The 564087-nt window shown below is 36.3% G+C and overlaps 1 protein-coding gene across 5 annotated transcripts; it reads right to left on the minus strand.

The window, feature by feature from the left end:
- Positions 1-982: 982 nt before the first annotated feature.
- PCLO (piccolo presynaptic cytomatrix protein) lies at positions 983-415157 on the minus strand. Of its 5 annotated transcripts, none has more exons than XM_047694735.1 (25): positions 414570-415157; positions 406767-408336; positions 385855-387258; positions 208520-209230; positions 192912-197994; positions 191008-192545; positions 144653-146840; positions 139234-139370; positions 132160-132250; positions 115005-115130; positions 90057-90165; positions 89447-89514; positions 88465-88679; positions 84052-84102; positions 80589-80713; positions 77940-77966; positions 70295-70388; positions 68850-68921; positions 66815-66995; positions 64929-65123; positions 48086-48227; positions 44003-44076; positions 8615-8749; positions 7846-7991; positions 983-5669 (listed from the first exon to the last, which is right to left on the minus strand). In XM_047694735.1, exons 1-25 carry the CDS (start codon positions 414827-414829, stop codon positions 5529-5531), a joined length of 14883 nt encoding a protein of 4960 aa, XP_047550691.1. In that variant the 5' UTR covers positions 414830-415157; the 3' UTR covers positions 983-5528. The 5 variants fall into 5 exon arrangements, with proteins under 5 accessions (XP_047550691.1, XP_047550690.1, XP_047550689.1 ...); XM_047694734.1 differs by having other exon boundaries at positions 88465-88676; positions 190534-192545; XM_047694733.1 differs by having other exon boundaries at positions 190534-192545.
- Positions 415158-564087: the final 148930 nt, after the last annotated feature.

Genomic DNA, 564087 nt, shown 5'->3' on the forward strand with positions numbered 1-564087 from the left:
ACCAACGCCAAAACACAAACAAAACATTTCAAATTTGTTTTCATCCTTGAGTTATCATGATAATAAAAAAGATTATTGGCCATTTTTGGAAGATGATATGGAACCATTTCTTATTTTGGAAAATGGTAAGTAAAGGAAAACTGTCCAACCTTTTCTGCCTTTATCCTAACTTTCCTATACAAACCACACTACCAGGTAATCAAATATTGGTTGAGGAGAAGTTTATCTTTTTAAAAGTATTCCAAGAAGAAATGATGACTGAATTAGAGTATCACCATTCTGTAACATTTAGTTAATTAATGGATCTATACTTGCCATTGAGCACCAGTAGCTGTAAACAGGACAAAATGAAAGACAGCCAGACATCATATACCTCCCTTGAACAAGAATCAGGTCAGATCTGTAGGGCAAAAGACCAAGTCACAGGCAATAAAAAGACAGAGGAATTTGTTAATTGCACTGTGAGTATGCAATCAGCAAAAACCCATTTTGGTAAAAAGACCAGGTTTCTTCAAAAAGTAAGATTCACTGAAAAACAAAGTGGGGAGGAGACTATGTAGATTAAAAGAAGCTTAGAAAACATTTTAAAAAGAAAACAGGAAAACCACGCAAGTATTTGTGTACTAAGCGGATGTCAGTGATAACCCAGGAAGTAATTATTATAAATAACAGGAAGGTGGTTGCATTTAGGGTTGGGAGGGTGTTGGGCAAGAGAGGGGTAAAATGGAGGTCTTATGAGATGACTGGCAAAGTTTAATTTCTTGAGCTGGGTGGTGGTAAGAGTGCCTGACATATAATAATTTATTAAGCTATACAGTTATTAATTCTGTTTTCTGTGCTGTGTTTAAAATTTATTTTTTAAACTGGGTGAATAAACATATTTGTGATGCAATTTTCAGAGAAGATGTTATGAAAAGTTCAATTTCTGGAATAAAGTATCAATTTATCAAGTGGGTAAACACAAGCAGTCAAAGTTGACATTTTCAATATTTATTAGGAAGGCTGAGGCAACAGCCTTTTTATACAGCACAGTCTGCATAAACTATCAAGATACATCTTGTATACAATCACAAAACTAAGACATATTTTTACATAGAGTAAAACTCAAGACAGATTTACAAGCATTTTTAATACAATTCTCATGTATTTCAATTCAATTTCTACAACCTTTAGCCCAAGACTTTGTATTTGTTTGTTAGCTTTTCCAGAGAGATTTGGGTAGAACAGAAAAGAACACATTAGCAAATCACCAACACGGCATGCAACATGTAGTTAGAAACAAGACATATTTCCAAGTACTTTATTTTTTATTTTGAAATCAATTTTATTAGATTTTTATTTTTTCAGACAAGGTTTTTTTTTTTTTTTCCATTAATATCAGATGTGTTTTTGTTAGGATATTAGCACACACATTAATCAGTAGTGGGAGCACCTGAGCACATCACCAACAAATATACAGACACAATCAAACGATAATCATAGTCACATGCTGAATGCCAAATGAAATTAATATTTCAACTTTGTCTATTTTACCAAATGTATAGTTATGTACAGGGTAACCACTTAAGAAAATGCTCTCGATCTACATATCAGATAAGGAATCATTTGATTAAATGATTTTGACTTAATGGGTACCTTTAATAATGACAACAACATGGAACATACAGAAAACATCAATGTGTCATATTTGATGAGAATATCTGTTTCACTCATTCATTTTTGTATTACATCGAAGGCAAGTAGTTATTAAAGAGACAGCTCATAATGATTCGTCGAGCTTTCTTTCACTTCCATGTCAAGCTCAAAAAGACGGAAACTCACTCTGTCACATGGAGAGTTATAAACATATATATATAGCTGTAGTTGGCTGCTTTTGGAATATTAGACATTATAGCAATGAAAATAAGCTTTTAAAAATATCATTAGTTATGATTTAAATAATAAAGTAAAAAAATACTATAAACATCTTTATGATATCTTAATGAAATGAAACATCAATCAAATAATTTCTAATAAATTGGGCACAATATAGTTTAGAATTTTATTTTACTTCACATGACCACCGACCTATTGTCACTACCACTATCAACACTACCGTCACAACCATTCCTAGTAAGTATCAATATCAGCTGGTTACCAGCTAGAATAGTCCCACAATATGACTATTTTAATGTGTGTGATCCACAAAACTAATTCCACTGATATGCTGAAAATGAGCACTTATTTGTATGATTAGTTACAATAGGGGCACATTAAGGAACAAAGACAATCACTGCTCCTTAGTCTTGGATACTGTTCTTTTCAACAGAAATGGTAAAGAAAGAGTTCAGAGTCACCAAAAATCTTCTTAACCTTAAGTAAAAACAGGGGGAAACACCAACTTCTCGTTTATACCATTACCTATGTCTGTAATGACCATTCTACAAATCCCTGTCTTTTGTAAAAATTCACTCTGTGCTTTTGCTTCTACAGCCAGAAGTTTCTTTAGGACCACGTTTTGAAACAAGAAGCAACTCCAGTTTCTGATGACTCAATGAAGTCGTGGGGAGAAATTAAGATGCTTTTTGAGATATAGGTGTTGGAATTGGACTGATCACATATTATTGAGAGATTACAAACTTTGTCATTGGTAGGATTAAGAAAAAAAACTGATTCCAAAAAAATAAAAGAAATGAAAAAGTGGAAAATTATGTGCTGTGATATATATACAAAAAAGTAAAAAAACACCAAGAGCCCTATTTGCAATTAAAAAAGAAACAGCTTTGTTGTAAGAAGGGTAATCGACATCATCCAGAAGAAATGCATTTGTTCGAGGATCAGTGTTGCATAGAATAATTCCTGTACAACTTAGGATTTTGGTCAGCTGCAAACTTGGCACACTGTGGCAGGATCTTATGCTCTCTGAAAGGGGATGCTGGTGCACAAAAATGAAGCCCTGTCATTAGCTCTCTTGATTGACCTGGCCCCGTCACTGGTTCCTCGGAACAAAGGGGCACCTAGAATGAAGAGACTTCTACCCTTTCAGGTCAAATAGCTACCAAGGGATGATCTGTGTTTGGGTGGCACCTCATTTGTGTTACTATAAAAGAAACTGCAACTAGAATGAAGTCAAACCTACTGGTCATACCTCTCATGCATACCTCTGGATGTGCATGGCTGCAGAAGAGGGTGTGTGGTGAGCCAGGGTTTCCTTTGAAGGGTGAATAGCAGAACTTTTTATGTCAGAAAGAGATCTTCCCGAATCTTTCCCTTCCCCAATGATGAGTGATATTACAAGCTCCCTAAAGTGCTCACTTCTGCTGGATATATCCATAGCAACCATCAGCAGATCTAGTTGTCTCTAAAAATAAAATCCTAGCAGTATCAAGTCTTCAGTGATCCCTTCGCTGCATGCTTGTTGTAGAGCTGTGTTAGTGGTAAATGACACTGCATTGTCAGGGAGGACAGGTTAAAAAAAAAAATAGAGGGAGGAAAAGGGACTGTTTTCTTCCTTGGATTGGGGAAGAGTGAATCTATACTTCTTTAGGAATGTAATAAAGATATATAGCCTGGAACTTATTAGAAATTGTTTTATTTTCAGTGTTTTACATTTAATCAATTCCTTTCAAATTTAAAGCATGTTTTTCTTTAAAAGTGAGAAAATTCCATATCCAACCAACGTATTTGGAGATGATTTCTTGAAATCCACTAAAATCTCACCTTTGAATGAAGCAGCAGCTTTCAAACTCAGAATGCTCTGAGAAGCAATTTATTTTAAGGTAGGATATGGGAATAGTATAAGATTGGTATTATTTGTTTCATTGATAATAACCCAATTTGCAAATCATTTTGATTTAATTTTCACCTTTTCTCAGGTTCAATTCAAGTTTGTATTTTAAAGAAAAACCATTAGTTTTGGACTGAACACACTTCTTTTATCCAAGTCAATGCTTACCATCAGTATGGAGGATGTTTTTGCATATGAAATTTGAAGAAATAAAGAGCTGCATAATATTATTCCTCACTTTATGTATAAAACTATATCTGAAAATGTGCTTTCTTTTTTTCCTTACAGTTCACTTGGTTTGATCATCCCAACATCCCATTAGGAAGGCCAGGAATAGGTATTTATTTTTATCCTACAAATAAGAAACTGGGAAAAAGTGACTTTAAGTGACATGTGCAAGGTGATACAGTCAGTGGCAGGACCAAAGCAGAAGCCAGGCTTTTCATCCCAGTCGAGTGCATTTCCTACAACTCCAATCTACTTCCTTTGTCTATACTATTGGTTGATGTAGAAGAGGATGCTGTGTTTTAATGACCTGGTCATTGGTCCCTTTATTCCATACTAATAAAATAGCTCAAGTTATATTTTAATCTCAATATAAATGTTGACTTTCACTTATTTTCCCAATATTGATGAACTTGATCACCACAATACAGTCACTAATGGAGAAAAATGGAGCTCTAGGAAGAACTTGAGTTTGGTGTCAGGGTTTTCATCATACAATCAGTGTGCTAAGGACCAAAAAAGCATCATGGAAGAGCAGGAAATGACACCAAGTTAATTAATCCATGTCACAGATTAATATGATTTGTGGAAGAATTTTCTCTTTCAATTTCAAAGAAAATATGTGGAATAACATTTATTTGCAATTCCACAAAGAAAAACTGTTCAGGCTTCCTGGAACATACCATTTTAATCTATGTTCTTTGGTACGTACGTTGAAAATGTATTGGCTTAATGGTCAGTTAAGGAGATTTTGATGTCTTCAACCAAGGTTCCAATATTTTTGTGGGGCAACATTCTGTGCGAGCCAATCATGGCCTTATTTCTAGATAAATGTAATTCCATTTCCACTTAGTATTATCTTCCCTCTACATCATTTTGAATTATACAAATGTGCTTTTACGACATGAATTCCAAGGTTGGTATTGTTCCCGCTTGTAACATTTAGACAGAGAAAAAAATCTAAAAGCCATAATTTCTCCATCTCCAGTACCCTTTCCCTCTGAACACAGCCACCTCACTTCTAGTCTTGAATGCATACTGTAGTTGTAGCCTACGTCAGAATCTAAAAACAGTAAGTCATCTGAGAAAATAAGATGAAGCAAGATCTTTAGACTCCTGAAAACTGAGATTTGTTACATCAGTTCTTTCCCTCCCACCGAGGTTCTTTTGCATAAATGATGAACTTTGTCTTGCATCAGGAACCATATTAATATTCGAGCAGCTGCCCGTAGCTATAGTTCAACTCTGCTCAAAGACTTGTGCCTTAAGTAATCAAAATAGCTCTCGCTCTTTCCTCTTTTTCTTGAAGCAATCCAAGGACTCAAATCTCTTTTTTGGGGGGGGTCTCCAATATGTGAACTTTTTGAGTTTTCTTTCTGTGTTCCACAACAAAATATTCACAAAGCTTTAAGGATGTGTTTGCCTGTGGCTCCTCTTCTCACGTTTAGCCCTAAAAACATTGTAGAATCGTATCCAACTCTAGTCTTGATTTGAAATTAGTTAGAGCAGTTTCTATACCCTGAGCAGACACATTTCTTCAATGGGTTTGAGTAGGACTGACCAAAAGTTTGTGCCAGTTGACTATTCTTTTTCTGAGATCCACTTTGTCAAGCCAGATACAGGCTTCGCCAATCAAGGTCTTTTTCATAAACTTCCCTCCATTAGAGAAAAGTAAAATCTAGAAAAAATAGCCAAAGTTATATATACTTGCATATATTTTTCAGTCTTTTTAAAGGACATTTGATCGTCAAACATAACACAAACAAGAAAGGGTGAGGGGAAGTAGCAGCTATATGTGTAAGAGAACTAATCCTCACGATGTCCTCAAAAGATGTGCAGAATATTAATTAATTCACACCAGCCTTTCCCAAAGGAAAAGACACAACCTGGAGGAGATGAGAATTTTAGATGACATGCATTAACAGCTAATTCTGACTACATTTATGCTTACATGAATTTGGAAATTAGGAAAGTTTCTCAAAAGAATTTTGCTAGGAACATTTTCTGCTAGTTTATGAAATATTAACTCTAATACAAAATTATTTGAGTGCTGAATAAATAAGAGCTCACGAGGGAGATAAAATGCAACATTAATTTTATTTAACATTCATTTATTGGTGATTTTACTATGGTATGCTCTTCCAAGATGATTTGTTGTATGTAGAACTTAACGTTAGCTGAACTGCCATAGGATCTCAGATTCAAGACATTTTTTTTTTCTCTTAAAGAGGAGTTGAAAGGAAGGTGGAGAGCATTAGTGGTGCTAACCACGAATCCTTCACAATTCTCTCTTGTTCTCTCTGTTTTCAGAATCTCTTTTAGAGAATTCATCTTCCTTTTTGGTTAAAACCTTACTTTTATGCTTCTGACTTCAAAATCTGCATTTCTAGTTATGACTATCTTTTCTGGCCTCTGGTTTTGGGATTTCAGATGACAAGATATGTTTTCACTTGGATCCTGCTTTCTCATCAAATGTATCACATTTCAAACAAATGTGTGATCTTTCTCCCTCGAGGTCCCCTCTCCAACTACTTAATCTCTGTGGATGACACAATTGTTCATACAGACTCCAAGGCATCCTTTACTTTTATTATTATTATTATTAATTATTATTATCTCTTTCCACTCTAATGTCTGTCAATTCTCTCAACACAGTTTTAGCTTGGTGATATTTATTATATTTGTCTTTAGTGTCGGCCCTTAAGTGCCAATATCATGATCTTCTTCTCCCTCTATTTTTTCATCTCTTTCCTCCTGCCTCCTTTTCCCTCTTTCATTCCTTGTCCCTACATCTACTGAGGACACACACTCTGTACCAGCCTTGTACGGGGCTGTAGAACAAAGAGCAATAGAAGCCATGCCTTGCCCTAGAGAAGAGGAAGGTGTATGGAAGCAGTGACAGGTAAGTATATAAATGATTGTGCAGCACGGATCAGGCTTGACAGCCCAATAGATTAAGCAAAATGTCATGTGAATAAGGTGTGATGAATCGGATCTGGGGTCCTCAGTAAAGGGCTGAGTTTACACTGAAAGATTGTGGACCAGTGGGATGAGTGGGGAGAGAAGGAGAATACTGAAGGGGAAGAAAAATAGGAGCAAAGCATTGGAGGCTTAACCTGATTTGCAAAGATTGTGGTGCGGCTGGAGCATAGAGTGTGTTGGGAAGTATACAAGGAGATGAGATTAAATCAGTACAATTAGAGCTCACCTTAGAGGAGTATGAATGAGGCAAGGTATTGGTGAGTCACTGAAGGGTTTTAATGGAACATGCTAGTCAGTGTTGTTATCTATCTTTCTATCTATCTGCCTACTGACTTTTAATTCAAGTATACTTCACATGCAGTGTTATATTAGTTTCAGGGGTACAACATCATGATTCGGCAGTTCTATACATTGCTCAGTGCCCATCACAATCAGTATACCCCCACCCCCTTCACCTATTTCATCCATCCCCCACACCTTCCTAGCCAGTGTTTTTAGAAGATACCTCTGCCAGCAGTGTGAAGGAATGAATTAAGAGGATAAGACACGGATGGCAAGGAGGGCGGGTATACTGCTAAAATGATCTGAGTAACAGAGATGAGGACTCAAAGAAGATTAGTGGCAGTGAGCATGGAAATGAATCTATATAAAATAAACTGAGTGGTCAGAATAGAGAAGACTTGGTAGCTAACTGGATGGGTGAGTGAGCTGTGGGATTCTAAAGGGCCCCCAGAAAGACACCTCTAAGAAGTCATTAACTTGTAAAATATCACAGACTGTAGGATCGGTAAACACATGTTAAATAACTGAATGGAAAACAAATCCTGTACGAACAAAAATTTTAAAATAGTAGCAGTATAATATAGAGTTACCTGAAGAGAATGTCCAGCAGGACTGAGGCTGAATCTAAAAGTTTCATTGAATGAAGGCTCTCTATCATGTCGGCATACTCTTGTTTTTTTCTTGATCACCTTTTTCTGGGTGGAGATGTTCATCACATATATTTTTACATATAAATCTGAAAATAAGAATTCAGATTGTGAAGTGTCCATGACTCATACAATTTTCTATTGAAAGAATTATAATTGTACACTGGGAGCTCTCCTATATTTTACACAAAGCCAGCAGATTGTGCTTGATTTGTTTCAGACAACATAAAGTGATTAAAAGATACACCAATTTTCTTAGCAATTCAGTTTTCCTGTTGCATGGTAAATACATAACTTTAAGTTTATGTGTTGAGAAATTTAGCCAAAAAAAGTAGTAAAATATCAACTTGTTCTGTAGAAGAGAAATTCTTTTTTTTTTTTTTAAAGATTTTATTTATTTGAGAGACAGAAGGAATGAGCAGTGGGGAAGCACAGAAGGAGAGGGAGAGTGAGAGCAAGAGAGAGAGAGAGAAGCAGACTCACTACTGAGCAGGGAGCCCGACAGAGGGCTCGATCCCAGGACCTGGAGATCCTGAGCCAGAGGCTTAACCAACTGAGCCATCCAGGTGCCCCAGAAATTATTATTTTTCCATTTTTCAGATATATTTGGTGTACAGCCCAAATTTTACTCTACATTATCCAGATTATTTAGGAAATATTCCTACAGAATTCCTAGATATATGACAGAGCTCATTATCATAAAATTAGATACCTGGTAAGTGATCGGGAGATTTAAATTTATAGGTGATATTTCTGCACTGGAGAATCTCAACTATTAGTTGTTCACCATCTGTCTTCATTTCCTTCTTCAATGCAATCTTGATTTCTCCCATTACCTGGGTTTTGACTGAAAGAATTTAATAAAAGTGTTAAGGAATATGAAATAGCTATTAAATGTTTAATTCAGTAATTCATTCATACATTCATTTATTGTTTATCAAGTTCTGAACACCTTACTGTATCCTGTGGATACACAAATGAATAAAATACAGTCTGAGCCCATAAGAGGTATAACATCTCTTGGGGAGACTGATGAATTACACATTTTCAGCAAAGTGTCTTAATATAATGACAGGCTAGTAAACAGGGAGGTATGGAAGAAATTTGAGTCAATACATAATATTTAACTGTAGATTATTAGGTGAAAAGAGGAAACAGAGGAGCCTACAAGAAGACAGATATCCATAAAAATAATATAATTTTAATATAATCTATAGAAAATCAGTCATGTGAAATACAGGAGTTATTTGCTAACAATTTCTCATTACCAGGTTTGCACAGGAACATTTGCTACCACAACTAAGTGTCATTATATGTTCTTTCTACTTCCTTTCTTTTCCTTTATAAAAGAAATAGCCAACAAGAATATAGTAATGAAATTGCGCAAGGGAAAATACCATGAGTGACTAAAATGAATCCAATGTATTTCTTTCAAGAGTTTATCTCGGCTCTTTGTATCACTGAAGAAGATATTCATGCCCAGTCATGTTCTTTAATGATTCACCCCTTCCTCTGTCAATTCATATATGCACCCACTTCTCCAATCACCAACAGTTATTTTATTTCCTATCCTATCCAGATAAGCACTCTGTTAGGAAAAATGATTGTAATGGTGAGCCAAGACACACATGCTTATCAGTTTTACAGCTTTTCCACCTAGCTGTGGGAAGAAAGACTTAATGATCGTTTTCATCAATAAATGTAAAATTAGAAAAAGCAGAAAGGTAATGAAATACAAGAGCATGGTTCCAAGAGAGGATGCAGAAGTATTGCTTGAGCTGAAATCAGAAGGATGAGAAAGAGTTAACTAGTTGAAATAGATTAAGAACATGCTGCAGAGAGGGAACGTGTGCTCACAGGAGGGAACATTATGGGACTGAGGAACTAAGTGCATGTTCATGTGTTTATAACATATTATTAATTGGTACCATTGGTACCATGTTAAGAATTTGGTTCTTATATTAGGACAGTAGGAACCTATTGAAGGTTTTTAAGTTTGGATATAGATCACTTGTTCTCAGACATCTTGGTTTCAGACTTCTTTTACACTCTTAAAAAAGTGCAGGGTCCTCAAAGAACAATTGTGTGCATTATAGCTATCAACATTAGAAATTTAATATTTTTAATTAAAATACAAAATTAGATATTCTAGAATATTTATTGATTCTACTAAAATTACAATAATATACTTATAAATAAATATTTTAATGAAAAATAACCATATTTTCCAAAACAAAAATATAGTGAGGAAAGCTGTTTCATATTTTTTTCAAATTTCATTAATGTTTTGCTTAATAAAGGAGAGCTGGATTCTCATATCTGTTTCTATATTAAATCCAATTCAATTTGTTGTTTTAGTTGAAATATATGAAGAAAGTCCAATCTCATACAAATAGTTGGAAAAGAAGAAGTATTTTAATGTACTCTTTAGATAATGTTAGATAACTAAAGTTTGACAAGTGCTAATTTGTGGAATCTGAAATCATATCAATGGACTTTTGAGCTGTTACTTTAAAATATACCAGTCTATACTGCATTTTCTTTTTATCTTGCATTTTGAGTGGCTCTTTTAGCTATGCCTGACTTGGTAATAACATACTGTTCATTTTGGAAAATACTGGTTCACTGAGTTAGGTAGGTTTTGTTGATACATTTCATAAAATATTTAAAGTACATGTATTAATATCACCACCAATATCATCAAAAAGGTCTTTGAATATTGAAAAGCCTCCAAGCTCAAGAAGGCAGATACAAGTTTTCCAAAGTTCTGTTTTTATTTAAAAGCTGAATTTTAGGGGCGCCTGGGTGGCTCAGTGGGTTAAGCCGCTACCTTCAGCTCAGGTCATGATCTCAGGGTCCTGGGATCAAGTCCCGCTTTGGGCTCTCTGCTCAGCAGGGAGCCTGCTTCCCTCTCTCTCTGCCTACTTGTAATCTCTCTCTGTCAAATAAATAAATAAAATCTTAAAAAAAAGAAGCTGAATTTTATCACTGAAAACTATCATCACTTGTTTTTCTTAAAGTGACAAACTCACTTTGTTAACTGTTGAGAATAAGTAGCATTTGTCTTTCAGTTATTCTTTTTATCAAAAATTATATTTCTTATTAAAAGGCTAGTTCAACTTGCAACCAAAAAGAAATACACAAACAGTTTTCCTCAAATCAACTATCTTAATTTGGTAGGCAGCAGAGCACTTCAGGTATATTTCACATTTCTTCACAGAGAATTAGAAAGACATGTACTTGAGGGTCTAGGTTTAATAATAGTATTTCAACTTCCTAATTAAGGATGGTATTTTTAAAAATATTTTATTTATTTATTTGACAGACAGAGATCACAACTAGGCAGAGAGGCAGGCAGAGAGAGAGGAAGGAAAGAAGCTCCCTGCTGAGCAGAGAACTTATGGCTCGATCCCTGGACCTGGGATCATGACCTGAGACGAAGGCAGAGGCTTTAACCCACTGAGGCACCCAGGCGCCCCAAGGATGGTCTTAAATGAAGCTGACATTTTCCTTGTGAGTGAGTGGTGGTTAAAAATAAATAAATGCAGTGACTGTTAATATAGTTTGGTGTCACTGCCTAGTTTTGTGCTAAGTCCCCAGCAGTTTATGGCATCATTGCTCTTGCATTATCAAGGTTAAGTTCACCACAGTGAAAAGGTAAATAATATCTTAGTATATTTAAAAAAATAATTTTGACCTCATTTATGCACATAAACAAAATATAGAATACAGACTATAGTTGAGTAATCTTTGAGAGGAAGGTAAAGTAACAAAAGCATTATATGCAAAATTGTAAGTATATTATATGGTTGTGATTTAATTCTTTTGAATGAATTTTGTCACATTTTGGGGACTTGTTGTTTTGATGAATTTCTTTACTGGATCAAGTGTTTGATTAAATTAATTTAACTTTTTATGCCTGGATGTACCCAGACATGCTGAGAAATAGCTATTAATACCAATAAGTAAGGTCCAAAAATACAGGAAACCATCCTCTACACTGGAACACAAATCTTCTGGATATAATCACATCATAACAGTTTAGCAACCAATGATTGTAGATACTTCACAGCAGTTAGATGTGAACTTTACTCTCAAGAAACTCAAGAAAAAAAATCGCAAGCCAAGGATTTTATATACAGTTCAACTGTCTTTCAAGTGTTAAGCCTATAGTTTTAAGCATAGAGGAACTCAGGAATTCTATACAAAAATTGATTCTCTGAGAAATACACCAGAGATTCATTTCATTAAGCCAAAGAGATAACTAGAGAAACTTTAGCACAAGGACTGATGGTGAGTATTTAACATATTTAACTGTAGAGCTAAGGCTAAAGCAGGAGGGAGGACACAGGTGGGTGGGAGAACAGCATTTGTTATGTATTCTGACAGTATTAAGAATAAAACTAAAAATAGATGGATGCAGAAAGGAGAGAAAGGGGAAAGTAGAGTGAGATTATTGATTTTTTTATAGGTAACAGGTACATAACAAAGGATGCAACTTCAAATTGGCAAACCAGATAGTAAATGGTGAAGAAAGAACAAGAATTTTAAGTGGTATATATAAATATATATATAAGTAAAAAGGAAATAATTCAAACAAAGATACACATCTTAATTACGGAATTCTTTTTCAAATTAAAGACACCAAATGGAAAAAGAAATATAATAAATACACACAATAATTATGAAACAAAACACAGAGTTCCTATCAAACGTATCGATCATATCCATAAACATGATTAGGTTTGGCTAGCCTATTTTAAAAAAGACTTTCAGACTGGCTCATAAAGCAACTTAACTCTATGATAAAATTTAGTTTTGGTTCAAATAGTGAAAAATACATCAACCAAAAGCATACCAGGTATATGGAAATGATAAGAGAGTAAGGGTTGAACTGTTATTATCACACAATTTAATTTAGAACACAATTCAGTAAATAAGACAAAAAGGGGCATTTGATCAAGCTAAGGATATTTATTAGGATAAATAATTCCTAATGAAGATACAACAATTATGAGATGTATGTATCACTTAAATAAGACTGAAACTACAACATGACGTATGAAAGTTGTAAGGAGATGAGTGAGAATAATAGTAAAAGACTTCTATACAACACTTACAAGACAGGCCATGTAGACCAAAAGAAGCAAAGACATAGAATATTGAGACATTATAGTCAGTAAAGCATATCTCATGTACATTTATTAAATACCACACCCTGATAATAGAGAATATATATTTTTTCTCAATTACATATGGAACATTCCCAAAATTGATCACATACTGAGTTACAAAGGAGATATCAGTAAGTTCTATAAAAGGAAGGTGTTACAAACATTGATCACATACAAAAAGCCTTCAATTGAATAATTCTTGGGTGAATGGCAAAAATACAATGAGAAAAGACAAGAGTTCTAAAAAAGAATGATAATGAAAATAACTCTGTGTCAGAGTCTATGAGAGTTAAAGTAATGTTGAGAGGAAAATGTCAACTTTAAGATTGGCAACCCTGGCTCATTGCTCAGAAGATCTGAGAGTTTTGGTAGAATCAGGAAAAATGTCCTAGGGTCCCCATTTCCTGGAGCTCTAAGGTGAGGTAAGTGAAAAACCCAAAGCAGAGACTATCTTCTCCTGGGAATAAGAGGTATCTTGGCTTGGTGGAGTGAATGCCAGCATTAAAAACCACATTTAATCAAATGCAAAAGGTAGAGCACAATCTCATCAGCCAGGCCAGCAAATTTGTATGTGAATCAGCACTCTGTCTTTCCTCCAAAGCCATACAGAAGTGGAAAGAACACCATCTCTCAAACCCACACCTGGGATGGAGGGGAAAAAGAGGATTCTAACTATACCGGTAAGGAAGGGGCCACAGAAAATTCACTCCCATTATTCTGAGCCAATAGAAGTTGTGGACAGAACTGAGGACATTAATGAGTGTGCAGGAATAAAAAAACAGCAGGACGGATCTTTTTTCTTGGAGAAATTCACTTTTATAGGTCATAATCCTCTTTCACAGCCCTTAAAACCCTACACGCTAAGCATGTGGTAATGTTGTTGTTTTCCACCGTCTCCTATGGGACAAAAGGTAGAATTAAGCTTGCTAATTACAGTGTTCAAATCATCACATTGCCTGTTTCTTTCTTGGAAGGTTAAATTCACGCTCTTCACAGTATGGTACTTGTGAAGTTCTTGATAATTTTCTCCTGTTGGAAGACTGTTCCAGCTTGCTTTTTAATGTTTCTATTAAAGGACGAAATGGACATGCCCGCTGAGATCACGTTAATTGTGAGTCATCGCTGTCCATCATGTCTGCCCTTTCACACGTTCAAAATGTCTTTGTCACCTGGAGCGGCAGCGTGATGGCAACAGAAACCTCCCATGCACTGTCGCCACAAGGGGGCAGCAGCTCCAGATCAATAATCAATCTTATTCTGGAGAAGACATTTGTCCTACAACAGGATGCATAACCACGATTTGAGACTAGAAAGAAGGGGGAAAATAGAAGAGGAAGGGATGAAGGGATGTTGGGAGCATAGTTCAAAAGTGAGATGACAAAAAGTGGGGTTACAGTGCTAAAATACAAATATTTGTACTTGTATTTGTATTTTAAGACTTTCAGTGAATTAGGAACATCATGGAAAAAAGTGGAATAAGATAGAAATCAATACTATTTACAGAGAGTGCTGAAAGGCTGAGGATACTATACAAAGGAAAACAGAGAAGAGAAGGTAGAAATAAGTGATAGATACGTGGAACTGAGAATATGAGGCAATATAATTGATGACTCAGAAAAAGGAAATTCAAGAGACTAGAAAATCACATTTACTTAAAATATAAAGGTATTTATCTGAAGTAACAGAAGAGTAAACCTGTAGATCAAAAGAGTATCCTGTATTCCTGGAAATATTGATTAGGTGATACACTGATATATCCCCATTTAATCTACTTCAAAAATATAGAAAACATTTTTAAAGGGACCATGGGAAGAAGTCCCCTGAATGAGTACATTGATAGACAAGAAAAAGTAGCTTTTCAACAATATTTAAAAGCCTGTGGCAGAGGAAATAGAGGTTATACTAATAAGAGAAAGGAAGGAAGGAAGGGAGAGAGGGAGGTTAGATGGAGGGAGAAGGGAAGGAGGAAGGAGAGAAGAGAGAAGGAAAAAAACTTAAAGATGAAATCAAAGAGGAATGTGAAAGAAAGTGGAAGTGTGCTGATTTCCTTTAAGCAGAGAGTTAATGAAATTTAAAATTGAAATATGGTACTGAAAATCATAATTGCTCAACTTCCTAATATTTTCAATTCTGCTTCTTAGACTTTGGGAGATCTTTTATAAATGAATAGGGTAAAATATTTATTGAAATTAAACTATTTCATTGTTTTCACCATGACCTATCTCCTTCATTAAATTAAAAAAAAACAGTATAATCATTTTTTGACAAAGACCATGAATAATTGAATTCTATTAAAATTGTTTGTGTCCTTCTATCTCTTTAGCTGAAGTGCTCCAACAAAGTATAACTGTCAAATTGACTTATTTTTATCTTGCACAGCTTTCTTCTTTCATACTCTCTGTGCTTTATTCTCCATTAAGATATGCAGTGCTCAAAAAAAAAAAAAAAAGATATGCAGTGCTCTTCTCACTTTTTTCCTCGGAAAAAAAAGTGTGTGTGTACACACACACACACACACACACACAGATTATCTTTGAAAAACATGTGTAAGTCATTTATACACATGCTCTATCTATACCTCCATCTGATTTATATTTTTAGAGAAGAGCGTTTTAAGAAAACATGACCATTAACAGAACACAATAATTCTTTCACAACAAGAAATTAGGTCACTATAACCTCCATTTTATAGGTATGAACACAGTGGCTTAGGTGTTTCAAGTAACTCGCCAAATGGCTAAGGGTTTCAGGCAGGACTTTAATCTACATCTTCTGATTTTAAGTCCAGCGCTCTATGCTCTTAAGAAAATGTTTTATTTTCTTATACAGTTTTTATACTTACTGTGATGAGCACTGAGTAATGTGTAGAATTGTTGAATCTTTGCAGTGTACACCCAAAACTAACATAACACTATGTTAACTCTACTTCTAAATAAATATATAAATAAACAAACACATGTATGAATAAAATAATGTTTTGGTTTTTGGAGAACAGAAATGCTCCACATCCAACATGGGGCTTGAACTCAGGACTCTGAGATCAAGAGTCACATGCTCTACCAACTGAACCAGCCAGGCACCCCATACTCTGGGTTATTAAAACCATAGCTAAGGGGCACCTGGGTGGCTCAGTGGGTTAAAGCCTCTGCCTTCCGCTCAGGTCATGATCCCAGGGTCTTGGGATCGAGCCCCACATCCGGCTTTCTGCTCAGCAGGGAGCCTGTTTCTCCCTCTCTGCCTACTTGTGATCTCTCTCTCTGTCAAATAAATAAATAAAATCTTTAAAAAAAATAAAACCATAGCTAGAAGTTATTGTCCACATGTATACATTACATCAATTACATGGGTTGTTTACATTAAACAAGAAAATGGCAACAATTAATTCCTGAAATATTCATAATTGTATGAGATCCTATGGAAACCGTTTGAACATACAAAATTATTTTAAAAAGCAACTATGGATTGACAAAATCTTTTTTTTTAACCTTATTGTATCTGAAATACTAGAGGGCACAATAGTGTAAATCGAGGTTTACTCTTTCTCAGAATTCTAAGAAATCTATTGCAACCTGAGCAGCTTTTGCCAACTTTTTTAGGCAAAAAGTTTCTTTAGAGGCATTTTTTAATTAACTGAAAGTGAATAAAATGTAAAAAAGAAAAGAAGGGAAAAGGGCGCTTTGTAAAAGGAAAGTTTGTGTAAGGGGAAAAAAAAGCATAGAATGAATAAAATTCTCATTGACAGTTTGGTTTCCTTGCAAATTTCCATTAATAAACAGTATGTACCAATGCCTCAGGTCACGGGTACTGGCTAGTGAAGTCTGAATTGGTGTTAGGTAGGATGCATATTTAGCCCTGAGAGTCTGTCACCTTGGAATTTGGTACTTAGCTCCTATCACCCCATTCCAAATCTAAGCAAAGTCTAAAGTGGAATTAACGTGGAGTTCAAAACCAGGAAATCTGGATGGCATGCTGGTCATTAAATAACTCTGTATTGTACTTCCTCATATTGTAAGGTGATGGCATATAATAAGGTCATTTGTGAACTATTTATAATATCTCAGCTTTATAGGATAATAAATTTGTGAACATTTTCTGATATTATCTAAATATGATTTAGTCCTGGCCCTTTACTAAACATCTTTTATTCTAAATTATATTTTCTGTTTACTCAGGATTTCTAAACCAAGCCATTACAGAAAGTCTTGTTAATGCCCTAACACCTGTTAACAGCCAAAATGGTGATGTATTTTCCCTCATGTATAATTGTACTTTCCTTCCTTTCAATTGTTTCTATTCTCAATTTCAAGTCTAAACAATGAATTTTTAAAATGCCAGCTTAATAAATGCATTGTTATATATATATATATATATAATTACAATATCTATCTATATCTATATATTTGTTAGCACAGGGTCTGAAATGCTAGTTACTCAATGAGCATTTATTCTTCTTCTGTCACAGCAATGATACAATGAAGGATCACTTCTAGAAGAAACAGACAGTTTACACTTCACAAGCAAATCTATACCCTTCGGTCAATTGCTCAATTTATTGAGAGTAAAATAACAAAACAAAACATCTCAAGATATTCATATAAGTCAATACTTTTAAAATAGAAATTTCTAAAAAAGAGTCCTTTTTCCACTTTGTTGAGCTTGTTAGAGAGAGGAAGCAAGCTCACTATAATTTGTTCTATTCACCACCCTTTCTCTGTCATTTCCAACCAGGTATATTAACCCCACCCTACAGTCCATAATAATTTTACCTTCCATGTTGAAATTACATCTCTCTCTTCCAAAAATTTGAGGCTGTACTTGGTAATTTGTGACTTAGTACTCAATAATTATCTGTAACTGGCACTTCTCTTTTCTTTACCCCACGTCTTGAAGTAGCAGGGAAAGCTACTAGATCTTTCCCTACCTCTGGTAACCTTATTTGCATTGAATGTTCTTTCCTGGCAAATCGTTGTTTCTCAAGCCATTGATAGGTTTTAAACTGAATTCTCAGAAACATGTCTTCTGAACAAAGGTTCTTACCTCTTACCTCATTCTATGTAGGATTAAATAGAAGGGGTAAAAAGCCACAGGTTTTGAAAATTTATCCTGGTAATTTAATGTTTGAAAAAGGAAGCAAAAATGGGACTAATTTATTTAATTTTATAGTGTATTATACTCAGTTCCTATTGCCTTCACTGTAAGATCTCATGAAGTTGACTCAACTCATCATCTTGCTCAGACAATGAAAATGACACCATGTAGCCGGCTCCATTGGTTGCCTGACAATTTTCCACCTCTATCTCACAGATGACTATAAACACTCAGTCTAGAACTTTCTACTAACACATACTATACTAAGGAATTAGAGAATTTCTGAGACAGGATTTGTAAAACACTTTGTGATCAGATGTAAATATGTAAATTTTTTTTTAAGATTTTTTTTTTAAATTTATTTATTTGACAGAGAGAGATCACAAGTAGACAGAGAGGCAGGCAGAGAGAGAGAGAGAGGGAAGCAGGCTCCCTGCTGAGCAGAGAGCCCAATGTGGGACTCGATCCCAGGACCCTGAGATCATGACCCGAGCCGAAGGCAGCGGCTTAACCCACTGAGCCACCCAGGCGTCCCTTTTTAAAGATTTTTTTTTTATTTGTAAATATGTAAATTTTTTTACAGTAAAATTCAATGGACTTGGTTTTCAAGAAAAGATGGTTCTTCAAACCAAACATATCTCCAGAAATACCATTTTCTACTCACAGTTTAAGTATACACTAATCCGTAATCAAGAGAACAATATTATAACACTCTGAATGATGAATACCAATTATATAATGCAAACTTCTGTCATAATATCTCATTTTTCCTCAAGCATGTGAAATAGAAATATTACTAACTTCACTTTCAAGAAAGGAGACTGTAAATTTTAGGTAGACTAATTTGCCAAAAATCACATAACTAGATTAGATGTTTCCAGCAAGACAGTCCAAGATTATTGCCAAAATGGTCATAATCCATTAAGTGATAGTGATTGTGTGCCAAAATTTTGTGCATACTTGTGAGCACACATGGGGAGAGGGGAAGGGACCTGGGGATTGAGGGGACTCAAGATATATGGGGAAGTTATCTTGGAAAGACACAGAACAGTCAAGAAAGGGAATAAATGCTTACTAATTTCCTATCCAAAGCCTTAATTTATGAACTAAACTTCTTATTTTTTATTAATTTTTTAATAAACATATAATGTATTTTTATCCCCAGGGGTACAGGTCTGTGAATCGCCAGGTTTACACACTTCACAGCACTCACCATAGCAGATACCCTCCCCAGTGTCCATAACCCCACCCCCCTCTCCTGACCCCCCTCCCACCAACAACCCTCAATTTGTTTTGTGAGATTAAGAGTCACTTATGGTTTGTCTCCCTCCCAATCCCATCTTGTTTCATTTATTCTTCTCCTACCCCCCTAACCCCTCATGTTGTATCTCCACCCCTCATATCAGGGAGATCAGGTGATAGTTGTCTTTCTCCGACTGACTTATTTCACTAAGCTTAATACCCTCTAGTTCCATCCACGTCGTCACAAATGGCAAGATTTCATTTCTTTTGATGGCTGCATAGTATTCCATTGTGTATATATACCACATCTTCTTTTTTAATTTTTTTTAAAGATTTTATTTTATTTTTATTTATTTATTTGACAGAGATCACAAATAGGCAGAGAGGCAGGCAGAGAGGGAGAGAGGGGGAAGCAGGCTCCCCGCCGAGCAGAGAGCCCAATGCGGGGCTCAATCCCAGGACCCTGAGATCATGACCCGAGCTGAAGGCAGAGGCTTTAAACCACTGAGCCACCCAGGCGCCCCTACCACATCTTCTTTATCCATTCATCTGTTGATGGACATCTAGGTTCTTTCCATAGTTTGGCTATTATAGACATTGCTGCTATAAACATTCAGGTGCACGTGCCCCTTCAGATCACTATGTTTGTATCTTTAGGGTAAATACCCAGTAGTGCAATTGCTGGGTCATAGGGTAGTTCTATTTTCAACTTTTTGAAGAACCTCCACGCTTATGAACTAAACTTCTTATTACATGTAGGGAGTTACAATTAATTTGAATGGCAGCAACAATGTATTTGATTTATTGAACAACTCTTGTGTTACTTTATGTAACAGTCTACAGTCTTTAATTGCAAGGACTGTGCCTTATTTACATCCTTGTCTTTTTAGCCCACAGAAAAGGCCTCTAGTCTCTATTAGACACTTAATGAATGAATTTATAAAATATCTCGCATCTTAACAGCAAACCTACAAGGTAAATATCATTTCCACACACATCTGAAGAAAGAGATTTCTTAGGTCTGACTCAATCTTCCCTCTAAAGTAGGCTGAGGCCACCAAATTGAGATATTTTAGGATTTTTTTCTCCTATAGTTTCACCCAAAATAAGTGCTTTTATGTCAGTGTATGAATTTCATTCTCTGTTTACATATATATCCAAGCCTCTATTATTCAAAGCTATGCGGTGATATCCTAATACATTTTCATGTCTCAGGGCTTAGTGGGAACTGAGGGAAGAGGCATTTTGTTATGTTTTCATTAATTTTTTTTCCATGGGAGATGAGTTCTGTAAGCTTTCATTAAGTCCTTTATTTGAAATAACCCAGATTCAAGGAGATATTTTATACAATAAGGCAAGCTTTCTGGCCTAATATGATTTAAGAGTTCTATGAAAGTAGGACAAGCCTGCACATTCTCTCTGTGTTCTGTTACATAAAGAAATTCTTTCTTTCTGAGACAAAGCCAGAAAGAACATAATTTTAGGAGGAAAAAATAGATTTTTTTTCTGATTGATCTTCAATGTTTTTGGCATTTTTTTTGTCCTTTTGGTACATCTTTCTTAGTATTCATTTCACTGTGACTGAAAATAACCAGAGCTCTTTTTAAAAAATGTTTAATTGAAATCTTCCTATTATCTTGTATGAGACCAAAAAAAAAAAAAAAAAAGAAAGAAATTTTGCTATTAGAAAAGAAAACCTGAAACTTAAATGGACATCACATTTAAAATGTTTGCAGTTTTAAAATTTCTTTCTAAAGTCTCACAAAAAGAAATCCCAGGAGGAGTGAAATAGGAGAGCTTGTCAATGGAGTAAGTAAGGTTGGTGAAGTTCTTTTTTAGAGGAGAGTCAAGTTCAAGAACACCAGCCTGACTTCCTGAGTCCACAAGACCTTGGCTAGACTCTCATCTACCTTGTAGATCAAAAAGATGAAGTTGCCTTGACCTTTGATCTAAAAGTAGGCATATTAAACCCCAGGAACAGTGGTGGACCTATGTATATTCTCCCAATACAGAGAAACATTAGCATCAAAGAGTAATGAATTTAGAAAATAAAACCAGATAATTGAATAATGGTAGGGAAGCCAGGAGCTCCTGTGAGGAAAAACAGTTTGTCTGTGTAAGAGTGTGAAACTACCAATTAACCACAGAACAACTTCCGACTTCTCACAGGAGTGGAAGGTGACCAGGAGGCCAAGTAACCTCTGAATAAACCTGTGACTAGCACCCAAGGTGTTAAAGGAGGGTCAATAGATTACGGCAATCAAATGTTTAGGTTGGCCCACCAAGTTATTTATGTCATCTCTCTCTTCTGTTCTTGAATCAGTCCTAACACCCTTAAAATGGAGTCATTTTGATTCTCCTTTTGGTTTTCACTGGCTCTTCAGTTTTTCACCTTTTTTTCTTTTTCCTACTAGTGGAACATATAGGAAGATCTTATAAAAGTCTTCCTTGATCTTTTTTTTTTCCCAGCTATCACTTTATCTCCTTTGTGGTTAATTGCGATGCGAGCGAAAAGAAGAAACCAGAATTCCACCTCGACTATTTATTCTCAACCCACTTTTGCTAGATTTTCTTTCATGTCTCTCCCCTCTTCATTAGTCTTACCCTGCTTTGCCCGGCGAAGAACCCCTGAACTCCATCACCTGGATTTCCTCATCCTATGCTTCCTCTGAGGTTTTAGCAGTGAGGAGTCAGCAGGCAGTGTGAGGGTAGGAGGATAGAGGCTGAGTAATTGATTGCTTTTGACCCATCCTCATTTGCTGGCTTGATTTGCAGAGACTGGTGCTTTGCTACAAAGGTTAGAGCTCCTGCCCAGAATCTCTTGTATCATGGTGGTCATTCTTGCTGGGCTCTGGTGACAGACTCCCTCCTCGAACCTCGTTCAGCTCAAGGGTAGGAGTGGCTCTTTCCTGTGGCCAGTCCTTCACTCTTTCACCGTGCCTTGGTGGGGTCCCTTAACCTCCCCCACTGTGCACACAGTCTTTTCATTAAACTCTTTTAACTACGCCATTTGAATGTGTCAGCTGCTTCCCTCTAGGGCCTCATGGCACGTCAGTTACTGCAGATTAAGTTAGACCATAATCCAGGGTTTTGTTGGGTTTTTGTTTTAAGGAGAAATTGTCTATCCATGAAATAGACCCATTGATTTGTTCACATATATTCCTGGGCTTCTGTCTATGTGTTGTATTCTCTGCCGCTGTTCCCTTCATCTCGCACAAATACCAAACTCTTTCTATCCTCATGTCCGAATACCTAGCTGGGTAACTTCACGCTTGCGTCAGTCAGGATGGATTAGGTTCTATTAAGTAAAAAACACCACAAAATAGCAGTGATTTGAAACTGAAAGTCACAACATCCTAGGCTGATGGGACAGTCACCAGTCTCCCTCTCTGCTGTCATTCCTGGAAGAGAAGATAAGTCCTCAAGTCTCATACCAGCAATTTAACGCTCAGTCCAGGAATGGTATACATCACATCCAACTGCCACTCATGGGCTAGAACAAGTCAAAGAACTCCTTGTGCCACAAGGGAGCCAAACGGTCTGGGAGTCAGAGAAATGGAGGTTATCAGTGAGTAACACTAATGAACGCCAAAGCATTCTTTGCCCCTCTTATTCAAAGTTGACTTGGATATTGGAGGTTCTCTGTTATTTTACATGAATGTTAAAATAAGTATATTGAGTTCCTCAAAAATACTCAGCTGGTAACTTTACTGAAACTCTATTAGATTTCTATTTTGTTGTTTCACTAAGAAACATGGAATGACTCTATGTTTAGCCAGAAGTTTTCTAATGCCCTTTAATAGAGTCTTCAAGTTGCTTTTATTTTTCTGCAGATATCTTAGTTATTTTCTAGTTAACTCCAAGATAAGAAATTACGGTATTATGAATGATGTTGTTGTATATTTATGTTTACTTACTGGTGATCCACAATAATTCTTATCAGTTCTAACATTTATCTGTTGATTCTGTCAGATTTTCTACATACATATGCATTCAAATTGAAATCAAATAATGTTTTTTTTCCCCTTTCAATTATTGTACCTCTTATTTTATTTTCTTCCCTTACGCATGAGTCAAGACCAATGCTATGTCAAATTTAGTAAAGGTACTGGACATCCTTGAGTCTGATCTTTGAAATCATGCACCAAGGGGCACCTGGGTGGCTCAGTCAGTTAAGTGTCTGAAGTTTGATTTCGGCTCAGGTCATGATCTTAGGGTCATGAAATTAAGCCCTGTGCTCAGCAGAGAGTCTGCTTGAGTTCTCTCTCTCCCTCTGCCCCTCCCCCCTTCTGGTGTGTGCTCACTCTCTCTCTCTCTCAAAAAAAAAAAAAAAAAGCCCCCAAATTACTCCTATTAGTAAATTGATTTAAAAGTATACATGTATATAATCTTCACAAAATTCAGGTTGGGCCTCACCTTTCCTAATTTGCTAGGAATTATCAAAAATAGGTGTATATAGTAACTCAAGTGATTTTTCTTCATCTATACTTTTATTATAACATTAATGAATATATAAAACTTATCTATCATTTTGTCATGAATATAGTTTTCCAATTCTACATTATTATAAACAAAGCTGAAATGAACATTTATATGAAACCCTTTACACATGGATAAAAAAGTTTGGTTAGGATATAGTACAATATTTAAGATATGTTGGAATTATAGGTTTAAAAGTATACAAATTTAGTTGTTATTGTCAAATTGGCCTCTACTTTTTTTTTTTTTTTAAAGATTTTGCTTATGTATTTGACAGAGAGACATAGCGAGAGAGGGAACAGAAGCAGGGGGAGCGGGAGAGGGAGAAGTAGGCTTCCTGCAGAGCAGGGAGCCCTATGCAGGGCTCAATCCCAGGACTCCAGGATCAAGACCTGAGCTGAAGGTAGAGGCTTAACCCACTGAGCCACCCAGGCACCCCTCTAAAATGTTTACACTAACATTTTATGTACTACTCTTCTATCAGCAGTACATAATTTCATTTTGTCACATTTCTGCAACTTCTGGGTTTTCTTAACGAGTTTTAGAAAAACAATAAATGTGTGTGTACACACATGCATACTGGATCCTGATATCCTTGCTTTATATGCACAGCAAATACCTGCTGTCCTATTGTTTTGTTTTGTTTATCGTGACATTTTCTTGAACCAAAGTTTATTTTAATTATAATATAGTCAAGTTCATTAGCCTCTTACACTATTGTTTTGGCTTTGTGTTTTTACAGTTCTTTTGTATTTTACCATTAATTAGGAAGATAGTCACTATTTACATCTGAAAGTTTGAAAGTATTACTTTTCATCTTAGACACTTAAACCATTCCCAGTTACCTATTTTTTACCTATTTATTGCTTTTTATAGTATAGGTAGGAGTAATTTTTTTTTCATGCTGGCAGCCAATTTTCTCTGAATTATTTATATGCAGTGCAATTTTTTTTGTAAATAAAGTTTCCATATACACAAGGACATTTTCTGGGCTATCTGTTTGGTTTTATTGGTCTACTAGATTATACTTCTCTATTACCATATTTTATGACTATAACTTTGTGAGTAATCTTCCTACTTTAGCGTTTTTATTCAAAATCTTTTTGGCGCTTACCTTTTTTATATGGATTTTAGGATCAGCTCTCAAAATTCCATAATAAGCTTTTGTTATTTACTTGAACTTTCCTGGTATTCACATATTAACTTGGGAACAAATGCAATATTTATGGTAATAATTTTTACATCATGCTCTCTATGCCTTTTCATTTGTGTCTTCTTTTATGAACTTCAACAGTATTTTGCATTTTTCTCATAAAGTGCTGAGTATTTTGTTAGATACTAGTTATTTCCTGGAATCTTAGGCTTTGTGCTGCTATTAGGAAAAGGCTCTCTCTTTTTATCCTGTTTCTGAAGTGGTCATTACAGGTGACATAGGAAGGCTATTGTTTTCTTCCTCGATTTTTCTATCAATTTTATCTGACTCTGTCACCATTTTGCCAACTTTATTTTGAGTAATAATGGCATGATACATGTCTTTTTATTTTTTTTCAACTTTTCTATGAGATTTTACTTTAATTATATTTTCTCTATATATAGCATGTAGCTAGAGATGTTTAATCTACTTGAATTAAATTCATCTTTTATGAGGTAATTTAAATACAGCAACAAGAATTAGAGGTGATTTGGAATTAGTTCTACTTTCTGCTTAATTTCTCTTTTTTTCCTCCTTTCCATTCTTTCCCTTCTGCATCCTTAAGAATTGTTTTTAGCTATAAGAAACAGGAAAACTTAGAATGATTAAACAAATAGAGATTTAGCTTTATAATATAACAAGAAATCCAGAGATAGACATAGGCTTGCCATTACAGTACTGAGTTTAGGAACTTGGGTTCTTTCTGTTTCCTATTCTGTTATTTTTAGTATTCATTTACATCCTTTTTGCTTAATAATTGCAAGATGCATGCTACATACCCAGACATCACATCCACCTTCCTGATACCATAATAAGGGTGATTGAGAAAGCAGTTTTTTTTTTTAAGATTTTATTTATTTATTTGACAGACAGATCACAAGTAGGCAGAGAGTCAGGCGGGGGGGGGGGGAAGCAGACTCCCCGCTGAGCAGAGAGCCCGATGTGGGGCTCGATCCCAGGACCCTGGAATCATGACCTGAGCTGAAGGCAGAGGCTTTAACCCACTGAGTCACCCAGGTGCCCTGGGAAAGCAGTTTTATATCACAAGTTTCTTGCAAAGATTAAATGAGCCCAGCATATTTAAGTTCTCAGTACGTTAATTTATTAACAATTCTAATGTACCATAATGGAATTGTTCCTTAACATCTAATTTTTGTAAGCCTTGTGTCATTCTGGACCCTAAGTCCAGACAGTGTAATATACCACATTTCTCTGGCAAGAAAGTCACATTAATAACTCCAGAGGGTGTTGTTTACAACTGAATTATGTTAACAGTGCCTCCTGGAATTGGGCTGTGCACATCCTACCTCTCTGTATATGGATGGCACTGACCTGAGGCTTTGCTAGTAAATGAAACACTCAAGATTATTCATATTTTTGATAAATACAAAACACAATTACTGTTAAAGTTAAAATTATTAAGTAGAGAATTTACTGACCTGTCTTAAAAGAACATGAAATGGAATATTTTATGGACTAATTATTATGTGTTTTGTGGACTAATTATTGTATTAAAACCCAGCTAGAGTTAGGTAGTTGCTGGGGGTTCATGAAAGGCTTTCTGCTAGAGTGACCAGGTCACACTAGATAGTGGCTGTCAAAGATGATCCTGAAGATGATGGTACCGTTGGTTCAGAGAGCACTTAGACCGGGAGGTTCTCAGGGTGGGATGGGATGAAAAACTACAACTGGGTAGTTGTTGAGATGGAAAAGAGGAAATAAAATAGAGGAGGTATAAAATATGGGAGGACGAGTTTGCCAGGTGAAGAGCAATGTTCTCTTCTATCCTCTTATAAAACTCAACTAAACTAAAAAATCTGACATAGTTTTCCCCACCAATAAATTTAAACTTAAAGTTTTGAATTTTCTTAAAACTTTGCTGTTGATTAGTGAGGCAGTATTCTTAATAAATTAAAAATTGTATTTTTAAAGTAACATAATATTGCATATTTCCATAACATACCTCCATGTTATCATGTCTGCCATGATAATAATTCAATCCAGATTAATCTTAGATAATATTTTGGCAGGGAAGGTAATTAGTCACTCCTTAATTGATAAAGATATGATTTTTAAAAAGCCATTTTTTCAACAACATGGTCATTCCATTCTCTTAATTTATAATATAATTAGTTTCAGGAACATTTCAGTAGAATATCTTATTTTGAATATATCTAAACATTTTATCAAGAAAAAAAATCTAGGAAGAAGAAATTTATTAGTTAATGAAACTTAGTTAAATGAGAGTTTCATATATCAAATCAAATGCTATAAAGATCTCAATCTGAGATTGCTAATTCCCATTTCCAAATTCACAAGAAGAACACATTCTGAAAACAGATCCTATTTCGGCTCTAAAACATCCAAAAACTGACGAGCAACAGTTCATATTAAATTTGCCCAGATAGCCTCACTGCTGACTATAAAAAAGCAAATTGTAATTGGCTGAGAAATATCACAGCAGTGTCAAAATCAAACTAACCTGCACGACTTGACCTACATTTTGACCCAGCCAATACATCATTAACTAAAAGGAAATGAACTCAAACTATCAGACTATCAAAAGTAACAAACACTTGAAGAAAAAGCTATCTGTCTTGAAAATAAATTGTTGGCAAATGGTTCTGATGTCCCTGGCCTCTTGCAGTAACTGAAATCATTTTAAAATACTTTTCGTACCAATTAAAATGGAAGCCGAACAGACGCCCCTGCTTACTCGACACAGAGACACAGAATATGAAATGGACCCAGACACCTCGGGATTGAAGACCGAGGACTGATTCAGGCCCTTCAACCAATATCCCTGTTTCTCTGGTTTAATGAAATATTAGTGACTGAGAAAAAAAATTTCAAAAGGTAAACACAATATCCTGGTTAATTTTAGAAGAGGGAGTATTTTGATAAATTCCATTTCTTCTACTTAAAAAAAAATAAAACAAAACAAAAAACCTTTGTGTTCCCAGAGAACTTTCTAAAATGCATTAATCGATATTTATGCACTTTCAAATATAGCATTCTGAATTTTTTATTTTCTTGTATAACATCAGAGACATATAAAATAAAAAGTACTGAACCAATCCCCTCACTGTTTTTAGGATACAGCCTGGAATTTTTTTTTATTAAAAAATCAAATCCGTCATCCGAATTTGTTTGCCAGTGATTTTCGCCCTTCACTTAGGCTGCCCTGCACACACGCTAACACAGTTGTCAATGTGTCAAGGGAGCTGAACCCTCAAGTTTTCCGAACGATAGAATCATAACCGTGAATGTGTACAAAGTTAAGAGAGCAAAATTTCAGTGTTCAACCTCATTCAAACTCCATTTTCCTCTTTTAATTCATCTTAAAAATGTTCTCTGAAGTGCATACCATATGGCCTTTTAAGACACAATTTGTTTCTTTAAAATTCTGTGAAGCACAGGTTCGCATTTTATCGTTTTCCCCACACTTCGTTTTATGTTATCACTTTTTGCCTGACCTCTGTTAACACGTTCAGTTTCTCCTTCTGAAATCATAATTTCTTCTTCTGAAATCTTCTACTGAAATCACTATGATTTCAGTACTCAACAACTGATCATTGACAGTGACCACAATCACATCATTTCATCTCTACTGTGCTAAAGCTGCTCTATTTGCATTTTGATTCCGAATCATTTTGAGAATGAACTCATTCCCATTTGTCTTGCCAGAGATCTCCCAGGGCTGCCTACCCCCCTTTCCTCCTACTGTTGTCCCTGCCTGCATCGAGTCCTTCTCACTTCTTACTTGGACTTTTGAATTGCCTCCTAACAGGTGCCCGACTACAGATGTGATCACTTATAACCCATCCTTCCTCGCACCAGACCCGATTGAGTCATTTTCCTCTTAAAAATCCATCTACAGGGGCGCCTGGGTGGCTCAGTGGGTTAAAGCCTCTGCCTTCGGCTCAGGTCATGATCCCAGGGTCCTGGGATCCAGCCCCGCATCCAGCTGTCTGCTCAGCGGGGAGCCTGCTTCCTCATCTCTCTCTGCCTACCTGTCTGCCTACTTGTGATCTCTGTCTGTCCAAAAAAAAAAAAAAAAAAATCCATCTACATATTCCAATTGCATATCTACGGCATAGAGTTTAAATTCCTCCTGACGGTGTCTGATATTTCATAAATTACCTGAACCATGATTACCTTTCAAGCCCTCTCTCCCTCCAGCCTAAACCTGCTGCCATCACACAAAAGCACCCGCAGGTTCACCAATAATACATATTCTTTCACCATCTGAAGGCTTTGAACATGAAACTTCCTCTTACTGGAAACCTTACCAGCCCTCCTCCAGTTATACTTCTTACTACTTTTATTTCAAGAACCATCTACAAAAGCATTCCCTGCCAGGAAGGTTTTCTTTAGCCAGTCTAAAGCAAAGTGCCTTAATATTCAATGTACGTTCCCTTCTATTATAACTCTTATCCTAATTGTTCATAACGTATCTGTCTTCCCCAGGGCACGGGTTCTTCCTGGGAGAGATTCATAATTAATCATCTTCTGCAGATCCAGCTGGGCTTTGTGAAAAACTCAACACAACCAATGCAGAATTACCATACTTTTAAGCAGACTCTGTAGTTTTTTTAATGTCTTTTTAAAAATTATTTTTATTAACAGATAATGTATTATTTGCCCTGGGGGTACAGGTCTGTGAATCATCAGGCTTATACATTTCACAGCACTCACCATAGCACGTACCCTCCCCAGTGTCCACACAGACTATGTAGTTTTTAATGGAAGCAATGCCATCACTCTGAGTTCAGTTTTAGGCTGGTAAACTCCAAACAAAGCTGTACATCAACATACATGATTAATGTCCCTTTTAGAGATGTTTGCATACAGCAGGCATGTTCAAAGAAGTCTAAGTTTTAAGACTATCTCAATATTTTTGTGTAAATATTAACTGAATGTGACAACTATATTTCTATGCTTGCTTTATACTTCAGACTCTCTGAATCTTGAGCTCTTGATTCAAAAAATACTTAACGAGTGGGTATTTTGTGCAAATCTCTGTGCTAGACACTGGAAATCATAAATATTCTATCTAATTGTGAGAGTTATAAGAATTGAGGCCACCAGTTTTTTAAAGATACCAGCAGAGTGCTTAGCAAGGAAATGGCAGTGTGTGATGTTGTGGTTCTTCTGGTTAAAGAGGTTGTGTTGATTTTTTTTTAAAAGATCAGGTAGAACACACACACACACACACACACACACACAGAGAGAGAATACAGAGATATAGAATGTATATATCTATATAGAACATAATAGATACAGAATATATATATATCTATATATATAGATAGAGATATATGGAGATATATATATGGATATATATATAGATATATCAGCAATCATGTCACAACCACATATGTAAGACAAAGCTCTGCTACAGCTTCTCAGTATTCCATAACACCAATGACAGTTTCTGGACTTCAGAAGGCAATGTAAATTACGGAATTCACAATGGTGTGCTATTTCGTGGGCAAGTAAGCATCTGCTTTCAAGAATAGTCTAAAATTGCATTGGCTTGGCGCAGGAAAATACTAAAGTGCAAAAGATGACTTAATAGACAGCAATTCTTTTTCAAAATAAAAGAATTAAGCAGGTGAATGCTTTTTTTCCTGTAATTTTTATCATTGCAAAGCAAATAGGATATATTGATTATTTGGAAAGAAGCAGTTTGTACTTTCCTCAGAGTATGTTATCTCAGGTCTGTGTTACTTCCTTATTTGTAAAATTGGTTCCTTCAGAGAAAGTGTTACTTGGTTGAGCAAGGACTTCTGTGAAACGTGCTGGTCTTTTTTCGGAGGGAGGATGGAAGTTAGTTCTCCTTTTTACTTAAATGTAAGAGGTTTTATTTTTTTCCCTATAGAATATTATGTAAATTTTCAAATGATTTTCTGGATAAAACAAATAAGAATGTTTCAATCAGAAGAAATAGCTAACAATCCAAATGGTAGAAAAACAAATTATTTTCAATGAATTCTAACATTTTCCAAAATTCTGAAATTTTTCTTGCTGAGCATTTATAAAATTCGTTTTAACTTTTGAGTGATGTGGAAAAAAATGTTAAAACATCTTGATTCCATAGCCTTTTCTCCCCCAGAGATTTTGTATTTTAGTTATCAAAGTCAGTTTCTGGGTGTTACATGCAAACAGTGTGTCATGGAACACTACATGAAAACTAATGATGTGCTGTGTGGTGACTAACATAACATAATAAAAAAAAAAAAGACAAAGTGAAAAAGCTTTGTCTATGTAACAGTAATGCCATCGGAATAACTTTGACGAATGAGTATATTAAAGAAAGCACTTAACGGCAATAACTATTACTAAAGAATTTTAAAAGAATGAATATTCATAATCATTAGGGTAATAGTAGGAAGATACTTACTGCAAATAATGGCACTTTTTTCTTGTACTCATTCATACCATTTGATCACTAGCTCTAATTTTTTATTCTCTCATATATCAAAAACTTGAATCATTGTACATTTTATGCCTTTTTACCCCAAAATCAATTCTCCCATGTCCCAATCCTTCATTTTTACCTATCCCTTGAAAAAATTGCCAAGAAAAACCTACTAGCAACTATTTTTCTGTTTTCTTTGGTTCTTTCTATATTAATTTCTTAAAATAATATTCTATTACCATTATAATTTATTGATGTTTTATTTTGGTGGATGAAGATTTAGTCTTATCCTTGCAACTTAGTTATGTTGCAATCTTGATTATACTTGGTTGATTATACTTGATAATAAACTTAATTATATTTGGTATTTACATTGACGTGACCAACATTGTTCACATCTGAGACCATTTAGGTACTACATGGAGTTCTTTACCTAAACTCTTTTTTGTTTTTCCTCAAATTATTAATTATTTTTATTTTACAGTTTGCTTAGCTTTCTGTATACCTACCCCTAATAGTTTGCAAAATATCCAAGAGTACTAAAACCCCATTCAAAACCATTTTTCAATTGGCCAGACACATCATGATTTCTATCAATTTCTCTTTTCCCGTCCGGCATGAACACCCCACTCATCCAGATAGGTAGCATAAGAAGTAAAATTTTTGAGAACTAGCCTTCCCCAAAATGATTTTACCTAACGCTTACAGTTGATGGATAGTTGGTGGATAGAATTTTTTTTTTAAGACTTTATTTATTTGTTTCACAGAGAGAGATCACAAGTAGGCAGAGAGGTAGGCAGAGGCAGAAGGGGGTGGGGGAAAGTAGGCTCTCTGCTGCTCGGGGAGTACAATGCTGGGCTCCATCCCAGTACTCTGGGATCATGACTTGACTTGCTGAAGGCAGAGGCTTAACCCATTGAGCCACCTAGGTGCCCTATGGATAGAATTTCAGTTACAATGCCTTCCACTTTGAATGTCCTAGGCATTATCCATTTTTCTCTATTCTTTTAAATGTCTATTTTGCTATTGGGAAATTATATGGATTCTTGTCCTTCTTCTGTTGCATAAAATGTATTTTAATTAATTAATTGTCTCTAGATGTATTTGGAATCTTTTTTATATCTCTGAACTATTATGATGTTGTTCCAGTTGTAAGTCTTTTTTCATTCCTTGTCTTTCCAATTTGGAGATTTACTTTCTTTGATTTGGGGGAGCAATGTGCTATTTTTTGAATAATATTTCTCTCCATTCTTACTATTTTCCATGGAATTACTATTAGTTAGAATTTGAACCTACTGGCTTTTTCATTTAATTTTCTTGTTCTAACAACTGTAAGTTAATTCATAATTTCCCTCCAGTGAAATGCCTGTTTCACTGAAACGTTATTTCATAACTTCTGATCATTTTTTCTCTTTAATTGAGAAAAATATGAGGGATCTTTAAGGAGATGTTTATTTAGGATAATGATCATTTGGTGATCACATATACATTTTTTAAACCCGATCATCAATTGTTTGTTGCTTTTGCTTTTTTCTCTTTTACCATTTAAGTTTTATTATTTTTTTCTGCAGGCAAAAATGTTATTATTTCTGTCATGGTTTATGGATTTCTTTTAATGCTTAGAAAGCTACCCTGCAAATGCCACCAAGGTTATACAAATAGTCTCCTAAATTTCTTCAAATAGTTTTATTATTTTTAACTTTATCTCCTTTATCCAACTTTAAATTACTACTGTATGGTACAACCCAGTAGACTAATGTTCTTTTCTTACAGAAGAAAATTATGACATGGCTATTTGAAAAAAAACTTTTTCTACTAAGTAAAAATGTCCAGTTAGTTTAAAATTTATAGTCATATTGTCAAATATACACTATGTTATTTAATTTGTGTACACATCTATTTTGCTAATACAATACTGTTTTGAGTACAGTGATTTAATGGAGATTTAAATGTCTGGTAATTAATTAAAAAATTGTTGGTAAACTACATAGTGCCTATAATGTAATTGATATTGATATTAGTTAATTGGTGATAGGCATCAACATAGACGAATACTTTCTTTTCTAATTATTGCAGACCATCTTATAAATTTAAAATAGTTTTTCATGAAGTAGCTTTGTAACTATAAATATTAAGATAAAAATGTTAGAAAGTATATCGGGCTAGTCAGATGACAGTAGATTACGTATCTGTAAATTTTAACCCAGACTATTTAATTAGTTGCTATGCGACTCTGAGTGAATGGTTTCATTGCTCTGAGTCTCTGTTTCCATAACTATAAAGTTGAAATCATTATCTCCTATCTATATCCCCGACTGTTTTGTGACAAACCAGATAATGTAAATGCTTTTAGAACAAAATAAATGCTAGATATCCATAATATATATACATCTGTGTTATTAATTCTACAGCTATGGTAAGAGAATTCTCTTGGCTTATATTCATTCAGTACCTTCTGCTACACTGTAATGTCCTTATCTTGATTTAAAAGCTGCTCTCTCATAAATAAATCAGAGCACTAACTCCCAAAACAAGTATTTCAGGGACTTCTAGGCAACAAAGACACTTTTTTAAAATATTAAAAATTTCCATTAGAGATATTAATTTCTGAAAGTATAAAATATTCTGGGCTTTAAGTTTGTCAATTGTTAGTTCTTTGATGTATACTAAGGCTAAGAATAGCCAAGGTATCTTCCAGAAATTTATCGAACATTTAGTGGTCCATCAACAACCTCCAGAGATGAATCTGGCTCAGAGTAAAGACCTAGAATGTTTTTTTACACTTCAATATTTGACTACTTTTTAGCACACACCTTCAATTTTACATTCCCAGTGAGTACTATGGTTCCAGAGATCAGCTGAACTGACTTTAAACCCAGGCAGTTTCAGGAAATATGATAAGTTCTAGGGAAGTAACCCTAGAGAGAAGGAAGGGATTCCTAAACAAGAGAGTACATCAGAATTATTTGGGGGAAGAAGAACAGCTTGAAATACTGTAATAACAGTATTGGAAACAAATGGGAAAATGTAGGGCCCTAAAAAAATCTTTTTCACTGGAAGGTTACAGACTGGAAAAAAAAAAAAGATCATTTTCGAGAACATGGGTTTAAAAGGCTTGGGAAGAATTAGGCCAGCAGTAATCACTTACAATGGAAACAATGATAACCAGCATTGACTATGAGGCAGCTACAGTGCCAGGCACATTACACTCCTTATTTCCATCACTGCAGCATACTGGTTAGGTAGGTACTACTGTTATTCTTATATTTGTAGATTAGGTACCAGAGACTTCAAGAGTTTCAATAACTTGTCCAATACCATGCATATAAAAATTAGCATGTCCAAATCGGCATATAAAAATATACCATGTCAATGGATAAGAAAATAGTATACGTATTGATGTCAATTAGCTCAAAATTAGAGTTTTCATTTAATTTCAATAAATATTTATGTGGAAATTCCTTTGCTTCTCAACAAAGAGAGATTTAGTTCTTTTTAAAAAAAATTTATTTATTTGACACAGAGAGAGAGAGAGATCACAAGTAGGCAGAGAGGCAGGCGGAGAGAGAGGGGGAAGGCAGGCTCCCTGCTGAGCAGAGAGCCCAATGAGGGGCTCGATCCCAGGACCCTGAGATCATGACCTGAACCTAAGGCAGAGGCTTAACCCACTGAGCCACCCAGGCACCCCTAAAGTTCTTTTTTAAAAATTAAAAAATACAAATACAAAATACAAAAACAGTCCAATTTTAAAAACTAAAAATAGAATTAGGATAATTGAATAGGTGTGGCAGATACAGACAGACAAATATGTCAATAAAATTTCAGAAAGCCCATTACCAGACATAAATACACTTGAAAATTTTGAATATGAGTGATGTGGCATTTCATATCAGTGAGGAAAAGAAAACTTATTCAACAAATGTTTCCATGAAAATTGATTTGCTGTTATCTCATGGCATGGAATAAAAGAAATTGACTTAGATAATTAGATATTACATTTCACACCACAAAAGAACTAGATAAAAATAGAAATCATTATGTACCTAATATCCTCAATTGGGTAGAGAATACTTAAGCAAATAATAAAAGATGAAATGATATACAGAATTAATTATAAATCTGACCCTGTGAATATTTGTATTTAAATTCATGAGCAAGAGCCAGGGATTGAAATTGCCATTTTTAGGGGCATCTGGGTGGTGTAGTCGGTTAAGCGTCTGACTCTTGGTTTCAGCTCAGGTCACGAGCTCAGGGTCATGTCTTGACTTTTCCCCCCGAAAGCACTAACATCCTTTGGCTTTTAATTTCTCTGCATATGGCCTGCAAGGGTGGTGGTGGGGAGGAGCCTAGCATAAACTGTTACTGAGATTTTTCTTTTTCTGGTGGATGGAGCTTAAGAGAGACAATGTTAGATATTCCCTAAATGTTACTAACTTATGATGGAATCTAGATCCAAAGTGAGACCTGAATCTTGAACTCTAGATTCATAGTCCAACTTCACAATATGTATTGTTCTACCTGGATTTCATGTTTATACAGTTACCCTTGAACAACATGGGTTTGAATTGCACAGGTCTGCTTACATGCGGATTTTTTTATAAATACAGTACAGCATCGTAAATTATTTTCCTAATGATTTTCTTAATATTTTCTTTTCTTCAACTTACTTTGTTTTAAGACTATGGTATATAATATACATAACATATAAAATACATGTTAATTGACTTTTTATGCTATCAGTAAGGCTTCCAGTCAATAGTAGGCTATGAGTTGTTAAGTTTGGGGGGAATAAAAGTTATACACAGATTTTCAACAGTGCAGGGAGTCCACAAGCCTAACCCCTGCATTGCTTAAGGGTCAACCATACTTCAATCCCAAAAAAGTCCAAAAAGATGATTTGAATGTAAAAGGAGATCTACCTTGTTCTTCCACAGAAAGAGTCAATATTGTGAGTTTGATACTGTCTAAATTCCTCATTAATGTTTATTTCCCATTGTTCACAGAAGCTTGAACTTCCCTATCCTATCCCTAACTTTGTACCAATTCCGAGTTTCTCTGCTCTCCTTTGGCACCCTTTATCCAGTTTCACTGAATTGCTTTCCCCCTCCACACGTCACATCCTTTCTTTCATTTGCATCTTTCCTCACCATGTTCCCTCAGCCTGGAATTTGCCTCTCTCATTGCTATCTATTTGGATCTGGTCCCTCTTTCAAAACAGTCACCACCGGTAACCTCTTCCACAGAATCGTGCCCCCCGACTCCCACAGATTTAGCAATGCTTTCCAATGTCTAAATCCTAAATCACATAATTTGCTCTTGAATTTATGAACAATTATCACAATTCTTCTTTGCATTATACTTATTAAAGGTAATAAAATATTTAACACCAGGAATGGCACAAGTCTCTAGCCACTGTGAATGTTTTGGGTCTACCCAATGAATGAGTATGCTTGCTTGCTCACTGCTTAATTATGAGATAGAACATCCTAGATCATAAGCCCTCTCAGATCAGCATTGTATTGAATTGATCTCTGTAGCATCCAGATTTTTAATACAATGTCTTGCACATAATAGATCTATTTAGTACTGATCAATTATAGATATATAAAAACAAAGTATATGTATTAGTAAAATTAGGGCAAGAAGCTCAGAAATAAGCAAACATATTCAATCCACTGAAAACAGTTTCATAACATAATGTACATATGGTTGTCATTTTTTTTTTTAAGATTTCAATTATTTATTTGACAGACAGATCACAAGTCAGCAGAGAGACAGGCAGAGAGAGAGGGGGAAGCAGTCTCCCTGCTGAGCAGAGAGCTCTATGCGGGGCTCGATCTGGTTGTCAATTATTAAGCACAATTTGTGTACGGTAAGTAATCAAATGATACAGAATAATCCACTAATCACATTTCCCTTGATCACATTCTGACCTCAAAATTGAGATAAAAATCAAATAACATATTTTCTTAATGATTTTAACAAAACATCCACAGTAAATATACTGTAAATAAATTTTGTCTATCGTCACCTTCAATAAAACTGAACTTAAATAAAGATAATTTTTTATTTAAAAATTAAGTCCCTGAGTAAGAGATGCAAGCTTCTAGTTATAAAATAAATAAGTCACAGCAACGAAAAGTATGGCATAAGGAATATAGTCACTAATAGTTAAATAATATTATTTGTTGACAGGCGGTGACTACACACCATGGTGAGCATGGAGTAATGTATAGAATTGTCAAATCATGATGATGTACACTTGAATCTGATACAACATGGAATGTAACTATACTTCAGTAATAAGATTGATTAATTAACTCCTTGAAAGATCCATTCTTGACATCATTAAAATGAACAGAATCAGAGAATTCCAGAATAATAAAAGAAGTGATATACAAAAGACAAAAAAAAAAGACATTTCATATTTCATCTGAAATTTCCTCAGTCTAATTAGAAAGAGAGGAAATAAATGTCTAGAGGATGAAATGAATTTTTCTTCAGGATCAAGATTATAACTATTATCTGAATCGGGGGAATTCTACATGGAGCTCAGAAGGACAAGGACTAAGTCACATTCCACACTGCAGCCCAGGGCTTATCCTAGTGCTGGTCACAACAGGTGCTCGATAAATATTTGCTGAGCAACCTGTGGGATGCCCTCTGAACAGTGATTATTATGTTCTAACTAGGGCCTCTCAGAGTGGTGTTTTATTTTTCCTCTTTGCTGGCTTAAGCAACCCAGTTGGTCATGGAAAGAGGGAAAATTAAATGAATATATATATATAAAAGAAAATAGAGAAAAGGTTTTTTAAAAGCTATTTAAAAAAATGTTTCTCAAAACCAGATAACAAGATAGAGACTTGAGGCCTGAGGCCTAGATTTTTATTGGTTTAATGTAGGAAGTCATTTCTGTTCTGCACTTGTCCCATGGACTTTGTAAAATGTGTTCATTCACCTTGAAAGCACTCATACTAATCACCGCTGGAGTTATGTAAAAAATATCTATGTATGTACAAATGACTTGAGATGCCAGTTAAAATAAGATTGTTGTGGTCATTATCGACTTTCATTAATTTCAACATAAACTGTTAAGCTTTTTCAACAACAGCAAAAAACCCCCACTTCCAGTAAGATGTTGAATCGAATCTTGTTCTCTGTCCTATCCCCTGACTCCAGCCTCCCTGGGTTAGCATTATTGGTGATTGGCTTTCACAGACTCAATTATCGGAAAGCATTTGTGGGTTGAGTTGAGCATATTTCTATAATGGCAGAGGTATATTCGTTCTGTCCCATTGAAAATGGAAATTGAGTGATTAAATTAAGACTTCTAAAGATACTTAGGAAAATAAATGATGTATTAGGGTGATTTGTTTTTGAAATACTTGCAGCTGGAAAATTAAACCTCATGCAAAGTGTGATTCTTAATGCCTGCTGCTAAAGCTTGTGAACCCCTGGTTTAGGAGAATAAACGGGTTAAGCCAGACACTATATGTAATGTCCACGGATGCCCACCAACAAACAGGAACACTATTAAATACAACGAATGAAAACAAGGTAGGAAAGGGCTCATCATCTATTAAGAGTGTCAGAGGGTTTTAGTGTAAATGGAGAAAACACTTGTCAGTTACAATTGGGAAGGCTAATTGATTTGGTCTAAATTTGTAAGAGGAGTGGTCTTGTATAGCTCTTCTGAAGAGTGCGTGATATTTCGTCAGTCTTGACTAGTGTCACTCTTGGATGGAATCCAAATGGCTCTCTTTTATATTCACTTGTATTTATTTTATTTGTTTGTTTGTTTTTAAAAGATTTTTATTTATTTATTTATTTATTTGAGAGAGCTAGGAAGAGCAAGAGCTGGAGGTGGGGTCAGGTGGGGTGGGGTGGGTGGCTGGGGAAGGACAAGCAGACTCCCTGCTGAGCAGGGAACCCCAAAGTGGGGCTCAATTCCCAGGCCCTGGGATCATGACCTGAGCTGAAGGCAGATGCTGAGCCAACTGAGCCAGCCAGGCACCCCTGTGTTCACTTTTAATTTAATAATAGCTACAATGTAAGGGATGTTAATCATGTGCCAAACACAGTGTTTATTTGCACTTTACATTGTGCGCTTATTTAAATTATGACAGTTCAACCAGTTATTAGCAGAGGCAGTCCACAGGAGTGCTACCATTTTTTACTACAATTTGGGTTGGAACTCCAGAAACTCTGATTGATCTCATATTCTGACACACAGAGCATGAGATTTATCAGCATGAGATTAAAATTTATGTCACTGTGATAGGGAAGATGCAACATTATTAGAGAAAATGACTAAGTGTAAAATGATTTTTTTAAAAAATCAGAATGTGGAATAAATAGATTTACTCAATAAATAGAACAAGGACACGACTAGCATTAAAAAAATTTCTATAACATGCTCCACATAAAATTTGAACCCCATAAAACATTACTTTTTGTATTCTGTATAGTTTAATTCTAAAACAACAATAAAAATGTTATAAAAACAAACTGTCCAAGGGTGATTACTTAAAAATCTATGATATACTCTTGATTTAAAGTATGCATATCTTTGTAGATCAGTTTTCCTTAGAGTGGACCAAGGTGTCCGTAAAACAAAGTACTTAAATGCGTAACACGAAAGACTCAAGGGGAAGTGGAACATTAAAAAAAACCTTAGTAGGGGGTGCCTGGGTGGCTCAGTTGGTTGCCTGGGTGCCTTCAGCTCAGGTCATGATCCTGGACTTCCAGGATCGAGTCCCGCATCGGGCTCCCAGCTCCTTGGGGGAGTCTGCTTCTCCCTCTGACCTTCTCCTCTCTCATGCTCTCTCTCACTCATTCTCTCTCAAATAAATAAATAAAATCTTAAAAAAAAAAAAAAACCTTAGTAGTTACTAAGAGACAACTTTTCTGGTACCCTGATGAAGAATTTAAAGGAGGAAAAAATCCAGTCAAGAAACTGAACATTATGAGTAAAACCAAACTGACTGAACTCTGTTTTGTTTGTTTTTCTCCCACAAATTGGCTACATATGTTGCCTGACAACAAAAGGAAGAGAAAGCAATCCTATGAATTGATCAGAACAAAATGTATATCACAAATATACCTGGATTACAGCACAAGAGCTGATTCTATATTTCTAAGGAGGCAAAGCAAAATCTTGTATATTAAATTGATCTTTTCTTTTTATTTGCTCATAGTAATTAAATTCCTGTATGATTTAATAATTTTCTCCCCACTCTCTATTCTTTTTTTTTTTTTTAGGAGTTATTTATTTTGAGAGAGAGAGAGAGCGCACACATGTACACATGCGGGGACAGAGGGAGAGAGAGAATCTCAAGCAGACTCCCCACTGAGTGCAGAACCTGACACAGGGCTCGATTTCACAACCCTGAGATCATGACCTGAGTAGAAATCAAGAGTCAGATGCTTAACTGACTAAGTCACCCAGGTGCCCTCTACGTATTCTTTTAAATTTAAAAATTATTTGTAAAGCTTAAATACTTACTGCAGATTTCTTCTTCATATTATTAGCAATCTCTCTCTCTCTCTCTTTTAAAATATTTTATTTATTTGGCAGAGAGAGAGAGATAGTGAGAGAGGAACACAAGTAGGGAGAGAGGGAGAGGGAGAAGCAGGCTTCCTGCTGAGCAGGGAGCCCGATGTGGGGCTCAATCCCAGGATCCTGGGATCATGACCTGAGCCTAAGGTAGACACTTAACCACAGAGCCACCCAGGTGCCCCTATTAGCAATCTCTTATATATCTCTTGCAGTTGGATATTTTCATGCCCAACTTCATATAGATAGTAAATTATAAATTTGCTTATTGTCCAAACTTCAGAAGTCACTCAGTCAAAAATAATCTGTCCAAAATATTGTTACTGAAAGGGCACATAACTATAAATGGTTCATATTACATTACGTATTCTATCTTATCCTCATCCTCAACCTCCAGCCCTCTGCTCAATAACTAATCTGAGATTAAATATTGATAAGAGTCAGTTCACTAAAATATAAACATATGGACTCAAAAGCTTAAATAAAATATAAAATAGCGTATGATTGCCTCATACTTGTAGGAGTAATGGGAAAGAAGAAAGAAGTATTAGGCTGAACAATTCTTATTCATTGACAGTTATTAACATTTATGCTAAGATAATTTCATCAATAAACTTTTTTCCTTTTTAATTTCTTTTTAAATTTAATTTTATTTTTTCAGTGTTCCAAGATATCAGTGAACATTAAAATTAAAATTAAGTAATCCTACTTTGAAAAGAGTGCACATGAATTGCCTCTCTAATTACCTGAATTCTAGAGTCATATAAAAATCAATGAACATTATTTTCATAAAATATTATATCATTTATTCATTCAATAAACAAACATTCTTCTTTTTTTAAACCAAAGACATGAAAAGCTTTATGTGGTCAAAGGAAATGATTTAAAAACCATGAGGGAAATGAAAAGAGAAAAGAATCAATGGAATATTGTACTGTGCTCTTGCTGCTTGAAAAGATCCAAGATGCACAGTTGATTCAATATTAACCAAAGTCCCTGACGAATGGCATATAGGAGTTCAACAAACATTCTAGAAGCAACACTTTGGGTAAAGCTTTCTGCCAAGTGCTGGGCAACCAGGATGAGTAAACCATAGCTCTAGGCTAAATGTTGTTCAACTTTATGGAGGAGACAGGCATAAAAACAGATACATTCAAATCAAAGAACAAAATATACAAATTATGGTTTAGACAGGAACAGATTTGGTTAGTGGTAGAAGAGCACAGGAGGAGAAGGACACAAAATCTGGAAGAGGGTGAATTAAGTCAGGACGTATGTAATCTGATTCTTCCATGGGATCTTCAGGCAAGATACTGCACTGGCCCTGCACCTCTGGGCCCTTGGGTGCATTCTCCGGCTTCCCCCTGCTCTCCTATCAGGGTAGCTGTCCCCTTGGCTGTTTCCCTGGCTCGCCTGTCAGTTGGCGTCCAGTGGGATTTGATCAGGCAGCACTGGCAGAGATTGGAGAAAGGGAAGAAGGAAGTAACCAGGATATTTCTCCCCATCCTCACCTATCTCCGGATGTATTTCTGGCATTTGCTGTTTCTCTTCCTTGTCCCCTGCTCCCTGCAATTCAGGCTTGCCCTGGTTTCAGCTCTCAGGATAGTCTCTTCCTTCTGCCACCTCACTAGGTCTGTTATTACACCGCCCGGTTTCTCAGGGAGACTATGAGTATGTAACCATTGCCAGCCATCAACTTCCCCTATTTTAAATATTCAGAGTGGTTTCCATTTTGTTGGTTGGATGCAAGTGCCTGGCAGACATGAACTATTGGAGGCTGAATTCCAGGGAGTCTGGAGGGTAAATTTGGACCTAATCAACATATAGATGAGAATTGCTGAGTTTATGTACTGAGTATATAAAATGATGGGTAGATTAACAGTGGAACCCTGGGGAAAACAGCAGCAGATAATACAATCTTTGAATGAATCTAAAGAAAAAGTTTTAGTAGAATCAGAAAAATGTGGTATCTAGTAATCCACAAGGAACCTAGCTGTCATTGGCATCCAACATTCGCCAGATGAGGTTTCTGAAGACAGATCAGGTCACCAGTTAGATAACAGGACCAGATTTGAAATCCAAATCTGGGTTTCCTATTTCTTCATCTTGTGTCTTTGTGATACCATGCCATTAATCATTCCTTTTCATAGCAGGTGATTTGGCATTCAGGTTACTTGCTCTTATCTTCTGTGATATTTGTACCTCCGTTTCTTCTTATGTAAAATCCAGTATATGGTATTATTGACCTTCATGGGTAATTTTAAGAATTAAATGAGATACTATATGAAAAGTACTTAGAATAGTATAAAGTAATTAAGAGAGTTGAAATTACTGAGAGGTTATGCAATCTAAGAAGGTTAATAGTGTTGTCAGATCTTATCACAATATTATGAAAGATAAGCTAGTCATTGTATACCTTACAGGTACTGAATATCTCCCAAAGTTCAAGATTTTCTTGCATTTTGTAATCAAATTGGGTTTTTACTTTAGAAGTTAGTCATTTTTTTCCTGTAAATTGATTTTTATGCCATTAGTTTCTACTGAGCTCCATACATTTAAGAATTTCCATTTTAAGTGAAGTTTCATGATTTATTTTCTATTTGTATGGTATTTTAACAAAATTTTTTTTTTAAATCTCAATGAGATTTCCCTGAGAGTCTTCTGAGTCTCCCCCCTGTCATCCTTCTCACTTTTCTTTCTCTTTTAAATTTTTAGTACCCCAAAGTATTTAAATGTTAAATGTAAATCAAGAAATTGGGAAATTTTTAAATGAAATTACAAGATAATTCTAATCTACTAGATAACATAGAGAATGGTGTCATTTTCCTAGTGTTGTTGCCATTAGCACTTAGAAATTTACATTTGTATTCAAAGAGAAACACATCAAACACTCATAGTGTAACATGTAGAGTTAACAAAAATCAGTATTATACATTTTAACTTACCCTCCGTGTCTGCTAGTCCCGCTCCTACCCCTGGCTGCTTTACAGGCTCTTGCCCATTCTGCCCCATCTTTCCTCTGTTTAAAAGAAAATAAAAGTTTACACATTTAGTTATGCTCTCTTAAATGCAAATGAGAAGACCAAGTTCCCAAAAAATAGAGTAACATTATATATTCAGACCTGCAATAAATTACTTGAATGGCCATAAATTGCTTTGTATCATGTGAATTTTAAAATAGGAGCTTGTTTTTTTTTCATACTTAGTCTGAATATAATACCTCAAAATTCAATGTCTTATTTGTTGACTCATTCATCAAAGATCAGACTATCATGAAATTTTCAAATTTTGTTTGAGAATTACGGTGTTGTTGTTTTTTTCATTTTTAACTTAAGAAGTGAGGAGAGTTTTTATGTCTTTATGTTTTGTTATGATGACTTTTATAGACCCTTTGTGAGAAGGGAAATGTTGAATTAAATAACTTAAAAGAATAATACTGTAATAACACAGATTTTTATTTCACTTAGTGAATTTCAGATCCCATCTGGTTTCAACTGTGTGTAGCATATTGGCTTTTGAAGTCAGACTTCCTGGTCTCTGCCTCTGGCTTCACTATTTCATGCTATGTGTCATCTAAGGCAAATCTACTCAATCTGGTGAATCTATTTCTCCTTTTGTAATATAAAGATAGTAACACTAGCTAGCTTTTGGGTAGGAGAAAATCACATGGAAAATTTATATACAGTACTTAACACAGTGTCTGAAACAACATAAAATTAAATAAATAGAAAATATTAATAGGTAAGTAAGAACATAATGGCTTTAGAATTCAACCAGAGTCTACTACTCCTTTAGTTTCAGCCTTGGACTTTCAAGAAGGGCAAATCAATGAAGAATTCATGATACTCTGAGCACTGTGTGTTCAGAATATTGATAATGTAACAGCCCAAACTCTTCTTATTTTTTCAATAAGAGAAAAAGCTACATGGCACAGAAAAGATTTTGGAGTTGCCTTTATACATACTTATATAAGATGTTTTAAAACGATGAAATAAAAACACCTAAGTTTTAAAAAGGGTGTTTGAACAAAAGAGTGCCTCGATACTATGCTTTCTTTTTTTTTCGATACTATACTTTCTAGATAATAATTCTAACACAGCAAGACTTGCTAACAATTAATTCTTACTTTCACAAAAATATTTGCTTTGCTGAATTTGCTGAGAATGTAATCGTATTTCTTTCTTAAGAATCCAATCACATCTCACTTGAAAATGGCTCTAAAGATTCTCTTACCATTCTATAGAGATGGTTCTGCACATAATGAAAGAGGAGTAGATATAAACTCAGAAATTATTTTATCTTAAAAGCCATTACATTTTTCCATTATGACAATTCTAGGTCAAAGGTTTAAACACAAATTCTTATCAAGTATGAAGGACACGCAAAAATGTTAGAAATCATGGATATACTTATATACATATAGACACAGTCTGCCTCTGAATATATGCCAAAAAAGTCCTGATTAAGCAATAAAAGAAACTTAAATCTGTATAATTGCTTCAATGAGATTCAATACAAGTGAATGGTAAATTTAAAAAAAGAATTCGCTCTGCTCTGTTCCAATCAGAGAGAAAAGCTTAACAACACAGTAGCAGTCTTACCGTGAGCAAGACACTATGACTAGCAGAGGGAACCAAACGTCCTGTTACTGAGTCAAACTCAAATGGAAAGGAGAAGCATTTTAGGAGTGTTCATCTAACACATGAGAGTACTAAAAAATTACTCTTCTATGTATGTCCAATTTTGACAAAATAATTAAAATTTTTAGTAATAGTAAAATTTGGGTAATTTTTTATTTGACCTTGAGTCCTAGCTTTTGAATTTTAATGGTATCTGGTATTCAGCTACAGTCTTTTTTCCCAATGAAAACTGATTCTAACGTTAGATGCACAGGTAAATGTGTACAAGAGGCATTTCTAAGATCTTACAGGTACTTCTGCAGCATCGTGAAGCTAAATGAAGTACGAAGGAAACATAAACATGACTGTGGGTTATATGAAGGATGTAATTTTTCTGAATTCCCAGGAAATAATCTTCAGCTCAGAACATGCGGACTACACATTTTATAACTTCTATTTGTTAATCAATCACCAATAGTTATTGAACTCTTATGTTAACTTAAGCAGTAATTGTGTTAGACACAAAAGGGTATATAAAAGAAATACCAAATATTGCTTTGGAAACAAGAATTTTCTTTATGCTCAAACAGCAAAACAATGGTGTGCCTGAGGCAGTTTTGAAAGGCTTTGAGGAAAATGGGAAAAACAAAATTGGAATGTGGTATGTATGTAAAAAAATAAATAATCTAATTCCACTTCAGATATTCAGATACTGAGGAAATAACATGCTTTTTCTCTGGAAGTTATAACTTTATCATCAGTGTTTAATTATTTGAAATGTATGGATAAATTGGAGGGATATTAAGCGATGTGTGGTTAAAAAAATTACAAACTCATATGATATTCACAGCCTAGTGAGAGATATGTAATGAATTTGCTGAAATTCTCTTCATACAGGATCATCAGAGAAAGAGGACTAATGAGATCAGACTCCTTTTAGAAGTAATGTCCAATAAAAAAGAACTGATTAAATATAAATAATATTGAATCCATAGCCCAAGTCTTACTGGGAAAAAAAAAAAAAGATGGGCAGGTGATCCAATAATGTAACAGTTGAAGTAGGAAAACTGTAACATGAAAATCATAAAATAAACACATTTTTCAGTGTACAAATCCCTTTCCCCCATTATTTTGCTTTTATAAACTGAGCCATTATCTAAATATTGGGACTACTCCGGACAATAGAAGGAAAGATTTATAAAAACCTTGACATTAAAACAAAGAGAACTAGAATTCCACTCCCAGAAATGGCTTCACTCAACATTGGAGAAAAGGAAGATCCTTTAACAAGTGCCTGGATCAGGGGTCTGCAAACTCCACAGGGAGCCAGATAGGAGATGGTTTGAATGGTCCTGAGCTCAGGTCTGCCTCTAGAGGGCAGAGGCGACATTAGGCAACACATCAGCGAATGGGTGTGCTTTCCCATAAAACTTTATTTATGGATGCTGAAATTTCAATTTCATAAATTTTTATGTGTCATAAAATGCGATTCTTCTGTTTCCCCCCTACCGCAAAACATTTAAAAATGTGAAGGCCATTTTTAGCTCACAGAACTTGCAAAGCTAGATTTGCCCTGATGGAGATGGTAGAGATGGGTGACCCAATGACGCTTTTCAAAACCTGGAAAACTTGTTCCCTGGGAGGAGAAGGAAAGGTTGGAAAGTCTAGATTTTGATACTGGAGCAGACATAACCTACATATGTCTCTTGGATGCCGCTAATTTTTGCCACCAACATGACTAAGCCCACTCTAACACATCCTAAACACAATCTGCTTCCGTTTTGCATTCGATCTGCAGTATCAATATCTTGAGGCTTAACATATTACAAATGATTTTTATTCCAAGACTATCTACTGGGGATCCCTATATTACTGGATATTTGTTCTAGAAAATATGGAAACGCTTCAAAATATTCCATTTTAATTGTGGAAAGATTACTGAAGAGTTTATATGAGGAGCCCAATGTGTTATCTATTTCAAAGATATATGATATGATATATGAGCTCTTTAAATTTTAAATCTCTCCCGATTCAAAGTAAATTAATCTAAGTTTATCTCAGACACCAATAATATTTGTGTTTGATCATTATGTGATTACTGCATCAATGGACTACTGTTGCTGAACTTAATGATTATTGTAGCAGTTTTCCTATTAAATGCAGATTGCACTGATGAAATAGTCCTGGAAGTGACCAGTGTCCATCCTTAGAATTGACTAAATTAATCCAGTCTTTCCTGAACAGTCTATTTTCTATGTAGGCATAAACAGTCGAAGTACATTGGGGACAATGAGTCAGAACTGGATAATTATCTCGTTATTTCCTGTTAAGTGTTAAGAAAAGCTTACTCATGATGCTGTTAACTTTGTAGTGGGGGAAAAAAAAAAAAAGAAAAAAACCCACACTTACATCCTTGGAATAGGAAATAGATTAGTCTCCCCTGCGGTGCTGCTGCTTCCTTCACTGTCCACGCTATACCCACTGCCAAAGCTGCTGCCCGAGGAGCCGGTGGACACGGAGCTTTCTGCAGGCCGGTGATTGGTAGGCTTTGCTGCATGGTGTGGGAAGAGTCAACACCACAGTCAATCAATGAAACTCTCCTCGATCTCCAAAGGCATCATTATACGTTTTCTTCATTGACATGGATAATGAAACAGCTCTAGCAAGAACTCCACATTTCTTAATCTGCCTTTCATTTTCTTTTCCTTAACCAGTAAGGTGCTGTGGTAACACTAAGTACTTGATTATTATTATTATTATTTTTTTTTTTTTTTGGACACAGAGGTAGAAAAAACAACAACAACAAAAAACCAAACAATTGTTTGAGTTAAGTAGTATGTAACCAGTCTATTACTATTGTAATTATTATTGGTTCTTTTTGTGGTTCCTTTGTACAGTCTCACAGTAAGGACAAATATGAATTTTGGCTCTTTCATGGAGAAAGGAGTTTAGAAAGACTTGGGTAGAGAGAAATAGTGGCATAAGGGAAAATTTCTTAATTATTTTCCATATTAACCAATAATGTGTTTTTCTCCTGAGTAGTGAAGATGCAAAATAGAACAGATGGTTTCAAGAAGTGACTGAAGAATTCTGTGCTTGTTTGTATGTATTTCTAACAACTCTTCCCAGCAGGTTTTTAAATTTGAAGACCTTTGTTTCCCCTTCGGCATTTCTTCATTTCTGATTGGGACTTGTTTCAATAATTCCTTATGTTGATTTTTTTTGGATAAAACAATCCATATTCCCATAGAAACATTATAATTCTGTGTTTTCTAATACAGTAGGAGTACAGTAAAATATTGTTAGTGGGGTTACAGATCGGAGGAGATGGGGGGGTCTTTCGATGCAGAAGATGGAAGAGAAAGCAAATATTTCCTCTTCTTTTTGTGGAGAGAAGCTTCTCTAGGCAAATTTTAAAAATTAGTATTATGTCTTCTGCCACATGGTCAGAATTTAAGAGTATGAGCTTCGTTCATACTGACAGGATTTAGAATCCTAGCTCGTTCTGGAGTAGATCGAAACAGTCTCAGCTTCTGTATTTGCAAATAATGGGTTCCGTTACGGAGACCTCCACTCATAACTGTGACCATGAGGAGTGAGATAAAGCAGGAGTTCACTTACTTTCTCTTCCTCATCTTGTGATTTTATTTGTCATACCTACAACCTTTTCTGCAGGGTTTTCCTGACAATCGCTGCTCCCTGGTGTCTTTGAGCATGCCTAGCCCCTGATAATGAATTTTCCTTGATTTTCTTTCCAATTCTAGACATGTTCTAGGATACAAAAATACTTCGAGTCTCTCTCTTCTATAAAATCACCTGTGTTCAATCAGGAGTTTCTTAAGCAGTTGGATAGATTCACACTGTGGGTGAATCATTGATAGTCATTTAATGATTCTAAGATATCTATACTTTCCCTCAAGAGATGTACACAAACAAAATGACTCTTAATCTGGTGGCATTTTAATAAAATCAATACATCCAAACGAAGGGGAAAATACAGACATTGTGAGGGAAACCATTGAGGACAGGAAATCCACCATCAGGGTAATCAGGATCAAGTCTTGCAAAGGTTTTGGCTTTTCCCCGATTCCCTACTTCTTTTAGGGACAACAGATTCTCTAAAGCCAACAGGAATTGTTACAATATCTATTGCAGTGATAGCAAGATTGCTTTCTCAGAATAGAGAAATAAGGAAGAAATGTCGGTCAATAACTTAACAGGTACCTATAAATTGGGACTAGCTATTTAGAAAAAGGCTTGAATATTGTTAAATAACGAGTCACTGATGAATTACCAGTAACCCATAGTAGATTTGAGGAGACAGAATGATAGTTATAATGTTTGATATTTTCTATGTAAAAGAAACCCAGATTGTGTATATAGTGTTAACTTAAGGACTTTTTAAAAGAATAACTTAAAAACTATAAAGGATATGGGATTATGATATAAATTATGAACATTAATAAAGTAAATCAAACTGTATGATCATAATGAATCAGATTAGTCAACTAGTTGTAAATAAAGGAAAGCTGCCACACTTTTTGATTGGCATTATATAATCCAATCAACACTATCGTTAATATTTTTCAAGATAATATTGAATGAAACACTTTAATGCCATCAACTGGAAAATCTCAATATACAATTTTCAAAAACAAGCTTTAATTAATATACACTAATTTTTAAATCAATTTACTTTTACTAGATTAAAACAATTTTCAGCTAAAAGCAATGTCACAATGCATCAAAATAGCTATTATAGCAGAGCCATCTTATTTAAATTTCAAAATACTCAATCTTTTTGTTGTGAACTTTGATTTTACCTGATGCAATTTCTAATTCTATTCTTCTCTTGGGAAATTTGAGATGTGTACAGAATATAAAACAATATAAAAAGAAGAAAGGAACAAGGCTAGAAATAAATTTAAGGAGAGTTTTTCATCTTGAGTAGGTGAATAGATATCTCATTTGGAAAGCCTGTACAAGTGCTATAGATTTAAAAGCAAACAAATAATAATTTATAAGAAATAGAAAAAGAAAGAAAACCAAATCTAGAGACCATACGCATATACTGGAATAAGTCTAAGTCTAACTTACATATTTAGAAAACAAAATTATGTGTAAGTCTGAGTCTAAAGAAACCTTGGGCAGTTAGAAGTTAGGTGAACAATTCACATTAATCAAGATATTGGGCATCATCTTCCCAAAACATCTGGTACTTGACTGATTTCCCCCCGACTAATCTGGTGTGGAAGTGTAGCGTACAGAGAGCCTGATGTCTGGTAGTTTCTAAAAGTGAATTCAATTAAAAATGTAGAAGAGAGGGGGCACCTGGGTGGCTTAGTGGGTTAAAGCCTCTGCCTTCGGCTCAGGTCATGATCCCAGGGTCCTGGGATCAAGCCCTGCATCGGGCTCTTTGCTCAGCGGGGAGCCTGCTTCCCCTCTTCTCTCTGTCTGCCTCTCTGCCTACTTGTGATCTCTATCAAATAAGTAAACAAAATCTTAAAAAAATGTAGAAGAGAACTTTGTTTTTTACTGGGCTATCTACATAGCATAAAATGCAATTAAACATACAGAAATGCAGAGGTTTTGATAAACTGGAACTAAAAACCCAAGTATTTTAATAGTTCTTTATCAGACAGTTGAAACCATGCATATATTTACTAATTTCTCTCTCTTGAAACAGCCTCCAAATAAGAACATATCAATTCTCTCACATTGAGCTAAACCTCCGTTATCTCCAACACATTAATGAATAAAGTGCTTTTACAACAGAACATCAGAGGCTAGATCTCAATGAAATTTCAAGACATCTCACGGTTTTGGTCACATTCTTTAGTTTGCCTAAGTCCTTAACCATCTGCTTTTTTCCAAATGTATCTCCGGTCATTCTCCTTTGTACCCTTTGCATGGAAGCCCACTTAGACCCCTCATGCTGGCTCCCTTTGGCTTGGCTTCCCCCCCCCCCCCCGCCCCGGAACTGAGCTGTAGCTGGGCCCGTTCTGATTTTGTTACGCCTTTCTCTGCCCCTGTCACTTTCTCATATCGGAACTCTACTTTTCTGCAGAGGCCCAGCTCAGATTGCACCTGCTTTGTGTATTTTCCTCCTCTTGCCCCTCAGAAGAGAACTCTTCTATATCTGTACTCTCCTAGCACAAGATTACAGGCCTGTTTCTGCAATGACCACTTTCTATTCTTGGCTCTGGTTGTCACATTCATGCTGCTGTTGGAAGCCGAGCCTGTGTTTTCGCCATGGTAGCCTTCTCAAAAGCTTATCCTGGAACTATGCTAAAGCAATATTTCATGAAATAATAATAAAATTAATAAGTCTTTCCTTTAACCACACAACTCAGACATCCAGATAATTTAGTAGATATTTTACTTTTTATCTGGCTGTGTGCATTATGCAAATCAGAAATCTCTCATTAACATCACCTGATGTAGGAGGGGTTTTTTTACTCCATGTTTTGCAAGGAAACTTGGGGGCAATGTGATTTCTTATTCTTTTGGTAGCTTTAAAAACAAAGATGCAACTTTAATCTGTCGTACTGTAGAGAAAAACATGATCATTCAACTAGATGTTTTCTTTTCCTAATCCCTTCAAAACCAGTTTAATTGAAAGGAATATTTAATGATAACACACTAAACATGGGAGTACATAGTTTTGTGAATTAAAAAATCATAACAGACCATGGATATTTTATATATACACTTAAATTGGAATGACAGTGAGATATAATATATATAGTCACACTCTAAGGTAGAAGAAGATGGTGTTCTTATAGACATCGGTATTTGTGGGGGTTCCAAATCTGGATATACAGGCAACTGGTGAACTCTGATTTATATTTAAATATAAATAATATTTAAAAGCAATATATTTTAAAATAGCATTTTAAAACATTAATACTAAATATGATTTCCCATAGTCTTATGATTCCAGATTAATAATTTAAAACTGTTCTAACTTTATTCTCTTTTAATCAGTTTCGGAGATCATGGACCTATTATGCTTGAATATATCATGTGCCTGTGTACTGCACATGAGAAGTGTTTCTTTTTTGAGGAATTGAGGCTTATTTAATAATAAAATGCATTTTGGAAGCCTACATTTTTGTGTCTACTTTCTTTTTTAATTCCTATTTGTACTAGCAAGTACCAACTAGGAGAAAGAATGTATCTCATTAATATATGATGGAAGAAGCCCACTCCCGTAGAGAGGGTTCCTTTACCCAGAGGAATAAATCCTGGAGTGTTAAATCATTTCCGTCCTCAATTATTGAGGGGGCATTCCAAGTAAATACATTTTACCTTCTGTGAGGCAATTCAATCTGTTTTAAATTATTTTTTGACCTCTTTATTTTCTTTAGATACAAGATGGTTAGACATAATTTTGTTTTATTACTCCACTGTGGCTAACCTTAATTAAACCTGGTAGTGTCTTTTTGACTGCACATCTGTTTTCAATTTGTTGGCTCTGTTGGTTTTCCCCCACTCAACCATACTTAAAAATGCAGAACTATCAATGTACCTACCACACGATGGCAGCACTGGGCCCATAGTCTGTGGAACAAAACAGACTTGACTTTCTATAATTGTGGAACCATGGAAATAAAAAGCTGGTAAGGACTCTAGAGATAGCCTGCTCCAGAACCATCATTTTGTCTATAGAAAAACTAAGCCCTGGAAAGATTAATTGATTTGTTCTGAGCCACACACTAATTAAGGGGAGAAAGAAAAGAATAACTAAAAAGTGCTAATTCACTTTTCTATTGCATCCAGTTGTTTCAAAGTAAGATTGTGAGGTCTCTGCCTACCTCAGAATTCCAGGCTTGGGATGCAGGACACAGCCTTGCTGCCTGTGATGTTCTGTCGCTGGTTTAAATCCTTGGAACAGCTCAAAGATATAGCCAAATATTTTAGGAATAATTTATAATGTTGATAGTCCACCCAAATTATTTGGTTGATATAGTATTAATATTATCTTCATAGATCAAAATTAAATCAGTCAATATTTTATTTCAATAGCTTAATAATGGAACTGAAGGAACTATTTTCAATATTATGTATTTATAGTGTGTGTGTGTATACACACACACACACACACACACACACACACACATTTTTTTTCTTTGCTAGCTTTAACTTACCTGGACATTACTTTGGTGACCTTTTCTACTTTCTCCCCATTGCCTATCTTTCACTCTATCTATTCTTATTGCTGTTGTTTCTCTGGTTGTTATTTTTACAAATGAGATTTTGCAGTTTTAACTCATTTGTTGATGGCTTTGAATGTGAACCTGAAAAGGTCACATTCTAAGGTCCATTGTTACCAGCATTATTTGGTAGGTTTTCCCTTGAATTAGGTCCAATCACATTTTTTTTAATGCTTCCTGTGACAGTTTAGTGGTATTAAAATGAAAAAGGACTTTAGAAATTTAACATTTTTAAAATATTACTTCAGAGTATTCATTGTCTGATTTGGAAAAATTCTAAAGAAACCAGCCCAAAACAAAAGGGCATGGGTAGTTTCAATACAGGTACTTGGAGGAGTTTCCACATACTTCTAAATTACAAGTTTTTACAAATGAAAGTATTGAAAACAGCTCATACTTCTATGTCATTTCTTTAAAATGGCACATTACTGGTGAATATATATATATATATATATATATATATATGTATATATATATATATATATATAAAATCTCACAAAGTTATAACAAACCTTGAGAAATGGAATGTGACAGTGTCTTTTTTTCCTTACAAAAATCAAAATATGTCCCATAAGATATTCCCTATTCACACAGTGGCTACTCTCAGAGAGGAGGGGGTGTGACACCTCTTATTTGCTACAACCCAGGAAAGGTAGTAAAGCTTAGTCATGCTCAGACTCTTCCTTCTCCATCCACATACACCCTAGGACTGAATCTCCAAGACGTTTTCAATACTCAATTCAATCTGTTTTTATCTAATGCTATCAGTAATCTGAGGTATTTCCCATACTCACTAATCATACATTTTCTAGTTTGTAGATAATGGGATTAATGATCACTTCCAGGAACAGAAATAATAATAGATAACTTTAGGATAAGAGGTGTTTGGAAGTGAGAGTAAAATTAAATAATAAGTGGAGAGGATTTTTTTCTTACATAAATGTATGTGATGACTCAGTATGCTACGGTTCTTATATTTTTGCTAGAATGCTGCCTTTAAAGTGCATCTCCCTTTTTTAAGGTTTTTGGTTCAGGACTAGTTTTCAAAGAAGTAAATTAAATATTTAAATATTTAATATTTAATTTAAATATACTAAGTAAACTCAAAGCAATGTTTTAATACTTAAAATATCTAAAATGAAATACGATTTAACTGGAAGCCAAAATTTTCTAGTAACTAATGGAAAAAAGCTCAATTAAGATATCATAAAGGAAAATTTTTAAAAATCATTTTATCTTTAATAGATTTAGACTATAATTCTTGCTGTGTTCAAAGAGATAGAGTTAACAAGGAATTTATTCAGTACCAAGTTTCGGTTTTGTGCTAAAATACGCTAACATAATTGTTACAACACAACAAAGATTTTATCTTTAAAAGATTAATAGGGAGAATCATATTTGGAAAAAAATGCAAGATTTGAATTAAGTTCTCAAGAGCAAGTCTTTCTTTTTCAATATTCATTTAATTCTACTTTGAACAATAAGTATTCTCTCGCAGTTTGCTTGCAAAACATGCAAGACTGAGTGGAAAGTAATTTAAAAATAATCAGTTTTAAAAAATGTTCTTACATAATCCTGAAATTGCTAACTTAGATCAAGGACATGTAGCTAATAAGGATGTTCTCCTTAAATGGAATCCAAATAGTTTCATTTATATAAACATTTTGCCCAAAGCAGACTGATTTATATGGGTAACATTTTAACAAACACTGTTATTGTTCATATCATTCAAATGTAGTTAGTGGCCACAGAGTAAAGAAGAGTTTGGACAATTATTTGCTCAATGTATGTCCCATTCTATGGTACCTTACCTCTCTAGTTAATCTCATGAATCTCTACTTTCTCTGAATAGATCATTTTCAAATACTTTCTCTCCTCCTGTAAGTGGTTATATCTCAGAGGACTGTAAAAGTTATTAGTGAGAACCAGAGCTAGGACAAATAAAAATATATATAATTATATTTCCAGATATTTCTCAACATGAGGATATTTGCATACAAATTTAAGATGATGACTATGTGTTTTTTCTTTTTCAATCTCAGTGGAGCAAAACTTAGACTTTTCCCATTCTTCCTAATTCTTCACTGGTATCTAATTGGTTATTCAATAAATATTACTAGATGGGAGATTTCCAGGGGTGGTTATTCTCGTCTGTTTTGTTCACTGCAGGGTCACTAACTCTTTTAAGAGGTTCTGGAACATAATATTCATTTAAAAATGCATATATTAATATGAATAAATGATAAGCAACTAATATATATAATTCAGATAGTATTGTCCACAAATGATAAATATTTTCAGAATTCCCTTTTAGCTTTAATTACTTAAAAGCACATTAAATTGTTACTTGAAAATTAAAAATCAAGAATTAGGCAAGAGGCTGAAAAATTGAATTTTTTCTCAATTTTGAATCAGAGTGATGATCTTCAGTTTCTCTTACACCAACAAAATTAATTTGAAATATATGAGACCGGTAATATAGATACTACAATAGAAGATAAAAGGAAACTATTTATAACTAGTTTTTCCAACAAGCCTTATTTTTAAGATAAGGATGCAAATAAAATTTATTCTATCTTTATAATAATCCCTCTCTGCTTTAGGTTGGAAGCAGCTTGATTAAAGCTGATTAAGCAATTTACCAGTCAAATTTTGAAAATAGTAATATATATGGAGATACATTCATCATTTGACCTAAATCAAGCCCAATAAAATAGTTTAAATATTAAATGAAAAATTGTCATTTGTCAATCTTAGTAATTATAAATTATCATTAGATGAGAAAGGAAAGAAGGGATTGTGGAGTACAATATAAGAGAAAAAAAAGTATAGAAAATTTAGAGACTAATATGACAATTAGATCCTGGAAGATACCTCCAGTTACCCACTGTCTTGGGCTACTGGAATGATTATGACTGTGCATTCATATAGATCAATGGCTCTTAAATATTTTGATCTCGACTGCTTTTACATTCTTAAAAAATATTGAATTCCCCAGAGAATTTTATTTTCTGTGAGTTCTATCAATATTTATCTTACTCAAAAGTAGAAAAATTTAGAATAACTAATAAACACGTATTCCATTAGCCTTCAAAGCAATGATGTCATAACATCTCATGTAAATGCAGGAAACCCTACTGTACATAAGAATGAGAGAGAAAAAGGCAAATAACACTTAATATTCTTGTATTTGACCTTGTAAACTCTGAAAGGGACCTTGGGACACACTTTGAGAATTACTGCTCTAGATCTACTTTAATAGAAATGAAGAATTAACTATGAAAATAGAAGAGCCCATTTAGCCTCAGCTATTTTGGACAGCCATCTTAAACCACTATAATGATGATTTTCTATTGTACCTTTCATTTTTTATTTTATGCTTGTCATGAAAAATATTCAGCTGTTAGGCTTTCTTAAAAAGATTTATTATTATTAATATTATTCTTATTAACCTCTCTAGTTTTGGAACTTGTTCCATCCAGAACTTCACAACTCTACAAAGTAAAAGGTCTGATTTAAAAATGATATGTATCAAAAAATTATGCCTGTCTAGTCTACTCTTGCTTTAGAAAACTACTTTATGGTTTGCCGAAACCCACGACAAATAATGACATTTGGCAGGCATAAAATAACACACGTTCTTCCAAAAAGGGGTTTTCCCTACATGAAGTTGTTAATTTGCTGGTATCTCAATTTTTGGATGATGCCAAAATAGTGATTCAATAGTTGTTTACTTTATGAAATGTCATCAGCAATGAGAATGCTCTTTAATAAAATAAAGCATGTAATAGATCCATACGGAAAGAAGTTTCAATTATGTGGTGTAAAAAAGTCCATTTTTTATATAGATTCCAAATTCATTTTATATAGTCAGGTAAGATTATAATGTGACCTATAGAACTTCAAATAATGTAGTTTTCGATCTGAAATATGTTTAGGAAGAAAAGTGGATTTTGTTCCTGTACTCTTTTGAGAACAAATATAGCAGAAATTTTAATCCACTGTTTTGCTTATAAGTTTAAAAAAAGGATCCCATGCTCCTGACTTTTATGAAGGTTTTTTTTTTTAAAAAAGATTTTATTTATTTATTTATTTGACAGATAGAGAGAGAGAGAGATCACAAGTAGGCAGAGAGGTAGGCAGAGAGAGAGGGGAAAGCAGTCTCTCCGCCGAGCAGAGAGTCTGATGTGGGGCTTGATCCCAGGACCCTGAGATCGTGATCTGAGCCGAAGGCAGAGGCTTAACCCACTGAGCCACCCAGGGGCCCCTCAAGCTTTTCTTCTTAAAAATTTATGTTTTTGTTTGATTTATAATATCAATATTTTGATTAGATGCTGTTTAAACTATTAATTTAATCAATTAATTTTTAGTCTTCAGTATCTCACAGAAATCTTGTTATCTTATAGCATCTTAAAATACATTGAGTTATAAAGCTATGATTGTCCACATTATTCCTATTCATATATCTTAAAAAAACCCAAGACCCCAATCAAAATTCTGCATTTCTGATATCATATGTTCCCATTTATTTTTTTATTTTTATTTTTTTTAATATGTTCCCACTTAAAATCAGCAAGTATTTTTTTTTTGGCTCCTCAACGATTAATTATATATTTATACATTCAACACAGTAATAAAATAAAAAGAAAAAAGAACATTTTCAGAGTCTGGCTCAGTACACATGAAAATTCCTTTCATCCTATCCCACCAAGCTCCCTTTCTCCCTGACCCTCTCCCTCCCCACTATCTTGCATAAGGCAGAATGGGTGAAGTATCATGGTCTTACATAATGTAGTACATGCAGATGAGAAGTGGGAAAAAAAAAATCAAGTAATTCATGGACAGTTAGATATCTGGACTTAGGCAAATCTGTTAAGTAGCCCAATGGTGCCTTGCCATTCCTCTGCCTCTCCTTCAGTAGTGTTTCCCCCCAGTTCCATGATCCCTCCTACCCAGGTGAACGCATTCCCAGCCCCGTGCTCATATTGAGTGCTCTGTCCAGGGTCCCACACTGTGTCCCCAACAGCCTTCTCATGCTCCAAGCTTCTCATTTATTTCCTCCACCAGCATTTACTTGCCTATCTCATTTCCCCAGGGTCCTACTCCCTGGTGGTAATTTGATAAAGTAACTTTTTTTGAAAATAATTTCTTCAAGCCCAAATAATTTGCATTTTAAAAATTAAGTTGAACTTGGTGAAAGCTATGTCATAAACAGCATTGAAGGGACTTTGGCATGTTAAAATTAGCTCATGTATTCACAGTCACATCCAATTATACAGGCCCATAGCCAGATCGTTTGACCAAGGTACGGCCCTATTGAGGTATGCCCAATGGTCTTGTTGGTCATGTCACGTGAAATGAATATATAAATCCCCAGTGTGAAGCAGACATGTGGATGGCTTGGTGCAGACCCACAGCTATTACTGGAAAAGAACAAAGTTCCCAAAGGTCGGTGGATTCACCTTTGTGGATAAACGTCCATAAACGAGACACAGTGTCACATGGTCAGAGCTATACATTTACTCTCTGTGACTTTGCATGGATGGCGGAGATATTCCTGGCAATAAATGACTAAAGAAAGATTTGAAAATGCATCATAATTCTAAGAAAATATGGAAACTCTTAAAAAAAACTTCAGAAGAGCATTTTGATCTTCACAGACAACAAAGAAAACCTTCACCACCAGAAAAAACAAGCAGAGAACTCTGAAAGCTGAAACTATCCCATTGGAGTCTCTGAGATTTTGCTGGATGTTTGCTCTTTTCAGATTATTACAGGTTAAATTTTGTTTTCATTTTCAACTACCCAAACTTTTATTTAAGTTTGTGTTTTTACATGAACACGCTGAAATGAGGAACGCAAATCTGTTTTTATTAACCTCTTACATACGTGACGGAAGACTTCAACTCCAAATGAACTCACTTTGACTTGTCTTCTGATTTCTCCTTTTGAACCCTGTCCTTCCCAGAAAGAGAGAACGCTAAATTCTTTCTGACCAAAAGTGACCATCTACTTCTGGTCAGAAGAGAATGGGACACAAATTAGCTATTGTCCTTTGTCGTCGACAGTACCCTCTACTCCCGAAGCCCACCCCACTTCCCAGCCCAGCCACCCCCTACCACTCGCCCAAGAGAGCAGCTCCCACAGCGTGATAGCTTAGTAAGAGTTCACCATGACAATCTGTGGATATGAAATGCTTCTGTGACAGGGGCTGAAAATGAGCCTTATTGAAAGCAGAGTTTCCAGCAGTGGTCTGTGGAAGTAGCTTCAGACTTTTCCTCCTACAACTTGTCCCCTCCAAAGAATGCTTAATCATAATTTCCTCACACAACTTACTCAATGATTCACCTGCTCGCCTATCCTCTCCAACCCGTTCCAATAGCTCTTAGCTCATTTCCCAGGGTGGAGGGACATTTCTCCTCAGCCTCTATTACTGTTCCTTATTTTAAAATTCATGTAAAATCTTAGTATCAAACAAGAATAAATCAGGAATTTCAAAATGCACTAAAATGTAAAATAGTGGTTGTCAACTAAGTTAATTTTTAAGGTTTAAAATATGCTTCAATTTCTTTCAGTTTGAATATGGTTTAAAAAAAAGAAAACAAACAACTATTTTTTAAACTCTCCTCTCTGGTTGCTGTCACCTTCTGAAATGGCAGAGCCTCTGTTCAGCCAAAACAACTGGCTTGGAAAAAAAAAAAAAAAACATTTCTAGGGATTTCTAAATACAAAAGGTTTTTTAGGCATTAGGATTATCTGGCACAATCTGTCTAATCTTTCTCTTCGGGGTTCCTAGAGGACAACTAAACCCCGGAGGGGAGGGAAAGTTCTTTCTGGCTCACTCCATAATTCTTGCTTAACCCATATTTTATGCCATTTCAGGCAGAAATCTGCTGAGAAGTTCACACACACACACACACACACACACACACACACACACACACACACAATTCGAAAGGCTCTTTAGGGACAATTTTGTCACCCTTGATAGAAATGACTACAGATGTACACACGGTCTCTACAGACTCTGCTTCCTGCCACACTGGGCTCATGCATGAGAGGGTTTTATTTCCTTGCTTTGTGGCAGCTTAATTTTCAGCCTTCAGAAAAAAGGATCATGTAGGGAGAGCAAGTCTAAACAGTATTCTGCCATCATTTCTAGCAACCTCTAATCATCTGTAAGAACTTAAGTGATAAATAACAAGTATGTAAATGACAACTGTTTTCACTGGACTCAGAAGAGTTTTGATTTCAGAGGAGCCAATGTTATTTAAGAAACAAAGGTGTAGGTCTAGGAACAAGGGTCGTGTTGCTGATTCTAGAAATTTCTGTGTATTCTCTCTGTCATCCCAGCCCGCTCTCTGATCACTCAGAAAACAACGATAAGAATATCTGCCATGAATACCTCCTCTACCATGTGTGGTAAAATGAGAAGATGGGTGACAGAACACTCAGTACAACGTGAAAGACCGTTCAAATGGAGGGCATTATCATCGGAATGCAAACGGGACTGTGTAAACTCCATCGTGAGGCTTGAAATGGAAGGCTTTGATCTAAACACTTAAAATTAATAAGAACACTTATTTATGCAGTTAGTGAACGGGACCTTGTTGGCTCTTCGTATGTTTACATCTCATACCAATTTTTCTACACTTTAAATGAATTCTACATCATTTTATATAAATTCAATCCTATAGCATGTTTACCCTTCATTGGCAAAATGCATGGTTGAATTACATTCTTGGTACATTTATGGCAGCAGGGAAATAAATATGTTTTAGAAAATGGCATTTTATCATCACTACCAAATTAAACAAGAAAGCAGGCTATGTTATCTTGATTATTTTGATAAAGAATGGCTTCAGGATTCAGTCACAGCACCTTAAATGGATGAGATTACTCATTACAGCGTTATGCAAGGAAAAGGAATTAAACATATTGTTCTACAAATTTTAAGAACCGCATCTAGAAAAAAAATCGGACAAAATATTATATAGTAATACCGAAATCATGATAATTTAAAATAGAGTGAGACAGGGAAGCATTTCACTACTGTGACATCATTATGGAATACTTGAAGTAAGAAAATGAGTAGCTGTAAGAAACCAACTGAACTCGATGGAAGAAAAGGTAAGAGGCGAGATTTTAAGTACTTTTGGAAAGTATCAGTAAGCTAATTACAAAAGGGAATCTGTGCACAGGGGATAATTACCCAGCTAATTCAGAAAACATCACTGTGCTTTAGGCCACATACATCTTTCACTTCTCCTAAATATCTGATTCATTGGGACAAGAACATATTAAAAATGGTAGTTTTTGGAGAATAAAGAGAAAGACAATAGGAAAGAATAAGGCTTGACTTTAATTTGCAGACAAGTAGAGAATCACAAAATCAAGCATTTTAGGGCTGGAAGGGACTTAAGGGGGCACTGCTATCCTATTTTTTTTAATAAACACTTTATTTTATAAATGTTTTTGAATTAATTTTGAAGATAATTTTATAATCACCTTCATTTGATTCCTGTTACTGGCGGTGATACTCTTTCTTGGGGAGTGTTGGGGTCTAGTTAGGGATGGATACAAACTTGCTTTCCTTTCTGAACACGGCTACAGAATCAAGTTTAGATACATCTCCAAAGCCAGGGCTCAGGGAATTTGTCCTCCTTTATCCAGGAACCTGAGAAGACTATGGAGTAGATCAGATGTGGGGGCCAGAAACAGCGGGAGTATTGCCTAGAGGAGCCCAACCCCATTACTTACTCACGTGTTTATGTACGCTTGGTGCTTTCATTTGGTAATGATTTTTCCATCTAGCTAATGATGTTTCAACATAAAACTTTGTTCCACTCCCCAAATGTTCTATCATTGGAGGTCTCACTAGTAACGGAACAGTAACTAGCAATACTCTATTGCAAGGAATCAAATGAGAAAGCAAAAACTGACACACTCATTTTAAGCTACATCATATAACAATGGCTCAGAACCCAGTAGTTTATGAATGAAATAAAGATACTTTATTTATTACACAGGCACTTGGATAGTCACATGCCCAACACATCTGATACACTTAACAACTATGGAAACATGAGTGGAAAATGTCTGTTTATAGGATCAAGAGAGAACTTTCACCATGTAAAGGTGAATTAGTGCATTAACAATTTTTCCCTTACTTTCCTCTAAGAATTTCCAAAATCCACTGAAGTTTCAAAAAGTTACACTTGAAATAAAATGCGACAAAAACTGATCTACATTCCAACTGGTATGCTAATTCGAATTTTGAGCAGTTTAAACTTTTATCACAATGCAACATATTTATAGTCATGCTTGAACAGATTAGGTTAGTAGCATGCATTCCATTCTGCAATATGAATATTGTTAATCTATTTCCCAACAGAAGTCAAAAGATGCCCAGTGCATAGAAAAATACAAATCACTGTAGTCAATATATTATGGGACTGATTTGGGGACTTACATGGTGATGATGAAAGTCCTGAAATGCCATGCCCACAAAAGCACATTAAAAAGGGGATAAACATATTTTATCAGACAATCTCTAAAAAATTAAAAGATGAGGGCTTTAAATGGGGGGATGTTCTTGGCTGTGTGCTTTGCATAGCGCCTTTCTGCTCACCTCCTTCTGGCTTGACTGGTCCATCAGACACCACCTTCCTGAGGGCTAGCTGGCTTTGGTCTTGGTTGCCATTGGCTGGTGGAGGCAGATTATCAGACTGAGTTCTTTGAATGGGGAGGACGCCTGCTATGCTGTGTCTGTGCTGCTTCCTGGCATGATTAGTCTGACCGCTTTTATGTGCTGCTGTGGCAGTGTGGGTGAAATGGAAACCCAGAGTATGTATCCTCAGATGGAACCAGCTTCAATGTTACTCATGCAAACAGAAGTGATCTTTTGCTCGATCCCAGGAAGTTGTGTTTTCAAAGGCCAAAATGACACCACATGCACAGCACTAGAGGGGTTAAAACTGGCTGTTTCTCAGGACATGAAGACTTGGGGAGACAGGGCTAACATCAATCTCTCTCCGAGATCTGGCTGATGCTGCTTGGAAGTGAAATGGCAGCTCCGTTTGTCAGATCTCTGCGCTCATTCGGTTTTTACATATCGACTAAGTTTTTGCAAACTCAACGAAAAAACAGCAATTAAGTTGGGTGAGTGGTTACTCTTTGATCAGCATCTTGACTGTGTAAGGATTTCCAATGGTTAGAGAAGGAAATAACCTAGAAATTCTCCGATATCGTATACAAAGTGTGATCCAAGAGAATGGACCCAACTGTGTTCCTGAATGAGGTGACATTGCCTCATCACATATGTCTATACATCTATTAATACTATGTACTTTTTGGAAAATATAAGACTTGATTTTCTTCACAGATGTGTTTCCCAAAAGACTAGAAAGTTTCCCGCATGGAAAGCTACAACATTTCACATGCATAATTCATTGAGGTTTTTAAGCTGGAAATGGCTTTCCCCCCTCTCGCTCAGCTCGAGAACTCGACTGTTGGTCGCATTACTCTTCTGCCCAACAATTTCTGAGTGTTTTCGGATGCGAGAATCTCATCTCTAATCAGCTCTAAATGCTTGTGTATGTGCTTTTTTTTTTTTTTCTCTTTTGGTGTAATGCCTGGAAAACTGGCAGTCACTTGTGCTTATAATTCCTGGATTCTCAAGGATATTTAAGTGCACACGAAAAGGACACACAACACTGCTTTGCCTGCAAACATCACAGACACAGCTACCAAATACTGTGAGCCAGGTTGGATGGATGGTGGAGACAGAGGGGAAACAGCCAGTTTTACTGCAGTCCACGTACATAAAGAAATGAAAAAAAAAAAAAAAAAGAAATCTAAGTAAGAAAGAGCGGATTGATGTCTTGGTACTGTTCTCACATGGACAGAGGGACAGAGGACGGAGGGAGCAGGGTCTGCCAAAACACGGAAAGCGAACAGGGAAGGACAGCAGGAGAGAGAGAGGCAACAGATGAACATGAAGCTGCCATGCTGAGGAATTTATTTGCGTCTTTTACTTGGTTGCAGGCGGAGCTGCTGCACCGCGGCTTCAGCAGCGGCTATGGCAGCCCCAGCATCTTCCAGGTGGCTCTGGGTGACGCTGGTTTTGCTCTGACTGCGCGACGGTCCGTGAGAGCGCAGGTGGCCTTCGGAGGAGGATTTCGAGCTACCGGGACTACTGTGGGATTTCTCAATGGTGGGAACCTGCATGTCTGGTTACAAGAGGGTGAGACGTGAGTTAACAGTGCTCCAGCGTTCCTCCTGTCAAGCTTGGTCTCACACAATTGGAAACTGTCTAAGATTTATGTTAATTCGGTTTCCTTTCGGGCTCATTTATGCAACTGCTCGCCACTCCGTAATGTGATTAAACATTCGGGAAACAGTTTTTGGGAGGAAAGTCAAAAGGATAATCATGGTGAGAAGAGATAAGTCTGAGAAGAGGACAGACATCTCACCAGCCTCATGGAAATGTGTTCTTTCAGTTTCTCCAAGCCACCGCTAATTCTAGGAGGGACCAGGCAAGAGACAAGAAGCTCACATGCCCACGGAGGAGTTTTCAGTGAAAACACGGGGAATTCCTGGATGAAGGGGCCTGAGTCACCAGGACACATAAACAGTGCAGACTGGAGAATCATGTCTCAGAGGATTTCAGAGAATGTCTATAGAGATCCCACATTTACTATGGCCGTCAGAGAGAGAGGTCTTTATGCTAATGATCTTCCAGAAAGTTAATCAGGGTAGAGTTGATCTGGCTAAGTGGAATCCATAAATGACCTATAAAGCTCATTCATAAGTCATCTGTAGCCCTCATGGTCAGTCCGTGGTTTGTCATATCAACTCAGTGGCCTACTGGACTTGGCCTCGTGGTTTTTCATCTCCAAGAACACTTGTACTTGTGACCCATTCCTTTCTAATGTACAAAGAACCACTTTTCAATTTGATGTACTTTCTGAGAAGAGGAGAGAAGGGAGCAATACTCAGGTCCGGTATAAAAATTTATACTTGACACTTAAAAATAGTTCAGTATGTCTAGGTAAGATACTACATGGTTATCTAGGTAAGATACTACGTACATACTACAGTATGTCTAGGCAAGACACTACATGACTACAAGGAGTCACTTGGTTGATGATGAAGGTTAAGGTTGTGTTGTAGGATCATTGGCAACGAACCTCTCGAAGGAAAAGCTCATTCACATGGGAATGCTGTGCAAACTGCCAAACCCAATGGATAACATTACCATTTCAAAAATAATGATAGTAGTTCAAAAAAAATCATAGAATTAGCTCAAGGCCAACATTTAGGAAAGGTATAATCAAATTTTGACATACCCATTGTTTCGGTGACATGGGGAAAATGATCTTGATATGGTAAGTAAAAACCAGGATGCAAAATTATATATGTTCATATATTACACATATATGATTAAGAATATACTTTTGAAAAAAATAGTAGTTTAAACAACGAGAAAACATATGCATAAATGGTAATGATGAGTATGTCTAGTCAATGGACTGTTGAGGATTTTTATTTTTCTTTATGAAATACCCCCAACATATTTTATAAAATCATATTATCATTCATTTTGACAGCTGGAAATAATCCAACAGCTCATATAGCCCAACCCCCTCTGTTGTACCGGTTGAAAACCAGAGTCAGAGAGGTGAAGATCACAGAGTCATAAACTTAATTATGTGCTGATCTGAGACTAAAGCCCATTTTTCCTGATTCCATATCCATTACTGTTTGTGTCCATTCCACTACTGTTTGTAGGATATTATATTACATACTTTCCAATAGAATCCAACACTGTAAAATATATTAAGTATACAAGCATTCATATTCAAGAAGTTACTGAGTGAACAAAGAGAAAAAAGCTTTTTCTACTTGAAATAACTCCTACCCTTGGATGGGTCAGGGAAGATACCATGGCTTCTGCTTTTGATGACAGATGGCTTTGGAGACTGCTGGCTGCTCTGACTGGAATGAGACTTGCCATGATCAATGCTTTCAGTCTGTTCTTTGAGAGAATACCATCTAGGAGTGTTATCGAGATGAGATGTGCTAGATAAATCAATCAATACCTGAAAAAAGGCAAGAGGTCAATGAAATTGATATAATTCATTCATTACTTGTTTCTGTGATCTGAAATTTACTCAAGGATATAAGCCAAAAGACATAGTATGACTTTGAGGATGACAAGGCTGTCTTCCTTATTTTTCTTTACCCATGACATTGGGAGCAAAGTCTTGTGCATATTAGATGCTTAAAAAATATTTGATTAGGGGCACCTGGGTGGTACAGTCAGTTGGGCATCAGACTCTTGATTTCGGCTCAGGTCATGATCTCAGGGTTGTGAGATCAGGCTCTGCACTGGGCTCTGCTCTGCTCTGCTCTCCTGCTGCCCTCCCCACTGTGAACTCTCTCTCTCTCTAAAATAATTTTTTTTTAAAAAAATGAACTTTTGATTAAACTGAACTATATAAAATCTTTGTTAATTAAATTATTTGGAGATGATGTAAAAAGGTAGAGTCTCAACTCAATCTTTGTGAATGAAAGTCCTCTTTTGTTAAATGAACACATTTAGTAATAAACTTGGATATCTTTTTTTTTAAAACTAGGATATCATTTTTAAAAATTTGCTTTTAGTTACTAGAGGGACAAAAGAAAAAATGGATTATTTGCAATTACTGACTCATTCCTTGTATTTTAAAACATACTTTAACTCATATTTGAAATAGAGATATGACTAACAATTTATGATGAGAACGTACTGTATCATGGTTTGACTGGCAGCATTTTTTTAATTCTTAGTAGTTCGTGAGTAATAACCCATTTCACAATTGCTGGCATTTTCGATTTGATGAGATATAAAAAAATGAGAACCAACACAATGGATATATGCTCTAGGTTCATGTCAACAATAAATTATAAGGACTACAATAAATCAGTTTTCTGAAATGGAACATTAAGTCAGATAGCGTATTGCATCCTAGAACTGTCCAAAGACTAGTACCAGGGGCCGTACCAGCAAGGGAGCCTACAAGTAAAGGTCAAATGGCCAAGTTTTGATAGGAAAGAAAAGTATGGCGTCTTGGAACCAAATAAGGTCACATGGCACATAGACTAAATAACTATTTTCCATTGTTTCTGGGAAGGGATATCCTATTGTTTGAGTGTTATTTTATTTTTGGAGATGATTTATTTTTTAACATTAATTCATAACTTCTGCTTTAAGTAAAGATTATTAAATATAGTATATTTTTTGAAATATGATAGATTAAAAAAAAGGCACAGGATCTGACCACTGTGCCAGATTTCATGATTAGGTTAGATTCCATGTGAACTTACATAAAATTGGTTTGTATTGTTTTCTCCTACTTCTAGTTCTGTCTCATAAAATATTTTGAGAGATTTTTCTTGGGATGCTTAAAAGAAATAAGAATGCAGAAAGTCACATCAAGCCATTGACAGCTGCAGTGAGGAAGAACAATAAAATACCTGAAAATCTATTTTAAAAATCTAGCTCATTTTATAGTAATCTGTCTCAAATTTGGATTCACAGCATGACTGCATATCTCCTATCAAAGCAATTAATAATTCATCTGAAAATTAATTATAAATTAATAATTCAATAAAATTTAATTTAATAAAATTAATAATAAATTTAATAAATTAATAAATTTCATTGATAATAAAATTAATAAAATTTAATAAAATTAGTAAATTAATAAAAGTACATCAAATGGCAGAGTGAAAACCATTATTCAAATTACTACTCATCCAGTCAAAGAATAAATCAGGAAATATATCCTACCCACAAAAGGGCTTTCACCAAAATGATAATCTAATAAACTTAAGAAATATGCTTGCATCAATAAACTTTAATTGGTGGCTTATAGTGAAAGCAAATAAAGAAAAGGAAACCAGACGCTCACCTCACCAAGAAAGTCATTGGAAGAAAATCTATCATAATCCCAGACTGTCACCTCCAGGGTTTTCTTCTTGAGCTACAGTTTAAATCAAAATGTTATTAACCCCACAAATTTTCATCACACTCTATTATAGAGTCATCTATTTTCACTTCCTTGAACTGTTTCCATTTGTGTAAAAAGACTTCAAACTTTATTTAAAATGTAGGTTTAGGGGCGCCTGAGTGGCTCAGTGGGTTAAGCCGCTGCCTTCGGCTCAGGTCATGATCTCAGGGTCCTGGGATCGAGTCCCGCATTGGGCTCTCTGCTTAGCAGGGAACCTGCTTCCCTCTCTCTCTCTCTCTCTGCCTGCCTCTCCGTCTACTTGTGATCTCTCTCTGTCAAATAAATAAATAAAATCTTAAAAAAAAATAAAATGTAGGTTTATATTGAATATTATGTAAAATGTCAATGATTTTAGAGTCCAACCTAGTATTTGTTCATAAGAGACCTCAAACTTTTACTAATTCCCTCTTTTCTAAAGCCCCCCTATTGATTTTTATTAAAAAGAAAAAGAGCAGAATCTGTAAATGCTCTTTAGATACATGGAATTTATAGGATGCAAAACTGTCTAGGTTATTTAGATAACATATTTAGATTGGAGTTTTTTTATTTTAGTAAAATGCCAGAAAATAAAGTAGCATTGTCTTATTTCTGTGGGTAAATTTAATTTATTTTAAATTCAAGAACCCAGATGACAATTTGTACCTTGCCTCAACTTCATAATCAAATTAGAAATCTTCCAGAGGACAAATCCTAAATCTCCTCGAAAATCCTTTCAGCTAGTCTTCTGTCTGTCTTCGTCTGTAAAGTTTAGCCCCACAATGCCTGATTCATAAGAGGCCTTGATTTAGAGAGAACATGAATTCTTAAACTGCTGTCTGGTGCAACAACACATTCAAATACGCTGAATATTTTCTTTGTATTATTTGTAAAAGTCAAAATACAGCCAGCTGTTATTCTTGTAATATATACACATCAGTTCATTATGTATACCATAAACTTATACAATGTATTATGTCAATGATCTCAGTAAAACTGGAAAGAAGTGAAAGTGATTGACCAAATTTTACAAAAAAATATATAGCTAGTTGGAAAACATTTTCAGCTAAAATTTGATAAATGTGTCCCAGTCTGTTGAAATATTTAAATTTTGCAATAATTGATGGAAAATGTTCCATTGGTCTTATTTCTTTATTTTTTGGCTGCTTTGTTGTAAGGCACACATTTACACTCATGGTAACTTTGCCCCGTACCTATTTCTTTTCACTTGGCTATGTTTATTATTTGTATTTTACACATTTCTTTTTGTTTGCGTGGCAAAATTGATAGATCACAATCTTGCAATAATTTCGTCATCGGTTTTCTTATACTAGCCTAAATATGTTATATAGAAAATAATCATTGCATACCTGTTCCATGGAGATACTTTTATAAATTACTGTTTGATTCCACTCAGGATTAAGACTTTTTTGAACATATTTAGTCCTCCTCTTGTACTCAGCACTGAATTAGAAGAAAAAAAAGAGTTATCTTGATTATTCACCTTAACTGATGCCTTCACAGCCAGCTGGAAGAGCATGCAGACATTTTAAGATGATATTTTGTTTTAAACATTATGCAATCATCCCATCATCTTCCTGTCTAAAACCTTTTTTTAAGTTGAATACAAAATGACAATTTAAAAATATGTTGGACGCCTTTAGTTTCATTTGTCCTAAAGTAGTTTTTAAAGAAAAGCTTTTAGGTGTTCTAACTATACCATCATTTTAGAACCTTTCTCTTTCCTGAATCCAGGAGACTGTTGCATGAACTATACGGTAACATCAATATCTTCTTCCCCATAAAATATAATTTGGTATCTCACTTTCCAATACTTTTACTTCTAATCGTGTCCGCAAAGCCAAATGGTCTTTTTTTTGTCTGTATAAAATTGTAATGATTGTTTTGACTGAGGAAAGGATGAGAAATGTTTGTTGCTACAGCTAAGATTCTATGAACATTTGTTACCTGGTACTTAAAGTATATTTTGACACTCTTAGTAAAGCAGGATATTTAGTTATAAAGTAATTACATATAAATTCTGGGTTTATGTCAATACCCTGGATAAATCATTACAAACCAGATCAAAATAGTTCCTCATTCCTTACAGCCTGGGGCATGTGAATTTTTCCTTGACTTTTCCATTCCGTCTGAGCAGCAGTTAGAAGCTTATATCCCAAACTTATTCTAGTTAGGACAAAGAGAACACCTATAGCTGACATCTACCAGATCATGGGGTTGGAATTACTGTTTGTTGTTTGCTATTAGCCACCGTTACCCACACAGATGAGGCCTTTATCCAATCCTCACTGCCTTTTCCCCAAATTTTCTGCATAGCCTTATAGCTTAGGTCCTAGATAATACTTTAGCTCCTGTGGGCAGCAGAGTCCTGAAAACCAACCTAGTCATCTGGAGTCCTTTCACGTGCTTTGATTTTACAAATTGTTTTTTCTAAAGGGACCGGATCCTGACCCTTGATTTGTTGTTCCTAACAAGGGGCCGACTGACTCTTGCTAGACCCTGGTCTCAAGCACAGCCACATCCTGGAATGCCTCCTCCTATTGCTTCCCAGGCACTAATTTACCCTATCCATTCTAGACAGAGCAACTGACAATCAAGCTCTAGTTCCCACTCACTTTTATCATGTCTCTCTTCTCTCTTTAGCTTTATTCTCTTTCTTATCAGCCACACACCAGGGCAGGAATTCCCAACATGGACTACATATTGGCATCACCCAGGAATCTGAGTTCCGAGGCTGCCAAGTAGGGTCCAGCACTGCACCCACATTTCCCTGCCCTGCACCTCCAAGGAGATCCTGATTTCATACGTCTGGGATGAGGCTTGAGTAGTAGAAATTTTAAAAATATCCCAGGTAAATCTAATGTGCAGATTGAGAACCAATGAACTTAAAACAGTTTCCAAGACCTCCTGTGTCAGCCATTGTGAAGTGAATTCAATTTAAGAAAAAAAGCATCATTCTAGTCACTTCTAACTAACTCATTTGTATGAAAATGAGAGCAGGATTTGACTATTTCTTCATTCAAGACAAATTGCAAACAATTTTAGGGAAATGCATATGCAAGGATTTAAAGAAACGGGAGTTCTCATAGACTGTAGACAGTATAAATTTGTACACAGTTTTTAGATGAATTTTAGATGAAACTGGTGAAGTTTATGGACCCAAATACCTAGAAAATTCTACTTTGACTTCTTCCACTTCCACTTTACAGAAATTTTCCCACCTGTGCACAAGGAATGTTTTTAAGAACATTCACCATAACATTGTTTCTAATAGCATATTAATAAGATATTATGTATTATGATATATTCTTTCAATGAAATAGTAAGCATCAGTTAAAGTGAATAAATATAAACGTTCATAAATTAAGATGGATAAATCTTGAAAAAAAGTTGAGCAAAAAATGTGCAGAAGGATAACTATCGTGAGTTATCATGATTTAAAATCAAAATCATGGGAAATAATACAGTAAACTATGAATACATGTATATAAAATAAATGCATATAAACATCATAAGACAGTTTGGCAATTATAGGTAATAAATTCTATTTAGTGGTTATCTCAAGTGGACAGGGGAATGGTTTCAGAAGGGCTTGGGGTACCTATAAAATATTTTTGATAAGAAAATGAAGACTATATAGCAAAATACTGAAATTTGATGGAACTAAATGGCAAGAACACAGGTATTTGTTATTTTCTATAATTTTCATTGATTTTGAAATATTATACAATATAAATTCAAAATAACTTTGGTAAGCTCTGTTCCTTTATATCTTATGTTTTTGATTTTTTTTTTTATAATGACATGGGAAGAATGGATGTGACCACTTTTAAGATAATAGCAAGCCTTGGTTACTATTTTAGAATTCATGGCTATTTCTCTAGGTAGGCATACCTGGAAGAAAAACACCTGACAATAGAAGTTTTAAGGTTTCTATTTGTTTTGGGCTTTGTTACTAAGGTAATGAGATCATGGGGAAGCATACGGATAAGGTTCATAATACCGGGGAATAGTAATAAATTATTTTTTTCCAATGCTGAAAAATTAAGTGCTTAACTTTTCAAAAAGATAGGAATTAATGTCAAATGCAAACTCAAGTATTTTCACCAAAATCCTAGATATGTCAGTATTTGTGAAAATAGTCTGTATTATTTAAATGTCTTCCAAAGAATTTATTATTCATCATCTTTTCTGAATCTATGAATAATTGTTGTTATAATTTTTCACCTGCATATTTTAGTCATTTTTTCACTTACACATTTAACAAAAGTTCTTAATTCATATATGAAAAGCAATTTATTAAGTAAGCACATTAAAATAAAAACAGCTAACATTCATTAAAAGCTTAGTTTTTCCCAGGCAGAGTTCTAAATGCTTCTTATGTGTTAACTCATTTAATCCTCATGGAAATTTTATGAGACAGGATTTAAAAAATGAAACTCAGTGAATTAAGGTATGTTGGAAAGCCTGCATAGTTATCAACTGGTAGGGCCATGATTCAAGCATAGGGCAACACTGATTGGGTGCTCTTAAATGTATGCTATATGAACTCAATTGATTAGGCTCACAAAATGTGAATAATCCATCAATTTCTTAATTTCAGGCTTAATAGCTGAAGTACCTAGTTTGTCTTCTTTACCATATAACCTAATGTTATTCACTTCAGTTTAAATATATATACTTCCTATATATGTAATATAAATTATATACAATATGTGTGTGTGTATATATACACATATCATAAAAATTAGGCCAGTGTTAGAGTTGTTCAGGCAAATTCTGAATAGTATATCCTAAGAGAGTGTTGTGAAATGAAGTATAATTACTTCATTTAGTTTAAGTATAATATTTATATATTTTTTATAATTTATATATATAAATTAATATTTATATACTATTAAGTATAATAAAATTAAGTATAATATTTATAGTAATTATAAATATTTATTCTTGCCCAGATCCACTCAGAAACAACCACAATTGGGGGGAATTTTATGTTATTAGTGAGTTTGATTCTTCAATTCTCTTTGGACTCAAGGTGTCTATTGCCTTTAGAATTAATGCAGGAACACACAATTTGTTGCCACTATTTCTGGTGGTGCTGTGTCAATGATAACGCAATCCTTTGCAGGGTTTTTTTTGGTCTTGAATGTTATGACTCAGAGATGGTCACACTAAGCCAGTCCTTTTTTTTTTTTTTTAAAGATTTTATTTATTTATTTGACAGAGAGAGATCACAAGTAGACGGAGAGGCAGGCAGAGAGGGAGAGAGAGGGAAGCAGGCACCCTGCTGAGCAGGGAGCCCGATGCGGGACTCGATCCCAGGACCCTGAGATCATGACCTGAGCCGAAGGCAGCAAGCCAGTCCTTTTAACCCTTGTTTTAGAACTGCCACGAACTGACCATCTTGAGCATTGATCTCAATGGGCTGTGTCTCAATGGGCTGTGTTTCTACTTTATACAATTGAAAACTGCTGGCACTTCTCATAGCCACATCAAAATCTGGACTGACAAGTTGAAGGTGACCAGGTAAGCAGTGGGATTCTTAAATGTGAGCCTGAATTAGGTTGGGAAAAAAGTAGAGCCCATTTTCCTCTCCTTTCTTTGTCTGGAAAACACATTATATTCCCTCATTGGAAGATTGCAATAATGATATTATATTAGGACAATTAGGCTATATCTAATAATCAAAGAAGTTTTTTAATGAGGGAAAATAAAAAGTCAATTAATCAAGATGGGTCATGGTGCTAATAAAAAAATTAACCTTCATCTTCTTGAAGTTTTGACTAACTTCTTTTCTCTTTCATTTTTAAAATTATTTACTAGTTACCTCCTCAGGAGTAGACATGCTTTTACAACAGGCAGAAAAAGATAGATGAAATTCAATTATTCTCCCCTATACCAGCAGAAAAGGAATTCTCTGAGTTTCTCTTTCTAATTTCAAAAAAAGTAAGAAAGATGAATGGAATATGATGGCTTCTTTGTATTTCTCTTTCACAGAATTATCTGAAATACTGAAGGTTTTCATTTCTTTTGTTTTACTTGGTTTTCCTTTATTGGAAATTACACGCACGCGCGCACACGCGCGCACACACACCCACACATGCACAATTTATTTTTAATTACTCCTCTAAGGATTTTCCTTTAATTTAGAAAGAAGCTCCAATCATATCCCATTTTATGAGCCATACTGTTCTGGGCAGCGTGTTTTTGGCACATCACTTGACTGTCTGTGCTCCCTGAAGTCAGAGCCTATGTGGCCATTTGTCAGTTCTATCTACCCTCAGCACTTCTCACAGTGTCTAGAACATTCTGTGCTAAAGAAATGTTCATTGGAAGAATCCTTAAAATATACTTCTATTTTTTTCCCTTGAAATCAATTGAAATGAAAAAAGCTTTGGCCTTTGAATTGTAAATGCATACAACACCTGTCCCTGCTTTATAGAGGTCCTGGAGGAAATAGTCGGATATGTTAACAAGGACGTTTAGAGAAAGTCCGGTCTGGAACTGAACTTCCAGCTATCATGATAATGAAAATCAGCTTCAATCAGAGCAAAATCCACTCATGGCAAAAGGCCTGTACTTTGTCAAACAGTATAATGAGAGAAAACGAGAATGAGATCCTTCAGATTTGCTCTTTTCCACTTCTTAGTTAGCCAGGGACAAGGACTGAGTTCATGCACTCTGGAGGCTCTCTTTCCTTGTTTCCCCTCCTCGCGGGGCTGACAACTGGGTTTTCAGAGCTTCTGAGTATAGTGCTCCGAGGATGGGAAGAGGGAATGAGAGGAGATGAGAAAATTGGACCAGTGAAATTCTTATTAGCAAACAGGAATTTATATATTTTTTTAATTTTAAGAATGACAAATGTATTATATTTTATGATTGAAGAAAACAAAGTTGTTTGGTTTCCTAACAGTATTGTTAAATAATTTTGTATAATTCTATAGCCCAACCATTCCATATCATGTTTTTGTGGGAATAACTGATCACGGGCGACTTGATGTAGCCGATCATAAAATAAGAATAATCCATCAACTTTCTTACTTGCAACTTTCTTAAGCTGAAGTATCTAGGTAGCCTTTCCTATAATCTACCCTACAATCTAAAGGTCTTCACCTCAATTTAAATATATATATGTGTGTGTGTGTATACATATATACACATATGTATATTTCCTGAATATAAATTATATCCATTTGTATATATACACATATCACAACAATTTTAGGTCAGTTTCAGAATTGCTTCCGGAAATTCTAGGGGTATAACCTAAGATAATTTAGGGGTATACCCTAAGTTATTATGTAACTGTACATAACACCGAGGATACTATTGAGTGCCATTTATTGAGAACCTATTATGTGTCAGACATTATGCTTATTACTTCTGGTTTATTACTTCTTCTATTTCATAAAAAACCTAAGGGAGTGTTATTATTATTCTTATTTAGCAGAAGAGGAGATCATTTTAGAGAAATCTCACAACTTCCAAGAGGCAGGGCTGAAATTCAAACCCAAGTTCTTTAGGACTTTATTCAGTGGCCTCCTGAGCCAAATTTCAGTGTCAGTACCTTGTTATTATTAGTTCTTCTTGCACTGACAGTTCTCAAAGAGATGATGGAAATGACTTCTAGTTGAAACACATGGTGAGAAAGTGCCTTCTAGATCTTTGAAATTGTAACCAGAACATCCCGGACTGTTTCAACCATTATCTACATTTACAAAATATGTTCTTTTCTAAATTAAAGACGGACAATCATTGTCATTCTGACAATTTCCCCCCAGTTTGTCTAAAGGATAGGAAGGTTCTGAATAAAGTGACTGATAATGTCTGCCCTAAAATGACACTATCTTTTTCAACCAAACTAATTTTGCACATCAGTCTGAGACCTATCTGGATGAGTGATCTGGGTGGTGTCCTGAGATGAGGGAAGTAGTCATAATAAGCAATCTATCACAGGATCCAATTTACCATGATTCTGTGTGCAAGGAAACACGAAGTTTCTGGCCACTAGAAAGAGTGCGGTGACTAATCCTATTCTTTACAATATTTAAATATCTATACCTTTCAAAATCAGAAACAATCTCTTTTGGGCACCAGCTCATCAGGATTAGTAAAGATGTCAGATTTTAATGTTGCAGACGAAACCAAATCGTGTACCATTAATATTCTGGGTGGGATTAAAATTCTCATCAGCCCATTGCTACAGATGGTGCTAGCTTCACCTCCCCAACTAAATAATACATTTAATATATAATGTAATGAGATGTGCAGAAGAATGTGCTTAGTTATGTATCTGAAAGCTACCCTTAGCTGACCATGTAATGATGTACCATGTTGTGAGCTCTATTAGAAGACAGTTTCCTACTACTGGCAAAGAGAGGAGGAAGTTCTCACATTGTTGCCAATGTGGGAGAGCAGGCCAATAATGGCGTCCTACTGCATGGAGCTGTCTTTGTGGTGCAGAAAGTATAAAGGCATGGAAATGTTTCGATATGAGGTCTAAGTAAGAGAAAAAGACTAGAGAACTATGGTATTTAGGATGACATTCATGCCCAGTACTGGACATCTGGAAGGTCAGTTAGTTTCTTGTGAAAAATGACTCTAGATTTTACTTTTATTTGTAATAGACGACCCAGAAGAACTTAAGCCATGGTTATCACATGAGAAGTAAAAAGAATCTTAGTGGACAAATTATATAGGAAAAACCAGTTACACCTAATTTCAGGGTGGTATTTCCTTATTCATATTTTTTTCCTGTTTTTAATATTTTCTACCTTTCAGTATTCTATGCCACATATCTGACAAACCTGTTCAGTAATGTTGTAATCAGAACAATTTGCTGGTGGCCTAATTCAATAGATACCAACATGTAAAAAGATGCAAATTACAGCCCAAACCAAATGGCAGGTGAATATACACAAATAGGCAAAAAAATAAAAATAAAAATAGACATTACAGCGTAGCTTGATACTGAAAGAGAACCAACTCTACCTTGCATTCTGGACAACCATGACTTGACTGCATTGATTCCGAGAGTGAGAGTGAAGGATACAACAGGCAAGTTGGAAAGACAGGAAGAAAAGAAGTTAGGAACAGAAATAAGGAAGAAAATACGAGAATAATAACTGGAGGAGCTACACCTTAACAACATGAGGCAGAAAAGAGTCTTGGAGCTGCGGTGAAAATAACAGCTCTAAGCCAAATAACAGCCAAATGCCTTGGCCACTGTAATCTGTAGGAGTAATTTAAGGAAAGGTTTTCAGACTGAATAAAGGTAGTTGATTAGCTCCCTGTGGGGCAAATCCCACCCAGCAGGCATGCTTTGTCTGACAAAATATGGGGGATGGCTTTAGGTGGGAAAAATCACTCTTTATTTCACTCTAGTTCCCTCCTTCCCTGTTACTCATTCCAGAATAACTGACATATTCCTGTTATCTGCCTGCCCTTTCAGGTTATTCAAGGATGTAATAGTCTAATTGAAAAAAATAGTCTAAGTAAATCTGTAATAAATAAAAGATAGGGACTCTCATAGAGTATAAAAGGTGATATTCTCCAGGATATTATTAGAGAAGACAGAAAGTAAAAGACACTGCTTTATTTTCATTCATTCATTAGCAGATGCTAATTAGGGATATACCCTTGGCAGTGATTTCTTCTTGTCCCATAATATTGTCATTAAATTAATATTAAATTAATTATTTATTTAATTATTAATTAAAAATTAATTAAATAACAGGGAAGATCTAATGACCCAATCAAAAGCAGAATGAAGTTATCAGTTTGTTGTCATTATACTCAAATTTAAAAAAGATAGCCAAATTGCAGTTGTAACTACTAAAGATTTAAATGAACATAAAATGAAAACTCCCCTTTCCTGTGCTCTATTGGTGATCCCTATATATTAGATTTAATGAATTAAAACTAGAATCACAAAACCAGCAATTCTAAATTTCTACATAAAAATCATTAGGATGAAATTAAAGGCTGTATCCTTAATTTGATATAACACCTGGAAATTTTCAAATTATTTTCTGAGTATATTTGACAGACAAAACTATTGGCTCTGCTTCCTTGGCTCTGTCACTATTGACAAGAAAAATTAATCTCAAAAGAAATGGTGATCTGCTGGTGGTAATGTAATTAGTCAACAAACAGCAGATTCAAAGGTAACAAATAACTCAGTTTTGACCCTGTTCAAACAAACCAGCTATAGTCCAAGAACATGCTTTGTATGATTTCAGTACTTTTACATTTTTTGAGGTTTGTTTTATGGCCCACAATATAGTTTTTCTTGGTGAATGTTTTTGGTGCGCTTGAAAAGAATACATTATTCTGCTATTAATGAGAAAATGTTCTATAAATATTAATTAGGTCTTCAAACCAAATAGGAAATTATTATGAGGCATCTGGGGAAACTAAGGAGTTATTTAAACATTTAAAAATTATAATGATTATATGTGGTATTTAAATGAGTTATCTTTTAGAAATACATAGTAAAATATTTGCAGAAAAAAGTTATGACTTGAGATCATTTTTTTAAATTTAGATTCAACTAGCCAACATATAGTGCATCATTAGTTTTTGATCTTTTAAAAATAATCTATATAGAGGGAGTATATGAGGGTAAAAATGAGACATGATTGGCTAGGAAGTAACAGCTGTTGAAGCTGAGTAATGAGTATGTGGTAGGTCACAACATTATTCTTTCTATTCACATGCAACAATTCAAAATTTCCAAGTAAAAAGTAATATTTAAATGTCAATCCTCAAGTTAAATGAAAAATGAATAAAAATAAAACCAGAGCCTTCAAATTACCAGTCCCAAATTCTTTTTATTATACCCCCAATTGTTGATTATTTATGGTTCCATCATGATAATTTGGCTACGATAAATTGTTCAGATAAGGTATAAGGATCTGTTGGGTCCAAATCACTGTTTTGAAGCCATCCTTGAGTACTGATTTATATACCAGAATATAGCAATTTGCATTTATCATGTGAAAATTAAACATCTCCAACGAGTACTTGCTTTATATGAACAGTTTGTATATCACATGAGATTCAGAGATATTTTTCATCTATTTACCAAATATTTTTACCATACTTTGTAAACATTTTTAAATATTCCACATTTCAAATATTACTCTTATTTTATAATTTTTAAAACAATGATTTGAAAATACACATATAAATAAGGAGACATCAATAAGTCAATTAATGAACGTGTAATGGGCTAGATAATGATATCCTATAAGATAAAACAGTAATTTATGAATTGCTGAACAGTAGTTTTGCAAATGAATTTGGGCAGGTAAAGCTAAATTCTCTAAATCCACCACAAATAATACCTTAAATGATTTCAGAGTCCATCTGATTGGTTATAGTGGTTTCTAGATTCAAAAGACGGACATGTGTCATCAAGACAGGATTTAGTATGATCAAGACTCTCCTGGAACACTTCAGGGCTTAACTGCAAATTTTTATTTCCACCTTATCTAATAATTGGAAATAAATGAATATGACATGTGAATAAAACTGAGGGAAAGATATTAAACTCTTTAAAACTGGAGACTAGAAACACTAACACTGGTTTTTAATCCATGCAATACAATCCTTAGAAGACACTGTGTCTTTACTCACCCTCTCCCAGGAAGAAGGTACACTTTCACGAAGGGGTCCGAGTAACCGTTGTTGTCTCGAGGGACAAGGTTTCTTGCTTGGAGAATATGGATTATGAGATTTCCAAGATCATAGTTGATTTGAAGCTTAAAGGGATATCAAAATATTCCATGAATATTTTTTTTTGTTTTAAGAAATCTAGAATATGTTATTTTTCAATAATATATCAGTACTTTTTTTTTAGTCTCATAAAGAGCCTCAACCTTCGTTTCCATTTTACTTGAAACTGAACAGACTAGTGTATGTCTAATTTAATTGAGAGCTCCCAGGCACATGCTAATTACTAGTAAATGTGAGGTTCATTCTTTCCATGGTTAAAGTTCCGGCCTGTCTAAAATTCATTTAGAAGAAAAATCATGCAGTGAATGGCTAGTTAACATTTGTAAACTAAATTTATACTCTTAGAAAAATGGTAAATGTTGTTAGCGTTCATGAATACAATTACCGGGATTTTGAAAATAAATCAATTGATGAATTTGTTAGAAAATGTCTCTTGCATTTTACCAAATAATTAGCAGTAGGTGGAATCATTATTTAAAAATAGAGTTGTTAGTCTGAAATGTAAGAATATTTAAGAACTTGTGGATTTTATTTCTTTGTATATTACGTTATATTACCAATAATTTTTTCTGTGCCTGCTTTTCTAATAGAGCAGAGTTTAAGACAGTAAGATCTTATTCTTTAATTTTAGATGCTTAAAAGGGAAGAAGAGGCCTTGCCTCCTAGATGTTTAATGGTATTACACAACTATCACTGAATAGGAAAAGATAAACAATTCAAAGAAATATTTGCAAAGCCTGCATAATTCAAGATAATGAAGTTAACTAATTTTTCTCCAGAACTTAAATATTCTCATGGCATCATTTTGAATAAGCCTTAATTTTGCCTGATGCTGCTTTTGTTTATCAAATAACAGAAAGAAATGGATCTATATTTCAGAAGAAAAAATCCATAAATAAAAATACTAATCTATTTTTTATAACCATAGGAAATAGGTATGTTGTGCTCATGTTGAGAATGGGTTTATGTAGAAAAGCCAAACTTTATTTAAAATCTGATAATTAAAATAATTCCTAATTTTACCACAACTTTTTTCTGGTTACATTTTTTCTGGCAGAAAAGGAATCTTCTGTTGTTTTTTTCAACACAGAAAAGCTCCCTTCGATGATCATGAAAGTAATGGGACATAGAAAACAAAGTGCCACAAAGGAAGACATTTTAAAAATGGGAATTTTTGGGGCACCTGGGTGGCTCAGTGGGTTAAAGCCTCTGCCTTTGGCTCAGGTCATGATCCCAGAGTCCTGGGATCAAGCCCCACATCGGGCTCTCTGCTCTGCGGGGAGCCTGCTTCCTCCTCTCTCTCTGCCTGCCTCTCTGACTCCTTGTGATCTCTGTCTGTCAAATAAAATCTTAAAAAAAAATAAAAAAATAAAAAAAAAAAAGGGAATTTTTGTACGGCAGTAACTGTGTCCTCTAATGGGGTATCAAAAAATGGAATTATTCTGCAATTAATTTCCCTGAGATTTAGACCAGCTTCCAATTGTTAAGGAGATGTTCTTCCCTATGTAGTCTTGGCCAGCCTTAATGTTCACTTTCATCTGGTGAGGCACCAAAGCCATTTCTTATTTAAATGAAAACTTGCAGGCTACCTAAGAAAGTGCTTTCCAGCACTGATCCTGCAGTGCCTTAGAAAATACTCAGCGTTGCTCAGTGTTACTTCTGAGACAGAATGAAACCGCCCCGGTCACCTTCCACCCTGAGCTACCCCAGAGCTGGCAGATTCATTTATTTGAGTGTCCACATAAGGATGCATTTGCAAAAAGGTTTTGCTACAAGGAAATAAATAAATAAGACATCGAATTCATGAGAAAATACTAAAAAATAAAAGAAAATGGCCTAAGAGTTAAGAAAGATTATTAGAGTAAATTTCCGCTATAGAATTAAATATTACTGCTCAAGGGAAAGGAAAATGAAAGATGAAAAAAACAACCCCAAGCCAAAAAGAAACAAAGCAAGTTAAAAAATAAAAAATGAGAGAGAAAAAAAAAAATCTAGGGATCAGCAAATCAGGAAATTTAGCATTTTCTTGGCTGCTGGTGAAACCAAGAAAGATTGGGTCTGGGTTTATTGAAAGGGGGAAGAAGCAGCAAGGCTGTAAGGTGTGCAATGTGGAAGGTTCCAGGTCTGGGCTGCTGGATCCTCCTGGGCGAGGTGCCCGCATTCTGTGCTTCTGCCCCTTCCACACTCATACTCCACTTCTGTTGATTAAAGCTTCCTTTCCATTTGTGTCCTCTCCTTTATAATATTTCCTGGATGCCACTGCTGTATGAAATCTTAATATAGATTCCCTTCAATTAGTCTCTCCTTTATTCCACAATATTTACTAGTGTCAGTCACCCTAGTGTCGTGGCTAACACCCCTCAGCTTGTGTTCAAGGTTCTTTTTCACTGAGTTTCAACAATCTACACAGGGACATTTCAGGGCCTCAAAGCTGACCCCTGCCTTTTGTTACTCTTCGGCAACAGGAGCTTTCCTTGAAGCATTTCTTCTTCCAGGAACACACTCCCCCTTTCTCAGGGCTTATCCTCAAAGTAGTTCAAGTCTGTTGTCCTTTGTGAAATCATTCAAGAAAACTTCCTCTAGACTGTGTAGGAGACACAGCTCTAAGACTTATTGTGCTTCCCCCCTTATCTGAAAGTTGCTATCTCCAAATTGATATTATTTTGCATTGTGTTACTTATTCCTACATGATTTTTCTTATCTATCCTGAATTACGTCTTGGTATCACCTAAAGCATAGTTTTTTAAAACATTTCTGACTACGATCCATGGTGAGAAATTGTTATGATACAATACACACACAGAAACACACATTGATAGATGTAAAAAAGAGTGATTTCTACTATTTTTCTTCTATTTTCCTGATCAAACCCCCCAAGTGGATTTTATGAATTACAAACTGGTTATGATCCCTGGTATGAAAAACTCTAATCTAGAAGAAATATTCAGCGATTATATAACAATTGTTGGTAGGAGGAAGAAAAGAGGATAGCACTGGACTCATGAAACTCAAAGAGGAATCTTCACATTCCCAGAAGAATCTGTCATGTTTGAAACACGTTCAACAAGTATAAACTGAGACAGAAAACATACTGATACTGTTAAGGCATCAGATACATATCAAATTATACAATTACATACCTATAATTACATTATAATTATAAACTATATATTTGTACTAAAATGCTATCCTATAAAATCGCATTTTTCCTTCATAGGTCTGTACTCAGGTGTGTATGTGTGATATATCATACATCTAAAACAGGAAAGGTCCTAACAGTGTTTACAATTTCAGCAGACCAGGGTAGGCAGAAAAAACAACCAATGAAGATGGCACAATGATGATTTTTAAAAAACTTCCTTACCTGAATTTCCCCTGTAATTGGATGAGAGACAACCTTCGTTGCATCAGTGGGCTGCAATGTTAAAAACATGTATTTTATTAATGGATACACCTTTCACAAAATTTACCATTTCAACTTCCTTCTGGAATTAATTTCTATTTGGTCAGAGCACCCCGCCTGCAAAATGCATTTCACCCATTTGGCTGCTTAGATCATGGGGTCTACTTCTCCTTCTCAATATGTATTTAATATTACAGATACAGAAATCTCTTTTTTCACTTTGCTCAGTCTGTTTTGAAGTTATAACTTTATATCTGTGGGACTGCATTTTCAATTACTTAATGAAATGAGTACTTTGGTTTAAAGTACTCAATTTAAGCATTTACAGGGTTTAAAGATCTATGGAGAAATGAAAAAGACACTGTTTTTAGAGGCCCTGGGTGGCTCAATCGTTAAGCGTCTGCCTTCAGCTCAGGTCATGATCCCGGGGTCCTGGGATCGAGCCCTGCATGAGGCTCCCAGTTCAGCAGGGAGTCTGCTTCTCCTCCCCCACGATTCCCCCTGCTTGTGTTACCTCTCTCTGTCAAATAAATATATAAAATCTTAAAAAAAAAAAAAAGGACCTTGTTTTTAGATAATGAGTGCCTGGGAGCACAGAGGGTAGAGAAGTCCATCCCTGTGCTCCTTCAGTGGGTGCTCAACCCCTGCCTGCTCCCTTCTAGAGTGAAGCACCCAGACAATGGCTTCTCTGTATTTCACATTACTTAATTAAAGTTCTATCCTCTTCTATATAAGTTCTCACTTCCTTAGTAAGTTCCTTATGTCAGTAAAGCTTTAAGAACAGTTAGGAATGTGATCTGGTAAGCTGGTTCCTAACGCTGAAGAAAATGACTGATGGCTGACTGCTGACTTGTTACATTTCAATGCAGTGTTTGTACAAATGGAGAGCTGATGTCCCTGACTCAGAGACAAACAGCTGCAGGTGGTAAAATAAAAGTTTTGAAGATAAAAATTCATGCTGAATTAGTTTAAGCAAAATAATCATTTAAAATAGTCATATACATAGCTTATATAATTTAAACATGTACTTAAATAATTTTGATTCATATTTTACTTATGACGAGTGAGAAGAAATCACTTGAGTATTAACAGATTAATAATTACTTAGGAATAATTGTTTAGAATGTTTACTAGATGGTATTCTAAGTATCCAAATGTATAATTATGCTAACTATATTCAAATATTTTAGTTTTAATGCATTCCATTTCAATGTTTTGTAATTTAATACCTAGTCTCATACCTTAATGAAAACACAAAGGAGTTAAAGTCACAATTCTATAAATTATCTGAAGAACATATGATATATGTGGACATATTATCTGACTGAGGGATATGCCAGTTTCAGACCATCACTCAATATTTCCCTGATTTCTCAATATAAATTCTTTAACATTGTAGGTTTGGAAAACAAATGAAAAAATGCATTGCCTTTTATGAATACCTCATGTTGATGGGTCAAGAAATATCACTAAATTTATCTATTCATTCATTCATTCATTCATTCAGAGAAAATATTTCAAGAAACTATGCCAGCTAAACGTTGGAGATAAATGCCCCAAGAAATGAATAGGTAACAATCTCTTTCTTCAAGTGTTACCATCTAGCGAGTATATATTTCAATTAAAAATGTACATTTAATATTATATACATATATATCCCAAAAGTGATTAGATTTGATTATTGTTATTACTGGTAAGAGCTAAGTAATCTCTATATCATCACTGAAGAGTAGAGTATAAGACCATAGTAATTTTAAATATTCCAGCAGTTACATTAAAAATGTAAGAATTAGCCAGTGAAATTAATTTTTAATAATGTATTTTATTTAACTCAATTTACTCAAAGTATTATAATTACACCATGAAATCTATATCAAAATTGTAATGAGATGATTTATATTCTTTTGTTCATAGTAAGTCTTGATAATTTGGCATTAATTTACATTTACAGTATATCTCAGTTCAGACTAGCCATATTTCAAGGGCTGGATTGTTACGTGTGACTATCATTATGGACAATACAATTCTACAAATTTTTATTCCAGCAAAAATACAGTAAAACCACACAGGCCACATTCCTGACATGGAAAACAATTACTGCATATCATAAAACATGTCAATTTCATTTCCTTGATGTTTGTCCTATTATACTTGTTTTCATCTTCTATTCACTGCCAAAACAGTTAACCTATCACAAAAAATCAAATTTTGCACCTCCGTAATAGTACAGAGACTCACAAGTGCCAATGATGCTTTAATTCACAACATTTATTTATTTTGTTCCTATACTGCATAAGCCCCTCTACCATGTGATTAAATAGCACAGAGAAAGTAAGAAAGGGGTTTTGGTTCTTAAGGAGCTTGCGGCCTAACTAGGAAGACTAGTAGCTACAATCAAGTTCCAAATTGTTGGGGAGCCTGGGTGGCTCAGTTGGTTCAGTGCCTGCCCTCAGCTCGGGTCATGATCCTGGGGTCCTGGGATCAGCATTGGGCTCCCTGCTCAGTAGGGAGCCTGCTCTTCCCTCTCCCCTCTGCTTGTGCTCTCTCTCTCACTGTCTTCCTATCCCTCAAATAAATAAATAAAATATTTTAAAAAAGCATACAAATTGTCTTAAGAGATGCATAAAGCATGGGGCACTTCAGAGGGAGGAAAAAAGGAAAAAGGCTACCTTCTGATTTTAAGGCAGGACTGGACTGTGGAGCGATTTCATGTACAAAGTCTTCCTGTTATTCTTACTTCATTTTTGCTCACGGCTTATCACTGACTCTTCATTTCCTGCAGACTGCAGTGTAAAAGCCAGGCAGGGCACCTAATATCCTCCAATTTACAACCATCTAGGCTTCTCCTTTATTTCTTATCCCTGTATTTTTTTGTACACAGACATTCTCAGCAGGCAATTTCTGTTTCTGAGATTTTTTTTTGCATGTCGCACTCTCTGCTGGGAATGTTGGTCCCTGTAACCCCATTACTGAATCAGTTCATTAGCTAAACACCAGCTTTCTCCATCTCACTCTTCAAGCCCTCACTGCATTTTTTAATGACATCCAACATTATATACCTTTGTTGTCTGTTTCTGAATAAAAGGGATTTGGGGGGACACCTGTTGTGTTTTTATACTTTGCAAAACAAACTTTGTTTTCTGAAGTCCAGCAGTCGGTTTACCCAAGCGTAGCCTGTCCCTCTCATATATCTTACCATGTAAACAGAAATCTTTATTCATGCTTAAATAAGAGAATACTTTTTCCAATATATTTATTGACCACAATGAGAATTTCCCTAGTAAGTATCAAATCTATGAAGAAAAAGCTACAAACTGTCTACATTTCATCTGCTTTTATAAGGTTAAAAAACTAATTCTATGTTTTCTTTTAATAGCTCAGTAGCTTGGAAATAATAGTGTCATAAACATTTATTTCAAATGAAGACTTGCAACAAGGGAAAATTTATTAATATAGAATTAGGGATAAAATTCAAAATGGCAATTTTATATTACTGGTTTTCCTTATTTCTTTTTTTAAGATTTTACTTATTTATTTGAAACAGAGAGAGAGACAGACAGACAGAGACAGCAGCAGAAGGAATATAAGCGGGGGGAGCAGGAGAGGGAGAAGAAGGCTTCCTGCTGAGCAGGGAGTCCAATGTGGGCTGGATCCTAGAACCCTGGGACCCTGACCTGAGCCACCCAGGTGCCCCTCTTTTTTTTTTTTTTAAAAAGATTTATCCATTTATTTAAGAGAGAGAGCGAGAGCGCATGTGTGTGAATGGCAGGGGAAAGGGCAGCAAGAGTCTCAGGTAGACTCCCATGGAGCGCAGAGACCAAGGTGGGGCTTGATCTCATGACCCTAAGTCCAGCACCTGAGCTGAAATCAAGAGCTGGACATTAACAGACTAAGCCACCCAGGCTCCCCAGTTAGTATGGCATTAGGTATAAAATTCAAAGAGGCAATTTTATATTACAGGTTTTCCTCATTTCTCATTGTCCTACATTCTTTATCTCTGTGTCCTTTATATTTTTTATTTAAATTACCAAATCCAGTGTAATATGTATCCTGTGTTCCCAAAAAGATGGAAGGCTAATGTGCCATATACAAAGGAGCTCAGATTTATGTAACAACTACAAGAAGCAGGAATTATGAAGCATCAGACACACTGTGCATATGCCTCATAATAATAACTGCTAAAATACTTAAAGAGATGTAGAAATACATCATTGTCACAACACTTTGATCAGTTATATACTAAGAAATGGAAATTTTCTTGTTTCACTCCAATGAGAAACCACAGGAAAAACACCTTAGAAAATGATACTGGAGTTCCTCTGTCCTCGTCTGAATAAAGAGCAAGAAAATAAGTAACTCAGAGTAACTTCTCACCTTGCTGCTACTATGTTTCTTTTTGCTCACGGAGGGGGACCCCGGTTGCCCGGGGCTGGGAACGGAACTGGATCCCGCTGATGTAGGGCCTGAATGAACGTGAGATCCTTTCTCCACGACGGATGACAGAACCAGCGGTGATTGTTGCAGGGAGACCTTCTGGAGCTCTGCTGCCAACTGCTTAGGATCAACCCCTGGGGATTTCGCTTTATCTACTACAACAAAACGGAGTGGCTATGTATCTCCCAGTTTCATCATTACTCAATACCACGGAGCTTATGCGAGTTCTAGATGACAAGGTAATTGACATGCACAGATGGATGAAAAGTTCTACAGGCCTGGGTCTGTTCTTTAGTGCAGACACCCAGACTCTGAGAATGCTGGCTGTAGCAGAGGAAATGGTCAGTAAATACTGGTTAAATGAAGAAAGAAGTGATATTTTTTCATGGAATAATGGATCTACATTTAGAAGACTCTAGTTGTCAGCTCAGAAAGAGTTAAATCTCATCAGGTCCTTATGAAATTACATGTTGATTTTGTTTTTCTTTATCATGAAAAGACAATCAAAAGGTTCAAGAATGAGTGTTCCATAGTCCAGTTATGCTAAAAAGAATCAAGTATTATCTAAAAATGCTATAAGATCCCAAATAAATGGCTCCATGGACTGCTCTGGCAGGATGAATTTATTTTTTAAGAATTAAAAATGTAAACTCACACAGCAAGAATTCTGTATGAATTTCTTTCATAGGTCAAACACGCAAGTATGTGTTCTTCTAGAAAGCTAAAAAACGTTGCTACAGTGCTTTTGATTCTGCTTATGATTATGTAGATAAATAGACATTGGTCTATAAGTATATTTTGCCCATACACTATCTATGCTTGTGTTTATATTTTCATCTACGGCTTCACCTGCTCCTACAACTGTCATTACACTTACATCTTCCCCTTTACCCCTGGTTGAAAGCAAATGACTTTCACCTACCAGCTTTTGGTGGCTCATGAAGTTCCAGGTGCTGGGGATTTTCAAAGTCTGAAAGCATATTGAGGTCCCTAAAAATTTAAAACAAAGAAATTAAGAAAGAAATTGAGGAAACCGGAGACAAAAGTCCCTTTTTTTCCAACTACCCTGATTTTTTTTTCAGTAGGTAAATGAGAAGTGGTCAATGATATAAAGCAATTTCCAAGCATGCTCGCCCTTCTAACCAAATATATATTTGCAATGCTGTTAAAAGTCAGCTGATAAAAATGATTATTTAAGGTGAAATCTTTATGGATTAAGTGTAAGTTCTTTTTGAAATACTATACATAGACATGAAATCTAAATGGGTTCAGGTTTTCCTTTAAATGAAGCATGTTTCAATAAAAGCACAAAAGGGGAGAACTATTGACATAATCAGACACAAAATTAGCTGAATTCTTTCTATGCTTTAGACTTTGATTCTGAACACAAGAAATCTATAAAACTTGTATTCACTTTATTTTCTAATTACTGTAAATCTTGCTGACTGGCAAAGGTTCCACCTTAACAATTTTAAATTAAAAGAGCCATGAATAGCCAAAAAATGGAAACAAAAAGATGGGGAAAAACTCACAGTCTTACACATATTTCTGCTTCCCCACTTTGCTGACTAATGATACTCTGCACTTCTTCATACGTTTTAGAAGTTAAAGGAATTCCATTCCACTCCAATACTTGCATCCCTAAAAAGACAAATGCAATTATAAAATAAAACATGTGTTGTATTTCTAGTTGGGGTCCATAGGGCATAGAAGACATTTAAAAACCAACTCAGCACACCATTTCAGAGAACACAGTTCAAAGTTCTCTGGAACATTAATACCACAACCGTACGTAGTTTGCTTTCATCACTCACCTGAACTCATCAAACATGTCTATTACAACATGCAAAATGTTGGTTTTGAAAGCCTATTAAGTATTACCAAACACATGCATTTTGTTTACACTGCTTTAATAAAGAAAATATTATTGAACATATATTACTTAGGCCAATTTTGTGTCAGAAAAAAAATACCATTACAAGCATCAGTATAATTTTCCCATGGGGAACAAGCATCTAGAAGAGTATAAACTTCCATATTCCATCATGGAATGGGAAAGGGGGAAGAAAGTCATTAATAGCTTGTTGTGAAGGTCCCCTTGAGAAACTGTTAATTGCTTCAACTTTGCTCAGATAAGACAGATTTCCATGGGGAATTTTTTCCTTTTTCTTCACTGCATGCAAGGCATCCCTGAGTAGAATTAGTAAGGCATGTTACAGAGAGGACAGCTTCATGGCGGGGCGGGGGGGGGAGCGGCAGTGGCTGGGGTGTGGCCTGTGTGGTAGGACAAGGCCCTGTGCTCAGAAAGGCCCATGCTTGGTTTAATGGTTCACTGTAACCATTTTGAAATTCTTAATAATGTTTCAACAAAGAACACTAAGTCTTTTTTTTTTCTTTTTTTGTGCTGGATAGCCTCAATTATGCTGCATTAATTAGAGGGCATTTCATGTTTCCTCTCTGTCTAGAAAGATAATTTTCACTAAAATGTAGCAACAATTTTTCAACATTTTAAATTTTGTTTCTTTGCTCCATTTCACATGAGCTGTCAAAATAATCTAGGAGTACATATTTGGCATGAATCATCTGGTCCTAATATGTATCTATGTGAAATGGATAGAAATTAGATGAAACTATTCAAGTTATAGTGCCCAAATATTTGTGAATGCTACTAGCTTTACCTAAGAAAATAAATGTATGCCCTAACTGAGTTATAATTGAAACAAAAAGAAACACTTGAACAACTGGGTTTTTAATGAGCTTCACAGATGCCTATGTGACATTCCCTCCTGCTCACCATTGGCTTCAGTGGAAAACTCTAAACATGGCATAACTGAAATTTTGAAAGTTTTAATGATTTTGATATACACTGGAAAGCATATTACTGGTTGCAGACAAGTATGGTAAATTCTTTTACTACAGTGAAATGGCAAAAAAAGTCCATAAAATATCCACAATAACACAAACAAAAATGGCTTTTCTAGAACTTACTCCAACAAAACTTTATCTTCAGATGGGCCTTAGGTTTAATTCAACAATCCCAGGCTGTTGTACATATAAAATGAGAAAATTACATAAGAGACAACGATGATATCACTAAAGAAAAATACAGCAGTACAAAAGGAAGAGCACACTGGAAAACACACTTTTTAAAGAAAAAGTCAGCATAAAGAGTATATTTATATACAGGTGATTTTGAATTGAAACAAATTATAGTGTTATAATTGCATTGTCACTTTTCGGCAAGAGCATATTCTATGAAAAGAAACAGCTGTATAATCTTCATGCTTCTTTTCTTGGATTAACTTGTTTATTTTTCACCTCTCAAAATAAAGGGGCAAATTTACAAAACATAATTATTTAATGAAATTAAAAAATGCTTCTAGTATTACAAAGGGAAAGCTATTTAAAATCTTTAATAAAATTGCTGAAAAAAAAACCCCACAACAAATAACTAGAATCTTGTGTAGAAATACACCTGAGGCCATAAACTACACCACCTGTTCTGTTCCATGATACACAGACCAAGCTTCTTTTCTCCTCATTCACTTTTCCACCAGAGTTTGTGCAGGACTGTGGTTCAAAAGATTTTGCCAGTACTTGGTTCCAATGGTGAGTATCAGATACTACAGGGAACGTGGTGACTTGCGACTAGTCCTTTAGTAACACCTTTCCTATCCACCGCCTCTCCAAATACCTAACAAATCCTACAAGAACCATACTAAAGAAACCAAGTGAATATAACCCATCACTCCTTATTAATTCATAAGAAGGTTCTAATAATTGTAAGAATTAAGTATGATATGATCTCAAATATAACATTCTTGAAAAATGTTAATTGCAAAATCCTATAAACTATTTTGAAATGCACATAAACATTTGTTGAACATGATCATGCTATATTGAGGTTCACTAAAGTAATATTTTATCATTTAATTGATTAAATGGAAGCAGAGTCAATCTGAAGATAACTGTACTCTGACTTTGTTTTAGAAATAATTCCTGGAATACAGTGTACACATGCATGTCTATATCTATTATTCAGCATTTACATTTTTTTATATTTAAATTCTATCAACATGTATGTTAATGAATTGTTCAACTTTGATAGTGGACAGGTGATGTTTCAATTATATCCCTATAAAGTACCTATACTAATGGCTTTTAATAGGAAAACTAAGACCATCTGAATTTTTATTCAATGTGCAACAACTGACGACAGGATTTGTTGCTTACAATCTTATACTTAACATGTTATCAAACACCAAAAAAGACAATAGTCAGGTAATGTTTGAATTAAAAAAATATCACTCAACATAAAACATTCTCAACTATGGGTTTTTATAACTTCTGGGATTCCTTAACTTTATATCTCCTAAAACTGGTAAATGCTATTCTTTATAATACACAATTTCATGTGTGTTATTTCTTTGTCTATATTTATTATTTACCCTTACATCACAAACATCTTATGGATTAAAATTAATGTGCTAACAGTTGAAATCTTAGGTATGTCCAAACACATATAAAATCTCATGACTTTTTTTTTTTATTGCACAACTATTTTTTCTGGACCTAGTAAGTGGCAGGCACTACACAATTAGTCACTTATGTGGTGATCACCACCTTGTGTCTAATATTGTATGCTGTCAAAAAAATTAATAAAAAATGATACTCTACTAGAAAAAAGCAGAAACATCCTGGCAGTTAGTAAAACTAAGATGACCCAGAGAGAAAGAATTTTAAAAGTGTTCAAAGTATATATAAAATGACCCAGACTCAGGGACGCCTGGGTGGCTCAGTTGGTTAAGCAGCTGCCTTCGGCTCAGGTCATGATCCCAGCGTCCTGGGATCGAGTCCCACATCGTGCTCCTTGTTCTGTGGGGAGCCTGCTTCTCCCTCTGCCTCTGCCTGCCACTCTGTCTGCCTGTGCTCGCTCTCTCTCTCTCTCTGAAAAATAAATAAAATCTTAAAAAAAAAAAAAGACCCAGACTCAATAATGATTAGAAAGTACAAGTTAAAGCAATAATGACATACTCCTTAGTTCTCATTGTATTGCAAAAAGTTTAAAAACCAGAAAATACCATGTGTTGACTGGGATGTAGGATCAGGGGACCCTGACTTCAAAGGAGATTAAACTTACTGGATGATGTTCAGATTTACCCAACTCTGTGATGTGAGAATACTATGACTATGTCACAGGAAAATAAAACAACCACTTGTCTACAATTTATAAACATGCAATTATTTTAATGGGAATGCAGATAAGTGCACCCCTCTGGAGGGCAATGTAGCAGAACATCATGAAAGTAAACCCATGTATACCGTATGACTCAGAAATCTTGCTGAGTGTCTATTTGTGGGCGGAGGCAGTATCAGGGGAAGTGGGACAATGAGAGTATAGTAAGTGTTCCAGATGGAAATACCTGGCAAGGGTGCAGAAAAAGACCATACCAGGTGTTAACCAAAAGGTGGATTCACCTTAAAACTATTTTCCAACTAAAACCAAGTGAGAAATAGGATCTGTCTACAGGATAAGGACATTTCATGTACATTAAAATGTTACTTGTACCCAGTACATTATGTATTTTCCAAAAAAAAAACAGAAATTACATAAATTATAAATAGTTGCTCATGAACAGAGGAAGGAAGTGGGAAAAGAAAATGAGTTGAAAGAAAATGAATGAGTTAATAAATGAACAAAAAAACAAACACGAAAACCAAACACACCTACACACACACACACACACACACACACACACACGAGGGAAACTACATGAACCAGTGAGGCTGGCATGCTATGGAATGAGAATCTAATGGCTTTGGGGTAATAGAACAGAACAAAACAAAACCCAAACTTAATTTAAAAAATAAATGTATATTATAAATTAATAATACTTTATGTTGTACTTTTCTCCATTGATATTATTAACCATGACTATAGATTAATTTCCTAAATCTGGACATTTGCTTTCAAAAGGCGTTTATAAATCAGCAGCAGCAGCAAAAACTCAGAATCTGAAATGGTCATTTGTCTTGGGTTTCTAAATTGTGAACAAACCTTGCAAGTGAGTTTCAGGGGTCCAATATATTGTCCACATCAGTTATACTAATTACTCATTCATTTTCAAGTGATGGAATGTTAATATAAGAGAAATACATAGATATATTTTATTCTATTATACAGTTTTTTTTTTTAGTATTTTAGAACTTTAACCAATTTATACATTAACATAAAGGAAGGAAAGGAAAAAAAAATGGCAGAAGAATGGAATATCAGGGAGGGAAAAAAGAATGGAGGAAGGGGGAGAGTAAGGGGAAAAAACAGTATTTGAATAGTGTCCTGTCTATTTACAGGACAAAGGAGACTCCCTCAGTCATGACAAGACATTAAAAACTCAGATGTATTTTCCCGAGAAAACTCATCTAGAAGCATAAAATCTTAAGGTTGTAAAGTATCTTCTTGAAGAGCTAATCTCATAATAATGTTGCCATTTTTGTCACTGTCGTTATGATTGACTCTTATTTTTACTCTTGGAATACATAGTTCTATCAAAACTTAGAGTCTTGGTACATAACGTATATAAACCTGGAGGGACTTTCACTGAAACAGTCTCTCTCTGTCTGCTTTTTCCCTCCTCACTCTCCACACTCTAGAGGTATCCATCCTTAGGGATTTGCAGGAGCCCCATTTCCCTGGTTCACCTAAATGAGTTGAATTTAAAATGACCTCACAGGGTACTTGAAGTAATAAGCACTGGGTGTTACATACAATTGATGAATCACAGAACTCTACTCCAGAAACTAATAGTATACTATAGGTTAATTAATTGAATTTAAATACAATTAAATTAAAAAAAATGATTTCACAACTTGAAGAGGCCATCAGAACAACTTCCATTAACAAGGACAATGATTCCAGAGATACACTGAAAGGAAGATAATCTGAATTTCCTTTTATTGAGAATGTAGTCTGAATTGCTTCAAAAGGGCTACAATAAAATGTTACATTCTAGTTTTTTAACCAATAGTCTAATAATACTTTCAAATGCAATGATGTGAATGTGTCTGATATTTAACATTAAAAAATTAAAATCTACCCTTCTTTTAATAAGGAATATATACGCTATTTTCAGAAAGACAAATACTTTTTCAGAAATGTGTTTTAAGATCCAAGGTACTGCTGATTGCTGATACTTTCTCTTCTCCATAATCATACTGTGTTCACATTTAGCTTGGGTATTTACTAGATGTTGTAACCTTCAGCAAACTGGCTAATTTGCCATCCTTGGCTTCCTCAAGGGGGAGGATATTGCTAGATCACTTTTTTAGTTTATTTCGACTCTACGAGGGGGAGAAGACTATGACTACGGCACAATGAAAAAACAACTGGTTGTTTATAATTTATGAAAATGCAATTTTTGAGTGGGAGCTTTATATGAAGATGTGAAAAAATAGTTTGGATTCTGAAATTTATACACTGTTTTTCATTATTTTTCCTTATCCACAAATTTACCTTACATATATACTAAGATGTTAAGCATAGGGATCATGTCATCTAATTTTCCTCTTCTGCATTCGCCACCTTCCCTCTCACTGCCCTCTGTGGTCATTGTTCAGGTTCTCGGGGCTGGTGTTGACGCCCCAGGGTCCCCAGGGAATACCCTATCTAGTTTATCTTCTCTGGCCATTGCCACATTTGTGTCTGGATTGGTTAACTCAGGGGCTGGAATACTCAATTTGTAGTCTGAATCAATATTTGGTTTAAACTTAGAAGCCGGGCTTGCCTGGGTGGCCCAGTTGGTTAAGTGACAAACTCTTGGTTTCAGCTCAGGTCATGTTCTCAGGGTTGTGAGATTGAGCCTTGCATCAGGCTCCACATTCAGTGTGGAGTCTGCTTGAGATTCTCTCCCTCTCTTTCTCCTACTCCCATTCCCTCTTTCTAAAGTAATAAAAAAAAAAAAAGAATCAGTGCTAGTGCCAAACTAAAAGCTGTTTTTAACCTAAAATACTAAAATTTTAACTCTATTATGTTATACATTTTTAAAAATGTGATAGATCACAATATCCTGACTTCATAGTATATTGATAATAGAATTAAACTCCTTAGAATATTTAATGTAAATTTTATAAATATACATTCTTCCAAATTTCAGTAGTATTAAACATATATATTTGTGTGTGTGTGTGTGTGTGTGTGTGCATATATATATATATATATATATATGAGATATGAGATTTGGGGTAACTTTCTACTTCTTTGCTTAAAACTATTGCATATTTTTATACTGAGTAAACAAGCCCAATATAAATGAAACAGATTGTTAAGGAAAAGTATATGCTATGATAATACCACCGATAAGAGTTCTTTGAGTAATGTTATACAGCTTATATAGATATATAACGTGGGACCTGAACACAGGACCCTGAGATCAAGACCTGAGCTGAGATCAAGAGTCAAACACTCAACTGAATGAGCCACCCAGGCACCCAATTTTTCGATAGCTCATAATTAAAGAAGTTGAATTCTGTATTTAAAACTGTCATTAATTTGGGATGGGGTCTGGAGTGATTCACTTCCCATATTTCTTCTTTCATTCACACTTTTTATAAAAACAAGCAAAGTAAGCAAAGTGTGGCGTGCATATATAAATTATATATAAATATAAATAACTGCAAAATAAAAAAAAATTCTCACAACATTGCAAATAGGAAAAAAAATTCCAAGAATTATCAAAGACAGCAGTTGAATAGTCTGGGCAGGCCCACTATTTTTTTCTAGGTTGAATACACTGAAATATTTAGAGTCAATGACTTCTATACTCACAGATCTAAAATAGGTTTAGTTCTAATCACAAAAAACAAAATTACAAAGAACATAGATTCACACATGTTTGCAGTATTAATGGTCAACAATAAAAAAGTCACTGAAAAAGAATTACATAAATAAAATGTGTTGTAAAAGCAGGTCACAACTATTTTATAGACTCATGTTACAAAGCAAGCAAGATCCTTGCAGACGCTCTAGTTTTCATTTCTTATAGAATACATTAGAAACATGAAACATGAGGTGACAGGACTTACAATAGCACACGGTTAGTTAATGGTAGTGCAGAAGTATGAACTTCATCTATCGCTCAGGCCAATGCTAGTTTCAGCAAATAGAAAATCTCATTCAGTTTATGCTAACTAAACCTACCTCATAGTGCATCTACATAGAAATGGTGCTCAAATATGTAAAACCTAGCACAAAGAACACATACATTTTTTATAATTCCATCTTAATTATAATAAAAAGATAATTAAAATGTATTTCTTATCTATATAACTATTTTTTCTTAAGATTTTATTTATTTGTCAGAGAGAGAGAGAGAGAGAGAGAGAGCACATGCAGGCATACAAGCAGGAGGAGCAGCAGGGAGATGGAGAAGCAGGCTCCCTGGCTTAGCAAGGACCCTGATGGGGGGACTTGATCCCAGAACCTGCTCTCATGATCTGAACTGAAGGCAGATGCTTAAACGACTGAGTCACCCAGGTAACTCTCTATACGACAATTTTATTTGAAGACTTGGACATGCAAAAAATGAAAAGATAGTTGAACAATCAGATAGTTTTTGTGGGTTGCACAATTTTTGGTGGATAAACAATGTCAATTAGGAATGAAAAAAATTGACTTTCTCATCTCTTATCTCCATTCCACTCCCAGAAAATAAGCAAATAGCACACTTGCACATGCACACTGATGGGAAATTATGCTGAACGCTGTTATAAGGGAAAATAATGTAGAAAGGATTACCCAATGTCACTAATTATCAAGGAGATTCAAATAAAAATCACACTTGTTAGAATGGCCATTATGCAATTTAAAAAAAACAACAATAAGACAGTAAGTGTTGGTAAAGAGAAGAAAAATCAGAATCTTGTACTTGGTTGGAATACAAAATGATGCAGCCATTATGAAAAACAGTATGATGTTTTCTAAACATTAAAAACACATTTACCAATTGATCTAGCAATCCCATTTCTGGGTATTTATCCAAAATAATTGAAATCAGGATCTCAAAGAGATAGTAGCAAGACCATGCTCATTATAGTTATATACACAATAGTCAAAACATTGAAATAACCTAAATGTCCATTGATAGATAAATGATAAATGAAACATGCTTTATACATACAGTAGAATACTGTTCAGCCTTTAAAAAGGAAAGAAAATCCTATATGAGACAAGATATGAAAATTGCAAATTCATGCTTTTTAAATAGAGTCAAGGTAAAAAGGGGTATATAATTAGCTGTGATTTGTGGTTCAACTTGAAGAAGATTGTCATGACAGGACTGTGTTTCTAATGTTTCTAATCACTATAAACTCTATAATAATCTAATACTATATATAGATCATAAACTCTATGATAATCTAATCACTATAAACTCTAAAATAATCTAATTCTACAGTCTAATATTTCCTGGAAAGATTGATATAGATGCTAACATCACTCTAGGCCACAGTTTATGGTTTTTTGAATTAGATATATTATTTGAAACAGATTAAAATAGGATGTAGCTGAATAAGACAAGAAAAAGGATATGGGTAGATTGGTAAAATGTTAATAATTCCAGGAAAATCATATAATATATGGAGCTATCCAATGATACATATGTGATGTTAACATCTCATCTGAAGTAGACTGGAGTTCATAAATTTATAAACTTTTAATTTCCCAATTCATTTTGTTAGAACAAAGTGGATGTTTTCATGTAACTTTGTAATTCAATGGTATTACCAGATCAATACCATTAAGTAGAGTGTCACCCACTAATCCTAAAGGCACTCATGAATATATAGATACATAGTTAATTGAATGGACATAGGAAGCAAGTCTACAGGATGCAACTGTCCATGAGAAATGCTTGCCTTAACTGTGGCCTCCTCTGCTTTAAGTATCTCTACTGAACCACTAAGGATTTTAACTTTAATTATGTTCTTAACTTTTTTAATATTCATATATTCTGTACTATTTTTTTTAATGTTATTTAAATGTATCCCACTACTCAGACAACAGATTTCAACCCAACATATTGTCACTTTATTCTAGGAAAAGGAGTTTTCTAATAAATATAGGAGTTATTTGGATCAGTGGCAATATCATCACCATCATCATCCTCTCCACTGAGAATTAACGTACATAAGGACAATATAAGGTCCAGTTCAAACATTAGTTGACAGAATGCACAAAACTTTGATTACTGAACTGTAACTTTAAATCATGTGCAAAATCAGATAAAAAGAAAATGGTATTTCAGAAAAGGAAAATTCTAAAAAGAAATCTCCCAAACAAAATTTAAAAGCAAAAGGTAAATGCAAATATACTTAGTCTACATAAGAAAACAGAATTTTTCTTTTGACATAGAAGTAGGGAGTTTTTATCCTGACCTAAGTACTCATCACTAGAAATATTATAACACATTACAATATTACAATATTTTGCTTATTTTTGAGCCAAAGATACTATATCATTATTATGAATGGTATAATCAAAAGTAAAATGGTGAACTTTTAATGTATAAATTCTTTCACCATTTGAGGCACTAAAGGATATAAATAGAATAAGGAAGACATTTAAAACAATAAAAAAATCAATAACCATTTTATCATCCTGAGAGAATCTTAAAGAAATAAAGTGAATTATTACTTCATAAGAATTGTCAATATTTTTATTTCTCACATATCAAAGAAGAATTAGCAAATAATTTACATTGGCATGAGAGATGTTCAATAAATAATAAATACCATGTGACGGCAGAATTTCATTCCAAAAGTTCTAAATCACCTTTAACATGTAAAATGAAATTTCTATCCATATAATAATGTGAAACGTATTACAATAACTGATTTTTCCATTAACAAACAAGAATTGCCTAAGAAAATAACATTTAAAAAAAAGATTTTATTTATCTGAAAGAGTGGGCGCTAGCATGAGCATTTAAGGGGGAGGGAGGGTGGGAGGGGAGGTTCATAGAGGGGGAGGAGGGAGGGAGAAGGAGGGGAAGAGGAGGAGAGAGAATCCTGAGCTTATTCTTAAATGAGCTCAGAGCACAGAGCCCAGCAGGACTGGATCTTGCCGGGATCATGACCCAGCCGAAACCAAATGTCCGAGGCTTAATGGACTGAGCCACCCAGGCGCTTCAGAAGACAACAGTTTAACATTAATATCTACCCACTGATGTAAAACAAAACTCCACTATTTTCCCTCCGGCTCTCAAAACATAAAGAGAAATTATTTCTCCCAATTCATAAGCATACATGATCACAACTATAAAAACTAACAGCAATATATACTATGAATTATGAAGGATGTTCATACATATACTGGCTAATTATAAGAAGTCCTTTTGATTAAAAGAAACAAAATCAGACCATTTCACTTATGTTAATAGAAACAATAAGGGACTTTATTTATTTTTTTACAAAATCATTTTCCCTACTTTTTCTCATTTTATCTTCATAGCATTCCAGTAAAATCAGTGAGATAAGTGTAACTTACCCTACTTTTACAGATGTAAAACCTCAGCTTTAGAAATTACATTTAGTGGTAGTTCCAAAAGCCAGCCCTCCCGATTACTCATCTAAGTTCAGGAAAATTGGCATTCTAAGGGGTTTTTTTCTGTTTAAGATACACAGAACCCAATTCTAAAATCTTGACTTTTTATAGCTAATATTTTAGAATTAAGTGCAAAAACAAAATAAGTGAATGCATTTGATTATAATAAAACTTACCATATCGAGTAGACAGATATTTAATGGGTGTCAGAGAGAGGACTAGATTCTGGGTCACTAAGGTCAATCAGTTTATGACTCCCAAAATGCTTTCTCCTGGGGAGGAGTAGGAGCATCACGGAAGGTAAACAAAACTCTGGCTCCAGGATTTGAGAACTCTGGGGGGCTAGTGGGTAGGAAGCTGAGAAATGGGAATGAGGATGGACCACCTCCTCTGCTCTAAGTATAAAATGAAAATTCAAGCCCTAGCATTAAGAAGGGAGAGTGATTACATGGGTTGAAGAGAGAAATGAGACCAGAAAGGTTGGTGTATGTCTGCCACAGGCCTAGTAGATCACCATGAACTCGGACTCAACTCATTTGATAACATAAGACATAAGAGGCAATGTTTACAATAATCAAATTATCACTTTAATAACATTGTGCAGTTTGGAGAGGGCCTACACCTTTCTTGCCCTATGGCCCTCCCACTTCTGGCAGTTCGGGTCAGTCTCTTCCGTGTTTCACTCTGTAGGACTGTTATAGTATATATAGGGATTTATGATTTCAAAATATGGGGGAGGGGCTTTTGGCTTACTAATTCTGAATACTATGTGTAGGAACAAATGAGTAAACACTCTGAGGTCATTTTCACTCAGCTGAAATTTAACACACGTTGTATTGGCTGTGTGTGTACACAAATATATACACAATGTAATATAACACTTTATCATTATGTCCCTATTCCCACCTTGGTCTGAAGAGCCACATCACATACCTGGGTTATTTCTTTAGTTTCCTAACTGCTGTCTTGCTACCCTTCACTCCTTCAAACTATCCTATTTACAGCACTCAGACTATTCCTATTTAAGTTTTTAAAAAAAGGTTTATTTCTTTGGAGAGAAAGAGAGCGTGCATGCACACGCAGAGGGAGGGGCAGGGGAAGGGGGAAAGAAAGAATCTCCACAGACTCCTTGCTGAGCCTTGACCCAACAAGGGGCTCCATCTCACAACCTTGAGATCATGACCGGAGCTGAAACCAAGAGTCAGATGCTCAACCTGTGCTCAGGCAAACCCCCAGCTCCCCCATACCCCCCTTAAAAAAATTACTTATTTACTTGAAGAGAGAAAGAGAGGAGTATTCCTATGTGTCAGCCCAGGGGCTTCTCATCCCACATGAGCAGAAGCTGAAGTCCTGACAATGGCCCACAAGATTCCATCTCTTTGACTGCTTGGACCGGAACCTCCGCTGCCCTCTCTCACATGCTCGTTAGCTCCCACCACGCTGGGCTCCTTGCTGTCTCCGTTTTCCTCCCGCACATCAGGCATGATCTTGCTCTGGGCCTCTGCCCTTTTCATTTGTTTGCTGGAATACTGATACCTTCTGGCTCCGTCTTTCCTCTCCCTGGGAACTTTACTCCGTTCCGGCCTTCTGGGTGAGGCCCTCCAGGAACACCCCTCTACAGCTGCAAGCCCACCCCCTACAGGCGTAGCTCTGCTCCTTGCTGGATTCATCTCCTTAGCACACACCACCATTAAATATAGGCTACTTATAAATATTTTTGCTATTTTCTGTCTCGCCTGCTAAAAGGTACAGTCCATGCTTTCTTCATTTATGTCCCCACGGGGTCAAGAGAGATCACTCTAGACAGCATGTACTAAAAAAATGATAGAAGTAAACGGATCCACTCATAGACCTCAGCAGACTCAAGCACCATGAAGGATGATGAGGAGGATCTAGGAAAGACTAAAGAGTAAAAGAAAACAAAAGGAGCTTAAGAAGGAAATCTTATTTTCTTCCAATGATCAGTGTAATTTACTATACATATGAAAAGCCTTCAATCTGAAATCATTGAATGCTGGCATGAAAACCTAAAAACCTGCATTTCCGCAGAACATTCTTTCTGTTTCAACACTCATTGCTCTAGCTGGAGCACAGCAGAATGTCGTAACTATAAAAGTTAACAATGAAATAAATGAAAGCTGGAAAGATCTGTTTCAGTTCCTGGACAGTTCCTTGCCCTGAGAAGTTTACAATCTGCTGTTAGAAATTACCCGAAGGTTACCTGGGATTCTTTGGGATGGGAGGGAGCATATCTGTAATCTCCACTTAGTTATTGTACTGGTTTCTAATGCACGCGGAATACACCAGTGCGTTCTGAATTTCTATAGTCCTCTTACCACAACCAAAAAAACATAAAGTGCTCATAAAAAGTCACTAAAAAATGATTTTTTTTCCCCTTAAGGGTAACTTTCTTCTAGCTCTTCAGAATTATTTTATATTTTTATTCATTTAGACCCTCATCAAACCTTACCTCCACAGTGAGTACTTTTTAACCACCGCCTTTCTAGACTGTAGGCACCTTCATAGCAGAATAGCATCATATCGTTCTAGGATAGACCTGTGCAGAGTAGTTACTGAACACATGTTGTAACCCATATATACTCTTCATTATTTCTGGTATTCCTAATAATAGCACCACCACTCCTTTACAACAACCTTCTCGCCAAACTCCCTGTTGTGTTTCATTTTGTTTTGTTTTACCTCCATCTAACCTCAGTATATTACCATGGCACCCCAATTCATTCTTATAATTCTACAGTACACACTTCAGTGTCCTTCCCATTAAGAAACATCTCATGCAGGGATGAAGTCAAGTTTTGCAGGGCCTAAGGCTTATGCGGTTTTAAGGAAAAAATATAAAGTTATGAATACAAAATGGGATACAAGTGAATATTTGTTAAAAGGACAAAAAAAAGCCACAACAAATGACAAATGGTGAAAAAGCAACAGATGCCACAAACACGACCAATTCCTCGGAACTTTCTGGAGCCATGTCAGGGGCTTGCTGCATGAAGAAGGAGCCCTGACACTTGACTTTCATCAGTGTCATAATTTCTCCATTCTGGTCTCATTTATTTCTTCAGCGCATGTAATCACTCTCACCTTCTTAATGCGAGGGCTTGAATTTTCGTTTCGTCCAACACACTCAGCTCATCAGGGCTCACATGCTACCATTTCACCTTCTCGTTCGAAACCTTTGACCATGGACCATTTCTATTCTCAAGGCTCACTCTCTCCCTGACATTGCTTCAACAGGTAAAGGGTCTCCTAAGCATGCATGAGAGAAAGGTCTATAGGAGGATTCTGTACATTTAATGCCCTAGACCCAGTGGGCTTCTGTGATTCGTCAAAAGTCCCATACAAAAGGAGTTGATGAGAAAAATGAGTCCAGACACTGAGGGTCAGACATCAGACACCTACACCACAGCTCTGCTCACTAACAAAATGTGTTTTCAGTGACTAACAGACCGTGAAAGTTACATGAACAGATCCTCATGGCACCTAATCCAGAGATTTTAATCAGACATGAGGTTTACTGATTAACAGACTGGTGATAAGAAGAAAAACTTAGAAGCCTTTTCAAAGATTAGCCAAAACTTTGGTTTTACAGTTAAAATGAGAAATGGCTTAATCACTTCAGGCATTCCATGTTTGTTTGTTCTTAACTTATTCAGGCCTGATAACGGAAATAATATTTCACTGTAGCAGACAGCTCTAACGGTTCAGTGTTCCCCCATGGGAAGCCTGAACTTTGTAAGAATTATTGTCATCCACGCAAATAATTTTATCTGTCCTAAAAAAGTAACTTCTATAGCTAGTCTAGTGCCTTAGAGTTAACAAAGCACATAAAATATATCGGCTCCTTTCATTCCATTAACCCTGTGAGATAGGTCTTAAAACCTCTCAGTTGTACAGATGAGATAAAAGGAGACTGAGGAAACATCATAACTTGACTAAAGTCTTGAAAATGGCTTTATCTCCATGTTTCTGACCCAAGTTCGGTGCTTTGTTAATGAGAAATATTCTGTGTCCCTGTAGTTCAGAGATCAGGACTGACAATGGTCAGTTATCTAAGCATGTGCAGGTATAAGGATTCAAATCTTAATGTAGCAAATATTCTTTTTATCATCAAAGATCTCCAAAGTGAAAGTAAACATGCTTTTCTTGCCACCTATGTAAAACGTGATGCCAAACACTGCATTTAATATTTCCGGTACATTATTTCTAAATCCGACTATTATTATCTCAATTTCCTTACGGAGAACACCAAGGTACTAAAAGTTGAACAACATATCCAGGCGGTTAAGTACAACAGCTGAATTTAAATTCTGACCTGTCTGACTTAAAACACATTCTCTGAATATGTGGGACATGTGAAAACATCAGCTGATGAAGAGCTATTATGAATATTAAAGATAGTTCAGCATTCTTGCTTTCAAAACAACCACTCCAATTCTCTCTCTCTCTCTCTCTCTCTCTCTCTCACACACACACACACACACACACACACACTAAAATGTAGCCTGTTATGGCATACTGACGAGACAAATCCAGAAATTTAAGAATCAGTATCACTTGAACATACATAAACATTTCAAGGTATGGTACCCTTGTTAATAAAGGCAAGCAAATTATGGTAGGGATTATTATACTTAACCAAAAAATGTACAAAACAGGGTAATTCTTTAGTTTTCTTGATATCTCTACCAGAAATATTATGAATCAAACATACATTTCCTCTGATTAATTTCAAAGTAAGTGGATAAAAAATGATAAATATATTTCTTTGTCCTGGCAACACGCTAGTCATCAATATCCTGACAAAGTAAGGAAGCTGTCACTGCCTCCTAAAAGTAATACATCATAACCTACCAGTCCAGTTGCCTCAAGTTTTTTTTTTTCTTCTTTCCATAAGATAGATTCCTAAATATTTATTAGGAAATCTTTGTATTAACATGAAATGTGATCTTTTGTCATGTGTACCTGACACACCAGCTTGTAGGAATTTTGAGAAATCTCATACTAATGACCAATCCGTACCTGGTAATCCCCCAGGACCAAGAACAAGGAAGCTCACTCATCTGTGTGGTGTGTTTCTTGATCTCCAACCTTGATCACTGCCATGCCATCTGTAACATATGCCAAAAAAGCATAAGCAGAAGTAGAGACTTTCTTGCCTAGGAACATTCTCCCTTAAGTTACACAGGAGTGTGTCTTCTAACAGTACTACTGGAGTTAACTCTCCTACCAGAGACTTCTTCATAACAAGGATTTCCGGAGCCCAACTTCTCACATCAAAACCGCCACTCCAAAAACAGCTAGCCTCAGCCTCACACCAACCACTGATTGTCAACCATAGAGCCAACAGCATTTTCTTGCCAGAAACCCTATCAAATCATCTCTACAAAGAGCCAGCTAGTTGGATCAATATCACCCACACTGAAACAATAGAAACTAAGAATTTAACAATATCCATGAATTAGAATTTATGTCACAGGCATATTTCCTCACAGAATGACGTATGGATGAACAAAAGATGAGATCATTCTTCACAGGTATGATGACATGGGAGAATCTAATTTTCCCTATATCCCTGGCTAAATCAAAAGCAAGCAGTGGACATCAACGGTTGTAAACTTTTGCTCTCCTATTCTATGTACCTACTGGTTCATTAAAAGGGTCTTGAAGCTACATTTACATCTTAACACTATATTCTTATCTTGGCTCTAAACGGCTTTCTAATCTTCCAAACCAATTTGATTTAATCATTAATAATAGTAATAACATAGATACAAGCTATATCTTCAAAATCAAATGATTGTTTTTGGTTCACTGACTATAAGATGTTTAGTTCCTATGGATTTACTGTTCTTTTATGGAAATTGTTGAAATTTTAAAAGTATCATGTCAGTAATGTATTTCACAATTAGGATACACAACACTGAAAAAAAAATTGGGAGAATGAGTTCAAGAACTTCAGTGGTTAAATGAAACTTAAAACCAATGATATGCACATGAAGAATTACATTTGGCCCATTATATTTCCTTAACAAAATTTTATTTTATTTACATTTTCTACTCTGCCTTTTCTAGGGATATAATATTGTTATAAGTTGATATAAAATGATACAAAATTGTTTATAAATTTAGCAATTGTTATGTGTTAATTTTTTTTACGGTCCTAACTTATTTTATTATAGTGGTTCAAAATACAATGATTAAATCTCTAGGTAGGACAAGGGTCCAGTATTGTGAATGCATTTAAGACTCAAATAGACCAAAAAAAAAAAAAAAAAAAAAGACTCAAATAGACATGACTCAGTATAAAAAGATCTATTTTCTCTCAAGTTAATCTATTCCTTCAATACAATCACCATCAAATTTTCCACAGAGATTTTCCTGAAAATTGATAAGATTCTGAAATGTGGATGAAAAGCTTATAGGTTAAAAATTGTCCCAAGACGGTTCTGAAGAACAGCAATATGGTACCTACCATATGTCAGGACTTATTATAAAGGTATCATAATTAAAACTGTGACAATGATGTTGGGATAGACAACAGACAAGTAGATTAGAACAAAGAGTAATAAAAGACCCACACATGTATAAAAAAATTCAATATCTGACAGATGGAGTATTGTGGATCAGTGGGAGTAATGACACACTATTCAATAAATGGTACACACACAACTGATTATCTTTTATTGGGGGGGAAAACCTAGAGTTTCTACTCAGACCACAGATAGAATAAAACAACTTAATTCTCTGTCTATCAGGACATTTTATGTGAAAAGTGAGAAAAATTTTATGATTTTTAGAAGAAAATATAGAGCAATATTTTTAACACTTTTGGGTAAGGACAATTTCCTAAACAATACAGAACATTTATAAAACTTAACAGAAACAAAAATGCTAAATTTGACTATATTGAATTTCAATTTGTATAAAAACAAACAAAAAGACAAACAAAAAATACTGGGAGAAGCCACATACTGGGAGAAGACATCTACGCCCACTTATTTGACAAAGGAATATATAAAGATTCCCTCAAATTCAATTCGAAACACATAAACTAATCCAATTAAAGAATAAGCAAAAGAACAGGAAAAATGCAGATGAGAAAAACCCAAGAGTTAACAAGATTAATAAAATATTATCCTATTCAACATTACCAAAGGGAAGGTAAACAAAAACAACAGACACCATAGCATATTACATTTGAAAATGAAAATTCAGAGAAAGAGGACCACAGATGTAGAGAAAGAAGAAGACTCATTTATTACTCACAAATCTAAAAACAGTTTAACACTTTGGACTGCAACTCGGAAAAAACAACTACTGTTGAAAAAAACCATATAACGTTCTCCTATATTATTTAACAACATAGTCATTATAACCAGAAATTTAACTTGTAGAAGAAATTCCTCCACACATGCATTAGGAGACTACTTCAAAAAATCAATTCTAGCATTGCTTGAAATAGTTAAAAAACCTCATAAATAACTTAAATAACCAGAGAATGTTTAAATTATAGAGATGTACAATAATAGAATTCTGCCCCATAGTGAAAATAGATGAACTAGAGCCACATGTATCACTATGAATAAGTCATATAAACTTCATATGACTAAGGGAAGTTGCAAAAATACATTACGATATCATTTATATAAAATTTTAGAAACAAGCAAGATATGAAACATTTATGAATACGTACATAAAACTGTGAAGAAAAGCAAGTGAAAGAGTAACCTCAAATTAGGTCTGGGACAGGAGGAGAAGTCTGGGACAAGAGAGGTGACTACAGGAGGCTTTAATTGACTTCTGTATATCCCTTTCCCCTAAAAATATGACACAAATATGGCAAGATGTTGATATAATAAATATGGCAGGTACATGGCTATCTGCCATATTATTCTCCACAGCTTTTTTTAGACTCAAACATTTGTAATCAAAATTACAAGTCAGCACCCGTTAAGTGCTAAGTTGCATATATCAAACCATGAAATGCTGAGAAGCTCCCCCAGCCCCGCTCCCATCAGGGAAGGTGGAACAGAAAGGGTGGGATGTTGAGCTGCGCATTTCAAAAGACAAGAGGTGAAAATTGTGAATAAGCTGTGCGAGTCTCAGAAGGTAATTTTCCTGACTGGAGAGGGGGCTCAGACTAAGAAAAAACATGTCCTCCTTAATGAATCAGTGAACATCTCACCCTCACTTCCTGTGGTTACTGTGTAATTGGAGACATTCAACCACTGAGCCATTCTGGTAAAATTCACAAGGCTGAGAACAAAACACACTCACCATTTAAGTGCAAATAAATCAGAAACATGTGTCAGGTGGCAAACATCTCCACATAGCGCTTGTTATTTCGAGTTGAGATTTTAACTTCTAATTTAAAACTCCTCACCCTCCGTCACCCTCTGACAAAGCTTTTGGGCAAGAAAAGAAGTGCCAGGGGAAAATCCTCTCCTCACGCTCTGTCACTCTGCAGAACGGTGTGCTGCATTTTCCAGGTATTGTTATTTTTTTTATTTTGTTTTGTTTTTTTCCTGTATCGGTAACAATCTAATACTGTCCTCCCCTCCCCCTGGGATCTTAATTAAAATTCTAAGCAAAGAAAAACTAAAAAAAAAAAAAAAAACAAAAAACCCCCCAAAAAACCCTAGAGTACATTTATGAGCAATTAAGCTCAAAGTTATAAGAATGTGTACCCAGAGGTTATGGTTTCTATTTTGCGCATTTTTTTCCCCTGAAAAGGTAATCAAAATGGTAATTAACCAACTGTAGATGCTGTCTTAAATGTACATGGTTCTTTACAAACAGTAGCATGTGACCACCTGTATTATTAATTTGCTTCACAAAATCCTGTGAGGAGTAACATCTTAATACGTACACAACATTTGTAATTAAAAATTAATTCTTCAACACTCATTTCTACATATATTATTTGAAATCTTGTTTTATTTGACACTTTTGGGCCCTGGGTATGCAGGAAACAAACCTCAGTGTTAAGGGACAAGAAAGATCCACGTACAAGTGACATAAGCACAAATGGATGGAACATAGAGAACTGACCCTGGTCTTTATCAGATTAAACAAAACAAAACAAAGTCTTTGCTTGTCATGAGGTATGGATAATTGTATTATGGGCTCCCCAAATCTGGACATGGTTGGTACTTTGATCTGAGAACAACATAAAGAGTTATTTTTAAGGAAAGCTTTTTTTTTTTTAAAGCATGTCATGAATTCTAAAATTGTAATCATATCGAATAGGTTTCACTACATTAAACAGAGAAAAGAGAGTTTATTACAGAGGAAGCATCTAATTTTTTGAGGCCATTGGTTAAGGAGCTGATTATATTGAACCTGGTATTGATATTGTACTGTGAATAAGGTTGATAATAATTTCTCTAAACATAAAAATTTAAAAATGGAAGTGGCAAGTTTGAAATATACTTTCAAAGTCCATATATTCAAGTGTACTTTTAGATACTCAAATAGTTCAAAGAGAAATAACAATATCAAAGGAGAAAATGAGATAATATCATACATCACTTAAACCCCCAATATTGATGAGCATTATACAGCCCCAATACTGTTGACCTGAAATTATCTAAAATTTTAATCTTAAAGCAAAAAGCAAGAAATAGCACTTTAGAAACTTAGATTTGTACTTTAGTTCCCCAGATGTTTTGTCTTCTTTTTTTCACTCCCAACAGAAAAAATGACCTTATGCATTAAAAGAAAGAAGGGCAGGTTGCAAAAAATCATTCTTGGAAAAAAAAAATTCTTGGTCTGGTATTTGCTTAAGAATGTTTAGGAATGCTACAGAGAAATAAGTTTTAAGATTTTGGAAGATTCGTTTCCCTCAAGTGTCTGACTGTGTAAGTTCTTTCAGAAAATCATTACAGAATTTTACAAAACTAAAAGATTGGCTCAGGATACTTTGATTCACACAATGTTCCCTAACTGCTTTTTTAATTTTAGGGGATGGTACAAGCCTCTATTATGAGTGTTTAAACACAAATTTCTTGAGAATAGCCTAACGATTCTGCAATAATAATTTTTGCTAATTATCAGCATTCAGAAACACATAATTTTCGTACATTATTCAACAAGATAGACAACCTTGTTCAGAAAGATTTCTCAAAACACAACGAATAAAAATCTCCAGGAAGTATAGCGGGGCTTTTTCCCCTTCATTGCGTAAGTCAGTACTTTCAGAATTTTGGCTTATGAGCACTAGAGAACCTACATGACTGGTCAGTATGTTTTAAATGCACAAATCCAGAGAATAAAAAGCTAGAGGAAACCTGGAAATACCTTTGCTTTTCCAAACATCAACAGAGTCTGAATCCATGGCATTGCACACAATGAGAGTGTAAGCATGTGAGACACTGAATCTGAAAAGCCTATTGTAGGAGAAAAAACCAACTTAGAAAAAAACAGTAAAGTTGACCAGCTTTTTGGGAAGAGCCTCATTGTATGGAGTGGGGAAAAAAAAGTACAGTCTAAGAATTCTATGGTCAACCAAATGTTACGCATGTTTTCAATCAAGTGGAAGATAATTTTAAACCATAAAGGCTCAGTGTACATACTTTTGTATTTGGAAATGCAGAAATATACACTTGGAAGACATTAAATCAATTCCTAAGTCTACCGGAACTCAATCTACAGATGGAGATAAACAGTTACATACCCACAAACACATATTTTATCTATTTATTCATATACATATGCTTTTTCCTTAGAAAAGAATTAGTTTCAAACTATGGCAAATTAACCATCTTTAATGCCTTCAATAAACAAAATTTTATGATGGTCATGAAAAATTTTAAATATTAAAAAAAAATCCGCAAGTCTCCAGTGATATACACTGGGTATTAGAGTGACACCTCGCCTCAGGCATAAAAATCAGAGTTGTATTTTAACCAATCTAGAGCTCTGAAATTTTATGATAATCTATCAAAGGTTAAAGAAGAGGGCTCTAAGGATAGCATGTATGAATAAAGCACATATTTAAAGACAAAATAAAAACTATGTAAATATAAATACACGTACATAAACATATATATCCTGAAAATATACTGGTCAAACAAGGTGAGTCCCTGTGGATTCCCATTTGGACTGATGGCCTCCTAGTCAGTTCATCTTTGCATATAAAGAGAATGAATTTTATCATTTTAGCCTGGTGGCCCAGAACACAGGTATTGCCTTGTGGATGGTTTGTATGTTAAAGTAACTCCTTAAAATATTTAATGTTTCAAAAACAGGACCTCAATATTGAACCAAGACAGCATCGTGAATCCAATAGAAAGAAATACTACCAAGGGTTTTATTAAAGACTTATGTTGTAAGAGTAAATAAAACAAAGCTAGAAATCATAAATCACAATGGGTGTGCAAATCACAATGGGTGTGCATTTTACAATGGGTGGACTCCAACCAGAGGATCTGTGCTCACAGAAAGGCCTCATATGGCACTTTGGCAAATCTTTGGGGAGAATTACTAAATAAATAATTAAAATAAAATCTTAAATAATATGCATGTAGCTTTCAATGATTTCAAACCATTCAAACCAAATAGGCAGACCTTAAGACTACTACTTCCAAAAAGGATGAGAAATTTTGTGACAGTCTGAGCATGTAACATTCTAGGTTCATTTCAATTTTCTCTCTTGAATTAATTTGCTTTATATCTATTTTTTAAATTTAAATTTATGAACTTAAAAATGGCTACATAGGCTACCAAGTACAAAGAGTATCATTTCATAACAGTATGCTTCATTCAAATTGTTTTTCAAATCATCCTGATTTGTAGTATTTCCCAATTTCAATGATGTAAATACGGAGAAGGGTTTCTTTATTCAAGTATCTTTGCAAAATCTTAACACAAACAGTTGCTGCAATTTTTTATTTTAAAATAAAAATAGTATATACACTTCCTTCTGGAGTATGCTGTATGAAAATGATCATGTCACTCCCATTCTTAAAAATGGTCTCAATTAAAAAAAAAATGGTGTCGATTTCTATAGCTTAAGTAGATGGCAACACCTAAGGATTAGCATTAGGAGTGATAGCATTATAGTCACAGAAACTTCATACAGACTCAGTGTTCTGTTCACAATTGTTATATGTTGATTCATTGTCTTTACCTTCTTTTAGCTATCTGGCTAACTCTCCTACCTTTTCCTGTTTTATGCATGATATTAGAATATTTTTTTTTAAGATTTTCTTTATTTATTTGACAGACAGAGATCACAAGTAGGCAGAGAGGCAGGCAGAGAGAGAGGAAGGGAAGCTGGCTCCCTGCTGAGCAGAGAGCCTGATGTGGGGCTCAATCCCAGGACCCCGGGATCATGACCTGAGCCAAAGGCAGAGGCTTTAACCCACTGAGCCACCCAGGTGCCCCAATATTAGAATATTTTTAATGATATGATTTCACAGGGGCCTGTGTGGCTCAGATGATTAAACATTGGCCTACGGCTCAGGTCATGATCTCTGGTTCCTAGGATGGAGCCCCAGGTCTGGCTCCCAGCTCAGCAGGAAGCCCACTTCTCCCTCTCCTTCTGCCTCTCCCCTGCTTGTGCTCTCTCTGTCTCTCTCAAATGGATAAATAAAATCTTAAAAAGAATAATAACATGCTTTCAGTTACATATTAGGTAACGTCCTGGTAAAGTGGCATTCTGAGAGCCAACAAGCAAATAAACAAACAAAACAGGCCTAATTTGTCTATTTCCACTTTGTAAATACTCCCACCATGACCAATTCAAGCCATCAATGTGAAGTCATTGAATGTGAAGTTGGGAAGAGCATATCTTAGTGAGTTGGTTGGCTCCAGTAGAGCATTGTGATGAATCAATAATGCCTCAAGTTTCAGAAAAGGACAGTGAATCATTTTAGCATGATTAAATGTTAAGCAATGGGCTGCATTTTATAAAACTATGAAATGACAGAAAAACACTTTCCAAATAAGTATTTTGAGTAGAATAAAATGTAGGTTGAGGCTATTTTATGATTAAAAAATATTCATCATAAGCAATATCATTGAAAGCTTGTAACCTATATGTTAGAGTTTGGAAAATGTGAATGACATTTAATTAACAAGAGAAAATAATCATCATGCATTTTGAGAATCAAGCATTTTATAACATTTGAAAGAAAGTGATTATATATATATATATATACATATTTTAATGGCCCTTTAGATATATCTGTAAAGTTCATTATTTTAAAATGCTTTTGATGTAATAAGGTGTATAGTACCTAGAAGCAGACCAAGAAACCTAGCCCAGGAGTTGGCAAATTTTTCCTGTAAAGAGCCAGACAGTATGTATTTCAGTCTTTACAGACAATTTAGTCTCTGTCATGAATACAGTTCTGTTATTGTAGTGTGAAAATACCCATGTTCAGCATGTAAATTGATGATCCTGCCTGTGTTCCAATAAAACACTATTTATAGAAATAAGCAGCAGATAAATTTGGCCTGTGGGCTGTTCAAAGTTTGCTGACCTGACTTGAGTGTGTACTGAATCATCTGATATTTTACAGTTCTGATCTCAATATAATTTTTTTAGTGTTTATAAAAAATTAACCCAATGATGAAAGATTTTAAAAATAATATTGCCCAAGTCAACAATATTGACTCATTAGTATTTCTTAAGGTAATCCCATAGCAAACCAACAGCCAAAAGGACAATGCAATTGAAAATAAGATGAATAAAATTGTGAACACATTTTCTTTTATATTACTATACCAAAATATCATAATTCATCATAAGGAGAGAGGTCTACCTAGACAGTAAAGAGGAAAATTTCACATGAAATTAAAATATATTTAATATAAGTACATTCATTTTAATTGACTATGAAATCCTTATCCTTACCTTCTATAAGTTTCCCTGTCTGTTCTGCACTTCCTCCAGGAAGAATTTTGGCAATATAGGCTCCAATTTCACCATTATGTCCAGGGATTTCTTTACCACCCACAATTCTAATTCCTAATCCATTACCTGTATTGAAAAATTAGCAAATTATTAGTCATGATTTAAAGGGACAGCAGTTATCAAAAGTTATAAGGTGCACATAAAGTAGGCTCTGGTACCCAGAAGCTATCTACAACATGAATATTGGGACTGGACACTAATAACAGAAAGGTATTATTCTGAATTCAGTAATAGTTGATATGAATAGGACATTCTGAGATTTTGGTAGCATCTATGATGAATTACCTGATACTAAAAAATAATTCTTTGAATTCAGCCATACCACCAAGATAAGAAACAAGTATCTTTGCCCATTTTTGACCACATACTTCATAAAAACATTGTATGAAGAGGTTCCCACTATAAGAAACTCCAGAGCATATAGTTCACTTATGAAATCGAGGAGCATTTCACTTAAAAAGGCAGTAATGGCAGTTACACATTGAGAGGACACAATCCAAGCATATGACTGCAAATGATAAAATGAAAACATGATCATAACTTGTGAATTACTATTGACTTTTTAGCCTTAATTCATCAACTAACATTGTCTGTGCATTAGCATGGCACTTACTGCAAGGCACAATAAAATTATTCTTGACTGATGAACAACTTAGTAAACGTTTTTATTTCCTAGAACAGATTTTTCTGTAAATAGCCACATGGAAGAAAAGATGGAGAATGATTATTATGTGAAAACTAACTGAGACAGAATTAAGTTTATATTTTCTTTTTAACCAGCTAAAAATTAGCAAGTGTATATATATAAAACACCAGATATACTTTTTTTTTTTTACCATTGTCAAGGATATTAAAAATAAAAGTACTAAAAGAAAGCAGAGTTATTCTTCTTAAATGAAGGTACAATTATTTCTTTAAATTATAATTCTTGCCATTCACTGATTGAAGTACCATTTTCAACTCTTTCAAAATCTCTAAATTTTAAAAGTCATCTGCCTTATAGTTTCTGTTTCCTTCCCACTTTACTCCTCAAAAGCAATCCCTGTAGTCAGCATCAACACAGTACAAACATTCAAAAATCAGTAACACTGGATTATGGAATCCTTCTGTATCTACCTAGTATAGTTTGGTAAAACATCATTCTCAGGTTATAAGATGGTTCTGATGGAATTTCCTCTCTCATTTCCTTCCTCCTTTCCTTCTTTGTATTTACCCTCTTTTCTCTCCGTCCTTCCCTACTATTTACCTCCCTCTTTCTACTTTTTTTTTTTAAGATTATATTTATTTATTTGACAGAGAGAGAGATCACAAGTAGGCCGAGAGGCAGGCAGAGAGAGAGAGAGAGGAAAGCAGGATCCCTGCTGAGCAGAGATCCCGATGAGGGGCTTGATCCCAGGACACTGGGACCACGATCCGAGCTGAAGCCGAAGGCAGAGGCTTGACACAATGAACCACCCAGGCGCCCCCCACCCCCACCTTTATTTTTTATTTTATTTTTTTTCCCACCTTTATTTTTTAACCAGGGTAAGTGTTCTGAAGATTTAGCCTCAAAATAAAAATGAAAAACAAACAAACAACTATGTTTCTAAGTTTCCTGCTGTTCTCAAGGGGTCAGAGCTTTCTCTGGCCCTACTTGTAGAGCTTTTCTGTTGCCAGTTTCTTGGTCCGTTTATTGCTATGAGAGATTAATTTATGATTACTCATTGAATGTAACTGGGTGAATACAGAATGTCATCTAGTACATGACCTGGTTTCAACTAAGTCTGCATAGAAACAGTTGATTTGTTAGACAGTAGGCTATAAGGATTCCCCAGGACTGATCCTACAGTAAGACATTAGACAGATACAAATAAAGGGTAGAAGATGAAGAAACGTTCCTAGCCACTCTTGATTCAATTAGTCTAGACACTTTTTGGTGTGTGAAGGACATTTGGAAATTACATATTGAAGATTTTAAAATAGCTGGCCATAATTAAAGGGTTATTTTATGGACTTTATCTATAAAAAGTAAGAATAGTTTCTTAAAGATTTGATTTCACTCTACATGACTGAATCACTCAGAGCTGTAATTTACCACTTGTTAAACTTCTCAAAAAACACACACAGACACTGAATTTCTAATGTGGCCAGTGTATACATATCATTTTAAGATGTAGTCAGTTTCAGATCCTAAAAATCTGCAAGATCCACATTTCCTGCGTGTATGGGCATATGTTCAAGATCATGGCTTCCATCAAAATTTATCATAATGCTAGAGTATAGAAGGGACAGCAGGGTACAGCAAAGTGCTAAGGGTATTTGGTTTAAATTATTTCTTTTTAAGCTTAAAAGAGAGAGTGTAAACATAGCCCATGAAAAGCATAAGCTAGATGCTTAGGATCAGTTGTTACACCTTGTAAAGATATAGCTAAAATAGTAGTTGTGGAACTCCAAATTCTCTTAATTGGTATAAGTGATTATTTTTAAAGGTTCATTTATAGTTCCACTCTTTTTAAAATTTTTTATTTATTTAATTAATTTATTTTTATTATGTTCAGTTAGCTACTATATAGCACATAATTAGCCTCTGATACAGTGTTTCACGACTCATTAGTTAAGTACAGTTTCATTCTGTAGTCTTCAGAGTTAGGTAGTTGGATCCTTAGTACCATTTGATTTTTGGTAACTGAGGACGCTCTAAAACCCTGTAATAAAGGATCAGTGGAAGCAAATTATAATTATATCCATCTTAATAAAGTAGCACAACACAATCTCATTTAATTTATAAAATACAGCCTTATACCACTGAATTCTAATACTCAAAGCACTTTCTAAATACATGTTATAAGCCTCAGTATCTTTGGTAAAATGAAAGTAATGTACAGTGATGACAATACTGTGAGAAATGAAATTCATATGTAAAGAAACCACTTCAAGAACACAGTAAATTTTTAAGAATTACTGTTGCTCTGGTTGATGCTAAGTTTTTCATGTGAACAAAGTAGCATAGAAATATTAAAATTTGTGATAAAATAGAATGATAGAAAATAAAAAGACTCAGAAATTATAACAGTTTTTTGCTTACTTTACAGGAGTTACATGTATCCTAATTTGGACATAATGGATGTAAAGTTAATTTACATGATTTCTAATTATTTAAACCTGGACATTTTGATTTCATATTTCTATAGTTGCACTTTGATATTTTATGTTATAAATGCAGAAAAAATAAAAATATTAATACTTCTATAAAAATATAACACCCCAACTCGAATCTAAATTGTAGAACTCAATAAAAGATTTGGTAAATTCAAGAAGAAACATTAATTTTTAACTGAAATGCTTATATCTGAATGGTCCTTGAAAATTGATGTTTATATCATCACTGTTTTTCGACTTTTGACAAATTTTTATCAACACAAATTCCTTTTGCCTCTCTGCTTGTATTCTATCTAAAAACATTAATAAAATACTTCCATAGATGCTTTGAAAATACAGTAGTTTTGTTCAAGTGAACAGTGCAGCAGGTTAGAAAGACCAGTAGTTACCAAAGAGACCACAGAAGCGTTACTAAAAGATTGTCTAAGTTAAAATAATCTCACGACATATAAGCAGTGATGTTGTTGAAGTCTTACTGAGAAATCTAACTTTCAGAAATCCTTTAAAGTAAGTAGAGAATGTTTTTAAGAAAAGAGAAGTTCAGTGATGGATGTAGCAAAATCTTTAAGAAAAGTATTACCTTAATGACCTTAGGATTATAAGTTAAATGTACAAGTCTTTTTAAGTCCTTATTATAATTATGCAGTAAATACACTCTTAAATGTAGTCACTTTTAATATTCCGGGCCAAGATGGCAACACAGGAAGCTCCTGAACTCACCTCGTCCCATGGACACACCGAATCTACAGCTACACGTGGAGCAATTCCCTCTGAAAAAAATCCAGAAACTAGCTGAGTGATTCCTACATATTGGGTCAATGAGAAAAACAAAAACAAAACCACATAAAAATAGGTTTTGGCATACCTTCAACTACTGGGAGCCATTAAGAACAAAGAAGGCAGCTTGGACAATTACTAAGGTTTGAGAGATAACCAGAAGCTCAGGCCAGACTGAATCATAATGTTTATCTCCTACATGAAACCACTGCATCAAGTCTAGGAGAGGTGACTGTTTTATCTAATGCTTAGAAACCAACACTGAGAGTCAAAACAATTGAAGTAACAGGGGAATATATTACAAACAAAAGAACAAGATAAAATTCCAGAAAAGGACCTTAATGAAGGGGAGAGAAGTTATTTGATAAAAAGTTCAAAATAATAGTTATAATGATACTCACTGAGGTTAGCAGAACAATGCATGAACAAAGTGAAAATTTCAACAAATAGAATATATTAGAAAGTACCAAATGGAAATCACAGAACAGAAGAATAAAATAAATGAACTTCAAAATTCATAGAGGGGTTCAATATCAGGCCAGAGAACTGGAAGAAAAGATGAGTTAACTTGAAAACAGAGCAGTGGAAGTCATTTAAGTAGAGGAGCAAAGAGGAAAAAGAATGAAGAGTGAAAATAGATTAAGGGATTCATGAGATACCATCAGAATGAAAGGCATCCTATAGAATGGAAAAAAATTACAAATCATACTTCTTTAATATAAAAATATAAACTCATATATATAGAACTCATACAACTCAACAGCAAAAATCTGATTGAAAAATATGCAGAGAAACTAAATAGACATTTTTCCAAAAAGACATACTAATGGCCCAAAGGTACATGAAAATGTGCTCAGCATCAGTAATCATCAGGGAAATGCAAACCAAAACCAAAATGATATATTACCACGCATCTGTTAGAATGGTTACTATCAAAAATATAAGAGATAACAAGTGTTGACAAAGATGTGGAGGAAAGGGAACCCTTGTGTGCTGCTGATAGGAATGTAAATTGGTTACAGCCACCATGGAAAACTGTGGAGCTTCTTCAAAAAGTTAAAAATAGAACTACTCTATGATCCAGCAATCCCAGTTCTGGTTATCTATCCAAAGGAAAAGAAATAGGAATTCAAAGAGATATCTGCACTACTATGTTCAGTACAGCATTATTCACAATAGCCAAGATACGGAAATAACTCAAGAGTCCAGTGATGGGTGAGTGGATAAAGAAGGTGTATATATGCACATATACACACAACAGAATATTACTGAACCATGAAAATGAAGGAAATCCTGCCATTTGGGACAACGTGAATAGTCCTTGGGGGCATTATGCTCAATGAAATTAATTAGACAGAGAAAGACAAATACTGCATGGTATCACATATATGTGTGGGGAAAAAGTCAAACGCATAGAAACAGAGTAGAAAAGTAGATGCCAGGGACTGTGAGTAAGGGAAATAAGGAGAGGCTGGTAAGAGGGTACGTACTTTTAGCTATAAAATGAAAAACGTTTAATGATCTAATATAAAACATTGTGACTGTGGTTGTAACACTGTACTATATAAGTGAAATTTGTTGAGAGTAGAAGTTGAATGTTCTTACACAAACACACACACACAAAAGATAAATACATGAGGTGATAGATGTTTTAATTAACTAGATTGGGGGATCCTTTCACAATATATATGTAAATCAAATCACCATGGTGTGCACACTAAATATTTTACAAATTTATAACTCCAATATACTTCAATAAAGCTGAAATAAAAAACCAAATAAAATAAGCTGTGTATAAAATAAACATGAGCATATTAAGGAAATAATCTTTATATCTGCATTTAAATTTAAAGTTTAAATCTACTTTAATTTTTTATGTTTATTAACATGTTACAGAAAGTATTACAAAAATGTTTTTATTTTCATCTTAATTTATGAAATATTTCTGATGTAACCAATAACCACTAAGTTTAGAAAAAATGAAAATAGTTGGTTCATTTTGACACTATCACATGCTAATCTAAGCATCAAGGAAATGCAAATTTTTATCAGTGAACACACTATCTTATGAACAGTAGTCCTTAAATCAATGGAGTTTATTATTCACAATAAAGTTATCACAGGATAATGATATATTGCAATTTAGTCATGTAATTAGTTGAACTGAAGAAGAAAGATTATATAAATATTAATGCTAATGAAGTACTAAAGATAATGGAAAATTCCCCAAAGGATAGTTCAATTAAATGTATTTTTATAGTTTACACATTAATTATACTCATGAGTGAGACAGTGAAAGTTTATTTTTATATTCTTTTACCTACTAATTTCTAGGTTATAAATTATTTATATAAATATTTAGGAAAATGTACCAACTTATATTAAAAAATATTAATATCTCCTTTGTGTTCTTCTTAAATGCTACATAAATTCATCAATACTTGAACATAAAGACCCAAAGAATATTCCTTTACTTCACCATTTTTATTTTTACTAATTTTTGCTTTTTATGAGAAAAACATTCCTACAAATATAAAAACACATATCAATTACCTTATAGCAATCCCTATTTGACTGTTTCCAGCAGCGTCAAAATGGAAATGGAAACACTACCTTAATACCAAATCTAATCTGTTTCTAAACCTCAGCATAGAAATTACACACTCAACCATTCCCATTAGCTTTTTCTGATCCACTGTAATTGTTCTGTAGCATTCTTTTTAATATGTATTTAATTTTAAATACATATGCTTTACATACATGAAGGATACAAAGAGAACATTTTTTGTTACATTTCCAAGAACCAAAATATAAATTCTTCTTTTCTAATGTAATGTGACTATGATAAAAGTGTTACACAAAGCATGTATAAAAGGCTATTCTTACTCACACCATACCAGAAGAGATGCGCCCAAGTTGGACTGCCATAAGACTGAAATGGCCATTGGTGTGGGAAATAAGGAAGATACACATATATACATATACACACACATTCCTTCCCTATATACATACATATACATATGTATATAAAACTGTATGTATGTGTGTGTGTGTATACACACACACACACACATGTACATATACATACACATACACACACATATCTGTCATTGTGCCCCGAAATAATGCTCTCAGTCATCAATCTGAGAGGTCGTGCAGGGCTGCCTCTACAAGGAAGAGTAGCAACAGCTGAATTCTGCACATAGCTATTATTTTGTTTTTCATCAGCAAAGCAAGGACAGATGTATCAAAGCATGAGGAGGGAATACAAAAAGAAGGCAATTATCTTGAAGCCAGAAAGCAGGCCTGTACCATTCCCTACGCACAGGCACACAAGGAGGGAGTTATGGGATAAGGAAGGAACAGGATATCTGCGCTAGCAATCACCTGAGGCAGGAAGGGGAGTTGAAGGTTACTTTCTTTCATAGCTCCTTATCTACGCCCTTCCCGAGGAGATGATGTGATCCTGTTCCTACCAGGCCACTGCATTCAAGAGCTGGAGAACAGGAACGCTGCGTACAATGTTTCAGTTGTTCCCATAATCACTTCTTAGGGCTTACAATACACTTTCTAAGAATAATGCCATACATATCTTCCAAACATATACCCATATACATATGTATTTAAACATTATATATAGATAGATGTAACAAAGTCACAAGTAAATATCAAAAGACACTGGCATTCTGACTTTGTTGAATAACACCTTTTAAATAAAAGATATTTCGTATACTGGTAAAGTAATTTTATTAGAGGTGCACAGGATTTCTTCCTCCTGAAATACTTCAGGAATAATTCCCACTAAGAAAATTTCCCAGGCTGCCATATTAAAAAAATCATGCTTCATTCATTCAATAACACATGGATTTATTTCTTTATTATAGGTTATTTAAGGTAAATGCAAAACTATAATCTGAAAGACCAAATCTGGGGTGATTGCATGATATGCCTATAAAAGGAAATTAAAGATAAACTTAATTCATTTAGCAGGACTTAGGGTCCAAGATGAAATAATTTTTGATATGAAATTGATATTACAAAATTAGAAGGTAAGGTCAATTTATAGGCGTGACTTCTTTTTTTCAGATTTTTATTTATTTGAGAAAGAGAGAGGGTGGGAGAGGTCATGAGCCGGGGGCAGTGAGAGGGAGAACCAGGCTCCTTCCTGAGCAGGTAGCCTGACGCAGGGCTCAATCCCAGGATCCCTAGGCATGACCTGAGCTGAAGGCAGAAGCTTAACCAACTGAGCCACATAGGCACGCCTCTAGATAGGACCTTACTACTTACTTGTTTAGATATTGATCACAAGAAGACAGCTCAGGTCTGGGAGTGGGATCATTTATTATGTATATAATATAATATAATATTATATTATTATAAATTATATTATAATATATAATTATATAAATATAAAATTATATTTATATATTATATATAAATATAAATATATAAATATAAATAATATATATAAATAGAAAATTTATATTTATAATATAAATATAAAATTATATTGTAAGACACTCATGTAACCCTATATTGCCAGTGGAAATAGAACAGTTTCAACTTATATTACTGTAATGCTATGATAAGCTTTCCAAAATAAGTGCCAGTCTTATTTAATAAAAGATAAGTAGGAAGAAAAATACTACTGTAACTCAAAACTTAGCAATAAGCATTCCTTTTGGACTTCTGGAGCTAAAAGAAGATTGCTGCAGACAATCTATAGTGATTCCCGATGAATCACATCAGGAAGAATCCCCTCCCTTTGAGGGCAGGAGGATCCTATGACTTAGTTCTAACCAATAGGATCTGACAAAGGTAATGTGATAGTCACGACTATGAATATATTATCTTAGCCAACTAAGATGAGAGTTTTCTGCTGGCCCTGAAGAAGTACCCTGCCACATGTGAGAGGTTAGGAGAAAGAACCACAGGGCAAGATGCTGAGAAATACTCAGATGCTGAGAGTGGCCTGGCTGACAGTCAGGGATAAAACAGGGAGCCTTAGTTCCATAATGGCAGGAAATGAGTTTTGCCAATAAACATGGGAGCTTGGAAGGATATTCCCAAACTCCAGAACAGAACACAGCTCAGCCAACATGTAGACCGCAGCACTGTGAGATCGTGACATTGTGATCCCAGAGAAGCTGTGCCTGGATTCTTGACCCAAGAAAACTGTGAGATATTAAATGAGTTCTGTTTTAAGCCATTACATTTGTGGTAATTTGTTATAATTCAGTAGAAAATTAATACAAAGATAGAAGTTGTATTCTGAGTGTGCTGGGCACACAATATGTATGGACATTACCTTGGTAGCAAAACTTGTGGAACATTTGTGTTCATAGTAGTTACCACAGTGACTGAGCAGTGACAGAGGGCAGGAATGAAAAGAAAGAGGCCATGGAAAAAAATCACCTTTTGTCCAGCAAAAACAGAGGAAGAGCTCTGTGTATCAGTTTTGTGATGCTGGGATTCTGGTATCACAGATGTAGCAAGCATACGGCATCTAGGCAACACTCAATACATAATTGGATGAATACTGAATGGATAAATAATAAAATATCAATTTCTTCCCATGGGGCTAATGCAGCAATGATATGAGTGGTAAAATAATATAATTGTATTGCTTTGTATTCTATTCTTAGAAAATGCCTTAAAAATTACATTATCTCTTTGGATGTTAAAAGAAGAAAAAAACCAAAGCACCCCCCCCTACCCCGGGTTTATACATGAGAAAAATGAGGCTTTAAGAAGTTAAGGGCTCTGGGACGCCTGGGTGGCTCAGTTGGTTAAGCAGCTGCCTTCGGCTCAGGTCATGATCCTAGCGTCCTGGGATCGAGTCCCACATTGGGCTCTTTGCTTGGCAGGGAGCCTGCTTCTCCCTCTGCCTCTGCCTGCCACTCTGTCTGCCTGTGCTCACTCTCGCTTCTCTCTCTATGACAAATAAATAAATAAAATCTTAAAAAAAAAAAAAAGAAGTTAAGGGCTCAAGGCAATACCTAATAATATGGCAAAGGTAAAGAGAAGCCCACACTCTTGCTCCAAATAAGTGACAAGCTAGGCTGGTTAGCTCCAGTGCATCTGGTTTGGAATCAGAGGGGATGGGTTTAAGGGCAGCACATCCAGCACTTCCTGTCCCTGTTCACTGGCAGAGAGGAGAGTGATGGGAGGTACTGCAATTAGGCCACTAAAGGAAGAAACCATCAAGACAGAAGAAATGTGTTGGGAACTAGCAATTCTCGGTCAAGACAGAGGAGAGGAAATGTTTCTGGCTTGGCCAGCCACAAATCATACTGTACCATCTAATCAGTAGCTGGGATTAATTATATTGATTACTTGATATGAGTTTTTGTCTAATATAATTTTTATTTTTCTACTGATGCATAAATGTTTATGCCATCTTATATCTTTAACCAACATGACAAAGAAGAAATTGTTACTTTTTTAGTATTACGGTTTTAGTCATTTTTGTGTTTTTGCATTTGAATTACAAATATGAACTGCATCTGTATCTGTTAAATGAATATGTAACTGGATTAACACTTATAGCTTCGTAGGCAAATCTAGAGAGAAAAAGGACGCACAAGCCTGGTAGCATAATAATGGTCATAATTACAAGTTTTGGGAAGAGTTGAGAAACTGATTAGTTCAGAGAATTACTGAATTTGCTCAGTCACTTTAGACATAAAAATAAAATCCAGGTGTCCAGATTATTTTTGCACTACAGTCTAAACTTGTTCTCATCAAGAATCAATTTGCTATTGGTGAAGAAAAGTATTCAACAAAGTATAACAGCCTCTATCTTCTAATATATATCTGGAGATACTTTCCACTAAAGAGTTATCTAATATAGTTATCATGGTTATTTTCATTACTCTGTTTAAAAGGTTCTTACTACTACCTGAAAAGACAAGAAGTGCTAGAGGTTGCTAGGTGACCAGCTATGAATATTCAAAAACATTCCACTGAGATTGTGTTTTAAACAGAAAGAGAGGTGCTTTTCTTTATTTTCATCCAATTTTCTATTACATCAGATTTGTAAATATTTAAAAACTGGGGGGTGCCTGGATGGCTCTGTCAGTTAAGCTGCTGCCTTTGGCTCGGGTCATGATCCCAGGATCCTGGGATTGAGTCCCGCATCGGGATCCTTGTTCGGTGGGGAGCCTGCTTCTCTCTCTGTCTCTGCCTGCCTCTCTGCCTGCTTGTGCTTTCTGTCTCTCTCTCTCTCTGTCAAATAAATAAATAAATAAAATCTTTAAAAAATATATTTAAAAACTGGGAAAATTCAATGATAAAAAAATGTAGAATATTCAAATAATTGACTACTGCTTAGCAATAAAAAGAGCAATCTACTGGTACATGTGATAGAAGAGAAAACTTCAGAAAATGTTGGTAAGTGAAGGAGCTAGACAACAAAACTGCACACTGAATAATTCCATTTATATGAAATGCCCAGAAAAAGCAAACTTAAGAGACTGAAAGTAAATCTCTCACCTGTGGCTGGGAGAGGAATGTTGAAGGTGGGTGGGTATTGCTAGCAGACTCAAGGGAACCTGTTGTAATGACTGAAATGTTCTAACAGAAGATTGTGGTGATGGTCACACAACTCCACATATTTACTAGAAATAATATATTTGTACACACTTGCAATGTGTACATTTATGATATGTAAATTATACCTTATTAAAGTGGTTTAAATAATAAACAAAGAGCTATCCATATATGGTATTGTTACCAACTCAGAGCCAATGAGATCTGTTACATTCGTCTCCTATTTCTAAAAGCTCATAAAGATGGTAGACTAATGAAGAATGAAAATGAGCCAGTATTTCCACTGAAGACTCTGCTGTCTTTTGAACCTAAACATATTTAGTGTTCTTCCCTATTACACTTGCTAATTAGTCTTTCTAGCCTTGCAGATGTAGCCAGCCTATTATGGAACTATACATAAGCAAGTATCTTTTTTGAAATTAGAAGAATTTCTTTGGCTTGTTTGAAACAGCTGTGTTTCTGGAGCCATAAGATGGTTTGAAATAAAAAAGAAACAGACTCATTTCTTGAACATTACATTTTGCTCTTTTTTTTTCCTGTTAATTTCTCTCCTAGAAAAGAGGAAATAACATTCGTTGAGGGTATAGTAAGTATAGGCTTTTGTGCTAAGTTCATTTGCAATTATGTGAGATACATAGAGCCGGTCTTATTGTACAGATAAGCAAATTTATTCTCAAAATTTAACTATGTAATAGAGTTGAACTCCAACTCAGGTCTTTCTGCTAAAATTCACAACTATTCTCCCCACTATGCCACCTTGTGTTTGGTTGAATAAAGGCGTTCAAAGTCATTATAGAGTTGTTGATCAGCACCTATAAGTCCATCTTTGAAGTTTTCAGTTAATAGTCAAAAGATCTATTTTCTAAAAATCATGGATCATTTAAAAGAAGAGTGTATTCATGTATTTCTCTCTGTGAACATCACAAAAATATAAATAGTGGTGCATAAGTAAATGGTACACAATTATTCATATACATGTATAGGTATGAACAATAATGTTTGGCTTTATCTTAATTATTCCTAAAATTCTATTGTAATAATTACGTACATTTCAGACTTTACTACTGAATTACGAGCAAGCTGTAGGCAAGGGTATGTGTGTGCTCATTCTATTATCCTAGCAATCAACACAATGTAAATCACATCAGGGGTGTTCAATAAATAAATATTAACAAATAAAAATTAAAAATTTGCCCAATATGAGTTATAAAAACAGCTTCAAAATACATTTTATGCTGTAAAGCTTTTTATAGGAAGAAAAAAGTTTATTTATATTTTCTTAACATTGTCTACACATATCCTTAGAGTAATAGTTCTCAAACATTTTGGTTTTAATGGACCATTTATACTCTTTAATATTACCAAGGACCTCAAAGAGCTTTTGTTCATATGGATTACAAGCCTATTTATTTTCTCTATCATAAATTAAAACTGAGAATTTAAAACATTTACTCATGAATTTAAAATAAAATCATTCTATATTAAAGTAATTATATTTTTAAAAATGACTATATTTTAAAAATAAAATACTTATAAAATGGGTGGTGTTGTTTTACATTATTGCAAATCCACTTAATATTGAGCTAAATGGAATATAGCTAAATGCTCATATCTGAGGGATTTGGAAGGGAGAGGGATGGGAGGATGGGTGAGCCTGGTGGTAGGCATTAAGGAGGGCACATATTGCATGGAGCCCTGGGTGTGGCGCATAAACAATGAATCTTGGAACACTGAAAAAATAAAATTAAGTTTAAAAAAATACTGAGCTAGGGGCGCCTGGGTGGTTCAGTGGGTTAAAGCCTCTGCCTTCGGCTCGGGTCATGGTCCCAGGGTCCTGGGATCGAGCCCCACATTGGGCTCTCTGCTCAGCAGGGAGCCTGCTTCCTCCTCTCTCTCTCTGCCTGCTTCTCTGCCTACTTGTGATCTCTGTCTGTCAAATAAATAAATAAAATCTTAAAAAAAATATACTGAGCTAAATGGAATACAGCTAAATGCTCATATCTGAGGGTTTGGAGGGGAAAGAGATTGGGGGGATGGGTGAGCCTGGTGGTGGGCATTAAGGAGGGCACGTATTGCATGGAGCACTGGGTGTGGTACATAAACAATGAATTTTGGAACACTGAAAAAATAAAATAATAAATAAATTTAAAAAAATGCCCATATCTGTTTTGTGTACCACGTGTTGTGTTGGCACACATCATGCAACCTCCGAAGAACTCTACTGGGCATATTCACAAGAAAATGAGGTTGCAAAAGGCAAATGCTATCTTACCATTTTACTATGAAAATATTTTTGACTTTGTGGACCCCCTGAAAGAATTTTGGAAACCGTGAGGATCTCCTGTCTGAACTCTGGGAAACGCACAGGAGAAACAATTAAAAAAAACCGCACATATTTCTATTCCAGTCTTCTATTTTGAAATTATTCTGATTCCAAAGAATAAAAATATATTTTTTTGTGAGGTATACCTGTTTCATATAATTCTTATAAAATATTTTAATGCTATACCCTGTTAGGATGGTTTATTTTTTTAAAAGAGATTTTATTTATTTGAGAGCAAGAGAAAGAGAGCACGAGTGGGGTAAGGGCAGAGAGGGAGAAGCAGGCTCCCCACTGAATAGGCAGTCTAAGATACCAATGCCCAATGCCAATGCAGAGCTTGATGCCGGACCCTGAGATCATGACCTGAATGGAAGGCAGACACTTAACCAACTGAGCCACCCAGGTACCCCTGGAATGGCTTATTAAACTATCATAAAAGATAAATAGCTTTTCTACTTTCAGTGGGTTTATATAACCAAAATGAAAATGCACTAATGACCATCTAGACCTTCTGTTAGTGAGGGCAGATATGCTACATTTTATTCTTCACTCTTTCCTTGCTTATATCCTCATCGTGTTTATAAAGGCATTTAAATTTTTGGTTAGATAACTTTTCCACTACTGATGAAGCTACAGTCCACTGCTCATTTTCTCTAAATATGAAAAACAAACAAGAACTTAATTTTTTTATTTTGGAAAGTGTCATACACATAAAAAAGTAATGCAAGCCTATAATAAAACCCAGTGTGGTCAACCATCCAACTCCAACCATTACGAAATCATGTTCAGTTTTTTACATCTATTCCTTCACCATTCTCCATACAACTAATTTTGAAGAAATTCCAGGTAAGATATTGTTTCATCCGTAAATATTTTAGTATGTATCTCTAAAAAAATCCTTAATTTTTATTAAAAACGTTAATATCAAAGTGGTAATCATAGCCAAAAAACAATTATAAATCTCTAATGTCACCAAATGTTCAGTTAAGCGAAAAAAAGCTTTTGGTTGAGTGGCAAACAACAGAGTGATCAGTCAGGAACACAAAGGCTCTGTGCCAGGGTTTACCTGCCATTAGCTTAGACCTTCGAGACACTGTTCGCCAAAGAAGTCATTTCTCGCTCTAGCTTTGCATATACATGTATTTAAATCCCTTTGAGGTACTGAAGACTTATTTGAAAACAACATGAATTGTTTCAAAACATTTAATTTACTAGGAGATCATACTATCCAAGGACACATGGAAAATATATTCAGTATTAGATGATGCAGGGGAATATAATGAGGGAAAATATTTTTATTTTTGTATTAGGTAAATATCAAAAGAAAAAGGGGCATGCTAGTAAACATATTGCTCAAAACAATGATTCTTGTTTCTCATTTTGTAAAATCTATATACAGAGGAAGCTGAATTTAGTTTTCAGGCTAAAATATTTATAATGAGATATCAATAGCTCTTATTTCTGTCCTTCTTATATTTTAAAAATTTTTTCCTAATAAAAGAAAACAAGTTAAAATAATGAGTTGTAAAAGAAAAGTAAGAAGGGGATGACTAACACAGTAAAAAGCAATAATACAGTTAAAAGATAGATACATTGATAAAGAGTTCTAATGATTTAGTAAGATTTCTGTTGTTTGTACTAAAAAACAATGGCATTGCTGGAAAGTACTACGTTGTTTTGCTTTATGAGCTGGAGGGAACTGAAACAATTTGTAGAAGTAATTATTCCATAGAGTTATTCCATTGTACTTATTCCAACTCAGAGAGCCCATGGATTTTAAGATTCACCCCTGGAATTTTCATCAGTGCTTAAAATATAGTGTGCATGCAATAAAACTATGAAAGTTTAAATTATCTGTCTTTGGTAGGAGAAAAATTACCCAATCTTAAAAGGAAAACAACATTAGACTCCTAATCGATTCATTCTCTATAAAAATAGAGGAAAATTGCTCAAAGCAAAACCTGTTCCACATCTTCATGCTCCATGGTCTAAAATATGCAAAGAACAAGAACAAGTAAACTGAAAACTTATCTATTTTTGTCCTTTGTTATATCAGTCCTTGAAGGAAAAAAAAACCCTCCAGCATATATACCATGTTAGATAACTCACCTACATATATGTTCATATATATGTATATATATACACATGTATATATACACACACATATATATGACATGTATATTTATGAATATTTTCTGTTGATGTACAGTGTCTATAAACACAAGGAATATATTTGAATGAGAATACAGGTACTACTTATATTTCAAAAAGACATTAACTTTGACAGAATTTATATTGTGTATCAAAGATCTAAACAAAAAATTTAAATTTATAATATAAACATTCCATTATCTTTCAAAAGCATCAACATCATGAAACACAAAGACTGTGAAACTATCACACCAGACACAAGGAGGGTTGACAACTAAATGCAATATGAGATCTGGATTGGATCCTGGACCAGGAAAAAAGAAAAGAATTTAGTGGGTAATTGGGGAAACTAAAACTCTAGATAAGGCTTGTAGATGTGCATGTGTGTGTTTTAAAGATTTTACTTTTAAGTAATCTCGACACCCAAACTGGGGCTTGAACCTACAACCCTGAGATCAGGAGTTGCATGCTGTACTGATTGAGAGGCACCCCAAGGCTTACAGATGTTTTAATAGTACCATATTCATTAACGTTCACTTCCCAGTTTTGATCATCTTATTGTTATTAGATAGATGTTAACACTAGGGAAACTGAGTCAAGGATGGGCAGAAGAACCGACTGTACTACTTTCTGGGGAATCCAGAATTTTCTGGGTATCTAACATTTTTTCAAAATAAAAAGCTTTAGAAACTGGTCAGATGCTTTGGTTCACATAAGAACACAAACAAGTAAACAGACAAAAACTCAGCATAATTGATAATATTCAAATTGACAAGGTATAGGAGGGTTTATTCCTTAGAAGAATCAGAGACCTCTACTTCTTGTGTAATGAGGTTTTATAGTTCTAAAACCAGCGGCTATATTGTTCAGAACAATAATTATGGAGTATTATAATGTCATGTATGTATTAAAAGTGCAATTAAAGAAAAAATGACCTAAATGTGTATCACTTAGTAATTTGTCATATTAATGACTATGCCCTTAAAGTCTTTTATTTTCAAAAGTATAGCCTAATTATTTTTTGAAATTCTCCAAAACACAATTTTTTATATAGAAGTAGTATTTTCTAAAATTTGATAAGTCATCTAAAGTGAAATCCAATACATATCACAATCTGACAATAAAATAAAAAGTAGATTATTTGATTTCCTTTACCTGAAACTGTGTGATCCTTCGAGTCTCTTGTTATTTTTATCCTTGCATGAGGAAAGATATAGTGCACAGTCTTCCCATTCATCTGCATAATCTAAGATACACATATGATAAGGTGAACAATCAATGTTTAAAGACACTTTAAATGCAACATACAGATTTACATTTGCTTTTTTAAAGTGTACTGATTCAATCAATAAACAAAAAAATATTACCAGCTTCTCAAATTATCACAATTTAATCATTTTACATTTTAATATTACTGATTTCCTCATGATCTTCACATTTTAACTAATTACTCTTGCAAACTGATTTCCTGTGTTTGGGAAATTGATAGGCACACTTAACAGGTTCTGAAGAATGTCTGTACCTATAGTAGTACATAGACGACAGTATTAGACAATGTATGTGAAAATGTGTGTGTCTCTGTTCTTGCTCTGGAATGGACAGCTATTTCTAATTTTCAGCAATTAAGTGGTGCTAGAGGAGAAAAGGCAGAAAAAAAATCCTCATACTATACATCTTTATCACTCTAATAGGACTGCTTTATATTTGTGTTGCTTTGATTTTATTGTGGAGTTGTGCTTTTGCTATGCGTATCTACCAGCAGTGTCAATGTACATTGGATGCTGAGGCTAGTTCTACATAAAGAAAGCCTTTGCTCATTCTAATTCTTTCTGAGGCCTTCCTTTTATTCAAAGCTGTGTTACTGGCTGGAGTTATTTCTCATTTACTGTTGACATTCCTTCCGGTAGAAGAACCAACCCTGAAAGCTATTGTTGCAAGCCTGTGATCCAAATTCTCATTATTGAGACTTGAATATGAGACTACTAGAGATTGCATTATCTCTGTTTCCCCCTGGCAAAATGAGACTTCTGAAACAAAAATAAAGTAGTGAATGCAAACTTGTGTTTCCTATTTTATGGTACTTTGCTTTTACATGAGATCTGTGAAATAATAGGAGATAAAAATAGTGAAATATTTAGTCATATCTACATTAAGAGGATTTTATTAGTAGGAAGTGTCCCATCACTTTAGAAAAACTTGACTATAATTACAAACAAAATAAAGTTTAGTCGAGACATGCAATATTACCTATTTCAGAATGTGTTTAAGAAGTGTGTGAGAGTGCTAAACCAAAATATTAAATAGAAGTTAGAACCCAAGAGATGTTGGCTTGTGATTCCTTGAATACTAGTGTGGTTTTAATGTGTAAATCCACCCATAAGACTGTTAGAATTCTACATATTTAAAGTAAAATATGTATTGAGAAATGCAAGCTTAAATTATAGCCTGTAGCTTTTCTTCTCTTCAGGAAAGAATAAGCATAATCAGGTTTCTGATGAACAGAAAACACTCCCCAAACAACAGCAGAATCCTGTTGAGTCCAGGGATATTATCTGAACTCTTCAAAGTAGAACTAAAATGTTGTTTGCAAGATTGTGAATAAATTATAGGCAGTATAATCAGTTCATCTAGATAATTTGTACCACTACAACTTTGTAAGCCACCAAAAACCTTACTTATTTATATTCATGGCAAGAGGAGTGTATACATTTTTCCTTGATTCTCCCTGTCTTGTTTCCTCTGTGTTAGTATCTATCTCTGTCTACTTTTTTCTTCCCTTTCACTTTCTCTCCCTTCATCTTTTCTCCATTTCCCTTCTTCCACTTTTATTCCTCCCTCCTCTCATCTGCATTTAAAGATCTCAATTTTTTTAACTGAAATTTAAACCATGTTCAGTGAAAATTCTACAACTATTAGATATAACTGAACTTTCCTTTGGTACTGTAGATAACTAATCAAAATTGGTATTATTTCATTTTGAGTATCTTTAACTTCATGTTTTATTTGACAACAATCTTAAAAAGTCACTTTTTTCCCACTTGGTCAACAATAAGAAAATGCATTTTTCATTATTGCTATTCTTTCCAATTCTCTAGACTAGGCAGAAGGTGATGTAAGCTCAAGTGTATCTGTTGCCCAGTCGAGGATAGCCATAAGATTTTCCAAATTTTGCAGCAGAGTTTTATCAGCTACCCATTACCACCTTCTAATTTGTACGTATGATGTTAGCAGAAGGGATGTTAGCATCTTTCTTTCCATACAATGTTGCTTTCAGAACATCTCACAGCACCTCCTGTAATTTCTATAGCTAGCATCACGAGCTCACTTCATAAATCAAAAGCATTAAGCTGCCATAATTATGATCAAAGCGACCAAAAATCTGTAGAAAGCAGTGGTATCTGTCTTCCATGTATGAACTAGTTGGATCTTAGCTTTTTTCTAAGCTTTGCAGGTGAGTGTTCAAAGAGTTCTCCAGCAGATGGAGTTTCAGGGTCAGTGTTGCTTCTGCCAAGTAAGAGGAGAACGATGGCAGGACTGATGTCAAGTAGTGCCCACACCTCTCTGATATTACTGTCTTTTGGTGATTCTGCACCAAAGAGCTATCAACTTTATGTCTGCCACCAAAAGGATTCTTCTTCTCTACAAATATTTTCATAAATAATTGAGCCATCATACTTATGAAATAATAACACTTGTGTTAACATACCTTCGATTCAAACGGACATTCATCCTTTTCCTCTCCTAAACACCATGCATGCTAGAAGCAGAGGAGGGAGTGTCCTTCCTATGTCCCATGTATTGTTCTAAGCACTGTATAGGACTACATATAGGTGGATGGAGTAGGGAGCCCCTGCTCTCTCGTTGCTCATAGCCTTTGACATAATGCATGCAATATTATTGGAGCACAAAGGAAGAACACTTGCCCCGCTGTGTGGGAGGTGGTGGTGTTAGGATGAGAGACTTTCTTGTAAGATGAGGCACGCAGATGGAGTCCTAAATGATGAGTAGAGTAGCCGAGATGAGAGCAGAAAGAGTGTTCAGGGAAAGGGAACAAGACATCCAAAGGCTCAGAACAGAGAGGAAGAATGGCTCTCTCAGCGGAGCTTAATTACCTCAATATTACAGTTGCATGAAGATTGCAATAGGCAAGGGCTCTAGTGCAGGATGTGGAGGCATTCGGTACTAGTCAAGAAGTGTTGGCCTTTATAATTACCCTGTAAAGGCTATTAGCCCTATTTATAAATGAAGTGAATAAAGCAAATCTGTTTCCTTTCAAATAGATTCATAATATATTCAAATGTATATATTCAAATAATAATATGATTTTAGGTCTAAGAAAAATTCAGAAAACATTTTCTATTTCTCATATATTTTTATATGTTATTTTTTAAGCAGATAAGTTCATGTTTGCATTAATCAATTTGGTTTTATTACTTTTCCCTCCAGGGCACTTTATGAGTATAAATTCTTGTTATGTGTAAGTTTCCTAATAAAAGCATCTGGGTTTATTAGAACCAAGAGCTTGATATTACCTTTTGATGACCAGAGATGAAACAAGTGAATAAAATGAGAACGCCATTTTGCTATTCTTTCTAGACCAGAACACAGTTATGATGAACTAATGACAAAAACAGTACCTGAAGATAAATATTAATGCAAAAACCCCATGAACTTTGAGCTTTATGTAATCAAAATGTATGTCATCTTCTATGTAGCTTGTTTAGAAAAGACTATATGTAGAAAAACAAAGAAATCATTGTCACGAATTTAGCATATTTGTTACTTTTATATTTTTAAAGATTTTATTTATTTATTTGATAGACAGAGATAACAAGCAGGCAGAGAGGCAGGCAGGGAGAGAGGAGGAAGCAGGCTCCCCACTGAACAGAGAGCCCGATGCAGGGCTCGTTCCCTGGACCCTGAGACCATGACCTGAGCTGAAGGCAGAGGCTTTCATCCACTGAGCCACCCAGGCGCCCCCGTGTTTGTTACTTTTCTAAAGGAGGTTGAGGATTACCATCTGGAAGGGGCACACCGTGGTATCTGGGGCAAGCATATTCCCTTTCTTGGTCAGTGTGTTGGTTATATGGTTGTTCACTTTATAACTACCTTATAATTCTGCCTATTTGCTGTTTTGGTAACTGCATGAGTAGGTTTGTTTTTTTTTTCTTCTGTATGTTAGTTATCAAAGTAAAAAAATGTAAAAACCTTATAAATGTAAAAAATAACTTTTAATAAGTCACACATTACTTTATTACATTTATTTATAAATAATTCTACCAAGGATCCTCACATTTTCTACTTTATTAAAAATAGGAAATTCATGGAATGATTCTTAAATATATTCTACTTAATTTTGGCATTATATTGGTCTATATTTTGTTTAAATACAATGGATTATATCCTCAGCAGATTAAAATCATAAAGCTGCAGATATTAATAACAGAAAACTAGAATAAAAAAGTGCCATTAAGGTCGTTAATGTTTCATCTACATACAAAAGAATTCCAGAAAATATTTTTTGAGGTGGAAACGGATTATGTTAAAATGTATCCTTCAAGAATACTGGTTGAATAAATTAGTTGAGCAAGACTATTCTAAATATCCATGGAAATAGTAATGTCATAAAGTAACTGAACAGGAGCTATTTTCTAGCTTTCCATTTACATATTTCATCTTATTAAGATTTCTTTAAAGGATTTGTGCTTTCATTGACTTAATATGGGTTTGTGGGGAAAAAATAAACTTCAAAGAAACAAATGAGACAGGTAAGATATAAAAAGCAAGTCAATAAAGATGGATTCTTACAGTAAAATACATTCAAGAAAGCTATTTTCAACTGACAGATTATTCTAGTAAGTATAGATAAAAAGAGGTAAATTTACATTTTATAAACATGTTCAGGATGATTTTATTAATTTTTCGTGCTCATCAGGCTGATCTAATTGATGAGACTGAACTACAGATATAAATACAATTTTAATAATAAGGTAATCTAAGAAAGGTCTAATTCAATTGTCTGATACATTTAAATGAAGTACAAAGAAATAGAAGAATATGGACATGTATATAGAGGTAAACACAGCCCTAAACCAAATTTTTTTTCAAAAAATATTTCATTATTTATTAATTTTCATCCTAAGTGCATTCCTTAATCTCCATCACCTATTTGATCCATCCGCCCCATGTTTATCAGAGGGGAGATGGGTGGCAGATGGGTCTAAACTATAATCTTATTAAAAGATATCAAAAACTGAAAAGAATATTTGTAACATATAGAAAATAATTCTAGTATTTCTAGAAAATATGATAGCATGTATAAAACCACTACAGGACAAAATTTTGAGATAAAGAAATTCTTTATTTATTTATTTATTAATTAAAGAGAGAAAGAGACAGAGCAGGGGAGGGGCAGAGGGAGAGGAAGAATCCTAGAGCAGACTCCTCACTGAGACTGGAATCTGGCGTGGGGCTCCATCCCAGGACCCTGAGATCATGACCTGAGCCAAAGTCAAGAGCTGGTCCCTTGACTGACTGAGCCACCCAGGTGCTCCCAAGATACTCTATTTAAAATCTTGAAAGTTGTCCATGAAAACTGAAATTCCTTTGGAAAGAAATCAAATTTGAGTATAGATACTGTCTTTTCAATGGCACTTACATGTGATGAAAGTCATCTCTTACACACTTTAATGTGACAAACACTGAAGTAAATCACAGTAAGTTCATATGGTTTACTTTTGATTTTCAAAACCGAGTTGTCTTCTATATCAGAGAATCACTAATAAGACAGGATTATTTAGGAATTAATATATAAGAAATAACTCAACTCTCTCTTCTATGGGTATTTTAAAGTTTATGGATACACAGCCTACAAATATCTGATGTCTTAGGGCAACTGATTTAGGCCACTGGGCTTACCAGAGGAATCTCCCTCAATTTATCTAACTTTGATCTCCTATGTGTCTTTCAAAATTCACTCAAACACCACTTCATTTGATCTAAAGTGAATATGACCATGAATTTTGACATCACATTTATCTAACTGTGAAATTCATCTCTAAGTTTTAGTTTCACCTATAAATAGATATTTATTAGGGCACCCTGGGTGGCTCAGTCAGTTAAGCATCTGACTTGATTTCAGCTCAGGTCATGATCTCAGGGTTGTGAGATTGAGCCCTGCATGAGGCTCCGTGGATCAGCTGGAAGTCTGCTTGAGATTATCTCTCTCCCTCTTCCCCTCCTTCACCCTCCCCAACCACTCCAGGCACACACACACACACACACTCTCTCTCTCTCTCTCTCTCTAAAATAAGTAAATCTTAAAAAAAATAAATAGATATTATTAGTACGTAGTTTGAGGTTTTTTAAAGATTTTATTTATTTATTTGACAGGCAGAAATCACAAATAGGCAGAGAGGCAGGCAGAGAGAGAGCCTCGTTTGAGTTTTTATGATAAAAATCTAAAGATATATATGTAAAATATAATAGACTCTAAAATATAAGTTCCCCTCTTTCCCAAAGTGAAGCCTTCCCTGTCCCCAGCTGACTTGGTTTGGTCACCCCTTACTTGCTATTTCTTAATACCCAAACATACTGCTATTGGAAAGCACTAAAATTACCCTTATTTCACCCAACATTCTGTAAGGTCTTTAGGAGCTACATGAATCAATTGAGATAAATTGGAGGGTGAGGCGAATCATGAGACTATGAACTCTGAGAAACAAACTGGGGGTTTTGGAGGGGAAGGGGATGGGAGAGTGGGGTGAGCCTGGTGGTGGGTATAAAGGAGGGCATGTATTGCATGGAGCTGGGTGTGGTGCATAAACAAAGAATCTTGGAACACTGAAAAAATAAAATTAAAAAAAAAAAAAGGGATCTACATGTATTGTCCCTGCATAATAGTGTTGGGTATGTTGTACAAACTTAACTATCTTTTATGGAAGAAAGAATCACTTAAATTGCCCAGTTTAGAAGCACCACAGCTATGCAGCAATATTGATATCTAGGGATGTTTAAGTAAGGTACTTAGTATTTTAAGTTACTGAAAAAAAATTTTTTTTTATGAACTTGAATGACAAAAGTCCCATGCATTTTAGGATTACTGAGACCAATCTAGGATGACTGTTTGATTGACCAATTGACTGATTAATGAATTGACTGGATGATAAATGGATTTTTTTGTGGCAGTGGGGGATAAATCTAAAAGAGATTTCTCAATATAGCACTTACTTGCTCTTGATGTTGACTAACTGGTCTAGAGTGGACCAATCTTTCTGGCAGTTTGCGATCCAGACCACGTCCATTTTCCAAACGAGAGTCCCTGGGTTTGTCAAACCAATCTGTTTCTTCACGACGCAGATGATAGGCTTTGGAGACCAAGGAAATATCAAACATTGCAACCACAACTAATACAGATGACAGAGGACAGCAGATGTTCCGAAGTACCAACATGCTCCAGGCTTGTTAACCATTCATGCATTTCAAATACAACTCCCAAGACGATGAAAAAATCATTTCCAATACTATGATGAAAATGTTGTACCATGGAATAACTTAGAAAAAAATAATGTACACACCTGTTCAACTTCTCAGAGAAAAATAAAACAAGACTAAATTTTAAATGAGAAGAAATTTAGATAGTGACTGAATAGAAGAACAAGTAAATATTCCTCAGAAGTCATTCAATTCAACCTCAACCCTTCAGTTCCTACCTCCTCCTCTCTCCCCACTACTTACAACTTACCACTAAAATCTAAGGAAAATGGCTTCCTTCGGTATGGAACATTCTGTCACTTTCCCACTAAACTATAAATCACTACTAACATGCAGCTGCTGGCTTTAAACATCAAGTGAGTATTTTTGAAATATGACATTTCTATGACATTTGATAAATAAATGAAAACACTTATTTCTAAGAGGATCCCAGGTATTATTGCAAGGAACATATGTGCCATACTGCCTGGCAGCCTACAATTAAATGATATTTAGAATATTTTATTAAAAATTAAGCAATTATTTTCCATGTGGCCATGGATTCAGGAATTAGGTTGAAGAGTTGACTGACTGCTTTTTATATTTATAAGATGACAAAACTTGATATCTTCAAATATTTTTGAAAATGTAACCATATTTAAGTACATAATTATTTTAAGTGATTCATCCCATTCAGTTATTTCCAATGTTTTTTAAAGCTATTAAGTGACCAAAAAAATCCCACTTTATTTGATATATAGAATTTGGCTTCATATACAGCTTTATTCTTTGCAAAACAATACCTGATTTGTAAAAGCACCTCTGAAATACACTGCTGCTTTCCAAATGGCAGCTGGAGAAGTCCTCCAGTTCCTATCCTGAAGATTTGTTGATGGTGCTATCAACTTAGGTCTCCTTGAAATTCTAGCATCTACAACACCATACTTTTGAGTTCTCCTAACTCATCATAGTTTTCTTTTTCTGTCTATATCCTTGATTGTCTTTTCTTCCAAAACTTCCTAACATATTTTTTCCCAGGCAAGTTCCATTATATCTTTGCTGGTAGGACTAGCAAACCCATAGCATATACACCACTACTCACCTCCATAACTCCTGTGATCTTGGTCCTGTGGTCATCTCCTGTGACTAACCACAGCATTTCTCCCCAATAAATATGATGATAGATGATATGTCATAATTTAGTCATTCTTTGATTTGAGGAAATGCAATGTTACATACCTGGTTTGTGGTCATATGTGCTCTTATCTGATCTCTAATAGGAGATTATAAGCTGCTTGAGGATAAGGCTCAGATCTTCTTCTTTTTCCCCCTCCCTCAACACTAAAAACAATGTCTTACAATGCCATAAGATTCAATAAATGTTTGGGAGATGAATGAAACAGAAAAATTAATCATCAACTAGAGAAAGAAGTTAAACACCCTAACTATACACATATTAAAAAATAAATATTAATCTATCCCTTGAACTTTAATATTTATATAACCTTGACTCACAATCTCCTTGACAACATATTATGGTTTTTCACAGTTTTAATTTGACACTAAAAACTAAACTTATATGAGAAAATATTTAATGTAATAGATACCTGGTAAGTAAATTCCAAATAAATCTATAATGTAAACATTGATCTCTTAAAAACTTACTAGACTATTCCCAACCATAGTAACACTATCTTATTTTACTTCTTACACATTCTTATTATATGTTTCTCATGAAAAAATAATCTATACTGATTTTAATAAATGCCTATCTTAGATTATATAGTATGTGTTTTCACTTGAATATAAAACTTTGCAAACTACGTTTGAAACACAATCCTTTACATTATGTTTTCTTGGGTATGTCCATTACTAATAAAGCAGAATCTCAACCCGGCCCAAATTTCTTCAATTTGTTCCTGATTATATACTTTGCCTATTATTTCTTATAAAAACTCAATATGTAACTAACTTAGAATGTCTGTCATGTTTTGCATAAAAGTTTATAGCTAGTTGTTTATAACTGCAACTGTCTGATCTGCCATGGTAGATCTGTTCTTTAAAAATTAAATTTTAGTATATGTACTGCCAAAGCGAGCACTAAAAATTAAATTTTATAAAAATATCCAAAGTAACTGAAATAATTGCCTGAAGATTAACACCTCCTTGTTTTAAACTGATAATATTTTCTTGAAATCTTAAATGTAAAACAAAAAGTAAGCTATTTTCAGGTGTAGCATTATCTAAAGTTATAGGAATAGTACAATTCTATTCACTATCAAATATGGGTTGAAAACTTTTTTTCAAAGAGAAATATTGATTTTTTTTTTTTTTGGCTTAGAGTATACTTTGAAAGAATGTTTTCAACAAAATATTTGTGTTTGTAGAAGTAAATATCACTTGACTGTTTTTAGCTTAGCTTTCCTCCAAATCTGCTCCAAAAAAGGGTTTCCTACTCTGTACTTAACTAACCATACATGCACATCAAATTGTGGACTTCAAGCTGATGGCCATAAATACTAAGCAATGTAAATTATGCTTATCTAGACTCTACCTCAAGTGAGCTATTTCAAAATTAACTAAAGTCATACAGAAGATATCTGAAAGATATTCTAAGCATCTATAAAATAGAGTTTAATTGAATTTGGAGAAAGCACACAACAATTTGAAGGCAGTTAAATTTGCTTTTGTCTACTCAATACTAAATAGCCTATTGGTATGTTACACTTCTCAGAGTGATCTTTGTATCAGTAAATTACAGATATAGCATATATTTGGTAAAAATTTATTTAAAAATTTCTTTGTATTTCATGAGTTTACAAGTGAATTATGTAATTAGCAAAAGTATTTTCTACTTTTTCCCTTAATTACCAAGGAATCCCAAGATTTCAAAAGAAAAGTAGGTCTCTGCTTTACCAGAAGCAAGGAATATGTTCCGGTGATTTAAAAGCCAAAAAAAAAAAAAAAAAAAAAAACACCATTTTAAATCATACAACTTCTAAGAATAATCACTACAATTCACACACATAATATTACATATGTAATTCAATTTGTTATACAAGCTGCCCTTTGTCTAATTCTTATCCTCATGTTTTTTATGACTAAATTTCTTGTCTGGTTAATTTTTAAATATGTTTTAGTTTAATTGTGTAATTTCATCTAAATTACACTTTAATTATTTATTTCTTTGGTATCATCTTTACATGTTTCATAATTTTGTATGCTGCATGACATCTCATCATCTACTTTATGAAAACGTTACTTTTCATACAGTCTTTGACGATTAGGAATATATATCATCCAAACATATCAATGAGAAATAAAACATCTGGTTATTTTTATATGGTTGTATGTAAATAAATACATTTTGGAATATCTAGAAAAATCTAAATGTCTGGTACCATGTTGATAAATATCCATGAAGAATAAGTAAATTTGTCAAATTTTCTCAAATATATGCTCCATGTGCACACATAGCCTTAGGTGTTCAATTATACCATAAACCTGTTAAATTTTTTGTTTTATCTTATTTTACCAATATGATTATTGAAGAATCTTTTGATTCCTCTGTAGCAATCGTTTTATATGTATAAAATGTGTGTAAAATGTGGATTGTGAAAAAAGTAAAGAAAGAAACTGTTTCCACATAATATCATAACTCTTGTTTAACCAGAAAGATTCAAATAATTGACTAAGAAAAAAATATACAAATAGAGTGTTTTGTTAATTGAATAATTATCAATAAAAATGGTCAATCCCATAGCCTGTAGAGAAGAAAATAAATTAGACAGGAACTAATCTGTTGGGATTTCTCTAAGAAAAGAAATCTGTCCACTTTCAGATTCAGTGACTTATTTTAATCCTACTCAAATCTAGATTTGAACTTCTAAATTCGTATTAGTGTCTACATATAGAAGTAGAAGAAAAATACTTTTCATGAACACATATTTTCCTGTGAATCCTCAGGGAAAATGTCACATTTAAAAGGGAGGGTGATCATGTTAGTTTAGTTCTCTGCAGTCTTCCAAGGAATGAAATAATATTTTAATTCAATAAGAAATATTTTATTTCCAAGACTCAAACCACATCTACATTCAAATATAAACCATTGGGGGAGGGAAAAAAAGAGGACCAAAAGCCATGAGTCCTCCTGGCACGGAGGACTCATACCTTACTGCTCCCGCTTGTCTTCACAATTATATTTAAAGTAGATAATTTTCTAAAATCCTATTGTTCTATACGATTAAACAACAACAAATTGTCATAAGCCAGTTTTTGGTTAAGGGATATACTTGCCTTAAATCATTTATTCAAAGAAAAACTAGCAAAACAATTTAGGATTAAAAAAAATGGGATGATGCCAAAAGCAAAGCCAAGGAAAAGCCTAAATGGGTACACCAACCAGGAGGGCTTCAGTTTGCTAAACTCACAAAAGCAGTAGGCAAATTTTTTATTCTAAATCTAAAGAATATTTCCCATATACTGATATGATTATTTTTTCCTCAATATCATATTTAGCACTAAGCTTTCTCATACATAATGCAAAATGCACAAACTTGTCAATTACGGTATTCATGAGAGAAATAAAAATATTAATCCTTTATTTAAGGAGACTTATAAAATTCTACATTACACTAATATCAGGGATTTAGCCAAAGATTCTCAAAAAGAGAACATTCTGTGAATTAACGAACAATGATATCACAAAAATAACATAAGTAGTTTTCTATTACAAAGTCTAGCGGAATAGTACTTAATGGCTCTAAATATTAATAATTTCACAAACTGAAAGAAACTGACCAATATATTTAGAAATGCATTTTTTTAAAAAATAAAAGAAACATACAATGAAAAACTTTCCAACTATGGATTTAAAGGATGACCATATTTTATTGACACAATTACTTGATAATGGTTTTAGAAAAGTGGACAAACAAATCAAGCAAACAATCAAGAAACAACAATAAAAGAATAAACTAAAAAGAAATAAAGAAAAGCATGCTAGGAAATCTATACACAATATCAAATTTCCGTTTACAAGAAATAAAATTGAAGTAAACATGCAAAAGACACACTAAGAAAAGTAGAATACATCCTTGAAGAAGTAAAATTAAACATGCAGAAAAATAAGAGTTTGAGTTTTGAGAGTAACAAGGTAGTTTGAGGCCCAATTTACCTTCGCTGTCTGACATGGCATGTTGGAAGTCATCCATGATGAACGCTATGTCACGGTCATAGCCTCGAGTTCGTGATTCTTCTCTCATATGTTGCTGAACTTCAGGCAATGAGTGACTTGATCCAAACTGATCTCTGGTATCCGCAGATATTGGTGGAAGGGGTCCAGCTGCAGCCCTGGCCATTCCCATTGGCTGGCCAACAGGACTGAGTGGACTTTCTTCTTCAGAATTTTGGGCCACAATTGGTATTCTTCCTCTGCTCTGGCTAATTGGTAAACTGGTCGGCTTAGTTCTGCCTGAAGGTGATGCGTGACCGAAGGAAACATCTAGAGCTTCAGCCTCTTGAGCTTTCAGTCTTAGGGAAGAGCTGGAAGAATCTCTTTTAATTGATAAGTCAAGGCCATAGACAGAAGAAGGTCTGGAAGAAGGTCTGGATCTGCTGCCACTACTGTATGGCTTATCCGCTTCATCCTGCAAAGCCGACCTTAGGGTATTTCCTAACGTGCCCAGCCCTGTGCCAAGAGATGACCCCATAAATTTCTGTTGGTCTGTAATATTTTTTCTGAGGCCAAAAGTGATGTCATCTTGAAGAAGCCTTGCTCGGGAAGAAATGCCACCAATAGATGAAGTGCTAGAAGTCATATAGCTTGAATAATCAGGTTCAAGATCTCTACTTTCTTGAATGGGTGAAAATTTTGACATTTTAGGATCAATTAGTGATTTCTTATGCTTTGATTGTTTCTGATATAGTATGGCAGCTGGTAATTGTTTTGCTGCTTGTTTCTCAAGTGTGAGTCTGCTAATGCTGTACTTTTCAGATTTGGGAAAATGTCTATAACCCGTATCAGCATGGTAATAATGGGAAAGACCAGCAAGGTGATCTAAGCTCTCTGCTCCTCTACGGAATTCTTGTTTAATCTGATGTTTCAGAAGCTTTAATTCATAGGGATCTTCCATGGGGTCTTCCTCTGCTTTCACATAACTATGCAATCTCGAGGAAGTCTGTAAAGGTGCTAGGAAATCTGTCACTTCTTGAGACCTACGTGTTTCAGTGGATCGAAGGAGACGATCTGTTTTTGACAGATCCTTTTCATGAAGGCTATACGCAGTGCTTAATGCTGCTGTTCCTTTGGTAATCTCTCCAATGTCATCAATTAGGACATAATTTCGTGGAGTATGATGGTCAATATCTGCATAGAAAGAATCTGCAGATATGCTTGATATTGGACTGCTTGCCATGCTACTTCTTTCCTCTAATCCTATTCTCAAGTCTAAGCTATTGTACTTACTCCCAAGATGAGAAACAGCATAAGTATTATCAGTAGAAACAGGTGCTATCATCAGGGGTTGGTTGCGAATCACTTCATAGTTTGAAGTTATCTTGGGCTCCAAATACAACGTAGTTTGCCGTGGCTTTTGTTGTATCACCATCATCTGTGACGGTAACTGGTAAGAAGGTTGTGGGGCTGGTGTAGGTTGAGCTTGAGGTGTGAAGGACATTGTTGCCACAGCCTGAAATGTTGGTTGAGTCTGATAAGGTGAAACCTGCTGATGGTACAAAGTCTGTTGCTGAAAATGGGACTGTTGGGTGTATGGGGTAGGTGCTTGGGTAGGAAGAGCAGGGGATGAATATTGATATTGTGTATAAGGACTTGTAGGAGGAACTAGTTGAGATTCTGTTTGGGTTTGCGGTGGTATAAACTGGCTGAATTCAGTTTGGGGAGCAGTTCTCGGTCGTTCTATGCCATGCTGACTTTCTATTCGGGTTGGTCGGGTGCTGCTCACCTCACTGTCAGACATGTAATCCCGATCCTCAGCTACTCCCTGGAGGTAGGCTCGCTCTCTCTTTTCTCTCTCCTTTAATAATGCCTCCTTCCTCCTGTTAATTCCCATTTCCAGGTACCGTAACTTGGCATCGATCTCCTTTTCTTCCTCATCAAGTTCTGCTTGTTTCTTTCTCAGCTTTGCAGATTCCCTTTCTACAAGATCAAGCTCTCTGTCTATATCCTGGAGAATCTTGGCTCGTGCCATTGTGTTGGTTCTGCAGATCCTCCTCCTGGAAACTGTGCCCATTGTGCTGTACGTGGACTGAGTGCCTGTGGAGGTCTCCTCGGGGGGTGGGTTTGGCAGAGTTCTCTTAACTTTTTTCTGGGTGCCAGAGGGTGTCATGGTTTGAGAACCTTTTGTCTATAATTAAATACACAAAAAATAGAACTTTATTAAGAAGGGAAAAAAAGATTTAAAAACTCTGTAACTTACATTTTACATTAAAATGATTTCATGTATGTTTTAACCATGACAACATAATAAAACAAAATTTTATATATTATTTCAAGTATTAGTCACAAATACCATTAACTGAAAAATAATTTTTCCTTTCTTGGTAAGTTGGTTAATTATTATTATAACTTATGCAATATTAGAAGTGAATTTTGAAATCAAGCACAGAACTCATTGCTACACAGGCTTATATTTTAGATTCTTAAGAGAATGCTAGAAACTCATTTTTCATCCTGTTTAGTATACATAAAACTAATATATTCCCAGAGTATTTGTGTTAGCTGTCTATAATTTAAGTTATATTTGTTGAAGATCCACATTTACCATTGTTAAATTCCATTGTTTGCTTCTACCTTCTTATTCCCACTTCTTCCCCCAATCCCACCCAACAGTGGCTGTCATTCCTAGTCCAATCATGAAATATTTTGAAAGAAAACCGTTAAATACCTAATGTCTTTAAAAAAAAAAAAAAAAAAGAGCAAGAGAGAGAAATCCAACTAACTTTCTATTTAATATTTCATTATTTTCACGACCATTTGGGTCTTATACTTCTTTTCAATTTTATTATTCTTTATTAATTTTAGTTGTTCTTAATGTTTTAGCAACTTAAACATGAAGCAGAGGGAACTGATTATAATAAAAACCCACTGAAATACATTTTTTTAAAATCCAGTAAGGGATATCATTGATGAACTATCAGATATGTTAGGTTTCATTTGGTTAGTCATAAACTTGCATTATAAGAATCACTGATTTTGACATTCAATTTTAGAATATCAAAAGACATGACAGATTATTTTCAATAACCTGATGTAAACAGACAGGCTTTCCTAACACAAAGAAGACAGAGACCTAGACAAAATGCCAAGATGGAGGAATTCATCCCAAAAGAAAGAACAAGAAAAGGTCACAGCCAGGAATCTAATTAAAATTAAAACAGACACAAGTAATATGCCTGATCTAGAATTTAAAACAACAATCATAAAAATACTAGCAGGACTTGTGAAAAGCACAGAAGATACCAGGGAGTTCCTTACCACAGAGATAAAAGACCTAAAAAATAGACCAAAGTAGAAAATGCAATAGCTGAGATTTAAAACAGACTGGATTTGTAATGACCACAAGGATGGAAGAAGCAGAGGAATGAGTAAGTGATATAAAAGGTAAAGTTATGAAAAACAGTGAAGCTGATAAAAGAGGGAAAGAAAAATATTAGATATATATATATTTTAGATATTATATATAAATACATAAAAATTATTAGATATATATATTTTATATATATCTAAATATCTAAATATAAATAAATATATAGATATATATTATATATAAATATATATAAAAATATTAGAAAAATATAGAAGTAGGGAACTCAGTGACTTCATAAAGCATAACATTCTTATCATAGGAGGCCCAGAAGAAGAGAGGGAAAAGTGGGTAGAAGGTTATTTGAGAAAACTGCAGCTAAAAACTTCCCGAATCTGGGAAAGGAATCAGATATCCAAATTCAGGAGGCACAGAGAACTCCCATTAAAATTTTAAAAAGCAGGCCAACACCGACTTGTAGTAGTCAAATTTGCAAAATACAGAGATATAGAAAAAAATCCTAAAAGCAGCAAGACAAAAGAAGTCCCTTACTTACAAGGGAAGACAAAGTTAGCAGCAGATCTCACCACAGAAATCTGGTAGTCCAGAAGAAAGTGGCACGATATATTCAATGGGCTTAATGGGAAAAATATGCAGCCAAGAATACTTTATCCAGTAAGGCCATCTGTCATTCAGAATAGAAAGAGAAAAAGACAGTTTCCCAGATGAACAAAAACTAAAGGAGTTTGTGACCACTAAACCTGTCCTGTAAGAAATATTAAAGGGGATTCTCTGAGTGGAAAGAAAGATCAAATGACAAAGACTAGAAAGGAACAGAGAAAATCTCCAGAATAAAGAAAAACAATAAAATGGCACTAAATTCTTAACTATGAATACTCTGAGTGTAAATGGATTAAATGTTCTAATCAAAAGACACAGGGTGTCAGAATGGACAAAAAATCAATACCCTTCTATATGCTGCCTACAAGACTCCTTTTCATCTTAAAGATACCTATAGATTGCAAGTGAGAGGATGAAGAAACACTTATACTAGTGGATGCCAAAAGAAAGCCAGAGTATTAATACTTATATCAGACAATCAAGATTTTAAATTAAAGACTGTAGGGGTACTGGGGTGGCTCAGTCAGTTAAGCACGTGACTCTTGGTTTTGGCTCTCAGGGTTGTGGGGTCCAGCCCCACACCCGGCTGTGCACTCTCCATGGAGTCTGCTTGTCCCTCTCCCTCCTTCTCTGCACCTCTCCCTGCCCTCTCTCTCTCCCCCTTTCAAATAAATAAATAAAATCTTAAAAAAAATATATCTATATTTCTAAATATGTAACAAAGAATGAAACAAGAGAGGAAGAAGGACACTATATCACAACAAAGGAGTCCATCAAGAAGATCTAACAATTATAAATGTTTATGTCCCTAACTTGGGACCACTCAAATACATAAAACAATAACAAACATAAAGGAACCCATTGATAATAATACAATAATAGTAGGAGACTTTAACACCCCACTTACACCAGTGGATAGATCATTTAAGCTGGAAATCAACATGGAAACAGTGGCTTTGAATGACACACTGGACCAGATGACCTTAACAGATATATTCAGGACATTTCATCCTAAAGCAGCAGAATATACATTCTTTTTGAGTGCACATAGAACATTCTCCAGAATAGATTACAATAGGGTCACAAATTAGGCCTCAACAAGTATAAACAGAATGAGATCATACCATGCTTATTTTCTAAACACAGTGCTATGAAACTTGAAGTCAAGCACAAGAAAATATTTGGAAAGACTACAAATACATGGAGGTTAAAAAACATCCTACTAAACATCCTACTAAAGAATGAATGGACCAACCAGGAAATTAAAAAGAAGCTAAAAAATAGATGGAAACAAATAATAATGACAACATGAGAGTCTAAAACCTTTGGGATGCATGGGGCACCTGGGTGGCTCAGTGGTTAAGCCGCTGCCTTCGGCTCGGGTCATGATCTCAGAGTCCTGGGATCGAGCCCCGCATCGGGCTCTCTGCTCGGCAGGGAGCCTGCTTCCTCCTCTCTCTCTGCCTGCCTCTCTGCCTACTTGTGATCTCTCTGTCAAATAAATAAATAAAATCTTTAAAAAAAAAATAAAACCTTTGGGATGCAAAGGTTCCCCTAAGAGGGAAATATATAAGAATATAAACCTACCTCAAGAAGCAAAAAAAAATACTCTATGTAGAAAATCTGAAAGATTCCACCAAAAAAATTACTAGAACTGATATACAGATTCAGTAAAGCTGCAGGATAAAAATCAATGTACAGAAATCTGTTGAATTTCTATACACCAATAATGAAGCAGGAAAAAGAGAAAAGGAATCAATCCCATTTATAATTGCACTAAAAACCATTAGATACCTAGGAACAAACTAAAGGTTAATGGAGGGAGGTGAGTGGGGGGATGGGCAAAAGGGGTGATGGGTATTAAGGAGGGTGCTTGTTGTGAGAAGCACCGTGTATTATATGTAAGTGATGAATCACTAAATTCTACACCTGAAACCAATTTTACCATATACGTTAACTTGCTAGAATTTAAACAAAAACATGGAAAAAAGAGATACCTAGGAATAAACCCAACCAAAGAGGTAAAAGATCTATACTCTGAAAACTATAGAATACTTGTGAAAGAAAGTGAAGAGGACACAAAGAAATAGAAACACATTTCATGCTCATGGATTGCAAGAACAAATATTGTTAAAATGTCTTCAGTACCCATGGCAATGTACACATTTTATGCAATCCCTATTAAAATATCACCAGCATTTTTCACAGAGCTAGAACAAACATTCCTAAAATTTGTATGTAACCATAGAAGATCCTGAAGAGCCAAGTAATCTTGAAAAAGAAAAGCAAAGTTGTAGGCATCACAATTCTGGACTTCAAGGTATATTACAAAGCTGTAGTGACCAAAACAGTATGGTACTGACACAAAAACAGACACATAGATCAGTGAAACAGAGTACAGAACCCAGAAATGGATGTACAACTACCTGGTCAACTAATCTTCAACAAAGCAGTAAAGAATATCTAATGGAAAAAAGATAGTCTCTTCAACAAATGGTCTTGGGAAAACTGGACCACAACATGCAAAAGAATGAAACTGGACCACTTTCTTACATCATATACAAAAACAAATTCAAAATGGATGAGAGACCTAAATGTGAGACAGGAAACCATCAAAATCCTAGAGGAGAACCTGGGAAAGTGACCTCTATGATATCAGCCATGGCAACTTCTTACTAGACACATCTCCTGAGATAAGGGAAACTAAAGTAAGAATGAACTACTGGGACTTCATCAAGATAAACCTCTGTGCAGCAAAGGAAACAATCAGTAAAACCTTTTAAAAGGCAACCATTGGAATGGGAGAAGATATTTGCAAATGACTTATCTGATTAAGGGCATCCAAAATCTATAAATAACTTATCAAACTCAACACCTTAAAAACAAATAATCCAGTTAAGAAATGGGCAGAAGAGGCGCCTGGGTGGCTCAGTGGGTTAAAGCCTCTGCCTTCAGCTCAGGTCATGATCTCAGGGTCCTGGGATCGAGCCCCGCATTGGGCTCTCTGCTCTGTGGGGAGCCTGCTTCCTCCTCTCTCTGCCTGCCTCTCTGCCTACTTGTGATCTCTCTCTGTCAAATAAATAAATAAAATCTTAAAAAAAAAAAAAAAGAAATGGGCAGAAGACATGAATAGAAATTTTTTTCAAAGAAGACATCCAAATGGCTAACAGGTACATGAAAAGATGCTCAGCATTACTCACCATCAGGGAAATACAAATCAAAACTATGATGAGATAGATATCACCTCACATCTGTCAGAATGGTTAAAATTAACAACACAGGAAACAACAGATTCTGGCAAGGACACAGGAAAAGGAGAACCCTCTCCCATTGTTGGTGGGAATGCAAACTGGTGCAGCTACTCTAGAAAACGGTATGGAGGTTCCCTAAAAGTGAAAAATAGTATTACCTTATGACCCAGCAATTGCACTATCAGGAATTTATCCAAAGGATACAAAAATACTAATTCAAAGGGGCACATGTACCTCAATGTTTATAGCAGCACTATCAACAACAGCCAAATTATGGGAACGGCCCAAATGTCCATTGACTGATGAATGGAAAAACAAGTAAACAAGTTGTGGTATGTATGTATGTATGTATGTGTTCATGTATATATATATATATATGATATATATATAATATATATCATATATATATAATGGACTGAGTAATAACTCGGTCATCATAAAGGATGAAACCTGGCCATTTGCAAAGACATAAATGGAGCTTGAATGAAATAAGTTAGTCAAAGAAAGAAAAGTAACACATGATTTCACTCACATGTGGAATTTAAGAAACAAAACAGAAGAACATAAGGGAAAAAAAGAGAGAGGCAAACCAGGAAAAAGACTCTTAGCTATAGAGAACCAACTAAGAGTTGTTGGAGGGGAAGTGGGTGGGGGACAGGCTAAATGGGTGATGGTTATTAAGGAGGACACTTGTGATGAGCACTGGGTGTTGTCTGTAAGTGATGAATCACTAAATTCTGCTCCTGAAACTAATATTACACTAATGTTAAGTGGCATTTTTAAAAAACAGTTGAAACAAATAAACAAAAATAAACTGATATAAACAAAATGACCCAAACATTTAATAGCATATTCACAACTAGCTTCCAGGTCTTCTGCATACTCTTTACAAAAAGCCTTTTTCTCTTCTTCTTAATAATAAAACAAAGACCTTTCCTCCCCTTTTCCCAGTTACTAAATATTAAGAGCAGAAAAATAATAGAAAGTATGTGAGACTTATTTCTAATTAGATCATATTGTCTATGATCCTTTGTTTTCAGTTTTTTTTAATTCCTTCAAAATTCATTTCCTTAGTGTCTTTATCTGTTTTGTGTTAGAATTCTTCTACTACCTTTATTTAAATTAACAGATGTACACAACAATACATAACAAATATAACACAGTTGTTCAATTTGATCTTCATAACAACCCTATGACTTAATTGTTAGTATTAAATAAATGAAAAGAATTGCAAGTGAGAGAGAATAAGTAACATGCTTAACAGTTGCTTTTGGAGTTCCAATTCCCCATATTCCTTGAGATTTTCCTGTGAGTAAGGACAAGCCACAATTTCAGAATCACTCTACCATATTTCCCTGACTCATAAGATTTACTCATTGTGAATTTGCAGTCAACTATTTTAAATTTCAGAAATGAACATAAACCTTGATCATCAGGATATGGCTTCTGATTATGAAATGGGTACACATATTTGTTAAGGAATGAATGATGGAATAAATGGATAACATAAGAACTTAAAATTATTTTTAGTTTTAGAATCAAGAACTGAAATCCTCAGAATTCATTGAGTGGAATGAGAGTATATATGTAATCTTATAAAAAATAAAACGATGAGGAACTGTATTAGTTCTTATTATTCACTGCTCATACACATAATTTTTTTCCTAATTTACCTTTCACAGTTTATAATTTTTACTTGAGAGAACAGGCTTAGTCTAACTCAACTTTTTTTTTCTTTTTTCTTCCTTCTTTCCTTTTCTTTTCTTCCTCTTCCCTTCCCTTTTCTCTCTTTCCCTCCCTCCTTCCCTTCCTTTCTTCCTTTTTATAAAGTCTTGGGCTAAAGAAGTATACTAGGTATTGGGGATTTCTAATTACCATGCAGGGCAAATATTTAATCATCCAAGACTTGTGTTTATTAATATTTTGTGTGTCACGGATATGAGTCACAGAAGCAAGAGGCAAAACTGGTTGGAAGCTGGTAGATACTTCCTAAATTAACCTAGGTCACCACTCAGTCTCCACAAACCTAAATAGCTTTGCTGTTCTTTGATTGGTAACAAAATAGCTTTAACTCTGACAATAGAAAGAGTCGCAAAGTTGGAGACTTGTCAAGGTTTCAGCCATATTCCTCCTGGAGAGAAAGTGTGGCACAGTGATTGAAAGCTTAAATCTCTCAGGGCAGAAACTCAAGTTTCAATCCCAGCTCTGCTGTTTTACTAGCTGTGAGACTAGTAGCTTCAACTCCCTGAGGCTGTTTTCTTATATGAAAAAGGAGGTTAGTATTTTTTTCCCCAATATTATTGGTTTGTCTAAGGAATAAATCAGTTAAAACAAGTAAAGAATCTAGATTAGTTATTATCCCCGAGGGCAGAGAGAAATATATTACAGAATTTGAAATGATGTCTAGCCAACTTATAATTTAAAAAGAGCTGATTTTCAAGACCATAAATAACTTCTAACCTGGTTATTTAATTCTAATCCAATCAATATATTGTAAAACAAGAGTAAAGAATCCCCACAGAATCAAAATAATATAATTGCTTAGAAAAAAAAAATGCTTAGAAGAAGATATGTATAAAAGAAAGCTTATCCTGATTAACGATGATGTAAGTTGCAGGCCATGATTAGAGATGATGATGAAAATGCAGAAAAGTCTTGGCATTTAATAAGATTTTCCTTGATGACTAGCTTGGCAAAAGTTGTTTTTAGACAGATCCGGTGCCCTTAATTTGAAAAAAAATATTGTACTGCATATATAAATTTAAAATATTTTAAAATAGCTGTGCAAAGAGTGAAGCAAGGGAAAGGAACAGTAAGTCCTAAAAATAGAATGGAGGTTAAAGAGGGACTGGAAGAATAGCTAATTTCCATTGCAGTACCTAGGAAGTAATTGTGATCAGAGGCAAACTCCAGGATAAGTTTTCTTGTCCAAAGTTATTTTAAAGAACATTTTTCTAAGGAGAGTCAACTTATAACATGCATCTTATATAGCAAAGGAAAGGAATTTTTCTCTTTCTGAGGTGTCAGGGCTATTAATAAAAACAGCTAAGGTATATGAACACACTACCCCAAAGTCTTTAAATATATGCATGTGGATTATCTCCTTGTCAAAATAATCTAGGCTCAATCTAAAGATGAGTAAAGGAGGAAACCTATTTTTTTTTCAAAAAGCTGAACTAAGAATAGATGCTAGACCAAAATTATTCACTGATTGCTATAAATAATAAATGGAGCAAAATACAGCTTACTAATTTATTTCAGGAGTTGCTAAGTCTAATTCTAAAATGCATTGTTTTAGCTACTAAAGGCACAGAACTAAGAGGCATGAGATAAAATAAACTCAATCAAACCTCATTCTCAAAGAACTTGTAAATCCGGAATATCATTTAGGATGCTGTATGAAGAAACTACTTGTTTTTTGCTAAACAGCTTTTGTTGTCAATATCAGAGATACACTTCTAAACCACAGTACCACTAAAGAGACATAGGAACATATTTTTATTTCCTAAATGTCAAAATCATGATAATATCTTGAGTTTTTAAGCTTACTCTTTTAGTTAAGCAGGAAAAGTTCTGATAAAGGCCCTTTACTTTCAAATAATGGGGATGTGGATTCACTTCCAAACAGTATAATTCCACATAGATTTACTGATGAATAAGTTACTTTCATACAAATATAATTTTCTAGAGAAAGCACAACCTCTTAAAAGATCATCTATATAACAAGTCAACTGGTAAATGAGAAGAGCACTTGAACAGAGTATATTGAGGTCCAAAATAAAAAGGGCTTACCTTAAGACTGGGGAAGGAAAGATGGATTAGGACAATAACAAAGTCTGGGTCTTTATTTGTTTGAGAAAGAGACTGACAGAGAGAGAGCGAGAGCATGCAGGGTTGGGAGAGAGGAGCAGAGAGGGATGTGCTGACTCTGCGATGAGCACAGAGCCTTACGCCAGGCACGATCCCCCAATCCTGAGATCATGTCCTGAGTCGAGGTGAAGAGTCAGACGCTTAACCGACAGAGCCAACCAGGCACCCCTTATTTAATTATTGTTTTAAAGATTTTCAGGAAGCCTGGATCTTGAAGAATGGATGGGACTTAAACAGGAGAGTAATGGGTATGTGGAGGGAACAGTATGAAACATACATTTTCCGAGAAACACCAAGGATTATCTGGTTGCACTTTGGCCTGGTGATGCGTTAATACCTGTGAAAAGGAAACACATCCAGCGAGTGTTCTGTGCAAACAGAAAGAGGAAAATGGAAGAGCAAATAAAATTTGTGTGTTTGTGTGTGTGTGAATATATATTCATATATATACATATAAACACCTTGAAAAGCTGTATCTATATTAAAATCTCCACTCCTCCATTTTCTTTCTTTCTTTTTCCTTCTTTCTCTTTTTCTCTTCTTCCTTCCTGATGGAAAAGGCAATCCTGGTAATTACATACTGGTCAAATTAACTCCAATTATCAAACATCCCAGGACAAATCATGAAACTGTAAATGTGCCAGCATTAGCAATGACTTGTAATGCAGTGTACTGGGTAGCAATCGGTGTGGCTTTGTCAAAGACAAAACCGTGACAATCCAATGTAATTTCCTTCAATGATAATGTCACAGAGAATGTAGATAACACAGAAATGACAGATACAATCAGAGCTTCAGCAAAGCATTTCATGTTGCTCCATGACCAATGTAGTTTTGGCCACAAGTATAGAAACAAGGCAAATAATTTGTCAGATCTGCAATGTAAACCACGGTCCGGCATCAATGTGAGTAATCAATCAAGGTTTCTCAACCTTGGCACTGATGATATTTTTGACCACATGACTTTATGTTGGGGTGGGCTGTTTTGTGCCATGCAGGGTTTACTTAGCAACTCTGGCCTCTACCCACTAGAAACCATCAGCACATCCTCCCCTAGCCATGTCAATCAAAAATGTCACTCAGCACTGTCAAATGTGTCAGACGGAGAGAGAAGAAAACAATTATACATTGAAAAAAACACTGGTGGAGCACGATATACAAGATGTCTCAGAAAGAGATCACTGATCTCTTATTACTCAATATGCCAATTGAAGAGAATGTTAGTATTTCTATATCATAATGCCTCAGTCTGATAGAAAATGCAAGCTTCTTGAAGGAACAAGGATTTGAATGGGGTCTTGAGTAAGAAAACTCTTGGGATAAAGAGCAAAAGAAAGACATTCTAGGCTGTGGTAGGAATCTGAGTCAATCAGTAAGCATAGAAATGTATTAGATTATTTTGCTTTGTTAGACATTTTATAATCCTAAAATTAATCACTTTATTAGAGAAAATAATTCTTACTTTCTGGATTAATATGAATTAATATTAAAAAAATAACCAGGTCTTAAAAAATAGTTCTATTAAATAACAGGGAGAAAAAAAAAACAGGTGCCTACAACTATGAGAATATGCCAACTCAGGGCAGAAAATTGATCTTTTTTTTTTTAAGATTTTATTTATTTATTTGACAGACAGAGATCACAAGTAGGCAGAGAAGCAGGCAGAGAGAGAGAAAGGGGGGAAGCAGGCTCCCTGCTGAGCAGAGAGCCTGATGCTGGGCTTGATCCCAGGTCCCTGGGATCATGACCTGAGCCAAAGACAGAGGCTTTAACCTACTGATCCACCCAGGCATTCCTAATCTTTCTATCCCATAAGAAATTTGTGAAATTTTCCACGGCTTCAGTAACTAGGGAAAAGTCAGAGGTATGGAAATGCTAATCTAAATCAAAAATCATGTAATGTAGTCCTTTTTAAAACGTTGCCTGATGGACACCTGGGTGGCTCAGTCAGTTAAGTGTCTGCCTTTGGCTCAGGTCATGATTCTGGGGTCCTGGGATCAAGTTCCATGTTGGGCTCCCTGCTCAGTGGGGAGTCTGTTTCTCCCTTTACCCCTCCCCTCTGCTCGTGCTTTCTCTCTCTCATACTCTTAAATAAATCAACAAAATTTAAAAAAAAGTTAAAAATAAAAAGTTCCCTGTTCTTCTAAGTTCAAAAGAACCAATGATATAATTTAAAAAGAGAAATTAATTAATTAATAAATAATTAATAATTAATTAACAATTAATTAATTATATAGTGTAAGAAATTAAATACCAGAATCACTATGAGAGAGAACCTAGATAGCTAAGTTCAGTTTCAAAATCAGTAAATTCTTGCCATCTTAGAGAACAGTTTAAGAAAAAAGAACAGCAACAACAAAAAACAAAAAACAAAAACACCTTTCTAACAGCTTGGTGTAAATTACAAAAAAAAAAAAAAAGTTGAGGACATGTTTTGGAAAAAGAGATAATCCCATAATGTGCACTTTACTAAATACTGGGGTTGTAATGATGAGTCTGAGGTGCTACCTGCCCTTTAACTGTGTAGTATAATCTGCAGAAATGGAGATTACAAACTGCTCTCAGGGTCATTTGTCCCACTCTAACTGAACTCTCTTCATCCAGGCCTGGATATACTATGAATGTGAGGGTAAGTCTTACCTTAAAAAAATAATACTTATACAGACTACTCTGCCTTCTGACTTTATTTGCTTCTGCCTGTTCCTGCCCATTTGTTCTTCTGAGGGTATAAATACCATCATTAAAGAGCTATGCTTTTTAAGCATGAGGATGGCATATGAAATGTCCAGGTTTCCCCCACCCCCTGTAAATAAGACATCTTTTTAAAATACATGAGGATAAGTTAGCATATGCCTTTAGCTTTGGGAAGTTGGGGTAGAGGATAAGGATGAGGCTCTAAGGCAAACAGAAGGCTACAAGTTAGGAAACAGTTTATCCACCCTTCCTTACAAATGGATTGGAAGCAGAGTTTTTCACTCTGAAATGTCAAGGAAAACTTTAATTCCTCCAAAGGGTCTCCCCCTCCAATATCAACAGTATCCAGTTAGGAGACACAATAGTTGAAAACAAAAATACTCAACATTCTGTCCTAAGCATTATCTCATTTATAAAGCATCCCCAAACAGGCCCATTATTTACCATGGTACCTCCATCCCACCCCACCCCCAGAGAACACTAAAACATACAAAATGTTTAGGGCAATGGCTCAAGAATTTCAACTTCTTGAAGATGTACAAGAAAGATAAAAGCTAACAGATGAGTAATGTGTGAAAAACAAAATTATAAATAATACCACTCATGGGCAAATACTTTAAAAACTGATAAAATATTTAAAACCCATTAGGCATTGCCATAGGGCACAAGGCCTGGCACATACAAAATCAAGCCATCACATTTCTCCTACTGGAGTGCTGTGAAATAAACTATTAATAGTTTACTTATTAAACTATTAAATAATAGTTAATACTATTAGTAAACTAATACTAAATACTAATAGTACATACTAATAGTAAAAAATACTAATAGTAAACTATTAACTTATACTTAATAGTAATTAATAGTAAACTATTAACTTATAGTTTACTACTTCAATGAATCAAAATTCTAAATAGGTAGTAGCACTACTGCTATGAGACTTTCATTGAATTATAGAAAACTTATAGGCATCCTTATCAATAAATAGTTGCATCTCCACTGCCACAGGGGAAAATTTACCATTTGTAAATGTAAATGAAACTGTCTTTAAAAAGTAGTTCTCTCCTAATTGTTGTAACATTCTAATAACAAGGAAAAAAGGGGAGAACCTCAACTACAGGACTGTATCAATAGGAGAATAAGAACAAACTAACAGAACATAATTACAGTCATATGCCTACAAGTTGTTTCTCAATCTAGTAGTAGGGGCAAAAATGTTTTCCGCTTCTATTGTGAAAACGGCCCTCAATATTTCATCAGCCATCTTTAAGCTTCTCCTTAATGTGCCTCTTGTCCCACTTTGTTTTGTTTTCTTGCTGAAAGTCATTGCTCTTGGGCTGAGTGGCCATGCAGAAAACCAGTTTCTACCTCACTGGACAGAAGCATTAGAGATGTCAGTCTGTGTAACACTTACTGTCTTATATTTTCTGCAATGTCCCAGGGAGATTAATTTTTCTTTCCTAAGATCTGTCTAGAGTATTTTTCAAAGCCCTCTTAAAAGTTTTTTAGGGTCTGCATGTTTGTATGCATATGTATTTGTCCTCTCTCCTCTCCCTTCCTTCCTCCCTCTTTACCTTCCTCCTTTCTTTTTTTCCAACATTAAATCAGATGTATTCCAGTGAACAGAACCAAAGTCTATTTTATTCATATAGTCCTTTGATATACTTCAGTATAGTGGTCACTATACCTAGAGTTTGAGAAGGATACTCATATTGTCACAAATCTCCTCAGAAGAGTGTTTTAGTGTAAGTTTTATCTGAAACTTACTAGAGTCAAATGACAGATTTAGGATCACAAGAAAGTTAGGACGGATTATATACTGACTTTGGGGTATTCATCTATCATTCTTAATATTTATATCATAAACCCCTCTCTTCTACACAGTAACTAGTATTCCCTTTAGCAACCTGTTTATTATTATTCTGTCACTAAGAGGTGCTCGTTGTTTTCTAGAATCATCTGCATATATACTCAGGTTTTACATTTACAGACTTTATCTACCTAGAGTTTTACTGTTCCATAAAGGGGCAATGAAAACCATTTTCTAAGGAGTTTATTTACTCCAAGCTACCTCTGAGAGACCATATTAGCATGTGAATCCTTTTTCTCTCCTGCCAAGTCCTCTAATGAAATTATATGTCACCCAAATCATCTTGCCTGGATTTTAAAGATCTAGTGAAGACTTACCTTCCCATCTTGTTATTCTTTCTTCTCATTATCGTCTCCCAAAGTGCACAGTAGCGAGACTGCTTGAGGCTTTGCTACTTTTCCCCGCATTGCATCTTTATACACACCAATTCATATTTCTCTTACACTAACATATTCTTTCAACATATGAAATCACAAGTATATATTTATCAAATTTCTGATACATCTTCCTTAGAAACTATTATTAATTCCAGGTTTCAGATACTTTTAACTAGAGACAGTATATTATTTGGCCAAACTTGCATCACTAGTAAGGGGCATAGCTGGGACTTAACTCCATGTTTGCCTCATGCCAATATTCAAGATTAAGTAGAAGTAATCTATTTAAAATTCAAAATACTTTATCTATTTTTAAAGTTTTTTTTTTATTTATTTGAGGGAGAAAGAGAGAGCAGGAACAGGGTGAGGGGGAAGGGTAAAGGGAGAGGGACAGACAAGGAGACTCCCACTGAGCAGGGAGCCCCACACAGGGCTTGCTCCCAGGACCCCAGGATCATGACCTGGGTCAAAGGCAGATGCTTAACCAACTAAGCCACCTAGGTGTCCCCAAATTCAAAATATTTATGGAATTAATCTACAATGCAGATTTCTACCTTAGCAAATATGATAAATAATGAACATGTCTTAACAAAGTATGCTCATATCTGATACACCAAATCAATAATACATTTAAAAGTTTGAAGGAAGCAAACATTATAAAAATGAGAAGAGAGTAAACAAAATTAGCTACCAATCTGAAATTTACTTTCAGTTTTCTTGAAACTTGATACTCACCTGATATTTTTCAAACTATCAACTGTCACTCTCTAAACAGTGTATTTCCTAAATTTTTAGAAAATGTGTTCAAGAAATTATTATTTTGTGAAATGAACAGGAACTTTTTTGGAGAAGTCTAACGTGAAATATATACTTTGATTATTTGGGATTGCTGAATTCTGATTTTTGGTCCTCTGCCCATCTATTCAACAAACATTTACTAATTCTGTATTAGGTGTCTTAGTCTGTGCCAGGCCATGGTAACCTAAGAATGAATGATGCTGGTGTCATTTCAACCTTGAAGCAGCTTTCAGAACTTAGAGAAATAATAGATACATTTCACCAAGCACTGTGATTTGATATGATTTTATAATAAAAGCTTACAGTGGTTCTTAGAAAGTGTAGCGAAAGCAGCTTGTATCTCATACAACTCTTTCTCTCTGTACATAGAGCCTCTGAGGAGACACCTTGTATTAGTGTTTCTAGATGCTAAGAAGGAAGGGCACCTGGCTGGCTCAGTTGGTATAGCATCTGACTCCTGATTTCAGGGTCAGGAGTTCAAGCCCCACATTGGATGTGGAGCCTACTTACAAAGAAATTAAATAAAAAATAAAAATGCTAGGAAGGAAACTGCCTATAGAGGAATAAACTATTGGCAGCAGGACCCATGTGAAGAGCATAAAAACATGGTTGCACCTACAAAGCCTAGCGTATAGTGTTAAAGCATATATACATACATATATATGGAAGGAATAAATATACACATATATACGGATACATAGTATCTGGAGGGGAAGCTACAGAATGATGTATCAGACCATGGAGAGCCTTGAATGTCATGTTTGGAATTCATTATGTAGGCAAGGAGAGCCTAAATACAGATATGACACCGTAATACGTATTTATGAGGAGACAGTTTTGGCAGAAGTTTACTATTACCAATAGTATAAAAGAGCTTAAAGTCAAATTCTGGTTTCTGTGGTGGACAATGTCTTCCCTCCAAAACCACTACCTTGGTCTCTGACTTCCAGTCTAGTTTGTTTTCCAAATATACTAGGATAATACCTTTGTGAAGCTACAGTTACTAGGTTCTGGGCTCTTTATGTCATGATGCTTCAAGTTTAAGGATGATCTAACAAGTCTTTTGGCTCCATTTATAATACCATTACAGAGTTTCAATGTAAAGGTGTTCATAATGTATTTATGTTTTTGATGTGTTCTCATGAGAAATACACTCTCCTAGGTTCTTAGGGTGGATGGGAAGATGGTAAAAATCAAAACCATATGGAATATTTAGAGTTAGAAGAGAAGAAAAACAGAAGGTATGATTACAGAGAAAGGGATGGATACAGAAAAATTCAATGTCTGGAAGGGGAGAAAGAATAGTTTGGAACATTACAGAGAAGTTACTAAAAATAAGGTCATGACAAGAGCACTGGATATGGCAACTGAAACATTACTGGTTTTTATCCATGAAACGCTATTTTCAAAAAATTCTCTGCTTTTTATATTCATTATATTTGTGTGCACACATATATTTGTATATATTTATGTGACAAAATATAGCTACCCATATTCTGTTAAACAAAAAACATTTGTTTTGAAAACATTTGTTTTTCCACAGACAACATATACTTTACCGTGTAAGATTTGTGTTTTAAAGAACAACATATGTTAAAATTATTAGTATGTACCTCCTGTAGAACTTAAAGGCATTTTAAGGCTTTGTCAGTTCCCTGTTATTTCTAACACTTACCTGTACCTTTCCTTACATTTTTACTTCTGAATCCAAGTCTTTTGCATTAGTTCGGGACACCATTCATTCTGCTAATATCTGTAGAGCAGCTACTACTGTATTATTCAATATTTAACCTTGGGAAAATAGCAATGAATATGAGCCATATGGCCTCTCTCTTATGAGAGAGAAATACAGGCATTATGTGCAAAATATTAATTATAAATGTGCTATATCTTATGAAATGTGAGCTGTCAGAGAGGATACTGCACATATACATGTCTAGAGTCAAGGGAGAATGGGGGATATTCCTTAAACTAAAGTGGTCTGGTGCACAGACAGCAACAGAGAGGATGGCATCAGATGGGTCTAGAAAGGTGGGCAAGTCCCTGCGAGCCACACTGATGATATCTAAATGCAACATAATTTCAATGAAAATCTATTGCACGGATGAGTGAACCAACAAAACATACACATGAAAAGCTCTACCTGACTTCAGTGCAGAATGAGTAAGATGAGAATGAAGAGAAAGATAGGAAAACAAGTTACGAGTTGTTTTAATGGTCCAAAAAAAAAAAAAAAAAGGATGCACATGTGAAACCTGTGAAACCCATCAGGGTCATTACGGGATACTAAGGGATACTAATACCATACAAAATACTAAGGATTTCAGGCTTTGTTCTTAGGGTTTCACTTTTATTAACTCACTTCACTTTAAAGTGATTTGAGAAGTTAGATGCTATTATCGCCATCTTATAAATGAGGAAACTTAGACATTGTGAGGTTAATCAACTTCCTCAAGTTCACACTGCTGGAAGATGGCAGACAGAATGTGAAAGGAGGAAATGAGGAGTTTTGAACTGAAGCAGTCTGGCTCCAGAAACGTGCTCTAAACAAAGCATTTTAGATGGTAGACTAGTGACATCTTTCTGCCTAACAAATCCCCCTCAAAATTCAGTGGCTTCAAAACCACATTTGTTATGAAGCATATTCTATGGGTCGGGCATGGCTTTGCACTGTCCTCTGCTCAGGATTTCTCACAGGGCTGCTGTCAAGTTGCCAGCTAAGGCTGTGGTATAAGTGGAGTGCCTAGCTAGAGAAAAATCTACATCCCACATCTGGGGGATGCTGGCAGGACTCATTAACCTGAGGGCTGTTGGACTGGGGGTCTCAGTCCCTTCCCAGACTCCCCTGCTCCTTTCCATGGTGGCTTTCGTACAGCAGCTCACAACTTGGCAGCTGGCTTCATCAAAGCAAGCAAGTAACATGTGCCAGAGAGGGTACAAGCAAGATGGGAATGATAGTCTTTTGTAATCTAAGCTTGGAAGTGACATTTCCTCCCCGCTCCCTCTTTTTTTTCATATTCTATTCATTAGAAGCAAGTTGTTAAGTGTAGCCCATATTCATGGAGAGGGGATTCCACAAGGTCATAAATACCAGAATGTAGCAATGATGGTAGAAGCTGTCTACAACATAAAATAAACTGAACTTAACGATTGATTGCACATGAAAGATCTGGAAGAGGGTGGAGCCAAGGATACCTTGAAAAGATGTAACATGATCATGTATTTGGTGACTGATGGTTGCACAAGCTTGTGCCTTCCCTGTGATGTAGGAAGTATGTTATCTATTGTGATTAGGGCAGGGCTTCTCAGGTTTGAGCTGAGTGGCAAGTGAAAAAGGAAGCTGAGTAGTTAAATCTTGAGGGAGTTTTTGACAGTGAAAGGGTCTGATTGAGGTAGTGGGCTCTGACTTTTATCTCCATATTCCTGTTTATGTGTCTACCTCTGCAAATGCTCAATAGGGCAGATGCAGAAAGGGGGGAGGCATATATTTGGATTCATGCAGGGCAAATTCCTTGCCAAGGCTAGGCAAGAGGGCTGCTGAGGTGATGAGCCTTGGACTGAGAGGGGTGGAGACAGGAGGGGTGATAATCAGACAAAGGAGAAATTCTAGTAGAGTAGAATGAATGAAGGCCTACTCATGTGAGTAAGATAAAGAGTTGATATGATAGTCATACGTATGGTTTCTGAGTTAGATAATTTTCAGTTAACTTTAGGGCATAGAACAAATATAGGAATGGATAGACAACATGCAAGAGAACTAATAAGCACTGGAAACGAGCTTTTAGAAGGTAAAGAAAGAGAGAACCAGGTATTAGATCCTCCTCCTCAATTTCTCAGGTATGGAAATCACTCAGGACCTATCAGGACTTTGACAGTGAGATATCAGTTTATTACATACAAATGGAATCACATGGTCATCATACTTATAGATAGAGCATGCTAGACTATACCACCGATGCAAATATATTCTTGGAAAGAAGAGCAAACAGGTTCATTTTGCCTTCTTTTCTATTTGTACTGTTTTAAACTAATTTTTGGAGTAACTTCTTAGACAGCAATAAATAATTAATCATGTTTACTGACTTTTCCACATTGCTGAGCACCTAAATATGTGCCCATTTCCCTTTCTGATGATTCAGTCTCATTCTTTAGACTTCTACTCTGACAAGGTCTCCCTGGATAAGAGGTGTTACATGTACAAACTCTTTGCTGTCTGGTTTCACCTTGACTTTTTGGGTTGCGAAGCCCTGATTTATAAGCCAGGAATGACTCACTACAGAGTTGTGACCCTCTCTGGATTATTCCTTTAGGCTTCTTTTCTGGATGACACTTCCTACCAGGTAAGACTGGATCTGTCTTTAAGGGGCTTCCAAGAAATAATGGCAATTTACAGGTGGTTAATTAAGCACCAAGGGAAGAGGAGAAATCTTAGCTGTTTTGCCTTTTGAAATGTATCCTGGGGTTTTTAACTTTCTAGGACATTAAATTTTTGGTGAAGATTATTTTAAGTGTTCCTCACACTTGTTGTTAGGAAACAAGCATTTGAGAAGGTAGATTGCTCTTGGCAAAAACAGGCTTTTTAGGCCTTCTTATCACCTGAATAGCTTCCAGCCCTCACAGCCTTGCCTTATATGCATGGTTAAATCAACAAATGCAGAGCTTAGTGACACTCAGGGGAGGCCCAGATTATTTCCATTTTTTTATACTCTAGATACATAAGAAACAATGAAATATTCCCAATAAGGTTACAAATCTATGATATATCTTAAATGTTGACACTGAAGAATAACGCTTTTAAATATACACAAGAATACACAATAATTTGTACATGAAGATCACATCAGAAGTCTACATTTTGAGGTCTTTTTTTCTCAAAATAAGGCCAAGGCCAAATGATCCTCCCTTGAGCTCTTTGTGATTCTTCCTACACAAGTGAATTTTTTTTCAAAAAAGTTGAAAACTGGATCCATCTTAGGCATTCATAAACTTTAATAGGTTGCCGGGTGGGCTCTTTATTACTGAGTGAAATCAATCTAATGATGGAATGTCATGTGTTGGGATTAATTTGGGGTGCTTGTCCAGTACTCTTCGGTAATCATTTCACATGTTTGCCTCACTGACCAATTAAGAGCACCACATTTTTTAAAAGCTAGCTACTACTGTGAATTGTGTTTGCATATGAAATATTAAAATACACTTTTACAAACAATTCTCATTAGTTAAATTCATGAGAAAAATTATTTAGAATGTTCTTACATAGAGATGACCAGATTTTATGGTGCTCATTAAAAGGTAATGAGAAGCCCCTTGTGACTTTCATGGTTAGCTAATGACTTTTTCTTTTTTTTTCTTTAAAGATTTTATTTATTTATTTGACAGAGAGATCACAAGCAGGCAGAGAGGAGGCAGAGAGAGGAGGAAGCAGGCTCCCTGCTGAGCAGAGAGCCCGATGCGGGGCTCGATCCCAGGACTCTGAGATCATGACCTGAGCCGAAGGCAGCGGCTTAACCCACTGAGCCACCCAGGCGCCCCTAGCTAATGACTTTTATTCAGAAACTGAATGACCAAAATTTCTTTAGTTGGGTTTGTTTTTCTTGAAAGTCTAAAAAAAAAAATCTTAGGCAAATAATGTACATTTAGCAAGAGAAATATTCTAAACAAAACTCATTTTAGTATAATAATTAAATTAAGCTATACATGAATCCATTCACATACTTATCCATTCTTACCTCAAGTAATCTAATTATTTATCTATGTACATTAGCAACCAAAATGCTATGATAAATTTAACACATATTTAATTTAATGGCAATATAGAGATTCAGTCCCAAAATGTTTATATTCACTTAGTATAAAATAAAAAGGATACAATGATTGCTTTCTTAAATTTATGAACTACTTGACAAGTATGTGTTCTAAAATTATAATCTTTCAAAATTTCAGCTAGGTCTTCTATTCTATAGTATGACAGAGTCAAATCTAAAAATTACAGAATATGTCTGGGAAATAAATTTTATGATAGGTTGCCTACAAACTCCTGATCTCTAGATTTACATCCACCTCTGTATACCTGCTCTCTTCCTGTGGGGGGGCGGATAATAATTATTTTCAATGTATAAAATAGTTTGGTTTTAATAGCACATACTTACATATTATATTTACACAGTAATATATAATATATAATATATATAATATATATACACAGTAATACATAACATATAATAGATTGTGATAGCTCTTCCATACGATACTACTCTCATAGCAGCAAGCGCATAATAAATGGTAGATATTACTACAAATGTTTAATTTTTTTTATAATATGCATTTCTTAAAAAACAACAGGAATAATTATTTCTTTGGTATCAGAAGTTCAGAAATTCATAAACTGAATGTTCTCCCTAAAATACTAAAGGTCTTTGGATTTCACTATCTAATCTAATAACGATTCACTGGGGAAAAAATGTAGGTAAGGCCACATGTATAGAATGACCAGGAAGAGGCCTGGTATACTGAAAAGATTTAGACTCAGAAACTCAATTAATCATGACTCGGCAACTTACTTTTCAGCATGACCTTAAACAACTTAATCATTTTTTTCTTAGTTTTTGACTCTGTCAAGGGAAGATCAAATACCTTTAACTCACTGGTTTGCTGTAAGATAAAATGAGCTTAGTTGTTTCAAGTACTTAGTTGCTTGACTTTGAAATACTCAATGACAGCGCTAATACTAGAATTCCTATTATTGTAAAGATCAAATGTGGCTGTATAAATACATACGGCCTTCCAGAAAACAAACAACAACAACAACAAAAAAAAAAAACAAGGAAAAACTCCGCAACACATAGGCCACACTTTTTTTGAATGTTCAAGAAATATCCATGTCTTCAAAAAGGTAAGTTCAATAGGATTTACTTCCTCACATGGAGCCAAAAATGAAATGGGTAAATTCTTAATTATTTTTATTACCCTTATACTAAAAGTGAAACTTCATTTTAATTGAGATGGGGCAAACTATAAACTAATATCCTATGCTAGGATTGGAGTGACATGAAAATGTCAACCATTGAGCTGGCAAAAACTGACAGAATCAACTTTTTTTTTGGAACTCTGGCATCAGGTAAAAATTTTACTACAAACAGGGGAAGGCTTGAAGAAGAAAGAGGCTATTATCATTTAGTAAGAAAGCACTACGGTATTTTTGCTTATTGTGACTCAGTCCAAACTGCAGCTCAGATATAACATATGGACCAAAGATTAACTAGGAAATAAGGGACTTGAAAAATCATATATGTATTAGATCTACCTAACAGATATACATGGAGCATTCCACCCAACAATAGCAAAATACATATTTTCTCAAGTGTACCTGAAATATTCTCCAGATAGACCATATCTTAGACTACAAGTCTCAACAAAGTTAAAATTATTGAATTTATACAATGTATTTTTTCTGACCAGGGTAAAATGAAGTTAGAAATCAATAATAAAGAAAACCTGAAAAAATTCACAAATATGTGAAAATTAAACAGTATACTTTTGAACAGATGGATTGAAAAAGGAATCATGAGAGGAAATTTGAAGATACTTTAAGATGAATGAAAATGAAAACAAGATACCAAAGTGTGAGATGCAGTGAAAGCAATTCTCAAAGAAAAAATTATAGCTGTAAAGCATACATTAAAAAAAGAAAGATCTCAAATCGATAGCCTAACTTAACATCCAAGGAACACAAAAAAGAACAAACTAAACCTATAGCTGGCAGAAGAAAAACAAATAAAGATTAGAGTGGCGATAAATAGAGAATAGACAAGAAAATAGAATCAACATAAAAAATTACAACGTCCTTTGTAAAGATCAGGACAGTAGGCAAAATTTTAGCTGGACTGACTAAGAAAAAAGAGAGGAGACATAAAATCAGAAATAACAGTAGGGATTTACTAGCAAATTTACAGAAATAAAAATGATTTTAGAAGAATATATGAACAACTGCATGCCAACAATTAAGTAACCTAGGCAAAAATCAAAATGGGGAAATTTTTAGAAGTATGAAAATTATTAAAACTGAATCAAGAAAAGAATGAAAACATCTGAACACAGATCTATAATAAGTAAAGAGATTGAATCTGTAAACAAAAACCTCCCAGCAACAAAAAAGAGAGCTCAGGATCAGATGGCTTTAGTGACTTCTATCACTTAAAGAAAAGAGAATACCAGTCTTCCTGAAATGTCTCCAAAAATAGAAGAGTAAGTACTTCCTAATTTATTTATGAGAAACCAAAAAGAACCCTACAGACTAGTATTATGTATGAAGACTGATGCAAAATTCCTCAACAGAGTACTAGTAAACTAAACTCAACAACATATTAATAGAATAACCTAGTGAAATTTACCCCAGGAATGTAGTGTGAGTTAACACACTAAAATACTAACATCAGTCAATGTAATAAAGCACAACAAGAGAACAAAGGAAAGAAACAATACAATCATCTCAACTGATACTGAAAAAAGCATTTGATAAAATCCAGCACCCTTTCATGGTAAAAACACTCAGAAAATTGGGACTAGAAGGGAAAGAGTGTTTATAAGAAAAACCCCAGCTAACATCATATTCAATAATGAAAGACTTTATGATGAAATACTGAAAGCTTTTAACCCAAGATCAGGAACATGATAAGGAAGCCCATTTTAATACCACTGTTCTATTTTATATTGGAAGTTCTACTCAGAGAAGTTCGTCAAGAAAAATAAATAAAAAACAAATTAGAAAGGAAGAAGTAAAACAATTCCATATACAGATGGCATGGTTTTATACACAGAAACACCAAAGAATGCACAAAGAAACTAAGAACTAATAAGCAAATACAGCAAACTTGCAGGGTACAAGATAAATGCAAAAACGTCAGTGGTGTTTCTATACACGAGCAAAGACCATTATGAAAAGGAAATCAAGAAAACCAATACACTTATATCAGCATTCAAAGAATAAAATACCTAGAAATAATTTCACCAAAAAGATGAAAGACTTATTAGTATGCTTTTTAGTATACTAAAAATTACAAAACATTGCTGAAAAAAAGATAGCTATATAAACGGAACGATAGTCTATGTTCATGGATTGGAAGAATTAACATAAGGTTAAGATGGCAGTACTCCCAAAGTGATCAACAGACTTACTGCAACTTCTATCAAAATTCCAGGAGAGGGAGGAGTTAAGACGGCAGAGTAGTAAGAGAACGCTGAGCTTGCCTCAGCCTTTGAACACAGCTAGATCAACATCAAATCATTTTTAACAACTAGGAAATCGATCTGAAGATTAGGAAAAAAATTTGCACAACTGGAGGGAGAGAATGTGGCAGACATGAGGTTCAGAGCCATGAACTGGGGGAGAGAAAAGCCATGGTGCTGCAGAGAAGAGGGAGTCCTTTTTGTGGACAAACGTCAGGGAGAGAGGAAGAAAGCAGGAGAGAGGGGAGCATATAGGATTTGTGAAGGATGCAGTGGAGTGGGATTGCCTAGGTCACACTGGAAGAGAAGATGCTCCTTCTTGAAGTACATTTGGAATAGGGTATATTGCCACTCAAAGGACAAAAGGCCTGCCGAGTGCCACTGAGTGGTCTCTCAACAGCACAGGACAGAGGCGTGTGCAGAGGGCAGATAACCTGGTTACAGCTTTTTGCTGTGCTTCACCATAGACTCCACGCACCTGCACAGCCCAATGACTGCTTTTCTGGGACAGAACAGTGAAGGGTTCTGTGCTGTGAGGTTCTCCTCTGGGGGATGGGAGTGGGTCCATCCCTTGCCGGGTCTTTTAAAGATTTGGAGTTTTGAATCCCATCCCCAGGCCTGATATAAAACAGAGGAGAACTGTGGCACTGGGTGTGCCAATGACTCAGACACAGACTGGTTGAGGGTAGGGATCTGACAAAAGCCTGGGACAGGGAGGGGAGAGAGTTCACTTTTCTGTGAGGGCTTCCTGAACAGCAGTGGCTGCGAGTTCCCCTCCCCAGGGTGACATCATATTCCAATGTTTCCAACCCACAGTTGGACTTAGCACAGCACAGTTGGACTTAGAGAGAAACACAGCGCCTCCAGTGGAGTGTGGAGTCACTTAAACCAAACCCCATAGTCCTGTGCCCAACAGGGGAATCTTGACTAGGGCACATAGGACTGTGAGCCCGAACTGCCAGCCTAAGAAGACCAACACAGGCCCCCTGGCATCTACAAAGTCTATTGATCATAGAGGGCTCCATAGCATCAGCTTCAGTTCTGGTGGAAATAGGACCAGGCTTTCTTTTTTCCTTTTTTAAAAAATTTTAAAGTTTTTAATTTTTATCTCATTTTTTCTTTTCTTTTCTTTTTTCCTTTGGAATCAGGCTTATAGTTTTTTGTTGTCTGTCCCTTTCCCTTTTTTCTTGGATCAGGCTTTTTAATTATTTTTATTTATTTATTTGACAGAGAGAGATCAGAAGTAGGCAGAGAGGCAGGCAGAGAGAGGGGGAAGCAGGCTCCCTGCTGAGCAGAGAGCCAGATGTGGGGCTCAATCCTAGGACCCTGAGATCATGACCTGAACTGAAGGCAGAGGCTTAACCCACTGCGCCACCCAGGCGCCCTGGATCAGGCTTTTTAAAATTTTTAAATTTTTACTCAGCCTTCTCTGAATGAACAAATCAAAGTATATCTACTTAAAGGTCCAGATGTTCCCCACTGCAAACAAGGAGTAAGTCTGCAGGTAGTAACTTGTGGAAAAGAGCAGCCAAAACAAACAGCAGATTGCACACACCATACACCATAACACTTCCTGAACCAGGCCCCGGACAGCGTATGACCCCTTCTTAATATTGTATTACTTTCAGGAACCGGAAACATAACAAGGTTTCATAAGATGCAAAAGACAGAAGTGGAGATATAGTGGCAAGACATTGGAGTTCTCCCCAAAAGAAAGATCAAGAAGAAATTACAGCCCAAGATTTTCTCAAAATAGATATAAGCAATATATCTAAACAAGAATTTAGAACAACAGTCATAAGAATACTAGGTGGGCTTGAAAGAAGCATAGAAGACACCAGAGAAACCCTGGCTACAGATATAAAAGACCCAAAAACTAGTCAGGTCAAAATAAAAAATGCTGTAACTGTGATACAAAATTGACTGAATGTAATCACAATGAGGATGGAAGAAGGAGAGGATCAAATAGGTGATACAGAAGATAATATTATGGAAAATAATGAAGCTGAAAAGAAGAGGGAAAGAAAACTATTAGGTCTCAATATAGACTCAATATAGAGGAAACTCAGCAATTCTACAAAACGCAATAAGATCCATATCATAGGAGTCCCAGAGGAAGAAGAGTGGGGAAAATGTGTAGGATTATTTGAACAAATTACAGCTGAGAACTTCCCTCATCTGGGAAATAAAACAGTCATTCAAGTCTAAGAGGCACAGAGAACTCTCCTCAAAATAAACAAAAACAGGTCAACACCAAGACATATCATAGTGAAACTTGCAAAACACAAATATAAATAGAGAATTCTGAAAGCAGGTAGAAACAAAAGGTCCTTAACCTAAATGGGCAGACACAACAGATTCCATAGAAATCTGGCAGGCCAGAAGAGAGGGGCAGTATATATTCAAATTGCTGAATGAGAAAAATATACAGTCAAGAATACTCCATCCAGCAAGGCTGTCACTCAAAACAGAAAGAGAGATCAAGTGTTTCCAAGACAAACAAAAACTAATGGAGTTTATGAACATTAAACCAACAGTGCAAGAGATACTGAAGAGAACTCTTTGAGGGGGAAATAGATCAAAAGCAACAAAGACTAGAAAGGAACAGAGACAAGCTATAGGAACAGCAAATTTACAGTTAACACAATGTCACTAAATTAATATGTATCAGTAGTTACTCTAAATGTAAATGGGCTGAATGTCAATCAAAAGACAAAAGGAATCAGAATGGATTAAAACCAAAAACAAAAACAAATACCATCAGTATGAAACTCATTTTAGACCCAAAGACACCTGCAAATTGAAAGTGAGGAGGTCAGAATCATCTATCATGCTAATGGACAGCTACTTATATTAGAGAAAACTAGACTATAAATAAAAAGAATGTAGTAAGAGTTGAAGGGCACTACATCATAACAAAGGGGTTCTAACCAACTGGAAGATCTGATAACTGAAAATATTTATGTCCCCCAAATTAGAAGCACCCAAATATATATATCAATTAATAACAAAGTTAAAGAAACTCATTGATAATAATACTATAATAGTAGGGGACTTATACCCCACTCACAGCAAAGCACAGATCATCTAAGCAGAAGATCAATAAGGAAATAATGGCTTTGAATGACACACTGAACCAGATGGACTAAACAGATACATTCAAAGTATTTCATCCTAATGCAGTAGAACACACATTCTTTTAGAGTGCACATGGAACAGTCTCTAGAATAGATCACAGACTGAGTCACAAATCAGGCTTCAACAAGTACAAAAAGACTCAGATCATACTATGTATATTTTCAGACAACAATGCTATGAAACTTGAAGTCAAGTACCAGAGAAAATTTGGAAAGACTATAAATATATGGAGGTTAAAGAACATCCTACTAAAGAATGAATGAGTTAACCAGGAAATTAAAAAAAAATTTAAAAATAGATGGAAACAAATGATAATGAAAACATGACAGTCCAAAACCTTTGGGATGCAGCAAAGGTGGTCCTAAGAGGGAAGCATATAGCAGTAAAGGCCTTCCTTAAGAAACAAGAAAAGTCTTGGGCACCTGGGTAGCTCAGTGGGTTAAAGCCTCTGCCTTTGGCTCAGGTCATGGTCTCAGCATCCTGGGATCGAGCCCCGAATCGGGCTCTCTGCTTGGCAGGGAGCCTGCTTCCTCCTCTCTCTCTCTCTCTCTGCCTACTTGTGATCTCTGTCTGTCAAATAAATAAATAAAATCTTAAAAAAAAAAAAAAAGAAACAAGAAAAGTCTCAAATATACAAACTAACCTTACACACAAAGGAGCTCAAAAAAGAACAGCAAATAAAGCCTAAAGCAAGAAGAAGAAGGGAAATAACCAAGGTCAGAGCAGAAATAAATGATGCAGAAATAAATGATACAGAAATTAAAAACAAAAAACAAAAACAAACAAACAAACAAAAAACAAGAAACAATAGAACAGATCAAAGAAAGCAAGAATTGTTTCTCTGAGTTAACAAAATTGATAAACTCTCAGCCAAACTTATCAAAAAGTAAAGAGAAAGGACCCAAATAAAATCCTGAGAGAGGAGAGATCACAACCAATACTACAGAAATAAGAACAATTATAAGAGAATATTATGAACAATTATATGCCAACAAATTGGGCCATCTGGAAGAAATGGATAAATTCCTAGAAACATATAAAGTACCAAAACTGAAACAGGAAGAAATAGAAAATCTGAACAGACCCATAACAAGTGAAGAAATTGAATCAATAGTAAAAAGTCTCCCAACAAATAAGAATCCAGAGCCAGATGGCTTCGCAGGGAATTCTTCCAAACATTTAAAGAAGAATTAATACATACTCTTCTGGAGCTGTTCCAAAAAACAGAGATGGAAGGAAAACTTCCAAACTCATTCTGTGAGGCCAGCCTTACCTCAATTCCAAACCAGACAAAGACCCCACTAAAAAGGAGAATTACAGACCAATATCCTGATGAATATGGATGTAAAAATTCTGAACAAGATAGTAGCTAACTGAATCTGAAAGTACCATGAAAATAATCATTAACTATGATCAAGTGGGATTTATTCCTGGGCTGCATGGGTGGTCAATATTCACAAATCAAAAAAGTAGGGATGGAAGAAATATACTTCAATATCATAAAGGTCATACATGAAAGATCCACAGCTAATATCATTCTCACTGGGGAAAAACTGAGAGCTTTTCCCCTAATGTCATGACCATGGCAGGGATCCACTCTCACTACTGCTGTTCAACATAGTACTGGAAGTCTTAGCCTGAGCAATTAGACAACAAAAAGAAATAAAAGGTAACCAAATGGCAAGGAAGAAATCAAACTTTCACTCTTTGTAGATGACATGATACTTTATGTAGAAAACCTGAAAGACTCCACCAAAAAATTGCTAGAACTGACACATGAATTCAGCAAAGTCATAGAATATAAAATCAACATACAGAAATCTGTTGATTTTTATACACCAATAATGAAGCAGGAGAATGAAAAATCAAGGAATCAATCCCATTTACAACTGCACCTAAAGCCATAAGATACCTAGGAATACACCTAACCAAAGAGGTAAAAGACCTATACTCTAAAAACTAAAGAACACTTAATGAAAGAAACTGAAGAAGACACAAAGAAATGAAAAACATTCCATGCTCATGAATTGGAAGAACTAACAATAATTGTTAAAATGTCTATACTACCCAAAACAATCTACACATTTGATGCAATCCTGACCAAAATAACACCAACATTTTTCATAGAACTAGAACATACAATCCTAAAATTTGTATGGACCTAGAAAAAAACAAACAAACAAACAGCCAAAGTAATGTTGAAAAAGAAAATCAAAGTGGGAGGTATCACAATGCCTGACTTTAATCTATATTACAAAGCTGCAGTCATCAAGACAGTATGGACTGGCCCCAAAACAGACACATAGATCAATGGAAGAGAAAAGAAAACCCAGATAAAGCAGGAAAGAATATCCAATGGAAAATAGGCAGCAATAGTCTCTTCAAAAATGGTGTTGGGAAAACTGGACAGCAATATGCAGAAGAATGAAACCTGGACCACTTTATTACAGCATACACAAAAATAGACTCTAAATGGATGGAAGACCTAAATGTGAGACAAGAATCCAGCAAAATCCTAGAAGAGAACATAGAAATCTCTTTGACCTTGTCCATAGCAACTTTTCTTATTAGACAGGTCTCTGGACTCAAGGGAAACAAAAGCAAAAATGAACTATTAGTACCTCATCAAGATAAAAAGCTTCTGCGCAGTGAAGGAAACAATCAACAAAACTTAAAGGCAACCTACAGAATGGGAGAAAATATTTGCAAATGACATATGTGACAAAGGGTTAGTATCCAAAAATCTATGAAGAACTCATCAAAACCAACACCTCAAAAATAAATAATCCAGTTAAGAAATGGGCAGAAGACATGAACAGACATTTCTCTAAAGAAAACATACAAATGGCTAACAAATACATGAAAAAATGCTCAGCACCATTCATCATCAGGGAAATATAAATCAAAACCACAATGAGACTGTACCTCACACTGTCAGAACCGCTAAAATTAACAACTCAGGAAACAACAGCTGTTGGTAATGATGTGGAGAAAGGGGAACACTTTTGCACTGTTCATGGGAATGCGAACTGGTGCAGTCACTCCAGAAAATATTATCGAGGTTTCTCAAGAAGATAAAACTACTACTACCCTATGAGCCAGCAATTGCACTACCAGGTATTTATCTGAAGGATACAAAAATACTGATTCGAAGAGGTACATGAAGCCCAATGTTTATAATGCACAAAGAAGATGTGGCTTATATATACAATGGAATATTATTCAGCCATCAAGCCATCAGAAGAATGAAATCTTGCCATTTGCAACAATGTAGATAGAACTAGAGTGTATTATGGTAAGTGAAATAAGTCAGAGAAAGACAAATATATGATTTCACTCATGTGGATTTAAGAAATGAAACAGATGAACATAGTAGAAGGGAACAAAAAAAATAAGATAAAAAGAAAGATGGAGGCAAACCGTAAGAGACTCTTAACTACAGAGAACAAACAGGGTTGCCGGAGAGGAGGTGGGTGGGGGAATGCACTACATGGGTGATGGGCATTAAGGAGGATACTTGTGATGAACATGGTGTTATACGTAAGTGATGAATCACTAAATTCTACTCCTAAAACCAATACTACACTATATGTTACTATCTTGAACTTAAATAAAAATAAATTCCAATGGCCTTCTTTTGTAGAAATAGAAAGTCCATTATAAAATTCATATGGAATTTCAAAGAGACTCCATCAGCCAAAATAGTATTTAAAAGGAAAAAACAGTTGGAGGACCCATACTTTCTTATGAAAGCAACTTTAAAGCAATAGTAATCAAAAGAGCGCAGTACTGGTATAAGAACCTAAAGCAACAGAACAGAACTGAGAGTGCAGAAATCAACTGTTACATATATGGCTAATTGATTTTGCACAAGGGTGCCAAAGCCATTCAATAGGGAAAGAACAATCTCTTCAACAAATGATGGTGTATATCCATATGCAAAAGAATGAAGCTGGACACCTACCTCATTCCCTATACAAAATTAACTCAAAAATGATGGACTACCTAAATGAAAGAGCCCAAACTGTAAAACTCTTAAGGGAAAAAAAAAAATTGAAGTAAATCTTTATGACCTTGGATTTTAGAGATGATGTCAAAAGTATGAGTAACAAAAGAAAAAGCAGACAAGTGAAACTTCATTGAAAATTTCAAACTGTTGTCCATCGAAGGTCATTATCAAGAAAATGGAAAAAAAAAAAAAAGGCAACCACAAAGTCCTAAGATTGAACCCTGTGTTAGGCTGGGCAGTCAGTGCAGAATCAGTTTGAGACTTTCTCTCCCCCTCTCTCTGCCCAGCACCGCCCTCTAAAATAAATATACTAAAATCTAAGATACAACTTTTTGCATTTGAAAAAAAATACTATGCCTCGTTTTATAATAAACTCTACTAGTCATAATATTTTTTAGTCTTCATTATTATTTCTATCATAGAAAGTAAAATTTTTCAACTTCCTAAACTGTATCAACTCCCTGAACTGCTCAAAAGCTTTTGTATAGTTAACTAGTATATGATAAAATGTACTTCTCACATGAGTAATTATGACCTAATATGCTTTTATAGACTTTGTCTAATTTTGGCAATAGTATTCTGTTGCATATTTGAAATCCTCAATGCTAGGTGAATGTGATGATAGTTTTTCCCTTTTCATAATTTTTACAAATTTAGTAAACAAGCCACACTATTACATAGGGACAAATAGACTCAATTGTTTGCAGTTAACCAATGCCACCCAACATCACTTTCGGGTTTCACTAAAACAGCATTATATACACTGAAGGACACTCATGGTGTGGCCACATGATTTCCTGAAAATTTCAACTGGGTTTTGTTCTTCTTGCTATAAGAGATTAGAATAATGAGAGGCGTTCTCCTTTCTTAATCACATGAACATAGGTCTGTGTCATAGTCAAAATACGAGAGCTTTACCTAAGGGACCGTTTGAGTTCCAGAACCCACCCAAACAAAGCTAACCCCTTTTTCTGTACAGACACATTTAAAATCTAGTTGGATGGTGGTGCCAATGATAGGACTTTTAAGAATCATGGCCTTGGAAATCACATAAGGCATCAATTTACCAAGCTGAACATAGAAGCATAAGAGTTGTTGTCTTTAAAGGTCTACAGAGGCCTAGACCACGACAAAACCTTCAATGAACAATATATAAATGATTAATTTTTTCAAAGGATTAAAGAAATACATTTTGATACTTCAGTGCTGTAAGATCAAATATTTAATAACTATGAGGGTATAAAAATTAAAGTGAGGCTAATGATAATGGTTTCAGAAGTAAGACACATTATATTTCTAAATTCTACATTTTCATTACAAAGGCACATTGATGTGTGAATATACAGATATATTTCTTAATTAGTTTATGGCTTCATTTATCATTATGTTTTCTTGATTATTTTCTCAGGAGAAAACAAAATATTTTAAGCTACCGATGACCTCTTTTTTCTCTTCCTTTCAATCTCCCAACATCATTATTATTAACTAAATTTAAAACCACTTTTTCTATAGTTACTACTTCAAAAATTTATTGAGGCAACAAAATAGAAGGCTTGGTGACCAGTGAGCATAAAGAGAAACAAAGAAGTCATTTAAAAGCATTCACATAACCTAAAGGCAGTGAAAACATGATAGCATGAGAATTAAAATAACAGAATACTGGAAAATGAACATAGATACCGCGTATTTTCTCATTTAACTTTTACATGGTGTTTTTGGACTAGCACCCTGGATTCTAGGAACCATGATCTAAGGCTGATTCCTTCTTCAAGGGCAAAGCATCATTCACAGCTCTACTAGGCCACTCTGAGACAATGACTATATTTCCTTCTCAGAAAATGTGTTAAATACCTTATGTGGCAAATCTGAAGTAGAATAACAAAATTAATAAAAGTTTCTAAGAATTAACATGAAAACTTATCTGAACACAGAAACGTAAATAAAAAAAGTAAAATACACGTTCTCCTTTTTCTTTTCAGCAATCTTTTCTTTAAACTTCCACATACTTCCTGGCATCAGATGGCTTGCTCCAAATGGAACCCACTGGATACGTGGAACTAACCTGGGGCCCTGGCTTCCTCCAGGGTGGGGTTAGGTCGTTGTACCTTAGGTTTTGCCCGGATTCATGGATGCTTTACTAAAACCATCACTACTCCAGCTAATCTTCCCAATTTAAAGCAAAGATGGACATGATCTGTTTTTAAATGGTATGATCACTTAACATCTATTTTTCTCCATCTGTAGGACTAGAGAATGGCATTTAGCATGTAGAAGCCCTTAAGAGATACACCATGAGGGTGCTCAATGATTCACCAAATAGCATCTCCTTACTTAATATTGAAGTCACACAGATGTGCAAAGCAATCCTACAAACTAGGATGGCCTTAGCTGTCCTAACAGCAGCACAAGGTGGCACATGTGCAATTATCAAAACAGAATGTTGTGTGTACATCCCAGATTATCACAAAAATGTCACAGGACTAATAAAATATAAAAAAAAAAACAACCCCAACTCCCACATACTGAATTTGGTAATACTGCCTTCCTGAGAATTATTCCATATTGATAACAATTACTGGTCCCAAAAGAGAGATGGTAGTGACCTCCAATGATTCTATAAAATATTTCCTTATTGGCAATCTTTCACAACAAAATTAACTCAATTTCAAATGATGTGAAGTGTAAATCTCTAATTATGCTACGTTTCTGTACATGGTATACTGGAATTATGATTTACTTATGTGATATGTCTTCTACAGCACTAGATCACTAGCAATTTGAGGAATGATTCAATAACTATCAAAAGTCATGAAAAACATAATTACCATTTTAATATTGGTGTAAAGTGTCTACTAAATTATCTTGGGATAAGAAAGGTATTTGATGTTTAGACTCTTAAAAAGCCTAACCACAAAATCATAGAAATCTCTACTGCTTTTTGTTTTTCTCTCATTGATTATCCATCCTTGGGCCTAGAATACAACTTTGGAACATGACAATAAAATAGTTCAGAGTTGCTTTTCATCTACATATGTTTGCAATGAATTAAATATTTATTTTCATAAGTCCAAATCAGGTGAAATAGCTCCCCACAAATTAAAGAGCAAATTTTCTTTGTACAGTACTTGACCATGGTCCTTATTCCATATCAACAGCTGAACCATTTGATTCTTTGGGAGGACAACACTGTAAACAAGTGAGAAAAGGAGGCGGTCAAGTTAAAAAATTGGCAAGGAATATTTTACTCAGTCTTCTAGAAGATAAAATTCATGGGCATATATATATATGACAATATATTTACTAAATATTTACTAGATATTTTAAGAGGTTAACTTCTCTTTCCAATTCTCAATTCTATGCATTCAACTACATGAGAATAGTGGTATACTTGGATGGGTGATTGGGTACTTCTCCAAATGGGTAATTAATGGAACCTGAGCTTATTGAGTGCTCTGCATTTAAGTGAGCATTTATAGGCATCACCTCCTACCATAAAGGGAAGAACAGCAAAACCACCAGCAAAGAAGGTTTTCCTAAATATAGCATTGTTTTTTCTGTTACAAACATTTCTCTTGTTTTAATACTTATGACACGCTGAAGAAATTCATGCACATTTATTCAATTCCAAAGCAAAATTAATATTGTGATGTCAAGTCTTTCACGAAGTATTATAAAATTCTCTACAATTAGCAGTAATTAGTACTTGCGGCAGAGATTTCACAAGGTTCAAAGAAGTAAATGACTAAGCCATCTAAGTATTTTCTAGGCCTGGAGATTCAGCTGTATGATTAGGGCTGAGCTTTATCGAAAAACAAACAATGGGGACTTGCCTAGCTCCTGTCATGCTAAAATATACTACCTAATAGATCAGAAATTAAAACGTGGTTCAACTTACTATGAGCAATTTATTCATGTATCTAGAATAGCTTAATAAACAGCCTAAACAATGTTTATGTATATATAATTTTTCATAAACATATATAATCAGCCACTAGAGGAGAAGGGAGAGACAAGCATAATCACCTTCTGTTACAAATCTTCTATTTCTGTTGAATTTTTGTTTCCTCAAGAGGAAAAAAACTCAGTTTTTATTTGCCATTTCATAAAATTATTTTGACCAAAAAAATTCTGCAAAAGCTGTTATGTAAAATCTAGCTTAATGGTTTCTTATACTGTTTTCAAGCATTAAGGTTGAATTTTTCGACTGTTTTAATTTGAATCCCTTGCACCTTCCTCTTGAGATTAAGATAAAATATATTTTTAAAAAAATCCTGTTGTTGTTCATAGTTTCAGCCTAAATAAACTGAGGTAGTTTAAACTAGCCAGTTCATTGAACTCTCTTTACCTCATCACATTTGTTCTAGTGCTCTCCTAATTCAAATTCTACACATAATTCATGATACAGAACAGTACCAAAAAGAAAATGCTATTAAATCCAGGGCTTCATTTGATGCAAATGGAATTAATCTAGGGCTGGGGATGGAACTTCAGGTTCCTCATCTTTAGCTTGTGTCATAAAATAAACATAAGGCCTACAGAAAATAAGTGGTTTGGATCTCAACCAAGCAACTGCATGTGAAAATAATGTATTAGTTATATGAGGCCACAAAAGCATGAAGTTTTTAATGTATGTATATTGTATATATGGACATATATACATATACACCTATTAGAAACATAGGCAGTAGTCCTCCCTTTTCTATGGGAGACATGTTCCAAGACCCTCAGTGGACACCTGAGACCATGGAGAGTATCAAACACTATAAACTGTTCTTTCCTCTAGCTACATATCTGTGACAAAATTTAATTTGTAACGTAGTGATCTGAAGGGGCACGTGCACCCGAATGTTTATAGCAGCAATGTCTATAATAGCCAAACTATGGAAAGAACCTAGATGTCTATCAACAGATGAATAGATAAAGAAGATGTGGTATATATACACAATGGAATACTATGCAGCCATCAAAAGAAATGAAATCTTGCCATTTGCGATGACGTAGATGGAACTAGAGGATATCATGCTTAGCGAAATAAGTCAATCAGAGAAAGACAACTATCATATGATCTCCCTGATATGAGGAAGTGGAGATGCAACATGGGGGGGCTTAGGGGGTAGGAGAAGAATAAATGAAACAAGATGGGATTGGGAGGGAGATAAACCATAAGTGACTCTTAATCTCACAAAACAAACTGAGGGTTGCTGGGGGGAGGGGGATGGGGTTATGGACACTGGGGAGGGTATGTGCTATGGTGAGTGCTGTGAAGTGTGTAAACCAGGCAATTCACAGACCTGTACCCCTGGATATAAAAATACATTATATGTTTATTAAAAAAAATTAATTAAAATGTGCAAAAAAAATTAATTTATAAGTTAAAGTAAGAGATTAATGACAGTAATAAAAGAGAGCAATTACAACAATATACTATAATAAAAGTTATGTGAAGGGCACCTGGGTGGCTTAGTGGATTAAGCCTCTGCCTTCGGCTCAAGTCATGATCTCAGGGTCCTGGGATAGAGCCCTGCATCGGGCTCTCTGCTCAGTGGGGAGCCTGCTTCCCCCTTCTCTCTGCCTGCCTCTCTGCCTACTTGTGATCTCTATCAAATAAATAAAATCTTAAAAAAAAAAGTTATGTGAATGTGGTCTCTTTTTCCCTCTCTCTCAAACTATCTTCCTGTACTCTACTCATCCTTCTTGTGATGATGCTAGATGACAAAATGCCTATATGATGGGATAAAGTGAGGTGAATGACAGAGCATTAGCCTGCTATTGACCTTCTGACAATACTTCAGAAGGAGGATCATCTGCTTCCAGACTGTGGCTGACTATTGAAACTGAAGCCATTGAAAGCAAAACCATGGACAAGGAGGGATTTCTGTGTTCTGATGTTGAATATGATGATGACAAATGTCACACAACTAGTAGGATACATTGTGATGCCTCTATATACCTTATACCTCAAAGTATAAAGTCAAATTTCCAAATTTTTGTATTATAGCTATTTTAGTTGTTTCCTAATTTTTTCCAAAGTTAATGCAGATTAGACAATTGTAAATAATCAGTAATTTTTAGAAATTCCTACAAATATGCAAAAGTGCTTGTGTGTATGTTAGGAAGGGATGTATTTGGCAGAGTATGTATGCAGCTGCACTACGGAGTCAGTTACAAATTGCACAACTGTCCAAAAGAGAGTGTAGTGAATTGATCAGAAACTAATACTACAGTAATATACTTAAGAAGCTAATTAATGTTAAATAATGCTCTATGCTTTTAACCTGGGTCAATAATAATCAATGCTCTATTAATACATAACTCCCCTGTGTTAAACTGGCATGTCCAGATATTTAAGTGGCACATTTTAAGTGTTTCTTGTAATTACGCTCATTTGCCCATTTTGAAATGTAGACATCTGTTTAAGGATACTATAAATGATCTGATTTTTTTTTCTCCTTCAGTCTAAACAGCTTTGTTTTCAAATCAATCCTTATATATGGACTATAGCAATTTTAACTACTTAACACTAAATTGGTGAGATTAACTTAAAAACTTTCTGGTTTTCACTCACTGACATTTATGTGTATGTGTGTACATATGTATATATATACATAAAATATAGAAATAAAATGTAATCTGTGATATATAATGTGCATATGTAATATGTATATGTACACACATTAGTTTTATTTTTATATCCTAACAATTAACTCCCATAAATTATTTTATTGTCATTTATTTTAGAAAACACCTTAAAATAGTATTTCCTATTTCAATTTTAAAACAGCTACATTTTCAAGTGCAAGATTTTATTTTTATTTATTTTTTTATTTTTTAGTTTTAAAGATTTTATTTATTTATTTGACAGACAGAGATCACAAGTAGGTAGAGAGGCAGGCAGAGAGAGAGAGAGAGGAAAGCAGGCTCCCCGCTGAGCAGAGAGCCCGATGTGGGACTCGATTCCAGGACCCTGAGATCATGACCTGAGCCGAAGGCAGCGGCTTAACCCACTGAGCCACCCAGGCGCCCCTCAAGTGCAAGATTTTAATCATAAAGAAGTATCATGAGAAAAATACATTAGTAATGAAAAAAGAGCTACAGAAAGAATAATTATGATTTATAAAGCCAATCTTTAATACCTGACTAATCTTTACTGACACACATAAATACCACCATTAAAAAACAGGTAATTTCATCAAAGTCAGTTTTAACAGACTGATTTACCTTGTTTTTCAAAAAGAGTAATAAAAAGCAACCCCTATTAATTATTAATTTTTAAATCATACTTGGCCATCACAGTCATTATTTCTTAATTCCGTATATTCTGACAGAAATAAAATTGACAGAAATAAAAATTTTTACTTTAGGTTATGGAAATTACTTTCAGAAATACATATTAAAGGGTTCCAAAAATCTTAAAAATAGCTATCAAAACAGCAATCAGTGAAGCAAAACATATTCTTGTAAAAATCAGCTCATGAATTACCATCTGCTTTGCAATAGGATCCTGGCTTAAAGTCTAGAATAAAAAGATTTTAGTAGGGAGTTTTCCTTATTATTCAAAAAGCTCTACACTTGTTCAATAAGTCTAAGGGTAAGAAAAAACAGCTTTTAACACTCAGCCTAGGATTTTTAAGGCACACAGAGGTGATATCATTTGAAATGCAGCTTATTTTAGTGCAGAGAGTGGTATGTATCATCACTGGCAAACTGTGCTATTTCTGAAATACATGTCTTTTTTTAAAGAAATCACTCAAAAATGCTATTTTTTTAAGATCAAGAAATCTGAGTGAATTAGACCCCATCTAGCACCAAACAGATTCTTTGAATTTACAATGTATTTCTCCCAGTGGATGATGTCACTTTCTCCCCCGATTCTCCCCTATGCTATATTAACTTTCCTTGCTGAACTTATTCATCATGTGAAGCAATGATGTAAATCAATCTCACTGTATAGAAGAAAGATAAAGGGCATGCGGAGCACGTTTTGGTGCTCTGGTTTATTTACCCAGAGAAGTAAATTTAAAATGGTCATATAGAGAACAGGACTCTGATACTTCTAGAGAAGAGACATTATATATTCCACAGAATACGAAAGCTACGCAGTTACTAGGAGATTTGAGAATTATTCGCACCAAATCATAAAGTAAAGCTCTTCACTGACAGTTGGCAAATCTGTGATGAGGACATACAGATGTTGTCAAATGTCAACCTAGGGAGACAGCATCAACGTGACTAGGATCTACAGTTGCCAGACTTAGTGATGGGAGGGAGGTAAAGGTTATCTCATTTACTCAAATTGTAATTTACTCAAATTACATATGTCATTTTACTGACAATTATTGGATCATCCTCTACCACTTTCTACCTATTTTTAACTATTTGGCTTCCATTAAGCATTCTAGTTGAAGAAGCGTTTCACTAATGAAAGTGAGAAAATCATTGCATACATACTACCTTTCATTAAACAGCATACTTCTTCTTGTGCTCTTTCTCAACCGTGATGAAAATACATCATTATCAAGTCACATCTGGGTAGTGAGCTTAACCTCATGGGAAGGAATACACGTTGCCTTTGTTTCTGTTCTATCTCTTGAGAATTTTCCTGGGGCGCAAACTGAAGGACGTAAGGAAAAAGGCAGGAATTTTCTTCCATCTTTACTTAGAGTTAAAAATTTATATTTGTCAAAGGAAGTAGGCTACAAGACAAAACTGGTTACATAATCATTTTTTAAAGATCTGATTTATTTACTTGAAACAGAGAGAAGAATGTGCATTGGAGAGAGAGAGAGCACGAGTGAGGTGAGGAGCAGAAAGAGAAGCAGGCTCTCTTCTGGCTCTCTTGTGGGGTTTGATCCCAGGACTCCAGGATCATGACCTGAGCTGAAGGCAGATGCTTAGCCAACTGGTGCCCTGGTTACATAAATGTTATCAGAAAATAGATTTTGGCTTTGAGGCTATGACTTTGATGCCAGAATGACAGAGTCTACAAAAGGGACAGAGTTCACTCTTACAGACATTGGGGAACATTACATAACTGCATAAAATTATCTCACATAATTCCCTGCTTCAGTTATGTACATTGTGCACATTATTTTGTGATTCTTATGTTAATTAGTGCTAATTTTAATTAATTCAGTAGATAAGACATCCTAGGGCTTAGCAGGAACTCAAAGTGCCAGTGAAGCACTAACAAGACACTAACCATGCTTCTGCCTTAGAATTCCTGTGTCAAAGATGTGACCCAAGTTCCATGATGGAAAAACTGTAAGTGAGTTAAAGGATCTCATGCCACCTAGTTGAATTCCTATGGGGTAGCAACAGAATAAAATTTAAATCTCTAATGTTCTAAATTGCAACATTAAGATAAATGTTCTGAAACTCCAGGATGGAAGATCTGACCCGTAAGGAAGAATTCTGTAATAATTAAAGTGCTCCAAGAAGTTTCTGAGATAGTGAGACAAAATAGTGAATATAGAAAGAGGACCAAAATCAAACCAACCAACCAAAAAACAGTCCACATTTGCCTGTAAAGAAACAAAAACTACAACACAGTGCTTTACTATTATTATTATTATTATTATTATTATTACTTATTTTTAGAGAGAGAGAGAGAGCACGTGCAGCGGAGGGAGGCAGAGGGAAAGGGACAGAGAGAGAATCTCAAGCAGACTCCACACTCAGCATGAAGCCTGATGCGGGGCTCGATCTCAGGACTCTTAGATCATGACTGAGCCGAAATCAAGAATCCTGCATTTAACCAACTGACCCGTTCAGGTGTTCCAGGAAGATTTATTTAGAGAATGTGGTAAGGGAAGGCCCTCTGTGGTAGTAAAACTTAAGAAGAAACCTGTACATGGGAATGAGCCAGGCAAAGATTTGAGAAGAGAGAGAGATCCCAACACAGGGCTGGGATGGGGATGAGGTTGGCACATCCAGCAAATGGCAAGGTCAGTGGTTAGAGCAGAGCGAGAGGAGGGGCTAAACGTGGGGAGTGAACAGTGAAGTTATGAGGCAGGTAGAGAAGAGATTGCATGGGTCCCTGTTAAGAAATTTCTGAGATATTCCAAATTTGACGAGGACTGCTGGAGAGTTTAAGCCGTGGGGTGTGTGATATAATCTGGCATACATTTTAGAAAATCACCTTAGGTTTAGTTTAGAGAAATGACAGTCAAGAAAGCACAAGTTGGGGGAGTCCAGGGGCTAGCAAACAGCGTAAAGAAAAAAAAAAAAAGATGGTGCCTTTGATGGCCATGGGAAGGAAATCCAAACTGTAACTCAGCAAAGAGATGCCCTGTGACATATTCATTTACAGTAAACGTCTTCCTCCCCTTTGTTTTCTATCTGTTCATTAGTCTGAACCTTTGTATATTGTGTTCCCTCTATTTCGGGGACCTCCTTTTTTGTCTTCATGGTCCCACAGAGACGTCACCCTCATGTTTCAGAACCTCCTCTTCAAAACACTTCCTGACACTTCCAAAAAAAGGAGATCTCACCACAGAATCCCATATAGGATAGAACTTCTCTTTTATGCTATCTTACAATATCCTATTTTATGCTATGTTGTCTCAATGGCTACTGAACGGTGTGATTCTTTTCAACTTCACTAGTCTGAGAAAATTAACAGTATATAAACTACTGAGATAAACTTCTTAAGCCCATATCACTATGAATATCTCTTAGAAGATTATTCTTTTCAGTACGACCAACCCTTACAGTGAAGGAGTTTAGTTTTTAAAACAAAGTATGTCTAGAAATGGGTAAAGGAACCAATTATAAAATTCACATATTAGAATCAAAGTATCTGAAGTGCCAAAAACATTGCCTGTACAAAATGGTCTACTTTGTGCATGATATAAAACAGTATCTTTGAGATGGTATACAATTCTTCCATATTAAAGCACTGAGGTGGACCAATTTAAAAAAGAAACTACTAAATTGTGCTTCAAGGCTCAATCCACCTAGGATTTTTTGGCTCAGAAACTGAGTAATTCTACCCATCTTCTTTTGTGATTAGATGGTTAATCAGTATCATTACCTGTAATAAAACCCACATAAGTTGTTGTATCTTTCATTTCACACTTCCAAATCTGAAGTGAATAGTGTGAAAAAAAAATACTGACAACTTCAACCTCTTCTTTAACCTAGTTCATATGAATTAAGATACATATATTAAGTAAATGATCAATACATCAATTGGAAATGCCTGTTCTTTCTAAGAACACAAACCATAAATATTACTTTAAAGTCCTATCAAAAACCACATTTTCCAAGCAACTCTTCAGGTGAATTTATATGCCACTGCTATAAAAATAAATACCTATACATAGAGCTGAGTTGCTTCTCACAATAGATTTACTTCTAGAAACAAAGCCATAGAAAAAATAATGCTCTGTAAATTGAATGAAATCTCAATGCACCAGTGGTTTCCTGACTTAACAGTTCTGACCTCTGTCCACCACGTGAAGACAATTTTACTTTCAGGACATGGTGTTTGAGAAGATACATAATAACAAAATGTCATCATGAAACTAGAAAAGAGACATGAATTTGTAATTTTTAAAATATGCCCATCAAGTTGTCTATATACCTATAAATAGGCCTGTAGTCATATTTAATGGCATACTTTTCAGCTCACAGCCAATGTTTAATACACACAGGCCAGTGGAAATATAGCAAATCTCAGAAAAACCTATTTAGAAGCTTCAGGGTTTGAAGACCTAGAATTCACAAACCAGTAAATTAAAGAGAACTTTTAATTTGAACATCTTATATTAAATTGAACCGTCATGTTTATCAACAGCCTACTGTTATATATTAGATTTTTAAAGTAGGATACATGTATTTCTATACCTGATTATTAACATTTCAGATTAGCTCAGCTAGAGAGATCTTCACAAATGTGTCCAAAATACCTATATATGTTCTTTCTCCTTTTAAGCATGTCTATGCATTTTTAAAATAATTAATCACTATTATTCAAAGAAACATATATTCAAAGAAACATTTTTCCTTTTGCAAGCGCTGAGGCTAAGGCTTACCTGAGGTTAGATTAAGAAAGTTGGGAGAAACTAAACAAGCATGGATGAACTATGCAATTAAATTACATTTTCATTTGCCAGCCCTAGAAATGCTCCCTTTTGAGAAATAAATGTTCTAAGCCCTTTTATGAAAATATTCTGGCCTGAGGAAGATGAAACTGCTTGGATAATCTTCAAGGAAGCTCCCACTAACAATTTCCAGTACCCATGGGTCTAAATTTAGGGCCATCCTTTAACTTCTCTGTTTATGTTCAGTATTTAGTCCATCATACCTGAATATGAATATTAATTATACTTGCTGAAAGCAGAGTCTACAACCGACACTTGGGAGATTTCAAGATTAGAAGCAAACTTTCAATCTCATTAAATCATAAAGGAATACACTTCTTTCTCATTTTGCCTCACCTAAGATGTTGTTTGCTTGCTTGCCTTTTTCTTTTTTTTCTTTTTTTTGGTATTTCTAACTGGATGCATACGTTTTCTATTTGTTCCCGCATTTCTAATGCAACAGAAGTTGTAGTACTAGGTTTCGGAGATACCAGGAGCCTCATTGCCTTCTCAAGTCTGCAAACACATGGTTAACATCAACTCATCTATTGTCTTCTAACTGAAAAGAATCACTCTTACCGTGTAGCCCTCGGTATACTGAAAAGGAGCCCTGGAACTTTCATCTGCTGTTGGACTCAGAGGCTTGGGGTCAGACATGGACCGCTGCATCATCTTGGCTGTCTTAGGACTTGCGGGGGGCACTTTAGCCATATCTGGATGCAGTACTTTCTGTGGACTTATATCATCAGGGAGGGGTTTTTCATAAGGTACAAAGGCTGATTCTAAGGCTTTGCCTGGTGAAAGTGGTGAGATGGGTGAATAAAGGACTTTTGGAGATTTGGGTGGGGAAGGAGCCAGCTGTAATGTGGAATCTGCCCGAAGGTGAGATGAGTAACCAATCTCTAAAGGTGTTGGGCGTTTCTTGTCTTTGGGTGGAGATGTGGCACTCAGATATGGAGGACTCTGTGTGTCTGATTCTGCTTCTGTTTGACATCCTAAACTGCCCCCTTTGTAAGTCTTTTCAGGTGCTGAAATGTGTTTAATTATTTCTACCTTGGCATCCACGCGCGCCCGTATGGACGGTGTTCTTATGGTTCCAACCGGTTCAGTCTGCACAGATATCTCTGCTACTGTTTGGACTGCTATACTGGAGACTTTGGAGACCAGGGGTTTGGTCTTGTCGGCCTCCGCGGTGCTGTCACCGTACTTGCTGGTGCGAGCTTTCCTCCTTGCTCTGGTAGGCACATCCCACTCGTCCTGATCTTCATCGTCGGTCTGGACGCTCGTATCGACACTCTTCTTGGTTCTCCTCCTCCTACTCACGTAACTCCGATCCGCGGCGTCCTCGTCGTCGGTCTGCACGCCGCTGTCCACGATCTTTTTAAAGCAGCGGGGATCGTCAGAGTCCCCCACCTCGTCATACTGGCCACGGACTTTGGCTGCAGAGCTTCTCTTTTTGGGCGGTTTCTCATCTTTTACCACCACGTCCGTCAGAGGTATCTCTGAGACAGTACTCAGGATGCCAGGTGGGGCGATGTACTGAGTAACACCATCAGACTGAACCGTGTACCACCCTTGGCTCTGCGGGATTTCAATGGCCACGACGGCAGATGCGGTGGTGGTTGCATCCTCAGTGGCCCAAAACGGACTGCCTTCTGGGGCGGCATACTGACCTTCCAAAACTGCCTGCTCCGTCGTGGTCTGTGGAGAAGCAGTTCCAGAAGGGTCGTAGTTATACTGGTAGATCTGGCGAATCTTCTGCTCTTCCAGCTGCTGGTGAAGCTGTTGCTGCAGCTGCTGGATCTGCTCCAGCTGCAACTGCTGCTGAGCTAGCGTCTCCTGCCTCATCATGAACTGGGCTTGCCGCTCTTCTTCCTGCTGGTAGAGAAGGTGCTGCTTCATAGACTGCAGCTCCTCCAGCTTTTTTTGAACCATGATCTTTTCTTGTTCCCGGAACCTCTGAATTTCCTGACGTTCCCACTCCAGTTCCTCAGCAAAACGCTGCTGCTTAATTTTCTCCAGTTCCAAGAGCTCACGCTCCAAGTCGAGCTGCTGCTGTTGTTTATCTTCTTCAGGGACGATTAAAATAGCGCTTTCATCTCCCACCACTTCAGAAAACACTTCCGAGGCTGTGGTTAAAGTGGGCACTGAGTCTATTGTCTCAGCAGCAAGCGTTTCCATTGTAAGAGTCTGCAAACTGGCACTGATATCAATACCGGTTGCCGCAATGTCTGTTTCAGATGCACCTGTTGTTAGGAAATATGATCTAGGCATTGGCTGGCTCTGGTGCAGGGCGGATAATTGAGTCACTGTGTCAGCTGTGTGCACACCAGACAAATCCCTCACCGTGGTGCTGAATATGGAGCCAGGTTGTGTGGTGATAGCAAATGTGGAGGGAATTGGAGTGGCTACCGAAGAATAGACAACACCATTAGATGACCTCAAAACGCTCCCCACACCATACTGGGATCCTGGAGGTGGAGTCATTCTGGCTGTGGAATACTGTGGGGTACTAATCCCAACTTCTGAAATGACTTGCCGTGTTTCGGGATATGGACCTGTGGTCTTGCTTGAGTAATCCATTACCTCACCTGAAATACAGGGTAGAGTTATAGTCCAGTTCTCAGAATGAGTGATGCTTTTTGGGGTTGAAAGCCCTTTCAATCTTGACGAACATAATGAATGGGGCTGCATGCAAATCCACAGGTTAACCTAATTAGATGTGGAATCAAAGCGATGTTGAACATGCAGGCACATGCGGGTGACTTTGGGCAGAACAAATTAAAAAAATGAAGGAACAAAAGCGCACGTGTACTTTGAAATGTGTTGCCAAAACATCCAAAGAAAGAGAAAAAGTAACAAAATCAGAAAAGGGACTGCATTTTTTCATCCTGAAATGAGATGAGGGACACCATAATGACACTTCAAGGAAAGGTCTGCTGCCACATCATACTGACCTGTAGTAATTCTCCCTGAAGTTAGATCTACTGCTGCGTCAGTTCCTCCAGAATAATCGAAAGCATTTTTACTTTTATAGAAAAAATGTCCAGCTTCTGCTAAATTCGTGTCAGACATGGAAGGTTTCATTCCCCCAATCCCCCTATATCCATATGGCCCTGATCGATCATATTGATAGTGGTCATCCCTATAACCAAAACGATCCTCAGGAAGAGTAGTTGGAGGCTGCTGTGCTGTGCAGCTCCTTCCAAAGGGTAACTTATAAACCATGTCGCAGCATACAGCTCTTCTCCCTGCAGTCAGGTCAACAGGCTTTTCGTCATCTTCTATTATTTTGGTCACTGCACCAGAGGTGGATTCATCCATTGTTACAACAGTTCTGTGAGACTTTGTTGTACTGAGGTCTACTACTTCCCCGTCAGTGACCCCCTGGGATGTGATGCCCTCAGTCCATCCATTTGTGACACCAACAGGAGGCACAGTCACAGGTTTTGTAATAGCTGATGTCACCGGGTGTGCTGAGGTACCCAAGGATAAGTTTATGGGTGCGTCCTCCCTAACTGCAGGGAAGGCCTGGCCACTTGGTATCCTGTAGGGGGGCTCAGCGTGCTTTGATGTAGTAAGCTGGAGTGGTGCTGTTGTTGCATGTGCTGTGCCCATTAGACTTTCTGCACCCGTGGTGTAACTTGAACTAGCGGCGCATGTGGCAACAGTCACTGTCTCAGTGACCACAGCCATCGGCCTTACTACTGATGGAGTAGCGCTGAGATTTATAATAGAGGGTTGGACAGCACTCATCTGTCTGCCATAAACATCACTGGCAGTGATCTGCCTTTTCATATCCATGGTGGAAGCAGAAAGATCCATACACTTTTCAGTCGCTTTCACTTCCACTTTTGGTACTGTACGCAAATCAATGGCATCCCCGATAAGCTGCACCTTTCCATTTTCTTTATGCTGACGCTTCTCTAAATGTAGGTTATCTAAAGCAAGAGGCTCTGGAGGAACTGAGATAGTGACACTGCTGAGACCAACACTAGGGACTGCACTTCTGGCTGCTGAAACCTCAGCCTTAGAAACTTCAGTTGTGAAAAACTGTGTTCCTGAGGTTGGGGCCGCTTGAAATGAAGAGAGCGCTGTGACAGGGAGGGCAGAAAATGTCTCTAGAGTTCCAGAGAGGTACAAGCTCTGTTCTGAAGAAATTGGCATTCCTGCAGTTGTTAAAGGAGGAACTACAGAAAACACTGGTTCAATGGAAATTAGGTCTTTGGGGGGTGATCCCAGGGGCCAACTGGTAATCGCTTGACTAGCTGAAGAATCTGTTGGAGTCCCAGGTTCAGATGGCAATGTGATAACCACGTAGGTTTCCATGAGGGATTTGGAATATCTTGGGGAGGACTTGTTAGAGTGAGGAGAAAGTGGGGAAGTAGGGGAAGGTAATTTATAATCTGCTGAAGTCACTAAATTTAGTGTCATATTTGAAGTTAAAGATAGACCTGTCGGTTTGGGGTGTGTATCTGCTGATTTTTGCGTAGTTACTGGAGGCTGAGGAACTGCTGGTTTCGGGGCAATTAGAGGTTTACTTGGCTCAGGTCTGTGTGTAAATACAAGTCCAGATGGGATGGAAGATGGTTTAGGAGGAACAGGAGGAGGCGCAGTGGTACATATTTTTGTTACAGGTAAGCCACTACTTCTTGGAAGAGCTGTGGCCTCTACTGTAGTAACAGCATCAACTAGAGGTGTAGCCGTAGGAGTTAGAGTCACTGGAGCTGTAACTGTTAGCTTTTTTTTAGGATGAACAGGTGGTTTAGGTGAGGTTGGTGGAGGAAGAGGTGGAGGAGGAGGGGGAGGAGGAGGAGGAGGTGGGGGAGGGGGAGGGGGAGGTGGGGGAGGAGGTTGGGCTGATGCATCCAAAGAAGAACTTCTAAAGAATGGATGAGTTTTCATTGGAAGAGACATAACAGAAGGACTGCCAGATGGTAATGGAGATGCAGGTTTTGCTTGATCAAAGACCTGTCCAGACATAAAGCATGTTGCTAGAACCTGCTCCTCCACGGCACCAGCAGAAGAAGGAGGGTGATCAAACACAGTTTCAGATAAGCCCATTTTTGTTAGTTCAACCTCAGACTTTTCCCTTTTATCTCTGTAAGCTTCTAAAACCTCAAGAATAATTCCATTTCCAGTGTCCCTCTTGTCTTTCTTCACTGAGTCTTTTTCAGATGTAGATAAGTCAGTGGAAACAGTGTCAGCAATGAGCCCCTCAGGTACAGTTCCTACAGATTCTATGATAGGAGGTTCCATATCAGATAAGGAAATCACAACATGATCAGCACTAGTTCTTCCATCTGGTACAGCAGTCCGATCTAAAGATATACTTATTTCTTCTGGATAGTCTATGATGCTGCCTGGAAAATAAGTTGGTGAAGAAATCTCAGAATCTTCCAGTTTAGTTACTATGTCCACAGGCTCTGTATAAACTGTGGTTATGCTATCCAGCGTAGTAATGGGTGAGGAGCTATCTGTGGTACAAACTGAAGAAACAGATGACGTGAGAGAGGGTGTGTCAGAGGGTGGGACAGATGTAGCACTTTCTGAAGGCTCAGAGTAGGTCAAAATCAGTGATTCGTGGGCAATTATCTCTTGAATTTCCCTTGTATAATCAGTTACATATTCATCCTCAATTTCTTCTGTTGAAAAATGTTGGGTTATTTTGACATCTGGGATAGAGAGTGTTGCACTGCTGGTCGAATCTGTAAGAGATGCCCCTGAGAGAACACTTGATGTCAAAGATGCATCGGGCACCCTGTCAAAGTCCATGGTAGACTTGGTCATATCGTCCGTGATGGGGGGCTGGGTTGGACTGGATCCAGGTGTTAACTGCATCTGTTGTCTCTTCATGAGTTCTTCATAGGCAGCATCAGCATCTAATAATTTTTTTTCTTCACTGGTAGAAGTTACCATACTACCCAGATCTACTATCTCATGGCTTTCCGGGATGATAAAAGAGCTTGAAACAATGTCTTCTTGAGGCACAACAGAATGTAAGCTTTCTAACTCATAAAACTCTTTCTGGAGGTCTGTTATTTTTTGCATAGGATCTTCATAAATCTGTTCTGGAATTCTTATTTTTTGATCTTTCCCTCTCTGCTGCATAAATCCATTTTCATCTTCTTGCCTTGTTAGCAGACTGCCATCTACCGAACCATTGTATGTGTCCTCTACTAGAGATTCATAAATATAATCCTCTATTAACATCCCACCATACAAAGGCTCTTTTTCAAATATTTCATCTCGTTCAGTTGCACCTGGAAAAGCTTTATATTTGTGGGTTTTATGCATCATTTCTTCATACATCTCCTCGGCACTTTTTAATGCCTTTTGGCCACCTTCTTTCTGCATAATAGACTGCTCATCTGTTGGAGAGAACAAAGATACAGCTGTGGGCAATTTATAAACTTTTTGCACTTCTATTATTTTTTCTGGGCTTATTTCAAAACCTTCCGGGTCTGACTCTATGCTAGGTGAGTATTCAGAACAAGAAGATCGATGGAGTTCCTCCATTTCTGCAGCCTGACGTAACTCCTCCGTTGGAGATGCATCTTCAATGGGAGAGAGATTACTGGGTGGTGTCTTTGGTCTTTCCCTCCTTCTCTGTGCTCGAAGTTCATCTTTATCTTTCTTTGATTTCTTACTAGAAGACTTTCTTTGCTGCTGCTCCAATTCCCGCTGCTTTTCTTGCTCCTTTAATAATTCTTCTTCCTCTCTCAATTCTTCTTCCTCTGAAGAATCTTCAATAGTAGGTAAAAGAGGACCGTGTGACCTGTGCCGAGCTTTACGTTGTTGTTTGCTCTCTCCCTTTTTGTGACTCGGGCTACTGTCACTGTCCTCATCCAATGACGACACTGACGTAGGGGATGTGCCAGGGGTGAAGCTGGAAGCATGAAGACTAGAAGATCCTTCCCCCCTTGACCTATCTTCTGGAGAGTCCGTCAGGCTTTCCATTTCTAATTCTGGCTCCTCGTCAAAATACAAAGTTGTTTTTTTCTGTGAGGACTCTGCAGAGTATTTATCTGCTACTGTGCTGTTAAGCTCAATTGTTTTGAATCGACGTAGCCCTCCTCCTCCAGCAATTACAAGCTCTTCACTCTCCTGACTTTTAGTCTCTCTGTACTTAAGCTCAGGACTTTCATCGAATGTCTCATCATCTTCATCATGCCATGAATGGCGCCTCCCTGCATCATCATCAAAGCTTGTACTGCTTTTCCGAGTTAGTCGCCTGTGTTTCCCTGGTGTCGCCTTCCCTTTCCCTTTTGTTTCTTCCTTCTTCTGGCTCTCAAGGCTGCTACTTATCTCTTTGAGTTGGCTCCTAATGAACTCATCATCTTCAGAACCTGAAGCATCTTCGTCGGCACTCATTTCTATGATCTGCTTTCGAATAAAGTCCTCCTCTTCACCAGATCCTTGACTATCTTCCTGTTTATACTCATCACTGCTCGATGAACCAACACTAGTTCTCCGTTTTCTTTGTGGAAGAGGTGAGTTCTCACTTTCACTACTGTCTTCAACTGAATCATAAGACTGTCTTCTAGTAGCTGTGTCATCAACAAACTCAGACTTCTCTTCATGGTCCTTTCTGGAAGGACCATCTTGTTGGCTATCTTTTTTTAACATGTCTTTTTCTTCTTGACTCTTTGCGAGCTCCTCTTCTGCAACTGTGGTTTCTAGGGGTTCAGATAAAGTCTGAGTTTTTGGTTGGTCCTTAGGTGGCTCAGAAGTAACCTCAGGAGGTTGGGTTTTCTTTTCTGTTTTTTCTTCAACAAGTGTACTTGCCTGAGCTTCCAAAATGGATAGGACCGTACTTTCTAACTTAGCCAAATCTGAGGGGCTGGAAGGGCTGCTTTCTTGTGAAAAAGAGTCCTTTTTGAGTCCTTTGAGCAAATCTTTTTCATCACTTGGAATAAGACTTGGAATTTCACCAAGTGAACTTGATATCCCATCAGAAGAATATCCTGTGTCACTCAGACCTTGTGGGCTTTTTGGTTGCTGAGAACTTGAGGTGTCTGATTTGTCATCTTCCTTTTCCTAGCAGGGAGGAAAAGATATAGGAAAACTTAACATGATTAAACCGGTAACATGGCCTCTCTATTACTTCCAAATAACTACTATGAACTGAGGAATAATTATAGGATTTTTTTTAACTATATGCCAGTATTTTTTTTTAATCTTTGGATACAAGAAAGTGAAAGGAGTTGATACATATTGACTATGGTTAGTTTTCATTTAACCTAAGTTTAATTAAATGTCAATTCTCAATGACATCTTATTTTTTCCATTAATACTCTCTATATTTTTACATTTCAATTCCATTTTCTTTCAAACACATCATTATCTTTCTCAGTACATTTACTTTGGGAAAAAGTTATAAAGGGTCAAATAAAAAGATTAATCTTGGGGCGCCTGGGTGGCTCAGTGGGTTAAGCCTCTGCCTTCGGCTCAGGTCATGATCCCAGGGTCCTGGGATCGAGCCCCGCATTGGACTCTCTGCTCAGCAGGGAGCCTGCTTCCCCTTCTCTCTCTCTGTCTGCCTCTCTGCATACTTGTGATCTCTATCAAATAAATAAATAAAATCTTAAAAAAAAAGATTAATCTTTTCATTAATATAATCAATACTTTTGAATCATGAAGGCAAGAAAAGAAAGAAAAAAAAAATCAGAGGATGGGCTTTGTACCTGGCTACAAGTTGTAAGAGATGTTGGAAAATTTACTTAACAAAAACATGCAGGTAATATGACCATAATGATATCTGTCTGAGCTAACATAAGAGATATTTTTTTTAGAGAGAGATTCAAATAAGACACTACTAAGTGTCTTTTAAGACACTTTAAAAGACAGTAAGACACTCTATTTCCTTGGGATTGTTCTTAATATTATTATCCTATATCATCTGAAGTGAAGGTTTAGAGACTTTGAAAAAGTTTACAATAATTATTACTAGTAATTATCACTAATAATAATACTGAAATACTGAAATACTGAAAAAGTTATGCAGTAATTAGTCTGACTCATGGCTTTCGCTAAAGAGAAATATCTATTATTTTTGTAGTGGTGTTAATCTTATTTATCTTCAGCATCATACCTCAAAGAAAATGTCATTTATAAATGTCTTCTGATTTTGAAAATACTTGGACTTTTACCTTTACACTATGTCAAAGCCAGTTCCTTTTAACTAGTACAATAACAAACATTTGCAAATGGGACCATGGGCTTTCCAGGGAGCTGAGACACTAAGTAGAAAAATCACAGCCTTAATCTGCTGCATTCCTTTGGCTGGGATGAGGCCATGTCAGCAATTTGGTTCAAGAATCAGAGCAGCCTTAAATGAAAATGATAAACATAGAGACTTTTTGCATAAGTCCAAATTAAAAATATCTATGAGCAAAATGAAACTCAACTAATCCAGTTGGTTTCCATGCTTAAAGTAGAAGTGTTAAAATAACCCCACAGCCCTGTGGAATGAAGAAGTCAGAAAACGAGCCCCAGGAGGATATGTTCTGTCTGACCCTGGACTAAGAGGCCACCTCAATTCCACTAAGTCTGTATACTGAACTAACCATCTCAATATTTTCAGTGGGTTTGTATGCATGGGCTCCTCCAACCCATCTGTAGCCCAAATGATCAGATAGAGGTCATGTTGTTTTGAACAACAAAAACACAAACATGCAAAAACCTTTCTTCCTTCTTTCCTTCCTTCTCTCCTCTTTCCTCTCCTTCTCCTCCTCCTTTTCATTTCCCTTCTTCTTTTAGCTATAGAGTTCTCAAATATAGACGCTGTCAGTTTGACATTCATTTTACATTCACGTTCTTCTCACTACCTGTTGTTACTAGGTACGGTTAGAGATGTATCTTGAATGCATTATATGGTAAAATGTTTTGACCAAATTTACAACATGACACAACTCAAATTTTAAAAAAGTGGTGATATATTATTCATGACTTTATGCAAAAAAAAAAAATAAAAACCCATATGTACTCTTTGGTTTATCATGAATTAACTTCCCTGGGTGATTTCAGACGTCTCCCCAGGAAAAACTTACTTTTCAGCAGCGGTAAGACTTTAGTAGTAGGGCTGATGAGCACCTGACTAATTTTGTTCCTTTGTCTTAAGAGCTGCACATTAAAGAGGTAAGCACAGAAGAAGCACACTTCTAACAAAATCTTTCCAGACGGTCCAAGTGGACGGATGTTCCTCTCTCCTCACATCCCACACAATGATGAGCACAATTTTTTTGAGTTCAATATGCTTTCTATGTCTTTCTTTATCTTCCTTCCCAACCTTCACTAAATCACAGTAAATACCGTAACCAAGGTGATGGGGCACCTAAACTCCTTGTGAGGAAAAAAAATAAAAAAAAACCAAATTTGTGAAGGTGTCATTTATATTCTTTATTTTGTGTCTGCATAAGTTATAAAACAGAACAAGGTAATAAATTATCCATATATATGGAGGAAATGTAACCACTGTTATATATAACAATTGAGTATAATAATAAAAGAAAAAATATAGTTTCATACAATGAATTCTACAAGGTCTACATTTTACAAAAATAAGATTAGGACCAGACATACAATGTAAAAAGGAAATTAAGATACAGTAGATAGAAGACTAACATACATAAATATCAAAATACCTACAATCCCCTTCTGTGGTCTTTCTCCATATGTTCATGTTTTCTTTCCTTCCTTAGTACCATGTTCTACCCACTTCTCCCTCCTGTCCCTCTCCTGGTCTCTTTCCTCCACATTCTGCAGAGGATTCAATCATTATTTATGTATGATGATGCTGTGATGATTTTTTCCTCTAAATGACTCTTCCTTTCCATATTATGAAGTGGCTAATGGCTGCAAACATTTTCTCTACAGGCTTGTGGGTCTAAGATAAAATGTTTGGGGTGGTTAATAAGAAAATCAAGTTAGGTGACCAAAGGGCATTTGTCTGAACTATTTAGAAGAAACAGTTGGTCATGGATTTATTGTGCCACAGTAAATTGAAAAAAAAAATTCATAATGTCAACTCTTCTCACACTAACTAGCATAGGAGTAAAGTCTCCTGAGAAAGGAGAGTGACCTTCTGCTTTTTCATTACACTGTTAGCTGTTAACTACCAGATCATATGCTGACCAAGCTCTTTGCTTCTTTAAGGCTCCTACATGTTTCCTTTACCCTCTGCTGCTAAAATCAAAAAAGAAAAAAGTTGCTCTTCATATGCAGAGATAGATATACTGCGACACTCATCTGTCCATGTATTTATCCCCACACAAATTAACTGGACTATATAGATATAACACTGCAAACTCTTGATTCATGGATATATATATATATATATATATATATATATATATATAAACAAGGGAATAATTTGATCAAAGTAGATGGAACTGAGAAGATCATAAAACACAGTGTGTAAGTTGGATTTGGTTTTCTCTAATTATTTAATCTTCCAATGGCTGTCTGGAGTACTGTAACTCTAAAGGAATATGAACAAAGGATTTACAAGAAGGCGGTGTAATTTGACTTATTTTCTTCTAAATTTCTAAGTCCCTAGAACTAAAAGATTGAGAGTTTTCTCCTAGTTGCTCCAAAAAAAATATGGTTATTAAAAAAAAGTATGGTTGTATACTTATTTTTGAGAAGAATGTTAAACTACTTATGATAATATATTAAGATTTACTGAAATGAACAGATTCAAATAGTTCTTTATAAATTACACATATATAATATATATAACACATATATGTATATGTATAAATATCACTGAATTTTCTTATGTATGCATTATTTTCTCCATTTGAATGGATAATCAAAAAATGAAATTAATTATCTATTTCATTTTTTACATGTAATACCATCTAGAATGACCTCTGAAATGATTATTTAAGAGGAAAATTCCATGCATCTACTTTTTACACAAGAATTTTTGTTTGTCACTTGGAGGCAGTGAGTGGGAACAAACATAATTTAAGCATACCTGCATACCTTTTCATTTTTTTAATAGCAATGTCATTTTTCAATTCCCCTGAGGAACACATTTTCTGTGCATTTTTCTGAGTACATTTAGCATTAGAGCCTCCTGCACTTACTTTTGCTGTTACTGTTACTGCACTTTTCCCATGTATAGAATTACAGTACTTGAGCCTTTCTAGCTGTGTATATGAAACAATTATGCAAAATTTTCAGAGGCTAAGATTCATATATATATATATATATATATATTATATATATATATATATATTTTTTTTTTTTTTTTTTTACTTACTAACTAAAAGTAGAGAGTGGAGAATTCCTTTTCCTTCTAATATTCCCCTGCCATTTACTGACCTGGAGACCAGTCAGAGAGAGGCAGTGATGAACTTGACCCATTTGAAACTCTTTGATGGTGGCATATCTTGAAGCCTTCTCTAGTGATGTAGAAAGTGCCAAGACACACCTGTACTGGCAAACTCAGTTCAGCCCCTTTCATAAATGCAGAGATGTTTAGCTTTTCATACTGAAGGCAAATGGAAGTTTTCTGAATATTGCCATGTTGTTGGTAAATTTAAGACTGTACAAAGAAAGGATGCAATATACCTTAATTTTCCCAAGCCATTTATTTCAATGGGCCAAAGTAAAACAACAAATGAATGATCTTTAATCATTTATACAATGGAAGGGTCAAAATGGATTATTAGCCTGATTGTTCTAAACACTCTAAAGATTAAGTCCATAATGTTCAGTGGGACTGGAGAGAAAAACTGAATATTCTCACCTACATGGGAATCTTTTTCACTACAGAAAAACTCATTATTTTTCATCCTGATTATGCTGTCATTATATACATTGACTTCTACATAACTTGATTATTAATCTCTTGGTCATTTTTAGGCAGAAATAAAAGTTTATGCTAACAGATGTTCAAATTTTGGTGTTTATCAGGAGAGCTATAGTGTTTCAATGTAATACATCAAATGCAGACAAGCAGTATTCTGTTTAAGTATATAGATAAAAAGAGAGAACTCTGTAGCAACATGAGATTTTAAAATAGTAAACAAAAAACTAAAGAAGACTATCTTTCAAATTATTTATTATATTTGAGGATGTATTTTAATTCCATTTGACAAACACATTTTGGCTGAGAAGAATAAATGGACAGACAAAAAGATACGGTGACAAATGTAAACAATATACTATGAAAATACGAAGGACACAAATGACATGGGATTATAGCAGTAGTTGCTAAGAGAGAAGAATAGTTATCATAATGTATTGGCAGTATGGTACAAGTGTCATAAGACTGATGTGTAGTGTTGAAAAGCCACTCTTTTATAATCAGAACTGGACTATAATTTTAGCTTTGCTGAATCCTTAGCCATATGATCCTGGGTACAGAAATTTAGTTTTCTTCAATTTAAAGAAGATACAATATTTACCTCATCCACTGTTGTGCGGATGAAACGATCAAGAAAATACTTAACATAGTGCCGAGAATATTCTAAGAGATAAATTAAGAATATTATCTTGATTTCAAACAAAAAACAAACTTAACACCAGTCAACACAGGGAGTTTAGCAGCAAAAGTGACAGCCACCGAGGAGAAAAGTGGTCACTTCAGGCTGACGGAAGTGAGCAGCAACAATGTACAGGGACCTGAGTGCAAGTTATACTGGAGCCATATTCCACAGGGCTGAGAAAGCCAAACTAAGTTATTTGGACAGGAGTCTTGGCCATGGGAAGCAAAGGCCTAGGCGAGTTTGGAAAATGATCTAATGGGCTAGAAGAGATGTAAAGATTTTTACTATATTTTAAATTCAAAATTACATGCTTCTAATATTCAATAAATGGACTGACACTAATATTCCTTTACTTCTTATATGAGTTGGTTCCTGTTCTGTAAGGAATCCTGAGGAAAAACTGGGAGTTACACTCTAAGGAGACGTTATAGTGAGGTAGTCACTTTATTCATCCATCTTTATACTGAGGTTTCCTATTCAGTTGGGCAGCTCTCTGGCTTTTATTACTTATTAGCAATTACGCCGGCTTTCCTGTTACAGGTAAGTGGTAGACAAAAGATTCTTGCAAAACAAAAATCACGTCATAAAGATAATAACATAAGAAATACACAAACACATGACAAACACAATACTAAAGAAGCTGACACTCATCATATTATTACAAGCTTTTCATCAGCCACATTGCAACATAAAGGCAATGATGACCAAGTTAAACCAGATCTGACCGTTTGCCAAAAACGCCTGCCATTATCAGGAAGCCTATTGGACATCTGTATTAATGTCCATTATTGCCAATAGCAAACCTTGCCTAAACACAACATGCTTTAGCACCATAGCAAGCGATATGACACCATCACAAACTTCTAAAATTTTCTGCAAATTCTAGAACTTCCCCAATTTTCAATAAAATGAAAAATAAACACTTAAAATCTTCTTTTGATTTTTCTTATTTGATAATAAGAGACAAAAAAAAAGTCACACGTCATCTGGAGAAACTTGATATATCCAGCATGGAAAAAGGGATGAAGTAATATGTACGAAATGATATGGTGACAAATGAAACTATTTTTTTGTCGGCAAATATTGCTGGAAAAAATAAATAAATAACTAGAAGGTTTGGGAGAAATTATAACAAAATGAGTAGCAAAAGTTTTGATAATAACAGAATCAAAGTGTAGATATTTTTAATATTTTCAGTTTAAATACTATTTCTGCTTAAGTAATACTTAAAGTGATACTCTAAGCCACCAAGTATATTACCTACTGAAGAGTTGGCTTTTTTTGACTGAATTATTATTTTTAAAAGGGTAAGATTACAGAGATATCGGTATCTGTGAAATTCATTTACTATATCTGGTGACAAGTAGGTCAGAATAGGACAGAATGACTCAGGATTTTACGGATGTGGTGTATGTTGTATAGAAATGAAACTTTATATCTTGAAGACTATCTTTAATGACAGGGATAGTGGGGGGCAGGGAGAAAGGTAGATGGGAGAAAGTAAACCCTAGTTATCAGCAATATGCTACTTAGTAAGTATTTAGTAAAAAATAAACATAAAAATATAGAAATAAAAAAACTCAAACATAAAAATAAAAGGAAAATAAATTCTCTTTAAGAGAATTATCGTGTGAAAACAGCCCTCTGAAACAGAAATTTGGAAATCTTGTGATTGTGCTATATAAAATGGCATATGTCATTTTTAAAAACTGTCATATCTGCTCCCTTAACAAATTTTAAAAAGAATATTTTAATCTGCTTCTAAGCCTTCCAGATGCGGAACTCCAGCGGGGCTTTAAAGGAATTTGTGTGTGTATGTATATATATACACACACACACACATATATATATTTACATATATATATATATGTAAATATGTATATATTAAATTCCTCATTTTCTGACAGATAGCAAGAACAAATTATTGGTATCAGGGAAGATTAACATTTGTTTGTGGACTTTTCACAATTAAAAAAATTATTTTCAGGGGCACCTGGGTGGCTCAATGGGTTAAAGCCTCTGCCTTCGGCTCAGGTCATGATCACCAGGGTCCTGGGATCGAGTCCCGCATCAGGCTCTCTGCTCAGCAGGGAGCCTGCTTCCTCCTCTCTCTCTCTGCCTGCCCCTTTGCCTACTTGTGATCTCTGTCTGTCAAATAAATGAATAAAATCTTAAAAAAAAATTATTTTCAGTTTCAAAATAGGAGAACACGTAGCAAGATTTGGCAAGTACAAACTCTGATCCAGTCCTTCTAATTCTGATATATCCTTGTGGGTTATCGTTCTTGTTATGGATGGTCATTAAAACTAAACATCAAAATACCAAAATAAGCTTAACTTAAAAGATGAAATTCAAATAACTCTATCATAAAACTTTAGACCAAGACTTTTAAAAATGTTAAAGCACAATCAATGCTCTCTCTAAAATACTATTATTAATCATATTTTAATGTGATTAAGGTGATCAAGTGTATCTATATTAAATAAACTAACAATAATTTTAGCTTATTTCACTGATTTTTATTGTTTTTGTGAATGTTTTCTATTGTTGATAATATATTAGTAAATAAGTGTATACATTTGATTCAGAAATAAGTACATACATACCAAGGTAGTAAAATAAAAGAAAAAGTAGTGATAAAAGGATGTGATAAAAAGATAGCGATGAAGGTGTAAAATAAAATTAAAAAGTACATTAACAAAATATTTGGCTATTTCTTGTTTAGATTCTTTAACAAGCAATGGGAAATCATTAGCAGTATCTGAGTGACAGAGTTAAATTATGTGAAATTTGGAAAATAATTCTCTTAACTCTAGAAAACAAATTGAGGGTCATTGGAGGGTAAGTGGGTAGGGAAGGGGGTAACTGGGTGTTGACTATTTAGGAGGGCATGCGATGGGAGGAGCACTGGGTGTTCCACAAAACTAATGAATTATTGAACACTACATCTGAAACTAATGATGTACTGTATGTTGACTAATTGAATTTAAATAAATGAATAAATAATAAATATTTTTTTGTAATAAAAATGTTATTTTTATTAAAAATGAAAAAGTAAAATGAACATTTGTCATCTTCTATTGAGGTCACTGTAATAAGATAAAACTGCCACGCATAAGTAAACAAAAAAAAATGATCTGACAACCATATATATGGAAGTAGGGAGAAAGAGCAGGGAGCAGGCACGGTGACATAATTAGATTCCTTGAATCATTAGAGATAGGTCATGAAGGCCATCATTAGGAGCATCCTCAGGAATAGGCATCAACAGACAGGAATGTGATAAATTGGATGCAGAGAGCAAAGAGTGGGCAGGTAAGAAGAAATCTGAGAGTACTCAAAAGGGTAGTGACTGGGAGACTAGAGACGAATGAATGATATTGTCATTACCAGAAACAGAAAGTCAGAAGAAACTGCTTCTATAGAGAGTGGATGAGATTCAAACAAATGAGTTCCGGTTTACAGTAAGGCTTTGAAGCAGAACTCAAACTGGGTATTTGAAAACACAAATCTGATACTCAAAAGAGGGCCAGGAGGGTTGCAGGTAGACTTATGAATTGCTCATGTGGCTCCCCTAAGAACAAAGAAGACAAAACTCAAACCAAAGCAAAACACAAAGAAAACCTAAGCACATAGAGATTAGGAAAGAAAGTGATACACAAAGTCAAAGTACAACTCATAAAGCATGAGCAGAAAGACAAAAAGAGATAAAAAAGGGAAGGGTCACAAAAGCCAGGGGCACTTCACAAACAGAGAAACAGCCAAAGGCACCAGGTTTTGCCAAGTGGTTAGCGAGGAGAAGCAATGGGTGGTGGTCATGTTACTAGATCCAGCCATTGGAATAAAGAATATACAGGCACCTGTTCTGATTCTGATACACTCATTCATGTAATGAAGGTAGACCAGGATGTACTTAATGAGTGATACAACATGTATCAAAGATGGGTTAGTAACCATGTGTAAAACCGAAAACACCAAAAAAAATGGTCTATAGATTCTTATTAAAGTTCTAATACTAACTTCTAATATTGATAAGTCATTTTTCTCCCTTCAAGTCACTGCTGTTATTTGTGAGGTAAAATAATTCAACCAGATATGATGTAAGATCTCCTGTAATTCTAAAACAGAGTTCTTCTAAAAATGACATTATTGCTTGTACAGATAGAGGTTAAAATGGATACTCTTAAAAGTTGCCACTAAAGAAAGAGAACATATATTATTCCAGATGATGCCAGGATTATAAATAATCCTTCAATAATAAACACATTAAACAAACTCCAAATAGAGTGTGTTATATTAAAATCATGTTAAATACTAAAATTAACTTTTGTCCTGAATTTTAGCCACACTTTTTTTTTTTTTTTTGGCAATTGCAGTTTAATCATTTTATGGCTGGTGGCTCCTTAAAAGGCTTTCAAGCAAGAAGAAACATGTTGACTTGCTTAACCCAGTGACTAAGTGAATAGAAACTTATATAAAGACACATATTATTTTTTAATAGAATTTTTAAAAAGATTATTTATTTATTTATTTGACAGAGAGAGAGAGAGAGAGAGAGAGAGATCACAAGTAGTCAGAGAGGCAGGCAGAGAGGGAGGGGGAAGCAGGCTCCCTGCTGAACAGAGAGCCTGATGTGGGGCTTGATCTCAGTACCCTGGAATCATGATCTGAGCCAAAGGCAGATGCTTAACCCACTGAGCCACCCAGGTGCCCCAAGATACATATTATTTTATATTAAAGGTGGATACTGATTTTATGTTCATAGAAGAGAGGAGAAGAAACTTATTTAAGAAACTCTTCTTATCACTCTCCAGAATTCCAGTAAATTATCAGATAGCATAAAAGCAAGGAAAATAAATTTGATACCTATGCTTTATTTAAGTTAGATCAAGCTGTCAGAAAGCCCAAGTTGTTCATTTCAGCAACTGTTACACATTTCCAAAAGTGCCTCCAATCCAAGGCTTGCACTTACATAATTACCATTAAGTGTGCTCTGTACTTAGGTAAAAATTCACAAATTTCATATATATAAGACAGTGCAAAGACAGGAAAGTGTAACTTACTGTTTTTTCTCTCCCAGGTTCCACCCGATCAGGCTTTGCTGTGCCTGCTGCCTGTGGTTGTTCTTTCATTGTTTGAGTTGCCTCATCGTCTTCCTTGGGCAAACTTGGAGGCGGGCCAGAAGGTTTATCTTCCATTTTGGTCTGTGGTGCCATCTCCTGTACTACCTGTGGAGTCACTTTGCCTTCTGGCTTTTCTTCAGTGATTGGTACTTGAGTTTTAAATAAGTCTTGTTTCTCTTCCTCCTCTAGAGCTGATGGTTTTGTTATTGGAGGTAACTTTTTGTCTTCAGGTTCTGGCTTTTTTTCTTCAGAGGTTGGTTTCTTTTCTTCAGGAGGTGGCTTTTTTTCTTCTGGGAGTGCCTTTTTGTCCTCAGAGGGTGGCTTTTCTTCTTGAGGGGCTGAAGTTTTGTCTTTCTCTAGTTGACTCTCTTGTTTGTGATCTGTGGTCACCTTTGGGAGAATCTTTTCAACTGATGGTATTTCTTTCACTTTTTCTGGAACTATTTGCTCAGCTTCTGTTTTTACTTCTTGTTCCTTCTTTTTCATTTTTGCTTGGGGAGGCATTGCTGTTTTCTGAGATGGTTGTTCTGGAGGGACGGGCATAGGAGAGGCTTTTGGTTCTGAAGGTGTAGGTGACATTTTGCCCATATCTCCGAGCTGTCCTGATATTGCTCTCTGGGTTTGGCAATTTAAACAAAGCCATTCTTGAATCTGCAAAGAAAACAGCAATGAACAGATTAACTATATTATAATGGATCTGTTTTGATGCCTATATTAAGTTAACAGCAGGTAATTACTAGTTGCTCTTTTGTATAGGGAGAAGGTAGGTCCTTTTTTTCCAAATCAATGAAACAGTGACTTCTAAGGAAGACTGCAAAAAGACTATTTATAATCTAAAAATATGAGGAACCTCTAGAGATTGGCAATTCACTCTCCTCACCATAAGGAAGAAAAAATATATATATAGCATTAAAGATGGAGCTGGGGTTGCGGGGAGGCTATGTGGAGTCAGGGGAATATTCACTTTTTTGGTGAAGAATCTGCATTTGTTCCAAACAGAGTATTTTGGAGTGTGGGGGCTTCAAAATTGGTATTTCATATATTTACACAAAAGTATTAAATTTTGTGGTCATTTTCTATTAACTACAATTAAGCAAAAGTTCTTTTAGGATTTAGCGTATAATCTCCTATCTTTCTTTTTTTTTTTTTTTTTTTTGACAGACAGATCACAAGTAGGCAGAGAGGCAGGCAGAGAGAGAGAGGAGAAGGAGGCAGGCTCCCCACTGAGCAGAGAGCCCGATGAGGGACTCGATCCCAGGACCCTGGGATCATGACCTGAGCTGAAGGCAGAGGCTTTAACCACTGAGCCACCCAGGTGCCCCTAATCTCCTATCTCTTGATGTGGGTCAAATGTAGTTCGATCTACCAGAGTAGAACTTCACAAAGTACATGAAAAGTTTTCAAGAATCGTTCGCGCATAATTCTCTATCTGCTTTAGGGCTGAAAAATAATTTTATTCTTAATAATATTCACATTTCTCATGCAACTGAGCAAGACACAATCATTGGCTCAAATTATTTGGTATCTTTCCCCCAGAGTTTTTTGAATCTCTGACTAAAATAGTTCCTTGAATTTCTGCTTCTCAGTATAATCCGTGGGCCATTTGTACCAACAGCCTGAGGTGGTCATAAGACATGCAAATTCCTAGGAATTCCTAAAACTGTTTTAGCAGGATCCTGGGAGTTGGAGAAGGAGTAAATAAACTGGTTAATTCTTGGTTGATTCTTTTGTAAGCTAAATTCTGAAAACAAATCTCTCATAACACATACAAATGATGGCATGGGAGACTGATTATGTTAGACTAATAATATTGCAGAATTCTTCCCTTATTGATACATGCTATGTTTTTCTTACCTTATAAATATTATAATGTAAGAGCTAAAGGCTATACATGTAGTTTCTAATTGTTACATTTAACCAATACCTATTCTGTAAAGTCCAAGGTTGGAAGGGCATAGAAATAGTATTGTATTCATATGTTGCACTGTTTTCTGAGTTCAGTTTCAAGCTGCTTTCCATACTGGATCACTCTTTCTAGTTACAGGACTTAAAACCATTCATTGTTCTAGAATACTATTAGGGATCTAAGTTTTATTTCTTATTTCAGCTTCTAATTTCATTAGAGATATAAAAAAAAAAGTTGCTTAATAATAATGACTTAGGAGCACCTGGGTGGCTCTGTCAATTAAGCATCTGCCTTCGGCTCAGGTCATGATCCCAGGGTCCTGGGATGAGCAGGGAGTCTGCTCATTGCTATCCATCTGCCCTTCCCCCTAACCCCCACTGGTGTTCTTTCTCTCCCTGTCACTCAAATAAATATTATCTTTAAAAAAATAATAATGATGACTGTTTTACAACCTGTAAGCCATTACAATTCTTATTTACTTATCTAAAAAGTTAGGACAAAAGTCCATTATTTAATTTTTGTAAAATGTGGTCTACAGAAGTATGCGTTACAGGTTCATTTGCTCTTTTCTGTGTACAATCATCCAATACCAATTCTCTTCTTAATTTCAGGTCTCAGCAACTCTCAAGTGAATGGTGGCTTCTTTGTATCAGAACTTTATAGAAAAGTCTTAGGAAAGAAACTGGTTTGATTCCTTGTGTCAAATAGGAAACGCTCTCTCCAGCCCTTCTGCCCAATAGTCCCCGGAGTGGGCACTTCCAGAGTCCTGCAGAAAATCAACCTTTACCTGTGCTGTGGTTTTAAAAACCATGACTCAGGTGAGCCACATCAGAGGGTATTTTCATCCAGAACCTGCCATTTTTTAAAAACAAAAGGGGATGCAAAAGCAGCATCACTGCTCTTTTGTCACACGGATTCTAAAAACCAAAAGCAGGTGTGCGCTAAGCATTCTTGGCAGGCCAGGTCCTAATGTAAAGAAGTTAGGGAGTGTTTTATATACCAGGGATACTGGTATCATTACACTGCAAATTTTTATCAAAATAATAGTGTGATTCTTTTATCTGAGTCTTCGGAACAAAGTTATCATCTCAACATCTTGTAAGTAATAGCATATGATACACAATGTACACAGCTATTGTGTATCATATAGCATACGATACACTCTGTACACAATGGTACACAGCTCTTGTTAAAATGAAAATGTGTTGAGAGAATAAACAAAGTGACTATTTCAAAGTAATATACTCATTATTTACACATATTTAAAACTTAGGTAAGAGGATACAAGGTATCCTCTATTTAACCTATAGTGTCACAAAAAATACTTCATTTTTCCCAATTTAAAGTAATGTTTGATAAAACTACAAGCAGTGATAACCACACTAGTATGGTCTGCAAGGCAAAAGGAAGACAATGTCAGTCTAGAAAAAAAAAAAAAAGGATCTTATCCTGAGAGCATCACTGGCTAGATTAAACTTGTGTTTTCCTTAAATTTCCATCCTTATGCAGTTAAACCTGATATTTTTATACTTGGTCTCTCAGTTGCATGCCTGATTTGCATTTGAAATAAGATTATTGAGACAAGTCTAATTCTTTTGACTTTACACTTTGATTAACTGTCACCAAAATTCATTTGGGGGCGCCTGGGTGGCTCAGTGGGTTAAGCCTCTGCCTTCGACTCAGGTCATAATAAGTCTCTTTAAAAAATAAATTAAAATTTAAAATAATTAAAATTTTTTTAATAAGATTTTTTTAAAGATTTTATTTATTTATTTGACGGAGAGAGATCACAAGTAGGCAGAGAGGCAAGGCAGAGAGAGAGGAGAAAGCAGGCTCCCCACGGAGCAGAGAGCCCGATGTGGGGCTCAATCCCAGGACCCTGGGATCATGACCTGTGCCAAAGGCAGAGGCTTTAACCCACTGAGCCACCCAGGCGCCCCAAAATAATTTAAATTTTTAATTTAAATAATTAAAAAAATAAACTAAAATTTAAAAAATAAAATAAAAGTTTAAAAAATTCATTTGGAAACTGAATTTGCTGAATTTACATGTCAAATAATAACAACATAATTCACTTATGTATCTACTCTGTATATATTTATTTTAGTTATATCTATGGAGTACATATACCATTGAGCAAGGATATGTGTAAGGTTTATTTCATCATGGAACTTGCATTAAAGTAGGAGGACTAAGATATGGGTTAAAATAAATATATAGTAGAAATATATTTACATATAAGGGAAATGGAAAGGATATAATAGTTTCAATGGGCTTGTCTGATGAATTTGTTTAGAACATACGGAATTTGATAATTCATGAATCCCAAAGGAGAATTTTTTCAGCAGACAATTAGAAATGCTGAATTGGAAGACTCATATGGGTGTCTCTTCTTTCTGCAGCTCTAGAACCAAAATTAGAATGCCAACAAATTCAGCAAGCAGAGGAAGTTATAATATCAATAAGGAATTAAAAAGGGGAGGAAAGTACAGTAATACCAAGATTTGCATATTTCTTTAAATATGCAAAATTAAATATGCAAAATTAAATTTTATTAAGAGGGGGCATATGAAATGGCAGAGGCTAGGGTAAAATCAAAAGTAGAAATGAGAAAGGCCAAAGTGATCAAATTTTAATAATGAGTAAAGTGAGTGAAAATTAATTTTCAAGAAAGTTCATTTTGGGCATATGGGTTATTTCCATTGTCATATTACCGTTAAATACAGACGCAATTAGTAGAAAAGTTGGCTTCACAAGTGACAATTTAGGAAATACTCTACAACCACGTAAGATGTGAAAATCTGTAGTTCACAATTTTTTTTGCATTCTTTACCAAAAATAATCCCAAAGATTTTTGTATCCCTGTATTCAGGGATTTAATTAAACATTTCTAGGTCCAAAAAAACATTATCTGCCCTCTTAGTTTGTCAACAGCCACACTACTAAACACGCATCAGGTTTCTAGACCAGTATCAATTTGGGGATAAAATAAGCAAGATGCCTAAATTATACAGAAATTCAATATGTAAATGATCACTGTCCATATACGGTTTTTACCACCCGAAAGGATTTTACCACACGTAGCATTAACTCTTTCTGCAAATTGCAAAACACTTGACGATTCATTGTTTGCCGTAAGGCTAAACACCAACAGAGTTACAGCTTTATCTTTGAAAATAAAGACAGTAAGACAGGGGTGCCTGGGTGGCTCAATCAGTTGAGTGTCTGACTCCGTTTCAGCTCAGGTCATGATGTCATGTCATGGTTTGTGAGATGGAGCCCATCAGCCCTGCTCCACGCCCAGCAGGGAGTCTGCTTGAAGATTATCTCCCTCTGTTCCTCCCCCTACTCATTTCTCTCTTTCTCTCCCTGTAAATAAGTAAATAAATCTAAAAAAAAAAAAAAAAAAAAAAAACCCAGCAAGACAATCAGAAAATACATATCATGTATATATATTTATATAAAATAAAGCCATTGCTGTTATATTATTGGGTTTACTACATAGAAAATACAAGAAAATACATAGGAAAATACAGTGCTTATGGAGGTTTTTTTTTTTTTTAACTTACAAGTCATCGTTATGGATGCTTCCAGACTATTTCCATTTCATTGGTTTCACTAGGTTCTTAAATTATGTTTTATTTTCAGTATCCTATAAATATCTCCTAATAGTATAAAACATAAAAGATTTTATCTATATTATTATTAAATGTATCAAATACATTCAGAAGACTCTGTGAGACCAATCACCTTTTAATCTAGGGCTTCAACATTAATAACCTGGATACCAAATTCATTTCCAAGTAGGGGAAATTCTGATAAACAAATAGTGTATAAAAAATAACTCCATGTCGATCACAACACACTAAAATGTATTCAATTGTCAGCTGGTGCATGTTAATAGAATGCATTTATCTTAACATCCAATCATTAGGGCTTGTTCAAAGCAATGCTCCACAAATCCATTAATCTTATGAGCAAAGTAGGAAATGAAGGCAATAAAAACCCCGAAGAGGGACGCTGCTGTGCTACTCAGCATTTTTCCATCAATAAGCAATTTGCTTTATATAACATTTCAGCTGTAACTATAGTAACAATACCATTAAGGAAAATCTCCAAACTTCAGGCCTGCCTATTTATTCCTTTTAAGTATCATTTCAGAAGCATGATAATAAGACCTGCAGCAGGTTGAAAGTTGGCCGTTAGACTTGAAATGGTAGAGAACGGATGGCTGCAAAGCCTGTAGGAGACTTCACAGTCATATCTGAGACGTCTTCACCACATTTTAGCATGAATTTTCATTAAAAGACCAACCAGGTGAATTTGGAAGCTCAGAGAGTTTCCACCAACAAGAGTATGTAAGGAGAGATTACATACCCACTACTCAAAATTCTGTAAAGGAAAATCAAGCCATCAAGGGAACTTATACTCAAATACCTTGGAGTTTCCAGCCTATTATTGTCTTTGAGTCAACAATAAACATTTTACACAGGTTTCTGTTTGTCTGTTTATCTGCTTCTCACTCAGAATGTTATTTTTTTCAGCTAAAAAATAATTACACTGATGATCTGTTTAGAAATCACTATTTACTCACTAACAGGCCCCCAAAATTGGGAAGCAATGTTACCTGCAACTGGTCACTGGTATCAGTCTCATCTGTAGTCTTGGATGAAGGTGTTCTATTTATTGAAGGCATATATATATATATATATATATATATATATATATATATATTCTTTTTTAAAGATGGTGCTTTTAAGATTTTATTTATTTGAGAGAGAAAGAAAGATAGTGAGGGAGAGCACATGTAGGGGGTGGGTAGCAGCAGAGGGTGAGGGAGAAGCAGGCTCCCTGCTGAGCCAAAAGCCTGACACAGGGCTCAATCCCAGGACGCTGGGGATCATGACTTAAGCCAAAGGCAGACGTTCAACTGACTGAGCCACCCAGGTGCCCTGGGCCCATACACTCCTACAATTCAAGTGGACATTCTGAAAATCAGATTTTTTTGGTTTAAATTTCTAAATATATTTCCTTTTGTTGTTTGTAAAAGGGAAAAGGACTGAATTCACAGTTGGTGCACTCTTTATTTTAGATTACACAATCGGTTCCTAGACTATACAATCAGGATATTAGAAATCTGTGATCATTTATGAGATTGCTCTTTACAAGTATATGCAATGATGTATTTGTGGTATTTCTATTCTTATTCTGTCGCTCCTAAAAATGAATGAGATGTGTGTCAGCTCCTCTTATACTGTTTTTGACTAGAACGTAGAGCTTCCTTAGTATTTTTGTTCCCTTTACAATCAATGAAACAAGAAAAACTCATATCCAAAATACGTAAGTGAATGATTGAGGTTACTCCTCACTTATTTTCTGTGAAGATATAAGAATTACATCAGAATGTATTAGAACATAAATAGTCATATAAAAACAAACAAAAAAACTCCAAATAGGCTATTTAAACATTAACTTCCAAAGGAATCGTTGAACGTTAAGGGTAGGAATCAATAATGAAACCAAACAGAATACTGGATATTGTTATGAATTTGTACTGGGGTTGTTCTGCCTGGGTTGAAACTGATCTGTGGCCATGTTTTTCCTCATCTCTTCTTTTATGTGGATGCTTATTTCTGTAAGACCACATACCCCCATACACCCACACAAAGTATTTCACCGATTTGAGGCTCTTAGTGTAAGTTTCTATATAATGTAAACTATATTATCAGATATTTCCATAAATAGCAACATGCCAACTAAAATCATGTATACTACTTCAGGGATTTAAACTATATTTAGGTTAGAATTGCAAACTCTCAGTTGATAAGCTTTTTGCGTCCATTTTTCTTTGACTAAACCAGAATCATTTTTCTAGTCATTTTCTCATCACAATTCATATGTATTTTTCTAAACTAAGAAAGTAATCTCTGAGTGTTTCATGTTTTAAATGCCATTAAATAAATAACATATACACACATGCATTAATTAAAATACCTCTCAATTACTACATTAACACAATTTTGACAAAACTTGAAAAAAATCAGGGGCTTCCTTTTAGAAAGACACATATATTTATGGGTATACATATATACACAAATACATATATATACATAGAAATATACATATATATATGTATATTTCTTTGCATGGGTAAGAACTACATAGGGCTCATTTCCCTATAATGTCTTCCTTCTTTCTTTCCTTCCTTCCTTTCCCTCCCTCCCTTTTCTCCTTCTTTCTTTATATCTGTATAGAGGGAGCAAGACGAGTGAGCTCACTGAGACTACTCTTTGATTAAAAAAATCTATCTGATTTGGTTCAATCACAGGGATCAGGGTAAGTGATCTCCCACCAGTGTGTATAAAGGACAACTCCAACGACACAGCTGTTTTCTCACTGGTAACCAATGATGCAAACTTACGGGTAATCATACATAATTATTGTGTTGTCTTTAGCTAACTCAGCTCTAGCAAAAACAGAAGGCTTAAAGAGAAGGCTCATCTTTGGACTCAAGGCATTACTATTTGCGATTAATGGTTCTAGTGTACTACACTGACAGTTATTTATGTAAGTCTGGTATAAAAAATAACCAACAGTTTAAAAAACGTCATTTATGTTATATGGATAGCAAGTTCATTTTTTAAATAATCAGTTCTCATCCCTCTGCTTTTATAAACTTGTATTATATCCCTATTACAAGAGGTGGGTATTTATTTTGCATATGTTAATTAATACATCAAAGCAAAAATTACCTTTTAAGTCTAATGTAGTTACTAGTCAGCACTACAGGCAATGAGTAATTGAATTTTATAACAAATTTTGAAGATGTTAACACACTTCATCACAAAGGAATTTTGTTAAGATTACAATGCTATATGCATTTGGAAGATAGATTATTTAAAGCACATTGACTAAAATCTATAGAACATTTTATAGGATAAACAAAAACCAGTCCCAGTTTTTAATTTAAGCATCACTGTGGATATAATGATCAAAGACCAAATAATCTCACATATGAGGGAGACTGAAATGTACAGGAAGGGGGTAGGCACGAGCGGACGATGGAGAATGCATGTAAAGTGGGTGGAGCGACGGGGCAGTGGTGAGCCCTTCTACAGGACACGGTGCGGCCCTAGAAGCCCTTTTTGCAGGGGAGAATCAGTGTGTTGATTTTGCAAGGCATAAACTTGTCTAGGGTGAACTCTGTTTCCAAAAATTCCCTTCCCTAAATGTTTCCCATTATAATGTGACGCCAGAGACATCTGGTGTGAGATACGGAGGGCAGAAGCCAACAAGCAGCCACGGTGCTTTCCTCATGCTCAGACAGCTAGAACAGGGTCACACGTACTATTGGCAGCTCACACGTCACACACTGCTTAGGACAGTAGGCAGGCATACAGCTGCTCTGTTTTCCTCTGGATTCTTCTTCAACTTTTAGCATGGAGACAGTGAGAACAGACAGGGTTCTGGGCTGTCCTCCTGGGTTCTAGCTGGTCCCTGCTCTCCCCTCTCTTAAATTCATCTTTCTTTCCTTTGCCTGACCTCCATCCTTCAATCTTCAGTAGGCTTTCAGTGATCACTTACTTAAGATCATATCCTTACAACAAAATCCTTATATAGATTCTATACTTCCTAATGGTCTGTTTCTTTAATTAAAGTCCAAGTGATAGAATCACAGTGAGTCATCTGTTATTCAAGGAATGATGATGTATTACACTTTTATACAGTTATGTCGGTATGTGTGCAAAGTAATTCCAATAGTTTATTTCAGATCTTAAGTTGCATGGCAAAGAAAGTACACTTAACTGGAATTCAAGAGAAATAGGGATTGTCTTTGGTTCTGTCAGTGTGACATGCATAAAGAGATTATCTAGAAGTTTTTATTTTTTATTTTTTGGGGGGGTTAAAATTATGATAAAAAATTTTTAAAAGCCACCAAAATAATTTGTGACATAAATACATATGTGTATAGATATACAATGAAAAATTTTAAAGGGTTGAACACCCATGCATCCACTGATCCCTTAAATGGAACACAGACAATATTATTAGAGACTTTTGCTATCATATCCTATTCTGTACTCTCAAAGAACCATTATTTTAATTTTTGTGTTGTTTTACATTTTTATGGTTTTAATATGTGTATAATATTTATATACTTTTTACTCTTGTGTATTTTTGAACTATATATAGTTTTGTGCATTTTCCCCTTTTATTCTTTTTCAGTAAACACTGCCTAGATACAAAAATGATCAACAAAATATGTGTGGGGCATAAAGAAAAACTTTATAATGAACACCTGGGAACCAATGATTCAATTAACAAATGGAATACTATCATATTTGAAGCTTCTTTCAAACTCACCTCTTTATATCTTCCTTCAAGTTAACTATCATCCTATCTTATCTGTCTATAATTACGACATTTTGGGCATAGTTTTACCCTATATGTTTAAGTCCCTAAACAATATATTGCTTGCTATTGAATATTCTGAAAAATGGTACCTAAATTTCCTTTCTGTTTTTGAGTCTCATTTTAGTGTCAGAGTTTTAAAGTGTTATTTTAGATGGACAGGTAGGTAGGTATGTAGATATGTAGATAACCTTCCAAATCAAAGTATTTCCTCAAAACCAAACTATGGTGCTATTAGCTAGTACTGATGATAATGATAGATAAGTATTAAGTGTAAGACCATAGCTAGGGGTAGCCACCATGAGAAACTAGAAAATGCGTGACTCACGTGAACTCATTCAACTTCATTTTTAAAAATTTTTAAAGATTTTATTTATTTATTTGACAGACAGAGATCACAAGTAGGCAGAGAGGCAGGCAGAGGGGTGGGGGGGCGGGAAGCAGGCTCCCCGCAAGGCAGAGAGCCCGATGTGGGGCTCGATCCCAGAACCCGGGGATCATGACCTGAGCTGAAGGCAGAGGCTTTAACCCACTGAGCCACCCAGACACCCCTCAACTTCATTTTTAAAAATATTAGAGACCCAACAAAACACATCTGTGCCAAACTCAGGTTAAGAACCGGCAGTGTACATTCTCTTCACTGGACCAGCTTTTAATTAAAAACTTAGTAAAGACCCTACAATCTGAGTGATCAAAGATTACTGAATTACTATGAGGCTAATTTTTTAAAAAGTAGAATATGATTGTTCAGATATCCAAAAATAGAGTTCATAAAGATTTGAGCATTCTATTTTTAGATAGCTTTTGGCTTCATGTTTAGTAACTAATGAATATTGAGGGATCTTAATAAGACTTCAAAGTAGTGTTATTCAGTTCATTCACAGAATATTTACTGCTTATTTGCAATGATTTTCATGTTATTTTAAGTGCTAAATATTGCTAAATATATATTCGCTGTTAGAAGGACCAACATAATTATATAAGAACCAATAAAAATACATTAAATATATATTCATATATGATTCATGTATGATTTATAGATGGAAAATAATGATTATAGAGTCTAGGCTGAAACTAGTAGAGATAGAAAAAAAATTCAAATTTAAGTAAACAGTCAAGAAGGACTTAGTTTCTCAGTTATGGCATGACTATAGGCATCTGTTTTAAAGCTAGTCATTTCTTCAAACTGTTCTTTTAATGGCAGCCAATCATAGACTTGAGGATCCAAGTCTCTTATATTAAACCTGAACTCCATCTGTATTTTAAAAATATATAAATGGATAACATAAATACACACATATATTTTTATTAGACTACCTGTTCATGAAAAATATTTGAACAATTGGAAACTATCATCAAACATTACCTTGACTAGTCTGATATCCTGACTTTTTAAGCATGTAATTTCTGATGATGATGCCATAACCAGTTGCGTGACTGTATTTTATTTAATGATGCCACTATTAGAAAAATATTCTAAATATAACAATGCAAACATAAGTCAGGAGGTAGATGCAAGGGAAGAGAGTACTGAAGAATTTAAAGTAGTTTATGTAATTCCATAAATAAAATATTATCCATTATTTCACTATCTGGTATTCAACAATGTGCCAGTAATGTACATTATACATTCAGACTTTCAAGACTCAGTCTCCAGCTCAACATTATACTGCTGCCAGCAAACTGGTGTAGCCCTTACAAGCCTGAAGCTCATTAGTTATTCACAGAATCCAGGAAAGAATAGACATTTCAACTGGGTTTAACTTTCATGTGTGGTGTTGTCTCTGGCTTAAAGACAGTAAGGATGGGCTGCAGTGAGGAGGGGCTGAGACTGGGAGACTGGATAATATAGGAAGTCCAACTGGCAAAGATACTAATAAATATTAGGCAGCAAAAACATACCATTAGCCTACTCATTCATGCAATGAATAAACTCGTAATTTTAGAACTCCTCTCCAGTTTAATGGACAGATAATAACAGAAAGTAAATACTAGCCCACATAAGCCAGATTTTTAATAAGAGACATAAGTTCAACTGATTTCCTCCTAACGAACAAGAGATATTGATGGATGGATGCTAGTAAAAAGATCCCAAAAGCTTTACAAATACCATCACCCAGAAAGACCACTGGACAAAATCCCAGAACTTAGTCTAGTCTGCATATTTTCATCACCTAAGGGAGCCTAAGACAGCCCATTCAATCCTTGTTATCCCTCTCTCCACCCACTCAGATCTGCTCATTGTTTTCTAGACAGTGAGAATGTGAAGTCAGAGATGAGTCAGGAGTGAGGGGAGAGGAAAAGGAGAGGGTCTTGCCAGAGACACATAGAATGCTTAGTTTTCACACCTGCCCATACTGGATCTCTGGATCAATGTGGGAGTGGTATTTCCAGGGATCTGTGGTGTCCTGAGGCCCTCGGAACACAGGAGAGGTAGAACTGCTCCATGAGGAAGCCGGCTGGATCTGTACTGCCTGCATTGCTCAGCCAAGTCAAGTGATTATTGAGTCAGTAAGTGGTATCATTCTTTTCCATCTCAAAAAGAATCTGACCAAGAAATGTACCCTAAAAAAAATCAACACCGCTTCCAGAGCCTTTAAGTGTGTACACTGTGCTTGGCTGAAAAATAGGACTATAAAACAGAATTCCCATTTTTAACAAATAACTGATTTCCATTTAGGATATAACTTCCTCCTGAGGCTGCTTGTATTTGAAGAGGACAAGCTTACCCTGAAGGAATGACAGTGCACTGCAGAGGTTACAAGCTTGCAGATGACCAGGGTGGCAAGAGAAGAAATGGAATAAAGGAACTGACACTGCCCAGAAAAACTGTCCTAATTTACACAGAACCTAAACATTTAAACATGGAGGAGGAACAGGTTCTGGGAGCCAGTGAATATATTTATCTCATTGACTCCTGATGACAATCAGAGGAGAGAATTTCTATAATCACCTTCACTATACGGATAAAGAAACGGAAGCATAGAAACTCAAGAGTCACTTCACGATCAGTATCTAAAGCTAGTAAGTGGCAGATCTCAGAGAAGAGGTCACAGCTCGTACATGTGGATTTTAAAGAATATAAAAGATACTTAGAGCTGAAGGTGGGATTTCCTAGAAATGACATACAAAAGAAGATAACAAAAACCAGATTCTTGGAAAATAGTTCCACTTACACAAGAAGGGAAACCAGCAAAGCCAAGTAAACAGGATCATTCAAGAAAGTGTGTGTGTGTTGGGGGCGGGGGGGGGGGATTGGCAATTTTTATTAAACTCCAGTGAAAAAGATGAGAATTTCAAAGTGAAAGGCAACACTGCCAAATACTGCACTGAGGTTAAATGACACATATTTCAAAAAGAGTGGCAGACCAGTCTCTTTTCACAACTTAACCAAGTACTCTCTTTATATATTTCCTCCTTGATTGCTTTGTCCCTCTCATCTTTGCAATAACTTTTTTGATGTTTCTCAAGTGGCCTACATAACTGACTATAAACAATTGTTTTACCTGTGATTAAATATATAATTATACCTAAAACAATAAGTTATGTTTATTACATTGCTTCATCTTTATGTGATGAGTAAGCATTTAAAAACACAAATGAAGTGAAACCTTAGAATTCAATTCAAGTGCCATGGGAGAATATTGCTTTGAATGAGATTAGATTTTGAAGTAGATATTTATTTGTGAGATATAATTTTTGCCATATAGAGTATTAAATGATTAGACTTTATGTAAACTGTATGTTACTGTAGAATGAGGCTCAATACTTTTTCCTTTCTTTTTTCCTAGTTTTTAAAATGGACAAACTGGTTAGGATGTAAATAAACAATGAGAATATTCTAAGTGCTTTGTATACTGATGCATACATGGAAAGCACCATAATTTTTTTTTTTAATTCCTGGAGAAGCTACTGAGATACCATACTTTACTCAATTAATTTATCATTCCACATATTCTCACCAGATATTGTATTGGGTGACCTCTATTAATATAGAGATTAAATATAGAGTTGTTTATTACAGAGAGTCCAAGGTCTAGAAGAAAGAAAGAAAACACTGTCTCAGTATTCTTTTTTTTTTTTTTAATTTTTAAGTTTTTATTAACATATAATGTATTACTATCCCCAGAGGTACAGATCTGTGAATCACCCTGTTTACACACTTCACAGCACTCACCATAGCACATACCTTCCCCAATGTCCATAACCCAACCACCCTCTCCCTACCCCTTCCCCCTGGCAACCCTCTGTTTTATGGTTTGTCTCCCTCCTGATCCCATCTTGTTTCATTTTTTCCTTCCCTACCTCCCAAAACCCCCATATTGCCTCTCAAATTCCTCCTATCAGGGAGATCATATGATAATTGTCTTTCTCTGATTGAGTTATTTCACTCAGCCTAATACCCTCTAGTTCCATCCATGTCATTGCAAATGGCAAGATTTCATTTCTTTTGATGGCTGCATAGTATTCCATTGTGTATATAAACCACATCTTCTTTATCCATTCATCTGTTGATGGACATCTAGGTTCTTTCCATAGTTTGGCTATTGTGGACATTGCTGCTATAAACACTGGGGTGCACGTGCCCCTTCAGATCACTACATTTGTATCTTTAAGGTAAATACCCTGTAGTGTGATTGCTGGGTCATAGGGTAGCTCTATTTTCAACTTTTTGAGGAAACTCCATGTTGTTTTCCAGTGTCTCAGTATTCTTATTATAAAAACAAAAGGTGCTCCGGAAACACAACGGAGATGGGATCTATGTAGAGTAGAGGATAGTGAGAGTCAAGTAAGGCTATTCAGAGGAAATGACAACAGGTCTAAACTATGAAGTAGTGTTAGCTAGCCAGACAAAAAGCATGCTCAGCTGAGGGGCAAGTTTAACAGTGAATTTATTATGACCAGAAAGGAAATGTGTATAGAAAGGGAGTAATGACTGTAACATAGCAGATGCTCAAGAAAAGGAACTTTGCTGTCTCACACTGCCATAAATTATCTTATACCCATACTATATGTATCCCAGACTACTACCTTTACTTTGTGGACCAGGCTAAAAAATATTCCAAACCTAAGATATCAAAACTTTCTTGATTTTTTAAGTGAAAGCAAAAATAGAAATTGGTAGTTCAACTATTACACTTAGCATACATTCAGGGCAGCTGAATCCTCATATTTTATTTTATTGTATTTTATTTTATTTCTTTAAAGAAGACTTTATTTATTCATTTGAGAGACAGAGAGGGCCTAAGAGAGAGCAGGAACAGAGTAGGAGGGAGAAGCAGCCTCTCTGTTGAGCAGCGAACCCAGCACACCTTGAGAGGAAGCTGATTTCATTTAGTATTCTGTTGCGATTTAGGTATATGAAAAAAATGTTTTTGTTTTAATAATCTATCAACATCTATAATTGTAATATATAATCACAGCTATAACAAATATAAAAATTTAGTTTTGTGAAGAAATTAATCAAAAGGCTAACATTACATCAAGCCCCATGAAAGGCTGATTTTCTAATGTGAAATTTTCTTTCTTTTTTTGAGGATTACTTAATTTTATGGTGCCCTTTTCAAATATTAAGATTCCAAGGAACTCTATTTATTTTAGGCATTTAATCATTATCTCTTATTAACAAGTATTATCTTGAATTATTACAAGATAGACTTTAATTCTCTTACAGAAATGTCAATTTCAAATATAAGGTGTATGCTACAGAAGACAAGAGATAGGTGTGCATTAAAAAAGAAATGAAAATAAAATCAGCATTGTGGCCAAGGACCTAGGCACAGAGCTCTTGAGTGTTAACTCCACAAACACTATTGTTCATTATTGTTAACAACCTTGAAAACAAAAGCACATAATTCACTACGTGACTAAGCCCCACCCTCTTACCTTAATATTATCTTAAACATGCTGGCCTGGTTGTTCTTGCTTGGGTTTGGGTTTGGTTTTCACAGCTAACAACCTTACCTCAGTGAGGCTCCTGCTCACTTAGCTCCATTTTATTCTCTTATATAGGCTAGACACCTTAGGCCCTTCATCCCTGAGAAAACTTGCAGTAAGATCTGTGCCTGCTTCCTGATACTTTTAAGGCCAGTCAGGGATCCTAATTATTGAAATAGGTGTTCTCATATTTTCAAATATTAAGATTTCAAGGAACTCTATTTTAGGTTTTAATCATTATCTCTTATTAACATGTATTATCCTGAATTATTTCAAAATAGAATTTAATTCTGGAAATGCCAATTTTAAATATGGGGTGTATGCTACAGAAGACATGAGATAGGTGTGCATTAAAAAAGAAAATAAAATCAGCATAAATTTATTATTTTTTAACTTGAAAAATATCCTTGAGTAGACAGTGTTATGTCAAATAGAAATAATCTTAGAATGTTGTATAAAATCAAGTATGAAGCTGAGAATACTTTCTAAAGTTGAAGGGGTATTACAATAACTTATTAATTCCACCTAATCACTCTTAAACCTGGAGTTTTCCCCTATGACAACTGACTAAAACTATTTAGTCAAACTGTTAGTATGAGCCTAGAAATGGATCCTCACAGCTAGCAGCAACTGACCCAATATATAATCATATCTCCTCAAATGTCCTCAATAAAAGCTGGTGGGAGAGTGCCAAAGTTCAACTCATGAAAAGCAATTATAATGACATGGTGGTAGGGCAGACAAGATAATAGTGTTCAGGCAGATGGCTTCTGGACACTCCGTTTCAGTCCTAGATACATTTAAGAGGATCAAGAAGAACGAAGAGAGGGGCGCCTGGGTGGCTCAGTGGGTTGAGCCTCTGCCTTTGGCTCAGGTCATGATCTCAGGGTCCTGGGATTGAGCCCCGCATCAGGCTCTCTGCTCAGCAGGGAACCTGCTTCCCCCCCACCCCACTCCCCCTCCCTGCCCTCCCACCCCACTCCACCTCTACCTGCCTCTCTGTCTACTTGTGATCTCTCTCTGTCAAATAAATAAATAAAATCTTAATGAAGAAGAAGAAGAAGGAGGAGGAGGAGGAGGAGAAGAATGAAGAGAATTGACATTCTTCAGGCAAACCTCCATGACATTTATTTTGGCCCACCTTTTTAGAAAAGCTTTATCTGACCTGAGGCTGATTCAGGATACAACTAATGACAAGTATCTGGAGCGCAGTCATACCGCGCAGCCCATCTTAGTTGGGGAGCTCTGTATTTCAAAACTTTTTAGCCAAACTAGAGTTTTGACTGATACTTGGCTATCATCTTATGAATGTTGATTGGCTGAACAAAGGGCATGGGTTGAACAGGGAGGTCTTTCTGGGTTTGCTTTCTATGTGTCTATTACAAACTCATAAATAAGTTAGTATTTTGTAAAAATCATCAATGCCTGTGGCAATAAACCAACTTGAATCCAAAGTTGCACATATTGCTAAGAGCTAAAAGTATTCTGTATACAGAATAGGAAAAAAAAATTAAAATGGCCTTCATTTTAAGAGTAACAGAACAAAACTGGTACTTTTTAGTCATTAAAAATATCTTGTGTTATATCCAGTATGGTTACTTATAAATCAGTCTGTATTTCAACCATTTGCTTAAAAAGTAGAGACAATAATACTGTTGTCTATTCTCATGTATACTTTTTACATCTTTTTATGTCTGAATAAAGACTATCAAAGTTAGAAAAGAGTTCTAGGATATGCTTAAGAGAGAAGTGGTTAAAACGAATGCTTACTCAGTGCCTTATTTCTCATATACATGTTTATATCATGATTACTAATATATTTTTATTCAGAGTAAGTCATTTTAAGATTAGCTTTTTCTCATAATTAATAAAGTCATAAATGAGGTTATGACTATAAGAAAGATGGAGGAGAAAAAATATAAGAACTTCACAACAATTTTGAGAGGATCACTAGAATCAGAAAAAACGAGTATGGGTTGTTTTTGTTTTTAAACCTGTCATCAAATTTCATCATAACGTACCAAGATTATTATATGCATCCTCGGCAGATGGCCTCATTCATATGTGATTTGTAACAGCTTTCTTCTCAAAGAGATTTTTAAATATGCACCAAAATAAATGAGGAACATGCTCTCATATAATAAACAAGATAGAGAATTTTTCTAAGTCCAAATATGCTCACTCTAAAATAACAAGCCAATTTTTTTTTCCTTAAAGACTGCACTATATATTGAGTGAAGAAAGCTTCAATGACACACAGGAGAATGATTCTATTAACTCTTTCATATTTTAATTATTTATAATTATTCACTTAAGAAAATTCCTATTTTAATTCACCCAATTTTCCCTACCATTAATATTAAAAGGCAGATTTATGGGTGCCTTTGTGGCTCAGTCGGTTAAGTGCTCGACTCTCAGTTTCAGCTCAGGTCATGATCTCAGGGGTTCTATGATCAATCCCCTCATTGGGCTCTGTGCTCAGCCCATAGTGCCTGCTTGAGATTTTTTCCCATCCCTCACCCTCCATCTTCGTTCCTCCTCACCGCACGTGCGCTCTCTCTCTCAAATTAAAAAAATAAATAAAGCAGATCTAAGCCAGGTATTCCTCTTTCAACAAAGGAAACATAAGATGCTGAGTTAAATATAACGGCATGGTGGGAGGGCAGGCAAGATAATGGTCTCCAGATAGATGGCTTCCTGATGCTTTATTTCAGTCCTGGAGTACATTTCAGAGGATGATGAAGAATGAATAGAATGGACATTCTTCAGCAAACCTCCATGACATTTATTTTCACCATCCGACCATGACATTATTTTTGACCATGACATTTCCTTTAGAAAACTCTGACCTGAAGCTAATTCAGGAATATACTATGAGAAGCACCTGGAGGGTAGTTAAGTCTGTGCAGGCCATACTAGCTGGGGAGCCAATTATTTTAATACCATTTAGCCAAATTGGGCTTTGGACTGACATATTGATACTATCATGTGAATTCATCCAAATGAATTAAGGCTACATATTTCAAAAACATAATATGAAGTGAACTGAAAGTTCAGTTCTCTTGTATGTAACATGGGGATGGGTTGTTGAAGGGCTATGTGCTGTTTTTCAAATTTTAAAACTTGAATAACTCTCTACAAACACACAATTTAAAGAGATTAATGTGAGACTTTTCTATCAAACTCCTGCAATATCATTTTTGATCACCTGGGAATTTCCTTATTTATATGTATATATCTAGAAAGGAGAACTCCATTTTACTTAAATGTATTTTACAACTCATTGTAGGGAGTAATCACATTAAATATATGTAATTTGTGGCCCCATTTAACCTATCAATCATCTTCAACAGAAGAAAATCTGAGGATACTAAACATTTTAATAGGGTTTAACCAAGACAATTATAGAAAAGTGGCTAATACACCAAGATAGATAAGACAAAGTAAAATCCTCATTTTTCTACATACTATTTATTTGACTTTACAAAAAATAGTCAATTTTTCATCTTCATCTCTGAAGTAGATGTAACAGAAACTAAGTGTATGGAGATTATATCTCTATAGATATACGTAAAACACCATTTATATACTTTTTTAAAAAAAAATTTATGTAACATTTAGGTTATGCAAGTCTCTTATCTTACTGCTCCTTGCTTCTCAGAAGTTTGAAGATTGTTCTCAATTATTAACAATTCTGACAGAAGATGATTAAAGAAAAAGCATAAATGTTGGCTGATATTTTAAAAGTAGGACATAAGAATCATTGAATACATGGAAAATGAAAGAAAGATGAAAAACAATCTGACATAAACCTGTGATCTGTTATCTTTTATTCTAATCTGTTTACCTATTTTTTATTCTAATCTATTTCTTATTCCAATTTCCTTTTCAATTTTAATAGAGTTAACATCACACAATACTCATTTACTCTATCATCTGTGTAGCAAAAGTTACATACTCATTTGGTATATATACAGTTTTTCCTACTACTTCCATTTAACCTTAAAATATAACCTTAAAATATTGCTATTTATTAATATATTTGCTTATATGACTGAAAACAGCAATATCGTATTCCACTGTGTGAATATAATGAAAATTATTTAGCCATAAGGGAGCTTTTAAATTGTGTCTGTAGGGCCATCACAAATCCATTTGTAACACTGAGTTGGATGAGTCAGGGTTTTCTTGTTACTGCATTGACTTTTCAAGGGCCTGAATTTCTAAATTACACATAGATCCTTCTAAATGAAAAAATAAAAACTAGGATTACTGCTAGCTCCTATCTGGTGAAGTGCATGTTTCTTTCTTCTTTTTAGGGCAAAATGCAATCCAATGAGGGATAGAAACTAAAAAAGAAAGCCCTTGACTTTCCTCATCAATTATCTCTAGTCAAGGAAGGTTCTACCATTTTCTTAACACTGTAAAGGCAGAAAAATATGCTAAAATCAAATCTATTTCAAAAATACCTTGAAGAACTTAAAATTATTATGATCCAGTCATTTGCTTCTGTGATTCTAGCTCCCTAAAGTACATCATTTACTGGAAGGTTTATATAGCATTCTCAATAAAAGAAGAAAAAGCCAATAATTTTTAACTGTGGTACTTATGTTTCTCATATGATTGTGAATAAAGAGAATTTAAATATGTTCAGTCTTTAATCTGATCTTAAATTCACTAATACCACACGTTGTTTAAGGTAAAACACTGATAAATTTACCAGATATATATTCTCTCTATATAGAACAATATTATTTATGAAATGTCTGTTATTTGTTTCCCCTGCCCCTTTTCTTTTATTTCCATTGGACAGTTTATGCAGTATTGAGTGCCATGGGAAAGATTGATGACATGGTTAAAAGAATTAGTTACCTGGTAGTCTCCTCATTTGTGTTTTCCCAAACCTGAGTCCATTAAGGAGACTATTTGCAGCATCTTATAGAGGGAACTCTCAGGTAACAGCACATTAAAACTTAAGAGCAAAAAAATTTTTCTTTGTGATTATAAAGATTTCCTTAGGCTCAGATGATGAAAGAAACTGAAGGAAGTTTACGGAGAACAGTGAGAAGAGATGGGAGAAGGAGGGTCTTAAGTTATACTTTCGTGCAAACCTAACTAGGGAGGCAGCTTCCCCAGAGAAGCTGTAGGAACTGAGGACAAGACCCAGAGTCAGTGGAGTCATTGTATAGGTATACAAGACTGTGGAGTGTCTGGCAGAGTTTTATATGCCCCAGAATTAAACCTAAGGGGCAGAAACATTTCTCTGATTTTTTTTTTACGGCTTCCTAAAACTAACAGAACCATGGAAATAGGAAAAAAAAAACAACTGGCTCACTAAAATGTGTGGACTAAGACCAAGGATAATCAGGTGGATTTTTTGATATTTACCTTATGGACATATGACTTGATTAACCTTATAGGTAATAATTATCACATCCTTGCCATGACCCTTTATAAACCCATCTCATCTTGTACACAGTAGGAGCTAATGAGGGGTATTCCAAACTGACTCATTAAATTGTCACCAATTTAATTGATGGGGCTCATAATAGAACTTGATTTTGGTTACAAATAAATAATTGACTGAAACTTGTTATTTGCACACCTGAGATTGTTGATTGTAATTCATAACTACTACAAATAAAAACGGCTTTGCCCTCTATCATGTCTTTAAGAAAGACTTTATTTTGCATAATAATGTATGATCTGTTTGCATGACTGGTGTTATTATTGATTAAATATGTTATCTCCCCAGATGGTATCTAAATGTGATTATGCTCCCTGAGAAACATCATTAAACATTGATACAATTAATTATATGAATAAAATATTTATATTTATAAATATTTATTATATATTATTTATAAATATATATTTATTATAAATAAAAATATTTATTTTCAACGGGGAAAAAGTTATTAGGAAAGCACACACACCATCGTATAATAGGCAAATAAAATCACCATCAAATTCATACATATCCATAACAATAAAGCAAACGATCAAAGGAAGCATGAGTTATTTCTAAGTTTTTCAAAATTGATAATCATTTATTTCTTGCTTACTAATTTTAGAATTAGCTAGTCCTTGCTAGTAGGCCAGAAGTATGGGCAATTTGGGTAAATTCTGCAAAAAGTAGTCAATTATGTATATTTCATTTAATTATTCAATAAACATTTATGAACAATATCACTCATAAAAAAATAACTATGAACAATAATGGTCTAAGAATTCTTACCACCCAATGGGGATAAAATGTAAATTAGATGTGCATTTTTCACTCAGATAATTGTTTATCTCTCTATCTTTATATGTATATCTATCTATATTTCAATCCATCTATGATCTACATGTATTGTTACCATACCACTAGAATATTATGCCTTTATGTATTAATATATAATACATAATCTTTTATAATACAAGATTTTATATTGTGTTTATATTGATTTTATATTTAAAATACTTAATATTTTAAATATAAAATGTTTTATATTTAAAATATTTAAAATACAATTTTAAAATTGTATTTTATAATACAAGATTTTTATCTTTAGACTTATGATATAATTTTAAAATGTGTCATAAAACACTGAAGTTAATGGCAACAATTTAAAATTGAATATCATGAATTGGCTAGAGTGGATCATATATACCTTATTAACTCAAACTTTTTTTATAATGTATATTATTATAGCCTTATTATCCCTTTCTAGTCTTATCCTCACATTTCTGATAAACATAAGTAAAACATGCATATTTGTTATTTTAGAAATTTATTATCTATGACAATTTATTTTCTTTTAAGAACTTGGCTTGATGGTATCATGGTCAAGTTAATTTCGTTTTGATAAATTATTGACTAGCAATTTATTCAGGTGTTTGGAGGCCACCATTCCTTCTTACTGGCTGTCAACAACTACGCAAATTAAAGTCTTTGCTCCTGGCTACCACACTGTTGTTATAATATTTTTTAGATGCAATTTTTATTGGCAAATTTTAAAGTGACTTTTCAAAGATAAATACTAGGATAAGAGATACCTGCAAATTCTAAACACCATAGGATCATATGGTGATTTTAGAATCTTTCTTTGTAGTATATTTTAGCCTTATTCAGAGAAATTACTATTCACTGTCAAAACAAAGTATCAATCAACTTCATTGCACCATTATTGGTTGCCCTGTAACAACTCCTCGTCTTCCTTCCCAGGGGGAGCAATTTATAAAGAAAATGGAAAAACGTTTTCCCGACCAGCACTTGCTTAAGTTGGTTTCACAGAGCAATCCCTTCAGCCCTCTACCCTATATATATACTTATTGATATGTTAAACTGCTTTCTGGCATTATTCTGTACAGTTCTGCAAACTTCATTTTCCATGACAGTCCAGTAAGAGACAGGACTGTCGAACCAGGAACTCCGGTGTCTCCCGCTCACATCAGAAAACACTCTGCATCTTCATCTCAACAAAATCACTGCATAGTCACTTTTTCCCCCCATAAACATAATGGCAATTACTACCGAAAAGAGAGATCTTCCTGTTTCTATCTGCCTGAATGCTTAACACTGCTAAACTGATTAATCACCTAGGTTGGCTCCAGACTCTCAGAACTATGTGTCTTAATATCTGTGACCTTCTTTCCATAAACAGCTACAAAGAAAGACATAGGCTCTTCCTCCTTGTGTCTCTCCACGATCATAAAGCCTCAGCCCAGAGGGGGAGGAAGATAAATGGCCACTGTCCGTGCGCCTGCCGCTCTCCACAATTAATATCAAATAAAACAGTAGTTAGCTGAGATGAGAAAGCAGCCAAAAGTCTACACAGAGTCTACTATAGTGCTCAGAAATAAAAGAACATATCTACAAAGTATTTTAAAGTCATCATAGTAGGCATCATACCTGAATGCCTTATAACACTTCCCATAAAGATCAATGCCTTTCATTCTGTGAATTCAGAAACGACATAGACATCTATATGACTGTCACGCTTTTACAGCAAATTCACAAAGGAAATGCTTTAGAAATGATTTGAAAATTTCAAAAATTTCCTGAGGGGCAGGAATTCTCTAGTAATCATTGCATCTATACCAAATGTGTCGTGGGAGTATGGGTGGGGGGACTCATATGATTAAATAATTAAATATACCTAACCTTAATGATCTATCTGGTAATCAAGAAATGTGCTTAGTATTGGTTCTATAATACACAGTCATACATTTAAATTTACTGAAGTTTGTATCTGATATTACCATACAAGGTGAAATACTATCTTCCTATTATTTAAAATATGTAATTTTCCCCTTTCACTAGACTGTAACTTCAGATAATCAAGCATGTTCCATGTGACTAAATCTCAAGAGAGAATTGTTGACATTTGGTTAAATTTATTCACATATCGTACTCAAAAACAATTTACATAAAGATATAGTAAATGCAATTTATTTCTGTAAATCTAAAAAAAAAAAAAAAGTGACAGATCTACCATTGTCTACCAGCAAGATATTCTTAATTACAGAATATTTTACTGCTCTTAGTCTACTACACAGTTATCAAGCAATTCTATTAACTGAATTGCTAGGTTTCATAAACACGAGCAGATCGAGAATGAGGAATGACTATGCAGTCTTTCGTAAAGCCTTGAATTTGAATTCCAGTTTTGGTACCTATTAGTGGTCTTGCTTGGAGTAATTATTTTACCAGTCTAACCATCTCTTTCTTTCACAGAAAAGAAATCGTGAAAATAATTCACTAGCAGTAAAATGAAATTTAGCAATAATTTGCATCACTAACTTGGGAAGTGAGGTTGAAGTGAGGTCATTCAAATTATAGAAAAAGATTAATTTCTAAATGTGAGAAACTGTCTTACTGTATGACATAATTTAAACAATCTTCCCAGATTCGATGTAAAACATAATACTCAAAGTCTCAAAGTACAGCAAACTATTTTTTAAGTATCACTCATCATTCAATAACTCTGTATTAACTAACAGGCACTAGGTGGTAAGACAGTGAGTGACAGTTTCTATCTTCAGGAGACTTAGAATGTAGTAAGGGAGACAGATCCTAAAGAGACATTGACAACTTTAATAATTAATTAAAATTGCAAATAGTGTTAGCAAGAAGTCTCAGTGTTTTGAAAAGGGATATGCAACTTAAGAGTAAGATGTCTTCCCCAAGGAAGTGACATATGAGTTAAAAATTAGGTAGTGAACAGAGTAAGGTGATTATACTGGGAAATCAGCCTTTGTGGATGAAAGTGATTATGTGTGAGGAGCTGAGGCGCCAGGGCACAGGGCCTTATAAATTGTATCAAGAATTTTAATCAGAGTGTCAAGAGCAGTTAAGATGCCATCTAAGAGGGCTGAGCCAGCAGATGACTTGATCCAATATCTGTTTCCAAAATATCACTCTGTGCAGAACACAGATTAGAGAAAGGACATGGATGGGCTGGACTGCAATAGTCCAGACGAGAAACGGAACGTTAGGTTTTAGGAGAGGAAGAAGAGGTAGAAGAGTAATTTAAGAAAAGTCAGAAAGCACAACTGATGTAACTTAGAATTTGAGTGAATGTGGGTAGCAAGGAAGGAAGTGTAAAGATTACTCCCTTTTACTGGCTCAAATTTCTGAGTGGATTGCTGTGTCATCTACTAAGACAGCAAAAACACGAGAAGGGTATTTGGGTATCCTGTATTTTAAAGGCAGCCTTTAAGATGACGAGTGATGATGCTGAGGTAACTGGAGATAGGGGGTCTGAAGCTGAGAAAATACATGGTAACAGAGACAGATCTAGGAGTTACAGTGAATATATGATATTTTAAGCTTATGGAAATTTGTGGGCTCCAAGGGAAAGGATGGAGGGTGAGAAGGCATGGGGAGGTATGGCCAAGCCCTGAAGCTGTGTAACATCTGGAAGTTAGACTGAAGATAATTGTCTAACATGGGAGACTCAGAAGGAGTGAGCAAAAGCACAGATGGAACAGAGAAAGAGTGTGTGGTACCACAGAAACCCACAAAAGAGAGTGAAGAGGGAGCAGTCCTTTGCCCTCGATGTGTTGATAGTACAAATAAGTTGGGTGCCCAGATACAGACTGCAATCATTAGCGATATTAGCAAGAACTAATAGTATAGGTAAATTCATATAAGACAGTTCTGGATTGGAGTGTGTCTCAGGGAGTAGCTGGGATAGAAGGAAACACAACCATAAAATATAAAGAACTCTTCAGAGAAGTCTGGCTGTGAAAGAGTAGGTGGTAATGAATCAATTGCATGAAATGACTACAGTGTTAAGGGAGAAGCAGTATAGCACACTCTTCAAGGCCATAAAATGTGGCAACAGATGGCCAGGGTTTGGACACTGGCTGTCCTACTTCCTGATTCTGTGGTCTTAGATAAGTTATTTAAACTTTCCATCCTTCAACTCCTTCAACTCAAAATTGGTGACAATAATTACTTCATTACGCTTTGGGACCAAAAAAAAAAAAAAAAACAACGACATGTATACTACTTAGAACCAGGCCTGTCCCACAATAAACATTGTATTTGCTATTTGTTCAACATATAAAAGTCTTCAGTATGTTCAAATGTCAATTGGAAGAATCCCAAAACAGAGGAAAAAAAGTGAAGCCTATTTTTCTCAGGGGGAGAGATTATGAATCATTCTAATCATTCTATTTTCACTTAAGAGTAGATCCTATTTTTTTATAAGCATTTTATCACTTTTATAGTAAATACTAAATATTACTTTAGAAGAAGATGCACAATGTCATGAAAATTATGCCTACTATGTTGAGAAAAGAATAACAATAGTAATGAAAACTAGTATTATTATGACCTGATTTTGTTGAAAATCATTTATATACTAAATCAAACATACATAACTATATGTACTAAATCATATATTTACACCAAAAAATATTTATCAAAATATTGATTGCTAATTATAAGTGGTAGGGTTTAGAATATTTCAATTTTATTTTCTGTGCTCTAGTGCATTTTCTAAATTTTTTACAATTAACATTAATATTATTTTTAGAAGTGAAAAATGCTGTTTAAAAAACTAAAGACATTTTTCTCTGGAGCCTGAAAGTCTATAAATTAGAGCTTGATCAGAACCCAAAGCTACGCAGTAAATGCTGAAGTATTGAACCTATCAATCTTGGCCACTGAGTCAGCACTAGCCTCTTCTAGCCCAATCCCTGAAGTTGAAGGAAAAATCTTATTAGCTACATACCGCTGCCCAAGCAATCTTCCCAAAATCCAAATCTGGGTACGGCAAACTCCTAGAGAGACTCTCCTTCCTTGTGAATAAAAGAGCCCATTTGTGAGCCCTGCCAAACACATTCGGAAGTAGAAGATACACTACACTGAATACACTTTCTTACCCATGGCTTAATGTTTTTCACATGGTTTACTAGTCCAGAGGCCCTTCCTTTCCTTTTTCACAGAGCCAAGTGTGGCCTCTCCTTTAAAACACTGTTTTGTTGGCCACTGCTCCCAAAGCACACTCCAGTGTCGCCATTCTATAATGATTTTCTCTGTGTGGAGATCGTCTCTAGACTTCTGGCCACTTGGATACAAGGACAAGTATATATGCTTACACGCACACACACCCACACACAATTCCTCTGTCTGAGCACATAGCTCAATACGTTTTGCTGAGCTGAGTAAATGTGAACCGATGGGTGTGGGTGAGGAGCAGACCTAAAGATGCTAAACTTGTGAAACTTGTGAAAATTTTGTTAAGTTTTAAGCTTTCCAAAGAAGTGTTAAAAAGAATAGTCCAAATTTTTTTTTTTTTTTTAATGTCCAAGAAAGAAACTAGAATGAGTTTTAAATAAAAGGACTTGGGCAGGAAAGACCGGATTTGAGAATTTAAGTTGGAATCACATAGACCAAACACATCTGGGTCATCACTGCCCTTCAATGGAGAATTACACACGAGCCTCCAATGAAGAGAGTTGTCTCACTGGGAACACTTGAGACTAAATCAGGAACTAAGAGTAGACCAGCTGATCTGGCCACAGTGCAGTAAAATAGGATAGCAACCATCGCTCAGGAAAAGCGATTACAGGCTATCTCTGAAGAGTACAAGGTCAAAGTCTGCTGGATCGACTCCAGACTGAATATAAAAGCATTCATTGGTGGCTTACCTGCTTATATCAGATCATTTTCTCACTAATGAAAAGATAATTACAACCATCATCCTCTTTCATGTTCAGGGAAAAAAAAAAAACCTGAAAAAAATATCCTATTGTTTTTCTTTGTATGACTGACATTCTTCTTATCTTGAATAATTCTTTTAACAAACCTGACTGTAACCCATACTAACCAAACACTAACTACAATTGTTAAGTATGAAAAGAAATTCCTCCTCCCCACTCCCTAAGAAGTCTATGCATTACTATACATAGAGCTGTGAAAATAAAAATTTTCATGGAACAAACATATAAACCACAGAGAAGTTTATAAAGGTCACACTTGTAAATCAGCCAGATGCCTGCCCTCCTATCACTCCCCTGCATGAGATTTCTCTCTGTTTCTGGTGAAACTGGTCAAGAGACTTGGCAGGAAAGTGTGGTTAGCAGAACCAGTTTAAACTCCTTCTAGTCTGTCACTTCGGCTGTAAATACATGTAGAGACTTGCATTTATGTATGTACTTGTACATCTGTTATATCCAAAAGGAAAGCAACATACGTAAATCACAATGTGATAAAAACTGAACAATTAGCACAGAACAAAACCCAGAAATGAAAACGTGAATGGGAAAGGAGAAGGAATGGAAAACAACAAACCCAAGCTGAACAGAGTCACTGGAGTTAAGCATAAAACTTTGCTTGATCTTTCTAGAAGCCAAGCCAGAGAGAACGGATGGGCTTGTTAAAGCAGCAGGGGGGAAATAACAATAAAAAGTAACTGACACGCATTGCATATCTATTATGATTATGTTTAGCATAAATACTTCACATGCTTCACTTCCTGTTATTCAATAATCACAAAAAGGGACAGTTCCCGACTTAAAATGGTATGATTTATGATTTTTTTACTACGATGGTGCAAAAGTGGTACATATTCAGTAGACACTCTACTCTGAATTTTGGTCTTTTCTGAGGCTAGTGATAGGTGGTCCAATTTTCCCATGACGCCAGGCACTGGCAGTGAGCGGCAACTCCCAGTCAGCCACGTGATCACAAGGTCAACAACCAAGGCGCTTCCTATCGTTCTGTACAATCATTCTGTTTTCCACGTTAAGTACAGTGTACAATAAATTACATTGGATATTCAACACTTTACTATAAAGTGGGCTTTGTGTTAGACAATATGCCCAACTGCAGACTCCTGCGTTTTGAGCACATTTATGGTAGCTTGTCTAAGTTATGATGTTCGGGTAAGTTACGTGTATTAAACGCATTTTTAATTTATGCTATCTTCAATTTACATTGGGTCTATAAGGACATAATCCCATAGTGTGTCAAAGCAGATCTGTAATTCCTTTTTACAAATGAGATAATTAATTTCAGTGAACTGTAACAGCTGGGCAAACACACAATTTCTCTGACTTTCTGTTATGGTTATAGAAGGAAAACAACCAATCAAATGATACTTTTAATAAATCAGAGAAAAATAAGGACAAAAACAAAAGGAAACAAAAGGATCAAACAAACAAAACAGAGTCTCAAAGGTGATCCACTAGTCCATGAATGGTATCCACCCCCTTTCTTCCCCTGAGCCTCTAGCATAATGAAAACAAAATGTAAAAGTTAGTGTCTCATAAAGTCAGACATTTTAAATGAAAGAATACTACTTTATTTTGAGGTTATGGCCTTCCTGCATTTTCCCCTATATTTTTGATGTTAACGATATCCATACCTTCTTAAAATAGTGATAATAGTAGTTAGTATGCTTTTTTCCTCTTTGTCTTTTTTCCCGATGACTGTAGGTGACAAAAATAAAAATCCGACAAACTTCAGACACACTATTTTCCCTTTAATTTTACTTATTTTTTTTAAAAGATTTTATTTATTTATTTGACAGAGATCACAAATAGGCAGAGAGGCAGGCAGAGAGAGAGGAAGGGAAGCAGGCTCCCTGCTGAGCAGAGACCCCCCCCCCCCCATGTGGGACTCGAGATCCCAGGACTCTGGGATCATGACCTGAGCTGAAGGCAGAGGCTTAACCCACCAAGCCACCCAGGTGTCCCTTCCTTTAATTTTAATATTGTGTGAATTTTTAAAATCTAAAAAACAATGGCCCTAAGGTGTGTCAGAAGAGTTTTAGGTAAGATGATTCCGAGATATGTGACTGCATAAAGAGAAATAATCAGAACCCAAGACACTCCTGCCATGGAAAAGAAGTAATGCCAATTATCTGAAGGAATATCTATGTATGCTAGTGTGATAAAATAATCTCTAGCATATATGGAAAACCTTCCTGTCTAATTCACACTCTGTGTTATATAAACTGAATGCATTGGCAGGTGTGTCTTAAAAAAAAAAAAATCAAGCCTGTACTAAGGAACCTCCTTCACTCTCAAATTAAAAAACAAAGTTGGGGACTGAATCAGACATCTATTACTGAGTTTCAAGCCTCCCCAAACTTAGCAGCTCAGAAAACAACCATCTGTATTTCTCACGATCCTGTGTGCTGGCAGGGGCCCTGACATGGTTTCTGCTCAGTCTGGGGAGTCAACTGGGAGAGGCAGAACCAGACCTCACACACATGCCAGCCATGAGGTGCCGGCCTATGGCTGGGTCCTTCTCTCCTCATTAACTCTCATTCCAGCCTCCGCTGGAAGCCTCAGAGCAGCATTCCAGGGAACACAAGCCCCAGGTAAATCATCATCACCAGGCTTGCTGATGTGCAATTCTCCACAGTAACTGCATCTATAAAGTCAGTCAACTAGGCCGAGAGACTACAAAGAGGCTAGGATTCTGAGTGATGCGACTCTTGGGGGCATGTTCCTGCCAGATTCTCCCATGGAGACCCTATGCCCAGGTCCCCTATGTTACCTAGAGTTTTCAGTACAAGTGTCCTTGAAAACAGTGTGGACATACACATTTCTAAAGCTCTTTAGACTTGGCAAAATAAGTCAGAGAGACAAATATGATTTCACTTGTATGTGTGTGGAATCTAAAAAATAAAACAAATGAATAAATAAATATAATATTTGATATTAACTCAAGGAAATGAAGATGATGAGGGCAGATGCCAACATCAACCAAGAATTTTGGATGGAAAAGAGCTACAGCTTTTTAAATAGTGTGTTGTCTATTCAATTATAAATGGGATCAGATTTACAGTGGAATGCAAAGCTTAAGAGGTATTCCTGAGTTAATAGCATGGATAGAAATTAAAAAACCTTAAACCTACAGAATGTATTACTTAACAAAATTAGAATTATGTATTTTAAATATAATAACAGAACTAAAAGAAGCAATTAAAATGGCAATTGAAGATGTATCACATAACGTGGTAAAGTTAAGAGACATTTTAAGGCTTACTTTCCAAATTTTTTTGAAAAAAGATTGATTTTTTATGAATTTGAGATTTAAAGATGCATTAGATGGAAAAGTAGTATAGTAACAAGTTAAAATATTTACAGTTCTGATGAGGGAACAGAAGGCTGGCTAAGGACAAATCAAAAGCTGACATCCTCCAACCTTCCCTCACCCCAACTCCTGGGTGGGACATACATGACATTATGCTTAACTACAAAATCAAACAGACTGTTGGATATGTGGAATTTTGCCTCTGTTAAGTACGTCTGGGTTACCCTGGAAGTGGGAGGTAAGCTTATCAATTTTCTTATTGATACAGGAGCCGCTTACTCTGTCCTTATTCATCACTCCAGCCCTACTTGTCTTTCTAATCTTAAAATTGTTGGCATAGAAAGGGAAACTACAACATGCCATCAGACAATGCCTTTTTAACCTGCAAATATAAAAGTCAATTGGTAACTCATGTATTTCTAGTCCTTCCGTCTTATCCCACTCCATCACTCGGACGAGACTTAATGTATAAACTGGGTAGCCGATTTGCTCTTACTACAGAGGGAGATGGCTTGTTCTCTTTAACGTCTGGAGAGCTAGAACCATACCCTACTATCCCTTCCCATGTCTGGAAGGAAGTAAACCCACAAGTCTGGGATTGTGATATTCCAGGATGGGCTCTTACAGCCCAACCCGTCAAGACGACCTTAAAAGACCCAACTAATATGCCTCATAAGAAGCAATATCTTCTAAAACCTGAGGACAAAGCAAAAGCTGACACCCTCCAACCTTCCCCCACCCCCACCTGGATGGGACTTATGTAACATTCTTTAGGAATCTCCCAACCATCTTAACGTTAATAGCTTGTTAAAAGGGAAAAACAACCTTGACTCTGGCAAGGCCTCAGGTATCTATCTGGTATCTTGAAGATCCTTTTTAGCATATTAAAGTTCTATTGAAACCTCCTTACCTCCCCCCAACTCCATGGTATATAACCTGCCACACCTCACAACCCCAGGGCAGCATCTCTTCCTGCCCACAGGTCCAGTCCCCATGCTTTAATAAATCACCTTTTTGCACCGGAGAGTCTTAAGAATTCTTTCTTGGCTGTGGGCTCCGGACCTCAGCCCCACCGAACCTCATCTATTTTCTAGAACTTCATCAGTTCCTTTTCCTACAAGTGCTGTTTCATAAAATATGCTACATAGCAAAACAATAATTAATTGTCTCACTGGACACTGAAAACATAGTTAAGATATAAACAGAGAAAGCATTATTATTATTCAGCTTGTTAAGAATCCTCATTCTTTTCATTTCAATTAGGCACTAGGAAGAATAGTACCATATAGATGAGTTTCATAGTGTGGAGAATGAATCACACTTTAGAGATGGATGTTTCTACCAGACTTACAAATAGTCCCATAATGTTTATAGAACTGTAAGCAGCCTCTTTATCTTTCCTACTGGTTTTTAACCATACAAAGTCTTTTTCAAGTCTTTCCTCAACCCTCAACTACTCATTAATGATGACCTATTGAAAACTGCCTTCTCCTTCATTCCTTAGTCCTCACATCCCCCCTTATGCTGGAAGGCTTTTTATTTTTTCCTTGCCACTTGCCATATTCTAACATGTTTTATTTTCTTTATTTACTAATTTCTTGATTGTCTGTCTACTGCCCCAGACAGGGATTTTTTGTCCATTTTGTTTGCAGGTGTATCTCAAGATCCTTGCCTACTGTCTATCTAAAAAGCAGGGCCTCAATAAATATTTTTTGAAATAATTATGTTCATTCGAATGAGATATGCAACTTTTAGGAACTGGGAACTTAGGAACTCTCTCTAGGAACTCTTACCTTAGGAACTGGGTCCGTGAAAAAGTCAAGGCATTTGAACAAGAACGAGGCATGTGAATAAGAAATTCTTAAAGGGAGAAAGTAAACATTGCAAAGGTAAATATCAGTGAAAAAGCATTCTGAAAATTATGCAGTAGGGCCATAGCTGGTGTTGGCAATGACTTAGGGAGACAACTGAATATATTGCTGGGAGCTGTGTAAATTGGTATCATATTTGTAGGCTAGTTTGCTCATGTGTCCAAGCTACTGTGACAGTGTAAACTTGATCTGTTGGAAGAACTTAAGGCCAAAGAGGTGTGCCGTAAAGGTTACTTCACTAGCTGACAACCGTAAATATGCCTTTGCTGCGGACATCGGACATCGATGAAACTGTAAACACATCAACAAGAGACCGCTGTTTACTATGATGAGAAAGGAAGGAAGTTTGTTAACATCCTGATGTGCTTTTGGTATCTGACTCGTGCCACCGTCCCCAGGGAAACTCCAAGTGGAGACAGTGTATTCTAAGTTGGGGGATCAGAACATGGAAACTAAATATGTTTTTAGTGTAAGCAATGCATTTCTGAGGGAGCTGACACAAGGAGTAAGGAGGCCTGACTGGCCCATCACATGGAATGAACACTCAAAGTTAGTACAATGATTTTTCTTAGAAACATGAGCTTTTTGAAATTCTGCCAGTTACTATGAAAAATTAAGGAAAAAATATGGATCAGTGGATTTTCACTTAGTCAAGTCTGTGGATTACTTCTGTATTACTTGGAAATAAAAAAATGGAAAATTTTGAAAAATGGATGGTATTATCCTTTTTTTTTTTGCTGTGAAAACAAAATTAGCAACAAACTTCTCAGAGTAGGGGAATGTCTTGGGGAATCAGATCTATGGAGAAGAATTACAACATAGCAAATTAAAAATATACAACAGTGAGATCACCTTTGGTTAGAAAGTGGAAAAAAAGAGGTAAGAAAAAGTATGTATCTTAAAACACTTATTGTGAGAAGTCATTTAGAGTAGAATTTACATGTATGGGTCTGTGGATTCAGAACGCCTGGTTTGAATCTCTTTTCTACCACTTCCGATATAAATGGCAAATTACTTAACTTTGTAGCACGTCTCTAAGCTTTAGTCCATACATCTTAAACGAGAATGTTTTAGAGTCGTGATGAGGATTATGTGATTAAGTCCATGTAAAGCATAGAGCAGAGTGTCTAACTCACTGAAATATTCAATAAACATTAGCTGCTCTTATTACTGTTATTGATACAAACACACAGATAGATATAGCTAGATATACACTCAAAATAAAATGGCATAAAGGTAAAAGGATAAAAAAACTTATATACCAAGCAAAGATCAAACAAATGTCAGTGAAGCTACAGCAGTACAGACTTTAAAAACAAATTCATTGTGGATAAAGTCAGACATTATACATACTAACATAAGAAAAAGCTTGCTTTGAAGAAATGACAATTTAAATTTACATGCAGCTAATAAGAGAGACTCAAAATGTATACAGAGAAACTTCAAAACACTGAGATGAGAAAATCCACAATCATGGGGAAGGAATTATAACTAATTTCTCAGACACTGACTGCTCATGCTGACCAAAGAATTAGTAAAACTGAACAAGTGTGATCTGATGGCCATATACATGAAACTGTACTCAATAACCAGAAAATTAACATTCTTTAAAAGCAGAATGAGTCATTTATAACCTGTCAAGATATAAGGCAAATATCAATAAATAACAATAAACTAACATCATGCAGTGACAGTATCTGACCATAATACAATAAAATTCAAAATTAAGAAAACACATTATATGGGTCTATATATTAAAAAATTAGCACACACATCATGCACAAACACACGTACACACAAAAGATGTTTCATCAATAACACCAAGATACAGGAAACATTTTTTAAAAAGACTTTATTGAAAGAGTCAGGGCGCCTAGGTGGCTCAGGGGATTAAGCCTCTGCCTTCGGCTCCGGTCATGATCCTGGGGTCCTGGGATTGAGCCCCGCATCGGGCTCTCTGCTGGGCAGGGAGTCTGCTTCCCCCTCTCTCTCTGCCTGCCTCTCTGCCTACTTGTGATCTCTCTCTCTGTGTCAAATAAATAAATAAAATCTTTATAAAAAAATAAAGACTTTATTGAAAGAGAATGAGCATGCACATGTCATGAGGGGGTAGGGGCAGAGGGAAAAGGAGAGGGAGACTGCCAAGCAGACTCCCCACTGAACGCACAACCCCAATGTAGGGCTGAGATCATGACCTGACCAATCAAGAGTCCAGTGTTCAACTGACTGAGCCACCCAAGCGCCTCATGTATGTGACATATTTGTGTGTATGTGTGTGTGTGTGTGTGTGTGTGTGAATCATATCCAAAGAATATATAGTAAAATGTTAACATCTACCTAGTTTTATTTTTCTTATAGAGTTGCTGAACTTTTCTTACTTGTTGCTTTCTTTTCTCCTAATCAAGCGAAGGGAGGGAGCGAAATCAATGAGACTTAATTATCTAAAAAGAGGTTAAAAAATATGGTCCCCAAAATGTGTATGTGTATATGTGTATGTATATACACATGTGTATGTGTATGTATATACACATGTGTATGTGTATGTATATATGTGTATATGTATATATACACATACATATATACATATATATACACATATATATATATAATTAGCATAAATACAGAATGCTGCCTTAAAAAGTGACTTGTCACTGGAAGTATTCAATCAGAACCTAAATGGCTGCTGATCTCTTATCTTAAACAGGTTCCTATATTTACTAAGGAAATGGATTAGCTAGTACTTTAAATCTTTTTTTAAGATTTTTTTTTTAAAGATTTTATTTATTTATTTGACAAGAGATCACAAGCAGGCAGAGAGGCAGGCAGAGAAAGAGGAGGAAGCAGGCTCCCTGCTGAGCAGAGAGCCCGATGCGGGGCTCGATCCCAGGACTCTGAGATCACGACCTGAGCCGAAGGCAGTGGCTTAACCCACTGAGCCACCCAGGCGCCCCTTAAGATTTTTTTTTATTTCAAAAATCTAATTTGCAGGGTGAGGGCAGGCTACAGTATCTTAAGAGATTTATGTAAAGACTAAAAAAAAAAAAGTTTGTCTCTGTTAGTCTCTGTAATCTCTGTTACCCATTTCTATATCCAGAAATACCCCATAGAGAAAAATCACCTTTATCCTAATTCATTTCAACTTATTCTAAAATAGCCTTTTTAGTGGGTACTACAGAAGATATTTTAAAAGTTCTAAATATAAGAGGTTCACTTGTTCCTTCCTGCACCCATGCTTAGCTCCCTGACTAGTAAGTAACTTATCAACCACAGACCTAGAATAGAGATAACTAATTCTACTAGCACTAAATAAACTCATAGGCACAATGTTTAATATAAAGATAAAAAATAATTATTTGAACAAATCATCTCGGTACTGTGAAATTAACATTTGAGAATAGTGACAGCCTGAAGTCAGTGTGTTTTCTCGGTAATTTGTAAGCGGGTTATTTAGCCCATCTGTGCCAAAGATTTCCAATTTCTATTTAACTGTGAATTGTATAAACTTTAGATAAATGGTTTAAGTGTAATGGAAAAGAGATAATAGCTTGCTTTTTCAAAGGGTATTTTTCATTCCATGACCTGAAAGCATGGAATAAAATCCTTTTCCAATTTTTATACTATGCTGAGAGAGTAATTAGTATAATAGTCAATAATATACAAAGAACAGAAGGCTTTTATCAAATTGAATGTCTTCTCAATAGAAGCAACTACATGGCACTGAAATAAAATAAATTCAAAATAAACACTTATTTCTTAGGTAAAGATTTAATTGCATTAGAAGAACTTTTTAAGAATTTCTTAATTCTAGGAAAAGAAAAATATGATTGGGTTCTAAATGGTTTACCTAAACATGATGTTTAAAAGCATATCTGTAAGTCAATCAGAGAAAGAAAATTATCATGTGGTTTCTTCACCAATATGTGCCATGTAAGAAATAGCGTAGAGGATCATAGGGGAAGGGAGGGAAAATGGAATGGGAAGAAATCAGAGAGGAAGGCAAACCATGAGAGACTCTTGACTCTGGGAAACAAACCGAGGGTTACAGAAAGGGAAGTGGGTAGGGGCACGGGGTAACTGGGTGATGGGTATTAAGGAGGGCACAGAATGCGATGAGCATTGGGTGTTATACGCAACCGATGAAGCACTGAACATTATATCAAAAAGTAATGATGTATTATATGTTGGCTAATTGAATTTAACTAAAAAGAAAAAAAATTCATATATTCAATTAAAAATAATAAAAGTATTTCTAAATGCTAGAATTACAAAGTCTTTGGGTTAGAATGTAATTTAATAATCATGTATTATTGGTAGGATAAGAATAAATGAAACATGGGATCGGGAGGGAGACAAACCATAAGAGACTCTTAATCTCGCAGAACAAACTGCGGGTTGCTGGGGGGAGGGGGGTCAGGAGAGGGTGGTGGGGTTATGGACACTGGGGTGGGGTGTGGGCTGTGGTGAGTACTGTGAAGTGTGTAAACCTGGCGATTCACAGACCTGTACCCCTGGAGCTAAAAATACACTATATGTTTATAAAAAATTTAAAAATTAAAAAAAAAATCACGTACTATTATCTAAGTACACAATTAAAATATTTTTAAAAATTATGTCAATTTGTAATATGACAAGTCCTGATAACCATTATGGTTTTTTGTTGTTGTTGTTGTTGTTGTTGTTTTTTGGACACAGCTGGATTCTGGATTAATTCTCTCTGCTGAGCAAGTTAGCTGGCCTCTTTGCACCCCAGCTAGGTCCATGTTACACTATGGTATTAACTCTGCACCTGCCCACCAGGTTCTTACAGGGCACAAGTAGTGACCATCACATAATGTTTGCTTTTTTATTGTGTGTGTTCTTTCCTGCATCCTTTAAATACCGGTGTTTCCTAGAATTCCACCCCTGAGCCATCTGAAGAGTCACATCTTTCCCTTCTATTAACTAACAGCTTGAATTTCAAATCCACACTTACAACTTCCTAACTGACATCCCTAGCTGAGTATTTTTTAGGCATCTCAACTCATCATGCCCCCAGATAAATTATCTTAAACCACATCCCCACAACAAGAGCCTTCGCCCAGCGATGTATCTCCAAATTCAAACACAGTGAATAGCATGAAAATCCACCCCCGCTGGTTGACAATGAAGTTCTGGGAAAATGGAAAATAGCTCCACTTGCCAACAATATTATTTTGGCTGCCGACATAATTCTGCCCCCTCGATGTTGATTTACTTGTACCCCCATTACCATTCTTCTTTAGTTCTCACTACTGAGATTATCTCTCGTCACCCCACTTCAGGTTTATCACTCATCTGCATTTCAGACCACGTATCCCTCACATACCACAGTAGGAGTATTTCCAAAACGCCAATATTCTCACGCCATTCCCTGTGATATATGAATGTCCCTCCTCTATGTGAAGAAAAAGTCTCAAGATATTTGGCCCAAGATTCTTTCAAGAATTTGCACTACATCTGGTCTAGCCTCATCTCTCACCATTCGCTCAGTTCACACTGTGCTTTAGACTCAAATGAACACCTGGTATACCCCCAAACATAGCAGATTCTCTTTTTCCATCTTCAGTCCTATATGCTCTTCCCTCTAGGTTAATTCCCACAACCTATGTACTTGGGAGTCTGAGTACACACATGATCCTCTGTGAAACTATTTCTGATCCTATCCTTAGTTCCACAGAGTGAACAGTGATCCCTTTTGATCTTTGTTAATATTTTCCAGTACTTATGGGAACTACCTAGCACATTCTGGCTACTCAGAAAATGTTAGACAAATAAAAAAAGAAATGAAAAAAAAAAAGATTGCTGTGTACGTATATTTAAATACTTTAAATAAGAATAAATCATATTTTAGCTTTAAACCTATAACAAAATTTAAATCTTTAAATGATTCCAGATTTAAATGATTCTATTTTTTGACTACATTGTTATGTTTCTATTTTTAATTTTTAGACATTAGTAACTTCCTCCTAGTAGCGTAATTTGCTTTATCACTTTTATGTCTATCATTTTATTTATCTTGTCTTCCCGAAATAACCAGTTTAAATTTTAAAATTGGTAATTTATCTAATTTAAAAAATATCTTTTATTTACAAAAATCGACTAGATACATGTTTTATACCCAACTTACCCAAACAAGTAAGCTCTATTTTACATATTTCCCCAAAAGCTATAGATAGTATGCCATCTATATATCTATATATCTAAAGTTTTAAATCATCTTATATGATTATTTTTCTATTTAAAATGTCACTTGTTATTTGTTTCTTTAATCTGGCAATTATTAGATACTTGTTAGTTACTTGGATGAACTCTCTAATGAGGAATTTACACATTCTTCTAAGGACAAAAACACCAAAATTGGAGAGGATTTCAATTACCTACCAATCTTATTATGTGATTTTATTTTGAGGAACTTACTAACATAAAGTCAAAACAAATAAATTCACAAAACAGTGTAAAGGTATGAACCTCCTATATTAAAGCTGAAAAAGCAAAGTTCAAGACCATTTAAGAACTATCTAGCAAATTTCCCTTCAAACTATTGACCCATCTCTCTTAAACTTGATTTTCTAAAACCCAAACATGACTAAATCTCATTGCACTTTAAGCCTGATGAACACCCAAATAACCAACAAATCAAGAGTGGTTGAGCTAAACTTTAAAGATCCCTGGTTAACTTCTCTATCCCTAGATTAGAGATAAGACTGAAATAAATGTACAATGAAAATTCATCAGTACATTCATTCAACAATACTGAGCATCTCCTGACTGACAGACCCCGCCTGGCACTGAGAATCAGAGGTGAGTATATCATAGTCAATACCTTCAAAATTTCACACTTGACAAACCACGGTTCACTCAAAGGAGTATAGGGGCCAGGCAGAAAACACAAACAAGTACAGCCAATCTGATAAGGAAAAACCACCACATCAGCATAATGATAAATGTTATGGGTATTTTTAGGACATAATAGGAAGTGATATGGGCTCTTGAAAACTGGAGAGTATGAGCTCTTTATAAAGATGGAAATTACCACTGACAGCCTACCAATTGTTGCCTTAAGGAAACAGGAGCCCAGAGCAACCTCATAAGCCAATTTTGAAAGAAAAGCCTAAAGTCCAGATTTTCATACAAAATCCTCTAGGATTCAATCCTTTAGGGTTCAAATACTTGTCATCAATTATACCTACTCTAAAAACAAACAAAGCACTGTGGGGACCACTATCGTACAGCTCAAGAAAATACCCCCCATTGACTGTGGGCCACCAGATGAAAACTTCTAGGTTAAACTCTCATCTTAGATAATAACATGTATCTATTTAGTTATAGATATGTTCTTTTGGTGCCCCACCAAAATGAGTTTTATAACTTAGTAGAGCCTACTTGAGCTAAAGCAAAGAAGGAAGGTCAACTTGCTCACGTGGCCCCATCAAAGAAAGTGTGATAGGTTTTAAATTAGCATGAGTTCAATGCTCGTTCCTCATCCCTCCCTCTTCTTACTAAGATTTAACTTGATAGTCAGCCTGTGTATTTCTCCAGTATATTGTATATTTTTTCCAGATAGGAAATATGAATAAACATGAATATGTTGTTTATAATGAGAATTAAAATTAGTCACTTGTGGACTAGTCCATGATGATAACAAAGTGCATTTTCTGAAGGAGTCTGATATAAGCTGAGAACTCAAACATATATAATGTTTAACCTCCCAACCTGGCACAATGTATATAAATAAAGTATTCCTCAGTTAAACAGTGAATTCTCCATGGTATACCTCCATGTATTATCACATGATGTCTCATAAAATCAATACGTCTTTGATAGATTCTGAGCTAGAGGCAAATTTTAGGACTGTTCCTTTTTCTCCTTGATAATGTTCACTTAGTGCTTTGCCTCTTTATATTAAATCAATATGAAAAAAAGTGTGTCTTCTATTAAAACATGCCTGTGATGGACATAAGGAATTTTGGTAATATTTAAGTCTTGGTTGCTTGCATAATCATTTATATCCCTGGACCTTTCTGTTGCTTAATAGTCTGTTAGTAGCTGTAAATCACCAAAAGAACTGAAATTCAGTCTAACATTAGGCAAGATAACTGGCTTGACACATAGGTCTCATTTTAGATTTCTAAGATTAATGGAGTGTTAGGTCACTAGACACATAAAGGTGAGCGAGAAGCAGAAAGGAAAGCAGCAGATAATTTTCAGGGACCCCTGGGTGGCTCAGTAAGTTGAGCATCTGCCTTTGGCTCAGGTCATGATCCTAGGGTCCTGGGATCGAGCCCCGCATTGGCCTCCCTGCTCAGCAGGGAGCCTGCTTCTCCCTCTCCCTCTGCCTGCTGCTTCTCCTGCTTGTGTGCTCGCTCTTTGTCTCTGTCAAATAAAGAAATAAAAATCTTTTAAAAGTTTTTTTAAAAAATAAAAGGATAATTTTCAAAATAAAAGGCACAAATATGATTATCACAAAGACATAAAATCAACAGGTATCAAGGATTTTAATTAGCTTGTTAATTAATGAAGGGATTAACAGATGTTACAACTGGTTCAAAAGAGAACTCAGAGTACCAAACCATATATTTATAGTCAGATAATGATAGCGAAATGAATTTACAAATTGACGTGTAATAGCTGATCATTACCTACAGTGAGAAAGTGAACTGCAGTCCGTAGGAAATAGTGTTTCTTTTTTTTTTTTTAACTTTTTTTTTTTAAAGATTTTTTTATTTTATTTTATTTTGTCAGAGAGAGAGAGAGAGCAAAGGCAGAGTGGCAGTCAGAGGCAGAGGGAGAAGCAGTCTTCCCGCCAAGCAAGGAGCCCGATGTGGGACTCCATCCCAGGATGCTAAGATCATGACCTGAGCTGAAGGCAGCCGCTCAACCAACTGAGCCACCCAGGCGTCCCGGAAATAATGTTTCTATGGAAAGGAATTTTTTACATTACTAACAGGTTTCGACAACTTCACTTCTACTCTGTAATATTGTAAAACAGCCCAATTAAAGGCAAACAAATGGGGAGGTTAACTCAGAAAGGTCAGCTGGCCTGAAATCCATTAAAATTCAAGGTCTTTTGTGATTTTTCCTTATGGTAATAAACATTTACTCATTTCAGAATTAGGCCAAACATTAGTCCTAAACATTCAATGGCTAATATTACCTTACACACATCCTGATCTCAGTAAAGAGATCAGCTCTAGAAATTTTATTTATGTAACTTCAAATTCTTTATTTGACTTGGTGACAGCTTGTGATCTAAGAATATAAAACAGGGCACCTGGGTGGCTCAGTGGGTTAAGCCTCTGTCTTTGGCTCAGGTCATGGTCTCAGGGTCCTGCGATGGAGCCCCACATCAGGCTCTCTGCTCAGTGGGAAGCCTGTTTCTCACTCTCTCTCTGCCTGTCTCTCTGCTTACTTGTGATCTCTCTCTGTCAAATAAATAAATAAAATCTTTAAAAAAAAGAATATAAAAGAAATGGAATTTCCAACCAGAAGAGACAAAATCAACCTTCACTAATTAATGAAGCTATTTTATGCTTTCCAATAGATTTGGTAGAAGTAAAAAAGCCAGATATCTGAAATTTTCATTCCAGCAGACAACAAAATTGGCAAAGATAAACTTACCCTGCTGGAGTTTAAAAACAACAAGAAAACTCAGAATATTTGTTCTGGAAAGTATTCTCTCTGTGATCATGGTCAGCTTAATTTTTAATGTCTATATACCTGAGGTTCTTCGTGCAAAGTAGTGATATGATGGCTCTCTCATCATTATCAGGATCCAATTACTAGTACACACATCAAAGGCTTGCACAGTACATCTATAAATGGTGCATCTGTTTATCATTAGGTAAATGACCTTTTTTCGATGATTCCCAGAGCCGAAGCTGGAAAGTTGATGTCAAAGATGTCAATCTAAATAAGGCATATCCAAGCCCCAGAAAATTTCACGATACTGGGACCCTGATATTTTGTCTGAATTCTAATCAATCCAAATTAAAAAAAAAAGTTTTTTCAAACTATCTACACTAAGAAGGCAATAGATGGGAATGAAATTTCTGAGATTGCATGCCTTGAGTCTTATAATGTGTTTAGAATGGAACACTTGTGTGAGTGAACAAACCTGCAAGGCATTTCATGTTTTTGGAAACAGCAGGATAATAATTATTACAAAATTATTAAAAAATGATATTAGCTATTCATATTATGTTGTCAAACACACAAAGTCTAGTTTTTGAGTTTTGTTGTTGCTATTCCTATATCCACTTAGTATAGCAATTCTTATGAAAGTCTGTGTATACCATCTCATACCAACCCATGGTTTCATGGAGAACAACTAAGTACTTATTGAACATCGATTCTGGTCCAGCTTTATGTCTGGCATGACGAGCAAAGGTAAGAGACACACATGAGACAGAAAAAAAATCAAGTCAACAAGTGAACGAATGCCAGAATGAATAGTATAAATAGATCAAGCCACACCCAAGAAAGGTCTTCATTTAAATATCTGGCCTAAGCTACTGCCAAACCCAGCAGAAATACTTACCAGTTGCCAGGAATTTATAAGAATGAGTAACTATGCATTTGTATATATGCATTAAATAAAGGACATGGGAGGATAAAAATAAGTTCCCCTCAACCACGTGGAAATAAGTAAGTCTGCCTGCTGAGGATTAACTATAAAATCAGTACAAAATCATACAATGAATCTATTTCTGTGAAGCTCTCAGAGCAAAAATGCCTGAAAGTAATACACAAAGAGAATGTGTGAGTCGTGAAGGAGTGGAGAGGAATGACTATTCAACACTGGAAGACAGAAAAGAGGAAACAGCAAAGGCAGAAACTTAGCAGAGCTCATCTAAGCACCAAGCGGGGAGATTCTTGGTGCACAGATGGACTAGTGGGTCTCCTGAGGCAAGATTGGACCATTTGTGAAGGTGGATGCACCAGGCTACCTCTTCCTAAATGCATTAGACAATCAAATTCTGTAACTAACAACTTTGTCCTAATTTCCTGCCTAGAAGAACAAATTTAGGATTGCCATAGAGCTTCCTTGATAGCTTCCCAAGAGTGAGAGAAAAATGCCAGAAAAAGGATACAAGAGCCCTGCCCTTTCTAGCTGTCTTTCTCACAGGAAGTATAAATATAATAGGGAACATTTTTTGAGTCATTACTATGTGCCAGGCACTGTTCTAAATGCTTTGCTTGAATTAACTCTAAAGCATTACAACAACCCTATAAGCTATGCCCAGTTATTACCCTCATTCTGCAGCTGAGGAAGCTAAGGCAGAGAGGGGTGACATAATTACTAGAAGTCACAGTTAAGGAAGCCGCTAAGAGAGGATTCAGGTCCAGGCAATCTGACACCTAAGTCTTCGATCTTTCTTAAATACTACACTTTATTGCTTCTCACAGCTGCTTATTAATTGACATTATATATTGTCATTTATTAACTGACACTGCAATTTATACAAAATATGTCTGTGAGCCAGATGGGCATAAATGAGTGTCTATAAATCCCCACCAGCTCTAGACCCTTTAAAGATTAATACTGGGGCTTTCAATGCTAGTTCTAGATAAACAAAAAGCAAGAACAAAAATACCCCATATTTTCAGGTGGGAAGATTTCTCCTCCTCCATATGGAAACTGATCTTGACGTGAGTTTTTTTACTTGCCTATACGCATATACTCTCCAAAGTTCCACACATTCTCACCTATTTCTATAAAATAGGCATAAAACATAATAATTTGTATCTCTGAGATAAGACAATAAATTTTCAAATAGAGTTAGTATTAAAAATATCAATGAGTTTTATAAATAAAATACTGCTTCCTCTTATATAACAGATAGTACAGGCAATAACTATAACAAATTATCAGAAAATTTTTATTGCACACAACTAATGAATCTTTGAACACTACATCAAAAACTAATGATGTACTATATGTTGGCTAATTGAACATAATAAATAAAAAATAAATAAAATAAAAATAAAAATTACCACAGACACACACAAAAGAAAATTTTTATTGTGAAAATCAGGCCAATAAAAAATAATGTTACTCATTAATGCACCATTTTGAAGCAGTTAAAGGATGCATAGTTTCTATCTTTCCATTTCCTTAGCAGTGAAATAAATGACAGTCTGCTACCACATTATGAATTAGTCCTTTTTGTTTTTGTCCCACAATAATACTGGATTTTAGAAGAGATCCCAGATGATGCCTCTCTTATTTTATTCTAAAGAACATATGCTTTTTTGCATGGCCAAGGCCAAGGTTAAAACACCTTTCCTTTACACAATTGTTCTTCACAGGCTCTTTTCTTATTTTTGAAATGTCACACATCCTTATATTTATTTCCCTAAAAAAAAAAATGCAGAAACTTGGCAACATCCAAGCACCAGCTCCCAATTTGTTTTCATGAAAGTGCACAGCCTGGGTAGAAAAATCAAACATCGGGAGGCAGGTGATATTCTTCCCACTAGCTCGCTGAGTTCCCCATGTAAAAAGGACATGGCACAAGGCTGGACACCCACCACCAGAGGCCCAACAACAGATGGACTGACTAAGAATGAGCACCGCTGCCAAGATCTGGAAATGTCAAAATAGAATAAAACACGTAAGTTGAGGAAATGGGACAAAAAATATGTGTGAAAATGGGAACCTGAAATTGGAACCAATGTTGAAGGAAGTGAGATTAAAAGTGTGTGTTCAATTGCTGTTAAGAACTCGGTTCACGTGAATGTTTTAACAGAAAGAATAAACAGGATTGCTTATTTTTTGATGGTCAGGTTTAAACGCCCATCTCTTCTGTTTATTTAGGAAGTCTATGCTAAGAAGCAAATAAAGAGGTCTGGGCCATTAAAGAATGTGTCTTCTGATTTTGGCTTCAGAGTAGGGTTATTGTTTGGACAAGTGGTAGAGTTGGGGCAGAGCAGACATGTAGAATCAAAATGATGTCTGAGAACTAGGTCTATCATGGAGGGCCTTTTCTGCCAGGTTCATGCATGTGAAGTTATGGTTAACCAACAGAGAAATCACTGCAGTATCCTGAGTAGAAAAGTGTCATGTGTGACACAAAGAAAGTAAATATCAAGAAAAGCACTGAGTGTTACACAGGGTAGATTGACATGAGAAGTACCTAGGCCAGGGCTTCCTCAGCAAAGTCTGCTAGATACTGTGAAATTGGCCAAAGCTGCACGTGGACTTTGATTTCAGACTGTGGGAAGGATTCGACCCGCGCTCCCACAGAGAGTAGAGCTGGAGAGCAGAGCCCACAGCCATCCGGGCACCATTTTATTGGTTTGAACCATAAAAGGAATGAGCAGTCCTCATTTAAAGATGGCCAAAAGTGGGTCAAGGGGGATAGGGGCTCTGTTTCTTTGTGAATAAACTTTGGTCTGACGAAAGTCTAAAGGAGAACAAGAGAGGTTAAAATCCGCATGAAGCCTAGGAAGAAAAATATGCCTCTCAAAACGATTTATTTAAAAAATCAGAAAAAAAATAATTAGCAAAGGGTTTGGCAATTTTGATACATTGTTATGAAACGTTCATATGGGGGGAGGATGTGGAAACGAAACTACACCTTCTACAAGGTAGTAAGAGATAGGGGAGGAAAGGAAGAGAGAAATTTGTAATGCAGTCATACAGTTAAACTCTATTTCAATGTCAGAAAAGAGCGGCATAAACATTAAAGAATTTGGGAACTTTACAAGAATGGGGCTGAACAGATTTAAAAAAGAAAAATTAAGATGAGCGATGGAAAAGCATGAAATGAAAGAACTCTAAGGAGTCTAAGGAATGAATCCAGAATAAATGGAACGAGAGTAATCATCACAGACACATTTGTCAATACTTTTCCAAGCCAAAACAGGAACAAATTATGCAGATGGGTTCACTGAACTCCAAGAAAAATCAATGCAAAGAGGTATACCAGATTTCTTATTTTTACATTATTATTATTATTATAGCATCCTGATTTTAAGAAGATATTAAGATACATATTACATTTGCGGCCACAAAACCAGATTACCCTTCTGTATCATTAAATTCTATACTTTTTAAATGTATTTTCAGAGAAAAGAGACATTAAAAAACAAACTATAAATAACTGAATTATAATTCCTACATGACAGTGCAATGTATATAAACCTATGATATAATATTAACTATATCAGATTTTCATGAAGAAAATTACTTGACAACATACTTCAAGTGGGTAAGAAAATAAATCCAAATAAAGAACTCTGGAATGGAGAAACTGTACTATAAATGAATTAAATTTACTCTCTCTTTTTAAGAACCTTCCTAATCAAACACCCCAAAAAGCATGAAAGTGTTTAAAGCAGTATTATTCACTAAAAAAGCTAAATAGGAAGCAAGCTAAGGACTCCACTACAATAAACTGTCCTATACTCACATAAAAATTATGTACCAAAGTTTAGAAAATGTTTTTAATGCCACAGGAAATGTTTACCACACAGTTCCATTAGGTGAAAAAGACCAGGGGTGCCTGGGTGGCTCAGTGGGTTAGGCCTCTGCCTTCGGCTCAGGTCATGGTCTCAGGGTCCTAGGATCAAGCCCCACATCAGGCTCTCTACTCAGCAGGGATCCTGCTTCCCCTCCTCTCTCTCTACCTGCCTCTCTGCCTACTTGTGATCTCTGTCTGTCAAATAAATAAATAAAATCTTAAAAAAAAAAGAAAGAAAAGAAAAAGACCAATATACAGTTGCAAAAGTGTAGAAAGTAACAGAATGTCAGAATAAATGTGAGGAATTAAAAAAAATGCAGTACTAAGAGTAGTTTCATTCTCAGGGGAAACAGTTATGATACACTGTCCAATTTTGTTTTGTGAAATAATTTTTTTTTTTAAGATTTTATTTATTTATTTGACAGAGAGAAATCACAAGTAAGCAGAGAGGCAGGCAGAGAGAGAGAGGAGGAAGCAGGCTCCCTGCTGAGCAGAAAGCCCGATGTGGGGCTCGAACCCAGGACCTGGGATCATGACCTGAGCCGAAGGCAGCGGCTTAACCCACTGAGCCACCCAGGCGCCCCATGAAATAATTTTTTTAAAGATTTTATTTATTTATTTGACACAGAGAGAGATCACAAGTAGTCAGAGCAGCAGTCAGAAAGAGAGGGTGAAGCAGACTCCCTGGCGAGCAGAGAGCCCGAAGTGGGGTTCGATCCCAGGACCCTGAGACCATGACCTGAGCGGAAGGCAGAGGCTTAACCCACTGAGCTACCCAGGCGCCCCAAGTTTTGTGAAATAATTTTACATGTTTTCTTATTTTTTCTATTATAGCCAGAAAAAATATCGCAATAAAATAACATCAAATTTTGATACTGTTTCAAGAATTCCTGTATTTTAGCATTTGAGCTAAAATATATATGACAGAATTACTTAGTTTTGAAATTATCCTAATAAGGGGTATATTAAAATCATTATAATGGGTTATATAGATGACAGAGATTAAGGAGGGCACTTGTGATGAGCACAGGGTGACATATGGAAGTGATGTATACCTGAAACTAATACAACACTGTATGTCAACTAACTGGAATTACAAATAAAAACTTAAAAATATTAAGTGTTCCTAACAAAAAAATAAAACAACAAAAAACAAACAACACTATAAACCCCATTTTAAGCAGGGACATACGAATCATCCCATTAAGTATATACATATTAAATACTGATGTTTTTAAAGGTTTTATTTATTTTAAAGAGAGTGAGCCAGCAGGGGAAGCAGCAGAGGGCGAGGCACAAGCAGACTCTACACTAAACACAGAGGCCAACACGTGGGGCTCGATCCCATAACCTGAGATCATGACCTGAGACAAAATCAAGAGTCCAAAGCTTAAGCGACTAGGTCACCCAGGCACCCCTAAATATTGATATATTTAGAAATAATGCTGATTTCCCTAAATTTCAGGGAGGAGTTCTACTGTAGCTTGAGTTAGTGGTTTATTGTTTGCTGTTACACTAATGTTTTGGAAACTCAATCTAGAAGCCTGTAAACAAGGACATAATTGAGGTACACTGAGTGTAAAATTCCACATCAAAGAATTGATGGCATGATTAAAAGTATTCTACATTTTAAACATGAATGACTTTTTTTTTTTTAAAGATTTTATTTATTTATTTGACAGTGAGAGAGAGAGCACAAGCAAGGGGAGCAACAGACAGAGGGAAAGGAAAAAGCAGGCTCCCCGGTGAGCAGGGAGCCCTCTGCGGGACTCGATCCCAGGACCCTGGGATCATGACTTGAGCCGAAAGCAGACGCTTAACCAACTGAGCTACCCAGGCATCCCTAAATGTGATTTTCTTTAGAATTTGTTTTAGGATACATATTAGAGGGGAAACATGTTTTTTAGAATTTGAGTTAGGCAGAAAGAACATGTTTGGAAGGTGAAAGAAAGGAGGTGAGAATGAAAGGAGTGCGCTGAGACATCAGCAGGTAGACCAGAGCTCCTGACCTACTCACATTTTACGCATGTGCTATGAAATAGTTTCCATCAAGGTACCTGAAGTCAATGTATTTATATATGAATGAATGAATGAATGAATGAGTGAATGAGTAAATGAGAGAGTGTAAATGTAAATTTTGTGAACTGTTAAAAAAAAATCTTGGAGCATTTTTAGTTCCCTCAACATATGTGTTTTGCTTTGCTTGTAAACAGAGCAGTTATTTTAGCTTATGTAGACCAAATGAATTTTAAAACTTTCATGGGTGGAGTAAGGCAGGAAAAGGAACAAAATAAAGAATTAAGTTCTTTGTTTCGATGTTATACTGGTTTAAGCAAAACTGTGTAAAACCTGTATCTCATAATCTAATAGACTGTATTTAATATCTTGTATTCAGTGGTCTCCTCATCATGTACTGTTTAACATGAAGATGAGATCGTGAATATCCAAGGGGCTCAACTGGTTGGGTGTCTGGCTCTTGCTTTTGGCTCAGGTCATGATCTCAGAGTCCTGGGATCGAGCCCCACGTCAGGCTCATTGCTCAGTGGGGAGTCTTGAGATTCTCTCTCCCCCTTTCCCTCTGACCCTCCCCCTGCCATGTGTGTGCATGTGCTCTCTCTCTCTCAAATAATCTTTTTAAAAATATGAGATTGTAAGGGAAACAGAAAATAATTTAAAGTTATACGTGGAATGTTTTAGGTTGGTACCTTCTTAATAGTCAGATTTGTATTGCCAGAAGAGCTCATGCAAAGGGCAAGCAAGCGTTCCACGTTAGTCTTTGAGGTCAACAGAGAGAACATTCAACCAAACAAAACCTTTATCAGTTATAGGAAGACACAAAGATATCATGTATGAGAACTAGCGTCTCATTTTTATTATATAACTATCACTTCAATGCACTAGGCAGTAAATGGCCTTTATTATTCTTTATCTCTGTGAAGCAATGTGCTGCTCTCTCACATAGATCCCAGATTATTATTTATATAGAATATATTATGGCTAGAAAGTCATTTGGTTCTGGGGCAAAAACAGAAGCATCTTTTTAATTTTTTCCTTTTTTTAAAAAAATTTCTTTTCAGTATTCCAGAATTCATTGTTTATGCACCACACCCAGTGCTCCATGCAATACGTGCCCTCCATAACACCTACCACCAGGCTACTGAAGCATCTTTAAAGAGACTCATATACCAGAAACACGCAATATCTTAATTCAAAAGAGAGAAAAAGGGAGCACTTGAGAATGACTCTTATTCGAGTATTTCAAAGACACAATCAATTAAAAATGCTTAGATGCGTGGCTCTCAGAAGTAAAAGAGAAAGAATCTGGAAGAGGAAGGAGAGGACAAGAGTCTTGGTTTCAAGTCTTCTTTTTAGTTAGATAAAGGAGAACTTTTAAACTAGATCACTTAAACTAACCTAGATAATGTATCCTGTTTAATTATTCACTCACTGAAAAGCATTAGCATAGCCCTGTACACAAAATATTATTAAATAAATGGCACACATCCAAAGAAAACCTTTAATTACTTAGATCCCGTTTGATCTCTAACTGCTTATGAGATTGATTTCTTTGAAAGAAGCATTAAGAAAAAAATCTGTTTTGAATGCTGTTGTGTTTGATTACATTCCATATTTCATGGAGGTGCAGAATTTGCTGACAGTGAATAACAATGAGTAGTGTGTCCTATTATCATGTTGGCCATTACATCAAAAAGAGCTAAGAGCCTGAAACCACTGGGTAGAGAGTCCTGTATCTAAATTGATTTATCCATTTACTGGCAATGTGATCTTAGACAAGTTACTTAAAGTGTATGGCCCTCAGTTTCTTCATCTATAAATGGAGATGAAAATGGTTATTTTGTAAATCTATAATGTGCAAGAAATAAGCAAATATATTGAAAGAACCAAGTATGCTGTTATAATAAAATATGAATTCAATAGACTTCCTCCCTTCCTTTCTTTTCCCGCTTTGTTTTTCTCTCTTTTCTTTTCTTCCCTTCTTCCACATGAATTTCCTGATATAATTATCAGACTATAGAAATAAAAACACAGTTTAGTATATATGCAGTAATATTAGCATGCTTTAGAAGACGGTAATATGTTATTGTTGTTAAGAATAAGGGTAAGGTGTCTAATTTTTAGGGTGCTTCATTTTAAGTGCTTTCACATACATCATTTATATAACTTCCTATACAAAGTTAATATACAAAAGGCAACATTGTAATCTTTATCAGAAGATAAGAAAAAAATACATTTAAGGATCTCTTAAAGACTGGAAAAATTGTAATGTGTATTGTATAAAGTTGTTTAGCTTAACCTGCAAACATTCTAGTAAGATAAAATTATGTAAACTAAAATTTTAAATTTTGTATAAAAATAACTTGTCAATTATATACGCAAATATTTGCTCAAAAAGCAAAGTGACTTTTATGAAGGTAGCTGGAACATGATGGCAACATGAAAGATGAAAAAAAAATACCAGGACCTTATTCTTCAGGAGCTAAGAGCTTTCACTGGAAATAGGATTGTTTTAAGAATCACCACCAATATTTTTGAAAAATCCTCTCTTCTATAAATATGAAGAAGACAGAGTAGGCACAGAATATCTGGTGAAAGAATGAAACCAATCTTTCATCCTTCATATATTTGTTATCAGAAAATTGCATATTTTCTTTAAAAACAGACATGCTCATCGTTTAGACTTAGAGAGTAAAAACTACCAAGTCTTTGTTAAGACTATACTAAACAAATTCTTTAACTTGGAAAAGGTTATAGCACATTTCTTTGCCTTATGTAAGAAACATTCAGTAGCTCCTAAGTACCTCTGCCAGGAAGGAACCAACACAAAGCCTGAATATATGGGATGAAGATAAATTGTATTTGTTTCCTAAGGCATTTATGGACAGAAGCAGGAAAACAGGAAGTTAACTTTAGACCTTACTGCACACTTAGACACATCATCCTGTTTTTAACTATCCAGTGTGAAATAAATATCATATGTAAAATGCATATACCGAATCTAAGAATCACACTTTTCAAAAACTGTTACCACTAACTATTTGACTTAACAAAACTTACTGTCACAAAGCATGTCACATTTTAAGCAAAAATAAGTGATGGTGGGGTGCCTGGGTGACTCAGTCAGGTAAGCATCTGACTCAATTTCAGCTCAGGTCATGATCTCAGGGTTGTGAGATCGAGCCCCACGTAGAGCTCTACACTCGGTGTGGACACTGTTTAAGATTTTCTCTCACCTTCTCCCTTTACCCTCTCTACTCTTCCCCTCTCTCTCTCTCTCTCTTAAAAAAAAAAAAAGAATCAAAACAATCAATGGTATATAAAAAGCTGAAATTAGTATATAACAAAATGAGTTTATAATTTTCATATCTATTTGTTGATTTTGTAGATTATAATGTAAAAATGAATGAGCACAATACAAAAAGTTACTATTCTTAAAATCAGTTCACTCCATCTATCCACACACCCTTTCACCTGAAACCCTGTATTCACAGAGCCAAGTATATTATACTCGATTGGGAATTAGAGAACCCCAGAATAGGGCATATTCTCGAATGTGAAAGTGATAACTATGTAAAATCACTATTAGTCCCTCAGGGCTTTAAGCACAAAAGATTATGACCCTGAGCAGTAAGACAAATGATTATGTCTTGAGCAAGTGTCTTCATTTGGAAAAAAACAAAACAAACAAAAACTGGGATTGAATAGATCTTACGTGGGGCCATAATTAAGGAAAGCTTCATACTGTTTGGGACCAACCTTCAGTTCAGTCAAAAACTACGTAAACACACCCTGTGCACAGGTGGGTAACTACACTAAAACCTCTCTAACTTATTAATGCCGTTGAGAGTGGAGACAATGATGTCTAGGAAATTTTATGGTGTCTCAGTCTTGAAACTTCAGTAACCATTTCCGGAAACTTTTTCTCTGGAATCCATATCAAACTAAGGAGTGAACAAGGCTGCCTGTTGAATAATTTCTAAGAGTTGACTCAGCTTCACCATTTTGCCACTCAACCATTTACTGCCCACTGGCATCAGGCCAGGCACCGTGTTAGGTGCTAATGCTACACACTCTGGTAAGAAAAGGCCTGGGTCAGCTTTAAGGGCCTCACAACTGATGAAGTGGGACAGACATTTAAAACTGGAATACAATTTGGTAAATCCAAGAGTTGGGTCTACATGGGGATCTGGGTACACAGCAGAGAGCCACGCATAATTAATTTTGTCTGAATATGAAAATAGCCTCAAATGGCTGCAGAAGATCGAACTACAGGAATCCATCCATTCCTACCTCTGCTATCGACTTGCCGTAGGATCTCGGAGGTGTCACTTAGCTTTTCTGAGCTGCAGCTGAACGTTGAGTACATTTATGTAACCTATAAATTACAAATACTAGCAACTCCTCTAACAACAGAGCTATTGTAAGGAAAATACTATGAAAAGGCTTTGTAAATTTAATTTATAGTTCATACTATATCAATTTAACAATCTCTGATCAACTGAAGTTCAGAAACATGTCCTATGCATGTTCCAAACATCTATTTCATACTGTACTATTAGAAACAGGCCACTGTAATCTTCCCTTAGTAGCCTAAGGCCCTGAACATTAAAATGCATGTCTTACTAGCAGACTGAAAGGATTTAAAGGTCCTTCACTTAAGAGTCCCTAGGCAGTTACATCAAAGAGCTTGGAACTTTTTAAATTCAGGGTAAAAGCTACCAATTTAGATTATGTTCCAGGTATTCTCCCTCGTTAGCTCTAATATCCTGGATAACATGTGGGCAAACTTCATATCTTCATTGATAAAACACTGTATTACAAGTAGAAAGTAAATAGTAAAATTAAAATAGAGTCTACGAACAAATGCAAAGGCATTCTGAGCCATTTCCAGAATCAGATGTTAAATGCACGTATAATGTCTTATCTTTTTTAAGAATCACAATTATGGGGGGCCAGCGCAGCTCAGTAGATTGAGTCTACATCTGACTTTGGCTCAGGTCAAGATCTCAGGGTCATGGGTGGGATTGAGCCTTGCATTGCATCGGGCTTGCTACTCAGTGGGGAGTCTGCTTCTCCCTCTCCCTCTGTCACTCCCACTACTTGTGCTCTCAATCTCTCTCCCTCTGTCAAATAGATAAATGAAATCTTTAAAAAACAAAACAAAAAATAAAACAAAACAAAAACAAAAAAACCCCTCACAATTACATAAGGAACAAAACCTACATCCAGAAATGAGACATAACCAATATCTCCCTTTCCCCCTGTCTATCCCTCCCCCTACCATCACTCACTCATTAGCTCAAATGCTGGCCCTTATTTCAGACCCACTAGTAAAAAGTAAGTGCCCTCATACAAACAAATAAGTGCCCTTAACCAACATGAAGTAGGATTAAGATCACATTAAGATCACATTAAGATCACATCTTTTCAGTAATCCCCCTCACATTATCCACACTCTTTTCAGGGCTAGCCTTGGTATGTCAGTCTTCTTTGCTATACTCCCAGGCTTTTTCTGATTATATTTGATTAGCTACTTTCTCTAACTCAGCTGCAGGCTTTATTATGTGGATCTTTGAACTCTTTGGAGTTTTCACAATGATTTTCCTTATCTATTAAAATTGTGGTCGTAATTTTAAGATGTAGTAAAACTCAAAGCTTTAACTTCTTCGCCCATGCCCCTATGCATCTGGGGGTCTAACCAACTGTTCACTCCTATTCTTCATTCAATCTGGTTTCTATTTCACCATAAAACAGCTCTTAATATCTTTTTTAAAGATCTTATTTATTTATTTGAGAGAGAGAGAGAGAGAGAGAGAATGAAAGAGAGAGCATGAGAGGAGAGAGGTCAGCGGGAGAAGCAGACTCCCTGCTGAGCAGGGAGCCTGGTGTGGGACTCCATTCCAGAACTCCAGGACCATGACCTGAGCCAAAGGCAGTTGCTTAACCAACTGAGCCACCCAGGCGCTCAACAGCTCTTAATCTTAAGAGTGTCTCTGATTACCCCGACTGACAAATTCATCACCCTTTGAGTACTGGGCATTTCACCATTACTCTTCCCTGAAATTCTTTTTTCCTCTTCCTTCTAATGTAAATACACATGTCTCCCTTGGCTCTCTTTTCATCTTGGCTACTCTTTTACTCTGTACTGGCTCCTCTGCTTTCTAGTTTTAGCATTAGTATTCTCAAAGATTTAGTTCTCTTGTTATCCTTTTCCTCTTGAACTTGAGCTTAGACCTTTCCTGAACTCAAGTTATGAATTTCCCATTTGATCTGATATAATTCCTTGCAGGTCTACTAGCAAATTTGACTGGCGAGGCCACATGAAAACTCTTTCCATTGATCATGCTACCGTGTTTTCAAATGACCCAGCACGAAACACGGGCATCTACTTTGACTATTCTTTTTCCTTTAGGTCCCAAATCCAATAATCTAGAGTCAAACTACGAAGTTTTAACATGTGCAACTCCGAATGCCTGAGATGCAGCTGAGAGAGACTGAAGCATGGCGGTAAAGTCACTGAGATGTAATTAAGAATACCAGTCGAGCTCCTTACTAGCTATTTGACTTTACCCACATTACTTACTTATCCAGAGATGATAGTTACAGCATTACCTAATAGGTTCCTGAAAGATTAAACAAAATAAGAGGACATTTGGAAAACTGGATACAATACCCCACCACTAAATAAACAGTATCATTATTTTTGTGCCATTTCTCAGTGTGTAACCTATTCCTATCTATGTACATAGGTACCAGTTGTTTTTTCCACCTAGAAGGTCCTATGCCACATACCACTTAAATCCCACCATCACTCAATGTTCATCTTACATATTCCTTCCTTGAAGGAAGGCTTTGCTGTTAAAACTCCCTTTCCATACTAGTTTAATCCTCCTTCCTCTGAACACATAAAATATTTTCTACTTCTCTTTAGTCACTTTCTGTCCTTCATCTTTCAATTTTTGTTTCTTTTATTAATGAGACATATCTCTTCCCACCATATTTTTAGATCCCTCAAAATATTCCTGCTATAATGTCGTTGCTCACCTAAATCACTGCTCAGCTGCTACATCCCTTCAAACTTTATTTGGAAGCCATATTTAGTTCATTCCCAGATAAAATGGTCAATTCTATGGAGGAAGAGTATCACATATATCTGTTTCCTGTCTTCACTGCATATTCACAGCCTTATGTCGCTCAATAAACTTTTGTTAAATAAGTTTAATTTGGAAACCTATAAATTGAGAAGGAGTCCAATCTAGTTATGAAAAAAATCAAAAGTATACTTACTCTGACCTGGTGTTCCATTCCAGGATAGAAGATCAGAAAAAATCAGAAAAGGTAACACTTTGACAAAATAAAAGGAACTAAATTTCTCTTATATTTTTTTTCCCTAGGAACCAAGCCATTTTCTACAAAGTACTTTTTTCTTTTTCTTTTTTTTAAGACAGAAAACACATGCAAGGGAGTGGTGGAGGGGCAGAGGGAGAGAAAGGGAAAGGAAGAGAATCTTATCTTATGCAGGCTCCTCCCTGAGTGCAGAACCCAATGTGGACTTGATCTCACAACCCTGAGATCATGACCTGAGCCAAAATCAAGAGTTGGATACATAACTGACTGAGCCACCAAAGCGTCCCTCAACAAAATAGTTTTGAGGGGAAAAAAAAAAATCAGCTATAACTTTCCCAAAATGATACAGGATTTTTTTTAATTAATTTTATTTTTTATAAACATATAATATATTTTTATCCCTAGGGGTACAGGTCTGTGAATCACCAGGTTTACACACTTCACAGCACTCACCATAGCACATACCCTCCCCAGTGTCCATAATCCCACCCCCCTCCCAACCCCCCTCCCCCCATCAACCCTCAGTTTGTTTTGTGAGATTAAGAGTCACTTATGGTTTGTCTCCCTCCCAATTCCATCTTGTTTCATTTACTTTTCTCCTACCCCCTCAACCCTCCATGTTGCATCTCCTATCCCTCATATCAGGGAGATCATATGATAGTTGTCTTTCTCCGATTGACTTATTTCGCTAAGCATGATACCCTCTAGTTCCATCCACGTCGTCGCAAATGGCAAGATTTCATTTCTTTTGATGGCTGCATAGTATTCCATTGTGTATATATACCACTTCTTCTTTATCCATTCGTCTGTTGATGGACATCTAGGTTCTTTCCATAGTTTGGCTATTGTAGACATTGCTGCTATAAACATTCGGGTGCACGTGCCCCTTCGGATCACTACGTTTGTATCTTTAGGGTAAATACCCAGCAGTGCAATTGCTGGGTCATAGGGTAGTTCTATTTTCAACATTTTGAGGAACCTCCATGCTGTTTTCCAGAGTGGTTGCACCAGCTTGCATTCCCACCAACAGTGTAGGAGGGTTCCCCTTTCTCCGCATCCTCGCCAGCATCTGTCATTTCCTGACTTGTTCATTTTAGCCATTCTGACTGGTGTGAGGTGATATCTCATTGTGGTTTTGATTTGTATTTCCCTGATGCCAAGTGATGTGGAGCACTTTTTCATGTGTCTGTTGGCCATCTGGATGTCTTTGCAGAAATGTCTGTTCATGTCTTCTGCCCATTTCTTGATTGGATTATTTGTTCTTTGGGTGTTGAGTTTGCTAAGTTCTTTATAGATTTTGGACACTAGCCCTTTATCTGATATGTCATTTGCAAATATCTTCTCCCATTCTGTCAGTTGTCTTTTGGTTTTGTTAACTGTTTCCTTTGCTGTGCAAAAGCTTTTGATCTTGATAAAATCCCAATAGTTCATTTTTGCCCTTGCTTCCCTTGCTTTTGGCGATGTTCCTAGGAAGATGTTGCTGCGGCTGAGGTTGAAGAGGTTGTTGCCTGTGTTCTCCACAAGGATTTTGATGGATTCCTTTCTCACATTGAGATCCTTCATCCATTTTGAGTCTATTTTCGTGTGTGGTGTAAGGAAATGATCCAATTTCATTTTTCTGCATGTGGCTGTCCAATTTTCCCAACACCATTTATTGAAGAGGCTGTCTTTTTTCCATTGGACATTCTTTCCTGCTTTGTCAAAGATGAGCTGACCATAGAGTTGAGGGTCTATTTCTGGGTTCTCTATGCTGTTCCATTGATCTATGTGTCTGTTTTGGTGCCAGTACCATGCTGTCTTGATGATGACAGCTTTGTAATAGAGCTTGAAGACAGGAATTGTGATGCCACCATCTTTGGCTTTCTTTTTCAATATTCCTTTGGCTATTCGAGGTCTTTTCTGGTTCCATATAAATTTTAGGATTATTTGTTCCATTTCTTTGAAAAATATGGATGGTACTTTGATAGGAATTGCATTAAATGTGTAGATTGCTTTAGGTAGCAGAGACATTTTCACAATATTTATTCTTCCAATCCAGGAGCATGGAACATTTTTCCATTTCTTTGTGTCTTCCTCAATTTCTTTCATGAGTACTTTATAGTTTTCTGTGTATAGATTCTTAGTCTCTTTGGTTAGGTTTATTCCTAGGTATCTTATAGTTTTGGGTGCAATTGTAAATGGGATGGACTCCTTAATTTCTCTTTCTTCTGTCTTGTTGTTGGTGTAGAGAAATGCAACTGATTTCTGTGCATTGATTTTATATCCTGACACTTTACCGAATTCCTGTACAAGTTCTAGCAGTTTTGGAGTGGAGTCTTTTGGGTTTTCCACATATAGTATCATATCATCTGCAAAGAGTGATAGTTTGACTTCTTCTTTGCCGATTTGGATGCCTTTAATTTCCTTTTGTTGTCTGATTGCTGAGGCTAGGACTTCTAGTACTATGTTGAATAGCAGTGGTGATAACGGACATCCCTGCCGTGTTCCTGACCTTAGCGGAAAAGCTTTCAGTTTTTCTCCATTGAGAATGATATTTGCAGTGGGTTTTTCATAGATGGCTTTGATAATATTGAGGTATGTGCCGTCTATCCCTACACTTTGAAGAGTTTTGATCAGGAAGGGATGCTGTACTTTGTCAAATGCTTTTTCAGCATCTGTGGAGAGTATCATATGGTTCTTGTTCTTTCTTTTATTAATGTGTTGTATCACATTGATTGATTTGCGGATGTTGAACCAGCCTTACAGCCCTGGAATAAATCCCACTTGGTCATGGTGAATAATCCTTTTAATGTACTGTTGAATCCTATTAGCTAGTATTTTGGCGAGAATTTTTGCATCTGTGTTCATCAAGGATATTGGTCTGTAGTCTCTTTTTTGATGGGATCCTTGTCTGGTTTTGGGATCAAGGTGATGCTGGCCTCATAAAATGAGTTTGGAAGTTTTCCTTCCATTTCTATTTTTTGGAACAGTTTCAGGAGAATAGGAATTAGTTCTTCTTTAAATGTCTGGTAGAATTCCCCCGGGAAGCCGTCTGGCCCTGGGCTTTGTTTGTTTGGAGATTTTTGATGACTGTTTCAATCTCCTTACTGGTTATGGGTCTGTTCAGGCTTTCCATTTCTTCCTGGTTCAGTTGTGGTAGTTTATATGTCTCTAGGAATGCATCCATTTCTTCCAGATTGTCAAATTTGTTGGCGTAGAGTTGCTCATAGTATGTTCTTATAATTGTCTGTATTTCTTTGGTGTTCGTTGTGATCTCTCCTCTTTCATTCATGATTTTATTTATTTGGGTCCTTTCTCTTTTCTTTTTGATAAGTCTGGCCAGGGGTTTATCAACCTTATTAATTCTTTCAAAGAACCAGCTCCTAGTTTCGTTGATTTGTTCTATTGTGTTTCTGGTTTCTATTTCATTGATTTCTGCTCTGATCTTTATGATTTCTCTTCTCCTGCTGGGTTTAGGGTTTCTTTCTTGTTCTTTCTCCAGCTCCTTTAGGTGTAGGGTTAGGTTGTATACCTGAGACCTTTCTTGTTTCTTGAGAAAGGCTTGTACCGCTATATATTTTCCTCTCAGGACTGCCTTTGTTGTGTCCCACAGATTCTGAACCGTTGTGTTTTCATTATCATTTGTTTCCATGAATTTTTTCAATTCTTCTTTAATTTCCTGGTTGACCCATTCATTCTTTAGAATGATGCTGTTTAGTCTCCATGTATTTGGGTTCTTTCCAAATTTCCTCTCGTGATTGAGTTCTAGCTTCAGAGCATTGTGGTCTGAAAATATGCAGGGAATGATTCCAATCTTTTGATACCGGTTGAGACCTGATTTAGGACCAAGAATGTGATCTATTCTGGAGAATGTTCCATGTGCACTAGAGAAGAATGTGTATTCTGTTGCTTTGGGATGAAAAGTTCTGAATAGATCTGTGATGTCCATCTGGTCCAATGTGTCATTTAAGGCCTTTATTTCCTTGTTGATCTTTTGCTTGGATGATCTGTCCATTTCAGTGAGGGGAGTGTTAAAGTCCCCTACTATTATTGTATTATTGTCAATATGTTTCTTTGATTTTGTTATTAATTGGTTTATATAGTTGGCTGCTCCCACGTTAGGGTCATAGATATTTAAAATTGTTAGATCTTCTTGTTGGATAGTTCCTTTGAGTATGATATAGTGTCCTTCCTCATCTCTTATTGTAGTCTTTGGCTTAAAATCTAATTGATCTGATATAAGGATTGCCACTCCTGCTTTCTTCTGATGTCCATTAGCATGGTAAATTCTTTTCCACCCCCTCACTTTAAATCTGGAGGTGTCTTCGGGTTTAAGATGAGTTTCTTGTAGGCAACATATAGATGGGTTTTGTTTTTTTATCCATTCTGATACCCTGTGTCTTTTGATTGGGGCATTTAGCCCATTAACATTCAGGGTAAGTATTGAGAAATATGAATTTAGTGCCATTGTATTGCCTGTAAGGTGACTGTTATTGTATATTGTCTCTGTTTCTTTCTGATCTACTTCTTTTAGGGTCTCTCTTTGCTTAGAGGACCCCTTTCAATATTTCCTGTAGAGCTGGTTTGGTATTTGCAAATTCTTTCAATTTTTGTTTGTCCTGGAAGCTTTTAATCTCTCCTTCTATTTTCAATGATAGCCTAGCTGGATATAGTATTCTTGGCTGCATGTTTTTCTCGTTTAGTACTCTGAATATATCATGCCAGCTCTTTCTGGCCTGCCAGGTCTCTGTGGATAAGTCTGCCGCCAATCTAATATTTTTACCATTGTACGTTACAGACTTCTTTTCCCTGGCTGCTTTCAGGATCTTCTCTTTGTCACTAAGACTTGTCAATTTTACGATTAGGTGACGGGGTGTGGACCTATTCTTATTGATTTTGAGGGGGGTTCTCTGAACCTCCTGGATTTTGATGCTTGTTCCCTTTGCCATATTGGGGAAATTCTCTCCAATAATTCTCTCCAATATACCTTCTGCTCCCCTCTCTGTTTCCTCTTCTTCTGGAATCCCAATTATTCTAATGTTGTTTCGTCTTATGGTGTCACTTATCTCTCGAATTCTCCCCTCGTGGTCCAGTAGCTGTTTGTCCCTCTTTTGCTCAGCTTCTTTATTCTCTGTCATTTGGTCTTCTATATCGCTAATTCTTTCTTCTGCCTCATTTATCCTAGCAGTGAGAGCCTCCATTTTTGATTGCACCTCATTAATAGCTTTTTTGATTTCAACTTGGTTAGATTTTAGTTCTTTTATTTCTCCAGAAAGGGCTTTTATGTCTCCCGAAAGGGTTTCTCTAATATCTTCCATGCCTTTTTCGAGCCCGGCTAGAACCTTGAGAATCGTCATTCTGAACTCTGGATCTGACATATTGCCAATGTCTGTATTGATTAGGTCCCTAGCCTTTGGTACTGCCTCTTGTTCTTTTTTTTGTGGTGAATTTTTCTGCCTTGTCATTTTGTCCAGATAAGAGTTTATGAAGGAGCAAGTAAAATACTAAAAGGGTGGCAACAACCCCAGGAAAATATGCCTTAGCCAAATCAGAAGAGATCCCAAATCATGGGGGGGAGAAAGGGGATAAAAAGAGGTTCAGAAAGAAAGAAAAAAAATTAAAAAAAGAAAAGCAATAAAGAAAAAGTATAAAAAGGAAAAATATATATATATTAGATAAACTAGTTTAAAAATGTTAAAAAAGAAAAGGGTAAAAGTTAAAAAAATTTAGCAGAAGAAGAAAAAAAAATTGAAAAAGAAAAGAAAAAAAAAATTAATTTAACTGCAAGGCTAAAGAATCATGGGGAGAAAGCCATGTGTTCCGTGCTTTGCTTTCTCCTCCTCTGGAATTCCGCAGCTCTCCTTGGTATTGAAACAGCACTCCTTGGTAGGTGAACTTGGTCCTGGCTGGGTTTCTTGCTGATCTTCGGGGGGAGGGGCCTGTTGTAGTGATTCTCAAGCGTCTTTGCCCCAGGCGGAGTTGCACCGCCCTTACCCGGGCCGGGCTGAGTAATCCGCTCGGGTTTGCTTTTGGGACTTTTGTTCCCTGAGCGCTTTCCGTAGAGTTCCGGAGGGCGGGAATGAAGATGGCGGCCTCCCGGTCTCCAGCCTGGAGGAGCCGAGAGCCCAGGGCCCCAGTCCTCAGGGCGCCCCCAGAGAACAGCGCCCAATGACTCCCGCCACCCTGGCCTCCGGCCGCGCTCCAAGCTGACCGAGCCTGCGACCGGTTCAAGGTAACCCCGAGCTGAGAGTCACTCCTCGGCTCTGTCTCTGTAGCCGGCTTCCCCGTTCTAATACCTGTGAGCTCTGCGACATTCAGACACCCCCGATCCTTCTGTGACCCTGCGGGACCTGAGGCCACGCTGACCCCGCGTGGGCTTCACCCAGGTTAAGCCTCTGGAGCGATGTCCCTCAGCGGAACAGACTTTTAAAAGTCCCGATTTTGTGCTCCGTTGCTCCGCCGCTCGCCGGGAGCCGGCCCCACCCCCCGCAGTCTATCTTCCCGTTGCTTTGGATTCACTTCTCCGCCAATCCTACCTTGCAGAAAGTGGTTGATTTTCTGTTTCTAGAATTGCTGTTCTTCTCTTCGATCTCCCGTTGGATTTGTAGGTGTTTGTAATCTTTAGATAAGCTATCTAGCTGATCTCCTGCTACCTGAAGTAGTCTCAGCCTGCTACTTCTCTGCCATCTTGACTCCTCCCCCTGATACAGGATTTTTTTTATCCTTGCTGCTTCTTAGCCAAGACTCTGACATATGAGATTGATCAGTCTAATCCTTATGTCTATGCTGTATTGAAATCATTGTTCGACACAGACCATATCAGTGACTTAATTACATAAATTTGCTACTCTGCTTAGGCAGCATCCGTACTTTATTTTCTAGTTATTTTATGATAAGAATTTAAAGCCTCTTGCTGAGGCTTTTGTCTCAAACTTGCTAATTTCATTTGCATTAAAGAAAAATGCACTCAATGTTATACCACAAGGAACACAATCAAATCCTTGTCTTCTTATATTCTTGGTTACAGTTTTACTTCGAGTAAACAAATGTTTCATACATCCAAGGATAATGTTCCAAATGGTCTCTGTTGACCAGTTCTAATGAAAATATATTTCAAATGAAGGGAGTATTTCTCTTCCTTCCTAGTGTGTACATTTCTAGGTGCTGTAACGTTCATTCAGTTGCTCTGGCAACAGGTCTCTTTAATGTTCACAGTTTTTTTGGGGGGGGGGTGGTTTTGTTTTGTTTTGCTACTATCTGCAGGCCTGAGATGCTCCAGGGCTCAGAAGTACTAGCCATATAACCTTAGCTTCAGGCCCTGCTTTGTTTCTCTAAATCAATACCAATAACCTGGCTATTGCACTATTTCTTGTGAAACATCCATCAAGAAAAATTATTCCAGAATTGGAAATAGGTAAAATTAATTACGGCATGTTCTTTTAGAGCAGTACTGGTGTGCATCTTTGCTTAACTTTATGTTGACTAGGCTCTTTTATAACCAGGTAGCGCTAGAGGTTATCTTGCAGAAAACTGGTATCAATTTAAATGATTCTTACCTGAGAGAAATGTAAATGATTCATGTCTGTAATAAAGTAAATAAATGTTGTCCAGGAGTGATGCAATTGGTTTTAGTCTAATAAGAAACGGTAACTCTAATTCTTACAATGTATTGCTCTGTAAGATATTATCCCCTCTTCCATCTATTAGAAACAGTTCAGCATTCTTAACAGATTATGTAAAGTCTGCCCTTTGGACCCAGTTTTGACATTTTGCTGGTTACTTTGTTAATTAATGAATTAAAAAATATTTGATACATGTTTATTTTCTATTACATGAGAGCCATGTTGTTAACCTTTTGGAAATTATAATTAGGGAATCCAAACCTTATATCACAGTTTTAATATGAAAAAAATCATAATGGGAGTTAACATCTGTTCTACCCTTACTATGTGACAGGCTTACTCTGTGTGTTGTTTCTAATTCATTCAATTTTCTTAGTAATTCTATCAAGCTGTCACCATTATTATTACCCTGATTTAGAGATGAGAAAATTGAGACAAAATGACTCTAGCTTGTTGAAGTTTATGTATCTCTATCTGAAGCCAGAATAGTTTCATTTGACTCTGTATACTGCCTACAAATAACCCTATATTTCTGAATTTGTACCTTCCTACAAAATAGGACTTTTGTTGGGGGTGGGGTGGGGTGGATGTTACTGAGGTCCAGTTTTGATTTCTTCCCTTCTAAGATTCAGTGCCAGCTGCCGTTATATCCCCCTGCCTCTGAAGCAATGCCTAATGTCTAACCTGGGAGGTGATCCTCAAATCTTACAAAACATCTTAGTGCAATGGTTCTCAAACTTTACTATGTATCAGAACTGCTGGGAAGGCTTGACAAAATACAGATTATGTCCCACCCCCATAAATTTCTGCTTCAGGAGGTCTGGTGGGTAAAAAAGAATCTGCAACTTTTTAAAAAAGTTCCCAAAGGCTTAACTGGGGACCCCAATTTAAAAACCATTACTCTCTGGGGCACCTGAGTGGCTCAGTGGGTTAAAGCCTCTGCCTTCGGCTCAGGTCATGATCCTGGGGTCCTGGGATCGAGCCCCGCATTGGGCTTTCTGCTCAGCCAGGAGCCTGCTTCCCTTCCTCTCTCTCTATGCCTGCCTCTGCCTACTTGTGATCTCTGTCTGTCAAATAAATAAAATCTTTAAAAAATAAAAAAATAAAATAAAATAAAAACCATTACTCTGGGGGTGCCGGATGGCTCTGTGGTCAAGCAACTGCCTTTGGCTTGGGTCATATGACAATCCCAGGGTCCTGTGTTCAGGACCTGCTCAGTAGGGTCCTGCTCATCAGGGAGCCTGCTTGTCCCTCTTCCACTCCCCCTGCCTGTGTTCTTTGTCTCTCTGTCAAATAAATAAAATAAAATCTTTAAAAATAAATAAAAATTAATACCACTATCTTATATAGATCCTCCTTGACTTACAATGGACTTAGCTCCTCACAAACCCATTGTATATTGAAAATATCATTAAGTGAAAAAATGCATTTGATACACCCATGCTACTGAACATGGAGAGCCTACCCACGCCTACTTTAAAGGCTTAGAACACTGATGCATTTAGGTTAGACAATCACCTGTTTCTTGATCATGATACTTTTACTGCTCACCTGCTATCCCTGCATGAGCCTAACCTCTCCTCTGCCTCCTTTCGTTCCCATAGAAACACGGGTCTTCACATGCGTTGCTAAAACTATAGATGGAGATATTCTGAAATGCACAGGGTGGGGTGGGGGTGGGGGTGCAGGGGAGATGGATGACGTCAGCACAAGGACTGATTCTCCTAAATGCTCCAGTACACAGGCTTATTTGTCACACCAGCCTTAATCCGCATATAGGACATTAACATTTGGGGGGAGCAGAGGGAGTGGGGAGTTGAGATAACAACTCTCCATTGTCATAATGTCTGCAGATTATTACCCTTGACCCAGCTGCTAATTACTGTGCTCCTACTGCCACTACTGCTGTGATTGCTTCCATTCTACCCCCTGCTGCTTCCTAGCTCCAAGGCTGCTTCTTCAAGGCCAAGTAACTTTACGGGCATTGTGTCCTTTTTCAGTTACTTCCTGGTCTGGCAATTATGATTTATGAGGTCAATGGAATACTGGCTAAATAATTATAAGAAAATGAAAGTAAATAGATCTGGCACTCAACAGTCTGATACCTTTCCACTAGTGTTAAGAAAAGGTAGACAGAAAAATACTTATTTTGAAAAAAAAAATACTAAAATGATAGAATGTTGTTTAGTACTGATGGACCAACGCTGTTAAAAAGTTTATTAAAAAAAAGTATTTCGACAGTTCAGCAAAACTGTGTGCTCGAACTATAGCAGGCTGCTTGGGCACATTAAGCTTAATGTACCATTATTGACAGAGGCCTGGCTGGCAAATGTGCTTTCAAAACACTTTCTTCCGTATCATTTTCCTATTAGGAGATTTTCCAACAACCACCCAGCCTATCAATACATCATAGGCCAAAATATATGATGCTATCAGTGTTAAAATAGTTAGATAGAAGCTAGTTTGAAAGTTCTTTTGTTTTTCTTTTTTCTTCTTTTTTTTTTTTTTGTTTGTTTTTACTAAGATTTTCTACTACAGCTTGTGAGCTAGACAACTGGCTTTAATGGACATCAGAAAGTACACTCTACTTGTTTCTGATGGCCAACAAGAAGGAATTAACAGTGGGATTGGTCAGGAATACGCCAAAGGGAAAGAAGCATTTACTTTTTAAAATCTGATCTCCATTCCTACCTTTTGTAAATAGGATATCATTTCTGCTTTGTTTTACAAGTAAAGAAAGATGAAAACACATATCCTGGAGGCCCAATTTCCTTGGAATTTTCTCATGATACCTCAAAAAGATTGTCCAGAAGAATCAAAAGTGGCAACAATTGAAATGATGTCTCACTTGCTCCCATTCAAAAACTACCTAACTTGGGACACCTGGGTGCTCACTCGGCTGAGCCTCTGCCTTCAGCTCAGGTCATGATCCCCGGGTCCTGGGATCAAGCCCTCCATCAGGCTCCCTGCTCAGTGGAGAGTCTGCTTCTCCCTCTCCCTCTGCCTGCTGTTCCCCCTGCTTGTGCTCTCTTGCTCTCTCTCTCTCTGGCAAATAAAGAAAAAAATCTCTTAAAAATAAAATAAAAACTACCTAATTTGTAATTCACCAATGATAAGTCTTTTTTAATCTACAAATGATCTTACAGACATGAGTGTTTTTATTGGGACCCTTGAGGGATAAAGTGCATATTAACCACTATGGTATAATGCTGGTTCTCAACATTCTGGTAGAATGTGGTTTAAATTAAATCCATCAAGTAAATCCATTAAATTAAATCCATCAAGTAAACATACTTGTTAACTGAAGTGTCCAGGTGTCAGAGGGGACTATTTTAAATAACAGCTTCACTGATGTAATTCATATACTATAAATTCACCCATTTAAAGTATACAGTTTGGGGCGCCTGGGTGGCTCAGTGGGTTAAAGCCTCTGCCTTCAGCTCAGGTCATGATCCCAGGGTCCTAGGATCAAGCCCTGCATCGGGCTCTCTGCTCAGCAGGGAGCCTGCTTCCTCCTCTCTCTCTGCCTGCCTCTCTGCCTGCTTGTGATCTCTGTCTGTCAAATAAATAATTAAAAAATCTTAAAAAAAAAATACACAATTTAACAGTTTTCAGTATATGTACAGGTATGTACCAAGATCACCACTACCAATTTTAAAATAGTTTCATTTCTTCAAAAAGAAACTCCATACCCTTTAGTTATCATCTCCCTGTTTTGTCTACTCCCCCACCCCACCCAGGCCCTAAGTAATCACTACTCTTCTTTCTGTCTTTATAGATTTGACGATAGTGGACTTCACATAAATGAAATCATGTAATATGTGGTATTTTGTTACTGGCTTCATGCACTTAGCCTAATGTTTTCAAGGTTCACCCAGGTTTTAGTATATATAAGTGCTTTCTTCATTTTTATGGCTGAGTAGTATTTATGGTACAGAGGCACACATTTTGCCTCTCTACTCATTCAGTGATAGACATTGGGGTTGTTTCCACCTTTGGGCTATTATCAATAGTGCCACTGTCACCATTCATGTACAAGTATTTGTATGGCCATGTGTTTTCAGTTCTCTTATATATGTAGGAGAGGAGGTGCTGGGTCATATGATAACTCTATGTTTAACCAACTGAAGAAACGCCAGACTGTTTTCCAAATTGGCTACACCACTGTATATTTGCAATTGGAAGTGTATCAGGAACAGGTCCAACTTCGCCACATCTTCAATAATGCTGGCTATTTCTGACTGATCCTGGCCACCCCAGGAGTGTCTTACTGTAGTTTTGATTTGCATTTCTCTGATAATTGAAGATGTCAAGCCTATGCTTATTGGCCATTTGTAGATTGTCTTTGGAGAAATGTCTGTTTAGATCTCTTGCCCATTTTTTTAAGTGGATTGTCTTATTTCTGAACTTTAAGTTTTTTGTATATTCTTGATATAAGTCTGTCATTAGACATATGTTTTGCAAATATTTTCTACCATTCTGTGAATTGTCTTTTCATTTTCTTGACAATGTGATTTGAAGCATAGCTTTTAAATTTTTGAAATTACATTTTTTTTCTTTTGTTCCTTATGCTTTTGGGGTCCCATCTATGAATCCATTGTCAAATCTGACTTCGTGCAGATTCACCCCTATACTTTCTCCCAAGATTTTTAGTTTTTTGCTTCTACGTTACATTTAGGTCTCTGACTCATTTTAAGCTAATTTTTGTACACAGCTGTGAAGTGAGGGAACAGGTCTCTCACTTACAGGTCCATTTCATTCCTTTGCATGTAAGTATCCAGGTGTTCTGGTACCATTTGCTGAAAAGATTATTCTTTTTCTACTGAATTGTCTTGGCACTCCTGTCAAATATCAGTTGACTGGAGACACATGGATTTATTTCTAGACTCTTAATTAAATACCACTGATCTATATATGTATCCTACGAAGTACAACACTGTCTTGATTATTGTCACTTTGCATGAAGCTTTGAAATCAGGAAGTGTGAATCTTCCAAATTTGTTCTTCTTTTTCAAGACTTATTTTGTCTATTCTGAGTCGCTTGCAATTCCATATGAATTTTAGGATCCTCTTCTCCACTTCCACAAAAAAGTCAATAGGAATTCCAACAGGGAGTGCACTGAATCAGTAGTTCTTTTGGAGAATACTGCCATTGAGACAGGGAAACCAAAAGGACCCTAGGAAACACTATGTTCCTTCATCTATTCTTCCTAGGACTCATGTGTGCCTTTTAGTACAGACAGTGTAAATCCTTCTTAAGAATGTCAAGGAGTTCATTTCTTTGGAGTCTTCTCGCACAACAGATAACATCTAAAGAGTGACCAGGTGGGGTCATCATAAATGTTTTCCTTTTTGAACGCCAATGATTCAACAGCACCCCTGGCCCCAAGGCCTAAGAGACTTCTGAAGGACACCTAAACACTCCTGTTTGTTCCTGGATGCCTAAGAAGACACATGCACCAGACCACAATCTTCAGTAAAAACCCCAGATCCCAAGACAAGACAAGACTCGCTTTCCTTGGGGCACCTGGGTGGCTCAGTGGGTTAAGCCTCTGCCTTCAGCTCAGGTCATGAACCCAGGATCCTGGGATTGAGCCCCACATCGGGCTCTCTGCTCAGCAGGGAGCCTGCTTCCCCGTCTCTCTCTCTCTGCCTGTCCCTCTGCCTACCTGTGATCTCTGTCTGTCAAATAAATAAATAAATAAACCTAAAAAAAAAAAAAAAGACTCGCTTTCCTTGTCTTTTCCAAGTCTCCCAGATACTCCATCTGAATCTGCTTTGTGTCTTCAATAAACTCTGCTCTTATTTCCTCTCAGGTATCATTTGATTTCCACTCTGCAGGTAGCCAAGGGCCTTCTTGGCTCGTCCTGTACGACCCCTTTTGGGTCTGGAGACCTGGCTTGCCTGCATCACCATCTTAACAAAATTAAATATTAAGTGTAATTAAATTTAATTCCATACCATTAAATGAAATGTTCCATTTGTCTAGATCGCCTCTCACTCATCCCTTTCAACATCGTGTTTTAGTTTTTAGAGTGTAAGTTTGGCATTTCTATTGTTAAATTTGTTCCTAAGTATTTTACTCTTTTCGATGTTACTATAAATAGAATTGCCTTGATTTCTTTTTCAGATTGTTTATTGCAAGTGTACAGAAATACAATCAATTTTTATATATTGATCTTGCAACCCTATTAGTTCTAATGGTTTTTAATCTCCCTTGGGATTTTTTTTTATATACAAGTTCATGTTGTCTGAGATGATATGTCATACTTCGATGTTTCTTTGCATGTCTCATAATCTTCTGTTAGAAACTGGATCTTTCAGATAATATATTTTAGCAAATCAGAGTAATGGTCACCCCTCTGCGATTTACTATTATTTACTTGGCTGGATTATTCTAATGAAATCTATTTTCCCACTGTTCCCTGCCTGGATCATGAAGCTCTGGTATTGCTCCTCGGGGATCACTACCTTGAGACTGCTGACAGTCACCCTGGGATTACTGGTTCTGGAAGGCTGTCTTCGACTGCCTCTTCTCCTAGAACACACCCAGCTGTTAAACTCCACCAACCACCAGCTAATTCTTCTCTTATTTTCAACTGGGGCATCAAGTTATTTTATAGACTTAGCTAACCAACTTCAGGTTTCTTTCAAGGAACAATAGTTCTCAAGGTCAATGTTTGAAACGTGTTTTGACTTTGGCAAGTCTCCTCCCAGCTGTCTTTCTCCATTTCCCTCCAGCAAGCTTTTCAGTCTTCTGTGCTGCCCTCTCCCTGTGTAACCACCTGGAGTGAGGTTAGGGGGGACCCAGGATTCTCAGTGGTAGCCCTGTCCCAGCGGGGTCAGGGAGGGAGGAGGGTTGGTCCTAAAAAGGGAGCCGCCTCCTCCCAGACACAGTGGAAGGAACTTAATTTCAATAAAAGATAGCTGAGGGCAAGATGAGAAATGCCCTTACAGAAAGACAGCCCTCTAACTAGAAGCCTCTGGCAGAGTGAACCCCGTGTTTTAGCCTGCACTGTCAGCAGCAAGACCCCAAGACCTGACCTTTACTGCCAATCTGCATGCACCCACTGAGCTTTCTCCTGCATTTTCCTTTAATTCTTCCTTCCAGCTTATCTTGAATTCATAGCATCTATGATGGAAACCAAAACCACGCCTCAAGTCATAATGATTGCCCAGATGATGAGTTCTTGAGTCCCAGACCATCCAGACCAGTTTGAGCTTAAGCTCACACCTGCACAGATGGACCCCACTGATTGACCAACAGTGACCTCACCTCATTATAATGCTAAACTCTCTGCTCAAGGAGGAGGACAGCCTCATTAACACAGCATACTATGTATGTACAGGCATGTTTCCTTAAGATGCATGTGAGACCTTACATCCGCCTCTACATAAGATGACAAGGCTCCCTTATCGCAATATTCATCCTAACCCCAGATAAAAGGAATCCATTCACCCTGGCTCAGGAGTCCACAACTTTGGAAGATTCCCAGTGATCTCCTTATTTGCTGCAAATAAACCTTCCTTTGCCTGACGATCCCCCTGGTGTAGCTTCTATCTGTGACTTATGATGGAGCAAACTCATTAGTTTGGCTACAGTGCCAATTCCCACTAGTGTTTCCATCTCTCACAGTATGGAGACGGGAGGATGGTGGAGGGTCTTGGTTCAAATACCACAGACTCTTTCAGTTTTTAAGGAGATTTATATTTCTTATATAATGCTTCTTCATTGGCTGCATGTCTGTAAGGCCATTTCCAGAGACTTTAAATGGTTGTTCTGCATAATTTTCACCTGTTCCACTAACTTGCGGATCCTCAAAACTCCACTTGCCGGAAGTGGAACTCCAGGGGCTTTATTTTAATAAGCCTGAATTCCACAATTTTCACCAACTGGAAGATTCTTATTTTTTTTAGACTAAGTACCAGAATTGCAAGCAGTTACATTATAGGGGAGAAAATTCTATGCATACTGAGAGAGAAGTTACTTTCACCTTTGGCCATCAGGAAAAAGGTTAGAAAAGCCCAAAACACAGAGGAATCATTTAACATTGTGGTGTGTGCGTGTGTGTGTGTGTGTGTGTGTGTGTGTTGGACTGGAGGGCAGTGTTGGAAATGAGCCCCTGTTAGCAAACAAAAGATTTGGAATATACCAAAACTAAGGTAATTATACAATGAATTATAACATGACTATTTTCTTGTCAATAATATCCTTTTTTCCCCCTAAGATGTTTATTTATTTATTTGATGGAGACACAGTGAGAGCAGGGGGAGTGGGAGAGGGAGAAGCAGGCTTCCCACTGAGCAGGGAGCCTGATGCTGGGCTTGATCTCAGGACACTGGGATCATGACCTGAGCCAAAGGCAGACACTTAATGACTGAGCTACCCAGGCATCCCAATAATATACTTTTCAACTTTTTTTTTTTAACTCTCCACAACACTAACAGCCTTCTTTGTCTTTAACAGATATATCTAACATAACTGGTTCTGTGGTTTTCTCCACATTCTATTAACTTACAGGAAGAATGGGCAGAAACACATACATCTTCAACACAAGCAAAACTACTAGCCAGTTCATGAATTTATTGACTCAGTAAATTATTAATACAAAATTTTATTCTTTCAGAGGTACTCATTAACCTTATCCTTGAAATATAAACTGTATCACTAATTTCCATGCAGACAGACAATAATTCACCATAAGCTATATTTTGCTTCCTTCTATGTTTCTAGTAAGTATACAGACACCAAATTCTGCCATGTTACACTAATCACATAATAAATAGGGAAGCATATTTGTTTACCATGAATTCTCATTTCTCCTGCATACTTACAACCCTAATAAAATTTATTTTAAAGGACAATTGTGAGTGGTTTTTTAGACTGGGAATACCTTCTAATCAGAAAATTTAACTCTGAAACATCATAGCTTTTAATGACAAATAGGATGACGATGATTATTTTTTCCTTTAAAAATTATAAGTTCTAATGTTATCACTGCTTTTAGAAATATATCAAAACTACAAATATCATGACGTTCAGTGTACCCTGAAGCATAAAAGAAAAAAATATAAAGTGTGTCTTTCAAAAACATGAAATGACCCAGGTGGGTTTGAGGTCAATATAAATTTTATGTCAAAAAAGAAATGGAGATTCAGAAATATCAAATAATAAGGGTACATGTGAAGTAAGCCTACACTTTCTTGCTTCAAAGTAACTAAAAAAGACCTGCTGTTCCATCTCTTGCCAATACCCCACAGGCTGTTCAAGGCTACACCTCAAAATGGCTTCTATTTTCACAGCAGCAGAGCCCATATTTTAGTACAGTGCCTTCAATTCTTCCATATGAATGCGTCAGTTTCACTTTGGGTTATTTGCTTTAATAGGAAAAGAACACATGGCTAATAAAATCCCAACATCACAACCAAATGGCCAACTTCCACATTCAAATCTTTAAAAAAAATCTAGTAACAGCACTGTTTTATTTTTAATATCTTTTCCCTAGAAAAATCTTAACTTATAATAGTCATTCTAGAAGTGTCAAACATAAAAATGGGGCAGCCAAAGGCATAAAGTTCCATTTAGTATTTAATCAAGTGTCTATCCTATCAGTCAAGAATGTTATGACAATATTAAATTCTACTTTTTGCCAAGTTTAAACTTTAAATCCCACAAGTACATATTTTAACGATTCAAAAATACTATGGGTTTTGGTCAACATTTATCATTACTTTCTGCAGAGTTGAATAAGGAACTGTTTTTGGATAATAGCATAATAGGAGCACCTACAAGGGCTTCCAAAAATGTGTCTGTTTAACAGGGGCAGAAAAGACTAAAAGTAATAAAAATCTTCTGCTGGAACTCAGATTTTTAATTTTTAAAGTCAAACTCATTTTACAGCATGAATACAGGTACATTCTGTGGTGCTATAGATAAACTTAAATTGAAATGGAAGTTTTATCAAAATACCTTTTGGTTCTTTTAAATGCACTAGCTGTCTTTTAAGAAGAATTAGACAAGGTTAGTGATATTATTTCAAAAATTAATAGACCACATTACTACATTTATTTCACATATAAAGTATGAATACTAGCTCCTGTATTTTCAAGCTTCTTTTAATGCTTACATGCTGGCTGATAAAAAATAGCATGTGAATTACATTTTTCACTATTTACTGTTGACAAATTAAAAAATGTGTATATTTAAAATGTACAATGTGATGTTTTGATATATGTATATATTATAACATGATTAACACAAACTAACATAGCCATCATAACAAATAACTACTTTTTCTCTTGGTGAGAACATGACATCTACTCTCAGGAAATTTCAAGTATACATTAACTATAGTCACCATGAAATTTCAAGTATACATTAACTCTCAGGAAATTTCAAGTGTACATTAACTATAGTCACCATGCTGTAGGGCTCCAGAACTCACTCATCTTATTACTGAAAATCTGTAGCCTTTGATCAATGTATCCTAATTTCTCCCATCCCCTACCTGCCTCTGATAACCACTACTCTACTCTCTATTACTATGAATTAACTTTTTTTTTTTTTTTTTTTTTTTTTTTTTTTTTTTTTTTTTAAGATTCCACATACAGTCAAGACCATTCAATATTTGCCTTTCTGTATCTGGCTTATTTTTGTTAGCACAATGTCCTCCAATTCATCCATGTTGTTCCAAATGGCAAGATTTTCTTCTTTTTTAAGGTTGAACCCATTCTGTTTATGTATACACCAAGTTTTCTTTATCCATTCATTTTATGTATGGACAATTAGGTTCTTCTCTTATCTTGGCTGCTATGAATAATGCTGCAATGAACACTGGACTGCTAGCTATCTCTTTGAGAAACTGATTCCATTTTCTTTGGATATGCATTCGGAAGTGGGACTGCTGGATCAAATCGCAGTCTATTTTCTTTTGATTTTTTGAGAAACCTCCATACAGTTTTCCAAAGTAACTGCACCAAGTTACATTCCTGCCAATAGGGCATAAAGATTCCCCTTTTCCACCAATGCTTGTTATCTTTTGATTTTTTTTTTTATCTTTTGATTTTTGATATTAGCATCCTAACGGAATGAGGTATCTACTTGTGGTTTTGATTTGCATTTCCCTGGTCGTTCATGACATTAAGCATCTCTTCATACACAGGTTGGCCATTGTATGTCTTCTTTGAGAAAATGTCTATTCAGATCCTTTGCCCATTTTTTTAATCGGTGTTTTTTGTGTGTGTAGTGTGTTGTGTGTTTGCGTCTGTGTGTGTGTTTGCTATTGAGTTATATGAGCTCATTAAATGTTCTGGATATTAATTCCTCATCAAATATATGATTCACAAATATTTCCCCCTACATTATAGCCTGCCTTTTCATTTTGTTGATGGCTTCCTTTGCTATGCAAAAATATTTTAGGGTGATGAAGTTCCACTGTTTATTTTGCATTTGTCTACTACGAGATTTATGGTTTCAGGTCTTACACTTAAGTCTTCAACCCATTTTGAGTTGTTTTTATGTATGGTGCTATATAAGGGTCCGAAAACATTTTTCTGCATGTGGCAACCTAGTCTTCCCAAAATCATTTATTGAGGAAACTATCCTTCTGCCATTGTATATTCTTGGCGCTTCTGTCAAAAATCAGTTGACCACACATACCTTGATTTATTTCTAGGCTCTCGAATCTGTTCCATGGTTTTATGTGTGTTTTTATACCAGTACTAATGTTTTTACTACTACAGCTTTGTAATACAGTTTGAAGTCAGGAACCGTGATGCCTCCCTGTGCATCTTGCTAGAGTTTGCTATTTGGGGTCTTTTGCTGTTCCATACAAATTATAGTATTTGTTTTTTTTTTATTTCTATGAAAAATACCATTGGGATTTTGATAGAGATGGTACTGTATCTGTAGGTTGCTTTGGGTAGAATGGATATGTTAAAAATATTAATTCTTCTAATTTATGAACACAGGATACCCTTCCATTTGTATCTTTGACTTCATTCATCGGTGTTTTGTAGTCTTTAAGCATAGAGATTTTTCATATCCTTTGTTTAATTTATTCCTAAGTATTTTCTTCTTTTTGTTGCTATGTTAAGTGAAACTTATTTTTTTTTAGATTTTATTTATTTGAGAAAAAGTGAGATTGAGAGAGTACAAAGCAGGGGGAGCAGCAGAGGGAGCTACAGAGGGAGAGGGAGAAGCAGGCTCTCCACTGAGCAAGAAGCACTATGCAGGGCTTGATCCCAGGACCTGAGATCATGAAATGAGTCGATGGCAGACACTTAACCGACTGAGCCACGCAGGCACCCTGAGACTGTTTTCCTAATGTCTTTTTCAGAGAATTCATAGCTAGTACATAGAAATGTGACTGATGAGAGTCATATTTGTATCTCTGCTTTGATAAATATATATTGGGTGTTTCTCTAAAACTATAAACTAAAAAGAACTATAACTTGAGTAAACTTAAGTGACCTCTTAAAATAATACCTCATGTCTTCTGTTCTCAAAAAGTAAGAGAAGTATAATTAATTTTGCAAGATTTATAAATGTAAGGCTCTTGGTAGATGATCTAATCCAAATAACCACTTTATAAATAAGCAAACTAGACCAAGGTGAGGAAATGACTTGTTTCAGATGACAGAGCACCCAAAACAGAAAAGAAGAACAGAACTGAGAGTAACTGTGTCCCTTTGTCATGCTCTATCCTCTCAAGTTACTTCTTTTTTTTCTTTTTAACATTTATTTATTTATTTACTTGAGGGAGAGAGAAAGGGATAGAGCACAAGCAGGGGGAGGAACAGAGGAAGAAGCAGACTCCCCACTGAGCAAGGAACCCAATGCTGGGCTTGATCCTAGGACACTGGAATCACGACCTGAGCCCAAGGGAGATGATTAACCGACTGAGCCACTCAGGCACCCCTACTTCTTTCTTTTAAGTAGGAAAACAGGACACTATTGGATCTTTGGGCCGGGTGACTTGTTGTACAGGGGCTACACTGTAGAATGTACAGCAGTATCCCTGAACTCAACCCACCGAATGCCAATAGCATCATTTCCCCAGTAGTAACAATCCAAAACATCTGCAGACACTGTCAAATAACCTCTGGGGGACAAAAATTTCCCCCAAAGGACAACCACAGCTTTAAAATTCATTATGCTGGAAAAAAGCTAAAATAAAATAAAATAAGTGACGATGAAGTTCTAAAGAAAGCCTCAGACAGTAATTGTAGTCAAGAAAATAAAGAATATATGTGAATGTGATTGCTTGTCCTCCTCATTTCCTTTGACCTTCAGCATATATAAACTGCTTGAATACAGAACTATATCTGATTGAATTTTGTTTCTTCAATGTCAGAGTACATTGAAACACACAGTAAATAAGCTCATTTGAAATGACTGTATTTCAAAACTGTTGGAGAGAAAAAGGTGTTGGGTATTTGATTATGCGTACCCTCCTGCATTCCAAAAAAGCATAAAAAATTGCCAAGAGATTACATTTAAAAGTCATATGGCAATTTCTCACGTTAGTGTGAAAGTGGCAAATTAACGAGAACTAAAGTGGTGTTTGTGTCTCTTTCATGCATCATTCGAATTGCCCTCAATTTATATTTGCATCCCCCACACAGGGCTTCCAGAAGAGCCCCCAAAACTTCTGACAGTAACTAAAAGGTTCAGGATGTGACTTGGGTGGACCACAGCCTGTCACAGCAAACAGCTGCAAATGTTCAATGCACACAAATCCATTTTTAGTTAATGGTTTTATTTTTAATTCCAGAAATGAAGTTGGAGCTTTGCTTTTTTCACATGAAGCACAAAAGATAGGCTTAAGTCAACTCTATTGTGTTGTTGGCTTTTTCTTTTTTTTTACCTTTTATCTTTATATCCTAAATATCCTTAAAGCGTGTAAGTATAAGAATTTTGAGTAAAATAACAAATTATTTCAACTTGAAGCGATTTTGGTAACTAAAAAGCTAGAGATATGAGTGGCTGAATAATTACTACCTTCCATATAGCAGATGATCAGTAAAATATTAACTCGTCCTCTGGTTGAAATTCAATACACTTATTAAGAAAAACTAAATCATGAACGTGTGTTTTACCATCAAAATCCTAAAAATCTCCAATCTCTTTTTCTCCCTACACAAACATACAAGCCTGCTATACATAACAAACTTTGTTTTTCTTGTTGTTGTTGGTTTGTTTTCCTTTTTTATTTTTTAAGAGTGGAAGCTGGGAGGGGCAGAGGCAGAGAATCTTAAGCAGGCTCCATTCCCTGTGTGGAGCCCAATGTGGGGCTTAACCAGAGATCATGACCACAGCCAAAATCAAGAGATGGATGCGTAATTGACTGAGCTACTCAGGCACCCCCAGAACAAACTTTGTTAAAGATTATGTACTGGAAACACACACACACACACACACACACACAAATAAAGATTAGTCCCTATAAAACAGGAAAAGAAAATAACTATTTACCTACTGATAATTTGGAACACTAAATTGTGCATAATACATGTACAAAAAGAACAAAAAGTGGTCACATGTATTTATTAATTCAGAGTCTAACAATCTTCACAATATTGTGTGAACTGTAACTTCTTGCCTACAAATGGTGGGGGTATACTTGGTGGAAAGAACATTATTTGGCTGGTTGGAGGTCAAAGTTTTGGAAGATATTTGTCATTTAACATGACTTGCACTAAAAACAACAATGATGAAACAAAAGCAATCTTCCTAAACACGATATATAGCAAAAATATTTGTAAAACTGCTATAATATTCTTATTATTCAATGTGTCTTATACATGGATGGCAGTTTTAAAAATCTAACAGCAAAGCAGTCATTTAATATGGTTAGGACATGATTATTCTGAAGCAGAGGCATGCCTGGCATTATTTAGTCCCCTGTTGAGCTAATAGTAAAATAGCTCTTAGATGCCAAGCTATCAGTGTCTACTTTCTTCCCAAGTTCAGCCTATATCCTTTCCTAGAGAAAAGATAACTACTTGAGAGAAGGGTAAGAACAGAAACAAGGTTATGTTGCTATATTAGGGATGGAGCGAAAAGTGAGATTGGTTTTTTCATGAAAGTACTTTTGCTTACGCATTGCTAATGAATCAAATGTAATTTGCTCTTGAAAATTCTCTGTATTCTGTAATACAGAGAAAAATTCTCAAAAATTTTTAAAAATTCTCAAAAATTCTGTACATTCTTTATGACCCAGCTAAAATGCCCACTGCTCCAAGGAGACTTCCTTATCTGTCCACAGAATACTTAGGATTAAGTCTGCTCCTCCTCAGAACCTTCTCTGCTTGCATGGGCATTTCATGGCACTGAGCATATTTTGGCTCTTATTTATATTCATAGATTCCATTTATATTTAGAGCCCTATCACCACTACTGGTTAGTGAGCTGTTTAGTATATCAATAACCCAATCTTTACATCCTCTAGATTGTCTAACATAGAAATAGTCAAACAATTATTATTATTCATTTTTTTTCCTCTGCCTAGTCTACAGACAATGAATTTTATAGATTTCTGGAAAGATGATAATCTATGCGAGACACATTCTTTGACTCATTTATGGAAACAATGGTCTATTACAATTGTCCAATATTCCAATAGATGTAGATCTTTTTCAGGAGGAATACCAGCAAGTGGGCATTCTACAAACCAAAATAACAATATTATGACACCTAAACACTGGTCTTAGTTTTCCAAGGATGCCATAACAACATAATATACACTAGTGGTTTAAACAACAGAAATATATTTTACCAGTTATAGATGCTAGAATTTCAAGATGAGTTTGATGACTGGTTTGGTTTTTTCCTGAGTCTTCTCTCCTTCGCTTACAGAGGGTTACCTTTTACCCTCAGTCTGTGTTGTTTCTGTTCTAATCTCTTTTCATAAAAATATCAGTTATGTGGGTTAGGTCCATCTTAACAACCACATCTTAAACTCCTTAAGGCTTTTATCTCCTAATAGAGTCACATTCTGGTGTACTGGGGGTTTTGATTTCAACCTATGAATCTGAGAAGGAGCACAATTCAGCCCATAACATTGCCTATTTTAATTTCTAAATCTCTAACTACTCCCTTCTTAATATTTTCTCACATTAAAAACTGAGAATCAATACAGATGTGAATCTTATGTTTGTTCTCTATTGTATATACTTGCCATGTTGCTTTAGATTTTATAAATAGGTTCAAGAAATGCTCATTTTTAACTTTTTTTTTTTTTTTTTTTTTTTTGAGAGAGAGAGAGAGACAGAGAGGGAGAGAGGAGGGGAGAGGCAGAGGGAAACAAAGAGAGAGAATTTTAAACAGGCTCCACACTCAGCAGGGCAGAGTCCAATGAGGGGTCTGATCTCACGACCCTGAGATTATGACCTGAGCCGAAATCAAGAGTTGGATGCTTAGCCGACTGGGTCACCCAAGGACTCCAAGACATACTAATTTTTAAATAAGAAACTATTTTCCTAGGAATGATAATTACTCTAGCTCTCTAAAACCTTTTTCGAGAAGGAGACTCTGAAAGCATTTCATAAACATCATTCACCTAAATGACTTTTAAAAATTCTCGAGTTAGATTTTTTCTATGCTTTCAGATCTTAGTATTAAAGTTATCTAGACTTGAAATACAAATTACAGAATATGAATACATATACGCATGGTTCTGAATTCTCATTTTATTACTGTGAATTCTAGCTAAAAAAAAAAATTCCTTTTCTGAAAGGAATAAAACTTTGCTTATATCCAAGGCCCCAAAGATAAATGTATGCATATAATTCCACGGCTGAGAAATGAATTTTTTAACATGAGAGCTGTGGCTACCTTTGGCATTTCTTAGACTCTGTGCTTTAATATGTTTACAAATATGGAACAGTAAGAGGATAGTTGTTTTTAGCTCACAATCAGTTATTTTAAAAATAAGGAAAAAATCAATATGAGACAACAAAGCTGTCCAAGTATCATTAAAGAAACAGAAATAGTTATTTTAAAATGTGCAGCTAGGTATGGGATCGTAATCTGTACTTTCTTATCGTAGGAGCTACTAAAACTTCACTATGAATATAAAGCAAAAGGAAAAATAGGAAATGGCTCAAACTCTAGGTAACAAATACAGAAAAGCACGACAGGGATTATTTCCTATTACATAAATCACATTTGTTTACCTTCTTGCCTGGTAACACTGCCACCTCTTTGGAAGGAATGACAATGAATAATTTGCCTTTATCTGATCATATTTTGAACATCAAAGAGGTTGCAAAAGAATTGCTTATTATCTACCTGTGAATAAATTTATCTTTATATGTACAGGTATAACCTTTTTTAATATCAGAAAACATATATGATTATATGTTCAAAGGAGCATATGAACAGTTCGTATATGAAGCCAAATATATTATTAGAAATTAAGATATTAAAAATGAATTCCTTCATATCTTATATTATCCAGTGAATATTTGCTGATTTCGAAGATGCTGGAAATATTTTACATTACCATAGTCAATTTTACTTGTATATTGAATTCAAAATCCATTTCCCCTGGTTGCCATATTAATGACAGCAGAGACCTCTACGAATAATTTACGATATATAAACAATTGTAGTCCTCCACTTTTTTAGCACAAGTACTAGCAATTTCCATTTAATGATGGCTTACTATTTTCTAGGTACTTTGTTAAATGCTTAAACATGATCATATCTAATCTACAAAAATCCTTGGAGAAATATTTCACTCTTTACAAACAGGTGGAAAATGAGGATTAGAAAACTTAATTTTCTCAAGTCCTGCATAACTGGCAACTCCATGATATATGTACCCATGTTTCTCTGGCTTCCATCTACCACCCTAAACAACACACAGACACATGCCCTCAAAAAACACACTCACAGAAGGAATGTTGAAAGAAGTAAATTAAACAGTCTTAGGTAATCACAGGAATATAAACAAGAGATATTTATGGGAGGACCAGGCCCAAAGTTCCAGAGGGTTCCCCCCGTCATTACTCCAACATGCACTGATGTCTTCCTCCTCCAAACTTTGAATAATCGAAGCCACATAGATTAGCACTGAATTGGCATAGCTGCCTTACTACTTTGAGGTCTTAAATGCATCTGTCTTGTTTCCTCACCTTTAATTAGAATCTCAGTCTGAGATTGTTAACAGGATTGTAGCATTGTGCTATCTAGTCTTGTTCTAGGATTCTGTTTGTTACATATCCATAGCTCTCGTGAAAGGGCATGCAGTATAGCTTGCTTTTTAATAAAGATGTTGCTGGCTTGAGTTGCTGTTCTATATAGTGCAGAGAGTACCTAGAATGCCAGATCAATTCAGATGCCCTAGACTGAATTACCTTGCTACCCAGAAAAAGAAGAGGAAATCACTCTTGAATCAGATCCACTTTTAAAGGATCTCCACTGAAGCAAAACTGACTACTTCCTAGGTTAGCTGGGGTTTTAAACCAGAAACCGAACCATCCCTAGACATATCAGGCAGTTAAAATATTTTCTTCTTTTTTGCCCCCTCCATCTCCCACTAATACTGAAGACAATCTGGAAAATCTATCTGACATCCTTTAAAAACAAAGTAGTATTTCCCAAAGAAGATACCTAAGTAACAGAGTGGCAGAATATCCTTAGAGGTCTAACGATGAGCTTGTGAAACATTCTGAGATTGTTACTGTCTCTGTTATTTATGATAGTTTTTACATTCTCTAGCCCCTTTATTCTCACCCTACTCAAAATTTAAAAGAGTAGAGTGTTGTCAAATATCATATTCCTTATTGCTGTTTCAAATGGCAGCTAAGAAAACCATTCTGAGGACTGTAATTCACTTATTTGACTATTTAACATGGGCTTTACTTATTTTTTAAATATAACACATTTCTTACCTCTTACTTTTACAAATTTGGGGGAGTTAACTATTCTGCATATGGAAACTTTTAGAACAGGTGGCCAAGTCATGGCTGACTGTCCTCCCAAATGACAATCATGCACCCTTTTGATTTTGATGAAGCTGACTTAGCCACCTGCTGTTGATTTCTCACCATCGTAATTCTTCTTGGAGCCATCAAGTTCACTTTTTTTTTTTTTAAAGATTTTATTTATTTATTTGACAGAGAGAGATCACAAGTAGATGGAGAGGCAGGCAGAGAGAGAGGGGGGGAAGCAGGATCTCTGCCGAGCAGAGAACCTGATGCGGGACTCGATCCCAGGACCCCGAGATCATGACCTGAGCCGAAGGCAGCAGCTTAACCCACTGAGCCACCCAGGTGCCCTCAAGTTCACTTTTTAAGGAAAAAGAAGAAAATGAGAAACTTCCAGCTTGCTCTGTCACTAATACTTTGATGAAATCTGGCAGTGATGAGATAAACAAGGCAAGCTTTTATGTATAAAAGATAAATCCAATGACCTCACAGAATATGATACAAAGGTATGATGAGATGAGGCCAGAAATATCATCTTAGTAATATAATAAAGTTACTTGAGAGTCCTCAAATTAATGCTAATAGATGATACAAAAATTCTGGTCCCCTTTCTCTCCTACCTTTTCTCCAATTCTAAGGTTATTTGTTTTATATCATCTTCCCCTTGGTAACCCACATAAAAAGCTCTTTCCCAAAACCCAGGCCTCAGTCTTCCATTGTTCTCAGTCTATCACACACAATTACGATCATTAGTATGATGTGATAATTGAGGGCTCGAGTTCTGGAAGGAGACAATCACTGTTTCAGATCCAGTTCCCAGGAGCATTATTTAACTTGCCAGTACTTAAACTTAACTCAACTGTAAATGAGGATAAACATAAGAGAAAACTAACAGTTCATTTCTAAAGACTAAATCTTTTTATTAATATATAATGTATTATTTGTTTCAGGGGTACAGGTCTGTGATTCCTCAGTCTTACACAATTCACAGCACTCACCTCAGCACATATCTTCCCAATGTCCATCACCCAGCCACCCCATCTCTCCCACCCTCTCCCCTCCAGCAAACCCAGTTTGTTTCCTGAGATTAAGAGTCTCTTATGGTTTGTCTCCCTCTCTGGTTTCATCTTGTTTCATTTTTCCCTCCCTTCCCCTATGATCCCCTGAAAACTAAATCTTTTTAAGCCACTCACAAAAGTGCTTGGCATTAAAAAAAAAAAAAAAAGAAAGAAAGAAAGAAAGAAAGAAAACAAAACAAAACAGAAAAAAACCTCAAAATTTAAATCATTACTAGTATTACTATTATTAATGATACTACTGACCTGTTTATTACTATCATTTCTTTGCTTCATATACCACAGTTTACTTTCATCACTTGACCTTAACTCAACTTATACACTGTTGACTCCAAAATTAAAACTTCTCTTGTAGGTTAATACAAGGCAGTGATTTAAACATACTCTCAATAAGATATTAGCAAATAAAGTCCAAGAAAGTATTAAAAAGGATTATACATCATAACCAACTAGGATTTATTCCAGGTATGCAAGGTTGGTTCAAAATTTAAAATCAGTGAATGTAAATCCATCACATCAACAAGCAAAATAAGAAAAAACAAACAAACATATGATCCTATGAACAGATACAGAAAAATGGTATTACAAAATCCAAGACCCATTTCTGATAAAAACTCTGAACAAACTAGAAATAGAGGGAAACTTCCTGAACTTAATAAAGACATTTGCCCAAAACTTACAATAGGTAAGTTTCCATTGGTGGAAAACAAGATGCTTTCCCCCTAAGATTAGGAATAAGGCAAGAATGTCACCATTCACCACTTCTATACAACACTGTACTGGACATCTCACCTAACGTAGTAAGAGAAGAAAATGAAATAAAAGGTATACTAATTGGAGATGAAGAAATAAAACTCTTTTTTAAATAGATGACAAGATTATCTATGTAGTAAAGTTCCTAAGAATCAATTAAAAAAAAAAAAACTTCTGGAACTAAGTGATTTTAGCAAAATTACAGGATACGGGCTAACATACAAAAGTCAATTGCAAAAAATGGATTTTGGAACACTCCATCAAAAACTAATGATGTATTTTATAGTGACTAAAAACAATAAAAAAGTCAATTGCTTCCATATATACTAGCAATGAACACTTAGAGCTAAAATTTAAAACACAATACCATTAGCATCCAAAAATTTAAACACTTAGGCAAAAATTAACAAATATAGCCAAGATCTATATGAGAAAAACTATAAAAATGTGATGAAAGAAACTTAAAAATCTAAATAAATCTAGAGCTAGTTCAAGTTCATGGACATGAAGACTTACATTATCAACTTTTTCCAATTTAATCTATAACACAATCCCAATCAAAATCCTGGATGTTAATTTTATGGATATCAACAAAATGATTCTAAAGTTTATATGGAAAGGAAAAGACCCAGAATAGCCAAAAGACTACTGAAGGAGAAGAAAAAAGTCAGAGGAATGTCACAACACAACATTAAGCTGTGAATGCTATGAATTGTGTAAGCCTGATGATTCACAAACCTGTACCTCTGGGGCAAATAATACATTATATGTTAAGAAAAATTAAAAAACAAAAATAAAGAAATGTTCATAAAAAACAAAAAGACTGGGGCTCCTGGGTGGCTCAGTGGGTTAAGCTGCTGCCTTCGGCTCAGGTCATGATCTCAGGGTCCTGGGATCGAGTCCCGCATCGGGCTCTCTGCTCAGCAGGGAGCCTGCTTCCCTCTCTCTCTCTCTGCCTGCCTCTCTGTCTACTTGTGATCTCTCTCTGTCAAATAAACAAATAAAATCTTTAAAAAAAAATTAAAAAAAAAGACTTATTATAAAGCTAGAGTACTTGAGACAGTATGGTATTAGCAAAAGACTAGACAAAGAACAGAAAAGAGAGCTGAGAAAAAGACCCTCACCAATACTGTCAACTGATTTTTTACATAGGAGCAAACACAATTCAATGGAGAAAGGACAGTCTTTTCACCAACTAGCGCTAGAGCACCTGAACATCCATATGCAAAAAAAATGAATCTAGATTCTGACCTTACACCTTTCACAAAAATTAGCTCAAAATGGATCAAAGACTTCAATGTAAAATGCAAAAGGATAACAGGAGAAAATCGATGTGATCTTGGATTCAGAGATGACTTTTTAGATACAACATCCAAAGATGTATGAAAGAAAACAATCAATATTGGTTCATCAATTCTAATAAATGTACCAGACTAATGTAAGATATTCATCATAGGGGAAACGAGGTGCAGGGAAGAGGTGGGGAGAGAGAAGATGCGACATATGATAACTCTCTATACTTTCTGATAGTTTATTCAATCTAAAATAAAACTGCGCTAAAGCCAGTCTATCAATTTACAACATAAAGCAACAAAATTGTGTCCATAGTAATGACATCACAAAATGCTGGCGAGGGTGTGAACCAAGAACAGCTCTCATTCACTGCTGGTGGGAATGCTGATGGTACAGTGACTTTGGAAGATAATTTGGGGCTTTCTTACAAAATCAAGCATACTCCTACTGCACAATCCAGCAATCACCTTCCTTGTGATTTACCCGAAGGAGATAAAAACTTATGCCCGCACAAAAACCTGCACAAAGATGTTTATTGCAGCTTTATTCATAATGGCCAAAACCTGAAAGCAACCAAGATGTCCTTCAGTAGATGAATGGATAAACTATGGTACATCCAGACAATGGGATATTATTCAATGCTAAAGGAAAACGAGCTATGAATATGAAGGAAACTTAAATGCATATTACTAAGTGAAAAAAGTCAATCTGAAAGGCTACAACTGTATGATTCCATCTATATGACATTCTGGAAAAGGCAGAACTATGGAGACAGTCAGAAGATCAGTGGTCCTTGGGACTTGGGGGTGGGAAGGATTAATATGTGGAACACAAGAGGATTTTTAGGGCAGTGAAAATTCTCTACATGATTTACTCAAACCCACAGACTGTACAGCATCAAGAGTGAACTGTAATGCAACCTATAGACTTTAGGCAATTATGATGGGTCAATGTAGGTTCCACTGTAACGTATGTACCATTGAGAGGATGCTGAAAATGCTAGAGGCTATGTATGTGTGGGGACAGAGGGTATATGGGAAATCTGTACATTCTCCTCCATAATGCTACAAACCTTGAACTGCTCTATAAATTGAGCTATGGCTTAGAGTTATTTGAATACACTGAGTAGTCTGGGAATTCATTCTAAATCTACCTAGTCATTTTGAGTTTTCAGTAACTCTGCTCTTTTCAATCTGGGTAAGTATTCCCTAAATCACAGTAATATTGTTAAGATTTCATATCATTGACTCTAAGATGGCATTTATTTTTAGATTACAATACTGTATGAATACCAGAAAAATAAAGTGTCAAATCAACTCTAACATATTTTAAGATTCATCTTCACTTCAGAAATTTAAAATGTGAAAAACATGTATTGCAGAATCTATAAAACATAAGTAAAGTGAACAGGCTTCTTACGGACCATTCACCATGTACTCTAAAAGGAAAGAAAAACATTTGCCATTGCATTGTAACAAGGGAGGTCTGCATATATCGGTTTCAGAACCAAATAATTACCTTAATTTTGGCTCTGAAATTTTCAGTAGTGGAGCAACTGAGTGGCTCAGTTGGTTAAATAGCCAATAGATGTTTTCTTTCATACAAAATAGATTTTGGCTCAGGTTATGATCCCAGAGTCCTAGGATCCAACCTGTGTCTGGATCCGCCCTCAGTGGCGAGTCTGCATGAGGATTCTCTTTCCCAACCCCTCCCCCCAACATGCACTCATGCACTCTCTCCCTAAATTAAGTAAATATTTAAAAAAATATATATAAAATAAAATTTTCAGTAGTGACTGCCAAGAGAGAAACATGATATTTTTACATAATTCAGAGGGTCTAATAAAATATTCACAAATCCAGGTAAAACGAATTATTCTAGCTACTAAGACAAAGAAAAATTTATGATCAATTCTTAAGCGTATCCATGTAAAAAGGAATGCTGCAAGACCAAGTCCTGGGTATGTTCTTATGTAATATTCAGCTCACCTTAATATTACAAATCCGAGAACTTCAGATAATAGCATTTTCCTCTATGTTTTCCTTTTCAAGGACTGGCATAATATATGCCCAAATATACTTAATCTTTCACAAGTATTTTTCTTCAATATTATAGCATTTTTTGAAATACTTGTTTGGGTAATAAATTTGATGGGCATAATTTTAAAACAAACTAAAATTTAAAAAGTTATTAGCTTTATATAGGAATCAAGCAATCAACTCAAGCATTAAGCCAGACACACAGGAACTAAGTAGCTGAACAAAACTTCTCCTCTGAAGCAATATCAAGGTCATAATTTGCATAGCAGCTCATCAGCATAAAATTAAAGGTCAACTGGCTCAAGACTGAATATAATTTTAATGCAAATAATTGGCAAGGCAAGTGTGCACTAAGGTAAAACACTGCCAATGAGGAACAATCTCTCCTCATGAACGTAACTTTGTTGAATCAGATGACCAACTTCATAGGCAGTACATTAACTTAAACGGAATTTAAATGGTTCAACTATCACACAGTCAAGTAAGAATCAATCTGTAAGTCTAAGAATTCTTAATTATTTCTATTACCATTTCCATAAGTTTAAAAATGTAATATCTTGCATATTTTTATTTGCTGAAAGGACTAAATCAGAATCATTCTAGTTGTAAACTCAATCTCCTCACATCTGAAGAACTGGAAGGTTTATTTTACTACGATCAGAACATCTTAAGTACAGGGGCACCCTGGTCGCTCAGTCAGTTAAGGGTCTGCCTTCAGCTCCAGTCATGATCCCGGGGTTCTGGGATTTGAGACCCACATCTGACTCCTTACTCAGCAGGTAGTCTGCTTCTCCCACTCCCCTTCCTTCTGCCAGATGCTCTCCCTACTCCTGCTCGCTCGCTCTCTCGAGCTCTCTCTCTCCTTCTCTCTGTCAAATAAATAATCTTAAAAAAAGAGAGAGAGAGAATGTCTTAATTATAGAAAAGCACATGTTTTTGCTAATAAAATCCTTGACTTTTTTAAAAGCTATTTTCCCCTAATATCACAAATAATTCCCAAATCGTTCAAACCCTAAAGGGCTACACAGTCTGTGGAACAAAGGGGACACCTTCCTACCCGGTGGGCAATCAGGGAATGTGGGAAAGAAAGTGCCTAGAGAAGAATTTAAGGAGGAGATCTGTAATGGCCTATGACATTCTGTCACACTTACTTATTGATTTTATTTGAGGAGAATAACCAGAGGCTTTACAAAAAAAATTAAAAATGATGACCTTTTATTTTGGGGAGAAACTAAGGGATCTCTCTGAAGAATCTATTTTCACCTTAAAGCATCAACATAAAATTATTTGGTTGCTCTATTATCCACAATATTGCATTGCCATTGTGCATGTGGACTTTTTATGATTGTCTCCATCAGTTAGACACTGTTTGGGTCTGTTTTTGAAATGCAGGCATTTGCAAGGCTGCCAAAGCCAATTATTTGCAGGAATGAAGAAAAAAACTCTCAGTAGGTATAAATGCTTTTACAAATTTGTGACTTTTCTAGAAACAAGAACAGTATTGTTGAACATTTAAAAGAAATGTGTGGGGGTTAAGGGGCTCTCTAAAATACTTTGTTTTATTCCTAGTTTTGATTCTACACAATAAGGATAAATTATTGGGTAAAGACAGGAAGGTAATTCAAAATAAATAAATTACTTCTTTCACATTTAAATTAAGGCCAATTATACAAATGCTACTATTCCTTTTTTTAAAAAATTTTATTTATTTATTTATTTATTTGACAGAAAGAGAGAGAGAGAGATCACAAGTAGGCAGAGAGGCAGGTAGAGAGAGAGGGGGAAGCAGGCTCCCTGCTGAGCAGAGAGCCTGATGTGGGGCTCCATCCCAGGACCCCGAGATCATGACCTAAGCCGAAGGCAGCAGCTTAACCCACTGAGTCACCCAGGTGCCCCCAAATGCTACTACTCTTTAAGAAATCAAGTCACTGAAATGCTTCAAGAGGAGTGAGAAAACATTCTGCTTCATTCTTGGGTAGGGGCTGTGATTTGCATGGGTACAGACATTTTAATGCAATAATTTATAGGCAGTGAATTCTAAACCAGGAAGCAACCTAAATTTGTTTTCTGAATCTAGGCAATTTTGCAGTATCTTTCAAAATATGTTGTGTCCGAATCACCTCAGAAAGAATCTGACAACCACTCTGAAGTACCAGATGACAAAATTATATTAATCTTGCATTTCCACAATCTTACTCTGAGATTTTTATGCATCACAAAATCTGAGAGACACCACATTAAAATAAATAGTACGTGTGCTCCTAAAAAGGCTAACTCCATGTTTTACCATGAAGAAAGGAGTAGTAACCTCTGCATTAAAGGACAGAAAATGAAAATCAGACTTCTCAAATCTTAGGATTTAAATTAAGTTGTAGTCAAATATTTTTAGAAAAAAAATGTATTTATTATATATATAATTGCCCTCAAATATTAAATAATTCAAGTTAGTCAATAATTATCTACTTATAATTAGAATGATAAACACGCCTATCCTCATGTGGTTGTTCAGCGCTTAGGGGTGAGAAATAACCACCAACCACTATTAAGACTTAACCAGGAAAACTTATTCCCACTCACATCTGTATGTATACTGAGGCTATTCTCAATAATCTAAAAAGGTCAGTTTAATCTCCAAAACTCACAAATCCACGCTAACTGGAGGTGTAGACTTCAGAACTTTAGAGAACATGATTGGGAGAAAACTAAGAGGTCAGAAGTGCAGTAACTTCATTTTACGAGAGGTGAAATCATAGACACCAACATAGGATGTGCAAAAGGCCAGGATTCTTGATGTTGAATCGATGACTTTTTACTACTATCTAGATCATACAACCTCCTCACATTGTTATCTTGTAAGTTTCTTAAATAATACAATTTCCCTTTCAATAACTTTTAATTGCTTGTTTGGGCTACTAAGAATAATCTTTCTCCTGCCTAATATTTTATATTCACCTAGCTGTCTTCCAAACTGCATATCCCATAAACTGAATGCTCTGCACATTGACCCCTCACCGATGTTTGTATCATTAAGCCATGTAACTACTTTTAAAATGCTCATTCTTGGGGCTCCTGGGTGGCTCAGCTGGTTGGGCATCGGACTCTTGATTTTGTCTACGCTAATAGTCTCAGGGTCCTGGGATCCAGCCCCTCGACGGGCTCTGAGCTCAGCGGGGAGCCTGCTTGGGATTCTCTCACCCGTTCCCTCTGCCTCTCCCCCATGTGCTTGTGTGCACACGCTCACTCTCTCCCTCAAATTAAAATAGAATAAAATAAAATAAAGTAAAATGGTCATTCCTATATCAATTAGGTTTTTAAAATAAACTTTCTTCAGGACCCCACATCTACGTATTTACCAATATATTCCATCCAAAAGACAGAATTAGATTTGGAATTTACTAAGAATAGGAAAGGAAAGGAAATTCGAATTTTACAATTTGCATATTTTATGCTTTCACATAATTAAATTCAAAGTATGTTGTATAAATCTTTCAAGCCGTCAAGACTTGGATGTTTTACATCCACTTTTGAAAATTATTTTTATGCTGAAAAGAATACAGATAGCATCACCCCAAATCCTTTGGATAAAATACAACCAGCTAATTTGATCTTCTAAGGGCATGAGGGACCAAAAACAAGGATCCTCCCTTACTGCCATTTCCGAACAGGACAGGACAAAATCAACTAGTATCTTGGGCAACTCAGAGGCTTCTGAAGCTTAAGAAGAGAATTTTGCTGTGAAGAAGAGATGATGGTTGGCGCCTGGCAACAGCCTTCACGTGGATTTAAGGCTCAGGCCTCTAACATGTGGCTACAGAATTGAGAACTCCGGGCACAAGCTGTAAGAAACCAGACTTCAGTTCCTCGTTTGGAAGGATATTCTCACATTCAGAGTTGTTTGAAATCAGAACAGTCTGCCTCATATGTTCTACTGAGGATTTAGGCATCACACAGGGAGCTGTTTGTTTCGGTATCATTTGTTGAAAGTAAAGGAAACCACAGCCTCTGCGTTGCCAACTCAAAGTGCAGCATACTCTGAACCACCGATCTGACAATTTCTCAAAAAGTATTAAAGTCTTTTGGAAGAAAAAAAAAAAAAAAAATCAAAGAATCTGAGGCGCTTCCCTCCCAGGCAATCTGACATCAGTAGAGCATTAAATTAGGGACAAAAGTAAAACTCTGTTATTTCCTGTGCAGTTTATATTCTCAAGGGCGAGTATAAGATTTGTTAAATGTGTCAACATGGATCAAGAATATTTATATATTTGCTGATATTTATCAAACACTCCATATGTGTCAGGAACTGCTCTCAGGACATTATACGACTTCATTTTTTAAATTTTAAGATTTTATTTATTTATTTGACAGAAAGAGGCACAGCGAGAGAGAGCACACGAGCAGGGCGCAGTGGGAGAGGGAGAGACAGGATTCTCGTCTAGCAGGAAGCCTGATGCGGGGCTCTATCCCAGGACCCTGGGATCATGACCTGAGCTGAAGGCAGATGGTTAACGACTGAGCCACCCAGGAGCCCCTATAGGACTTCATTTAACTCTCACAATGACTCTATAATCATTTCCTGTTTTGTGAAGAAAGGAACTGTCAGAAGGGTGAGGAGGAGTTACATCAAAGGCCAAAATTCTTACTGTCAGCAAGTGATGGGAATCAAAATTTGTACCTTGGCAATGTGACCCCAGAGCCTGTCCTCTTACCAACTGTGCAGTGTCACATCCATGTAGGCTGCCAGGAGCTTCCCCAGATAGGAGACAAAGTGAATCATGAAATGTCAGCATTTATAGAAGAAGCATTAGCAAACATGAGCAGTGAGAATATTCATTTGAGCAAAATTATTATTGCTTCTTTAAGAAAAGGCAGCCCCCCTCCCTGTCTTTAAAAGAAATACAAACTATAAATAACCCCAGATTAGAAAGAACTAAAAGGAATAGCGTGGAGGACCACAGGGGAAGGAAGGGAAAACTGAATGGGAAGAAATCAGAGAGGGAGACAAACCATGAGAGACTCTGGACTCCAGGAAACAAACTGAGGGTTACAGAAGGGAGGGGTGGGGGGACGGGGTAACTGGGTGATGGGTATTAAGGAGGGCATGCGTGGTAGCACAGGGTGTTATATGCAACTAATGAATCGATGAACACTACACCAAAAACTAATGATGTATTCAATGTTGGCTAACTGAACAACAACAACAAAAATTTCAAATAAAAAGAGAACTAAAAATTATTTTGTTTTAACTACAATTGTCAATAGCTTCATAAACAACAACATCTTTAAAATTGAGAAAATGTGTATATATACTACACAATACATACACAAACAGGACATAAATATAATTTTAAAATAAGAAAGGATCAACTGATAAAGGGATGGTTTGGTTAACATTACTATAGAATTCCTGGCTTTAAAAGGTAGAAATGCATAGATCATCACAATAAAAATCACAAGAAATTTTCATTCTAGTATAAACAAAAGTAACTATCAATTGGTTTTTTTTTTTTTTTTAGTAAAAAAATGAAAGTAGGTCTACAATCCAGTCATGACACAAATCTATCTAACCAATATCCTATGCATTACTGATAAGCAATTTCCTAGAAGGGATGGATAAAAGTACTGCATCATGGGTTTCATTCAGCCTGGTGGTTAAAAAGTGAAGAAATATGCCATCTGAAAGGAATATCAAGATGGAAATCTTGAAGAGAGGTCAGAGAGAAGTCAACGGAAAGGAGAGCAATCAAGTTTCCCCAATTAAATGGAAAACGGAAAAGGCAGCAGAATGATAAGAGCCACAGAAAGCCATGTAAAAAGATGAAATGTTTAAGTCCTTTACAAGTGTGTACTTCTAAATGTACCCTCTGAAGAAGCACATGAGGGGAGGTTAAGAGGAGGACAGGAGTATTATTCTCTGGTCTTGGGATAATCTGAAAAGAAACAAAAGTGACCTAATGATTTCTGTGGCTTCTAGACCTTGTCATTAACACTCTTTTTCTGTGACTTAAGAAAAGAGTGTATGGCAAGAAAATAAAAGAGCCTAAGGCAAGAAAAGAGCACATGGACACAACATACCTCTGAAATATCACCCTGGTAGTTATTTTGTAACTAGTACAACCGAGTGTTTCCATACTGGGATGACAGCAAGTAACAAATGTCACCTTAAGAATCTGAACCCAAATTGGATAGTCTGATAGCCTTCACTGGTGAAATGGTTGGACCTCAGCCCTCTTCTAAGCCACCCCCTCTATACACACTTCTCTTGGCTCTATCCACGAAGCATCCTACAAGCTCCCAGGGATAAAAACAGGATGCTGTTTCTACTTGGCTCTGGCTGCTGCTAAGGCCGCTGTTTGCAGCTGTGCTCCAAGCAAACGCCAGCTGCTCTGCCAAAATGTCACCTGACCTAAGGCTTATTACTATCCCCACTGTGCTGTCAGGACCACCAGATAAGAGCTTGAAACCTGCCCCAGATGGCTGCTCACTGTGCTCAATCCACTTCCAGCCCCTCCTCAGCCCTTGTTTCAATTTGATGATGTTACCACTCTACCCTCCACCACACAGCCCTCTCTTCTCTATTATCAACCAGGGAACCCACTTGTTCCTCTAGGTTCAAATTTCTTACAGGATACCCTTGGAGCATAAGATGCGAAAAGAGTGACATGTTTCTTCAAATTCTACTACAGCAACAGTTTCCCCTAGGTGCGTCTAAGTCCCTGATGGCAAGAGGGTGGGCACAGGGTGGGCGCAGGACAGGCTCAGTAAGAGGGGGCTGAACAAATACCCAATTGCCCCTTTGCCCCTGTAGTCATAGTTGTAGAGTCGAGCTCCACAATGATGACATCATTAAAAAGCTTTTTTTCTTTTTTTTTTTTTTCCCTTGCAGGTAAAACAGTACATCCTGATAATCTGCTTTCCTCTATGCTGGTCTACAGTTTATAAGATACAGCATATATGTCTAAAGTTCAACTCTGGAAAGTTTTAATTTATTTCCCAAGAGCTTTCCTGCCTCCATACAATTTATTGTTAAAATGAGAATACATATATAGATGGTTGTATTAGTTTCTGTTGATGCATAAAAAAACTTCCAGAAATTTTGTGGCTTAATACAATACAAAGTTATCACCACACAGTTTCTGGAGGTCAGAAGTCCCGGAATGGCATAACTGGCTTCTATGCCAACAGTCCTCACGAGGTTGAAATCAAGATGCCCACTGGGTTGCTTTCTTATTTAGAACTTGGGTCCTTTTCCAAGCTTATACAGTTTTTGGCAGGATGCAGTTCCTTGTGGTTGAAAAGACTGAGGTATTAATTACTAGTGGCCCCCAGGAACCTTCTGCCACATGGCCTTCTCCTGAACATGCGATTTTGCCTCTTTAAGGCCAATTTGTGAATGTCAACTACTCCTGTTTCTTGTTTCTTTTAAAGCCTTACCCTTTGGGGTCAGATCATCTCCACTTTGATTAACTCAAAGTCAGCTGATTAAGGAACTTACCACATCTTCATCATATAACATAATATATAATACAGGGAGTGATAACCTTGTACCCAAGGGGAGAGGATTAAAAAAGGCATGTGCACCAGCGGGCCGAGGTCTCAGTGACCATCTGAAAATTCCTCCTCCCGTAGAAGATTAGGACTCTAATTATACATGCTAACCATACAGGCAACTTACAATTCCTTTTGCAGAACACGTACATTTATTTCCTTGCTGAAAAGAAGATCTGTTCTGCTTTTGCAGTTAAGCTGTGAACTATATTACCCCACATGCCCCATCAAATAGACAAGTCATAAGCCATTAGCTTTAAAGCTAAAAATAATCCTGAGTCAATCCAAGATTCATTCTCCAATCATTTGGGTTGACTTTAGCATTTAGGGTACTCTGAATACACATAAAATGACTTAAACCAATCCCACTCCTGAGAACTTGAGGCTATACTGGCATCAAGGTCATATATTTTAAACATTTTGCCATTTTTAATTTGACAGTGAAGAGAAGGCGGAGGCCTTTTCCATGACCTTACTCAGGTTAATAGAATCTATATAACACTTGGTTAACAGACACCTGGCGTAAGGTTTAGGATTAACAAAGAAAGGGACACCAAGCTTTAAGAAGTATGTCTTTGGATATGTCAAACACAGATCTGATTTCATGTAGTTCATGATAGGTCCTCTTAGATGACTGTCTTCATGAAACTACTTAAAAAATACAAAAAAAAAAAAAATCCTATCTGCCATTGGATCTAGTTCCCAAGTTCTCACATAACAGATGCAATTACAGAATTATGCAGAATTAATGCTCTTGCTAAAAAGTAGTATTTGAGGAACATGAGTCAGGCTGCTATCTGAATTCCTTGTCTCCTCAATTGTAATTCTAATTGCCCAAACAAATGTCTACTTAAAAATTAATTAAAAGTAAAATATACCACATCATGGGCATAATAAAAATATTATAAAATATAATAGTCAGTGTCTCTCTAGATAAAAGGCAAATTCTATCTAAGTCCATATCAAAGGAACAGAGAATAGACATTTGAAACTAAAATACTCTGAGCTGAAGTGAAGAAAATCAGATATTTTACATTTCCTTCGTTTCTTTCTTGAGAGGGTCTCTGAGTTGGGTATAAATAGCATGTGAGTGTAAGTGTAATCGTTATTTAAATAAAAGCAAGAGCAGCCTCATTAACATGGTCAAGGGTTGAAGAGCCCGCCAATCCTGCATATCAGGAGCAGACGTCCACTGAATGACCCCTGTGTGTGAGGCATGTGTCCAATTCAATGATACACCACGTGGCATTAATGGTCTTGAACCCAACTTCCATCTCTCTGTGTGTCATCCAGTGCCGCCACCAAGTTCTCTGTTGTTCAGGCTCAAAACTTTACATTTTCTTTGACATCACACATCACCCCTGTTCTCCCCTGTTAAGAGTTTTATTGTAATTCCCACCATTTAATTCCCTTAATTTTCAATCTCTTGGCACTGCTGTGAAGACCCCTGTACCAAAACCCTGTATGATTGCATTAGCTTTCTAAAACAACTACATTTTTCTGCCCCCAATTACCACTCTTTACAAACTTTCGCATATATAACTGCTAGATTAATATTCCCAGATTCCTAATAAAAGGTCACATTTTCCACTTTGTATTTAAGTGCCATTTGGCAGATTCTCATCTAACTAGTTTACATGCATTGTGTAATTTAAACCTTGCAACAATCTAGCTTAATTTTCATAATCTTCATTTTGCAGAAGAAGAAACGTCATAAAAGAAATGTGAAAGTTTTCTATGGTAGAGCCAGGTATCCGACTCCAAAGCTACATCTTATAATCATGACTGTACTATTTTTCATGTAAATTAACAACATGCATTAATCCCCATTACCCATGAAACTAAACCCAAATGCTTTCAACCTGGAACTCAAATCAGCTGTTTTTAATTCCTGAAAATAAATGGATTATAACACTCACCACTGTGCTTTTCCTGTCATTTAGAATGACATTTTCTGCCACCTATCCAAGTGTGATTTATCATTCAAGCTGATCGCAGGCTCTGCCCCTTCCATGAAGTGTCCAGACTCCCCAAGTTACTGCAATATCTCCCTCTCTTAAGCTTCTTAAACATCTATTTCATTTTTGTACTTATAAAAATGTCTTCTTATACTCGGGACATCTGACTTATTTCACTGTACTATGTGACATTTGTCTTACTGAGAGAAAATGAATTATTTAGGGATATAGACTTTGACTTCTCCCTTTTGCCTTCACAGCACATAGAATAATACTTTACATTAGGAAAGTGCTTTGTAGATGGTGTGCAAACTTACTAATTGCTCTCCACCGGCCAGCTCCTACAATGAACGGTAAGAAGGTGAATAGACATGCTCTATGACACTGCTTCCTTGCTGTGAAACAATCTGCAGTCTAATTATGGGACAAGTAAGTATAATTTGTTGTATTTTTACATAGTCATCATAGTAAGTCAGACACTGACATGCACAAGAGACACTCGGGAAAGGGGCTGGTTAGTAAAATCATGTTGGTGGAGCTACCATGTCATGGGGAAAAAAGGAGAAATAGGAGTCGGGAAGCATAGGTTACATACTCTGGGAGGAGTAAATAGACAAGCCTGATAAAAACGTTACATAGGAAATGAGACGGTAGAAATTAATAAAACAGTAGAGAGAGCAAAGCAAAAAGCACCCTGAATGGCAGCCTATGGATTTCGGATTCTCTTTGAAATGCAGTATGGTTCTGAGTACCAACTAATAATGAACACAGCGTACCGCCGTACAGAGTTGCTGGTAAGATGAAAGAAGAAAATGTTCGTACAGCACCTAGCATGGGGCCCGGAAAAACACAGATGTTCACCAAAGGATACCTTGTCATTGTTCACTGATGACAGTTCTGCTTTACACAGATACATCTGCCACAGGACAGGGACAAAAAGAAAATGGACGCAAGCTTGCAATTAATGTGTCCCTGGAAGGAAACAGAGGCTCCGAGGCCCAGTAAAGTTCATACACATTTGTGGGGGTAAAAAAGCAAAGCAAAACCCAGGGTCATCTGTCTTTCCTTGAAGGCCATGGACATGCACGCTCTCTCAGAAAGATGTTAAAAGGAAGGGAAAGAGTAAAAACAATTCATTCTAAGTAGTTTTCCCCTTTAAAATCACTTATTGGTTTTCCTAAAATGAACAAGAAACTCCTGCAGGTGGGAAATTCTTTTGGCAATATAGACTACTACCCTGGGCCCTTTCCAGCATCTCAGACATGCATCTCCTTCATGGGAATCACGGGGGCATAGGTGATCTCGGGCTAATCATCTTCACAAATGTGTGGGTTTTTTTGAGCCGTTTGGTTTTCCAGGTTTTGGAGGCAGACAACACTGACTGCTTGAAAAGGTGCTCTCTCCTTCCATCCCAAAAGAGGCTTTCTGGATCCAAAGCCCCCTGACCACCTGCTCTTTTTACTTTTCTGCTTTATTTCTGTAAATTCATTTCTACATAATTCTCTTGCTACAAGAGAATTTTTTTCTCTTTATTCTCCTGTTACCATCCTCTTGCTTTTTAACTGAATAACTGAAAAAAGATTTTAAAAAATCTCCAAATTCTAAGAACATTAAATACACAATCATGTGTAGTTATTTTAAATATTATTTCACACAAAAGAGAACAAAGGACTAAGCCTATTAGGCCTAAATTCTTTTGCTATTGAAGAAGTTTGTCTTCATTTGGTTCAAAGGCTCTCAAGAGAACATTTTTTGGAAATACTGCTGAAACTAAGCAAAAATGGTAACTATCCCTGACTCTAAACTCTATCTTGAAGAGTCCCAAGAGAGAACTTAACTTTACTGTCCCATAAAATATCAATTTCTTTTCAAGTAAATTTTATTATTAAAACATATTATTTTAGATAAATTTGAAGATAAAATGAAGAAATAGCCGGAAGTAAGTAACAATTATTTCTATTGGACAGCTGAAAGAAATACAGAAGTAGGAAAGCTTTCATTATCTTTCCTGTGCCTCAGATAAATGAATATACACATGAAAACCAGAAAGGTGGTTACAACTGAATTTTGTTGAAAACAGGTCAGTCACAGTTACAATGAAATTTTGTTATCAGCAGTTATATCTAATGATGGTGAAAAAAATAAATTTAATAATCTTCCCGTGGCTGCTGTTCCATTCTATCTTCAGCAGACTATAATGGAGGATTCTATTTCCTCAAATGTATCCTGCCCACGATACTCCTATTTCCAGGACAGAACTAATAAAGGAAATGTTGTTTTAGTGCTTAGATTTTCTTCTGAAGATTTCTGGCCCCTTTATAAGTTTAAGTTCTCGTGAATCAATACAATGTTCTAGTTCTTACCACTCCCCCTCTAGGAAAAGTTGTTGCTAACCTAATGTCTTCCTGGTCTAGAGATCAGAAAATAAATTTTGAAACTTTTAAAACCTCTAAGAGTCACTAATTGCTACTGTTAACACTATTCTGATTCATTACATTGATATCGATTTTTATATTATATTGGTTGGTATTACATTCTAGTGCTTACTCTTAGCTTTTTATGTGCTGTATCTACCATACCATTTTCTCCATTCTAAAGGTCATGTTGTTTCTCCAATTCTGTAATAGACTTTAAATGATTGCTCACTGAAGAATCTATTATACATGCATATGAGCATGTGTAAAATATAAGTTGAAGAAAAGGTCTCGGTACCAAAGACATGAGGCAATTTGGTCATCTGTATTTTCACATTCCATTTTAATTTACTGTTATTTCCAAAACAGTTAAATTTAGATTTTTCTATTTTTCTTTGTGAGCATATCAATACCTATGACTTTAAATCTATCAGGCTTCTAGTGGATGTGTATCATTGAAATGTCTGTTGAACTTATTAGGACTGATAAATAACCAAACGTAGCTTGCTACATTTTCAGATATACAATATGCATTCTGTCAAGAAGCCTCAAACTCAAATCTGAGGAACCTCTGATGAGGCAGAAAGAAAAATGGAAATAATCTGGAACTACAGGATATGAAATTTGGTTTGAATCACTGCTTTGAGATAAATGAGTATTCTGTACCTCAGTTTTCCAATCTGTATAAAAATAACTACTTCACTGAGCGGCCCTAAGGATAACAGAGACTACATGTGAAAAGCGCCAGTAAACAGACTGGCTTTCCTAGCCCAAGGGCTTCTTTTTCTTGGTTTCTTACTCTTAATTTTATTTAGATTCAAGAAACTTTATCTGCAGTGTTTATCCATTTATGTCAATTCAACTGGTTGCTTGAGGTACTCCCTCAAATAAATTCCAAAGCAGGGAATTTGTCTTTTTCCTTCTGAGCAAGAGTTTTTGTTTTTGTTTTTTCTTGTCTGTGTCTAGAGGCACATCTCTTGGATTTATTGTAAAAAAAAAAAAAAAAAAAACAACAAAAAACAAAAAAACAAAACAAAAAAACAGAAAAAGAATGGAAGAGCAAGAGGGTATTTCTGTTTGTCTCTTTGTTTGTTTTTACTCACCAAACCCTCTAGTTTTTGGCTGAAACCAGAGTGAACGCACTCACTGTAGGACCTCACTCCATACCAGCTGAATTCTGTTCTATCAAGCGGCCTGACTCCCTTATCACCACTCTGTTCAGCCACCAACTTGCTCTGTGTTATTAGTTATCAAAACCTGTACCTTTCTTTGTTCGACAAATTCTGTTTTATGTGTTCTTCTCTCAGCAAGATGCACCATATTTGTCCCTTCCTTCTGCTCTGAAGCAATGCAGTAGGAGGTTAGTCTATCACATTTAGATTCAAGATTCCTACAATGAATCCCTCCTGTGCAAAGAAAGGTCAAAATAACCAATATGCAAGATTTATAAGAAACTCTTCTGGGGTAAACCTTACATACTTTGTGTGCATATCTGAAACCAGGGAGGTACACCCCTTCTATGTTTACATAAACTACTTTTTGTTTATCTTTAGTTAAGTTTTTTGTTTTAAACAGATAATACAATGAGAGATAATATTTTCTAGAGAGCTTTATATAAAAATTGCTGGCAATTCTCCTCATAGCAGCGCTAGGTAATATATAAGTTCAAAATTTCATTTATTTAAGTTTTATTTATTTAAGTAACCTCTAGATTCCATGTGGGACTCAAACTCACGACCCCTAGATCAAAAGTCACATGCTCTTCCATCTGAACCATGCCTCAAATACAAAATTTTAGAATACAACTAAAATTCAGCCAAATTTCCAGATGATATCCACATTCAACCAAAGGATTCCTTTAGGCCCTTTCATATGGAGAAAATGGCCTGACATCCAAGAGTTGTAGATAACAAGTCAAGGAGAAAGAAAATACATTAATGAGAACCTGTTATATGGCAAAATTATCACAGTTGAGCGGAAGGGGTGAGGGGGTGGGTGAAATATGTGATGGGGATTAAGGAGTACAGTTGTTCTGATGAGAACCAGGTGTTGTGTGGAAGTGTTGAATCACGATACTGTACCCCTAAAACTAACATAATACTGTATGTTAACTGGAATTAAAATAAAAACTTAAAATTATTACAGCTGGATAATGAGGGTTAAAGGGTAAGTGGAGAAGAGCATTATTATTTAATGAAATATGAATTCTTTAAGAATTACTAGTTTAAAATTTAATATACATTTTGTTTGTAAAATCAAGTTACCTATACATACACACATATATATTTTTAATTTTAATCAGACAACATGAGCTTGGATTCTGAAACTGCCATTTGTAATTTATTCACCTTAAGTTACTTAACGTCTGATCTTAGTTTCTTTATCCAAAACAGGAAAACTAATCTCTCCTTTATAAGATTGTTGTGCAAATTAAGATAATGTGTGTAATGTACCTAGTTAAGTGACTGACATAGGCTTTTAATGAATATATGAATATATATTCATGACCATCATCATAACTCTAATTCTTTTCATTTGCCTTAGCTCTTCACCATGTACTCTGAAGACTCATTTTTTTAAAAGATTTTATTTATTTATTTGAATAGAGATCACACATTGGCAGAGAGGCAGGCAGAGAGAGAGGGGGAAGCAGGGTCCCCGCTCAGCAGAGAGCCTGATGTGGGGCTCGATCCCAGGACCCTGAGATCACGACCTGAGCTGAAGGTAGAGGCTTTAACCCACTGAGGCACCCAGGTGCCCCACACTCTGAAGACTCTTAAAAACAAAACAAAACTATATAGATTGAAGAAAGGTAACAAGCAAAGAAACGAAAAAATACCCAAGGAGAGGGGTTGGAGAAGCACAACCTCAAACTCTGTGGTGGTTTTAAAAACATATTCATCAATTCCTTGACATTCCTCCCCTCAGCAGATGAAGCTTAATTCCCACCACCTTGAGTGTGGGCTGAATTTAGTGATTTACTTCTGCGGAAAAGACAGAACAGAAGTGATGTGATGTTACCTCTAAAATTAGGTTTTAAAAACAGCACGTCTTCCATCTTGGGGTTTTTTCCTTCCACTCTCTCGCTCTTTGATCACTCTTTTTGGGGAAAGCCATATTGGGAGGAGCCTTATGGAGGAGGATCACACTGGGTGAAGAATCAAAGTCTCCTGGTAGCAGTAACATATGTGGAACTTCCAATTCCAGTTAATTTGTAAAGACCCCAAGACCAATAGTTCGACTGCACCTCCTTGAGAGATCTTGAGCAAGAATGACCTCACTCCTGCTTTCCTGATCCTCAGAAGTAGTAAATGCTTGCTTTTCTAGGTTGTAAATTTCACAGTAATTTATTATGAAGTAGAGAAGTAATACTCATCCTAAACAGTGCCAATAGAAACCCATCCAAGAAAATGGTGATACAATCACACCAGAAAACCCAGTATTCAAGAGCTGTCCTAACCTCAGCCATTTCATTATGGAGCACCAGCTTCCTGCTTTTTTTCTTACAAATTACTTATCCCCAGCTTCTGTAATACAATCTGATAATATTTGTCATCATCCTCCTTATCTCTGGGGTTACTCAGCTGGACAAAGGCAAGTAATCACTATTGTCAATATCTGTGTTTTAACTTAATTTTAAATGAAACTTCTTAAGCCACTTTAAAATATTTCTAAAATGTGACAATAGCTAATCTTATGCAAAGTATTATTTTCTTTCCATGTAATGGTAGTTAAATCTAGAGACCTTTTGAACATAACAACAACAACAAAAAAATGTATTTCTTGCACTTGAAACCATGTATCAGCTTCAGGAAAAGATTTAGCAACTGTTTCTAAATGGATCATTCTTCCACTAATAAAACAATGGCACATATTCCAGCCAAAATCATCATTTTAATCTCAATCTCTCTTTTCCTTCTCTTACTCCCCTCTGCCTTTCCCTCTTCAGAGAGATAAATGGGACAACAGAGCTTCCTAACTGGAAAATAACAAATGTTATCACTAATTAGTACATCAGGAATCTACTACTATTGGAAAGAAGCTTTCCATGAGTTTAAGTTAACTTCCAGAGAAATACATAAAGGCTACAATGATCTTTGGTCATGTTATTGAAAAGGACTGAGTAAAGAAAGCACTTTATAAAAATATTCACAATACCTACATAGACCTGAATTTAGAATACAATCTTGGCATTGGTTGCTTTAGACCTATCTGGAATTTAAGAAGGATGCTATTAAAAAATTTCTTACATGAAGAATTATCCACACACGACTCAAATTATTTTATTATTTTTATATTTTAAGTTGAATTTTGTCAATTTTTCTTGAAAATGACAGCTTAATGCAAGTTAAAAATTTTTCTCAAAAAATCAATAATTTATCATGGCTCCTTAGATTCTTATAATAATTAAATCATAATGGCTTTGTTGTAGAGGTTTTGTTGTTATAGTTTCTATCAAAAATGTGGAGTAAAAAAATGGATGAGAAATTCAGATTCGTGAAGGAATTTCAACTAGAGGAAGCATTTAAATATTTTATGAAGGACATATATTTCACAATAAAAGCTTGATCACTTAAAGACAACACTTCATAAAACCACCAGAGCCTAAAAGTTGGAATAAAAAGTATCTTCTTTCTTGATTTTTAACATAATATTAAAAATTTCTTATTTTTTCCCTTTTCACCTGAGTCCCTTGCCTCTTCTCTTACTGAAATCCTCACCAAAAAATATTATCCATGTTCTTGTACTTTCAATGATCCAAAAGAAATTGAGAAAAAAATGTACTGAGAAAAGAGAGGAGTCTGATCTTCATTTTGCCAGTATCTCTGGGACCTTAGCCATATTACTTCATTCTCCTGGGACTCACTTTCTTCACTACCAAATTAAGCTTTGCGCCAATTCCTATTTAGCTACAACATTTTATAACTCTCAAATCTGATATCCAGATCTTACACATCTCCTGAGTTACAAAACGTCTGTACTTTCTCCCTTTCTCTACATCTTTCCCCCCTGCTGTTGTCGCAAAGTCAAATTTATTTAAACCACTGATAAAACTCTACCTGCACTCCTATCCCCAGTTTCCCTGGATAAGGAGGTCATAATTCTCAATTATCCAGACCTGGAAATCCATAATTCATGAGTCTTCCTTTCACCTTCAACATCAAATCAGCTGCAAAATTCACTTGAGATTTTTCACCTCTCTCGCTGTTGTCTATTGCCTTTGCATTTCCATTTCCACCCTACTACTTCTGACTTTTATTGCTACGCACCTACACAACCTCTACAGTTCCAATTTAGTGGTCCTGCCACAGTGTCTCCATCATGCAGTGACAGACTGGAATATCACTGGGGGGCAGGGACACCATTCTCACCTTTGAGCCCCATGGTGTGTGGGACAACATTTTAGAATTGAAGATGACAGCAATTAGCCCAAACTTCTGAATAGCTCATAAATTCATCAAAATTACATTTATATTGAAATTATGGTTAAACTGAGAGTCATCACAAAATGGCAGAGAGCACATATTTTCCCTCCTTGTGAGTCATGGCTCACTCCTATAAGAATTTACTAAGCATATTTTATGTGACAGATACGTGCTGCATGTTAAGGACGAAGAGATGACCATTTTCTACCTTCAGGAACTCACCCCTTAGAGGAGAGACAGAAATGTAAACAAAAATGTGTCACAATACACACAGAACAAAATTCTGCATTGGAAGAAAAATACACTGAATGCCTTGTATTTAGCTTATCTCCATTCAAATACCAAGGAAGAACATTTTTTTTAAATTTTTAAGGAAGAACATTTTTAATACAAGGGTAGCTGCCCTGTATCTTGTTGCTTAGCTGTAGGAATTTAATGAAACACATTAGTTCTGAAATACCTAAGAAGCACATAGTAATACTGGAATGCAACTACAGATGCTGGGACATTATAACTTTGAAAGGTGACATTTTTATTTTTAAATATATTATAGATGAAGTCTATATATAAAGAATATGATATTCTTTAAAAATAATTTCAAGGGCGCCTGGGTGGCTCAGTGGGTTAAGCCGCTGCCTTCGGCTCAGGTCATGATCCCAGGTCCTGGGTTCAAGCCCCACATCGGGCTTTCTGCTCAGCAGGGAGCCTGCTTCCTCCTCTCTCTCTGCCTGCCTCTCTGCCTACTTGTGATTTCTCTCCATCAAATAAATAAATAAAATCTTTAAAAAAAATAATAATTTCAATAATAAAAACGATTAGTTGAAATAATAATCATACCATCAAGTTATATGTGGAGGTGATAAAATAAAGAAAACTTCATGTGTGATTAAAACAAATCCATTTCAGGTATTTGCTTCTAAACCTTTGACTATTAAATCTCAATACCATCCTGGTGGCATTAGATGTAGAAAATTAATTTAGCATAATATTAAATACAAATAAAACTTATTTTAATTCTGGACAAATGACCCTAGGTTTCTTGAAAATGTCTAAGTAAGCATTTTATAACCATATGGAATGTCAAGGGAATTATTAAAATAATTTTCCTATTATATCCTTTGTAATGGTTTTACTATTTAATATATACAATACATTCATGTGTGACAGAGACAGAGATCACCAACAGATATCCTAAACTAGAGCTGTCAACATCTTTAGGGTATTTCATAGGTAAAAACTGACTCTCTGTGTATATACAAGATTTAGTACCTCCTAAAACCTACGTGGAAAGGAATTTTGTTAACCAAGAAATGATTAGATACCTACCAGATAAATTACTATTGAACTTTAATAAGATGGAACTAACTTCTAAGAAAAGGGTTCAGTTATTCCCAGTTAAGTTTGGTGAATACTTCCACACCTAGAATGATGGCCAAAGAACCTAACAAAACACCCACTGATCTGAGCTACATCAGCAATTAAAATTTTCTAAAAGAGCTTTTTTCACAGGCAAACTTGATGGAGCAATGCATTACCAATTTCTTTTAATTTAAGTGGTTAATGGTATAGGCTGATGAGGGGAAATTAAAGAAAGTGTCACTATTTGAAAATCATAAGAACAACTAACAAAGGTGATGGTTCAGAAACAAACAGAAAACACCTATTGGGGGAAAGAGAATGTTTTTGATCAACCTAAGAAATGTCTAAAATGCACACTTCTCACAATTTGCCATTTGCCATTTCTGTGTTCATAGGAAAGACAGGAGACATATACGGCCAATGAAAGAATAATTCTTTCATATTTTATGGCCTTAACTATAACCAAATATCCAGTGATTTACTCTAACAAAATGGTAAATCACGGAATACTGCCTAAAGAAATGAAGAGAGACAAAAGTCTAAGTGCTCCCTAACAGAAAGATAAAATCAATCCAATAAACAATTGAATAGATTGCATCTGAAACAGCTCATTGATCATGTCACCAAGTTGGTATTTTGAGCCCATTAGAGGCCCTTACCAAAAACAGAGGTATTTAATAAAATATACCCACTTGGAAAAGAGATTATTGGAAAAAATCAATATGCCATTCATTTTTCCATTAAAACTAAAAAACTTCTTCAAAAAGACATATAAAAATTGAAAGGTATCACCAAGTGGAGTACAAAGTAGTGTCAAAAGCTTTTCTGGAATAAAAGTCAGAGTTTTGTTTTTTTTTTAATGATTTTTATTTATTTATTCAACAGACAGAGATCACATGTAGGCAGAGAGGCAGGCAGAGAGAGGGGAAGGGAAGCAGGCTCCCCGCTGAGCAGAGAGCCCGATGTGGAGCTCGATCCCAGGACCCTGGGATCACGACCTGAGCCGAAGGCAGAGGCTTTAACCCACTGAGCCACCCAGGTGCCCCTAAAAGTCAGAGTTTTAATGGCTAAACTTCTTGTGCTGTGCCAGCTGTTAACCTGATAGATTTATCAAACAGCCAGTTAGGTTGCAATGTGGTTGGTCCCTTTCTGAGCACCCTTATGATACTAGGTCTCACTTCAATTCCAGCAGGTCCCTACTAGTCGAGCTGGTCTTTTGCTTTACACTTTTACCCAAAGAAGCCTAAGCTCTAAACTAATAAATTCTACATATTTTTTTAAACATGAAATGACTGCAGAAAAGATAATAAACCGCAAAGTGCATACATTCTAAAACATGGCAAATGCTTTTTCTATCAAAAGTAAATTAAATGACACTGAGGATTGATAGTATCCAAGTAGTGTTTTGCTTTAACAAAATTATTAGGTTTTAATGCACTTTTTTAAATGCAGTACAGCAACACAGTAAGTTCCCATGATATCTCTGTAATGCCAAGTTAAATTCTGGCATATCCAAAAGGAGAATTGGGAACTTATTCTGATATATATGTGTGCAGGTATATGTGTACATAAACTTTGGATGGAATATAATTAGGAGATTTTTAACAATTATAACTGTTAACACAAAAATATCCTAATTTATGGCCTCTAATTAAACACATGTAGTATATATCCAAGGGATCTTCTCTGATAGGTTTTTTTTTTTTTTTTTTTTTTTTTTAATGGTTTACAGGGAGATGAGAGTTAGATATGCAACACTGGTTTAAAAAAAGGGTGGTTAAAATTTTTTAATAGAAAAACTTCTTTTCCACTCTCAGATAATTTTGAATGCATCACAACCACAATTTTGCTATAAACATTAAAATGCAGATAGGACCTGAACTGAAAACTGATGTCTAGTAATGGCTGGTCTTAAAGACTCTCAAGGACTAGACTACCTCAATGTGCCTCTCCAAGCCATGCCTTAACTAGTTTCTCAGGCTTTTATAAAACTCATAGTTTTTCTAAGTCTCCTCTACAAGTTCATACTGAACTATCTATAGATCATTATATTGTTATAATGTGTCCCTGCCATGCAGTTGATTTATCCAATGAATCCCCCAAAAGGTAAATGGTTGAGAAATTCACTTCTTAAAACCTTCATATTTATTTCTTCTTCAATGTCATCTTCCTCTCAAAAATAAGCAAAGTAAGTGAAAAAACCCCTCTCTGATAGGTTTAATCCTCTGATCATCAGTGAATTAGAACTGTCTGGGGTACATATGAACTTCTTATGGGTAAGGAGCTGATAAACAGCTCTTGAATCTGTGCCTATTCTAGATCTAATTTATAAATAAAATTAACACAGTTTAAATTTTACATGGTTAGGGGCGCCTGGGTGGCTCAGTGGGTTAAGCCGCTGCCTTCGGCTCAGGTCATGATCCCAGGTCCTGGGTTCGAGCCCCACATCGGGCTTTCTGCTCAGCAGGGAGCCTGCTTCCTCCTCTCTCTCTGCCTGCCTCTCTGCTTACTTGTGATTTCTCTCTGTCAAATAAATAAATAAAATCTTTAAAAAAAAAAAAAATTTTACATGGTTACTGTCAGGATATTTCTGTGCACTGTTTTGATTCCTAGAACATGATATCCTGTTTTAATAGAAAAGATAATTTTTAAAGAAAATCAATATAGGTGCATATGTGCATGTGTGAGTCAAATGCTAAGGATATCAAAAATATTCCTTTTGGATCAAAATATGATTATATTCTGCATCTAGGAGGCCAGTTTACAGAGTCTAGTATATAGAGCACAGCAAAGAAATAGCATTTATTTTTACATTAAGGGCCCTGCTATCGTTTAATAATTGTCGCTTCACCCAGGCTCTGCTACTCTATTGAAACCATTTCTCTTCTCCAGCTTTTGTGACTGAAAGGGGCGAATGGAAGGAGGAAAGCCTGCCTCTCTTGTCATTAATAAGAAGATTCATTTCATCACCTCACACCTCTCAGAATGGCTAAAATCAACAGCATGAGAAACAACAGGTGTTGGTGAGGATGTGGAGAAAGGGGAACCGTCTTGGTGTTGTGGGAATTTAAAATTTAAAAATAGAACTATCCTGTGGTTCAGCAACCGCCCTAGTAGGTATTTACCCAAAGAATACAAAAATACTAATTCAAAGGGACACATGCACTTCGATGTCTATAGGAGCATTATCTACAATATCCAAATTATGCAAACAACCAAGTGTCCATCAACTCATGAATGAATGAAGAAGAGTATATATGTATATACAATAGAATATTACTCACCATAAAAGGAATAAAATCTTGCCATTTGCCACGACAAGGGTGGAACTAGAGAGTTCCACTAAGTTACACTAAGCAAAGTAAGTCAGAGACAAATATCATACGACTTCACTCATATGTGGAACTTAAGAAACAAAACAAATGAACAAAGGTTAAAAAAAAAAGAGAGAGAGAGAGAGAGACCAAAAAAGACTCTTAAACAGAGAACAAACTGATGGTTTACCAGAGGGGAAGTGAGTGGGGGGATGGTTGAAATAGGTGACAGGGATTAAGGAGGGCACTTGTCATGATGAGCACATGTTGTATGGAAGTACAGAATCAGTATGTTGTCACCTGAAACTAATATTACACAGTATGTTAACTAACTGGAATTTCAATAAAAACTTAAAAAAAAAAAAAACCCAATAGCATTCATCTCAAATGGGTTGGCATAAATTTATGAACATTCCTAACTCTTCCTCTATGAATCAGCTACCTCTTTCCCTGGTTTCCTCCTTGATTCCTTGCTGTTACTGCTGTTGGGTTTTTAAGTGGTTTCACCAGCAAAAAAAAAGAAAAATAAATAATAAGTATAGTAATATTGTAAAGGAAGAAATAAGCTTCTATCAGACTTCATGTTGTTTTATTTTCTTAAACATTTTATTTATTTATGAGACAGAAAAAGAGCACAAGCAGGGAAAGCAGCAGGCAGAAGGAGAAGCAGGATCCCCGATGAGCAACGAGCCCGATGTGGGACTTGATCCCAGGACTCCGGGACCATGACCTGAGCTGAAGGCAGACACTTAACTGAATGAGCCACCCAGCGTCCCACTCATGCTAAGTTTTAAAAATGAAAACAACTGAAAACTCCAGCTACAGTTAAAAATGCTTAAGGAATAGATGCCTTCTTTGAGCAAAAAGCAACCAGGTCTAGATAAAGTTTCGATCAAATGAAGACAGTCGTATGATTGTGCCAGAAGTTCTTTTTTTTTTTTTTTTATCATTTTTTTAAATTTATTTTCAGCATAAGTATTCATTGTTTTTGTACCACACCCAGTGCTCCATGCAATCTGTGCCCTCTCTAATACCCACCACCTGGTTCCCCCAACCTCCCAGCCCCCCACCTCTTCAAACCCTTCAGATTGTTTTTCAGAGTCCATAGTCTCTCATGGTTCACCTCCCCTTCCAATTTCCCCCAACTCCCTTCTCCTCTCCATCTCCCTTTGTCCTCCATGCTATTTGTTATGCTCCACAAATAAGTGAAACCATATGATAACTGACTCTCTCTGCTTGACTTATTTCACTCAGCATAATCTCTTCCAGTCCCGTCCAAGTTGCTACAAAAGTTGGGCATTCATCCTTTCTGATGGAGGCATAATACTCCATAGTGTATATGGACCACATCTTCCTTATCCATTCGTCCATTGAAGGGCATCTTGGTTCTTTCCATAGTTTGGCAATCGTGGCCATTGCTGCTATAAACATTGGGGTACAGATGGCCCTTCTTTTCACTACATCAGAAGTTCTTCTTGTTGCATTCTGATTAAGTAGATTCCAGTTCCCTCAGAATCTAATCACAGCTGGTTTAATCTGCCCCACAAATCTGCCCCCCCCCATTTTTCATATGAAGTCAAGAAAAGATTTGAAAACAGGATGATTTAGTTGAAGGAGAAGATGACAAAACGAAACTCAAGAGATGCATCAGGGACCAACGTCTGAGGTAGAAATAACAGCTAAGTCTAAGAATACAGGAGTTTAGAAGACTTCATGGTAGAGATGCAGATTATCCCAGCGAACTGATGGGAAGGGAGGACAAGGCAGAGCTAGCAGTCAGAAGTCAAGATTATGCCAGCCAACTGATGAGAAGGGAGGAGAGGGCAGAGCTAGCAGTCAGAGGTCAAGATTGGTGATTGCATGTTAAGGCAGTCCAATGAAGAGCCATTTCCAGCACTCATAGAGGACAGGAAAAATTGCTGTCTTGCCCTCTGAGCTCTTGAGTCTTTCACATGCCTCCTAATAATGGCCACTAAGAGAAATAAATTTTTAATTTCTCAAATATAAACAGATAAATGGAAATTGAACCTATCATTGCTATTCTATAATCAGCAAACATACATTATTAAAACATCAAAATGGTGACATTTGGCTGAGAGATTTTTTAGATATGGAAAGCACTCAAACCTTATTTTCAAGGAGTTGTTTTCAAATAGAATTTTAGGTTCGTAGCTCTGAGCCAGCTCTTATTTATTCCCAAAATAGCCTCAGTCAACCTTTATCAGTCTATTTTTTAACAGAAATGATGAAGATGTACTCCAAAAAGGAAAATTTTACTTTATAAAGTAAAGTAGACTTTTCCTTGCAGTTTATATAAAATCACCTTATCTGGCCAGATAATTATGATTCAAGAGATACTCCAGATATTGCTAGCATTAATTGTTAATGCAAACCTATTTAGTAGAGCTTGGCATTTATAAATCAGTACCAGCAAAGTAAAAGATAAAAGCTTCTGGATACAGCTAACTTAAAGCCAAAAAATACTATTAATACCCCCCACACAGGTAATACTAAGAAAACCAATTTACTGAGATTCTCATCAGAATTATCTGAATCTAAGTAAAAAAGCAAAGGCAAAGTTAATACACAAACATAAACCAAATTATATGCCAAATATCATTATTTTCACAGCCATTTGATATAATGTTGATAATGGAGCCACCAGTATCGGACAATATTTAGGGGACACAATAAAAAGCCGATTTCTGTTCTTCAATTTGGTAGCATCGTAACAATACCAATAGAAACCACAGCTAATAAATAAAAAAACTGTTAACCACTCAACTAGTGCTAGCTTAAAAGCCACAAGGAAACTGTAAAATGGCTTATAAAAATAAGTCAGAAATTATTTTTATTCTTATTTCTAAACCGGGTCAACTGAAATAAAAATAGAAGTGGTGATGAATAATCAGCTCTCATCTTCCCTTCCTGCCATTCAGGGGGCAGAAATAACTCTGACAGAACCATTGATGAAGAAGAAGGGAAGAAAAAAAAAAGAAAAAGTCCATTTTCAGCACTTCTCCCCAATTTCCGGTTTTTAAGTTTTTCTAACTGTGGTTTGAGGATAAATAACTAAGTGGTCCCTGGAGGCCTTACACTTGGAAATGAATTCTCAAAAACCTGTTTCTACACATTTTTGGTAGGTGGCTGAAGTTGTTTCTCATTGGTTATAGAATGTGTAGTACATTCTCAGGCTAAACAATATTATATGATTAAGAGAGGATTTAATAGCTTTTATACATTTAATGAATAAAGCAATGCCCAACTTTTCCTCAAAATATACTAATACACAGACGAGCACAAAACTGTCAATCACAGAGGCTAATTTAAATATCTATTTTCTTGTGTAATTTAAATCATCTCTCTCATGTCATAAATCTTAATTCATCATTCTTCTTACATTTATACCAGTAATATTTTTAATAAAGATTAAATATACCTTAGTCAACATACTTTTTAAATTCTTTTTTTTTTTAAGATTTTATTTATTTATTTGACAGACAGAGATCATAAGTAGGCAGAGAGGCAGGCAGAGAGAGAGGGAGAAGCAGGCTCCCCGCTGAGCAGAGAGCCCAATGTGGGGCTTGATCCCAGAACCCTGGGATCATGACCTGAGCCGAAGGCAGAGGCTTAACCCACTGAGCCAACCAGGTGCCCCTAAATTCTTTCTTTTAAATAAAGTACTTTTTGGTTTCTTAGAAATATATCAGAATTTCAAATACTGTGTTATTTTCATTATAGTGATTGTGCTTTCAAGATTTAAAAGGATAATTTGACAAAAGGGGAAAATACTGATAAAGTTCCAACATTTAACAAGGCTGTATTCTTTTATCTGAACTAAAACCACACACACACAAATGTACTTTGGACTGCACACTTAGGACCCACAAGAAATCAATGTTTTCAAAGTACTCTGATGAACAAATATGGATTATATAATTAATAAGGGGAAAAATTAATGTACATGTGTTTCATACAGGAATTTAACAATTTATTTGGCAAAATAAAGACAAACCTTATGACTGTATGGGTTTAGACAATCTACATAGTGGACTCTAAACAGCCCCAGCAACATCATATGAATAAAAATAGTGGGGGGGCTCAGTCATTAAGGCTCAGGTCATGATCCCAGGGCCCTGGGATCGAACTGCGCATCAGGCTCCCCGCTTGGCAGGAAGCCTGCTTCTCCCACTCTCACTCCCCCTGCTTGTGTTCCCTCTCTTGCTGTCTCTCTCTGTCAAATAAATAAATAAAATCTTTTAAAAAAATGCAAAATGGCCAGACCTATATTAAAACATTTGAAAATTCCTAAATCCAACGATACCTTGAAATTCACACACTATGCAATTTTTGTTAAATTATACATATACCATATATACTATACTTTAAAAAACACTTATCTAACTTAGATTTACGATTTTCCTACAGTGTTATAACTTTTCTATTTTTCCTTTTTCCCGTATTTTTAAAAATCATCAACAATCAAGGATTTTCTATAGAAGAGCAATGATTAACCTATGCAATGGAAAATAACACCACTCTCAACAACAATTACAGATCATTTATTTTTTAACCTCATAATAATATTTATATTTTTATAGATGTTTCATATGTATAACATACATGAAAACTTGCTTTGTATTAAAAGAAGAGCTGAACAGATAACCCTTGATGAAAAGTCAAAGTAATACCAAGTATTTCATTTTTCAAAATTGATTTACAGGGTAAGTCAATTATAATTTAAAAAAAATACTTGAAATTTGGGAGAAAAAAAGATATCTGGAAAAGTAAGAAGGCAGAGTTCTGAAAACTTGGGAAAGAAAGAATAATATGGAAAGACTGGTTCTTAGAGCTGTAGAGTACATAAAACTACAATACTTTAAAAGCATTATGAAGAACAGTCAGGCTCCCCCAAAAGAACAAACAGAACATCCAGAAACAATGTCAAAAAGTTTGATGCATTTAATGTATGATAAAAGACCTTCATAAATCACTGGAAAGAAATTATTATTTAAGAACAAATAGTGAGACAATCAACTATTTGAAAAAAATCGCTATAAACTTCACTTTTATACCCTATACACAAAACAAGTCTCAGATGATTAATGAGGTCAATGTTAAAAATGTTAAATGTAAAAATGTTTATTAAGAAATATGTTTATCTTATGAAAAGCAACTTAAATAAAATACTAAATCACTATGATGCTTATTTTCTTAACATAGAAAATATCTGTATATTTTAAAAGCAATATACAAAATCATATATGACCTCAACTTCATATCATATGTATAAAAAGTGAGAAATTCAATAAAAATCTTAATTACCTGTGGATATGGATAGTATTATAAAAACAATATTATGAGGTTGTCTACATTGCATAGTATACCCAGAATTAATTGAGAGAATCTGTTTTCCCTGACTCTTTGTTAACCTTTACCTCTGTGTGTTTCCTGATTTTTCCCAACCTGACAGGGAAACATCCCATATTTTCATGGATAAATTATAATCACCTTTGAAACAGCTGGATCCCATCATTCTAAGCAGATGGAAAATTAGCCCATCTGTTTCCTATTAGTGAATAGGTTAAAGAAAATGGTAGAAAGAAAAAGTAAGTGCTCTAAGTCTACATGTAGAGAAGGCAGACATTCTGTTCTATGTCATGATTTCAGAGTGCTAGCGATGATCCTACCCCCAATATTTCCAGCATTTTCTTTAAATTCCACCATTAGTGACATATTGCATTGATATAAATCTTTCTCCTTTAAACAAAAAAGATCTTCAGCAGCTAATACATTTAAATTTCATCAGTCATGTGTAAGAGGTGGGTGAATATAATAATCAAAATTCTTCTTGGGAGCAAGTTGTGAAGAGGAATAAGGCAGGCTTAACATGAGAACACCGTACGTGTGGTAAGAGAAGTGAGAGCAGCTAGTAAGGGGAAAAATTAAGGCTGGAAGAAAACTAAGAATATGAAGAGGATCTCTTCCAAATATTCATCTTTGTGAACCAAAGATCCTGAAAATATAGAATACTGAAACTGTCTTTCATGACAGGAATTCGTCCTGAATTTTCAATTTATTTTCTTCATTTTCAATTGATATGAGGATAAATTTTATAAGCTTTGCTTTGGATATGCTTATAATTTTGGGATTTGAACTGGAGGTAGTAAGGAAGCATTCTAAAAGAAGATCAAAAATTGCTATATATTAATATTTTGAACTAGCTTCTTTAAGGCTCCAGGGTAAAGAAGTCTTTGAAGCCTTGTAGCAAAAAACTATTCACATACAAATGAAATAATTCATTAAAATTCACAACTGCCTTGCATTACATTTACTTTTATTTGGAACCCCAACTTAAAAGCACCCGTCTCATTCTGCCTATATTGTGGTTAGGCATGCTGGTAATTAATATTAACCAATAATTAAAGGCTAGATGTTGTAGATGTCCAGAATGAAACTGTATTTTCTCAAAACATCAGAGGCCCCATAAATGCTGTTATGTGAACTATATCAACAAATACTTCTGTTAATTTCAATGTTACCACTTTGTTAGAGTTACATACTATATATACATATTATATACATACATACTATCATACACACACACACACACACACACACACACACACTTTAAAAACAATTGAGAGTTTAAAAGATTCTCAAATGATCAATTTTGCAACATACCAGCACATTTCCAGTTAGCACCAGGAAGAAGGTTTTGACTATTTTTTTTTTTTTAAGATTTTCTTTATTAACCTGACAGAGAGAGATCACAAGTAGGCAGAGCAGCAGGCAGAGAAAGAGAAGGGGAAGCAGGCTCCCTGCCAAGCAGAGAGCCTGATGCTGGGCTTGATCTCCATCCCAGGACCTCGAGACCACAACCAGAGCCTAAGGAAGAGGCCCAACCCACTGAGCCACCCAGGCACCCCAGGTTTTGACTAGTTTTAAACCTCCAATGACAATTCCACTTGTGTTAATAGCATGCAGAGATTTCTCTATTCCTCTATCAAAACGACATTAGAGTTGCAAAGAATACTAAAATGGGATTTGAGGGACCAAACCAGACATTCCTCTTTGAATGTGATTCATCATAATTTATTTCTAATATACTTGCAAAATAAAATCATATGGTTCAAGAAGAAGAGAGAAAATCAGTGTGTCTTCCTTGCATATTTAACATAGTTGGTTCAAAGATCATGAAAATATACACTAACAATCATACATAGTTCACACACACACACACACACACCCAGCTCAAACTTACATCAGCCAAGTTGCAATACCATTCTCATTATAGTCCTGCAACAGGTCAAGAAATGCATGCCATTTCAGAAGAGAAGTGACCCATGGAAGGCAACATGTGTTTTATAATTTTAGTTTACTTCTGGTCTAAGTGATTGGTAATTTATCCAATGCTTACTCTTTACCAAACACAGTGCTAAGATAATTTATTGTAGTATCTCCCAAATAAGGACCTACTGTCAAGTTAATTTTACAGGTGAGGCCACTGAGGCACTGGGAATTTAAGTATTGGTCCAAGATTACATAACTAGTAAAAACCCATCAGGTTTCAAAACCAAAAGTCTGCCACCACTGCCTTTATGCTTTCAATATGACTGAAACTGGACTAAGTGGTATGACATGCTCAATCTCCTTTATTGTAATAATTTTGTGTTCAGATTTCACAGTCACAAGAGTACTAGTATTTGGTAAATACTTCTTGTCTGAATTCCCATTAAGAGGTCCATTATCACTTTTCAGACTCTACTATTTGAAGAATTTGGTGTCCTTCAAAAAAAACAAAAAGGGAGGGGCACATGGGTGGCTCAGTCCTTAAGTGTCTGCCTTTGGCTCAGGTCATGATCCTGGGTCCTGAGATCAAGCCCCACATCAGCTCCCTGCTGGGTGGGAAGCCTGCTTCTCCCTCTCCCACTCCCCCTGCTTGTGTTCCCTCTCTCACTGTATCTCTCTCTGTCAAATAAGTAAAATCTTTTAAAAAAGAAAAAAAAAAGACTAAAGAAAAGCCTGTCTTCTCAAATGGGGAACTTTTTGTAAAACAACTAAACTGAACTTTATTTTCCATTATATGATACAAAAATAATAAGTAAAAGGATAATCCTGTGGATTTTTTTTTTTGGTAGCATTGTGGCCCAGACAAAATTTCAATCAAATGGTATAATACTATAATGAATTTAGACATCAATATATTTGTTGAATGTGACTTGATAGGCAAATCATCTATAGGGTAAAGTAAATATGACCTTAAAAATAATGCTATACAGCAATGTCTACAATAGCCAAACTATGGAAAGAACCTAGATGTCCATCAACAGACGAATGGATAAAGAAGATGTGGTATATATACACAATGGAATACTATGCAGCCATCAAAAGAAATGAAATCTTGCCATTTGCGACGACGTGGATGGAACTAGAGGGTATCATGCTTAGCGAAATAAGTCAATTGGAGAAAGACAAGTATCATATGATCTCCCTGATATGAGGGATAGGAGATGCAACATGGGGGGTTAAGGGGGTGGGAGAAGAGTAAATGAAACAAGATGGAATTGGGAGGGAGACAAACCATAAGTGACTCTTAATCTCACAAAACAAACTGAGGGTTGATGGGGGGAGGGGGGTTGGGAGGGGGGTGGGATTATGGACACTGGGGAGGGTATGTGCTATGGTGAGTGCTGTGAAGTGTGTAAACCTGGTGATTCACAGACCTGGACCCCTGGGGATAAAAATATATTATATGTTTATAAAAAATAAAATTAATTAAAAAACAAACAAAAAATAATGCTATAATTATTTATATTTAATAAATCTGATGAAATCTGAGAGTTCTTACCTGGACACTTATGACATCACTACATATTAAACACAGGAAAAAAATTCTTATTGATGGCAAATTCAACAGTGCTAAGTGACTTTTGGGAAAAAAGCCATTTCCTAAGACAGAGACCTACATTAGTACCTGATTGCTTTTGATTTTGATTTCAATGGCAAAGAATTCATTATCTTATGATTATTTAACACAGCATAATCTGGTCAGAATATTTTTTGATCCTGGCACAACTTGGTCAAAAGGGAATTTGACAATACTCATCAACATATTTTCAAATTCTCTGATCCAACTATTTTGCTGCTGGGAAGTTAGCCTTAGGAAATTAACAGGTATTTAACAGCTATATGTTCAAGGATACTCATCAAAATCTTATTTATAATAGTAATAACATGTCAAAGATGGAAATGCCCAGCATATGTATTTCCAGATATATAGAAGTGATAAGTAAAGTATGTGTACTCACAATATAAACTATGAAATAATGCTCAGTATTACATTTCTAATGAATATTTAATAGCCTAGGAAAATGACATATATATAGCATTTACATATAAATGTAATTTATCTACAGTTTTTAATAATAGGTGAATCTGGGATGCCTAGGTGGCTCAGTTGGTTGAGCGACTACCTTCAGCTCAGGTCATGATCCTGGAGTCCCCGAATCTGATCGAATCCCACATCAGTCTCCCTGTTCAGCATGGGGTCTGCTTCCCCACCCCGATCTTCCCCCTCTCATGCTTTCTTTCACTCTCTCAAATAAATAAGTGAAATCTTTAAAAATAAAAAATGGGTGAGAAAAGAGGCAAGACGCAGAGGAGTAGCGGACTGAAATGACATCAGGTCACAGGAGTTCAGCTAGATAGCTATCAAACCATTCCAAACACCTGCAAACTCAATAGGAGATCAAAGAGAAGAGCAGCAATTCTGGGAACAGAAAATCGACCACTTTCTGAAAGGTAGGATGTGCGAAGAAGTGAATCCAAGGTGATGGGAAGATAGACCACAGGGAAGGGGCCAGCACCTAGCAAGTGGCAGAGCAGTGGAGCACAAAATCAGAACTTTTAGAAGTCTGCTCCATTGAGGGATATCACTCCAGAGGCTAAGCAGAGGGTGGAGCCCTTGCAGAGACAGTGTGGTCTCAGGACCCATAGGTCACTGAAAGATAAGGGGTGTCTGAGTATGACAGAGCTCATAGGTTTCAGAGCAGGGAAGCCAACTACAGAGACAGAGCTGAGGACTGAGGTCTCAGCTCGGGGTTACCTCAAACTGTGATCCGCAGCACATTCGGGCCAATGCTCTTTGAGCAGGGATCCCACTTAGCAGTGACAGATCCAGGGAGACTCACCTTCCTCTTCTGGAGGCAGGAATCTTCTGGGTTTGGAGACACCAAACGGGGCTGAGCATCAGAAACAGAAACGCTCGATCACAGGCCAGGTGAGCACAGAGTGCAGCCAGAGAACAGGGAGACAGGAATGAATGACCACTTTTCTTTGAGAATGCATTGAGGAGTGTAGCCCCGAGTTCTTGGCTCCTCTGGGCTATAGACTAGGAGGCCGCCATTTTCATTCCTGTCCTCCAGAGCTCTACCGAACACGTTCAGGGAACAAAAGCTCCTGAGAGCGAACTCGAGCAGATTTCTTAGCCTGGCCCCTGGCAAGGGTGGTGCAATTCTGCATCGGGCAAAAACATTTGAGAATCACTACAACAGGCCCCTACCCAAGAAGATCAGCAAGAACATACGGCCAAGACCAAGCTCACTGAACAAGGAGAATAGCAGAACTCTAGAGATAGGGGAAAGCAATGCATGGAATTCGTGGCTTTCTCCCCATGATCCTTTAGACTGGCAAAGTTAAAGTTTTTTAATTTTTTTTTTCTTATTCTATTTTTTGTAACTTTTCCTCTTTCCTCTCTTAACATTTCTTATCTAGTTTATCCTAACAATACCTTTCAAAAAAAAAAATCTTTTTAAACCTTCATTATTATACTCATATTTTATCCTTCATTGTATTTAACCTTATTTTTTGTAAACATATAGGGTTTATTTCTTCTAAAAAACTTTGGGATACAATTTTTTCTAATAGATCAAAATATACCCTAAATCTAGCACAGGGCTTGTTCCAATCTCCAGTCTTTCTTTCTTTCTCCTTTCTTTTTCCAACCAATTTATCTTATCAATTCCTTTTTTAGAAGTTTTTAAAATTTTTCATCTTTACAATCATATTTCATCCCTTCATCATGTTTAACATATTTGTGTGTGTATATATATGTATATACATATACATATATATATATACATATACATATATATATATACACATATACATATATATATATATACACAAGTTTTTCTTTCTTTAAAATTTTGGAAGGTAGTTTATTCTAAGAGACCAAATACACCCAAAATCAAGTGGGTGGTTCTGTTCTATTCACCAGTCTCATATATATATATACACATACACATACACACACACACACACACATACATACACATACACACATTTTTTTTTTCTTTTTACCCCCTCTCTTCTCTCCCTTGTTTGGTGTCTCCTCTGATTTGGATGGCATACATTTTCCTGGGGTCTTTGCCACCTTTTAGTATTTTGTTCTCTCATTCATATATTCTTATCTGGATAAAATGACAAGGTGGAAAAACTCACCATAAGAATAAGAACAAGAGGCAGCATCAACAGCTAGAGACCTAATCAACACAGACATGGGTAATATGTCAGATGTAGAATTCAAACCGTCGATTCTCATGGTGCTAGCTGGGCTCGAAAAAGGCATGGAGGATATAGAGAAACCCTGTCTGGAGAAATAAAAGCCTTTTCTGGAGAAATAAAAGAACTAAAACTAATCAAGGTGAAATTTAAAAAAAAAGAATTATTAATGAGATGCAATAAAAAATGGAGGCTCTTAGTGCTGGGATAAATGAGACAGAAGAGAGAATTAGTGATATAGAAGACCAAATGTCAGGGAATAAAGAAGCTGAGCAAAAGAGAGACAAACAAGCACTGGACCACGAGGAGAGAATTCAAGAGATAAGTGATACCATAGGACAAAACAATATTAAAATAATTGGGATTCCAGAAGAAGAAAAAAGAGAGGAGGGCAGAAGGTATATTGAAGCAAATTGTAGCAGAGAATTTCCCTAACATGGCAAAGGGAACAAGGATCAAAATCCAGGAGGCACAGAGAAGCCCCCTCACTATCAATAAAAATGGGTCCACAGCCCATCATCCAGTAGTAAAACTTACTAGTGTTAGTGACAAAGAGAAAATCCTGAAAGCAGCTTGGGACAAGAAGTTTGTATCATAGAATAGTAGAAATATTATACTGGCAGCAGACTTATCCACAGAGACCTGGCAGGTCAGAAAGAACTAGCATGATATATTCAGAGCACAAAATGAGAAAAACATGCAGCCAACAATACTATATCCAGCTACGCTATCATTGAAAATAGAAGGAGAGATAAGAAGCTCCCAAGACAAATAAAAATTAAAAGAATTTGCAAACACCAAACCAGCCCTACAGGAAATATTGAAAGGGGTCTTCTAAGCAAAAGAGAGCCTAAAAGTAGTAGACCAGAATAAATTAATTAAAAAAAAAAAAGTAGTAGACCAGGAAGGAACAGAGACAACATACAGTAACAGTCACCTTACAGGCAATACAATGGCATTAAATTAATATCCTTCAATACTTACCCTGAATATAAATGGGCTAAATGCCCCAATCAAAAGACACAGGGTATCAGAATGGGGAAAAAAAAAAAAAAAAACATCAATATGCTGTCGGCAAGAAACTCATTTTAGACCCGAAGACCCCTTCAAATTTAAAATGAGGGGGTGGAAAATAATTTACCATGCTAATGGACATCAAAAGAAAGCTGGGATGGCAATCCTTATATCAGTTAAATTAGATTTTAAGCCAAAGACTAAAATAAGAGATGAGGAAGGACACTATATCATACTCAAAGGGTCTGTCCAACAGGAGGTCTAACAATTTTAAATATCGATGCCCCTAACATGGGAGCAGCCACCTATATAAACCAAATAATAAGAAAATCAAAGAAACACATTGACAATAACACAATAATAGTAGTGGACTTTAACACCCCACCCACTGAAATGGACAGACCATCCAAGCAAAAGATCAACAAGGAAATAAAGGCCTTAAATGACACACTGGACCAGATGGACATGACAAAAAAATTCAGAATATTCCATTCCAAAGCAACAGAATACACATTCTTCTTGAGTGCACAGGGAACATTCTCCAGAATAGATTACATCCTGGGTCACAAATCAGGTCTCAACCAGTACCAAAAGACTGGGATCATTCCCTGTATATTTTCAGACCACAATGCCCTGAAGCTAGAACTCACTCACAAGAGGAAAGTTAGAAAAAACTCAAATACATGGAGGCCAAAGAGCATCCTACTGAAGAATGAATGGATCAACCAGAAAATTAAAGAAGAATTGAAAAAATTCATGGAAACAAATGAAAATGAAAACACAACTGTTCAAAATCTGTGGGACACAGCAAAGGCAGTCCTGAGAGAAAAGTATATAGCGATACAAGCCCTTCTCAAGAAACAAGAAAGGGCTCAAATACACAACCTAACCCTCCACCTAAAGCAGCTGGGGAAAGAACAGCAAAGAAAGCCTAACCCCAGCAGGAGAAGAGAAATAATAAAGATCAGAGCAGGAATCAATGAAATCGAAACCAAAAGAACAGTAGAACAAATTAATGAAAGTGGGAGCTGGTTCTTGCAAAAAATTAATAATATTGATAAACCCCTGGCCAGACTTATCATAAAGAAAAAAGACCCAAATTAATAAAATCATGAATGAAAGAGGAGAGATCAAAACAAACACCAAAGAAATAAAAACAATTATAACAACATATTATGAGTGACTACAAGTCAGCAAATTTGACAGTCTGGAAGAAACAGATACATTCCTAGAGACATAAAAACTACCAAAATGGAACCAGGAAGAAATAGAAAACCTTAACAGACCCATAATCAGTAAGGAGATTGAAGCAGTCACCAAAAATCTCCCAACAAACAAGAGCCCAGGGCCAGAAGGCTTCCCAGGGGAATGCAACCAAACATTTAAAGAAGAATTAATTCCTATTCTTCTGAAACTGTTCCAAAAAGTAGAAATGGAAGGAAAACTTCCAAACTTATTTTATGAGGCCAGCATTACCTTGATCCCAAAACCAGACAAAGACCCCACCAAAAGGGAGAATTACAGACCAATATCCTCGATGAACACAGATGCGAAATTTCTCACCAAAATACTAGCTAGTAGGGTCCAACAGTACATTAAAAGGACTATTTACCACGACCAAGTGGGATTTATTCCTGGGCAGCAAGGTTGGTTCAACATCCACAAATCAATCAATGTGATACAATATATTAATAAAAGAGAACAAGAACCATATGATACTCTTAATAGATGCTGAAAAGACATTTAACAAAGTACAGCCTCCTTTCTTGATCAAAACTCTTCAAAGTGTAGGGATACAGGGTACATTCCTCAATTCCATCAAAGCCGTCTATGAAAAATCCACAGCGAATATCATTCTCAATGGGAAAAACTGAGAGAGTTTTTCCACTAGGTCAGGAACACGGCAGGAACGTCTACTATCACCACTGCTATTCAACACAGTACTAGAAGTTCTAGCCTCAGCAATCAAACAAAAAAGAAATTAAAGGCATCCAAATCAGTGAAGAAGAAGTCAAACTCTCACTCTTTGCAGATGATATGATACTTTATGTGGAAAATCCAAAAGACTCCACTCCAAAGTTGCTAGAACTCATACAAGAATCCAGTAAAATGACAGGATATAAGATCAATGCACAGAAATCATTTGCATTTCTATATACCAACAGCAAGACAGAAGAAAGAGAAATTAAGAAGTCAATCCCATTTACAATTGTACCCAAAACCGTAAGATACATAGGAATAAACCTAATCAAAGAGGCAAAGAATCTGTACTCAGAAAACTATAAAGTACTCATGAAAGAAACTGAGGAAGACACAACGAAATGGAAAAACGTTCCATGCTCATGGATTGGAAGAACAAATATTGTGAAAATGTCTATGCTACCTAAAGCAATCTACACATTTAATGCAATCCCTATCAAAATACCATCAGTTTTTTTCAAAGAAATGGAACAAATAATCCTACAATTTATATGGAACCAGAAAAGACCCCACATAGCCAAAGGAATGTTGAAAAAGAAAGCCAAAGTTGGTGGCATCACAATTCCAGATGTCAAGCTCTATTATAATGCTGTTATCATTAAGACAGTATGGTACAGGCACAAAAACAGACACATAGATCAATGGAACAGGATAGAGACCCCAGACATAGGCCCTCAACTCTATGGTCAACTCATCTTCGACAAAGCAGGAAAGAATGTCCAATGGTAAAAAGACAGTCTCTTCAACAAATGGTGTTGGGAAAATTGGACAGCCACATGCAGAAAAATGAAACTGGACCATTTCCATACACCACACACAAAAATAGACTCCAAATGGATGAAAGACCTCAATGGGAGATAAGAATCCATCAAAATCCTTGAGGAGAACACAGGCAGCAACCTCTTTGACCTCAGCCCCAGCAACTTCTTCCTAGAAACATCACTAGGGATCACTAGGCAAGGGAAGCAAGGGCAAAAATGAACTCTTGGGACTCATCAAGATCAAAAGCTTTTGCACAGCAAAGGAAACAGTCAACAAAACCAAAAGACAACTGACAGTATGGGAGAAGATATTTGCAGGTGACATATCAGATAAAGGGCTAGTATCCAGCATCTATAAAGAACTTTGATCAAACTCAACACCCAAAGAACAAATAATCCAATCAAGAAATGGGCAGAGGACTTGAGCAGACATTTCTGCAAAGAAGACATCCAGATGGCCAACAGACACGTGAAAAAGTGCTCCACATCACTCGGCATCAGGGAAATACAAATCAAAACCGCAATGAGATACCACCTCACACCAGTCAGAATGACTAAAATTAACAAGTTTGGAAATGACAGATGTTGGAGAGGATGCAGAGAAAGGGGATCCTTCCTACAGTGCTGGTGGGAACACAAGCGGGTGTAGCCACTCTGCAAAATAGCATGGAGGTTCCTCAAAGAGTTGAAAATAGAGCTACCCTCTGACCCAGTTATTACTGGGCACTATTGGATATTTACCCTAAAGATACAAATGTGATCTGAAGGGGCATGTTCACCCGAATGTTTATAGCAGCAATGTCCACAATAGCCAAACTATGGAAAGAACCTAGATGTCTATCAACAGATGAATGGATAAAGTGATATGGTATATATGTACAATGGAATACTATGTAGCCATCAAAAGAAATGAAATCTTGCCATTTGCAATGACGTGGATGGAACTATAGGGTATTATGCTTTGTGAAATAAGTCAATCAGAGAAAGACAATTATCATACGATCTCCCTGATATGAGGAATTTCAGAGGCAGAGTTGGGGGGTTGAGGGGTAGGGAAGGAAAAAATGAAAGAGGATGGGATTGGAAGGGAGACAGACCATAAGAGACCCTTAATCTCATAAAACAGACCAGGGGTTGCTGAGGGGAGGGTGGGTATGGAGAGGGTGGTTGGGTTATGGACATTGGGGAGAGTATGTGAAATGGTGAGTGCTGTGAAGTGTGTAAGCCTGACAATTCACAGACCTGTACCCCTGGGGCAAATAATACATTATTTGTTAATAAATATAATTAATAAATAAATTTTTAAATGAAAAGAAAAAAAGGTGATTCTTGTCATTTCTCTTACTAACCTTTATATTTTTTCAAACATTCTACTTTGACTATGAAGTTCTATTTGAACGAGAAATATTAAAACATTATTAAATTTATGAGATCCAATAAACATGCAAAGAAATGGAATGAGATACATCAAAGATAGCTAACAAACTAAGTGTTAATCCTGAATAAAATACTTAGTTAATGTAATTCTAAGGTAATTCATGGTTATAGCAGAGTTAAAAATAAAAAATCTACAGTCATCACAACTTCAAAAAGAGATCTGCATAGGTTCTAGGACATTTTATTTTAATTTTATTTTAAGTTGCTGAATCAATTCAATATTTTATTCCAAATGTCTACTCCCAATATCATACCAAAATATAACTCATAAAATGTTATGGAATCAGTTTACATGAAATAAAATGTAATGCCACGAAATATTTCCTTTTAAATGTAGATAATGAACACCCTCTAAATTTTTCTATCACAGACTGTTCTTCAGGGGATCACTTCCTTCTGTCTCCAATTTTGGTTTTGAAAAATTAGAGTGGTGAAATGACAACTTGTACTGTTTCATGAATCACAGATTATGTCTGGCACTTTCTAGGTACATCCTCAAAACTGCAAGAGTTCAAGAGATGAAATGCTGAGGGAAAACAGGAGGGTGAAGAAAGGCTCTTCCAACACCAGACATGAAAACAAAACCTTCACAGCCAAGATGACGACTGGTTTCATCTGGACTGGGGAGACTGGATATACAAAGAAAGAAAACTATACCAACATGTTCCTTTTAAGGTCTTTGAAGCCCCCAGTAAAATGCTGGGAGAAACTACCCTCTTCCCTTTTCAACCCACACACTGCCCATGCTTTGAATTCTTGATGTCTCCAGATCTGTGTCAGCAGACAAATACATTCAAGGGCTGGAGGGTTAATTCCACCAGTACGTTCCACAAACACTCATGGCATGTCCCCCTTACTGATTCATTATTTTTCTCCCATCTTGAATACAGGCCTCATTATGGCTCCTCCCTCTTTGTTACCCTCAGCTTTCAATGGTCCGCACATCCTCTCTCAGGAATACCTCAGGTCCTTCTCATTTCCAACACCAGTGACACTGCCTGAGGGAAGCTGCCCTTACTTATCACAGAGAACTTTATGTTGCCTTCTTCAAAGGGGTTCTAACATATCTCCAACTCTTCTTGGCTATTGTCTACAATGCTGTCAAGATAATCTTTTGAAAAAAATCAACAGTGATTATAAAAATCCCTAGTAAAAATCCTTCTATATCACTCTGGTTCTTCAGGATAATATCCAAAATCTTATTATGATTTATAAGCTCCTTCAGTAGAATTGTATTACACACTAGGAGATCAAGTATGTATGAGGAAAAGAGTCAAGTTCACAGCTGAGTTATTTGTCTAAAATTCTACAACCCAAATCTGTACAGAACCTCATTTCAGTATATACATAAGTTTTATGTTTTATTTAAAGACTAGTATAATTTTTACTTTGCATTACATATTCAGGGTAGAGAGATTTGAATGTGCTGAAGCTTTCTGAATTGTCTGAATTCTACTCTGCCATTTTTGAGGTGCCTTTTTCTATCTCACCAGCTCTCTTTTTCATCTCTCCACCTCCACACCCTGGCAACCCTTCTCCAGTCTTTCTAAAATATTCATATTCTAGAACATATTGGGCTCTCTTGTGCCTCTATAGCTTCGTACTTCTTTTCACCTGAGTGAAAGGGTGGTCTCCCTCTTCTTTTATTAACTCACCACACCCATTTAGGCTGTCACCTCTCCAAATGCTCCCTTGGCTCAGGCCTCAAACCACACACTGCTATAGATAATGTTCCGTGCTCATCTTCTGCCAACCTTTGCTGATCACAACACCCAGCCCTTTTCAAAGTCTCTCCTCAGTATTTAACATAACTGGTCCACCTCTTGAAAGAAAGATTTGGCATGGTTCACACCAAAACCCAGTGCGAGCACCACTGGCAGAAGCAGGAGGGAAAGTAGGCAGGACAAGCAGCTGAAGCACTAATGACCTGAGGCCACAGAGGCCAAATGTGGTGTACCATGGTTTCAGATCATGTCAGTCATCTTCCCTTGCTTGTCTGAAATCCTTCTTGCCTTCGGAATCACCTACCCAGTGTTTGCAGAGTTAAGGAGACCTCACTCTAAATTCCATTATTGTTTCAGTTCCTGAATAATTAGTCATTTGTGTTCATGTAAAATGTGCAGCCAATTTTCCCAAATTAACACAGAAAGTCAGCAATCTGAACTTTTACTCATGAAGTCATAGATATTATCTATACAAAATAATGTGATCTCTTGGTTGTCATGTGCTAAATACATAAAGATTTCATAATACACAGAGTTAGAAATCCAGGAAGCAGATGAGCAAATGGAAAGTGACATATAAATTTAACTTCCCTTAAATAATTCATCAGTTAGGAAGCGACCAGCATGACTGCATTCCAGAACATTTTCAACCAACAATAAATATTCTGTATTAACAGAAAATATCATCCCCTTCAAATCAGAAGTTCTGAATAATCTGTGTAACTGGGCATGGCAGTTAAACGTGGTAGGTCTTAGCTTCCTCAGTATTAATTTATCTTTCATTAAGGTGCTTCCCCAGATCTAAAGTCTCATAATTTAGTGACACAAAGCCCTGTGATGAATACAAAGGGAAGACGTGCATTTCTAGAGGAGTCAAGAGAACCTACAAATTTACTATTATTTTCATTTTGAAGACTAAAATATTCTGAAAGCTATTTTTTAAAATTAACATATTTCCTGATAAACTTAGATCTGGAACACTTATATTCTCACTGATATTTCTCCCCTCACCCCCACCACCAGATAAATAATAGTTCTTAGCCCTGTGCTAAATGCAAAATATTATGTCCTCCTATCATTGTTGCCTTCTTACGTAGGCATATTAGTGGGGTTACAGACACTTATATTTTAGTTTCTGAGAAATAAAATTATGTACAGAGTTTCTGAACCAATCAGAGAAGTAAATCTATATATATACTGTAAGTCCCTTGTATAAATGATGCTTTGATGAGCAATGAAATATGCAGATCCAAACAACCCATTTTTAGTTTCACAGAAAATAATGATTACTATCTATTTTTTTAAAATATAGAACCTTGCTTCTCTGAAAAGAATTCAAATATGTATGCATATTAATGTAGTTCTCGGGGTGCCTAGGTGGTTCAGTGGGTTAAGCCTATGCCTTCGGCTCAGGTCATGATCTCAGGGTCCTGAGATCGAGCCACGCATCGGACTCTTTGCTCAGCAGGGAGCCTGCCTCCCCTGTGTCCCCCTCTGCCTTCCTCTCTGCCTACTCGTGAGCTCGCTCTGTCAAATAAATAAATAAAACCTTTAAAAAATAAAATAAATGTAGTTCTCCCCACTAAATAATGACTTATGGAATGAGGGATTTTAGAAAGACAAAATATCCATCTCTTTAATGCCAATCCATGTCCGAAAGCTAGAAAATATCTTGCCAACCAAATATTAGTATGGAAAACAACACTTATTTCAAAATATATCCAAGGACTGATGAGCCAAAAATAGCTATGGAAATAGAATCATACTCTCTCCAGCCAACTGAAGAAAACGGACTTTTTCCCCTAGTACTTTGCCACTTGTATGAGGGATTTGGAGGAATAAAACTCTGATTTTGAGAATTACTGAGTAAGAATGGTGTAATCTCACAAGTAAGGACTGAAGTGATTTGCAAGAGCTAAAACCTCTAATCAGCTGCCAGTTTGGATGAGTTTTGCCAAACAGTCTCGGGAAGAAAGTGCTCCCAAATTTCCTCTCTTCATTTTTTTCCTCCCACTTAACGACACAGAATTTGTACATGTGGATTTGCTTGTAACAAATATTCAATTGCCTCTGCATTTTGAAAAACAAGGCCAGGGCTTGAAGGAAAAACGTGTGTTTCAATTATGTAAGAAGGTCATTCAATTGTACTACCAAGTCCCTTAAAAAACATTTTTTACCAGAAAGACTTAAATCACGTGCCATATTAGAACAAATGCCTTTGGTTCAGTGAAGAAAACAATTTTAAAGTATGTACTTCACTGATAGAAGTTTCTAGGTACCATAATCAAAAATCATTGGAGTTATCACTTGAATTAAAAACAAGTAATATGGGGACGCCTGGGTGGCTCAGTTGGTTAAGCAGCTGCCTTCGGCTCAGGTCATGATCCCAGCGTCCTGGGATCGAGTCCCACATCGGGCTCCTTGCTTGGCAGTGAGCCTGCTTCTCCCTCTGCCTCTGCCTGCCACTCTGTCTGCCTGTGCTCACTCTCGCTTCTCTCTCTATGACAAATAAATAAATAAAATCTTTAAAAAAAAAAAAAAACAAGTAATATGGAAATGTCACTCCAAAGTTCTTTTTTTTTCATTGCCTGTTTGTTAAAAATGTGCCTATTCCTCAAGGGAATTTTAGAGGACTACTGAATATTACTTTTGGATGGGGAGCGGTGGTGGGGGGAAGCAGTACATTCATTTTAAAAACTTGAACTTAGACAACCCAGATCCAGTATGCAGAAAGCGCTGTCAGGATTAATTTAGGATGCCCCAGAGTTGGCAGCCGTGCCTAAAACATGGTGTGTGAGTCACTGCAAGGCCCCCCTAAACAAAATGTCCCTCTTTGCTATCTGCCATTACAAATCCTTAAAGTTTTTCAGGCTTCAGAGAAATTCTCAGCCAACCGTGAGCCCACTGGAAGATAAAAACACCCTTAAGCCATTATCTCTAATGCCTATACGTCTCAGAGATGGTAGTTACTTGAGAGCCCAGGCTCACGAGGATAGTGGCGGGGGTAGGGAGTGAATGGAGATGCTGAGAAAAGGACAGGAGGAGTGGCATCAAAAACAGAATTACCTGTTTTATCACTTTGGCTGAGATCAGCCCATAAAGTTAACTCCCAAATCTAATGATAGAATCCAACTGAACCCAGGTCATATTCTCAGGCTAAGGTTCTGGATACTCTGATACAAATCCAATCAAATGTCCATTTGCTCCCCATCTCTATAATTTGTCATTTTAAGAAGGTTATATGAATGGAACTGTGCATTATGAAATCTTTGGGGGATTTTTTTTTTCCTAACTCGGCATAATTCTCTGGAAATTTTTCTTTTTCTGAGTATTCCAGGATATGGATGTAGCATGGTTTCTTTACCTCTTAAAGGACATCTGGATTGTTTCCAAGTTGGGGCTATTATAAAAAAGCTGCTATAAACATTTGTTTACAGATTTTTGTATGAACACAGTCTTCATTTTTCTGGATTAAGAGCCTAGGAGTATAACACTTGGGTTATGTATTAGCTATGTGTTCAGTTTTTAAAGAAACAATCAAACATTTTATAGATGGTATAATTCTCTTTGTATGTTGCTGAATTCTCTTTGCTAATATATTTTTAAAGGATTTTAATGTATATATTGATGGAACAGACTGGTGTGAAAAAAAATTTTTTTGTACTGTTTTTCTTTTGGTACCACAATAATGTTAACTTCACAAAATGCATTAAAAAATGTCCCCTCCTCTTTTATTTTCTGGAAAAGACTGTATAGAATCAGTGTTAATTCTCCCGAGATTATCTAGAAAAACCATATGGATTTCGAAATTTCCTTTTGGGAGTTCTAAAACAACAAATTCAATTTCAATTTCCTTAATAGTTATACGGCTACTCAAATTACCTATTTCATGTTGAATGAGTTATGGCAGTTTGCAGTTTTTAAGAAATTATTCTATTCCACTGAAGTTATCAAATTTATGTGTACCGAGGTAACTGTAGCATTCCTTTATTATCTTTTTGATGTCTGTGGGGTCTGTAATGATATCCCCTGTGTCATTACTTATATTGGCAATTTGTGTCTCCTCTCTTTGTCAGTCTCGCTAGAGGTTTGTCAATTTTGTTGAACTTTATAAAAAACCAGCTCTTGGTTTCCTTTTCTCTATTATTTGGTTTTGAATTTCACTGGTATCTGCTCTTTATTATTTCTTTCCTTCTTGTTTGCCTTTATTCTACTCTGTTTTTCTAGGTTCTTGAGATGGGAGCTTATTAATCTGAGACTTTCCTCTTTCCTCATCTATGCATTTAGTATTATAAATTTCACTCTGTTGATTTAGGTGAGTCTCACAAATGTTCATATGTTGTATTTCAAACTCACTCAGTTCAATATGTGTTATTTTTTTTCTTTTTAATTTCCCTTAAGGCTTTCAGTTTGACTTATCCATTATTTAGAAGTGTATTTCATATCAAAATGTTTGGAAATTTTAAAAAATACTTTGCTTCCACATGGTTAGAGAACACACCCCTATATGATATAAATTCATCTCAATCTGTTGAGGTTTATTTTGTGACCCATGATATGATACATCTTGAATATGCTTCTTTGCCACTTAGAAAAAAGTCCATTCCTTTGTTGTTCAATGGGGTTCTTATAAATGTCTAATAGACCCTGATTATACAGTCCACACATAAAATCTTATCCTCCATAAAGAAGGCATGCCTATTTATTAAGTGAGCTCTCCACCACTTGCAGCACAGACACATTTGTTTAAAAAAAAAAACTATGGTATTTAACATATCCTAAATTAAATTTCTTAACTACATCCTCTTGACACATTTCTAATACGTGAAAAGACTATGATTCACACTTGGTAAGTTCTAGAACACACTAGTCTATTGTAACTAATGTGATCTTTACACAATGTAACCCTTCTGAAAAATTTGTTGGATAAGAGGAACATCTCTGCTTTTTGCTGATGATTAAATGATATAACCAAGGCAAAACCTATATTTTGAGTCCAGGTTTGCACTCTGTGCTGCAGAAACTTTGTTGCTGTCTGAGTGAACACAGCAGCATGGCTGGACTTGAACCCTGACTCCAACAATTACTAGTTGAATGACCTGTACGAGTTAGTTACCAGCCTCCTAACTCAGTTTCGTCATCTTCAAAATGGGAATCATGATACTATGCACCTCAAACGGTGTGTAAGAAGTAAAAGAATTCATACATGTAAACAGTTTTGAGAGAGCAATGGTTGGCACATGTGGGTAAGCTAGGACTGCATATCACCTCTAATGGAAAAACAGGCAAGACTGTCAATAAAATTCAGTACATCAATAGCCTCTAATTTGACTTATGCTGTCACTATTTTCACCATAATACAGTAAATCAGTGAGGGTAATAAAAGTAAATGAACATTAAAAAATAAATGCAAAGGCCCGCTCATTTTTGGCCTATGAAACAAAATTCTTTTTCATAGGTTAAAGTGCTTCCGCCTCTGGTTCTTCACCATCATCCTTTACAAACTGTGACCCAGAATAATCTCGTGCCAGATCCACAAGTCTAAATAACACATTTCATTTTTTTTTTTTATTGAAACTGCCTCAAATTGCTTTAGAAAACAGAGCAGTTTGTCCTTGTAAAGAAAAGGAAAATATGCTTAGACCTCAATGACCAACAAAAGCTCTAGAGCATGGTCCATCCTTTGAAAACTGGTCTGGCATACTAGGAAAAGTTGAACATCTTCACTACACATACTGTATGCCGTAAGACATGGGATAGACTCTTCTTTGTTTAACCAATAAAAATTACCTTTACGGCTTTGACTACTCAATATTTTCTGAATATATTTTCCTCCAATCTCACTATTTATAATAAATGACAATTTGGATTAATACCATTTGCTGATAAAATCATAATATGAAACAGATATGATAAGTACAAGAAAGAACTCTTCCAAATTGCCTCATATTTACACACCACTGCTATTATAGAAATGAATGGGAGTATTTGTCTAAGGAAATACAAATCAGGTTAGGTTTATTGAGATAAAGTAAGTGTCTCTCAAGCACCTCATAAAGAAGTCAAAAGCACCATTCAAATTTTGGGGATAGGGACTCCTGACATCTATGGCCTGGATTACTTAGAGGATCAAAACTTTTCCTGTTTACTAATCTGATGATTAAGATAATCTGAATAAACATCTTAATATCCTCCAGAAAATAATTCATTTAATTAATAATTAATAGTAATTAACTGATGTCTAATTTTGGGAAGAAATATCATCCTTTTCGATAAATAACTGCAAAGTGAACATAGAATGTACCCTCTATCTTTCAGATGTACCATCTACAACCATACCTATCTGTGTGTTGTTACTAATAAAGTAAGTAAAATAAAAATTCAGCAACCGTTACCTATAAGATCCTGTGTTGGACACCAAAGGAAAGCAAAAATCTTGCTTGCAGAGTTAATAGTCTAGTCCAACTTACAAGTGTAGGTCCTAAGAGTGAATTGTAAACTTTATGTATCTGCAGAACACCTTTGACTTTTAGAATTTTGGATGGCATATATGAAGGAAGTAAATGCGTCAAAATAACTCTAGACACACAGGACAAGGCAATAATGAGCTGTACCAGTCACCAACTATTCCAGAAAAGAAGAGGAATTCAAATTGGTCCTTGAGGAATAAACAGAACTCAAAAAAGAGGGCAGAAGAGACACCAAGAGGCATGTGAACAAAGGCCCCGGTGGGAAAGCACAAAATGTATTTAGAGAACAATGAAATACACCTGGGAAGTTGTATTGGTAAATTTTACACACTGAACAGCTTACATAAATGCTAAGCCTGTAAATTAAATAAAAATGTAACAGATATAAATATTAAGCTATGAAATGTGAAATCTCCTCTATAGATAAAGGAACGTCACTGAATGTTTAGTGGCAACACTTTGATGACCAAGGGGTAGGAGGGAGAGTAGAATTAGCCAGAGAGTGAAGGGAAGGGATGGACACAAGAAAGGAGGCTGGAAGCTGGGAGGTGCCAAACAAGGATTGTGAAAGAAAAAAAAAAATACCTGGATAAAGAAACAAAATAAAAGAAGAGGCAAACCATAGAATGTGGATTATAGTATACACAGTATTTTTTTTTACTTTCTGTTTTCATTTAATTTTCTAGCTTTACTGAGATACAATTAACAAAAAATGTGTATATTTAAGGTGTCCAATGTGATTATATACAGAATCTAAAAAAGTCTAACAGATGCAGAGTAGAATGGTGGTTACTCTCCATTTTGATGTGTAATATACTTGCAAATATGCTAGGATTACATACATTTTAGGAATATACTGATCTAAGTCTAGAATTAGAAATGATACTCTCTCCATAAAGCACTCCCAACCATCCTTCCTCCTTCTACTGTCACTAAATCTAGTAGTGAAAATACTAGGACTGTCAACATACTAAAGCCTTTTGCAGAGGTTTATCTTATACTATCTTTATACTATCTTTTTCAGGCTATTCATACAACACACACTACTGTAAAGTCTACTATATTATATTAAATAATATTGTCTGTTTAATTACTTTTTTCTGGCTCTGTGTGTATGTGCATGTTATACATTATGCTTATATATGTGTATATATATGGTATATGTGTATATATAATATATATAATATATATAATATATATAATATATATATAACATATATACATATACATAAAAAAAAACAGAACTTGTGCCAACAATGGTGCTCAACTAAAAAATAGTTTAGAGGTTATGTTATAAATAAGAAATTCACATATTCCCAATATTGGAATTAGTTTAAAACAATAGAACAATACACACACACACACACAAATACACATTAATTTTACACACCAAATTTAATACTGGTTTTGAATCTTTTCACCGAAAAATATAAAATGTCTGGATAACTTTTTGAACATAGTAAAATATTCTGCCATTTGTAAGAACACTAACAAATGGCACTTCAGCATTTTAATATTTATAGTTATTTGTTACGGTCTTTCATGAAATAGAGTAATAAAATATTCTTTCCAGTTCCAGGGCACCTGGGTGGCTCAGTTTTTAAGCATCCGCCTTCCGCTCAGGTCATCATCCCAGGGTCCTGAGATAAAGCCCCACATTGTGCTCCCCAATCTGCAGGAAGCCTGCTTCTCCTTCTCCCACTCCCCTGCTTGTATTCCTTCTCTTACTGTGTCTCTCTCTGTCAAATAAATAAATAAAATCTTAAAAAAAAAAACAAGATTCTTCCAGTTCCTACCATTAATTAGTGTAATATCTCTTTTTATTTCTTGGTTAAATGTAAGCATTATTTCTTTACTGCAAAACTGGGAAACAATGACAAACTTTTTCTTTTCTACAGAGCTTATGAAAGAAAATGATAATTGGTTAGAACTCATTGAGAATAACTTCACAAAAAAGTGTACACTAAAGAAGAAAAATAAAACAGAGAGAGTTAAGATATTACAGTTCTGGCATACATTTCATTTAGGAATGGATATAAAGCCCATTTTAGATATATCTGAAATCTGTTAAGGGTCAGCAATAGAAAGAACACAGCACCACAGGCCAAGTAAATCTGCATCAGTGATTTACCTAACTAGTAATTCTACTTCCTTGGATATGCACTGTTTAATGAAAAAGAATCTCAAACAAAAGAAAGAACAAAATTGGATTGAATAAAATAATTAATAGAAAATATAAACTATTTTCACACAACAGACTGACTTATCTTGGCTAAAATTATTTTGGGGGGTTTCATTCCTTGGTCATAGGTTTAAAATAATTTATTCTCCTATTTATTTTTATGCCTGAGGGCAGGACTGAGGCAAAGACTCTTCAGATGTTGAGCTTAAGGCTGGAAAATTCTGGCACTTTCTTCCCCAATATAATAGGTATGTACTGGGGGGAGGGGGTATAAAATGGAAGAACAGTTGTGGAACAATCTGACAAGGGGGCCCTGAAAGGAAAGAAAGCATGTATGGTTAACAAGAGTGCCTTCCAAGAGCACACACATGAATGCTGTGAATTTTTGCTTTTGCACTACAACCCCACCTACCCTGGGATGCCCTTCACTTGCCCATGCCTTTTTAACTCGAGCTTTGAACTTCAGTTCATCACTTGCCAGAGCAAACTCCGCTATAAGAATAGAAGGAAGAATTAATTATACAGAAGCTTTACCATAATCACAAGAAAAAGAAATGGTTTCCAGTGTTTTATAGGATTCAAAAGGAATCAGAGAGCAATGTCCTTTCTAATTTGGATTTCTAAAGAGTAGGGCCACATGTGACCAATACAGCTAACTAAAGGAAAACGGGCAGTTCATTAAACAGGTATCACAGTTTGAGTTCAATTAAGACAATCTTGAGATAAAGGTAGAGTCGCCTTCATTTCCAACCATCTATACTCTTCAGATTCACACTCCAAAGAAACAGGAGTAGAGTAAAAGAAGGTAAGACTGTACGTTGGACTAGCTGATCTAAATTTCTTCTATGTCTCAGTACTATGATTTACCATTATGATTACTCAATAGTAATTGTGTTGAGGTTTCACTGTCCAACATGGGACAAGTGACTTAATTCTACAGTGTTGATAAGAAATAGTAAGTAGCTGGAAGTTAAGGCTTAAAAAGCCGTCTAGGTCACTGAGACATCTCTTCTTCAACTAAACTAAAATCAACCTAATTATTCTCCTTCTAAAAAGGAGAGTAGACCTCAGTTTTATTTTAATTAAATCTTTTTTTTTTACTTGAATATCCAATTTCAGTGTCAATTTCAATCCACCTTTTTTTTTTTTTTTACTTGAATATCCAATACATCACACACTCATATTTCCTGTGGCAAGGAGACTGGAGGAGACTGGAAGATATTTGACCAGTGCTTCCCATACTGGGCATCCAAAAAAGGTTCCTAAAATTCACCACCACTGAGCCCAGAAGGTGAAGGATGAAAACACAGGCTGCAATCAGGCATATTAACAGCACACTGTCCAGGACCCTCCAGCAGTGGTTTAACAAAGCCCCAGACTAATTCTAGCCCTTGGACAAACACACAGATTTCACTTGTTTATTTCAGCGTGAACCGTATATCCATTCTTTAGAAAAGAAGTCTACTCTGTTCTGTGCTTGAATAAAAACAAGGAAAGAATATCTAGGTTCTTACTGGTACAGAATTTATATCCTGGTGGCAGAGAGGCTACTGTATGGCAGGGTATAAGGATGTCACCAAAGAAGAATTCAGAAGACAAAAATGTCACTCTGGTATGGTTATAGACACGGAGAAGCCATGCAAAAGCTATATTTAGAAAAAGCCAGAGCCAGAAGTTACTTGAGAACTCCTTTTGTTCTCCAGGAGAAAAACATGTATACAATGTATTTTCAACATTTATCATTGTTACCATTTATTTTAAGTAACAATCTTTTGTAAAGTATCATGATTTTTCCTTGGTTGTGTGGCCCAAAAAAAGTAAAAAAGTATAAAGAACCTATGCTTTCCCTTTTTTGTATAATTGTTAATGTCTGAGGGAATTAACAACCTCCTGGATATTGCTGAGAAAACTGTAAACTTCAATGAAAGCTTCATTCTTTCCTAAAGTCAGTGATAAGCAAAGTTCCATGTAGCCCCAAACCCCATGTTTTTAATCCATCATTGTTTAAACCATCATTGTTCTCCTGTTTCTGAAGTCAATGACATCTCTGTTTTAGATATGCACAAACATCTGCAATGGAGGGAGTATTAAGTGTGAGGGTATATCAGAGATTCAGTTTGTGGACTTGGTCCAGGAACAATTGAGGTCCTCAAGGGTATGTGTTATAGAACCAGAGAGAAGAGATAAGTTCCTGAAGTAAATATGAAAGATCCAAAGTGGAAATGGTAACCAAGTCTTTGATGCAGCACAGATAGCATTATGAGGTTCAGAAGACAGAAAAAGTTGGCATCTGTGCTTGGCCCAGGTGTCACTTCCTAAAAGGAACATAGGCATATCATCTATCTCATTGCTAGCATTAATCTCTGGGTATATTGTGTTACTATGCAAGATCTTTAGCATTATGTTTTCTTACTAAAGGACTATAAATTTACCCTCCCATTTACAGCACGATATATACATCAGTCCCCTATTTTGGGACCCAATGTTCAAGAATCTGCTCTAGGGTTAAGAACAAATTTTCTTAAAAACTGTGTCAGATAAAATATACCAAAGCTACACTCTATTTGGCTTTGCACTTAAGTAAGACTAGTTGTATACAACAAAATGGAAATATCTATTACCAGTATGTTAACATTTACATGGCATATTCTATCTAAAACCTATACATAAAATTTACAGAGGACTGAAATATAACCTTAGGAATTAAAGTATATTAAGAATATAGACTAAGTGACTCCATTTTTAGGTCTCAGAAAAAAAAAAATACTACAATTACTTTGCCAATGCTATCTAGTCTGCAAAACTACAAATAACACTTTCATTCTGAATTCTCTGAACTGTGACATGTGAATAAGATAGTAAAAGTAAATGCATAGGTATGCTAAACCTCAACCAATTTCAGTTGGGACTTTTACTTTAGTTAAAAAAATTAATTATAATAAATAAATCGATTTACCAGATAATACCTATTGTGCCATTGAGTAATTATTAGGTACGATGGCTGTAGATTCTAAAATGCCCTTAGGATCAGACTTATATTTATGTATCTTATGACCATAAATGAATAAAATGCCAATATTTATCTAAATCATTGAAAATATCATAACTTGTACAATAACTTATTAAAATTCCAAACACCATCATCCAACCATTCAATTCAAATTATATTAGTGATCTTAGAATCAAGTGCTGCATTTTACTTGAATGGTCATTTTCCTATCCTTTATATAACTACCCCCACCCCATTGCCACCCCCCACCCCTCCACCATACACACAAACAAAGCAGTAGGTTAGGTAAATAAAAAAGACAGAGACGTTGGAACTGGAAAGATCTGGGTTTGAATTCTATCTCTGCCAATTCATGATATCAAGCAAATAAATTAATTTAATTAATTTATAAATCTAATTTAATTATTTTAAATTTACTTATTTGTTTAATTTAATTATTATTTATTTATTTTATTATTTATTTTATTATTTATTTATTTAATTTACTTTTTAATTAATATCTCTGGCATAAAGCTCTTTCAACTGCAGAATCAAAACAGTAATCTAAAGTGCCTTCTAAATTGTCATTAACGTAAGTATGTAGTCAATATGTACTGAATAAATTCCTTATTGACAACTCTATAAAGTCATTCCTTATAAAAGTCAAGATTTTTTACCTCTAGCTAAAATAAGTTTTGCTTTCATAAGGCAAAAAATAGATAGATAAATAAATAAATATAAATCTTAGTTTTCAACTCTCTTTTGTTTAACAGGTTTGGTATAGTATAAATTAGATCTGCTGACACATTTGTCCTCAATTTAATGGTTTATTTACTTGATGGTTACTCTCCTCATTAAGAAATTCTAGTGATATTAGTTAATACACATAAAATGATAAATTGTTCATGAATGTTATGTAACTTTAAGCTGAATAACCTAAATTTCCTTCAGAACTCTCTGAATCGCAAGACAGAGAGTATATCTGTATACAAATACAACTTTAAATTGAAAACGTAATTATCAACACAGACAAAGCCTAGTAATTGGCACACTGTTGATAGATGTTAGTTAACTAATGTATGTGGAAGTGAAGGACAATTTGAATGGTATGTGTTTTACTTTTGGCAAAAAGAAACTGTGACATTTTAATGCAGCAATGGCTGAAATCTGTTGCTTCTAAGAATAACTATTCTAAAATTAACTTTGCCAATCACGAAGCAATCCTGCTTCACACTCCAAAAAATTCCAGATTTGTTTATTTGGGGATAATCCTCCCCAGAGGATCCTGAAGTCTAACATTTCTTAGCAGACATCTAAGTGCTTCACTGATAAAAGCCTCAACTGAAAAACCTCACCCCCCCTTTTTTTTTCTGAGAAGATAATGTCATTAATTTTTGTGACTCCAAGCCAAAAGAACAACGTGATTTTAATCAAACAGACATGAAACAATTCAAAGAACTACATTTGGTAATTTAAGAACTGGAGGCACAAGTTTTATTAGAGTTCAATAACTTTTAGGTGTCTTGTAAATTTAACCTCAAACACAGTTCATTATGATTTTTCTAATCATGCAGAATGAATAATTATTTACTTCTGATTATGCACTGTATAGCAGCTTCTATAATTCACCTAAGTGATGTGTGGTGTTTCTTGCAGAAGAAAAGATAAGACCTATTATTTGAACAAATCTTAAACATTCATTAATTTGCATATCAAAAAGGCATGTTTTATCTTAGTTAAACATGCTAACTGGCTTACAAATATAATCATATGGCATTCATAAATTGAGTATGTCTGTTAAAATCTACCTAAGAAACCTTTATTATTATAAAAAATTTAAAAGGTGGTGATTAAGAATATTGATTGGCTCTTCTAAGAAAAACATACCAACAGGATCTTTCTAAGTATATAAACATTTGGCTAATTTTTTTACCACTGTTAAAAAAGAAATTATTAATTTTGAGATGGACTAACTATAATCTATTCCAATCTATTTTGATAATATTAGTCAAATGAATAAAAAATTAAGATACTTTGGTGTTTATCTGTAAGGTAAGATGATCATCCAAAAAAAAAAAATCTTTTTAAAAGGAGTCATTAAATTCAGGGTAGAGGAAAAATGAAGCAAAAGAAAAACAAACTAATAAACAAAAAATAGAAGTCAAGAGTAAATGACACCTGGAAACTAAATGGTCATTACCTAGGGAATGTATAAATTATCTGGTACATTTATGAAACAGCCATACAATAAACCAACCTATACAACAGTTAAGATGAATGAAGTAGAGATACACGTATCCTCATGGATTCAAGTTCAAAACAATACTTTATATTGCTTATTCTTATGTGTTGGTGTAATTAAAATATAAAACCCTATTTAAGATAACAAATACCAAATTCAAAATGGTAGTTTTCTCTGAGAACTTATGGAAGATAATGGAATCAAAGCAGAGTATACTGGATGCTTTGCGTGGAACCTTAGGGATATACAACTAAAAGTAAATAAGGCTACATATTAAGATTCGGCAAGATTGGATGATTGTTCCTAGTATTATTCTCTTTGTCCTTGAAATATTACTTAATTTGAAAACCATGACAGAATTAACATAAGCAAGCAACAGTGATGTGAAAGAGTCATATAAGTCATATTGAGATGCTCAGGGAGCCCAAAACAAAAAGTTTTAAGAATCACAATATGGCCAAAAAATATGTTCTCAATGTACTTCCACCTGAACACATGCAAACAAATGATATTCACATTCATGTTTTCATGGGCATCCCAGAAACTACTTGTGGTGAAATGAAGCATTACAGTCACCTACAAGTGCCATGAGTACAAAAGGAAGAGAAATAATCGTTTGTTCACTAGAAATGACAGAGAGCAAATTAACTGCAACTTCTGCAGCTCTAATTAGTGATGCTACCTCTATTTTCACTCACAAAACAAACTTATCAGAAAACAAGTCCATTAAAGTGAGGTGGTAATTCTAGAGTAAATATCAATATTTTTGAAGGTTATTTACAAATCTTCATCCTCAATGATGCTTTTTTCTAGTTATCTCTACTCAAGATAACAACTCTGCATTCTTTACCATTCAAAACATTTATGTAAGCTATCCTTTCTGCCTCAACTGCCCTTCCTGCCCCCGACTCCATTCACTTGATCTCTCTCACCTTACTGATTTCAGCTAAAATGACCCAACTTCAAAGAGGCCTTTAGGAAACGATCCTAACTATGGTGTTAGTCATATGCATTTACTTACTTATATCCTTAGCTCTCCCAAGACTGGAACTGGCATAGCAAGAGGGTACTTGCCTGTTTTATTAACTAAAGTAGAGTCAGAAGTTGATGCAATGTATGGCCTATCATGGGGGCCCAGTAGAAATGGGTTGATTATACATGAAACTCCTATTTTTAATATACCTCACAATTATGAATCTCTAAGCACCAGGAATTTCTACTGTAAAATATTACCAGTTTACTCCTATGGTTACTTTTTTTCATTATTATTAGTGTTATTATTACCTTTCTTTCCCCCACCATCTTTTTAAAAAGATTTTATTTATATATTTGAAAGAGAGAGAGAGAGAGAGAGTGAGTGAGAGCAAGAAAGGGAACACAAGCAGGGGGGAGTGGTAGAGGGAGAAGCAGACTTCCTGCTGAGCAGGGAGCCTTATATGAGGCTCAATCCCAGGACCCTGGGATCACGACCTGAGTCAAAGGCAGACGCTTAAGGACTGAGCCACCCAGGTGCTTCTCCCCACCATTTAAGTAAGCTTTATGCCCAATGTAGGGCTTGAACTCACACCCTAGAGACAAGAGTCTCATGCTCTACCATTTAGCCAACAGGGTGCCCCACTACATTTTTTTTTTCTTAAGACTAACAGGACTAGTAACGGGTAGGAAAAGTACTTAAAATGGTGCCCAAAATATAAGACGCATGAGACCTTCAGAGATCTACTTACTCCCTTCCTCTAGTAGTCATCTATTTTTTAAGGTCGGGGGAGGGGTGGAAACTATTTACACATAAAGCATTATGTAGGCCAGTATTCATGAGACATTAAATTACGGGTCTGATAACCCTCTTAAAATATTCATACTTAACACATAAAAGGAAGCCTAGGAATTTGTTTTGGTTTTTGCTTTTAAATTAGAATCTCAACCAAATGCAAGTTAGTTTCTAACTTTTCAAAGCCATAATAAATACTTCATTTTAATGTTCTTTGCTGCTTATCAAATGGTCATAGAAAAAAATAATTGTCACTGGAATTTTAAAATAATTTTAATTATGCTGTCATACAAAAGTCAAGAAAGACTAAATCACAAAATACTAAACAACACCAAAGGCAAAGAATCCTTCCTCGCCATCAATATTTATTTGAAAGTCACAAAACAGTTTATTGTATTAAACTAACACTTCATGGATCTTCCCAAAGAGAAATCTACTTTCTCCAACCAAAATATTTGCCTAGAGTTAGTAACAATAAAATTGCAAATTCAAAAATAACAGTAAGGTGAGAGAGACTGAATTATCAATAATCAAGAATAATCGGTAAGGTGAGAGAAACTGAACACTCATAGACGCCAGAGACTCCTCTAAGGGATTATGCCGTTGGAACCAAAATTATTTTTTAAAGTTGTAAATCACTGACTTCATTAAATGGCACACTGATAGTCTCTGGACTTCGAAGCTTTTTGTTCACTCAAACACAAATTCTAAGGAAACATTGTAACAATACAAGAAATTCAAAAAAGAAACACCATTTTTTCATTTTAGTTTATCTGGGAATATCTTAAATTGGTGTTGTGCTTAGGAAGATAAAATGGAAACGTGTAATAATAATAATGACTGGGGGCGCCTGTGGCTCAGTGGGTTAAGCCTCTGCCTTCGGCTCAGGTCATGATCCCTGGGATCGAGCCCTGCATGAGGCTCTCTGCTCGGTGGGGAGCCTGCTTCCCCCTCCCTCTCTGCCTACTTGTGATCTCTTTCTCTCTGTCAAATAAATATATAAAATCTTAAAAAAAAAAAATGACTAGTTGATCAAACTGATATATGTGTGTATATTTGACACATAAGTAAATTCAGAAGACTCATTTGGTCTTACACCTGACTGCATTTTAAAAGGAAAATATTGTCTTTAGGAGGAATAAGCAAAATAAATTTTTTCACCAATTTCAATAACATAGATGTGTATTTCACTTTTACTTTGTTTTCTTTTACATAATTCCATGAACCATGTTCATCAGTAAGATAAAAACTCAAGCTCCATCTAAAATTATACCTAATAATAACTTTCATTTATAGTCATAACACTATTAATGAGCCGCCCAAACAAAATCATACCATGGCTTAAAAAACTATCACCTGGCTAGAGAGCTCCCGAAAACTCAAAAGTAATATTTTCATAAGCAATCAAAAGAATCTGATTTTTATTAGCTCAAAAATAAATTCATATTTTTTCCCAAATTCAGAATTGGATAGTCTAGTTCACAACATATAAGTGGAAATTCTTGTGACTCCTAAACTGATTATCATCTTCTAAATTTCTTATTAAACTATGTTTTCTCTTATTTTAATATCAAGAAAAGAAGTGACACAACTATGGCATAAGTTAAAACAGACCTGGACAGGGACACCTGGGTGGCTCAGTTGGTTGGACGACTGTCTTCGGCTCAGGTCATGATCCCGGGGTTCCAGGATCGAGTCCCACATCGGGCTCCCGGCTCCATGGGGAGTCTGCTTCTCCCTCTGACCTTCTCCTTGCTCATGCTCTCTCTCACTGTCTCTCTCTCAAATAAATAAATAAAAATCAAAAAAACAAAAAAACAAAAAAACAAAAAACAAAACAAAACAAAACAAAAAAAAACAGACCTGGACAAAGGCTCCTATTGTTGTGCACTGTACTCAACCTTCTCAATAATGTGAAATATTTGGAGAGGTACCCATTTAATATAAGTCCATTAAATGAATGAATAAAGAATCAAGAAACAGAATTTAATACTCATCTTTAGTAACTCCTGAATCATTCCTACCATAGCACAAATCTTATCAGTGTAAAACATCACTTCTACCAGTTAGTTTTCAACACAAACAGAAATTTAAATTAAGCAAACATACTGAGTACCAAGTATAGGAGAGTTTCCATGGCATGAGGTATGATACAGACAAGATTCAAGCCCTTGTGTTCCAAGGAAGCCATGGTCCAGAACTACTTGAAGGCAAAAAGATCAGTTACAAAAATTGTACTGATCCTAAGAGAATGCATGAACTCCTCATCCTGACAATTCTATCTTGGCATATATTTTTTTTTGTTTTCATAGCCTTAGCCACATAAACACACCCCAGACATAAAATCTAATTGCTATGGTCAGGATAGCTTAAGAGAATAAAGATCTGGGTTCAATACCTCACAGAGCAGCTCTTTACATAACTTTAATCAAATCACTTAACTTTTGTGAACCTCAGTTTCCCTACCTACAAATCTCACAGGAGTATTTTGAATGTGAAATGAGAGCTCCAAGTTTAAAGGTGGCAAAATACCACGATCCTTTTAGGCCCATGTTCCCCCAACAGCATGTTGAAGCGCCCAGGAAAGCTGTGGGGAGCTCATACATGCACTGCAACTATAGTAAATTTTCAAGAAAATCACAGCAACATTCAAAGTACACCACACAGAGTGGTACTATTGTGTTTTTCGGACCTCATTTCTTAGTAAAAGAAACCCTAAGATCCTTTGTTTTGCCTAGGGGTGCTATGAAAAAAGTACTGAGAACCAAGGGCTCCATGAACTGGGAAAGTGTAGAATTCTATTTTGCTCTGAAAAATGATTTCCTGCTGCCTTCCTTCTCTGGTGTGACAAAGCCCTACATACAGTATTTGCTTCTTCATCTCTGCTGAATTTGTACCCCATAAATCAAGAAATACCCTTTCTTGCAAAGTCAACTTTTCTTTTAAGACCAAATTAGCAGGGTCCTTACTTGCTAGTCACAAAAACAATTCTGGCAGTCAGAAAAAGGATTTTGTGAGGGAAGAATATGGTATAGATGTCAAAATCAGTAAGAATCTGGAGAAATATTCTGAAAAGAGGAAACGAAGGAGACTGGGCAGTAGGAACCAGCGTCGAAGTCAATAGGAAGATGTAGCCAGGTGAGAAGGCTGTGCTGGCCTTGCTGCATTCAGAGCTGTGCTCCTGCAAGGGTTGATCTCTGTCTCCAAGTGCTTGTGTGAACCCTACACCACACTGTCTTACCAACCCGCAAGGTACCAACCCATTTAAGGGTGTCCCAAAACTCTAAGCATTAGCTGGCATGGAGTTGGAAGAAGAAACATCCTCTCTTGCCATCCATCAGAGAGGCAACCCCGTGTCTCCCACTGAAATTACCCAGTGAGCATTATCTTAGAAGAATGCTCAGTGTTCATAGCAGCAATGGCCACAGTCGCCAAACTGTGGAAAGAACCAAGATGCCCTTCAATGGACGAATGGATAAAGAAGATATGGTCCATATATACAATGGAGTATTATGACTCAATCACAAAGGATGAATACCCCACTTTTTTATCAACATGGATATGGGACTGGAGGAGATTATGCTGAGTGAAAGAAGTCAAATAGGGAAAGTCAAATATCATATGGTTTCACTTACTTGTGGAGCATAAGGAATAACATGGGAGATGGAGAGAAGTGAGTTGGGGGAAATTGGAGGGGGAGACAAACCATGACAGACTGTGGACTCTGAGAAACAAACTGAGGGTTTTGGAGGGGAGAAGGGTGGGGAGTTGGGTGAGCTGGTGGTGGATATGAGGGAGGGCACGTATTACACGGAGCACTGGGTATTGTGCATAAACAATGAATTCTGGTGGCGCCCGGGTGGCTCAGTGGTTAAAGCCTCTGCCTTCGGCTCAGGTCGTGATCCCAGAGTCCTGGGATCGAGCCTTGCGTCGGGCTCTCTGCTTGGCGGGAAGTCTGCTTCCCTTCCTCTCTCTCTGCCTGCCTCTCTGCCTACTTGTAAAATCTCTGTCACATAAATAAATAAATAAAATCTTAAAAAAAAAAAAAGAAACAATGAATTCTGGAACACTGAGAAGAATTAAAATAAAATAAAATGAAAAAAAAAAGAAGAAAGAAAGAAGAATGCTCAGTGTGAAAAACCCAAATACAGCAAATGTCCATCACAATAGTCTTGCCCACCTTTGAGGACGGCTCACATTCCACTGTGACTCATCAAGCCTCTCATTTCCTTATTTTTTTAAATAATACTTTCTTTTTGCACTTCTATTATGGTAATTACTAATGTCTAACTTGTATAAATTATTTCATAGGTTTTCCAATTTTACTGCATTATAATTTTTGTAAGGGCATATGGTATGTCGCGCCCTTTTTTCCCAAAAATCTTCCAAAGCACTTAAAATTTTTAACTGAATGTTATATGAAACAGTAAAATACCCAAGGATAAAAAGAAAATATAGGTATGGGTTTTGTTTGTTTTTTAAGTGTTTTTTTCTCTAAGATTTTTTTTTTCCTTTGACAGAAAGAGAGCATGCGAGAGCACGTGCACACACTAAGCAGGGGTAACGGGGTGGCAAGAAAGGGAGAGGAAGAAGCAGACTCCCTGCCCTGAGCGAGGGACCTAGGGACCTAAGCTAGCTCCTATGGCTAGGGACCTACGGGTCCATCTCAGGATCCTGGGATCATGACCTGTGCTGAAGGCCAACACTTAATCAATTGAGCCACCCAGGTGCCCCAACAAAGGTGTTTTATTTCTCATTATTATTCAACTGTAATAGACTATAACAAATTTAACTAGGTCAACCTTTTCAGAAGTACATCTAAAATAACACATACAAATCCCTAGACACATTTACGAAAATAAGTATGAGAAAAGTATAAACATCCTTTTATTAGAGGTTCCTCATGCACATTAATCACATCCAAAATTCTGAAAATTCTCTACAGTAAGAAAAAAAATTTAACTTTGTTTAGGCAAGAAGATCTAATATATCAAACATATGTGCTTATTAATAGTATGACTTATCACTTCTACCCAGTTTTTTAGAATCACTTAAAAATAATGTTAACATGAGGATTTTTACTATCCTCTGTCATGCCTGAAGCACTACACAAACAACTTAGTAAATATATCTAAATTCTTGGAAGGCGTGCCTCAAATACAGAGTCACTGCATTTTAAAAGAAAGAAGAGCAATCAATATTTACAGTGATTTAAGTTCTTTTCATCTTTGTCAAAGTGATCTTGTTTTTCTTTCTACTTATCCTCATGTAACTGGGTAGCTATATGCTGCCTTACTATGGAATTCTCTGCATAACTAAGTGAAGAAAGAAAAACCTCATATCAATTTTTTTTTTTTCAAATTCAGTGTTCTCAATTTTTCTTTCAGGATTTAGATCCTATCCTTGGTGTATATCAACTGCTATAATTATGTTAGACAATAATTGTAACAAAAATTATCGAGGATTATTTTACAGGTCAAATTCTTAGTCTTTATCTAGAAACAAATGTTTCTTTTTTCAAAAAGCTCACTAACTTATTAAATGATCGTTAATATGTATTTCATAGCTCTGAAAACAATTAAATGCATTTTTCCCCAAGAGCCATATCCCACTTGCTTTTATTTTTTTATTTTTTAATTTTTTTTAATTTATTTATTTGACAGAGAGAGATCACAAGTAGGCAGAGAGGCAGGCAGAGAGAGAGAGAGAGGGAAGCAGGCTCCCCGCCGAGCAGAGAGCCCGACGCGGGACTCGATCCCAGGACCCCGAGATCATGACCCGAGCCGAAGGCAGTGGCTTAACCCACTGAGCCACCCAGGCGCCCCTCCCACTTGCTTTTAAAAAAAAGGAATAATATGAGTGATATTCAAAAGAAATTTGCTACCTCTTAATTGCAAGGGGATGTGAACATCTCCCAGAATTACTAAGCTGTACTCTCATCAGCCAGGCACCTATGAACCTCTGATTTATTCCATCAGTGACCAATATAACAGGAAAAGGACACATCTAAACGTCAGCACTTGAGTCACTATTGTCACACATGGATGAATTTCATTTAGCACCTGCGGGAGTTAAGTATTATGGAGAACAAAATTTAATATTTAATCAAGACCCACGTGAATCCATTTCACCTGAGTCTACCCTTCTGTCATTTGTCAAATACACAAAATATAATAATGTTTGTTTTATTTTTGGTATCAGCTAAGATTTAATTATGACAGGTGCCTGGGTGGCTCAGTGGGTTAAAGCCTCTGCCTTCGGCTCAGGTCATGATCTCAGGGTCCTGGGATAGAGGCCAGCATTGGGGTCTCTGCTCAGAGGGGAGGCTGCTTCCTCCACATGCCCCCACCTGCCTCTCTCCCTACCTGTGATTTCTCTGTCAAATAAATAAATAAATAAATATATCTTAAAAAAAAAAAAAGGATTTAATTATGACTTACATTATAAGTTAATCATGACCAAAATATCTCCCAGAAAGACAACAGTCACCTTTAAAATTAGTGTGAATGAATTTAAAATGAATTTGAATTTTCATGTGGATTTTAAAAAAAATTTTGAAAAGATTTAATTTATAGAGAAAGAGAGAAGGGGGGTGGAGGGCGTTGGCAGAGGGAGAGGAAGAGAGAGGATCTCAAGTAACCTCCACACTGAGCATGATGCCCAGCACAGGGCTCAATCTCACAACTCTGAGATCATGACCTGAGCTGAAATGAAGGGTCAGACTCTCAACTGACTGAGCTTCTCAGGTGTTCCTCACCTGATTTTTAGAATGTATAGACATATCCAATTGAGCTCATTAGAAAATTCATTCCTTGAAAGATACTCAACACAAACAAAATTATCCATAAATTATATATTATATATATTATATACATTATATAATTTTAAACACACATATATAAAGAATGAAATCTAAAGTTTTAAATTATAAGTTTTCAGATAGTCTTTGGCAACAGTAATTGCCATCCATGAATGGTCATAGATAAATTAATACAATTTATACGAAGTAAAATAGTTTCTGTGTATGTGTATGAATGCATATGTACATACATGTGAGAGAAAAAAATCACTGACTAAAAAAAGAAGCAAAAAATCACAGTTAGTAGGGCAAGTGATGAATATTCTTTTTCTTTGCTCTGATTTGTATATTGGATCCTAAGTACATACTTATTAAGCCATTTTTCACACCATATCACCACTATTCTAGCATACAGCAGCTCTATAAGCAGGTGTCTCTGTACCTACTTATCTATAATATCATTCATTCTCCCATCATAATTGAGACAATTACCAGACAAACTAAAATACCTTTGCATAAAAAGTTTAAACAACCATTTCAAAAGTGTGATTTCTCACTGTGTGTGCTGCCAAAAATTAAATAAAATTTTATACCCAAATTCTGCCTTTGAAAAATAATAGTACCCTTGGGGCACCTGGGTGGCTCAGTGGTTAAGCCTCTGACTTCGGCTCAGGTCATGATCTCAGGGTCCTGGGATCGAGCCCCGCATCGGGCTCTCTGTTCAGTAGGGAGCCTGCTTCCCCCTCTCTCTCTCTGCCTGCCTTTCTGACTACTTGTGATCTCTGTAAAATAAATAAAAATATTAAAAAAAAAAAAAACGAAAAATAATAGTACCCAAAGTAGATGTAAAATATTTTCTGAAAACCTCATGTAAGTGAATAATTCTGAAATAGACTGAACTCCATTCTTAGCTTTTAATCATGAAAGGCAGAAAGTTATAAATGTTCAATATTTTTCATAAGTTGTGTTGTTCTTATTTTGCAAAATGTATCATACCACACCACTTTTTTTCCTTGGTGAGGATTAATGAATATCTATCACCACTATATTAATCAACCTCCTTCATTAATTCTGACCTGAATCATAGTAAGGTTTGCAAAATCTCTCTTCTCTGGTCTTTCCAAATGCCCTTTTTAGGTTTCTCTTTTCTCTAATCACTCAATATGTGATGCTTTGCCCCTTTCCTCTTCCCCCCAAAAATTTGGCCTTTCCTAGATCTCAGTCCTCTTTGTTTGCTTTTCTACATTTCCCCCCTCTATATTATAATGTAATTTCGTACCTTTGACACCACTTCTATTCTGATGACATTCAGAATGTGAAGGCTGTGCCCGATATCCTCTAAGATCTAGAGTTGAGTAGTCTAACTTCTCTCGGCACACCAACATTCCAGTAATTGAACATCACTCTGATTTTACATGACTTTACAATCTCTGCCCCAATATCCCAGAATGAAAAGCACGCAGTCGTATTTGTCTTTCTACTTCCACATATCCAAACAATTGCTTAGCCCTGTCAAGTCTATCTCCTCCCATAGAGAGAATCCCACACTCTAATTTCCAATATAATCTGCTTCATTTAATAAATGAACGGTAAGATTACAAAAAAATAAGGTCAAGCATTTAACTGCAAATTAAACTGCATAAAGACCTCTCATTACTATCCCAATAAAGAGAATAATGCATTAGTATTCTTATGTGGAAAGCCTCAAATGAGAAATGGCACCATAAAGATTACTTCTGGTACCTCTCTAACACACACACTCTTTCCTGCCAAGGGATTTCAGAGAAATTAATTCTACTTTACATCCATGTTTCAGTGAAGTACTTGGGTGCATTTATGTACGTATGCTCTATAAAAAAAATCAGTTTAATATATGAGCCCTCCTTCATAAAATTCTTGTTTGAAAAAATGCAGTAACTTAGCAGCAGTGGTAGGTAGAATCCTAAAATATATTTCCCACCCCCAAGATTTCTACCCTTTGGCACACACACCTTACTTAATTCCCTCCCCTTCAGTATGGGTGAAAACTGCAAATATGATGGGATATTCTCCATGATCAGGTTACTAATCAGTTGACTTTTGAGTAAATCAAAGGAGATGCTATCCAGTCAGGTTCAATCCAATAAGACAAGGCTTTGGAAGACCCTGGGTCCTTTTTCAGGTCAAAGACTTAAGAGTGTAAAATGAATTTCACATAAGGAAAGTTCTGTTACTGGTCTTGAAGATAGGGGAACCACAAGACAAGGCATACCATAGTTTCCAAGAACTAACGGTTCGGTAATCCCTGGCTGACAGTCAAGAAAACAGAGACCTCTTGTGTCCTACAACCACAAAGAACTGAATTTTGCCAACAATCTGAATAAATGTGGAAGCACATTCTTTAGCAGAGCCCCTACATAGGAACACAACCTCAATCACATCTTGATTTCTGTGTCATGATGGCAGAGGAGTAGCAGGCTAAGATGACATCAGGTCGCAGGAGTTCAGTTAGATAGTTATCAAACCATTCCAAACACCTACAAACCCAAAAGGAGATTGAATAGAAGAAGAGCGGCAATTCTAGAAACAGAAAATTGATCACTTACTGAAAGGTTAGGACATGTGGAGAAGTGAATCCGAAGCGACAGGGAGATAGACCACTGGGGGAGGGGCTGGCTCCCGGTAAGCCGCAGAGAAATGGAGCACAAAATCAGAACTTTTAAAAGTTTGCTCCACTGAAGGACATCACTCTAGAGGCTAAGTGGGGGTGGAGTGGTCTCAGGTCCCACAGAGTCATAGAAGGATGGGTGTGTCTGAGTGTAGCAGAACTTGCAGGTATTAAAGCGGGGAAGCCAGCTACAGAGATGGAGCCAAGGAGTGAGCTCTCAGCTCAGGGTTACCTTAAGGTGTGATACGTGGCATAGTCAGGCCACTGCTCTTTGAGCAGGGACCCCAAAAGTGGCAGATCGGGGAAACTCACCTTCCTTCTCTGGAGGCAAGAATATGCTGGAGTTGGAGACTCCAAACGGGGCTGTGTGCCAGAGATAGAAATGTTTGGTCAAGGCCAGGCGAGCTCGGAGTGCGGCCAGAGACCAGGGAGATGGGAGTGATTGACTGCTTTTCTCTGAGGGCGCACTGAGGAGGGGACCTCGAGCTCTAAGCTCCTCCAGGCCAGAGACTGGGAGGCCGCCATTTTCACTGCCGTCCTCCAGAGCTCTACGGAAAGTGTTCAGGGAACAAAAGCTCCCGAGGGCGAACCCCAGCAGATTACTTAGCCCAGCCCTGGCAAGGACAGTGAATTCCACCTTGGGCAAAGACACCTGAGAATCACTGCAACAGGCCTCTTCCCCAGAAGATCAGCAAGAACATCCAGTCAAGACCAAGCTCACTGATCAAGGAGAAGAGCAGAATTCCAGAGGAGGGAAAAGCAAAGCATGGAATTCATGGCTTTCTCCCATGATTCTTTAGTCTTGCAAAGTTAAATTTTTTTAATTTTATTTTTTTTCTTATTCTAATTTTTTTTAAATTTTTACTCTTTCCTCTTTTAACTTTTTATTAGTTTATCTTAACAATTCTTTTCTTTAAAAAAAATCTTTTTGAACCTTCATTATTATAGTCATATTTTATCCTTCAATGTATCTAACTTTATTTTTTGCATACATATAGGGTTTATTTTCTTCTAAAAAATTTTGGGATACAACATCTTCTAATAGATCAAAATACACCCTAAATCTAGCACAGAGCTTTGTTCTAGACTCCAGCCCGAGCAAATTCTCTCCACTTTCTTTTTCCAACCAACTTATCAATTCCTTTTTTAGAATTTTTAAAAATTTTCATCTTTACATTCATATTTCATCACTTTATCGTGTTTAACCGTATCTGTGTGTGTGTATGTATATATATACATATGTGTGTGTGTATATATATCTATATGTAGATATATATATATCTCTTTTTCTTTAATATTTGGGAGGTAGTTCCTTCTAAGAGATCAAAATACACCCAAAATCAAGTGGGTAGCTCTGTTCTATTCACCAGTCTAATATATATATGTGTGTGTGTGTGTGTGTGTGTACATATGTATTTCTTTAATTTTTAGTTTTGTTTCTTTTTTTGAACTTCTTTTTACCTCCATTCTTCTCCCCATGATTTGGGGTCTCTTCTGATTTGGTTAATACACATTTTTCTGAGGTCTTTTCCACCCTTTTAGTATTTTATTCTCTTGTTCATATATTCTTTTCTGGATAAAGTGACAAGGCAGAAAAACTCACTACAAAAAAAAAAAAAAGAAAAAACAAGAGGCAGTACTGAAGGCGAGGGACCTAATCAATACAAACATTGGTAATGTGTCAGATCTAGAGTTCAGAATGATGATTTTCAAGGTGCTAGCTGGGCAAAAAGACATGGAAGATATTAGAAAAACCCTGTCTTGAGAAATAAAAGCCCTTTCTGGAGAAAAAAAGAACTAAAACTAATCAAGGTGAAATTAAAAAAAAACTATTAATGAGGTGCAATAAAAAATGGAGGCCCTTACTGCTAGGATAAATGAGGTAGAAGAGAGAATCAGTGATACAAAAGACCAAATGATGGAGAATAAAGAAGCTGAGCAAAAGAGAGAAACACAACTATTGGACTACGAGGGGAGAATTCAAGAGACAAGTGATACCATAAGAAGAAATAACATTAGAATAAATGGGATTCCAGAAGAAGAAGAAAGAGAGAGGGGAGCAGCAGGTATATTGGAGAGAATTATTGTAGAGCATTTCCCTAATATAGCAAACGGAACAAACAGCAAAATGCAGAAGGCACAGAGAAGCCCCTCAAAATCAATAAAAATAGGTCCACACCCCGTCATCTAATAGTAAAACATACAAATCTTAGTAACAAAGAGAAAATCCTGAAAGCAGTCCGGGAAAAGAAGTCTGTAGCATACTATGGTAAAAATATTAGATTGGCAACAGATTTATCCACAGAGACCTGGCAGGCCAGAAAGAACTGGCATAATATATTCAGAGCACAAAATGAGAAAAACATGCAGCCAACAATACTATATCCAGCTAGGCTATCATTGAAAATAGAAGGAGAGAGAAAAAGCTCCCAGGACAAACAAAAATTAAAAGAATTTGCAAACACCAAACCAGCCCTACAGGAAATATTGAAAGGGTCCTCTAAGCAAAGAGAGAGCCTAAAAGTAGTAGACCAGGAAGGAACAGAGACAACATACAGTAACAGTCACCTTACAGGCAATATAATGGTACTAAATACATATCTTTCAATAGTTACGCTGAATGTAAATGGGCTAACTGCCCCCATCAAAAGACATAGGGTATCAGAATGGATAAAAAAACAAAACATCAATATGCTGTCAGCAAGAAACTCATTTTAGACCCGAAGACACCTCCAGATTTAAAGTGAGGGGGTAGAAAACAATTCACCATGTTAATGGACATCACAAGTAAGCTGGGGTGGCAATCCTTATATGAGATAAATTAGATTTTAAGCCAAAGTCTAAAATAAGAGGTGAAGAAGGACACTATATCATACTCAAAGTGTCTGTCCAACAAGAAGATCTAACAATTTTAAATATTTATGCCCCTAACATGGGAGCAGCCAACTATATAAACCAATTAATACCAAAATCAAAGAAACACATTGAAAATAACACAATAATAGTAGGGGACTTTAACACCCCACCCACTGAAATGGACAGATCATCCAAGCAAAAGATTAACAAGGAAATAAAGGCTTTAAATGACACACTGGACCAGATGGACATCACAGATATATTCAGAACATTCCATCCCAAAGCAACAGAATACACATTCTTCTCTAGTGCACATGGAACATTCTCCAGAACAGATCACATCCTGGGTCACAAATCAGGTCTCAATTGGGACCAAAAGACTGGGATCATTCCCTGCGTATTTTCAGATCACAACGCTCTGAAGCTAGAACTCAATCACAAGAGGAAAGTTGGAAAAAACCCAAATACATGAAGGCTAAAGAGCATCCTACTAAAGAATAATGGTTCAACCAGGAGAGTAAAGAAAAATTGAAAAAAATTCATAGAAGCAAATGATAATGAAAACACAACTGTTCGAAATCTGTGGGACACAGCAAAGGCAGTCCTGAGAGGAAAATATATAGCAATACAAGCCTTTCTCAAGAAACAAGAAAAGTCTCAAATACACAACCTAACCCTACACCTAAAGTAGCTGGAGAAAGAACAGCAAAGAAAGCCTAACCCGAGCAGAAGAGAAATAATAAAGATTAGAGCAGAAATCAATGAAATCGAAACAAAAAACAAAACAACAACAACAAAAAAACCCCACAACAGAACAAATCAACGAAACTAGGGAATGGTTCTTGGAAAGAATTAGTAATATTGATAAACCCCTGGCCAGACTGATCAAAAAGAAAAGAGAAAGGACCCAAATTAATAAAATCATGAATGAAAGGGGAGAGATCACAACCAACACCAAAGAAATACAAACAATTTTAACAACATATTATGAGCAATTATACACCAGCAAATTTGGCAATCTGGAAGAAATGGATGCATTCCTAGAGACATATAAACTACCAAAACTGAACCAGGAAGCAACAGAAAACCTGAACAGATCTGTAACCAGTAAGGAGATTGAAGCAGTCATCAAAAATCTCCCAACAAACAAAAGCCTAGGGCCAGACGGCTTCCCAGGGGGAATTCTACCATTTATTTAAAGAAGAATTAATTCCTCTTCTCCTGAAACTGTTCCAAAATATAGAAATTGAAGAAAAACTTCCAAACTCATTTTATGAGGCCAGCATTACCCTGATCCCAAAACCAAAGATTCCATCAAAAAAGAGAATTACAGACCAATATCCTTGATGAACACAGATGTGAAAATTCTCACCAAAGTACTAGCCAATAGGATCCAACAATACATTAAAAGGATTATTCACCAAAACCAAGTGGGATTTATTCCTGGGCGGCAAGGTTGGTTCAACATCTGCAAACTGATCAATGTGATACCATACATTAATAAAAGAAAGAATAATAATCATATGTTACTCTCAGTAGATGCTGAAAAAGCATTTGACAAAGTACAGAATCCTTTCTTGATTAAAACTCTTCAAAGCGTAGGGATACAGAGTACATTCCTCAATACCATCAAAGCCATCTATGAAAAACCTACCGCAAATATCATTCTCAATGGAGAAAACCTGGGAGCTTTTCTGCTAAGGTCAGGAACACGGCAGGCATGTCCACTATCACCACTGCGATTCAACATAGTACTAGAAGTCCTAGCTTCAGCAATCTAACAACAAAAAGAAATTAAAGGCATCCAAATCGGCGAAGAAGAAGTCAAACTCTCACTCTTTGCAGATGACATAACACTTTATGTGGAAAACCCAAAGACTCCACTCCAAAACTGCTAGAACTCATACAGGAATTCAGTAAAGTGTCAGGATATAAAATCAATGCACAGAAATCATCCGCATTTCTATACACCAATAGCAAGACAGAAAAAAAGGTGGATTTATAATTGTACCCAAAACCATAAGATCCCTAGGAATAAACCTAATTAAAGAGGCAAAGAATCTGTACTCAGAAAACTATAAAGTACTCATGAAAGAAACTGAGGAAGACACAATGAAATGGAAAAATGTTCCATGCTCATGGATTGGAAAAACAAATATTGTGAAAATGTCTATGCTACCTAAGACAATCTACACATTTAATGCAATCCCTATCAAAATACCATCAGTTGTTTTCAAAGAAATGGAACAAATAATCCTACAGTTTATATGGAACCAGAAAAAAACCTGCATAGCCAGAGGAATGCTGAAAAAGCCAAAGTTGAAAGCATCACAATTCCAGAATTCAAGCTCTATTACAAAGCTGTCATCATCAAGACAGTATGGTACTGGCACAAAAATAGACACACAGATCAATGGAACAGAATAGAGAGCCCAGATATAGACCTTCAACTCTATGGTCAACTAATCTTTGACAAAGCAGGAAAGAATGTCCAATGGAAAAAAGAGAGTCTCCTCAACAAACGGTGTTGGGAAAATTGGACAGCCACATGCAGAAAAATGAAACTGGACCATTTCCATACACCACACACAAAAATAGACTCCAAATGGATGAAAGACCTCAATGTGAAAGAGGAATCCATCAAAATCCTTGAGGAGAACATAGGCAGCAACCTCTTAGACCTCTGCTGCAGCAACTTCTTCCTAGGAACATCACCAAAGGCAAGGGAAGCAAGGGCAAAAATGAACTCTTGGAACTTCATCAAGATCAAAAGCTTTTGCACAGCAAAGGAAACAGTTAACAAATCCAAAAGACAACTGACAGAATGGGAGAAGATATTTGCAAACTACATATCAGATAAAGGGCTCTTATCCAACATCTATAAAGAAGTTATCAAACTAAACACCCAAAAAACAAATAATCCAATCAAGAAATGGGCAGAGGACATGAACAGACATTTCTGCAAAGAAGACATCCAGATGGACAACAGACACGTGAAAAAGTGCTCCACATCACTTGGCATCAGGGAAATACATTTCAAAACCACAAAGAGATACCACCTCACACCAGTCAGAATGGCTAAAATTAACAAGTTTGGAAACGACAGATGTTGGAGAGGACGTGAATGGGATCACTCCTACACTGTTGCTGGGAATGCAAGCTGGTGCAACCACTCTGGAAAACAGCATGGAGGTTCCTCAAAGAGTTGAAAATAGAGCTACCCTCCAACCCAGTAATTGCACTACTGGGTATTTACCCTAACGATACAAACGTAGTGATCCAAAGGGGCACGTGCACCCCAATGTTTATAGCAGCAATGTCCACAACAGCCAAACTATGGAAAGAACCTAGATGTCCATCAACAGATGAATGGAGAAAGAAGATGGGTATATATACACAATGGAATACTATGCAGCCATCAAAAGAAATGAAATCTTTCCTTTTGCAATGATGTGGGTGGAACTAAAGGGTATTACACTGAGCGAAATAAGTGAATCAGAGATAGACAACTATCATATGCTCTCCCTGATATGAAGAATCTGAGAGGCAACATGGGGGATTTGGGGAGTAGGGAAGGATAAAATAAAACAAGATGGGATCAGGAGGGACACAAACCATAAGGGACTCTTAATCTCACAAAACAAACTGAGGGTTGCTAAGGGAAGTGAGTAGGGAGAGGGTGGTTGGGTTATGGACATTGGGGAGGGTATGTACTATGGTGAGTGCTGTGAAGTATGTAAGCTTGACAATTCACAGACCTGTACCCCTGGGGCTAATAATACATTATATGTTAATAAAAATTTTTTAAAAATTTAAAAATAAGATAAAATAAAAATAAATTTAAAAAAAAAAAGACTCTGATCTGAGAACCCAGTCACGTCCTACCAGACTTTTGAGCTACAAAACTCTGAGCTAATAAATGCCTATGGTTTTAAGCTGCTAAGTGTATGGCAACTTGCTACATAGCAAAAGAAAACTAATACCCATTGCAGGGGGGAAAAAAGCAGTTTCTACTTCACAACTGAAATTTAGAGTAACAACACTTTTAAAATGAACTCTATATTTAGATTTCCCTTAAGTGTTACATAACTTCTTAAAAAGAGAAAATATCATTTCTAAAACTTATAAATGATTAGAGGGTTTATCTTTATATAAATTAAATAAATAATATTCCATCAAAAACTATATTTATAATCTCCCTGAGTGTAATACAGTGTTTTAATTACAAAATATATGCTTCTTTTTCAAGAACTTCAGATAAATCATTAAACAATGCTGGTTACTGGGCTTAATTTGGCAAAAAATCACAATGACATAAAACCTTCATTTAACTCCAATTTTTCAGAAATACAAAAATGTGAATAACTTATTTGTCAGAAAAGAAAATAAATCTCAGGCTGACATGAATTAAGCCATTCAGCCATAAATTTCAGTGAGCATTTTTGATGTCGACATACTCTTGTTGGTAATTACTTCTCAGCAATTTTCTAAGGCTTTCCAAGTATACTCATTTTAAGAAAATCCATGATAAAAATTCTCTCGATAAAAGTCTTTTCAAAGTCTGAGAGATACTTTGCTTCATTTCATATGTAAAGAAAGCATTCATATTAATATGCCACAATCACAGAGAAAAGCTCGTTAAGTAAAAATAGAAGCATGGTTGACATCGCACATAAAAACAGCAATGCATGTGTTTTCATTTTAGTCAGGGCCCATTACTTTTTACCACATTATACAAAATAATCTGAAATAATCTTTTAAGCTTGGAGTAAAGGCTTGCCATTTAACATCATAATACATTTCATTAAACAGCTTAGCTTTCCTTAGAAGTAAAACTTGACTTAGAAAAGAATCATTTTTATCAAGTCTTAGCGAAAGGTGTTATCTTGACACCATATGCCTTCCAGATCTAGCAACTGCAGCTAGCAAAACTATCAATTACTGAGCTTTATCAACTGCCAGGAGCTGTTCTAGAATCGTAACATGTATTCGGTCTTCTAATCCTGACAAGAGCCCCATGAAGTCAGTCCTCTTACTATCATGCCCATTTCACAGGTAAAGAAACCAAGCCACTAGGAGATGGCAGAGGGGCCATCTTGATAGCCTCTCTCTCTACAGGTCACTAAACCCACTGTCTCTTTCCCTTGAAGCTTAGTTTCATTCATGTATCCCTCAGCTATAACAGAAGATACATTGTCCCTTATAAGCCCAATTTTATAAGGACAATTTATTTTGGGGAAAGTTTTTAAAAAGATGTGATATATGAGTCTTCCTTTCACCTTTTGAAATGAGGCCTTGGAAAAGGGGAGGTAGGAAAGACATTAAGAACATTTGCAGCTAACCAGATAGAAGGTTTATTTATTTATTTTAGAGAGAAAGAGAAAGCACGTGCACGAGTAGGGGGTGGGGCAGAGGGTAAAGGAGAGAAGGATACTCCCCACTGAACACGGAGCCTGACATGGAGCTTGATCTCATAACCCTCGACCCAAGATCTCGACCCAAGCAGAAACCTAGAGTCCAACGCCTAACCTACTGAACCACCCTGGCGTCTCGAGGTTAGCATTCTGACTCATTATTGCAGTTTACCTTATTTGGATACACATCTGTAATAACTATATAGGATTAATTCATTCACTCTACAAAGATTCTGCATGAGTCTACTGTATGCCAAACACCTGGATTTTGTGAGAGTATACTGTATGTCAAATGCCTGCATGCATAGAACTTGTATTCTAGTAAGGTAGAGAGATAATGTCCAAAGAAATCACAATAAATTAATAAATTAACTACCATGTTACAAGATAATAAATGCTATGAAAAGAGAAAAAAGAAAGCAGGGTGAGAATTTTTTGCCATATGGAAAGCAGGTAGCAAATTATACTATTAAATAATGATATAGATTAGACTCATTAAGGTGATTTTTAAGAAAAATTAAATATAGAAAGTTCCTTTTGTTTCATGTACAACAAAGCTCATCTTTCTCATTCCTCTGTACTTGAAGAACATGGGTGAAATGATACATGTGAGTATATAAGACTTCTTTGAAAGACTAAAAATCCTTGCAGCAAACATAAGGCTAAATAACTTTCAAGCTATTTCTAACTACAATTATAATGCTACTAACATGAAGCATGCATTTCCCTCTATATGCCATTTCCCTAAATTCTGTTTTTCCTTCACTGAACAAATATGTATTAACTACCTACCATGAACTGGCATTTTAATGGTACTAGTGGTGCTGCAGAGGACACATTCTGGTAAGATTACACAAATAAAGAGAAAATTACAATACTGTAAAAGAGGGCTGACTAAAGTATGAGAACATGAGGGGAAATGATATTTGGCATGAATCTCAAAAAATAGAAGACAAAAATACAAGGAAGTGGAGACCATTGAGGCACAAGAAAAGGTACAGACAATTGAAAGTATATACTTTGATCATGGCATTGAATATAGTCTTATATGAGACAAGATTAGGAATTCAGTAGAACATGATAAACAAAGACACTGCACAAATAATCACAAACTTTTTGGAGAATGAATTTTGAGAAACCGAGTTTCCCCAAATAAAGTGTTCGGGGCCTTACTACCGTAATAACAGAGATGATAAATAAGGACTTGAACAAGGCTCTAACAGTGAGGGTAAGAAAGATATATGGGAACAAAGATACCTTTAGCAGGTAGAATCAATACCAATTGAAAGTCAGAGCTTCTGGGGAATGAAACAGAAACAGAAGTCTGGAGTGACTCTCAGGATTTATGATGCCTTTCAGCATGGCAGAGAACACATGAGAAAACATGGGGTAAAAAACGATGACTTCAATATGGGACATGCTGAATACGAAGTGTGTGTTTGGTGCATTTCAATGGAAATTTTCCCTAGACCATATAATGTATGGCAGCAAAAGAAAATTCTAAGAATAAGATGATGAAGGCATCAATTCAAATGTATTTAATATTTAAAATACTACTTCTTGTGCAATATGTGTCTTCTAGAAGCCATTTATGCCAAATAAATAAAAAGACTGTGTGGTAAAATAAATTTTTTATCTACGAGGTAAAACAAAGTTCTATGTGGAAAGATTTCTCATACTGTTAATATATGCCATTTACATCTCTAAAAGGGATTAAATATAAAGCACTTGCTAATCTTTTTGACCAAGAAACATGTTTTTAGTATAGCATCTGGTGAGACTACACTTCAATAAAATACATTAAAGAAAAGGTCCTAGAGTATTCAAACAGGTATCAAATTGTGTTGGGTCCATCAATTAGTATGTATTGTTATCCTGCATTACAGTGCCATGAGAAAAGCGACTCTAGGTGATTAAGCATGCAAGGCTTTTAAATAGAGAATGGTCCTTTTTATAAAAGTCACGAAACCTATTCAATTTTTTATTTGGCATGGCTCAGCTGACACTGTTCACTTCTTTGTCTCTTAAGTCTATTATTAATGGTTTGGTACACTTAAGTAATACTTACATAATTACTTCTGTATGAATGTACTTCCTAAAGTGGAGAGTATTTATTTTTTCAGTAGATACTCAAGTATTGCATATGTTGATGAGTTAGCCAAGAGTGGAAGAATAAATGCATGACATAGAATAAAAGTCGGAAGTCCAGAGAGTCTCAGGAAGGCTGAGTAAATAGCTAAAGAAATTAGTAGGCATTCACACACACACAGTTTATGCAATGAAAATTTATAGTTTAACCAAGTGCTTTAATTAGCTTTACTTTGGAAGTTTCACTCAGGTGGAAAGGTTCTATTTTTAGCAGGTGCAAAAGAAAACTGCTGGAGATGGTAGTTTAGGATGAGAATAGTGACAATATGTGGTATGCAGAAAAAAATCATTCTACCTACAAAGTTATTCAATGGTGAAAAAGCTGAAACGAGGTGAAAAATGTAGAGTGATTGTTACTCTGACATGCATAAAAGGTAATCTAAGTGAATACACAGTTAATTTCAGGATTTAAAAACAGATGAACTCACCACCATCCTTTACCTCAGATATTTATTAGCTGTTAAAAGAGCCTTATTATAACATTAACAAAACAAGCAACTGAAAACATTAGAAGAGTATTCCTTCTTTCTGTGCCTTCCCAAATGGGAAAATTAAAATGACATGTCTTTTAACATTTAATTGTCCATAACGACATGTCTGCTTACATTTAACCGTCCATAAACATATTTTCTTATAACATTTTTTTAGAAAACAAAAGAGAAACAGAAAGTAGTTAAGTCCAAGTTTAGGCAGTCCACACAGATAGCTGAGATTATTTTTATTCCAATGGCTAATTCAATACTAAGACATATTTCGATTTCTCCTGATGGTGTTTTCACTTGGCACTACACATGTTAGAAACTGACAAGGCAGATGTGATTCACAGTTCTATATGTTAATACACAACACTACATATGTTATCTCCCAAAATTAAACCCTATGGTCTTTTAAGGCCTAACTTCCTTCCAGGACAATTTCTATTTTTAGATCTAAAAATACACATAAATAAATGTGCATATACACCATACATATATACATATACAGATATATGTATATATATAAATAGATAGATAGAGATATCTATATATATATAATTTCCAATGTGGGAAACTATTAAAGCAAAGCATATTGTTTCAATTACTTCTATGAATATCTATTACCATTTTTCCTCCTACAGTAAGATAGATCTATAAGCTGTATAAAATGACCATGCAGATGACATTATCAGTGTTGTAGACTGTCATCTGTAGAACAAAAACATTATTTTGCTACCTGATTAGAAAGATTTCTATAATTTAATGAATGAGTAATCTCAGAATCATGCACATAAATCCATCTGCACTGTGAAAATGCCATCAAATTTATTTTCAAATCATAGTAACATTATATTTATATGTAGGATCATGTAATCCACATAAAAATGGAGCAAGAAAATGTTAATACACATTAAATTGTGGAGTATGCAGTTTCACCAGGAGCAATTACTTGTCTGAATATAAGACTGGGTTGTCTGCTTTGCAAATGGTCCTTTTGTTCATGTTGTTCACAAAATTTAAGTAAAGGAAAAGAAATTTTTAAGGGAGCTGCAGAAAACAAACTTAATGAAAAGAGTATTTTTATTCAGTACTTAGCAACCACTATCTGGCCCCAATCACAAGCATATTATTTCATATTATTTGATATTACTTCATATTATTTCAGTTCCCTGAGCCTCATTTTCTTATCTAAGTATGAAGTTTGATAAGTAGTCTACTTTCATGGAAGTTTCATGGAGTTGGATGAGAAGCAGACATAAGAATAAGAGAGTTCCAAATGGGCAGCTTCCAACCCGGAGTCAAGGGGTTGAAGTTGGCCGAAACCAGCATACTTTCACTTTTCACTATTTCCCATCCTTGGTATCTATATTTAACATCATCTTAAGGAGGTGTTCACAATATTTAAGTTTAAATCTATTGGATTATTAATCCCTCTTGTGAAAGACAGTCCACAGCGGGTCACTCCTGCTCCTACATGTCTTACAGGTTATGCCAACAATGCAAGGCTCTGGCTGCTCTTCATCTAGGCTATTTCTGAGTTTTGTGCAGGCAGTGGGCAACCACAAAGGATGAGGTAATGTCTTCTCCTAGGGCAAAGAACAGGCTAGCTTACAGTTTGCATAAAAAAGGTAGACTCGACAAGCTCAGTGTTCTTCATATGTGAAGAATCCACTACATGTGCAGTATCGATATACGCCCATATCACATGACTCACATGAGAGTGGAGGGCAAGGTGAACTGATGCAAATACTGTGATGTTCATGCTACCTGCTGTGCTGTGAGTAATAAAGTTCTTTGTCTCGGACCCAGAAGTGTCATGTCAACAATGAGTATGAAATAGTAACAAGGTAATTTATTAGTTTATAAGTAAGGAAAAGTTAAATCCTAGCCAGATGTACACTCTAATCAATAGACTTTTTATTAAGGTTTTTATGGATATTTAATATCTTTAAATATTAAAACTAGACTAATAAAAATAGTAAGGTACTGACCCCGCAGACTAGACATAGAACAGCACTAATTAAAGACTCTAGAAGAGTAAACTGGTTTTTAATGGAAATTTATTACATGACAAAGGATATACTAAAAATCAGAGTAAAGAAACATATCTCAACATAGTAACAGCCATATATGAAAACATAATTAGCTAACATAATTAATAGTGAAAAGTTGAGAGCTTTACCCCCAAGATTAGGAACAAAACAAGAATATCCACTCTCACCACTTTTATTCAACGTTGTCTTACAATTCCTAGCCACAACAATCAGACAAAAAGAAATAAAAGCCACCCGAATAGGTAAGGAATAAGTAAAACTTCCACTATTTGCAGATGACAAGGCACTATGTATAGTAAAGCCTAAAGATTCTGCCAAAAAATTATCAGAACTTGTAAATAATTCCAGGAAGGTCATAGGATACAAAATCAATATATAGAAACGTGTTCCATTTCTATACACTAATAATGAAGTAGCAGCAAAAGAAATTAAGAAAAGAGTTCCATTTACAATTGCATCAAAAATAATAAAATACCTAGGAATAAATTTAACCAAGAAGATGAAAGACCTGTTCTTTAAAACTATAAAACATTGATAAAAGCAATAGAAAATGATGCAAATGGTAACATATTCCATGTTCATGGACTTGGGACAACAAATATTGTTAAATGTCTATGCTACCCAAAGAAATCTACTGATTTAATGCAAATTCTTTCAAAATACCAACAGCATTTTTCACAGAACCAGACAAAAAAAACCCTAATAGTTTTATGAAACCACAAAAGACACTGAATAGCCAAAGCAATCTTGAAAAATAATAAAACTGGAGGTATCACAATCTGAGATTTCAAGATACACATACAAAGCTATAGTAATCAAACCAGTATGGTACTGGCACAAACAAAGACACATAGATCAATGAAACAGAATTGAAAGCCCTTAAACAACCCATGATTATATAATCAATTAATCTTCAACAAAAGAGGCAAGAATATGCAATAGGAAAAAGAAAGTCTCAACAATGATGTTGGGATAACAGGACAGCTACATGCAAAAGCATGAAAGTAGATCACTTTATTATACCATACACAAAAATAAACTCAAAATGTATTAAGGATCTAAATGTGATACCTAAAACCATAAAAATCTTAGAAGAGAGCAGAGGCATCAATTTCTCTGACATTAGCCATATCAACATTTTTCTAGATATGTTTCCAAAGGGAAGGGGAAAAAAAAAAAAAGCAAAAGTAAACTGGGACTACATCAAAATAAAAAGCTTCTGCACAGATAAGAAAGCAATCAATAAAAATAAAAGAAAGCCTACTGAATAGGAGAAGATATTTGCCAAGGATATATCAAATAAAGGGTCAGTATCCAAAATATATAAAAAACTGATACAACTCAATACCCAAATAACAAATACTCCAATTAAAAAGTGGGCAAAAGGGACGCCTGGGTGGCTCAGTTGGTTAGGCAGCTGCCTTCGGCTCAGGTCATGATCCCAGCGTCCTGGGATTGAGTCCCACATCGGGCTCCTTGCTCGTCCGGGAACCTGCTTCTCCCTCTGCCTCTGCCTGCCATTCTGTCTGCCTGTGCTTGCTCTCTCTCCCTCTCTCTCTCTGACAAATAAATAGATAAAATCTTAAAAAAAAAAAAAAAAAAAGTGGGCAAAAGATATCAACAGACATTTCTCCAAAGAAGATACAGAGATGGCCAAGAGACACATGCGAAGATGTTCAACCTCTCTCATCATCCGGGAAGTGCAAATCAAAGCCACAATGAGATATCACCTCACACCTGTCAAAATGGCTAACAACAAAAACATAAGAAACAAGTGTTGACAAAGATGTGAAGAAAAAAGAACCCTCATGCAATGTTGATGAGAATACAAACTGGTGCAGCCACTCTGGAAAACAGTATGGAGGTTCCTCAAAAAATTAAAAATAGAATTACCATATGATCCAGTAATTCCTCTACTGCATGTTTAGCCTAAGAATACAAAAACACTAATTTGAATATGATTCTGATATATGTGCTGATAAATGTACCCTTGTGTTTGTTGCAGCATTATTTATTATAGTCAAATAAGGAAGTAACCCAGGGGTCCATCCATAGATGAATGGAAAACAAAGATGTGCTATATACATGCAATGGAATATTTCTCAGTCATAAAAAAAAAAAAAAAATGAAATCTTACCATTCTTAACAACAATAATGGACCTAGAGGGTATGCTAAGTGAAATAAGCCAGAGAAAGACAAATACCACATGATTTCATTTTATGTGGAATCTAAATAACAAAAAAAATGAGCAAATAAGCAACAAAAAGGAATGAGACTCTTAGAGAACTGATGGCTACCCAAGGGGAGGGGTGGGAAAATGGATAAAATGAGCAAAGGGGATTAAGGGGCATAAATTACCAATTATAAAACAAATAAGCCATGGGGATGAAAGGGCAGCATGGGGAATATGGTCAATAATACTGCAATACACTTACTGTGCTGAGCATTTCATAATGTATGTAATTGTTGAATGACTAGGCTGTATACTTGAAACTAATTTGATATTACCTGTCAATGATACATCAATTAAAAATTTTAAAAATGAAAAGCAAAAAAGAAGAAGATGGTCTAAATAGATACTGTGTCGTTAATATGAAGTACATGGTGGAGAGGAAACTACTCATTTCTCTTCAGACACTTCAGTATCCTATGGATTGGTATATGGAATACTACTTCTGTAATTCAGATTATTGGAATAGAGTTTTATTTTTTCCATGTATTTATTTATTTGAGAGAGAGCATGCACAGAGGGGTGGAGGGGTAGAGAGAGAGAGAATCTCAAGCAGACTCCATGCTGAGCATGCAGTCCAATGTAGGGCTCAACCCCAGGACCCCAAGATCATGACCTGAGCAGAAATCAAGAGTAGGCAGCTTAATCAACCAAGCCATCCAGGCACCCCTCAAATTATTGGAATACACGTTTTTTTTTTTAAAGATTTTATTTATTTACCTGACAGAGAGAGAGCGATCACAAGTAGGCAGAGCAGGTTTTCAGGGGGGAAGCAGGCTCCCCGCCAAGCAGAGAGCCCGATGTAGGGCTTCATCCCCAGACCCCGAGATCACGACCCGAGCCAAGGGCAGAGGCCTAACCCACTGAGCCACCCAGGCACCCCTGGAATAGAGTTTTAGAAGTAAAATACATGGTCATCAAGAAAAGAAAGGGAGAAAATAGTGGACCAAATTACGTGAATTCTAGTATTTTGTATTGCTGAGTTTCCTAGTAGCAACTGACCCAAATATAGATGATTTTTACCAAAACCACAGGAAGAATATAAATAGACCCTAAAGTTCTGAAAAGAAGTGAGAGAGAAAACATCTGGAACCAGAGAGATCAGTAGAGAAGATGTCCTGACCTGAAGACATGGCCACATTATGCTAGTCAACAGAACAGATATTTCCTTTTTCTTTTTTTTTTCCAATAGTACAGATATTTCTTAATGATGGGTAGCAGCACCTGAGAACAGTGATCCTTGAGCCAGACCAGACCAGGCATCAGTAGTGTGTCTTTTGATGGTGAGAGTCCTGAGAACTATCTGCTCAGTAGAGCATGCAAAAAGAACCAGCTATCTTGGGTAACCTAAGGAAAATGAGCTCTGTCAAAGATAATCAGAGAGCTATAAACCTAATAATATTGGCATTTCTCTTGTATAGAGGGAAAGAAATACATCCTACACCGCAGTATATCACAATGCATGAGCATAGGCAGCCCCAGAGTTTACATGATGAAAAGGCAGTAGTTATAGCAATATTTACGGATGGAAAGTCTTACACAACAGTAATCAACATAAAATTATCAGGGAGATATTTTACATTCTTCATACTGAGTTTTTGAAATCCAATGTGTCTTTTTGCACTTAAGAGAATCCTAATTTAGTTAGCCACAGGGCTCATTAGCCACATCCGTCCAGTGACTATCTTATCAGACAAGGCATCTCTAGAGAAACAGTAGCATGCATGAGAAGTTGGCCAGAATATAAACTGGGACAACCACCCTGGAGAACAAGTTTAAGGTATAGATAACCTATGGTCCAGTAATCCCAGTCCTGGGAAAGTAAAGGAAGAGGCTGTACAGAAATGTTGGTAGAAGCAAAGATCAACAACCACCACTACCACCAATGGAACACTTAGATGGTCATCATTTTCATGGAGTAAAGTCTTTGTATTCATTGGCGGAAATAAAACAGTTTTTCTTGCAGCTGGAGCAAGAATGTTTTACGTCCTCACACTCACTATACATGAAAGTAGGGACATCATTTTGTCATTCAGTCATTCCTTTCACCCATAAATGGTGACCAGGGGTGGACTTCTCTGGAAAGCGAAAGGACACAATGATGCTGACCTCTATGCTTCTGAACATCTCAATGTGCCCGTTCTTCTAGGTCCAACTACCTAAAACAGCCACAACTATTCCGTGGGTCCCAAATGTTTCCTGGCTTTCATGCACATGCTAGCAAATGTGTTGATATGGAAGTCCTGGTCATTGCCAACTGACCCAACTTATAGGTAAGAGAGGACAGAACAAGGGGCAATGGCCATCCAGTTCCCTAGGTTACTCACATACAGAACAGGAGAGAGCCCACTGCTCAGCCTCTGAATTCTACCTCTACAGTTTGATAGCTGCCCTGCTCTGACATCCATTCTCCCGATCTCTAAAATCACTGTAAAACCTACCCAACAAGATTGCTGTCAGAAAAATGCCGTGAAATACCAGCCTGTTGCAAAAACAAAAACAAACAAAAAACCAAACCATCAACAGTGACAGCAGTTTACCTTTTCCCATAATCCCTACACAATGTTTTGCCTGGATCCTAATGAGAATTGTCTATTTACCTGTAATAAACAAAGAACCTTTCTGGTAATCAAAGAAGTACAAATCAAAGGAATGATCTATAGCAATTTTAGATTTCCAAATTAGCAAATATCAATTTCAGTGGTTTTTTTTTTTGAGAATGGAGAAGCTGCAGTAAGAAGGGAATCATGACACCTGCGGTGGGGATGTCAAATATTATCCTATCTCCAAAGATAACCTGATACTTCAGGGTCCTTGTCCCTTGATTCGGTAGCATTAGTACCAACAAACTTTCCCTGGGAAACAGTTAAAAATACAAAGTATCAGTCCAAAAACATTTATCTTATTTATAATGAAAAAAATGGAACAGCCTAAATCCCCAATGTGAGAAAAATGTGTATGAAAAAACATATATCCATGTATCAAAAAAAATAATCATTTTAAATAATATGCACAAAGTCTTTAATCATGTGAGGAAATAGTATAATCATATGTTAAGACTGAATACAGAACTACCAGATAGAATATTAACCATACAAAAATGCATAGAAGACTAATGGACAAAGTACTTTAAATTTATTTTAACAAGTTTATCTTAAATCCAAATTTGTTTGTTCTGACAAAATATTACTTAATAAAAAAGCAACAGGTCAAATTCTCCTAAAAATTAAGAACCAAAAATTTTGTTTCAGGCCATGAACTTGTCAACTCTCTCACATAAGTTATAAAGTACTATCAGTGTCCCTTTCTGTCACGCATGTCAGAAATATTCACACAGTATATGTATCTCTATTAAGTAATTCTTTTGAAAACAATTATTCATAGAATTATTTTTGACTAAATTGATTTATCATTCTTTCAGCTTTTAATTGTGTGTGTGTGTGTGTGTGCGCACCTAAGCACTTTTTTAGTATGAGGTATATGATTTTTAATGTACTAAGTAATGATTTTTTAAAACAAAAGCAAGATACATGTTTGTCAAACTAAGAAATCCAACGCATGCCCATGAGGCTTTCCTTGAGGGTGTGACAGAGAAGGCACCCCAGCAAGAGACCAAAGATCTGAAGGGATCCCAGTTACACCACTGGGTCTTAATTGGCTCAAAAGGCCCATCTGTTGCCTAGTGACAAATAAATGCTAGCTATTCCTGCATCGCTCAGGCCCTGCATAATTACCTTACTAACAAAGCAAAATTATGACCCTTAGAACTTCCTGAAACATGAGGAAATGTAGTCTTAAGTTTTATTCCCATAGTAAAAAATTACTTTTGAAAGGTACGGTACAAACAGTAACATCAACACCCACAATGAGTAACTATGAGTCCTTTTTGCATTTGAACTGAACCAGAATTATTAAAATTCACTAGGTAAACTGATTGTCAGTTTTAGGCTGTTTTCTCAGGATGCTTCCAAATTCTCTAAGACCAGCTTTTTCCAAAAGCCTTGCTGCTGCTTTTAAAACTCTTTCTAAGATAAAATTCCGTGAGTTGGCCAAAGTTAAAGCCTAACGGACTTCTTCCTTGCTATCGGAGGCTACTGGATTATGGTGCCACTTACACAAACTTGGCATCAAAGAGTTAAACCGTGAGGCTCAGGCGGAAGCCTGGCTACACCCCAGGGCCCTGCAGGCAGCCCTTGGCACAGCTCAGGTGTTGTGGGGGATGCTGTGTATGAGAAATAGGAAGCAACCTAAGAGACAGGTGTGTTTGATAAACAGGCGGGGGAGGGGAAGTCCTCTCTCCATAGCTCCCTAACTCATGACTAACCATAACCAGCTCTTCTTGCCACCAGAGAAACAGAACAGCAAAAGGGGAAGGCAGAGTCGTACCTAGAGGGAAAGGCCTGCCTCGCAGTGATAAGGTAGAGTAGAAGCAGAGGCTTATAATATAGAGTTAAATGTGCCTTGTTAGAAAAAAATAAACGGAAGTAGTTGATTCCTTTCTTAGACCACTTCTTCGCATTGCAGGTATAAAGTCTGAGTATTTTCTGAATGTGCCCCCTAAAACTATAAGAAAAAAGCATAAAATAGGAGGTTAACAAAAAATAAAAATCACAAGCAGAATGCAGAAAGCACAGAAATAAAGCAAGGATCAGGGAGAAGGTGCTTCACTAATCGCTCCTAACTGAAGGAAATGAGGAGAGATTGGTAGTAAGAACTCTCAGAGAGCATCATAAGCTAAGCCTATAAATTGTACTTAAGATTTTCTAGAAATGTATGTCTATGTATGCATACACACATGCAAACACAATGTGTCTCTCTTTTCAACTAACTCCTTGTGCCCATCCTCTCAAGTCCTTTGGGGTATTTGAATGCTGAATCACTCAACCCACATCATTCACTCCCTTGATAAAGGTCAGCCAATGGACTTAACCTAAAGGCTGGAGGGCACTAAGACCTTCTACTAACTCAACACTTCACATGGATTAGCACATTCAGTTAAGGTAGGAACACTAGACAACTGCTTTTGTTATATCGTTGTTGTTGTTTTTTTTCTCCTCTGAAACATCTTCCAAATTCAAATAAATTACCACACACTAAAACACTCTGAGTAACAGTGATCCCAGTGATGATATTTAAAATAGGATTTCACCTAAACCACTTGAATACTTGAGACCACTTCTATTTTCAAACTACTGAAATTTCACACATGGCCTAGAAAATTCTGTGCTTTAAGAATCTCCTTTTCAGGGATGCCTGGGTGGCTCAGTTGGTTAAGCAGCTGCCTTCAGCTCAGGTCATGATCCCAGCGTCCTGGGATCGAGTCCCACATCGGGCTCCTTGCTCATCAGGGAGCCTGCTTCTCCCTCTGCCTCTGCCTGCCATTATGTCTGCTTGTGCTTGCTCTCTCCCCCTCTCTCTCTCTGACAAATAAATAAATAAAATCTTTAAAAAAAAAAAAAATTAAGAAGAATCTCCTTTTCAAATGAGCACCTCCCCAAATTATAATTTTACCAACACAAAGAAAACCAAAGATTTTCCTAAAAAGTTTATCACCTTTCTACCCAAGGGCTCTCATTTCATACCTCCAGACACTGACTGGATCCTCATAATTACTGTGGTCCAAATATATACATATACATATATGTACACACACACATGCACACACACAATCCTCCCTCCACACTACACTTTTTTTTTAGTGTGCCAAAATACATTTCAAATGTAGACATTGTTTTGTTTTTAGTGATGCCATCTGTTTTATAGCTATTAAACTGTACTGTGTTGACACCATCAGCTCCTCATTAAAGGGCAAAATTCTCTAAGTCTATGAAATAAATACAATTGTAATGGTAAAACCAAAATTTTCTGCTTCATGAATACACAACCAAAAACAACTCTCCTAAATATATGGGAGAAATTTAAGGTTTGCTTTTTGTTTTGCTTTTGCAATGAATCCAAACCGCTGTAAGTAATAATTATAGTTGTTACCACTCATGAAGTGCTGAGGGAAACCAAATTTTATCTGCCTTTAAAATGGTTCTCAGTTAACTCTATTCTTCACAGATAGAGATGATAAAAATCTGCTTAGGTCTGTAGAAAAAACGCTTTCACTTGATGCTCATTATTTCAAAGCAACCTAACGCCTTTTAAAAGTAAAAAATTAAAAAATGTATAATTTGTTCTCTAAAAAATATTAACTCAAAAACAACACTAAGAATCTCTAAACCTCCTTCTGTATAGTTGCTAAAATCTATTCAATTTTTCCATTCCAATGAATTGCAAAATCAAAGAGAGTGAATAAAATAATCCTTAAGTATTTCTGATTTGTGGAAAAACAACAATTATTTAAAATTCAATCGCAAAAAGGTCTATTAAACATCTAAGATAGCAATAATCATTTAACCCTTCAGTTTCCCAAGATGTAAATATTCTAACAGCCAAACACACCCATAATGTTTACAGATTCATTCTTTTATAATTCTAATAGGTAGAAATTTGCCCATCTATGTTTTGGTCATTTACACCATGGAGAAAATGTCTCATCATCCCATTAAGAAAAAAATTAAGAAACACAGTTCCTTGACAGTCACTGAAACCCATGTATCTGTTTTTGTTTTGCATTTATTTTTGGTTTTTTTGCACACTTCTTCTGAAAGTTCTCTATGATATTTATGGCAGATAATAGCTCAAAGAGAATTATAAGAAGTCTAGACCTAATAAGTTGAAACCACTGTGTTCTAGTAGTCAATATTATTAACTTACCCTAAGTGCTTAAGAGTGTTTGTAACATAACAAATTCGTGTTCTTTATGGATCTGTAAGCAACCAAAACTTTCTCCAAGGTAGTAGAAGCAGGAAGGACCGAAGATCATGGGAACAGTAAATTACAACTACTACCTGGTATGAGTAAGTGAAAACCGCATGGTACTCCAAAGCTACATATCTTTCGTTCACAAAGACTTGGGATGGGGATAGAGCTCAGTGGTAGAGCGGTTGACTGCACAAAGAATTGGGATAATTGTTATTTTAAATTGTCAGCTTATATCACCTTCTTAATTCTGGTGCCTCATCGAGAAAAGATATAATTACATGAACTTTTAATAAGAAATTAAGCCTGTAATAAGTAATTGAAACTTCAACTGTGCCATCAAGATTGATAAAGCTTCTTTCTAGAAATGGGTATTTTTGTTTTAGGGGGGCATTTTTTGCTCAGAAATTCAGTTACCAAAATACTTCAAAATAAATGTGATATGCTCATGTCCGTAAATAAGATATAAATTGCTTACCTCTGTCAAGTGTGGTGTAGGGTTAAATCCACAGAGATTACACACTTGATTCTTGCATTCCGTGCAAGTATTGAAGTTAGGAGGCGCCTTCGAACCGACATTGAGTTCAGTTTTGCAGAGAGGACAGGTTGATTCTGGTTTGGGAGTCTTCTCCACCTTGGGCGTTAGGACAGGCTTTTGAGGCTCCGCTGCTGAAGGTTTGCTCTCCTTAACAAGTGGAGGCTTCTTTTCCGTTTCTGTTCTTTTTACGGTTGGAACTTGTTCAGCTTTGGGCTCTAATTTTTCAGCCACTGGCGCTTTCGTTTCTTTTTTCACAGGCATAACCTTTGCGGGTGCTGGTGGCCCCTGACCTGTGGCTTTGGGTGGCCCCTGAGGAGGTGGTTGTGGAGGAGGAGGGCCTTGTTTTGTCGGGGCCCCAGGCCCGCTCTGAGACTGAGACCCAGGCTGGCCGGCGGTGGAGATCAAATTTGATGCCTGGCTGAAGATCGATGCTCCAAACCCAAAGAGCTTTCCAGTCACGGTTTCTTGAGGCGTCGTGGGCTGTGACCTGGGGGCATCAGTAATACTTCCCAGATTCAGACTGAAGCGTCTTGACTGCTCCTGAGGCTTCGGGGGCTGCTGAGATGGGGAGGCAGTTTGGCCAGTGGTAGGTCGTGGGCCTGGGGCCGGTGGCGACCCTTTTGGCATTGGCTTGGCATCTAGCTTCGGACTCATTTTGGTTTGTGCTTTCTTGGGTTCTTCCCTCTTTTGAACTGAATCAACTTGCTTTTGACCTTTAGTCTCTGAACTAGGCCCAGGGTGTGAAAGAATTTTTGAATCTGATGCAGGTCGGGGTATAACTTTAGAATCGACGAGGGTGACTTTTTCTCCCGTTGGTGGAAAACTCTGTGAGGTTTTGGCAGCATCTGTTTTCGGAGGAGGGGCTGTTATCTGTTGATCCTCCGACTGTACTTTGGAGCTTGGAGTATCAGGTTTTGCTGCTATTGGTGCTGAGGACACAACGTCTGTGGCTGGTTTCACCGTCTTGGGCTGCTTTGGTTTATCCTCAGCCATGGGGGCCTTGGCCTGCTCAGATGGGACCGAAGGTTCTTTGGGAGGGACTGGCTTGGATGAAGACTCAGCCACAGGAGGCTGCTTGGCTGCAAGTGGGGGAGATCCGTGAATGGTTGGTTGTTTCACTAGTGGTGGGGGCTTTTTAGACTCAGGGGCCTTTGAGAGATCCTGTTTGGGTACAGTATCCTTCTTTGGAGAAGTCTGCTGTGGCTGTGGAGACGGTTTGCTCACTGCGGATGGAGGAGTCACGGTGGCAGTCTTCGGTTTGGGCTGAGGGGATGGTGGAACTGGAGCCAGATCACCTCCTAGAGCTCTTTTCATCTGACAGTTTAAACAGAGCCACTCTTTTATCTAGAAATAATATGAAATAATGGTCAGAGACAGTAACAATGTGAAGACACAAAAACGTAATTTTAAAAATGCATGGTACCGTTTGAAACTATGTTGCTCCTCACTTGAAACATATAGATCCCAAATTATTTTACTTAATTTATATTAAAATATTATAATATTAATTATACAGAAATATAATTAGTGAACCTCAGAGAATTAAGCACTCTATATTTTTGGAAAAATAAAAAGTAAAAATGAACATAAAGTTGTATTTTTTTCTAATGTTAATTTTATTTTGTGGTTTTTTTTTTTAAAGATTTTATTTATTTATTTGAAAGAAAGAAAGAGTGTGAGGGAAAGAACACAAGCAGGAGGAGCAGCAGAGGGAGAGGGTGAAGTAGACTTCCCATTGAGCAGGGAGCCCGATGTGGAGCTCCATCTCAGGACACTGGGATCATGAGCTGAGCCAAAGGCGGCTGCTTGCTAAACCAACTGAGCTACCCAGGCACCCTAATTTTGTTATTCTTTGCCCCTGATTTACTGTAAGTTTGTACTCACAGAAATAGGAAACACTGTATCATAAAAAGATGAATTATAACAAATTAGATTCCATAAATTACTTCCATTAGATATTTTTTCTATTGGTGGCTCATATACAGTTTTTAGTTACACAACCCAGTGTAAGCCTGTCAAATTATTAACACATTGCTAATTTCTTAAATTAGCAGAGCATTACTTTCCCCTCCAAGGCGACATAATCAAGTGTGTGAAAACAAAAATTGTTAACCACACTGGGTTAGAAAGAGAACATTCTCTGTTAAGAAAATAAAGAAAAACCAATGGCATCTCTTCAAATTATCATAAATAATAGCATGATTTAACAGAAGAACTATTGTTTCCTTATAATTTTATGAATATACTAGAAAGAGCAGTGTAAGGAAGCAATATACTTATTCAACCGGTGAGATATATATAGATGTGAGATATACAACACATATATAAACACAGGTATAGGAGTAAGTACATCTGTTCATTTCATGTTGCACCAATTATAAAGAGATGCTGAATTGGATACTTATTTTAGAACATAATTTAAAAGTATCTATGGGTAGCATAAGTCAATCAGAGAAAGACAATTACCATACGGTTTGACTCATATGTAGAATATAAGGTATAGCACAGAGGATCAGAGGGGTAAGGGAGGCAAAACTAAATGGGAAAAAATCAGAGAGAGATGAACCATGAGAGACTCCTGACTCTGGGAAACAAACTGAGGGTTGTGTAAAGGGAGGTGGGTAGGGGAACGGGGTAACTAGGTGATGGGCATTAAGGAGGGCACATGATGGGATAAGCACTTGAACACTACATCAAAAACTAATGAGGTACTATCTGTTAGCTAATTGAATTTAAATAAAAAACTAAATAAATAATAAAAAGATAAATAAAAGTACCTATGTTTGGCATTTACCTTCTTTAAATTCCAAAATAATATGTGCATATTATATAAAATTTTAAATTCTTCCAAAGTAATTCGGAACATCAAATTCTATATGATACAATCTTCTCCAACCAAAATAACCAATGTTACCAGTTCAGCACTGAGATTCTCTGTACAGAAGTCTAATGGTGAACAAGTAAATATGTGGAACAGAGTTACCAGAAAAGTTTTCCACAGTATAAAAGTATGAAGTGTTAGGCTGGCAAAAAGCATGTTCCTTATGGGCAAACAACTTCCTTTTGAAAAGAAATTGAAATAGCCTTTCCTAAACTCTTAAAAACTTTTGTCATTTAATAGTTTATACTGTGAAGCTGTTTTAGTAAGAGAACAAAACTTTATTGAATGATTTTCTTAATATAATGGCTTTAAAGTAAAAAAGCACGCTGAATCATTTAAACACATGCACTTGTAAAAAAGGCTTATTTTGCAATCCCAGGGAAAGCAAACTTTTGTTTAGAGAAGGTTAAAGAGATTGTCAACTCTAACATGTTATATTTCTGTTTTAAAATATGAAATGAGGGGCGCCTGGGTGGCTCAGTGGGTTAAGCCGCTGCCTTCGGCTCAGGTCATGATCTCAGGGTCCTGGGATCGAGTCCCACGTCGGGCTCTCTGCTCAGCAGGGAGCCTGCTTCCCTCTCTCTCTCTCTGCCTGCCTCTCCATCTACTTGTGATCTCTCTCTGTCAAATAAATAAATAAAATCTTTAAAAAAAAAAAAAAAAAAAAAAAAAAAAAAATAAAATATGAAATGAAGTAAAATTAAAACATTTGTTAAAAATGGGTAGAAAGTGTTCATTACATTTGCTTTCAGTAAGGGTATTGAGTATCTGTGTACTTGCAATATTTTTAATATTTACTTTTCTGTATGTTTGAGGCATTTCACAAAATAACCTTTTATTATATAAATATCTGAATTCCAAAACATAAGCAATTGCTACTTGTGCCAGTACCCTGACAAAAGGTGAGCTAGAATGTAAGGAAATTTTCACTCTACTTTACCCCCTTCTTGATGGATATAAACTCCTTCATAAATAAACTTTTACCTACTCGACCATCTCCCCCACTGTCAATGTCACTTCTGCTGTTGTACTGTTCATTTTTGCTCATTTGTCTTTTTCCACAACCTTAAATGAGACATCAACTCATAATTATGCAGACAAAAGAAAATGTAATTAAAAGCATAATTCTTTACCTATGCTCTGTCACTGATTTTTTTTCCTGTAAAACATTATGAGATGTGCATCTACATTAACCACAGTAAATTATAAATCCCTAGGGTTACTGACTTGCATTATAGTTAGCTGCTCTTAATCTTTTTGATGAGTGTTATAACCAAAGCAGAAGCAAAATTCATTCACCTATTCCTTTTTAATTATTTTTTTCTTTTTTAGTAAGCTCCACATTCAACGTGGGGCTTGAACTCACAACTCGAGATCAAGTCTCATGTTCCACTGACTGAGTCAGCCAGGCACCCCCACCTGTTTATTTATTTATTTTAAGGTTTATTAATTTGAGGGAGAGAGAACATGGAGGGGAGGGGCATAAGGAGAGGGAGATTCTCAAGCAGACTCTCTCCACTGAGCACAGAGCCCAATGCAGCGCTCAATCTCATTACTCGGAGGTCATGACCTGAGCTGAAACCAAGAGTCTGACTCTCAACCGACTGAGCCACCCAGGCGCCCAAGCCACCTATTCATTTCTTTATTCAAGTATTTATTGAGCAACTTCTACTTGGCACAGAGCACAGAATAAGAGACAAGAATCTCCATCCTCCTGGAGACTACACTGTAGTAAAAAAGTCAGATAAGAAACAAGTTAATCTATAACTTGAAGATTATAGATATGGACTAAGTATCTGATGATACTGTGATGACTACTTTTTCCTTTCTTCCTAACAGGAAACTTCCTCACACCCTCCCCACTTAATACTTTCTCGGATGTGAACTTCGGAGCTTCATGTGTAGCGAGCCTACCTAGGCTCTCATTCCATTTTCAAACCACTGTAAAATCAGAACACTACCACAGCATACCAAATGCATAATTTACACTAGTAGTGGGAAATACATTTTATAGTGCCCTTATTCCAAAATCAAATGTCTCCTTGTATTTTATAAATGTTTATGACTCGTTTCCACGTAATGACACAGGGAGGAGTTGGGAAGAGAGGTAGAAAACCCAAGTCACTGCCTCTCCACAGAGGAGAATTCTGCTTTTCTCTTAACATACCCCTTTTCTGAACAGACTCCACTGCCCCATCTTTTGTCCCTTTAATGACCACATTTTCTTCATTTTGATAAAAACACGTAACAGCCATTTTGACCCCTCAGTGTTCCTCCTTGCTGCTAGAATATGGGTTAAAATCATTGCAGCAAACACAATATGAAAAGCTTTTTATCCTCTTAGGATTTTTTTTTTTTTTTTTTTTTAGAAAGAGCCTCCTTTTATATTTAATTCTACTGGCCAAATCCGTTGCAACTAGAAATGATTTTTATCTCAGCGCTTAACAATCTAGCACTGAAAACAGAAGCAGTTGCAATTCCCTGGTTCAACTGGAAAACAAAAACAAATGCAAACTTCCTATAAACTGAGAAAATGAAAAAGTCTACAAGCCGCCCCAGCATCAGAAACCACCTTGTACTTTTCCGCGGGGGCCTTGTCTTCCACCACGCCAGCAGGGAGAGGAATGAGTGATAATAGCACCTTTCTCCTCTCAGTCATCAGAATTAGAAATCCTGTGGTATCTTCCCTACATTCTCAATTATTCCTCAAGTATGTCTGCACTGCTTGTGAAAGGTAATTTCCCATATCTCTTTTCACATTTCCAAAGCCAACCCCCCTCACTTGGCCTTTGTCACTGTCTAGATTCTTTACACCCTCACAAAAAGATCACCTGCGTAAAACCACTAACCACAGAAGGGGTTGGTTGACTCTAACTACTTCCCCTTGCAACTCAATGCCTCTCCCAGAACTGTGAAATGAAGTTAATCTTTTGCAAGAACTTCAAAATATATCATTTTGAAATGTAAAATGCTAGTACTTATATCATCAATCTATTTTCAGGTCTATATACCCCAAAGATAGTAAGTAACAAACAGTAAGGACTTCCCGATAGTGGTCTTTCCACTGATGCCCTGGGGTCTAACTAAGCCTTTAAGCATGACAGATGCCCACAGTTTTGAGCTGTTTTGAATTAAATAAATTAACTGAAAATATTTGTGCTCTTCAAGCTACAGCTTTCCTGTGTTTACTCTCTTAATTCCCACTGTTTACACAGTTTGTAGGACACGCTGCTGCCTTCGTTTTCTGGTTGCATGCCATGAACAACCTATCCCCATTTTGAGTCAAACTCAAAGAGTCCCTCATAATCACCATACCCGCTAACCATACATATTTTCCACACCTCAAGGCAATAACTGCCTGTTTCACTTCCAAAATTAAGCACTTATTTCTAAGTCTGAGCAGAAATGAACCTTAATTTATTACCATCACTTCCTCAGACACATGCTGCCCATTCCATTTGTTACCCATGTCTATAATATAGTTGGTTCTCCTATGTCTACATGATTGGGTCTTCACTCCATCGTAGCCATGAATGAGGATCTCAGAATATCTTAGTCCTTATTACTTCTTCCCCATGCCACAGGAGTCAAACAAGATCCAAGGCCAAGGCTGACTCAGAAGAAGGCTTCTACCAATATTTCATAATAACTTCCTCTAACTAGCACTTATTGGGGCACCTGTTGTAAGTGCAGTTATTGGGGCACCTGGGTGGCTCAGTAGGTTAAGCATCTGCCTTCGGCTCAGGTCATGATCCCAGAGTCCTGGGATCAATCGCTGCCTCAGGATCCCTGCTCAACAGGGAGTCTGCTTTTCCCTCTCCCTTTGCCTCTCCCCCCGCCTGCTCATGTGCTCTCTCACTCTCTTTCTCTCTCTCTCATTTGTGCATCCACTCTCTCTCCCAAATAAATAATTAAAAATCTTAAAAAAAAATAACTAGCACTTATTCCCTAACATTACACTATAATCATCCACATCCACCTGATAAATGATAGGAAAAATACAAGAAACAATACCAGGGAAGCCCACAACTATATCAATGTGTCCAGTAGAAGTCTTATCTTCAAAATATAAATATTAAAATGAAATAATCCAACTTTATTTGAAAAATATGTCATGCTTCACCTATTCCTAAATTCTAGAGTTCATATAATAACAGGAAAAAATAGTCATCTTTTGCTTTTCCCACCCATAGCCTTACTTATAGAATACATAAATGAAATTCAAGGTCTGGAGACACAACTGTTTAATGAGCTACCATAATTCAATTAGTTCTGAGGAAAGGAAAAAAGAAACACACAAAGTCGTTCATTCACTCCTCTAATTTAATAATCTGAGTAAATGGGATAAGAGACTGGTTAGCCACGATTTCTGCTCATTCTCAGGTCACTGTATACCCTAATGCAGACGTGCAGTACAATTACTAAAACACACCTCCCTGTTGAATCCTATCCTCTGGGTTATTTATTAGAGCTATGATATACAGTAATATAAATTCATTGGCTAAGGACTTTGATGGATAATCATAAATGTATTATTTAGACGTCTCAAGAAGTACCACTTAAGATAGTGAGCTTCACCTAGAGAGTTTCAATTAACGTTGCCACTATCAAAAAAAATTACCCAAAGTTTTGATTATTATTGATTACTAAAAAAATAATATTCAGAATTTTAAGAGTGTGTCTTCAGTAATAATTGACGATAATTAACTCGATGCATCTAAGCACTGAGGTGAGTTGGCAAATGTTAGGTTTTTTTTTTTTTTAAGATTTTATTTATTTATTTGACAGACAGAGATCACAAGTAGGCAGAGAGGCAGGCAGAGAGAGAGAGGGGGAAGCAGGCTCCTTGCCGAGCACAGAGCCTGATGCGGGGCTCGATCCCAGGACCCTGAGATCACAACCTGAGCTGAAGGCAGAGGCTTTAACCCACTGAGCCACCCAGGTGCCCCAAATGTTAGGGTTCTAGAGTTACAGCATATTCTTGCTCACAACTGTTATTCACCTATTTAGCTTCAAAATGGAATGAATATTTCTCTCTCTCTCTCTCTCTCTCTCACACACACACACACACACACACACACACACACACACACACACACACAAATCCAGAAGGCCTAATGACTAACATCTACCCTTCAGTGCACTCCAAACTGGAAATTTTAAACATAAAATCTACATAAGATTTACAATGGAATCTCTGCTCAACACAGCATAGTACTTGGAATAATGGAACATCAAAAGAATAACACAACGTTGGGAATTTTTACTTGCTGTGTTCACACCATTCACATTTGCTGTTGAATAAATTTTCTTCAGTTATGCTTTCATCCTGCCCGTCCCTATACAATAAAGACTGTTGGGTTCTTACTTCTGAAAGCATAACAACTAAACTTTTCAGCAAACTGTGACATCCACATGTACCACTTACTCCATCATGGCAGTATCCTCATTCTCTCACGCGTGAGTGGAATGCACGGCCCAATGTGTATTCCTCCTGCATTCACCAGAATGCTACCCATCTTTCGGGTCCACACTGAATTTCCTCCTTTATTGCTTAACATTCTCAGGTCTGTCCCTTCTCAACTCTTCCTGGCATAGTTTGAACATTGAGACTCAGAGAGTGCTTTCAATTCTTCTCCAATTACTACTTCTTCCCTCCTCTTTCACATGAACTCAAAAGAAAGCACCGACTTCTCATCAACTATTCTGAACTTTTTTCCTATTTCTCATCGAATTATCTTCAAATATTTACTGAATATGTTATTTATATTATTTAGTTCGAATGCCACAGAAAATATAATTATATAACACACATTATGTAATCACATAATGTATCATATTATAAATAGGAAAGCAAGCTATCGCGTGAAAACAGATTGTTTTCTGCTCTTCGAGGATTGCCTAAGCCACATGACCTCCTCCACAGAGGCAGCAACTCACTGACAGCAGTCTGGCTGCAGATGGCTCACTGTGGTTGACATCTTTAGCTATGCATATTAATGCACAATTTATTTTAGCTAAAAACAGGACATTAGCATTTCTCAGAACTGTGATGACATGCTTAGCAAGTGGGTGCAACAGTTTTATTTAAAACAATCCATCCAGAAGTTGGATGGATACAACCCTCTGAAAGCGTGTGGATTATAATTTCTGCTGCATAATTCAGCAGCCGTCACCATACCTTGTGAAACATACACCAAACACTTTCCTTCCTAAAGCATAATAATATTTACCAAATACTAGCAATAACGTATAAATCCTCAAAAAATAGGATCAAACGATAAAAGCATAGTTTAATGCTTGTCAAAGCGGTCTAAAACCAGAAAACCACGTTCATCGAAGCAGAATTTAAAAAATAGTTACTGTATGTATATGCACAAACATGAAAATACCTTTGTACTCTATTACAGCCACAAAAAGAGAGGAGGATCCCAAATCGGTAAACTGAACTTAGATACACTATGCGTTAACACTTCTGAGCTGTTTCTCATATGGCAAATTCCAACTCTGATGCCTTGAATGATTAACATGCACCTTGAATTATTCCACAATTTTGTAGCCTGCAATCCAAGAGTTTCAGTTAGGCTGTGTTTGCAAAAAGCGTATTGAAGTCCTCTTATTTCATTTAAAAATTGAAGAAATAAATTCCATTAATGAAAAGAACCAAGGGTCACCTAAATTTTATGAACTCATTATGTAGGCTGAAAACTATGTATCTTTAATTCAATCAGATGCTAACTGGAATGAAGATAACCACTTGTATGTTGAGTCAGAAAGGAAAAAAAAAAGCTTTTTAAAAATATATATGGCATGCTTAAAGTATATTAAATCTTGTGAAAAAACAACAACAAAAATGCATGAGGATTTTAGCCTCTTTTAGCTTTCTATGAATGGAAACCACTTAAAATTTATTCAGATTTTATACAGTTATATGTATGCCCATTTTCAAGAATGTCTTTAAGGAAAACCTGATTTTAAAATTACATTTAATCACCTTTACATTATTTTCAATTTTTTTATAGATCCTATCCACATTTTCACTACCCTTTATTTCTTTCTGACCCCTCTTCTTATCCCTCCTCCATCAAGTTTAAAAACACATAAAACCACACATTAAAAGTTTTCCCAACTTTTACAAAATTCCCAATCAATATGTTCACATAATAAAGGCTGCCACTGACTTCTTTTGTTTTACATAAGCAGAAATCTGTTCCTAAGAATTATTCCACAAATTCTACTGAAAATTCTGACTTTACTGAACAAATTAGAGAAATGTCCTATTTCTATCAAATGTTTTACAAGTGATTTTTAAAATCTTTATTTTTGATTAGAGAAAAAAAAGAAAAAGTGGTTTATTGTTTTATATTCAGGTGAGACTAGGTCTCATCTATATAAACTTTATTCTATTTTACAAACAAGATTGTATCTTCATTTGCTAAACTATTGCCTCTTCTTTTGGACTCTGATTTCTATTCCTGACAGTGAACAAAGTTATCAACTTCATCATCTGTATTTTCAAAATATAACAGAGTGGCTAACTCAGAGTAGGAGCTCACAGTTTTCCTAAAGAACAAAAAAGAATTCAGCCACGTAAAACTCTGGTTTAAGCAACAGTGAGTAGGAAGGTATAAAACCAGTGTTCTTGGACCTCGGTTTTGTTTACGCTAAATTCCAAAAATAAACTCCCATCAAGAAAGTTAATTTTTTTTAACTTTAAGAATATGTGAAATTTACACACACACACACACACACACACACACACACTCTCTCTTTAACCTAGAAATTTAAGAAATGGTCTGTTTAAAGGCAACATGGTCTCCTATAAAAAAAAAAATGATGTTAAATTTGGGGTCAGCAAATCTAGTTTCCTACATGAGATTCATTGCTAAGTAATTTTGTGACCATGCAAGTCAACTCAAGTCCCTAACTTCAGTTTTCTCACTGACAACTGTAGTTAATGATGATGGCACTATCCTTATTTACCTATCATAGTTTTTATAAAGATTAATAATAACGTTATCTATTACTTTCAGATTCAAAGCATTTCCACTTATATTGCCAAAGGTGATTTTGACTGTAGGAAGTCTTCTACAACATAAATAAGAAAACTAGATATTCAGAAAAAAAGAATGACCCGACCAAATCACAAGTAAGTAGGTGAACTAGGTCTGGCATACATATTTTCCCAATCTAAAATCTCACATTGTTTCCACTTTTCCAAAGGGCTTTCTGATGATAAATTTATAAAGAAACACTGAAGATTTCAAATTGCTTTACAATGCGAATTATGATTTCTTTACTCTATTACTCATCTTCAAAATGTGGATACCACCTTATTAAAAGAGCATTAAATGACAAAATGCATATAGAGAGCCTAGCGCACAGTCTGAAATGCATAGTGTTCAAACTAAGATCTCTCCTTTCTGTCATGGAAGATCAATCTCCCTTTTCCTGAAGAAAAAGGTAAGAAACACTGTAGAAAAGTTGTTGCTTCCTTATGGAAGGTAACAAGAACTACTTCAAAGTAAATTCGTAGGAATATCAGCAAGAGTAAACACGTGTGAGGGGTAGAGCTAGGACGACACCCCAGATCTGATGCCTTATTGATGCACTTGATATTGACATTTTTAAGGAAAATAATTAGAAACTAATAGATTAATTACATTTTTCCTTCAATGTATTATCTTTGAACTATTTCTAAGAGCTTACTTTTATCTGAGCTAATTAAGATATGGACTAGACGTGTTAGAGATGTTTTCTCAAGGGATGTGAACAATGAGCACGTTAACCCATCACTGTATTAAGTTTACTGATCCAGCAAATGATTTTGTTTAGGTGCAGGGATCTGCTTTCACAGCAGAACATCTGTTCTTACCAAGCTATATAGATCATCATACCAATTGCAATAATATGTAAACAGCCTTAACAGATATGCTAAAAGCTGGATATGCAGAAAGACACCTGAAATATCTAGTCATTTAAAAGCTGAAAGTTAAAAAACAACAACAAACAAACAAAGAAAAAAAACTGGTTCTAATGACTAAACTTATGGGTAGAGCATGAGGAATAGATATTTTATACAGGGAACATCCAAATCATGAGAGAAAAATGTTGCAAACTAGATCCTGCCAAAAAACGAGAGCTAAATACAGTGTTTGTAAACATATTTAAGTAACATAGATTTTTTAAAATGATTAATTGGGTATTTCCATTCCTTTAAATTCATTGGAAAACTGTTCTAAATGAAGATAAAATAATTTTGTTATGGTCAGGGTATTCTTGGGTCTTTTTTCTTTCTTTTTTTTTTAGGGTATTCTTGTTTTAAATCCATATGATACCATATGGATTCTCAGAGAAGAGAAAAAAGTTCCTTTATCTTTAGAATATAAGAACCTCATACTTAGAATCAAGGGAATGTATTTCTCTTCACTGGATTCAAATAAAAACAGTGTCAGTTAAAGCATACATGACTGTAATAAAGGATGTATCAAAAACCAACCAAATTTGCCATCATCGGCATAAAGGCATTTCAAATCATTACCATGTAATTTAGAAGCAAAAGTTCTCGTTACGTGAACAGGTAGAATGCTAAGGCTAAAGGTGAAAAATTCAAGAATCTGAATGCTTTATCCATTCTGTCACATCATGTAACTGTTCAACCAATCATTTGATGAATGAGGACTTCAAAATTATTCAAGTGTTAATTATAACATGAACTTACAAGTTTAAAAAAAAAAGTACAAAAGGTGCAATAAAAGTAAAGTCTTCTCTACCACCAAGCCTTACTCTCCGCCATCAACCAATGTTAAGTTTTGCTTTGAGTTTTTAAAGTGGTTGCCAGTATCAAGTAAGTTTCAATTTATAAATTTCAAATATTATATATTTTCACCTTACTATAAAAGCTACAGTTTTTCAAGACTACCTTACACCGCCACTACTTTAGTACTGTCTTAAGCAATAGCCAAGAAGTTATATTATATTTATATTATATTAAATTATCTTTAATGCATATTAATATATTTATATTAAGTTATACTTAATGCATTAATCATATACATTAACATGCAATAAAGACATAACTTTTTCAGCTTGATTTTTGCATGATCTAATATCATCTCACATTCCACCACGGTTATGTAATCACATTTTAGAAAACATTAATGTCTTTCTAGTTTTCTTCATTTCTGGGTAGAGTCAGCTATTCCATCCCGTTCTTACTTCCCATTTTAATAGGAGAACCTCCTCCAGTGATTGTGATGTCTGTACAATATGTACACATGTACGTATAGCCAGAAAGAGATGATAACTTGTATGCATTCTTTCATGTGTTGGAACATTCTTAGGCTGCCCTCAAAGTCTCTCTTGATATCTTGCCTAGGTACAGAATTCATCTTATCATCACATCTGGAAATTTAAAGAAATCATTCCCCCTAACTATTGTCTTCGGGGTTGATAATGAGCATGGTAGCTGTTTGATTTCTCATCTTTTCATAGACAATACCATTTTTCTCTATGGAAGTCTTCCAAGGTTTCTCCTCATCTTTGGGAATCTAATATTTCCTCCAGATGCACCTATCAGTCATTTTATTCATCTTGCATGGCCCGTGGTTGGGCTGGAACAATCTGAAGAGCTTACCTCCATCATCCTGATTCTTTCTTTCTAAAGCTCCTATCAGAGCTCTTAGGTACATACTTCATGATTTTTAATATATATAGATAACCATTTCCCCAAAATGTCTACAACTCTATGGGCAGGCATCCAGAAAGAGCCCCCACGCAGGAGATAAAATACCCATTCCCGAGCCTCTATGTCACCATAGGAAGTAGTAAAGAGAAAAATCTCAGAATTCTATGCATTTCTGGGTACATTCCCACCCTCTCCTTCCTTAACTTTCTCCACACCCAAGCTTTAGTTAAGACTATATACACAAGTTAGACCTCTAGTCATCATTAAAAATTCCAGATTCCCAAGTTATCCATCAATTCCCAGACTCTAATTCTTCAAGAGGAAGGAACCCCACCATTCAACCCCCTCCACATATGGTCCATGCTCTGACCTTCTGCTACTTCATTTCTCTCCATAACATTTATTGCCAGCTATCACACTATATGTTGTATTTATCACTCTTATTAGAATATACTTTCTATGAGAGGAGAATGTGTATCTACTTTGTTCACTATTAATATGCCCAGAGTCTAGAATGGTGCCTGAAACACAGTAAAGGCTCAGGAAGTAGCTGAATAATTTTTAATTGTCTTAATTCAGCTCTACAATCTGGAAAAATCCTGGGTCTTTTCCAGACCATCAAGTGGACCCATTGAAACTTAAATGTAGAAATTATTTATGAAATATCCTCTTAAATATTTCTCAAGAATAAGAAAAATTTTTATAAATTCTTTATATTTCCTGAATTAACTCCTTCTTATGAAGTCAGGTGTTTTTGCTGTTTTATTTTTCACTAGTTCACCTGGATCCCTCATGTGGTATTATTGCTAAAATGTCAAGTTAGTCTCTTCAAACCAGTCATTTATGGTGAATGTCCCCATTACTTACGAGGTTATCAACAGAGGTTTTTCTGTGTTTGTGGAACATTCTGCTTCCCCATTAGTCCTCTCCTCTGAATGGGAGAACATGGGATGGCAGATGGTCAATGTCCAGGTAAGCCAGCTTTACAAGACTGTATGAGATCAGTGCAGTCGACTCACAGTTGAGTCATCTTTTGTTTGTTTTCTCCTTTAAACCACTCTCTTGTGTCAGAAGGGCATTACTTCTAATCTTCTTCCAAAGACCCTAGTCTTCTCATGAGGGGCCATTAAGCAGCTCATCCCTACATTGGCAGAATGCTTTGGCTAAAGGGAAGGAAAAATACAGCCTCTCCCTACTCACTGTCTTCCCTCTGGAGATTAGGAAAGAGTCCACCTGTCGTATTTTTCCTACCACAGTTTTTTAATCTGTTGTTTGATCACTACCCACAACCCATGACTGCTCTCTATTTTTGTTCACTCCTAGCTCAGAGCTCACAGAGACTCCCCTGAGGAAGCCACTTGTACAGTGGTTTCCTTGGCTCTTTTCTGCCATCTTCTTGCCATTTTCTATCTTCTAAGAATTCAACATGTCAACTTATAGACTACTGGTGGTCTTCCCCATTTTCTGGAACCACTATATATTCAATCTTTCAAGAAGTGGGACTTTTAGAGAGAGGAGGTGAACTGACTCTGCCCAGTCTTCCTTTTTAAGAGGAATTACGTTGCAGTCTTTGCTTAGAATTAGAGGTGCAAGACCCTTGTGCTACATCAGCAAGCTACTAAAAATAGAAAATTCCCTTTTTTAAACACTATTCCAGCTACTCTAACCATCAGGAAGGTCGTTAACTAATTTTCTTTCTCCACAGTTTCCAGTCTCCTGACACTGGGCACAGTGCCACCCTCTTTCTCACCAGTTCTTCTTAACAGATTCTCTCCACTGGTTTCTCTCACCGGAAATGGAAGACACAGCAGGCCCATCCATCTAAAAGAGGTGTGCAGTTAAGTCATTTTGCTGACCTGAAGAATTTCTTTTTGTTTTGTTTTTGTAATAAATGGAGAGAATTTATATGCAAGTCCAGGTGTGTTTGTTTTGGGGGGTTCTTTTTAGCTCCTGAAATATGGCCATCTTTTTGTTAAATAAAATATATGGTATCAGTCAATCAGTCAAGAGACTGATTAACATGTGGGCCATCAGGACCAAAAATAAAATGACCAAAAAAAACCAAAACAAAAACAAAAAGACCCACAAGACACCTTAAATCCACTTTCTCACTAGCATTTGGTTCATTATCAACATTCTGAAAAATGACAAGTCACTTCCTATATTATAAAATTTGATAAAAGCCAGGAGAATTATTAGACATTAGGGCGCAAGTAAGTCTTTAAATCTGCCCCTAAATCTAGCCCCAGGCTACACATCAAAAGAGATAAAGTAAATCAGCAACAAAAACAATAACAAAAAAATGCTTTAGTTGCTATTTAGAAAGCAAATATTCAGTTTCTGTGTCAAAAAGCAACCCCAAAGAGAGAACCTGCATTGTTACGATTTATTCTGTTAATGGACTGGCAAGAAGAGATAGCTATAAACTCGTGTTGGCATCAAGAGTCTAGGCTCAGAGCCAGTAGATTCTTAAGGTTTATTTGGAACAGCACACATCTTGACAGCCAGCAGAGTGGACGGTTTAAATACCATCCTTCACACAGATATTTGAGTTGCATGAGGGTGTGGGTGTGTGTGTGTGTGTGTGTGTGCGCGTGTGTGTGGCAGGCAGGGGTAAGACAAAGCTGACAAATTTAGTTAAGGAAGTAAAAATCCCCTTTCCTAAAGCTTGTGTTTGAATGATGAAACCTCTCTAATCATCCCCTAACTGGTGTTCATTTAAGAGCCAGGGTATTTTTAAGCAAATACGGTCATAATTCTCATACATTGGTAACAAAATATATCCGAGAAATTCTCCTAATCTTTTCCAGAACTGATATAAAAAAGCAGTATTCTACTTAATCCACAGACTAAAAAAGTAATAATATTACACTATTTCCATATAAACATCAAACTTGAAAATAATAAATCCATGTAAGTTAAAGTACTAAAGAATGTCCCACTTCTGTCCCTGTCCTGCATAGAAATACTGTTTACTCAATCTGAATATTTGAGGACATTTTGACCCAGAGGGTTACATCTTCTTCAGAAGATGCAGAGAAGTTCACTTCTGCGTGGGTATATAGAGCAGTTCAGAAGTAGTGATTATTCCCAAAATTTCACCTGTCTTGTCCCTCGAAAAAGCAGCTCTCTGTCTCTATGCAGAGCTCTAATTTCCCAAATGTGACTCCCTGATAATTCAAGAGTGAGAAGCTGGCCATCTGGTGCACAGGATTAGGGAAGGTGCCTTCCTAGAGTTCAGAACCAGAGCCCAGATGATATTTTTACTTATGGGAAAAAGATAAAAGTAATGTTACTATTAATGCTATAAATGAAATGGCTCTTGATTGCTACCTCAGAACCCAACGACTTAGGATAGTGTATCTGTTTAAAGAAACAAGTTGAGAATAAACTTTATAAGTTAAAAAATTATCCATGCTGTGCTATACTGCAACTTAAAAAGCACTTAATATATTTAAAAATACCTTCTCATGCAAATGTTCAGAGAATCCTCCTAAGAACCCAAAATGTTTAGCAGAGAATACATTATTACATTCAGATTTCAAATAATGTCCTTGCTACAGAAAGTTTATCTCATCAATAATGGGAATGGTTTCCTTTAATGAGCTAATGAGGAACACCGGTCCCACATTCCCAGACCCTTTTATAAGTGTCCAAATTCCTCTTCAGATTTCCATCCCAAATACTTCCATTTCCATGAAAATAGTTATGATGCCTGTGCACCCCCACCAGTGATAGTGATGTATTCTTCCTTTAACCTCATAACTTATTCGCAAATGACACTACAGACAAAGGGCTGATAGCCAAGATCTATAAAGAACTCCTCAAAATCAACACACAAAAAACAGATCATCACTTCAAAAAATGGGCAGAAGACATGAACAGACACTTCTCCAAAGATGACATATAAATGGCTAACAGACATGAAAAAATGTTCATCATAATTAGCCATTAGGGAGATTCAAATCAAAACCACACTGAGATACCACCTTATACCAGTTAGAATGGCCAAAATTAACAAGACAGTAAACAACAAATGTTGGAGAGGATGTGGAGAAAGGGGAACCCTCTTACACTATTGGTGGGAATGCAAGTTGGTGCAGCCACTTTGCAAAAACAGTGTGGAGATTCCTTAAGAAATTAAAAATAGAGCTACCCTATGACCCTGCAATTGCACTACTAGGCAATTACCCCAAAGATGCAGATGTAGTGAAAAGAAGGGCCAATGTACCCCAATGTTTATAGCAGCAATGACCACAGTTGCCAAACTGTGGAAAGAACGAAGATGACCTTCAACAGACGAATGGATAAAGAAGATGTGGTCCATATATACAATGGAGTATTATACCTCCATCAGAAAGGATGAACACCCAACTTTTCTATCAGCATGGACGGGACTGGAAGAGACTATATTGAGTGAAATAAGTCAAGCAGAGAGAGTCAATTATCATATGGTTTCACTTACTTGTGGAGCATAAGGAATAACACAGAGGACATTTGGGAGTTGGAGAGGAAAAGTGAGTTGGGGGAAATCGGAGGGGGAGACAAATCATGAGAGACTGTGGACTCTGAGAAACAGACTGAGTGTTTTGGAGGGGAGGGGTTTGGGGGTCTGGGTGAGCCTGGTGGTGGGTATTATGGAGGGCACATATTGCATGGAGCACTGGGTGTGGTGCATAAACAATGAATTTTGGAACACTGGAAAAGAAAATAAAATTTTTTTTTAAATTAAAAAAAAATAATCTCATAGAACTTATCTCTATTCCTACCATGAGTAAATAGATTTGGAATCAGAAGATCTGGTTTGATTTCTGCTTGATTATTTACTATCAGGATGATCTTAACAAGTAAAAAGTAACCATAGCAACCATCAAACACTAGTTTTCTCGTTGTTACAGTCAACAGAATATATGCCCATGGAATTATTTAGAAATTAAATTTTGGTAAAACAAGTAGGAAAGAACTATGCCAACTGTAAAGCCCTGTACAAAGTTACTTCACATATATATACGTTTTTCTGTCTCAAGTACAACTTCTCTTTCTCCTACTTTATTTCCTGGAAGAAAGAACACATTCAATGACTTCTTAATTTTGTCACAGCAATCATGGATGCTTCACAAAAGGCATTTGATACAAACTAGCAGAATGAATGAATGGTTGGATGTATGATTACATTAATCAAGGAAAGTTTCATAAAGCAGATATTCACTGCAACCTGCTAAACATGGAAGGCCAAAATCTGACTTCGACTTTTCTCCAATCTCATTGCCTATTCACACCCCACATCACTTCAACCAACCTAGATTTACCTCTGATTCCTTAAATACACCGTATGTTTTTCCGGCTCTGGTCTTGGGCCAAATCATCACCCCCTTCCTTGCCCTTCATCTGTTGAAACAGTATCCATCCTTAGCTCAAAATTGCTCACATGCCAATTTCTCTATGAAACTTTTCTTAATCTCACCCATTGGAAAGGACACTTCTTATTCTGAAGTCCAGAGTATTTGTCCATATTTCTCATAACTCTTATCATATGACCACTTATTACATTGCCCTTTGCATATATACACTTTGATCTTGTTAAGATCTGTATTATGTTTTAGTTATCTTTATATCCTTCCAAACATGTATTAAAATGTCTTCCATATAGTAGGTATTCTAATAATATACATGGCTTCAAAGTCTGACGACATGCCTCTGCTTTATAAATTGCCCCCCAAAATGACATTTTATGAAATGATCACCTATTGTTTGAAGTCATTACTACGCTCCATTCCTAACATCATCATATAGTATGAGCAGAAACATATCTTTGCCAAAATTTTAAAAGCTACAACCATATAAACAAACTACTTAGAATCCAATTTCCGCTACAATTTGAATGCAGCATGTTCTTATTAATTGCAATGTTATACTAAAGATGGCTTATCTGAAAAGCTAAGGTGCTTAATAGGACTTTTGGATAAGAAGAGTAAATGATACTTCGGAAAACAACCAGAAGTTAACACACTTTTAATTGAAATCATTTTAATCTCTCATCATAGTAAGTATCCCAAGTAACATAACAGCTACTAATAATTATCAATGCTGTTATTATCATAGAATAGATTTCATTTATAACAAGGGTACACAAGTCTCCTCTCTCAGGGATCTTTTAATCACATAATTCTTCATTGCCTGCTGTCAGTTCCTTCTTGGGCTGTTCGCAGACGAAATGCACACATAGCCCACTAAATAGCTGTCCTCCAAAGTGATTTCTGTGCCTTCTCACCAGGTCGGAGCCACCAGATTTCTTTTAAAAATGTATTCTTCTAGCCTCTCTATTCTCACTTATATTATTATCTCATCTTCACTATGTTACTTCTTAACTCCAGAGAATTTCTGAGCTTTTTTGTTGCTCTGGACTTTTTGCCCCTTCTCCCTGAAAGTTCCCAAATCTCTACCTATTAAATCTTTCATTATCCGGCACCTTTAAGTGCTGGGTTAACCTTAACTGACTTCTTGAGAATTATTTTTCTACCCTCACAGTAAACAACGTTGAGCCCATTTGTGTCACTACTGGCCCCTTTACGATTTGATAGGTCAGAAAGTCTTACCAAAAGACTTGAAGATATAAACTGTGGTCTTCTGAGAAGACACCCATCAATGGTGAACCTGTTCTCATGACGTCTTCACTTTACAAACTGACTTATACTGTTCTAAATGACTCTCAACTAATGAGCAAATCACGCCTTCACAGCTATGACAAAATCACTGGCAGGGAAAGGGGACATACAGTTTGGGAAAGTTTATTCAATTTTATATTAAAATTGTATTTGTAATGCAAAAACAACAACTGCTTTCATTTCCCAGCACAGATATGACCCCAGTTAAGAGTATCTTAAGTTGGGTAGGCCGGAGTATGAATTTAAAAGTTAAACTAATTATCACTGCACACTGAACAATAAATATTGCTGTAAGCTCCACAATCAGTAGCGGGGATCTTACAGGACAGAGTGCAATGAGTCAATGCTCAGCATCTCTGACCTAATTTGTTTTCACTTTATATGCCAAACTTATCAGAAGTTGTGGCAATATTTTGGGCTTATTCTTGGAGAAAATATTTAACTTTTTTTAAACTTACAATTGGCAGGGAAGACAAAGAGGAAGGAAGGAAGGAGGGGAGGCAGGAAAGGATGAGAGGAAAACAATATCATCCTATGATACCACGGATAAACTAAGCATTATTTGTGCAAGATAGTGATACGGGTTAAGAGCATGAACACAGTGAATAAATGCACTCACCTCGGTTAAATGAGGATTGGGATTAAAGCCACAGAGGCTACATACAGTGGTTTGACACTCAGTGCATGTGTTAAAATTGGCCTTTTCTGGAACATGCAACAGAAGTTCAGTGGTATTGCAAAGAGGACAGATGGTTTTAGGGAGGCCTTGTACTGGAGTCTGTGCCACAGATGGAGAAGTCAGTGGCTGCAGAGGTTTCCCAGCTCCTGTTTGGCTTACTGGTTTTGGAGACTGCTGAGCTGAAGCCTTTGCTGGGCCAGGCTGTTGGGGAGGTTTTACTGGACCAGGCTGCTGAGGTGAAGGCTTTGCAGGGCCAGGCTGTTGAGGAGGGGGCTTGGCCGGGCCAGGTGGTTGAGGAGGGGGCTTGGCCGGGCCAGGCTGCTGAGGAGGGGGCTTGGCCGGGCCAGGCTGCTGAGGAGGGGGCTTGGCCGGGCCAGGCTGCTGAGGAGGGGGCTTGGCCGGGCCAGGCTGCTGAGGAGGGGGCTTGGTTGGGCCAGGCTGCTGAGGAGGGGGCTTGGTCGGGCCAGGCTGCTGAGGAGGGGCCTTGGCCGGGCCAGGCTGCTGAGCCAGAGACTTTGTTGGCCCAACCAGCTGAGAAGCAGTTTTTGCAGGCCCAGGCAGCTGAGCTGGGGACTTTGGTGTCCCTGGCTGCTGGGCTGGGGGCTTTGCTGGCCCTGGCTGCTGAGACTTTGGTGTCCCTGGCTGCTTCTCTCCCCCAGCCTGTTGCACTTGAGGCTTCGCAGGCCCAAGAGGCTGAGCTGAAGACTTTGGCCCAGGCTGCTGAGCAGCAGGCTTTGCTGTCCCTGGTTGTTGAGCTGAGGGCTTTGCAGGCCCAGGGTGTGGCGTGGCAACTTTTTCAGGTCCAGGTTGCTGGGCTGGAGCTTTTCCAGGGCTTGCTTGCTGAAAAGGTGGTTTGGATGGGCTTTGCAGTGCAGGTTTAACAGATTCTCCCCTTACAGCATCAGACTGTTTGGTCTGAGGCCTGGCTGCATCTCTTTGAAGTGGCCACTGTGCCTGGTCTGTCTGAGGTGACTGAGTAAGCCCCTGAATTGGCTTGCCTGTCCCTGGAGGTTGTGACTTCATTTTTTCCGGTTGCTGAGAAGATACTGATTTGGGAGAGCCATCCTGCTGTGGTGGGACCCTCACAGGTCCTTGCTGCTTTGGACCTGGCTTAGGTGACTGTTGTGATGGAGGCTTTGTGATTCCTTCCGGTTTTCCTTGTTCTTTCTGAGCTATTTTTTGTTTCTTGGCAGTTTCTTCCTGGGATGCATCAGAGTCTGATATCAAATCAAAAGGATTCAATTTATTTACAACAGAGGAGACAGCACTTAAAGGGTTAACCTCTGAGAGGAAGCCAGGCATCATACTAGTCTTGGGCTCTTCCTTCAAATCAGTTCTGGACTTTGATTCTTTCAAGCTAATAGTGGAAGGACTCCTTCCAGGCGACTTTTGCTCTGACCTCAGAGTGTCTGTAGTTCTACTCTTACTGAGACCAGGCTGAGCCGAACGCCCAGGGTCCGGCGGTTTTCCTGGTTGCTTTGGAGGATGACTACTATCCAACTCTTGCTTCCTAGAAGAATGAAACAAAAAGAAGTCAAAATAATGGAAAATATCCCAACTCAAAATAATCTTAACGAGGCATTACTTTCCTAAAGCCTCAAAATTACAGGTGTACAGATGTAACTAGAACACATTTTTGCGGCATCCTGTAAATAATCGTAAGATCTTTTAAGTCTTTGTTACTTTCTTTATGTGGATAGAGATTTTCAACAAGGTAAACAAGAGGGAGTAAAAAAATCAATACTTGCTACTCTAAGTGATGAAAAATTAAGATATCTAGTTAGACATTACTTATAGTAGTTTACATTCACACTTAATTGAATCTAACCATCCTTAAAAACTCATTAAATGTATTAACTCCATAAACCAATGCAGAGCCATGTTCTTGTACATTCATCTTTGAGGAATGTTATTCTTCCAAATACTAGTAACACCAAGAATTAAAAATACTCATGTTAAAATGTGGGAGCTCGTTGCAACTCTTTTTATTTGTGTGCTTTACTGAATTACAAGAAGTTACATTAGCAACATATGGCACACATGACATCAGAGAACATTTTAGAAAAGGAGATTATGTGATGCATTTCCTGGGACTCTGAGAAACTTGATAAATCTATTCAATTTTACCGTATTCTGTTGACAGAGAGAATATCCCTCAAATAATATCCTTATTAAACTTTATAAAATAAGAAGTCCTACTTTAATTTGAAATTTTTGAGAAACAATTCCATATTTCTTGTAGGAGAAAAATGTTATGTCATTTATTTACTTTTCCGATAGCTCATTTTTAATCTGAGCTCCCTATGCAAGATAATGACAGATGCTTAAAGAATCTTGAGATACAGCCTTGTCCACAGGTGGCTATGACCCCACTTTTGAAGGTACTGTTACTTTTCTCAGAAGAAAAAAATACATAATCGCTTTACTTAATGTTTTCTGTAACATTTACTATTGTCACTGTTAGATTATTAGCAATACCATTTATTACTGACAAAGATGTAAGAACATAACTAATTTGCAAAATTTAATTCATAGACAAACATAAGTGATGGATTTTTTAAATAGTTTTGGAAACATGATCACTTTGAAATGACTGTGGAAATAGCTAATTTTTTAATATTTTCAACCAAAAATCAAATACATCACTTTTTTAAATAAGCCATTCTTTACTGATGCAACTAAGAAGAACAGGCTGTATTAGAATTACATAAAAATAAACTTCCAAGTATTTCATTTGATATAGGAAGCTTTTTAATTTTTGAAAAGATTTATTTCTGGGGCGCCTGGGTGGCTCAGTGGGTTAAAGCCTCTGCCTTCAGCTCAGGTCATGATCCCAGGGTCCTGGGATCGAGCCCCACATCGGGCTCTCTGCTCAGCGGCGAGCCTGCTTCTTCCTCTCTATCTCTCTGTCTGCCTCTCTGCCTACTTGTGATCTCTGTCAAATAAAATAAAATCTTAAAAAAGAAAAGATTTATTTCTTTTTAATTAAAAGAAAAAAGAGAAAGAAACAGCTATTCAGTAGCACTTAAAATATGAGATGGTCACAATAAAGTCCTACAGGTTTTCATTTGGTTTGTGAAAACTTACCAGCTAATGGGCCAGATTATAAGCTTTTAATTTCAAATCATTTAGTACTTAATATGAATTAAGTTTTTAAAATTCCCCAAAATAGTGCAGAAATTTGAGAGCAATCAAGTTATAAAGCATAGTAGAAAGAAATACAGAAGTGTTACCTCTAAATACCAAAAAATCAGAAGGAAATAATTTTAAAAGCCAATGTATGCAAAAAGCAATTTTCTAATAAAAGTTGAATAAATGGAATTCTTAGTTTTGGCAATTTCCTCCAGGACAAAATTTACAAAAACTTTAGGTAACTTAAACAAGGAATTAAAATTATTACCCTAATTAATTCCAATGGTTATAAGGTATCTTTTAAAACACTATAGATTTCCATGTGGGGAAAATAATTTTAAGTGTTTTTGTACAGGCTGCTCTATGTGTTGTTCCCTTCCACAGGAAGATAGAAGAGCTACAGTAAACAACTTAAAATACATTACTTTCAAAAATTTCACTGTTTAGATCTTCACATTATTCTAGAAATGTTCCACATTCAATTAATAAAATCTACCATTTTCATGAAGGGCATGTGCTTAGGAACTTCATTAACAGAAGTACCTATCTCATAAGGAATTATTTTGGTATTTTATTGAATTGGCTCCTCAGTAGAATCCTAGAGACCTATATTTAAAGATCACACACACACTCACACACACAAACACACATTCACACACAAATCTATTCTTAATATAACTAAATTGTCCTCTCCTGAAAATACTATTAAACTTAATCATTGTTTTTGTGTTCACATAATCCAACATTGTACAAAACAAATAAAAAAATAAACTTTGTGAATACCAAATACTTGTGTATCAATACTAAAATTTAAAGCAAGCTTACAACAGAAATTATATGTACCTCCTACAAATATAAGTTATATAATAAAATCCCCAGGAAAAAATACTGATACAGCTATAAAGACTGCCCTACAATTTAAACTACTTTCAGCTACTAGAATTATATAGGTAAACATTAAACATGGAGATATGGATGTGAGAAACAGACAACTGCTAAAAGAACATATAACTTAATACAGAACAAAAATATAAAGATGTCTCAGCTAACCGTGGTCTTTGGGTGAGTTTTTGTTTGGTCTAACAGCTGTTCCATTAAATAGAAAAATGAATAAAATGTAATCTGTGTCTTGTATACCATACTGTGACCTCCTAGAGAAAGTGTTTCACTCATCTTTGCATCACTGGACCCAAACCTGGTAACTAGAGCATTAGTGTCTGACGAATGAATAAATGAATGAATGACAATGAATAAATGAATAAATCAAGTTTTTGTTATATGCTAGATCAATGTTTCCTGAATTCTTTTCAAATTCTTCACAGTTGTTCTGAGATACAAATGGAAACAGTCTACATGCATTTTAGAAACTGGACTTGGCCTGCTACTCTAGGAAGAAAAATAGTTGTGGAATTGTCTACCAGTAGGAAAGGCCCAGAGGAATACTAAAGAAAATAAGGGATTCAGCCAGAATTCCTACAAAATATTCTACTAGTCGGAAGTGTTTTTAAGTAAAGCCCTTCTCATATCTGTGGCTGTACACAGAATGAGGAGACCAAGTGATAAAATTGCCTTTCCCTGGGTCTTCAATTAATCCAAAGTCCAGAAGCATTTGTAACCTGTAATTTCTAGCTTGTAATGACCCATGTTTTATACAACCTCCTTTTTCATTGCTACTGTCATCCCCAGATTAGAATTTTTCTTTTATAGATTAGCAGAAAAAAATATTTCAGCTACAAATGAGGTAAACATGTGTTCACAGATATGAATGTAAAAGCAGTTGGAATGCTAACTTTTTTTTTTTTTTATGGAGCGAAACAGGCAATGACACTTGACAGTGCTGAGTCACATAAACTTTTTTGATGTTAGAAATATAAGCAGGGGTGCCTGGGTTGCTCAGTGCGTTAAGCCTCTGCCTTTGGCTCAGGTCATGATCCCAGGGTCCTGGGATCGAGCCCTGCATCAGGTTCTCTGCTCAGCAGGGAGCCTGCTTCCCTCTCTGTCTGTCTCTCTGCCTACTTGTGATCTCTGTCAAATAAATAAATAAAAAGCTTTAAAAAAAAAGAAATATAAGCAACTTTGGGGATAGCTACTCATTTTTATACTGTAGAGGATACTAGGGCTTAAAGAGGCTAAGTGACTAAGCCGAGGTTATAAAATTAGTCAGTCACATATCTGGTATCTGGATTCCTAGTTGGGGGGGAGGGGAAGTTCCACTACATGGCACTGCCTTTCCCACATGTAAAAAAAAAAAAGAAGATACAGATACATCAAAATAACTCACAACAGTGAGGAACTCAACATACAATGTGTCTGGAGCCATCACTGCCATTGCCATTCACTGCTTATAATGAAATCACTACTTCTGATATTTATAGAGTCCCTTCAAATTAAAATTCAAACCAAAACATCCCTGTCAATTTGTAACTGATCCTCACAATGACTCTACAAGATAGGTAAGACAAGTGTCACATGCCTTACTTGGAGGCAAGGAAACTGAGGAACTTAGGCTGAGAAGCACACATAATTTGTCATGAGTCTGTTAAAATTAATAGGTAAGAACCTAGGTCTCTGGGTTCTCAACCTTTATTCAAAAACAAACAAAACAAAACCACCATCTCTCATTGACATACTTAACCTCTTCAAACTTTAAATAATTTGGATATACTTTCTTATATATACTTAAGTTAGTGTGCTTCTAAAAATCTAAATGATAAACTAAGTGTTTCTTTAGTCATCACATGCAGGGATGATAACTTTCAAAAAATTATGTACATTTTATAAAAATCTTTCACTAAAATATAAGCGGCTCTCAAAAATCAAAAATATAGTGCTTATACAATTAGATAAAGCTTTTACCATTAACTGTTGAGCCCACAGATTGTTAATAAAAATTCTGTAACAAAATAGAGCAGAATCTGATATAAGCACAGCATAAAACCAGTTTAATGGCTGAAATCATTATTTTTCAGTCACCCTCTGAACAGAAGAAAAGTTAAGAATCTAAAATAAAAGCTCACACTTTTTCCTTGGTCTGTGTAACCAGCATGATAAACCTGTTGCATGTACCTCTTAGGAAAAACTGTGAAAGAGCTGGCATACATTCCTAAAAGGCTAATAAAAGTACTGTACCTCCTTATTACCCCATGAAAATCTAATATATGAACGTTCAACGTTTTTTTCCAAGTCATCAGGTTTTCATCAGTAGAGAAAAATGGTACATATCATAAGCTATAATACTTAAGGTAATGGATAAGAAAGACTTTATACCAAAGAAACAGCACCATATATTACTAGCTGAAAAACACAGAAAAACACATTTAACATAAAGGAGCAAGTTTTTACTAGTAGTGGTGGCTTCGTTTCAAGAACATAGGGCTTTTAGCTGATATATTCTAAGCATTTATGATTTTATGTTAAAAATACTTCAACTATCTGTTACATTTCCATGTCAAAATAATTAGTTGATAAAATTATACCATATACTTATATGATAGTCCCTAAGTTAAAATACTTTTATGAAGTCGAGGTTACGAATCTACACCTACTAAATGCAGATCTTTCATATTTCCAATATCTCAAATGAAAATTGTAGGTCTCTCTTCAGTTATCATAAAGCAGGAATGGTTTCAGGACAACGGACAGAGAACTGTACTCTAAGGGAGGGTGTAAAGTTAAAGGGTTTGTTTATAATAATAAAGGCAGGGCAGGCACAATGATTATACCCTCTTACTACTTTAATTAGAAAACAACTAATTTATTAGATGAAGGAAAATGGAGAGTGAGAGAGGGAAATTAATACGTTAATATTACAGAATAGCTCTTAATTGCCTAGCAAGTTGTCATTTATTTGCTTTGTCTTAAAATGGATTGGAAACTAACCTTAAGATAACACAAATTCACAGGTTTTTCTATCACCTAAGATACTTTTGCATATAAAAGAACAATAGTTTAAAAAACAGCATATACTAATTCAGAAATGCATGTACAGCACCTGGTCTGGTGCGACCAAACCATCTGTTTAATGCCACACCATATTTTAGGGTCCCTCATTGACTATAAAAGGTGTATTCATTCTATACCTTCTACCTAAACAGCTCCTGTTCTCCCCTGGGGGTGGGGTGGGAAGGAAGGACAAATCACCTCCAGGGGAATAAAGGTATTGTGAGAGAAATATTTCAGACATCATTCACAGAGAAAAAGATGCCGAAATGACTGAGGAGATTTAAATAGAGACAGGTAAACACCCAGTTCTATCCATTTCCCAACACGTCCGTTTTCTATTAATGGAAGACTTCCAGATTAGTAAAACACTGGAGGGCGTCTCTCCACGCCATCCTAGAGGGAAAAGGTTCCAAAAGGCCAAAAAATCACAACCTAAAATCACAGTTCCAAGAATGCAACCTTTGACTATCCCACCAGAAACTCTACAATGCATCATTTTTATTCTGCCCATCATAAGGCTTATGATCTCTTTATCATCACCTCATTAGGGAGAATCAAATGAACGGAAGTAACATATATGTACTGCCGTGCTGGCACATACGGACTGGCACATATGTGCACGGGAAGCTGTACATATATGCCCGGACATATACATCATGCTGTGCGTGCCTGTGCATGGAAGGCGGCTCCGCAGCGGCCGGGGGAACGCTTCCCTTGGGCAGCCCCTGCGCCCTTGACATGACAGCGGCGATCTGTCTCCTCTCCTCTTCGCTCAGCTGGCTCAGATCCGCCTCCATGCCGGCCGGGATCACGGTGTGCAAGGAGCTCCCTGCCCCGCCAGCCCCTCCTCCGGCTGCTGCCGCCGCCGCCGCCGCCGCCGCCAGCCCTTCCGGGAGCCCTTCCCCTTCCAAGCTCGCCTCGTTGCCCATGGCTCAGGGGGAACTTGGGGCCGCCGCGCTCCCTCCTTGCGCTGCGTCCCCGTCGGGAACCCCGCGGCCCGAGGAGCAACCGGAGCCGGGGTCCGCCGTGGGGCGTGGAGGCGGCGGAGTCCCAGGGCTCGGGACCCCGCACCGCTACCCGGAACGCCAGGCGGGTGTTAGTCCCGCTCACAGGTGACGCCCGCAGCCGGTGCCTCCTCCATGTTGGACAACTCCCCGAAGCCTCCTCAGCGCCCCGAGCCGGGGAGAAGCAGGTCTGAGCAGTGCCAGCCGGGCGCCGTCCGCCCCTCCCACCGCGCCCCGCCTCCTCGCCCGCGCCCTCGCAGTGCGCATGCCCCTCTTGGAACAGGTGATGGCCGCGCCCTCTCCCATCCCGTGCTGCGTCTCTCTGTATCCTTCCTCACTCTCAGCACCGATTTAAAGGAGCCCGGGTAGAGCTCAGCTGAAAAGCGGGACAAAACAGCCGGCATTTCTTTCAGGCATATTTGAGGATGCCTCAACCTGAGTTTTAGCGAACTGCATGCAAGGGGCGGGGAGGGGCTGAGGGGGAAATACCGGTTCCCTTCTTCGGCCTCATGGGATCTGTAGTTTCAGTCATTATGATTTTTTTTTTTTTTAAGAGAGGGTTTTTAAAGATTTTAGGAATGGAGTCAGGTAACTGGAGATTAACCAATGATATTTTGGGGACAAATTCTCCCAAAGGAGCTAAAACTGGAGCTTTTTATTTAGGACTTTTCCAGAATAATTACATTAAAATCTTAGATACACCATCAGTAGTCAGGTAAAGTTTTTGAATGCTTGTCACTGTATTGTTCTCTAAAGGGACGACACAAAAGTAGAGGATTATGGGAAATTGTGCATGGGAAGCTGTAGTAAGATTCTGATTGTAAAATATTAAAATGTTAAAGTCGTGTGAAATTTTGGTGAAAAGATGAATTCAGTCCCTTTTTTTGGTACAAAAAAGAACCCCGAAAGTTAATTTGTACAGAGGCATATAGCTGGTTAGCAGCAGAGGTATCACTAATAACCATTCTTTCAGACCCACTCCCCACCCTTCCCCAAACACACAAACTCTTCTTGCTACTACATTGCCTAGAAGGCAATGTTTTAGTTCAACACTGGATATGCAGCCCGAGTTTTACTACCTACCTTGGCTAACAAAATGGACCTAATGTCCAATTGCTCAAGTTTAAAAAAATCAAAAGCTAATAACTGGGAATGAATAAATACACAGAAATTAATACACTGCTCAGAAAGTTTCCAGGTTTTTACAATCATCATTATAATAGTTTGATATTTTGCATTCCACTTGTATCAAAACTAAAAAACGGCACAGTTTAAACAATTTGTAATATGTACTGCTTTTAAAGATATCTAGTCTTCAGATGAAATATCATTACTGGTTGGGTGCCTACAAAAACTTTGCATAAACTTTGATTATCTCGTAATATACTGAGCTGTGACTTAAAAGTCAAAACTGTGGAGAGTCATACATTTAAATAAAGAGGATGCTTTCACCTCACACAAACCAATGATTTTTTATTTTGATGGCCACATCTGGAGACAAATACACTATCATCATACCTCCTGGAAATAAGTTTGCTTCAAAAAAGGAGATAATTGGTACATGATCCTGAATCTCTGGCAAAATGAGTAACTGCTCCAATGCTTAGACAGCCCTAGGAATCAATAATGCTAAATGGAGGTGGGAAAGGCAAAGAGTCAAGTGTTAATTATTATCTCATAGTATGCTCAAGTGTTGTGAGAATAAAATACATTTGATATGTTTACATCCACAAACCACAAGCTTAAAGAAATGGTAAGATGAGCACTCTTTCAAAGTCTAGCCTCAGAATAATGATTAAAGTAGAAAAGAGATTGTTAACTGTATATTCTCTCCCATTATAGATGGAAAGGAGCCTGTAAGGTAATAAGAAAGAAATAAGAAGTGATAATCAATATGCAAAGTAAAGTACATAGACTAAACAAAAAGCAGTAATTTGTAAGATGGGAATATTAGAGCCCATTGTGAAAACATGAGCATTCACTTTCTCCTTCCCTTTTGTCCCAGGAGAAAACGTCATCAGAAAACAGGAAAATGGGAAATGTGATAGAAAGAGTAAATGGACTGTGAAAACAAGTGAGAAACATTTTGGCTGTTGAGGTTTTAAAATGACTTTCCTTTTAGGACCTTTATACCTGTGAGTTTCGAAAAAATATTTCTTTTTTTCAGTCTTCCATTTGGGCTTAGCAGTTGGTTGTGCTTGGGGGGGGGGGGTGTTTCTGATCCAAAGAAAAATGCTAGAGCAGAAGCCAGGTGTATTACTTGGGTGTGAATTCTCAGAATTCTGAGTGTATGAGGATGAGAAGTTAAATGTTATAGATAATCTTATCTGTACATTATCTCCTTGCTTACCCAGAGAAATATCACAGTTTCATTCTGCAAATTCACTAATGGTGCTGTATTCAAAAATCTTGTTGCTCCCTATTCATTATATCTACTGTAATGATCATTTATTTGAATTTAGATTTAATTTAACAAGTTTATAGTTCAGCTCCAAATCACTCAGCCTGATAGGTAGGTCATGAAATTAATTAATTTATGAAAACCTGCACTATTATATACCATGAGGTCTTTCTAAGATGACTTCTCAACTCTGGAAAACCGGATCTTTTCCTTTGTTTACTTTTTGTCTGACTGTCCCATGTCGTTTCTACTTTAGTAGATTAGAACCAACCTAAATATGATAATTAACAATTAGATATGACTAGATAATGAGTTCTCGGAATGAAATTGCCCCATCTACCCATGTCTTTGTAGATCCTACTCAACCTAGGATAAAACCAAATAGACCACTGTCACATGTTCCATACTTGAATAAATTCAGGTTTTGCAAAAATTAAAGTTGGAATAATCTTCATCAGTATAGAAGAATGTGTAGTCTCACTAGTTTCTAAAAACCTACAATTAAATAATCTTCATATAATTTAGCCTTTTAATTAAAATAATAGCACATATTCATTTAAACTCTAGTAAGCAATTATCTGAATACTGGCTTATTTATTAAATGACCATTGTATCCATATTAAAACCATTGTAATAGTGCAAGTGAGTGTTTTGTAGAATAGGCCATCTCATAAGCTAAATTTGAGAGAATAGATTCAAACTTTCTAGAAAATAGCAATACTTACCAAGAGCCTTAAAAAGAGTCATTATCTGTGATACACTTCTAGAAACCAGTCCTAAAGAGATCGTTTGAGTTATATAATGGGATTGTGGAAAAAAATGTTCACTAGAGTATTATTTGTAATAGCAATAAGTAAAAACTCATTACTGCCTCAGTAAACAAGAATGGAGAAGTAAAATCTGCTACAACCAGATGACAGTATTTTATGAGAATACTTAAAATAATATTTTTAAAGGGTCCATTATAACATAGGAAAAATTTCACAAAGTGTACCGGGACAAATTTTCATAAATTTATGTGATCCCAATGATGCAAAAAAAAAAAAAATTAAATTACTAAAATGCATACGAAAAAAAAACCCAGGAAATAAATAAGCCAACAAACAAAATTCATATATATTTAATAAGAAGACCATAGGTAATCTTACTTTTTCTAATTTTCTTTATTTTCCAAAATAAGCTTGTAGGGGTTTTTTTTCTTAATGGTGTAGGAGCACCAGTGATTATGACTAATCATTTTTAAAATGACAAAAATAATGCAACCTGTTAAGCTAGGTAAGCAAAATGTTCTCATCATTCTGTGACAAATGCCTATGAAGAAAATGAAGGAAAAAAAAAAAGCCTCGGGATATACCCTAACATGATTTCATGTGATTAGGTGAGTGATAAAACTTAAACTATCCTTATACATTCTTTATTTAAAAGCCCATGAAGGGGCGCCTGGGTGGCTCAGTGGGTTAAGTCTCTGCCTTTGGCTCAGGTCATGATCTCAGGGTCCTGAGATTGAGCCCCACATTGAGCTCTCTGCTCGGCAGGGAGCCTGCTTCCCCTTCTCTCTCTGCTGCCTCTCTGCCTACTTGTGATCTCTCTCTCTGTCAAGTAAATAGATAAAATCTTTTTAAAAAATAAACATAATTTTTTTTAAAAGCCCATGCATTTTAGTGTATGCATGGATGCATATATTCATGTTTATGTAAATATAGGCAATATTATATAATTTTTATATAGGCACTTTTTAATGTACCTCTAATACATAATAATACATAATAATTTTTAATGTATCTCTAATACAAGAAAAAAGAGGATTGTGTTAATTTAGTGGAGCAAGAACCTGCAGTGGTTGAAGATCCAACTTCATTTTTTGCTGTAGTTGATCTGCTTCTCAATTGCAGCTCTAAGCCATTTTTGTTAGCTTTGCTTTAAAATGAGATTTGCTGCTATAGCGGAAGAAATTCAAGTGAGATTGCAGTTGATTATGAACTGGCTTCTCAATTTTGAGGGGAAAATATGAGAAGTATTTTAGAAAAAAGTTTGATAAATTTATTTTTGAATTCTGACATCTGGACTATCAGGCAGTTGTTTTTTCTTTTCCCCCCTTATACTTATTCTACAGCAAATCTGTAATTTAAAATAAAAAAGTTGCTTGTATTTAAAGTATATTTCTATAGACATAGGGTATATAAAATCTTAAGAATTAGTTACTATGCCACTTTACACCATTACATTGCAAATTGAAAAATGACTAATAAGTCGTGAGGTTATAACTTAGGTGATTCAGCATTACTTATTCACCTGTTTTATAAATAGGCTTTAGAATTCAGAACCTGCTCTTTGGAAAATGGAGACATGTATGCATGTCTTATTCTTTATGATTTTTTTGTTGACAGTGTCTGACTTTAAATCCTAGCTCTGACGTCTGACATCTATTTGGATTAGTAAGTCACTAACTTATTAGAACATGGGGTTCCTCAACTGTAAAAGTGGAGAAAATGATATACTACCTCTTAAGGTCCTTGTGATAATTACACAAGAATAAGATGTGAAGGCACTTTTAAGCTAGGAAACATATCAGCACAGTTGTGGTTGACTGTTACAATATTGATATTAGATGAATCAAACCTCTCTCTTTACAGTGGGACTACCACCCTTCCCAGCAAGAGTTACTCTTTCCTCACCCTTTGACTGGAACTGAACCCCTCAGCAAGAGAATGTGGTGGGAGAGACATGTAACTTCCTAGGCTAGCCTTCCAATCTGGCTCTCTTCATATTCAGAGACCTCCATGTTCTGAAGAACGCCAGGAGGAGAGACCAAGAAAAGATGAACTAAGCTGCCCCAGTCTCCAATGATCCCAGTTGTGGCCTTGGTGAGTCCCACTGGAGAACCCTGCCTTGGCTGCTGAATCTGCTAGCTGTGGTCACATCACTGAATCGCATGGAACCAATAGAAGTATCCAATCAACCCAAAGAATCAGGAAATGGAATAATAGTTATTATAATAATTACTGTCTTATGTTAAGTCACTCATTTTGGGGGGTTTTGTTAAACTACTTAACTGATATTCCAGTTTTTACACAGTGTGATTATGCATAATCTTTCAAAATTCCCTTTCCATTCTTTTGCTTCTAGTGACTATTTTCCCATTTACCGTCCAGATGGACTTGAGTTATTTGTTCAAAATTTCCAAATACCATCCTTCTAAACTATAAATGGGAAAGAGCCCAATTATGCTGAAAACTTATGTACTTGTATCATGAAAGGCTCAAACAAGAAAATATATGGGAAGATCATTTTTCAACTATGTAATGCTATCCAAATATAAAGTTATATAAAAAGATGAAAAATTTATGCATGAGAATTTTTCTGAGAAAGACCAATGTATTTATTTGAGAAACTTCTGGGGGAGGAAGGTGGCATTCTTAAGGTCCTACTCAAGATAGTGGCTAGATTACAGATTCACAGATCTGTATGATACAAATACATTATATAACAGTGTCTTTAATATCCATCCAGTAAGACCTGTTCATGTTCACAATATTTTCTAAAGGAGTCAGGATCACATCAACTAGAGGATGCTCAGTTTTACCTAGCCTGGTGATGGACTGGAATTCAGACATTTTGAGAAGAGAAATTGGGGTTTATCTTTATTGCTCCTTAGAATAAAGAGAGCGATATGAATTGGTGGAGTAGCATGGATTAGAAAACAAAAATAGAGGAATGTATAAGGGATGAAAGGGATATGATGCCACTTACTTCGTGGAAAGTCGGGTGGGGGATGGAAATGACCTCACTGCTATCCTCTAATGGTGATGTGGCCTAGGGGCCTTTGCAGGACTGACCTCTCAATGAGGCTTGAAGGTGGTTCCCATGGATTGTGCAAAGTAAAGTCCAGCTTTGTCTCTCTCCATGCAATTCCAGGAAAATACACATTACTAAGGCATTTACTCATTATGGATTCTTTGAGAGAGTACAGAAGTGGGGATTGACAGAGAATGAGATGCAGAACTTTGTATACAAGTTGATATACATTAAAACATAGGCGATATAAATACCATGTGCATACACAGGAGCCAAGGACATTTGACATCTAGGTTTCAGTCATTATTATCATATGTGTTGAAATATAAGGTTTATAAGGTTTACACAGAGCCCTATAATTTTCCCATGGGCTAATTCCAACCTAATGGGAGAAATCTTTGGGAAGTTTTGCTCTTGTCTGATTCCAGTCAGAGAAAGAATAGATGCATTTCAATAGGGATATATAAAGTGGAATTGGAATAAAATTGCTAATTGCTCTTTGACAACAATTCAAAACCCTGAGCAAATATTAAGGTTATCTACAGACATGTTGAAAAGATCAATAGCTGGCCCTCATCTCAGACAAATTAAATCAAAATCTTGAGGGAAGGGGGTGGCATTTGTGTTTTTCAAAGCTCCCTAGATGATGGTAATATGCAGCGTGGGTTGAGAACTACTACTTTGAAAGGACAGAGGATTTTAGTGTCAGCATTATAAGACTGAAGACAAGAAAGAGGCACTTGAGAATCTGTGTAGATTTCTCTTCTAACCTGAACCCAATGGTGTCAGCAGCATCAGTGCCATCTCCAGAAATTATTTTTGAAGCCAAAGGTAGAAGTCACAGATTTACTCGGGTCCAAAATGATAGCATACCTGCATTTGGACTATGGTGTACAATTCTGGTCACTGCAGTTTGCAGAATGTGTAACAGATTGAGAGAAACAAAGCCAATCAAACAAAAAGAGACATAAAATCACTTTAATCTAGAAGACTGAAGGGGTGAATCGAAAAAGGTAAGAGCCTCCTACTGAAAAAGATGAATTCACGAGATGCTGACCACAATCTGCTCAACTAAAACCAAGGGGATTTTTGGATACATGGAAAAGGCATGCTTAAGAAAAAAATAGTAACAGGACAAAACTACATGTATGGATTGGTTTATATCCGTATTAGGATGACTAATACTAATTCTTTACCAATGTCACTGTTCTTCTCTTTGGGACAGGTAGCTACACCACAGTTGCCAACTTCTCTTGAAGTTCTGTGTCTCTTTGTGAACCAGCCCATGAAAATGTGCTAGTTCCAGGACCAACCAAAGGAATTCTGTCTGGTATGTGCACCTCTGTGGGTGATAAAGATGGAGACTATAGTGCACCGCAGTGGCTATATGGATTGAACTTGGCAGAGCCATTGGAATGATTCCATTACCGGAGTTTTCCTGCATGACCGTGTATGGAATTCTGTCTTTCCCTACTAAGACCACCTTCCCTGGGACAGTTATATAAACAAGTGGAGTAATTTTTACAAATATATATATATGTGTGTGTGTGTGTGTGTGTGTGTGTATAAACATATATATATGGGGTAATTTATATATATATTATAAATTTATTCATAAATATTTATAATATATATATAAATTTATGTATATATATGTTTGAGTCCTAGTATATTTTTGTTTTTTGGTCTCTTCATTAAAGTAGTTAGCCAGTGTTATCGTAACTAATATGAGTTAGCAAGAGGTACTTCTGTGGAGGAAAAACTAATATCAATAAAATACATCCCCTCCTTATCTTGTGCACATCAGTGATCCTGGTTCCATTTTTCTTTTGAAATAGCAAGATGGGTAAATCTGGGTGCCTCACTAACCCTTGAAAATGCTGTGCTCACCTCTTCTCCAATTTCTATTCTTCTTCAATCTGGCAAGATGGTCCCCTCAACTTTATCCATCCTTGCATTTCCCCAGGCCAAGCTCAGGGCCATTCATCATCACAAGACCTTTTCCTACTCTGAAGCCACTACTGTTCTCGATCATTATTTGAGAATCTTGTTCATTTAACATTTATTTGCATATGGTTTTCCTTTCTTCAGTGAACTGTTTCAGAACTGAGTTTCCAAATGATATAACCATGTTTTTCTCTTGCAGTCCCATCAGTATCTAGTGCACACAGTGAGTGCTCAACCAACAGACATTAAATGCATTATTTAGGGGCACCTGGGTGGCTCAGTGGGTTAAAGCCTTCGGCTCAGGTCATGATCCCAGGGTCCTGGGATCGAGCCCCGCATTGGGCTCTCTGCTCAGCAGGGAGCCTGCTTCCCTTCCTCTCTCTCTGCCTGCCCCTCTGCCTAATTGTGATCTCTGTCTGTCAAATAAATAAATAAAATCTTAAAAAATGCATTATTTAGTGAGATGTCCTCAGATTAAAGAGGTGAATAACACAAAACAGACGTTAGATTATTTGGGGGGGGGACTTCTATAAGGGAGAAATAAGGGAAGGCTTTCACTGAGGTTAAGGAATCCCATAATGATGTAATTTTTAACCTATAAATATTGTATTTAATATATTACTAAGGCATTCTGATAAGTATCTTCTATATATTTTTTATCTCTATGGGTCCTTCTGACAGTTTGTCATGTAACTATGGTTTTGTACACTCTATAAATGAAAAAAAAGAGATTCAAAAAGTTATTTGAATTTCTTGAGGTCATTTAACCAGCACATAATAATAAAGAACCCAAACCTCTCTCAAGCTGACTCTTTTACTTCTGCTTCCCTCACTTGTATTAAAGTATCTCCCATTTCTAATTGTAAAAGACAGTTCCTGCTAAAGAGCACACAGATTAACTCATGGGGTGGTATATGCTGTGGCCACATTCAGAACATGGATAATACATTTAGTATATTGGAAGTATATAATACTTTCTCTAACAAGCTAACCAAAAACTTTAATAAGTGGAAAGTGACATGCAGTCCTTTATTGCCTGAAAAATATTCCATGCAGCCAAAGAGAAGAAAATAAATGAGGATGTTGAAAAAAAAAGGTAATGAAAACATTTCTCACTATTCTGATTTTATAGGATGATTTAATAATAAATTGTCTTTATCATTATCAACTTATCATGGTTTATTTGCATTTAGGGATAGATGTCTTTACTTCAAATCACAGGGCAAAAATTTTATTGTTCACCATTTTAGGAGCCATTTGGGGAATATTTAATTTTATTGCAACCAAGCTCTAGCTTTGCCAGGTTAATTATTGATGAGTAAGCGGAGGATGGAAAGGATTTTATATAATTCTGCCTGAAGCTTCCCATGTCTTCCCCCATTCAACTTACAGCTCATATAAAAAGATCAGTGTCTGCTCTTGGCAGATGGTCCATAACCTGCCTATAATAATAATACTTCATGTTTTCCCTTTACTGCAGGGACCTCAAACTTTTGAAAACCAGCAGCCATACAACACTGCTATACCCATCACAGGTCTGTTTTACAAATGGTTAAACTGCAGAAATGAATCAATGAGCCAGACTCCAGCATAACTCTTAAGTCATTTATACTTGCTACCAGAGAAGTTTTATTTTTTACACATTTTATTCTCATCATTCATAAGACCAAAGACATACCAATCATGTCATTCAAAATCTGAGCTCTTCAAAGAAAAAAGAGTAATTGTATCAATCTAATAAAGGATACTCCAAGATAGATAATCATGGTCTTGTATGGATTTCCTTGCCTTTCTTGGCAGGAAATTGTGGTTATTTTTAACCATAGATAGTAAAAGACTAAAACAGAAGCTGTTAGATTTTCCACAGAGGAAAGGCCCCTTCTGAAGAAAAGAATATTTCTTTCTTTCTTGTCATCTTATAGGTTTCATGCCATTCTCAATTTCACCCTGATGAAAGATGAACCTGTGGCCCAGAAGGAAGGTCACACCTTGCAGCTCATGAATTTGCTTTAGGTGGCCGAGAAGACCATCTTGGAATCATCTCTGTTGCCTGTCTGCATGCCTTACCAACCAGAGATGGTCTTCAAATTTAGGCCTCCTTCATTCAACAACCATTTTGAGTACCTACTATGTGCCCAACTAGAAATATAATGGTATACAAAGGAAACTCAATTCCTGTTCTTAATGAGTATATAGTATAGTGAGGAAGACAGATATTTTTAAGGGTAATTGTATAGAGAGTCCTCATTTTCAAAAATTGCAAGTCCTGGATAAGTCTTCTTACTGAAAGGAACTAAGAAATTAAAAAATATTAGGGTGCATTAAAGCTAAAAAATATAGTGTAGTCTTACTGGGCCAAAATGGAGGGAGATGAGAACCTATAAGCTGCTTTTGTGTTGAAAGCATTTGCTGATTCAGAAAAATTACAGCTCTCTTCCAACAGCCTCATTGACTGAGGAGGACAGAAATAAAAACCAGGAGCCTGGAGATGATTTAGGGTATGACATGAGATTCCCCCCAAACAATAAGCTGGGACACAAAAAGGCTACGGGGCAAGGGTGAACTGAAAAAAAAAATCACTTCTTTCTTAAAATTGCCTAAGTTCTGCAAGAAACAGTCTCAAATTTCATGTTTCCAATATTAAAGTGGCCTCTAGGTAAAAGACAAAAGCAAAAGTAAGTCTTATCTGGAGGAAGGTATTTTCACTATAGACCTCAATAAATCTCTACTCTTTCTAGGAAAGAAGAAGTCATATGCTTAGATTTATGATTGCTTCAGAAAAGCTAGTGAAATGTAACTCAAGACATTCCAAAATAGTTCATGAGAAGAATGGGAGAAGAAATCAAAGACAGTGAAACAGAACAACAACAACACTGAGTAGTAAGAAGACTCCAAGTGATCCTTGTGCCAGAGATTCTAACATTGTCTGTGATCCTTCTGGGCTAAGCCTGGACCTTCCAGATCAGCACTATCTAAGAATTTGTGGGAAACAGACTCTCAAGCCCAACCCCAGACCTACTGAATCAGAATCTGTATTTTAATAAAATCCCCTGCTATCACCTAGGCACATTAAAGTCTAAAATAATGAATGAGAATAATGAAGCCTGAACTAGATCAGTGAGAATGGGAGAGGCCAGATGGAAATGCAGATGCTGTATGTTCAGATGTTAGAGGGTGTGAGTTGGCTAATACACTCTGTTGTTCCTAACTGAAACACCGGAAAGATCATACTTCAATACCTTTCAAACCTCATGTCAGAGACAAAGTCAATAGGAAGGAAAATGATATTACACAACTTCTTTTTTTTCCCCACACTTGTTGCTTTGGCTTAGAAAATATGGACAATTAGAGCTTCCATTTGACTAGAATAGAGATGTCAATGGAATTCAGTATCTCGGGTCTAGAACCAGCAACTGTTCTGCTGAGCATAATATTGGACAGGATATTTTCCAAGTGATAAGCAAGACTAAATACAAAAAACAATCAATCTTCCAGGAGATGGTGGAAGTCAGCCAGCCTCTGTTCCACTGTAACCCTGTCAGATAAAAAAAGCTATGATCAAAAATGCAGATATGTCAGAGGAGATGGAACAGGATTTGCTGGAGAAATAAGGCACAGAGGACCTTGCAACCTAAATGGAGATAGAGTTTGATAAGAAGTACAACCCAACCAGGCAAGGAACCATAAGGAGAAACAGTGATAAAAACTGATACATGAAACCAAACACTTCAACTACTCCCACCTGGGCCGAGTGGTCATTCATCCATTCAAACCTGATAAAAAGCATGGACTGTGCCCTGCTCATTGTGATCAATATGAAAACAGGGACTGCAGCCTAAATACCAAATAACAGCGAATGAAATCATCGGCCTTGCTAAGGGAACACCTTGATCTCTGAACATTTATTGTGTTGTTTTATATAGGGCATTCTCTATACTAGTTTTTCTTTTTTTTTCTTCCATACTACTTTTTTTGTGGTTATAAAACAATACAAAACAAGCAACCAAAATTTCAGCCCCCCCAAAAAAACACAAAAAGCACTAATCTGAAAAGATACATGCACTCTTATGTTTATTGCAGTATTTGTAATAGCCAAGATATGGACTATATATATATCTCCAAGATATGGGCAAGTGTCCATCAACAGATAAAAGGATAAAGAAGATGTAACACACACACACACACACACACACACACAGGAATGTTACTCAGCCATATAAAGAATGAGACCTTGCCATTTCTGACAACAGGGATACATCTAGGGGATATTATGCTAAGTGAAATAGAGAAAGACAAATACAGTATGATTTTGCATATTATATGTAGATTCTGAAAAACAAAACAAATGAGCAAAGAAACAAACAAAAAAACTGAACTCTTGGTGGGAGAGAGGCAAGATGGCAGAGGAGTAGCAGACTGATATGACATCAGGTTCGGAGTTCATTGAGATAGTTATCAAACCATTCCAAATACCTACAAACTCAACAGGAGATAGAAGAGAAAAAGAGCAGCAAATCTAGGAACAGAAAATCGACCACTTTCTGAAAGGTAGGACATGGGGAGAAGTGAATCCAAAGTGACAGGAAGATAGACCATGGTGGGAGGGGCCGGCTCCTGGCAAGCAGAGGAGCAGCAGAGCACAAAATCAGAATTTTTATAAGTCAGCTCCACTGAGGGACATCGCTCCAGAGGCTAAGCCGGAGTGGAACCCTCACTGGGACAGTGTAGTTTCAGGTCCCGCGGGGTCACAGATGGATCGGGGGTATCTGAATGTGGCAGAGCTCCCAGGTATTGGAGCAGGGAAGCTGACTACAGAGACAGAGCTGAGGAATGAGCTTTCAGATCAGGGTTACCTTATACTGTGATCCAAGTAACAGAACAATACGGTTTGAGCAGGGACCCCACAAGTGGCAGATCTGGGGAGAGTCACTTTCCTCCTCCAGGAGGAGAAGTGCAGAAGGAATCTACAGGGTTTGGAGACTCCAAACAGGGCCATGCTCCAGAGATAAAAATGCTTGGTCACAGGCGGGGTGAACACTGAGCGTGGCCGGAGACCAGGGAGACAGGAATGATTGCTTATCTCTGAGGGTGCACTGAGGAATGGGGGCCCAAGCTTTCGGCTCCTGCAGGCTGGAGATTGGAAGGCCGCCATTTTCATTCCCATCCTCCAGAGTGCTACAGAAAGCATTCAGGGAATAAAAGCTACCAAGAGTGAACTCGAGCAGATTACTTAGCCTGGCCCATGGCAAGGGCAATGCAATTCTGCCTCTGGCAAAGACATTTGAGACTCACTGTAACGGGCCCCTCCCCAGTAGATCAGCAAGATAATCAAACAGAAAAAACTGTTTCAGCCAAGACCACGTTAATGGATCAAGGAGAACAGTGGAACTCCAGAGTTAGGGAAAAGTGATGTATAGAATTCATGGCTTTTCCCCCATTATCATTTAGTCTTGCAAAGTTAAATTTTTTTTATTTTTTCCTTATTATTTTTTTTAACTTTCTCTCTTTCCTCTTTCAATGTTTTTTAACTAATTTATCTTAACAATACCTTTCTAAAAAAATCTTTTTAAACGTTCATTGTTATAGTCATACTTTACCCCTTCACTATGTTTAACCTTATTTTTTGTATACATATTGGGTTTTTTTTTTTCCTAAAAAATTTTGAGATACAATTTCTTCTAATAGATCAAAATATACCCTAAATCAAGCAAATGGCTTTTTCTAATCTCTAGCTGGAGCACTTTTTCTCCTTTTTTTTTTCCCAACCAACTTATCAATTCCTTAGAATTTTTTTTTAAATTTTCATCTTTATAGTCATATTCCATCCCTTCATCATATTTACCCTTATTTTTGTGTATATATAAGTTTTTCTTTCTTCAAATTTTTGGAGGTTCTTTCTTCTAAGAGACCAAAATACACCCAAAATCAAATGGGTGGCTCTGTTCTATTCACCATTCTAATATATATAATTCTTTTTCTTTTTTCTTTTTTTATTTTCCCCCCCTTGCTCCCCCCCCCCCCCGTTTTGGGTCTCTTTTGATTTGGTTAGTGTACATTTTCTGGGGTCTTTGCCACCCTTTTAGTATTTTATTCTCTTGTTCATATATTCTTATCTGGATAAAATGACAAGGCAGAAAAACTCACCACACACACAAAATAACAAGAGGCAGTACCGATGGCTAGGGACCTAATTAATATGCACATTGGTAATGTGTCAGAACTAGAGTTCAGAATGATGATTCTCAAGGTGCTAGCTGGGCTCAAAATAGGCATGGAAGATAGGAGAGAAATCCTGTCTTGAGAAATAAAAGCCCTTTCTGGAGAAATAAAAGAACTAAAATCTAACCATTTGGAAATCAGAAAAGGTATTAATGAGGTGCAATAAAAAATGGAGGTTCTTACTGCTAGGATAAATAGGGGAGAAGAGAGAATTAGTGATCTAGAAGGCCAAATGACGGAGAATAAAAAAGCTGAGCAAAAGAGAGACAAATAACTATTGAACAATGAGGGGAGAATTCAAGAGATAAATGATACCATGAGAAGAAACAATATTAGAATAATTGGGATTCCAGAAGAAGAAGAAATTGAGAGGGAGGCAGATGGTATATTGGAGAGAATTATTGTAGAGAATATCCCTAATATGGCAAAGGGAACAAACATCAAAATCCAGGAGGTGCAGAGAGCCCCCCTCAAAATCAATAAGAATAAGTCCATACCCCATCATCTAATAGTAAAACGTACAAGACTTAGTGACAAAGAGAAAATCCTAAAAGCAGCCTGGGACAAAAAGTCTATAACATACAATGGTAAAAATATTAGATTGGCAGCAGACTTATCCACAGAGAACTGGCAGGCCAGAAAGAACTGGCATGATATATTCAGAGCACTAAATGAGAAAAATATGCAACCAAGAATACTGTATCCAGCGGCGCCTGGGTGGCTCAGTGGGTTAAGCCTCTGCCTTTGGCTCAGGTCATGATCTCAGGGTTCTGGGATCAAGTCCCGAATTGAACTCTCTCTGCAGCGGAGAGCCTGCTTCCTCCCCTCTCTCTCTGCCTACTTGTGATTTCTCTCTCTGTATGTCAAATAAATAAAATCTTAAAAAAAAAAACAAACCCTATATCCAGCTAGGCTGTCACTGAAAATAAAGAGACAAAAAGCTCCCGGGACAAACAAAAGTTAAAAGAATTTGCAAACACCAAACCAGCCCTACAGGAAATATTGAAAGAGTCCTATAAGCAAAGAGAGAGCCTAAAAGTAGTAGACCAGAAAGGAACAAAGATAATATACAGTAACAGTCACCTTACAGGCAATATAATGGCACTAAATTCATATCTCTCGAGAATTACCCTGAATGTAAATGGGCTAAATGCCCCAATCAAAAGACACAGCATATCAGAATGGATTAAAAAACAAAACAAAACAAAATCCATCAATATGCTGTCTCCAAGAAACTCACTTTAGACCCAAAGGCACCTCAAGATTTAAAGTGAGGGGGTGGAAAATAATTTACCATGCTAATGGACATCAAAAGAAAGCTGGGGTGGCAATCCTCAGTTAAATTAGATTTTAAGCCAAAGACTAGAATAAGAGATGAGGAAGGACACTATATCACACCCAAAGGGTCAGCCCAACAAGAAAATCTAACAATTTTAAATATCGATGTCCCTAACATGGGAGCAGCCAACTATATAAACCAAATAATAACAAAATCAAAGAAACACATTGACAATAACACAATAATAGTAGGGGACGTTAACACCCCACCCACTGAAATGGACAGATCATCCAAGCAAAAGATCAACAAGGAAATAAAGGCCTTAAATGACACATTGGACTAGATGGACATCATAGATACATTCAAACATTCCATCCCAAAGCAACAGAATACACATTCTTCTCTAGTGCACATGGAACATTCTCCAGAATAGATCAAATCCTGGGTCACAAATCAGATCTCAACTGGTACCAAGAGACTGGGATCATTCCCTGTATATTTTCAGACCACAATGTTCTGAAGCTAGAACTCAATCACAAGAAGAAAGTTGGAAAGAACTCAAATACATGGAGGCCAAAGAGCATCCTACTGAAGAATGAATGAGTCAACCAGGAAATTAAGGAAGAATTGAAATAGTTCATGAAAACAAATGAAAATGAAAACACAACTGTTCAATATCTGTGGGACACAGCAAAGACGGTCCTGAGAGGAAAGTATATAGTGAGACAAGCCTTTCTCAAGAAACAAGAAAGGTCCCAAGTACACAACCTAATCCTCCACTTAAAGGAGCTGGAAAAAGAACAACAAAGAAAGCCTAACCCCAGCAGAAGAGAAATAATAAAGATCAGAGCAGAAATCAATGAAATAGAAGCAAAAAAAAAAAAAAAAAAAAAAAAGAACAAATCAATGAAACTGGTTCTTTGAAAGAATTAATAAGATTGATAAACCCTTGGCCAGACTTATCAAAAAGGAAAGAGAAAGGACCCAAATTAATAAAATTATGTATGCTAGAGGAGAGATCACAACCAACACCAAAGAAATATAAGCAATTCTAAAAACATATTATGAGCAATTATACACCAGCAAATTTGGCAATCTGGAAGAAATGGATGCATTACTAGAGGCATAAAAACTATGAAAACTGAACCAGGAAGAAATAGAAAACCTGAACAGACCCATAACCAGTAAGGAGATTGAAGCCGTCATCAAAAATCTCCCAACAAACAAGAAAGCCCAAGGCCAGATGGCATCCCAGGGGAATTCTACCAAACATTTCAAGAAGAATTAATTCTTATTCTCTGGAAAAAGGTTCAAAAAAATAGAAATGGAAGGAAAACTGCCAAACTCATTTTATGAGGCCAGCATTACCTTGATGCCAAAGACAAAGACCCCACCAAAAGGGAGAATTACAGACCAATATCCTTGATGAACACAGATGCGAAAATTTTCAGCAAAATACTAGCCAGTAGGATCCAACAGTACATTAAAAGGGTTATTTACCATGACCAAGTGGGATTTATTTCTGGGCTGCAAGGTTGGTTCAACATCCGCAAATCGATTAATGTGATACATTAATAAGAGAAAGAACAAGAACCATATGATACTCTCAATAGATGCTGAAAATACATTTGACAAAGTAGAGCATCCTTTCTTGATCAAAACTCTTCAAAGTGTAGGGATAGAGGATACATACCTCAATATCATTAAAGCCATCTATGGAAAACCCACAGTGAATATCATTCTCAATGGGGAAAAACTGAGAGCTTTTCCACTAAGATCAGGAACACAACAGGGATGTCTACTATTACCACTGCTATTCAACATAGTAGTAGAAATCCTAGCCTCAGCAGTCAGACAACAAAAAGAAATTAAAAGCATCCAAATCGGTGAAGAAGAAGTCAAACTTTCACTCTTTGCAGATGATATGATACTTTATGTGGAAAACCCAAAAGACTCCACTCCAAAACTGCCAGAACTCATATAGGAATTCAGTAAAGTGTCAGGATATAAATTCAATGCACAGAAACCAGTTGCATTTCTATACACCAACAGCAAGACAGAACAAAGAGAAATTAAGAAATCAATCCCATTTACAATTGCACCCAAAGCCATAAGATACCTAGGAATAAATCTAACCAAAAAGGGAAAGAATCTGTACTCAGAAAACTATAAAGTACTCATGAAAGAAATTGAGGAAGACTCAAAGAACTAGAAAAATGTTCCACGGTCATGGATTGGAAGAATAAATATTGTGAAAATGTCTATGCTACCTAATGCAATCTACACATTTAATGCAATCCCTATCAAAATACCATCAGTTTTTTTCAAAGAAATGGAACAAATAATCCTACAATTTATATGGAACCAGAAAAGACCCTGAATAGCCAGAGAAATGTTGAAAAAGAAAGCCAAAGTTGATAGCATCACAATTCCAACTTCAAGCTCTATTACAAAGCTGTCATCATTAAGACAGTATGGTACTGGCAGAAAAACAGTCACATAGATCAATGGAACAGAATAGAGAGCCCAGAATCAGACCCTCAAGTCTATGGTCAACTAATCTTTGACAAAGAAGGAAAGAATGTCCAATAGAAAAAAGACACTCTTTTCAACAAATGGTGTTGGGAAAATTGGACAGCCACATGCAGAAGAATGAAACTGGACCATTTCCTTACACCACACACAAAGATAGACTCCAAATGGATGAAAGACCTCAATGTGAGACAGGAATCCGTCAAAATCCTTGAGGAGAACACAGGCAGCAACCTCTTCTAACTCAGTCCCAACTTCTTCCTAGAAACATGGCCAAAGGCAAGGGAAGCAAGGGCAAAAAAGAACTCTTGGGACTTCATCAAGATCAAAAGCTTTTGCACAGCAAAGGAAACAGTCAACAAAACCAAAAGCAACTGACAGTATGGGATAAGGTATTCACAAATGACATGTCAGATAAAGGGCTAGTATCCAAAATCTATAAAGAACGTATCAAACTTAACACCCAAAGTACAAAGAAATGGGCAGAAGACATGAACAGACATTTCTGCAAAGAAGACATCCAGATGGCCAACACACACATGAAAAAGTGCTCCACATCACTGGGCATCTGGAAAATACTAATCAAAACCACATTGAGATACCACCTCACACCAGTCAGAATGGCTAAAATTAACAAGTCAGGAAATGACAGATTTGGAGAGGATGTGGAGAAAGGGGAACCCTCTTACACTGTTGGTGTGAATGCAAGCTGGTGTGGCCACTCTGGAAAACAGCATGAAGGTTCCTCAGAAAGATGAAAATAGAGCCACCCTCCTATGACCCAGCAATCGCACTACTGGGAATTTGCCCTAAAGATACAAATATAATGATCCAAAGGGGTATGTGCACCCCAATGTTTACAGCAGCAATGTCTACAATAGCCAAACTATGGAAAGAACCTAGATGTCCATCAACAGATGAATGGAAAAAGAAGATGTGGTATACATATACAATGGAATCCTATGCAGCCATCAAAAAAATGAAATCTTGTCATTTGCAATGACATGGATGGAACTAGAAGGTACTACACTAAGTGAAATAAGTCAATCAGAGAAAGACAATATCATGTGATCTTCCTGATATAAGGAATTTGAGAAGCAGAGTGGGGGATTTGGGGAGTAGGGAAGGAAAAAATGAAACAAGATGGGATCAGGAGAGAGACAAACCATAAGAGACTCAATCTCACAAAACAAACTAAGGGTTGCTGGGGGGAGGGGAGTATGGGGAGGGTGGTTGCCTTATGGACATTGGGGAGGGTATGGTGATATGGTGAGTGCTGTGAAGTGTGTAAGCCTAATGATTCATAGACCTGTACCGCTGGGGCAAACAATACATTATATGTTAATGAAAATTTAAAAAAAAGAAAAACCTGAACTCTTAAGTACAGATAATAAACTAATGGGTGCCAGGGGAAGGTGGGTGGGAGGGTAGATGAAACAGATAAAGGGGATTAACAAGTACAAACTTCCAGTTATAAAACAGTCAAGTCACAACATAGGGTATATAATCAATTTTAAAAATTAGCCATGTTTTAAAAATTAGAAATATTTGTACTATCCTGATAAAGTATAATGTTAAACATAAAAATGTGCCATTATAAATGTTCACATTTTTTACCATCTTTTATTGTCTAACAATACTGTACTATAATTTGTTCATAAAACATTGTCATGTGTAGAGCCAATATTAAAACAAATTAAAATTAAATTGAAAACAAACAAAAATTGGAATGTGAACAAATCCTTGAGTTAAACAAAGGGAGGCAGATTTATCTTGAGAACTATGGTTGGGCATGAACATTTGAGGAGGTACCAGAATCCTTAACCAGGCACAGGTAAGGATAAAATGGTGATCACACATCCATTTCCTCTTCCAGCAGTGACTAAGCTGTGACAAGCCAACCGCCAGAGGCTAAATGTGGCCCCCAGATATTTTGTCCCCTTCACACAGTAATCTGTTTGTGCTTTTCTTTTTTAATTGGGAGATTTTCCATTAAAAAATTTAGATTTCAGGGGCACCTGGGTGGCTCAGTGGTTAAAGCCTCTGCCTTCAGCTCAGGTCATGATCTCAGGGTCCTGGGATCAAGCCCCACATCGGGCTCTCTGCTCACAGCAGGGAGCCTGCCTCCTCTCTCTCTCTGCCTGCCTCTCTGCCTACTCATGATCTGTCTGTCAAAAAAAAAAAAAAAAAAAAAAAGAACTCAGGTGTCTCGGTCTCTTGCTCCATCACCTGCCCACAGACTTTAAAAAAAAAAAAATTAGATTTCATGCTTCCTTGGAAAGAGTGAAACTGACATCCCTGAGCCCATTCCTGTTTGACAAAAGTCCACTGGGGTAGCAGCATTCTCCTTTAGGTCTGCTCCCACCTGACTTCTTAGTTTATGATCCCTGCCGGCCTCCTTACACATTTTGTGCTTGATTACCCTACAGTCTCCATTTCTCACCTAGAGAGGACATTCTCTTTCTACCAACTAGAGATAACTAACCAAAGTTTATAAAATTCCTATCGGATTATAGACCTGTCAAGAGAACTACATTTTTAACAGATGGGGACAAGACGTGCAGTATATTAAAGACTTCACCCACATTTTCTCCTTTGCTTCTCCACCGATTCCCTCTATTGATTCTCTTTTGAACTCATTGGGTTGTATGCCTTAATAATAAGTAGTGACAGGTTGAAGTTGCTCTGTGTCTGCATGTGTCAAAGTTGGAAATAACAATCATATAGACACAATAATAGTGATGGCAATAAAAAAAATAAAAAATAAAATGAATCATTGTGTCATTCATTCTCCTTAGTCTGGAGAAATTTTTGTAACCAATCTCTTCTTTAGCTGGAAAGAACATATTCCTCCCCAAATAATTTCTAATAAATGTCATACATGAACTCACGTTTTATGGAACTCATTTCTAAAAATCTCTTTGAGGTCAAGAATTAACACTGGCCTTTCCTTTTTTTTTTTTTTTTTTTTGTAATGATCCTTTGTCTCTGGAGTTCATAAGTTCTCTAGGACTTTCTACTAACTTTTGGAAGAAGTTAGCAATATTTTAAAATCCCTTATAGATAATTTGATAGATTAACATGCCATAGATCTGACTATAAATTCAATAACAAAATAAAATTCTATTTAACCTTTAGGGCCTGCAATCTATTTTTTAACTTTTCAGAAAAAGTTCTGGCCCAAGCCAGAAATCTAAGTCACTTGAGACACCTTCCTTTCCTGAAGATGTTACATTATATACTGCACAATGTCTAGCACCAATAGCCTTTCTTGACTTACTTTTCCCTTGTTCCTTACATGAACTTTTCCATTCTAAGATGTGTTTTATATCACCTCTTTGTAGATGTTGAGGGCTCCCCAGATCTTGTGTTCTCATCCCAGTCCCAGTCTGTCCACATCCTACCCAGGCCTCATGGACCTTCAAATGCATGTGCTTCATGAAACCATCCCTGCTTATTCTGTTATGTTCTTGAATCAATCATTTGATATATGTCATGTGCCAGACTGAAATAGTATTCCTCTTGTTAAGCAACAGGATTTAATCCCTTCAACAATGTGCTTACAAAGGAAATGGACTGTATCTCATGCTTCTTTTTTTTTAATCCATTAAATTGCTTTCCATAAGAAAGATTCTATAAATACCCATTGACAGCCTGGTTCTGAGATCTAATAGCTTAAATCAAAGATGTTACACCATCAAATTTTCTGTCCATAAAGAACATTTCCCATCAGCACACAAACATACTTCTATTCCTAAATTTTTTTTTAAGATTTTATTTATTTATTTGACAGAGAGAGACAGAGAGAGACAGAGAGAGCAGGAGCAGTGGGGAGTGGCAGATGGAGGGAGAGGGTGAAGCAGGTTCCCTGCTGACCAGAGAGCTGGGACATGGGGCTCAATCCCAGGACCCTGGGAGCACGACCTGAGCCAAAGGCAGATGCTTAAGGGACTGAGCCACCCAAGCACTGCTCTAGAATTTTTTTTTTTAAATCCTCTCTTGACCTTATTTCTCTCTCTAGCTACAACCCATTTCTGTGCTCCCCTTAGTAGCTGAAGAGCACACTCAGGATTCATGAATTTAAATGTTCAGTCCAGGGGTGCCTGGGTGGCTCAGTGGGTTAAACTTCTGCCTTCAGCCCAGGTCATGATCTCAGGGTCCTGGGATCGAGCCACACATTGGGCTCTCTGTTCAGTGGGGTGCCTGCTTCCCCCTCTTTCTCTGCCTACTTGTGATCTCTCTTTCTGTCAAATAAATAAAATCTTAAAAAAAATAAAAAGACACACATAACCTTGGGGCACCTGGGTGGCTCAGTGGGTTAAGCGTCTGCCTTAAATGTTCAGTCCTTATAACATCTACTAGTTATATCAAACTTAGCATGTTCAAAATCAATACTAATTTCCACCCCAACCCAAAACACTACTCCTGTTATCTACCCCAATTCATTTAACCACAACTTTATCCTTCCAATTGTTAAGTCAGATTCCTTAGGATCATTTTTGACTCTTCTTATTTTCTTATACCTGATATCCAATCAATGGCAAATTCTATTGCTCGCAACTTCAAAATTTATCTGAAATTCAAACATCTCTCAAATCCCGCACTACTAGGATGATTACTCAATCACCTGCTGCTTGGATTATGACAATAGCCTTCTTTTTATCTTTTAGTATGTACTTATTTAAGAAATCTCCACACTGAACATGGGGCTTGAACTCACAGCCCTGAAATCAAGAGTCACATGCTCTTCCAAATGAGCCAGCCAGGTGTTCCTGCGACATCTGTCTGTGTGCTCTGGCAGCTGCCACCCTTGCCAAGCTTTATTTGCTACACAGGCAGTGGCCAGAATGCTGCTATCAGATCATGTCACTTCTCTGCCCTAGAGTCATCCACTGACTTCCTATCTCAATGAAAGAAAAGGCCATGGGGCACCTGGGTGGCTCAAGTCAGTTGAGCGACTGACTGTGTTTCAGCCCAGGTGGTGATCTCATGGATGTTGGGATCTGCTTGCATGGTCTCCATGCTCAGCCAGGAGTGTGCTGGAAGATTCTTTCCCTCTGCCTCTCCCATCACTCATGCACACATGCTCTCCCTCTCTTTCTCTCTCTCTCTCTCTAAAATAAATACATAAATCTTAAAAACTAAAAAATAAAGAAAAAGCCAAAGCTCCACCAGGGCCTGCAAAGTCCTACATGACCTTAAACAATCCTCCTAATCTGCTTGTACTTTCCCCTTTACTCATACCCTTCTGGCCACACTAGCCAAGTTTTTTTTTCAAACAGACCAGCCATTCTCATACTTCAGGTCCTTTGTACTCACTGTTCCCTGTGCCTGGTACATTCTTCCTTCCTCTGTCCACAGAGTTTTAGGCATATGCTCTTTAGTGGTTTGTCCCAAAGTTACCTTTGCCCTGAAACTTACCTAAACAGTCTGTTTAAAATGGCAGTCCCTACCCATGTTAGCCCTCCTTATTATCCTCCGTTACTTAACTTTCCCTCACATCACTTATTCACATGATATACTATATATTTTACCTATTTATTTTCTCTTCCCAACCAGAATGTACACTCCATCAGAGCAGAAGTTCTCTTTTTCTGTTCTGTTTGCTGATTTATTCCTAAGGTCCACAACAGCGAATGGCACATAATAGTTATTTAGTAAATATGTTATTATGTAAGAATAGTTGAGTGAATGAATAAGAGATTAACATTATCTATTGCAAAAGTACATTATAGTTGAAATACATTTTTTTAAAGATTTTTATTTATTTATTTGACAGACAGAGATCACAAGCAGGCAGAGAGGCAGGCAGAGAGAGAGGAGGGGAAGCAGGCTCCCTGCTGAGCAGAGAGCCCGATGCGGGGCTCGATCCCAGGACCCTGGGATCATGACCTGAGCCGAAAGCAGAGGCTTTAACCCACCGAGCCACCCAGGTGCCCCTGAAATACAATTTTTTTTAAAAGATTTTATTTATTTATTTCACAGAGAGAGATCACAAGTAGGCAGAGAGGCAGGCAGAGAAAGAGATAGAGGAGGAAGCAGGTTCTCCGCTGAGCGGAGAGCCCGATGCGGGACTCGATCCCAGGACCCTGAGATCATGACCTGAGCCGAAGGCAGAGGCTTAACCCACTGAGCCACCCAGGTGCCCCTGAAATACAATTTTAATACATTTCTTCTGATAAAATCAGGGAAATTCTCATGTTATCTTTGGATGATACGGACCATGGTTTTGGACTTAGGTACCACATACACACTGTTAACTTTTAATGATGTTTTCTTAACTCCTCACTGTTGCCTTGAACTTAACACTCACTAAAGCATAATGATGTTTCTCAGGCACTCTACAATGTACCGCATCTCACTGTATCCCCTCAAATGTACTCATTGTGTCATGCTAACCCTCTCAGTAAATGACCTTGCCCAAACCACATATGTGGCAGTTTTCCTAAAATCCTCCTTCAATCTGCTATAAGCACATCTCTGCACTCCAGGAAGAAATGCAGTGATATTTGCCCCTTTTCCTTATGTTTTCAAGAAACTATGGTAAGGTAACTTCTGAGAAATAAATTTGTGTTCTGTGTTGTTTTCTGTTTTCCTCTGCTCATTTATACCAAGCAGAAGGGTAGACTTGTAGGTATTCTCTTGCCAGAGGAATTTTCCCAACATTCACAGTAGAAGATGAGCACATCCCAGGGGCAGAAGGAGTGAAAGAGTATGGGAAAAAGAAAGAGAGAAAGAAAACAAAGACATTAAAACATGTCATTAGTTTTATTGGGTACATGGTGCTCCCAGGGAGGCTCTGTCCTAGGCATAGCAGCATTCAGACCTCCCAAAGAGCCACACTCTTCAGTTAAGACCGGGAAGCTACAAAGTCCCCAGACTTAAAGGAAGGCTATATGGAGAATAGGACAATGGCATTCAGTGACACCAAGAGGACCAATGACCAGTGATCCCCCTTCTTACAGAACATTACATTCTTACAGATTGTTAGCAAACCAGTGGAGTTCTGAATTCTGGTAATAATGGAGACTGAATGTCCCACTAGTGGAATAGAAGTTCTGTCAGCTTTAGATTCATATGAAGAAAGTAAATACCTATGAAGTTTCAACATCTGTAGACTAAAATTTATGTTATTTGATCAATTTGTGTCCTTGCTAGTACTTGCTCACTCTCTCACACTCTTTTTCATTCTTTCTCTCTTTTTCCCTTTAAGGGCTTTTCTGAGCAACCAAAGAATTAAAAAAAAAAAAAGTTTAAAGATCTGAGGACTGAAACTTTTACCCTTGGGAGACTAATCTCTCTTTTCATCTCTCATTTCTCCTTCACCAAGTAACATTCAGTAAGTAGAGTTGTTTCCAGACACAAAAGAGAGTTGGCACAAAACAGTACCAACCCATTTAGGTCACAATAGCTCAAGAACCTAAAATCTCAGAAAAGCATGAAGTAGACAGACAAGGAGCTGGCCTTGTTGCATAGGTGACTGATAAGGGGAGGAAATGATGAGCTTGAGCAAATGAGTCTCGGCTTAAATATCTTAATGCATGCATTTTAACCAAGAGGCATTTTAATGTAGCCTAAAGCAGAAAATTTTAACTACTTTAATTACTCAAAATTATGAAAGGCAAATAGCCTCTACTTTTACCCCTTCCTGCTTCTCAGCACTGTGGATAAAGTAGAAAGCAGACATAGACCATGGAGAACAGACAAGGTGGGGGTTAGGGAATAACCACCACACAAACTATATTTAACCAAGATTCCTATGGTTATTACACTCACTTATCTCTGAAGGATCATCAGTCTTTCTCAGTCCTTTTTACACTAAAGAGTCTACCTCTAAAATTTTCACACTTATTTCTCAAAATTTATTAATAGTATTTAGATTTTTTTTTTTGAAGTTAAACTATGAAACGCGGACATATCTTCCTTTTTTAGACTTCTTGATTCTGCTGACTTTGCATGACCAATATAGGACTCTGGATGGCGTAGGGTGGTAAAAGGAGGTACTTGTGTGTTTTGAAGAGGGCTGGTCTGTTGTTTTGCCAACTACCCCTAATTTTAGTTTGACATTTTCTTCTGATTAGATTTTGGCTATACATTTTTTTGGCAAGAACAGACAGAAATGATATTCCTTTCTCAATGCCCTTTTGTGCTGAGATCCAGACTGCATAGAACTTTCCCAACAAATGTCCTCTCATTTAGTGGCTCGAAGACTTTTCTTGGTTTTCTTGCCTAACTAGTCTGTGTCTCACCTTCCTCCTCTGTGAAGAAATCCAGATACCAATTATGCCTTCTTCATACAGCTGCTGTAATGATTAGAGAAGGTTATATTTATAAAATATATAAGACAGTACCTAGGGCATAGTAAGCGCTCCATAAAGAGCAGCCATAATTAATATTCACTAATAAAATACAGTTAACGTGTATTATGCATTTACTGTGCTTTCATTATTTAACCTGTTTAAACCACTGAACGACTCCATCAAGTAGAGAGTCACCATGAGAGTACTACAGCAATCAGGCAGATCTGCCAATGGAAGTGCACATAAGTGGGTGCAAGTTTGAGAAGAAACAGAGTATTTTCCTAGGCTCCATGTGTCTCTGCCAAGGTATTTATTCATTACAGAGGGGAAATGGAGAAGCCCTGCAGATACCATATAATTAAATGATCAAGGTTAACATCACATAACAATACAATGTACTGCCTGATATGACGCAGAAAGAACAATCATCTTGGCACTCCATCCAAAAGAAATAATCTCAGTCTAACTATGAGCTAACAACAGATACACCCAAACTGATTCACATTCTGCAAAATATCTGCAAAGGCTCCTGAAAAGTATCAAGGTCATAAAGATAAGGAAAGACTGAATAATTATTACAGACTGGGAAAAATGAAGGAAACACAAAAACTAAGCGTAGTGTTGGAACTCAGGTGGGTGATGGACCATAAAACAGACATTCATAGAGAAACTGGTGAAATTGGTGTAAGGACTCTAGTTTAATTAATAGTGTTGTACCCATGTTAAGTTCTTAGTTCTGGTAGGTACAATGATTATGTAAGATGTAAATGTAAAAATAAGTTGAAAGAAGAGCATGTAAGAATCTTCTATTACCTCTGTGGCTTGCCTTGAAATTTCAAATTACTTCAAAATAAAAAAGATTTTAAAAATGCAGTAGGTACTACCATTTACATATAGGGAAATGAAGTAAAGTATGTTAATGTCCCATAGCAAGAAAGTGTAAGAGACGAAATTTAAATCCAGTCATTTGGGCAACAGAACTTATTCCTTTAAACTACTTTCTTTCACCCCTCAATAAAATAGTTACACAGATAAATAATGATAACTTGGGAGGATTTTTAAACCCACCCAGGGGCTAACCCAATGGTAAAAAATATGTTTTTTTATACTTCATCATTTTTTTCTCATTGTATTAGTCATGGATGTTAGTGTAAGAGGTCTTGATTCAAGGGTCCACTCCTAAGATCTTCACTCTCTACTCCCTTTTCTTTTTCCTCTTACCCCTCATCTCCAACACACACACACATGCACACACTTTTATTAATTTCACTTCTCTCCATCACTCTGACTTAGAATAGTTTCTATGAAGTTCCTAGGAGATAATAAGTGATCAATTTCCTAAATATATAAATGAATGAGTGATGAATCTCCACCCTCACGAGGGTACAAGGATCCCAATTTTATTTTACTTTTTAATTTTTTTTCCACATTTCAAGTTTTTATTTAAATTTTAGCTAGTTGGCATATAATCAGGGTTCCAGTTTTAAATGGAATGCCCAGGACGCCTGGGTGGCTCGGTCGGTTAAGCGTCTGCCCTCGGCTCAGATCATGATCTCCAGGTCCTGGGATCAAACCCCACATCGGGCTTCCTGCTCAGCGGGGAGTCCACTTCTCCCTCACCCTCTGTCCTCTCTCTCTCAAATAAATACATAAAATCTTTTAAAAAATAAACAATAAATAAATGGAATGCCCAGCAAGGGTGATATTTATTTCCAAAGGAGGTGAGAAAGCAAGCCATGCATTTAATTTGGGAAAAAGAATCTAGTACAGGGAAAGCAAATTTAAAAATTCTGCATCAGCACTGTGCCTTGCTTCTTTCAGGGGAACAGGGAGGCCAGTGTTGTTGGACAAACAGAGCAAGGGGGGGTTGCAGTGAGAAGTGCAGTGAGAACAACGACGGGGACAAAAGATACTCTTCTCCGGTGGATCGTAAGGACTTTCCGCGGGTGGGGGGATGGGGATCGAGTAAAGGGTGATGAGCAAAAGAGTAACATTATTTGATTTAAATTTGTATGAGATGGCTGCTGTGTATGGATTCTCACGAGCAAAAATGGAAGCAGAGAGAGCAATAAGAAATAACTCCAAAAGTCGAGGCAGTGTTAAGATGGCACAGACCAGTCTGGAAGCAGGAGTGGTAATAAGTTAGATGCCCGTGGCATTTATATCCAGTTTCCAGTCTATCAGCAGTGTTCAGCAGTCTTGCCTCTGACATTCTCTCATGCCTCAGACAAAAACTTGGACTTTTAAGCAGTTCTAGAATGTCTCCTATCATTGCCTCTTCCTAGAATATGTCTTCTGCTATTCCTTCCAAGAGCAATCACATCTCTTTTCGTAGGACTTCAATTCAGAGAAATCATCTTCTTGGTTTTAATTTCCTTTCCACACCTTCATCTAAATCCCCTGCATCAGCTAAGGACCTAACCAAACCCATGTTTTTCCTAGGAAAACATGCCTTTCTCCATCTTTAAAACAATCTTATTCCCATTTCCAGAAATCTTAGCCAAATAAACACCCTTTCCTAGGTTACGCTGGTTCAGTGTCTCAATCCTCCGAAAATCCTAATGCTGCCTGTGGAAGGTATACAAGAAGGAGAACCAGACTAGAACGGGCAATTTATTATTATTATTATTATTATTATTATTATTATTATTATTTTAGTATGAAGCCTTTTTTCAACGAAATCCTGCATATATTCCCTCCACCCACCCCCAACCACATCCCCACCAGACTGTTCTCTTCTTATTATCCCTGACTGTAGCTCCATACCTACAAACTGTAGATTATGGATCCAAATGATTATTTTTACTCTACAGGTGAGTAAACAGAAGTATGCAATCCCACTGGGGATAAGGGATTTGGATACAGAGCCAATGCTCATAGAGGAGACTGCCACCAGTGTTTGCCAAGTTATTCACAGAAATGAGCATCTCAGGGATGCCTGGGTGGCTCAGTTGGTTGAGCCTCCAACTCCTGGTTTGGGCTCAGGTCATGATCTCAGGGTGGTGAGATCGAACCCCATCTTGGGCTCCATGCTCAGCTAGGAGTCCAGGCTTCTCTCTCCCTCTCCCTTTGCCCCTCCCCTGGCTCATGCTCTCTCTCTCTCAAAATAAATAAATGAATAAAATCTTGGAAAAAAAATTAAAAAGAAATGGGCATCTCAGTGGTGGAAATATCAGTAGAGAGTGAAAGTTCTTCACAGCAGTGTTTACATTCTTGAGGTGAGAATTGTTATTCACAAGTAAATATATAATTAACAAGAAACTTAAAGATCCTGTCAAATGCAAAGGAGGAGACCACAGGAAAATGAGACAGAGTAACTAGAGGTGCAATATTGGATCTAGTAGTGTGGGAAGATGTCCTGAGCAGGTGACATTTGAGCTGAGACCCCAAAGGGGTCTGAATATGTGAGGACTGGAGGGAAAAGTATTTGATGTAGAAGAAATACCTAAGTCAAGTGATCAAAAACTGAGTTTGATTGGCTTAAGGAACAGAAAAACTGGCAAGCTGTCTAACTGGAAAGGAGGTCCTGGGGAGGGAGAAGCAGGAAGAAGTGAGATTATGCAGGGTCCTTTAGACCAAGGTAAGGAATTTGGATTTTATTCCAAGAGCAGTAGGAAGCCATAGAGCTTATTAATTATAAGAGTAACAGTCTGATTTACAATTTTAAAAGATCATTCTGGAAGCTGTGTGGAGAACAATTTCAAAAGTATCAAGAGAATTATTTTATTCATCTTTTCATCCTCAATTCCTGATGGTGTATTAGCCAGAGAATGAGTTACAATTACTTTGGGATGAAAAAAACTATTGTTAGTGGGAGCTTACAGGCAAGAAAGCAAAAGCAGAGGGCTAGAATGAGCCATGTGGTAATATATTAGAGTTAAGACATCAGTATGAATTTGTTTAGCTTAATATAGGTACAGATATATACAAAGAGAATTATTTATAGATACATATTTACATAGATAGAATACACATATATTTCATTGCTCTGTCAGAAGAGAGAGCTTAAAAGCAGCAACATTCTAGTGCAATGAGCACACTTAGCTCACAGTACTTGGTTTCTTATACTATTCTTCAATAAAAAGAACTAGAGATCCTAGGAAAAATGAACAATTCCAGGACTGAGACAGGGAACATACAAGATGACTCTAGAGCATCTTGTAGTGTCAGAACATAAAAAAGCAATCAAGAAAAAAGAAAGGAAAAGAAAACCTAGAATGAAGGGTATGATGGAAAAGAAACAGGAACCAACTGAAAAAGCTTCCAGTGGTCATGGGTGGAATGATTTGAAGAACAAAATAACTAAAGTAACTTTGGATTATAACCCAAGTATAAAATAAATATCCATGAGTTCATACTGATTGTATAATTGAAAGAAAATTTCAATAAATAAATGGGAATGATGAGACAAGTCTCCCATGCAGAAGAATTCTAAACAATGAGGACCCTCTGCCTTATGGGAGCAGAGCATTACTCTATTCCTTATGTATAAGCTGCACCAAGTAACTTCGGAGGGAGACAGCATGGGAAGGCTGTTAAAGGAGTAACAGGAGAGACACCTGACAAACAGCACCTCAGCTACATGTCCAAGGTCAACACTAATGATCATAAGCTATGTTAATCATACATACATTTGAGATGATACAGTGAAAATGCACTTTATTTCTGAGCTCTTCCTCCTCCAAACTTCAGTCTAATCATGAGAAAAATATGGGGCAAATCCCACTTGAGAAACAGTGCCAACAAAATACCATTACTACTCAAAACTCTCAAAGTCATCAAAAATAAGGAAAATCTGAGAAAATGTCACAGTCAAGAGGAGAATAAAAAGGCAGATTGAATAAATTTAATTTGCATGGTATCTTGGAACAGAAAGTGGACATCAAGTAAAAACAAAGAAATGTGAATAGAGCATGGACTTTAGTTAATAATAATGTGTCAATACTGATTCTTTAATTTGGATAACTGTACCATATTCATAACATAAAGTTAATAATAGAGGAAATTGGCCATGACGTATATGGGAACTCTCTATTACCTTCACAACTTTTCTACAAATCTAAAACTATTCTAAAATAAGAAGTTTACTTAACAAAAAACAAACTAGCACAGTGTAATATCTACCAGCTGGATGGTTTACCAACTAGACACAACCTGTCTTTGAGGAAGCTGACTGAGGTTAGGTCAGCCTTGTAGGCTGGAGCTAATGACGTCACCAGCTCAAGGGCTTGGCTAGAGGAGCTGACCATGGCTCCCACCTTGAAGGCCTGCTCTGTACTCTTCAGATCAGGAAGCAAATGAGAGCAGCTCTGGTCTCAGCAAATTTTTGTGTGATTTTGCCGTGATTCCAGCACCTTTGATGGTTCCTCGCACAGAGTAAACATTCAGTAAGTACATGGTGGATTTACACATAGGAGAATAATAGCCTAATGGCTATGCACATGCACTTTGGAATCACAAATCTGAATTGTGTTCCGCATTTTCTACTTAGTAACTGTATCACTGTTTGGCGAGTTTCTAATTCTACTTTGCCCCAAGCAACATAAAGCATCCTTTTGACTCAGTTTTTAAATCTATTAGACACAATATTAACAATTAATCTAGCTATTACTAAAATTAGGCAAAAAAATCCATAGGAAACAATCAGTATAGTGTCTGAAGCATACAAGCTCATGAAAAAATATTAGTGGCATAAAAATTCAACCAATAGAGAAAAGAACTGTCCTAAGATTTGTATCCTCTCTCCTGATGCTATCTCCTAGTATGAAGATGGACACATACTCTGTGTGAAAACAGTGTGACAATCCCAGATTGGTTTCTAGAGTGCCATTTCTCAATGGGAGAGCACTGTGAAGAGTTGCTATTCCAACTCCATGGGATTTCAAAATGGGAGCCCACTACTCAGAGACAGGGACAACCACCTAGGCTGTGGGGCCTTACGTGGAGAGCAGAGAGAATAAGAGAAGGGTGTGGTGAAGGAAGATCTCACTCCCATTATACCCTGGGGCTAATCATTTTGAGACCTCAGAGCAGCAGGTCTGTGGGGAAAGGAAGATGGCACAGTAGATCAGAGATGGTGATCACTTTCTATAGTAGATTTGGCAACAAGAATCTAGACTGTGCAATGGGAATCAGAAATAAAAGATATTTTTCTGGGTCTGTGTGTGTCTAATAGTCTTGCTTAAAGACCACTTACAGCACATATCATAGGATGGTGACATGCTCAGTTGCCTAGATTTCTGGCTTCCCTAATAAACTACAGGGCTCAGATGTCAAAACACAGTAGAAAGTCGAAGTCCCCTGTAGGGCCATGAAACTAGGAAAGGAATAACAGTACAGGACCTCAGTCATCTTATTACTTAATATAAATCAATCAATAAATCAGTGATTTTAATTTCTATAGGAAATGTAGCCCGCCTTTTATCATGTCTATGTGGGAGTAACTGTACCAAGATATTCTGCTTCACCAAGCTTTACCTGGAACAAAATGTTTGCTGAATTATCATTCTAGAAAATTGCTGTGTTTTCAACTCATTGTGTGAAGCATAGTTTCAGACTCATGGCTGTGAGAGTTAGAACCTTCAATGAGGAATTAGTCACCATCTTTGGGAAATCATAGTCAAGGGACTAGGGAACACATTTCTAGGTGAGTTAAGAAAGCTCTTGTGTCTAAAAGATTAACTTTCTGAGAGATTTAGAATTTCTATGACTTTTTAAAAAAGATTTTATTTATTTGATAGAAAGAGAGCATGAGCAAGGGGAGGGACAGAAGGAGAACCAGACTTCCCAGTGAGCAGGGAGACTGACATGTGGCTCAATCCCAGGATCATGGTATCCTGGTCTGAGCCGAAGGCAGATGTGTAACCCACTGAGCCACCCAGGCACCCTAGCACTTCTGTGATTTCATTCTTTTTTTTTTTTTTTTTCAGAGTGTTTATTTATTTGACAGACAGAGATCACAAGCAGGCAGAGAGGCAGGCAGAGAGAGAGAAGGAAGCAGGCTCCCCGCCAAGCAGAGAACCTGACATGGGGCTCGATCCCAGGACCTGGGATCATGACCTGAGTCGAAGGCAGAGGCCCCAACCCACTGAGCCACCCAGGCGCCCCACTTCTGTGATTTCTTAAACTTGAAAATCCCTTCAGACTCTACGTGTTAAAGAAAAGCTGACAAAATGTTTTTGCCAAACCTCCCCCCACCCATCTGTTTTGCTTTTCTTTTTTTACATCATAAGAAGGCATTTTAGGGGTACCTGGGTGGCTCAGTTGGTTAAGCATCTGCCTTCAGCTCAGGTCAGGATTCCAGGGTCCTGGGATCAAGTCCAGCATTGGGCTCCCCACTGGGTGGAAAGCCTGCTTTTCCCTTTCCCCCCTGACTGCCATTCCCCCACTTGTGCTCTCTCTCTGTCAAACAAATAATTATTTTTAAAAGAAGTCATTTTAACCCTTTATTAACTCATAGTTAATTCTATAAGATGAAAGGAAAGATGGGTTTGCTTGTATAGATGAAGTTTGAGGGACATTACCCAAAGCATGTCCCCTTGTAGCCAGACTTTATACCTCTCACTTCACCTTCTGGTATCATTTAACACAACAACTGTCTTTTTTGTGTGTGAATTGCGCTGATAATATGTCTAAATCCTGACAGCTGGAAAAGTGGGCTTAGACCTGAACAGTTATTATCTATTAATCAACTTATAAGAGTAAAACCAAGGTGCAGGCAAGAAGGCAAGACTTAGGAGCAGAAGGAAGAAAATGTGAGAGAAACCTGGAGAATGAGAAGCGAATGCCTGGGATTTATGAAGACCTCAGGGTACCAGGGAGCAGTACAAATAAACTGGAACCCTAAAGAGAGAAGCCAGTAAAATCAGCATGGTGATTCCAATAATACTCCAGGATGTATCCCTACCACCTCCTTTAGAGCATGTGAATTGTCACGGTCTTAGAAACAGAATTTTAGGAAATTGGAACTAAATTAACATAACTGCTCATTCTATTTACATGGCCTTGAAAGTGTATTTTACCTCCCTCTGCCTAGCTACTATGCAACATTCATAAAGCATCCTTGAAAGGACCTTTAGCAGAAAAGATGACATTCTGTGGCTGAATTCTCCTTTTATATTAAAAAATATATATATGACAATGGCTCAGTGGCCCCTATGTTAGAAGAGGTAGCTAAAAATAGGAGACACAGAAAGTGTTATACTTGAAAGTAAAGGATAAAACATAACCACATTTATTTCTGAAGTATAATACATAAAATATAAAAAATAAATTGTAAGGGAGGTCTGGATGGCTCAGTCCCTTTAGTGTCTGCCTTAAAGTCAGGTAATGGTCCCAGGGTGATGGGATCGAGTCCCGCATTGGGCTCCTTCCTTGGCGGGGAGCCAGCTTCTCCTTCTGCCTGCTGCTCCCCCTGCTTGTGCTTTCTCTCTCTCTGACAAATCAATACATAAAATCTTAAAAGGAAAATTAAATTAAGAGGCGCTTGGGTGACTCAGTGGGTTAAAGCCTCTGCCTTCAGCTCAGTTCATGATCCCAGGGTCCTGGGATCAAGCTCTGCTCAGTGGGGAGCCTGCTTCCTCCTCTCTCTCTTTCTATCAACTTGTGATCTCTGTCTGTCAAATAAATAAAATCTTTAAGAAAAATCAATAAATTGTACAACTTCCAAATTTTATGATGAAACCTTTTCTGAGAGACAGGCTAATTGAATTAGTGTTTCAATTAAAATTTTGTAGTCTCTGTGATTTTTTTTAACATTTTATTTACTTACTTGATGGAAAGAGAGATTACAAGTAGGCAGAGTGGCAGGCAGAGAGAGAGGGGAAAGCAGGCTCCCTGCTGAGCAGAGAGCCCAATGCAGGGCTCGATCCCAGGACCCTGAGATCATGACCTGAGCCGAAGGCAGAGGCTTGACCCACTGAGCCACCCAGGCGCCCCTCGTGATTTTTTTAAGTGATTTTAGTGATTGAACTTTTTGTTACTGACTGAACAAACAATGAAGAAAGCTTCCTAATTATTTGAACATATATTAGGAAAAATTTCACATTAGAAATACATTGTCCTTGGTTCCTAAAAATCATGTGACAATATACGAGAGGCTTTGCTAGAATTTTTGAGAGAGTCTATATGAGTAACTGTACTTCCTTCTAATTCCTCCTACATTTAGAGCATGAAAAATTCATTAGCACAACTAAAAAAGCCTTTTGTGATGGCAACAGCATTTTTCTGGACCTGCAATTTAGGTACTAAGACTCTTAACACTACATGTGTGGGATTACTAATCTTGCTTTTTAAAAGGCTTTCTATTTAGACAGGATATTTTAACAAGCAAAAAGAATGTAATACTATCAATTCCTGTGGTTTCACACATTCAAAACTGTTTTATTTCCCTCAGTGAGACTGTTTTTTTAAAAGAGGATTGGATGAATAATTATTCTTTTCATGGTATACATTCAGTATAAACAGGTAAAACTGATACATTAGTCTCACCAACCTTTTCGTATTCTTTTTGAAACAAATGAATGCATTAACTTACTCTCAATACTATATATGGATCATAAAATAAGCAATCCTTTCACGTAAGTGTTTACCTTATCCAAATAAATTCTCTACAGTAATTTGAAATTAGAACACATGATTAGTCTTCCAGTTAGTAAGGAAATCTGCTTTATAGATAATCCCATATAATTAATTATAAAGTTCACACATACCACAATGAATGCCAAATAGAGCATAATTAACTTTTTAAATGCATTTTTTTCTAAAGGCCCTTAAATATGACTATGTCAGAAATATTATTATTCTTTTACTTAAGTATACAATAGAAATATTAAAGAGAGAATGAAGACAGATATTACTTTTAAAAGGCCTATTTATTTGTAAGTAGACTGCAAGCAGATATGAGGTATACCTTTTAAAACTATATATATTTTTATATATTTTTAAGATTTTATTTATTTATTTGACAGAGAGAGACACAGTGAGAGAGGGAACACAAGCAGGGGGAGTGGGAGAGGGAGAAGCAGGTTTCCTGCTGAGCAGGGAGCCCGATGTGGGGCTCGATCCCAGGACCCTGGGATCATGACCCGAGCCAAAGGCAGATGCTTAACGACTGAGCCACCCAGGCTCCCCAAAACTATATTTTATAAGAAATACCCGTTTGCTTTGGTTTGCTTTCCTAATTGTTCACAAATTTCACACCAGTTTGAATGCAGGTCCAGATGATGTGGCTACATTTTAACTTGTTGATTTTGCTAAATGCTAGGTAATTGATATCTCGTTCTCCTTGTCCATAGCTTAGGGGGATTTTCAATACTTTCAGGTCATACTCTTATTTACAAATAGAAAAGGCAGTAATTAAAAGAAACAAAAATAAAACGAGAAGAGAAAATAGTCCTATGTGGTCATAAGGCCTTAGGTCCTCCTAGTGAAACTGTGATCCATTCTGTACTCAGAAGCACCCTCCTTAAATGTAGCCCACTTGAGGTGAAGGGTGCGGTGGGGGGTTGAAATAGCAACAGAGAAGCAGCATAACCTAGTGCTTTAATGCGAAGTTTAGAAACTCTACTTCCGCTCTGTGATCTGTGCAATTTGCTGAGTCGTGTTCGCCAACCTACCTATAGGAAGCTTACAACGGGCCATATGCTGTTCTAAGTGCTGTGTCAGTGAAGATTTGCAACAGACTTATTTTATGGAATAGGAAGTTGAGGTTCCTTTGCTTCTCCGTGTCCACTTTGGTTGTAGAGTTGAGATTTTATCTCAGGTAGTCCATCTCCAGAGCCAACGCTCTGAACCACAAATGCACACCCCTTCAAAACTCAGTTTACACCTCTACAAAATGATGGCACGAGTGACTATTATGGTATGCTCTGCCTACTATCACAGTGTAATACATTTTAGTATGGTCAGTGGATGTCAAAGCCTTTCCTGTCATCAGTTGTTGCTAAATGCTACAGTTGCTAAACTGGTGGTTGAGTAGCTATAGTGTCTGGAATGATAAAATGGAGTTTTAGAGATTATCTTGTTTTTATTCAATTTAGATTTCAAACTCAGATAAACCAGACATAATGTTGAAAAGCAAGATATTTCCCAGGAAGATCACTGTGTTAATTAGATAAACCAATTTTGAAATATCAACCCTGTTTTGAAAGTGCACAGAATTTTGATCTCTGAAAAGGATCTAAGGAATATTTAGCATGCAATAAAGGATTTGAAAAATAGTTATCCAAGGGGCACTTGGGTGGCTCAGTGGGTTAAAGCCTCTGCCTTCAGCTCAGATCATGCCAGGGTCCTGAGATCGAGCCCCGTATCGGGCTCTCTGCTCAGCAGGGAGCCTGCTTTCTCCTCTCTCTGCCTGCCTCTCTGTCTACTTGTGATCTCTGTCTGTCAAATAAATAAAAATAAAATCTTAAAAAAAAATAGTTATCCCAGTTGGCAAATTCAGGAATCTGTTTTAGGTGTTGATTGGCGCTGATAATAATGTTCTAAGCACAAGATTTCCATGAATGATAGACTCTTAGTCCCCCACTGGTGTTGAACCCGTAGCTTCTCAACTCACACATAGTATTTGTTGTTATAGAAATGTCAGGTATCAAAGGCTTCCACACTAGGGGATAGCTTGGTGAAATGCAGAGGGCAGTGGGTGGGGAAGCCATTGCCTTATCCTCTAGACATCCCTTCAGGTAAGTCACTGGCCCTTGCTAAGTCTCTGCATTATCAGCTATAAGGCATATTCTTTAAAGAAAGAGGCTGTTAGACCTTCACATGCCAGGAACTATGCCAGGCAGCCTTGATTTGTGTTCTTGATATGTGTAGAGGAATTTTCAAGTCCCTTTGCAAGTATTTTGGTGGGTGTATATTGTGAGGGGAGGTAGGGGAAGAAACCACAGGCCAATGGACTGGCTAATTGCCTATTGCAATTATATGATTATATGGGACATATTATGTTCTTAGAAAAAGAGATGATGTTCAGTTGCCCAAGGTCCAGAAGTTAGTTCTACCCAAACTAACTAATCTCCTAGATCTCTTGAAATATTGGCATCAGTGTTTAGTTTGTGCAGTTTAGAGAACTCTCTGGATTTCCTCATTAATTTTACAAAGAATTATTTCTTGGTAAGGCTACCACTACTCATTTTAGGTTTTCTTTGTGTATAGGTAATCTCCATAGAGAAGAGCCATATCTAAACACTGATTAAAAAAAAAGACATTGTTTTAGGCAAAGAGAAAATATAGCTTTTCCAAAGTTTTCTTAATTTGCCTGCCTTTCAGGAACTCCTTTTGGAAAGGACATGAGACTGCCATAGCTCAAATTGTTTATAAGACTTAGATATACTACCTATAATGTCCTCAAACTTAATTAAAATAATTACACATTAAATTAACAGTATTTCATCCACTTGTTTCTACTACTTTGTCACTTTTTACTAAGAATTTAGGAGGTAATTTATGAGAAGGAAAACAAAGAGGCAAAGACTTTGTAATGAAAATTGAAATAATTTGGCAGTTAAAGAAAACTGTGTTCTTAAAAAATAATTTTCATGCTTTTAAAAATGTTGCACATATCCCTCCAGATTTGGATGCTTAAAAATTGTTCACCTCCTAGAAGTCATTTTCCTTTAGATGGTTTCCAGATTATTGCCCTAATGCCTAACCGTTCCCCCTCATCTGTGTTACAGCTTTGCTGAAAGGCGAAAGCCAGATGTTAGCTGAGTTAGGGTAACCTGACAGTCTTTCATAAACAGAAGCACATCCTAGATTCACATAAACATTTATTTTTCATTTATGGACATATAAGAATTTTAAGTGAAATAAAGAGCTTGACTGTCAACAAACAAAACCAAACAGGTTAAATTTTAAGGACACAATGTCTAACGTAACTGGATTACTGAACTAGTCTCAGGTGCATTTATCTACTAACACAGAACATTCACATGCCTTGAATAATTTACTATTAAATCTTTCATCTGCTAAGTCAACCATAAAATTACTCCTTTCCTTGCTATCAAATGACAACACTGATTGATAGTGACATTTGAGCTCAACTGGGGAGATAAATATTCCTAGGACTAAATATACCTTGGCCAGTATTGGCACAATAAAACTTTGAATTAAAAATGAAACAAAAAATATTTTTACTTTTACCATATGTGCTTTCTACTGAGTACCCTTATTTAGATAGTTGAAGTGTCCTATACAAAACTGCATTTCAAACTTTCCTAGGAAAATTTTTCCTGGGGGAAAGGGACGGATAAAGATACACATGCACTCATAACTTCCAGACTTATATTTTTTAACTCTTGATTATTTATAAAAAATAGCTTATCCAATTTTGGTAGATATCTCAGAATCAGGGCTATTTCATGAGCATGTGACCTGCATGGTCACTGAGGGCTGTATGTTTAGGGGCACCTGGGTGGTTCAGTCAGTTAAGTGTCTGCCTTCAGCCCAAGTCACAGTCTAAGGGTCAGGGAATGAGCCCCACATGGGGGGGGGGGTCCCTGCTCAGCAGGGAGTCTGCCTCTCCCTCTGTCTCTGCCCCTTCCCCTGCCCCTGCTCTCTCTCTCTCAAATAAATAAAATCTTTTTAGAAATTTTATTTAAAAAAGAAAAAAAAGAAGAGATTAGGATCCACACATGCAGAGAGAAGTCCATCTACAAGCCAAGGAGAAAGGCCCTTAGAAGAAACCAACTGTGCCAACACCTTCACCTCAGACTTCTTGCTTCTAGAATTATTAACAAATAAACTTGTGCTGTTTAAGCCACCCAGTCTTTAGTACTTAGTTAAGATAGTTCTAGCAAACTAATACAAGCCTCACCAGGGCTGTTCAAAAACACAAGGCTTTGAACTTATATTTTGATGCCCATTGCATTCAGAAGCCCAAGTAGATTCTTAAGACAAGACAGAATAAAAGCTAAATAATTAGAATTAATTCAAGTGACTACAATTTTTTTTTGACCATGACAAGCTTTCAGCACAGCCACCCAACCAGGACATCACTTCAATTATGTATTTACGATGACAAATGCTTCCTTCAAAGCGAGATTATGAAGGCCAGCTAGCAAGGTCTCAATATTAAAAATTAAACGTGAAGCCTTAAGTACTTTCAAGTTAAAAAAGTAGAGTGGGAAATACTTAGGAAATATTGGCTATTGAATTGAATATGACACATTCGCTGATAATTTGGAAAACTGATGAAAACACGGACTATGCTGAAATCACGGTGGAAGGTAACTGGAGAACTATAAGAATTACCGGCTGTGTCTTTGTTGGCTACTATACTGATGAAGACTTCAGACATAAGGGACTCGATGTGTGAACATTCCTTTCTCAAAAAATTCATACCATTTGTCAAGAAGGAGATAGAGATATCCTCTGTGCTCGTGTCCTTCTAAATTAGGGATACCACGAGTTTTTGAGTCATCTGGCTCAGCAATGATCATATCTCAATTCTCCTCTACCATTATGTCTAACAATTAAAATCCTCCAGAGGCAGGCAAATTTTTTGTTTCAGTCCGTTCATGCACGTTTTTCTCAAATCTTGGAGCTTAGCTCTTAGGCAGAAAGTGTTTTTGATTCTTTCTCCATGGTTAGAAATCAAATCACCCCAAGTTATTTACATAAGTATTCTAACTTTCATAGGCTTCTCTGCTCAGGTCTATCAAGTTTTTTCATTGCCCTTCGTTGAGCAACCTCATGTAATAAATCCTTTTATAATGCACTTTCTTTTACATAAAACTGAAGCCTCTGTAACAATTTGCAGCTATTCCACCAAATAGACATTCTTTTATGGTTCTTCATAAAGTTTACTTTGTCAGTTATATAGCACATTACACTCTTCCATCAAACACTATCATGTGGTCCCTAAGTTAGAGGATTTGGACATAATAGAGGTAAGATAATTATTTGACTTTATGGCTGAGGTGTTAATAGCTTCTCTGTAATTATGTGGGCTAAGGGCACGCAACTGCAATCCCCATTTGGTTCCCACAGGTGTATGGCAATAAATTTACATGTTAGGAACAAGCATTTCTATCTAGGTATAGGAAACAAGGTTTGGAAACTGCTAATCACTTTTTTCTAATGACCTGAAAGTAGCTACCAAATGAAAGAGAAGTCTTAAAGCATCGCTTCCATTGAATTCTTCCTTTTGGCTGGGTGACAGATCATAAAATAAACCAGCAATGGATCGAAAGAAGGAGGATATAAATATTCAGTCAAATACATAGAAATAAAGACTGCTGCTACCAAGGTAATTTAATAAAACCCATTATGTTGGGTAATGACTAATATGTACACATTTTTAAAGGCATTTTGGAAGATTACACTAATGGCTTTCTTTTTTTTTTTTTTTTAAGATTTTATTTATTTATCTGACAGAGAGAGAAATCACAAGTAGGCAGAGAGAGAGGGGGAGGTAGGCTCTCCGCTGAGCTGAGAGCCCGATGCGGGGCTCGATCCCAAGACCCTAAGATCATGACCTGAGCCGAAGGCAGAGGCTTTAACCCACTGAGCCACGTAGGTACCCCCATCCACTGATGAGTTTCTACTGGCATAAAGTACATGGAAACAAAAAGCTTCTCCAGGAAATATGTTATTATTTATCATTGCTCGTACATATTCACATAGGTAAGACCAAATTTTGGGTATCTCATGTCGGCTGAAGTGTATTACTAAAACTTTCTGTTCTATTTGCACATCTGCTGCTTTATATTTTAATTAATATTTAAAGACAACGTATATATATATTTTTTTAAAGATTTTATTTATTTATTTGACAGAGAGATCACAAGCAGGCAGAGAGGCAGGCAGAGAGAGGAGGAAGCAGGCTCCCTGCTGAGCAGAGAGCCCAATGTGGGGCTCGATCCCAGGACTCTGAGATCATGACCTGAGCCAAAGGCAGCGGCTTAACCCACTGAGCCACCCAGGTGCCCCTGAAGACAACGTATATTATTGATTATTAGGATATCCACAGTAAACTATAGTATTATTTGAATACTGATTTAGAGGTTAAAAAAAAAAATTCTACTATCTACCTATCCCACTCTTATCAGTGACTTATGGAATATAGCTAGACCACCACAAAAATAAAAGAAAGAATTATATTTCAGAACAAAAATATGGACTATATAGAAGGAGAGTACTGATAAGTTTAGTGGTAATGGTCCTTTCTTCTACCCTGCCCCCTCACCCCTGCCAAGATCACCAGTTAAGCTATAAAGATAGTAAGGAGAATACTTGGTAAAGCTTTGAGATTGTTTTTATTTTGGTTTTGCTTTGGATTTCTTTTATTAAAAAAGATGTTAAAAATGGAAATAACCAACATTCTATTTGATCACTTTGATTTCAATGCCAAAATTACTATGATTCCTATCAATATTTCCATTCTAATCACCATCTACTCTCCAACAATGACTCAAGCCACTTTCTCTTTTCTGTATCTATGCTTTGTATATACCCTTACCTAGAGACCTGGCATTCCATTTGAAACCCACTTATCTTTCATGTCCTGAGCAACCTAACTTGCTGATTATGACTGATGAAAGAGATCAAGCTTCAAAGTTAACATTAACTCTTTTGTTTCGGAAATTTATGTCATCCTCAATTTACACCTCTTTAATTGTGAGTTCTTTTAATAACTACTATCTCACTTTCAAAAAACAAACAAACAAACAACAACAAAAAAAACACACCACTATCTCTTTTTTAACCACTGCTTAAATATTAGGACTTATACTTATTTTTTGACACACAGTAGTACTTACTTGAACAAAGCTTTCAGAGAAGCCTAAACATGGTATAATGTCATCATCCTTGACATCTTAAAAAACAAAACAAAACAAAACAAAAAACAAACTTAATTTCCCCTATATTTTAATAATAATGGGCCTAGATAATAAATTCTGGATTCTTTTTTCCATTATTTTAGGACTTGGAAAATACACTTCATATTCTTCTTGTACTCATTATTAGATAAGAAATGTCTGAAATCCACCTGTTTTTTAAAATTCCTTTAAAAAAGAAAAGTTATAGATGATTTTATTTTTGGAGCTGTGGCACATTTCCAGGATCTGTTTAAGTGCTAGTCTTTTCTCAGTTAACGTTCCTCAATCCACAGAGCTCCTTTCAGTATGAAAAAGTATGCTTTTCAAGCGAAGGAAAGTTTCTTTTCTTGTTGCTTTGATGGTTCTTTCTCCTACCTTTTAATCTATTTCCATCAGGATCTCTCTTTAGGAAAGGAGAGAAAGGTGTTTATTCTTTTTAGGAAAGTCTGGGGCAATTTTTTGACTCTCACTTCCAGAATCTTCATTTGGTTTTTAGTCATTTAAAATATTTAAGCCTTTTCAGATTTTTTTTTTCTTTTAACTTTTCAATCTATGTTTAATATCTCCCAAACTTTTTGTTATTCTCTGGCTGTTCCTTTTTTAGAAGCCTGATCTTGTTTTCAGAAGCACATCCTCTATAATCCCTCTGAGGACACTCACCACAATTTTTTTCCTTTGTTCTCAAAATTATCTGTTCTCTTCCTTGTCATTTGTTCTGATTGTCTATATTAGGTCTTCTATCATGCTGTGAATTTTCCTAAATTGTGCTGATCCTTGGTTTGCTCTACATACCATTAGACAGCCAGCAAAGGTTTCCTCTACAATTGTGTAGTCTGTTTCTCACAAACCGTACTTCTCAGTGGGACGACTGATAAGACTCAGATGTGTCACTTCTAGACTTTGCTTTCTCTGCAGCACAAACCTTCCCAAATTTTCTTTGGGCATGTTTAGGATGGGACTAATTCGCCCCTCAATGGCTGTCTATAAGTACAGTGTAAACTCCTTTCTACATGTTTTCTTTCTTTCTCAAGCTACATGCCAAAAGCTCTTAACTACTTGATTAAACTCCTACTAGTTCTTTCCTTTCCTCATATTGTAGGCATAGGAATATAAACACTTTACAGTTTTCCTTTCCTTTTCTCTATTTCTCCCCAAGGCCTTGCTGACCGATCTGAATGACCTGAATTCATTGCCTTCTTAAATTCCATTTCTGCTAACTGTCCAGATTCCCTCTCTCTTCAAAACATTAGATTGCATCTGGTATTTCTCATCAATTCTGATCACTGAACAAGCCTCATAACTTATTCTTTTTGCATTTCTAGGCTCACTGTGGGAATGACTAAAGTACCTGCCAATGGCTGAAGATGAAGGAGAAAAATACCTGCATGGCTATTTCCTTAACTAGAGAGGAACATATACACTCATTGACCTTATATCCCTCAGACCACCTTTTCTCCATGTCTTCACCTACTACTTCTCTTTTCTTAGGTTGTGGCCATTACCACCAGCTTTTTTCATGTCTTTGAAGCTTCTCGACCACCAATCTATCATGTGAGTCAACTACCATTTTATACTGCTGTGTAAATGGTAGCAGGATTGTGGAGGAGAGGATAAAGAAATTAAGATTAGGTGGGAGATCTTTGTGATTCTAGGTAACAGAGATAATGGTTTGCAAATATGAAAACATTGACTTTGTTTTGCCCTTAAAACATTTTCTCTTGCAGCCTTCCAAATGCAAGCTCTAATCAGACAGTTTGTTATCCAGGAAGGAACAGATACATTTAGCCTAGAATAAGGAGGTCAACCGTCCGTTTGGGGTCCTGAGGCAGAGTCTTCAGATCTTAAGTTTGGTAGTGGCAATCAATGCCAAAATACAGAGAAACAAGTTTCATCTCTCCTTTTAAATTTTAAGTTTTATTTTCAAGCACAGAGAATTCAGATTATGGGTTTTACTCAATATTGCTGAAAGATTACCCTTCCTTACATGGTGGATAATTCAGGAGGTATATTTTCTGGGATAGTAGCAAGTCATATCACAAAGTAAATAAAAAGCTAAAATTTAACTTCTTTCCTCTTAAGGGCCTCTCAAAGGAAGAGAGATATTTAGGAAAAACAAGGAATTAGTGGCTGGATTTCCAAGTTAAGACCAAATTTGCCAGAAGAAAACCTAGACACAACAGGTTACAAGTGTTTCTTTGGGAGGAAAGTCAAGGGTCTAGAGACCATCCCAACCCCCAGATATGTCCAGCTTCAGTAAAAGTACCATATGGGAGAAAAAAAAGAAAGATTAAGAATGGTAAATATAATTATGGCGAGGCAAGACTCTCAGTCTTTTGTGATGTGTACAAGGAAACTAAAAGTTCCACCATGTCGGTATGAGGAAAGAAGGCAATTCAGTGAGGGCCAATGGATGAGTACAGGCTTGCCTGGATTCTAAACAAAGATGGAAATTGATTCAAAAACATTATAGAAGGAGTCAAATAGGTAGGACAATATCTTCTAACATATGATATCAACACACTGGCATTCGAGATCTCTTACTTGAACCGCAGGAAAGACCTCAGGAGACTCAGAAGACTCTGACATTGATTCAATGACCTCCTTCATCTCCTCTTTGTCACATGGTTACATAAGCTCCTACTGTATACACACTGACACCATCTAGAGAGGCTCCCTAAAGCACTGAGCACATTGCTGAGATATCCAAGCAGAGGGTGAATTACCTACACAGATGACTTCAGTTATTAAATATGTATTTACTTATGTGTACATTTATATAATTTATTTATTGAGAAGCTATTATGTGCTTAGTAAATATATTAGAAATAGGGTGAAAAAAATTAAAAATCCCCATCCTCACAGAGCTTTTATTCTACTGAAATTATTGGATCACACTAAGCTCACCAAAATTGGACCAGGCATATTCTCCCTTAAAACTTCAGTGTTTTTCCCCTCAATATAAGTTATTTGTTAGTCTCCTGGCCTTCTCAGCACCTCTGAATATTCTTTGTACAACATAAGGGGAATCTAGGGTCCTATATATATGAGCTAACACAAATATCAGATTGTAAGATCTAACAAACAGAACATTATCCAGATATCTTACCCAGTGTCAAGCCTTATTAGTAATGTCAAGAATACAGATAATCAGGACCAGAGGAAGGAGGGAGAGATCTGGACACATCAGTCATGATCTGTGATGCAGAAGAATATATGAGGTCTTTGATAAGATGAATGGGGCTACCCCATAAAATAGGGAACATCTCCATCTTATACCCAGATAGTTGCACAGCTCACAGGGCATTGCTTCAAGTCCTATTTCACAAAACCAGATTCTACATTTGTTTGCCAGGAGCAGTCCTAGAGCAGGGTCATTCTGCTAAGAGAATTCAATAGATAAAATTCTACTCCTGATAAATATTGGCTTCTTTTCTAGGAACTGAGTTATTCGTGTATTTACAGAAGATTAAACCGGGTGCCTGCTTTCTTTCCCAGAAGCACTCTCGCCTGCCCTCCTAAAAGGCAGAAAGGAACCCTAGGCCAGACATTTAATTCCGTTCTTCCCAATATGCCACATGAGCTTTGAAGAACCAAGACCGTAGCCCCCAGGCGCATCTAGTTTAACCTACTTTCCTCTGCCATTTTCTTGTCCCTACTGCCAGGGCATTTTGCCATGGCGGAACTGAAGAGTAGATATATCCTAAGGACCTACAGCTTTCTGATACTGTGCTCCATCAGATACTTCAAAACCTCTACAGCACCCACTTGAGGTGTGGATGAGGTAAAGGATGGGACACGAGAACGGTGGGCATCTGACATCCTCATTCTTCCTCACTCTTCCTTTTTATTCGCCATGATCCACCAGAATTTAAAGGACTGATTCTTCTCTTCCTTTCTTTATCCTTTATGTAAAATTTGATGCTCTGGTATGTTCTTAAGACATTGAAATCGAGCTAAAGGGATTCATTAATTTTGTTTAAATTTCATGACAAAGCAACATTTTCTTATCTTCTTAAAAGACTCAAGAAAGTCAGTCCTGTGATTATGTTAATTTAGGGGCTCTTTGTTCCGTGTGTCTCAGGCAGTCTGGGAACGGATGGCTGCTGAGGCTGCCTCAGCAGTTCAGCCATATAAGGGCCAGGGTCTCAGGTCTCCCTGTCCTCTTTTCTTTCTCCTCATGGCCAATGGATGGATGCCTCAGCTCCAATAGCACATCTGTGCTCAAGGCAGAATGAAGGCTAGAAAGGGAAGGGCCAATCACATCTAACCCATCATTAAAAGAAAAAGAATAAAACAAATGAACAAACACCTTCCCAGGAGAGGCAGCAGGATGCTGTTTCTATCTCATAGACCTGAAATTAGTTCTATGGTAAAGACCAGAACAATGAGCATCTTGGCTGGATAAGAAATAACATTGCTCTGAATAAAATTATATTTTGGTTAGTAAAGAAGGAGGAGGAAATTTATATTTGGTTTAAAATTAACACCATCTGCCGTAGACCTACATGTTTGTTTCTAGTACGTCACACACACACATATGCACACACATTAACTTAAGATCTCATTGTAAGTGGGTTACAGCCTTTCCATTTAAATATTCAAGTCTTATTTAAATACCATTATATGTTTTATATAAGATAAGTCACATGAGTTATCCCTCTGAATGAATTTTTCTCTCATAAATTGTATATCATCTTATGTCTCATAAATATTTTTTGCAAATTGAGTTCTCCAGGAAGCAGACTCTGAGAAAGGATTGAGCACATAGGCTGTTTAGTTGGGATGTCTGGGATCAACATCTATAGAAACCGGGAGTGGGAAGCTGTAGCCTCGGCTGACACACAACCCCCCACCCCAGTGGGGAAGATTCAGAGGACTGTTCTACAAAGTTATCTTGAGTTTAAAGGGGATGACTGGTCCTGTGTACCACCACGTCCACAATTTACTGGATGTATGCCATGCGGCCTTGGGGAAGGAGGCTCTCCAGCTAAGACAATCCAGAAGGGCTGGCAGGTGAAGGGTACCTAAGGACACCCACAGTAGCAAGGGAGACAATTCTTCTGTGGCTTCTTTGAAGGAAAATTTGAGTGGTGCATCACCATTTAACAAGAAAATTATTTGCCACAAATAAAGAAATCCAATTGTCATATGCTGGCCATTGTTACTTGACATATATTGTTTTAAAGAATTTATTTATTTATTTGACAGAGAGAGACACAGTGAGAGAGGTAACACAAGCAGGGGGACCGCAGAGGGAGAAGCAGGCTTCCATTGAGTAGAAAGCCTGAAGTGGGGCTCAATCCCAGGACGGTGGGATCATGGCCTGAGCCAAAGGCAGACACTTATCGGCTGAGCCACCCAGGTACCCCACTTGACATATTTTATTATAAACTTGCTTCTTCATTCAAACCACAGACTGATAGCCTTAAAGCGTGTGTGTATGTGTGTGTGTATCTATACAATAGCAATTAGCTACATGGTTAAGAGTTAAATAGCTAATTAGAGGTGAGTTTTATTCCCTCAAAAAAAACACTGTGGAGAGATCTATACACCACTATCTATATACCACTGTGAGACATTTATTATCACTTATTCCATAGATAAACTGAAGTTAACATACTTTCCCAAATTACCTTTTAATTATGGAAAAGATTCCTCTTTGGGATTAAAATATCTTTTGCAATATGGGACTTAAAAGAGTGGAAATGCTGTAGGATGAAATAATATATATGAGAAAAGCCTTATTAACTGCCAAATTCTACACAGCATTCATTATTTTTATTATTCCAGGATAGTTAAGTGAACAATTTTGACTATTCAATCTACCACATTATTTTCATACGTGAGGAAACTCATTCAAAAAGGCCTTGAATCCTTGTGATTAGTTATAATTTTATGATCCTTGCACTGAAGAACTAACACGGGCTCAACTTGTCAGACTGCGAACTCATGCTTTTTCCTTTCCCCATATCTTATTTTAAGGAGGCTTCCTATATGTCACTAAGAAGCTGACAGTTTAAACAGAAAAAGCGAGAAAATACGTCAATGGTAATATTGTTTAAAACAAAAAAGTGGAAAATTATTTCCATGATGCTATTAAAGTGTCACTGCAGTGTATACCTGTTTTTCTTTTTAAATTAAGGGTGAAAAACAGAGCCAAAGAATAAAAATGGGTCCTGGTGCACATATCAGGAGGGAATGTTTTTATTCTACTAAAAGAGTCTCGGTTTTTAAGTGGATTCCAGAAATGGAGAAAAAAACAATGCATCAGACTATATTGTTCTGATGACAACATATGCAATGCTTTGGTTTTAGTCTGTTTTTTTTTTTTTTTATCCCATATTCTCTCTTCCCTTAAATTTTAATTGTTTATTGATAATATGCCCCAGAGGAAGAGAATGCCCTATGCAGACATGGATCCTGGTACTTGGGCCAGGTATAAAATTGGCAATGATGAGAGAACAGCCTATATAAATCTTTCCATCAAAGGTGATGTTATTGATGAGTCTTCACAGTTTGTGGGACAGATCAGTGTAAGGAAACTGACCTCGAGGGATGAAATAGAGACCTCATCTGACTAGAGGAAACAGTTGTCCAAACTTACCTTTATATTCCATAACTTCTGTGACTTTCTTAAGTTCTCCAGAGATATTAGGCAAATATTTTAACTAAAATAATATACCCCTTATTAGCAAAAGTTAGACATGAAGACATGCAAATTAGATAAAAGTTTGATATGCATTATCAAAATTCTCAGATTATTAAAAATATTAATCAAGTTTTTAAAAAATATACTTTTGAAATGCATCTATTATATTTAAAAGTTCACTTGATTTATCCTGTAACTACAAGAGAAGGTTTTTCTCTCTTATAATTAGAACTCCCAAAGCCTAGAAGGGTCCTGGGATGGAGCCCCACATCAGGCTACCTGCTCAGCAGGGGATCTTCTTCTCCCTCTACCCCACCCCTTTACTCATGTTCTGTCACTCTCTCTCTCAAATAAATAAAATCTTAAAAAAAAAATACACATAGTCCTAAAATGCTATCAGTAATTCAAAGATTAATTCTGTTGTACTATACTTAATAATGGCCAAGAAATCAGGTTAGACTAAATTATATTTCCTTTTGTGGTATCTTCTATACAGGGTGGCTTGCTAGGTTAAGACTCACTGATACTTTCCAAAAACTGATATATGAAAAGAACTTTTCTTTATGAAGGACATATACTTCTTGGTTGATCCTATTACTGTAATACTTCTATACGGAATCTCAGTCTATGTACTAATATTCTTTAACTGTTTTTAGAAGACTCAATTCTAATCTGTATCATTATATGTGCTGCCGAAGGGAGCACACTAATCTGTATCATTACATGCTAAATTCTTTTAGATAGCTTTACATAACATGGAAAAGCAAAGTCATGTTTCTTATCTGAGTTGAGAATTATAGAAACTTTCTTTTTTTCTTAAGTTTTTAAAAGTCTTTTATTGAAGTACAGTTGATAAAACTTCCTTGTTTTTAATGAAATCTTTATTGATTTCATTTGATATTTTGATTATGAACAAAAGTCAAGATGGCCTATATTCTGCTTTGGGAAAGATCAATGAAATAATTGAAAGAAAAAAGAAAACAGCCAAAGTTTTCCATTTAATATTTTAAAATTATGGATAAGAACTAAAAAGAATACACAAACATTTGAGTGTTCAAGATATATTATTGTCATTAAGAAAAATATAAGAAAAAAATGTAAAATATAAGCTATTGCTTTTAAGATGTCAACATGGATTGAGGTAGAAGCAGAGCAGAAAATTTCTGAACCCATGTGAGCTGCGATCACTGTAGGGGTGACACCAACAGGCCCTCTTCTGCACCACCTTCCAACATCCAGAAGGGCGATGGTGGGAATTGCCAAAGGACCTCTTGTAAACTACCTCTAAAAAATGGTTAAGGAAAATTCTTCTGATTTCTTTGCAAAGGGCATAATAATAACAACTTCTAAATTAAGAGAAAATTCTAAAAGTTCTTTTTTTTTTTTTTAACTTTAAGGAAGCTTAAGGTGCAGCTGGGTGGCTCAATCAGTTAAGCGTCTGCCTTCAGCTCAGGTCATGATCCTGGGATGCTGGGATTGAGCCCCATGTTGGGCAACCTGATCAGTGGGGAGCCTGCATCTCCCTTTCCCTCTGCAGCTACCCCTGCTTGTGTTAGCTCCTCTTTCTCCATCAAAAAATAAAATCTTCAAAAAAAAAAAAGGAAGCTTAACTAAATTGTGTCTGATTACAAATATTTCTCAAGAAGAAATGAATTGTGGCATAAATAAATAATCAGTGAAGATTGCATGACTGGAAAGTTCTGTTTCCATTTCCTCTCAGAAAGAAATGGCTTCCAACTTAAGTCATCACACACCTTCTAATTGCACAGTTCTTTCCATCTCTTGATTTAAAATACTGTTTGGGAATGACACTTGAACCTGCAATGACAGTAACTGATCTACTTTGGATGTTTATAGAGGCTACCTGGTAGATTACATTAAGGAGAGTAAGAGGGAGAAAGAGGCTTCGTCATTTTAGTCATTGATCTCAATGACTAGATGACACTGATCTAGAATGATCTAGTCATTCTAAGAGGCATAACCTCACACGTCCAAGTGATGGCTATCACTAAAAATCCTTTAAGTGATTCTTTCTAAAGCCATACATTAAGTAGTATGTACTAGAGATACCTATATATATGCACAGGGAAAATATTAAAAACAAAACCCAAACTATCATAAAGTTACATGAATCAGTAACTGGGCTAGTAAAAAATTCCAATGATAGCATGACATGCTGATTTTATTATTTTTTTTTACATGCTGATTTTGAAATGTGATAAATCTAAACAATTTAGGCAGTCAAAAGAAAAGGCAGCAGGTTCTTAAAAATTGTTAGATAAGTCCCAGAGTGGCTGTAGTCTTTACAAAGTTACCAAAGTCAAGGTTATTTGTCAAGACTTTAAACAAAATGCTTTCATTAAATATGGAGGTAAAAATAATATTCTTTAAATATTTCACATGTGTGATTTTAAATATATTTGTAAACATGAAAACACAATATTATCTAGATTCATGAGAATTTAAATCACAACAATTTTTGGAATGTTATAATTAGAAAAATGTGGAATTAATTTACATTTGGTGTCACCTAGTAAGTAAACATATATAGTATGTAAAATTAAAGAAAATTAATAGGCAAGTTGTTTTTAAAGTCTTAACTTTAAATTTCTCTTGATGTACAACAGCACTCTAATGCATAACCATTTTTTCTATGTGAAAGAAATCATTATGTAGAAATGTTAAATTACTTTTTAAAGGTTATATAACTTAGGCAAATTACTCCATTCTTGAGTGAGAGAATTAAATTTCATAATAATGAGTGCTTTTTTTAAGGGGATCTTATTATAAACAATAGTGTTTTTAAAGATAGAGGAGGAGCAATAAATCTTATATATACTTACAAATAAGTTATAATATAACTTTTTTTTTTTCCCCCAGAGAGAGAGAGCATGAACATGGGCGGGGAAGGGGTTGGTGGGTCATATTAGAGAGGGAGAGTAAGAATCTTTTTTTTTTAAAGATTATTTATTTATTTATTTGATAGAGATCACAAGCAGGCAGAGAAGCAGGCAGAGAGAGAGGGGGGAAGCAGGCTCCCTGCTGAGGTAGCTCAATCCCAGGACCCTGGGACCATGACCTGAGCCGAAGGCAGAGGCTTTAACCCACTGAGCCACCCAGGTGCTCCGAGTGTAAGCATCTTAAGCACGCTCCACGCCTAGTACAGAGCCCGATGCCAGGCTCAATCTCAAGACCCTGAGATCATAACTTGAACCAAAATCAAGAATTAGGCACTTAAACCACTGAGCCACCCAGGTGCCTCTAGAACTTTCATCTTTAAGCTAAGGCATTAAAATCCCTGGATATAAAGTCCTTTTTGGATACTTTTAAGTCGTAACCATATCTACAAAAGATATGTGCACTGTAAGATACATGTATTTTTTTCAGGTACTAATTATAAAGGAGGTATCATTTAACTCCACTATCATTAATTTTTAAAAATCAGATCATTCAGAACACAGATCACAAACTGCTGAATCATATGTTATCTCTTTTCAACCAGTTCTTAGAAAACAGACTGTCAGCATGGAGCATTTCTGGGAATAAGATCAGAGAGCATTTAGCTGGCAGAAATTCTGGATTTTTTGACAAACAATTTTGGCCTAAAAAATTATTTATATATTTCACTCTTTAATCAGGGTTTAGGTTCATATGCCTGAAGATATTTCACAGACTGTAAGGTATTCTGATTATCATTAAGAAGACAGTGGTTTATATTATCTCAACATATGATGAAGAGAATCAGAAAGTATTACTCTTCTTCCACCTGTTTTACATTAGGGGCTTCTCAGAGATGTAGATTCCTGGGCCCTCTCTCAGACCATAAAATAAGGACAGTTATGGAATTTTAAGAACTCCTGGGTTTATCATTATGTATTCTGAGGTATGAGTTCCATCAATCCAAAGAATGACATAATGAGCTAATATATATAGTTATCTTTAGTAATAGCTAACCCCATGTTTATCCCTCTGGGAGGAGTATAAAATACGCCATCATAAAGTAAGAAATTTCTATATATTTGCCATTTGTTGATATTTTTGGAATAGTTTGAAAATGAAAGATAAATATGTTCTAGAATCCTGTAAGATAATGGTGGCCACATACATTCCAAATACTACAAAAAGTCTCATACAGATATTATAGATTGAGATAACAACTAAAATCACCTTAGCTCACACCCCTAGCACAAATTGAAGTCATAAGGGTCTACACACACCCATCTACATGTAATTGAGAAAATAGACACAAAACACCATCAGGAAAGCAGGAAAGATGGCACCAGAATCCATCCATACAAAAGAGAGAGTGGGGAAGTGATTGGGCTCTATTAACAGTGGTAAGCAGATAACATCAGTTAGGGTTCACTGCCTGAAGGAAAAGACCCAACTTGTAGTAAAAACCAGTGAAACCATTTACAAGTCATGGCAGATGAGAGTCTTGGAGAGTGAGGATCTAAGGGGAAGGTCTTGGAAAATATGCAGGATCTGATGTGGCAGTCTCAGGAATGTGTGACTCCTGGGAGACAGAGTACTATCTTGGAAAGCACCATATTTCTTGCAAATGTATTGGTGAAGGGACAAAAGGAGATTAAAGATAAAGAAAATTCTTGAACAAAACAACACAAAAAATCAGAAGAGAAAAATATAATAAAATGTACCATCTATTTTAAAAGAAAGTGCTCTATGCTCTAACAACTGAAGAAGGGGAAAAAAATGAACTGAAGAACTAAGTCTCATAGCTTCTCTCAACCACTGGCTCATACGCTGAACAGGTGTGTTAGTCCAGGAAAACAGAATATAATTCAAACAAACAGGAACAACTTCAGTGTCATCCACCAACACTTATCAGTGTAAAAAAAAAATATATTCTGTTATATAATTTAATATAAACAATATAAATAATATAATTATATCCAATCTAATTTTATATAATTACACATAAACATTTATAGATTCAAATTTTTCATCAGAGGAAAACACAGATACACACATAATCTGAGATGATAGTGCATAGGGCCTATAATAAATATTATTCCATCCTGGAAAGAACAAATTTGGAGGAGTTATACTGAGACCAATGTTCACACACAGTGCAATATCTCTGAGGAGAAACAGACCAATGGAACAGAAAAGAGAGCTCAGAAGAGATTTACACACATGTTAACTACTGATTTATACTTCCCATTGCAAATAGTTGGGGAAAAGATGGTCTTTTTAAAAAAAAAATAGAACTGGAATAATTGGATATAAGGACAAGAAAAAAAAAACAATCTTGATTCTTTCCTTATACTATACCAAAAGTTAAATAAACAGTGGATCCATATGGCTTACTTGTGAAGGGTATAATCATTAAGCATTTAAAATTTAAAAAAAAATGGAGAGTATCTGCATGACTTCAGGGAAAAGAAAGCTATCTGTCTCCAAAGGAGACAGAAGCCCTAACTATAGAAGACAAGACTGATAAACTGTACTTCATAGATATTTTGAGAATTCTGCCCTCCAAAAACAGCAGGACAGTGAAGATATTCCAAAAACTTATATGGGCCAAGGTCTCATAACCAGAATATATAAAGAATTCCTACCAATAAGTAAGAAAATGACAACTCAATAAAGGAAAAAAGGCAGAAGACATGGAAAGTCATTTCACAGAAGATAGTACTTAAATGGTCAACAATCACATAGAATACTCATTAGGGAAACCTAAGTTAAAGCTACAGTGGGATAGCGCCAACCAATGAATAGAAACAGAGTGGAAATATTTATGTGAATATTTATGTGAATGTTCACAGAAGTAGTTTATAACTGTAAAGTTTTTTTTTTTAAAGATTTTATTTATTTATTTGACAGAGAGAGATCACAAGTAGACGGAGAGGCAGGCAGAGAGAGAGAGAGGGAAGCAGGCTTCTTGCTGAGCAGAGAGCCTGATGTGGGACTCGATCCCAGGACCCTGAGATCATGACCTGAGCCGAAGGCAGCGGCTTAACCCACTGAGCCACCCAGGCGCCCTGTAAAATTTTTTTTTAAATTAACTATTCTTCTTCAGGAAGAGAGCAGAGGAACTATACTTTATCCATTCAGTAGATTATTAAAATACAATTAGTATCACTGAACTATTGTACATGTATAACAATGTACATAATATTCACTGGTGGGGGTGGGAAACCAAGTGCACGATGATACGCCCCACCTGAAATCATGTATGTACTTTATGGTTACCCTTAGTAGAGTACAAAAATACATACTATAATTTTAAAAAATTGGGAAATGAAGAGAAGGAAATCATTGGGAAAAGGGACTTTATCTGCATCTATCTTATTCCTGTAAAGAAAAAGAAAGAAGTATGAGAAAACAAAATAAAAAAATAGTATCTCCTTCATTTTAGAGGTCAGTGTATATTAATACACTCTTTACATTGTTTTAGATACTGATCTATACATCTGAATTTTTCACAATATTTCATTGTAAAACCAAGAAATAATACTGACAGATAATAAAAGAGACCATCTTCTTTAAGAAATACTTGAAATTTGTCTTTTAGGTAAAAAAATGAGATTTTACTGAAATTAAGGCAATTATGGTGAACAAAGTGGTTAATGATGGGGAAAACACACATACTAAGTGCATGGCCAGGATAAATGGATTTTTTAAGGAGCCACTGTTCTGGTGAGAAGGACATATGGTTTGGGAGGGAATTGTTAGCACTGGGGGAGACAGGGAGATGCTACCCAGAGACACACCACACAACATGACACCAATGTCCATCATAGGAACGCAAAGATTGAAAAACGGTCAGATTCTTGAAGCTATTCCAGAAACGTTCGCATTAAGTCAAAATTTGGTGTGATCATTTTGAGATTTTACTACTTCAGAGTTTAAAAACCGAAAGATATTTAAAAAGAAAATTAAGTTCCTAGTCCCTGGTACTCCTGTCTTACAACTACAATATGCACTATTTCCATTATATTATATGAAAACAATACATACGTTATGTGTACCTGTGGGGGGGTCTCAGAGTTCTGCAGTAACCTATTTTCTGAGACATTCTTCTGGAGGTATTCTGCCACTGAAATTTAGCTCTGAAAACAGTTGACATCTTTGGTTCTTAACACTGGCAGCACGTCTGAATTTCCTGTGGAGTTATTTATTTATATATATTTTTTAAAAAACCTCTTTTTAAAATTAAGTTATAAGTGAAATATAGCACCAAGTTTAAGGTGTACAACCTGTTGACCTGATACATTTACATACTGCGATGTGATTACCACAGCTGACAGCTCCATCAAGTGACGTAATTATCCTTTTAAGGAGAGAACATTTAGGATCTAGTCTCTTAGCAACTTTGAGGTATGTAATACAGTACTATTATAATCACAATGTTGTACATCAGGTCTCCGGAATGGATTCATCCTCTAACTGCAAGTCTGTACCTTTTGAGCAACGTTTCCCTAATTCCATCAAGCCCCAGGACCCCGGTAACCACAATTCTGTTTCTAGGAGTATGGCTATTTTAGATCCCATGTAGCAGTGACAGAAGACAGTATTTGGTTTACCTCATTTAGCATAATGCTCTCAAGGAACATCCATGTTATCACAAATGGTAGGATTTTCTTCTCTCTTATGTTTGAATGACAGTCCTTTATTTTTTATATATATATATACACATATATATATGTATATATATAATGTATTTATATATATATTTATATATATTTTACACATATATATATTTATTATAAACATATTTAATTCTCTCATCCACTGATGGACACTTAGGTTTCCAAATCTCAGCTAGTATAAATCATGCTACAATGAACACGTATAGATTTTTTTTTAAATATGTTTTCATTTCTTTGGGGTATATACATAAGAGTGGGATTGCTGGGGCACCTGGGTGGCTCAGTGGGTTAAAGCCTCTGCCTTCGGCTCAGGTCATGATCCCAGGGTCCTGGGATCGAGCCCTGTATCGGGCTCTCTGCTTGGCAGGGAGCCTGCTTCCTCCTCTCTCTCTGCTTGCCTCTCTGCCTACTTGTGATTTCTCTCTGTCAAATAAATAAATAAAATCTTAAAAAAAAAAAAAAAAAAGAGTGGGATTGCTGAGTCATATAGGGTATGCCCAGGCCACATGCCAGACCCCTTCAATCAGAGCCTGGGACTGTGGGTCCCAGATATCAATATCTTCTAGAAATCACTAGATTTGTCCAACATACAGCTATGAGGGGCTGCTGAGAATGAACTCACAATACTGAGCTTGTGCCTTCAGATACCACCTTCACTTCATTCTTTTGACTTTCTCTTTCTCGTAACTGGGCCAAATACTTAAGAAATAAAAAACATCAGGTAAATAGCTATCTTCTATTATTTTATATAATGTTATTTCTCCCCACATTTTGGACTTGCTCAAACAGATGCTCTTCAGGGAAGCACTCACAGCTACTTGAGGTTTGTGAACATGGTCTGGATGTTCTCATTTGCCCTTGACTCTCCCCTATGTGTGGCACTCCCTGCAATGTCATTATATGGCTTTTTATTTCCTCTACCAGATCAAACAACTTAAAGTAAAAAAAAAAAAAGTGTCTTCATCATTCTGAAATCTAGCACTTGGTAGGTATCAGATAAACGTTTGATGACAGGATGAATAATCTAATTTAGGAGGTATTATTTTATTATTACTTTTTAAAAATTAATGTATCCTTCTTTGCAGAGATTATGTATATTAATATAGCAATGCTGAATTTTTTTTATTTAAAAATCATGCAGTTTTTCCCTCTATTACCTCCTGTTTACATACTCTCTTTCTGGGGTGAGTACTTGTAACATCTACTGGAGAGGTACTGGTTAAATATGGCCAAGTATATCCACATTCTTATCTTTTCTTTCACTGGAGGCACTTACCAAAATCACCGTCAAGGAAGCTTCTTCCCATTGTTTTTATTGTGGTAAAAAAACACATAAAACTTACTACTTTGGAGCGCCTGGGTGGCTCAGTCAGTTAAGCATCTGCCTTTGGCTCAGGTCATGATCTCAGGGTCCTGGGATCAAGTCCTGCATTGGGCTCCCTGCTCAATGGGGTGTCTGCTTCTCCCTCTCCCTCTGCCCCTCTCCCCACTCATGGTCTTCCTAATAAATAAATGCTATCTTTAAAAAAAAAAAACCCCAAAACTTACTATCTTAACTATTACGTTTAAAAAGAAGGAATTTTTCAGTTTGGTTTCTTTTCTTATATTTATCCATGCACGGTTTTAGGGGTTACTTAATTTTACAAAGGTTCTTATGGAAAAGCACCTCTTCCTACTCGGCACTAAGTTATCATCCCAGTGGCAGCCACTTTTGAACTATTTGCTGTTTCTTTCTATCTTATCATTCCTATCATTCAATCAGATACTAAGCCTCCTTGTTTGTTTTTTTCCAATTTTAAGCCATATGTATTTACTTTTCACAATGGAAGATGAAAATTTAGATCATCTGTATAACTTCTCCCACACCCAGTACACACTTGCACCCACTACATATACCCAATGTATGCACCCCCTGCAAATAAGCATCCAGAGCCTCCGTCCTCCCAGAATAATTATATTACAATTGTTATTAATTTATTTATATTTATAGTGACAATTTATTATTTATTAATTTATTATTAATGTATATTATAATTTAATTATAATTAAATTATAGCATAATTTTTGCCTACACCAGTATCTACCATTTATATTATTATGACAAAAAATGCCTTTCTTGGCGCTCCTGTGTGGCTCAGGGGGTTAAAGCCTCTGCCTTTGGCTCAGGTCATGATCCCAGGGTCCTGGGATCGAGCCCTGCATCAGGTTCTCTGCTCAGAAGGGAGCCTGCTTCCTCCTTTCTCTCTCTCTGCCTGCCCCTCTGCCTACTTGTGATCTGTCTGTCAAATAAATAAATAAATAAAATCTTTAAAAAAAAAAAAAGCTTTTCTTTGAATAAGTTACCATATCTTTCCAATTATTATATCTCTTTGTTTTTGTTTTTTAGTTTGGGTCTAAAACGCATGTTAGTTAATTCTCAAAAATGTTTAGTGTCCATTGTATGCCTGCTCCTAACCGAGTTGGACTTCAGACTGTTGAAAGAAGCTTGGTGTGCATGGACAAATTTGTCAAATAAGGCTTCACCATAGAATGATATGACTCAATTCTTTTGTGGGGGATACCACCAGTATCATGTCTCTAAATGTTTTCTGCTAGATTTCCTGGAGAGTAATTTTCCCATCTCTTGCTTAGAGGGTATAAACCTACTTTCCAAGGCTCCAGGATCCAAGATATGAACAGAGTTGGGGGATTAATCACCAGAGAAGAGCTTTTCAACTTCACTGATCATCAGGGAAAAGCAAACTAAAATTACAATGTGACATGACCATATGCATTAGATAATAGCATGTATTGGTGATGACGTGGAGCAAAGCAAAGTCTCAGAGAGCGCTGATGGGAGCAGCAATTAGTTCAACCCCAAGAGAGAAGGGTTTAGCTGTATCTACTAAAGTGAAACATATACATACCTCTGATTCACCAATCCCATTACTTAGGACATACCCAACACAAATGTGTGTACATGCTCATACATACGCCAATTAATATTAACAATGGATAAATCTTTAAAATTTAATGCTGAGCAAGAGAAACTAGAACAAGAAAAAAGTATATGCTAATTCCACTTATGGAAAGTACCAAATCCATGCTGTTAGAAGTCAGAATAGTGGTTTTCCTCAAGAGAGGCATAGAAACGAGAAGAGAGCCCCAGCTGGATCTTCTGGGGACTAGGAATATTCCAAATTTTTGTTCTGCTTTTGCTTGCTCTTTACTTAGATATAGTCAATGACAAAAGAAGCCTCACACACCCTCATAAAGATGGATTATTCCATAGCTGTGGTTACTGGCTTTAAACTTGTTTGGCTGGTTAGAAACTCCTTTCGTGAAGGTGCTTCTACAATAAGTGACAGCTTCTTGCTTCTGAAAGTCAGTTCATCAGAAATGGATTCTCTGAAATAAGGATGCCTCTGACAACTAATCAATAAAAAAAAAAAAAATCTCACCTAGGTGGATACTGCAGATAATGTTAATTCACTTAACACCTACCAACTGTCAATATCGGAATTCTATGCTTCTCCCAAAACTTTATGTAAGATGAGCCCTCTCTCTGTTCAGAGACAATGTGTCTGACTGATATAACTCTCTTTCCTAAAATAGGCAATATATTCAACAATCTTTTTGTTTTAGATATTGAGTGGTGTCTTGTCCTATTTTGATTATAGTTTATGAACATTTATGAATGCATCCTTAATGACAGATGTGCTTTTCTGTATGTATAGAGATAACAATAAAATATGAATTTTTTTAATTACATAGGACATCTACTTCTGATCCAGATCTATCACCTTAAATAACAAAAAAACAGACAAGACATGGGAACCATTGGGTTTCAAGACACTAGCCATTAGTCAATGCAGGACAGAGAACCTGAGGAGAGGGAAATAAACTGGTCTGTAGGATTCCCCTGGATGAATGCCCTGACAGAGTTCCCAGGTTGGCAAAGGAAAAACTCAGGTGGTGCCTGATGGAACTCCTTGCTTTGAGGAGACAAAGCTAAGAATATATATTTTTTAAAAGCACCCAGAAATTCTGATAGAAGAGCTAGGACCCAAGAGGCGCCTGGGTGACTCAGTGGGTTAAGCCTCTGCCTTTGGCTCAGGTCATAATCCCAGGATCCTGGGATCGAGCCCTGCATTGGGCTCTCTGCTCGGCAAAGAGTCTGCTCCCCCCCCCCCGCCCGCTGCCTGCCTGTCTGCCTACTTGTGTTCTGTCAAATAAATAAATCAAATCTTAAAAAAAAAAAAAAAGAGCTAGGAACCAAAGTTCCAACTGTTCCGTAAACGACCATGTTGCATCCAAGCTTTTCCTAGTAACTTGTAAACTGCTTATGGTTTGTTCTTCTTGGCAAGTCACTTTAATTTCTCTTCTGTAAAAAGAATCCTATATAATAGCAATTGCACCATGAGCTGACTTATGAGTAAATGAATTAATAAATGCAAAACTCATAGAATATAACCCAACTGATAATATTTTGCTGGTGCAGTCTCTTACTATTAGTAATCTGTAACCAGGTGGTAATCAGGGAATGACATAGTTTTCATGTCTGAGTAGAAAGGAGGGTTTGTCATGGAGCATCAGACCGCTGTCTAGGCTCCTCACAACCTACTGTGAGAGACTTTTAGATTATCTGATGGACATCAGGTGATATAGATGTATGATTGGAATATTTCCACTTTAGTGGAGATATGACATAGTAGCTTGCTACATGTGTCCAGTATAAACTCAGATTTACTCCCAAAAGTCTTCAGTGTAAACCTTTCCTACGATGACATCTAAAAAAATACTTATTTTTTTTCCTTGAAGTTGAACATACCCTCAATGTTCTAATGCTATGTAAAAGACAAATTACTTGCCACTGCGAGAAAAAAAATTTTATTTTTTTAAGTTTTTTTATTTAAATTCCAGTTAGTTAACATAAAGAAAACCTTTAAAAAAAAAAAACCCCACAATAGATCTAGTTCCTTCTCTGCTCTCTTTTAACGTGAGAAAAGGATTGAGCAAAATTATAGGGCAATAACTCCGCTGCTTTATACAAACTTATTGCATATACTTCTGTCTAGAAACCTTGGAACCTTTTGAACTTCCTTCTGAAAACTCCCTGAACAGAATTAATTAGTTGGCAAAGAAAAGCCAAATGTTACACTAATTTGGGCATCTGAATGAATTACACAGGTTTCACTAGTTACTTTAATACAATTTCAAACTGTGCATGGGTTGAATATTTTAGACACCTGAAATCTTTACTAGGAGGTTTCTCAGGAATCATGGCAGAGTATATATTAATCTAAGGAATAAAACCAAATATGGAGCCAAGAGAACCTCTAATGTTCCTCTCCCCCCAGGGGACAGCCAGATGGCTGTGTAACACTTTCACCTGGCACAGCTGCCATTTAGACTTCTAGTTTGGGTTGGCTATCGATGCCTGCTTCCAAATATGAAATTCTCTTTATAATTATACTCATAAACAATCCTCAGCTCTACTTATGTCTAAAGGTCACTTAAAGATTCTCTCAAAATTATTTTAGACAAAGTCAAGGAATTTTGAGAATAATAAACACAGGAAAGTTTAAAATACATACACATATATATATTTCCAGATAAAAATTGTACTTTAAACTAATATATTCTAAATGTAAATTTTTGTTTCCTGCCCAGGATTATGACCTATTATAACTGTATTTTGCTGATTTAATAAAAAATTAAGTTAATTTAAAAAAAACCCTGAAGATCACATACAATCCCAGAAGTATTCGTCCAACAACAAAGTAAATCTATGAAAAGAAAATGCTGGTGATTTGGTTCAATACAGAAATTTCTCTAAATGCGTTTGTATTTGGGGGTCTCAGAAGAAAACCAAGTCAAGTCACTAAGAGCACGAGATGGTTGAGAAGCAAAACCGAAGCTGTCAGAACAGTGAGAAATTATTTTGTTTGTGCCGACTGGATACTGGTCCCTCTGTATAATGGAGTAACATATTTATTTTCATTTCTTTTACATTCACCTCCTCTTTGAACCATATTACTTGCATCTGTCTCAACCGCTCTAATGAGCTGTTGTCACGTAGGCACTGGTGGCCTCTCATGCTAAATAAATAGCTTCTGTTTATAATTTTTCTCAGCACTCTCTGTGCTATATCAATCTACTTCTCTGGAAGGCACCTCCATTGGTCCGGACTGTCATTTTATTGTATATTTTATATATATAATAAAATACCATTTTATTATCCCTTCTATTTCCCTGAAAAGTCTTTGCCACTTTCTAGATCCTTTTCTCCACCTACATACACCAGACACTTTAGCCTTAGAAGTGTCTTATTTCTAAAAGTGCTTAATACAATGAATTCTCATCTGCCACTCCAATTCTGTTCCCAACATTTCTAACACTATATGTTCAAACCTATTCCTATTTTCCACTATTGAAAAAAATCTTTCCCTTTAATTTTCCTTGATCATCCATCCTTGAAAGTATATACTAATTCTAACTCATTATTCTCATTCCCCTTAATATCTACTCAATCACAAAATTCTGTCAAGTTTAATATAAAATATGCCTCTCTCAGATCTAGTCCCTCCTCTTCATGCCCACTGGAACAATCTGAATCTGGATAATTTGCTAGAACCTAAGTGTTAAGCATATTTCTAGCTAGATTCCTAATGTTAGTCTTCCTCGCAACCAGCCTTTGTTAAGAAAACAATTCTCTGAGAATATTTCCACGTTTCTTCACAGTCTGGGCTTTCTGAGGGGAGCACTGACAGTGTGGGTGAAAGGAAACTGAGTGGTAAATAAATCTTGGAAATTAAAGATAATGCACTGCTCTAGAAAGATTGAAAGACGTATCTCCCAAAGTTGTGTGCTTACATTCTATAGGTAATAAAACCCAGAGATGCCTTTTCCCCCCTCTCCTTTAAAGAATTTTGCTTATTTCCAGGGTAGTGTGACCCTGCTCCTCTCTGGAGAGGATTTGTTTACAGTATGGCATTATAGAGTACAAGTCTCTCTCTCTTCTTCCCTCCTTCCTTCCTTCACTCTATCTCTCTGTCTCTTTCAGCCTTCTTATAAAAGTCCCGAAGTCTCAGAATTTGGAGATTCTCTCGCTGTAATGCAAACCACACTGTATGCAGGAAGAACATCAGATCCTCATTGCCCCGTACATGGGAAATTGGGGTGTGGCGCTGATAAAATGCTCTGTGAGTAAATGGTCTGTTTTCTGACCAATAGATCTCATGCTTCCTGTTTTAACTGATTGAACTTTACATCTTAGTACTACAAAATGAATGTTATTTAAATACTAATTTTACCCAATTATTTCATTGCATAAAATATTGGGAAGATAATCCTGTTTTTTTCCTACTAGCCTTTGAGAATTCTCATTGTTACCCAACATGATCATATACTAGCGTTAGATTTCTGTTTTACAAATAAATTACATTTATTATTAGAGAATATAGGACTATCTATTTAATAAATAGTACCATAATAATAAGATAGCATTATGATTTAAAAAAAAAGACAAAATTTGAAACATAATTCATATGATAGACCAGGATCAATAGGTAGGAGAATTAAATGTAAATAATGAAACCATAAATGTATCCTAAGAAAATATGGGTGACTTTCTATATAATCTTGGAATTGGGAAAATTTGCCCAATGAGGATATAAAATATAGAACCTTAAAATTTAAAAAACAAAGAAACATGGAAAAGACACCATAAGCAAAATAAAAAGAGAAATGGAAAACTGTATATAAATTTTGATACATCACAAGGTTTAAAATCCCTAATATATAAAGAAATTCTGAAAATAAAAACAAATATACAAACTTATGTGACAAAAGTCAAAGAAATGAATTGCAAAAACAAATGAAATACATCCTGACAATATAAAATGATGCTTAATTTCCATTTTTTGATTAAATTCAATTATCTTTCATTTTGTTTCCCTGTATTTAATACCTTTTTTTTTCTTGTGGTTGCATTCTCTTTTTCTTTGCTTTAGTATCTTAGTTACAGTAACTCAGTTTAGTGACTCAATCACTGTATACCTACTTGTCATTCTTCTTAATTATTCTCATTGTAGTTTGCTGAGCTTCTCTGATGTACAAGTCAGGTTTTTTAAGAAGTCAAATTTGGCGGGGGCACCTGGGTGGCTCAGTGGGTTAAAGCCTCTGCCTTTGGCTCGGGTCGTGATCCCAGGGTCCTGGGATCGAGCCCCACATCGGGCTCTCTGCTTGGTGGGGAGCCTGCTTCCTCCTCTCTCTCTCCGCCTGCCCCTCTGCCTACTTGTGATCTCTGTCAAATAAATAAATAAAATCTTAAAAAAAAAAAAGAAGTCAAATTTGGAGAGTTTTCAGACTATCTTTTAAATAGTTTTTCTTTTTCTACCTCAATCAGTACTTTTCTCTGTGACTCCAATTACAGGTATGTTTCTGATATGGTCCTACAGGACTCGGAAACTCCATTTTTCAGTAGGAGCCAGAGAGGACAGCAGAAGTGTTTTCCTTACCATGAAAGAGCAGCGGGTACACAGGGCGTTAAGTGCACATCACTGAGTGTTAGTACCAGAAGAGGCCTTAGAAATCGAATCCACTGCTAAACTTCCACAGGCAAGGAACATATGTCTCTCAGATTTTTACAGTCACACATTAGTAAGTGGCTGAATTGTGATCAGAATGCAGATCCTCTCATTTTTTTCTAGTGTTCTGTTCCCTATTCTACGATGCTTTCCTGAACGTATGTTAGATTATTTTTCTGATTTTTGTTATAACACTAAATATTGTTGAACTATGGTCAGTCTTCATATTCTTTGGGCTCGGGTAGAGAAAATGAAATATAAAAGCAAAGCAGGGGCGCCTGGGTGGCTCAATCGGTTAAGCGGCTGCCTTCGGCTCAAGTCATGATCCCAGTGTCATGGGATCGAGTCCCACATCGGGCTCCTTGCTCCGCTGGGAGCCTGCTTCTCCCTCTGCCTCTGCCTGCCTGTACTCTCTCTATCTCTCTGACAGATGAATAAATAAAATATTTAAAAAAATAAAAAATAAAAAAGCAAAGCAAACCAACAACACTGCTCTAAGAGGGTAGATTTCATGTCAAGTACTCTTACCACAATAAAATTTCAGATTAAACAGTATTGTTCTAACTTAGGATTTCCAGAGGAACTGTTCTCCTATTTTTTGTGTTTAAGAATGGGTCTGTAACCCTTGTGTTTATGTTCAGGCCATTGTTTGGGTAAGGTTTTTTCAGCAACAAGCTGCCAGGGGACAGGACTCTATGCCCTCAGGTGGTGGTGAGCATGGATGTCCCCCTAAGGTCTGTTCATTTACGGACTTAATCATGATTTCCCACCAAAGGTAGTGCACTTGCTATTGCTAAGAACAACAGTTTGACTCTTTATTTTTCCATTTGATTTACGGTTTTCATTTCACTGTTGAAATTTCCTAATTTACTAAATAAAGGTCATGTCTTTCACTAATAATTTCAACATACTTTTCTTTCATTCTTTTAATAAATTCTAAGTGACTTTGAAGTATGTGTCTGCTAAGTCAAACAATGGCGCCATCTTGCATTTGATTTTTATTGGCTGTTTCCCAGTTCCTTTATGTGTCTACTGTTTACTGACTGAAAACTTAGAACACTGTGGATCATACACAGTACAGACTCTGATTCAGTGTTGACAGGAATTTCATTTACAGTGGATAACCACGAACTAGAAAAGTCATGGTTGTATTCCTAAAACTGCATCTGCAAAAAGCTGAAGGCACTCCCAAGTCCCTCGAACTTGTTGGGTCCATCTTCTAACTCTGTCTCTCTTGTGGATTTTATTAAGGCTTTTTTTTTTTTAAGGTTTTATTGTGTGTCTAATGTTGGCACAGGCCTTTGATTGCTTCAAGGAACCACTCCATTAAAGTCCAATATCTAGGCCTTTAAGAATGAGCACATTCTCTCCAGGTATACACTGTATTCTTTACCTCCTTCTCTGGTTTAGCACGTTTTTGTCATTGCTGGCTTCCTACTATATTTTATATATTTTTTTCCCTCTGACTCAGTCATACTTTTAAAACGGTTCTTTTAATACTTTATCCAGCATTTTTCAATGTTCTATACCTCAAGTTTACCTCCAAACTTATAGTCTATTCTAATTCTAGAGAAGGCCTTGTAATACAAACACTCTGTTTCCTACAAACAATGGTTCTTACCATTGGGTAGATAATAACTCTGTGTAGGTTTTCACAACATACGTGAAATTAGAGTTGAGCATCTTTCAATTAAAGCAACAGACAGAAATGACACAAAGTAAAACCAACTGTATGAAGGCACAGAGGACTAGAGTCAGGCTGGAACATTTTCTCTAGGTGAGGAGCTACATACAAAAGGACCAGATATTGTAGTAAAAAGACCAAAAAGGGAGGGAGCCAAGAACGTGGGAATCATTATGGCCAACTGTCTAGAAAATTTTATAATATATATTCCTTCATAAAACCAAAAGACAATCTTGACTTTCATTCTTTCAACCTTTTTTTTTGCATATTTTCCAGAATTGTTCTTTCAACTATAATTTTTTTCAAACTTCTTAAATCTATCATTTCATATAGCCCTACAATTTATAAAAGGTTATAACCTTTATTGATCTTCATCTTTCCTCATCTGAAGTAAGTTACATTCTGAACTTTGCTCTACTCTTCTAGGAAGAAGACATAATAATAACTTCCTTAAAGGACTATTATGAGAATAAACAAGATCATATGTGAAAAATCTACCATAGTCTAGCATTTAAAAAAACACAGCAGCATGTCTGTCTATATGACAAGGGAGAAACAAGACTACTGCTCTTCTCTTCATATATATGATGGGTCTTTCTCTAAATCCATGCTAGTGAATGAGGAGACTTCTGTATGAACCATTACAATTCTGATCACCAGTTTCCAGTATGTTAGGGTTTTTCTGCATACCATCAAGCAATTCTTTGACACAAGCTGTTCTAAAATTCAACTTAATTCTGATACTATCTATATGGAGATCCCACAGCTTACGTGTTCAGTTCCACAAGACTGTCTCCCCTTACCCCCCATCTTCAATCACAAGTGCAGGTTGTCACCCAAGTTTGTGACCTACTGGCAACAGATCAGGGGTTCCAACTACCCCCTAATTTGGTTTTGATTAATTTGCTAAAGCAGCTCCCTGAAGTCAGAGAAACATTTTATTTACTAGATTACTGGTTTATTATAAAAGGCTCTAACTCAGGAACAGCCAGGTGGAAGAGAAGCATAGGCCAAGGCAAGATGTGGGGATAGGGCATGGGGCTTCCATGCCTTCTCTGAGTGTGGCACTCTCCCCAACCTCCCCATTTTCACCAACCTGAAATTTCCAAACCCTGTGCTTATGGAGTTTTATGGATGCTTTGTTACTTTATCATAATTACATCATTGGCTACTGGTGATTAAACTCAATCTCCTACCTCTTTCCACTGCTCTGGGGTGGAAAGGTGGGTAGATGGAACTGAAAATCCCAACCCTCACTCTCAGGGTTGGTTTCCTGGCAATACGCCCCCATTAACAGGTAACCTAGGTGCACTTCAAAAATCACATGATTAACATAACAAAAGACACTTTTATCATTCTCATCACTTAAGAAATTCCAAAAGTTTTAGGAGCTTTATGTTAGAGCGAGCCTAGACCAAATCTGTATTTTTTATTGTCAATCACAGTATCACAACCATACTTTGAAAGGGCACAACTAATTGAGGAGTCAGGTAAACCCAAACATTCCCCCTTACTCAGAAGTGTTTAAAGCCAGAGACAAACCCTTTGTTCTAAAATTCTCAGAAGCCATTTTAAATAGTTCATGAGGGAACTTCTTATAATTTTCTACAAAGTGACTCAATTATCTCATATTACTCCTTATGTTCAGGGCTTTTTTCCCTTCTCTTATCAACTTTCCCCACTTAACCATTTTAGTTATAATTAGTCTCACATTAGTCCATTTATCAAATGTTACTTTTTCTCAAAATCCTTCAGTTGGAGCTATACTGGCTTATGTGAAAATTAATAAAAGGAAATCTCATTTAGAATGGAGTAGGAAGGCCAGCCCAGGGAGTTTTCATGCCCAGTACTCAACAGGAAGAAAGGGACCTTCCAAGCGGATACTCCTCTACTATTCCAGAAAGAGGAAAAAAAGAATTTTTTCCTCCCCTGGCAATAGCACAGCAATAAGAGACAGTCACAGCTCAGCCAATGAAAGCCACTATACTCTGAACTCCCAATTTACACAGTGGACTTTCAGTTTAAACAGTCTTTCTCAACTGCCCCTTTTTCTCTGTAAAAAAGCATTCCTCTCCTTTGTTCTCCAGACTTACCTATGGTTTTGCCATAGCTTGCTTGCAATGCTCTGCTATTCCTGACTAGGCAGTTAGCTAGATATAAGCAGGGAATAAGAACCTTCTGACCGATAGGTCTGAAGGATATCAATAGGTTTTATCTATCTTCAGACTGATAAAAGGGAGGAGGCCAAGTCCCAAACTGCCAGGACAGAGCCAGAGGATATGCACGCATATTTCCCTATCACCCCTGCCCTACAGTAACCTAGAGCTTCACTATAATACGCTGTGGTTTTAATTTCTCCCAGGAAGAAAATGGCCACCATGACAGTTCTGACAAGGACCATAAAAAGCCTCCCAAGTGGTAAGAGGAGTCTCTTAGATGACTGGCAGTAAGCTTAGTCAGAAATGGCCCTAGCTATGACCCATTACTTATCCAAATATAAAAAGCAAAGACAACCCTGACCCTCGTGCAACTGCCACCTCTGAGCCTGCCTCCTCTCCCATCTTGAGAGCGTACTTTTGCTTCAACTGCTGTTAAATCCTTGCTTGCTTAAGGGTTTGGCTCAAGGGGCACCTGGTTGGCTCACTTGGAAGAGCATATATCTCTCGATCTCGGGATCCTGGATTTGAACCCCGCTTTGGGTGTCTGAGATCACAGACATACCTACATAAACTTAAAAAATAAATAAACAAATAAATAAATAAATAAATAAATAAATAAATAAAGAGTTTGGCTCTGAATTCTTTCTTAGCCAAACTCAAGAATCAAAGCCAGGGAACAGGACTCACTACTGATAAACCCATTTCTGTTGGTAAAATAACTATCAATTTGTTTGTTTGTTTGTTTTTTCAAGTTAACATCTAGGGCTAAAGCTCAACTGAGAGATTCTCTAAACCTACCTCTGCTTTGAATCGTGCCGAAAGAAATAATCATTGAACTGAAATTTAGGCCAATTTGCTATCTATCAATTTGCAATTCTTCTTTATTTTGATAGCTCCTTATGTTCAGGTTCCACCATTTCCAGATTACACTGGAAAGTCTTATTATGAGTAAACAATTTTAAAACCTTATTAGACAACCATGCAGCCATCAGTGGATCATTTTAATCCTCTTTAGAAATAGGTTATTTTTATTTCTAAAAAAACGGTTTAGTCATATTTTTTCGTTAATGAGTTAGTGGTCTTTCAATGAATCCCACTTTTGAAACTAACTGTGCTACTGAGTGTGTTCTCAATTACTAAAGAAGACTTCATGTGACAATGCTTACAAATCTTTAGCTTATTAGAAGAAAAGGACATAACACAACAGAATCATAAAGGAAGGATACGCATCATGGTCAGTGGTTGTCTCCCAGCAATGAATCTAGACAGGCCCAGCTTCAATCTGGACATGTTAGATCCAGTCACCTTCCTTTGTAAAGATCACTTGGGATGCACTTTCTCTCTTAGATCGGGAATCACTGGTGTGCATCGAGAATACCTCAGAATCAGGAAGCCCATATGGAGCCTACACCAGGGTTTCTTCTATCCTGGCAGGTCCTACAGGCATGACTATTATATGATCAGCCTTAATGACAGAGATTTCAGGCTGTCTCAATGGGACCAGTTGCAAGTAACTGTCTCACTCTTATCAATAAATAATGCTATCAAGCTGCTTTAAACTGCTCTAAGACTCCTCAGACCCATGATTACAAAGCAAAATTATTAATCAGGATGAGTTATGCTTTGACCAAGCATCAGTGCATGGTACATTCCTATTTCAGTAAAACATTTGAGGCTAATTTCAATCCCGCTAAAACAAACCATCACAGCCCAGTGGTCATTTTAAGGTCTTCTAATATCTCAATATTATGGTCATTATCTCTAATCTATTATATTATCCTACATTCTTGGCATTAGAATTATAGTGAGAAACTCAACTGACAAAAAGCTATAGTCAATAATAATAATCAGTATTGGCACATATAAAATTTTTAGATACACTCTTTGTCCTGAGATGCCCATTCTTATTGTATGGGTGCTTAATAACTCAGTCACGGTAAAGATAGAGAATCTTTCCATTTGTACTATCATGAAGAGAGTACAGCCCATTATGCTCTCAACCTGCTGGTTGCTCTATTGTTAGGAGTTCCATTTCCTATCCTTTTGATCCATAGTCACTTGGCATCTGTTGTCTCTCCTCAAGTTCTTTGCCTGAAATATTTTCTATAAAACCCTAATGACACCTTTAAAACTTATAAAATTCGTTAAAAAGCTTTCTGTTCCCTTACATGTCTCCATTTCTAATGCTTCCCTACCCCCTACAAGGATTACCGTTGCTTCCATCCTTCTGTCTTTTGTCAACCAATGTACGGTCCGTGGGAATGATTTCCACTTGTGAAGCATGCCTGTTTGTTACCAGGTAGATTTAAAAAGTGTTTTAAGCACATTAAAAAATAAACGATACACATAGTCTTCACATAGTCCATCATCTCATTAAAGTTTTTTTTAATAGTCAATTTCAGCTTACTCTTTTATGAATTTTGTCTGTTCTGATCTGTATCATTTACCAATCCCTGAACTAGTAATGGTGGTAACCAAAGTCAGGCAATCTAACTGTCCAGGCTTGAATTATGTGAATGCCCCTATTTCTGCCATACTCACACTAGAGGAGAGGGTTATCCACCATTTGCAAAAGGATATTTTGTTATCAGAAAAAAGGAAAAAAGACCATGCTGGGCAGCAAAACCCACAGTTACCATGGCTCCCTATATATAGTGAAATAGTAGAAAGGATGTAGGAGTAGGAAATGAGACATGTTCACAGCATGAAGCCGCTCAAATAAGTAAGTTTTGGGCTTGTTTTTTTTTTTTTTTTAAATCCCCTAAGTACTAGGCTGAAACAGTAATTTTCTAGATTTGACTTAATCTTCCTCTGAATTCATTTACAAAGGAATAATGTCGTTTAATGTTATTACCCAAGAAATCAAAAATCCTAAAATAACAACTCAACTTTTTTTTGTTAAACTCAAAGAATGGCACTAGTCATGCCCTGAATCATAGACACCATGTTCTGCTCAGCCACCTTCTATTCCTTACTAAGTAACGGCAACAGAGAGGAAACTTAATAGAAAGAGATTCAGGGGTGGGGGTGGGGGGGTGGGGGTGGCTCAGGAGGAAAATGGAATGTCTTATTTCATTATCCAAAATGCATTTTCATTTTCTTTTACCAACTTTGCTCATGACTCACTGAAGGATCTGACATGAATTTAAATGTGTTAAATCTATTATAATATGGTCTATAATGAGTCTTACTTTTTAAGAAGAGGAGTACTTGAATACGGTCATTAGGACTTTGAACAAAGAGGAAACAAGAAAAAAAATGTGTTCCGTTCTAAAGCACGATTTACAATCTTTTGATAGTTTGTTTATAGATATATCTTTTAAAGTAGCTCTACTAATATTAGAGCTCTACTAAAATTTTTACAATGTTGACTTCACAAATATAAGTCTGATTTACTTCTAAATTAATATTGCCAAATTGTCCCTACTTGTCATTAGACTAGAGGATGCTTGAATCTAACAGCTGTTCAGAAGACTTTGAGAGAGGCTTAAATAGGACTTCAGGATATTTGTATTATAATCACAAAAATTACCTACAAAATATCATTAATCAATAGGTTGCTCTTCCATGTTTTTTAAAAGTATTTCTTAAGTTGAAGGAACATGAGAAACAGACAGTGGTTTATGCTATTTCCATTCCTTTGGCCTCTTAAGAAGAACACATATTTTATAAAAAAAACTTTTCTAAATAAATATAATGCAAACTATTCAATATTCATTTAAGAATTCAAACTACTGAAGTTCAAATTTACTTTTTTTTTAAGATTTAGTCATTTCAGAGAGAGAGAGAGAGAGAGAGTGTGTGTGTGTGTGTGTGTGTGTGTGTGTGTGTGAGAATAGGGGAAGGGACAGAGAGAGAGCGAGAGAAACAAAATCTCAAGCAAACCCCATACCATGCGTGGAGCTCAACGTGGGGCTGGATCCTAGGACCCTGAGCTCATGAGTGGAGCTGAAATCAAGAGTTGGATGCTGAACCCACTAAGCCACCTGGGCACTCTGAAGTTCACATTCACTTAAAATGGTCAAAATACAGGAAACCAAACATGTAAGTCTATGTGTACTTTTAAGGTTTGTGTATACTTACACATATGTACATATAAACATATGAGATACATATACATAGACATATGACAACGCGCACGTATATTCTCACAAAATTCTTAGGTATGACTGATGAATTAAGGATTATTTCTTGCATCATTTTTTCTTGAAATTTTGTATTATAAACTTTCCAAAAATATTTATTATTACATTTTAATGAAAGATGATAACATTATATTCAATATACAGACTCTACTTTTGACAAGAGATAGAATTACAACTAAATATTAAATAATACATTGTATTCTTGCTCATGCTTGCCTGTCATTCATGCATTCATTATAAACATTCTCTGAAGGAGACTGAGGAAATGGAAACTCATACAAGGTAGAATAAGAAAAGTTACTACATAAAGCCCAAAAAATACATTTAAGCATTTTTAACCTTTATCCTATGTTAATCTTTTAAGTATGAATTTACCATTATAAAATACATTGTAATACTTTTAAAATAATTTAAAATTTAATTGGGACAACTCTTCAAGTTCATTCACATTCATATACATCATTATCATGATCAGAAAGTATTTACTAAATTTACAGTTTACAAAAAATATTAAAAAAATTTTTTTCATATATAAACAGGGAAAAAAACCCTCTCTTTACTGACTTTTCTGCACTTTCCATTCTTTTGCTTTGTGCTTTTACCTGTTTTCCCTTTCAGCCTGGAATACCCCAACCTGCCCATTAGGGCTGAACCGTGTCCTCCCCAAATTCATATGCTAAAATTCCAACTCTAGTACCTCAGAATGTAACCATGTTAGGCAACAAGGTCTTTAAAGGGGTGGTTAAAATGAAGCTGATGTGGTTTTGGAATATGGGTGAAGTTCGGTGGGGTGAGGTCCAGAGCTGATGACCAAGAAGGAATTCTTGAGACGTCTTTGTTGCAAAATGGTGGTTTATTAAAGCACAGGGGCGGTGGGCAGAAAGAGCTGCTGTACCAGGGTTGTGAGGAGTGGCTGATTATACACTTGGGGGTTGGAGGAGGTCAGGGGAAGCTTCTAAAGAACTTTTACATGCTAAAAAGGACCTACAAGATACGGAGGCCTTGCCATTGTCAAGTTAAGGTAGTTTTTGGTTCTAGCAAGGTATTAACATTAAGATAGTTGCAAGATGCCTGGAATAATGTCATCCACGTCCCACTCAGGAGTGGCGGGGATAGGGGTGGGGGAGGTTGCTGGATGCTTTGTCTTTAGCTAGCCTTCTGCTCTCTCATCAAAGCCATTCCAGTGGAGCCCTAATCAAATATGATTAATGTTCTTAGGAGAAGGAGAGATAGCAGGACTGTGCTCATTCAGAGGACAGCCCATGTGAAGACAGTGCAAGAACGCCAGCTGCAAGTCAACTGACAGAGACCCAAAAGAAACCCAAACTGCGGACACATTGATCTTGTACTTCTCGCCTCCAGGACTGCGAGAAAATAAATTCATCATTGAAGTGACCCAGTCTGTACTCTCCTGCCCCCATCTAGTATGTCCAACTTCTATCTGCTAGAGTAGGTAGTTAGAGCAAGAGAAGAAAAAGAAGGGCGGCAGATGGGAAATCTCCAGGGACCACCCATTAGCCACCCACAGACCTCAGGTCTCCCTAAGATCAACCTCTGCTGGGGTTTTAGCACAGGCGGATAAGCAGAAGTCAGCCGCCACAGGAACTGGCTCAACTTTGGAGCATGAGCATTTAGGGAATATCTTGTTGAGTTGTAACACGTAGCCTGTTTATAATATCATTATAATATTGTTTGCATTGTGATTTTGGCGCTGTGGAATTCGCTTAGGCATTCATGGGAAGATGGCAGACACAAACTCGCAGAGAAGGTTGAAGGGAAAGAAACCAGGGTGGATTCAGAGGTTGGTGGGACATGTCATGATGGGAAGGAGGAGACCAAAAAAGATGTCCCATAAAAATAACAACGCAAAACTCAGCAGGCTGCTACCCACCCTAGGCTGCTCCCACATCCCTGCAGTATTCTTGCGCTTTGTTAAAACCTTGCTGCTTTAACTCTCTATCCAATGTCTCAACTGAATTCTTTCCTTCAAGAAGACAAGAACTTGGGAATTTCATAATCCACTACCAGGTAACATAACCAGCAAGAGCCTGTTGACAGCCTAACTGTTCCTCTTCTTTCTTCCCTTCCTGCCATACTCCCTGGGAGCAGTAATTCTAACTTCTTAATTTGGGTACCTTGCCACTTTCATTTCTACGGATAAACTTATCACTTTGAAAGCAGGCCTATCCAGAAATCCATCAAAATGCTTGAAACGTTTTGTTGATCCATCAAACCATGCCAAACGAGCAAATGGAGATATGTGAAGACAGCGTGAGTGGACAGCAGGATCAAAGGAAGAGTTTTTGGAGATAAAGGACATGATGATAGAGGTCAGATAGATGGATAAAGCATAGCTCGAGTTGAATGGCTTCGATTTCAGTAGATCACATATGAATATTTGCCGTCAATAGAGCAGGCGATGGTAAGGATAAGAATGTGAAAGGAGTTTTGGGGCACCTCGCTGTTCAAACAGTAGAGCATGTGACTGTTGGTGTAAGGGTCAGGAGTTTGAGCCCCACATTGGCATGGAGCTTACTTAAAAAGAAAACGAAATTTAAAAAGGAATTTGAAGGAAGTCTGGAGCCACACTCAATAGAATGTTGATAATTGATAAATAGCAGATAATTGAAGGAAATGTTGAGCATCAGTGAAGACAGATCCTGTTGAACCAGACTAATGCCATCTGGGGCAAATCCTCCATGAATTCCATTTTTGAGTGCAGCCCCCCCACTCACTTTCTTTCCTTTCCTTTAACCACACTCTGAAGTACACTCTTAGGACTTAACGTCCTTGATCTGCCCCCGAGGAGGTATGACTATGACACACACCTATTTTTAAACACTCTCCTCTTGGGTGTGATGAGGGAGCAAAAGGCTAGCTAAGGACAAACAGAAGCTGGCACCCTACACCCGCCCACCTTGTGACATGCGTGACATTCCTCAGGAACTGCTGGCTGCCCTACAGGAAGAACAAATGGTTAACTAAAAGATAATAGGGATCACGGTCCTGTAGGACAGGAGTCTCCCTCAGTTTACAGATGTCCTAGTGATTTACAAGAGGCTTTCTTATCAATAGCCTACTTCCAAAGACCCATAACTCAGTTCCTGTAGCCCTAACACTGCCCTCCCCTCCTTAAGATTGAAGGAGGCTGAGGGGAAAGGAAATGTAAATCAAGCTGAACTTCTTCTAAACCTAAAGCTCATTGACAAGGATGTGGATAGTAGAAATGTGACATCCCACCAGGAAACTCCCAACTGTCTTCCTGTTGGTCCCTCATTAGAGAAACAAACAAACAAACAAACAAAAACACAGCTTGGCTTGACCATAACCAGGCCTCCAGTACCCTGAAAGTCTTCTTTACCATATGTCAGCCCTTCTGAACACCCCCATTGTCCTTACTGCCCCAGCTCCTGAGTATATAATCAGCCAGTCCTCGGGATCATGGGGCAGCCCCTCTTCCTGCCTACGGGTCCTGTCCTCACGCTTTAATAAAATCACCTTTTTGCACCAGAGACGTCTTAAGAATTCTTTCTTGGTCGTCGGCTCCGGACCTCACTTGTATTCCGAAACTACATCAGGTGGTCTCCTAGCATGTACCCCCAGCCTGAAGTGCTCTAAAAGCAGGTATGAAGCTGTCTGTAAGTATTCATTATAAACCAGTTCTGGCCAAGCTGAACCTGTAGTGGTCCAATTTCTTTGGTCCTACAGGCCTCTTCTGCCCTGGGAGGTCATTTTGCAGCTCTCTCCATTTCACAAAATAGTAATGCTTAAAAAGTACATGGACTGATAGGAATAGTCAAATCACATTCCTTAATGAGTTCTTATGAACAAATGTATAAAATTCACGATTTGTTTTCTAGAAAACATTAGCACCTTCCTCCTTAGTGAAAACAGGATTCTATACAGTCAGTTTGAAGGATTATGGCAAGTCAGACATTCAGAAGAAATCCTGGCTTCAAGCAAAGCCAGGCCAGTGTACTTTGCTGCGCCTGCGGGACTGAGCCGCTTACAGAGGTCTGGGTACTAATAATCGGAGCAAGGAAAAAGGCACACAGCTCACGGGAGGGATTGGAAGGGGAAAATCTTTTTGAAGAGGCATCTCCATTGTAGATTACATTAAAAAAATATGTTCTCAACTTGGACTTTTACTTGATCCCAGCAGCATCTGAATCTGAGGAGTAAATAATTTAAATAACAAGAGAGGCTGAAAGTCAGAAAGGATTTAAACCTCATCAGTATTGAGGCTTAATTCTATAATTATCTCCTGCCCTTTCTGGGTAGGGAGTGATTGGCTTTAGAGAAATAAAGCAAATAGCAGAAGGCAGGCAAGTAAGGCCTGCTGCACTCCACCCACAGAAAGGATTTCTACGGAGCGCTCAGCCCCGCCCCCACCAGTCAAGGTCGTTATAAGCATCATGAGGGGGGACCAGATGACCAGAGGTGCCCTGTGTCAGAAGCTGTGTGTCACGGAATACTGCAAAATATGCACTTTAAAAAAACCAAAATTTTGATTTTAAAACTTCCGGCCTCATTTACTTGTATTTCCACAAGCTTCTTTGAATGGAGAAAAAGAAGGAGAGTCAGATTAGTGGTTCTCGAAGCATGATTTAAAAACCCTCAGAGCTCCCAAGTACTCTCAGGGGTCTGCAAGTTTCTCTCTTTTCTAAATTCATACCCAGGTGATGCTGGATTATATATATTATAGTACAGATATACATCATACCCCAACACACTGAATGCAGAAGCAGATATTAGTAGTCAACTACCTCTGATAAAGTTGACCTTAAAGAGATTTGCACAGAAGTATACAAGAGCATTCTTTTCATATTTTTGTTTTGTTTTGAAAAAGGTATGTCTTTTGCCGAAATATGCCAATTAGGTTGACACATAAGCAGCTTATTTATTGTTGTTAGTGTAAATTAGTAAATAGGTTTTTAAATTCTAGAAATCAAATTTTATTTCCACTATGATAAATATCAAGAGATACAATTTACATTGACAAATATTCTTTGATGTCCTTAATAATCTATAAGACAGTAGAGACCGAAAAGTTTGAGAACTGCCGAGCTATTTCAATGGGAATCATACATGATCTGCAGTCTGTATTGTCTGTGTGAAAATGCCAATCTGGGTTTGCCCGTGGGAGCGCACTGTGCATGTGACCATTGACCGTTACCACCATCAGGATGCTTCTCCATCCCAGTGGGTTCTAATGAGGAAAGTACCCAAAGTCTGCCCCTGTAACCCCTGAAGAAAACAATTTCATTTTAGTTCATAACTCTGTGTTATCTGGGCACGCTTATCATCCAAGAAGCAATGAAAACTCTTCTGGGAGAAGATGTAATGACTTACTTTAATAGCCATATTCCATTCCTTGTCTCTTTTCCCACTGAGAATAATGCTCAGTATAGAACAAATCACTAAGAATTATTTGTTAATTAAAAAAAATTCAACACCATATTGTGAAAGTACTATAGAAGCTACCTAGAGAATATAAATTTCGTAGCTGGAGAAAACTAAAACTCAAAAGGTTACATAAATATGAAAAACTGATTAAGGGGCATATACAATATATATACATATATATTTATATGTATATATGCATGTATATGTGTGTATATGTGTGTGTTTATATATATATATATGTATGTGTGTGTGTATCTCCTATCTTCTCCTATATGTATATATACACGTGCGTGTGTGTAATATATATATATATATATATATATAAAATCTCCTACTACGTGTGTATATATCTTTAGATAGTTAGATATCTCCTAACAGTGAGAAAGACATGAGTCATAGGTAAATTGAAACTGAAAATATTTAACTGCTGATATACAGAAACAATGTGAGCTCACATCTTTGTATTCACCGATGAAAAGCATTACACATCCTTTAGAACATACAGAAACCAACCAAGTAACCACTGATTATACGCAGCATCAGATTAAAAAAAAAAAAAGTAGAGAGATACACCAAAGTAATACTTTCCAACATTTTATGGATTTTTTTAAAAATTTCAGCTTGATTTTAAGGTTTTTCATCACAGTATTATATTTATTCATGTCACAGGAGAAAAGCAGAGGCCAAAGAACAATGTCGGGGTGTCTGAGTGGCTCAGTGGGTTAAAGCCTCTGCCTTTGGCTCAGGTCAAGATCCAGCTCTCTGCTCAGCAGGGGGCCTGCTTTCTCCTCTCTCTCTGCCTGCCTCTCAGCCTGCTTGTGATCTCTGTCAAATAAATAAATAAAATCTTAAAAAAAAAAAAGGATACTGTCAAAAAGTCTAAATCTGTTTTATGTTTTTATATTGATAGATAGATATATTTTTTTTTGCCCCAGCAGAACCTAGCAGTTATCTTGACTTCTACTTCCTGATTAATGAATCAACCATTGTTAATCTTCAGACATAAAAGTACAGTCCCACTGCCCTTTTTTTGTAAGCTTACAAATGGTTTCTCAAAAGACTTTAGAAACCTTTCAAAAAATCAAAACAATGAGATCGCAGACATGGAATCTTGCTACTAGGACTCTTCAAAAACAAAGTTCTGGGGCGCCTGGGTGGCTCAGTGGGTTAAGCCGCTGCTTTCGGCAGGTCATGATCTCAGGGTCCTGGGATCGAGTTCCGCATCGGGCTCTCTTCTCAGCAGGGAGCCTGCTTCCCCCTTCCTCTCTCTCTGCCTGACACTCTGCCTACTTGTGATCTCTCTCTGTCAAATAAATAAATAAAAATCTTTAAAAAAAAAAAAAAAACAAAGTTCTGGAGGAAGGCAGACCATGAACGTGTCAAGAAAAAGCACCTGCCTGGAGTGTTTATTAGGCAGAGGCGCTGGGAAACTTCTTCCACAGCCCTCTTATGAGGGAAATAAACCAACTAGAGAAAAATCCTCTAAGAAGTCATTGTTTCCTATCATCTCTGATTCAAATTGACCCTGTGAAGTAAAAGTCTTAAAAAGATATTTTCTTTATTACTTTTGTTCTCTTACTCTAATATCTGAAGCTATAATCATGTGATAATTAGGTGAATTCCTTATGATTACAAAAAGCTACAAGTGGTTCTTCCATGCGTGTAAATGTTCCTTCCCAAACAGACGTCTGTCAACTTATAGGCTTTGGCACAAATTCCTCTTGGCCTATAGTTATCAACATGACCATTTATATAACCATATACTTCTCAAGTTAAATATCAGAGCAAACAACATTTTATAGAGAACTGGCCTGTCTGCATCATTTCTTAAAGTAAGAATCAAAGAAACATTCTTATGTCTGTAAAGCTTTACTGTTAACAATACTTTTACATGTTTTCAACATTGCTAGGTCAAAAAATGGTTTTCATTACATTCGGGTTCACAATTCACTGGTAATTAAATAGAATAATTTCAAAGATTGTAATGAAGAAATCTATCCATATGGCAATAAGTGATTTTGTTATGTTTATGTATGTTTTAGGTACTTGCTAAGTGTATCTACAGAGGCAAAATCCTACTTATCCGACATTAGTCTATCTGCTGAAAACAGATTTAAATGCTTTCTTTTACTACCAGAGGCTTTATCAGGAGAGGAAGTTTAAGATACCGTATTGTGATATTAAATTATATTCCATCTTCGCTGCTTTAAACTCTTGAAGAAATGTTGATTATTTGTGTTTCGTTTTATTTTTCTCCCTCCATTCCAAGAAAGTAATTAGACTTTTCGTGGAGTTGCAAGTACAGAAGCTTGTAAAGACAGCCTTCTTATATGAGCTTAAACTCACCGTCTGCATAAAAAGCTTCCAGCTGTCAAAAAGGTTTAAAGTCACTAGGAAGTTTAGACAAGGTCACAGGTAGTCAAAGAGTGTCTGAGGATCCTGGGGGGGGGGGTGTACTTGAGACACTTGTAAGGGCCCACAAGGTCATGATAATTGCTTATTGCTAACTACATGACAGGTGATACCATTATGTTGACAGCTAAGAGAATGCGTGCTCACATATTCGTATGCTCTAAAATGTTCTCAGTTTTAGTTTCTAATAGGGTATAAATATCAATAGGATAGAACTCACACAAAAAAAGGTTTCCAGGGATCCTCAATAATTTTTAGGAGAGTAAAGAGAAACAAAATTTCACAACCATAATCTAGAAGTGAAGGGATAAAACTAGAGTATCTTTTTGTGGCTGAGATGGGTCATGGTGAGAGAGTGGAAGTAAGTTTTCCACGATTGGGAAGCAGCAGGGATCAGCCTGACCCAATTCCATAGCAAGGTCTCTGGCGGGGTGGCAGGATCTCAGAAGGCTGAATACTAAAACCCTAGATATTCTGCCTCTGTTAAGATTTATGCAGATTTATGGGAAGGATCGAGTTGCATTACCTGCCCTCGTGGAAACAGATAAGCTCAAGCAACTAGAATATTAAGGACAAAAGTTTGAAAAGGTGTACCAAAAGCATAGAAAGTTTTTCACCTTTTTTAGGTGCTTGCATAGTCATTTGTTTGACCAGTAACCCCATTTATCTTTGGGGAAAACTTCTTCAGTTTGTGTAGTGTTGTTATGAGGAAGATTCCGTGTGCCTGGGAAGTCAAGCCTATAGAAGTCATGTGCCTATAGAAGTCAGATTTCCCCTCTCCTCATACCTTGGTTTAACCAGGAATAGGCATGAGGGTAAGGTCTGACAACCACTTGGTCTCTCCTAGTACTCTAAGTCTTAAATGAGTGACAAGAGGATAGAAAGAGTTTGGAGACTCTTCACCATGATGATTCCAGTGGTAACATCAGTCACGATAGATGTCCTGGCTGCTAAGCTTCCTGCCTCTTTCCTTGTAGGACTCCATGTATGTACATCCATCTTGAGTGTGTTGCTCAAGCCCTCTTCCAATACCCTTCCAATAAATTCCTCTTAGCTTAAGTTAGCCAAACATCTCCCCATGACATTACACACAGAAGGAGATAGAAGACCACCCCCATGAGTACGAACATACAAACACAAACACCCAAACCACAGAGACTATCTCTCAAGTTCATAGACATGAGGATGCAGACCTACACCAAATTTGATTTTTATATAATGAAGAAAATATCATGATGCATTAAATTAAAAAAACCCAGAAAGGGTCCACTAATTTTTAGTAATTTGATGTTTACTGTCAACAATCAGCTACCTATATAAAGTTATAGTTTCTGGCTTAAGTTTCATCTATTCAACAATCCTTATCTGATGTGAATATGAAGATGACAAAATCCTGAATCAGTGATATGTAACAGGGAGCTTGGAAAAAGGACTTTTTAACAACAACAACAACAACAACAACAAAAACATCCCATTTAAAATGTGAAATTTGGCAGCTTCTCCTTTACCCCCTTCAGAGCGGAGAGAGGAAAGTACCTGGAAAGAGATCTTCAGTGGTCCTTATTACATGAATGCACTACCATGAATGCATACCAAGCCAAATGGTTTGGTTTACGTATTGGCAAATCAACATTTTACTCCTTCAATATGTTTAGTGGATTTTAGATAGAAAGCAATGGCCGCGTGTGAAGTGGCAGCACCATATAGTGATTCAGAGGACAAGCTGTGACAAGAGTCACACTGCTGGTGAATGCAGAAGCCACCATATCCTTGTTAAACATATATTATGTTGGGCAGTTTTCTAAACTCTTCAACCGTCAGTTTTTAAATCTATAATACAGTGTATGATAGTACCTACCTCATAGGGTTATTGTGAAGGTAAAAACAAAATATACATAGCTAAACAAATTGTAGCTGTATTTATTAGACGTGAAGAAAGCTTGGGGAGGGACATTTTTAAGATCCCTAAATATTCTCTTGGCAATGTAACAACTACTAGGGTTTTTGATTACTTACTTTGTAATGAGTCTGCCTGAGGTATACTGATAGGGAAAGGGGACCAAGATCTCCAAACGTAAATGTACAGAAAGTAAAGATGAGTCTATCAGTTGATAACAAATGGAGCAATCATGTATTCAGTTAAAGGAAAAATTCATGAGTCATTAAATTATAAGACAGATTTTTTTCCTTTATTCCAGATTTGAATTATGTTAGCAGAAAAGGAACTGACTGAATACATATCAGAAAAGACAATTATTCAGTAAGAGAGCTGACTGAGCAGGAAATGGTTTTGCGTTGAGGTGGGCAAAATTTTCTTGAAATTTACTAAAGACTAAATAAACATGATTTTTTGTTGGTAAGATTAAGCCATTCTGTTCAAAAATAATTTTCTGTTGTTTTTATGTGGAGACTGATTTTGAATTTTTCATGAAGAAGCAATTTAAGAGGAACAAAAGGGAGGGAAAAAATGTCTTTGCTAAGTTGGATAAGTTGTAAATTTTGAAAGTAAAAGCAGGAAAAGATAATGGCTTCTAAAATGAAAACATGTAGATTGGAATGATGGAGTTAGATAATTCTCAAATCCAGTGACTCCTTAAACTACAAGTAGTGTAAAATACAAGTTTTATTATTAAATAACAAAAATAAACTTTAGTGACTTAAAGATTAACAGAAGTTAATGTTAGGTTCATAAACTCTTGTCTTTGAACTGCTTTAATAATTTTCTCTTCAAAAAAGAAAAATGAAAACTCAAGATATGCCACTAGGAAATGATAGTATGCATTCTAGTGGCCTTGGATTTCAACAGAATTTGATAAAATGAAGAAGGTATTCTAAGGTTTTCAATATTTTTCAATTTATTTCCAGGAATAAAATTAATGCAGTAGTAAATGCAGTACTCTAGAGGCAATCTTTGTAGAATTCTGCTTCCAGATGAGAGGGACATAGTGTAAACAGAACAGCTTTTAGCCAAAATAATAAAAAATACACAGATCTTCCTTGACTTATGATGAAAATTGAAAATATAAGTTGAAAGTGCATTTATAATTCCTAACCTACTGAATATCATAACTTAGTTTCACCTATCTTAAACATGCTCAGAACACTTGCATTAGCCTGCAGCTGGGCAAAATTATCTAACACACAGCCTGTGTCATAACACACTGTTGAGAATCTCCTGTAACTTACTGAATAATATACTGAAAGTGAAAAACATAATGGTTGCATGGGTACAAAATGGTTGTAAGTCCATCAGTTGTTTACCCTCAACTTTGGATGACTGACTGGGAGCTGTGGTTTGCTGCCACCACCCAGCATCACAAGACAACTGTACCACATATTGCTAGCCTGGGAAAATACCAAAGTTCGAAATTCAAAGTTCTATTTCTACTGAATGCATGTCACTTTTGCACCATTGTAAATTTGAAAAATATAAGTCAAACCATCCTAAGTTGAGAACTGACTGTATACACACACACACACACACACACACCACCACCACCACCACAACAACAACAAAAAACATTTATTTATAAAAGGCACCCAAGGGCAATAAACACAAAGAGGCCAAAAGCAACTCAGTTTCAATGGCTATTCAATCCTCTCTGGACCAGCAGTAATCTGTAGCCATTGTTGCCCGAGTCTGGGTCCCTGAGAGGGGAAGATTGGGTCTGCCACAGGCAGAGGAATTCTGCTGGATTGAAAAGAATCATGAGAAGCTGTTAACAACCCCGAAGACCACTGTAAATGACGAAAATGAACACGAGCACAAGGGAAAGAGCTAGATCTTTCTACTTCCAGGTCTCCTATATGGGATTTTTACTGAGTTTGCAGCAGTGTACGTACAACATAGAGTTTGACATCTGGGCTAGAAAGGAAACAACCTCAGGTTTCTCCAATTCTTCAATTTCCTGCTAGAGAAAGCGGCCTCAAATAGATACACAGCACAGGTAGCCCTTAATAGCTTTTGAAGCAGGACATAAAAAGAAACCATAGCAATAATACAATTCTAATTCAGCTTGCCTACTGACTGGATGGAGTAAAAAATCCTTATCCACCTACACTATCCTCCTGGAAGAGGGAAGAGTATGCTGCTGTTGGGTGAAAATACTAAGTACTTTGGTCTTTATGGGCCTTTTGAACACAAGATCCAGAAAATAACAAAATATTATAAGATAGAAGTGGAAAATATGATCAATAATCAAAAGGACCAAACAAACACAAAAACAAAAAAAAAATAGGCAAGTTTTAGAAGGGGCCAGAATTTGGAATTAACAGATAAAATTTCTTGATGTAAACATTTTAAAGAAATTGTGGCAAAAATTAGACAAAATAAGCATCAAGGTGGAAAAATTCAAAAGATGTGATCTCAAAAAAAAATAATTGCACTACAAGAACTTAAAAAATAACATAGCATTTTATTTTATTTTATTTTTTAATGATTCTATTTACTTATTTGACAGAGAGAGAAAGAGCACAAATAGGCAGAGTGGCAGGCAGAGAGAGAAGGGGAAGCAGGCTCCTGCCGAGCAGAGAGCCTGAGGCGGGGCCTGATGCCAGGATCCTGAGATCATGACCCAAGACTAAGGCAGAGGTTCAACTCACTGAGCCACCTCGGCGCCCCAAACACTAACATAGCATTTTAAAAATAAGAATTTACTAGGAAAAAATACAAGAATGTACTAGAGATATATTACATAAGACTCAATACAGTAGGAAAAAAAAATCAGAGTACTCAAAGAGGAAAATAATTACTTGAATGTAATCAAATAAGGAGAAAATAATAGTGATGATAATGGCAACATAGTAGTAATAGTGAAATAAGCATGGAAGATGTGTGGAATAATTCTAACATGCTTTTAATTGGAATTCCAGAAATGAGACAGAAGGAATTCTTGAATAATTAATGACTGAATTTTTCAATATTGATGAAATATGAACCCACAGAGTTAAGAAGCTAAGTAAATCTCCTTGAGAATGAATACAGAAAACTACATCTAGGAAACTGGGGGAAAGCAAGAGCACATAGAAAATCTAAACAAAGTCAAAGACAGACATGTTGCATTAGGTAGGTAAGGCTAGGAGTGAAATCTAATGACTCATCCTAAAAAATGGAAGTCAATAGAGAAGGGGATGACATAATTCAAGTGGTAAGAGGAAAAAAAACCCTAAAATTCTATATGCAGGGTCATATACTTCAAGAATGAAAATGAAAGATATTTTCAAACAAATTAAAGCTAAAAAATAATGTAGCAGTAGCAGATGCAGCCTACAAAAACTAAGAAATGATGTTCTTCAGGCGAAAGTGATTTCATTCCAGATTCAAGCATGGCTCCAAGAAGCAAGAGAAACAATATAAATGGGAAAATGTTTTTAAGTACAAAAGAGGATTTTTTAAAGTTTAAAGATTATTAACTTTTTATTTTTTATTTATTTTTAAATTTTTTTATTTATTTGAGAGATAGAGCATAAGCAGGGGGAGTGGCAGAGGGAGAAGGAGAAGCAGGCTCCCAGGTGAGCAGGGAGAATGATACAAAGCTCCATCCCAGGACCATGGGATCATGACCTGAGCCAAGGGCAGACACTTATCCCACTGAGCCACCCAGGTGCCCAGATTATTAACTTTTTAAAGTAAAAGCAAATACTATGTATTATGGGGTTGAAAATGTATGTAAAAGTAAAGTATATGGCAACAATAAATGAAATGGAATAATACCTGATTAGTCAAAAAGGAGAAACAAAAAAACATAGTAGAATTGGACACATAATAAGACAAGCAGCAAGATGGTACACTTACACCTCATGGTATTAACAGCTACATTCAAAGTTCATGAGCTAAAGAGACTACAATGAAAAGACAGCTTGTTAACCTATCAAACCAAAGCACTTACATGCTGATTACAAAAACACATTTTAAGCGTAAGGAAACCGTTTAAGGTAAAAGCGTGGAAAAAGTTATACTATTCAAATATTAAAAATAATAAAAGGATATGACTTTTGTTATTATTTTTCTAAAGATTTTATTTATTTAAAAAGAGAATGAGAGAGAGCACAAGCAGGGGAAGCAGCAGAGGGAGAACAAGAATCAGTATGGGAATGACTTTATCAATATTCAAAAATTAAGGCTTCAAAACAAGGGATATAAAATGAAACAGTTACTAATGATATCAGGACCAGTGTACCAGGAAGGTATAGCAATCCTAGAATGTATGTACCTAATATAGCTTCAGAATAAATGAAGCAAGAATTCACCAGGCTGAAGGAGGATTAGACAAACCCACGAGTACAGTCATACTCAAAGTGGAGAAAGTCAATATGAGATTTTAACATACTTCATTGAGTAATTGACAGTACAATCAGACAATAATCAGTAAAGATGTAGGAGATACAAAAACACTATTAATCTGGGGCATCTGGGTGGCTCAGTGGGTTAAGCCTCTGCCTTCAGCTCACGTCATGATCCCAGAGTCCTGGGATCGAGACCCGCATCAGGCTCTTTGCTCAGCGGGGATCCTGTTTCCCCCCACCGTCTGTCTGCCTCTCTGCCTCTCTACTTGTGATCTCTGTTTGTCAACTAAATAAATAAAATCTTTAAAGAAAAAAAAAACACTATTAATCAAATTGACCCAAATAACATTTATATAACATTATACTGCAAAAGTACAGAATTTGCATTCAAGTACACAAGTAACATTCATGAAAGTAGACCATATACTGACCATAAAGCAAGTTGCAATAAATTTTTAAGGGAAATCATAGGGAATACTGTTTCTGATCTCAATGGAAAAAAGTAGCACTGGATACCCAGAAAATCTCAAATGTTTGCAAGGTAAGAAATATGGTTATCAATAGCACATGGATCTAGGAACAAATTACAACTGAAGGTAAGAAATACTTTGAACTGAACAATATGGAAAATGCAACACATCAAATATTTGTGGATGCACCTAGAGCAGTTTAGGGGTAAATTTAAGACTCTGCTAAAATTTGTGACTTTAAATTAATAAATCAGAGAAGAAAAATATTGAAAATCAGTGAACTAAGCTCCAGTAAAGAAACTAGAAGAATATAAGTCCAAATAAAGAAAAAGGAAGAAAATAATGAAAACAGTAAAAATCAACAAAACTCACTGTAAATTATACTAGAGAGAAGCAACAGAACGAATATATACACAGAACCCATTAAGAATACTGGGAAATTCTGTATTTGTTACCGGTTTGGATTCCAGGCATGTAAGGAAATAGAGCTCTAGTCAGTAGGTGAGTACTAGGTGACCAGTGATTTAATGAAGAAGACTTCAGTGACCACATACTAGAAGAGATATAGACTTCACAGAATTAACTTTTTAAAAGTCAATATACAAACAAGCAAACATAACAAAAAGCAACAAAACCCCCGAGGAGAGAGCAGTGTTTGATTTCAAGAGTTGTCATATTTTAATATTCAAAATGGCCAGTTTTCAACAAAACATCATGAAATATGCAAATAACCAGGGTTTGTTTTTTTGTTTGTTTGTTTTTGTATGACTAATGTAAAGGGAAAAAAAAAGTCAATAAATAGAACCTGTCTCTGAGGAAGCCCACATCTGGACCTACCACACAAAGACTTTCAATTAAGTATTTTAAATATGCTCAAAAAGTGAAAGGAAACCATATATAAAGACTTAAAGGAAACTATGAGAACAATGTCTCACCAAATAAACAATATCAATCAAGATACAGAATTTTTTAAAAAATGGACCAAAAGAAAAATGTTGGAGTTGTGAAGTACAGTAATAGAACTGAAAAAAAAAACAAAACAAAACACAGGAAGGGCTCAACGGCAGATTTGAGCAGACAGAAGAATCAATGACCTGAAGAGGAGACAACTGAAATTATCTTGTCTCAGAAAAAGGGAAAAACAAAGAAGAAAAATTAACAGAATCTAAATGCCCTCAGACACCAATATATGCTAAAAGGATTCCCAGAAGAAGAGGAGATAAAGTGACAGCATATTTGAAGAAATAATGGCTGAACCTTCATAATTGCATAAGGCCCATTAACATACACATCCAAGAAGATTAACACCCTCCACGTAGGATAAAAACCAAAGATATTCACACTGTGGCATATTATAATCACACTGTTGAATGCCAAAAACAAGGAATCTTGAAAGTAGCAGGAAAGAAACATGTCTGTGTAAGGATCCTTAATAAGATTACCAATTGATTTCTCATCAGAAATCATGGAGACCAGAAGGCAATGGGATGATGCAGTTCAAGTACTTAAAGATAAAACAAACAACTGTCAACCAAGAACTTTTTATCTGGTAAAATCATCCTTCAAAAGTCATGGAGAAATTAAGACATTTCTAGATAAAAACACAGTGGAGAGTTCATCTCTAGTAGAGCTGAACTGCAGGAAATGTTATATAAAGGTTGTTCTTCAGAATGAAATGATATACATTGAACCCATGCAAAGAAATAAAAAACAGAGATAAAGATAACTACATAGGTAAATATAAAAGTCAGTATAAGTGTAGTTTTGGTTACAACTCCTCTTTTTCCCTATATAATTTAAAAGGAAATTGCAGAAATAGTGATTATAAATCAATGTCGGTGGGCACAGAGTATATAAAAATGTAATTTGTGATAATAACTACATAAAGAAGCCAAGGGGAGAGTTACATAGGATCAAAGTTTTATATACCACTAAAAGCAATTTTAATGGCATTAATTCAAACTAAATTTTTCTGAATTCAGAGGTTAATTATAATCCTCAGGATAACCACTAAAATATAACTCAGGGAATTAAAATGAACACAAAATAAGACAGTAATGAAGAACTGAGAGGGAAAAAAAAGATATGACATATAGAAAACAAATAGCAAAATTGCATAGGTCCTTCCTTATCAGAAATTATATTAACTATAAACAGACTGAAGTCTCCAATTAAAAGCTTGATTGGCGGGCACCTGGGTAGCTCAGTAGGTTAAGCCTCTGCCTTCGGCTCAGGTCATGATCCCAGGGTCCTGGGATAGAGCCCCATATAGGGCTCTCTCCTCTGCGGGGAGCGTGCTTCCTCCTTTCTCTCTCTGCCTGCCTCTCTGCCTACTTGTGATCTCTGTCTGTCAAATAAATAAATAAAATCTTAAAGAAAAGAATATATATATATATAAATTATAAGTGTACTGTCTTCTAACAGCACCTCTAAGAGCATCAATATATGTGAAACAGAAACTAATGGAATTAAAGGAACAGACCATTTAACAATATTTGGGAACTTCAGTGCTCTACTTTAAATAATGAGTAGAACAACTAGACAGAAGATTTATCAAGGAGATAAAAAACTTTGGCACTGCTGGGGTGCCTGGGTGGCCCAGTGGGTTATGCCTCTGCCTTCAGCTCACGTCATGGTCTCAGGTTCCTGGGACTGAGCCCGCATTGGGCTCTTGGCTCGGCGGAGAGCCTGCTTCACCTTCTCTCTCTCTGCCTGTTGCTCTGCCTACTTGTGATCTCTCTCTCTCTGTCAAAGAAATAAATAAAATCTTTAAAAAAAAAAAACTTTAGCAATGCTGTAAACCAACTACATGAAAGACCTGTAAGGAACAATAACAGAATACTTATTTTTTCCGGGTGTACATGGAATATTCTATAGGACAGACCAAATGTCAAGTCACAAAAAGACTCTCGATAAATTTTAAAAAGATTGAAATCACACAGAATTATCTTCTCTGACCACAAAGGAATGAAATTAGAGGTCAGTAATAGAAATCTGGAATATTCACAAACGTGTGGAAATTAATACCATCAACCAATGGATCAAAGAAGAAATCACAAGGATATTAGAAAATACTTTGAGATGAATAAAAATGAAAACATAGCATACCAAAACTTGTGAGATGCAGCAGAAGCCACGGTTAGAAGGAAATTTATAGCAGTAAATGCCTATATTAAAAAATATGAAAGATCTCCCACCACAAATATAAACTTGTGCCTTAAAAGAGTAGGGGAAAAAAGCAAACCAAATTTAAAGTATAAGGAAGGAAATATTAAGATTAGCGGGTAAATTAAAACATTGGCTGCTTTGCCCAACAGTGGCCCAACACCAAAATCATCAAGAGCACTTTTCCCATGATGGATTCTCAAGTATGTTTCCAGTCTTCAGATTTTCATCTATACCAAAAAAATCTATAATATTAACTATATATAGTTATATATAGTTATAGTTATATATAATATAACTAATATTAACTATGATATAATGTAATATCTATATGATGTAGTATAATATAATAATAAGTATAATAGGATACTAGAAAGAAAGCAGGACTCCCAAGGGTAGCTGATGCTCAAAACTAGAAAAATATCGAGTTAGGTTGGAACGGCCTTTTGTTACCAGAAAGCAAAAATGCCCTTGATGTTAACTGGGCTGGGGATAGGAGATTAAGGGGCCAACTTAAAGTGCCCACCAGCCAACCTGTGATTATGTAAGGTTAAAAAAGAAAAGGGAATTTTTGTGAAGGGGCTACAAATAACACTGTTCTTCCCCTTTAAGTAAATGGGGGGGGGGGGGAAGGCACTAAGGCCAGTCTTCCTGGAGCTCAGATGGTCAATTTTGTTGTTAACAATGAATCCAGTCAGAATAATGAATCCAATATGGCACTGGATATACAGCTCAACTTGTTGGCTGATTCTCTCCTTCAGCTGGACTATGCACATTGACCCTGGCTGACTCGGGATAGAGCCTTCCCTGTATGTTTATATAAGGCAACCTGCCTACTCACTGGCTCTGAAACTGAGAGCAGCTCAGAAAGGGTAAAGTGAGTACAGTTGGTCCTTTTCCATATTCATCACCAAATCAGAATCTGCTTTTATAAATGCATCTGCATGTTAAACTTTCAGAAATACTTTAAAATACAGATTCTACTGATCTCCATATAAGATTTTGTTTTCTCAAACCTGGCACTATTGGCATGTGGGGTTCTACGGTTCTTTGGGGGAGCTCCCCTGAGCCCTGTAGGATGCTTAGCAGCATTTGTGGCCTCAATCTAGTAGAGACCAATAGCCTCTGTCCCAGTTATGACAAATAAAAATTGACAAACGTCTCCTATAGGACAAAACTGCTCCTGGTTGAAAAACACCGTTTGAGAGGTCTCTATTAATTACACTGCAATGCTGAAAAGAGAAACAAACTTATATTTCCAAAGGCAACTACGGACTAAGCCAAGACATAATGACTTGGCAATGGTTTAACACAGAATCTTGGCAGTGATAAAATAAAAAGTGAAAGACATTTTGTGAAAAAAAAATACCTTATTTAAAAATTAAAAATCTAGAAGATAAAAATTAAATGTAATTTTGAATAGAAAAACAGAGACCCACCTTAAATCCAAGAATTCAGAAAAATAACATAAGTTCTACAGCCCACTGATAACGGTTGGTAACCCAGATACTGAATCCCAGGTATTGTTTCTCTTTGGGTCAACTTACTTCACATTTGAAAGCCCAACTCAATTAGTGTCATTTTCAATCTAAAAATTGGTAGAAAGTTGGAATAAAAGAAACTAAAATGCTTGTGCTGATATTTTTAAAAGGGTTTCAGTGTCAACACAGTAATACATTTCTAATAGTTGTAGTTATAAATATTTTGTAAAAATATTTGAAAAGTTCAAAAGAACTGATCAAACTCAATTTGCCATCAGTTTAAATATTTAAAGAAATTTCATTTAGTTTTCATCAGCATTAAACATTCAAAAAATGATTTTTAAAGTTTTACTTACTGGATGCATAAATTTACTAGATTAGGGTTCAACAGTGTGCCCACAGTTCTATTCCTTTTCCCAGGACAAAAACCTTTAGAAAGTAAGACCCTATCAACATTTCAGAATGCCCAGGAGAGCTTCAAGAAAACTTTTGCATCCCTTTTGTTAAGAAAATTTAACCAATCATTTTTCAAGTATATATGGCTATGAAATCCTTTTAATTTTTGCCCAGGAAAACTGAACATCCACAAACCATACTTCCTAAATTTTGCAGGGTTTTCTCCCCACCCTGGGTTCTGACCACCCTGCCCAGTGTTGTTCTACACATTCTTCAGCAACTGGAACAGTACCACTACCCCTTCCCCATTACTCAACTCAAAGAACATCCTTTTAATAAGCTAATATGTTTAGATTTTTTAATATTGATTCATTTTTCATGAGACAGATAAAAAGGAACATGAGGCTTATATGAGCTCTGAAGTACATAGAAAACTTTACAAAACATTGATTTTATACCTTTAAGCAATATAAATTCTGTATTAACAAATTAATACAATATATGTACCTGGCTTAAAAATGTCTAACAGACTTAAAAAGATATTTTCCTTTCTATCATAGTACTTCTGCACATTACCCTGGAGAAAGCCACTGTGTTAATATTCTTATATATTCTTTTAGAAAAACTTAGCATCTATTTAAGGGTGTGTAGATATATAGGTTTTTTCTGAACACAAATGGAAGAATATTGTACTTACAATTTCTCATTACATATTTTCAATTTCATAATAAATGTTGGGGGATATTCCAGTGGAGGAATGCATTACACTTTATCTAGTGTCCTATGATGATGATTGTGATTAATTGTCCTTTATTATTACAATAAAAGCTGCAATAAAAGTTTTTATCCTATCAACTTTTTGTGTACAATGCACAAATAATTTTCTCCAACATCCTTAGCATTATTTTACAACCTTAAATATTTCATCTTTTGCCAATTCACTGCTCAAAAAATAGCTCATAGATGATTCAATTTGCTTTTCTTTATTTATGAGTGATGATGAATAGCTTTTCACATGGCTAACATACATATTTTTTCCAACTCTATGTTCATGCCCTCTGTTCATTTTCCTATTGGTCTTTTGAAAATGCATGGTTCAAAATATTTAAATAGGCCTTCATATTCCACTTTGAGGATCACCTCAACATGCAAGATACTACAGAGCTTGCAATATACCCAGCCCTCAGAGACAGATCTCAAAGCACTGGTTAGGGACTTAGCTTCATTGCCAAGTCACTGCTAAAGTTAATATAATAACAATTTAGGTGAAATGAAATAACTTTCCTTCTGCATCATTTATAGATATAAGAAGAAGTCTTGAGACATACTAAGGAAAAAATAATGCTAAATTGGAAATGGGTCGTCAGGGACATTTTCCATAAACATTTTTATTAAATGTAGCATGGTCTCATGACTAGTATCTCTTATGACAACACCAACCTATGTAGCTTGAGATTAAGTACATGCTACAAAATTGCCCAGTGTAGGTACACATGGCCTTTAAGTTTTTCAGCCAAATATCAAGAAAATGTTCATCATGGTGAGTACTGAATATGTTCATCACTAATTACGACCAAAGGGTCTAGTAAAACAAAAAATAAAAAACAAAAAGACCCCACATACTTGGAATACCATCATAGGATCTCAAGGAGACGAATGGATAACCACTAAGAGAAGAACAGTATTACCAGATGCTCTTTATTTATAGGAGAACATTAGGTCCATTAGGTGGTACAGTGTATTTTCTAAGATTTAAAACATGTTGTCAAAGCAGATATTCTACATGCTTTTAATATTTAGACTGACCAAAATAATGGGGAAACTGATATTTTTAAAAAGTCTTATTTTTTTTTTAGTGCCCTCTCTATCAAGGACAATCTCATACAATATTCTATAATCCACACATCAATTCAGTTACTGTCTTGATAATTAGGACAGATTTTGGGAGAACGATCTATAGACTACTCAGAAAGTCATCCTATGAAAATCTGTGAATGTTGCCTAACCTTTAGATTGTGTCTTTCTTGCTTTGATTCTTTTTTTTACTATTTCTTCAGGAAAGGCCACAACAATTATTTATAAATGTAATATATTAAGCAAAAGTTACTAAATATAAAACGAATAAGAAAAATTTTAAGAATGGCACACTTTTTTAAAAAGATTTTATTTATTTATTTGACAAAGAGAGAGGGATCACAAGTAGGCAGAGAGGCAGGCAGAGAGAGGGGGAAGCAGGCTCCCTGCTGATCAGAGAGCCCAATGTGGGGCTCGATCTCAGGACCCTGAGATCATGACCCGAGCTGAAGGCAGAGGCTTAACCCACTGAGCCACCCAGGTGCCCCAGGCACAACACATTTAAAAATACTGTTCATGTAAGAAATAGTTATGGTCTGGTTACTGTATATCGTGTACTCCTTTATCCTAGCACATAAAGCAAAGAATGAAAAAGAAAAGCATCCCTACTTCATGGAATTTCCATTCAGCAAAGCAAAGAGAATAATCAGGTGCCACAGAAAAGAGGAACCTGAGTAAAAAGAAATATTCAATAGGTGACCATGCACACACACACACACACACACACACACAGTAGTGATTTTCTCCAACATCTTGTTCTAGAGCTTTGTAAGGTGAGAATCAATCTTCAGAACAAAGCCACAAAGCAATTCAAGATTTTCAAGCATTCAAAAAATAAGACCACATTGCATTAAATATGCTACAGTTGGCAAATTCAGGCTATTATTTTTAGTCTGACTTCTTTTCCAAAGTTAATACATCTCTACGTTGTCTCTACATATAGATCTATACAATCTTGTATGGCATTCTTTAACATAAAATTAAAATTGAAGGGGCGCCTGGTGGCTCAGTGGGTTAAAACCTCTGCCTTCAGCTCAGGTCATGATCCCAGGGTCCTGGGATCAAGCCCCACGTCGGGCTCTCTGCTCAGTGGGGAGCCTGCTTCCCTCTCTCTCTCTCTGCCTGCCACTCTGCCTGATTAAGATCTCTGCCTGTCAAATAAATAAATAAAATCTTTCAAAAAATTAAAATTGAATTCCATAGAATGTCCCTTAATTGTCCAGTTCCTGTGTTACTCAATATTGGGGAACAAATGCTACAGGTTTTTTATGTATCCTTCTAGAGATCATTATACATATTCCAGTAAATAAATTATCAGCCTCGTTTTTTAATGGAAAAAACCCCCACATTAGATGCCCATCTTGTTTATTCAACTTTTTAAATTTATTTAACAAAATACTGTGGACCTATCAATATATAAAGTGGCCCTTCAATTATTATAACTGCACGAGATTTCATTACACAACTGTACCATTTTTTTAACCTATCTCCAATATTGATAGCCAACTGACAAATCAGTCTAACTAAGAAAAGATATTGGAACACTTTTTAGCAGTGTTTTTATTGTAATTACTTAACATATTCTATTTCACATTTGCCTCCATCATGTTTAAATCCAGCAGGAACAAAATATGCCCCACAAATGTTACTACTAAGTTTGAACGTATCAATGTTATTTTAGGAAATATGTGTGGACTTGTTTCTTGCACCTAATCTTGTTTCTTATAAAAATAACTATATTGCAACTTCTCTCTAAAATAGTAGAAAAGAGTAGGATTCAATCCACCTGGGAAACAACTGGGGGAAAGGAAAGATTGGCAGGAGAGAAAATAAGACAACATTAAAATAGGCCAGACTGAATGTTAGGGGCTAGATAGAGGAAGATCTTTAATATTTACATTACAAAGAAAACACACGGGATGGCTGCTCTACCAGAGAAATCCTCTCTTGAAAAATATATTTTAAACATTGTTGAAGTAAAAGTTTTATTATAAAAGTTCTCCAAATGGGAAGGGAGCACGAGAACATCAGAGTCCACTGGTGAAAGGAGGATGGCAAGATCTGAATAAAGAGGAGCTTCAGGTAGAAATCAATATGCAATAATCACATGCCTACCCATTTCTGCCTTTGCGCCTCCATATTTGGTGCCAGGTGCCCGGTGTATTGATAGGTCCACAGTATTTTGTTAAATAAATTTAAAAAGTTGAATAAATAAAGATGGGCATCTAATGTGGGGGTTTTTCCATTAAAAAAATGAGGCTGATAATTTATTTACTGGAATATGCATAATGATCTCCAGAATTTCCTTTGGGCAGGTGCCATTTATGCTAATTCGTCCTTTATCCCACACTTACCCAATGGTGTGACGGCCCTGCAGCCAGGCATTTGGAAGTAAGCCTGAATTCACCTATGACTCTGTGAACAGAGCAGATCTCTAACCAAAAAAAAAATGTGTTCTGGTTACCCAAGCCAAGTAACCAGTGTGGAACTTGAGTCTTTGGTCAGGAATACTAACCACCATACCATGAACATTAATCTCCATCCAAACAACTGTAAAGTTACCACCACAAAAAAGCCTTCTGGCATTGTAGATGGCACACAGGGCCCAAGAGAATCCCAGTGTGTGGGCCCTAGAGTCCCATTCAAACCATGTCTGCACATCACAGTTCCTCCGAAACTTGTAGGTATATGAACCAAATACTCCGCCTTAATATTTTAGTCAAATTTGGCTTGTGTTTTATATTTCTTTCAGTTGGAAACATCCACATCGATCTAAACAAAGGAGAGGAAGAGGAAAATGGGGGAGTGGTAGGCAGAGGAGTTGGAAGTTAAACTTGGTGTATGTTTTCATTTGTTTATTTAAAAATTCTCTTGCATTTTTCTAAGTAATTATCCTGAAAAAGAACAGGTGCACAAAATTCTGGTTTTAAGTCAGATTTCTAGATCTATCAATCTCTATCTCTCTCTCTCTAGTCTCCCTTCCTGGTTTTCTCTCATTGATGGTATTTTTAATGCCCTCAGTTCTTTAGCTGACAGATGATTTTTTGTTTGTTTGTTTTTAATCTTATTTATTTTACTTCTATGTCTGTATTTTAATGAAGATACCATTATATTCTTTCTTAATTTAGGTGCTGTCAGATTATGTTGTCTTCCTATTAAATTTGATCACTTTCTTGTCTCAAACATTATTTAAAGTATGCAATTAATAAACCCATTCTTGGGATGCCTGGGTGGCTTAGTTGGTTTAGCATTTGCCTTCAGCTCAGGTCTTGATCCCAGGGTTCTGGGATCGAGTCTCCCATTGGGCTCTCTGCTCAGCAGGGAGCCTGCTTCTGCCTGCTTTGCCCTCTGCCTGCCACACCCCTCGCTTGTGATCACGCTCCCTATCTCTGTCAAATAAATAAATAAATAAATAAATCTTTAAAAAACAAATTAACCCATTCTTTAATTATTGACCTATTCTGGGGTACCATGAATGGTACCAGAAAAAAAAAAAATCACAAAATGTATTTCAATCTTCTGCTAGTCAGTGAGAATCTGCAACATGCATCATAAAGTGGCCAGGTAATAATATATCTCAAATCCTGCCCAGCAGACAGAATATTAAATATTTGAACCAAGTGCCCAGGATAATTTTCAAAGTTCTCTAGCTGTGTGATATCGTACCAAAAGAGAGATGTCTTCTTTGCTAGGCCAGAGTCGCTGAGGAAAGAGCCCCATAATTTCAAACTAGAAACCACTGCCATTGGTTATGGAGAGTTATGAAAGCAATGTTGCTTTTTTAACCAGCTCAGCCCTCAGACCCTTATAAATAAATAACAAGATTATACATTTCACCAAGAGGTAAACAGAGAGTCTTTGAAGAATGCAGGCAAAAAAGTGTTGGCTGGACTCTACGATATTTATTACCGAGAAGATACATTCTACCTTTGTCAGCAAGTAAGTCTGGAAGGTGTTACGCTTTTGATCACAATAACCTTGTAGGACAAAGAGTAGGACGAGCACACATCACAGTTAGCCGGGCACTGCGCCCGCATACTGGTACTGTTGTATGAGCCATGCTATTCATTATTAATAGTGCCCTTTCACTTTTAAACATTCCCTGGTTTGGAAGAGAAGTGATGTGGTCACCCTACTTATGGAGGTTAGTAATCATGTATCAATATAAGGAATGCTAATTAGAGCAAAGATGGATCCTTGCTCGCTCTTGCCTTCTCTCGCTCTCTCTATATATAGCAGAAATAATCATCCCCTTGCTATCAAAACATCTACAAATAGATTATGAAATTAGGGGGTTTATTGGCCATTGAAAGATTTCATCTCTCCTATTTTCCCTTCGGAAAAAGTATTTCTTAATTCTTATTCTCTCTTACAATGTATGTTTAAGTATGCATTTTCTGAGTTAAAATAGCCAACTAGTTCTTACCCCGGCCAAAGTACAAATACAGCAACTGCCTTGAGGGGGGTGGGACCAAGTTGGGCAGAGAAGGAAGGAGGGAGTGAGGGAGGTAATGAGGGTGGGAAGGTCAAAAACATCAGCAAAGTCATTGGATACATTTTATTATTTTACTAAGAAGCTTCTCTCTTTTGGTGAATAATAAAATAATGAATATCCATGAGATGACCCGAAAGAGGAAAATCATTGTTGCAAATGTGTTTGTTTACTCAATGACTACTCATTCTCACTTAGCAAGTGCCTTACTCTTTCCCAGCTTGATTAACTTTGATCCTGCTTTATTAAATTTAATAAGCAGCAAGTGGACTTTTCCTTAAAGGGTCAGGACTCAGACGCTGTCCTTCACATCCCCAAACATACACGGTGAGGTCCTCAATCTAAACTCCCCGGGCCACTTGCAAAGTGAAGGTGGGTGTCGCCACGGTGCCTGCTATGGAAATCGTCTTGCAGCTCTGTGTCTTTATGTGTAGCTAGGAACAACATCCACTTACACAAATTGAAATTTTATGAGTCACACATTGTCCTCCAAGCCATGAATTTTATGTGATTTACAGCTTTGGATTTTAAGCTGAAGGTTTTACACTCTGTTTTATCGGTTAAACATATTTCTCTCGTTAATCTACATTATGGAGAATATCCTCCTCAGTAGAGCTGCTACTCTAGCATTCCCTTTTTATTTTCCTCATTTGCCTGTATTTATAAACAAAAGTAAGATAAAGTAGCAAATGGCAGTGTGGCTGGCATGCCCGAGTGACTACGGAATGCCAGACTCCACAGACGTTGCTAGGAAGCTGCTGCCCTCACCACCAATCAACCCTCGTCACAGCCAATCAGATCAACAGCCTGGCCTGGGATGACTAGGGGATTCTGAGCTCTTGACAGGATTTGCTGACCTCCACTTTCCTACTTTCATTTCCTTCAATTTGATGAAAACGCATGTACTTCTTTTACCATCTTCTCTTGCCATGTGTTTCCACAGTACACTGCTAAGAACCTGGCATACCGAATCACAGGAGGGGTGATTTCAGTCAGGAGTGCAAATTCACCTCATTTTTCCTCATTTCCAGGTCACTCTTAGAAGGGGATCTTCTGAGAATCCATGACTGAGAGGTTTTTTTGTTTGTTTCTTCTTCCTTCCTTCTTTCCTTCTTTGCCTCCTTCTCTCCTTCCCACCCTCCTTCCTTCCTTCCTTTCTTTTTTTTTTTTTTTTTTTTTCTAGCTCTCACCCAGGAAAGGTGTCTGTAGTTGAGTCAAAATTCTATTTCAGCTCTGGTGCTGTGACCAATGTGGAGCTGGTGAGTCATCTGAGCTGCTCTTCCCTACTTCCCTCCTCTTAATGATGGTGATGATGGGGATTCCTGTATATTCTACCTCAACAGCTCATGCCCAGAGTCAAGTAAGAAATCACAGAAAACAAGGGTGTTGAAAAAAATGTAGTACAAAAATGGAAGCTACTATGATGAAGCTTTTGGGTTGTTGTCATTTTTGCCCTCTAAGCTATTATTATACTCTTCAGTGGCATTTTCTGCAGTGATCAAAGGAGCACTTAAAAATCTGGTAAGTGTGAAGGAGGAGCCAACTTTTTAATTTTACTTAATTTTAACTAAGTTGCATTTAAGTGGGCACATCTACCTAGTGACTAACCTATCTGCACAGCTCTAGGACATTAAGGAGTTTTATTAGTTATTATTTCTAAGTCTTTGTATTTATTTTTTAAAGGATTTATTTATTTATTTAGAAAGAGCGTGCATGTGAGCGCATGCTCACATGAGGGGAGGGGTAGAGGAAGAGAATCTTCAGTGGGACTCAACACTAAGCACAAAACCAAGGCCCGAGTTTGATCTCCAACCCTGAGATCATGACCCTGAGAAGAGGATCCTGAGATCACAATTGGAGCCAAACCAAGAATCCGCCCGTTAAATGAGCCCCCCAGGCAACCCCTCCAAGACTGTTTTTAAACACTCGCAAATAATCAGCCACTAACCTGATAATGCAGGTTAGTCTAGAGGAGATAAAAAATTAATGACACCTGAATTTCGAGGCTTCTCTGGGAGGCTCCCTTAAAAATAAGTATTATTTTTAAAATATCTAAGATTAAGAATGTAACTTATTAATGACCATATTGTTAATAACTCTATTATATAACTATATTGCTAATAGAACCTCTCTTTATACTTGACTGACATTTTGAGAATACATATACATATTATTTATTTGTACAGCATATTCTGTTAGGTTCAGTGATTTTTATTGTGGTACAGTTCATGAGGGAGTCAGAAAACTTAGTATGAAGCCTTGACTAAGATACTTTTCTTCATCCATTTACTCTTTTCCTCAAATACCTTCAAGGACTTCCTGTAAGCAATAGAATAAAATCCTACGTCTTTAGCATAAATTTCAAAATCAACCTCCTCTCCTACATTTTCCATCTTCTATCACCCCCTAAAACTCACAACAAGCAATTCACCAACTTCTCTGCTTTTTCACATTCTACAGATAATTATCAAGAATCTACTATGTTCAAGACACTTTGCGGGGCTCCTGAGTGGCTCAGTGGGTTAAGCCTCTGCCTTCAGCTCAGGTCATGTTCCCAGGGTCCTGGAATCGAGCCCCATGTCAGGCTCTCTGCTCAGCAGGGAGCCTGCTTCCCTTCCTCTCTCTCTGCCTGCCTCTCTGCCTGCTTGTGATCGCTCTCTGTCAAATAAATAAATAAAATCTTAAAAAAAAAAAAAGACACTCTGCTAGGCACTGAGGGTACAGCAATCAAAATACAGTGTCTTCCTCTTACGAAGATTTCATTTCACTAGGAGATATCAATAAAATTACATAATTTCATGCATAATATTAAATTGAGATTTTATGAAGCAAGGTTAAAAGGTGTCAGTGGTCATCTCAGTTGGGACACTGCTTTGGTTTGTGAAGGTCCCAGAAAGACATCTCTGTGGGGTTGTTGGCTAATCCTAAGGTCTGCAGCATTTAGTCAGGCTAGAGCATTCTGAGGTGGGAAATACAGCATGACTGTGTTACGGTGTTACCTCGGCCTTTCTCCTCCTCCACATGATAAGACCCTGTCTGTTAGTTCCATTTAACTCACATATTTCCACATCAGAAAGGCGAAGCTGGAACACACCATCGCAGCTAACCTTTCTCTGTCACGGAATATATCACAGCCTGACACATTATAATTGTTGGTATTTACGTCAATTTCCCCGCTAGACCGTGAATAACTCCAGAGAAAGAGTCCTCATATATATATCCTCTAGTATTTATTTCTTTGATGGCCTTTCTTTCTAAGAGTAACAAGAATGAGTAACAAATCACTTCCCTTTAAAAGTTTAAATTAGAAGGGGGAGGGCGACGCTGAACTAAATCTGCTATTCTCTTTGATCCATGCTATAATCGAAACCTGCCAAAATGCAACTGAATAATGAATAACAGCTTTTTGTGGGTAGAAGCAGAGAGAAAAGAAGCGCGAATCCAAATAAATATTTTGGATATTGTGATAAAATTTGGTCTGTGATGATTTTAAAGAGAGCTACTGGAATCAAGGTTGATAAAATGCAGCCCAAATATAGTAAGACAGGAGCAATGAAAAATAATGATAGGAGCGGGATCAATCACTCTGTGGAAATAAATCCACTCTCAGTAGAACTGTGTCCATCAAAGAGTTGTTGCTGGCTAGACTTATTCCACGGGCAATTACTAACTTGAGTCTGTTTCCTCTTCTACAAAATGCAGAGCCTAGATGAATTTGAGCAGTGTTTTCTAAAAGGTCTTCTGGATAGCTTCCTGAAATGTTAATACTAAAAAGTAATTTTTAGAAGCTCAGGGTTAAATAAAGTTCTGAATGTTTCTTTAGAATCTATCCTAGGCTAATGTATGATGTGGCTCACTAGAGGGCCCATTATAAGGCTTGCTCAAATCTATTTGAAATATGAAGGCTGTGCCTCATTTATATAGTTACATTTTTTGGAAACAGACATAAAAAAAAAGAAGGGGTGCTAATGAAATAGAATCATTGACTATAGATGAGGTGGCCCAGGGAATACCTCTGTGAGATCCGAAGTGTTGGCATGAGGGATGAAAAAAAATCCAGCAAAGGCATTTCAGAAAAAGAAGCAGTACGTACAGATGCCCTAATGCAAAAAATAACTCATTTCCTTGACTTTAGGTGTGGAAAGGCCACAGGGGATGGAGCATATGAAGCAAGAGAAAAAAAGCAAAAAAAAAAAAAAAAAAAAAACCAAAAAAACATAAAAACGCAGACTGACAGAGGTAGATGAGGAGTGCTCAGTGCTTATAGCTAATCAATACACTAGCTCCTTCTTCAAGAAAGCCTTGATAAGAAAGAAAAAGGTCAGCTGAATTAAGACGTGTGTTTAATGACATGATTGATTTTTTTCAATAAGTATGTTATGTCATGGCAAATCCATAAAACAGTTCATAATCTGCTACTCTGAGTAACTCCAGGAGCCCGGATTTAACTCTGAGTGCCATGGAAAGGCACTAAAAACTTTAAGTGGAAAAGTAGTATTCATTCTGCAAAAATTCACTGCAAATGTGCTAAAAAACCAGAGATGGCTATTTCTGCCCACGGCTTACCTTGGCGGATTGAAAACATCGTAACATGTGATTCTCTTGCCAAGTTCGAATTTATACTTAGGTTCAGTGAGGAAGGAAATGGGGAGGAAGGGATTCTCTTTTGGGCAATATTAAGGATCCCAAATAGTTTTTTTTTTTTTTTTAATAATAATTACATGCTCAAAATCTTCACTTTAATACTCCTATTTTTTTCATCCTTCCCTTTCATTTTTGTTCTGTTTCTCAGTTATTGGAGAACTGTTTTTCCTTTTGCCTAGCCATTTTATATTACTTTCCAGTACCGTGGAAGCAAAGTGGGAGTGTTCAAAAGCTCTGCTGCTCTCTCTTGAATGTTTGCTGCACAATTTCTTTCCTAAGGAAGAAGAGCCCATTTAGAACTGTGTGCAGCGCCATCTCGTGACAAAGGAAGTAATTTTTTTTAGTGAATAGAGCATCTGCACATTATAATATGTGCTTTGCATAATAGGCACCAAAATTTAGAGGTTTTATAAAGTCAGCAGGCAGTGAGGAACAGATATGGGTATCATGGTGTCTTCGTGTTAATTTTTCCCATGGAAATTAGAAGTCAGAAATTAAAAACAATAACGTTTGGATCGCTCAATTTTGAGAATCTTCTTCAGAAAGTTATATCCTACCAAGTAAACAATACTCAAAAAGTATGTTAAGTTAATGCAAAAGACCACTGGAGGTTACAAAATGGGTCTACGTATTTAGCATCTCTCCAGGGTAAAACTACTAGATACAGAGTTAAAATTATCCTATGCTTAGAGAAAATGCTAGTGATAAAACTTCAAAAGACTTCCTCCAACAGCAAGCTAAGAAACAACATTCTTGATTTTCAAAATATAATGCATAGTACACAAATGTTCTCAACTAAACATATGCAGCACTTTATGGAATAAAGTCATCTCCTGAATAAATGAATTTGAACACGTTGTTCTGATTCAATTGTTATTCATGGACCTTGCTCCATTTAACATTTTTGTCTAGAAAACACATTCTAAATATAAAAAAAGTTTGAATTCCATGGAAGAGAACTATTATCTTTTAAAACGGTGGCAAACAATTTTCTACTCAATATTATTAAATGTATTCATGATGTGAAAACATCTTCTAAGGTTAGCTATTTTAGTCAAAAAGTTCTCAAATGCTCATGCGAGAATCTAGGCTGTTTTGGCCTCCTGAAAAGAACTGGAGGGAACAGAATGGCACTTTCAACTTAGTAATTCTGTGAGTAAACTCAGGGAGGAAGAGACATCAGTTTATTCAACATGTTGATTATGAAAGCAGGGAACAAATCAGAGCATTTCTCCTTCTCTTTTCTAATGAGGTAAAATAAAGCCCTGATTAAATAAATTAAACTTATGAGTTTATTCTCATAAACAATTGTTAATTTTGTAGATATGTTTTTACTAAAGAATACTTCAGTAGTCTAAAATTCTGAAGGTGACATCAGAAGAAACTTCAGGAATAACATGGATTTTTAAAAGGGAATTTAGATATTAACATCAAGAAAAAGATGTAAATCAAGGTAGATCTACCACAGTCATTCCTGTAAGTTACTTGGGCACTGAATATTATTTCTAGACTCAGAAAAAAATTATTACATGCATTAAAAATTTCCTTAATTTCTACTCTTACTCTATTTGTGGAATGGAATTTTTCTATACAAATAAATGTGGGCTCTGCTACAGAAATTGAACAAAAGAGCTCATTTTTCTAAAGAACTGCTTACTTATGAAGTCTTTTGATAACTCAGGCATCTGGACAGCTGTGTTTCATCTCCACTTTAGTTTAACTACTTGCATTCAAAGTTGCCACAAAAAGTCCAAATGTAAAGCATGGATACTCAATTTCATCTTTAAACAATTTAATATTTTAATGAATCAGCTAATTTAGACACAAGAATGAGACCTAGGCTCAATTTCCAGGACTGCTGCAGGCACTGCCCTAGTTCCTGGGGATGAAAAACACTAAGACAGCGTCCATGATTTTAACCAGGCTACCGAAAGCTACTGTTAAAACTACAGCTTCCACGGAGAAGTGAAGCATTAAACCGTTAGGAAAGATCTACATTAGTTTGGTACAGAAAAACCCTTTTGTACTAACATTTCCACATAATGTAATTTTTAAAGAACAGAAAAGCATGAGCCCCAATAAATCTTCACTTAAAAACAACCATCAGGAGAGTGCTTCCTTCCCCCTCTGCTCTCTGCCTTGGGATATAAAGAGAAGTTGGCAGGATGTAACCCCAAAGAGGGTACTCACCAGAACAGGACCGGGCTGGCACACTGATCTGAGACTTCCAGGCTCCAGCACTGTGAAAAATGAATGCATCTTGTTTATAAGCCATTCACTCCACCGTAATTTGTTACAGCAGTCTGAATGGAGTAAGACAATGCCCAACTGTTTTTTTTACTAAAAACCAAAACAAACAAAAAAACCTTAACTTTAATTACTGCAAATGTTGTAAGCGCTCTAAATGAATTCAGAATACGCTGCTGTGGGAATTAAAAACCAAGATACACTTTTAGCGTTTCCCCTAAACTTAACATGCTTTCTCTTACCTCCAAGGCTCCTGGAAGATCTTTCCTCCAGAACGCTCCCAAAGCCCCTCATTTCCTTCACCTGGTCGGTTCTACATTGAGACGTAGGCATCAAAAACACTTACTCCAAATGACCTCTCGGCCCCACCCCAAATCAAAAGGAGAAAAAGAAAAGAAAAGAAAAGGTTTTGGCATTCTTCTTGGGTTGAGCCTTAGGGTACTCAAGCTGTCCAGATACAGAACACACCCGTTTCCGTTATAAAAGGCCAAGGGCTCTGCCTTTTTTCATCTTTAATACCAGCCCCTTACACAGTATTGTGTGAATAAATCCTAAAGTAGTCAACCTTACCTGATCCAAGGCCCCATCTGGAAGATGCCAAAAGTAGAAACAGGTTGAAGCTGCTTAACCCTGATGAAAAGTTAAACACTTGTCTGCGTAATGATTGGCTCTGTTATCCGTCAACTCAGTTCAGCTCTTACGTGGGACTAAGGGGGATGGAATTGGAAGGTTGTGCGTTAGTACACTTTCATTTATTCTTATCTTCACAGATATTTACTGAGTTCTTATCTGTCACACACTGTGCTAACTGCAGGATATACGACATTGGACACAACAGATGCAGTCCCCGTTCTTAGAGTAAGTGTGTGAGCCTTTTGCTATTATGTATTCACTTGACCTGAGTTCCACAAAATCCGGAGAAATGTAGGGAGGGGGAAGGGAACTACGAAATTCCAGAAGGCGAGCTGTCATATTTTTAATGCAATGTGCATGCTTGAGAGAAGGGAGTACTATAGTGTTAGAAAAGTTACCCTGAACCAAATCTCCTTCTGAAAGTTTAGGAAAACTAAGAATAAAAGTATGAATATCTAACCCTATACATAATTACAACAAGAAAAACACAATGGAAAACAATCACATTTCTACAAATTAAAGAACATCAGAAGACACACCCATGAATAGAATAAAACGAGTAGAAAGATACTAGGAAAATGATGACGAACATGAGAAAAAAAGTCTTAATAAGAATTAAAAAAAAAACCCTCAGAAATGAGTGGCTAAGACTCAGGAAAGACTTCGAAAATTAAAAATTCAAACATCTAGAGGCACCTGGCTGGCTTAGTCAGAGGAACATGTGACCCTTGATCTCAGGGTTGTGAGTTAAAGCCCCATACTGGGTATAGAGATTGTTTGGAAATAAAATCTTTAATAATAATAATAATAATAATAATATAAATAAAAAATTAAAACATCAAACCTAAAAATACAAAAAAAATAAGTTGAACAATACAACAAATAGCCTTCAAAGAAATATAAAGATGGAAAAATCTTCAAATTAAAAAAGAATGAAAAACAGATTAAAAGGGACAAAAATAAAGTAATATATATGTGTTTTTATGCAGGTGTGTATATATGTGTGTATATATATGTATGTATATGTATACATGTTCAAGTGTATGTATATATAAATAAAATGGAGAAAGATCATTCAATTTAGAAATAACAAACATTTTCTGAATTTAAAAAATTCTTTGAAACCACTTAATGAAAGATCACATCGCATATTTGAAACTATTGATTTTAAGTGAACAACATCAAGCCATAGTCTATAAAATTATGGGACATAATCTATAAAGTCTTATATATTTTTTTAAAGATTTTATTTATTTATTTGACAGAGATCACAAGTAGGCAGAGAGGCAGACAGAGAGAGAGAGGAAGGGAAGCAGTCTCCCCACTGAGCAGAGAGCCCGATGTGGGGCTCGATCCCAGGACTCTGAGATCATGACCTGAGCCGAAGGCAGAGGCCTTAAACCAATAAGCCACCCAGGCGCCCCTATAAAGTCTTATATTCTATAGGATTAGAAAATCCTTCCACGTATCAGAAGAGTTCTTTTTCTTAAGATTTATTTATTTATTTGAGAGAGAGAGTGAGAGTGGGAGGAAGGTCAGAGGGGGAGAATCTTCAAGCCAACTCAAAGCCTGACACCGGGCTCCATCTCACCACCCTGAGATCATGATCAAGAGTCAGATGCTTAACCAGCTGAGCCACCCATGTGCACCAGTAGCAGAGCAGTTCTTAAATAGTTTACTTGTAAAACTGAAATAAAATGAGTGTTTGAAAATATAGACAATACAACTATTTTTAATGGTTGGAGAATATGCAAGATGTTTTATTAAGTTTAAAAAGTTGACAATTTTTCGGTAAACAAGCTTATCAGTGGTTTTACTATTAGCACTGTCATTCTGAAACATTTGTGCATATAATATCTTACAAAGTGATAAGTAATTATAGGAAACTCTAATTCCTTTTGTCACATATGTCTTTGAAAACCAGAATTCCTGGTCAGAAGAATAGAGATACCCATGTAATATGCAAATTAAGTAAAAATCTTATAGTCCTGAATTCAAATTAGAAATATTAGTACACACTTATGAGGTTATATGTAATATTATGTATTACATGCATGTGTACACATATCCCCAGATTCCTGTTGGCTATTTAACCAACACTGATCTAGATACTGCGATGAAATTAAAATCCCAAAGCTATGGAGACTATCCTGGCTAGCTGACCTGTTCAAAAACTACAGAGGTTTCTCCTGCAGGTTGTAAAATAATAAACAATTGAAAGCACAATGGAGATGTGTATCAAATCATCACCGTTTACATTTTAAATATCTTACCATTGTAATTGTCAGTTATACTTCAGTAAAGCTGCAAAAAAGGCAAACAGAAAAACAAAACCCCCACAAAGTATAAGGGAGATTTGACATGCCACTCCTGACTTGAAGAGAGAGAGGGGATCATGAGGAAAGAACCTGCATAGGACTCTAAGACCCAAGAGGGACCATGAGTCAAGAGCCAGGAAGACAATGGGCACCTCAGTCCTACAGCAAAGGAACCGAATCTGTCGACAACCTGAATAAATGTGAAAGAATTCCTTTTTTTTTTTTTTTTTAAGATTTTATTTGAGAGAAAGAGAGAGAGAAAGTACGTGGCTGCATGCATGAGAAGGGGAACAGGTAAAGGGATAGGGATAAGCAGTTTGCCCACAGAGCAGGAAGCCCCCCTTGGGACTTGATCCCAAGACCCTGGGATCATGACCTGAGCTCAAGGCAGACGCTTGACGGACTGAGCCACCCAGACAGTGCAAAGCTATTCTTCTTTTGAATCTCCAGATAAGAATGTAGCTCATTCAACATTGATTTCAGCCTTGTAAGGCTCTACAGAACTGTGAGATACAAGCATGTACATTGTCTTAAGACCTCAAATGTGTGGTAATTTGCTACTCAGTAATAGAAAACGAATACAAGCTTGGGACATTCTGTTACACTACATAGCAAGGAAGCCATCAGACTACCACGGTCACATCTAAAAGACTCAAGAGCCAATTTCAAGAAACCTGACTGGTCAGAGATGGGGCAACTTGAGTTTTTATTAAAAATAGAAATTGAATTGGATAAACCCAGCAAACATGGTCATGATAATATAAAGTAACCGGTCACATATGGAGAAAGATAAGGAAAAATGTTATCTTGAACACTGGGAAATAAAAGACAACACCTAACAATTGTCTTGTCTCTGTATTTGAACTCTACGTAAATGATAGGTGAGTGAAGGAGTTCCTTTGTAGAGGTTTCCCAGCAAATAAAATACAAAGAAATAATAGGATTCAAATATCACCACTTTCCTACCCCTTAATGGGACCTATGCACTGAGTGTCAACATCTATTATCATGAAAAGAGAGACAACCAGTGTTCCTGATGAAAGAATATAACAACGCCTATAGTCTTGTCAAAAGGATGTCCAATCAAGTCCTCAGATTCAGAATGAAATTCAGATTTCATTCTTAAGAAAGACAAAGGGCCGTCAACATGCTGAATTGTAGGATGAGTCTCCAATCTGAAAATCCAGTCTGTGGGAAATTCTAAGATCAAATGGCCCATTTTTTTTCCCGCAAATATGTTGTAAGGAAATGAAAGGGATGAAGAGAGAAATTAAGATGAAAAGGGAATAGAGAGGCGTATCAAATGTTCCACATGGACACCACTGAACTGTAATGGTTTGGGTGGCCCATAAAGTGACAAAATGTAAAAGAAGACAAGGAAGTGATTCCTGTGAAAAGGCTAGTGTTTTGTTTTGTTTTGTTTTGTTTTGTTTCTGAGAGACAAAGTACTTCTGATTGTGCTGGGCCAAAAGGGCAGATTTACTGAAGAAAATCTGATTTCTTGAACTGGTTGATAATAACAAGAATGTGTGCTTTATAATAATTCATTAACTTGCTACATTTACTTACATATTTGGAAGGAAGACATTTTTAATACACTGTAGATGTTAAGATGAAAAGGGAGAATGAGAAACTGAGAGAAGTATTAATTGTGTAAAAGTTGGGATTATATTTGAATTATTATCCAGTCAGAAAAGCCTTGGAAATACTTACGTCTTTTAATTTTTTTAATTAATTAGTAATAAATTATTTTTGAGAAAGACACAGGGAGGGAGAAAGCACTAGGGCATGAGTCGGGGTAGGGGCAGAGGGAGAATCCTATGCAGGCTCGGTGCTGAGCGTGGAGCCTGACGGCAGTTGGAGGTAGGGGTGGGGCTCAATCTCAGGATCCTGAGATCATGACCTGAGCCTTGTAGGAGTCAGGAGTCAGATACTCAACATGCTGAGCCACCCAGGTGTCCCTATTTAGAACAGCATAGTTTAATTTATACATTCTCTACTACAGTGAAGGTTTTTAAAAAGATTCTATTTTAAGAAGATTCTACTATGGGCAACTTGGTGACTCAGCAGGCTAAAGCCGTTAAGCATCTGCCTTCAGCTCACGTCAGGTCATGATCCCAGGGTTCTGGGATTGGGCTCCACATCGGGCTCACTGCTCAGCAGGGACCTGCTTCTCCTTCTCCCTCTGTCCCTTTCCCCATGCTCTCTCTCTCTCTCTCTCTCTCAAGTAAATAAATAAATAAATAAATATCTTTTTTTCTTTTAAAGAAGATTCTATATTTTATTTTATATATTCTATTGGATATCTACAGTTATGGTACCTGATTAGTACTGTAAAATAAGAGTAATATGTTAAGGTTACAGAGTTTTTGTTCTGTGTATTGTTTGCTATGTGAAACAGTGGCAATAGAAAAGAGAAAATTTAATTCAGACTACTGACCAGGCAATTTACATCTGTATATGAGATACATAAATTGAATACAGGTTGTATCAAGATACTTTCTTTGCAAATGCTGTATTTCTGATTAAAGTTTGCTCAAACAATGGACGTTTAATATATAATACAACAAGAAATCCAGAATAGTTGGTTCTAGACCTAAATCAGGGATGTCAGCCCCTTGCCTTGGCTTCTCTTAATGTTCATTTGATGTCCATAAGATGATACTAAAGCACCAAGCACTGTAATTTACACAAACCATTCAAAGGAGAAAGGAAGGAATTCTCCTTGTATATGTCTTTGCATCACAGAAGCTCTCCAGAAGAATTCTCAATTTTTCCTCATCCAAATTGGGCTGAAACTAGAGAAAATATATCTCTGGCATTTTTAGCCTTTAATAAGGTGGGGTTTGGGGTGGGAAGTTTCTCTATCAGGAAGGAATAAAAATGACTGGAAATAATGTTTGCTAGGCACTACTAGAATCTGGTGTAATAGTTCTTTGTCCACAATAAAGACCTTTTTAGTAATTAGACATATGACTTGAGTACACAACTTCTGCATGATGTAAAAATAAAAGAAACAAAATTTAAACTAATTGAAACATGCAGTGTGATGACTCCTTTTGTCTATATACACCAGTAATTTCTCACACTTCACATGCATAAAAATACACAGGGCACTTCGTTAAATGTTCCAGTCTGAAATCTATTAGGGTAGAACTCAATACAGAATTGAGCTCTGCCAGAGACAAGAACCAGAGGGTTGTTGTTTGTCCCGAGCCCATACTCTGAAAAACATTCTCCTTTAGCGACTATTAATAATCTCAAAATAATTAATTGTAATGTTTTTAATCAGTGTCTCAAGTTGCTGAAATCACCCAGAACCACGCTTATTCCAACCCAGTAGCACCATCAGACAGTCTCTGAATTTGTTTTCACTTGCTGTTAGAACTTGCCATAATTAGTTAACCTGGCTCATCACAGTCAGTCATCATTATTCAGCTAAATCTCTGAAGCTAGACATAGGCCCCTGAATGCTTCTGGCCTAATGCCCTCCTGCTGTAAACAAAAATCGTCCACCGCCTCACTCTCTCACTAGTTTTAATGAATTAAAAACTCCCAAGTCATCAGGAAGTCATATGCTCAGCATGCGTCCATGACAGCACGACTTATCAAATTACCCTCTTCCTTAGGAAAGTAAATACCCCATATTTCTAAATAATTTTCTGTCTTTGTTTCAAATGCCAAAGTTTTGTGGTTTTTTCCCCCCCACTCTGATTGATTTAAGATGCTTTAAAGGTCTAAAGTCTTTCGATTTCCTAGCATAATCCATGAAACATAGACAATGACTTTTGATATGAAAAGAAATAAGATTTTCTCATAATGACCAAATGAAATTACATCATTGACTTAATAAGTGATTGGAAAGGATGCCATAATAAATTCAATCAACTTCTAGTGGCACCCTGGTCTTACATTGTAGTCTAGAGCACCAACTCCATTATTTCTCCTCAGCTATTTTTCCCCTTTATGTCTGTCACCCCAAATTCTGATCATATGTTTCCACTATTCAACCAGTTATAAATGTAAATCAAAATAAACATCAATACTTTAATGCCCCACACTCCCAGCAAAAAGACAAATGCTTATGAAGAAAATTTGGTTTACTTATGTAAATCCATGAAGAAGAATTTTGTCTTTGTTAAGATTTTAAGTATTCTGTACACCCAACATGGGGCTCAAACTCAACCCGGAGATCAGAACTCGCACATTCTACCCACTGAGCTAGCCAGGTGCCCCCCAAAAGAATATTTTATGCATTCTAAGGTTCTGTGACTCTACAATGCTCCATGCTAATAGATACAGTAGTCCTTATAACGCTATACTCTTTCTGGATCTAATGTCGTATGATTGGTGCTATTTAAAGTGAGAGCAGCAATTGCCATCGTTCACCCCTGCCCTCAGCCTTTCAATGTACAGCACATTCCCTGCCCTCGAAATATGTACTCAGCAAGTTATTCCCTTTCCTTCTACTTCTTCTTCCACAATGCAAAAAAATTCTATGTATCATAGAATATATTACAAATATTACTGACTCACTTCTTTTTAGCTCTACTCTGACTCATCCAAAGGGGTAGATCTCATTTTAGAAATAATCCAATATTAAGAAGACAAAATGTTCAATTTTTGTCTGATTGATTTTATTTGTTGCTGAACTGTGCAATTTGATCTACTGTCCACAAACCAGTTCCCCAGGGTTAACTTAGTAATAACTCCCAAAATGCCAAATTCAGGTGAACTTGTAGTTGTAAAGAGTCTTGCATTTATCATCACAGGATTTTCTAAATATCATATATATAATTTAATATTTTCCTTTGGCTCATGACCAAGAAACGGCAGGATGGCTCAGCTATGAGAATAATATTATTCTCTGTCAGGTTTTCAAATTCTCTGTCACTGTTTCATAGGCCACTCTCGGAATGCTCAACAGTGAAAAGAAAGGTTAAATTGTCAAATGTGTGAAATAGGTTTTGGCTGTGCAGAAACTAACCACAAAAAACCATGCAGGACTTCATAGCTTAAAACACACGAATGTGCTTCAGATTCTAATGTGGGTGGAGTGTATGGGTGTGTAGGGACCATATTCTCAAATGCATCTTAATATATCATTTGACCAGGAACTTCATTTTGTACTATTTGAATTCACAAAAATTATTTTCAGCCATTCTGTTAAAAAAAAAAACAACTGGAAAATGGAAAATGTTCTTTGCCACTGACACAGGGTCTGAGAAGATACAATGGCCCAAGGCCGTCGTGCGAGCAGCTTCTTCTCAGCTGTGAGAGTGCACGTGAGCACACCACACTGGTAGTTGGCACCTTGCTGTTAATAATCCTGGGGCAGCAGGATTATGCTCAAAATGGGAGCTGTTCACACGAGGAAAGGTGGGATCTTCTGATCTAGGCAACTACAGGGAAGCTGGAGGACAGAGAGGTGAGGAGAGCTTGGATGGCGGCAGAATTATTCAGGAAGGGGGAGGCTAAGAAAGGAGCTGTGACCTGGATATAGGGAATTCCAGGGACATGGAGTTCTGTGACTTTGAGGAAAACAGTTTCAACCTTAGGTCATGCAGCATGTATGCAACTAGGATACTATTTTCCCTGAGTAAAGGTCTAAAAGAAATGACTCTTGGTCTTGTAGATAACTACTGAGGACAGAAGGCAAAGGAGAGCTATTGTCAGCTGAAATACTATGAACTATGCATTTTGAATTCACCTCTTCTGTATGAGCATAATTGGTATTGAGATTCCTTTATCAGAGTTCCTCAAAGGACAATTCTGAAATCACCTGAAACAAAATCACTTTTTAGGAGGACTTTTTTAAAAATGCCAATTCCTGGCTTGGGTCTGGTCCAAAATGGTGACGTTGGAAGACCCTGAACCCACCTCCTCCGCAGCCACACTGAACCTACACCTATTTTATAGAGCTATTTCTCCTGAGGAAGTACTGAGGGCTGACTGAACTGCTCTGTACAACAAAAATAGAGCATGCAGAAGAGAGAGAGATAGAAAAACAGTAATGAAGGGAACCCCCACCCTAGATGCTACAAACTAAGGCAGGGAGGGATAGTACTGAGGGAGGGTGTGTAGATTCGTCTACCCTGGGGCACAGGAAAACAGCTGCCATTTTAAAGGGAAACTCGAATAAAAAGGATCTAGCCCAAGAACTCTGCCAAACTGTGGAGTGGGGGGGACAGCTGCTGGAACTTTCTAGTTCAGAAGGGCTCTTGAGCACCATGGTTATTGCCCCCCTCTACCTTCCTTGAGAGTGCAGATGGGTCTGACACCACAGTTGGCCCTCACCTCAGTGAGCCCCAGATCCTCAGGCCACACCAGCCCTAGATATCATGAGGCACAGGAGAAAAAAAAAAAAAAAAAAGGCATGGTTTAAAAGTGTAACTAGAATATAAAGTAACCAGTCCTAGAACCCTGACAAATGGCACGGGATCTGCTGGGACTCAACTCTCTCAGATTGGAGGTGCTGAGAAGTGCCATGGATGACCTTCCCTTCCCCTCCAACTTGAGAGTGCAGGTGGGAGCAGGGTGCCATCTGCCATGGCTCGCCTACTACCTCAGAGACCCGGGCCCCTAGCCCACACCGGCCTAGATGCCCCAGGACACATAAAATAAGCAGAGGTTGACAAGAGCAAGTAGAATATAATATAAACCGTTCAGCCCTAGAACTCTGCTGAACAGTGGGGGAACTGCCGAATTCCTCTCTCTCCAGATCAGAGAGTCCGCCGAGCACCACGGTTTCCATTCCCGCTCCACCCCGGTGGTGCGGACAGGAGCGGAGTCTCAGAGTCCTAGCCAGGCCGCCCCTGCACGCAGCACTCTGGACACTCCAGCTTGCACCTGCTTCAGCTTCAGTTCTCCCACCAGGGTGTTCCCTGCACAGAGAGCCCGGGGACCACCCTGACCCACACCCACTTCAGCTCTAGCCATGCCACCAAAGTGGCCCCCACGCAGATTGCCCCAGGACTCCCCAGCCATTTGATATTTAGAATGACAGAAATTGGGGTTCCTGGCTGGCTCAGTCGAAAGAGCATGCGACTTGTAATTTGGGGGTATGAGTTCAAGCCCCATGTTGGGTATAGAGATTACTTAAATAAATAAAACTTTAAAAAGTAAAATAAAAAAGGTACAATGACACATTAAATTCCTTAAGGTTGCTCAATGCATGTACCGATTTATAATGAAGTGTGGGGGGGGGGGTTGGGGGAAGCAATGGATGGGACAGGGAGATGGTTGAGGTGTTTTGTTTTGTTTTGTTTTTAATTTATTTTAGAAACAGAGTGGGTGGAGAGGGGCAGAGGAAGAAAAAGAATCTCAAGAAGACCCCCAATAGAGCATAAAGCCTGATGCAGGGCTTGATCCCAGGACCATGAGATCATGACGGGAGCCCAAATCAAGAGTCTGACACTTAACCGACAGAGCCACCCAGGTGCCCCCGGAAGTCTGATAGACCTGAGGGTCTGGGAATTGGTTATGAAGATGACAATTTTCTTGAGGTGGCGGAGTGTGGCAGTCAGATGGGGGGGCAGAGAGAAGGTAGATAAACAAGCCCTGGTGACTGAGATGACTTATACTTATGGGTGTTTGAAGCTGTGGATCACGACAGAAGTCCCTCTGGGAAATAAACCCTTTATGGTGGTGGTTTTCAACAACTATCTTGAGAAGTAAACTAGATAGACTGAAACACAACATTAAATGTGTCTTTAAATTTGACCTATTCTTAACAGGTAAACATTGGTATTTTTAGGTGTGCAGTATCCTTTTAGAGCCCAAATATCTTGTGACCCATTATTTTGGATAATTTTTATCACTACCATTCACTCTCAAACGGATATATAACTTTAACTTAACAAGTTGTAACCACCAAGTTAAGCAATTTGAATAAACTAGCAGTTAACTTAATTTCTTAAATTTCTTATCTTCCATGCACATTAGCCTTGGAACTTCTCTCGTTGGAAAGATAAATAAGCTTTAAATTAGACAGTATATAGTGAAAGCTTTCTACTCTATTAAAATTTGCCACCAATGTTCAACTTATCTATTAAAGAGAATGTTGGGAGGAGGTATGATTTTTGACACTTTGCTGATTTCACAGAACAGTAATAACTATTCTAAACTTAACAATTTAATTAAGAGATAACCAGAACCAGACATTAAAATAAAGGGTTTTAACTGTATAGTTATATTGCTCATTATATTTACTCCTCAGGAGATTTCTAAAAAAGGAGGGGGGGATATAGACTTGAAGCATAATTACATAAACAGCAGGTACTTACTTACCAAATATGTGTGTGTTCATTTGTTTGTTCTTCCTCCCTTTCTTTCTTTCACAAAATTTTATACTCAAGTAACACTTCCAAATTGATCAATAATGATGAGGAATAAAATAGAAAGATAGAAAAAATAAAATAGAAGATAGAAAACATTCTTCTCATTCCCTGTTACTCAGTTACCCTTCCTGGGCAAAACAATACATATATGATAATCTTTCTAGAGAGACTTTTATATGTTCTTATTACTTTATTATTTTCTAAGATGTATTTAAATATAAATGCAAAATACATATTATATACATAAGTTTTCTCTTTTTTTACACAAATGGTTATATATACTGTTATAAATCTTGGGTGTCATCTTAAAATCAACTTGTTCCGGGACACCTGCGTAGCTCAATTGGTTAAGAGTCTGCCTTCAGCTCTAGGTCATGATCCTACGGGTCCTGGGATTGAGTCCCACATCAGGCTCCTTGCTCAGCAGGGAGGCTGTTTCTCCTTCTGCTTGTGCTCTCTCTCTCTCTCTCTCTCTCTCTAACAAATAAATAAATAAAATCTTATATTAAAAAAAAATCAACTTGTTCCTCTACCAAACGTAAGAAAAGTTTAATTCTAGAACAAGCATACATTATAAAGTTTAAGAGTAAAGGAAACATCTAGAGAAGTATTGTGTCATAAAATCAATTTCATTTTCCCATGTTTCTTAGGTGGTGATAACCATCCTCCTCCTAATGTCCTCTGATTCACTGACAATTTTTAATAGGAGTGCTCAGATTTATGAAAACTCCTTCTTTATGTGAGTTTAAAAATGAAATTCTGAATAATATTCTATTTCCATATCAAGTTTATCTTTTCTCTGCCTCCTACTGATCAGCCTTCTCATGCAGCTAATAATTTAGGAATGTCAGTTGACCTGAGCCATTTTATAGCCAAAAGACAAACCATTTGTGTCAGTAGAACAGGCCCAAGATATTCTTACACATTATACAAGGAACTTAAGATTCTACCAGACTGAAAAACTAAAGTTCTTCCTCTTAACAAATGGTAAATGATCCAACAAATCCAGGTGAAAAGTAAATTTACAGTTTTTTTTTGTTTTTGTTTTTGTTTTTTAAGAATCATTTGACTTTTCAAATTGTGGCGGGGAATATTGACCTAAAAAAAGACATGAGACTTTGCTTATTAAAGGAAACAAACAAACAAACAAACAAACAAACCTGGCTCCTACTCAAGTATCATATCTACTGGTATTTGTTTACCTTTTCTCATATAACAAAGGGTGTTTTGCTAGCTCAGCAGAAATCCCTCCTATTTCTTTCACCACGTCTATAAGCCTACTCGAGTCTATATTTATCTTCTGTTACAACGAGAAAAGTGCTCGGATTCCTGTCAAATGTGAATCTCTCCAGATGCCTCTGCCTCCCTCTCTGCTCTTCCCCACTTCCTCTGCCCTCTGCTCTGTCATAAATCATCGGACTCTTCCTTTCTACTGGATTAGCCAATCATCATTCTCCCACTTTAGAAGTATGCACAAAGCCCCCCACCCCAAAATACCATATCCCAATCCAGCAATTATTCAATCTCTCTTCTCCTTCCAGGAGAACTTGGTACTTGACCTTCTTCTGCTCTTGAGTTCAACCATACTTTATCTTCTGTAGCACATTGCCCTCTCCCTAGAGTGTTCTTTCTTCAGTCATTTCCAAAGTCTCATCTTTCAAAACTTTTCTCAGGGATCACCCTTCCTTGACTCCCTTATGCAGATAAGTTGCACGTCCTTCTCCAGCTCTCTGCTGACAAATATTCTTATCTGCCATCAGCACAGCCTCCAACTCTCAAATGCATGTATTTCCTTCCTTGTTTGTGTTGTCTTTCTTTCTAGAATGTAAACCGCACAGAGGTAAGTTCCAACACCTACCTAGTATCTAGGACATAACAGTCACCCGCAATAAATAATTTATAAATGATTAGACTGCTAATCAAGTTCCCAGATGCTGTGAGTATAGGTAGAACCACAGTCTTCCATCCTCAGCAACCGTCCATAGCAAGAAACTAGCATGCACACCAAGTGCATAGGGTACCTGGGGCAACTTGAAGGAGGTTTGACGTACAACCCAATGGAGAACTGATATAGCTGTGGTCTCTATCCTGTCTGGTTTCCCGAACTGAACTTGAGCTTCTGTGGAAAGAGCAGAGAAATCCGGATTTTTATGAGACTCTCAGGAAGCATACAGGTAAGATATGGTTAGAAGCTAGCACAAAAAATATGTAAGATCCTAGAACTGAAAAAGACAAAACAAAACAAAACAAACACTTTGTTAGGGTTCAGGACACAGAAGAGTAGTTATGCCTGGGGCAGAAGAACCTTGGCACCTCGAGGTTTAGAGCACATCTGAAATCAGTCATGGATAGGTAGTGGTTACTGGGCATTTTCCAGTGGCTTTACAGCCAGAGAAGTAGACAAGGGAGAAAGAAAAAATTGGGGTAGATATTGCAATGATCAGAGTTGACAGACTGGATCTGAGCACACATGAAAAACCTGTTAAATAACTGAGAAACAGTGGGCGGGCGCTTTGAGTGGAACTAATGTCTAGCAGTCAGACTCATAATGGTTAAAGTTGCCATAATTGATTCTTTCAAAATAAGTGTGTGTGTGTATCTATAATATGACCTAAAAGTAAAAGTCTAGGCATCTGGAGTCCACTGGTTAGGATCATAAGTGAGGATCAGTATTCATCTTGAAGAATTTTTTAGTGTATTTTATACTACAGTTTCCTTGATCAATAGGTCACTGTTTTTTGTATTACTTTTCTAGGAAGTGCTGTAGTCTAAGGTTATCACCAGGCCAAGAACCAGCTGAAAGCAGAACTGCTTGAACTGCAGAATTTGTTACATATTCCTTTGCCTCACTGCAAACTCTGTAAGGAAGCTTGTCCTTCTACCCATAGATCACTTCCTTTCTATTGAGATCTACAGATATCAATAGAAGTATGTTCTCATATTAAACTTTCAGAATATCCAGCAGATAATAACACATAGAAAATCAATGGAATCTATATATAGCTTCCCAAATCTAATTTTGTAGTATTTCCAATTATGTCAAGTGATTTGAATCTAATTAGAATTTGAATATGTTGTAAATAAATAGCATAACAATGGCGGTTTTTCTGGGACTAAGGAAGAGCCCTACAGTGACAACAAAGTTAGAAGACAGATAGATATGTATAAATCTAATTTTCATTTCTCCTTGAAGTTGGGATAATTATAGTTTGAAATATATGTAACTTCTATGGTATTTATTAGAGTTAGAGTCCGTGAAACAAAGCAAACATCATGTACTCGCAATGCATAATCACGACCAAAAAAATTATCTTATGCAGTGCATAAAATGAAATTAATTTTCATAAGGTTTTATTTATTTGAGAGAGAGAGAGGGGGGGAGAATGCACAAGTGGGGGAAGGGGCAGGGGGAGAAGAAAAAGGCTTCCTGTTGAGCAGGGAGCCAGATGCTGGGCTTGATCCCATCCCAGGACCCCGAGATCGTGACCTGAGCTGAAGGGAGACGTTTAACTGATTGAGCCACCAAGGCACCCCTGAAATTAATTCATACTCAGAGGAAAAAAATCTGTATTAACAATTCAAGAGCAGTTCATCCATCTCAATAATGATGTAGAAAAAAGATGGACCATCCGCTTTAACTACAAAACAAACAAATTATGAAAAATGCTCACAGGTAAGATTTTAAATGGCAGTGGTTTTATAATGATTTTCTACAATCTAGTACTAACTGGCCCTTCACTTAGAAAAAACATCAATCATAGGATTCCCAAAGGAAGACTGTTTTGAACTTTTAGTACAATTGTTAGAAAATGTGTAAAGAGGAAGGGAGGAGATGGATTACCAGCCACAGTTAGTTAAGAAGAAAATCAGTGGGCCTCCTACCTCTTCTCATTTAAAATTTTGCTTCATCAAATTTTTATTTTCAGCAGTATGGTTGAGAAGGTCTCTTGAAAAACACCTAAAAATAAAAGGATAAAACACAAAGAGACCCAAAGAGAGTGTGAATGGTAGCAATGTACACTCTTTCTTACACTGGCTGGCGGACTTAGGGGTATTTCTTTCACTATCTGCTTTATTTCAAATAAACATGTTTACATGTATTGGATATATCTTTCTTGCATTTTTGTAACACCAGTTATTTCATAATAATAGAGAAAAAGTCAGGATATAGAATTTCATTTATGTATCATAATCATAACTATTTATAAACAACAATGAAAATCTTAGGCATAGAAAAGACTGGAAAGAAAAATACCAAAATAGTAATAGTGACTGACTTTCACTTGTGGGATGCAGCTCACTGTGTTTCCTCCCTTTAAAAATTTCTTTGAAGCTTCACATTTTCTTTGGTAAGTATCTTTTCAGATAATTTTTACTTATTTCATGAACATAAATACAAATAAAATAACGAAAAACCACGTCTGTCTAAAAATGGAGATGAAAAAGATACAAAAACCTTACATGCTTGTTCATACATGCTTTATTTGTAATAGCTAAAAACTGGAAACAGCTCACCTGCCCTTAACAGCTGAATGATGAAACCAACCGTGTTGTATTCATACAGTGGGACACTCCTCCACAATAAAAAGAAACTGCTGATCTATACAACAGTCTGGGTGAATCTCAAGGTCATTATGATAAGTGAAAAGCCAGTCTCAAAATGTTATATACCCTATGGTTTTATTTATTTAACATTTTCAAAATAACCAAATTATAGGGATGGAGGACATATTAGTGGTTGCCAGTGGTTAGGGATGGCAGTGGGATGGAAGGAAAGAGTGACTCTACTATGATAAAGAGGTAGCATGAGGAAGATCTTTATTGTAAGAGACTAGTTCCCTGTCCTGGTTGTGGTGTCAGTCACACGAACCTACACACGTGTTAACATGATAGAGAGCCACATAGTGCACCAGCAGCAGTTTCCTAAGTCTGATGGATCCTATAGTAACCTAAAATGTAAAAATTGGGGAAAATGGGTGGAAGGGTACATGAGATCTCTCTGTACCATCTTTGCAATTTCCTGTGAATCTATAATTATTTCAAAATTAAAAGTTCAAAAATGTTTTTCTGTAGTTTCAAATTTTCTCAAGTGATTATTCTTTGATAGGGAATAAAAGGTTGTTCGTTATTTAAAAAGAGAAAGCAGGGACACCTGGGTGGCTCAGTCAATTAAGCCTCAGCCTTTAGCTCAGGTCCTGGGATGGAGTCCCGCATCTGGCTCCCGGCTCAGCAGGGCCCCTGCTTCTCCCTCTGCCTGCTGCTCCCTCTGCTTGTGCTCTCTCTCACTCTCTGACAGATGAATAAACAAAATCTCAAATAAATAAATAAACAAATAAACTAATTAATTGATAAAAAGAGAAAGTACGTAGACACATTTTACCTTGCTTCCTTCCTTCTTACTCTGGTTGGGATTCAAAGCAAGTGAAGTAAATGTTAACTTAGAAATCCATCATGGTATTATCAAGTTGAAAATATAATAACACGGTCAAGACTAAAATTGTGTTGAGACTCTAGGTGAAGGCAAAATAAACTTGTTCTGCTGACGAAGAGCTAATGTTAGTAAACGCTACAGATTGGGTCCCCGATCGCAGGAAACCTACAGTACAATGAGTAGACAGAAAATGAAAGGCAAAATTGAAATTAAATACAGACTTGAAAATGTCAACACCATCTATGAAGGCAACAGAGAACTGACATAAGAAATGACAGTGGAGGGGCGCCTGGGTGGCTCAGTGGGTCAAGCCGCTGCCTTCGGCTCAGGTCATGATCTCGGAGTCCTGGGATCGAGCCCCGCATCGGGCCCTCTGCTCAGCGGGGAGCCTGCTTCCTCCTCTCTCTCTGCCTCTCTGCCTGCTTGTGATCTCTCTGTCAAATAAATAAATTAAAAAAAAAAAAAAAAGAAGAAATGACAGTGGAGTCCTAATTTATGAGGACTGGTCAGATAGGGAAGGCCTCTCTGCGGAGACACGTAAGCTGAGACTTGAAGTAGCTGACCACACTTGAATTAAGAAGCTCTCCATGGAGGAAGACAAACCATGAGAGACTCTTGACTCTGTGAAACAACCTGAGAGTTGCTGGAGGGGAGAGGGGTGGGGGGATGGGATAACTGGGTGATGGTCATTAAGGAGGGCATGTGTTGGGATGAGCACTGGGTGTTATAGGCAACTAATGAATCACTGAACTCTACATCAAAAACTAATGATGTGCTATATGTTCGCTAACTGAATTTAAATTAAAAACAAAAAAGCTGTCTAGGACATTAAAAAGAATTCTGACTTTGTAGGATGTGGCTTTGCCACAAGCAGGAGCACTTGGGTTTGTGACAAGTGGTTCTATAGGATATGGCTCTACATCCCTCAACTGGGAGACTTCCTGGCACCCAGAAGGCACTTGAGTGTTTTGCATAAATTCCTGATTATCAATTCCATGTGTAGCACGTCATAGCCAAGTCCTTAATGGATTGGAAAAGGTCACAAATTATGACAACAAAGAATTTAAAAGAGGACCGTGTTTCACCTCAAAATTTTAAAATCCAAAACTTAAAAACATTTGAAATGATGTTCCCACAGAGTTGTTTGATGATTTTATTTAAACTCTTCGCCCATCTCAGCTTTCTTCTTCTTCTTCTTCAAACAGAATTCCAACCCTTTATCTTTGGGTCTTGCACTTCCAATATTGCTTTGTAAAGAAAAACATGATACTTACTAATGATATGCTACTTTTAATGGATTTCAGTCTGCCTGACTCAAAAAAAAAAAAGATTTTAATGCTTCCAAGAAACATTATTTAAAACTGAAAAGAGAGTCCAATAATGTTAGTAAAATGAATTGTGTGCTAGGTACGTTGTGAGAAAGTTTCATGCTGGGTGGGCTAGGCGCTGCTGTAAGCCCCCAGTCACTCTTTGGGGCCACTTCTGAGTCATCTGGTCCTAGTTCTAGACTCTGGAGTGATGATAAATCACTGGGATTCAAAAACGCTCACTCAGCTTCTGGCTTAAATTAAAGTGAGGAGGCTCTTCCAGCCTCAGCTTCAATGCCAACATTTAAAAATAATAGGTCCTTGTCCTTCCTGCTGCTAGTGGCTATTTTTCTCAGTTTTACAGCAGTTTTCAGGGAATGCAGACCTATTCTGTAACTCTATTTAACAGCTGGAAGTACATAAGCAGATTAAAATTCAATAAACCTCAAGTGAGTGTGTATCTACCTAGAGTAATAACCTGACCGGTATTCATAATGGAATTACAAGCCTTATTACCTCGAAGGGCTTATCTAATGAAGGTATTAGCCTGCCCCAGAGTTTCATTTCACGACGTAGTGACACGCAAATACCACCATGCCTTCTATCTCCCCCATTATCAAACACAGCATGTAATACTGATGAAGATGTCAGATGGGAGAAATTAAAAGTGCTTAGGAAAAGCGGTGGGCTGGGGGGATTTGTCTCCATTCTGAAGTCTTCAATCTGTTGTGGCCATAATTATTTCTTTCTTCTTTGAATGCTTACAGATCAATGTGATTTTCATTAGGTAATAAAGATACAGAAGAGCTATCCTTCTGGATCACTCTGAAAGCATAGGCACGTTCCTATTCCTAAGAAAACATAAAGGCAAAAACAAACTAGAAACTCAAGGAAAAAAAAAGAAAAAAAGATAAAGAACCATTAAATGGTACTTATCCTCAGGTACACCGTTGAACCCAGAGAGCAGTGACTGTTTTTATAGATTTCTCTAGTGTACGGGTTGCTTGCCAAAAGTGCATCATTTGGGTAGAGCAGAAACACAAAGGAGAGGAGGAGGGGATGAATATTGGCAGCATCTTCCCTAGTGTGACAGATTATAAATTCTAACATTAACTAACTTTATAAAATATGAATCTATGCATTTCTAAATAATATCACACTTTCCCATCATCGCTTAACAAGTAATTGAGTATGGAGTGATTTTACAATTTTGGTTTAACATGAACATTTTTCCACGGGTTGCTGTTTTAGTGGTCATCTGAACAAAAGAGGAATTATTTTTTATCTATTTTGGTGAATGACTTACAAAGGACTGAGCAAATCAATCAGAGAGAAATACGCACCCATCTTTCTAAGGCATTTGAAAGAGTACACTTCAGAAACATTTTCTTTAATTGAGGAACACACAAGTTACATTAGTTTCAGGTGTACAACATAGTGATTATACCACTGCATGTTATTTTGTGCTCCCCCCAAATGTAGCTACCTTCTGTCACCATACATGTCTGTTATGGTACCGTTAACTATCTTCCCTATGCTGTGCCTTTCATTCTGATAATTTATGCGTTCCATAACTGGACGCCTGAGTTCCCCCATGCCCTTTTACCCATTTTGCCCATCCGCTCACCCTCCTTCCCTCTGGCAAACCTCTGGGTTTATGGGTCTAACAGAGCACACTTTTAAAAGACCAACCACTGATCTATTAAAGTCACATTAGTACAGATACAGTACCATCTTCCCTAGCTTTCTTGTTTTAGAGCCAATTAATAACTGGTTATGGCCAATTATAGTAAACGGTATAGAAGGACAAATACACTGAGAGATGAAAAGTGTGTGTGTGTGTGTGTGTGTGTGTGTGTAGTGTGCAATACTATTTTATAGCTTTTGATATTTTTTGAGATAAAGGAAAAATCTAAAGCCTGCTGACTAAAGATCACAGGAAATACATCTGCTTAAACAACAGAAAGATTTGTTGACTTACTGCCAGCAGGAGCTAACACATCCATAAGAATGGGATGTCACAGTGTCTCTCACAGGGTTTTGGACTTGACTTAAATTATTCTAGGGAGGGATAAGGACTACTATTGAATTGGATGCCATCCTTAATTGGGAGCAATTCAGTATTATATTTATGTTTATACGGTGGAAGAATAAAGAGGGACTGGGGATATATCTTTGGTAAAAAGACAAGAATTATTCAGAAAAAATGGTGGTTAGTCATACTGGACCCGGGATGTGGCCTTGGGTATGTTCTTTCAAAAATACTATGTTTTTTGTTCTTTGGGAATCCCTGTTGGTATGGGAAATATTATAATCTCAACAACTACCATGTTACAAAACAACTCCTTTGTATCACAGCCCTTGTGACTCATGGAGGATGTGGACCAGAGGGTAACCAGAAAAATTCTAACTGTAGGCTATATAAATAAACGCTTTTGGAAAAAAGGAGCCAAATAAAGCATTTCTTCATGTTAAATAAACCCTCTACATATACGCTACATGCATTGGTTGCATCAAACTATGCAAAAAAGTTAAAATATGTCATTCAATTCCGTTTTGCCGATCTAAAGAAAAATTACTTTTCTAAGGTTTGGTGTTCCATTTTAGAAAATTAGGATAATTAATCTACTTAGTCATATACCACAGGGTTAAAGTTAGTGAATCAAAGACAAAGAATAAAAACATTAATGATATATTACTTAGTAACATCATTAACAATAAACATATATATTGTTCTAGGTATTTTATATATATGAATCCACTTTAATACATATATATTATAGAATTCAAATTGTGTATATAATTTATATAGAGAGAATTGCATTGTATATAGAATTTATATTATATAGTTTATATATAATTTATTAAATTTACAAAATAAATGTATATAATTTAGTAAATAAATTCTACGTTATAGATATATAGTTTATATATATAATTTTTTTCCCAGTGAAAGGTTAAGAAACTTGCAAGAGCACACATCTAGGTGACAGACATGCTATTCAGACCAAAATCGTCTCCAGAGTCTGCCTGTAGAGGTTACAGATAAATGAGGTTCACCTTTCAAAAAGTCTTAAAAGCACTTTTGTCTAGTGTCTGGGGCTTCTGTCTTGGTGATTCATTTCTATTGATGGATATGGTGCTGAAGTCATAAAGTCTGCCTTAGTTTTTAGAGTACAGAAAAATCTCCAACTATTTGTTCAGACTCAGCCACAACAAAACTTACTTAAGTTTATGAATAAAACAACAGTTTATTGTAAGTATTAATAGTCATAGAATTGGGAATTTGTTGTAGCTCTTTAAGAACTTGGACATAAAGCATATGAGTGACACAGTGGACTCCTTTGTTTTTCCTAACACTTTCTGCTCATGATTTTCTGTTACTCAGCCAATTCTATTTCATTCTTTAAGTAAAATTTCATAGACTTCTTTTTGTAATTACATTTTCTTTAAAAAATTTAAATTCCAAAGAATATTACCATGCATAATAAGCAGAACAGGTATTTAAGCATTCTTTCATCATCACAAAAATTGATAGAAAAAAATTGATGGAAAAAAAGATAGGCAGTAAAGCTTTTATGTATATATGTATATAAAATCATACCATAATAAGATAAGTTATATCAGTATGATAAGAGAAAATAAAGTACTATACTGATACTTCTTAATTACATGAATGTATTTCTTATCAGAGGGGGAAGACTTATATATTAGTCTGTTATCATTATGAATAATAACAGTATGCTTTAATAATGAATAGGAATAACAATTCTTGAAAACTTAGATTTTACTTCCAAAGATACTATTCAAATTCAATAAAATATCTTACTGAACTAAAATTTGTACTTGCCCAATAGAAATATCACACTTTGCATTTTGGGCTCTGTTTTATTGTTTAAAAAAAAAAAAAACTCCAAGGGGTCACACAGAAAGACAAAGTTGAAGTGACTCAAGTTCTTTTCTTCATCTTTACAGTAGCTCTGCTGTCACTCTTTGTTTTGAATCTAGTGTTTAAATGTAGAAATATAACATGTCAACTGGGAGTGGAGACAAATCACAGAGTTAACTTGCATAATTCTAAACTGTTACAAGCTTACTCTCCAAAGGAACCCACGGACCTGAGTCCACATAAATCTACCTGTGAGTTCTCCAAAACACCTGCCCTATAAAAATAGTGTTTTTAAAAGATGGGTAATAAGGGGCGCCTGGGTGGCTCAGTGGGTTAAAGCCTCTGCCTTCAGCTCAGGTCATGATCCCAGGATCCTGGGATCGAGCCCCACATTGGGCTCTCTGCTCAGCAGGGAGCCTGCTTCCTCCTCTCTCTGCCTCTCTGCCTACTTGTAATCTCTGTCAAATACATAAATAAAATCTTAAAAAAAAAAGATGGGTAATAAAATTGTGCTATTTTGGAGTTTATATAATTAAAACTGAATACTAACCACCACTATTATTTAGAACATAGGCCAATAAAAGCTTTTATCAGAGAGGAATACTTTATCATTCTTCTAGAATTTATCAGTTTTTTAGAATTGCTGGTGTATTGTGACAATAAAAGTCAGACTGACTTTTAGTTGGTTTTCTTATCAATTTTATATGACAGTACACACCCTTCTAGCTTGCACATAGGCAGTCTGCTCTCCTCTTTTAGCCTTTGGTAAGCTACTAGAGGGAAGTAGGGAAAGAAAGATGGTAAAATAAAAATAAATAATTTTAATTAGTCTCTTCTGATGGACTAAAATCACAGAGCAAATTGAATGCTGTGTATTCTAATAGAATCTGAAAGAAAACTGAATTTTAAAATTAATTCAGATTAGTTTATATTTGAGATAAACTAAAATTCTAAATTGAAATTGGAAAGCATCTAAATCAAGAATTTAAATTAAATTAAATTTAAACTCTAACAGTCAATTTGATTTAAATTATTTTAATTTCAATTAAATTAAAATTCAGAAGCATCTGAAATGAATCAGAATTAGCCATAACATTCACCCCAGATATGAAATGCTGAAATTTTGATTTCTAACAAGTTTTGATCAGGCTCTACTGATTTGGTAGCATTTTGCAGAATGGTTTGACACAATAAAACAGACCAAAACAGGATAACAAAAGTAAAGATGGTTGGCAAGAATTATTAGAATATGCCATATGATGAATGTCTCAAATCAGATTTATACTAGTTTCAGATATGAAGTCATGGGATTGTAAATGAGAATCATAAAATAAACTGAATATTTTTTTGGAATGATAATAGTCTGATCACTTATGAGAAAATATGTTTTTGGGAATATGTCTCTATCCCTATGGCTGTCCCTCTGCTAGTGTGATGTGAGGATCCATGGGTTTCTCTCTAAATGCTCCTTGTGCCATTCCCTAGGTCATATTATCTGCCCTACCACTAAGAATTTCTTGAGAAAAGAGCTTGACAAGGAAGTTGCCATAATTCATGCCTTTTTAAGAAATCATCAAGAAAATCCCATCAAACCCCATATACTGGTTGTATTGTCACTATCCAAAAACCACGCCTCCCCTGGCCTGTCCCTTATGGCTCTGGTCCCTTATGGTTCTCTGGGTATAACCTGTGATCTGACTCAAGCCCCATACACCTTGAATTTCTCAAATTTGTTGCACTTCTCTCTAAATTGATGATCTCTCAGAAAGAAAATTCCCAAATGATCAACCTCTTCCCTGATCCAGAGCACTTCTTTCTCTGAAAGACTCCCAGCCCATGGGGCTAGAAAAGTTTGGAGGATTGTCTGCCCCAATGACTCAAAACCTTCCCTGGCATATAGTAGACAGAGATCAGGGATAGTAAATGACCTCGATGCTTCAAGTCCTACAGAAGAAGATGTGCCCAACTTGATGTGCCAAAGGTCCTTATTGAACAACACTATGGGACTTGGTCATCAGTAAAAACCCTGTCTCCCAGCATCCCTTTCATCCAGTGTTGTCTCATTTATTACTTCTTTGTTTCACATCCAGGACCACTGGGGGATTTTCTTTCCTTTTGTTCTACATGACCACTCCCTAGTAATTATTCCTCATTCTTACCTTTAAAAAATATTTTTAAAGTAAAAAAAAAATATATATTATATATATATATGTATATATATATATACACACACACACACACACACACACACACAGAGACTACCTACTCTGTTCCATTACTCTTTTTATATCTATATTCCAATATATTCTTATTACATAGATAAGCAAGATTCACTCAACTTTGCTTCATACTTCCTTTTCTAGATGAATTTCAAAACAAAATATTTTATGGATAACAGTAGTTTAAGTCATTTTTCATAGGACACAACTACTGCTAGATTCAAATAATGTCAAACTTTTCAGAAACATGGCTTACTTCTCCTTTTTGACTGTTGGAATTGACTTTAATCTTTATAATATTCTTAAATTGTAGTCAATATAATAACTTCCTTGTCTTTCTCTTGACTTTAAAAGGAATTATTTTAATTGGGGTTACTTTGATGGTGCTTTTTGTAGATAGTTTTTATTTTTTATCAGTTTTGGGACATTATCTGTTACCTTTAACTTGTTGGAAGGCTAGTATAAGGAATGAATGCTTTAGTCACTCCTGAACCCAACATCCAACCCCTAGATATCAAACATTAAAAATAAATTCTCATGGGGCACCTGGGTGGCTCAGTCAGTTAAGCGTGTACCTTTGGCTCAGGTCATGATCCCAGATTCCTAGGATCAAGCCCTGCATTGGACTCCCTGCTTAGCAGGGAGCCTGCTTCTCCTTCTCCCTCTGCCATTCACCTTGCTTACGGTTTCTGGCTCTCTCTCTGTCAAATAGGTAAATAAAATCTTTAAAAAAAAAATTCTCACAATTCCCTCTTACTCTGTCCATCCTCCTGCCTTTCTTAGAGGCAATTGACCACTATCCTAAATTCTGTCTTTATCATTTTCTTGCCTAAACACACATACACATGCTTGAACAATGGTTTTTTATAATAGAATTCTTCTAAAAATTATAAAACATTTATAGGCAGAATGTAATCTGTGATCCCACTTCTTGTGCTCAAATACAGCCTAACCATGCTGGGACAGGTTAACTGTGGTTATTTGTTTCCTACACTGTGTATTATTTCAGAGTGTATCTATACCATTTTTTCCCACTTTTCCTGCCTATGGGGAGGGAGGGTTCCAGTCGTCTACTACTTTGTTTTGTTGTGCACATTTCTGTATATATCCCCGGATGCAAATGTGTAAGGGTTTTTCTTGAGTATGTACCTGGAAGGTAATTACTACATCTTAGGTCAGGTTCATCTTTGCAAGGCAAAAACAAATTGTCATCCAATTTATACTTCTACCAGCCGTATTTAAAATATTCTTTCAACCCACATCATCTCTAACAATATCACAAACCTTCTTCATATTTGCCAAACAAATGAGCACAAAATGATATTTAATTCAGTGACTTTTATTATTATTTGATAACTTATGTTTCTTCTACTAATATAATTTTCATAAAACCTTGTTCTCTGGCTTTCTTATTGTTCTATCCTTGGAACCTGTGATGGTGTCCAGTACACACACACATGCTTAAAGAATAATTGTTCAATGAATTAATACGGAATTAGGCATAACTGATTATAAGATTGATTTTTGGCATCAATTTGGCATTGAGATGTAAAAAATATACATATAATTAGGGCATATAGTACATTCCTAAAAATAAGTGTTTGTAATGAAAGTAATCATAGTCTACTTTTTCAACCTAGTATTGATAATATATATCATAAATTTAGATGAATATATATGCATATATTCATCAGAACTCTTACAAAATAATTTTTTAGTTCTTGATCTATAAGTTTTGACTCAATTAACACAGAATGAAATATTTCTGAATCAATTTTATTGAGATTTGAATACAGATTCTCTAAAGTGGTGACTCTCTGAGTGTGGTTTAAAGAACTGTGAGGGGCTCTCGGGCCCTGCAGAAGGCTCAAAGGTCTTCTGTTCTCCAGCTACAGGTCTGTGAGAGGCCAGATTATTTTCAGATACTTTATTTAAAGTAACATTGCGGCAGACTGAATGCCAAAGCAGATATAAGAATTTGTCTTCGATTAGCTAGATAGTAAAAAGATTTGCAAAATATATAAAGGGATATCACTCTTCTCATTAATACTTGTTCTGGAAAGTATAATTATTTCTATAAAACCATATTTTGTTAACCTTTAATAACATTTATTATTTTAAAATAAATTGTTTTTTAAAAAGCAAATGCTGGGTGACTGGGTGGCTTAGTTGGTTGAGCGTCCAACTCTTGACTTCAGCTTGGGTCATGAGATCAAGCCCCTCATCAGGCTCCACACTCAGCGTGGAGTCTGCTTGAGATTCTCTCTGCGTCTGACCCTCTCCCCACTGGCACATGCTCTCTCTAAAACAAAATCTTTTAAAAAACAAAAGCTAAATTTGACCAATTCAGCCACCTTTAAGATGCCTTTTTTTTTTCTGTTAGTCTATTACATGTGAAAAATTACATTAACAGACTTTCCATTGTTCAGTATTCATTCAGAGATATTATCTTGATATGATTCTGGGATAAAGTCTAACTTGCCTTTGCTTTATTTTTGTCATCACCTGATGGGTCTGACTACCTGACTTGGGATGTGTGCAGCTTAATATCTTTTGAGCATCTCTTCTCAGCCAGGCAGCAGGGTAGGTGAAAGGGAAAGGAAAGGCATGAAGGAACATGAAGAATTTACCTATCCTCTTTGACATCTAACTCCCACGCTACTATCATTGAGGAGAGAAGAGCCGCCCCCATCCTTGGTACACAAGGTCTGTGAGGTATTTTCTCTGACTCAGAATTCCTTTTCCTAAATTACTGCCCTGAATGATTGGGATGGGAGAGCTCACGTGATAAGCAGGACTTTCAGAGGTGGGGTAGGAATTTGTTCTAGCTAGAAACCTTTTTTTGTTCTCACAGTGCTGAGCACAGACGATTGTCACAGAGCTGAGGATTCTTTGCATGAGGAAGATGCTACACCTCAGGTCCAAGCCTAGTGCCCATGGGCTATGATTAAAGAACGTCTTTTCTCTCCGGTCCACAAAGGCAGTTGGGGAAAGAATTTGTGTCCTGGGAATGAGTCAATGATTTAAGAAAACTTTACTGAGGAAAGAAAACAATGGAGTTGCTAGGAGGTACAGGAAGGAGTGTTATCACACAGGTGGCTGAGGTTTGAGGGCTTACGTAAGATATAAGAAACAATCCTCTTAGGAACAGAATTCTGTTGTTTGTTATGTGAGGCCCAAGGGGGTTATACCCAAGGGGGTATAACCAATGAGAAAAAAAAAATAGGGGCACCTGGGTGGCTCAGTGGGTTAAGCCTCTGCCTTCGGCTTGGATCATGATCTCAGGGTCCTGGGATTGAGTACCACATCGGGCTCTCTGCTCAGCAGGGAGCCTGCTTCCTCCTCTCTCTCTCTCTCTCTGCTTGCCTCTCTGCCCACTTGTGATCTCTGTCTGTCAAATAAATAAATTCTAAAAAAAAAAAAATAGCCACAGAATGTTAAATTGCTCTGTATAATGACATAACTAGGATTTTAAACTGGTAGACTGAAAGACAAAGGATTTGGTGGGAATTAGTCTAGAGAGGAAGGCTCTCCTGAGAAGACAGGATTCTGAATAAGAGACTGGCAAACTTAGGAGCCCCAAGGGAAGGTGCAAGTGTCAAGGAGAATGACAGAGATGACAGGTGATACATTTCTTGTTCAAGTGGCAAAATGACTTTTGAACAGTTAGACTAAATGTGAGTTCTAAGCTGTTTTCAGGGCTAGGCTCTAACCAATGTATTATAACCCAACAAAAAGACTAAGAATGTGCTTAAAAGAAATGTATTTTTTAAAAATTTTATTTAATTTTATTTTTTTCAGTGTTCCAAAATTCATTGTTTATGTACCACACCCAGTGCTCCATGCAATACGTGTATTTTTTTTTAAAGATTTTTTATTTATTTATTTGACAGAGAGAGAGATCACAAGTAGACGGAGAGGCAGGCAGAGAGAGAGAGAGAGAGGGAAGCAGGCTTCTTGCTGAGCAGAGAGCCCGATGCGGGACTCGATCCCAGGACCCTGAGATCATGACCTGAGCCGAAGGCAGCGGCTTAACCCACTGAGCCACCCAGACGCCCAACAATACGTGTATTTTTAAAGAACATATGTTATTTTTCAAAATCCTCAAGTATAGATTATTTCTGGAAAAATATACGAGGAAGAGGAGAGGAGAAGGGAGTTGAGGGAAATTGGAAGGGGAGGTGAACCATGAGAGACTATGGACTCTGAAAAACGATCTGAGAATTTTGAAGGGGTGGGGGGTGGGAGGTTGGGGGCACCAGGTGGTGGGTATTGTAGAGGGCACGGATTGCATGGAGCACTGGGTGTGGTGCAAAAATAATGAATACTGTTATGCTGAAAAAAAAAAATTTAAAAAAAATATACGAGGAAGAGATAATGGGGGTTGCCTCTGGGAAATAGGATTGTAGTTGTCTGGGAAATAGAGTGGGAAGAATTACTCTTTATATGATGTCCTTGTTGATCTTTCAGTTATATTCCTATGCATTTACTGTTTGCTAAAAACCAAAATAATTTAAAATAAAAATCCAAGTAAATAATCATATAGGGAAATCAGTGCCTTGTGTACTCATTTACTTTTCCCCTCCTATTTTAAAATGCCCAGAGGAAGAGAGAAAGAGAAATTTTTCATTGCTTTAAACACTGAATTATCTTTAATCCCCCCAAAAAGAGGTTGTTGCACATAAGAGCTTTGTGCTAATGGTGCTTACGAGAACATAAGAGAAGGAATAGTAGCCAGGCATAGGGCAAAATGTTATAGAAATAGGGTAAGAACCTCACAAAACCAGGGATGGGAATGTATCATCAAGGGAAAAAGTAAGAATTTGCAGTAAGGGATAACCAGGCAAACAAAGAGTTGCTCAGGAAAACACAAAATCTCAGGAAGTTTGATGGATTTCCTTTTCTCCCTGGAATTGAAGCATGAATCAGTTTATTATGTTATCAAAACTGATACCACAAGGCTGAAATGACTTGGAGACATTCAGAATTCCTTTGTTTTTCAGTTACTTTAAAATCCTGCTTTATTTTCATCTTCCCCATTTTGTTGATGCCTCTCACTTCTGGCTATAAGACTTAATAATAAATTACAGTAAATACATTCTAACTAGGACAGAGGCCCAGGGGAATTTTACACCTTTGGTCTAAACATTACAGTTTTAATGTTCCTGCTATGTGTTATCTGTCACCTCTCATAATACATGAAATGCATGTCTTTGGTTTAACAATGAACTCATACAGTTAGCTTACACTAAATATTGACTGTCCTAACTGGACCATGTCTTTTGTAGCTGAATTTCTGGTAGGAAGATTATTTCAACCTGATACTTGTGCAGAATTACATTTCTACATAAATGGGAAAGTGTTGATTTAACCCTCTCATGTATCCTCTTGTTTATGATTAGTCTGTGGAAGTCATTTTTTGGGTTTTCTTACCTATCTACCTCAAAGGGGTGTTATGGAGACTAAATGAGATAATAAAGGCAAATCATTTGCATCAGTGCAGGGCATAGAATGGGGGCTCCATTATTCCTCCTGTTATTCCTTCGTCCATTTTCATTCTATTTTAAAGTTACTTATTTATTTTTTATTGAAAGAGAGAAAGGGAGGGGAGAGAGAGAGCCAGAGAGAGAGTGGGTGGCCTTGTGCTCCCCTGGGGGGCAGAGGAGGGGCAGAGGGAGAGAGACTCTCAAGCAGAGTCCATGCTACGCAGGTAAACCTGACCCTGAGATCATGAGCTGAGCTGAAACCAACAGTCAGACACTTAACCGACTGAGTCACCCAGGTGTCCCCTTTCTCTAGTATCTAAGGGAAAAATTTTAAGGCAGATTATAAATTCATCAGATCCTTAGTTTCCAGCAGCGAAACACCGCTAACTGTTCTCTTTATGGTTTGAAATCTGCTAAAAATGACTATAGCTGCCTCATTTCATAGTCACATGTAATCCCAGTATTGTTATTCCTTGTTACTCCCTAAACCAGCACATTGGCAGCACCAGGGAACTTGCTAGAAATGCAGCATCTCAGACCCCAGAATGGCTGAGTCAGACTCTTTGCTTAAAAAAAAAAAATTCCCCAAAATGATTCACATGTGCTCTGAAGTCTAAGAAGCATTGCTATACAGATTTTATTTGCCACATTTTGCAAAATTGGACTCTTTAATCTTTTGCCATTTTACCTTGATGTGGAAAGTACTGAACTCATTTTCCTTTAAGTACAGGAGATGTGTTTTGCTTGGGGCTTTAACTTTGAGTCATGCCTTCCTCGTGACTCGTTCCTCTCCTTCAGAAACTGTACTAGGCGTCCAGCAGGTGGACATTCACTGTCATCATGCATGGAATTAGATCTCTGTTATTCCTTAGCTTTTATTTTTTAGACCATTATAAGACTATTGAATTATTTGTACTTTTAAGGAATTTTACACTTGATCTTAGCCAAAAGGACGAGAAGTGATTTTTTTTTTAAGAAATTTTAAAAACAGGGGCACCTGTGTGGCTCAATCAGTCAAGCATCTTCCTTTGGCTCAGGTCATGATCTCAGGGTCCTGGAATGAGCCCCACATCAGACTCCTTGCTCATCATTTTGGATTTTTTTTTCTTAACACAGAGTCCATACTATTAAAATTCCCACACATGCCACACTCATCTTGAATCTGTCCACATGGTCAGGAAAGCCCAACTTCACTTGGAAGTGCTTTAAAGCTTCTCCAGCTTCTCCACATGGCCTCCATCAGGATGATTCCCCATCCCTACATCTACCTCCCACAACTGTAAATTAGAACGACGTTTCTGTGTCCTATTCAAATGTTTGTTTTCTCTCTGCTGCAGTCTGTCACCGAAAGCTTTCTGAGAGTGAAAAGGCATCAGAGGTAAAATCCACAAAAGGGTTCTGAGTCCCATAAAATACGTGGAGAGGGCTGGCAATCCAGGGAACAAAAAGCCACCCTCACTATTATGATACCAGATCCACATCCACTCTGCAGTCTGTGCTAGAAACAGCTCTCCCAACAGGTACTCAATGTCACTATTCACTTTCCCCATGTGATGAGCGCCGATTAAATCAGTAAGTCAATGGAGGGAAAGAGAGAGGTTTTACTTTCTCAGGATGAACAACTCTGTCAGCATGACTGGGAGTTTTCAGTGAAGTGCAAAATTATTTTTAAATACTTGTCAGAAAGAGGGATCTGCTATAAATATAACCCGTGATCACAATTTGTCAAGGCCAAGTGTGTTGGGTCCTTGGAGAGAGAGGGTGCCTATTTGCTTTATACTGACAATAACAACAATCAAAGGCAGCTTGTAAGACTTGTAAATCAAGTGAATGTTACCCAGCAGGTGTGCAGGGGAGAAGCGATGTTGAGAAGATGCTTGGAAGCCATTGTTGAAAGATAAAAAGAGCTTTTAAAAAATGTTCCAATAAGGGACTTCTTACCCATGGGTGCATTGTAAAGGGTCCAGGTTACTACAGGTGAGAGATCACGGAGCCATACGAATCTTTTTAAATGGAAAACAGAATTTTTGAAGAGTCAGAACCTTCTGTGAATTTCTTTCTCTCTCCCTCCCTGTCTGTCAGTCTGTCTCTCTCGCTGTGTGTGTGTGTGTGTGTGTGTGTGTGTGTGTGTGTGAGATGTAGTAGAACTTCATGTACAGTATTTCCCTGTGGTCCTATTTGACTATCCACTACTGGAAAAGCCAAAATACATTTCATTCCACCTGGACATGTACTAGGCCCAAGCTCGTTTGTAAATGCCCACCAGCACTGTCTTGGACAGGTTTTCTCTAATAGCGAGGTTTCATAGAGCCCTAGTTGCTTATTGTATCTTGTCTCTTTCTCAATAGTTTTCTCAGGAAATGTCCTTAAATTTCTTAGAATCTTGCTTTTTTTTTGGTTCTACCCTGTCATCTTCCCTGCCTTTGTTTTGAAACCTCCAGGAGTACCCACTGTCTATAAGATAGAGACCTTTGCTGCCTGGCCTTAGCTGACTACTTCCAATCTCAAATCTAGTTTTTACATACACGCATGTTGAATGCTAGCCACACTGAATTATTTTTTTAAATATTTGTTTATTTGAGAGAGAGAAAATGAGTATAGGGAGGGGGCAGAGGGAGAGAGAGAGAGAGAAGCAGAAACTTCGCTGAGCAGGGAGCCCAGTGCAGGTTTGATCCCAGGACCCTGGGATCATGACCTGAGCCAAAAGTAGATGCTTAAGCGACTGAGCCACCCAGGTTCCCCGCCACGATGAATTATTAAAAATTTTGAAAGAATATAACCTTCCAATTTTCATTCTTTTACTTCTGTATATTTTTGCTTCAGATGTTGCTAGTATACTCGTAAAGATCAAGTTACCATTCATGTCATTTCCATAGATTTCCCAGAAAGAATCAATGTAAATGACACATCATATATGTTATACCTGTGTAATCATGCGTGTACATACCATGTGCACTGCAACTAAGATTACTGGTCTACCCCCAGGATAGACTATGGCATCCAGGGACAAGAACTCTATCTCATTTATTTTGCAAAGTGTTTTCCAAAGTGCATGGCTCTAAAAATACATTTATAAATACTATTTCTCAAATTTTGCTAGTTTGTTAAGATCAACATACATATCTGCATTTTGGGGATCCATTATTAAAATGGTTATTAACAATGTATGTGGCATGAACCAGATTACTAAGGCTGGATTAGAAAGCTAGAAAGATAAACTTCTCACCTGGAGGAGCAGCTATATGAAGCCCAGAAACCTTAAATACCCCTTTTAGCTTCAGGAACCTCCAGATGTATACAGGCTTCATTCTTATGAATTTCTTACGAATATTCTTAAGAATATTCTTAAGATCTTCCCTGGTAAGACATGGAAAGAGGGGTGATATGGAATACATTTCATAGTAAACAGGCAGAGGAAGGGTAAAAAGGGGGGGAGTTTTTGTGATAATCACTTGAAGCTCTAACCACCTTCCCCCCAACAACATATGTTCTATCTTAGAGAGAAAGAACAAGGATTCTGTCATAAAATTACATAGCATGGAGGAAAGGGGAGTCCCTCAACGGGGCTCTCTAAAGTAGGGGTGAGACCTATAGCATTTAGCTCCTTCTGGCACAGATGTCCACTGTGGTTAAAGAATAAAGTAGATATTGGTTCACTGAGGTTAAAGGTCATCCTGAGTCATTTCACTGTCCTGGCTGGACTTCTGGAGGAACCGACCTCGCAGTGTGGATGCAGCAGGTGGAGTGTGGAGGTGTGGCTCAAGGGAAGGGTGGCAGCAGCAGCAACATCCCAGCTACAGGAAATTCTATAGGTTCACAAGTTTTCCTAACAAATTAGACCTCTTGATTTTGGTTTGGAAAAGGCTGTAAAAGGACGAAAGGAAATAAAATATCATATTCTAACCCTCAATTTTCAAATACCCAAATCTGTATAGAAAATATAAAAAAAAAAATCAAAGAAGGGTTAAACATCTGTTTTGTTAATGACAGACCAAATTTTTATTTAAAAAGACTATTGTAATAGTTTACAGAGAGATTGTGAAATTAGATTAAATTAGATTAAATGAATGGTCCAAATTAGTTAGCCCTGAGAAGAGCCAACCTCTTTCCTTGGAAAAAATAAATTTTGTGTATGAAGTAAAAATCCCTTAAAACCATCTTAGCTTGAGGAAAACACTTGGGAGTAGATGGGCAGAGATCTGTATTTAAAGATAATTTTCTTTACTGGTGTCCCCAAACCGGTTAAATTTAACTTCGCACATGTTGAGCATGGCCGCCCTGAAAATGCTCCACTCAGATCTCTGGCTGCAGGGAACATATTTGACCGGTGGCCCTTGTTCTTGTCTGAATGTTCTACCACTTTCTTTTCCCTATCATTTCACTTCTAGTGGGCTGCTCTCAGCCAGTGACTAAGAAATACCCATTCCTCCAAGATGGAGAATTTCTTTGATGAGTCATTTTGGCTCAAAGACGCCCCCACTGACAAGTTCTTGGAACTACTTGCAGTCTGAGTCTCTGCCTATGCAGTCCTCCCCTTCCTTACTCTTTCTTCACATGGGTCAGGGTTCTCCTCACCTTTTCTGACTTCCCTTTTCTTTTATAGGCATTTTTTCAATTAGTCTCTCATAGATCTAATTCCTCTAATTCTGGCTTTCTCTTCTCAGAGGACCTGAACTGAAGCATCAAGTGACTTTATCCCCATCTGAAATCCTCTGTATTAACAACATTTCTTCCAGTAAAGAAAAATACATGATTTTTTTAGTCCTTGGGCTTAAAATTAAACATACATATGGAGGTTTTTCTTTTTTTTTTCTTAACACAATTAAGATTCAGTCCCTGTGTGGTGGGTTCCATGGTAGTCCTTCCAAAAAGTCTGTATCTTAATCCCAGGACCTGTGACTATGACAGTATTTGGAACATGTTTTTTTTCATATGTAATTACATTAGGGTTCTTGAGATGAGATCACACCTGATTATCTGGGTGGACCTGAAATTCAATTCATATGACATAGAAGACACAGAAATGAGAGTCATGGGAAGATGAAGACAGAGAATGAAGTTATGTAGCCAGAGGTCAAGGGACATGGGATCTGCCAGAACCTGGGAGACTCAAGAAAGGATTCTCCCCTACAGCCTTGAGAGTGAGCTCAGGCCTGCTGACACCTTGATTTAGACTTCTGGCTTGGAAAACTGGCAGAATAAATTTCTGTTATTTTAAGCCACCAAGTTCAAGTTTGTGTAAGTTTTTTACATTACTCTAGCAACCAAGACACGTTGTCAAGTTAGAAGAGTGAGATGATCAGTTTTTCATTTCCTTTGAATAGTGAGCAGATAGCTGGAAGTAAAGTGAAACAGAGATAAACCTCATAGCAAAATCCAATAAGAACATTAGAAAGAAAGGAAAATTACAAACAAGTATTACTCATGAACATGCTGAAAATCTTCAACAAAATATTAACAAAATGAGTTTGGATTACACCAAATGACAATATGCCCTCAGAAAGTGGGTTTGCCTTAAGAATGCAAGTTTTCAGACACCTGGGTGGCTCAGTTGGCTAAGCATCTGCCTTCAGCTCAGGTCATGATTTCAAGGTTCTGGGATCGAATCCCATGCAGGGCTACCTCATCAGGGAGCCTGCTTCTCCCTCTGCCTGCCACTCCCCCTGTTTGTTCTCTCTCTTTTTCTCTCTCTCTGGAAAATAAAAAAAAAGAAGAATGCAAGTTTATTGTTATCATTTTGCAATATATATAAATATTGAATCATTTTGTTGTGCACCTAAAACTAAAATAATGTTATATGGCAATTATTTCAATAAAAGAGTAAAAATGTTTGGTTCAACATTTAAGCATGAATAATGACTTTTTATCATGTAACAAATTAAAGAGGAAATGTCATATGATCAACTCAATAGATGAAAAACATCTGACCAAAAAAATGGAGAAATATGTCATGTTCATGGACATAAAGAGTCAATATTATTAAGAAGTCAGTTCTCCCCAATTTGCCTTTAGATTCAACAAAATATTAAGTAATATCCCAGCAGTTTATATGGAGGATTTGACTATCTAATTCTAAAATTTATATGGAAACGCCAAAGACTTAGCAAAAATAATTTTGAAAGAATCATTCTACTCCTACTGCCTGATTTTACTTATTCTCTCTGATTTTAATCCTCATTGTACAGCTAGTTACCAAAATGTTATATAAATGTCCTAAGGATAAAGAGATCTATGACACAGAAAATAGGTAGACAATAACCAAACCCAAATATATTTATGTTCAACTGTTGTTCAAAAAAAGCATCAAGGTAAGTTAATGAGCAAGAAATCTTTTCAACAATGATATTGGAACAACTGGATATTTGTACAGATCAAAATTAAAATGAACTCCTATCTCACATTTATGCAAAAATTAATTCAAGATGGATCACAGACCTAAGCATAAAAATTAATAGTATAAAACTTCTGGAATAAAATATAGGGGAATATCTTTGTGAAGAGGGAGGAGACATAGATTTCTTTTTACAGGATCCCAAAAAGTTAAAAATAAAAATAAAAAAATGATAAATGGACTTCACTAAAATTAATAACTTTGGCCGTTCAAATGATATTATTGAAAAATGAAAAATCAAGCCACAGACTCAAAGAAATTATTTGTGAGATACACATCTGAAAAAAAAAAGACTTGTAATCAGGATATATTATAGGAAAAATACCCCTATAATTCAATAATATAAAGTCAAACAAGGTAATAAATAAAACAAAAATTTGGGAAGACTCTTTACTGAGAAATATATACAAATGACCAAGTGTATAAAAATGTTCTCAACATCCTTAGATATGAGGAAAATGTGAATTTAAACTATGACATATGGTCACATATCATAAGTTTTAAAGGACTTACAAATTTCAGGGCACCTGGGTTGCTCAATTGGTTAAGTGTCCGACTCTTGATTTCAGTTCAGGTTTGATTTAAGTGTCGTGAGGTCAAGCCCCTTGTTGGGCTCCATGCTGGGTATGGAACCTACTAAAAAAATAAATAAATAAAGACTTAAAAATTTCGAGTGTTGGCAGGCTATTAAGCAAATGGACCTTTCATATTTTGCTCATGAGAGTGTAAAATAATTCTACTACTTTGGAAAAGCAGTTTCTAAAATGTGAAACACATAACAACCCAATGACCCAACATATCCATGCCTAGGATTTTCCCTAAGGTAAATCAAAACCCATGTCCACAAAAGACTTGTACAAGAAAGGCTACTTATGACTGCCCAGATTGGAAAGAACTCAAAAGTCCATCCACAGATAAATGAATAAATAAATTTTGGTGTGTTCTAGAAAATGGATTGCTATTTGACTACAAAAAGGAGAGAACTACTAATAAATACAGGAACATGGATGAATCTTAAAAATATTTTTTATTGAAAGTAAACTAAATACAATAGAGTACGTACTCTATTATTCCATGTATTAGAAATTCCAGAACAGGTTAAATCAACTGTAGTAGCTTAGATGATTCATTGCTATAATTAGAGGGAAGATGGGGGAGAAATTCATTGCTATAATTAAAGGGAAGATGGGGCAGAAAGGGACATTTTTGGAAGTTATTCTATCTTCTATATTTGGATTACAAACCACGTGTAATTTATCAGTATTTCTTAAATAAGACACTTAAAATCTGTGTGTTTTATGGGATATATACTTTTACCTCATTGATGAGAAAAAAGTTAAAAGGTGGTAAGCAATGATTTGTCTAACATGAGATAGCGTATAAAGTAGAATTTACTTAATTTAGCATTAATTAATTAATTTAGCATTAATGCTAAAACTAAGAGAAATCAAGTTGGATATAATTGTTAAATAGCTTTATTTTAAAAAGACATACTGAGGGTCCCTGGGTGGCTCAGTTGGTTAGGCAACTGCTTTCGGCTCAGGTCATGATCCTGGAGTCCCAGGATTGAGTCCTGCATCAGGCTTCCTGCTCAGTGGGGGGGGGTCTGCTTCTCCCTCTGACCCTCCCCCCTCTCGTGCGCTCTCTCTCTCTCTCTCAAATAAATAAGTAAAATATTTAAAAAAAAAAAAAGAAAAAACATACTGAACATGAAATCATATGGACTCATAAAGGATAGACTACGATGTTGCCTCTTAATTTTTCTAGTTGGCAGTGAAAAATGGGCAAGTTGATCAGTCACTCCAGTGTGTTTCAGAGTCTTTTAAAACATAACCACCTGGGCTGCTTTGGGAAAAACACAGATTCCCGGACCTGTACCTCCATATTCTGAGTCTGTCTATCCAGGGAAAGACCCAAGATTCAGTATTTTTTTCAAGTTTTCCTCGGTGAGTCTTAGTTTGGGATTTGCTGAGTTATACCATTCATAGAATCTGTAAATCAATGATTCAGGAAAAGCTCAGCAATTCCTAACACTAGGTTAGCTTCATGATACAAATCCTCTTTCAGGAGGACCTCAACACAAGCCAGACGAGTGAATTCGAACCCAACTCAGTAACTGCAGTTCCATGGAGTATAAACCTCCAGTAGGTAACTCTTACTGCTTTAGATTAACAGAGGAGCAAATTATAGATTATTGTGTGAAAGAGAGTGCAGGTTCTTTAGGTAATTATTCATTAAGATTTTCTTTTTTTAATTTGACAGACAGAAATCACAATTAGGCAGAGAGGCAGGCAGAGAGGGGGGAGGGGAAGCAGGCTCCCCACTGAGCAGAGAACCCGATGTGGGACTCGATTCGAGGACCCTGGGACCATGACCTGAGCCAAAGGCAGAGGATTTAACCCACTGAGCCATCCAGGTGCCCCAAGATTTTTATTTCTGATGAACTTTTACCTTTTTAAGACGGTATTCTTTAGCAGGTATCCAAATTGTAGTTATTCTGTATTGCCATTTAAGTACTAAACCATACAATTTAACAAGTCTGTTATTATTAGTTTACATATTCAAGTGACAATTCAGGAGCTCAATCTAAATTTAGGAATGGCTGGGGTGAATTTCAATCAGGAATCAGACATAAATGATCAACTTTTTTTGGAACTTGTAACATCTGCCATAGAAAAATAGTTGCTTTGTGAATCATTATCCTTTCAGAGACAAACCTCTGACACTCTACATCCATTTTTTTAACCAGCTTTTCCAATTGAGAGTCTTTAATGTTTATGAATAATAGTAATAATGATGAAGATTATTCTAAAACCCTTATAAAACATTAAGAAAGTAGTAATCAACCAGATTTGAAATGGGAACAGAGTTGGGAGAGGAGAAATTTTGACATAACCACTTGAAGACTCTAATCTCATATCCAGAAACCTTAGTTTTTCCTTTTGTGTGCAAAAGAAAAAAATCAGGGGACTGATTAATCAAGCCTTCAAAGGATTAAAAGAGGCGGAGAAAAATGAACTTATTAATATCACCCTTCATCCTTACTGTCCTTTGTGACTATTATCACCTTTCCTAGCTAACTGGCCCCAACTGATTACCTATAAAAAGAGATTTAACTAAATTAAAGGCCAACTAATTTTTTTTTTTTTTGAGAAAGCGCTGCATAAACACTAAAATCATTACCTAAAAGGGGCACCAGGGTGGCTCAGTTGGTTAAGCATCCAACTCTCGATTTCAACTCAGGTCACGATCTCAGGATCATTCATTAAGATTCTCTCTCTGTCTCTCCCTCTGCCCTTCCACCAGCCCCCACTCATGTTTGCTCTCACTCTCTCTCTCTTTCAAAAAGAAATTATTACCAACAAGACAAATACAAAGAATGATCATATGTGCATCCAATTTGGGTGGTGGAACCAGAAAACCAAGAATAGGGGCTCATGAACAAGGAGCAAATGGTAGTTGTTGTCATAGACAATAAGGTTTTCAGGTTTTAATATCTACTGATAAGTCACGATATACTTTTTGTAGTCCCTTAGACTAAAAATTTAGATTTAATGCTTTTAAAATTTGTAAATTGATTTTCTCTTCATTAAATATTAAGATGATACTTGGATGAAAGAGGAAACCCTGGTAGTTTATTTGCTACCCCATAGCTGTGTTGTTATTCCTTCCATATTTAATTATTATATTCGACATAAAAATGATAGTTTGCAGACTGCTCCAATTGGAAATAACTCTATTATAAAGAAATCAATTTAATGAATATAGCTTTTGCCAGATACCTCTCTTAATTATTTATCCTTCAAGAATATAAAAGTCTGTAATAGGTCTCCTCAGTAGTCATAAAAAAAAAATTAAAAGCTTCAAGTGTCAATAACAAAAACAACAGCAAAAATTCTGTGGTAGGTTTATCTACAATAGTCTCTACATCTCAAACAAAAATATACCTTTAAACATAAAAATTAACGTTTTTCTCATTTCTCAGACATATAGAGAAAAAGGCAATTAATCATTTTAAAGGCAATTAATCATTTTAAAAGCAATTAATCATAAATTTATTCACTCATGGATGTCATCTTTGCCACCTGGGAGTTCTATTTCTTCTGTGTGTGTGTGTATGTGTGCATGCGTGTGTGTGTGGGGGTGTGTGTATAGTATTTTATCAGTCCTTATGCCTTTTGAAAGGAAATACTCTCAACTTATTCTCTCAAATTTAGATAACGAAAACTGGGTCCAGAGATTCTTAAACTTTAGAGAATGTAAAAGAAACAAAAGTATAAAAGAAGACAATGGAATGATGGTCACCAGAGGATGAGGAGAAGGTGATGGGGGGTGGTTGTCCAGTAATATAAAGTTATAATTAGATAATATACATTACAAAGATCTGCTATACAATTAACTATAGTGTCTACAGTTAACAGTAAGGTATGTGTACTTAAAATTTTATTAAGAGGGTAGATCTCATGAGTGTGCTTACCACAAACAAACAAAGGGACACAGGAAACTCTGGGAAGTGATGGATATGTTTATTGTGGTACTGTATACACATGTTACTGTACCACAATAAACATATCTCTGAACTCACTAAATTATACACTTTAATTATATGCAATTCTCTTGGTATAGCAGTTATACCTCAAAAAAGCTGAAAGAAAAAAAAAACTGTTGGCTAAGCAATTAAGTTGGCTAGGAGACTTCCTAAGGTTTAAATAATCCTAATGATGCCAGTTAACTAATGAGGTGTGAAGAGTTAGTTGACTACAAGTAGTTTTCAACATTCTAACAAATTCTCTTCATTCTAACAAATTGATGACCCACCTGACCGACAGGTCCTCAGAACATCCAGATTTTTTGCTCTTTTCCTCATTGATCCTGTGTTTAGGGAAGTTTTCCTCTCTTCCAGGGGTACTCTCTTTCAAGTTAAAAACTTATGGAAAAGACTTTGCAAGTGCTGTTCCAAATGCAAAAATTATCTTCTCAGAGACTTTTCAAAACGAGACCATCTTGGCCACTAACTTCAGAACTAAGTACCGTAAACCCAAACTGTGTCTGGTAGATTATTAACAGAGCTCCAGTTAGTTCCAGAACATAAAAACAGCAGCCAGAGGAAGAAAAATTTTATACTAAAGCACATCCAAGTAAACTGTATTTCATTCAACGATATCCCTGGAACTATGTTTTAGGAGACAGCAGCTATTTAAAAAAAAAAAAAAAAAAAAAAAACCAACAAAAGCTGAGGTAACAGAATTAATTTCCACGTGTAAGACCACGCAACACAAATATGGAATTTTGGATCATTTTATGTGCTTTAGTTCCTTCTTCAGTTTTTATAAATACTTCAGATGGTGAATGTATCTGCAACAGGTTTTTCTCCCTACCTTAGATCTGTTTTTCCCATTTGTTTCTGTTCCTGGGATAAATGGTGTTATCACCCTCCCGCCTACTCCAGTGAGAAACTTGAGTCATGTTTGATTTTCGCTGTCCTTCATGATGAAATTCAATCAGCCACTAAATCCTGTAATTCTGCATCAGATCCACTACCACAATCTCATTTCAGGCCCTAATCATATCGGCCCTACATTATTGCTTGGCCTCCTATTACCCATCTTCCTTGACTCTGATCAAACCAGTAGTACATTATTACTTAACACATTAATCCTGTCGTCTTCCTACTTTTGACAAAATAAAGTCTACTGTCCTAGGCATCATGCTGAAGACCCTTCCGAGTTCTTGTGTCTTATAAACTACCTTTCTTTGTTTCCTCCCATCACTCCTGCACATGCCTGCTAGCCCCAGACAATGCATGGCATCACCGCTGGAAACTGCTGCACTTTAAAAACTAAAACAAAAACCACCTCCATTTCTGCATTTGTTAGATTATTTATTTGTTTCTACCCCTATCTTTCTCACTAGAACATGCGTACTGATTCTCATGTGCCTGCTCACCTGGTGTCATTCTCACAGCTGGCCCTGCCCTCCATGATTGATGGCACCTGAATTTTGTTAACTGCGTCAGTCTGCCGTTTGATTACTGGTGGGTTTGGCTCCCCAAATTACAACCCAGTGGATGACCACCAACCAGATGACTGAGCTTACTCCTGGGTCTCATGACTCCACATGTTTAACCCTACATTCGTTACTTTACAGCAAACATAATTGAGTGTCTACTAACTGCTGCACATACAATACCAGTAATCATTAC

This window comes from Lutra lutra, chromosome 11 (genome assembly GCF_902655055.1).
Source record: "Lutra lutra chromosome 11, mLutLut1.2, whole genome shotgun sequence".
NCBI lineage: Eukaryota > Metazoa > Chordata > Mammalia > Carnivora > Mustelidae > Lutra > Lutra lutra.

What these genes read in the sequence shown, in the direction of transcription:
- PCLO (XM_047694733.1), bottom strand. Translation starts at nt 414,829, where the DNA reads ATGGGCAACGAGGCGAGCTTGGAAGGGGAAGGGCTCCCGGAAGGGCTG. An exon ending in AGTATACCGAGGGCTACACG is followed by an intron (nt 146,841 to 190,533) that starts GTAAGAGTGATT and finishes ATTTAATTATAG; the next exon opens with ACAAAAGGTTCTCAAACCAT. An exon ending in AAAGTATCTCCATGGAACAG is followed by an intron (nt 68,922 to 70,294) that starts GTATGCAATGAT and finishes TTTAAACTGTAG; the next exon opens with CTCAAGAAGAAAACCCTGGA.